The 406,965-nt window shown below is 44.7% G+C and overlaps 1 protein-coding gene across 1 annotated transcript; it reads left to right on the top strand.

Moving 5' to 3' along the window:
* Positions 1 to 88,351: 88,351 nt before the first annotated feature.
* On the top strand, positions 88,352 to 367,039 carry LOC146834536 (deoxyribonuclease-2-beta-like). The gene is made up of 6 exons (XM_085600118.1): positions 88,352 to 88,696; positions 111,086 to 111,263; positions 169,693 to 169,774; positions 260,850 to 261,011; positions 333,469 to 333,666; positions 366,474 to 367,039. The coding sequence occupies exons 1-6, from the start codon at positions 88,533 to 88,535 to the stop codon at positions 366,905 to 366,907; spliced, it is 1,218 nt and encodes a 405-aa protein (XP_085456244.1). The 5' UTR covers positions 88,352 to 88,532; the 3' UTR covers positions 366,908 to 367,039.
* Positions 367,040 to 406,965: the final 39,926 nt, after the last annotated feature.

Here is a 406,965-nt window from a genome sequence, read left to right as displayed (position 1 = left end):
AACATAAATACTGAAAACCAAACTATGTATGTGAAAAATAAAATTCTAACTCCAATGTAAACTATTTGGATAGTGTGTTGGATACTAAAGTGATTATATTAATCGGGCCCCATTTACAATATTTTGATGCATGGCATTGCAGTAAGCCTTCCTGCTGCGCTGCATTAAAATAAAAGGGCAGGAATGCACCATATCTTCAAGATACAGCACACTCCTGTCCTACTCCCCTGCAGCAGCCGTGTGCCAGAACAGACACCCTTGCGTCATTTTGCAAGGGTGCCTGCGCTGAGTGGATGATTTTTTTTTTGCAGGAGGGGACACCTTCTTGCACAAAAATATTAATTAAAGGCATGTTCCTCTAGCACGCATAAAAAGAGGAAATAACGAAACCTCGCCTGGGGAGGCGTCTGATTCTGATGCATTCTCAGGATTACAAAATGTTGTCGATATGGGAATGTGTCAAGTTCCATGGATGTTGCGTGGGAACACCCACAGCAACACCCATCTAACGCCCCTTTCACGCAGAGTTATGCGTGAACGGGAAACATTTACTAGGACATGAAAAGTCACATAAACGATTGTACATGGCGTTTGCTGTTTCTCCTCGTTTCACCTGTTTAAGACCAGGTTTACCCTGTTCTTAATTTTTGGCGGTGCTCCATATTTATGCCACTCTTGCAAATATGGGATTTCAAAATCAATGGGTGTTGCGGTGGAATGCCCACAGCAACACCCATTGCTCACCCCTTTGAACTTAAGTATAGCGTGAAAGGCTGCCTTATTCACAAGGCGGCGTTGAGCCACGCTAAGTGGCTTAACACCACCTTGTGAATAAGGCAAAGCCCTTATCGCCGCAGGAATGTCGGTAAAAGTGATGTTCCTGTGGCAATAGGGGCTTGGAAATATGCTCGTATTTCAAGGACTTAAATGAATAGTTATGATAAACCCAACAACTTGCCACTGTTAGATGTGTTATAACTATTACAGACAAGAATTTATAGAACTTTCCTTTCTGTGAGCTAAAATCCAGCCTTCCAGTTGCCCTCTCCTGATTGGCCAGCCTCTGCCAGGCTGAGCCAAACTGTCTTATTGAGGTGTGAAGTAGCCTGCTAGAGAGACAAATAATTTCCTGTGAGTGGAGAACTGCAGCTGCAGAAGCAAAAGGCAGGATGGGGGTGGAGTATTCAGACTGGTCTTCAAAAGGAAAATTACCCTTTAGGACAGCACAGTCTCACTCCCACATCCTGCAGCCCAGCCACACATGGGCCCCTGGAATATTGTTAGTGAAGGGGCAGGAAGGGGAGTGTTAAAGAATGTTAGCCACACCAGTGGGTTGGCTTAGCCAGATATAAGTCTCCAGGAGAAAGTTTCTCCATCTTGGATTTTAGAAGAATAGTGCTTTCTGGGACAAGAATAAGCTACACTTTGGAGGAAGTGGTCATACTTGAGGGTGACACCCTGCATTCCATTGGTCATGGGTGTCCCCCTGATTGATTAACAGATGCAGTGAATAAATATGGAAGAGTTGCCACACAACTCAAATCTACTGCTTGAAACACCAAGGAGATGAAGGTCTGCCCTGTTGGAACCCTGATTTTCACTCATAGAACTGCATTCTGATGGACTGCACCTACTGCACAATCTGGTACTACAGCCCTAATGACTATTCCTGGCTTCACAAGGATTAAGGAGTGAACTCCCTGCAAGCTACAGGTTAACAGAGCCCACCTGCATCATCTCCTCCCAGAAGTCCCAATCCTGGAGTGCGTCCAGTGGATCTTTAAGGAATTGGCCAGGTGCATTGTGAAAATTGTAGTCCCAACATCCCAATGACCACCTCAGAGCTTCTAGACCCTTGGATTGGTGTTTTGGACACCGTGAACACACAAGAGGAACTTCAGGGAGAAGTTCCATAAGTTTGGAGCAACTTTGGAATAAGCTCCATAAGGTAACCGATGTCGAGAGTCAAGCCGACTACATCGAACCGCGAACTGGTCTGGATTTCAGATTCATCCCTCTGAAAGCTACAGAGCTCAACACTTCCAGGAGTTGACCAGGGGCTCCAGCTGGACCAAACCGATGAAGCCGCTGTGAATCTGGCCCGCTGGAGTGGCCTGCACGACGTCAAGAGAAAATCCTCCAGAATAGTTTCAAAGCACAAAGGTGAATTTTGACCAAGGCCTCCCGCTTAGTGTATCTGACCATGGCTCCTTCGTGGTAGGCCTCAACTTTTGATTTTTTCCCAGTCAAGCGCGATCTGATGACCCAAATTGGCGCTATTGTTTTTTAAGCACTGTAAAGTGCTTATTCTTTAGAAAATTCACATCTCTGGTTCCCTACATTGGATTTTTGTTGTTTTGGTGTCTCTTTTTTCATAAAAATATACCGTATATTGTATAAATTAATGTTGGGCTTTTATTGTGTATTGAGTCTTATTAAGGTGGCAAAGATACTACTACACACACCCTATACCCTGTACTGAAGTCCTCATGGAGAGCCCACTACTTTGAGACATCCAAGCCCCATTAGATGTTCAAGTCCCTGAATCACACACTCTGCACCCTGTAACGTGCTATATGTGGATAGGCAATCTATTCGGAGCAATCAATAAGATGTGAATGGACAAGCCCCTACAACACACAGCATACACCTTCTACAGAAGTCTCCAATAGAGCCCACTTCCTCCAGACACTTATGCTTCCTTAGGTATGAAAGTCCCTAAAATGCACGCCCTAAACCCTGTACAGTAGAGCCCCTGAAGAGCCCACTCCTTTCAGACATTCATGCCCTTTTAGGTGTTCAAGATCCTACTACACACACACTTCTTCCTGCATCACACTATTTGGGGGTAAGGAATCTCTCAGGTGCAATCAATGAAATGAAAGTCTACAAACCCCTATGACATTCAGCCTACGCTCACTTGCTTTTGACAACCACAACCTCTTAGGTGGCAAATACCCTACTACATACATCCTCCTTAAGGTGGCAAAGTGACTACTACACACACCCTAAGCCTTGAACAGAAGATCTCACTGAGAACCCAATCCTTTCAGACACTCAAGCCCCGGAAGGTGTTCATGCTTCTACAATGCACTATGCAGAAGCACCAACTACACGCACCCTTCAGCCTGTGCACAACCTTCCATCAAGAAGCTAGTTTGTTAAGACACCCAAGCTCTATTTGGTGGCCAAGCTCCTTCTACATACCGTCTTTACACAGAGCCCACTCCCTTGAGACACTAAACCCCAATAAGTTGCTAAGCCTCTGCTACACAAAGGTTTCATTCGATCTACAGCTGTTCTGTGAGAGGCCAGTCACTCTATACATCTGTCACGATTCCCCCCCACACCGAGAGGGACATGAACCAACTGAATCTTGGTGGACCATACCTCCTCTCAACAGTACTCTTCTCTCCCCACAGCAGGACAACTGGGCTGCCGCGTCTGACACTACGCAAGTGGCAGACACCTTTTTCTTGGAACAGGGTCCCTTTAACTGGATGACGGGCTCCACGGATGCCATCCACAATGCGGACGTCATCGCTCATGGCCCAGTAAGGTCCTGCGGATTTCCTGCACAAGTGTGTGACGACCCCAGAAGACGCGAGAGTGGAGACGAGGAGGATGCCGGAGAGAGAAAGTCGGCCATGCCACCGGAGGAGCAGCCGCTCTTGCGAGGAACTGCTGAGGAGCCGAAGACGCCGGACACGCCGGGAGGCTAACGTCTCCTCGCTTCGCCCTGCCACGCTTCTGGAGGAGCGTGCCTTACGAAGGTACGGAATAAAGTTGCGGGGTGGGTTGGAGGGAGTAAGAAGACCAACCGTTAGGACGGTTCTCCCTGTTTCTGTTCCCCACTTACCCACTTCCCGTACACGAGCACACTTTCCGGTTGTTCAGGGCACTTGATGGGTGATCCCCACTCCTTTCCCTGCTACTATTGATATATGAGGCAGTGACACTGTTCTCCCTTCTGTTTATGTACCGGAGTGACGTGGCCAAGAGGGAGAGATTCACATCCTGAAGATGGAAGGAGCGACGCACAGAACAAAGCCAGGATAAGACGTATTATCACTGACTGTTGACACTGGCCTTTGTAAAAAGAAGACGTTATTGCAGAATAAAACCTTGTCTAAAACGACGCAGTTTGACCTTGATCCTTCCCCCCCCTACAACTGGTGGAGAATGCGGGCACACTGTCCGTTAGCAATACAGTAATAGACACCCTCATCCAACAACTAGTGCAAGGACAGGAGAAACTAGGATGGGCTGTGGAGCGCCAGTCGTCCTCGGCCCACGCCGACCGAGACGTCTTAATGGATTCCATGGCCTCACAAATGGAAATCCTCCAGAAAATGATGGCGGAACACCTTTCCACCCCAAAGCCCATGAGCCACCCCATGGGCCCTCCAGTGTGGCATTACAGAAGTTTTAAGCAAGAGAGGATCCTGATGCCTTTCTCCCTAATTTTGAGAGGGCCGACCGAGCCTGTGGATGGCCGGTTGAGAAATGGCCCTTTTTCTTGGCCCCCTTATTGACTGGTGAGGCCCAAGACACTTACCAGGTGGCGAACGCAAACGGCAACTCCCCATATGCGGTATTCAAGGAGGTTATCCTATACCACTTGGGACTGGACTCCAAGGCTTTTAGGGTGCGATTTAGGAAGGAAAGAGGTGCTCCTGGGGAGAACCCCAAAACCCTGTTTTTCCGTCTAAAATCCGCAGAAGTTAAATGGTTGAAACCCAACGAGAGCACCAAGGATGAGATAATGGATAAGATATATCTCAAACAATACTTAGAAGCCTTGCCCTACAATACCCAGAGGTGGCTTTGGCAGCACACGCATATAACAACTGAGCAAGCGGTCGAAATGGCCACCACTTTTTCCCGTGCGTAACCACGAGCTGTTCTTTGGGAACCAGAGAAACCAAATTGAGCAGCCGCAGCAAAAAATTAGAAAAAGACTTATCGCCCTAGGTCTCTGAAACCAGAAGGACCACCCTATAAAGGGCCACAGTGCTTCAACTGTGGCGAATGGGGCCACATAGCCCGTGCGTGTCTCCAAAAGAAATCAACAGAAGAACCCATGGAAGTGGGGTACTTCCCAAGATCCATCCTTTATACGGCCGAGTTGGGGAGCGCCTAAGTTTGGAGGTGAATGGGAGAACAGTGAAGACCCTTTTAGATTCAGGGTGTAGGCAATCCGTTATCCAGGGGGACTTGGTGAAACCTACCCAGATAATAACGGAGGCCCTGGTACATATTAGATGCGTACATGGCGACTTAAAACTCTATCCAGGGGCTGTGATTGTCCTCACTCCTGCTAAGGGGAAGCCGTATGCTGTGAGGGTGGGGGTGTTGTCTGAATTACCGGAAGAGTTAATAATCAGAACGGACAACCCTGGGTTTTTAGACATGTTCTTTAAGACTGTGCAGGAGCCCCAAGGTAGGAAGAGTGTAGAGTAGAAAAGCAAAACACAGTGCCAGCTCTTATCTCCGCAGAACCCTGGATCCTAGACAGAAGCTTTAAGTTTGCACAGATGAACGACCAAACCTTACAAAACGCCTGGCAGAGTGCACAACAACAAGACTCGCCCCCTCATACCCCCATTTTTCTGTTGAGAAGGGCCTGTTATACAGAATTAGCGCGAAGAACAGTGAACCGCAGATACTCGTACCTATGTCATTTAGGGACCAGATACTTTTGTCCCATTCTCACCTCACGGCAGGACACATAGGGGCTGAAAAAACAACACAAAACGTGTTGCGACACTTCTATTGGCCAGGTATATCAAAAAGCATTGTCAAGAGTGCGACACTTGTCAGAGGAAGAACACCTATCGTCCTCCCCTGGTGCCCCTACAGCCTCTCCCAATGATTGGCACCCCTTTCGAGAGGGGGGGAATGGACCTCATCGGACCCTTACCAAAAACCAGGAAACCAGGAAACTCCTACAACATCCAACATAGCAGAGAAACTCATTGAACACTTTTCTAGGGTGGGATTCCCTCAGGAGATCTTGACTGATCAAGGCACTCCATTTGTATCAAACCTCATGAAAGAGGTATGTAAGACCCTGAACCTTCGCCACATAAAAACCTCGGTGTACCACCCTCAAAGTGATGGGTTGGTAGAGAGGTACAACTGGACCCTGCAGATGGTACTGAAGAAGATGTTACAGAATGAAGGGAAATAGTTGGACCAGCACCTCCCTCTCGCCCTGTACGTAGTCAGGAGTCAAGTGCAGAGTTCCCTAGGGTGCTCCTTGTTCGAGATGCTGTATGGGCGGCAACCCGAGGTCACTCCTAGAAATGACCAAGGAGGCCTGGTAAAGGGAAGAGGCATCGGAGACCAGGGGTTTTCTGGAGTACACACAGAATCTGTAGAGCAGAATAGGAAAGTTAAGGTACCTTGCCTATTCCCTTTTGGAAAAAAAAACAGGAGAAGCAAAAGCAGTTTTACGATAAAGGGAAGAAGTGGAGGCGCCTGGCCATTAACGACTGGGTCTTGGTGTTATTGCCTTCATCGACTAGTAAGTTCAAGTCAGAATGGTTGGGCCCATATAAAATTGTAGGTACGGTAGGCAACACCAGTTACAAAGTACAGGTTAAACCTTCACTCACTCAAACATATCACATCAACCTGTTAAAGAAATGGTTTGGTCCTACACCTACTGCTGCCCATCTCACGCTACCATCCCATCCGAATTCGTCTAAGACAATAGACCAATTGGTAATTAATAACTAGCTGTCTGAAGAAAAATAACACTCCCTTAGCTCTGTCTTACACCCCTCCACAGCATTGTTTTCTGACAACCCCGGACGGATGACCCTAACCGAACATACCATTGAGGCAGTTCCAGGGAAAGTCATAAAACAAAGGCCATATCGCATACCAGCAGCCAAAAGACAGGCCGTCTGAAGGGAAGTACAGAACATGCTGGAGATGGGGGTCATTCGGCCATACAGGAGTGAATGGTCATCACCTATCATAATGGTCCCCAAACCAGACGGCTCTACCAGGTTCTGTATGGACTTCCATGCCCTTAACTCGATTTCCACCTTTGACGCCTACCCGATACCCAGAGTAGACGAGCTAATAGAAAAGTTAGGAGAGGCAACCTACATCACCACCATAGACCTCACGAAAGGGTATTGGCAGGTCCCCCTAAAAGAGGCAGATAGAAAGAAAACAGCATTTGTTACACCAGATGGGCTGTTTGAGTTCACAGTTCTCCCATTCGACCTTCACGGGGCACCAGCTACCTTCCAGCGACTCATGAATATGGTGCTCCGTGAACACCAGTCCTTTGCATCAGCGTATTTGGACGATATTGAGGTTTTAGCCCTACCTGGGAGAAACACCTGCAACATCTACAGGAAGTCCTACACGCCCTACAACAGGCAGGCCTGCACATAAACTCAAAAAAATCCAGGGTGGGATTTCAAAAGGTTATGTACTTGGGGTTTGTATTGGGCCACGGAGTAATAGCGCCGCAAGAAGGAAAGGTGAGGGGCATAGCAGACACCCCGTTTCCTACAACCAAGAGAAAGATGAAGGCTTTCCTAGGGCTATTAGGGTACTACAGGCATTTCATCCCACAGTATTCAGAAATAGCAGGGCCCCTAACTGACACTCTGCGGAAAGACTATAAAACCGAGGCCTTGTTACATCCTGCTGAATCCTTGGTAGACGCCTTTACCCGATTAAAAAAGGCCATTACCACCAGCCCAGTGTTGGCTTCTCCCGACTTCTCTAGGCCTTTTATATTACACACTGATGCCTCTAACTACGGCATAGGAGCGGTCTTGTCCCAACTGTCCCAAGAGGGGATTGAAAATCCTATACTCTTCATCAGTAGGAAGCTATTCCCCCATGAAACAAGATACCCATGATTGAGAAGGAGTGCCTTGCGGTTAAGTGGTCCATAGATAAGCTGAGGTACTACCTTGAAGGCCATCCCTTTACCCTGTATACTGATCATGCCCCGCTTCAGTGGATGAGCAGAAACATGGGCCAAAACCCCCGAGTCCTACTTTGGTTCCTGTCTCTGCAGCCCCTCTTTTTTATTGTGAAACACCGAAAGGGCTCGGATAACGGGAGCGTGGACTTTCTCTCCAGAGTGTTCCCTCTCCCCGATCGGGAGAATCCAAGGGAGGAGGTGTGTCATGATTCCCCCCCACACCGAGAGGGACATGAACCAACTGAATTTTGGTGGACCGTACCTCCTCTCAACAGTACTCTTCTCTCCCCACAGCAGGATGACTGGGCTGCCGTGCATGACACTATGCAAGTGGCGGACACCTTTTTCTTGGAACAGGGCCCCTTTAACTGGATGACGGGCTCTACGGATGTTGCCCACAACGCGAACTTCATCGCTCATGGCCCAATAAGGTCCCACGGATTTCCTGCACAAGTGTGTGACGACCCCGGAAGACATGAGAGTGGAGACTAGGAGGAGGCCGGAGAGAGAACACCGGGCACGCCACCGGAGGAGCAGCCGCTCTTGCGAGGGACTTCTTAGGAGCTTGAAGACGCTGGACACGCCAGGAGGCCAACATTTCCTAGCTTCACCAGGCCATGCTCCTGGAGGAGCGTGGCTTACGAAGGTACAGAATAAAGTTGGGGGTGGGTTGGAGGGAGTAAGAAGTCCCACCGTTAGGACGGTTCTCCCTGTTTCTGTTCCCCACCTACCCGCTTCCCGTACACGAGCACACTTTCCGGTTGTTCAGGGCACTTGACGGGTGATCCAACTGTGGTTATTTAGTTGCGCCATACTAGGACAAAGCCACAAGTTCAGCTCGACTGCGATGGAGAGCAGTCTGGCTACAGGACTGAGTTCAGTCCCCTGAGAACATACCTTGTGGGCCTGGGCATCGAGATGCAAAGTCCTTGCATTGTACAGGCTGGTGTCTAGGAGAGTCCTATTAGCCCAAAAAACTGGTTCAGAAAACAGGAGGGTAAAGGCAAAGCTCTTTGGGGATGACACTGCAGATAGGGACAAATCCAACAGCCATACACACACAAGTGTGCGCACACACACACACACACACACACACACACACACACACACACGCACACACAGAGACATATATACACACACACACAACACCCACAAAGACACATAGACACGCAGACACCCATACTCGCACACATCCATACAAAGGGCTTAATTGCGAGTCTGGCAGTCCACGGACCGCCAGACTCGTGGGGGCGCAGCGATTGTGGTCTCCCGACCGCCCTATTAGAATAAGGGCAGTCGGACCACCATTGCCCCGCCGCAGCTGCCATCATAGTTTTTTCCTCCTACTTCTGCCTCTTTTTTCCATTTTAAAGGGTAATTCATTTCTATAATTTATTGCATCATTTAGACATTATTGGTTCTTCCTAAATATATTTTCTTCCACCCCTCTCTTGCTATGCTGAGTCACCGTAAACACACACTGGTGTGTGTTTCTACCTTGATTAAACTGGGTTCTTATTTGCTGTGGACCCCTTTATAATGATACTGGTAAGCATCCCTCAGGATATTCTGACCACCATATACCTTTGTAACCACTTACTACTGACTGATATTATTTATCCTTCACAGTCTACTTGACCAAGTTGTTCTCCTTGACAAGTGAACAATTTAATTGACACACACAAATTCCACTTGTGCGCCCATTCTTAGGACTCTGGTACTAACACATATCCCAACATTCAATCATTTCAGTGTTTGGTGATCCTTAGGCACCAGCTTCTCTCAATAAATGGCTATGCAGCCCATTGCAGTACATTAAGCAGCCACACAATAAAAACATCATACTCAAATGCATTTCTCCATTCTTTCTATTTTCCTATAGAGCTTGATGTGCTCTTAATTCTTTTATTTTGATGAGGACCTCTTATATAGTTATATAAAGTCGACACATGTGCAAACAGACTAGTGGTTCTCAACACTATGGGCCAGAAGTACAAAGTCATTTACCAGTCACAAACCCTGTGATTCGCTAAATCACAAGGTCTGCGACTGCTAAATGGCTGTTTAGTATGTACTAAAACCATTTTGTGATTCAGTGAGTACTTTCGAATAGCATAACAAATCCGAATATGAAATGGGTCTGTTTATGTCTTCCCTTCCATGCTGCCAGTCTGAATGTTGTGCATCGAAGGATTGTGTCTGCAATTTTGGTTGCAAACCATTTATAGGTTACTGACTCCTCAAAGGAGGAGGGAACCCATTCACAAAAAGTAGAGGATGCCTTTGGCACCCATTCATATTTGTGAATGTAAAAAAACAGTTTCTTGGGAGTGGCAGTATTTGAAGGGACCGCTGCCAACAGTTAAAAAAACTTTTTAAAAGATGACATTTTGTTTTATAAATCGCCCCATTTTCTTTGAAGAAAACGGGTTGCATTTCAAAAAAAGAGTTTACTGTGTTTAAATGCGATCACTGGCATTTATTCGTTTGGGAGAGGTATTGTTGGAAAGGTGAGGATCTCTCCTTTCCAATGGTCCCTCTGACCAGTGGATCGCCACAGGAGAGTGATCCCCAAGCAAGGATTCACCCATTAGCTGCAAGGGATAGGGGGAGCAGCCCTTAGGGCTAAGGCTTGTGCTCCCCTAACACCCCTACAAACGTTTAGTCTTTCTGCCCCCCAAGGGTGCAAATGAGGTGATCACCCTCAATCTGCCCCCCCTGGAGACAGAAAGCCCACTAGGTACAGAGTTCCTTTTTTAAAATAAAAATATAGTGGTGGGGGCTGCCTATAACAGCCATGGCCATGCCCCCATCATTATTAAAAAACATGGCGATAATGTACTAAACTGTGCAACATTTTTCCTTTACTAAACAAGAAAAAGTACATGCAAAAAAATAATTTGGTCGCTACTGAAATTGCAGGCCACCCTCCACAATATATTGAAACAAATCATATAAAAGTACAAATAAATCCTGGTGCATGATCCCAATTAAACAAACAACACCCTTATACAACAGTTTTTGAACTTGTGAAATTTCAAATACAAAATCCCTAAATCCAATGGTATATGCAGCATACAAGGAGTGTGATCCTTCCAGCTGAAAATCCAAATGAAAAGTGACCAAGATAAGGACAAAGCACTGGCAAGAGCCTTCTGTGGACGAACAGGAAGTTGGAGTCTCTGGGGAACTTCCTTCCAGTTGGAAAACAAAAAAATAAAATAAACAGGCTTCTCGCACAAAAAAAACCCAACTCCAATGTCCGGTAGGGGAAGAAAATCCTCTTGAAAAGCCTCTCAGCTGCTTATCGAGCAGAAAAACTGCTCGAGCAGTGAATTCGCGATCGCCACTACATTGGTGCCGTTGTGGCTGGAAGCCCTTCAAAAGATCGCGAAGTATTGCATGAGCTTGCTAGCGACCCGAGATTATTGTACCACTCGCGAGCAAGCAACAAAAGAAATCTCAAGCGTGCATGGGAATAAAAACTCTGGTTTGCGCCCGGGAAGGGGAAATTCAGGAACTTCACACTCCTCCACGGAGTGCCTGAATTCTGCAAACTCCATGAGTGAAGTTTAACGCCTGGGCCTTTTTTTAAATATATATGAGTCACTCCTAGGAAAGGCACTAAATAGACCATAGGGCAGGGTGCATTGTATTAAAAGTTGGGCATGTTCTTTTCAATTTTACATCTCCTGGTAGTGACAAACTCCAACATTTGTTTTTCACTACTGCACGGCGTACCACTCCCATATGATAAAATTGGGTTACCTTATTGGATTTAATAAGTGATAGGTTTTGGTTGGGAACAGGTATGAATGTTGTGCATGGTGTCGGAGAAATTGAAATGAAACTGAATGAAAATGAATGAAAATGAATTGAAACTCTTTAATAGAGTCAAATTCTCAGTCACAATTCTGAAAATACCACTTTTAGATAGTTGGCATTTTCTTGTCCTAACCATTTGGTGTCTGAAGCCTGCTCCTGGGCCAAATAACTAGATGCAGTTGGCAGTTTACCTTTGTGTATTCCTCGCAGACAGTGTCACTATGGAGGGCCAGGGTGTTGGCAGGATGGGCCACCGTGGCTTGATGGGGGAGCGTAGCTGTAATCTACCACACTTGTACTTCAAAAGCAGTGGCCCAGTTCACACTAACCTATATTGAGCCCCCAGAGAGACTGGGACAAGGGCAGGGAGGCAGGGAAACTCCCGAATTTTCTTCCACTTCAAAGTGGGCACCAGGTCAGAACCAATCTTCAGTACACATCTAGACATGTGGATACTTCAGAAGAAGGACAGTCCTGCTGCCAGAGGGCTACCCTGTTGTTTGAGGCCTGCCCTATTGTCTGACAAGGAAGACTGGAACTGCACCCTTCATATCAGGCTGAAGTGACTACAAGGGTCAACTAGCTGACCTCTTGTTCTAAACTACAGGGATACAACAAGCTCTAAAGGCCTCCCTGCAACAGCTCAGCTGACCTGCTGCACTAAACATGCAACTGGACCTGGTCCTGGACCCTTAGTGTGCCATCAGTAGAGCTCCTACTTAAAAGAAAAGGAGAAAACCGGACGTTTTGTGCTCTTTGGGACAGTGAACGGGTTCATTCATGCAAAGATATTGACAGATATGTCGGCTACCAACATGAAGCTCTGGTGAACCCGATTCTCTGCACTTCTGCCACTGCGAGCGAACACGGCAGCGCCAGATCTGTACTTCATGCTGCAGCATTGCCAGCAAGCAGTGACCGCCAATGAGAAGCTCCAGCAATGACCATCCGCAACGCCCGACATGATCTTCACTATACAGCAACAACCGTCCAGAATGCCTGGCCTGTTCTTTGTGCTACAGCTACGACCATCGCAATGTTTTCCCTGCTCCTACCGGCCTCCTAAACCGTGAACTGGACGCGTCCTGCTGTACTTTAGAAGATAACTTTTTCAGTGGGATTCACCTGGTTCCTGTATTCAGCCCATGCTCCATCATGGTCAGTCTGAACTTTTGGCTTTCACCATGTCTCATACAACCAGATAAACATGAGTGGCGCCATGTGCTTGTAGGCGCTATACTTACCTTAAATCTTGGAAGTTGCATACTTCCAGTTCCAGATTTTTGTCATTTTGGTGGCAAATATTTGATTACATTTTACTCTATTTGTCTAAATTAGTCTGAAGATTTTCTTGTGATGTGTTTTCACTTTATCACTGCTTAAGCATGAATTCTTTATACATTGTCTCTACGTTAAGCCCGACTGCTTTTGTGCTAAGCTACGTGAAGGTCAAGCAAGGATTGTGGATGTTGTTTAAGAAGGGCTAACAACCCTGTCAACCAACAACCCAATTTTTCACATGGACCATCAACTTGAAGTGGGGCATTCCATAAGAGGAGAATCTATTTCAAAGTTTGAAAATATGTTCTGTAGAGAAAGAGAAACATGTCAGATCAGCAACTGGCGCTATTTAGTGGGATTAATCTTATAAGCGGACCCACCATTGATAAAGAGAACACCTGTATTTTAAAATCACATAAATAGAAAGTGTTGGGTCTGTTGAAGAATGACAACTCCGCCCTGTGGAGGTGTAGCCTCTTCATCAAGTACACGAAGATCAGAAGTAGTTCATTAAGGTTTTAGTAGGTACAAGCAAATGAAGAAACCTCATCCAACAGCATCAAGAGTAACAGCTTCTCTCCTATTTGAATATCCTCTGCACATCATTCAGTGTTCTGAACATCTCTAGGCAACCTTACCATATTCTACGTTCTATATTCTAGGCTTACTAAGAACACACTAATACTAAGAATACCACATGCCCCCTACCCATCAATAGCAGCTTAATTTTGTACTAATAAATATAGAAAAGATCCATGAGGAGCAGAGCTCCTGTCTCCATTTTTCTGCAGCCATAGAACAGACTAGAGGATACCAAACAGCAATGGAAGGAAATGCAAAGATGTCCTTAGGTTATGCATGGATAGCAGACAGCATGCAAGGGCTGGCAAGCTGCCAATCACAAATTGTAGGTCTGGCCTCTGGTGACACACAGTATACGTGGTTTGTACTTTACAAATAATGCTTAACTATTAACGTGCATGCTTCACTATAGAGTGTGAAATGCCTCCCTGGTAATTATTAGGAACAGCAGATCACACCTCTTCATAAAGAGTACATAATCATATACATATTTTTAAGTCAACATTGTTCTGTGCGCACCTCTCAGCATGTGCTGGTGTCTCGCGTGTCACGGCCTCCTGTCATCCGGATGTCACTGTGCATACACCCTCCTGGCAGTGTGCTAACTACAGGTTCCTCTGGAACTGGGCAAGGCAGTATGCTTCCCTCTGGATTCAAATCCTTTCAAACATGCAGTTGCATTCCTCTGAATGCAGATCAGTTTGTGCACCTGTCTAAGGTATCCAATTATTAAAGGGCGTGTCTGTAATTTAGGTGACACGTCCACCTGCCATTCCCTTGAGTGTGTCCAGCGAAATACATCATCTTTGTCTACACTCCCGATACTGGGTGAAATAAATCCGGGTTTCTTGTCTCAGTGATCCACCCAGGTAAAAAATTCCAAAGGCACAATGCTCTTTTCCAACTATAGCCTTGCAAAGTAGGTGAACTACAACCCTTCCCTCAGGGTAGAGAGGGCGAGCGGTCACATACTTCTCGGGGAGGTCGTGGAGAGCGCAAGAGTTCAGACCTCAACAGCCAATCAACAGACTTAATAACGTTTTGTTCAGTCTAGTGCTTATCTTTATGTAAAAGACATAACCTTAAATCAAACAGCAGAACTAAATACTACAAAATGCAATCTGATTGGTGAATACCGGGTGGTACTCCTGGTTTCTTTCGTCTGTGGGTGCTACATCTTCCCTCAACAGTGCTCTGTTCCATCCCAGTAACCCTTCCAGTTATAGTCCCCGGTATTCTGTGGGTGAGGCATTAAATTGATGCAGAATACTCTATGCCGACCCCACAGGTTCAGATGTGCAATTAGCCCACTCGTTCTAACCCTCGTTATTGATGCAGGCAGAAAAATCTCAAGTCCTCCTACTCAAATCTTAGGTGATGACCCCTCACCTCTGGGAGACTAGTGGCAGGCAGACACCAGTCCTTTGAATGCCAAGTGGACACTTCCTTCGTTAGCCATGAATAACTTTAAACAGGAACAAAGTGGGATGGTTTAGAGGCCACTTTTATATGCATTTTCCAGACAGAAGATTTTGGGTCCAATCCCTCATACTTTAAAACTGGCTAGGATAGGTTCATTTTCAAATTTCATTTCCTGGCTTCTCTTAATATACAGGAAAATGTATCCCCAGGATTTGAACTTTCCCCTAAAGACATATGGCCTGAGGGCTGTTATATGTAGTTTGGTAGGCTCCGAGTTGGGGTACTTCCAGTAAAAGCTTTAACTACAAAGTGGCATCAAAAAGTCAGCAGGGATTGCCTCTGTGATTGCACATTTGGTGGAACTGAGACTATCATCTATTTTATGTTGCTTTGCACAAAAAGGTTAAATATGATGAGAAAGAGTCTGTTTATTTTGTCCAGAAAAGACTCCATCTTGAGCCTTAAAGCTGCCATGGCCTTTCGTCGTAGAACAAAGACGTCATGGCCTTATGTCGCAGAACAAAGCCGCCGTGGCCTTTCGTCGTAGAACAAAGACGTTATGGCCTTATGTTGCAGAACAAAGCCGCCGTGGCCTTTCGTCGTAGAACAAAGACGTTATGGCCTTATGTCGCAGAACAAAGCCGCCGTGGCCTTTTTTCGCAGAACAAAGCCGCCATGGCCTTATGTCGCACAACATATTAACTGACGATATATGGTGCAGTGCCTTTCTATCGGGCTTATGTACAAGGCGGCGATAGAAAATTATCGGCGCTTTTACGGCCGTTCTCGGCCGAAAAGCGGCGATAATTTTATCGCCTAATTAGCAAGGTCACGTGTGAAACCTTGCATTAGCGCCCGTATTCTTAACGCCCAGCTTTGCATCCCTAATGAGATGCAAAGTGGGCGTTCCTGACCTGACATGACAGGAGAAATGTCGCTAAGCGACATTTCTCCTATCATCAAGCCCCACACTATGGAGCATAGCGGCAAGAAAAGTAGCGATAAAAAATAGCTGCCTAGCGCCAACACAGACACCCTTGCGCCATAGAGAAAGGGGGCCTGCGTTGCAGGGAATAATTGTTTATGTGCAGGATAGTGCCCCCTGCCTGCACATAAACAATCAATAATGGCGATTTGCTACTTTTATGTATGCTGCATTCTGCCGCACACATAGAAGTAGCAAATCGCAAATATTTAATGATTGTTTATGTGCAGGAAGGTACACCTACCTACACGCAAACAATCAGCACGCATAGAATAAGCAAATACGAAGAGGAATAAAAGTATTCCTCTTGCGTTACACCTGCTTTTAAATGGTGTTAGTTTTTGGTGCTGCATCAGGGGCAGCATCAAATGGGTGTTGTGTTGGACGCCCACAGCAACACTCATTACACGCCCCTTTCACGCAGATACCTGCATGAAAGGTTACCATATTTACAAAGTTGCATTAAGCCAAAAAAAGTGGTTTGACGCCACTTTGTATATATGATGTAGGTCATTGCGCCACTGTAAAGTCTGTGAAAGTGACATTCCGTGGCACAATCCCCCTTGTAAATATGCGCCATAATTGGAGCATGGGAAGGCAGAGGATGACTCCTTAAAACAACATAGAATGGGCTGACTTGAGGGTCAGAAGGCAGCACCATCAATATAAATCAGATATTAAGCATTGATAAAGCCAATAGGTCTCATATTTTGGAACTATTGGCTTTACCAAATACCCAATGCTACACAACGCCCCAAATGAAGCACAATGGTGCATGATGCTCTAATACCTATGCGTGCCTACAAAATGACACAGGTGCCATTTTTTTTATTTATAGATATGCTCAGTATAAGAAGTAGTGTGTTAGAAATGGGGGTCTCTAATGGATATAGGTATGTCCTTTGTCCAAGTAGGGACACTTCCTACTAGTCAGAGTAAGGGAGTTACACACTTTAGATAACCCCTTCTCACCCCCTTTGTAGCTTGGCAGACAGGCTTATCTCAAAGGCAATGTGTAAAGTATTTGCACCCTGTTGGAAAACGAGGCAGTATCTGTGAGGCCTGCACAAATAACATGTCACATTTGTCCTTCACTGGGAACCAAACACCCAATTGTACCGCCTGACTCTCAGAGGGTAGCATTGCAGAGCAGTCTGAGGCTTACTCAAGGGAGGTGGCGTGGGGTAGTAATCGCCATTAAAGGTGCGCAGAAATAACACTCAATAATTGATTGTCCAGTCGGTACTTTGCTTTATAAAAGTGAGAGTACATTTATTAAACACACACACTACTCAATACTATGCACCAATTTACAAATATACATAAGCTGTTGGAATTACTTTGTGACATTGCATAACATCTCCACCCCTCCCGCAGGGGGTGGGGACTAGTACCACCACTTCCATGTATGCACATCATCTTGCCCCTTAATGCAGTTAGTTGAACATAACCTGGAGCGAGGGCCCTGCGCACTGGCACTATCCCAGTGGCGACCCACCCCATTACCTCAACAAGCATTTAAACTAGGCACACCTGCCCTGGTGACACATAACCCTGACTGAGTGTCTCCTACTGACCAAGAAGTATACACCTCTACATCTGAGGGGCTAACAGTCTGGGTTGTTCTTCACCTAAGCGCAGCACCACAAATACATGTTTAAGCATCACTTTAGAATGACAATACTCATCACATTTGTTGATCATTATAATGCATTGCAATTACAACCCCTAAAAGCATCACAGATGAATCACAGGATTAAGCATGTACAGCCAGACACCCTAGCAGGAATGTCTGGCAACATAACCCCACTTTGCTTATGACATCACCTTACACAGGTACTTCACATTACACATGTGCCTTTCAGTCTCTCTAAAAAGAAATAACTTGGTTAAATGCATTTGTGGTGCAATTACATCTCTTCACCTTCAGGGGATGCCCTTTTCCAGACATCCTCAACTCAGCCCTTCACTCTTTGAGGCAGTCCCTAAAGCACCCCCAGCTGTAGAACAAAAGTTCCAGCCATGTGGATGCTGATAATTCCTAGCTGCCTATTCTTTTGAGTCCCTATGAGACTTAGGGAAGGACGCTCTCTTTGTGCTGGGGGAGACTGCGTAGCTCCTGCAGCTCCACCGGCACTTTTGAACACACCTTGTGGTGACTCCATCCTCCTGGGGCCACCACGAATGGAGAAAGCACTGCTTTTTCTTGCAGGCACAAGGCATTATGGGGCGCTCTGTGGCCAGAGCGTGCATATGATAACAGAGGCTCTCCCGCTGTGCCGGGGAGAGCCGCACAGCCTTTTCCAGCAGCCTGGCGCCACATCTGCCGTTCGTTGGGGTCCGGTCCCACCCGGACCCCTGCTGTCACCCCCGGTGAGTTCCGCGACTCGGGGAGTCCACTCCCGGCTGCTCTTAACTTTATCTTGGGGGCCCAGTCTCACCTCGCGGCATGCAGACATTGGAGGGCAGCTCAGGGAGCCCACCCCCAGCTGCTCTCGCTGGCTCCCCGCCTGGCCAGCACCTTTGCGTGCTGCCGCGGGAGCCAGCACCTCACTTCTGGTCTGCTTGCGGGCAGACCGGGAGACTCCTGCCGGTCCGGCTGGACCTCGGGGGAGTGCCGCCTCGCCACCCGCATCGGGGCCCGGAGTTGGGGTACCAGGCCCCCAACGAATCTTCATGGGGGTGCGACAGCGCTCCCCGACTTGCGCTCCCTTCTCTTCGGGGCCCAGAGATGGGGTCCCGGGCCCCTGGACAGACTTCACGGTTGGTCGGCCAGAGGTCAAAGGTCGCCTTCCTTCTGGGCCCCCAGGGGACCGATCTTCACAATTCTGTCCTCTTATTGCTCCTTGCGGCGCACCCCAGCCACTGGGAGCACTTTCCTTTGCCCTCCTGGTCTCAAGGAGGGTGCATTCAGCATGGAGCTGTCTTCACTGGCTCCCTGTGCCAGCCTTTCACCTGGCTCTCCTCCTGGGCCTCTCTTCTCCCTGCGCAGAGGCCCACGCTTCTGCGCATTGGTCCTGGACTCTTCTCTGGCACTGATCAGGATCCTGGGACAGTCAGGGGGTTCCTCCTTCCAACTGCCCATTGCGCAAGGCTCCAGCACCCTCTGCCTCAGCAGACCACACACCAGAGAGACCTCCTTTTCCTGTGCAAGTTCTTTTAAAGATTTGGGGAGGGGGCTGGCAGGAAGTCTCTGTTTGCCCTATCACACAGCGACACATCACTTCTCTGCCCCTGCTCCCTCCTTCCTGCCCAGGCCTCTGGATTTGTTCAAAATGGCGTCGTCCAGGGGTCTCCTGCCACATGGTCTCTGAAAGCCCCTTCCCCCGTGCTGCCTTCTCCCTTGTGCAGCTTGGTGCCTGGCACCAGTTGACAGCTGCTGATGGATTAGCCTGTAGCTCCACCCATCTTCTCTTCTTTAGAGAGGAGGCCTTTGCTCTTGGAAGGAAGGTCATTAATCCAGCCTGCTGGGGTCAGCCCCCAGCCAGGCCCTGGTCATGGGCTGACTCAGTGAAATATGACATTTCTGGATGACCCAAAAGCAGTACAAATACGACTTTGGACTCTGCAGAATACTTCTTCTCACACCAGTTACAGTGGACTTTAGTGCATGTCTGGAATTTTTAGGCCTTCGGAAAGTGAAACTAGCCCATGGGCTCCACGCCCCCATAGGAGAATAATGAGTGAAAAACAGTAACGCACACTGACTTTCCTTGGCATGTTTCTTCCCAGTGTATAAAGCCTATTCCATGTCACCACACAATTCTGCATAAGTCCTGCCACACCATTCACTTTGTATCTGCTCCTGGGCTGCGCACGCCAGGAATCTCCCCTGGCAGCCCCTACACGTGTGCATGCACATGTACACATGTGTCTACATGTAACCAGCCTGGTACCCCTTACTCCAGGTGAAGCGCAGCGGCCTAGTCAAGCTAGTGGGAGACCGGTAAAATCCACATGCAGTCTCTTTCATCATGAGTTCACTGTGGTTGAGTCCCAACTTATGAGGCTCTCCCACAGTAAAAGCTCAACAAATAGGCACTCAAAAGGCGAACAATCCGGGTGGCTCAGTGTCAGAACCACCTTATAACACACCCAAACACACAGTTACACAGTGAAAACACCACAAATGGACACCACACCAGTTTAGAGAAATAAAAGAGCTATTACGATACAGTCGTAACCTTTACGATTGCATCGTAAAATGCCGTTTGGATTCCATTCCGACTGCCTCATTACAATGGAGACGGTTGGAAAGGTATCTGACTGGTCATTCCAGCTTGCTTCTGATGGGCTCGGGGAGGCTGTCGGCCAGTCAGAATCCTGCCTTTATTCCCAAGGGCGGCTCTCTCGGACTATGTGATTACGATGTCGGGTTTCGGCAGCCTTTCCGTGCCGGCCTTTAGGACACAGAAAGGCTGTTGGAACTCACATTTGGGGGTCCCCAGCAAGGCACCCTTGAGTGCACGGCCTCCAGTTGGAGGCTGAGAAAGCACCTAAGGTGCCCCCCCTGTTGATCCCTGTACCCCGTGGCAGGCACCTTGAGGTGCAGGGATGAACTGCACATCCCATTTTACAATGGAAGCATGCATTCCATCCAGTTTACAGCCGGAATGCATGCTCCCATTGTAAAATGTGGAATGCAACCGAACAGTGTTCTGTTGCATCCTAATGGGCTGGTCGGGACCGCCAACCGGGTGTCGGTCAGTCCCATCACCGAATTGATGGCAGGTGGAGGAAGCTCTGCCCAAAATCATAATCAGCCCCAAAGTGTCTGTATCTAAACCTAACAAGACCAAAATGACAAAAACCCAACATATGTACATTAAGAAATTACTTTTAAAATAGTTAATTGCAAAAATCGAACGGTGGAAACAAAATAGCTCCACCTGGGCCTATTACGACGTAGTGACAGGCACAAATCCAATGTACAGCGCCGACCACGAGGTGCTCGAGCCAGACACAGGGTCACACGCCCCCCAAACAACAGTTCCTTGGAAAACAAAGTCAACAGATGATGCACGGCATCGTGGAGGTGCGGGGTCTGTGCCGAGGCGAAGCCGGTCCCCTTCTGCCACAGGGGAGGCGAGGTGTCGGGTCCATGAGGAGGCAAGACTTCGAGTCCAGGACAGGAAAGTTAGGTGGCGTCAGCGGTGAGGCGTCGGTTCAGGTGAGGCGATGCAACGTCGAAGAGTTTGTGAAGTCCATGTTGTCCGTTATCGGCTTCATGATAATGGGGTGCAGGTGCTGGTGGTGGCGAGCGCTAGTGTCGGGAAGGCTGATAACTGCAGGCATCGAAGGGCGTTGACGCTGCAGGTGGGGTAGTGCGGCATGCCCTTTACGAGCGGTGCATCATGGCGGCGTTGCTGATGGTGTTGGAGTTGTTCGCTTTGCAGCACCAACCACACAATTCTCAGGGCCCAAGGACTGGAATTGATGCCCTTTTGAATGCAGGAGTCCACCGAGGAATCAAGGTGCTGGTTATTGGGTTGCAGGTGAAGTTTTTTTGGCCCTGAGACTTCAGAACAGGAGACCAACGCACACAGATCCTTGGAGATTCTTCTTCAAGCAGGTTTACAGCGAAGTTTCAGTCTTTGTCCTCTCCTTGGCAGAAGCAACTAGGGCAACTCAGCAAAGAACACACAGAAAAGGGCAAGTACTCCTCCTTAAAACTCTCCAGCTCTTCTCCTTGACGGGGGTTCCTCTTGAGTCCAGAATCGATCTAATTCTCTGGAGTTTAAGGCTCAATGCGTATACCCCATTTTATCTTTTTGTGGCAAGAGTCTCTGAGCCCAGCCCAAATCAGTTCTGAGACAGCATTGTGCAAAGGGGACAAAGCCTATTCAGGTGCATGTGAAACTCCTCCCACCACTCTAAATGCATCCAAGGTCTATTCAGCCCATCTATGAGTCACCAGGACAGGCACTACACACCTCAACACCCTGTGTGGCTGTCTAAAGTGAATGCACATACCCAGCTCATGTCACTCCAAAACTAGACAGTCATTACACAAACAGGCAGAGGCACACAGAATGGTTAAATGAGAAAATGTCTACTTTCTAAAAGTGGCATTTTCAAACACTCAATTAAAAAATATTCTCCCTAAAAAGATGGGTTATTAAATTCTGAGCTCAGAGAGCTAAACTCTATTCCTCCATTTTGTCCCAATGGAAGGGTATACTTGTAAGATGTTACAAAGCAACTCCCATGTTAGCTTATGGGACAGATAGCCTTTCAATAGTGAAAAACGAAATTGGCTGTATTTCTCTGTCAGGACATGTAAAAAAAAACAGCGCATGTCCCACCTTTTACATTCACTGCACCATGGGTGTACCTTGGGCCTACCTGAAGGGTGCCTTACGTGTAAGAAATGGGAAGGTTGGGGCTTGGCAAGTGGGTGCACCTGCTAGGTCGACATGACATTTTAAAAATGCGTTTGCAGACGCTACAGTGGTAGGTCTGAGATACATTTACAGGGCTACTCATGTGGGTGGTACAGTCAGTGCTGCAGCAGGCCCATTATTAACATTTGATTTACTGGCCCTGGGCACACACAGTGCACTATAATAGGGACTTACCAGTAAATCAAATATGCCAATCATGGAGAACCAATCATAATAACAATTTACACAGAAAGCATATGCCCCTTAGCGCTGATTAGCAGTAGTAAAGTGCCAGGTTCCTAAAGCCAACAAACACAGGTCTGGAAAAATAGGAGAAAGAAGCAAATAAACTTGGGAATAACACTGAAACAAGGTTATTTCCAACACAGTGCAAAACTGCTTTTAAGGGAGAAAGACCACATGTGGGGTAAGAGGGGCAGCAATGGGAAGTTTTGCAGCAAAGAAACCTGACAAGTGGGAAGGGGAAGAAGCAATCAATGGAAAAGCACACAACTAAGAAAACATTGTGGGGAAGAAGCACATAAAGTTCAGTGCAACACAGAGTTGGGACCGGTAGAAGCACACAGGAAAGAGAGAGAAACACAGTGCACAGAGGAGTGGGGAAGATAATTATATACGGGACATCCCTAGAATACAAATGCACTCTGAGAGTGCTGAACCAAAAAGAAAAGGAGGTTGGTGAAAAGTAGTCAGTGGAAGGGAACAAGTAGGAGGAGCAAGATGGCGGGCTGACTCGCCACGGAGCAGCAGCAGCAGAGATCCCTGCTCTCATGATTGCGAGTATTTTATAGCACAGGAAACTATGGACTGTAAACAAGCTAAATACTCGATAACCAAATGATTCTTTTTCCGCTGGCAGTAAAGAACTAGCAGAATGGAAGAATAGAAGACAGATGAACCGGCTCCGGGAAACTCTTCGGCAGTTGCTGTGGGCGGTGCAATCTTCTTTTCCGGCGTTAAAGCGGCTGGAGTCTCGATTGCCTGCCGGTTTTGGATTTTCTTTCTCCGTAGCTTCAGCGTGCCCCGCTCACATCCGTGGGCCCCCTGGGGGAAGCAGATATTGGAGTCCGGTCACTATGGCTCCTAAAATACACGCTCGGGGGGGCCGCGCTGGAAAGAGCTTTCAAGCGCAAACTCAAGTACCCGTCCCTACAACCTGTTCTCGGGCTTCCGCTGCTTCAATCAACGTGACTGGGGACGATGCTGGAGGCAGTCAAAGATCGCTCCTTCCGGACCGGCATCTATCCAGTACGGGTAAGCCCTTGATCTGCCCTCCCTTGCTGGCTCCCATGAATACAAATGCTACCCGGGGGAAAAATGAGGAGGGCTCCTCTCTGCACCGCGATGGCCGTGAGGTGGATTCAGGGGGGGTATCAGCATCTGGACTTGCCCCCAGTGAGCATACTATGTCTGCAGGAATTACCTCGACTGCTATTTTGACTGATGCTTGTTCTTTAGCTATATGTGGCAATACCGGGGAGGCCTCTGTAGCAGCTCTTTCAAATGTACAGGGGGACCCCCCCGCGGACAGAGCTGGGTTGGAACATGTCAGATATGATACTACTAGTGTTTGTTCACCCCATTTGGAGACCCCACGACCCGGGTCTGGTGTTATTGATATATCTGATGGTGGCGCTTTGGTGGAATCTGTTGTTCCTGGCTCCACTCCACTAAACATTCTTGACCAGGGCTCTCGGGCTTTATCAATACCGGCTAGTGAGATACCTGAAGGTGGGGCAATGGATGTTGTTCTTGGTGTTACTTCTGGGTTAGAAAATACAAGCCCAAGCCCAAGTTGTAATAATGAGGGGGGCGCTGCCCTGGAGCCCTTGGAAGATTCCCCAGCAGATTTTGTTAAGGAAAGTATATTTAAAACAAAAGGGAAATCCAAGGCCAAAAATAGACCAAAGAAGGGTAAATCCCCAGCTTTATCTAAATCCGCTACGAATGCCCTATATGGACGGTCTATCACGGATAAAAGCCCACTCAGCAAATGGATCCAGCCCAGTGGGAGAGTCAAGAAAATGGCTCTACGTCTTTCTGGTAACATTTCAACATTGGGAGATCAGACAAAAGAAATTTCTCCAATCCAGCTTCAAATACAAACGGATACAGCGATACCTCTCCCACTTTCCTCCATCGATGCCCACTCCAAATCTTTACCAGCGGTCCTTAATCTATCTACTGGGTCGGACTCTATGACTCCAGCTCTTGTTGAGGAGCAAATATCTACGTATAATGATAAAATTCCAGCCTTTTCTGTGGATTCTGCCTCTATATCTGGCTCTTTAAGTACACCTTCAGTTGCTGAGCCTGACCGCTCTGAAAAGCAATCTCTCCCTCTTAATATCATTTTACAGACTCTCTCTGAACAGCATAAGGAAACGCAACAACATTTTCTTCAACTGAGGGAAGATAATACCAAGATTCAGAACTCTATGCAGGAACTAAATAATAAAATTGGAGGGGTAGTTCAAGATCTGGAATCTCTACAGCAAAGGGTGTTAACGGTTGAGGCAACTTGTACATCTCATAAAGATGCGACGGATAGACAACAGGAGCAAATTGGGTGGCTACAAAATAAGCTGGAGGATATGGAGAACAGGCAAAGGCGGCTTAACCTAAGACTTTTTGGCATACCCGAGGGATCTGAAGGGGGTGACCCGAGGACTTATATTGTGACATTATTCCAGAAGGCTTTTCCCGATCTTTCTGACTGGGACTGGGACTCTCAGCTCCAAAGAGTTCATAGATTGCCATTATTTGCAGCGAATAAGGGCAGTAAATTCCCTCGCCCTTTTCTGATTTATTTCGGTAATTTTTTGCTTAGGCAGGCAGTCTCATTTAAAGCCAGGCCAAATTCTCCTATTTTGGTAGACTCTATCTCTTTTTTTGTACGATCTGATTTAAGTAAAAATACTATGGACAGACGCTGGCGGCTGCGCCAGCTTATTGATCCATTTAAGTCTCTGGGAGGTCAGGCTTTTTTGCAGGAACCAGCCCGCCTAAAGGTGATTAATGGGGGGCGCACATATATATTTACCGATGATAAGGAGGCAGAACAGGTGCTCTCTAAATTAAAAACTTAGAAGTTGGGGAGGGAAAGCTAATCTAAGCTGATGGGGAAATAGAATAGAATAGAATAAGAAAGGGAATAGTAAAGGGAAAAGACCCTTTAGCTTTAGCTCCTATACAGTGGTTATCTACTATCTACTCCCTATCTATTCACGTACCTGCTTACTTTGCTTAGGTGGAGGATCATCCTACACTTTGGCATGCTTTACTGATGATTATTTCCATGGGGTGAGAGTTGAGGGGTGGTAATTTAAGTTAATGGGGAGGAAAACCGTTGTCCTGAGTATTATATAACTTGGATTCTACGGACTTTATGGAATTTTTGGAATGTTTGGAGCTACTCGAGCTTATGAATAAATAAATCTATGTTTTTTTTTTGCAGGTTAATCTCTTATGCTGCTTCTCTTTAGAGCTGCCCATCCAGCGGCAGCAGGGTATAAGAGGTTCTTCTCCTCTTGGGGATTGGGTGTGGGGGTTCAGTTTGAACCTCCTTTGGGTGGTTCGTAGGGCTCGGGGGGTAGGCTGGGAGTGGGTAAAAATGTTCAAATGATCAGGACGAGAGAGACGATTTTCTTTTTTTTTTAATTTTCTTTGAAACAATATATGAATTTTCAAAATAATAAGCAGGGGGCAGAAATATATACATTCAATGAATAGAATTAGATGTATGGCATGGAATGTTGCAGGTCTCAACAGCAAGAATAAAAGACGACTTGTCACAGAAGAATTAAATATGTATAAACCCCAGATGGTTCTACTCTCTGAGACACACATCACTTACACAGATCGTAAGCTTCTCCAACAATTAGGATATGAAGTGGTGGTTTGTTCAGAATGTAATATGCCAACTAGGGGTGTCGCCATCTTAAGACAAAAGGGTCTAAATCTAGCAATAACTAAAACGAAGGTCGATAAAGCTGGGCGATGGGCCAGTGCTCAAATACAATGGTATGGTAACACTTATACTTTCTGTGTGTTTTACGGCTCAAACGTAGATGATTCTTCTATTATCGATAGACTAAATATTGAATTGCTTGATAGTAGAGGAGAACTTTTTTTAATGGGTGACTTTAATTTGATCATGGACTACAATATCGATACTACCCGTCATCACTCATTTCAGAGGATGCGCCGATCTAGAGCGGCTATTATCGAACTTGGACGCATTCATAATATTAAAGATGCGTGGCGCTCACTATATCCTTCTGCCGCCGGTTTTACTTACTATTCGGCACCACATCAACTTTGTTCAAGAATCGACATGGCTTGGGTGTCGGATAATGTAATAGCTAATAGTTGTATGGAGATCTGCCCGAGAGTTGCCTCGGATCACAATCCCATTATACTGTCCTATAATATTCAACATAGTTGTCCAAAACCAAGATCATTTACATTTCCACGGCATTTGCTGTCTAATAAGGATTATGTTTCACAATTAAAAGCACATATATCGGAGTTTATAACGTTTAATATTAATTCAGCTACACTCAGTATAGTCTGGGATACGGTTAAAGCGAGTATACGGGGCTTTACACAACAGTATGTTTTAATTCAAAATTCTAAATATAAACTTGGTCAGGATATCTTGGTTAATGCTGTAAGTATATTGGAAAAACAACTCTCATTGGCTCTGATCCAGGGCTCAGTAAATTTCGCAGACATATGTCAAAAATTAGCCAGCTCTAGGCTCAATATTAAAGCCAGGCTTATGGAAAAAAATATGACAAGCTTACATAAGTACCACCTCTCTCAATATGAGAGTGGAGATAGGGTAGGCAAAATTCTCGCTTATAAAGTTGCCGACGATAAATCTAGAACCCTTGTTAAAGAAATCAAAGACTCAAATAATATAGTATATACACAATCAGAACAGATTCTAGAGCAATTTGCTATATTTTACAGAGCATTATATACTCCAGAGGAGCATCCGGCTCAGAATCTGATCCAAGAATATTTAAACACTAACTTAGCAAAGGATCAACAGATTGAAGGATCCGAGCTGCTTTCTGATAATATTACCGAGTCAGAGATAAGATCAGCTATTAACGCGCTCCCCTCAGGTAAAGCTACTGGCGAGAATACTATTCCATTGGAAATTTATAAATTATGCTCAGAGGAACTTTTACCTGTACTATCTAGTGTGATGAACAACATAGGAGTTTCCGGAAAAGCACCTGATTCTTGGAATACAACTAGGATCATTTTTTTTTTTTAAAAAGGTAAACCAGGTGACCAATGTGGGTCATACCGACCCATATCACTGATCAATACAGATGCTAAAATTTTCGCTAAAGTGCTGGCCACGCGATTAGCTCCTTGTATACCTTATCTTGTGACTCCTCATCAACATGGTTTTGTTATGGGAAGAGACACCACTTCTCATATCAACATGGCTATTACGGCATTCGACGTGGCTGGGACTGGTCCCACCCCACTAGGTATGATACTTTTGGACGCCGAAAAAGCGTTTGACCGAGTGGGGTGGGAATATCTCTGGTCTACACTGACTACTATGGGCTTTAATGGCCAATACCTTAAATGGGTACAGTCTCTATATGATTTACCCAAAGCTAAGCTTAGCTATGCTGGGTTAATCTCGCCTAGCTTTCCAATTTTACGTGGAACACGACAAGGGTGCCCATTATCACCTTTACTATTTGCGCTATCTCTGGAGCCTTTTCTAGTTGCCCTGCAAGGCCACCCTAGAATTAACCCTTTCGAACATGGACAGATATCGTTAAAAGTTACGGCATATGCCGATGATATAGCGATATATTCTACTAATGTGTCAGAAGCTATATTGGGTATTATGGAGGAGGCTAATAAATTTGGGTCTGTCTCTGGCTATAAACTTAATTCACACAAGACACAAGTTATTCTTAATTATCAGCCGCTCGCTCCGATTCCGGGGACATGCCAAACAGCTACCTATCTTGGTGTTAAAATTTCCTCTAATATTAATGAAATAATTACTCTTAATTATGAGGACCTTCTTAAAGAAACAGCCTTAACATTAAAAAAATGGCACAAGGTTTCTCTTAGCATTATAGGTAGAATTAACTTAATTAAAATGAGCATATTACCTAAATTCTTATACCTATTTAGGTCTATTCCACTTTTTGTTCCTAATTCTTATTTTAAACGATTAGATGGGATCTTTAGTAGTTATGTTTGGGGATACAAAAAGGCTCGAAGATCAATCAATCTGCTTAAACTGTCTTATAACCAAGGCGGTCTTAATTTTCCTGATTTTAGACTATATTTTTTTTCAGCTTTTTTTAGTCGTCTTCGGAGTCTGTTTATCCGTAATAAGAATACATGTTTTTTTTATCAACTTTCGATGGGTGAGGATTCTAACATGCTTCTAGCAAAAATGAATGATCCCAACTACTTTAAACGAGTAAAATTTAAGACGGTCAAAGACAGTTTTAAAATCTGGCAATCAATTTTGACTAAATGTAATACGACCTTTTATCACTCTCAACTATCTTTATGGGCGAATCCAGGTCTCCCAGGAATATTCTATGATGGGTCATTTAAAACTTGGGTAAATGCTGGAATAGAATCACTCGGAGATTTATATGGTAATGATGGTCTTTTGACCTTTGAGACACTTAGAATACTTTATAAATTATCTGAAAATGCACGTTTCAAATATATACAGATCCATGATTATTTTATACGTAAAATGAAGATCCTAAATGTCTCCGACTCTGATATTTGGACATGCTTCTATTCCAGCAAAGATAGATCACTTATTAGCTTCGGATATGGTGTTCTAATCTCATATAAAGTAGATGATTGTGGGAAAATTGCGTCGAAATGGAGCACTAGACTAGGTCTTAATATTACTGCTAACCAGATCTCCTCTGCTTTCAGTCATATAAATCGTATAACTCACTCTTCTAGCTTGAGGCTACAGCATTATAAAACTATTTGCCAATTATATTACACTCCCGAAAGACTTTCTAAGTGGTATATTAATAGTACTGGTAATCAGCGGATTAATTGTCCTAAATGTGCTGTTTTAGCTGCAAGCTTGGAACATATGCTCTATACATGCCCTCGACTTAGGGAATTCTGGTTTAATGTAGAACAAGGGATGGCACTGATTATGTCTAGATCAATAACACTTAACATAATCAATGTTTTATTAGGCTTTCAGATTTCTAACAATGCACAAGCAGATCCACAATTGGATCTCTCTAACATTTTAATAAGCTGTGCTAGATTGACTCTAGCTCGTGCATGGACCGCAAGCAATCCACCACATGTGATGGAATGGTGGACTCTTGTCAGAGAAATCTACACTATGGAATCCTCTCTAGCTAAAATTAGAGGAGTTAATTCTCTTCAGAAGCTAGACAGAATTTGGGGGCCTATTTGTATTTGATCCTTACCCGCTCTCCACCCCCCCTCCTTCTTTTCCCTTGGGTTTTTTTTTTTTTTTTTGTATGCTGTACCTGCAATTGAGAATTATATAAATGTTGTGTTCTAGCAAACTTAATTATGACATTTATACCCCTGCTGTCTAAGATATATTGATATGATAATGTATAAATTATTTTGTATTTTCGAATGAATTGTTGATCTGATCACTTGTCCTGATTTAAATAAAAAAAATTCAAAAAAAAAAAGAAAAAAGGAAGGGAACAAGTAATGAGGCTGTGCACAAAAGGAGGGACAAACACAGAAAGAGGAAGGATAGCCCAAACAAGCTTACGAATAAAATAATAATATCAAAAACAATGGTCCTTATCCAATGATTAATAAATCTGAGATATGTTTTACTTAGTCAGTTAGTTAACTAGTCATGAGCCTAAACACGATTTTTCTTAAACAGAGGCTCGTAATATTCAATAGGTAATTTCAAATCAACGAAGGACAACAACCAAAACACTGAAGGCCGTTATATATACATTTATTTTATAGTTTTGGCAATTTTCTACAATATTCATAGAACAGAACAAGGTTGCTCCAAGAGAAAACGTGCATCAGAGGAAAGTGATTGAAAAGTGCGTGGATAGGACAAGGAATGAAAGATGCATAGTAGTAGGAGTGATCAATAAATTACAATTACAGGCAATGTGAATCGGTTGTAATTCACCGTCCACAAGCCAAAAACCTGGTCACATTTATTGAGTACACAATTAATATATTTCAGAAAAAGACCCCATTGGTGGTCTTGCACGAAGGACTGGAATTGTGTCCCAGGTAGCAAAGGGTGGGCGTCGACGTTTCGACCCGTCTTGATGGCCTATGGGGATTTTAAACCTTGGCCTTACGGGTCTTCATCAGGACCAATAAGGGGCAACCTGACTGGAGGGTACTTTAAAGAGATTCAATCAGGGCATGCGATTCACATCAAGTGTGAGCTCGTCCGAGGCTCCGCACGGAGCCTCGGACGAGCTCACACTGCGCCGGGCCCTCAACGGAGACAGACGCTCCGGTTTTTCGAACACATTTGATGTGAATCGCATGCCCTGATTGAATCTCTGCATTGGGTATCCAGGAACAGACATTGGATACATCGTTATTAGCTTCGACTGATCCTTTGAAGCGACACGAATTAAAAGACCCTTCCAAACCAAGCCCTCTAACCCGGCAAATCTCTCAGTGGAACCATACCACTAGGTGGTTCAATTAAAGTACCCTCCAGTCAGGTTGCCCCTTATTGGTCCTGATGAAGACCCGCAAGGCCAAGGTTTAAAATCCCCATAGGCCATCAAGACGGGTCGAAACGTCGACGCCCACCCTTTGCTACCTGGGACACAATTCCAGTCCTTCGTGCAAGACCACCAATGGGGTCTTTTTCTGAAATATATTAATTGTGTACTCAATAAATATGACCAGGTTTTTGGCTTGTGGACGGTGAATTACAACCGATTCACATTGCCTGTAATTGTAATTTATTGATCACTCCTACTACTATGCATCTTTCATTCCTTGTCCTATCCACGCACTTTTCAATCACTTTCCTCTGATGCACGTTTTCTCTTGGAGCAACCTTGTTCTGTTCTATGAATATTGTAGAAAATTGCCAAAACTATAAAATAAATGTATATATAACGGCCTTCAGTGTTTTGGTTGTTGTCCTTCGTTGATTTGAAATTACCTATTGAATATTACGAGCCTCTGTTTAAGAAAAATCGTGTTTAGGCTCATGACTAGTTAACTAACTGACTAAGTAAAACATATCTCAGATTTATTAATCATTGGATAAGGACCATTGTTTTTGATATTACTAATTCACCCAGGTCCTTTTTCCTTGGGTTACCCCATTTTTGTAATGGCCTACAAATAAAATAAAACAAATTAAAGTATTAATATAGCCAACCAATTGAAGGAGATGGTAGGCTCTAAAAGCACTGTAAACTGACAATAGAGCTTATGCTGGCTGGTAGGTAAGACCTAAGAATAAATTGGTTCCTAAACAAAGAACAACAATTGAATGTTGTTCAGGTTGAATGAGAAACACAACAGGTTAGGTTGTTTAAGAGAGTGAGAGAAACGAAAATACATTCTAGTATTAAAGTATGCCATTTAAGTCTCCACTGATGAGCCCAAATAGCAAGAAACAAGTTTATTATTAAAAGCCTTAGCCAACCAATTGATTAGGGTTAAAGACAAGTTTGTAACTGTGACTTAAAAGACAAGTCCAGTGTAATTAGGTCATTCTAATCTCCGTAAATAACACATTTACAAAGACACTTAAAGGGCTTAAATATCTTAAAGCACTTCACAAAGCGCACACAAAGTTTAAGCTTTTCACCCAAATGCATGTGCTACACAATAACGATTGTCAAAACTGACTCTTAACTGTCATTGATGATCCTTCGAACCAGCAAATGTGTGACTCCAGAAGTGTTTAGGACCAAGAACGCCATAGCTGGGGTAAATCATACACATGCCTTGCTGCAAAATACATGGGATAAAGTACTCTCTGCTGTATATTATAAACATTTTGCATGTCAACGAGCATTTCTTTGACCATATAGAGGAACAAGGCTGAAGTCATACTTTCTCTAGAAAGCTTGTTTTTTCGGTCAATGGTTCTTTTATATGAAAGATTATGGGAACGAGTATGGCTGAAAATATATAGAAAAAAGCAGAATCTGTAGTATGAAATTAAGTCAATGCAACTAGTAGTTTGCAGCAAAAACATTTTGGGGGATATTCTCAAGAACGGGCGATAATTATTGCCAACCTAGCTTAATGCAATTTGACATAGCGCCGTCTATCGCGGGAAACTAACGCCGTGTTAACGGCGTATTCTCAACATGACGGCAACAGGAGATAGTTTCCCGATAATGCGTCAAATGTCAGCGTTAAAATTAGCGGGACGCCGATAAAAAAAGGAACCCAAATGTAAAAAAAGTGGCGATTGGCCCAACAGCGATAAAAATATCAGCGATAAGCAGCGCCAGTTTTGCTATTCCCATGTCAGGCAGGAAAAATCACCATAAAAGCTGCAAAAAATAAATAAATAACCCAAACAACTGAGAAGCACCATGGAGGAAGCTGGAGCAACTACAGAGGCCAACCAGAACCCCACAAACCCCCAGGAGGACCAGCCAGGGTCCTCGGAGAAGGAGAAGGGCAATGAGAAGAAGAAGAGGAACCCGCGATTCAGTCCGCAGGAAAACAAGATCCTGATTACGAAGGTGATAGAACACCACCAACAACTGTTCATCAACTCCACTGTGTCATTGGCAACTAAAAATGCAATATGGCAGTCCATCTTGGCCAAGGTGAATGCAGTCGGAGTGAAGTGCCAAGAAGTGCTGGAATGATGTGAAGCGCAAAACCAAGCTGAAACTTGCTAACAATCAGAAAGCAGCAATGCACCTGGAGGTGGGAGTCCAGCGCCACAGCAGGAGCTGGATGAGATGGAGGAAATGGTGTCCACAGTCATCAGTGGGGAGACGGTGGCGGGAGTTGGGGGACCGGACACTGATCAACATGACCTGACCCAACAGCAACAGGGTGAGTAAAGACCATGGACTGGGGGGACGGGGGAGATGGGCACAATGACACACATGCACAATTAAGTATAGCATAGTGCACACCCACAGTGACTCTGGATCATGTCCCTGATCACCTTGGCATACTGCAGCACACATAGTAACAGCAAGTAGGCCCCCGTCGACAATGTGCCCAGAGGTGGCTCTCCCCACACATCACTAATCTCACAATAAACCCATGCACATGTGCTGAACCCAGCAAAGCTGCGGGTCCATGAGCCACACTGACAATGCAAGTGACACTGCATGATGATTAGCATGGCTACACTCCAATTATCATGACATGGTGCACACCACGACACTGAGGTGGCTGAGTGTAGATCACATCCGTAAAGGAGCAGGTCACACTCTGACACATCCACGTGCATGAAGAACCCCTGACATCATCCCTCTTACATCCATGTTGCTCATGAAGTGGGACCAGAGTCACAGGGTGCATCTCATCTCTGCATCAGGGTGGTTCATATTTGACCCCAAATGACACCCTAAATTTCATATTTGACCCCAAATGACATCCTGTTATCTTTTTTTGAACACAAATGACAGCCTTCATGTCATGTTTTTGTATACATGTGATACGCTGATGAGTAGGATTACGTACTACATTTGACACCCTGAAATTGCATTTCGAATACGTGACACCCTAAACAGCCTCTCTGTACAGAGGTGAAACACCCACCATCTATTTGCTATTCATGAGATTCTTAGCACTTACACTTCTCAGAGTGATGTGCTAATGCAGAGGACTGACATGCACACAGGCAAGGTGTGTTGCAATGAATTTATTTGCACATGCTGTTCATGTGGTCATATTGTACTGTTCCATGATTGCTAAGGACAGTCACAATGTGACGTGCTCATGCGAACAAATTGTTAATGATTGTGTTCCTTTGGGCTATTCCTGCTGCAGCTGCAGTGGGGTGTTATCCACCTGCCTCATCTTCCTCATCAGCGTCCAGTGCATCTGGCACCTGGATCCATGGGGCATTGGTGCGTACACATATGTTGTGCAATACACAACATGCAATGATCATCTTGCACACTATTTCTGGGCTGTACAGGAGTCTTCCACATGTGATGTCCAGGCACCTGAAACGTGACTTTAATTAACACGCCAAATGTGCGCTCAGCAATGCCCCTGGTGCGTTTGTGGGCCATATTGTACTGCCTCTGGGCCGGGGTGTTCGGGGCTCAGAAGGGTGTCATCATCCATGGTCAGAGTGCATATCCTTGATTACCTGTGAGAGGTAAGTGAGATTAGTGTAAATTGGTGGTTCTACATTCTGTGTTGGCAGACTTACAAGTTTTGTGGCATGTGATTTGTGCGACTTTGGTATTCATGTTTGTCATGTATTGCTTCTGGCAAATGTGCAGGATCAATGTGTATTACGTAGTCTCACAGCTGCTCCTCTCTCCCTCCGAGCCTATTTACTTGTGGGCGCTGCGCGGTTGCATCACTTGCACTCCTACGGCACACCATTGTCATGCCTGTCTGCACATGTCCGTAAGCCTGACAACAACACTGTAATGTCGACCGTTGAAGGTGGGCGGCCACTTGTGTGTAGGCCTATGGGAAGGATAGGACGGACACAGAGACATACGCAGTAGTTACTTTGGTGGCCATCCTGAAAGTGAACCACACCAAGAGCCCCGGTCTATTTATTCACACTCCTACGCTGGACTGGCGTACGCCGGCCCAACCCACTATGCTTGCTCTTACAGGGGGTGGGGCGACATAGCTACATGTCCACGGTCTTCCCCACTGCCTGAGGTAACATGGTTGCATCCACGGTCCACAACACTACAAACCCCAGCAGTATATGTCCACATGGACATGTCTGTGCTCTGCATACTCAAGACTGTCCAACACATCACCGCTACACTTAGCATTGTGTACATTCTTATTCATGGGTCACTTCCCTCCTTCACACCATCTTGGTTCCCACCTCTCCCCACATTCTGCAATTGTGTGGCAAAGGGGCTGTGCCTTTGTGGATGGTTTGTCTACATGTCTGGCTCCTGTTGCCACAGCTACTTGTGTTGTCGTGTCTGGTAGGTGGGCATGTTGGTTGGCATGTTGTATCTGATTTTGTTATGTGTGCATTCCCACTGTCGTGAGTTGTATGATTGTGAAGTTGAGGAGTGTGGTGTGTTCCGTTGGTACTTACCAACAAACAGTGCAATTCCATAGGTGCCATCCTGAAAGCGCTGGTTGATGTTGGACTTTCGGAAGATGTAGGAATTATGGACACTGCCTGGGAAGTTGGGGACGACATTGGTGATCAGTCCCCGGTGGTCCACTATTGCCTACACGTTGATGGAATGCGTGTTTTTTCTGTTGGGGTAATTGTGTGCAGTGTCGGCAGGGGGCACAAGTAAGACATGTGCGCAGTCAATTTCCCCCAACACGTGCGGGAAGCCAGCTATGGCGTAGAAGCCTTGCTTGGTCTCCAGCTGTTCCTGCGCAGTGTGGGGGAAGTGAAGGTGCTGGGGTATCAAGCTGATGATGGCAGCCAAGACAGGAGGGAAGAACTTTGATAGGGCTGGCTGGCAGACTTCTCGGACTCTGGCAGTTGTTGGTTGGAAGGTACCAGATGCCAAAAAGTGCAGCACAGCCAGCAGCTTTGTCTGTGGAGGGATGTTGGTTGTCCGCTGTGTTGGTACCGTCAGCCTGTGGGCAATGTGGGTGAGGATGCAGAGGATGGTTGTCCTTTTGAGCCTGTAGTGGGCAATGACATCCTCTGGCGTTAAGACTCTGAGGCTGGTGCGTTTTCAGAAGGTCTGCTGTCTTGTTCTGGGCTGCCTCGGTGGTAGTCCAGGGGGGTGGTCCTGGGGGTGGTGGCAGTGGGTGTTGTGGTCCTCTTGGGTCTCCAAGCTGCATGATTAGTGGCTCCATGGCATCTGTTGGTCTTCGGATATGGCCCTGGGCTGGGCTCCCTTTATACTGCAGGTTTTCATCCTACTTAAGACCAGAAAAAAGCAGGTCTTAAGTCCATGCTACTAACGTGCCTTATCGCCTGTTCTTGGAACGCATCGCCGATCTGGCTGGTCGTTGAGAGTATCGCAAAGTGGTGTTATCGTGAGTTTTTGGACGGGAATGCCTACTCTGCATATGATAGCGTTAGTCGTCGCTGTCAGCCTTGGCGGTTTTTAGCGGCAGCTATCGCAGGTAAACTGATGAAGTCGTCTGTTAGCGCAGGCTTGTGAATAGGGCGATAAATCTATCGCCACTTTCGCGGCCGTAAAGTGCCGCCAAATCGGCGATGAGTCCTTGAGAATATGCCCCATTGTATGCAGTTTGATGAAAGTCACGTTCAAAATACTAATAATTCGTAATATGTAGTAATGAGCTATAGTGATGAATAAATATAAATGCTCCTCCGAATGGCTCCTTGCTACCAATGATGGTTCACTTTTCAAAAGTAGGTCAGAAAACAAGCTAAACTAGTTCTTGCGTCAGTTGCTTAAACAACATCTGTAATCCTGCTCTGACCTACCTTTGACACTGTCTGCTGACTCTAGCTGTAGGCATCATAACAGCACAATTTATCCGTAATTAGTTATTATAGTTGATAAGCCATGGCATTTTCTCATCACAGGTACCTACTGACTGTAATTTATAAAATTAGAAACAGATTATTATACAGGGATTACGGATCCCCAAGTATTATAATGAGATATTCTTCCAGGGCATGCACATCCCAGATTACCTGATACCCTTATGTAATTTGTTTTTTCTCTCTGTAATATTAAAAGTAAATATCACCCCTTTGCAATCTTCCCCCAACTAAAATACACATTGCATATAGACCGATTTCCTTTCCATTATTATTTACTTTTTATTTGCATTAATTTTACAACATTATAATCAGTTTTTTTTAACACAAACAATAACCAAACTGTTCAAAAAGATCTCTTGAATATCCATGGTCCAAGAAGAAAGGATTGAAAATGCAGTTAAGTATACATGTAGGGAAGGAAGGAAAGGGAAGACAAAGAAAAGGAAAGTCGGGGGCAGGGGAAAACAATTAGGTCAATGGAAAATAAGCATACACTGAACTGTTGTTACTAACAGATAAATGGACTCTCTTTTGTGGGTGAAGTGATACTGCCATGGTCTCCATATTTCAGGAACATTTTTAGATCATCACACACCTTCATATACTGCTCTTTCTGAGTTGTAGTATAATAACAGGAAAACGGCAAGTAAGAGAGCCCGAGGAAGTAGTAATCATAAACGAATCCGCTCCTTTAGGTACATAAGAAGTGGTGTCCATATCTTGTCAAATGATGTAAACAAGCCCTTCTCCAATATTATTTATTTCAAATTTATAATCTACACTGCCTCAAGAAATGATGAGTGAGCTAAAATCCAAATCCGAGCAATCAGCAATCTGTTGAGTGCAATTAGACATGGGGGAAATAAATCATTGGCAAAGATGTGTAGGAGAACTCAAATTTAATCATAAAGAATGAAGGGTTAATATCAGTGGAACATAGATATGGGACATTAGAAATATAGGGGCAGATCTATGTTGGAGTTGCGCCACTTTTACGTCGCCGTTGCGTCACTTTTGTGACGCAGCGGCGGTGTAAACCCTGCGCCATGTTGCGCCCCATTTACATCGTGACGCATCTATGGAGATGCGTCACGGTGTAAAGCCCTGCGCCACATGAAACCTGCATCAGGTTTCATGTGGGCGTTTCTACTCAGGGGGGCGTTCCGTCGCAGGAACGCCCCTGAAAAGTGACTCAGTGAAATCTATAAGATTTCACTGAGTCACTTTCCCAACGCTGATGCGTCAAAACCCTGCGCCTGCTTGAAGCAGGCGTAAGGCTTGACGCACCATGTTAGGGATAGGGTAGGTTGGAACAGTGCTGGAGTTGCAACGCGCTTGCGACGCAACTTTAGCACTGCGCCAACCTTACGCCAGCAGATGCGTCACGTATCTGCTTGTCCTTGCGCCACGATGCACCGCATTGTAAATGCGGCGCATCTGCGGTGGCGCAAGGGCAAACTTGCGTGACGCATCTTCCCTAGCGCATCCATGCTGATTTGCAGGGATGCGCCAGGGAACATAAATCTGCCCCACAGTCTCAATGGCTAAGCCTTTTTCAAAATACGTGTTAAATATACTTTACTCTGGTGACACCTACCAAATATTGAGAAAGGTCCAAGATACCCAGATCTCGTTTTGCTAGAGTTCTACCCAGCCTACAAAGAGTAATATTATGCTGGACTCGCATATTATTTACTGTGGAATCCAGATAGGCGCTTATCAATGTACCGATTTCAGCCACAACCTCTATATTTCTCCTCCATTTATACTGCACTGTGGCAATGAGAATAAAAGGTGAAAATTCTCGATCAAACTAATTTGATCAAACATCTCAATAATCTTGACATTACGCTCCAAGACACTTGGTAGAAATAGAGAGATACAGAAGAGCGCAAGCAGATGTATAAGCAGTTTTAAAATTTTAAAGAAAATAACGCTGGGTTAATTAAATGTGCAGAATTAATGTACTATTTCGATGAAAATAATGTACTTAGAATGCATAAAACTGTAAACTGTCCTATTTACTCGTGCTAAGCCTCAAAAGTATTAAAGTAGCACTGCTTTGAAACTGCTTGAAAGCAAGCTTGTATAGAAAATGCTGAATACACATTAAAAGTTTGATTCTTGACCTCTCCAAAATCATGTTTTGTAATAATTAATAAGGTGCTTACAGGTGTGAAGTATTTCTGAAGAATGTTTCTACTGATACAAAGTTAACTGTTTTAAACATTATTAATTTTTGTTATTTGGGTAGTGAAGAGTCCATTTATTGTAATGTGATCTTGACTTTCTAACTTACTTGTATTTACCCTTCAATGGTGATATTACAACATGTTTTCTTTTTCATTAATATAGATAATTCGACTTCCACATGGACTATTGTCTAAAATCTAGATATTAGAAGGTTAAAAATGTGAAGTATATGAGGGAAAGTAAGCCTGAAAAAGGCAAACTCCACTGGAGTCTGTAGTTATGATAAAATAGTTGCAAACATTGCTGTTTGAGGACTATTGTATTCATTTGAGAAGATGAGGAGTGATCCCGTACCCAGGAGAGCATCTGACGCTGATTGGCTGACGGAAGACAAGTAGAGCAACATGTTTCAGAAGTGTTGTAAAATGCATACTCTATAATAGTGCGTGTCCCTAGTGTAGGTTAATACTCTTTTAAGACCACTTACCACTTTCCACTTTTCCATTATTCCCTGACCCAGACTTTATGTGATATTGCTTTGAAACTCTGTTAAGTTTCTCGAACTAGTCTTTATGGAAAGATTTTTGCCTCAATATTTTGATCTTTTTGATCTAAATGCAGAAGCTTTATGCTTTTCTCTTCGCATACTAGAAATCTTTATGGGTTCTGACTACCTCCATTTTCACCCGATTCTTAGAATAGGGATTCTTCCCTTTATAGAATGTGCTATTTAATGCATTTATTATATGATGTGATTCACCAATATTGATTTTATATTTCTGTCATTTATTGACTACTGAGATTTATCTAAATGTAACTTCTGATTTGCAAAAAACAAGATCTACTTAAAGGTTTGATTAATAAAACTGTTTAAACCTACACCAAACTCGCTTTATTGACTAAAACTAGACTAATGATTGTGAGGATAATTTATGTGATGAATTTCTTTCTTCCCGCCTAAAATAACGACAAGGATCTAATTGACCAGAGGCACACTAACAGAGGGGGAATTAGCCAGTTTGATGGTAAACTGTGATATTTAAAATGTGTGAACTGATTCCCGCTTGAACACAGACATTAAAAAAATTCTGGCTTTCTAAATTTCCGTCTTAAAACCTCAAAAGTCAGAATACTATTAATGTTTCCTCAATGATCTGTGATTTCATATACCAATCCTACACAATGCCAAAAAGGAGGCAACTAAATTCAGGAAGTTTACAAAAACGTTTCTCTGGTCATGTGCAATTGCATTTATTGACTTCAGCGAAATCTGCTTAAATTTGTGAAATATCATACTTGGGCAGATGATAATCGTCAAAAGTTTATATTTAAAAAGCAAAGAAATTGCTGATGATGTGCAGAGATAATACAATAAATGTGAGACACTGTCACCCATGGTAGCCCAGAAAGATCGTCTAAGATCCAGTGTTTTCAGCTCCTCCCTCTTGCATGGATAAAATAAATGTATTGACTATTTGCACTCTCTAATTGCCCAGATAATGCAATTCACTGCTCAATTAAATCGCCTGGAAAATTTTATTGAAATATAACTTAGCATTGCTTGCAATAGATACAGGAAGCAAACGGCAATCATGCATGCTCAAATTCTAAGGGGAAGTGTGAGCCATATCATTGAGGGGCCGATTCCGATACCCGGTCGGACAGCTGTCCGTAGCCTTACCGTGCGACCGACACGTACCCGGAGCCGGTCCGTCCTGTAGAGTAAGTACGATGCGCATAACTGCCAAAACCCAACCGACACGTAGGCTGTGACTGAAGCTCCAGTCTCCGTCCGAGACGTAACTCCTAACGCTGAACCGAGTCGCCCGGAAGCAGTATCCATAGTAGTTTCCGGCATGACAAGTACGATGCGTACTTCCTACGCACCGGACGGGTCGCCACGTACGGGACGTCACAGCATCTGGAAAACAAGCATATCAGCTACGATTTGTGCCACAACTCAATACACGGCTACGAGATGGACCAGCTTGCAGCGGACACGAGACGGAGCAACAAGCAGCGTGTGCAACACGAACACATCATGAATCCCATCGCGCAGGTCATACCAGTACTCTACATCTATGACTGGCTCAGGAACCGACGCTGACGGCGCAGGCGGTAAGCTAGACGCCTACCACATAAACAAATGGCACGTACCTGCAAAATGGCACACACACACAGGGGATCCACATCCTGGCCACTAACAACAGCCCACCATAGGGGTTGCATGGCCAGCACCACTAACACCCCCACCCATAGGGGACATGTTGCCCATCACTACTGCCACCCCCAGCCATAGGGCTTATGTCGCCCATCACCCCTGCCACCCACACCCATAGGGGACCTGTTGCCCATCACAACTGCCACCCCCAGCCATAGGGGACCTGTTGCCCATCACTACTGCCACCCCCACCCATAGGGACTATGTTGCCCATCGCTACTGCCACCCCCACCCATAGGGCATATGTTGCCCATCACTACTGCCACCCACACCCATAGGGGACCTGTTGCCCATCACTACTGCCACCCCCACCCATAGGGACTATGTTGCCCATCACTACTGCCACCCCCACCCATGGGGACTATGTTGACCATCACGACTGCCACCCCCAGCCACAGGGACTATCTTGCCCATCACTACTGCCACCCCCAGCCATAGGGCTTATGTTGCCCATCACTACTGCCACCCTCACCCATAGGGGACCTGTTGCCCATCACTACTGCCATCCCCACCCATAGGGCATATGTTGCCCATCACTACTGCCACCCACACCCATAGGGGACCTGTTGCCCATCACTACTGCCACCCCCAGCCATAGGGACTATGTTGCCCATCACTACTGCCACCCCCACCCATAGGGTACCTGTTGCCCATCACTACTGCCACCCCCAGCCATAGGGCTTATGTTGACCATCACTACTGTCACCCCCACCCATAGGGGACCTGTTGCCCATCACCCCTGCCACCCCCACCCATAGGGACTATGTTGCCCATCACTACTGCCACCCCCACCCATAGGGGACCTGTTGCCCATCACTACTGCCACCCCCACCCATAAGGCATATGTTGCCCATCACCCCTGCCACCCACACCCATAGGGGACCTGTTGCCCATCACCCCTGCCACCCCCAGCCATAGGGACTATGTTGCCCATCACTACTGCCACCCCCACCCATAGGGGGCCTGTTGCCCATCACTACTGCCACCCCCACCCATAGGGGACCTGTTGCCCATCACTACTGCCACCCCCATCCATAGGGCTTATGTTGCCCATCACTACTGCCACCCCCACCCATAGGGGACCTGTTGCCCATCACCCCTGCCACCCCCAGCCATAGGGGACCTGTTGCCCATCACTACTGCCACCCCCAGCCATAGGGCTTATGTTGCCCATCACTACTGCCACCCCCAGCCATAGGGCTTATGTTGCCCATCACTACTGCCACCCCCAGCCATAGGATGGGTGATGCGCAACACATCCAGCATACTCCAACATCAGGTATGTCAGCAAAATACATCCCCCTAACATCATGACAACAGTGTGTAGTCTGTGACAAATGCCCACAACAGTGATTATGACTACGAACATACAATGTAAGTAACAGCACATGTGTGACCAACACATGAGTGTGACATACACATGGCAAGCATCACCATAGCACTGTGGCAATGTAAAAAGAACACCCCCTCACTGTGTAGAGCAGAAGTTAAATGGGGGGCTTCCAAAATGCAGCAGATGTTGAGCATTGTGGTGATGGGGACTAAACCCCCCCTCATCACAGTGACCAAAAGGTAAGTGTCATCATGGTCAAAGCTGCAAATAACAAACAGCATATATTATCCCTGCTCCCAACACATTAAACACTTCTGGGGCAAACTAGTGGTTGTGTCCCCTGCCCACAGAGATGTGGTGAGGCTAACAGTGCTGTGAAAACATAACACACTCTCGGCCATGTGCAGACAAGCACCACACATGGGGGCTGACAATGCATACAGTGTACAATAACACAAGAGCAGAAGTCACCATCACTAAGCATGCACACATCTCGAAAATAGACACACCAATCAAAACAACATGTGTAGACTGTAGGTGTCAGCTCACAAACACACATTCCATGCCAGCAATGGCACCTAACAACCCGGATGAATGTGCACAATGATGTGATATGACTCACAGGGACAGCAGGCAAAATCACAGAAACTGTTTTAAAGGTAGGGGATGCACACCCACTAATACATAAGTTCCTCAATGTTAATCATCATCATTTGTTCATAGTCGCGTGCTCATTGGTATGGTGCCCTGCCCTAATGGCACCTGAATACTATGTTGCTATAATTGAGGGACGGATCTCCGCCCCAATTCCAACCGCACAGCGTGAAGGCATTTTGCATAATTCTTCCTTTGTACACTTCTTTATTCATAATTTTTCCTTTCTTTCATCATGGTTTCTTGTGATTCCTCATTTTAAGTTTACACACGTAAGGTAAAATGCCAATTTTCTATGTTTTCTCATGTGCGAGTTGGTCCCAGACCTTAATACAAGAACAAGTACAGACGCAAAAGGTTCATCCGAAGCAGTATTTTAATAACCCAATGCATTTCGGGCATATCAAGCCCTTCGTCAGGGGTAACTGAAAATAACAATAGAACTTCGTTATTTTAACCAACATTACCACGTCTGAGCACCAACTATAAAAACGTAACACAGTAATTGCGCTTTAAGTCCTTACTGAACATCATCTTTGTACATTTGTTTAAATCTCATCTTTATACATTTCTTTCAATCACCCCTATAAGATTTATACCATATGTTATCGTTTAGACCATACACACTGTCTGATTCCACCTAAGTTCCCTCTGTTATCTCTCCCTTTATACAAACGGTAAATGCCACTACCATGCGCCTGAGTCCTAAATTAAACTTCATTTCTTGACGATCTATGTTTTTCTCATTTTCATGTTCCCCACCCAAACTCAAACAAATAAACCCCCTTCTTACTCAGCTCTTGTTCCACCCACTTCTCCCTTTACCACAGCTCAACCATCTATCCCTTCCCCCACATAACGCGACTTCTCACACATCCTCTCATTCTCACATTCTCTCTATTCTCTCTCATACTACACTCCCCCCTCTTTTAAATCCCCACTCTATTCATTCATCTTCCTCTCGCCTTCATAAGGAACATTTAAACAGTTTTTTCTACCGTACTTTAACCATAAATCTTTTTTTCCATACCTGCTTCCACCAAGTAACATATTTCTCCTTCTTATTTGTTTGAGTTTGGGTGGGGAACATGAAAATGAGAAAAACATAGATCATCAAGAAATGATGTTTAATTTAGGACTCAGGCGCATGGTAGTGGCATTCACCGTTTGTATAAAGGGAGAGATAACAGAGGGAACTTAGGTGGAATCAGACAGTGTGTATGGTCTAAACGATAACATATGGTATAAATCTTATAGGGGTGATTGAAAGAAATGTATAAAGATGAGATTTAAACAAATGTACAAAGATGATGTTCAGTAAGGACTTAAAGCGCAATTACTGTGTTGCGTTTTTATAGTTGTTGCTCAGACGTTGTAATGTTGGTTAAAATAACGAAGTTCTATTGTTATTTTCAGTTACCCCTGACGAAGGGCTTGATATGCCCGAAATGCATTGGGTTATTAAAATACTGCTTCGGATGAACCTTTTGCATCTGTACTTGTTCTTGTATTAAGGTCTGGGACCAACTCGAACATGAGAAAACATAGAAAATTGGCATTTTACCTTACGTGTGTAAACGTAACATGAGGAATCACAAGAAACCATGATGAAAGAAAGGAAAAATTATGAATAAAGAAGTGTACAAAGGAAGAATTATGCAAAATGCATTCACGCTGTGCGGTTGGAATTGGGGCGGAAATCCGTCCCTCAATTATAGCAAAATCACAGAAACCTCATCCAGACAAAGGCCCACAACAGCAATACCAATGCACTGGTGCAGATGCACAAACACAAACATGCAACCTCACACTGCACATCTGACACAGGATGTGTGTGTCACAGTATCCCCAGGCAACAACACAACACATGAGCGGGGCTGAACCACAGTGACACAGATGTGGACACAGTGCCACACAAAAGTAAACCATCACTGGGACACCCTCTGTGGGCAATCAGGCATTGGGAGATGAGAGGGAGCACAACGGACACATGTGACACAAGCTGGAATGAACACAAACTTACTCAGCAAGAGACTGATACACAACACCACTACCCCCAGGGACCAGACATTGGGGTGACACAAGCATGCATGCCACCTCCACTGTGATGACAAAGGCAGATGTCGTACAAACTGGGAAACCCAGACATGTGTCCTGTGCCACAAATGTACATAACACATACACAAACACAAATCACTCAGCATGGCCCCTCATCCATGGACAAACGGGAGCTAGGGACCATCCATGCAAACATTTACATCAGTCCACCCTCAACACCACATACCCTGAACTGCAGCAATATGCATCTGTGAAGCCCACATGGACAGGTGACATTGCACATGCACCCATGACAAACACAGGAATGTTGGGAGGAACTAAGATGCACAGACACATCACACAAGGACCGTTTACAACCCTGGGGAATGACAGACATACTGCACAGTATGCGGTACATGGCCATGACCTCAAAGCTCACGTAACTTTCAGAATCCCTGCCACAGTCCCGGGACAATGCAGAAGCCAAGGAGAACCACAAGGCACACATGCTGACACCTGCCAGCATGGCAGCCATGAACCCGACAAGTGGGAGTAGTCACACGCACATACAAATGTCTCAGTCACTGAAAGGTACCGCCCAGGGACAACTACATGACTTAGCAAATAAACAGGTGCCTTGGGGAACCCTGACTGTGCCCCATCTGTGTCTGACAACATCATCACCACTCAGAACTGACAAATTCCAATGATGATACACCAATTAACAGTAGTGTGTCATGCACCCACACATCTGGTAGCCCATTGGAAAAGTAGTGGGATGAGCCCAGTATCACTCAGCAAGCATCAACAACAGGAACATATCAATGGAAGACTATCAGTGGGAACAGGGATGTGGACACACACACATGGTCATACAACACACAAAATGGGCCCAGGCCATGTCACTGGACAACACACTTACTTGAGGGGACCCAACTCCTGTGGAAGCCCAGCTGGGCCAAACATATTCCCCGCACGTCTCACTCATGTCTGCAGAACACTTGGTCAGTCAGCCATCAGTTACCACACAATGAAGGCTCTGGTCACAACAGCCTGGGTACGTGAGTCTCCCCTAAGTCATCTGCACATACCCAAAACATATGTCTAGCAAGTTGCACAGAGGACCCAGTTGCTCCCATACCAATGATGCCCACACCTGTAGGTCCAGTGTTGAGGAGCACAAAGTCTGTTAAAGTGACAAATTGGACAATGGGAAGCACATCATATGTGCAGGGGTGCAAGCCACAGGTGTGACCATGCAAATGTTGTCCACAAATAGTTGATCCTGACCCAGGTAGCTGCAAAGTATGACATGGATACCCACCAGAATAGGATACATATCTCATGGACCACAGGGAGTACCTCACAGCAACACATCAGTATTCAACATTGGAAACCAAGCATCACAGGTGCCCTCGGAGGGGCATACATGGGGGCAGGCCAGGCACCGCAGGGACAGGATCAGGGCGCAGCAGAAGGAGGCAGTGAAGGGGTGGTGGATGCGGGCGAGACACTTGCAACTGCAGTGGAGCTGACTGAAGTGGTGGGTGCTGTCACAACTGTGGGGGCCAGCACAACTCCAGTGGGCAGGTCAGATGGAGTGGATTGGGTCACCACTGCAGTGCCCAAGTCAGACGGGGTGGTCCTGGACGCCAATGCAGTGCCTATATCCATCCATGGGAGTGGAATGGGGGGCAGGTGAGGTCGGCAGGGCCGGGGTGGGGAACACGGTCCCCACATCAGTGGCACTAACCGTCTGACTAGGTGTGGAGGAGCAAGTGCCGGGGGGGAGGGCCTTAGCATTTTGGGGATGGTGTATCTGTGGGTGGGAGAACCTGGGGCAGGGAGTGGCGGTGGAACCTCTGGAGTGGTGGCCTGGGGGATGGAGGACGGACACTTTGCCTTGGTGCTGCGTGGTGGCGGGGGGTCTTGCTCTTCTGGCACCATGGGGACTTGCGGGTGGGGGTCTCTGTCTGACTGCGCCTGGGGGAGGGTGTCCGGGTGTGAGGGGCACTCCCCTCTGTGTGTGGGGACTTCCTCTTCCCCTTGTAATCAGGATCTGCTGGGTCGGTGGGGAAGAGGCCATGGTCACAGAGGAAGAGCTTCTGGGGAGATGGGGTTGCAGGTGATGCAAGGGAAGGGGGCTGGGAGGGAGAGGTCTCTGAGGACTGCGGAGTGGTTGTGGATGACTGTGTGTGTGTCTGTAAACCAGCCCCAGTGTCATCAGTCCCCTGCGCTTGCTTGTGTACACGTCTAGACCTTGGTGTGGGCGTTTGTGTGCTTGGGACAGGTAGGCTGCTAGGAATCGTGGGTGGTGCAGGGGTAGGAGGGGTGTGGGACTGTTGGAGGAGGGCCACTGCTGCCATTAGGGAGGAGGCCACGGACTGATTGGTCCTCTGTAGGGCAGACATGCCCGAGGAAATGCCCTCCATGAATGACACCAGTTGTGTCAACAGACCCGTGTGTGCATGGAGGACCTTCATCATTGACGCCTGCCCTACATGAATCTGTTGAAGTAAGTCCACAGACTCCTAACTCAGGGCAGCAGGGGACACAGGGGCAGGGGGTGCGGTGTCAGGCACGAAGGAGACATGCTCACGAACACGGGAGCCCAAGGGGCCTCTGGGATGTGAGCCGATGGGAGGGTGGTGGTGGTGGTGGCGGGGACAGCCTCACTAGCTGGGGTTTGGTGGCTGCTGACACCCGCCTCCACAAGGAAGTCATCCTCAGAGCTGCTGTGGCCCTCAGCTGGGGGGATGGTGCTGACGACTCCTCTGGTTGGCTCCACTCGCCATCCGTGCCACTGGGTTCACCCGACTCCTCTCCTTCTGTCCCTGCAAGCCTCTGTGGCTTCTCCTGGTCCATGGAGCTGTCCCCTCCTGTGGCCGTGGATGTCTCTGGATAGGAATAGGAAGCAAGAGAACAACATCAGTCACCTGCACCGACTGCACACACCACAGTGATTACATCACATCACAGGGCAAGCCCTGGCATCATCAGCTGAACACAGCTTAAAGTGCCAACACTGTTTAGGATAAGCCAATTGTCATTCTCAACATCAACCATGGCACATATATCCCTCCTTGACTTTCACACAAATGTCTTTTGCATGTTGGATGCTAACACCCCAATGTGCCAACATGCACCACCCACACATTAGTTGGACATGCAAGTGAACATATAGGAATATGTCACTATACATACAGCACATCTCTTGCTACTGACTCAGTACAGGTGTCCGGATGAAGGGATGGGCAGAGACTCATTTCACATGCTTGTGATGCATGCCAGCAACACACACTATGATGTTCTCATGTCCTGATGGGCAATGCCACAATGGTGTGCATGGTGCACACTTGAACACAATGAAGGATCACTCATAGCAAGTTAAATGCCATGGCACTGGGATTCCCTGAAAGTCAGTCAACACTGTCTCCTGTCACAGGGGCAGGGCATCCTGACAACAACAATATGCACTGACTCACAATCCTAGCTCAGGGGTAAAGCTAACTCTGCAGATGACCGGCACACTTGCCCATCCCATGCACACAACATGTCCAGGAGCCAGAAGACCCCACATCATGCAAATCAGACATCTGAGTCTCTGCAAACACAAATCCCTGTACATTAACACGTCACAGTCTGCCATGCATGTAACCCAGCTGCCTGAAGGAGACAGTTGCATACACCATTGTGGCTACTGCTGGTGGGATGTCGCAAACGATGTTTAGTCGGGTGCTACGCGATGTCTTGGAAGGGATGTTGCAATTCCTAGACCTGTATATCAAGTTCCCTTGCCCAGCTGAACTCCCTGAAATAAAGGATGCCTTTTATACACTATGAGGAGTAGTCGCATTGCAACGCTGATGTCACAGATGCCAGCTCAGCATGCCTGGCTTGTCGTTGTGTACTGACTGTTTCTCATTGTGCGTGTTTGTCAATGTTGTATTCCGCACTCCTACAAAACTCAGCTAATTGTTCATTTTTGTGTGTGTAGGTTGCTGACACCCTTCAGGAACCCTGTGACACCAGCTGAGCTGTGCTATAATGAGGCTCATGGTCGGAGCAGGAGGGTGATTGAGCGGACATTCGGCCTCCTGAAAAGCCGCTTTCGCTGCCTGGACAAGACCGGAGGGACCCCCCCATGTGAGCCTGCAAAGGTGTGCAAAATAATCCTTGTCTGCAGCATGCTTCACAACATGGCAGTGCAGAAGGAGGTGCCTCTCATCCAGGATGACGATGACCAACCTCCAGCACCTGTGGAGGATCCCAGCCTGGGCCAAGATGCCAGTGATGATGAGGATGAGGGTGATGTCCTCTCACAGCTCATCAACAACTTCTTCACCTGAATGTAAGTTTCTAGGGTTGTTATGTGAATGTTTGGAGGTAGCCTGGAAATGGGTTGTGGCTGCTCTGTTGCTGTCTGAGTGTGTCTGTGTGCCACTTGACTGGATGCGTGCTGTGATGTGTCCATTCAGGAGGTGTGTACTCCACAATAGGGTAGTACTGCTAACTAGTGTTTGTGTAGGTGTCTTGCAACATGTTTTGTGCATTAGTATTGCATTTCTCTCCTGTTCTTCTGTGCTTTTGACTGTATCTTGTCTGTCCTTCCCAGGGTACTTTGCCTGTTGTGTGGTCAACAATGACCCCCAACACCCAGAAGCCAACACCAGTGTGGAAGTTGACAATTCCCATCAACTGATGTACCACACATCCCTGGACTTCAATTCTCCAACACATTGAGAGCGTGTGTCCACTGTTACGTAGAATTACTGTGCAACTATTGTGGAATAAACGTGTTGCTGATGTGTAATGAAACTGTGCTACGCTTTGTTATGTGCGTTGTCTGTCTTCCCACATCTGAGTGACATCTGCTTACCTCACCTGTGGACTTGTTACCACTGACTGGGGTTGGTGTTGTGTCTGTGCATGCCAATGCGTTTCAGGTCAACATCATTGTGTGTGATGAGTAACATGGCCATGGTGAGTATGTTTTGTGTTGCCATAGTAGTGTGTCTCCCTCACATGTGTCACATCACCATGACACACATTACTTTGGTCACATTGTTGCAGTACTTGGCATGCACAGTGTTGTGTAGCAGATCGACATCTCCCTGAACATGCCAAGTTGGAATCACAACAGAGGCAAGTATGGTGTACTGGTGAGTTTATTTACAAACATGTGGGAGGGAAGTGCACAGGATGGTGGGTGCTGTACATTGGTTTGGGAATCCAAAGCTCACATTGGAGTTGGAAGTGCTGGTAGATGAAATGTCCAGAGTAAAGTCCACAGTCATCTGATACATTGGCCCAACATGAACCCTCCATGTCATGTTGGCGAGTTGTGTGCGATTGGACAAGGTGAACGGGTAGTGCATAAAAGACATTGTCCAGAACAGGTATAGAGGCCCTGGGGGATGTGCTGGGACATCTGCCTCTCACATGTCCTTCTTCGGACGACCCCTCTTCTTCCGGGGGGGGATCCTCATGTGCAGGCCTCTGCGGTGCAGGGGACTCTCCGCCAGAGTCCTCCTCCCTCCCTGTGCCATGGCAGATGGTGTTGCGACAGATGTTGTGGCCACACAGGGGGGTGTGGACAGGTTGGTGTTGATCTGGCGGAGGCATTGGAGTATGTCCCGATGCACCGCAGTAATGCCATCCCACTTGACCCCCATGCAGGCATGGTGGGCGACCTGCTCGTGTTGCATGTCCTTGAGGATCCCCACTACCTGGCCAAATTGTCCGGTGCTATCCTGGTACGCATCTAAGATGCATGCCAGGTGGGGGTCATCATGCAGTCCAGACCCCTCTGCAAGGCACGCCCTGTGCCTCCCACCCCTCCCATCACCCCTCTCCACACAGGCAGGACCAGCGGCGGGATGCACAGGTAACACTGGGACCCCTTGGGTGGTGTTGCTGGTGGTGTTTGCTGTAGCTTCACGGGAGTCCTGTGTCCCTGTGCTGTGGGTGTTGATTAGCCTTGGTCTGTCTGTGTTGGTGGGGGTGTCCTGTCGTTGTCCAGATGCTGGAGGCATGGGTACAGGGGGTGCAGATGTTGATGCTGCTGGTGCTGCATGATGGCTCACACCGGAGCGGCCAGGTTGGTCGTCGTCATCAGAAGAGGACAGAGAGAGAGTCAGACCAGAGAGCTCAGCGTCTGCCAGAATCTGGGACTGGTTATCCTCATCATTTGGTGCTGGGTGCCCAGCACCACCTGTGTTCGGAAGAGACACACAATGTGAGTTATGTTTCTACATGCATCGATGTTTCACAAACATGACATTTTCTACTTTTCGAACAGATGCCTGCATGTACGCTGCTTTTCCCTGCTTGTCACGGACAGAGCTTGATATTGTTTTTGGCCATTTCCCAGCATGGCCTTGTGCTCCCCACGACAGAGCCCAGTGTCAGACATCTTGTCAGTCCCTTCCCACTCCCTGTGAGGTGAGTATGGTTCAGTGTGAGCTTGCTGGGCCATGTGGGTGGGTGTAGATTGTCTGTGACTGCGACTCCCATCATACCCTTCCCAGCATGCCCATACTTCCTCCCTCTTGACTCTGCTTCCCTGTGAGGGGATGTGACAGCAGTGGCAAGATGGCTGACTGTGAAATCCTGGTGTTTGTTTGGCTACAAGTCCAAAGTGAGCCCCTGTGCTTCACACAGCAGCACCCAGTACAGGGTATCTTTTGCTGATATTTCAATGAGGTGTGTGTCAATGCATTGTACCCGGTGAGTTGTGTGGAGTTTGTGTTGAGGGGGGGATCTCCCCATGCTGGTAAGTATGGTCAGGGCTGTCAGTCCTCCTTCCCATCATGAAACGTGCTTCCATTGTAGGGCATGCAAGTTGTCTTTCAGGATGTCAGTCAGTGGTGTCCTGCTTCTGATTTGCACACAAACCCTAGCAGGGCCTTGTGCTCCCCACAGCAGGACCCAGTGTCAGCCCTCTTGTCAGTCATTTTACACTCCCTATGATGTGGGCATGTTTCAGAGAGGTCTTGATGGGCCAATAAGGAGGGGGAGCATTATCTGTGACTACAGACCCCATCATGCTTTTGGATACACTCACTTCACCTGCATCCCCACTATTCGTTCCTGACAGTCAGCTGCACTGTGAGGTGGTGTGTTTGGTGTGGCAAACTGTCTGGCAGGGTCTATTTGGCTTTGTGCCACTGGCTTGCTCTATTTGTTTGTAGGTTGGTGCATGTCATGACACAGTTCCCAGTCACTATGAGATGGCAGGTATTGTGTTTGTCTGACTGGCATACACACCTTGGGCTGATTATATATTGGTTAGTGTAGCTTTGCTTGCGGTGCATGGTTTCACTGTCCCCTTGCCACACAATCTTGGGTATGTTGTTTGTGTACTCACCAGGCTCTGGTATGTCTGTTAGGCCATGGACGCTCTCTGATGGTAGGATGTCCCGCACCTTCTCCTCCCAGGTCCTGAAGTAGACTGATTTGGCAGGAGGGCCACCGCCGGTGCACTGACTCAGGGCGCGATCTTTTTCGATGAGTTTCTTGACCCTCCTGCGCACGTCATACCACCTGTTCTGGATATCGTCCTTTGTACGACTTGCTGGTGCTTAAGCGTTCACCTTGTCCACAATCCTCGCCTACATCTTGGTTTTCTGTGAGATGGGGTCCTTTGGACCAATGTACCAAACAAATGTGGCTCTACTCTGATGATCTCGTCTACCAGCACTTCTAACTCACTATCTGTGAACTTTGGATTCTTCTTTGGGGGCATGGTGATGGGTGGTTTGGTGTTGGTTTTGCTGGGTGTATGTGTGTGTTCTTTTTTATGAGGTGCTGATGGTGTGTGAGTTGTGTGATGGGGGAGTTGTGAGTGTGTCTGTGGTTGCTGTGTACTGGTGTTTGCTGCTGGCTGTGTCTCCTGTTTGCAAGGGATGATGGTAGTGATTGTAGTCCTTTATATAGTTGGAGTTGTGGGTGTGTCTTTGTCCCATGTTTTTTTCTTTGGTATTTATTGGCTTTGCCATTGCTTGTTTGGTCCTTTTTTTGTCTTTTTTCCTTTGGGTTTTGTAGACATGAAGGAGACGTTCATGTGACGGAAACGGACGCTGCTGTTGTCTCGTGCAGGCTTCTCTGCCTCGTTCACGCTGCCTATCTTCTGTGTGTGGTACGCGTTGGTCGCGGCGGTCACTAGTGCTTGTGTGCCGGGTTGTCTGTGCGTGTCGGTCGTGCAGCTTGGTCTCCGTGTGAGTCGGTCTGGTTTTACACGCATTGCACCGTACTGCGCGAATCGTACATCGCGGGTACGGGTCGGTAGGGTTCATTCCGGGTTTGTGTCGGTCGGTGAAAATCGCGTCGGTTTTCCGGCCGGATCACTATTTTCCCTACGGCTCGGTCGTACGGCTTGGATTCCGTATGTGTCGGTTGTAATTGATAAGATGAATAAGATGATAAGACAGAAGCAGTCCTACTTATAATGATATTCATGATCGGGGTTCACGCTACTGGCCTGATGATTTAGGCCTGCTTCCTTCTCTCTCAACGGCAGCTAACAGCCTTGGAATTATGATAGACAGGAACCTCTCAGTGCAGACCCACGTTAACAAGTTGGTACAAGATCAGAGAAGCCATGACAGTCCTTTTGGCCGGAGAGTGCTCCTCCTCCATTACACCACACTAGATCTGTCAAAAATCTGAGCTTTCAGTTTGATGGTAAGCTTTCTTTTCTGTCACAGGTTAATGCAGTAGTAGGGATCTGTTTTGGTCTGCTACGGGTGCTTAGGAAGTTCCGCAAAACCTGAGACACTAAGAGAAGGATGTATCACAAGGGCAGAGAGGAAATCTCTGGTGTGAGTACATCCTCCCGGAGTAAACTCTAAGTCACACTAAGTACCCCACAGTTAATGAGATAACGAAAAATAAATAAACCCTTAAAGATTAAAAATCCTCAGGCAGTTCCCGGTTTCCCTTTATTCTTGGAACCGTCTGGGATATTAAAAGTTACAAGCATATAAAGGGTCAATGGGATATTTGTGGTCCTATGACCCTAGTGCCGACATGTTTCAACCCGACTATTGGCCCGATGTGGGTCCAGGGCATTCTTCAGGGTGATAAGTATAGAAGTTGCCTCCCTGGTTGAAACAGAGGATAACTATCGCACTACTCCTATTTTGTGAAAAAGGGCAGGTAGCTGCTCCTTTTTGAAACAAAAGACAAACTTATCTTTAGTTTGAGGATTTCAATCCTTCTTCTTCATCTGTAGGGAAAAAGGAGAACAAAAAGAAGAGAAAAAGATAACAACATTATTGTAACGACTGTTCCTTCCCATGGGTGATGTACTTCGGAAAAAACACCCCTACGCATAACGGGTGATTGTAAGCCATCATTCTTTGCACAGTGTCTTTTGCATACTTCGTTATCTCTTTTCACTAAATTGCAGTGTGTCAAATTGTGTTGTATATCGTGCAGTGGCGATGTACATTGCATTCTGAATTAATTCTGTATCGGTGTATTTGTGATTGTTCAAGAGACATCAACGTGACACTCACATCAAACCACCCAAAAGTTAAATCACACGCTCAAAGTGCATTCATCATTTAACATACATACTTCTCTACCTTACCCCGTTTTGGGAGAGGTAATACTTGACGGGGAATTGCAGTGGGAGGGGTAGCCCTTTAGTCACACACTAAGTATTGAGATTAATTTACCCGTGGCGAGTTGCGGCATGAAAATATATAAATGAGGGAGATAGGGAGCAAGAAGGCAAACATGAGCCCTTACGAAACTCCATAATGGAAAAAATTGTCCCCCCCTCTCTGTAATCGATTTGTCCCTCACTGGGCAGCGTAAGGCACTTAGATCATCAAGGGTCCTGCCCCACATCCCAATCTACTGAGTCCTGCATCCCTGGACTTCCGCATTGGTCTATATTTGCTGCCGGTATTTAAAGGAAAAAGGAAGTCGCTGTGAACCTTGTACAGGGGGAAGTGCCCACGGTCGAAGTGAACCGGCTGTGGTAAATTTTAATTACCTAGACTTAATTTATGCGGTAAAATTCAATAAGAATAACTCAGTAAAAATAAGAGGCAGAATCCGTGGTATTTGAGGTTTTAAAAAGGGGATTTATTCCTTACAAAGGAATTGGTTCGAACCAGGCAATCGGATTCCGTCACCACGAAGGTTCGGGAAGGGATAGAGCAATACTTTATTGACAGGTTGTCATATATATAGTCAATGCATTACAGTAAAGACATATGCAGAAGGCGTAACAGTTGAGAAGAGAGATAAGAATACACATACGTAATGAAAAAAGGCGTTACAATAGGCGTGCATAAGGGCGTGTACTAGAAACGTCATTCTGAGGATGACACAGGTGGGTGGATCCATAAGAGAATCCTGCAAAGTCAGCAGAAATACATGGCAGAGATGCGCACACGGCAGCATGACGTGTGATTGACGTGTAACTGGAGGGTGAAGGGGACTTGACATTTAGCCCTACATGAGGAGACAGAAGTCTGGGATGTCAGAACAACCTAATCCCAAATCGTATCTAATATCTTGTGTTTAAGGAACTGTATTATCTGGAAGGAAAGGTCTCTCAGGCAGAGGCTATCCTATACTGACTTCTAGTGCATGTATAAGCGTCTACGTGTCTACATGAGATGCGAGGGGGCATGGGCCTACCATGGTAACAGGAGCTATGAGTTACTTGCACGGAGACAGTAAGGCCGGGCCCTTTGCTCTGTAGCTGGAAGGATGTTTACCTAAACTACTAGACAGGAATGTATTTCTCGAAGAGCGGAGCAGATAACTTGAAGGCTGAATACAGTCTTGGCAGGCAACAGGCCGGGCCAGGCACCGTTAGCCGCGCAGGAAGTAAGACAAAGGTCATGGATACAGATGCAGGTCCAGGCTGGAGCATTCAGAGGCAGAAAGCAGGAAAAGGCTCGATGGCAGAATTCAGGGCCTAATTTGCCAGAGCTGAAGAACGTGAAAAGTACACCATATAAAGACGGTGGCAAGGCATACTTAGGAACGGAATATCCGACCCATTCATGGTGGATCTGAAAGAGGACATGTTAACGTTGGACGCATATGTATTTGCGTCTTCATAGCTGGAAGTGGAGGGAACATACATGTACTTGTAGTATGTACATGGAGCCGTTGGGGTCTAAGATAGGGGACACAATTGATCATAAAATTCATATTTCCTCATCCCTCCTTGTCCCCTACGGACCCTTCATGAGATATCGATCCTCAGGAATCCATCAATCTGTTCATGTAACATCATTTGCTCTTCTTTCTTCTTACGGGATTTTGAATGAGAACTTGAGTGTGGAATACATGATGTGGCACACAGGCCACAAATCGCTGGTCCACATTGTAGACACAGGCAGCAACTGAATACTATGAGAAGGCCAATACCTAGGAAGGATAGGACTTTCCATCCCCAGGCTGACAACATGCTCCAGAACCAACCGGACCACGTCCAGGTGCCTGGATTCTGATGTATCTGGCTTGCAATCTTATGAAGACGAGTTATGGCTTTATATACTGATGGCGCGTTTTCTGGAATGAAAACACAGCAACTCGAACCGATGACTCTACAGGCTCCGCCCCTATCAGCCAGGATGACGTCAAGGACAAGACGATTCTGGAGAACAACAATCCGCATCGCAGACTGCTCCTCTGTTAAGTTGCCTAGGGCAGAGGTAGTTTCATTCACTACTGCTTCAAGGGTTCTGGTTAATCTGCGTATCAGTTTACTATTAGAGACAACACCTATGTAGGGAAAGAGACCTTTATTGAAGTCTGTGTATTGTTCCCATGCTGTTTCAGTGTAGTCGACAATCGGGAGATCTCTCTGGGGTCTATTGTGTACTAGATGGGTGTTTCTATGATAATCAGGAGGGGCTAGGAAAACAGGTGGCAGAAGGAATGCAATGTAACAGGTACCATCCCAATCTAGAGGTAAACGTATATATGCGGTATGACCACAAATGAAGTAGGAATGACGGGAAGCTCTAAATGTAGACTTGCCTTTATCACTGAATTCGATCACAGTAGTACATTTACTATGACCCAGATGTACTGAACCATTCTTTCTTACACATAATTCACCTTTGACTGGTAATACTGACATAGCAGGCAAGACTAGTGCAGTTTCAGATTCAACATTTAGAATCATGAGGTTAAGTGTAAAATTACCTAATCCATATACTTCATTTTCTAGATCAGTTCCTGTCCTTTTGGGAAGTCCCTCCTTGTTAGGGTAGCAGGCTTTAAGCAAAACTAAGTTCAGGTTTCCCCATACCCAGTTGCTCTGGTAAACTACGGTATTTGAATCTAAAGAATTAATCAAACTAAACCATGCGCCACAGGAACCATTGTGTGTGAATGGATACGGAAAGAGAGGCAGAACTCCCTTGTATTTCTGAAAGGGAGGGAGTCGGCCACATATCCAACAATTTGTAGCGTTGTTGGCCTGATAGGAGTGATGTAACATACTAATGAATGTGTTGTTGCGCAGCGCAAGTCTGTAGGGCAACTCATGTGGAGGTAATTCACTAAAAGAGTGTTCGGCAGTAACATTGTAAGCAGAATGAGCACGCTTGAAAATAGGATAGTATATGTGCAATAGTATACTTGCAGCAATAATCAGAAGATTTAGGAAAAACATAATCAATAATGTCACTATACAGTGACTATGAAGTGATTTACAATATGCACGTTTCTTGAGCTGTTTCTGTCTATCTCTCTCTCGATTTCGGTCTAGAGGATACATGTCAGAGACTAATTTAACCGATTCACCTAGGAGAGGACTTAAACAATCAAATTGTCTGACTTGCTAGACCTTAGTTTCAGTTTATATTCTTGGGCAGCAGTTTTCTCGACCAGGGGGAGTTTTGAATCAGTCTGTGGAGGAGGGCAGGGCTGAGAGTTCAAATCAGAAGGCAGTCCATGAAATTTCTTGATATGACTCGAATGTAGCCAACCCTTGCGACCCTCAATCTTCACTGCTGTCCTCGTGGTCAGGAGTACTAATTTCGGCGTTTGCCAGCGGGGCTCCAGCGGGCTCCTCCTGTCGAAATTTCTTATGAATACGTAGTCTCCGGGAACCACTTCATGGGGCTTCACCTTGGTGTTGTCGGGAAAGGCTGCAGCTACCTGTGAACGGCAAGATTGTAGTGCAGACATCAAGGAAGCAAGGTAATCTGTCAGCATATTACAATCAACATCAGTGATTTTACGAGGTATAGGCGTCCCCCACATATTTGGTGGCCTACCGAAGACCACCTCGTACGGGGATAGCCCTGTTCGAGAATGTGCTATCATTCTCATGTAAAAGAGTGCAACTGGTAAAGCTACTATCCAGTCGACGCCTTTCTCTCTGCAGATTTTGGAAAGTCGAATTTTCAGGGTCTGATTATGACGTTCCACGAGACCTGCTGCCTCGGGATGCCGGACACAGTGGAATTTCCATTGATAGCCTAACAGGAGTGAAATGTGTTTCATTAGCTCGGATGAGAATGGTTGACCGTTATCTGAATACACGATACGGGGCAAACCATACCGTGGGAAGAATTCACGAACCAGCTGCTTGGCAGTGGTCGGGGCAGTGTAATCTGAGACTGGATATGCTTCTGTCCAACGAGAAAGTGCACATACAACTACGAGGACATATTTGAATCCTCGACAACGTTCCATCTGGATATAATCCATCTGGAGGACTTCAAAAGGGTGATCGGGAGGTTGAAATCCACCTTGTTCTACAGGAACGCCTTTACCTGGGTTGAACTGACAACAAATCATGCAAGTACGCACTTTCTGTTTGGCTGCAGCTCGTAAGTGTTTATTAAACCAAATGTTTTGAATACTGTCTAACATAGCTTTCTCTCCTAGATGCGCTGGACTATGTATTGTGTTAATGATAACTTGAACCATGGAGTCGGGGAGAAACCATGCAGATTTTCCCTTCGTCATCCATCCCTGATCTATTTGGATCCCTCCTAGTTCAATCCATTTCTTGATTTCCTCTGGTGTAGCATGTGTCTGTATATCGATTACATCAAGGGCGGGATCCCTAACTGTCATGCAGTGTGTCGATGTCGGAACTATTGTCTTTGTCAAGTCAGTTGCATGAGTCCGATTCTGTGCTGTTTGCTTAGCTGTTCGGTCTGCTAGGTCGTTACCCTGGGAAATGATATCGGTAACTTTTGTATGGGCCTTGCACTTCATGATAGATATCGAAGTAGGCAGATGTATTGCATCTAACAGAGCTTGAATGAGGGGACCGTGTTGAATGTTGGCACCGTGAGAAGTTAAATAACCTCTCTCTCGCCAAAGGACTCCGAAGTTGTGTACAACTCCGAATGCATAACGTGAATCTGTGTATATGTTGACTCTTTTATTTTTGGCTTGAATACAGGCTTGTGTCAGAGCGATGAGCTCTGCTGCTTGAGCTGACAATGTGTCAATACAATTTGTTTCAATAACTTCGGTGTCTGTCGTGACTGCGTAAGCGGCCACTAACTCTCCTGTACTTGTTCTCATGCATGAACCATCCACATAAAGTGTCAGGTCCGGATCTGGTAACGGAACGTCTGTCAAGTCTTGTCTGGGTTTCGTCGTAATAGCAACGACTTCAATACAATCATGTGCCAATGGGTCTGTTCCACTTAATGGCAAAAGTGTGGCAGGATTTAATGTACTACAGCGTCTGATTTCTATGTGTGGCTGGAACAATGTTAATTCATAACCTGTCAGTCGTGCTATAGTCAAGTGCTGAGTCTGAGTTCGGTTTAAAAGAACTTCCACGGAATGTGGAACTTGCACTGTCAATTGATGTCCTAATACTATGGAATCGCTTTGTCTGATCACTAAAGCTGTCGCTGCGACTGATTTCAGGCATGTAGGCAGAGCCTGGGCTACTGGATCTAATGTGCTAGAAAAATAAGCACACGGCTTGTGTGAACCTGCTTGTTCCTGAGTGAGTACTGACAAGGCAGTACCTTCGCGTTCTGTAACGAAAAGTGTAAAAGGCTTACTGTAACATGGTGTCGCTAAAACAGGTGCTTGACATAAGGCTTTCTTTAAGTCTTCAAAAGCTTGTGTATGTGCCTGAGTCCAAGGGAGGACAGTCGAAGTCGCTGCCTCCTGGGTTGTCAACTGAATGAGTGGCTTTACTAGAAATGCATATTGGGGAATCCATTGTCTACAGTACGAAGTGAGACCTATGAAGGCCCGCACCTCCTTTTGTGTCTTGGGTGGTGGCATGTTTACAATTAACTGGATGCGGTCAGGTGTGAGCTGTCTCCCCCCCTTGGACAGCAAGTGCCCAAGGTACACAACTTGCTGAACACAGAATTGCAGCTTCGAAGGGGACACCTTGTGCCCCTTGTCGGCCAGAAAATGTAAAACCGTCAGTGATGCTTTTTCACATTCGGGTTCGCTTCGGGCGGTGATCAGCAGATCATCGACATACTGAAGCAGGGTAGTGTTAACAGGCATGTGGATACTGTCAAGTTGTCTTTTCAGTGCTTGGCTATAGATGCTGGGGCTTTCTGTGAATCCTTGAGGTGCGCGTGCAAATTTGAAGCTTCGTCCATTTAAACAAAATTCGAACAAATATTGGCTTTCCGGATCTATTGGGACGCTAAAGAAGGCGTTCTTGAGGTCAATTACAGTAAAGAACGTTGCTTCTGAATCAATAGCTGTCAATAGTGAAGAGATATCCGGAACCACGGGATATTGTGGTACAATGCATTTATTCAATTCGCGCAGATCAATAATTAATCGATAAACTGGGGGTGCATTTGGATCAGTTCGTTTAAGAATTGGAATAATAGGAGAATTACATACATTGGAGTCGGTTTCCACAACCACTCCTTGTGCAATGAGCTCGTCAATGATTTGCAGCAAAGCCACTACAGCATCTGGAGGTAACTTGTATTGTCGAATTCGTGGTAATACCACTCCTGCTTTGAGTGTGACTCGATATGGTGTAATGTGCATACAACCTACATCAGTGGGGCCTTGTGCCCATAAATGTGCAGGGACATTCTGTAACCGGTGATCCATGTCTCTAAATACGTAGTGACCTTTGAAGTCACGCAAAAATAGTCGTACCCCCTCCGGGGAACAACATATTACAGCTCCTAGAGCTTTCAGTGTCTTTATACCTAACAAGTTTTCTGGGCATGATTTTGTAAGCAATAAATCTGTAGTCCGTGTCAATGGACCAACTGCAACAGGAAGAGGTTGCGATACTTCATTAACAATAGGCTTTCCTGAAAATCCAAGGGAAACATTTTGTGAGCCTGAGAGGGGTGCCCCTGGAACCTCGTCGTGACTTATAGTTGTTCTGCTTGCCCCTGTATCAATTAAAAACTTTCTGTCTTTCCCTAATACTTGACTATGTACATAAGGACCCTCTTGATCTACAGGAACCTCAATAAGGGGTAAGCCAACTTCCCTCTCTAGGCTGTTTCATGTGTATCGCTGATAGTCGGGATAGTCATTTTGTGCATACTGGTACATCTGTTGTGTCGTGTTTTGTGTTGCGGCCATAGGCTGTGGTACCGCTACGGTCTGTTGTGTAGCTTGCATAGGCTGTACATTCTGAGGTACTTGTTGTTGGATCTGATCCTGTCTAGGTGGACGTGGTCTCTCCTTGGTTTTACCCGTAGAGATATTATGTTTCAGAACTGCGCAATCGTTTATATAATGACCTGGCTGTTTACAATAGTTGCATGTCCCTTTAACAGGAACCGCTGAATTGTTGGACTGTGTCGCACCCTTTTTATGACTGTCAGCTGGAACTGACTGGGCGACGAGCATTTTCATTTTCGTGTCTTTCATACGTCTTTGTTTGTGTTCTTGTTCTTCTCTAATTCTATTCTGGTGGTACTGTAACATTTGTAACATTTGTGACGGGGTATTTGCTTGCCAAGAGCTCTCTACTTTCAATACTCTGTTCTTAACCTGGGGCAAGGAATTTTCGACTAGTTTCGTTACAAAAAGATGTGGATATGAATCGCTACTTGCTTTCAGGCCGCTATTAATACCGAAACATTTTTCAAATCGTGAATAAAAATCACTAGTGTCTTCGTCGGGTTTCTGTTTGCAAGCTGAGATTGCTCCCCAGTCTTCCTTTTTCGTAGTTAATAAACGTGGCAATACTTGTACTAATAATCCTGGTAGCGCTTTAGTTTTGTCCCCAAGCCCTAGGCCTGCAGTTCGGGCATTTTCTTCGTTTTCTAATGCTGTCCAATCAATCTTTTGTTCTCCCACCTCCCATTCTTTTTCTTTGAGTTTCTCGTAAATACCGGCAGGCAATAATACTTTTAATATTTTCATAATGTCAGGATAGGTATAATCACCCATGAGTAACATGTCTTTTATTTCACGGTGGAAACCTGCTGGATCTCTGTCATGACTGGGCACTAATTTTTTCATTTCCAATAGTTCTATTTTAGTTATAGGCGTGTACACAAACACGCGTATAAAAGTATTATCGTCATTTCTAACTGGGTGCACTTCGCGTAAGGGATTCTGTCTGTCTATTTAATACGTCTTTCTTTCCATGGAGGGAGCTGGATCAAGCTCTGGACACAAAAAGGCACTATATTTGTGTCGATATTCTAGAATTACTTTAATTAGATCGGTACCTAGACCTCTCCATTTATTCATGAGTAGTTCTATCAGTATATCAGGTAGGGGACCAGGATCGGAGTGTTGGCCTTTATATAATATAAGGAGGTGTTGTATCATGTACGTACCAGCTAAACGCTGTTCGTCTGGTGAAAGATTCAAAAACGTATGTACTAGCGCATCATCACTATATTTATCAGAACTGTCAGCCCATTGTACTGCTGACCTGGCTAATTCTTGTTCATCCATAGAATCGAGTACATGGTACCCCATTCGTTCTTGAAGTATTCTATCAGTAGCCTGAAATAAGTGTTCAGGGGTCTTTGGATTTGACATGGCTGCTTGAAAAATTCTCTTACTTTCTGGACGTATCGGACGTAATGAATTATTAAAGGATCTTCCTTTACCTACATAAGCTATCATTTCTCTAGCTGGTAATTGTAATTGTCCTGTTGTCATTTCTAGGCGTTCCTCCTCCCCCGAGGACTCGGTTTTATCTGCATCTATTTCTCTTTCCGGCTGTTCTCTTTCACATATTTGTTCTACTGTTTTTCTGATCCTTCGGTACATACTTTCTATACTATTCTGTTTATCATGTTTTCCGTCAGCTATATTCTGACCCCATTTGTTAAGTGCTTTCATTTCTTCCGCGTCTACACCTGGCCTATCTCTGTGTCTTATCAGGTAGTTTATAAAGAAGCGTAACAACAGATTTGCGTGTCCACTTTCTGGTATGCCATGGCCTCGCCAATACTTTCAGGACCTTGCCCTGTTTGGACAAAGTGATATATTTTGTCTAGATGATCAATCATTCCTGGTAATATCATTAAATAATTCGCAACTCGTCGTAGACGTACTGATGATAGCATCATTCTGTCGTCTTTACCGGGTACTGGATCATATCTACAATCTGTAAGAGGCTCTTTAAATATGTCATAATTCGCTGTTTGAGGTGTACGTTGATGTGCTAAATCCCTATAAGTCAATCGACGCGCTGATGGTGGCGTTTGAAAACTTCCTGTCGCACCTCCTGAGGTGCTAGGTCCAAAAGGATTCGTTGGGTGTAAGGTAGGAAGAATAGGTGCAGGAATAAGTGAAGGAACGGGCGGAAGGTTTTGAACGGACGGAGGAGTATGTTGCTGCAGAAGTGGGGGCAGATTATCTCGGGGTCGAGCGTCATTAGCAGGTGGTGTGCGTGGCGGCGGAGCATTAACATATTCGGGGCTACATCGTCTAAATAGGAAGAAAGGAAAACGTCCTTTGCGGTCTTGGGGTGCAATTTAGTCGGAAGCAATGGAGGTGGCAGATCTTTCGGTACTTCCAGGGTGGCTTTAGGTAAACCCTCGGCCAGAAGAGGATACATACCATTCATAAGAGTGTTTCGTTGTCTGTCTACTTGTTCTGCTTTTGCTCGGATACCTTCCTCAATTAATACGTTTTCTCGGACTTTGTCTGAATCCTCCCTACTTTTCTCTTCTTTTCTGAGTGCTTTCTCTGTGCGTCTATGCGATTCTTTACGCCATAATTCAATGGCATCTTTCTGTGACTGTCTGGCTTTCTTTTTCCATAATGCTTCTTCTACTCTCATGATGCAATCTGCATCCCATGTCCCAGCAGTGGGCCATCTCTGATTCTCTGCTAAATCCTTGGTGTAGTCCACCCACAAATCGAGATATAATACGGCGTCTAGGCCATGTTTATGGTACATAAAGTACCCTGGAGTGTCCCTAGGTGGAATGGGAACGGCTTCCTCGAGTATCCCTTTTCTAGTTCTTATCTGTCTTAATTTTGAGAATAACGGCATCTTAAACCTTACTACTTGATTCTTTCTCGGACTTGAACACAATTAATACAATAAACACAGTAATGAAGATCGAACAATCACTCATACCACGACATTTAAAACATATTAAAACATTTTAAAACGAACAATAATAATTAGAATAAAACTAGCTAACTGCATAATACTAGATGTACTGCTAAACAGTACAGATACACTGCTAAAACAGTGCAGACCGGATCTGTGTACCCAAACCCGTCTTGACCGGCACAAACCAATGCGCACGTCTAGATGCGTCCCCAGCAACGGTACTCACCGGGAAGCACGGAACGGAACAGAAGGCCTCGGAAACTCTGGTCTGGACTAGACCAGACTGGACTCGACTCGACTCGTGACGTGGATACTTCGGAACTTCGGAACCTGGTGGGCCTCTGTATACCTCGGATCTTGCTCTCTCAGCTAGGCTCTGGTCGGGATCCTCCGCACTCCTCACCGCCTCGTCTGGGTGTTGATCGCAGCCTCAGTCACCTCCGTTGGCCTGAGGGAGGTACAGGAAATCCTGCGGGTACGCGTAGTTGTCCGTCCGGCTGTGGCAGGAGACCGGGTCTGCAATGCACCTCCGGCGCGTAGGGTGGGGGAGGTGTCCCTATTCGGGCGCCAATTATGTGGTAAATTTTAATTACCTAGACTTAATTTATGCGGTAAAATTCAATAAGAATAACTCAGTAAAAATAAGAGGCAGAATCCGTGGTATTTGAGGTTTTAAAAAGGGGATTTATTCCTTACAAAGGAATTGGTTCGAACCAGGCAATCGGATTCCGTCACCACGAAGGTTCGGGAAGGGATAGAGCAATACTTTATTGACAGGTTGTCATATATATAGTCAATGCATTACAGTAAAGACATATGCAGAAGGCGTAACAGTTGAGAAGAGAGATAAGAATACACATACGTAATGAAAAAAGGCGTTACAATAGGCGTGCATAAGGGCGTGTACTAGAAACGTCATTCTGAGGATGACACAGGTGGGTGGATCCATAAGAGAATCCTGCAAAGTCAGCAGAAATACATGGCAGAGATGCGCACACGGCAGCATGACGTGTGATTGACGTGTAACTGGAGGGTGAAGGGGACTTGACATTTAGCCCTACATGAGGAGACAGAAGTCTGGGATGTCAGAACAACCTAATCCCAAATCGTATCTAATATCTTGTGTTTAAGGAACTGTATTATCTGGAAGGAAAGGTCTCTCAGGCAGAGGCTATCCTATACTGACTTCTAGTGCATGTATAAGCGTCTACGTGTCTACATGAGATGCGAGGGGGCATGGGCCTACCATGGTAACAGGAGCTATGAGTTACTTGCACGGAGACAGTAAGGCCGGGCCCTTTGCTCTGTAGCTGGAAGGATGTTTACCTAAACTACTAGACAGGAATGTATTTCTCGAAGAGCGGAGCAGATAACTTGAAGGCTGAATACAGTCTTGGCAGGCAACAGGCCGGGCCAGGCACCGTTAGCCGCGCAGGAAGTAAGACAAATGTCATGGATACAGATGCAGGTCCAGGCTGGAGCATTCAGAGGCAGAAAGCAGGAAAAGGCTCGATGGCAGAATTCAGGGCCTAATTTGCCAGAGCTGAAGAACGTGAAAAGTACACCATATAAAGACGGTGGCAAGGCATACTTAGGAACGGAATATCCGACCCATTCATGGTGGATCTGAAAGAGGACATGTTAACGTTGGACGCATATGTATTTGCGTCTTCATAGCTGGAAGTGGAGGGAACATACATGTACTTGTAGTATGTACATGGAGCAGTTGGGGTCTAAGATAGGGGACACAATTGATCATAAAATTCATATTGCTGCTTAATGGGCACACAGGGACTTGTAGTCCTATTCTGTGGTCATTCCTGATTAAAAGTACCCTTTAAATGTTAAACATGAAAAACATGAATGTTACTGTCCTTATGGTTATTAGTGATATTATGGTGCGGCGTGAACTTTGAGCCGCACACAATGCACAAGATTCCATTTTTTTAAAATATATATATATATACCATAACCTTATTGTTGTTATACGCAACAAAGCTTTAATATCTGCCGCACTCCAAGACGGATGTTCAAATCATAGGTGCGTGATTATATTGGTGAAAAGCTTGCAGCAGAATCAATGAGCTGCGCATAAAGAAACAGGTAGGCTGTGGTATGCCCGTATCGTCTTTAGATTGCAGCGTAACATTATTAGCAACCACACATAGATACTCTGATTGTCAGTGTCAATTACAAAAACTTTACTAGTGTGGACAGGTCTCAGTTTGTGTGTGCAGCCTATTCCTCAAGTTAGATGCATCACAGGATGGTTACATATTAACGTGGTTTTGTGTACCCATCATCAAATATTCATCTATGCTTACTGTATTGTCAAAAAGTGGAAGCAACATTGCATTGTATTACCACAAAGGGGGGATCCTTGTGATGGTATATAAATTATTGTAACCTATACCACTTCTGCATCTTGTGCAGGGGGGGTGAGACAAATGTCTCATACATGCTGTCTGGGTATGTATGTATATATAATAATGCAGCGTATTGCTGGTGATTCATGTTGCATAATTAATAACCTCCCCTAGACATACTCATAAGTGAGATAGTGAGACACAGAAAGGGACAATCCTGTTTCTCATTTTTTATTCATTTTTGATTCAAGTGATTCCAAGGAATTGAATCATTTAGGCCCCTTTCATGGGTCCGCAATCAATACACCCAGTGCTGTTCCCGCTCGAGCAGTCTTTTCACCAGGTTGCCAGAGGCCTTTAACTTCTCAATAACTGTCCACTTTAGATCTTTATCAGTGTGTTTTTTTCTAGATAACGTGAGGTGAGTTTGGTTGCAGGTACAGCCCGCCTGATTGTACTGTGGTGTTCGCTAATGTGAATCTTTACCTCGCGGTTCGTCATGCCCACATACATGAGTTTGCAAGGGCACGTGATGAGGTACACTACATGTTCCGAATTACAATTAGTGTGGGCACGTTATTCCCATGGGTAACCTAAGCCTAGGTTAATGTGCCTTGTATGTTCTGTGAAAGGGCAAACCACACAGGTGCCACAGGGATAGTTTAAAGGCCCAGATGGGCCCATGACCGGGGGTTGGTTCCACAATGTTAGTTGTGGAGTGGTTTTGATTTTAAATGTATCTGTGTGGACCAGAGAGTCTCTAAGACTCCTGTTTCTCTTAAAGGAAAACATTGGTTTCTCAAATGTTAACGTGTTTGATGTTAGGATGGACAATTTTTTGTTAACGATCTTTTTCATCTCATTAGATGAAGAGTTACATGATGTTGTCACACAAATCAATTTGTTGGATTCTGATTTTTTATTTGTCTCAAGTAATGCAGCCCTGGGTGTATTCCTAGATCTCTTGAGAGCCCTATCAATGATGTTCTTGGGATAGCCTTTTTGCTGCAATTTCAAGCATAGTTTATCTACTTTCTTGCCGAAGTCATTCCGATCCGTGCAGTTCCTCCGGACCCTGAGAAATTGTCCAACTGGTATATTCTCCCTCAGGGCCCGTGGATGCGCACTGTCGAAGTGCAACAGGCTGTTCCTGTCTGTGGGTTTCGTGTATAACTAACTCACTAACCTGCCTTCCCTTGCAATGATGTTTATGTCCAAAAATGAGACTTGCACATTATTGGATGTTTGTGTGAACCGTAGGTGTGGATTAAGGTTGTTTATCCAGAGGGTGATCTCAGTGATGCTGTTTGGGTCACCTCTCCAGATGACCAGAATATCATCTATATACCTAACCCATTTCTGCATATTATCTTAAAAAGGGTTGGCTGACCAGATATGTTCCTCCTTGAAATGGCCCATGTACAGACATGCTATATTCGGCGCGAATATACTGCCCATGGAATTACCATAGACTTGGAGGTACATCTGGTCTTCGAATTTAAAGAAATTCTCAGTAAGTGCCATATGCATCAATCTTATGATCCAGTCCTCGGGTGCCTCCCACTGGCATTCCTCCTTGCGTAGTTGTTGTTCGATGACTCTTGGGCTATCCTATTGTGGGATACTTGTATATAGAGCCTCTGCGTCCAGGCACAACTTGATGTCTTTTTCCTGGTCGTATTCCATATCTGTTCCTCCATTTTCTGTCTCTCTCTGCTAGGAAAACGGTAGTACAGGCTTTGATAACATTTAGGCTTGAGTACGGCAATGTACTGTATTTGGGCCTGCCTGATTACCTGATCAGTAAGTTACAGGTGGTTCAAAATGCAGCACCCCACACGCTTCTCGGCTTGCCTCTGGGAACTCAGGTATCTCACTATCTTAGAGAGCTGCATTGACTTCCTTTTAGGAAGACGATTCTTTTAAAGACCTTGTTACTGGTCCACAGGCCCTTCATCAGTCTAACACAGGGTACCTTAGATTAAGAATTTGTTTTTATGCTTCTTCCAGGTGTCTGTGCTCAACCAACCTCTTTCTGGCCAAAATCCCCAGGATTTGTCATCACTTTTATGACCTTCTGTTGGACTTGGCCCTTCTGGCAGGTTCACCCCTGAACTTTTTGCCTTAAGTTCTGACATATTGGTAGTGATTTGTGGCCTCTGCGCTCTTTAGCACTGTGGCCTAGTGTAAAGTGCGTGAGCTCTCTGAGTGCATGTGGTGAGATAGGCCTGCCCTCCCATAGGAATGCTTGGGGGATATGTGTGTCCAAGGTAGTTCCTGATGTGAGGGGAGTGCAGGGTCAAGTTTAGTATGTGCGAACTCGTAAGAATAAATGCTGCGCAAGGATGTGCGCGGATTTAGTATAACTCTCGGAGAAGTGCCACTTCTAGAAGTTGGCATGTCTGTGTGCTCTATGATGTGAATTGCCTGTTTGGCTTGTGATTGACAGGAGCTGAGAGGGCTGGGGAATTCCAGGAGCCAGGGTGAGTTTGCCCGGTGGTGAATGGAGAGATCTGCATGTAGATGGGAGGGAGGAGTTGCACCTGGGATCTAAATAGGGCTGGGCCTTCCCTCCACAATGCTGGCTCCACTCCCTGTGGTGCATCTGATTTCCCTGGTCTATCCTGTGATTAGAAGAGAGGGGCTGAGCAAAACAAAGTGCTCAAGTGCTCCTGAACCAGTTGTATCTGGTTCTCCCCTTGCCCTACAATTGTAAAACCAAGGATTTGCTGATATAAATAAGGGGCTGTGACCCCAAGTAAATGTTCTTGTTCATGACTTGAAACTACCAGGGGCGTGCTGTTGCTGGGGCCCAGGGGAAGGCTTGCCTCCCTGGGCCCTGCCCAGCCCCTGGATACCTGGAAGACTTCTGGGAACTTTTTGACTTTATTTTCCTTGCCCAGGACTTTACAGAGACCGTCAGCCTGTCTGCGCACTAGGAGCACTGAACCTATTTTTCCCCCAAAGGAGCTGCAGCCCCTGTGGGAGGGAACACCCACCTTGGGGATGACCTCGTGATGCCAGCCTTGCGGGTGCCCACCCGGCTTATTTTTATTATAGCGTGCAGGTGCCCACCCTGCGTCTTCGCTGGCCTTCCGTGTTGATTAGTGCGCGGGTGCCCACCCCACGACTTCACTTTATTTAGCGGGAGCCCACCCCGCATTGTGAGTATCTTCAATGCGGGTGCCCACCCCACGTTGTGTGCCTTAGCGGGAGCCCACCCCACATTTCACTGATGGGAATCACCACTGCGGCCCGAGCCGCACATTGAATTCCTTCCGGGCTGCTGCCCAGCGTGACCCGGAAGGCAGGGACTCCGTGGGCGGGGCTTCCGGGAAGGGAAGCCCCGCGAGAGAAAAGTCCAGCGCCGGGAGTGACGTGGGGCTCCCATGCTGGAGGGAGAGCCCCACGGTGGCGGCCGAAATGCGGAAGAGTCCCGGGTCTCAGGAGGGGGCCCGGGTGAAGAGGACAGGCGGCCCAGCCCCGCAGGGGAAGTGCTACCGCACCGGAGAGGAGTCCCCGCCAGGAAGAGCCGGTGAGTGAAACCGGCTGGTGGGGAGGGGGAGTGAAGTCGAGGCACCACGCCGGTGCCTCTCTCCAGAGCAGCCCCGCTTTACAGAGGGCTGCTCCAACGTTTGGCCCAAATTATCTTCAGAGCCCCGTGTGGCTCCAACGACGGGGCATAATTGTTCTGAGAGCCTACGTGGCTCCAACGAAGGGGGCATAGTTGTTTACAGGGCCCCGTGTGGCTCCAAAGTGCTGGGAGACATGTTGTTTTTAGAGCCCCGGGGCTCCAACGTGGGCCATCTTTGTTTAAAGGCCCAGATGGGCCCATGCTTTATTGTTGGAGGCCAGTAATTTTCCCTAGTTGGCGCCTAATTATTTCAGAAGCCAGAGTGCTCCATGGGGACATACTTAATTTAGAGCCCGTGTTGGCTCCAACGTGTGGCGCATCTGTTCCTAAGGGCCAGTGAGAGCCCATGCCGCATTCTACCTCCTACAGCTGCCCAGCAAGTAGTGGGCAGCTGCACAGTTTAGGTCTTGTTTGCTTTTAGGGGAGATGGTTAAGCCAGGAGGGGGACGCACTCCTTCCGCCCCCATCTTTGCCTGCACAGCTGCGCAGCACTTAGTGCCAGCTGCAACGTTTAGGTCTGCGCTGAAGTACGCACCTTGACCTTCGCTGCCTTTGTAGCGCGCCTTGACTTTGGGGACACAGGGCATTTGAGCCCACTTCCTGAGATGGCCAGTTGGCCAGGGGGGATTGTTAGATTTATTGGGCAACAGGCCCTAATGTGATCTATGTGCTCAAAATATTATGGTGCGAGGAAATGTAATTCATGGAGTATGTTTTACGCACCCTGTGTTATACCTCTAAATGGGGTCTTTCAGGATTATGAGGTTGTTTGGCATATCAGGGTTTATGCTAGTGAGATGATGTTCCACTGTGTAATTTATGCCCCTAATGTACTTCTACTTAGGAGGTTAGGGTCTAATGCATTTAGACTTATGAGAGAATTGTATAATGTGGTTATACTGCTGAGGTTGGCGTACAATGCGATTGGCGCCTAATGTGATACTGTGCATAATGTGGTTTATGTTACAGGCTGATGCTAAGTGCAGTGATTACCAGTAGTACTGGTTGTGTTCTATGTTTATGCTAAATTCTACATTTACTAAGTTCACTTTGTGATGGTACTGACAGTGGTCCAGTGGGCCCTGTCAGGTGTAAAAAATCCCTTGTAAATATGACCTAGTGCCAGGTGGCACCCTGTATAATATGTGCTTACTATTCTAATATGTTATGATAATACAAAGGCTATTTTTATATACAACCTTGTGTGGAGTTCCTTTTGTGGTGTGCCTGGGATGTTGTTGCTGTGTGCGTGCGCAAACGCTTTACACATTGCCTCCGGGATAAGCCTGACTGCTCGTGCCAAGCTACCAAGGGGGTGAGCAGGGGTTATCTTTGGCGTGTAACTTCCTTGCCCTGACTAGAGTGGTGGTTTCTGCCTGGCTTCGGCGCAAGCCTTAGCCAACCAGAGATCCCATTTCTAACAGTAAACATCAACAGACTAATCTCTCACTGTAATTTGCTCATAGCGTGTTAATCAGGTATTTGTGAGGTGCTGTATTTTGGTCCTTGTCATCAACAGTTCAACAGAATGTGGTACATAGACTGTAAGTGGGTGTCCCATGACAATACTCTCACACCTTTCAATACTGACACCAGTTGCAGCAACGGATTTGAGACATCCTGGCAACGCAGAACCTACTGGATCTAAAGTAGCTGAAAAGTAGGCAACTGGTCTACGGACACCTCCATGATTCTGAGTCAAAACCGACAATGCACAACCTTCTCTCTTGCAACAGAACAACGAGAAAGCCTTGTTGTAATCAGGCATTCCCAAAGCTGGAGCGCGACACATAGCCTCTCTCAGCCTTAAAAACGACATTAAACAGTTGTTATCCCATGGTACCGGATCACTCACATCTTTGTGCGTCAGCCTCTGTAAAGGCTTTGCTTCAAAGGAGAATTTGGGAATCCATTGGCGACAGTAGCCAACCATCCCCAAGAACATTTTGACTCCTCTGTGTGTTGTAGGCACAGGCATGTTCATGATTGCCTCAGTGCGATCTGGTGACACCTTCCTCTTGCCCTTCTCAATTCTGTGACCCAAATACTGCACTTCACTCAGACAGTACTGCAATTTGTTTGGGTACACTTTGTGTCCATTCTCTGCCAAATGATTCAGTAAGGCAATGGGATCAATCCTGCAAGCGTCCTCTGTTTCTGAGGCAATAAGCAAGTCATCGATGTACTGCACCAGAACGGAGTGCTGTGGCAATACGAGACTCTCAAGATTCTTCTTCAAGATCTGATTAAAGATCGAAGGACTCTCTGTGTACCACTGAGGGATACGATACCACGTTAACACGCGGTTTTCCAGCCGGAAAGCAAAAAGAAATTGTCTCTCCTCATGGAGTGGGATTGAGAAGAATGCTTGACACAGATCAATCACTGTAAAGCACTCAGCTTCGCACGGAACCTGAAACAGAATTACAAATGGATTGAGTACCACTGGACAGCGTGGAACAACTATCGTGTTGACCTTTCACAGTTCCTTCACGATCCTGAATTTCCCACTTGGTTTCTGTAGTCCCATAATAGGTGAATTACATGGGCTACCCATGATCTCCTTCAGAATTCCCTGCTTGATAATAGACTCGATTACAGGTTTGATCCCTGCAATAATCTCGGGTGACAAATTGTACTGGGGTGTCCTAGGGAATTCTATGTTCTGTTTGACCTGAATCTTCACTGGCTCTACACCTTTGATCAACCCAATCTCTTCTCCGGTGAAGTCACACACCTCGGGTGGCACAGAATCCCTCAAGTCAAGTGGAAGTTCCTCCACTCTCAGCGCTGGGTACATTTCTATGCAAAAGTGCTGATTTGCAACTTTAAAGGTCGCATCATCATCCTTTGTCTGTACTTCAACTCCCTTTGGTGTACAATAGATGGTGCAATTCAGTTTGCACAACAGATCTCTTCCTAACAGGCAAACTGGACTCGAGTCACACACCACAAACTGGTGTTGATCTTGGAAAGTTCCTATTCTCACATGAATTGGCTCTGTCAATGGACTGGTCATTTTCTTGTTTGCTACTCCAACAACTTGGATCGATTGTCCCAAGAGGGGTAGGTTAGGGACTACTGCTGATCTCACAGTAGACCGGGTAGCACTAGTATCAACCAAAAAGGTGGTAGGGTGACCATCAACGTCTGCTTCTACAAATGGTCCCCTCGGGTCTACCTCCAAGACTGCTCCAAGGGTGCAGTCTTCCTGCCCTCTCAGGCACCGTCACGCCAACGGGTCTGGGCTGAACTCCTCATACCCTTCGACCAAGGGCATCTGTTGATAAGTCCGAGCTCCCTGCTGAACATATTGAACTCTAGGTAGCTGGGAAACTTGTAACTGCGGACTAATATTCCCCCCTTTCATCGACCTTGGTCTAGTCACTGTAGGGACTGCTTCAGGTACAGGTACCTGAGCTATCTCTACTTCTTGCTGCACTTGATCGATTGGGTTCAAGGGACACTTGTGTTTCCAGTGTCCGGTCGGGTGACAAAGATGACACGCAGTGGTCTTTTTCAATGTCGCCACATCCATTCCTGTCTTAGGGTCAACTAGCTAGGGTCTTCTCTGACCTTGGACATTCTGATTCCCTCCTTGGTTATTTCCTTGCCTCCTTCCTAACGTCCCTCCGCTAGGCTGAACTTGAGCCGTTTTCATCTGAACAAGCATCAATTTGTCTTTCAATTTCCTGTGCTTCGAATCTATCTCATCACTGCAGTATCTGGCATACCGCAAGATCTCATCCACTGGCTTGTTCTGCCAGCAAATCAGATGTTGCTGTATCATGAGACTAACCTCTGGTCTCAATCCCAACACAAACTTCGAAACAAACTGTCCCATGTCTTTTGTATCTAAGGCATCTAATCCGCTGTACTGTTTGAAGGCCTGCAAGAGACATTCACAGTACTCATGTACCGTTTCTTTTGGTTCTTGGTCTGTCTGATCTATCTTAACCCAATCAATGTCTTGTGGCGAAATTTTCGATTTTAACCACGTAATCACTTGCTCAAACTTCTTCATAACTCTGGGTGACGGGTCATTCGAGATAGGATTTCTTTCGGGCTCTGAAGTTGGCCATTCAACAGCAATTTTACATGAAGACCATAAGTCTCCTGGAACCACAATGCCAAACAACGTGTTCAAATCAATCCACAACACTTTTGAGATCTTGACAAAGCGATCAACCTGGTTGTACCATTCTACAGGCTTCTCCCTCAACCGAGGGAAATCGTTTGTAAATGCAGCCAAATCACCCCTACTCCAAGGCACATGCACGTACCCTCCATTCTGTAACTCTCGTAAATGGAAATTCCCTATATCTACCGTCCCTCCACCAGGAGGTGGCGTCTCTCCTACCATCTTTTTGGAACTCTTCTTCTTGAACCACCTTTCCTCCCATTTATCAAGCATGATCCATGCACGCATTGCTATGATCAAATCTCTGATATGAGTTCTCAACCCTATCACCCTTTTCCCTTCCAGTTCTTGGTCACCATACTGCAACCTATAGTTTCCCTGTAATTACTTCACTTTAGACAAATCCACCTCATACTTCTTGGCCAACTCTGTCAATTTCTCATGTGCAGTTCTTGCCTTGCGAGTCACATCTTTCGCTACAAAAATTAACTCATCTTGTTCATACATATATATCCTTTCAAGAGGCAGATTTCCATTTACTATTTCGTCTACTTCTGCTTTCAATCTCACTACATCTAACATTCTCTCTTTCAGGACGCCTTTCAATATTTCTCGACAGGCTGCACCATTCCGCTCATCGTACTCGCTGTTCTGATCTTGAGACCTACTCTCTTCTGTCATGTTCCTGGAGACTGGTCGGTTTCCTGAATTACCTTGCTCCTCACTCTCTACGGTTCTCTCACACTGATTCCTTGCAGGCGGTACCCACATTCTCAAATCTGATCTTGACTCGGCCAAAGACCTTGGTCTTATTGGTCTTGCATCTACCTGTCCCCTAGAGGAGTCTGCGGTGGCTGGCAATGGTGTACTCCATTCTATAGGTCTTGGAGTCTGCTCCATCCCACTCGCTGTCCCATTTCCCTCAACTGAAGAAAGTGGGGCGGATTACCCACCCCACACCGGACGCACAGCCTTCAAGTGCATAAGGATGCCAATTAGTCAAGTTCATCTCAAATGTTTATTTCTGGTTGAATATTCAATGTGTTCAGTTATTCTTAGTTCACATGTTAGACACACTATGTCCAATTTGAATTCCTTAATGCTATAGACATGCCATAACGAGCCTTATTCTGTAGCATGGAAAATTACATAGTTGCTCCTCGATAAAATAATTTGCGTCACCCAATGCATTTCGTGCCTTCCTGGCACTTCGTCAGGGGTTCACTACAATGTTAAAGAAACATGACTATTAGGTTATGTCACAAAGTAACCTTTGCTTATCAAGTTATACGATCACAGAACTTAATGCTCACCCCGTAATTAACGTTTTGCCCACTGGAATACATAAGAATTATCGATGTTTCTTACTAAATGCCCCATCTATCCCTTGACGCTCCCCTTCAATTAATACCAGAGATGCTTTAGATTTCAGTAATCAAAACACATTCTCGGCTTAACTCCCTTACTAGTGCGGTAACCACCCTTCCTCTTCGAGGCTATTTGTTCTCAAAAAACAATTCCATAAACTCATACCTCGAGTACGCTGATGCCTGTTTCTTCGCGTTTCAATACGTGTGCTTCAATACGTGTGCTAGATATTACCCTCACACCTTCATTTAACAACTTCCTGTGTTGTGTTCCCGCCTTCTTGAATCGTTCCAGGTCGTCTCACTCCCTCAATACTAAAACTACAAGACCCACAATACACTGTTGTTATGCTTTGTAAAAACTGATGTGAAACGTTTTAACCCTCGTAACATTTACCTAGTTGTAATCACCCATATGATTGTTCTCCCCACATGTTCAAACCTCATCCGATCAATGCGTATTTCCCCGCCACTGAAAGGTCTCCGTGTAGTAAACATTCTGTGTGACATTTAAACGTAAATATGAAATTCCCCGCCCTCCCACAGATGTCATTTTTAAACGTTAATCACTCCAAGCATCGGAACGTAATTCGTGTTACTTATAAAAAGATAAACATGTTGTGACTGAAGTTAACCATGAGTCCAGCCGATTTTCATCTGCTACTTTACTCTAAAAACGTAGTTCATTATTATCATTCTCAAAGAAGGATGTAAAAATAGTCCCACATGTGACGAAACACTTTTCGTTGATTGAAATTCCTTAATCCATGGGTGCTACTCGTCGGGTGGACAGAACAGTAATAAGTCTCAAGAATGATGACAGAGTGCACACCAAATCTTTTTTAAATTTCAACATCGTTCATAATAATCAATTTTTGAGCGTGCTAGCCCGGAACCGTGGACTGCCCAGCCACGTGGTAGAAATGTCACTGAAGAAAGTGGGGCGGATTACCCACCCCACACCGGACGCACAGCCTTCAAGTGCATAAGGATGCCAATTAGTCAAGTTCATCTCAAATGTTTATTTCTGGTTGAATATTCAATGTGTTCAGTTATTCTTAGTTCACATGTTAGACACACTATGTCCAATTTGAATTCCTTAATGCTATAGACATGCCATAACGAGCCTTATTCTGTAGCATGGAAAATTACATAGTTGCTCCTCGATAAGATAATTTGCGTCACCCAATGCATTTCGTGCCTTCCTGGCACTTCGTCAGGGGTTCACTACAATGTTAAAGAAACATGACTATTAGGTTATGTCACAAAGTAACCTTTGCTTATCAAGTTATACGATCACAGAACTTAATGCTCACCCCGTAATTAACGTTTTGCCCACTGGAATACATAAGAATTATCGATGTTTCTTACTAAATGCCCCATCTATCCCTTGACGCTCCCCTTCAATTAATACCAGAGATGCTTTAGATTTCAGTAATCAAAACACATTCTCGGCTTAACTCCTTTACTAGTGCGGTAACCACCCTTCCTCTTCGAGGCTATTTGTTCTCAAAAAACAATTCCATAAACTCATACCTCGAGTACGCTGATGCCTGTTTCTTCGCGTTTCAATACGTGTGCTTCAATACGTGTGCTAGATATTACCCTCCCACCTTCATTTAACAACTTCCTGTGTTGTGTTCCCGCCTTCTTGAATCGTTCCAGGTCGTCTCACTCCCTCAATACTAAAACTACAAGACCCACAATACACTGTTGTTATGCTTTGTAAAAACTGATGTGAAACGTTTTAACCCTCGTAACATTTACCTAGTTGTAATCACCCATATGATTGTTCTCCCCACATGTTCAAACCTCATCCGATCAATGCGTATTTCCCCGCCACTGAAAGGTCTCCGTGTAGTAAACATTCTTTGTGACATTTAAACGTAAATATGAAATTCCCCGCCCTCCCACAGATGTCATTTTTAAACGTTAATCACTCCAAGCATCCTTGATCCTGTAGCTGACTGTGCTAGACCACCAACTCTCTCTTGGTCTGGATCGTAGACTGAAACAATGGGTCCAATGGTAACCAGTAGTTTTAAGGCATCCGTTAACCTCACACTTCTCCCAACCTCTGTGCTCGCTACGGACTGAATTTTCATGTCCTCAGTTCCTGTCGAGATTTTCCCTACTACTCTCACCTCTGAGTCTGTAATCCACCAGTCCCTTCTGCTGGAGCTGACTTCCCTTCATAGGAATCTGGTTTGAATGGAGGCGGTCTTTCGGACAACAACCTTTCTACCAAGCTGTCATCCGTATCACTATCGTCCTCGTCTACACTCATGTTTTCTCTAGTAGCGGGTACAATCTATCTCCCTCAATCGTTTCAACTCTCCACCTCTTCTCTAGAACATCCCACCTCGCATCCTAGAATGCCCTGATTGACTTCTTCACTCTTCCTTTACTTTTGTCTCTCTTCCTGTTGTACTCTGCTCTGATCCATGCATGTAATGCCTCGAACTGTGTTGGTCTCGGCAGAGGTCGCAACAAAGACATTACAGATTTCAACTGATACAACACCTCCAACCTGAAAGTACCATATCGTGGGAAAGTCAGTTCTCCCTCACCATGTGTCATTTTATGCCAATTTTCAAGCCAAATTATAATATGCAATCCCACATTCTTTGCCATATCATGCGCTGGAGTATCCTCGGGAGGGGCTTCTTCTCCCCCTCGAGTAACCACTTGTTTGTCTTCTCTACATAATTCTCTAAAAACCTTAAAACATTTCATGATGAACAAGTTTTCGATCGTGCACAATTTTTTCGTTCACTTCCTGATGTCAATCCACCAATAGCAGCGCGACTCACACCAACCGACCTATCGCAGCGCGACACCTTCTGACGTCACACTTCCTCCGCTCGCAGCAGTTCCACTCCTTCACAATTCGCGTCTCACCCTTGCATTGGTCCCATTCACACTCTGAAGTAATTTTCTGTCCACAAACGACCGAACAATCACTTCTCCGACTGCCTACGACAGTCTCTCGAAATTGTTGACCTCAAACCTGGCAACTGTCTGTCCCCGAAACATCCGGACAATCAGCTCAACTGATAGACTTCAAACGCTCAATGTTCCACATACAATAACCCACGACTAGCGTCGGTTACTCACGCACTCACACATTCGCTCCCCCTATCTCGGTCTGGGTAATCGATGACGTCTCATGATTCCCTTTCAACAAAATCTACCTTGGGTGTCTTCTACCCCACAACTTCCCAGACTACTCGTCGATCACTCAACTCCCATACTAACTCCGCAAGACATCACACAATCAAGTCAACAACACAATCTACAAAGTACATCACCCTATTCATACTCACTTCTCAATGAATTGCTGCTTTCGCCCGCACAACTACTTTCCATCAAACTCCGTCAACTGCCATCATCTACCACTCACCATCCGATGGGTCACCATCCCTCGAATTCTATGGGCCTCTAGAATCTCTTATCCTGCTCTAGATCTCCACCTCACTATGAGAGATAACCATCCTACTCTGCTACCAACTGATGATGCCAGATTCTTATCTACCTTACCATCACCAAGAATCCTCTCAGGTCACCAGGATCTTTTTATCTGCTAAATAGTGTAGAGGGGAGGAAATCAACTTTTAACACATTATCAATAAGTTAAGGTTAATCTCTAAAGGACCACTGACTCCGGATCTTCAAGTTTTAGGAATTTATTACTGGTTTGAATGGAGGCGGTCTTTCGGACAACAACCTTTCTACCAAGCTGTCATCCGTATCACTATCGTCCTCGTCTACACTCATGTTTTCTCTAGTAGCGGGTACAATCTATCTCCCTCAATCATTTCAACTCTCCACCTCTTCTCTAGAACATCCCACCTCGCATCCTGGAATGCCCTGATTGACTTATCTTTAGATAATTGGACATACAAACACCTCAGTACAAGGTGAAGCAAATAAATGGGCACTAATACAAAAGAAATCCTACGCAGAAGTCTCATCCGACTCAGAGTAAGAAGAATAATCAATTCCAGTAGCATTAGAAATGCGATAATTACTCCAGTGTCTATATTTGAAGTCATTAGCCTAAAAGAAAATCAGTTAGTCTATCCCTACTCTATCTCTAAGATGATATCCCTACTTAGCATTTTCCCTTCCAGGCAAGAGAGTAAAAAGGTGTCAGCAGTGAAGACTTCCTTAGAAGTACACTCACTTAGTCAGAGCTCTCTCTAAGATGCTCCTTCTAGCTTGCCATCTAAGCCTCAACTGCTCAACCCTCGGGGCACTGTCCCTAATACAAAATCCCCAAAACACAGAACATGCCCTCCGGCACACCTCTTCAGCCAGGTCTTCTTCCAGTACTTTTCTAGTGAAACTTGTATCCCATCCAGCGACGTTTATCTTGACCTTGGGTCCTAGGCACCTGCTCTGCTGAAAGTTTCATCCTTAAATTCTGGTGTACTTCCATATTGGCTTCTCGTACCATCCTAACTTCTAAAACAAAGCCCTAGTCTTTCTAACGAACTAAGTGTCCTTGCACCTGCAACAGAAACATGAGAACGAGAAACTTTCCACTTCTCTAAGATTTTCTAACATCCTGAAACCCATAGCCTTACCAAGGGAAATCATTTTCGGCCTACAGCATTCAGCTAACATAAAAAATTAACAGGCCTTTTCGTTAAACGTATATGCGATCAGGCCTTTACATTTTTTAAACCTATTCTTCTAAAATCACATTATAAGCGTTAACTTTGTTACACTTTATATATAAATAAGCAAACTACATGTGCAGACTTTAATATGATGCACGTTAAACTTAATGCACAGCATTACATGAAAACCAATCATTATGCGTTGGCTAAAATACATTTGCAGTGGACTATGACATTGCTCTTCATGAAAAGCATGGTTACATGTCTGATCATACTATTATAAGCAGATTTGAGTGATACATTTCTAAGTCACACATTGATACAATTTCGATTATATGTGGGTGCGGCCTAACAGTGAATAAGATGCACCCCTACAATTTTCTGAATAACGTGGTGCTCTATCAGCTACATGAAGGGAACTATTAGACATCACCACCTACAAGGACACAAAGCTCATACTCTCCCTCACCAAGGCACCCACACACACCAGACTGTGCTTCCAGGGAGGATTGCAGCAAGTTGCAACATGGATGATCAACAGCTGGGGGGTGCTCTACAAAGAGGAGATATAAGTCCTCATCCTCGTGACCACCCCATCAGCATGTGACAACACCTGGTGAGCCACCGCCTTCGGCAGCCCACGACAACTCTAGGTACCTAGGCATTGTACTCGACTCCTCCCTCTCCATAAACAAACAGGTCTACGCAGTGGCCTGCAGCTGCTTTGACAACCTCTGCATCCTCCATCCGACCTTCACATGGTTCCCCCCGTCAGGTAGGAGAGTCACCCACGCAGTCATTGCCATCAGGCTGGACCACGAAAACGCACTATATGCCAACATTGACATGTCTGTGCTCTGCAAAGTCAAGACTGTCTAGCACACCACCGCCACACTCGGCCTTGTGTACATACTTTCCTCATAGGACGAGTCCCTGCATCACACATACTTGGTTCCCACCTATCCCCACATTTGCTAATGTCTGGTAGAGCGGCTAGGCCTTTGGGGATGGTTTGTCTACATGGCTAGCCCCAGTTGCCACAGTTACTTGTGTTGTTGTGTCTGGTAGGTGGGCATGTTGATTGACATGTTGTATGTGAGCTTGGAACGTGTGCATTCTTACATTTGTGAGTTTCATGATTGTGGAGCTGAGGTGTGTGGTGTGTTCAGTTAGTACTTACCAACAAGCAGTGCATTTCCATAAGTGCCATCCTGAAAGCGCTAGTTGATGATGGACAGGCGGAAGATGTAGGAATCATGCACACTCCCTGTGAACTTGGCTACGACATTGGTGAACAGGCCCCAGTGGTCCACTATTGCATGCACATTGATGTAATGTGTGTGCTTTCTGTTGCGGTATATGAGTGCAGTGTCCGCAGGGGGCACAAGTAGGACATGTGTACAGTCAATTGCCCCCAACACCTGCGGAAAGCCAGCTTGAGCCTTGCTTGGTCTCATGCTGTTCCTGGCCAGTGTTGTGGAAGCGTAGGTGCTGGGGTATCAGTCTGATGATGGCATCCATAACAGTTGGGAGGAACTTTGATAGGGCTGTCTGTGAGACTTCTCCAACTCTGGCAGTTGTTGGTTGGAAGGTACCAGAGACCAACATGTGCAGCACAGCCAGCAGCTTTGTTTGCGGAGGGATGCACTTTAAGCATCTTCCCCTCCAGACCAAAGAAGACACTGGACTCCTCTGCCTCAGGACTGTGTGCCCTTTGTCGGCGTCTTCGTACAACTGTGTTGCCAACCTCCATGGGGGACTGTGTTACAAATGCTTGTACATCATCATTCTGCGGGATCTGTTGTGCTCCCTGGCTCTCATCCTCTGTGCCCTCCATCTCCTGGAGGCTACCCACTGTATACCTCCTGGCTAGTGGTGGTGGTGGTGATAATGGTGGTGTAACGACAGCAGTTGATTGGACATCCTCCTCCAGTGTGTTTTGCTCTCTGGAAGCCTCTTCTGTCTCCCCTTCTGCAGCCTGGCGCGATGTTTCGCCTGTGGACTATTACTCACTTGTCTAGCATCATTTGCCTACAAATAAATTTTTTGACTGCCAATCTAGCTGTCTGTCCCTGCTTGCTTATCTATTGATATGTGTGACATGCATATGCTTTTTGTGGACTAACTGATATGCTATTAGTTGATAGGGACTACATCTCCCATGATGCATTGCTGATTTTAGGCAAAAATGGGATTCATGCAGGGGGAATGGGTTTAGGGAGGGGGGCACAGCATGCTGTGCATGCATCTTACCTTGCCTGTTGGACCCTGTGGCTGAACGGTCCACGTCTCCAATGCCACTGACGCTCTCCGGCTGGAGTGTGAACTCCACCATTTGTTCCAATGCAGTCGGTGCAGGTGCTGTTGATGTCCCCCCACCTGTCTTTCTGGCTTGTTTTAGCCGTTCTGCCACCCTCTCCTTGGCATGTTTCCGGAGATCGTACCAGCGCTTCTTGAGGTCCTCTGTTGAGCGATGGGTGACGCCGATGGCATTGATTTTCTGCTGGATCACTAGCCAAATCTTCCATTTTTGTGACTCAGGGACGTGCAAGGATTTTTTGCCGAAGAGCTGGTCGTGATCCTTCACCACCTCCTCTATTAGGGCCTCCAACTCCCTCTCACTGAACTTGTGTTTACGCTTTCTTTCTCCAGCATCCTTCCCCTTCTCCTGTGTGTCCATGGTTCTGTTTTGGTGTATCAGCTAGGTGGTAGCTGTGCAGCTCCTGTGCTTTTGCTCCTGCTCCCTGCCTCTCCAACTGCTTCAGGATCAGTGTAGCTGCATGGATGTGGCCATTTCCTGGTTGTGAGGTCATTAGGAAGCACAGGATTGGCTGATTCACAGCTTTGCGATTTTTTGAAATACCGGATTCGCTAATTACTGATTCGGCAATATGGAATCGGTAATACCGATTCGGTAATGAGGATTCAGTATTTTTAATAGCGATTTTTACCGAATCTCTAAATTTTTTATCTACATCACATATAACGAGTTCTTAATAGCGAATTGGTAAATTTCGCTATTAAGAACTCGCTATTTCGGTTTTAACACATCGGGCCCTAAACCTATTGTAACAAAGACATTTGGAATTCAGAAGTTAAGATTTGTTGCCTGTACATCTCAGATGAAAGACTGTTCAGTCTTGAAACGGTCTGTGCAATTATGCTTGTGTGTTTCACACTGCACAACTGCAGTGAGAGTGAAAACACCCCTTAATGAAGAAGCACCAACTGGCATTGAGAAAGTATTTTCAAACTTGCCCTCCTAAGTGAACTCTGAAACACAAGAGAGACAAAGGAAGAGAAATTACATTGTGAACAATTTTCTTGGATAAGTCTTAGACCTTTATATATTAACTGCTTACTAAAAAATGCACCTGTCACTGAAACAAATAAACACGCTAAGGAATATTGACAATTACAACGTTTTTGCCAGGATGAGGTAATAGGAATATGTGGCATGTTCAAGTGTTCTCTCCCACACTGGTAGACATACCTTGAAGAAACGATTGGTGCTTGGGCAATTGCTAATCAGTGAGAGCATGTCACATACTGTTGAGTTAGAAACTGCTTAGCCACACAATCAAGTAGTAATCTCAGTTCATTCACATATAGCTATTTTGATCATACATAAATTCCTCAAGTAAAACAAATAATACATATTTTTTAGGGTGTTAAGGTGATAAGATATATAATGAAAAAAGAAGCCAAAGCAGATTGTTGTATAACCATATTTATTAAGAACTAATATCAGGTGTCAAGGCCCAACCAACATCAAGAAAATGTTTTGCTCTTTACATATCTTATGTTACAATGTAATATCTTTTGCTTATAATTAAAGTAAAATATAAAAATTACACATGTACACCCTGAACTTTAACATAAAAATATATGTTTTGACTGGATTAATATAACAAAGTAAGTACAGTTTAGATTCAACATTGTTTAATTCCATACATATTACGTTTTGCATATGCTTAATCGTCTGTAACTTTAAACCTTTTGAACATGGCATTTATCGTGTAGCACATGCTCTAGAATCTATTATTTTTCTTATGTACACTGCTTTTGTTCCTTAGTAACTATTGCTTCCAAACTATGTTGCACCTAATGTTTTTCTGTGATTTTACAGAGCAGCAAAATATTACATTGTTTCCATGTATTGAAACATGAACAATTTGTAAACTGCAGAGTGGCATTTTTATATATTTACAGATGCTGTTCTGTGATGTTATGGGACGTTTCTTAATGGTGATTGTTAAGTTAAGATCTGCTGTATGTTAATTAGTATCAGTATTTATCGCTTAACCGTTTTGCACCTAAGGTAGTTTAATTGTGATTTGTCTGCTTATAAACATCTGTTTAAACCTTTAATGATTTGCTATTTATGAATTGTTGATCTGTATTAATTGGGTTGTTTCATGCCGTTGATTGTCATTGTTTTATGTTTTGTGCGTTTAGATGTCCTTTTATGTTTTTTTAATCCAACATAAACTAATTATTGATTGATTGATCAATTAATTTGGTGATGCTTCTGGTACCACCTGGAATAAATCCTTGATCTTGAACAGTTAGGCACACCCATGTATGTTATTTCTGCATCATTACTAGAAGATGCAATCTCAATACTAACTGAAGATGTTTTTCTGCTTGCTCCATCTACAGGCATACCCTAGCAAAACCTTTTGCAATTATTTAAATCTGAAAGTCCACGTACGTCTCACTGCGCTCTGCTTGAGGCATCATGAATATGTTCTGTAAATGAGATATGTGAATGTGTTACTTTAACACTTTATGTTAACGTTTCAATATTAGAAAAACTATTTTTATTTGTTGAGGAATGTAAATATCACTAACCTAGGGAACAGTAGCAATTTAGCTTATGTTCAATCGTATTAAGATAGTATGAATACATGACATTTGCCATTTTGTATTGATCTATCAAATAAGATCAATGTCAACGTTTGTATATCATGTATAGCTTTAACACCAAAAGAGGTTAGTAGTCTGTGAAATGTTATCATGACTTCATTTACTGTTGGACCTGGACTTGCCTGCAGGGTCATTCCTAATCTTTTTGCCTATACTATCCTGTTTCCTGAACACATTTTTGTTGGATTTTTAGACACTGCGCACTTCACCACTGCTAACCAGTGCTAAAGTGCTTATGCTCTGTCCATTAAACATGGTAAAATTGGCTTACACCCAATTTACCTATTTGATTTGCTTGTGAGTCCCTAGTAAAGTGGTACTACTTGTACCCAGGGCCTGTAAATTAAATGGTACAGTGGACCTGCCACACTGATTGCTTCACTCACTAAAGAAGCTCAATAAACATGCCTCTGGTATGCCTGCTGCAGCCTGTGTTGTAGGTTTAAAATGCTATTTCGACCTTACACAATAAACCTCTTTTGAGGATCGAACTTTACTTTTTAATACATATAAGTCACTCCTAAGGTAGGAGCTGAAGAGCCCAAAGGGCAGGGTGAAGTGTATTTAAAAAGCAGGATGTGTGCTTTTAAGTTCTACATGTCCTGGACGTGAAAAACTTCTAAATGTGGGTTTTACTTCTACATGGCCTATCTCTCCTATAGGATAACATTGTAGATGCCTTATTACATTTAATAGGATGTAACATCCAATTGGGAGTAGGTAATCTATGTTTGTGTCTGAAGAATTGTAATTAAAAGCCCTCTTTAATGGTAAAGTTGGATTTTTAGTCACAATTCTGAAATGCCACTTTTAGAAAGTTGCCCTTTTCTTGTCCTAGCGATTTGGTGCTTGCAACCTGATCCTGGATCACATGACTAGGTGTAGCTGGCAGTTGGTCTTTGTACATTGCTCAGAGACAGTGAGACAAAGGGAAGGTAAGTGTTGGCAGGATGGGCCACTCTGAGTTAATGAGGGAGAGGAACTTTCACCTACCACACTTTCACAGCACAAAGTCTCTCTTGAGCAGTCCCAAAGAGGGTTTGTCACTAGTCTTTTGAGACCCCAGACAAGCTAGGGCCAGGGCAGGGAGGAAGGAGATGCCTGACACCTCAGGGGTGGAATACTCTAGAAGTTTCTACTACTTCAAAGTGAGTACCAGGTATAACTATTAGACCGCAGACCCCAACTCTTCTGTTCGCTTAGGGCCTGTGGACTGGTAAGAAGGACTGCTGTGCTGCTAAAAGGACTGACACTGCTGGACTGCTGCCCGGAAGGATGGCTACCCTGCTGTACTGACCTGCTGCTCAGCTGCCACCTTGAAAAGATGAAAACTACTGGACCCACTTATCTAAACCCATGGACCCCATAGTGACTCCAAGGACTAGTTGGCTGGCCTCTTGATCAGAAGCCTCAGGGAGAAAAGTCTTCCTCCAGCCTTGAACCCAGCACCTGGAATCAGCTCTCTGTAAGTCCTGGTCTCTCAAGTGATGCCATCCTAGTCCTGGACCCTTGGAAGTGAACCTGAAGGGCTCATCCGCAGATTCAGCCTAACAGGCGCATTTCCGCTGCTGCTCATCTCCCTCAGAACTGGCGCATCTCCTCCGCCACTTGGGTTGGTATATTTTTCATCTTGTTGGTGAGTTTCTCTGAAAGTAAGCCCAGTCTACATAATGTTACAATAGTCAAAGTGCACTATCTTAACCTCCACCCAGAGGTCAGATTGGAGGTCCATAGGGTGGTTAGCTTAAGTAATTATTTAAGGGGCCACCTTCCAGTAGAATGGGGCATGATTTTTGCCCCACAGAACCTCTTTTGTTTCCTTTATGTTGCTATTCTGTGTATTTTATGGAGGGATTAAAGACTATTTCATAGCAATATTCAAAATAACAACGATAATACTGGCAGATTGACTGAATTCCCTATTTCCCATTAGCATATGGTACTCACCACTAGAGAGCACTGGTTAATTAAATATCTCAGCAATGTTCTTAGGTATATTCTTTCCTTTGCTTGTGTTTTAAATATGTTCTCTTTCTTAAGCCCAATGGTGTCTCAAGAACACCTGTCAGAAGCACTCAAGATATAAAATAACGACAGAAAATAGTAGCTGCTCTGCGGGGCCTCAAAACTGCCCAACTATGCACCTGGCTGAAATTACATGAGCAAAGTTCCTTCCTCTTTATGTAACATCTGTGGTATTGCAACGTAGTCAAAGAATATAAGTACAGGGAAAATGAAACTAAAGAAGAAGTAATTCAGAAGAAGGAAGTGATGTTGTTTTGTTTCCAGCCACTTTGAAATCAGCCCGCGTTTTCGTGTGTGCTGGTATTTTCCTCACTGTCCCACGCTCATCACATGGACAACTTAGTCGGTCTTTTGATTGTATTGTGTTTGACTCATCCACAGACGGACATCGATGAAAGAAAGCACACTGGCTGGGTTCCCCGCTCATCGCTGCATAATGGTCCCCAAATCTCCATCTTTGTGGATTAGCCTCCTTTTGTTTCTTTTATTTTCTCTTGTTTCTCTGCATGCAGCCGATATATCCTGCAGAAACGAAGCTGGCGAACCCGTAGACTGGTGAGTCACTGCAAATAGTTATTGTGATAGCTTTGGGACCAACAACAAAGTCACTAACAAGGACAATCCTTTCAGAGGGTTTGAGGGGAAACACTACAGAGACACCTAAGTGAGAATTTGTTAACTAGCACTAGAAGGAGAACTCTTTAAGTGAAACTAGTACACCAGGCTGCTTCACACTGAACATGTTTTTTTTGTTTACCGATTATCTCCCCTATTTACCTAACCCTATTCTAACACTGACCCTAACTAGAAAAATAACTTTTAAGTAAGCCTACCCTTCCCACCTAACTTCATCTTTGAAAATATCACGATCTCCCCCTAACATCCTTAATTCAAACGCATGATTTTTAACTTCTATTTATGTAAATATTTTTGGTTTAACCCTGTATTATGAAATTGTCATACACGCTGCTAGTGGCCAACTATTCATCATTTATTACGGACGCCCTTGTGAAGGGGAGACAAAAAATTGTAACGAGCAATAGCTAGTTTTGTTTCCTTATTTTAAAACGATCCATGGTGAATCCTGTCTGCAATTATAATTTGAAAACTATATTTGTTCATCTCAAATTGGTGATTCATTTGCTTTCATGTAGCTGGATGGCACATCGTTGGTAACACCACACCTAATAATGATGAATTGCAGATACCATTTTTATGTAATAATGGTATTGTATTTATGACATATGGATCAGTAGTTAGCTTTCTCAGCGCTATCAATTGGAAGCATAAAATGGGGTTCAGGGCGAGGCAGTGGCAGAAGCTGGCATCTTAGTTGCACTGTTTTTGTCTGTTGACAGAAGTAATTGCACTCTTGTCTAGGAGATTGAAAGCACAGTATAGCATTTGGTTTTCAGTAATTTTCCCATTTGTAGGTCAGTAGCCACGTATAGGTTTTCCATTAAAGCATTCTAGAGGGGGCAGACTGAGAGGCATATTCTCAAGGACTCATCGCCGATTTAGCTGCACTTTTCCGCCACGAAAGTGGCGATAGATTTATTGCCCTATTCACAAGCCTGCACTAACAGCCAACATCGTCAGTTTACCTGCGATAGCTGCCGCTAAGAACATAGCCAAGGCTGACAGTGACAACTAACGCTAATAATATGCAGAGTAGGCGTTGCCGTCCAAAAACTCACGATAACACCACGTCGCGATATTTTCAACGACCAGCTATATCGGCGATGCGGTCCAAAAACAGGCGATAAAGCACATTAGCAGCAGGGACTTAAGACCTGCTTTTTTCGGGCCTTAAGTAGGATGAAAACCTGCAGTATAAAGCGAGCCCAGCCCAGAGCCACATCTGAAGACCAACAGATGCCATGGAGCTGCTAATCATGCAGATTGGAGACCCAAGAGGGCCACAACACCCACCGCCACCACCCCCAGGACCACCCCCACCCCCAGGACAACCCCCCCAGACTACCACTGAGGCAGCGCAGAACAAGACAGCAGCTCTTCTGAAAATGCACCAGCCTCAGAGACTTAACGCCATAGGATGTCATTGTCCACTACAGGCTCCAAAGGACAACCATCTTCCGCATCCTGACCCACATTGCCCACAGGCTGACGGTACCAACACAGCAGACAACCAACATCCCTATACAGATAAAGCTGCTGGCTGTGCTGCACTTGTTGGCCTCTGATACCTTCCAACCAACAGCTGCCAGAGTCGGAGGAGTTTCACAGCCAGCCCTATCAAAGTTCCTCACACCTGTCTTGGATGCCATCATCAGCTTGATACCCCAGCACCTTCACTTCCCCCACACTGCGCAGGAACAGCTGGAGACCAAGCAAGGCTTCTATGCCATAGCTAGCTTCCCGCACGTGTTGGGGGCAATGCGCACATGTCCTCCTTTTGCCCCCTGCTGATACTGCACACAATTACCGCAACAGAAAGCAAACGGATTCCATCAATGTGCAGGCAATAGTGGACCACCAGCGACTGATCACCAATGTCGTCGCCAACTTCCCAGGCAGTGTGCATGATTCCTACATTTTCCAACAGTCCATCATCAACCAGCGCTTTCAGGATGGCACCTATGGAAAAGCAATGCTCGTTGGTAAGTACCAACGGAACATACCACTCACCTCAACTCCACAATCATACAGCTCACAACTGTGGGAATGCACACGTAACAAAATCACATACAACATGGGGAGAGGAGTTGGCCTAACAGCTAGGGCGTCCGACCTCGAATCTGGGGAACTGGGTTTGAGTCTCGGCAATGATGCTGAACATCCTGTGATTCTGGGCAAATCACCTAATATCCCGTGCCTTAACAAAAAAAAGAAGACTTTTTTTATGTGTCCTCATGTAATGCAACTGGTGCTATGTAAAGCGCTCCGATACCTGATTCGGGTCAAGTTTGCACTATATAAAACTCTGTAAAAAAAACACAACAAAAAAAAAACCATGCCAACCAACATGCCCACCTACCAGACACGACAACACAAGTAACTGTGGCAACAGGGGCCAGACATGTAGACAAACCAGCCACAAAGGCATGAGGAAAGATAGAGGGTTGTGCCCTCTTAATTGATCAACGTTGGTAAACAATAAACATCAAAGAATTTTTCTGATATTTATCACGTCCTTGGTTTTATTTGTATATCCATAAATAGAGTGCAGATAGAGATTATGAAGAGAAAAGCCGACACGTGTTTCGCCCTAGTGGCCCATTGGCCGTGGGCTTTTTCAAGGCTAAAATGGTGGAGTTGGAAAAGGGGGGATTAAAGGTGAATAGATTTATAATAAAGAAGAAAATAAAATAGAGAAGGGAGGTCACAGAGTAAGAAATTGCAAGGTGATGGTAATGTAAATGGGACATGTGAAGTCAGGAGATAAGGTAATGTGGGTTGAAATTGCGATATTTAGAATAGAAAAGTTTGGGTGACACAGCGAGAGAGAGAGAGAAAAAGAAGGATATTTTCGGAAAAGAAGGAGTAGTGGTTTGGGAAGAGAAAGACACAAGGGGGGTAAGGACAGAAAAGCGAGAAAAATTAAGAAGAAAGGAGAAAAAAGAGAACATAAGGACAAATGAGAAGGGAAAAAAAGGGGATTACATGATTAAGCTTAATTGCAAAAAACATAAGGGTGTTATATATCATTACATAGTGGAGAATGTCATATTGGGTATTCATAGACATGATAATTGCAAGACCATATATAGGACAAATATATGAGGCATCATTATTCAACAGGTACAGTTCCCATATTGATTACATATGGACATGAATAGGAAAGTGAGGAACTTTACAGTGGTATCACCTGTGTGGTCAGAGACATGATAATTGCAAGGCCATTTATGGAGCATGTGTATACTGACAGGTAAAAAATCATTATGCAACAGATGTGGTTTACCATATTGAAACCGTATGGACATGAACTATTGCCGGTGATGTCACCTGTGCTGTCAACAAAAGCGAAATATGGCAGACGGGAAAGATGTCTTATAAACGGCTGCCTAATTATTATGTGTTAACGAGCGAAGGTTAAATCTATATGATGTCAGATGTATTGTCAGAAACAAATTGAGCATACATCAAGAAATGCCTTCCTGATTAAAACATCCAAAAAAGATGGAAAGAAAATGAAAAAACGGTACAACAACCAAAGTAAGAATGCATAATTGTAGTACTTCATTATTCAAAACTAAACATTACAACTGCTTACCAGAGCTTCGTTATCATCAATATCTTCCTATTCGAGAAAGCAAAGAGACGTGAGATCACTAAGGGTTGCTAATGTTGTGAGTTCGAGTCATTGACTAAAGGACATTTGGGCTGGGGGACCAAAGGTTAATGTCGGTAGGTGAACGGGAAATGTAATCGTGAAAAAACCTCATTAGGGGCTTGTGAACGTGAAAAGGCCGAAAGCCGACTAATAATTTGTTACGTTAATTATATGAATCCTATGAAGTGTACTTCATGCAGGGAGAGTAAACATGAAACGCGGCTTATAGCGGTGCGGAGAGGGGGCGCGTTTGAAAGTGCGAAGCCTTTGGGTTAAAATCTGGCGCGCTAAAGAAAATGCGTGGATAGGCGTTTAAATAGTTAATTGTCTTTCACAGAGTACAAAAGGGCGCGCTGAAATAAACTGAGGAAATACGCGGATGAGCTTTTAAAATGTTAAATGTCTTCTACAGAAGACATGTGAACGCGCTGAAATGAAATGCGGAGGGACTGAACAAGATAACCCCTCTCACCTTTGAAAATTAATTCCTTCGTCTCTGCGGTCCCAGACCAACCGAAATCCGGTTTGCGCTGTCAGATATAACCGGACACCTGTCCTGACGTCAGCCAGCTCGAGAAAGCTGACGTACTGTTAATAGTAAGGGTGGGCGTAGTGGGCGTAGTGGGGCTACGTGAAGCAGCGTGTAGTGTGCCCAAATATACGCACACTCACGCGCTCCGCGTAGCCCCACTACGCGCCGCCCGCCTCCCGCCCACCCTCCTTTTAAATAATACCCTGCATGTTAAATAATTAAAAGTAAAGAGACTTACCTGAAGCACGGCGTCTCCGGGGCTCCCTCTTCCTCGTTTCCAACTTCTTGTGACAAATGCGCATGCGCGGGCGTCCGCGCATGCGCATTTGTCACAAGAAGTTGAAAACGAGGAAGAGGGAGCCCCGGAGATGCCGCGCTTCAGGTAAGTCTCTTTACTTTTAATTATTTAACATGCAAGATATGATTTAAAAGGAGGGCAGGCAGGGGAGACGGGTGGCGGGCGGCAGGCAGCTACGCTTCGCCCTGGCTTGTGCGTAGCGCTTGCCTGCTTCGCCTACTTCAAAAACTGCGAAGCAGGCAGCGCTACGTACACTGCGTGGGTGAAGCATAGTGTAACGCCCAGGGTTAGTTAATAGCAAAGGCCACTGAAGAGTTACTGTGCTATGGTGCAGAAAAATGAGAACCACAAACTAAAAACCATGAGTTTAAGAATCAAAACAAAAATACATCATCCCTGGCAAAGAATTGGCTGGGTCTTAACGGAAAAGAAAATTAAAACATAAAATAGAGGGCATCTAGATGGGCCAGTGCCGGCAAAGGCCACTGTATGATTAATGAGTTGAGAGACTAGTGTGAGTTGGTCCCCAGAATCCGCAGAATATAAGCGCATACGGATCAAGTCTGACATTATTAGTCAAAAGCAATGCAGAAGGGGTAAGAACACATGAACACATTAGAAAATGGATACGGCGATCTCCAAGAGGGTAGGGTGGTTCTAATTAGCTTGTGCAACACATTATTATTGGTGACGTTATAAAGGGAAAAATACTTAACATGTGGGTTAAGGTCTTGAAATCTTGACATGGATCACATGGCATATCACGGAATCTGTGAGTGTGTGGAATGACAGAAAAGGGGCGGTATAGAACAAAACTTAGACCTAAACACGGCAACACATGCAAGTGTAAAGGCAAGGAGTTAGTAGGTGATCAGTGTAAATGTTAATGTGTACAGCAAAAGTTCATAGGAGACAATGAAGGTGTCCTGAGTTTCATTTGAGAAGAGTATGGGGTGAAACATCTCATTAATGTAACCAATAATGCATTTCTGCATCTTTGTTGAGGCCGAGGGTTGTAGCATTAAGACGCATAATATATTCACTCTCTCTGCGTCTCATGGTGAGTTCCCGATTTCCTCCTCTCGATGCTGGTTTGGTGATTTCCAGTCCAAAGAATTTGAAGGTCTTCCGGTGTGGGTGAAATTCTTGGAAATGTTCAGTTAGAGGTGGTCCCACCTCTTCTTTATTGATGTTTCGATAGTGTCCCAAGATTCTGATTTTGTGCGGCCTGATCGTGCTTCCTATGTAGATTTTGTTGCAGGGGCAGATTATAATATAGATTGCATATAATGATGTGCATGTGATCCAATCTTTGATTCGAATGGTGGTGTTAGAGTCATGCTTGTATTCAATTTGTTTATTGGCTCCCAATTTGCACGCATTACAATCGTGGCAGATGTAGAAGCCAAAAGGCTTAGTCAGGAAATTGGTCTTGGTTTTAGTCCTTTTACCTTTAAATTCAGATTTGCATAGAATTTGTTTGAGGTTCTTGGCTCTCCTAAAGCCCAATTGAGGGTATTCCTCCATCTGGTTGGTTAGTGAGGAATTGGAGGTCAGAAGATACCAGTGTCTTTTTAACCTCTTCAGTGCCCATGACGAGATAGTCTTGTCATGGAGCACGGTCGCGCTGTGCCCATGACGAGACTATCTCATCATGAACCCCACCCACTAATAAAACGCCCGGCACAGGAGGGGGAAAGGGCGTGGCACAGAAGGGGTTAAGGCTTTCCTGATGCACTAATGCCCATTATGATAGTCTGTTAGAAACCTGATCGTGTTTTGTCTCTCATTTCCTGCAGTATCTTTGGGTTTAAGTAGGTCGTCCCTTGACAATTTTTCACAGTCTTTGGATGTCTTTTCAAGGAGTTTTTTGGGTTATCCCCGGTTCAATAGTCTCTGAGTTAGGAGTTCCGATCTCTCTTTGTAGGCATCAAGTTTACTACAATTTCTTCTCATACGTTGGTATTCCCCTTTTGGGATGTTGTCAATTGTTTTATTTGGGTGACAGCTGTCCACTCGAAGTATTGAATTAGCTGAGGTTGGTTTCCGGAAGGTTTTGGTTTGTAGTTTGTTGTCCTCTACATATATGGTTATGTCTAGGAAGTCTATTTGGTTGGGTGAGATATTGTTGGTGGTTGGTGGTTTGGATATTCCATCTATGTGTGCCACAAAGGCATAAAGGCATAGCCCCTCTGCCACACAATTGCAGAATGTGGGGAGAGGTGGGAACCAAGAAGGTGCGAAGGAGGCAAGTGACCCATGAATAAGAATGTACACAATGCCAAGTGTGGCAGTGATGTGCTGGACAGTCTTGAGTATGCAGAACACAGACACATCCATGTGGACATATACTGCTGGTGTTTGTAGTGTTATGGACAGTGGACGCAACCATGTTACCTCAGGCAGTGGGGAAGACCGTGGACATGTAGCTATGTCGCCCTCCCTGTAAGCGTAAGTGTAGTGGGCTCAGTCAGCGTACACCAGTCCAGCGTAGGAGTGTGAATAAATAGCCCGAGCTCTGGGCATGGTTCACTTCCGGGATGGCCACCAAAGTAACTACTGCGTGTGTCTCTGAGTCTGCCATATCCTGACCACAGGCCTACACACACATGGCCAACCACCTTCAACGGCCAAACTTACACTAGACGAGGTGGCTACGTCACATGTCACCCGGCGCACATCTCGTAATTGCCTGCAGGGGCGTGTCTGCCAGGGTGACGCCCCTCACCCTGCCACGAGGCCGCCGCAATGACAAGTGGTGCCTGCGCAATCCTGTGCTCCTGCTGCACCCCAGCCCGTTGGTTCCCAGACCCGTCCGGCGCCCAGCGTCGAATGCCCACCCCTGCGTACCCAGGCCTCACTTCTCACCTGCCGCCACCGGCGTGTCTCTAAGAGGGCCCACCATGTGCCAGTGCAATCTTCAAGCCCAAGACCCGCGAGCTTGGCAGCCTCCTCAGCCATTCGCTGGCTTCCACGCAACAGGCCCCCAGCGCACCCTGCGGAACAGCACCGTAGAGTTCTGTGTGTGCTGACAGCTCCCTCTGGCCTACACTGCGGTCCAGCAGGTCTCACACAAATCAAATCCAGTCCGGACCTCCAGGCCTACAGCATCATCGCAGGCTGCACAAGCTCAGCTCTTCAGGTGGGCCTACCTCAGTGCACCGCAAGTTACCGCCACTTGGCCGTAGGCCCGTGCCAGAAGCAGTGTCTCAGGTGCCACTACCTCTGTGCACCACAAGTCACCGTCCAGCCTCCAGGCCTACTGCATCATCGCAGGCTGAACACCCGCTCAGCTCTTCAGGTGCCACTACCTCTGTGTCCCGTGGGGCTACTCCACAAGTCCTCCTCCAGCAGCCAACAGCATGTCCTCGGTAATGCCACTGGAGCCCTTCACAGTCACGGGGCCACCCCCGTCCCAGGCAGGCCGCTGGAAAGCCTGGGTGAGCATCTGGAGATGTACTCCGAAGCACACAACATTCCAGTGCCGCCACGTGTGAGGAGTGTGAAGAAATGGCCCGGGGCTCTAAGCGTGGTTCAGTTCTAGGCTCTGGGCGTGGTTCCGTTCTGGGCTGGCCACAAAAGTAACTATGGCGTGTGTTTCTGTTGTAGTGTCGGTGCCACCCGCACCTTAATCGACGATGTTGCAATGTAGCATGCACCCAGAGGGCGGGCTCGCCCGAATGGATAAATAAAGGAGTGCAAGACCGCTCGGGGTTTTGGCTCATACATGCCAACTGTTGTGTGTGGATCTGCAGGCCATGGAAGATCCCCGCTACATCTCCCTGGTGTGCAGCCGTGGCAGCCATTCTTTCCACCTGAATCCGCTCCATGTTCTCCATGATCCTCCGCATGTGTCCCATCTCCCGGCTGACATCGCTGGAGCCACTCTGACTAGACAGTTGTTCTTGTCTCAGAGTCATGACTCCAGCGATGTCAGGCATGGCTTGTTGGAGGACATGGAGTAGACTGTGGGTGTCCGTGAGGGACTGTAAGTGGTCCCTGATGTGACTTAGACACCAATGTATGGCATCTAGTTTAGCTGCCATGAGGTCGAACCCCACCCGCACCTGATCAGTCATCTCCTTCTGGCCCTCTAACACACAGCATTGGAATGCCATGCGTTAGTCGTGGGGGTCCTGGGAGACAGCTGTGGTGGTGGGTGCTTCCTGCTGTGTGGTGTGTGCAGGGGGTGGGGTCTCCTTGATGCAGCTGGGCTGCCCTGCTCCTGGGGGTGGGGTGCTGAGGGTGTCCATGACCTGTTGGAGGGCGTCAGTGTCGATGGTGTGGAGGTCCTCTTCATCATCAGTGAAGAAATGTATGGTCTGCTCTGCATGAAGTGCTGATTCTCCCTCGGCAATGTAAAGGGGAGATCCAGTTTAACAGTGTGTTCCATGTATGTTCACGCATTGGACAAGTTTACAAACAGACTGCATGAAAATTTACATTGTGACTGTTTGGGAGGAGATGCCTATTTGATGCAGGACAGTAGACATTTCTACACCATCAGGGATGTGAGGTTATACTTGTACATTATCATCTCACAGTTCCCTGCTGTGCCAAATGTGATTGGCCAGTTTCTACACACAAGAGGCAGTTGTGTCTTCTGTTCTTTTGTGAAAGTGTTGCAGTTTGTACCACATTGTTGTCAATTGTTGTCAATGTTGATGTACTCTGATTCTTATGTGTGTATGCCGCATTGTGGGAGAGTCACCCCTGCAGCTCTGATTTTACTGGCCCTTCTCCCTTTCAGGCGGTGTGCCTTCACTTCTGTGCTTACACAGTGCTGAGATGTTGCAGACTTGGGTACATTTGGCTCTTGGTGGGAGTTGGGACTCTTGGGCATGGTTTGTCCGCAGATGTCTTGTTGACATCAGGGGGTATTTGTGCAAGTGGATGTGTCAGAGTGTGACCTGCTCCTTTACAGATGTGGTCCACACTCAGCCACCTCAGTGTCATGGCGTGCACCATGTCATGATAATTGGACTGCAGCCATGCTAATCGTCATGCAGTGTCACTTGCATTGTCAGTGTTGCTCATGGACCTGCAGCTTTGCTGGGTTCAGCACATGTGCATGGGTTTATTGTGAGATTAGTGATGTGTAGGGAGGGCCCCCTCTGGGCAAATTGTCGTTGGGGCTTTTCTGCTTTTTCTTTGAGTGCTGCAGTATGCCAAGGAGATCAGGGGCTTGATACAGAATCATTGTGGGTGTGCACTGTGCTATACTTAATTGTGCATGTGTGCCATTGTGCCCATCTCCCCCCGTGCCCCCAGTCGCTGGTCGTTACTCATCCTGTTGCTGTTGGGTCAGGTCATGTTCAGCAGTGTCCGGTCCCCCAACTCCTGCCACCGTCTCCCACTGATGACTGTGGACACCATTTCCTCCATCTCATCCAGCTCCTGCTGTGGTGCTGGACTCCAACCTCCAGTCTGCATTGCTGTTTTCCGGTTGTTAGCGAGTTTCAGCTTGGTTTTGCGCTTCACATCATTCCAGCGCTCCTTGCAGTTGTTCACTTCCCTTCTCTTCACTCCAACTGCATTCACCTTGGCCAAGATGGACTGCCATATTACATTTTTAGTTGCTAATGACACAGTGGAGGTGATGAACAGTTGTTGGTGGTGTTCTATCACTCTGTAATCAGGATCTTGTTTTCCTGCGGACTGAATCGCGAGTTCCTCTTCTTCTTCTCCTTGCCCTTCTCCTTTCCTGAGGTCCCTGGCTGGTCCTCCGGGGGATTTGTGGGGTTCTGGTTGGCCTCTGTAGTTGCTCCAGCTTTCTCCATGGTGCTTCTCAGTTGTTTGTGGGTTTTTTTCCCAGCTTTTATGGTGATTTTTCCCGCGTGATGTGGGAATAGCAAGCCTGGCGCTGCTTATCGCTGATATTTTTATCACTGTTGGGCCCATCGCCACTTTTTTCGCGTTCGGCTTTTTATCGGCATCCCAGTCATTTTAATGCGGAAATTTGAAGCGTTATCGGGAAACTATCGCCTGTTGCCGGCGTGCTGAGAATACGCTGTTAACACGGCGTTCGTTTCCTGTGATAGACGGCATTGTGTAAAATTGCGTTAACCTAGGTTTTCAATAATTATCACCCGTTCTTGAGAAAATCCCCTTGAGTCTTTAAGACCCAGATTCACCAAGCCTTGTGTCAAGGTGACGCAAGGCAACGCAAGGGCTTAAATGATATTTACAGAGCCATGCAAAGCCACCTTGTGTTGCTCAGCTTGGCTTAGTAAATCTAAAGTAACAAAAGGGAGCACAAATCACTGTCTTGGGTTACTCTGCATTGGGAAGGCGTTGCATGCGTAGAGTGTGGATGCTCCCACGCATCCACCCATGGATTTTGGAGCATTCCCACATTTACTAAGTGTAGTAAACCTGGGACAGCGTCAAAATGCTATGCCATCTCAGCAGAGGCGTAATGAGGAGAAATATGTTTATTTCTCCTTGTTATTTCCTCTTTCTACGTGTGCTGCATTCTGCAAATAAAGAAAATGGAAGGAAATTTGCTCATGTAGTTCCAGCCACGTACATAGTCCTGCAGTTTAAAGGCACTAGCACATCAGCTAGTATTTTCTGTTGTTATTTGATATCTTGTGTGCTTTTTAACAGGTGTTCCTGAGACACCATTGGCTTAAGAAAGAAAGCACATTTAAAACACAGGCAAGGTAAGGATTTACCTACTAACACTGGTAAGATATGTTCTTTAAACCAGTGCTCTTTGGTGGTGGGTACCATATGCGAGTGGTAAATGGTGAATTCAGTCAATCTGCCAGAATAGTATCTTTGTTCTTTTGAATATTACTATGAAAGCAAAGCTTCCACAGGAGGCTCTCTTGCATTCTGCAGCACACGTAGAAAGAGGAAAATGCCTCTGAGGAATGTTTTGTGCAGGAAGGTGTCCCTTCATGCGTAAAATCAATCCTGCCTGTAATGCAGGTACCCTTGCACCATGGTTCGAGGTTGCATGCATTGTCTCTAGTCAGCACTCTGTGTCCCAGCACAGAGAGAGAGCAGGAATGCACATAATATGCACATAAATATAGTGCATTCCTGATCTTTACTTGACACAGAGCAGCACAGCAAGTTGCCTTGCTGGTTTGCATCAAATGTTAAGAAATTTAGGGCTGAGTGTCCATTCTGGAGTTTTGCTTGGCGGCAAATTGTGGTACCCTGATCAGCTGTTTCAGGATAAGATAGTTGCTTTGTTTGCACTGAATGCTTGGATCCCTCTTAGTAGTGAATATAAGTTAGATTAAAATTAGACCTGATTCCCTGGCAGAGGGCCCTGGTGACTGGAAGTACCAATGTGGGGTTATCTTAGCAGACTGAAACTGCTGAGGAACTAATAAGTCACCAAACCTAGCTGTCCGAAGAAAAAGGATCTATGATCATGTTGAGGCCCTACTCCATTATCTTCAAACATTGAGGAAGGTGATGCTACTTTATCTCCCACATGCTCTGTGCCAAAACTCAACTCCCTTTTGTTTCAGATGTTTAAAAGGTAGTGTGGGGTCTGTTTGAAGTATCTGGAGCAGGCATCAGTTATTGCTGAACCATTCTAATTATACTTCTAGTTCTACGTTCAGAGATGTCACGGGTAAAATGCACAGTCACCTCTAATCTTCATTGGGCCAGTTACAAGTGATTTTGCATCATAAAAATTGGCCCCTGAGAGATGTGGGCATAGTTACAGGCCTCGCTACACCTAAATGATTGTGGAACTTCAGTCATCTGTGCATCGATACTGTAGTACCCAGAACGCCATTACGAGCCCTCAAGAGTTGTCGGTAATTAGGGCTACATTTTTTTAAACTGTTAGGCATGCCCTCTTTTAATCTAAAAAAATTGTTAAGAAGTTGCTACTTCAAAGTAGCACTAACATACTGGTATCACCATCTGCATTGGAATCCATTAGTCACACTCCACAAATTGCTTTCCTGTACCTAAAGTCAAAGAGCCATAAACATATCTAAGGTGTGTTCCCAATGCCAGAGTGTGCCAAAACCTTCTGGTTTTCTTTATGAATCATTTTCTGATTGTAATGTTTTACTTAACAGTTATTGAAGTCCTTTGCCATTCATGGAGAACTACCCTGACTGTACATTCAAGTTATGAAGTGTTATGTAATGTGTAAGGCTTAGCTACTTTTCTTCCGCATCTTGAGAAAGTCAAGTGCTAAAAGGGATCACATGGTCATTTCAATTGATGTGCACTAGAATGATAAATAAAATATCCCCATCAACTATTGCCCAATGACATTTGACTGCCCCAGGACCACTGCAAAGGGTCTCACAGTTAGCATTGCCATTTCCCTCATTGTATTAACCAACGTACAGAGGAGTGCTCCAGGAACAAAACATCTAAACTAGGAAGATCCTTTGAAAAGTGTGAAGGTGCATGGTAACAAAGCTTTTTGTTTCCCACAAATTGATTGTCAGCAGTGATGTAGGAATAAATCCCAGGTAGAACCCAACCTTGTGCAGCCTGCTCTGGAGACATATGGTAATATCATTGCACCACCAAACATCAGAACCAGTTATAGCCAGTTCAAATAAAATCCTAGAACGCCATGTTAACACCCAGCTTAATGAGTTTGTTGAAAACATGGGATATCTCCATCCGTCCCAATCAGGCTTTCGCGCTAATTACTCCACCGAATCCGCACTCCTAGGGGTAACCGAGCGACTCCGACACGGTATCGATGGCGGTGAGACCTTTGCGCTGATTCTTCTTGATTTAAGCGCTGCTTTCGATACCGTGTCCCACTCCATCCTATTGGAGTCTCTCGGTTCCCTCGGTGTTGCTGGATCTGCGCTCGCCTGGGTGTCCTCATTTCTTAATGAGCGCACCTTTCAGGTTTTCTCAAACAAAGCTGAATCTGCGATTCATTCCTCTGCCTACGGCGTCCCCCAAGGGTCTATATTGAGCCCTCTGTTGTTCAATATTTACATCAGACCACTTGCTTCCATCGTAGAGGACGCCGGTCTGTCTATATACTCATACGCAGACGACACGCAGATTGTGTTCTCTTTGTCTAGCAGCAGGGCTCAGGACACCTCTGCCCTCAAAATCGGCCTCTATGCGTTGCAGCTTGGATGCAAATGCATCTGTTAAAGCTCAACGGAAACAAGACCGAGGTGATCATACTAGGCAAACAAAAAGATCTCTGGGGACCACGACATTGGCCCAGTGACATGGGTCCTCTGCCTACCCCCGTGCCTGTTGCTCGCAACCTCGGTGTCCTAATCGACGACAAACTCTCGATGAGGCAGCAGGCAACTAAGGTCGCTGCGATCTGCTTTAACACCCTTCGCTGGTTGCAAAAGATCATATGGATGCTGCCTGAGTCCACTCGTAGAACTGTCGTACAGGCCCTTGTGATGTCCCATATCGACTATGGCAATGTGCTTTATCTAGGAGCAGATAAAGCTACAATCAATAAACTCCAGGTTGTACAGAACTCAGCCGCCCGCCTGCTGCGTAATGTCCCAAGGAGAATGTCCGCAATGCAGGCTCTACGTGACCTCCATTGGTTAAAAATCTCGGATCGAGTGGCCTTCAAAACTTTGTGCATCCTCTTCAAAATTCGCCAAGGCTCCGCTCCGGCCTACTTGCACAATCTTGCGCAGCCATATCAGCCTGGCCGCCTTTTGAGGTCATCCAACAGTGGCAATCTTGTGATTCCCAGAATCCGACTGGCAAAAATGGGAGGCCGTTCATTCGCATATCTGGGCCCCAAGATGTGGAATGCTCTCCCATTGGCGCTTAAAACAGAAACCAGTCTTCTGACTTTCCGCAAAAAACTGAAGACCCTCCTGTTCTAGTTCCAGATTCCTCCGGTCTAGTGTCTCCCTCCTGCAATTACTTGTTTTCCGATTTCTCCTCCAGTCTATCCCTGGCGCCGGGAAACCCACTGCGGGTAGCTGCGCGCAATATAAGTTCAATAAAAATAAAAATAAAAATAAAATAAAGTTATGATGTCATTATCCTTGATTTGTTTCATGTGGGTGGCTTTCCCTGGATCTGGACGTCTTTCAGATCAAGGACAAGGATGGAAGTCCAACTCACTCTGGGAGATATCATGGTGGATGTCTGGATCCATTCCTCTGTTGAGCTGCACTGAAACATTGGAAATACCCCAACTGCATGGGAGCTGACCTCTTACAACTTTACCATGATTAGACAAGTGGATATCTTGCCTTTTAACTAGCCCATCAGATAGGATGCTTGGAATCGCTAATTTGACATCATCCACTGGCGTTGTCAAAGACCAAGAGAGAGCAGTGGAAAGACATTTAGGTAATAAATGGCATCAGGAACTCATGCTTCTCCTCAGAGCCGAAGAGCCACTTATAAGTTGAACTCTTAAACCCAGTATATATATTAGCACACATCATTATGCTGGGTTGCGGTATGCACAGCCGACATTATCAAATTTGTTCCCCCATTGCTCAACGATAGTGCACATTTCCAAAATAATTTTCACATTAATGGAATGTGCAGCATTCTATTCTAAGCCTATTTCACACTGTCAAATACATTTTAAACACATATAGGCTGTTATGCATACCACATAGAAACCATATCTACATCGACCAGTAACTTTGGAACATATTACTATGGTCAAGTCAAGTCAAGATACGCTTTATTCGATTTAAAGATATCAAATCATAAAAGCAGGATACATAGCAAAGAGCGTAAAATAATTAGTTCATGTAATCACACATTTTAACAGACATATAATAAAATTACATCATCAAAAACTATGGAAAATATATTAAGAAGTAAGCAGCTAGCTACAGTTTAGGCAAGATAAGAGTTAAAAACAGATTTCGGTATAGCCTTAACCTAGATAAGAAACCAAAGTCACTTAAGCAGAAGATGGACCTTGCATAGATTTCCTTGTTCTTATCACCCCTTTCAAATATTTTACAATATGATAATTAAAAATTTCGTCATCTAAGAATTGCAGCTTAAGAAAAGCGGGTCGGCATTGTCTCAGGCTTTGCAGTTTCAAGCAAGGAAGGATCCATCTTTTCCTAAGTAAAGTAAAAAACTTAAATAAAAATAATGTGTGAATTGTGGACTGTGCAGATGATTCATCACAAGGGCATAAACAAAGAGCATGAGACCAGTCATTTACCTGGGAAAAAGTTACCAAATTATGGAAAGTGCCAAGGCGTAAGCGTGTCAGTAACATCCTGTCATAATTTCTATGGGTTGTTAATAAGTAGGGTTGGATTCCTGGCTGAGTCAAGAGCAGTTGATTCACTCTAACTGAAATTTTCATGATATTAGATGGCAATCTTATCATCTCCATGTGGTTAATACTTAGAGCCTTGAGATCCTTCCAAGAGATAAGAGACAGGGTATCAGGATTATTAAAATATTCTGGGCGATCTAGGTCATGCATAAAGTTTTTGACATAGGTGAGCCAGGGAATGTGTCGTGCCTGTTGCAAATTCAGACAATCTGTGATCACGTCCCGGTTGAGGCCGGTGGTAACACCTGTCCAGACCTTAGACCATAATAAAATTGGATGGATTCTAATAAGGTCGCACAGGTAAGACAGCCCCAATTCAGCGTGACAAATGTACATAGCCGTGGAGTTTGGAACGGCTAGTAGGAATCTCAAAAACCTATTTTCGGCTTGCTGAAGGGGCTCTATATTTGTGAATTCCCAGATGCCAGCTCCATATAGAGCAACTGTAATACATTTAGCTTTATATATTATCAGCAAGTCCTTGATAGGACACTTTCCTAACTTCAGAGAAAAATTAATCAAAGCACCAATGGCTTTGACAAAAAAGCAGTTTTCTACAATTAATGGCTTTTGATCATGGGCCCCTATTATCAAGAACAATTTCCAGGTAGGAAAAATAATTAGTGAATTCAAGTTTTTTTGTATTAATAATGTTGCGGCACTTCACACTAGGCATACTGCATTTCCTTACGAAAGTTTTACTAATGTTAACATGGAGATCAAGGCTCGACATATAAGAGGCAAAACTCGTCACGATTTTCTGCAGGCCTATTGGGGTGCGGGCCAACAAGACCGCGTCATCAGCGTTTAACAAGCACCTATTGTCCTTTTACCTAGTCTAGGTAGATCTTGACATTCCCTTGATATAGTATCCCCCAGGCTATTTATGTAGAGGGTAAAAAGGAGGGGTGCTAAGACGCACCACTGCCTGACTCCTGACACCCTTCCTGACAGGGAAACTAGGGCTGAGTTAGCCAGTTCTGCCATAGCGCACCCAAGCCCGGGCATCTAGGTACGACTGTTTGAGGAAGTTGATTAACAGCGTTTCGACCCCCATGTCCTCTAGGATGCGCCACAACTTCTGGTGGTTGACACAGTCAAACGCCGAACTTAAGTCGACGAAACACAAAAAAAAAGTTTCCCTCTTTTTGCCTGCATATATTTACCCATTATAAGGTTCAGGTTCAGACTGTTCCACGGTACCAAGACCTTGACAGCATCCATACTGTAGCTCTGAGAGAACGCCTTAATCTTCCACCCACGACTGCAGTCTTTTCAGGATTGCACGTCCAGCCACTTTCACAAGGGAATCTAACAAGGAAATGGGTCTGTAACAGGCCGGAGCGTTACGATCGCCTGTCTTGAAAATAGGGACGAGAATGGATTCCGTCCATGTCGGGGTGAAACCCTGTGTGCAGCAGGTCCTTAGAACCAGGGTTAAAAGTGGGCCCAAAAGCAATGGGCATGATTTAAATAAATTCACAGGAATACTATTGGGTCCCGGGGCTGTTCCCCCTATACTTGTGTTAATAGCCAGGATCACATCATTCACATTCAAATCAATGCTGATTGGAAGGTGACATACAGTGCCTGGTCCAGTATCCTCTCTGGTATTGGGGGATGCGTTGTTACAGTAAAGGCTGGAAAAGTGGGACAACCACAGATTCTCCCCAATCGCATTTTCGAAACTTGGGGAACTTTTCGGGACCAGGAATGGAGCATTTACGGCCTTCCAGAAGCCTTTCGTATCCTTTAAAGCAGAGGCTTGCTTAAGATCCTGCCATAGTTCTGATCTGATCTCCTTTCGTGCTTTGAGCGACTTCTTGTATGCTGCCCTCGCTCTTTTGATTTATTCCTGATCTCTCCTTGACTGGTGTAGGGCAAGTTTCAAAGCTGCATGAGACTTACCACAGTGGGAATCAAACCAGCCTTGCGTACCATTGAAGGATCTTTTGGGGTTGATTATTAGGCTATTATGAATAGCCTTTGAAATTTTACAGAAAGAACTGAGAACATTAACATCTAGCGTGGTCTCATCGAGGCATATTAAAAAATCTGTTTTGCAATTAATTAAAATTGATGTAGTTAAAAAAGAAGTATCTACACCTGCCCATCTAATCGTAAATCCATCACTTCTATTAATTACGGGGTCCTGTAAAGGCCCCATGACTGTATGTCCAGTTGTTAGCAATTTGGATGGCAGATCTACGGTAATGATCCAGCGCAAAAGCTGGGGAAAGAATGAGAGCACAAACTGTCCTCCCTGCGTCGCAGACCCGCCGTCACACTAACTCATTCACACACGCATTCATTGGTGGGGCCCATAACACCAACACTCATACGTCTCTCTCTCACGAGTCTGCACACAGGAGGGATGATACAACTCTTGCGCTGGACATGTGGGGGAACACCTTATAACCTATAGGGAGAGAAAAGTTATTTTACAAAATATACATTATATAGATCCATAATCCTAAACATCAAGGCACTCCACCCACTTGGTCGACGGACCAATTAGTTGGATTGGTTAATGGTGATTTAGAACCAGCTAAAACACATTTAAGACTCAGAATCCTCATTTCCCTTAATGAAAAACCACAAACTCACACTTTAATCAATATTTGTTTATGTATATTTTTATAATGATTTATATTTTCGCTTGTTTCGTCAAAGTTTAGAATTTCTAGATCAATTTGAGTAAATCGCAGAACATCATATTTACCTAATCTGGCTATCTGGGATCCTCTAATTCATTGGCTCTGCATAACCAAATTTGTCGTAAATTGTCCGAATAAGCAGGTCGAGGCTCAAAGTCCAAAATCCTCTGCTCAGCACGTTACAGTCCCAAATTTATCAAGGACCAGAAATCATGCAAGCATCTATCATAGCCCGTGGATTTGGAAAAAGTTTGCAGTCATCAAACGGTCGGGCAGCATCTGGACCATCAGGAAAGGCGTCAACGACGACGACCTCTCTATTCTACCACCCTTTTTATAATGATTTCAGGTTAAAGAAGATACATTTTTAGGCCTAGAACAGTGGTGATTGGCTGGTTGGGATCGTCCGATTCTTATTCCCAGAGTCTCAGCTCAGTCCGAGTTGTGAGGTCACTAGTACACATTTGAAATCGTCTTGTTCCGGTCTGTTGAAGTCTTGATTGTTCCCTTATCTTGGCAGACCACCAAACTGTTATCCTAGACCAGGGACACGATGTGTAAAGGTTGCTAAGAAGTTCACGATACCGTCCGGGCATGCGTATTTGACTCCACGCCTCACGAGATGGTGGCCACTTCTGGGTACGAAGTCAGCGGCCATTTTGGATTAGGCCCAGATGTCAACTTAAGCGAAACAAACACAAAAGAATAGTTAATATATAGAAATTATGATTCTAATGTTAACCCCTTACTAATCCCTTTATGTGTTTGTATTTATCTAGCATATAGCGACATTTAAAGCAATCATAATCACCTTTTCAATCCTCCACGAAGATGCAAACGTCACAAACCAATATATCGTGCAATATACAATTACCACATATACTATTGTTAATACGCGTACAGATTTTAGTTACTTGAATTATTAAGCCATGCAAATAGCAGTTCCCACGTGTAGTTTGGTTTTAATACTGTTGATTAATATACATGCAACACTCATTTAATAATATTATAATTAATAGATTATCTAATTAGTGTTTTCATGCAAAATAGAGGAGGTATACAACATTTTGCAATACCTGCTCCATCAGTAACACTAATTGGAAAATGGTCACTAAAGGCGATAGGGTGAGTTATATATTAGTAGGTAAGTAATATGACTTTATTCGATATAAAATGTCATAAAAGTACACCAATGTGGACAGCATAAAAGCTATGCAATGTACATCATATGGCAGTATAAAAAGATGTAAAAAAAAAGAGAATATATACATATAAAACCATGAATACAGTATTCGCCATGCATACGGAATGAACCTAAGCTTCTGGGAGCCCAGCTCTTGAGGACATTAACATTTTAGTGCGTATCAGCCAAGCACACCCCAAGTATTTGGCTACCCCACATACTGTGGCAAGTACAGAAGCATCAGTTAAAATAAATCGTAGTGCCGCCCTATAATCCGCAAAGCCCAAATTCCTGCAGATTGGTCGAAGCCACTTCCTCCTCGCTGTTCTATATGCCGGGCATGCGAAGAGAACGTGGGGAATGGATTCAAGGGGGGCAGGGCAGCCAGGGCAGTTAGTAGCTGTCACTCTCGAACTCTTCCAACTTGCTACAAAGATATTGAGCGGAAGTGTGCCAAACCTGAGCCTTATATAGAGCATTCTGTCTCATGGGGATAGAATGAAATCGAGATATTGCTCAATTTTGGCCTCGAGCTTGTGCTCTAAAAATTGATCTGTGAGGGTTCCACGGTTAGTGTTTCTGGCTTCCACTCCCCAGATCCAGTCCCAGTATGCTTTTCTTATAATTTGCTTGGTAGGTGGGATCTGTCTAGACCAAGCCTCCCCAAATCCAATTTCTGTGTCTAGCTGTTTTAATTTGTAAATCCATTTGATCTTGTTGCCTGTATTTAAATGGATGATGTCATTCAAGGCATTGGCATAGCTGGCTAATTCAGGGGTTTGTCTCAGACGGACCCAGAATAGCAGCGGTCGGAGTATCTATTTAATATTAAAAGAAAATGTATAATTGTGCACGACCCACGACTGTTAAATGTACCGCTAAACGGTATGGGTGGTGAACAGAGGTTGTTGGCGAAACCCAGATCCATAGTATATTTGACCAGATTTAGTGTATCCCCGAAAAGGGAATGAGAGAAATGAGAGGTATCTATATCATCATCAGATGATAGACCACAATGTCCTCCTGCCATATGAGTGCAAAGACTAATATTAAAGTCCCCGCCCCAGATTACACAGAGGTCTTTGGTTATTTTCCCATAAATAAAGTCAAAGTCCTCCTGTAATAGCATTAAAACCTCCCGGATTTGCAATGCGAGAATGTTATTATAAAAGTTTAAAAGCACAGTACAATGGGATTTATCAATATGAATTTTTAAAACCTGATAGTAGGTATTGGATACTACAAGGGTTATCCTAACTAAGTTCAGCCTGTGTGAGACGAACGTACATAGGCCACCCTTGTTCTTCCCATGACTGGACAAGGTAGCAGGGGTGAAAACATTTTTAAACCCATTAATGTGACAGATCTCAGCTGCACAGGTTTCCTGAAAGCCTAAAATCTTGAAGCCATAAATTAAATTAAGCCAATCGGGATCAACCAATTTAGTGGTTAGACCAGCCACATTCCAAAAATGTTTATTCGTTAAGCTAACCCGAGCTTTACCACTAGTAACACACCTAGTAAAACCACCAACAGCATTGGAAGCCTTTGAATGGTGGACAATATTGGTATTGGCATAAACAGACCTGGAACAAGGGTAATCCTTGAAGTTTCATTGACAATATTGTACAGAGTAATCTTAAGAATATTAGTGGTACTGCTCCCTGGGGAATATTGGCACTGCCTTATTGATGTCCACACCCCCATTTTCGTATCATGGCCCAATTGCCCTAGTAATTGAATGGAAACTATGCCAGCAGCCATGGTGGGAAGTTGGCTGAATATTTAGAGCATCAGTCCAGGTGTAAGTGAGGGCATGTGTGCACTCGGCTCAGGCCATGCTCTGTGCTCATAGCCCAGTACACCATTTTCTAAGTAGTTTGGCTTATCATTCATCATGCAACTGTTATTTGATAGTGACCTGGGGGAGCTGATAGGAACCACCAAGGGCCTATCCCAAAGCAGGTCTAACTAGCTCAGCTCTAGAGGTTTTTGCACAGCCGATTAGATGGCCATTCCGGTGGTATACTTGGAAGGCATTCCATGATGCTTATCAAGAGACTCCATAGTGTATTTGAGACAGATTTTATGACATATTTTGGAGCAGACTTTTGATATTTGAGAAAGATTTACTTGTGCATCGGGGAAATCTAAATGTGCGTTTGTGTGTATTGACATGAAATATGAAGATTTATATTTGAATTTCATGACTGAATTTAATGCATACGTTTTAGACTTTGTGGCACATTGCAAATGTAATAGTGCATATGTCTAAAATAAAATTAGCATTTTGAGGGAGATATTTATGCTGAATCTTGGGATGATTTGTTTGTGCGTTTTAGAAATCTCCCATGGTACACCTGGGAACAATTGCATACTGTGTTTTGGGTGAGAATTCATTACAAGTTTGGGGGGAGTTTCAAACTAAAGTTTATAGACCATATTTGGTCCACAAAAGGAAGGTTTTCCAATTACATTGAGATTCATACATACTGCCTCAAGGCTAGTTCAGAGTGAAATGTGGAAAAAATACACCATATATTATTGCATGAGAGTTCACAAACTACTTGGTGATTTTTTTTATGATGCGTGACAGATTTATTAATGCACTGCTGTAGTTCACTTTGATTTGTACTACAATCATAGTACACTGTGTTTAATGAAAATGTTAAAGAATTAATTAGACTTATAATGTATTCCAATCTTTTTATTTTCAGGTTTGTCCTCTATAAATTACCAAAATACAAAATTAATAAACGAGCTGTGACCGGGCTGGATTATATGTACCTCGATTCTCAATCTCTGGAATGGCAACTGAGCAACTTTTTGATTAACATGACTAACAGTGCGCTAGGGGTAACTTTGGAACAGCTGTACCGAACTTACGCAAAACAGGCAAGTCCATGTTGACTTTTCTAAAAACATATATTTAGGCAAATGTGTGAAAAATAGCCACTGTAAACCAACATATCAGATTAATGACATAATTTACTTAATGTAGGCCAACCAAAATATGGGTTATATATGGGTTATATAAAGTCAAATGAGTGATATCGCCACAGAATGAATTGAAAACCTGAGTAAAATATCATGTACTATGTTATAAATTGTTCTTTTCCTCAGAACTGTGGAAAAAAATGTATGTGTGGAAACTTAGTTCAGCTACAATCATTTCGTACTACAGAAAGTTACAATAAACTGGGTATTTGGTCAGTTACTGATAAACCTTCCAGGATCCACTCCGAGATTCTGCTATACCAGGAAAAGGCAAATTAGTAATGGGAGCGATGGGTGACTATTGGTCATTAAAATGGTACCCACACATGTTTTGCAGTTTTCAAGTATGATTTAGAAGTAAGAATGAGATAGTGCACGCCATTGTTGTTAATATTTGGAGTACCTTTATTTGCTAAATATCTGGGGCCTCATTTATAGGATTTTGGCGTAGGGCAGCACAGCAAGGCAACTTGCTGTGCTGTCCTGCGTCAAAGTGAAAGGGCAGGAATGCACCATATTTTTGCAATACAGTGCATTCTTGTCTTCCTCCCTGCTTTGGCATTTCGGCAGCCTAGCTCTGTTGCATGCAGGATTGTTTTTGTTCAGGAAGGGTCACTTTCCTACACACAAACAAGCCTAAGAGGTGTTTTCCTTTTTCTATGTGTGGCGCAGAATGCAGCATACATAGAAAGAGGAAAAGACAAGGAAAAATAAACATATTTCTCCTCATTACGCCTCACCTTGGGAGGCATAAGGTTTTGGCACTTCCCCAGGTGTACATGATTTTGTAAATCTGGGGCAGCATCAAATTCCATGGGTGCTGCACAGGAAAACCCACTGCAATGTCCATGGAATGCCTCCGGGGTGCAGAGTAAGGTGATGATTCATAATTCATGCAGGATTGCTTGGCATATGCAAAAGGAAAAATGATGGATGGAATGTGGAACAATGCAAACACCCTAGTCACAAAGATCTAGGTTTAGTCCATCGTTTTTTGCTCGCTACACCACCCCAATTTGGACCCATCCGTATGTACATCAGTCTTGACCCTGTTCCTTATGGGAACAGTCTAGCCCGAACTGCCAAGCCAGGTCCTCCCTGGACTGGAAACAAGCATCCTGGGACTGGTTTCAGGGCATCACCCCTCATCAGCCAAGCTAGCTAGAATCCTGTGGTGGGGTGAGCATGGGACCCATGTCTAATCATACCCTTCCCACTTAGGGCAACAAGTGCAAAAGGAACAAATGATGGACGGAATGCCGAACAATGCAAACATTCACACCAGTCACAAACGATCTGGGTGTAATCTATCATTCTTTTGCTTACCACGCCACCCCAATTTGGACCCAGCCATATGCAAATCAGTCTGGACCTTGGTCCTTACGGGAACAGTCCAGACCGAACTGCTAAGCCAGGCCCTCCCTGGACTGGAAACAAGCATCCATAGCTTCTTAAATCAGATTGAGTGTCCCGCATCAAGCATGTACCACTTTACATGGCACAAAAGTGATGCAGGAATCGCATAAATACGCCCACACATTTTTTGAGCAATATAATACATGAAACGTGAGCTACACAAAAAAAAAGGAAACGAAAAAACAAACAACTGTTTTGCTTAAGTCCTAAATTAATTTCATCCTCATAAAAGGAGGGGATAATTATAATTTAAGGGCATACATTGGTAATCATTTTTTTGAATTGATGATTAAACTTACGTAAATTGACTTGTGCAGATGTGATTAGTCTTGTATTTCAAAAGCTTCACAGAAGTCCTTCCACCATTTAGAAAAAGAAGGAATCAAACTATTTTTCAATATTTTGGCAATGAGTGTCTGAGGGGCTGTCATGGCATAAAACACCAAATCCTCTTTTTAAAGCTGTTGATCCAAAATTCCCTTCAAATGGGACACCTATCGAACATAGGCACAGTGCTTATTTGTATGCAAGAGCGGCGGTGGCAAAGTTTAGTTTTATTATGCCATTTTATAAGCTAGAAATCAAATAGCGCATGGTATAAACAGCTTCTTAGTTTTGCGGGAGTGATTACTTTGCAGAATCATCTAAGTATGCAGGAAATGTGGTCTATGTTTATGGTTTCAGATAACCATGAAGACCATTTTAAGGTCTAGTGTAGCCTATTGTCCAGTTTGTTCTTGACAAGACAGGCATAAATAAAAAGACCTCCCTTAAGAAACATTAGACTTAAGAAATTATGTTGGTATAATGAAATAGTCAGCATTTTCTTTCGTTCAAGGACAAAGAGTAGAAATTTGAAAAATGAATTCTTATGGAAGTCAAATTCATTGTGAAGTAAATGGAAGGGTTTCAATATTTATTTCTTGAACAGATCCCCTAATTTAGTATTCATGAGTGTGTGTGTTACAAAAGTAACTTTCCCTAAATATGTCGGGTGGTTCAGGATAGCAAGGAGACGAGTTTGTGATTGAAAGACCGGAATGTGTAATGTTAGAAATTGGACTGTTTGTTGACTGGGTTGTAAGCCCTGGTCATGAAGGGCACCAGGGAGTAGTGATCATAAAAAGAGCTGGTTTCCATGCCTTGACTAACTAGCCAGAGACACCCTCAAGAATCTTACAAGTGCCAAGTGGTTAGTCACAGCGATAAACCACCTGCCCAGCAAATGTCACCTTTGTCAGGGAGTGCCTGGTGCAATGTAGGTTTCCTCTATTTAGTAAGCTATCCTCCACCACCAGCGAAAATGTAATTCATGTACTGGATAAGCTGTTCTCTCCCTGAAGTCATAAAGACAGGCGATGGGCCTCCTGTCAACGAAAATGATTTTGCTGCACTTTCAAGCCACCTTTGCTTTAAGCATTTTAAAATCACACCACACTGGTCACAACCCATGAAATGTTTAAGAGATTCATGTCCACTAGAAAGAAGCCTGTTCAACAGGCAGAACTAAGCCAATTGGACAGACATCTGGCACTGAAAACATTGTTGCAAGCACACCACAATACTCCTACCAGCAACATGCAATATGATTGTGAACACACATGCTGAGGGAGGAAGTGTGTTTTAGAATACCTTCCTCACAGGACAGGTCACCTCAACAATGAATGCCGGAAGAGGAAGAAGACCCAATGACTTATTAAATAAATATAGGACATTAGAGAGGTTTCACATTGTCAGCAGAATAGATGTAATATAGTTATAGCAGGGACAGTGACAGTACCACCAGGAGCCCAGGGATGGGCACTAGCCAGCAATGCCACCACTTCCTGCAGGCTTAGAGGATGGAACAGGAAATAGGGAAACTATGGGTCAGGGTGACTACAGATGACTAGCTCCTCTAGTTATAGAAGATTGAATGTATTAGGGCAGGGTTACTACGAAATAAAAATAGACTAAACTGGTAACTGTTGAGGTGTCTTTCCTTGGAGCAAAAAATAAAAAACTGTTAGATACACTTTATTAATAGTTGGCTTAGTGACTTTTGGGCTATTCACAAAGTGAACTTACACTTCTGAGGAATTTACATGTGTAAGTGTACTTTTACACTTCTGAGTAACTTTATTACTGTAAAGTTACTCAAAGGTGTACACTTACACATCTGCCACCCCCTGGAAAAGGGGGTGGAACAAAATTTACGAGTGCACATTATCACTGCCAAAAGTAGTAAATCCAGTACCATACATGGCCAGTCACTAGTATTGCCACATCCATCCAGAGAAAATAATAGAGGTATAGACTTATAATAAAACCACAAAGGAAATTATGTTAAATTAAATTCATTTATTGAAAATAGTTAAAAATACAAAATAAATATAATTTAATGTTAGAAATATATAAAAATAAAACATATTTATAATTTAATTACAAAAATTAAATACCTTTTTCATTTAAACATTAAGGTAATATTACAGTTCAATAAAATAAAAGTGTATTACTTTAATTTAATTCTGCGCCCCACTTTTAAATTAAACTTCGGAAAAATAATTTGATTTTATTTAATATATGAAAACTAAATAAAGATTTAATCAAAAATTACGTTTAAAGTGCTGTAGTATTTTCTTCTTTTGTTCTACATTTTTAATAAATATATCAAATTAATGTACAGTAATATTTAACTTAAAAAAAATGTTATTAACTTTTTCCAAGTTTAATCAATATTTTTAGTTTTCCCTTTACCATATGAAGATTAGATCTAAGCTGGAGTAATTTAATACTGTTGTGGGCTCCTTTTAGCCTTATGTAAATTTAAAAGCGCAGATTGTGAATAACAGTGGGCGTACTCTTGTGTGGGTGGGTGCATGTTCCTCCCTAAACCCCTTCCTAATCCATCCTTTACCCTTCCTTACTCCTTCCTTAACCACACCGATTCTGTAGTATATATTTTCAATTTTTCACCACTCCTACATTTACTGCTCAGTAGTAAACTTACATGTGTGAGGATATTTCTATAGAATAGATAGGAAAGGTGGGAGTGGATATTACACACATTGGTTTTTAGAATAGCATTTTAAAGCACTGCAAAGTGCTGTTTGTGAATAGGCCCCTTTGTAATATATTTTTTAACCAATCATTTTTTTCCATCATTTACAGGTATGTTCTACACTTTCTTGTAATGGTTTAAAATAACTATACAAATAAATAAATGATTGAATCACATAGGTAGAATTACCATGGGGTTAGCCAGCACTTTTGACGATCCTTTTCCTTACTTGCTCTCCGAAAAGATTTACACCACACAGGCAAATTTATGTTGTTTAAGTAAAACAATATTTTTTTCAACACCACATCCCTAATTTGAAATAATTCTAAACAATCAATTTGTAGAATTTTGTTTGTTTAGATTCAATGGTTTCTGTAGTACCCTACTGTAAGGTTCTTAAATTATAACCTGACGATGTGAATGCAAATGTAATTTTAGTGGAGTATTTGGATTAATTTTAATCTGTACATCTGTATTTAGTCTAGAATGCGTGCCAGCTCTTTCTCTCGCTCTCCTGTGTTTTGTTTTATTTTTAAGTGCAGAAAAACGTAATTCATTTTCACGGGATAGATCACAGAGTCTTTTTAGCCAGAAGCCAAAATGAGTTGGTGGTGAGAGTCGCAGAAAAGAAAAGACTGAAGGGTGCAGTGAAATCTGATATAATGACGTGTAATAGTGATATTTTCACATGACACTATCTAAATAGAAAACACTTAGTACCCGATTATGAGTTTGACGGTGCAGTGGCGAGGCAGTCCCGCCGCCGCACCGCCAAGCCTGTGTGGAGAACGCATGCCCTAATTTGACTTTTTAAATCAATAGCGGGCTATTCCTTTGGTGGTCCCACAGCAGTGTATATAAACTAGGCACCGCATTGGAAACATCAAAGGAAGTTCCAGCACTGCTTGGACTGAAAAGTCCATGGCGTGCTGAGACATCTGTGCATGCACACAAGGGGGCACATGTTGTGCCCCCCTGTGTGCATCCACAAGACATGAGGCACAAGGGGGCCCTGGAGTACCCCCTTTGTTTCCTCACTGCCATCGTTTTCATGGAGGAAAGACCTCCATGAAAACAGTGGTGGTGATGAAAGTCGTAATATGCTTGGTGGGACACCGTCGGCCCCGCCAAGCATATAGATGCCTCTGGACCACCGCACCACCGACAGGGACCAGCTGTTACCTGGCAGAGTCGGCGGTCTTAAGGCGGCACGACCACTATGGTTGTGTTGGGCGACCGCCACCACAAGTCTGTTATCGGTCCCTCAGACATCTCCCCTGACCAGCAAGGGATAGGTTCAGGTAGTGCAGCTGGTGCAGTGGCACCAGCTGATTCATTGCCTCTGTGATTCCACCGGTAGTTGCAGCTCTCTGCATTAACAGAGTCCAGCAAAAACCAGTGCAATGCCGAAGTTTCAGATCAGTAATTCACTTTTTCTTTCACATATTAGAGATAACCCAATTTGCCCCAGAGGCTTAAGCAGAAATATCTCCTTAGTTTGAGCTGCTAAGTGGGATGATTGGGTACGGGCCTCGAAAGAGCTGAGACAGAATGCGTTGAAAGAAGACTGCTTTTATTATGATTCCAGTCAGAATAAAAGGCTTTTGATGATGCAAAACACTTTACACCACACACTTACTGATTTAGACACAAACCTGAACATGCCCATTGCACACGTGAAATGAAATGGCACAGCAATTGAGACAAGTGACATAACAGCACCATAAAAGCGTGCTTGGAAAGTGTAAGACAAAGAGAAATTAAATACATTATTTTCAATAACGCTTAATAATAGGTTTTGTCAACAAGATGAATTATGAATATAATGTTTTATTATTCACTTACTGATAAAATAATATAATTCCCACAATGTGGCCTAGCTTTTCTATTGCCTTTCATTGTAATGCATCATAAACAGAATATGGTGCAATTTCGCGATAAATTTTGTTAGGCAGCTGAAACTTACAATCATGACAGCAGAGACCATAATAGTTATAGAAAACCACAAACAAGTTTAGTAAAATGATTTTTAAGAATAATTTGCATGCATGGTTGTTGAAAATTTGTGGCAGTAGGCCATAGTTAACGTTAATCAGTTTCATGTAATAATACATTGGTGAAGCATTACTGTCACGCCTTAAGGGGGGGTGATTTGGGATCCTCAGGGAAACGCAGGCACTCAAGTATTTTGAGGGGGATGGCTTTATTGCCAATGGTCTGTTCAAACAAAAGAAAAGTACACAATGTCAGTGTAAGGTCCAGTTGAAGAGTATTCCTCTTATTTTCACCGGTCCCAGAACAGAAAGGAGGAGGGCTCCAACGTCAGAGACTCTGGATGGAGTTCCTGGCTGGCTCCAAAAGATGAGGAAGTCCCCAAAACACAAAAGAAATCAAGGGTCAGTGGGCGGTCTATGGTGTCGTGTTGGGCCTTAAGCCCACATTCCAGTAATCAGGGACACAGACACCAGAAGATGAATAGTAGTGAACTGGCCACGAGCACGTGCACTCGGGCTCTTTTATTGACGGGGCCACGTCACTCGTGACGCCCGTGATGGATGGGTGTGGGGTGCAGTGTGACCAGCCCTCAAGGGAGTGGCTGGAGGTGCAACTTCCTGCGGGACACTAGAACGTGTCCCGCAGGACACTACATTCCTCCCCAACTTTATTGAAGGACAAACAAAGTGTCAGTCCAACCTGTGGGGAAGAAAACAAACGGTTACCTAAGTACCACCGGGTCCATCAGTCTCTCGAGTCAGGTGGCAGGACGACCTCAGACATGGGCTGGTGAACTTGGCTAGCGGCAGGACCTTCTTTAGCAGACACCCGTACTTTAACCTGAAGGGCTCAGGCCACGACTGCTGGCTTGGAGACGTCCGCTGCATACCGACAGTTCGCTGGCAAAGACATGTCTTGTATGGCTTCCCTTTTGCTGACGTCGGTGATGGTCTGTGGTGAGTTCTAACAGTTCTTTTAGTATGCTGAGTCGTGACCATGGATGGAGTCTCATGTGAGATTTCAAGTGGGTGTTGCTGGACCGACTGTCCCTGTTGAACTACTTGGCGGTGACCGGTATCATGTCGGTGGGGCAATGTCTCACCTTGCTCTCCCGCCTGGGGAGGCCCGTCGTCGGGGTTGCTGCGGGACTGTAGGAAGGCTGCACTGGAGCCGCTGCTTGTGTGCCATCTGGTGGCAGCTGCAGGACCGCCGAGGAGCCATTGCTTGGTCGCACGCACAACCCTCATGGGTGGATGATTGTTGGTCAAGACTTGCACTCGCTGCCGCGGTTCCGGTGTAGGCCAGGTTCACAGGTGGTTTCTGGTTCCATCTAGTCGGCTTGTGTGGCAACGGCTTCGGACTCCAGTCCATCGGTACTCGGGAGGTGGTGTTTGACGCATGTGCTGATGGCTGGCCTGGTGATGGCTACCAGCCAGGGGGTGAGTCGGAATGACAGGTGGTGGTGGCTTGCTGAGAGAGTTCGGGTGTCAGAATGGACCTGGGCAGCCACGTGCATCCGCCTTGCTGATGTTAAGGGGCCGTGGCGGTTTAACACGTAGTGTGTTGATCCTCTCTTGCCTGGCTTGGGGCCACTGCCGACTCCATCTTGAGGCGGTGTGAGGACGGACACTCAGAGCTGATCTTCAGCCGTGGCATCTGCGGACAGGGATGCCACTTGACTCGGACTGCTGACACTTGGGGAGTGGCCGTTCACCTGGGGAAGCGTTGTGGAGAGACTCGGTTCGCGACTGCTGCGGCTTACATTCGGTTCTCCCGTGAGGCTGTGTCCAGGGACGTTGGTCCGCCTTGGTGGCTGTCGGATGTGTCAGGGTGAGCTCTTGGCTTGCTGTGAGTCCTCGGTCTTCTCCCTTTTCTGGTCTGTTCAGCCCACCAGTGTCTTCCGGTTTTCAGGGTGACAGGCTGTCACTCTTCTTTCTTCGAGGGCGTTGCGCTCGGACCTCGAGGCGGTGCTGTCGCGGCGCCGGCTTCTGCCTTCGCTTCAGCGCGCTCCTTGCTTGACGGGCAACGTGACGTCCAGTCGCGTGTCGCTGGTGTTGGAGTGTCTGTTGCTGTGGCGGCCTGCCACGTGGTGTGTGCGACTCCTCTCTTGCCTGTCGTGGGTCACCGCCGACTCCATCTTGAGGTAGTGCTGAGGAGGACACTGTGTGGCTTTCGGGCCACTGCGGGTGCGACTCCTCTCTTGCCTGTTGTGGGTCACCGCCGACTCCATCTTGAGGCTGTGTTGAGGAGGACCCTGTGTTGCTTTCGGCCCTCTGCGGGGCTTCGCTGGTGCAGTGGGGACATGGTCGCTCTCTGTGCTGCGCTCAGCTATGTTTCGTTGCGGAGATGCTTCTATCTCCCGGGCGCCTGCCCGTGTTGTCGGATTCACTGGTGTGGTCTTCTGCGCGCTTCGGACCACGTGCGCTCTGTCTTCGCCTTGGGCGCTCCCTTCTGGCACTGGTGTGCCTGTGGTGTGGTTGGCGTTGTGCCTGTTCACCAGAAGGGGCGGGTGACGCGACCTCTTCACTGGCGGTGGTTTTGGGCAGCCACGTGTGGTGCGTGCTCTGCACCTGTCTTTTCTTGCGCGGTGGATGAGGACAGTTCTCTTGCAGCGCTGCTGTTCTGGCTGGCCGTCCACTTGTGATGGTGGGGGTTTGGATTGCAGCGTCTTTGGGGGTAGTGCTTGAGCTTGAGAATTTCCAGGCTTCCTTGGAGCGCTCAGGGCTGAGCAGAAGTCTTTTCTCTCCGACGGTCTGAGAGGCCTGTAGGGGTGTCGCGCAATGCACCCCACCTTTGGGCTCTTCGCTCGGGGTTTGCCTTCTTGATGGGTTCAGCTGTCCTTCCGCTTCTTGGCACGTTATTCTGCTGGGGTGGTCCTGGGCTACGGGCTTCTCTTTGTTAGTTATGGGTTTGGAGCTCCTCTTCTGTGAGTTGTGGGGGGCGTCCTTAGGCTGATCTCTGCAGTGGCACTGGGAGCAGTGCTCAGGCTCTTCAGCATGCCTTGCCTGTGACTGGGCGTGCCTGGGTAGGGTTTCTGGAGGCGCTCTTGAACGGTTGTGCGGTGGCACTGTCGCCACCTGCAGTGTGAGTCCAAAGACAGTCTTACGGTTGCTGAAGTTTCCTTGCTCATGGCGGTATGCCTTCTTGCTGGGTGTTGCTGTGTTTTGCTTCTTGGCACGTTCCTGTGCTGGGTTCGTCCTGGGCCCCTGGTTGCATCTCTGGCACACGCTGGCTGCAGGTGCCGGCATATCTCAGCAAAGGTCTTGCTACTTCCTCATTGACATGCCGAGAGTGGCTGAGGTGTATTGAGGCTTGATACTCTTGTGATGGGGCAGCTTTGTTGTGTCCACAGTAGTGCTACTGCCGCAGTGGGTGTCGCCCTGGGGTGTCTTGGACCTCTGGGGTCTTTGCTTTGGCATGGAAGCATTCGCGCTGCTGCTGATTACTTCCACTGGCTTTGTAGGGGATTCCACTGATCCTTGGTGGGTTTCCTCTTGCTGCGAGTGTTGCGCATGCTGTGTTGAGGTACTGTGTCGTGCACCACCCCTAGGTGCACTGTGGCTACTGTTCAGGTGCTGGGTCGGCTTGCTGCCACTGCGAAGCCATGCTGGGGTGATGATGCAGTTGTGAGGCAGTGCACAGTGTTGGTGGGTCCCCGTCCTCACAGGATGCTTTCTATTGTCTGGCTCTTCCCTTCGGTAATAGATCCTGCCTCTTGGACGCCAGTTTTCCTCTTTGCTGGGGGTTGTGTCCATCTATTTATTTATCTTTATTTTTTCTCTGGCTGGTAGCCAGCGGAGCGGGCTTCTTGCAGGGACTGTCTGTTTTTGGCCACCGAGTGGGAGCTGGGAACACTGCGTGGTTCACTTTGTGCTGGGGTGAAGAGGGCCGTACCCTATACTTATGTGGGGGTTTTAGGCATGCCTCACGACTCAGTTTTGTTTCTTGGCCTGGAGTCCACTAGTTTCAGTGGCTCTGAGGATGCATGGGTCTGGGCATTCCTGCCGTAGTTTTGCACTGCAGGCTGTTTCTTCCTCGTGTGATTGCTTGGGGCGCCTGCACTACCACTTGTGGCCGCTAGGTGGCAGTGCAGCGCTTCAGTGCACAGGGCTCAGCGGTCTTTCTGGAACTTGAAAGCCTCGGTGCGGTGCTGTCTTTGCCTGCTAGACGACGCAGGTGCTGCTCCCGCAGCAGCCTTTCACACGCAGACGGCTGTGTAGTCCCATGGGCATTGTGGAGACATGTATCGGGACATTTCCTGCAGTGCGAGCTACACGGGGAAAAGGTAAGGTAGTTTTCTCTGTCCCTAGAACTGGGAGCTGCGGGGTAGCCCAGGCTGGTGCAGCGCTACTGATGTAGAAGGCATCCGGAGTGTGCGTGCAGGGAAAGCAGACCCCTGCCGGTGCTCTGACTGGGCCGGTACAGCGGGGCAGAAATCTTCCACTTTTCCCGGGTATAGCAGGGGGGCCTGAGCTGGTTGGGATGCTGTCTTTGTCACCTCTCCCTTGAGGACAGTGCTGCCACCGTTTCTTCGCCGCAGGGAGGACGCCTATCCGGTCGTGCTTGGAGGCTGTGGGGGCGCGCACAGCAGGTGCTGCCAGTGCTTTCCTCCACATGCGTACACACAGGGGGACCTCGACTAGCAGCGCAAAGTTCACCGTGCCACTGGGGGCAGGCTCAGTCTCGGCTTGCGGGGGCCGTGCCGGCGGGGACTGTGGCCGACTTGCGATAATGGCATTAGTCCCATCGCCCGCAAATGCATCTCCGGAGCGCGCCTTGGGGGTTTACCTTGCAGACTCTGGCATGGCTCTGCCGGCACTATGGACACGGTCGGCCTTCCTACGGCTCGCAGCCTCCGGGTTTACGCTCTGCTCCTCTGCAGGTACCGCAGCCGTTGACCGCTTGGTGTGGGCTCAGTGCCCATGCGGGTGCAGGTGCCGGAGGAGTTCGGGGGGAAGTATCCTCCTCCTTTTCAGTGAGAGACAGCGACGGGGCTTTCCACGCACTGTGTGTACTGCGACCCGTGTCTCCCACGTCCTCGTAAACAGGAAATGTTCAGCCGGCAGCAGGGGTGCCCTAGACAGGGGCTAGACTGTCCCTCAGGCGGGTGAAGGGGCTTCCAGCGCACGCACGGGGGTCGACCCGCTCGTCGCCATTGTCGTGTTGGGCCTTAAGCCCACATTCCAGTAATCAGGGACACAGACACCAGAAGATGAATAGTAGTGAACTGGCCACGAGCACGTGCACTCGGGCTCTTTTATTGACGGGGCCACGTCACTCGTGACGCCCGTGATGGATGGGTGTGGGGTGCAGTGTGACCAGCCCTCAAGGGAGTGGCTGGAGGTGCAACTTCCTGCGGGACACTAGAACGTGTCCCGCAGGACACTACATATGGAGAACCAAACTGAGGGGAGGGGAAGACAGAAGTGAGGGGAGCACCGTTCCTGCTATACGGGTGGAAACCAGAGAGGCGAAGAAAGCAGCGGTGAGCTCCCACCTTACTACCCGTTCCCTTCCTGTGCTTTAACGAGTCCCAGGACACGCTCATGTATCTGTTCCAGCCACCCTCCTCCTGGAGAGTGGAGGCTTGTGGAGCGGTGTCGGACCCTGCCGCCGCTTTCTCCTGGTGTCGGGGTTGTCGGGGCGGCCTCCGGTGCACGTCTGGGCAGTCGCTGATCTGGCATTTTCTCCCTTCCCGCCACGTCCCTCGGCTCGTCCGCAGAACTCCAGGTTGTTCCGGACTCCTCCCTCTTCAATGCATCAGGGTTTCCAGATAGGGTCCACAGGGCTGGCGTCATGCATTCTGACTCCTCCCTTGACGGCTTTCTGGTATGTTAAAGGGACTGGCCTCGTCCCGCACCTGCGTTGTCATGACATCATCGTAAACAAATGGTTCCCAGTCCCGCTCCCCAGGCTCCTCCCGACAATTACTATTTTTCTTTTATTATGAAACGTTGGTTTGATGCATTATATTTGATTACAATTGAGTTTAATCAATCGGATGCTGATGTGCATTTTAAGGCTTTCAAACATTTTCTTTCCTAAACTGCATTTTTTCTAAGCCAAATACAATGGTCCTTTTCCGTTTCTCCAAATGTTGCTTTATTTGTTCTGTGCATTTGCCATCTCACACATTTCTTTAGAGTTCACTGTAGAAATGGTTTGGTTTAAAAGTGAACTATAACCTGATGCCATGAACTCAGTGGATGCAGGCACAGGTAAGAGCAATGGGGCGGTGAGGTGAGACGGGGCAGGTTGGGGGGTAAGAAGTTGACAGACAACATGGTAGGTAAAATTAAATAAATAAAACCACTTACCTGTGCACACCGCATCACCGAGCACAAGGTAAGTAGTTTTCTTGATTTATTTCATATAACCTACCTCGTCATCTGTCGACTTCTCCCCCTCCACCCTACCCTGTCCCGCCCCACTGCCCCACTGCTGTTACCTGTGCTGGCCACCACTGCATGTACTGTTACGTTGTATACTTCTCACTGTTGACAAACCTATGAGGCCTGGAAATCCAGTTCTTTTTCAAGATCAGTATGGGAAAGCATACAGAAATAATAGAAATATATTTGGTGATTTCATCCACAAACTATCCATCACCAAACGCGCATGTTATATTTTTCCTATGCGAGAGCCCTGAAAGCTTTTCCTAGGATTTTATAAACCACTCTTTGATCTCTTATTTTCGAACTGACTTTTGTTGATACTGCTGCCTTTAAGCAGTTGGTCTGGAATCCTTTTTTGTCGAACTACTTGATATTGCTTTATTTCCCCTTTTTGCCCATGTTTTTTGGACTCGCTCGTAGTAGACTTTAACTTGGTTCCTTTTACACCTTTTGCTTTAGAATCCTTTCGATGCTGTTAGAGAAATAAACCATCCTTCTGCCTTTAATGGAGGTTGAAATGTGTAACTAACTAATGTAAGTTCCTGAAACCCATTGTCTGCCTTTAATGATGGTTAGAACCTTGTATCTAATGATTATTTTATAACTACACTCTGAGATTTTGAACTTTGACTAAATGTGTAGGTTCATACTATACTGCGTGTTTTAATATTCATGACTGAAATACTTAAAAGATTGCTTATCTTAGATTTTCTTTTTCATTAATACAATAACCAAATTATCTAAATTGTCTGAGTCTGTTATTGTGTACTGACGTTCTTTCATTGAACTGTGCTATTTTTCCATTTAGTTCTAAATGTGCTGTAGGGAGAATCAGATCATCTTTTCAGAGTATCACATTCTGCTTCTTTTATTCTGTGTTGCTATAGCAGAGCTTTTAGTGTGCATATTTTTGGTTAGACTTAACTTCTTTAGGAGGTTGGGTTTTGCAATACTTTATTTCTATAGTATGGTCCTGAGAGTGTTATTTGAACCTTATCACAAACTTGTGACTTAGTCACCAATTAATAGTCCCCATTGGGTGGGTAGCGTTGTGTTTTGGACTCCCTAATTCCCACCCATCCTATCAGCAGAGAAGGATCCATCAGAGGACAATTCGCCTCTGTGGTAAGGGTAATGCTGTGATTCGGTTTGGCTGTAAACGGCCCAGTATGATTAGAGCGATAAAGAGTAAGTAGAGAAAAGGTAAAACGTGTTTACCGCTTCTGCTGGATCACTTCTTATGGTCCACTCCAGATAATAGAAGCCTGCTGTTTATAAACATCATCTATTGGATGTTTCTGTATGCACATATGCTCAATGGAAAAGTGCAAGACAGAAATGGCTATAGCAGATCTTCAGCTCTGACTTGCACATCGTACGCAGATCTAATCAGTACCTAGTCCTATATCAACTCCTAAAACAAGCACAACCAGTACAGTGAGAATCTGATCAAAGTGTGATTGCTGATTCATTGAGCCAGATTACACAGCAGTGGCAGGAACAGGTGAGTTTTTGGGTCAGATAGGAAACGAAAAGAGTGATAAAAAAGAACCTGCAGAAGTGGACTCCAGAGGCACGAAGTGCAGGGTGGTGGAAGAAGAGAAAAGAAGTGGAATCACCACTAAAAAGCCTAAGTAGGGGGGCGTGGCCTGAGGCATCAAGATGGCGGTCGCACTCTGAGAGTGCTCCGGACCCCCTCCGTCACCTGCCTTCATCCGCCCGTTACCTGCTATTTTTGAAACCCTCCTGTGATCAGCGGCGATCCTGCGGCCCGCCAGCTGTGCTCCGGTCCCGCTCTTCGGCTGCCCGGGGCCCCTGTGGCGTGATCTGGCCTTCTCATGTCCGGGGCCTGGCCCGGCTATGATGGCGGCCTCCTCGGCGACCTGGTAGAGCATCAGACAGTCTGAGACCTGGCGCTCCTGTTGGGCTTCTCGGGCCTCTCTGGAGCGGTGAGTGCACCCGCCTGCTTTTCGGCGCGGCTTGAGGCCTGGTTGCGCACCTCACCGGGGGTAGCGGTGCTGAGGTGGTGCTGCGGCAGCGACGTGGGGTCTGCCTCCCGTGTGCGGGGGGGCCAGGAGTGGCTCGGCCGCTCGCTGACTCTGCTTGGCTGCCTGCGCCTATCGGCTGCTTCGCGGGATGCCCACGGCACCTGGGGGTGCTGCCAATCTCGGCTGCCTTTGTCGGGCAGCGGTGCACTGGAATTGGGCTTCCTCCCTCCCCTGGCTGTCCCAGGTTCCTCCGACCCGAGCGCTGGGCCCTGCCTGGCCTTCCAGACTGAGTCTATCAACGGATTGTGGCCCGACCTGCCAAGACCCACTTGAGGCCTTGTGGAGCGGCGCCCTCCCGGGGGGCCTAGACGTCACCTGCAGCTTCTTTTGCCCCCGGACCTGGGCCCTCGTGTGGATTTGGGCCACAGCGGGGATACAGCCTCGTTCCGGCCCCTGGAGCAGCCGGCCCTGAAGCAGCGGAGACCCCCTCTGGCCCGCCTAATGGTGGACTATTGGTGAGTGGGGTGCGAGCCAGCGGAGGGTGGAGGGGTGGTGCGGGTGGTGTGGTCATTACGCCCCTCTCCCCCCTCCTTGATAGAACTCGCGCCCCCGCATTTGCTCGCCAGAGAGAGAGACTCGCCCGTGGCCCCCCTGCTGACATTGACTCACCCCGGCTACTAACGTCCAGCGGGGGTGCTAGTCCTGCCTGCCAATTGGGGGTGCCCCTGTGGGCTTGATCATCGGTGTGTGCGAGCTGACTCTGGGCGACAGGCCCTGCCAAAGCTCAACTTCCTGCCAGCAGGGTGCATAGTGCACTCTCTGTCCTGGGACCCCCATCTCTGCCTGGTGCTGCCTCGTGTGCGGTGGGCCTGTGTCTGTCCATCACTGCCGGGTGGTGCGGAGCACGCTGCCTGCCCCTGCACTGCTGCCCCTCACCTGGACCTGCCCACGCCTGGGTGGCACCCACTACCCGCCGCCCCTGCCGCCGCCACTCGCCAAGTGATGCCTGACCCAGACTCTGGCCCAGCTAACACCTGAGGTGGTACGGGGAGGGGGGTAACCTGTCTCCCCTGGGCCTTCACTGGTGCCTCTTTGGCAGGGGAGGGGCAACACCTCATCCTGTTGATCGTGCCACCAGAATGGATTCAGACGTGTCCTGTTCTTTCCTTGTAGTCCGTGGAGATCCGTGAGGGGCGGACCTGCTCGGCCAGGCCCGAGTATTGAAGGTCTGGGTGTCGGGGAACCCCCCCCTCTCTGGGGTCATTGACCGCCCTCTCGCCCACGTAGCAGCCGGACTTCACCCTCAGTGGCAATGAGGAGGCATCGCGCCCTCCAGACTCCCAACCCGCAAACCCAAACGAAAATGGACCAATACACTACGAATGAGCGGGACCCGGGCGGAGGGGCATCAGGTGCTCCTGCCCCTGCTGGGGGTGACCTTTCCACAATTCTTCAAGCAATTGGCGCATTGCAGGCCTTGGCGAGGTGAGGGTGGATGTGGCCCTTATTCGCCAGGTCCTGCGCAACGCCACAGCCCGAATCTCTGAGGCGGAGTCACGTATCTCCACGGCAGAGGATGACATAGGCCAACTCAAGACCCAGGTGGCCTGCCTCGTGACTCAGACCTCAGAGCTCCCCAGTTGGGCCGAAGACGCCAAAAACAGGTCGAGGAGGAACAACCTGCGGGTCATAGGATTTCCCGAAGGGACGGAGCAGGGACACGCAGACACGTTTAGGGAGACCTGGATCCGATCCTGGATGCCCACAGAGTCCCTCTCTCCATGGTTCGCAATCGATCATGCTCACCGATCTCTGGCTTCCCGTCCTCCGCCTGGGGCTCCTGCTCGGCCCATCATCCTGCGCATTCTCAATTTCTGAGACAGGGATGCCATCCTTAGGGCGGCGAGATCAAAAGGCCCATTGATGTTCCAAAGCAACAAGATCATGGTCTTTCCGGACTACACCAGGGAGGTGCAGGCTCACCGTTGAACATATGTTGAGGTCAACCTGTAGCTCAGCAATTTGGGTCTTCACTACGGCCTTCTCTTTCCGGCCCGGCTCTGAGTTGTTTTCCAAGACAAGACTTTTTTCTTTGACAGCCTCCAGGCGGCTTGGACCTGGCTTACGGAGGAGCGCCCTCTCCGGAGCTGGCCTGTCTCCCCACTGACCGGATGGGAACCGGTGTGGCTTCAACCTTGCCCAAGCCCCAGACACGCCGCACTAGGTCCCATAAAAAGGGTGATCACTGCGATGCCACCTCCCGCTCGCCACAAGCGGTGTCCCAACCGCCCCCTCCCCAGACTTTGGCACGGAGGTCTGCTACTCCCGGCTCCACCGGCTCCTTGATTGACCTCAGCCGCATCCCAGACCCCTCGGAGACATTGCGCCCTACCCTGTCCAATTCAGACCTGTCTAGGAGCCTGGGGCCTTCAGACATGAGAATCATACACAATTCTTCACAATGCTCATAGAGCAGGGGTCGCTACCTATTCTGTGAGTGCGGAGGAGTCCACCTCTGCGAGGGCTATGCTCCGATGCCTGTCGACCTTGTTGCCTAGACTTTTTCACCTCCTTTTGTTGATTTATTTGTTCCTTTTACAGCTGATAACGAATTTCACATCCCCCTACATGGAGGGGTCCATCTCTGCTAAGTTCATGTTCCACTAACCGTTTTAGTTTAGCGCTCAGATTTCTTTGTGTTGGTGTTTTTGTTGTTGTTTCCTTTTCAGGCCGACAGATGCTTCATTTTCATAAGTGTAGGGTGGGGGGAGTTGGGGGTACGGGGGGTAGACTGTTGTCTCCTGATTTTTTTGTGTTTGGCCACCTACGGGACGCAGTTTTTTTTTTCATGGCAGCTTTCCAAGCTCACACAACGTTGATAAGGACATGGGCCTCGCCACACCATTCGGGCTACATCCCCGTGCCCCGGTTAAGGGTCGTTATCTCCCTTGGGATCCGGGTATCCCCCGTACTGTTCCCTGCACACAATACCCGCTCCAATGATGTCCACCTTAAGTAGACCCCTCCATGTCCTGTCCTGGAACGTCAATGGCCTGCTAGATCATATTAAGCAAACTGCTGTTCTCCGCAGCACCCAACGCCACGCACCCAACATTCTTTTCCTCCAAGAGACGCATCTTCTGGGTAATCACTGCTCCTTCCTCGCCCGCTACGGGTTTGATAGGGTCTGGCATTCGGGTTTCTCATGGGGTTCCCGGGAGGTGGCCATATTGATTCGGAAAGGTCTTCCCTTTTCCTTGACACAGGCCGAGGTGGACACACAAGGCCGCTATGTGGCCCTGACCGGCAGGATTGAAGGGCACCTCATTAATCTCCTGAGTGTATATGTTCCCCCTGCCACACAGCCCTCTACCCTTCGCCACCTCTCGAGTGTCTTTTCCACCTTTTCTCCGGGTCTGGCAGTCATCGGGGGTGATTTCAATGCTGTGTTGCACCTGCCGCGGGACACCTCAGGCACTCCCTCTGCATCCCGTCTAGCCTCTGCTAAGCGTCTTTCTGATTGGTCCCCCGCCCTGGTTCTCTGTGACACTTGGAGGGTGTGGAACCCCCGTCGTGATCAGTACACCCACACAGCGGCGGCCCACCACACTCATTCCCGTATTGATTTGTGCCTACTGCCAGCCTCCGACTGTCAGTTGGTGTCCGGGCTACTATCTTACCCCGGGGCATATCAGACCACTCCCCTGTCTCCCTCCGTCTCAGGACTCCTCCAGAGGGCGTCCGCACGACCTGGCTTATGAACGCTTGGATTCTGCAGGACAAGGAGTTAGTTGAATCCCTTGAGCAAGAGCTGAGGCAATGAATTTTGATCAACACGGGCTTGGTCTCTTCGCCGGGTACGTTGTGGGAAGCAGGAAAGACTACTATATGGGGAGTAGCCAAAGGTTTGGTTCATGCAAGACGAGCGGCCGAGGCCGCCCGCCTTGCACAGCTGGAGGCCCACGCTGCTCAGTTGTAGGCCGCCCAGGCCGATACTGACGATGCAGATTCCACCCGACAACTTGCTCTGCTCCATGAGGAAATCTGTCGCATCTCCTTGGACTCCGCTAAAATGCTCTGGTACTCCTCAGTGGCACGTGTGTATGGCTGGGGTGATAAAAATGGCAAACTACTCCACAACCTAATCTCATACCCCAAAGCGGACCGCGTCATCTCGGAGATTTGTGATGCGGCGGGTTGTCACCAATTTACCTCGCGGGCCATTGCCCAATCCTTTGCGGGTTACTATGCCACTCTGTACGCAGCCAGGCCTCCCGTGGCCTCCTTGAAGGCAGAGTTGTCAGAGACCGGGACCCACCTGCCTCGCCTTTTCCGGGAAGTCTCTGAGACCCTGGATCTTCCCCTCTCACCGGAGGAGGTACATGGAGCCATTTCACACCTGCACTCGGGCAAGACGCCTGGGCCAGACGGTTACCCCCAGGAATACCATGCAACGTACCGTGACCTGTTGGACCCGCAACTGGTGGTGCTGTTCCAAAATGTAGTGGACACGGGATCCTTTCCCCCTGAAGCGGACGTGGCCACCACTGTGGTGCTCCCAAAGACACAGCTGCCCTCCCTTGCCTGTGCAAACTACCGCCCTATTTCCCTCATTAACACCGAGGTGAAAATCTTTGCCACTGTCTTGGCTCAACGTATCCGTCCCCACTTGCACATCTTAGTTCACCCAGACCGGAATGGTTTTATGCCTGCCCGGGGCACTGTATACGCCGCCTCCACCTTGCCATCGTGCATCGCCGCCGCCTCACCTCGTATCTGCCATTGCTTCTCATTGATTTTGAGAAAGTGTTTGACACGGTTGACTGGAGCTACTTGGAGGACGTGTTGGAAATGATGGCGTTTGGCCTTCCATTCCGGCGCCTCATCCGTGTCCTTTACTCCAGCGCGGGTCTTAATTAACGGGGTGCTTTCGGAGAAATTCCCCATCCAGAGAGGCACTCGCCAGGGCTGCCCACTCTTGCCACTCTTATTTGCACTTGCAATGGAGCCCATGGCCTCTCTCGTACGCCAAGACTCCGGCATCCGCGGGTGGGATTGGGACCCCTTTCAGGTCGACAAGATTGCTCTTTACGCCGACGACTTCCTCCTTTTTCTGGCAGACCCGGAAAGCTCTGGCCCACGCTGCCTAGAGGTCCTCTCTGCCTTTGAACGGGTGTCGGGCCTGCGGCTCAATCCGGCAAATTCCACTCTGGAGCCTCTCCACCCATCCCGCGCCTGCTTTGACTGGCAGACAAATATTCCCCTGCGCAGGCTGTCTTTCAAATACCTGGGAGTCTGGATCGCCCTGCTTCCGGAACTCGAATGAGCCCAGAATGTTACGCCCCTGGTCGACAAGACCAAGGCTGATCTTAAGAAGTGGCAATCCCTCCCTCTCAACCCCCTTGACAGGAGTGCCCTCTTTAAAATGATGGTACTCGCCCGCTTTTTGTACATTCTACAAAATGTTGCCTTTCACCTTCCGGGGAGTTGGTTCCGTGAGATTGATGGTATCCTTACCTTATTTTTATGGGGAGGCGGGAGACCGTGAATGTCTTTGGCACACTGCCACATACCCCCCTATTATGGGGCATGGGAGTCAACAACCTCCACCTTAATTATCTAGCCACAAGACTTATTGTTGCCCACGATTGGTTCGTGAGCGGCTGGTCCGACCCAGCGTACCGGGTGGAATTTCGAGCGATGGACTTCCCGCAACTCCAGGCTAACTTGTATGGGGCACACATACTGCAGGACCTCCCCCCCTGTCACCAGGACGACTCTCTTGGCTTGGCGCACGGCACTGCACCACACGAAATGGGACCGGAAACTCACCAGACAGACGCCCTTGTGGTGTGGTGCGTGGCTGCGGGAGGCCTCGTCCCTTCGGGGCTTTCATCAGTGGGACAGCATTGGGATCTCACTCCTTGGAGACGTCTGGGTCGGGTACCACATCAGAACCTTTGCGGACTTGCAGCAGCGCTATTTCCTCCACCCCTCTCAATTTTATAAGTATCTACAACTTAGACATGCCCTTCAAGTGCACATTCCTTCTCCCACCTTCCTCCCCGAATTTAGCCCTCTAGAAGCCCAGGTGACGATGGGGAACCTGGGTGGAGGGGGGGTGTCCCGGATCTATCGCTCCTTAGTGAATAATGGCCCCGTATCCTTGGACTCGCTGCGCGCCTGCTGGGAGGCGTGGCTGGGCCCCCTGGATGCTGCAGACTGGAGGGACGCCCTCATGCCCCAAAACACTGACGACCTCCTCCAAGCTGAGGTTAATCAAACTCTACTACTTACATACGGCATATCTCACCCCCGCGTGTCTTTACAGCACCCGATTGCGGCCCTCCCCGACCTGCACGCGATACAATCACGCCCCTGCAGACTTCTACCACATGGTTTGTCAGTGTCCTGTCCTGGCGGCATTCTGGGCATGGGTGGAGCTGGAACTCACACTGACCCTGTGGTGGGCAGTCCCTCACGACCCGTTGTGCTTGATCCTGGGTGTGTTTGATGGCCTAGATGGTTCCCGAGCTGATAAACGCTTCCTTGGAACAGCAGTGGCAGTGGCAAAGCGAGATATTACGGCACTCTGGTCTCAGGCCAAGTCCCCTAGTATACGGAAATGGAAGCGTGGGGTCGACTGGTGTGGGACCCAAGAGGAATCCCTCTTTGAAGTTTGGGGATGTCCCGAGCTTTTCACGAAAATCTGGGGTAAATGGTTCAATCTACTTTCCTAAAGGGGTGGTATGTTTCATGCTTACTGTTACCCATAGATGTCATTTTACCCTGGAAATTTGATTCTCAAGGCCCTTTTTCCTCCCATGTGGCTATGTATAATGTGCTTGATTTTGCTGCCATTGTAAATTTGTGGTGTGTTTTAAGAATTAATTAATTAGATTATCAAAAAAAAAAAGCCTAAGTAGGTAGCAACCCCAGGGGAAACAACCATTACAATGCAGTCATTACAAAACACTACATTGACAACGCAGTCATTACAACTCAACTTCCTTTACATCGCATGCCATTACAACGCAGCCATTACAACGCAGCCATTACAACGCATGTCACTACAACACATGCCATTACAACGCATGTCACTACAACACATGCCATTACAATGCATTGTAAGGTAAGTAACGGGGAATAGTAATTTTTACCCCTACACTATCCAAGACTTACCCTACTGTTGCACTCACTGGAGTGGGAATAGTAATTTTACCACTACACTATCCAACACTTACCCTACTGTTGCACTTATGGGAGTGGGAATACACATTTTTACCCCTACACTACCCAACACTTACCCTACTGGTGCACTCACTGGATTGGGAATAGTAATTTTTACCCCTACACTATCCAACACTTACCCTACTGTTGCAATAAAAGTATTATGCGTTGTAATGGTATGCGCTGTAATGGTATGCGTTGCTATGGCACGCGTTGTAAAATCATGTATTGTAATGGATGTTGTGATGTAAAAACCACGTTGTAAAGGCATGCGTTGTAAACGTTTGTGTTGTAACATGCCCTATTATGACCCAAGTATTTGGCAGTGGACTCCCAAGAAAGGCTGTGGGCTCCTCCATCTATCATTTCTGAATGTATGTATGTCTATATGTATGTATTCATTTTATTTTACTTTGCTTTGGGGTGGCAACTGGGGTGGGGGTCCAATTTTACTTGTTGGCATTAAGGCCCATGGCAATCTCACTTATGCCACTGCCTAGTTCCATTCCTGCAAACATGAGCACATTATTTAAAGACTTCCCAAAGATAAACCATACATACCTCTGTACCATCGTGAGCACAATGCTGAGATGTCAAAAACCATATGTAATCTACAGCCCCTTGTTTATTGGAAACCACGCACTGAAAATTTAGACATAACTTCGAGAGAGATTCTACTAAAGCTGAAAATCACACTCTTCTGTCGCAACAAAACTGAAAAGGACACCAAATCATAATTTTTTATATCAAAGAAACACATAACTGAGAAATGTATCCCTTATTCATGTATCATATAACTGGGATAAGTTCAAAGAAACAGTGACATCAACCTGCCAGGAGGTACTGAGTCTCAAAAAACACCAGCATAAAGAATGGATCTCCACCAAGACTCCCCGCAAAATCCAAGAGGGAAAGAAAAAGAAAGCTGCAGTCCACACCAACCGAAGAAGAGCAGAAAAAGTGAAAGCTTAAGGCGAATTTACCAACCAACAAGGAAGCAAAGAGAAGCTTAGGAGCAGACAATCAAAGATTCATTGATGGTAGTGCCACAGAAGCCCAAAAAGCAGCAAACCATGCAATCTTAAAAGAACTCTACGGCATAACACGGATACTCTCCGGCTGATTTTGCAAGACAGAAAAACCTGTTAAAGACAAAGCTAGGATGAAAATCATGGGTAATGAATGGCAACAATGACCATGGTTGGAGCATTTTGAAGAAGTGCTGAAGCATCCAGTGTAGAAGTCTCTACCAGACATACAGCCGGCTGACAAGGACTTGCCAATCGACTGCAGCAGACCAACCAAGAAAGAAATACGGCAAGCCATCCAATACCTGAGAAATGGGAAGACATTGAAACATCAGAAGACATGCTCTATCCAATGTTTGAAAGGAGCTTGGCAGACGAAAAGTTGCCATTAGACTGGAAGGAGGGATATCTCATCAAGATCCCAAAGAAAGATGAACTGAGTAACTGCGGAAATTACAGACAGATAACTCTTGTATCAATCCAAGCAAAGTGTTCAACAGAGTCATCCTGAACAGAATGAAGAAACAAGTCGACACTCAGTTGCGAGACTCGCAAGCTAGCTTCCGTAAAGATATTTCCTGCACAGACCAGATTGCAAAACTGCACAACGTCATTGTACAGTCGATGAAATGGAACTCCCCCTTCTATTTTAACTTCATCAACTATGAGAAGGTATTCAACAGAGTGGACAGAGAGACCTTTTGGAACTCCTCCACCACTATTTTGTACCTTATAACTTGTAAGAATCATCAGGAACTGCTACGAGGGAATGGCCTTCAAGATAGACAGAAGACTTTCAAGTGAGGACTGGAGTCCCACAGGATTGTTTGCACTCACCTTTTCTATTCCTGCTGTCCATTGACAGGATCATCAAGACATCCACAGTAAGGAGAAGTAATGGGGTCCAATGGACACCTTGGATGCAGCTTAACGACCTGGAATTTGCAGACAACCCATCTGCAGATGCAAGAGAGGACCGACAATGTGATAGCCACATCAGCACAACTCGGCCTGGTATCCACAATGGAAAAAACAAGATCCTGAAGGCTAACACGGCCAGCACAACTACAGTCACTCTTGTAGGGGAAGCACTGGAAGAGGTTGAGGCCTGCGCCTACATTGGCAGTGTCGTACAAAAGCAGGGTGGCACAGAAGTCAAGGCAAGAATTGGCAAAGCAAAGGCTGCCTTCATTCAGCTAAAGAAGATTTGGAGCTCCAAGGACCTAACACTGAATATCAGGATCAACCTTTTTAACACCAATGTAAAAACAGTCCTTCTGTATGGAGCAGAAACTTGGAAGACAACAGTGGCACCACCACCAAAGTATAAACCTTTATTAACACCTGCCTGAGGAAAATCCTCCAAAACCATTGGTCAAACACCATCAGCAGCAACGACCTAAGGCAGCAGACTTTCCAACTCCCTGCTCATGAAGACATCATGAAAAGACGCTGGGGCTGGATAGGTCACACCCTCCACAAGCCCATATCAAACACCACTATGCAAGCCCTGACCTGGAACTCTCAAGGGAAAAGGTAAAGATGAAGGCCAAGAAACACCTGGCCCTAAAGCCTTGAGGGTGACTACAATGAAATAGTTTACACCTAGAGTCAGATTGAAAGAAAACATAGGACAGAATTGGCTGGATAGTCCTGGTTGATGGCCTATACCCCAGGAGGAGAGGAGTAGTAGGCATAAGGAAGTAAGAATGTATCACACACCCGGGTGCACAGGAACCTTCAAATAAACCACTTTCACCCCAAATGCAGCACGATCAAGCAAAACCCAAAACCCTGACTCCAAGAAACAAATGTTAGAATTCCCTGGGCTTGCTGGAAAATAATATGTACAAGCATTACAATAGGATAACCAACCAGTGTAGCTCCCAGCTTCATAACCCTGGAACAGGAGCTTATTAGCCCCAATATCTCAAGTGCTGCATAGTTCTAACCAGAGCCTGGGATAAAATGAACCCTCCACTCTGTATGTAGCATTGATAGATATCCAGACTAGCACAGCAGTGCACTTTAGGGATTTCCACAGGCATCTCTAGTGAAAACTCTATCTGTGCAATGCTGAAGATGTTCAGACTCCTGCTTCTATCGAGAGCTATGATTGGTCCATACAGTCTCATTGGTGATATGGAAGCCATGGTCAAGCTCATATATTTCAAAAAGGGAATCCTTATAGCAGACAATAGAATCAAGCTTGATGTTCTAAAAGTGCTTTGGAATAATTTCAAATAGCCCTTACAGTGCACAGACACTCTCCTCAAAGGCAAAACAAACCAAAGAATATGTTCTTCCAGAAAGCAATTTTCAAAAAACCTGATCATGGTGCACACACTCTCTATACTCAGCAATGGATCGGCTTCATCAGATGTGGATAAAGTGACAAACAGACCTTCCACTATAGCCACCATCTGCAATAATAGTTTTTAAGCGATTGGTTGCTCATTTGTTGAGTGCTAACTCCTTATTTCTTCAGCAACAGCTGAGCTCAGAAGCATAAAGTAGAACTCTGGACCAAACAAAATCTAATACCAGCCGCATGTATCCCTGAGAAGCCACTCTGTTATGTCATGTCATGTTAAGTTATGCTGTGTAATCTTTAGACTCTGTACATCACTGTACACCTCCGGCCACCACAGAGCACATGGATCAGAGAGCAACAGAATGTCAATGATGAATCAAAAGCAGTAACTAATGATGGGCAGGAAAAGACTGCCTGAATAAATCGGTCTTGAGCGCTCCCCTGAAGGACTATTTTTGCTAAATCTTTGGAGGTCCTCTAGCCTTAATTCTAGATGTCTTCCACATGTGCCCTCAGGGAACACTCATTCCAGCAAGCTTTGTAACATCTTATCATCAATATAATTGGGGCCATCGTCCAAATATAGTCATGGCCATCTGCAAGTATGCCCCAACATTTTGAGGACCTTCTCTATAAATTGTCCAATGAGCCATGGGGTGAGACTTTTTTTATTAAACCATCTAATTGTGTGTTTTACCTAAAACAGTAACATCGACCATAGATTTAAATACAATATTCATTCATCCTATATAGCATTTAGATATGTTTAGGGTTTCTGGTTTTCAGTTGAAACGGATCATAACAGATGAAACACCACTGTTTTTACAGCTTTGGAGCCCTCCGGTATCAAAGCAGTATAAGTGCATCCTCTACCTCTACACTTTTTTCTGTGATGGGTGCTCCCGGTATGACCCACATGACAAATAATTAACCACAGAAACCCATAGACACAGCCCAACAATTTAAAATGAACTCCTTTCATTGTGTGAATTGCCCAGGCAAACAACCTATGGGTTCCTGGAGATCATGAAATTCCTTTATTGCCTGACCTGGTTCTTTATACAGCAACAGAGTTTGCTGTCACCAATGACAGTATGATATATTTTTCAGTATAGCTAACACTATGCATATTAATTTCACAGCAGACTCTACCCAAAATCAGGTTGAGCAGAAATAGGTCCAGATCAGATGTTAATGCTACATTAACCTTTTATCAGCTGATGCCAAATATTATTTATGTGCAAATATATTCCCAACCATTCGCATCCTGGACATGGTGTGGTGGATCTGAATTGCTGGAAAGAAGAGTTTGCATGCTGGTAAACAAGACAGGCTGGGAGGAGGGTGAAATAATGAAAAGATACTTGTAAAAACAATCTCAAGGTAATCGGACAGAAAAGGGAATTATGACAGAAAAAAAGGAAGAGTTAACATGAGGAATGAATGAGGGCAGGATAAAAATAAAAGCCAAATTTAATATAAGCACTGGAAAACTCCATCCCAGTAATATTTTTTAAGGAGCAAAAAGGAGTAAATACAGATGACTCCTGATTTTCACAACTTTAAACAATATTGAAATACACTGAAAAAAACACCAGAATGTATAACAAATAAAAACTGAAAACTAAGAAAGTCTAGATAATGATTTTGATTATAAACCAGCATTACCATTAACTAAGAAGTTAACCTATTCATCCGTTTTGAGTCTTCAATCTCCATGACAATGGCTTTGCAAGCAACTCTTGCAAACAGAAAGGAGCAGCCATCATCGGGCTTCCATCAGACAGTAGATATTTGACTCTTATTACTATTCTCCATACACACAGGATGCTGTCAGGCAGGGCATCTTGACATTAATGAGGAGCTCATGTCAAGCAAGGAGATGACAAACTCTGGCAATGTCCCCCACAGTCCCAGCAGCAAAAAGGGAGTGGACTACCCAATCATGCAAGTAAGGATAGACAAAGATCCCTGCATTATTGAGACAGAGTTACTAATGAAGGCAACACTTTGATTAACATTCTCGGGAAGGATGTTAGACCAAAAGAACACTTTCAGAACTGCCAAGGGCGCAACATCTAGGAAAATTCTAAACAATCCAGCTGCATAGGAATGTGCTGAAAAGCATAATGAAAATCTACGGCCACCAACCACTTACCCATGGTGATGGTCATGCTCAAACATCCTCCAGTGCAACAGGTGCCCTGGCCACATTGCCCCACTCCCTACATCACGTAACAGACAAGACACCAGGCCTGCATGGCCCAGAAGGCTATTAGTGCGAGCCACTTGCACATTTGATAGTACTCTTCCGACCATATGAATCAGTTCATGCTCAGAAGGATTCCACAGCCAGGTCCAGCACACCACATGGCACCCAAAATCCTCCTGGCATAGAATTCTGCTCCGCATCATTAGTCTTTCAGGGAGGAATCCAGTTCTTGTTTCCATCAATGGCATCCAGTTGCGACTGGGATGTATGCAGTAGGAGTATACAACCTACAGAATACTTTTTGTAGTCACTCCGAGTTAAAGAAAGAGCGTGCATTCTTCTCCAATTCATACTTCCAATTTTATTCTCAAGTTAGGCTTTAGGATCAATGCATTTTGGTCATGACTGCCTTGTTCATTAAGAGGCAGCCCTTCTCATAGGGTCTAATAACATCACAGATCACATAGTATACAGTCAATAGGAAGAATACACATTTAAAACAGTGCATGTCTCCCACATTGTTACAGAGGGAAATATCAAACAAGGTATGCATGCCATTAAATAAAATATTTAGATTAGCTCTTTCAAAGGGGAAAATTAGAGCATGTCATAATATATAATTCGTCTTTTTAGCCACTTTCTCTCCATTTTTTTACATATATAGTTTTTTGTGTACAATCGTTTGTATGAAGTCAGTGGCTTCATTCTTTTGATGAATGGATATGTTGTGATATCATTTCAAAATGTCAAACTACATCACAACATGTCCAAAAGACCCCTGACCCCCACCATTGACTTTATTTTAATAATTTATTCAGGAAAGGAAAAAACAACATGAACATTCTAAATCCAATTAGTGGCCATTGTTAGCTGCATGTTGAAGAAAACAACTTTTACCAGCTAACTACCTCAAAATAAACATGTAAAATGAAAAATACATAACAGATAGCTTGCATTGTGGTTCTATATTGCGATCTTGGGGTTCTGGTGACATTTGCAAGCCATTCAGCATTCATTCTTGTAATGATGTCACCAGAGTCCCTTAATTGAATGCTGGACCTTTTTACAGAGTAAACACCGCAAAATCTATATTTATTTATTTTAACTTCTGAAGGTTCCTTTGAGCATCTAACCCACGCCAGGGGGGTGGGGGATGCTCCTCCTCCACCTTATGACTCCTTCAATTTTGGCTGCAGCAGATTATTAGAGGCTTTGGGTCTGCAAACTCAGCTTTGGGTCCATAGACTAAAATGAGGTCTGGAAAAATTGCTCCCTTATACAACCAAATTCAATTATTTTTTCATTTCTGTCCATGGATGGTATGTAAACCAGGGTTAAACACAAGGAGATGATGGACGGAGTGCTGAAACCTTTTAGACACTCACCCCCAGTCACAGATCTGGGTTGAATCCATAATCGTTCTTTAGCTCACTGTGCCCCCCCCAGTTCAGGCACAGCTATATGCAAATCAGTCTTGACCCTGTGCCTCACGGGAACAGTCCAGACCGAACTGCCAAGCCAAGTCCTCCCTGAACCGTGAGCTAAAGAACAATGATGGATTCAACCCAGATCTGTGACTGGAGGTGAGTGTCTGAAAAGTTTCAGCTCCCCGTCCATCATCTCGTTGTGTTTGCTTTGTTCACCCTAAGTTGGCAGGGTATGCCCAGACGTGGGTCTCTTGCTCACTTTGCCACTGGATTCAAGCTAGCCTGGCTGATGAAGGGAGTTACCCAGAAACCGGTCCCAGGATGCTTGTTTCTGGTTAAGGGAGGACCTGGCTTGGCAGATCACTGTGATGCCAGTTGTGGTTGTGGCGGTTGTCCCTTCTGTTTTGTCAGCTATGTGCAGCTGTGGTTACTACTGTGGTCATTGCTGTGATTAACGCTATAATTTTTCCAGTAGTTTCTGCTGTGCTTGCACCACTCTTGCAGCTGTTGCCGCTACTGTTTCAGTTATTGTGGTCACAGCTGTTATTTCCAGTGTTGTGGCTCCTTTTGGTTCCACTTCCTGCTGCAGTTATAGTGGCTGCTGCTGTTGCTGTAGTTGTGGTTAATGCTCTTACCCTTGCTCTGGTGACAGCTCTTTTCAGTGCTTTGGTTCCTGTTGTTGTGGCAACTGTTCATACTACTAATGCCTTCCTTATCTGGCTGATGCTTATTGCTGATGTTGTCACTGCCATGTTGGCAGCTATGCACGCAACTGTTATCCCTGCTATGCTAACAGCCTTTGTCACTGTTTGTTGTTTTTCCTGCCATGAGGCAACTGTGGATGACACTGTGGTGACTGCTGTTGCAACAGCTGTGATTTCTCCTGTCATGCCTACTTTTGTTCCTATGCTAGTTCTTGCTGTGGTGGTGGATGTAGGTAACTCTTGCTGTAGTGTCAGCTGGGGATGTGCCTTAATGTTTTGGAGTGTGCCAGAGATACTTTTATGTGTCAGGGGAGAATTGAGGTGTTTCCACTGAAATAAATTAATTTATTAGCCCCCACTTCATTGTAAAAACACAATGCAAAATATATAAGTGTGAAAATCAACAATGGATCCTCTATTTTTTAATCAGATAAGTGCTGACTAACAACTAAAGTTATCTCTAGCTGGATCTAAAAACTTGAAGATGGCAAGTTTGTTAATAGACCTGCCTCTACAGAATGACTGCAACATTTCTGGTAACTGCAATCAATAAGTAGTCCCTATATTTAAAAAAATAGTTGGGCATGGAACATCGATGTACGTCCAGCAGAATCATCATCAAGTAGCTTGAGGTTTAAATATAGTGGACCTGGACGCTTCTGTGTGCCCATTGACTGTTTGTGAATTTCAGTGACTCTGCCTCACAACAGTAGCATTTCTGAACAGATGCCAGATGCATCTTTGTATAAAAATCAGCATGGGAGTGCTGAACAAATGGTAAATCCTGCTGCAGTGGCAGTGCGCTAATGATGTCATTGGTTGAACTCCTGCTAATAGAATAGCTGGTTCAGAAGCATGACTTTGTGCCCATTTTTTCCAGTGCCTGCGCTAAAGTATGTTATCTTTGCACAGGAATTGGACTCACGAGATTAGTTGGCATTAGTGTATCTCCTGCAATTTTTCAGAGGTGAATTATGGCAGGTCAAACCAGAGGAGATTTACTTGAAGAAAAGGCCTGGTAAATACCAGTACATGAGGATTTTTGTGCGGAAAGCGCCATAATCAGATTGATACATACTGATATTTGACTTTATCAGGTCCAGTAAATAACTCACCCCCCACCTCTCAAAATAAGGCCCTCATTGATGCGCTGTGACACAGTGGCAACCAAGCGTTCACTTGCGTGTGATTTGTTTATGAAGTATACACTCCAGTACACATTTCTACTAAAGGTTAAGCCATGTAAAAAGTGTTTTGTCACAGTAATTGCACACCTAACTCATAGATATATCACAAGATAATCCACTTGATCCTTTTCTGTAGCTAATTTAATTTGGCATTAAAATGCCATGCAAAGGGAGACGTGCAAGGGGGCGATTCAAGATGGCGTCTCGCCACTAAAGCTCCGGCACACACGTCCTAACAACAAGGTTTAAATGCCGATTTTCAAAGGAATAATTAAATTCCTGTTGTTGTCGACCCTTACCTGTCCATAAGGAAGTCCTTTTTGTGGATTTTTGGTGCGGGTGACGACTTCTGGACTCCTTTTGAATTCCGGCTTCTCTTCACCGAGCCTTCCATTCGCTTGGCTCCAAAGTTCCTGTCAGAGAGGCGGAGTTCTATTTCTGGAGAAGGCGCGGCTTTGACCTTGGTAACCTCCCACTGCTGGTTCTAGCTGATGCACTGGTTTGACATATTCATCTGCATTTCTATCTTATTATATCTCATGTTTGCTCATATTTATTCAATTTTCTTGAGTATGGGAAGCAAAGCTTCAACAAATATTACTCACAAAATGAAAGTTGTTTCCTTAAATGTTAAGGGTTTACAACATCCAGTTAAACGGGTGAAGATTCTAGATTATCTATATCGACAAAAAGCTGATATTTGTTTATTGCAAGAAACTCACATTGATGACAACATCTTGGTGTACATACAAAGGTAATGGGTTGGTCAGATTATCTCCTTCCCAGCATTAGGTAACAAAAATGATATGGCTATTCTTTTTTCAAAAAATCTTCAATTGCAAATTTTAGACAAACAATCTGATTCTGACGGTAGATTTCTCTTGGTTAAAGTGAAACTTGGTAATACGATTTTACATTTAATTCATATTTATAGACCAACGGGTGATGACCCTAATTTTTAGTCTCAAATTACCACTAAAATTCTTCAACTTGGAAAAGTCTCCTTGATTGTGGGTGGTGATTTTAACTTGATTAGTGACCCCATTTTAGATAGACTATTATCGTCCAAATTTACACCTCTCAAAGCATTTTACTTCCTCAAACTTTATTTAAAAACACTAAGCTTGTTGATATCTGGAGACTACATTTTCCCACTCAAAAAAATTCACCTTTTTCTCTAATCCCCATAGCTCTCATTCACGCTTAGATTATTTGTTAGTGTCAGGAGACATAGTGAAGTTTGTAACTTAACCTTCCATTGGAAATATTGAAATCTCAGATCACGCAGTAGTTTCACCTCATTTACACGCTATTAATTTTTCTGTCTCTCGTTCCCGTTGGCGCATAAATGTAGATGTTGTACTTCAAAAGATGTTCATAAAGATACCATTTTAACAGCTATTCATGAGTATTTCTCACATAACCATGATGGTGTGACCTCCCCTATATTAAAATGGGATGCTTTTAAGGCATACTTAAGAGGGGTGGTTATTTCTATAATGGCTCATAAAAATAAAATATTTAACACCAAATTATTACACTTAGAAAACAGATTGCAAAAATGGAGCAATTATTTATATCTTCTCAAAATATTGTTATTAAAACCACGTTGCAAAAACTTAGATATGAAAATAATTCAATGCCAAGTAGAAGAGCAGGTATTCAGATTGCTAATCAGAGAGCTACATTTATTTTTACGAAAACAAGTCGGGGAAACGTTTAGCTAACTATCTTTGCATCAAAAAAGATAGAAATCAAAATAATGCTTTACACAATGATAATGGTACCAATGCTGTGTCTACTTCAGATATTCTGTATGAATTCCTTAAATTTTATTCCTCATTATACAGTATCCCAATTCTCCTTGATCATCAAGTTATTGAATTTTTTTTAATTTCTGCTCATTTACTGCAACTTTCCCAGTCCGATAAAACCAAATTAGATAGCCCTATCATTACAGAAGAACTTTTAATTGCTTTGCAATCACTCAAACCCCAAAAGTCTCCTGGTCCTGATAGCATTACTGCAGAATTTTATAAAACTTTTGCTGATATTCTCACCCTTCACTGACATAATTTATTTACCTAATTTACCCAATCTGGTTTGCTTGGAGGCTCTTTCATGGAAGCTTTAATTATTGTTTTGCCTAAACCAGATAAAGACCACACTAAGGTTCCAAATTATTGTCCTGTTTCCCTAATAAATCAGGACTGTTACATTTTTTTGTCCCTTATCCACATAGATAAATCTGGTTTTATGTCAAAAAGATTTTCTGTTAATAACACACAGCTCCTCTTTCATGTTATTGAAAAAAGCTTCTACCTTTACTTCTCCTGCTGGCCTTCTTGCTCTAAATACGGAGAAAGCATGTGATAAAGTTAATTGGCAATTTCTTTTTCAAACGCTATCTTCTTTTAAGTAAGTAATGTATTTATAGAGTGCAACAAATGCCGAGGTGTCTTGACGCTGAACTGTAACGAGTCATGGAACTGTTGCAGAGTGACATGATTAAATTCGCTTAGTTGGAAACAACCAGGTTTTAAGCATTCTCCTGAACAGGAGTCTGTTTGCTTGTAACCTAATTGCAACCGGCAGCGAGTTCCAGAGTTTAGCTGCCCTATAAGAGGCTTCTTCCCCCCCATGTGCCAAAGAAAACGTTGCTATAAGTCCAACAACCCACCTCCATATAGCACTGTGTGCACCAGACACAGAGCTTTAAATTCAATATGTTGCTGGACTGGAAGCCAGTGAAGCTCCCTAATACTGTTCGAAATGGGATTTCAGGATGTTGAGTAGCACCCAAGCTGTGGCATTCTGCAGAGATTGGAGTTTTACTAATTGGCATTTGTCAATTCCTAGAAAAAGCACATTGCAGTAATCGATTCTCAAAAGAATCAGTGCAACTACCACAACTTTGCGAAGGTCTTGGGGAATGAATGGAAGAATTTTTTTTTTTTGTTTAAGAAGTTTTTATTGAATTTTCAGAGAAAAAGAAAAAGAAAAACAAATGATACAATAAACAAATATTCCAATATAGCGCCATAAAGAAATAATATATAAACGAAATTGGTTTACAATAACTAGGCAGACAAAAAAGGATCAATAATAGGGTAATTTAAGGAAAAGGCACTGGTAAATGGGATGGGAGGAAAAGGGGGGGGGAAGAAAAGAGGAAAGACCAAAGAGAAGAGAGGGAAAGAGAAAAGAGAAAGCCAGAGAGAGAAGAAAGTGAAAAGAAAATGAATTATCACATGGGAGGGTGCGAGGAAAGATAAGTAGTAAAAGGGAGCCAAAGAAGATCAGCTTTGATTTTTTGGGAAACAGAAGAGGAGGAAACGGAAGCAATCCTATGTTCGTCACAAATATAATTCCACCAAGTAATTGACGACAATTTAGAATTGTCTTTCCATGCAGACAGGATCACTTTAAAAGCTAATGCAATAAAAAGATCAAATAACCTAGAACTAGGTAAAACAGTTTCCATATCAGGAGCTAAAGAACCTAAAAAGATATTTACAAAAGTTAAGGTTGCATTAAAGTTGAAAACTGACATGCATACATTCCAAATTGAATTCCAAAAAGATAGAACAGATGCACAATCATATAGCTGATGAACTAATGTACCAGTTTTGGTAGAGCAGGACCAGCAAAGAGGAGAGGATGTAGGGGAAAACTTACAAATAGCAACAGGAGTAATAATGGCTCTATGATACAGAAAAAACAGAGATTGGGTTATCCTGGCTGCAGCCGAAACTTTAAATAATTTCGACCATAATTTGTCCCAACTATCAATAGAAAGAGAGATGGATAGGTCCATTTCCCATGCACTCTCAATGTAGGATTTAGAACGAACATTGGCATTAGATAACAACAACTTATAAACAGTGGCAGCTTTAAGTTTATGCGCCGGGAATAGAGAGTATAATGGTGAAGAGGGTATTAAAGGAGGTGAAACTGATGGGAGAGAGTAAGTAGCTAATTGGGTTTGTATAGCATTAGAGATAATAATGTATTCCTTGTAAAAGGAGTCAGGGAGCTGATGTCGTGTCTGTAGTTCTTGGAAGGAGATGATAGAAAACCCATTCAAAAACTGATGCACAAAAAAGATCTCCTTTTCCTTCCAGTATTTGTAATAGAAAGATCTACCTTTATATTTAAGACATTTGTTATACCATAGGGTGGAGATTAAAAAACATTGGATAGGGGATAGATCTTTAAGAAATGTATTGTACAGCAATTCACGGGAGTATTTTAATACAGGGCTTATAGACAAAAAGGTGCAGTTGGACATAAATGTAACATGCTGAAACTGAAACTCTTTTAGAAGCGACCGCTCAAAGATAATCCAACGAGGAATAGGCGTATCCCCGAAATCGAAGGCCAATGAGAAAGATTGTTTAATCAAGAAAGCAGAGTGGTATACTTTAAAATTAGGGAAGCGCACTCCCCCCTCTTCTTTGGGGCGGATGAGTTTGTTCAAAGCAATGCGGGAGTGCTTATTGTTCCATAAAAATTTAATACATAGAGAGTTTAATTGGGAAAAGAATGCGTTAGGGATTTTGACAGGGAGCATAGAAACCGTGTAAAGGATATGAGGAGTGACCATCATCTTAATAGTATCTAGTCTACCCCACCATGATAAAAATAAGGGGGACCACACGAGGAGAAGAGATTTCAATTTATTCATTAGTGCGTTAAAAGTAAATTTGATAGTATCCGCTATATTAGAGGCAAACCAAATGCCAAGGTATTTAATTTTGGAGGGACACCATGCAAAGGCAGTATCCGCAAACATAAATTGATAACATATCGAGTTTAAAGGGAGAACCTCTGTTTTAGATAGGTTAAGTTTGTACCCAGAAATGGAAGAGTAAAGGCAGACTTCCTCTAAAAAAGGGGGAAGGGATTCACTAGGATTGGACATGTATACCAATATATCATCCGCGTAGGCAGATAATTTAGTTTCAACAGAAGCAGAGGCAAAACCTTTAATTTTGGAATTGGTTCTAATACGCTCAAGGAAGGGTTCCAAACAAAGGATAAAAAGAAATGGGGAGAGAGGACAACCTTGTCTGGTGCCTCTAGATAGGGGAAACAATTGAGAAAATTGGTTATTAACAAAAATACTAGCCCTCGGACAAGAGTATAACAGTTTGATAAAAGAGATAAAATTAGGGCCAAAACCAAACCATTGTAGTGTATGAAACATAAACTGCCAATTTATACGATCGAATGCTTTTTCAGCGTCCAGAGACAAAGCAGCCAGAGGATTTTTATAATTTTTACCATGGGACAGGATGTTCATGAACATTCTAGCATTATCGGAAGCCAATCTACCTTTGACAAAACCCACCTGGTCAGTCTTGATCAGAAGGGGTATGATAGAATCAAGCCGAGACGCAATAATCTTAGCGAAGATCTTGCAGTCGTAATTGATTAGGGAGATTGGGCGAAAAGTTTTACAAAAAGAGTGGTCCTTATCAGGCTTAGGGATAATGACGATCAAGGCATCCATAAAGGAGCCAGATGCTTTCGCATCAGTAATGAAGGAATTAAACAGCTGTAATAATTTAGGGGCAAACAAAGATTTGAAAGTACAATAAAACTCCACCGGTAATCCGTCCGGACCAGGGGCTTTTGACTTCTTTAAAGCTTGTAGGGCAGTAAGTATCTCTTGTAAAGTAATATCCGCCTCTAAAGCGGAAAACTCAGCATTCAGAGACGGGGGAGCAGGGAGTCCAGAAAAAAACTTATCAAGGTTGTGAGAGGAGGGGAATGTGTCATCTGAATAAAGAGATCGATAATAGTCATGAAAGACCGCTGCAATTTCTTCATCAGAGGACACCAAATTATTGGTGGATTCATCCATGATCGGACCAATGGTCTTACGTTCAGAGCGAATTTTTAAGTAATTCGCTAGCATTTTACCTGCTTTATTTTGCCCTCCATGAAATTTAGACTTAATTCTAAGTAAAACATTGCAGGCATCAACAGTCGCAATTTTGTTAAGGTTGGTTTTGGCTGTAATTAAATTCTTAAGTGAGTCAGCATTTTTGGAGGAGAAATAGTCATGTTCTAATTTTTTAAGCTGTTGTAATTGGTCCTCATACTTTTTCACATTGGCCTTCTTTTTCCGGGACACAAAGGAAATAGTGAAAGCACGGAGAGCCGCCTTAAAAGCATCCCAATTGTTAGGAATGGAAGTGTCTGATGGGTTGTTAAAGGTAAAAAATTCATTAATGAAGGAGGTGGCTTCTGTAAGATAAGCTGTATCCGATAACAGGTGAGTGTTAAACTTCCAGCGATTAAATTTGGTGGAGGTAAGTGAAAGGTCAAAAACAGCATAGACAGGGGCATGATCTGAGGTAAAGATAGAGCCAATTTCAGATTTTTGGATAGATGGAAGAAGGGATTTGCTAACCAAGATATAATCAATTCTGGATCAGGTTTGGTGTACATTAGAAAAGAACGTATATTCCAACAAATCAGGGTTACAGGTTCTCCAGACATCATACATTGGGCGAGAGGCAATGGCCGATTGAAAGGATTTATGGGTCTTATCCGGTTGAAATTTGTACTTTGATAAGCGGTCCGAAAAAGGATCCAACCACTGATTAAAGTCGCCTGCTACAATAATATTAGGACAGTCAGCAGTGGAGAGGAGAATTTTGATATCATTCCAGAATTTTGTATCCGGTTTCACAGGGCCATAAATGTTTAACAAAACTAGCGTTTTATTGTATAAAACAATCTTGGCCATTACCCATCGACCTGCATCATCATTTTGAGAAGAAATAATTTGCACAGATAAAGTTTTGTGGAACAGTATGGCAACCCCCCCTTTTTTGGTAACAGCAGGAGAAAAAACAACTTGGCCTACCCACTGCCTTTTTAATTTCAGCGACTCGACATCATTACAATGAGTTTCTTGAAGAAAGGAAATTTGAGAGTTGAGTTTAGATAAATGAGAAATTACCTTTTGTCTTTTAACAGGGTTTCCAAGACCACGGACGTTCCACGTAACAAAATTACACATACGCGAGGGTCAAGGGAATGAGATACACATGATGAGGAAAAACTTCAAAGACAAAACGACACTGGAAGACAAAATGCGCATAGAGGTTACAAAAGGAAGCAACAAAACATAAAACCACATTACTAAGAAAAATCAACAAGCCTTTGGCAATGTAATAAATAAAGAGAGGTCTGAAAGCGCCACAGTCAAGGAGAAATGAGGGGAAAAAAGCAAAGAGGAAACATGGGAAATCTCGAAAGAGGAAAAGATTGACGCACCAACCAAAGGAAGACTGAAGTAAGAAAGTGTGAGAAAGAGCAGGGGAAGGGAAGAGGGTAAGCAGACGTAGAGAGTATAAGAAAGCAGAGAGGGAAAACAGGTCAAGGAAAAGAGTCCAGACCTGAAAGACATCAATAAAAAAGTGGAGTTGGAGCGTGATGAGACCGGAGAGAAGACAGCGGTATATACCACATGGATAAAATTGGAAGCAGGAATAAACCTGGTAATTGTAAGAAAGGAGCAAAGAAAGAAAAACGATATGAGGGAAAGAAGAAAGAATTGAACAGGTAAGAGCCAATAACGAAGAAGAAGAAACGTGTTTAACAAACATACAATAAGTAATAGAGCATACGGAAATCTATATATACGAAGTATCTAAGGTAACCAGAAAAAAAGCTGTTAAGAACACCACACTAAAGCAGCAGTAAGAAGAAGCACTCAGTGATTTGTGTCCATATTCCGAGAAGAGATGTTATTAAGAAACAGTTTCAATTTTCCCGGGTCATCAAAGGACCTTGTCTGGCCGTCGTGGGTGATCTTGCAGATGGAGGGATGGAGTATGCCATACTGGACGTTCAAGTGTCTCATTTGTGGACGCAGTGCAAGGAATTCTTTGCGTCGAGCGTTGGTCGCATTAGAGACATCTTGTGAGATAAAGATATTGTGTCCAGACCACGATAGGTGACGTTTAAGTTTAGCTGCTTTGAGTACAGTCATAAGTTCTGTGAACTCCAGAAAAAGCATGATGATACCACGAGGTTTGGAGGAATTCGGTTGAAGGCGACCTAAGCGGTGAGCTCTCTGTATATTCAAGGGTGTAGATGACTGAAGGCCCAAGAGATCATGAAGGAATTTTCGAAGGAAAAGCAACATATCAGGACCCTCAATATTCTCTGGCAAGCCAAAAAGACGGAGGTTATTCCTTCGATTACGATTCTCCAAGTCCTCAGTATGGAGCTTTAGTTTGTGAATCTCTTGTTCCAATAACGGTATTTTTGTGGCAACATCTTGAACGTCACTGACGCGCTGTTCTAACTCAGTCACCCTACCTTCCATGACAATCCATCGGTCCTCTATTTGTTGCAATTTTTCGTTAGTGGCGACCATAAAGGGTTGAAGACCACGCACTTCCTCTAGTATATTATCTAGAACTGGGCTTTGTGACGAAAGAATAGGTGAAGGCGGGTCATTCTTCTGCCTTTTGGGCTTTGCGCCAGAAAAAGACGGTTTACTTGGAGGATGGGAGTCACTAGACATCTTGGCAATTTGACTAGACAGCTTCTTGGCGGGAAAAAGTATGCGGAATTCTCTCATACGTTGTAAAATTTGACGAAGAGTCTCATAAAGCCATTACAGCATCACCTTAGAACAAATAACATACATAAAGCTGTATCGCATCCAGCCTGTATCTCTGAAAATACCGGAACATAGGGGTTAATCACGGCTCCTCTGAAGAAAAAACAAAATTTTAAAACCTTCTCCTGAGAGAAAAACGGTACAGAACAAGCATGGCCAGGGGACAGTGGCAGCAGTTGAACTTAGTACAAACTCCCTCTCGGAGAACAATGAAGCAGTAAAGCATCAAAGCATGACTGGATCCAGGAAATGCGTGCGCGGTGCTGCAGGAATAAGATACGGGCGCCTCGATACAAAATGGCGGCCGTCGAGTATTACCTCAAGAAATCAAACCGCCACGTCTCCGGGTGATAGGAATGATAAAAACAGCCGACAAAGGGCAATTCCGGATCACGACATGTTCCGCTGGCAGATTCTTCTGGAGACAGCAACCGCAGCTCGCTGGGAAGCCTTCCACACAGCTACATAGCACCGCGTCCAAGCGGAGCTAACGGAGATCCGCCATCTTCCCTCGGCGTCCAAGCCACGCCCCGAATGGAAGAATTTTAAGCAGAAACTTTAGGAGAAAGAAACACGAGGAAGTCAAGAGATTGCACTGGCTTGCAAAGTTCAGCTGATCGTCAAACATGACTCCTAACTTCCTAGTCTTCTCAGTAAGTTCAGGACACTGCCCAGCCTCTGCTGGACACCATGACTGATTCCAGATTGATGGTCCCTTTCCAAACTCCCCTATCTCCGTTTTATCAGTATTTAGTTGAAGATAATTCAGATGCATCCACCCAATAATGTGCTTCATACAGTTGTGAAACCTCCCTGCCACTGTTTCTACACTCAAGGATATAGATATTACTATCTGATTGTCGTTGGCATACGAGATCAATGAGAAACCGTGTGCTTTGATCAGATTAATTTTGGTAGTAATTTTATAACAAGTATTTGCAATGCAATAGGTCTCGCATTTAGTTTGAGCTATTGGCATTGTGAAATGACAATGTCTTTTATTTATGCGTTTTGAAATCCTGCAGGTGGTGAATAAACATGCACTTCGTACTTATATTACTTGTTTATAGGAAGCAAGGCTGGCAGTAAAAGAGGTGCAGTTACAGCCTGCCTTGCTTCTTGTAAGCAAGGACTATAAGCACATAGTGCATGCTTACTCACTGCTTGCTGGTTTTCAAAACACATAAATAGCTCAAACTAAAACGCAAGTCCTGTTGCATTGCAAATGCTTGCTTCAATAAATAGCTTTGACCTAAAAGTGAATGTATCCAATGTTCCTGGAGTAATATATTATATAAGACCCAGACGTCATCCACCCCTAGGAATAAGCCGTGGCTGCTGTTAGCCCCATTATTGCTGCTTGTAGAATAGAGACTAGAGCAAGTAGATGTCATGCAAGTTCATAGTACAAATCGACTTTACATCAGGACAAGAATAGAAAACACGGTTGTTAAGCCAAACGTATCACATGTATTTCTCATAAAATACTTGAATTAAATCACAGAATATTAAGGAAAAAATACGAACTACGCGGAGAACCGTTTAATAAGCTCAAACAAACTGCCTTTGAACTATTTTTGTTACTTCGGTAACAAACTGTTTTTATTACAAGTGTAAATCAAACTGTGACATTAAAAAATAAAGGAAATATTGTCAACATAGTTTGCTATATGATTTGTCTCGTGCAATTACAATGGTGAGGAGGGGATTAATAACCGGCGGGGGGAAAGGCAAGCAAGAGCTGCCCAACCTTTAGAGCTTGAAGAGTCTGCCACACCCGCCCATTCCCCTCTGCTTTTAGTAAATGCAGAGGACAGCACTATGAAGTATGACGGCCTGGTACATGAAGCCTTTGCCACCAAATGCCGCACCACACAGTTTATGCCTTTGTACTTGTGTAACGAAACTGGTGCCCATGTAAAGTGCTGCAATATGTTCGGGTCGAGTATGCATTATATAAATAAGATCTATTGCATTAAAATGCATGCCAGTGGCACCCACCTTGAACCATCGGTTCAAATTAAGCGATGGAAACAAAAACACATTTCTTGGTTACGATAAAAGTTTGAAATGTAGCCCAGCTTTTTATATGTAAGGGTTAGTTACTCTTTCACCTGGCACACCAACAGCAGTAAAGGGAAACCTGGCACTGCACTTGCTGCAGAACATTGGAGTTGTAATTTAGTGGGGCCCCCGGAGTGACATTCCGGGAGAACTGCTGGCAAAACCTCACACCTCATTACTGGGCCGCCTCTTTTCCTTCAGAACAGGACCATGGGGCTCAGCTTTACCATGCCACCGCTGCCGACGACTAAGGGCAGGAAGTGCTGATAGAAGCTTGGGAACTGCCTATTTACAGACTCTGACTCACGAGGTCACATGAGCAGCTATAAAACACTTTCGGATTCGTTTTACTGAACATACGGTAGGAAACGAAAGCTAAGTCTTCTGTTGGATGGCTCAGATTCGTTATCCTGGCCATGACATTTGTTTAAAGATACAAAACACAAAGTTGTAAAATTGTTTCTGCTGTTGCATGTACACTTTCATCGTAGCGTTTTCACATTCAATGAAAGGAGAAATACAGCCAAGTTTTGGCACAGGAATCGGGATCTAGCTGGTAGCTGTCACACTTGTGCCTTTCTTTATAGTAGCTACTCCCGGGGCTCGCAAGAACCGTATGGTGCCAGAAGCAGCATTTTTAGGTCTCGGAAGGCGTAGGCTGCGCGCATGCGCAGTCTCGCTGGCGAGACTTAATGTTTGCGGGTATTTTTGGTAAAGGGCTTTAAGCCCCACCCCTCTTTTCCATTGGCTGATGTGACCGTTTATGGTAAATGGTGGCCAGCCATTGGAACAGAGCTGTGCATGACGTATTTGCTCGGCTTTTTGAGCCGTCCCACTTGGACGGGCTTGCCCGAATTACGTTCGTCGCAAAAGGTTTCTTATCTTTATGGGGCCAAACACATGGCCCCATAAAGACAAGAAACCTTTTAGCAGGCGAGGCCGTCCAAGCGGGACGGCAGAAAAAGCTGAGCAAATACGTCATGGCGAGCGCTTGTATATAGCGTGAACTCGACCCAACTGTACTGGAGCACTTTACATGAGCACTACTTACGTCACACAAGGAAACGCTCCTTTTTAGTAGGCACAGGGATAAAGTGATTTGCCCAGAATCAAAGACTTTTGAGCCGACATGGAGCCTTGTTACTCTGTTCAAAAGACGGCAGCTCGGACTGTTACACCACATCATCTCCCTGGGTTTTGAGGCAGGTGAGGTATAGGGCGGTGCATGTCTGACAAATATAGAAAGGGGGGGGGCGATGCCTATTTCCGAAGCTTGTGTCGCCATGCGCACGAGCAACGTGAAATAAAGACTTGTTTCAATTGCCATGTATGGCCGTGGTCCAGTCTTTCTTTACTTTCTAGTGCCGTTCTCTTCGGTCCATGATAGGTTGGGATCATGGCTGCAATCCTTGCCTCGTGGAGGACAGCTCGTCTCTTTTCTCCGTTTTGTCATGCTTGTGTCTTCTCCAGCCTAGCAGGTACAATAAAAAGATAAAAACAGCCCCTGCTATCTAAAGCAAACTTTAACCTGGGGCTTGATATGTAGCTCTTGCAATTGACCGACGTACGCGGCAGCTCAAGTGAGGCCTGAGAGCGCGTTGCAGGGTTAAACTAAAGTGTGCAAAGGTAGGGGAGTGGCCATACATGAACAGCGGTCACCAGGGAAACACCGCTGCCATGTTAGTCGGGTGGATAAAAAGGAGGGTCCAAACGGAAAAAGAAAATAACTTCCAGTCCCTGTTTTTAGATGTCTGTAAAAGCATGTTAGTTTGAAGAGAGAGACGCTGGTGAACACGAACACTACACTGAAAATGCTGCGAAGTCATGTTCATTTTGAGGAGGATGTGGCGTTAGGCCAGAGCTGCTGGTTTGTGAACTGGGAAACCAGGTTCTAACCTCGACATCGGCTCTACGTTCTGTGATTCTGGAAAATCACTCAATCTCCTAGTGCCTGAAAAATGAATGTGTCCGTGTGTAAGGTTATTGGTGCACCTGTAAAGAGATCCATAACCTTCAGGCCAAGATCGCGCTATATAAAACTGAAAAAGTGCCAAGAAAATTAATGTCACTTTGTGTAATATCATCCAACAAGGAGCTATAGAGGGGTAGTATATGCCAGGCCACCCTCCACTCACATTAAAATCCAACACAAAAGACCTGGCAATAAGCAGCACTTTTCATCAATTAATACTGTGAATAAGTAGGATCACTCAAAAGGTAATGTATATATCTATCTCCCTTGAATCAGTAATTCTGTTTCATGAACTCTGAAATGATCCCCTGTGCCTTATAAATTAATATATAATAGATCCCACAAAGTGAAAAGAAACCAGCCTAGGATAGCGTCACTCAACCAGCAACCATTAATTTCAAGAAGTGTGGTATCACAAAAATTATGATGTGCCGGAAAACTGTGAAAAAAATGAGAAAGTATCTCACGTGCGCACCACAAGAGGAACTACTGGCAGGTACTCACCAGTTTGCCCACGTACTTATCATCATTGATAACTTTCTCATGAAAAGAAAAAATGTGTCCAGTGTATGAGAAGTGCAAAAAAATGGAAAAGTTAGAAAAGACCCCATAAGAAAAGAGAGACAATTATAGTCTCAAGATAAAATTGGTTTTAACTCACGTATATACTTTTAACGTCTTTATTGCACTACGTGAATTATCCAAGGTTAAAACACAGCATGTTGTTAACCACATCAAGGATGGCTAACATGTTTCATTGCCTATTTCAACAGTAACGGCAAATTCATCAGGGCATCTGAGGTCAGCATTTACCTCTCTGGACCTTTCTACTTAAAAGAGTGACTGCACAAACAAAAACAAAGATAAGGCTGGTAATTAATAAGAGACACCGTCCATTCAAGTCCAGTAGTTCAAAACAGGTGGTCATATCAGCAAGTCACATCAACAAGCTGAATTAAAATAGCAACCATGTATCATAAGGCTACTAAACATATTTACCTAAGGAGAGCCACAGGCCCACATACCAGCTCTCACTTAGTTGTGGGGGATATATTAGTTTTACTTATCTCCCCTGTTGCAAGCACCTCCGTTGCTCACACCTTCATCTGTGGAGACAAACACAAACACTCAAACGAGGAAAGCGACTAACTGTAACACCCTACAGTCATCACCAGTTAATCTATCATAACCATCATCAAAACAACAGACCAGGTTTAAATTCACAGCAGACAGGGAACAGCCTCAGGTACTTAGAGATCCCTTCAGTTCGACCCTCCTAATATCGAGGAGAAAACCTCCACTTTTTAATTCGTTTAATCAACAAGTTCCACACAGTACTTCGCCACTATATACTTAGGAAGGTACACAATATCTGCCCCAAACTGCAGAATAAGACAGTCTGCACTTCGCTCACTGTCACGTATACTCTCACCGTTTCGATTACGATCCAAGCGGTAACTCGTCCCAGCTTCAACCCGGGAGACACGTGCAATCCATTTAAAACACAGCGCGCCCTTCTACTTCCGGTTCACACTCGTAATACATCCGGAACCGCGGAGAAGGTGTCGCGTTCACTTAACCAACTCGGCGGCCATCTTCAAAAGTATTACATTGGTTACAAAAAAAAGGGCTGATATACCAAAACAAGTTTTCTTTTTCTTTTATATCAAAACCACCTGTACTCGCCAGATGGATTTGACTCAGCTCTACCAAAGATGTGCCCGCTTTCTTAACTTCACTACTTTAATAGTGTTGCACATGATAAACACAGGTATGTCAAATACGTAAACTCACCACTATTATCATAACGACCCCTGCGGCGGCCATATTAATAGGGTCAGACAGGTTGTGAGTATCAAATCACTACATAGAAAATCACATATGCTGTGTTACATCATACTAATCATCTAGAACAAAGCGTGCCTCAGAAAAGGAGGAGAAGACCATGATAATTTACAAACAAAGTCCCTTTAATAATGGCCACAATATTTATAACCACACATCAGTGGCACCTGAAGCAGCACAGAGCCAACACAATTGTTTATAGGACAAGTTACCCCATATATACAGCGACCAACTCAATCTCGAAATAGCTAGAAAGACCAGAGGGCCACTATGTATCTTCAACAAGATCAATAAATTCATAGTAGTAGTGCCCAGAGTAATGAGACAAAGCCATCATGACCACAACAAGAGCAGCGTCTCAATTCATATAATTTTCTAGCTCGTGATCTTGTTCCATTCAATTTGGTCATTAAGGCCGAATTGATCCACTTTCTCAGAGTAGATCCAGCGTGCTTCTTTCATTGCAAGTCTTTTCTCAATGCTGTTGGGTTCGCCCATCACTCTTTCCAAAACAACCCATTTCACTGCTCTAAAATGATGTTGTTTCTCTTGATAATGTTGAACCAGTCTGGTAGTCAGTTTCCCATTTTTGATGGTACTTAGATGTTCTTGCCCCTCACTTTGATTTTTCTAGTAGTGAGTCCAAAGTAGTGTAGCCCACATTGGCATGTAAGTCTGTAAATAACGTTAGTAAAGTTGCAATTACTAAACCTATTCAGGTGCCACGTTCTCTCATTCTGTAGCTGCACACTCTTAGTTTTATCAGTTAGTTCACAGACTGAGCACCCCCCATAAGGATAATGTCCTGATGGAATAGACGTATTCAGTATTTGCTCTGTCAGTCTCGTATGGACAAGCCTGTCCTTAAGATTCTGCGCACACTTAAAAGCAAACCTAGGCTGAGGCATTTGAAAATCATTGGTAGATAACAAAGACCAATGTTTCCTCATTACCTGACGTATCTTAGTCGACAGGGGATCATAAGTCAATACAACTGGCAAACACTCATTTGCTTCTCTCGTATTCCTTTCAAGCAAAGCCTCCCGGGGAGTGTTATGTGCTCTCTTACGAGCTCTGTTAACAATCTTTCTCGGGTATGCACGTTGCAGAAGTCTTTCGGTGAGATGTTCCAATTGCTGCAAATAATCCACCGTGGAGGAGCAGTTCCTCCGGTAATGGAGAAACTGCCCCACCGGGAGGTTGTCCCTCAATGCTCTCGGGTGGAAAGATTGGTAGTGGAGTAATGAATTCTTATCAGTCGGCTTCTGATGAACAGTTGAAGTCAACTTGTTTTCAACCACACCTATATCCAGATCCAAGTATGTCGCTCTCTCATTGCTTATTCTCCAAGTGAATTTTAAGCAATCATTTGTGCTGATTTAGCCAATCGAACAATTTGCAAAGATGATTTTCAGTGCCAGTCCATACACATAAAATAACATCAATATACCTCTTCCAGAGGCAAAGATGCCCCTGGAAGGGGTTAGATGGATGGTACAGATGATGCTCTTCAAATTGGCCTACATAGATACAAGCTAGGCTCGGCGCAAATGTTGCGCCCATTGAAGTACCGGACTTCTGTAAAAAAGCTCATTCTTATAAGCAAAGTAGTTCCGAGTCAGAGCGATCTCAATACACTGCATCACAAAGGACTGTGGCGTATCGTAAAACCACTCCTGTGCCCCAAGAGCGCGAGCTGCTGCCACCAACCTCGACATCGGCTCAACGTTCTGTGATTCTGGGAAAATCACTCAATCTCCTAGTGCCTGAAAAATGAATGTGTCCGTGTGTATGGTTATGGTTATTGGTGCACCTGTAAGGAGATCCATAACCTTCAGGCCGAGTATAAAACTGAAAAAAGTGCCAAGAAAATGAATGTCACTTTGTGTAATATAACTGGTGCTCATGTAAGCGCCCCAAAAACTTCAGGTGGTTTTCCTGTTATGTAAAATAAATAAAATGTCAAGCAGTCTCTTCTTAAAATGGTGCTCGAGATAGTAACCAAACTTGTAATGCGACATGTCAGACAAAACGTCACATATACTGCGTGATTTGCTATCCATTTTATTTGACGTAATGAAGTGACACGTTTGTACTGCATAAGACGATTTAATTTGCCATTGCAAAAAACGGCGTTTGAAAACAGCAAACCAACTAAGTGTTGGATTATTAACAAGCATTTGCAATGCAATTAGTCTCGCCTTTGCATAAGTTTAGGCTATTGGCATTGTAAATGACAATGCCTTTTATTTATGTGTTTTGAAAACCTGCATGCAGTGCGTTACACACGCACTTTGTACTCATAGTCGTTGCTTACGAGAAGCAAGGCTGTCAGTAACTGCACCTCTTTTACTGCCAGCCTTGCTTCTCGTAAGCAAAGACTATAAGTGCAAAGTGTGTGTTTACACACAAACTTATGCAAAGGCGAGACATATTGCATTGCAAATGCTTGTTTTTAAAGTTGTTGTTAAAAAACAAAATTCACGCCGACATCAGGATCAAGGCAGGGGGAGGAAGCATGGAGGCGGATGGGCATTAGAGAGTGGGGGTGCCTGTTGGCTTGCCCTGGGCAGCGCGGAGCTTATCAAGCAGGAGGGGCGCAATTATGTTTTACCACCCCTTCTAAGCCCCGCCCACCCCTCATTCTTTACACTGCTAGTTCCCACAGCTCCAAAGGACAGTATGGTGGCAGAGCCACTATATTTGTAAAGCTGTTATTACAGGAGATGCGGCTCCCTGTAGAAAATAAAATACCAGCCTTTTGCGCTTTTAGAACAATGCTAGGACCAAGGCACGGGGAGGAAGTGGGGACGCAGACGGGGTTAGAGAGTGGGAGATGCCTGTTAGAGGAGGCTGGGCCTGCCCTGGGCAGTGCGTGGCTTATTGAGCAAGACGAATACGATTATCTGGGAAAATAATATGCCATCAGTCCTAGGCAAGAGCCTGGGCACTGCTTGGCTATGCGTTCTCAAGAACTGCCACCTCTCTCCAGAGGCACAGGCTCAAGACTGATTTGCATATAGCTGTCTCTGAACTGGGGTGGTGAAGTGAGCTAAAGCATGATGATGGATTCAACCCAGATCTGTGACTGGGGGTGAGTCTCTGAAAGGTTTCAGTGCTCTGTCCATCATCTCCTTGTGTTGCTTTGTTCACCCAATGTTTGCAGGGTATGCCCAGATGTGGGTCCCTTGCTCACTTTGCCACTGGATTCAAGCTTGCCTGGCTGATGAGAGCTGTTGGCCTGAAACCGGTCCCAGGATGCTTGTTTCCTGTCCAGGGAAGACATGGCTTGGCAGTTCGGGCTGGACTGTTCCCATGAGGCACATGGTCAAGACTGATTTGCATATTGCTGTGTCTGAACTGGGGTGGTGAAGTGATGGATTCAACACAGATATGTGACTGGGGGTGAGTGTCTGAAACGTTTCAGCACTCCATACACCATCTCCTTATGTTTACCTCTCTCCAGAGAGCGGGAGTCGGATTCTGCCTCATAATCAGGTTGCCAGAGCAACGGGAGGAGTGAGAGGGGCTGCAATGCCTCTTTCCTTCTTAGGAAGAAGACATCAACAAGCCCAAACCAAACCAATATCCTAACAAAAGAAGCGCAATTGCCGTGGGCATTATAAAGTACAAAAATGTTCAATAAAAACACACACAAAGGGGCGGAAGGCAAAGCATGGGGGGAGCACACTAACACAACTTTGGTATTAAGACAAGGTGGAAGGGAGGACTGCTATAATAACATTTAAGCAGCTATGGTACCAAAGCTAAACAAAGGCAGCCAGTAACAGAGCAGGAAACCAATAACAATTAAAATAGTCCACCAAAGAACATATAAAGAACCTCAGTGTAATGAGACTGTACTTAGTCCCTGCTACATGGGAGGGACTAAAGAGAAAATGGAGGGACAAAGAGGCAGCACTGATAACTAGCAAGCAATGATGTTTAAAGGACAGTGAAATAAGCAAATTAAAAGGAAGGGGATGGCTTTAAGCCAACAGAAGAAATTACAATAGGTCTCGAATGCTCGACCTAAAAATTTCAACATTATATGGTTCCCCTCCTTCTCGTCTTTTTACCAATGGTTAATTTTCAAATCCCTTTTCTCTCTATAGAGTAACCTGATGAGGCTGTCCATTGTTACCTCTTCTTTTTTTATTAACAATTGAACCTTTCCTCTCTCATATTCTGAATTCCATTGATATTGCAGGAATAGAGTTAACTAGCATTAATCTTAAAATGTCTTCTTATGCGGATGATGTCCTACTATACCTTAGCAATCCAGCCACATCTATGCTTGCAGTTTTAAATGTTATACGTGAATACTATTTCTGTTCTGATTATACCTTGAATACTCATAAAACTGAATTATTTCCCCAAAATTTCCATTGCACACCTTCAGTACTGGATAATACGGATATTATCGAGTGGAATAGGTTTTCTTGAACTACAATTAATCGTTTTGGATGTGATTATTTAAGATGTGAAGAAACAGGTCATAGGATTGAATCCTTTTTTACTTTCTGGTCAGAGATCATCCCTCTAACGAGACCTATTTGAACGCAGCGCTGTTGGTGTAGTAATTCCTCTTACCTTGGCTCACGGACACAGAGGACGCTTTCCTGCAACAGTGGGATACCTGTAACAATCGGAGTGCTGTACTTTGCCGGGACTGCGAGGACCAGGTAGCCCGGCGTCAATCCACCCGCCCCACCTGATTCCTCTTCCCGGCTCCTCCCTGCCAGCCTACTTCACGCCTCGCGGCCCCCGCTTTGGGGGTGCCGCTTGTAGGCGCTGTTGGTGTAGTAGTTCCTCTTACCTTGGCTCACGGACACAGAGGACGCTTTCCTGCAATAGTGGGATACCTGTAACAATCGGAGTGCTGTACTTTGCCGGGACTGCGAGGACCAGGTAGCCCGGCGTCAATCCACCCGCCCCACCTGATTCCTCTTCCCGGCTCCTCCCTGCCAGCCTACTTCACGCCTCGCGGCCCCCGCTTCGCGGGAGCCGCTCGTAGGCGCTGTTGGTGTAGTAATTCCTCTTACCTTGGCTCACGGACACAGAGGACGCTTTCCTGCAACAGTGGGATACCTGTAACAATCGGAGTGCTGTACTTTGCCGGGACTGCGAGGACCAGGTAGCCCGGCGTCAATCCACCCGCCCCACCTGATTCCTCTTCCCGGCTCCTCCTTCCCTGCATATTGGTATATAACGTGGCCTATCCCTGAACGCGCTAGCGGGACGCGCGCGGATCGCAACCCGGAGCGAAGCCCGGGCAAAGGGCGGACCGTCTGTGGCCGTTAGGGGCCAAAGGAGGCCGGGCTGGGCCATATCCCTTACCTCTTACTTCCAAATCTGATTAAGGTGATGCCCTCGCCAGGATCACGTGAAACTCCACTAAGGGAGGGGGGCAGTAACACAGGGACTCTGGACAATTACTTCAAATCTACCAAGGGAGACGCAGGTAAAGAAAATTCTCTGGAGAGACGCAGGGCGGAGCGGCGGCGCTCCATTGAATACATGAAGACCAGACCCTTGACAGAGATCACCCCGTATCCTATTTCCCAAGAGGAAGGTACGCCCCCCAATAGCCCAAATCCTTCGACTCTTGAGGACTTCCCCCTCTTATTTCGGGAAATTCCTAGTCCCCCTGGGTTGGTCCCTGGAAAGTCTATAGACACAACTCCTCCCACGACATGTGTTACCCCCGTTAATTTAGTTACCCAAACTCCCCCTTTGCATGCAACTAAGAAAAGTAAGCCAAAACAAAGTGCTGTGGTGGAGTTGCATAGGCCTCCACCAAGCAAACGTGGTAGGAAGTCAACGGGGGGAGGGGGAAAGCTAAACTATCCCATTTAGACTTTGGTAAAAAACATATAAACGCACTACAATCTGGGAGGGACAATGAGACTGTGCCTATTGCTCTTCCCTCCAAGGCCCCCAGCTCCAACATAGCTGTCACCAATAACGACCCAGTGGCCATCGCATCCAACATAAATCCCCCTCCCACATTTATAGGGAGTATAGAATTCCTACTTTGTTCCCTTCTGCAGCCCATTAGCGAAAGCCTGAAAAAAGTGGAGATTAGGCTCACTCTACTAGAGACATCTCTTACTACCTTGAACACCTTAGTTAGTAAGCAACCTAAAAATATGGGACCCCATCTCCCCGCAGGAAACCCTCCTAAAATAGGAGCCCCACACGATGCCAATAAAGTCCCCCCTCAGAGCGTGCCTACTGCCCCCCCCCTGCAGCCATTGATGGCTATTTCAGTCCAGGCACCGCGCAGTAACTCAATCAATAGGCCTTTACAATCAATAGACTTTGCCCCTCAAAGTTCCCAGACAGGGATTAATGGCGGCCACCAAGAAGCCGGCAGCACCCCTCTATTCTCCCCGGGCCGGCAAGCCCCAAGACCACGGAGACCAGATTTGCCGCCAGAAGCTAATAGTCTAACGGTGGTCCTAGCAGGTGCCCCCCATTTAAGACCAGGGGAAAATGAAGACTACCAGTCCTTAAAGAAAAAGGTCATTAAATGGCTAAACTGGAACTGACCCCTACCATCTCATTTTAATAATGAGATTATTATGGTTAGAAGGGTCCCTTGGTTAGGGAAGACCAGAAAAACAATAATAGGGGATTGCATCTTGGTAACTTTTAAAGATCCCGGCACTGTTCTACATATCTGTGAAGGAATAAATAGATCACTGGATTCCACTATTCAGACCCTTCCAGTATCTTTTTTTTTCCCCCCTATCCGCATGCATCATGCTCCACCGCATGATGAGTGGATAAGGGTGGAACATAGACGCAGACATAAGGACTATGTACAACGCCCAAATCTCCAATTGCAGGATACACCCTATTCTCATTTCAACCGTTTCAATTGTTTGAATGATTTGGACGGGGTTGATTGACTTTCTGCTCATACGCCAATGACCCGAGATTGCGGCTCCTGTAGTCTTTCCAAGCCATCCTCCCCGATTGTTGGTAAAACCCTTGGTCCATTGATCGATTCAGTGCTCCTGGAAGATGGCACCAGCAGACTTTCTGATCTATCTGCCCACAATGTTGATAATGCCCCTGGAATATTGAATGAGCCAGCATTTGTGGAGAACGGCTCCAGTGGACTTTTCGAATCATTGGTCCCTACTGTTGGTAATGTGTTAGAATTCCCGATTGCAGTAGAGTCTGGAACCATTTCCTCTGACCCCTCTGGCACGGCAACTAATACCCCTGAACACTTGAGGCTAATTTGCTGGAATGTTGCTGGACTGGCTAATAAACTGGGGGACCCGGACTGGGCAAATTACATTGAGACCGGAGATGTTTGTATGTTCCAGGAAACATGGGCCAGAGAGGACTATGGTCATCAAGGCTACATGTCATTCTTCATTCCAGCGAGGTGGGAAGGCAAAGGCCGCCCGTCAGGAGGGCTTACGATCTGGGTCGCATCTCATCTGGGCTGTGTGGCAACGCAGCTGTCGGCTAACTCTGAAGATATCCTTGTGGTTTCCTTACTATGGCCTAACCAAGCTAAACTTATGTTTATTAACATTTATTCTAGGCCAATGGGTATTGCAAAGGAATCACCGACCATAGATGAACTCTCCAACTTTATATCTGACCTACCGAGTGATTCATTCTATGTAGTAGGAGGGGATTTTAATTCTCATTTTGAGCCACTTCCTGGCCTTCTGGACGGGTTATCACCGGAAGAAGAGGCCAGATGGGCAGTGCCTTTAGTGGAAGCTCCACCCCCAAAGGCTTGGACCCCACTGGCACTACAAATTACAGACCTCACCCTAAAGTTCGGAATCAGAGCTTGTAATGGGCGAATGAAATCCGACATACCCAGTAAAACCACTTACAATAGGCCGGGAAGAGAGTCCCGTCTGGACTATGTCTTGGCCCAAATAGTCAAGTGGCCGACAATCCAGGATTTTAGGGTGACGGACAGGACCGATAGTGACCATAATGCACTTGAGCTTGACCTTGTTCACCCTGGACCCCAAGCTCTCGTGACTAACGCGGAAGGGAACAACCCTGCGCTCCTCCTTGACAATAGTAGGAGAAGAATCAGGTGGGAGCACCTGGTTACAAGCAAGAATAAACTCCCCATGCTCTATGATGGGATAACTCCCATCTTGGAAACTGTGGGGAGCTTGGACACCGAAGCAAACAACAAAGACTCCCAGGGCAAACTGTACAAGGCTCATGAGGACCTCATAAAAGCTGTGGCACCTCATCTCACCTGTAGTTCACGAAAACTAAAAGGGGGGCGGCAAGGCAAAACCTCATGGTATAATCTAGCATGCAGAAGGGCAAAAACAGAACTCCTTAGACTAATCAAGGAGGGTCTAGGGGGGGATAGCCTTAAGCAAAGCAGGCGAGCTTACAAGAAACTTATTGCCCACGCTAAGGCAGAATGGGAGGAAAATCAGTGGGAAGAACTCACCAAGGCCCTAGCGACCCAAAACCAACGCCTGTTTTGGAGGATAGTGAACGGGGGGTCGGGGAATTTACAATCGGCACTAGAGCCCAACATTGCCCCAGGGGTGTGGCAGGCTCACTTCCAGACCCTATACAGTTCTGAGCCGGGAGAATCTCCTGCTGTTGTTGAGGTGGGCTGGCCGGACTGCGAAGGGGAGCCAATAACGTTGGACGAGGTCACCGCAGCCATCTCAGGACTGGCTTCTGGAAAGGCGCCGGGACTGGATGGACTACCAGGGGATATGTTTAAACAGGAGCCCTTTGTTTGGGCCCCTTACCTTGCCGCCCTTTTCAATGGAGTTCTTGGGGGCATGGAAATCCCTAGTACTTGGCTGGGGGCAGAGGTGGTCCCCATCTTTAAAAAGGGCTCGCCTCTCCTCCCAGCCAACTACAGACCAATCAGTTTAATCGACGTGGCACAGAAACTGTTTGGTAGGGTTTTGCTGAATAGGCTCCAGGACTGGATGGAGGAGGTGGGGGCCCTTAGTCCCTACCAGGCGGGATTTAGGAAGGGGGTATCCACAGTGGACCAGGTTTTCAGACTGAACCTGATCTATTGGAGGACAGCAAAATTCGAGGGCGATAGTCTGTACACAATTTTTGTGGACTTACGGGCCGCCTTCGATCTGGTGCCCAGGGGGAAACTTTGGAGCGTCCTGGCAGAGATGGGCGTTCCCCCGGACATCCTATTGATCTTACAGAGGCTGCACCACAATAATTACGCCCGAGTGAGGTGCGGGAGGTCGGGGGAACTGACTGATAGATTCCCCGTTGGCCGGGGGGTAAGACAGGGTTGTGTGCTGGCACCAACCCTGTTTTGCCTCTTCGTCAACGGGGTAATCGCCCATCTGAATGCCACTGACTATACTGACGCCCCCAAATTAAATGGCAGCAGGGTGCCCGCAATTATGTTTGCGGACGACACCCTGCTGCTATCCAAAACCCCTATGGGTATACAGAGGATTCTCGACTCCTTCGTGGCCTTCTGTACTGATAGGGGGCTGGAAATTAATGCGGCAAAAACCAAATTCATGGTTTTGAATCCGAGCCAAAAACTGCGGCCAAATCCGCAATTGGGAACCGTACGCTCGAGAGAGTAGCCACCTTTGAATACCTTGGTGTGACTCTCAACGAAACCATGACTTGGGGATCTCATCAGAGCAGGGCTAACCTCAAACTCATTCAAACTACTGGGGGTTTCGCCCGGATGATGACTGGTTCATCATACCGTCCATTGGGGGCACTAATCCAGATATACAAGGCCCAGGCCAGGGGAGCAATAATGTATGGGGCGGAACTATGGGGTCACACGTCTTGCCGGAGTCTGTCATTAACGGAAAACAAGTTTATAAGACAGATAGCCGCACTCCCGCCCAGCACCCCGCTCCTCCCCCTGAGGCTTGATTTGGGTTTGCGACCGTTAGCTGATGAAATAAGCCTGAGACCCATAGCCTTCTGGCGTAGGCTATGGAGTAGCAATGATCTTGCAGAATACCGGGCGGAACTGGTCGAACTTCTGAATCACCCAAAAGTACTTAATATCCCTTGGGTTAAAAACATCCTAGCCACCTGCATGGAAATAGGGCTCCCTGAATTATGGACTGAGCCAGCGAATGCCGCATCAAACATCTCCAAAAAGTCCCTGGCTAATGCATACCACGAACACAAATTAGCCAGGGCCCAAGCCACCCAGGTAGAAGGGTCCTTATCCTCCGTGTTTTTGCAAAGCAAGGATCTCTATAGGTTTGAGAAGGTACTGGATCCTATTTCCCCTGTACTGGCCCGAAAGCTGTTTCTCCAATGGAGATACGGCACACTGCCCTTCCGGTCTTTTACAAGCACCTGGTCACCGGCTTCCACTACAAAGCAGTGTCCGGTTTGCGATGCTGCGGAGGAAACTGACCTGCATGTGGCTTTCTTCTGCCCAGCCTATAAGGTAGCACGAAAATACTGGCTCCTCCCGCTGATAAGGAATATGGGTTGCAGGGAATACGCACCAATGTACAGGATTTTAAAATCTGATGTCTCTGGCCCAACTGTCTTTGCATTAACAAAATTTCTTACCAATGTTTGGCACACGCGTAATCGCATTTTAAAGGCGTTGGGTCCCTCTTAAAAATTTGTTAGTCTTTTTTAGTATATACATTCCAATGGTTTTATCTTTTTATGAAATGACTTATTTGTGATTGTATATGTGTATTGTGTATCTTTTATGGCCAAATGGCCGAAATAAAGATTGGAATAATAATAATAAATACGGATATTATTTGGCAAAAAGAGAAATATAAATATTGAGGTGTACTCTTTTCATATTCCTTAAAACATTCTTTTACTCTCGATTGTGATATTTTAATTACAAAAATCACAGAAAAAATTTGCGAATGGCCCCCATTACATTTATCTTGGTGGGGGAAACTTAAGACCGTTAAAATGGTATTAGCCCCAATTATTATTTACACTTTATCTATGATCCCTGTACATTACCTCTCCTTTTTTATATAAAATAAATGGATAAGCTTATTTCCAAGTGTATTTGGAATCATAAGCCACCTTGTATTGGCCATACTAAACTTAAACTTTCCAAACCCAATTGAGGATTTAGTTTGCCTGATTTTCTCAAATATCATAAAGCATTTCTCTTAAAACAAGGCTCACTTTGGTTTACTTGTATGGATGGACCTTCGATATTCCCAGAAATGGTTACTGATAGAACTAAATTTAGTTTCACCATTTCATCTCCCCTCACTTTTGTCTATGTTCAATTCAAATGCATTTTTTTTAAATCTTCCCCCATCATAACATCCACTAAACAGATTATTTCTGATGCTTCTTTCTCATTACGTATTTCAGATTCTGCTATGATTTCTCTCCTATACTAAAGTTTAATCATACTATCTCATTTTGGAAAATATGGATTTAAGCTGGTATTTTCTTCCTTCAGGATATTTATGAAGAAGGTGCTTTTAAATATGAAATTCTCTGTAATGTCCTACTCATCAGCTTCCCAAATGTACTACCCCAAGTTAAAACCTCTGTTTCAGTAACATGTATTCAAGCTTTTTCAGCTTCCCAACATGCTGTCTTCAAATTTTACAAGCAGCTAAATTGCACAAGTTTTTCCAACGTAACTTTTTTTACCACTTTTTGGAATGCAGAATTTGTATTAAATTTTTCGTTAAATAAGTGGAGACAGATATGGACTATTAATATTACAGGGTGGTTTCCTGTATCATTATCACAAACTAATGCTTTTATTTTATTCAATTGTCTAGGGACTCCTTATAAATTATATAAGGCTAAACTTGTTGAATCCTTCCTTTGTTGGCATTGCAAATTGCAAACGTTATGAGGGTGCTTTCAAAGTATGGTCTTTTTGAGTGTGCAGTAATATTTCAATTTTGTAGGAGTGTCTGGGATATTATTGTTAAAATACTTCCCATCTCTGAGGCTCTTAATTACAATATGCTTATTTGTAATCTCATGTTTTATCGTCTACTGTATTGGAGTCCCATTCTAAACTTTTTGATCTTCTTATTTCAATTACTATTAAATCCATTACCTCCAATTGGTAGTCAGCTGAAGCAATATCAGTCCAGGCTTGGTGGTCTTATATTACTTTTGTTAGAAATGGTGCCCAATTGTCGTATAAGGGAACATGTAAAAATACATCTTCATTTCAACAGTTATAGAAAGAATTTGATGATTACTTATCTATAGAATATGTAGTAACACTATTTCTTATTTTCTAGACATTGTAGTATGACTAGTGTTTTGAGAAGCAGCCTCGTTTGTTCGGTATACAATCCTTATAATTGTATTGCTTCTATGACAATTGTAAACTTTTGGTATATAGATACTGCTATGACAATGTTTTTATTTACTTTAGTATTGATCTATTATATATACCAACATTGTAAATTTTTTGTTTTGTCCTTGTTTGCAAAAACCCAATAAAATATGTAGAACTAAAAAAAAAGAATGCCATGCCAGGCCATGCTATTTCATTAGTAGTGGCTTTGCATCAACATTTCAGTGCAGAATATATTTTGCACCATAAAAGCTGATTGGCATTGCTCTTTTTACCATCTAGACTCGCACGAGTGCCTTTGCTTAATAATAGTAAATGTAGGGCAGGGAGTTTCAGTTATTTTCATGAACAACTTTACCCCAATCCATATAGTCTGATTTAAAGTTCCTTCTTTAAACGAGTGTCTAGAACATTGGATTGTTTTTAATGTTGCTTCAATTTTTAAATCAAGGCTTGTTGTAAGGAAGGAGGCAAGAGATTCTGCACAAGAAGTCAAACTAAATGTTGTACCTTTGTTGCACCTGTTTGGAAACTGACCAGTTCCATGTTTTTCTAATAGGAAAATAGTACAGCCTATGTACTATATAATGATGCCAGTCCAAACTCAAGAAATTACAGCACAAAACCTGGACATACCAAAGGTAAACTCTTTCACCTCGCTTGGCATGTTTATTTACTTCGTTTATTTGGAAAGAAACCAGAAAATGTTGATTGTTTCACCTCAGTTGCATTATATAAGTATCCCAGCTAAGCCGGTTTTGCATATTTATTTATGTTCTTCTCATTTCAATAACATTGTATTTTCTGTGAGGATGTAACTGATGGTGAGTGAAGCAGACTGTTCTAATTCCAGTAAAGGTGATTACAGTATACTGTGCTAAATATTGAAGCAGCCCTTTGATTTTGTATATGAGCACAAGGGTGCAGAAGCGCTTACTAGATGCAACTGTTGAGTCAGCATCACTAGGTGCATTTGAATAAACTGTTTTTGAAGCCCTTATGAGTCAGCAGAATACGTGTGCAAGAGGATACACCCTTACTTAATGCAACTGTTGAGTCAGCAGCACGTGTGCCGTCCTACAAGCTGGTACTGGATGTCACTGTTGATTTTCGACTTTTTTCTTGATCAGCATAAAGAATATGTTTCATTATCAAATACTTTATTTAATACTCGTGGTTTATGCACATTTCAATAAACGCGAACAAAATTGTTTGTAAGCATACCTGTTATCTTTTGCACAATCCCAATTACTTTTCGCTCTCACTAAAAAGTACATTAATAAAGAGTATTAAGTACCAGCAAAAAGGTTAATCTTTAGCTGCCTTTTTGATTCCCCGAATACTGAAGGGGTCTTAATTCTCTTTGTTAGTTTCCAATGTGTATGGGTAAAATGATAATGTTTCAGACGGGGGAGTAATGGAGCAAAATAAATAACAATGAACAATGGTATTAGTGGCTGGTGATCAGAAAATATCAGCTTGACCTGAAATTCTCTGTAGCTTTGTGAAGATATCTAAAGAGAGAAAGAGAAACGGGCTCCAGACAGTGCAGGTTTTCCCAATAGAATACTGAGGGGCCTATTTATGAAAAAGTCATGCGGTGCAGATCAGCAATTCACCTTGCTGCGCTTGACTGCATGGCAGGGAAAGGACAGGAATGCCATGTATTTGATGCAATACAGCTCATTCCTGCTTTATCCTCTGTGCTGGCGCCCTTTTAGTTTTTTGTGCAGGAAGGGACATATTCCTTTTTCTATGTGTGCTGCAGAATGTAGCGCACATAGAAAAAGGAAGTAACAATGAGAAATAAAGATATTTCTCCTCTTCTGGGATTTCGGCACGTTCCCAGATCTAACAATTCTTGTAGATCTGGGAACTGATTTGATTTGATTTTATATGTGTAAAACTCGTACTAATGCCCGGAGGCATCTAGGCGCTGCCCACACTAAACAGAGAGATTACAAGGTATAAAGGAATCCTAAAAACATAAAATAATGCCTAGGAACACCCATGCAATGCCCATGGAACACCTTCTCATGGTAAAGTAAGACAAAGCAGCGATTGGCACTGCGTTACCTTACTCAGAATTTATGGAGCCAATCAGGGCCACGCGAAGAGGCCTTGCATGGCTTCATGAATCTGACAAAAAGGTTGCTAAAGATTAACCTTTTTGCTGGTACTTAATTCTATTATTTAATGTACTTTTCTTCTGAGAACGAAAAATAATTGGGATTGTGCAAAAGATTTTTGGTATGCTTACAAACAATCTTGTTCGCATTTCTCAAAATTTACATTAACCACGAGTATTGTGTTTGATAATGAAACATATTCTTTATTCTAATTAAGAAAAATGTGAAAGAATACCACAGTCCGGTGACTTTCAAAGTGAGGAGCTGTGTAAAAGGGTAGAAGAGTACACTGCAACTTCACTGTGAGACTCACAGGGAGGAAAAATCTAACCGCAAACTATAGTGGGCACCCCCCCTGTTCTTCGCATTGCGAGCCCCAGGTTTCCCCCAACTAGGCTTAGAGCTTACGTAGTCCTCCTACATTGCCTGGGAGCATTTGGGTAGGTTGCCAGTTCTGTGTACACTCCAACATTTCATTATCCCATCTAAAACCAACCAATGGCTTTGGAGATAAATAACTTAAGGTACACTCTTCATGCATGATTTCAAATACATCTTCTCACCCTGTAGCACTGAGGGTGGCCTAGGGAGCAGAGAGCTCAGCCATGACAAAGAGACTTCAAACATTGACCCTATCTCTTTCTGAAGACTCCTGCAGCAGGAACTATGTACAGGGTAGACCTGTTGCTATGATACTGTACCAAGTAGAAGATGCCCCATAAACTCACTGATCCACATTTGACAGTTCCTATATTACAGAGAACTTAATGCATAATTGCACTATAATACCATGAGTTTTCAGTGAGCAGACAATGCACTTATTTGTAGTCGTCTATCAGGAATCCATCTTCCCCCGTTTACGCGCCTGAAAATATCCATCATGTTTCAGGGTGGGCTCTTTGCCCCATTTGGAAGGGAGAATTCTACAAGGGAAAAAAGGAATACAGCAAACAAGCGGCACAAACCAAGCATATGAGGCAGAGGTGTGGATGCATAATTCTAGTTTTTAAAAGTTTGTAACATGATCTCTGGTCTCAGCAGCAGATGAGAAGAAACAACCCCCTCATCACAGACACAGACAGAACCCACACGTGTTTCTTTACCTGCAAATTTGCCAATAGCGCGATTTTGCAGCAATTAGTTTTTTTCAATTGCTTTTAAACTGTGGCGGGTTCCCAGAGGGACCCCAAGACCAAGGTTTGGGGTCAAGGTATTCCTACTCCTGCCACTTTTTCTTTTTTTTGGGGACTTTGCTGAAGCCGACTCCCAAGATGACTGCCAACACTTCCTGGTTGAAGTGCTGGGAGCCAACCAGAGCTCTGCACTTCCCTGCGCAATCTCATTATTTTTTGAGAAGGCATAGTGGCCACAGATATCACTAACTATATTCTCATAAATTTCTCAACAACTAATGAATGGATTTACACCAAATAACAAAAAGCGTACCAAAATCTACCTTTCTGGCAAATCTGGTGTAATTCCGTTCAGCGGTTTGGACTGTATGTGTGTTGACATGCCCTTAGTGAATTAACATGGGAAAATTCACTATTCATATGCATTCATATGCACTAGCGTACGCCCACTGGGGGCAGATATGCAAATGAATAAAACCGGAAATACAAGGGTGCCGATTCACAGAAATAATTTAAGACAAAATCCTAAACTTACTACTTTTGATATTCGCAGAAGTTAGGATTTTGTCTTAACTTTGACTTAAGACAAACTTAAGACAGACTTAAAACAGACTTAAAACAGACTTAAAACAGACTTAAGACAAACTTAAGACAGACTTAAGACAGACTTAAGACAGACTTAAGTTAGGATTTTGTCTTAAATTTGTCTTAAGTCTCTCTTAAGTCTGTCTTAAGTCTGTCTTAAGTCTGTCTTTAGTTTGTCTTAAGTGTGTCTTAAGTCTGTCTTAAGTCTGTCTTAAGTTTGTCTTAAGTCTGTCTTAAGTTTGTTTTAAGACAAACTTAAGATAAATCCTAACTTCTGTGAATACCAAAAGTAGTAAGTTTAGGATTTTGCCTTAAGTTAGTTCTGTGAATCGGCCCCAAGGATTGCAAGCTTCAGATGTGGTTTGTTCTTAGGCCAGGAAGAAGGGGTTTTTGGACCTTGAAACGCATTGGCAGCAGAATTACAAAGTGGAGCAGTGAGGCATGCTGCATCTTAAAGCCAGCTGGCAGAGCGATGTCGAGTGGGCTCCCGTTGCTTCAGGGCACTTTGGTTCTAAAATGTACACACGGCGGCCCGGCCGTGGGGAGCAGCACCATCACCAGCTGGGAGAGGAGTTTGAAACCAGCTGTGTGAGGCTGCAGTTTTGAACTTTTCAGGACCAGATTAGCACAACGCTCTTCATGCAAATTGAGCCTGCCGCATTGCTCTATATCCTACCATACGCAGGCCTGTGGTGCTTACTGGAGATACCTGGTGGGCTAGTTGGCCCCCAGGGGCCCTCAGGATTGAAGGGTACTTAATTCCCCAATTTAAAATGCGCCACAGGGCGTGTTTGCACACCTCACCTCAGGCCCCACCCCCTCCCTTTACCACTGTGCAAACGCGCCCCGAGGCACATTTTAAGTTGGGGGATGAAGTCCCCTTGAATCCTGAGAGTCCCTGGGGTCCAACTAGCCCACCATGTACCTCCAGTAAGCACCACAGAGCTGCGTTGCAGAGAGGTGTAAAAATGGGCGTGGCCTGGACCACCTCTCTGCAACGCAGCCCTGTGGCGCTTACTGGAGGTACCTGGTGGGCTAGTTGGCCCCCAGGAACCCCCAGTATTGAAGGGGAATTAATTCCCCATTGTAAAACGATCTCCGTGTTTTTTTATTTTTTATTTAGAAGGGCGTGGCCCCCCTTCATTTTACTTTTTTTGGGCCCTGGGGACCCCATCCCCCAGGGCCTTACCCCCATTTAAATAAAAAATAAAAAATTGAATAGGAAGGGGGCCATGTGGGCCCCCCTCCCCAGGCCAATTCCAGCCCCGGGGACCCCATCCCCCGGGGCATGACAACATAAATATTAATTTTTAATTATGGAGGGGGGCTGCATTGCCCCCCTCCTGAGGTCTCTATTGGGCCCGGGGACCCCATCCCCGGGGCCTTTATTTATTTATTTTTGGGCGAGGGAGGCTGCATGGCCCCCCTCCCGGGCCACTTCTAACCCCGGGTACCCCAACCCCCGGGGCTGCCCTCTCCGTTGTGGACCATGGGGGGAGTCCCAATGCCCCCACGGTCCCGCCGGCTCCCCGCGTCCTGCGGGAGCCGGCATTGCTTTTCCACATGGGGAGCTGCTAACATGCAGCTCCCCATGTGGAAAAGCAATCTGCTTTGCTTCATTGAAGCGAGAGCAGGTTTCCCTGCTCTCACTTCAATGAAGCAAAGCAGTTTGCGATGACAGTCATTGCAAACAGCAGTGTCCCGGGGGTGGGCACCCCGGGACACTGTAGGAGCCAGCCCTGGGGGGTGGCGGTCCCAAGTGCCATCAAGGGCTCCAGGAGGGGGGCCCGGCACCCCCCCTCCCACCTATTGCACCGGGGCTCGGCTGGTCCGTTACGAACCCCCTATTTTAAATATTAGTGCCCCGGGGAGGTGGCGGTCCCCAGGGCGTGTAGGGTGGCTCCAGCCCTGCCACACAGGTGTTAATTTTTTTAAATAGAAGCCCCGGGGGTGGCGGTCCCTGGGGCAGTGGGGGGGCCGTGTGCCCCCCGCAATTATAAATAATAAAAGGCCTGGGGGGTGGCAGTCCCCGGGGCTTGGGGGGCCTTATCGGCCCCCCCACACATTAAAAATAAGAAGCCCCGGGGTGGCGGTCCCCTGGGCTGCGGGGGGGACGTGTGCCCCCCGCAAATATTTATAGAAAGTCCCAGGGGGTGGCGGTCCCCGGGGCTGCTGGGGTCTTCCTGGGCCCCCGCAATTACATTTGTGAATGCCCCCGGGACTTGGCCCACCCGGGGACTAAAGAATAACGAAGCGCGGGAGCCCGCGCTTCGTTTTTAAAAAAATGCGGCCGAAATTCGCGCTGGGTGCGCGAATCTCGCCAATTTTTATTTTTGTACAAAAAAAAGCTTTTTTGGGCCCTGGGCGTCCTTGTTGGACCCCCTGAGCAGGCCTAGGGGGTCAGGGTGTTTCTACCCTGCCCCATTTTCTTTTTTTTTGCATTTCTTTTTCTGTTTTCTTGTGCCTCGGTTACCGAGGCACAAGATGGCTGCCAACACTTCCTGGTTTGGAGTGTTGACAGCCAATTAGAATGCAGCTTGTGATCGGGAGGATGCACGGATTCTCCGCGCCTCTAAGTATCAAAACTTTTATTTTTTATTTTCTCAGCAACTACTGAACTGATTTACACCATTTTTAAAAAGTTCGCTCTCTGAGCCAAGCAGTACCTTTTTGCCAAATTTGGGGTAAATCCGTTCAGTAGTTTCAGCTGTATCCTTGCATAAAGTGTCCGATTTTTTTACTCTTATTTTTTTAATTTCTCAGCAACTACTGAACGTATTCACACCATTTAAAAACAAAAGGTCTCTTTCTGAACCAAGGGCTACCTTTTTGCCAAATTTGGTGTAATTCTGTTCAGCAGTTCGAGCTGTAGTCGTGTCTAAAGTTTCCTATGGGAAATAACATGGAGAAAACGAGTTTAGGGACCCCCCTTTTTTCTTGGCCCCGCTTGGCGAATGACCCCGAAACTTTCAGGATAGGAGCTGACCGGAGCGGGACCAACGTTTTGAAAATTTCACAAAGATTCCTCAACCGGCGCCAAAGTTATTGGGAAAAGAAAAAACGCTTTTTGAATAGAAACAAGGTCCTAACTATAACTACCTACTGGGGACCGCCAGTAGGTAATATATATATTGCTATACAATCTATATATATATATATAATTATTCCTGCTTTTACAACAAAATTCATTGTAAAGGCATCCGTGGTAATGGCGTACTCATTTTAAAGACGTTTGTTGTAAATGCAGGCATTGTAAATACTTTGCTGTTGTAATGCCTTAGTTGTAAAGGCATCTCATTTGTTATGAAGGCAGTTCCAGCTGAAAAACATGCTTGACTATTAGTCAAATGGCGGAGAGTTGGGTAAGAAATGCAGACTCACTGTCACTTTTTGAATAAGATTAATTTTATTGTGAAAAGATAAAACATTAATACCTGTTTGACAAAAAGCTGGCGAAAAGTGGTATTCAACATTATTTAGGATCAGTTTTATATCTGGGAGTTTGACATAAGTTGTATTTCAAATTGTATTACCCATAAATTTTACTGTATAATTGTATCGCAATAAAGATAGCCATTTAGTCAACTAGATAAAACACACATTTGAATTAAGAATGCAGTTCTGGTTACACAGTACCCGGAGTAGAAGACTATTCAATGCCCTGCATTTTGCTATTAAGAAAGAGACCACAGAAATATTGTAGTCTCCTAAAGTCAACTCTTTCTGTTTTCTCAATGATGTTCTTCTAGCTTATGTGCTCTCAATCCCTGATCCTAACCGTATTTCAGTACTTTGCAAGGACTTTTTGTCACTCACTCACTCCCTCACTCACTGAATCTCTGAAATATATAGATGTGAAACAATGCACACAATTGCAGGCATGTAGGGTATGGCATAATATGGCATGTGGGTTCACCTTGCCAGTGGAGGCTGCTCACCAAGAAAACTGGTGGAGCGAATAAGTTCAACGCCAAAGTTCTCTTTCTTAGTTCGCTTTAAACAATGTTTAAAATGGGACACGATTAAGAGCTCTTAAGTTGAGGCTGAAGGCACTGCGAGTTTTTCGCAGTGCCTGTCAATGAGTTAAATCCACTGTAAATACAAATTATAAGCCTGATTACGAGTCTAGGGGTCTTGTGACCGCCAGACTCACGCAGGCGGGCCACCATCCGCCGTATTACGACTGTTAAAGTCATAGGGGCGGTGGACCCCCAGCTACACCAGTTAACAGTCGTTCCCTGGCTGTGGCGCAGGATCGCCAGAACGCATTATGCTGAGCAGGGACTGGACCGGTTCGGCTCAGCATATTGTGAGTACCTAGACCGCCAGCCTTTTCATGGCAGGAACAAAGGGGGCCCTACAAGGAGCAGCAGTAAAAAATAAAATGATAATACATTAATTTGGTTACCATTTTGTTTTTCACCTACCTGCACTTGCAGCAGGAGGGCGACGCTTCTCCACCCTAATGGAGGGGCCGCCGCTGCACCGTGTCCTGGGTGGTTATCATATCAGATGCCATGCAAGCTAGATATAGTGTATGACAAATTTGCATTAAAAGCACATGCTCTTTTGGTAATTGAACGTTTCCTGTGACAGGTGTATACCAGTACCCTGGCCTCAGATTTACATATCGTAGTGTTCATCTCAGCTCAAATTACTGCACTAAATTTTGCAGGCATGGTGTTTGCTCACACAGTAAGCACAAGAGGAAAGAAAGGGCGTGCAGATGTCTGGTTCAGATGTCCTCCTCCCAACTGACTTCTACAGTCTCTCCATTGAACGTTTAAGAGATGACTTGAGAAAAGTGAGCCTCCAACAAGAGAAAGTGCACCCTCCATAGCCACCTGCTGGTTTCACGCATTTTATGATGAATGCATCAAGCTGTTTCCTTGTTCTACGGTGTCTATGTTGAGAGTCAACCAGATAATGCTACTTGCGCCTGTTCCAGACAATTCATGATTTTTTTCAGGACATATTTGTACAGTCTTGAATAAACATTTTCACCGCCCAAAATGGCAGTTTTCCTTTGTCACTGTTTATATGCCATGTTTGCTCTGGCCGAGTTTGCAAATGGCCTGGAAAAATTGACCAGCGTTGGTACAAAATTACTAGTGGCCATACAATATTGCCTCGTACCTATGCAATATGTGATATAGTTCTAGATATCCTTTTATCTCCCTGTAATATGATCAAATTACTCTATCGAAAGTATCAAAAAATTAGCTTCTGGATAAGCAGGACCAGCGAATTAGATAACAAGGCTTGGACAGTATATGATTTGATGACCTCTGCTTTGAAATGCATGTGTTTTCTTCATTTGGTATAAATCTAACACCCAACTTATGAAATTAGGATATATTGATCTGATTTTATTTTTATATGATTTACCCCTACCGTATTTATGTATGTTTTTAACTGTAGTGTAACTTTGGGTTTTACTAATCCTGTTTGCTAATAAAATTAACTTCAGCATTCAAAAATGCAATGTGTGTGTGGTGTGTCTGAGCCACAGGTCGTTGTTGAAAGAAGTCTAGAAACGTTAGTTTTACCTACATTTGTATACTTGATGGTATAAGCTGTTGACTTGGAGTCAATTATGTTTTACTGATGTGAGTGCAATATTAGGACATGTCTGTTAGGTTGCAAAATGCCTAATTCTTGTTGATTAACCAAAGAGAAATGATTGAAGGTCACTATTGTTCCAATCGACTACACCTGACCAGTGACCATGAGGTATTTAACCCTGACGCAATAGTCTGTTTCTTTTTAACTGCTTGTCACTTACACCATGCTTTACAATGTGCATTTTTCTTTTCAGATTATTGAATACGTTTTTTTTTATTCTGCAATGTGCATTAGTGCAGATCAGAATACGAGCTTAGAAACTACATTATTAGAAATTAATGATATAATTTCAATTATTCTTACTAATTTTCTTTTTATATATTTATTAGCAGTTTATATGGCGTGGACAGGGCCCAGTGGGAAGCCGAGGACACGGAGTTCACATAAAAAGTTTTGTAAAAATAGTACAGAATGCGATGCAATAGAATATAATCCTTAATAAAATATCCAAACAAATGTAATACAGTAGTTGAAAGTACTAGCGCCCCTCCATGCAGTTTTCTCATCAATAATTTTGCTGCAAATGTTGCAGTGATATTATCAATGATCTCAAAGAAGATGTCATAAGTGATGTAATGTGTGGGGTAATTAGCAGTGCATGGTGAGGCTACAAGTTATAGTTACCTTAGTGCATGAGTTGTAGTTATTTGAGATAATTGTAAATGGTGAATTTCAGTGCTTAAAATTTTAGAGTTTAAAACATTACGTTGTTACTCAACATTCCACCTAACTATAACACTAGTTTAACCTTTGGGCTTTTCAGTGTATTTCTAGGGTTTTTAATGTTAAGTAATATTTAATTACCATGTGGAAATCTAAATCTCCATCACTGAGCATGGCGTTTGCCAAAGGGCCTTGCCTGTGGCCAGTCACTGTGGCTAACTCCCAAGAGGCAGCGAACTCCACACCCATGTGCGATGAGGAGGTTGGCCACAGGGCCTACCCCTAGGGACCCCAACCCAAGGACTTTGTTTTAAAGGGAAGGGGGTCCACGTGGTACCCCTCCACGAACATATTAAGACCCTGGGGATACCATCCTCCAGGACTTTTTTTTTTATTAAGGGGGAACCGCATGTCCACCCTCCCTGAGTCTTATTACGACCCCAGAGCTACTACCTAAAACAAAGGGGAGGGGAGCTGCACAGCCCCTCTCCCTGAACCTTATTTGGCCCTAGGGACTGCCATCCCCCCGGCTGGTTTGTTTATTAAAGGAGAGCGAGCCGTGTGGCGCCTCTCCCAGAGCTTTGTTAGACTCTGGGGATCCCATCCTCCAAAGCCATTATTGGCCCTGGGTACCCCATTGCCTGGGGCCCTTATTTCTTCAAGTTGGGTGTCCTGGTGCCCACCCAGGGCACCCACCATATACTCCTGGGGGGCATGCAGTGGGAGCCTGCATTGTTTCTGCCCATACACATCTCTCTGGACGGGAGTCATATTTTGATCTGCTCACTGTGGGTAGCGAAACAGATCAAATGTCTGCTCAAAGTCAATAGGAGCAATTTCAAAGCTCCTGCGGGCTGGGAGCTGACTTTGTGTTTGCTTCCGCGTGGCAGGAGTTTTAAAAATGCCCCCATCAAGCAGGAGCAAACACAGGTTTTCCTACCCCCACCGGTATGGGCAGGGAAACCACTATGACCTGGTAGTGGTTCCCAGTCAATCAATCAATCAGGTAATTTTAAGTGCACCACTCACCCGTGAGGGTCTCAAGGCGCGGTGGGGTGTGGACAGAAGTTCCGATCAATCGAAGAGCCAGGTCTTGAGAGCCTTCCTGAAAGAGTTCAGGGAGGGGGCACATCCGATGTCGATATGGAGCTCGTTCAGGTTTTGGCCGCGATGTAGGAGAAGGCTATTCCCCCTGTTCTGGCTCTGTGGATGCGCAGGGTTTCAGCGAGGGTGCACTTTGTAGAGCAAAGGTTTCTTTTGGGTACATGGAATGTGATTCTCTCGTTGAGGTATTGGGGTCCCGTGTTGTGGAGGCATTTGTAGGCTTGGGTGAGTATCTTGAAAGTGACTCTCTTCTCGACGGGGAGCCAGTGGAGGTTCTGTAGGTGTTGACTGATGTGCTTGTGTCGGGGGTAGTCGAGGACAATGCTGGCTGCGGTGTTCTGTATCATCTGGAGCTTGTGGGGTAGAGACTTGTTGATGCAATCGTAGAGGGCATTTCCATAGTCCAATTTGCTGGTTATGAGTGCGTGGGTGACTGTCTTCCTTGACTCGGGGGGGATCCATTTGAAGGTCTTTCAGAGGATGCGGAGGGTGTTGAAGCAGCTGGATGGGACGGCGTTGACCTGCTTGTTCATGATAGGGAGGAGTTGAGTATGATGGCGAGGTTTCTGGCGTGGCCTGTGGGGGTCGGAGGGCTGCCGAGTGTGGTGGGCCACCCGTTGTCCTTCCATGCTGACAGTGGTTCAGAGTATGAGGACTTCTTTCTTCTCCGAGTTGAGCTTCAGGCAGCTGTTGCTTCTCCAGGATGCAACATCCTACATTTCTTCCTGGAAGTTGAGTTTGGTGGTGGTGGGGTCCGTGGTGAGGGAGAGGATGTGCTGGGTGTCATTGGCTTAGGATACTATGCTGTCTAACGATGGTGGCGAGGGGAGCCAGGGTCATAGCTAGTGAGCCGGCGCTGGAAGATGGGGTCCCCAGGGCCACTAATTGCTCAGGGAGGGGAGCTGTGTGGCCCCACCCTCCCTTTTCAAAAGTTTTGCGGCCCCAGGGTATGGGGTGCCTGGGACTTTAGAGGCTAAGGAAGGGGAGCCCAGGTGATAGGTACCCGGTGCTAAATATGACCAGGGGTTGTGCGCCCCCTCCCCTAAAACAGACTTTGGGCTCTGGGGGATGGGGTCCCTAGGGCCACAAGTGGCTTAGGGAGGGGGGCATCACAGCCCCTTCCGCTCAAAAATAATTTGGGCCTAGGGAATGGTGTTCCCGGGGCCGAAAGCAGCCTGGTAAGTCGGGGCTGCGTGCCCCTCTTCCACTAAAAAGATGTCATGCCCTGGATGATGAGGTCCCAGGGCTGATGACAGCCTGGGAAGGGGGACACATGCACTCCCTCCCCCAAAAATAAAGCCTTATCCCCCGGGCCCCCAGTGGGTGTTTAATAAACAAGGGCTGGAGTCATTAGTTGTTTTTTCTAAAATGTTGCCATGGGCTTGCGGATCCTCTGCAGAGTCACAGCAACATTTAAAAAATGTTTTGGGCCCTAGCAGGAGATCTGTGATATCTACGGAGGTTCTCCATCCCTAAATATACAAAGTATTTGAGCATCAATTACTCAAAAACGACTGGAAGGATTTTCACCAATTCACAAAAAGCACTCCTTCTGGACCATGATCTAGCTGTCTGCCAAATTATGTGTAAATCTATTCAGTAGTTTACACTGTAGGTGTATCTGAAATTCATATGGAAAAATTAATGGGGAAAACCCCCTTTTTTTTCCTCAGTTCCCGAAAAAAAGGACGTCCCAAAACGTAAAATCTCCATTCATTTTCCATAGAATTCTTTGAGACGGCCTACAGAAAAAACTTTGTAACACTGCCCTGGGAAGACTTTCAGTGGCCGTTGCATGGGTCTTTCCACGCAACTCCCATGGTTTTTGACGCATTGCCAGATTTACAAGTAATTGCAAACCTGGGAATGTGCCAAAAGGTTAGGCCTTCCCAGGGGAGGTGTAATGAAGAGAAATATCTCTATTTCTCCTTGTTTCTTCCTCTTTCTCTGTGTGCTGCAGAATAGAAAGAGGAATATGCATCGCGGGAATGTTTTTGTGCAGTAAGGGTGCCCCTTCCGGCACAAAAACAATCCTGTATGCAACCCAGTCACCATTGCACCATGGTGCAAGGCGGCCTTCTTTGGCATTAGGCTGGCAAAGGGCTCCAGTGCAGGGGAAAGGAAAGGAAGGTACTGTATTGCCTTAAATATGATTCATTCCTGCCCTTTCTGTGTCGTGCAGCATAGCAAGGTGACTTGCTGTACTGTGTCACTTTCTCATAAATGAGCCCCTTCATTATTTACATAGCAGAAATGATGTACTTTTTGGCCATCAGTTGTTCAAATAGCAAAGAAATTCTATTATTCACCTAAGTAGTAGATAACATGCACAATTTGGTCACTTTACGCAGAGAAGCTTCACTATTTACCTAGCTACTGTCTAAACAACTGAAAGTATGAATTATTATGCCAAGTGCAGATTTCAACAGGCACATACTACCAGGTAAAATACAATTGGCACCCATCTCCTTTTGCAAGTTTGCTCTAAATCTAGCTTAAATGCAATTTGCCCCCAAATAGCACTATCTAATAGGTTTAAAGGACCCAAAACCCATCAAAGAGAATGTATGAAGGTTTCCACCCTAATGTTAATCACAAGGCACAGAATGCCACTCCATTGTACCAAGACACAGAGTCTTGTGAAGCCCATTTTGGAGATGTCAAGTACTTCTCAAATTATCCTGTTCCTTTTTTCGAAGCTTTAATTAATAAAGGCACACAGTAGCACAGTAGTCAGATTCTAAATGCAGCCTTATCATTCAACAACTGTGAGGAACTAAGTACAAGGATGGACTTGCTCAATTTACAGAAGTTAGACTGAGGTTTTATAGATTGCAGTACATATTGCACAATTTGCACAAATGATAAACAGCCACACAGTCAATGACAGCCAGTAGCTCAGCGAAAGAGGAAGTGTTTTCTAATCATGTATCCAATCATTAATCAGAATATGAGCTTTAGCTATACATGGGCATTGATTTCTAAAATAAGCAAATGAAACATAGCTACAGTTTGAGATGTACCCTCCTGACATTATCATTTCACAAGACCTTACAGTTACTGTGTAGTGTTACAGACAGTTCAAGTACACTTAACAGAGAACAGGCCTGTGCATGATCTGCAGGCTTGATCCCTTTTGAGTGCCACAAAAATGGACCTGAATGAAAATGGAGTCCACATTCCCCATATATCCAGTTACTGGAGAGAACTCCTCAACTTTTCCTTCCGTCCCACTGGAAGTGTGTAAATGTATGCAATCTTGGCAGGTGCTATTCCCCGTGTTTATAATTCTATCCATAGGGATCTTTCCTGTTAGATGCATCAAGTAATCAATTAGTTTGTCTTTTTTCTCTTCTTCCTCTGACAATTTTGAGAATAACTTGCAAAGGCTACTGTTCCTCAGTCATATACTTGGAATTCTGTCCTATTGTTTCATTAGTGAAAAGTCTTTTAGTTTGGTGTCCATTTTTATACAAGAGTGTTAGACCTGTCAGCCTTAGGATGGTCTTCCCCCAAATCTTTTGCCTTCGTACTCCTCTATTGCTGAATTTCTTTTTGTTAGCTTTAGGACTCTGTGCACTTTACCACAGCTTACCAGTGCTAAAGTGCATGTGCTCTCTCCCTAAACCACAGTAAAATTGGCTCATACCTGATTGGCATATTTAATTTACTTATAAGTCCCTATTTAAGTGATATACCATATTCTCAGGGCCTGTAAATTAAATGCTACAAGTGGGCCTGCATCATTCATTGTGCCACCCATTTAACAACTTGTCCCAGGTCTGCCATTGCAGTTTTAAACTGTCATTTCACCTTGGCAATATATCCCCCTTCCCAAGCCTTAAACTCACATTTTATTGCATATGAGTCAGACATAAGGTAGGCTGTGGGTAGCCCATAGGGCTTGGTGAATTGTAATTCAAAGGTTGGACATTTATTTTCAAGTTTTACCTGCCCTGGTAGTGAAAAACAACTAAATCCATTTTTCACTACCGTGAGGCCTACCTCTCCTACAGGAAAACATTGGGTTACATTTAATAAAGGCTAACTTGTGATTGGGAACTGTTAGACTTTTCATGTTTGGTGTATAAAATATTGTATAGAAAAATCCTCTTTAATGGTAAAGCTGGAGTTTACGTTACAATTTTGAAAATGCCACATTTAAAAACTAGCCATTTTCCTACCCTAACTATTTGGTGCCTGCAGCCTGTCCCTGGGTCACATGACCAGGAGTAGCTGACAATTGAACATTGTTTATTCCTCCCAAACAGCCCACACAATAGAGTGATTAGATGTGCTTGAATGGGCCATCATTTTCCAGGATGGGGGGGGGGGGGGCGGAGCTGGGTACAGCTCCTCTTGCAACACTATGGGCTGTGCTCTGCCTTCTCACAAAAGACTTGTCACTCCTGCATTTTTCATGCAACCAGCACAGAGCCAGGGTAAAGGAATCAGGAAACCTCAAGTACCTCAATGGAAATTGTCTAGAAACATGTCCTACTGCAGAGGAGGCACCAGGGGTAAAAAAAGGGATCCTCAGACCTACTCTTCAGTACACTTTATGGACCTGCTGAAGGACTCTCAGAGGACTGCCAGCCGCTGTGCCTGCTGTGTACTTCAGAAGACTGACTTGCTGCAACTGGGAGGCTGCTTTACTGCCTGAAGTATTCATTGAACCTTCAGAGGCCTGCTCTGCTGTTTGAGCCCTGTTCGACTGCTGAACCCCGTACTACCAGAGTGACTCCAATGGCTAGTTGGCTGGTTTCCTGATCAGAGCCACAGGGACAGGAAAGGCCTGAACCTTCTGAAGCCATACCTGGACCCAGCCAGAGTGAGTTCTAACCAATGTTCCCCCTAATTTATTTCCTCTTCTTGCAGAAGTGTAAGTTCTCTGTGCACTGCAGCCAAAGCTATTTGCGCCAAGAATCCGACCATGCATGCGATAGTTACCTAGGGTTCCAGTATAGGCCAAACAGGAATGTTCTTTTGTGTTTATTTATTGCATTCATTTAGCTAAATGGGGTTATAAACTTGAATTATGTGTTACTATTTCTGTAATGCAGCTTTTCCCTGGCATTCATACTGCATGAGTGGTAGAGTTGGGCGAGCTAGTAAATTCATAGGGAATAATGAGCCAGGTATGAGCCTTTAGAAGATCCCACATGAAAAGATACAGCAAGTGGCCTGCAGAAAATATGCTAAAGACTCTTTCTAATTAAAATAAGTTATTTCTCGAATACTTGCCTTTCAATTGATTTGTAGTATAATAGATGTTAGCACTGAAAGATGAGGATGCCAGACTTTGACACCATACGAATTGTACAGCAGACTGCCTCAACCCTAACCTGGCACTCAACTGTGACATTACATCAAAGACACAGCATCAGATTGTAACTCCGAGAGCCACTCCTCAGAGTGAAGCAACACTCCAGAAACCTGGAAGACTGAAACCACACCATGTTCTTGACACTGTGCCATAATAATATGAAAGTGTACCACAAATGTACATTCCCACCATCAATATCTAGAAGGAGTGTATGAACCTGTCTCCCTGACCCTACAGAAGTTGAGAAGATGCCCACACATGTGGGTACCATTCCCGACAGTGCCAGTTCAGAGGGAGTCGTTACACTGCTGCACATATGCAGTAGTGCTTTTAAGTAGACTGAAATTGGTGCGGAATATCTAAAAGAGGCATAGTCAAAGAATTTGTAAACCAGATTCCTGTGCTTCACACTACTGCAAACCTAACCAGAATGTGGGTGCCTTTGGGAGTTTTCTGTTACTTTTTCCAGGCATTATACAACAATAGACCTACACCTAGAAAACGCCAGACCTATTGGCTTGTCAATGCTTTTTAACTGTATCATATCAATGAGTAACATTGATTTTGTTGTGAAAATATCTGCCATTCACACCATTTTTCTGTACAGTCTCTCACTCTGTTAGATACTTTCTCCCTTTTGCTCCCCAAATCTTTCTGAAATCTGCCATGTGCATATCATACACTTCATCTATTCCCTCCTCTGCAGTGTCTCTTCACTCTCTCTTGCACATACTTCCTTTCATCTCCTCTACTTCAACATCCACCGCACACACCCTATCTACCCACTCTCCTGCTGTAGGCACTCCATTTTGATTCTCTTTGGTGATGTCTTATTTGAAAGTTATGTAACTCCTCCACACATTTCCAACATTTACAATTTGTATGTATGTGATCATCACTCTCTGTGGTCTCTAATGAGGAAAAATGTTGGAGGTGCTTGTAGTATGAACAACCTTTATGACCCACTGACAGACTGACTTAACTCCAGAGCTGTCAGTTTCTACTCAATAAGACACCTGGATGTGACTCCATTTTCACTATGGACTATGAAAGAGTCATATTGCATAAAAACTACAACTACCAACATTTGGAAACACTAATACCCTCAGGTAATGCATGATGATATAATATGTGAGGCACCCATTCACCTCAGTAAATTTGGTTTTAAATGGGCTGGCAACGGAGTAACAGGAGCCATGTAGCACCGCATGACCCACAGTTGTTTACGTGGTTCAATGAGCCTGGTGCCGCTGCACCAGCTGCACCAATGGTAGCTACATCTCTGGTACTAGCATGAGCTCATGCACAGTACATGAAAACAGTAAGCTGGTGCCGCCAAAAGAAAATGCTACCATTAGTGATGTGCGGTTGCACAGCTTCCATTGGTGCAGCAGGTGCAGTGACATCGAGACCTGGAGGCCTAAAGGGCCCATTGTCAGCTGAATAGTTCTGTATTTCACCACTCAAACAGCGGCCAAGAGTCCCATCTTCTTCTTCGCACCAGCACCCATTTCAGAATGGCTATTGCACTGGTGTTGTATCAATGTAAATTCCTCGGGCATTCTGAATAATGCGAACAATCTGAGATATTTAACTGTTGCCTCTCAACAAAATCTGGGATAAACGAGTTGGCACGAGGGAAGGAGATGGCACACCTTTCTCTTCAGTGCTTTATAAGCAATGTGGAAATTATGCAGAAGGAATTAAACACAAATCACTAATATTTGAGGTTAAAAGGGAGAGAACAATAGATATCCATCTAGTAGCTCACTGTACAAATGAAACCAGAAAACCTGGGATTAATCCTGGTTTCCTCGTTAAACTAAACTGTGTAACCTTAGGCGAATATTTAATTTCCTCAATCCTCCATTTATTTCATTATTGCATACGAAAGTATTTTCAAATACGTCAGTTCAGAATATGAGGCGTACAAAAGTATTGTGTTTCATTTAATAGACTATAATGTTGCTTTATCAATAAGAATGTAGACTACATATAGGGTGCACATTGCAACTTACTTGCCTCTTAGTTCACAAACATTTTTTTCTGGGCTAGGGCGGTGTAGGAATGGTTCACGTTTAAAAAACTCACTTTTAGTATGTGCCTCTCAGTGCAGAGATACAATGTGACATATTAACGTCAAATATTCTGCACGTTAGAGAAAGGTAGTTTTTGGAATTTGAAGAGACTTTATCATATTTAGCTGATGTTTTTTGCATGATTTACTGAGTAAACATTTCATCGCTCAGCTCAGAAGAACTGCCAAGACAGCCAGGCTTCTTCATTAATGCAGGCAGAGTGAGCGGCTGATCTTTGTCCTTTTATTATCACCCCCACGAGTGGAATGGGTGAGCCATGAACACCAGAATCCCCCCAGGAATATCAGCTACCGGTGCCCAGAGCAGAATATAAACAAAACATCACAAAGCCTTGTGATGTAAAACGTATCCTCTGAGGTGATAACACTAGTCGTGCCCTTGGACGCCGAAGAATGCCAATTAGTGCAGGGTTATAAAAATACCTTCTTCAAAGATGTACTGTCATCTATCTTCAAAACTAATGTAGCAAGCGGTATGTGCGGGAACCACTTGCCACAAAGGTTCTGACCCTCTCCAGCCCTACACACTGCTGTGGAAGAGGAATGCTACACTGCTGAAATCCCCTTCCACAATAGTCTGTTCCTCCACGGAAGATCACAGCCGTTGTTGTACCTTTTCAACAAATATGTGAACACTTTTTGCAATGCTCGTTTTTAAACACGGCAGCTGCAAATGGTCTCTCCTGCTATGTGTGAAGTGAGGGTGCCTCACAATACAGGTTACACACTAAGGGTAAGTTGGGGTGTGCATGCGCACACCCTTCATTGAACATTGGTCCTAACCCTCCAAGTGGTGCCCCCTTGCTGGTGATGCTAAAGGTGCCCAGATAGCCAGAAGCCAAAACTTGGGACTAAGAACATTTTTGGCTAAATTTTGTTTTGAAAACTGAGAGGACACCAGGACCAACCTGCTCATCTCTCCAACCAAGGCGCATTGCTAGTCAGCCTGCCACTACGTTCTTCCCTGTATCACCAAATTCTTTTTAGTGGTCCTTTGGCAAAGGGACATCCAGCCTCCTGAAACTCTCATTGCCTACTGCCTCATCTGGAGATTTCAGTAAGTCTGAATTTTCGTCCAATCGCTCCCCGACAGCGCTTCCTCCTCGAACATCACCTGCACCCTTCACCCACTAAATTTAATTATCTCAGAACACTTTTCTTTAAATTTTCTTCCAAGTCTGAGGTAAGTGATGATCAGGCCCAATCCACTCTTTGTATCCGACCCTTATCGGACATATTTTTTGTCTTGCACGACTAGATGTCCGCAGTTGGCGCTTTGATCTTTCAGGCACTAGTTTTTACCTTAATCTTTTAGGTATCAAATCATTTGTTACAATTGACTCTACTTTTCTAAATTGGTGTGGGATGTGCCTTGTGTTGTGTTTGTGGGTTGCATAAATACTTTACACATTGCCTATAGGTTAAGCCTGACTGCTTTTTGTCAGCTACCAGAGGGTTAAGCATAGGATAATTTTGTGACCAGCAATCAACTTCTTACAAAGAGGCGCTATTTAGTTGTCTGTGTAGTCTCCTTCTAGCACCTTTCTGGTGTGTTTTCACTCATATGTGATACTGTCCTGGACCACAAAACATTTCCTGTATAAAGACACAACTCTCAGCTCTTGAAAAAGGCACTACACTATGGGGGATATTCTCAAGAACGTGCGAAAACTACAGCAAAAGTAGCTGAACGCAACTCTTCACATCGTAGTCTATCGCGGGATAATTACACCGTGTTAACGTGATATTCCCAACATGGCGGCACCATGCGATAGACTCACCACAACATGAGAAATGAACGCGTAAAAATCAATGCGACGCAGCAAAAATGCAAAACAGCAACGCGAAAAAAGCGGCGATGACGCAAATCGCAATACGGAAATCAGCGAAAACCAGCCACAGGCCTGCAATCTCCACACGACATTCGGGAAAAGGCACTACAAAAGTTGGGGTAAAAAACACATACAGAAGCCAAACAACAGCGAAGCACAATGGAGGCAGCTGGAGCAAGTGCAGAGGACAACCAGAACCCCACAAGCACCCCGGAGGACCAGCCTGGTACCTCCAGGTCAGGGAAGGGCAAGGAGAAGAAGAGTAGGAAGAAAAGGTTCAGTCCGCAGGAAAACAGGATCCTGATAACAGAGGTGATAGGACACCATCAACTACTGTTCGTCACCTCCACTGTGTCACTGGGAAACCAAAAATGGAATATGGCAGACCATCGTGGACAAGGTGAGTGCTGAAGAGGACAATAGAAGAGGTCAAGAGGCTCTGGAATGATGTCAAGCGCAAAACCAAGCAGAAACTCTCAAACAACTGGAAGGAAGCAATGCAGACTGGAGGTGGGAGCTCAGCGCCACAGGAGGAGCTGGACGAGGTGGAGGAAATGGTGTCCACAATCATCAGTGGGGAGACGGTGGCAGGAGTCGGGGCCCGGACACCGCTCAACATGACCGGACACAACAGCAACATGGTGAGTAATGACCAGGGACTGGGGGGACGGGGGAGATGGGCACAATGGCACACATGCACAAGTAAGCATAGCACAGCTGCCGACAAACAATGCCCCAGACCCCCAACTCCCACCAAGAGACCAATGCATCCAAGTATGCAACATCTCAGCACTGTATAAGCACAGAAGTCAGAGGCACACCGCATGTAAGGGATAAGGGGAAGCCAAATCAGAGCTGCAGGGGCGATTCCCCCAAAATGCGGCAAACACCCATCACCTGCAGAGCACATCAACATCGGCAACAATGTGGCACAATCCGCAACACGTCCACCACTGAACAGAGGACACAACTGGTGTCGCTTGTGTTCAGAAACTGGCCAATCACATGCGGCATAGCAGGGGAATGTGAGTTGACAATGTACAAGTACAAACACACATCCGTGATGTTGTCGGAATGTCCACTGTCCCGCACCATATAGGCAGCTCTCCACAAACAGTCACAATGTACACTGTCATGCAGTCTGAATGTAAACATGTACAAAGCGACAACATACAAGTCAACACAATGTTAAACTGCATCTCCCCTTCACATTGCAGAGGGAAATATGACACCTCCTGCAGAGCAGTCCCAACCTCTCTTCTCTGATGATGAAGAGGGCCACGACACCTTTGACTCCGAACCCCTCCAACAGCTCATGGAGAGCCTCCGCAGCCCACTTCCAGGAGCAGGGCAGCCTAGCTGCTATGAGGAGAACCCATCCCCTGCACAGTACACACAGCAGGCAGCACCCACCACCACGGCTGCCTCCCAGGATGCCCACGACGAACACATGGCCTTCCAACGTCGTGTGTTGGGGTGCCAGGAGAGGCTGGCTGAACAGGTGCAGGTGGGGTTCGACCGCATGGCAGACAAACTATACGCCATACGTGGGTGTCCAAGTCCCATCAGGGATCACTCACAGTCCCTAACGGACACCAACAGTCCGCTCCATGCCCTCCAACGAACCATGGCTTGGCATCGCCAGAGTCCTGACTCTGCGACAAGAACGACTGTCTAGTCAGAGTGGCTCCAGCGAGCTTCCCTGGGAGTTGGGGCTCATGCGGATGCTCATGGAGAACATGGAGCGGATGCGGCCGAAAAGATCAGCTGCCATGGCTGCACACAAGCGGGAGGTAGCAGGGTCCCTCAATGCCATAAAGACCCTCCTCATGCTGCCACAAGGCCTGGCGCTGATGCATGCTGCTGCTACCACTTCATCCAAATTCCCGGCTCCTGATGCGTCAGTGCCACACAGTGCTGGAGACAGAACACCACCGCCCACATGTGAGGCACATGAAACAGCAGAGGACGAAGATGCGGATGAATCTGCCCTCGTGGTCAGAAGGAAGCGGTAGCATCCATCTCCGCCATATGGCCTGTTTCTGCTTGGTCTTGCCCTCTGCATCATCACCTTCCTCTATCCCCCAAAGCACTCTGCGAAACTCACCTTGGACCTCGACATGGACTGCCATATCCTGTTTGGTTACCAATGACACAGCTATCAGACTGTGGACTGGACTCCTCCTCTTCTGATGTACTTGTCATTCCCTGAAGCACTCTGGCTGACCCTCCACAGGCTGTCAATGTGGCGTGGGGTTTGCATGGCCCTGTACTGCTCCAGCTACGACACTCCATTGAATGTGCATTAAACATTCATTGTCACACCGATGTGTCATGTCTATGATCTTGCAAGTGTGGAGGTATGGATGAATGTAGGGTCAATGATTCCCCCTTACGTCCATGTTGCTCATGTTGTGGGACTTGGGTCACAGGGTGACAAAATGCCGATTGTGTTCCGGGTGGCGCCGACACTAGAATGGAGACACACGCATTAGTCACTTCCCTGTCCAGCCCAGAACGTAAGCATGCCCAGAGCCCCGGGGTCATTGTTCACTCCCTTACGCTGGACTGGCATGCGCCAGGCCAGCCCACTCGGCTTACGCTCACAGGGGGGGAACGACAACGCTACATGTCCCAGGTCTTCCCTGTAGGGATCTGCTGCTCACAGGTCTAGTTGTCAGCATGCCACAGCCACTCCCTCACGGCTAGTTCACACCCACACCACACCCATTCAGCACCGGCATCAAAAAGGGCCTGGTGCACGTGCTGGATGCCATTTCCACTCTATTACTGGCTTTCTGCCTGAGGGCCTAGGGCCCTGCCACAGCACATTGCACAGTGCCGGGGGTGAAATGATGGCGTCCGCACCATGGAACTCAATAATAAAGGGTCCATGGCTTGCGATGCACAGACTTGGTGCGACCGGATACACTGTGGCAGGCACACCGCCACAGGACAGTGTCTTTCGGTGCACTGAGGTAGGGGCACCGTAAGTGCTGAGCAGTTGTGCAGCCTGCGATGATGCGCTGTCCAGGCGGTCAAGAATGGTGGCATTTGTGTGAGCCCTGCTGGACCACAGTGTAGGCCTGAGCCAGTGGACAGTGCGGGCCTACCCCCATGTTATGTTATGTTATGTTAGTGCTATTTGTATTGCGCACGGCTGCTCCAGCGAAGGAGCGTCCCATGTGGCGTCGGCTCGCAGTTTACAGAGTTAGTTTCACCTCTAGTGCTGAGCGGGTGTGTAGCCTGCGATTAGGCTGGTTGCACTGATATGTTCTCTGCCATAGCGAAATCAAGACCCAGAATCAAGTGTGTAACCTCGTGGCCCGCGGTGCGGGGCTGCATGATTTGGAGGGAGACATGGTCACGGGCCCCGGACTTGGTGATCCCAGCGGCACGTGGTGGGCCCTCTTGGAGACATGCCAGTGGCAGAAGGTGAGCAGGGAGGCCTGGTTGCGCAGGGGCGGGCAATCACTGCTTGGTGGCGGGAAGGGCTGGGGTGCAGCAGCCTGTGTGCGCAGGGGCGGGCAAGAGTGGATGACGTGTGCTACTGTATGGACTCTGCCATTCATGTCTCTGGCAACAGTTTTTGATAAGGGACCTGGGTACCTGCAGTGTGCACCGGCACGTGGTTGGAGACACACCGGTGGCTGCAGGTGAGCAGTGCGGCCTGGTTCTGCAGTGTCAGAACTCTCTCTCCCTCTCTTTCTCTCCCTCTTTTTCTCTCTCCCTCTCTCTCTCTTTCTCTCTCTCTCTCCCTCTCTTTCCCTCTCCCTCTATCTCTCTTTCACTCTCCCTCTCTTTCCCTCTCCCTCTATCTCTCTCCCTCTCTTTCCCTCTTCCTCTAGCTCTCTCTCTCTCCATCCCTCTCCATCTATCTCTCTCTTTCTCTCTCCCCCTCTCTCCCCTCTCTTTCTCTCTCCCCCTCCCCCCTCTCTCCCTCTCTTTCTCTCTCCCCCTCTCCCCTCTCCTCTCTCTCTCTCTTTCGCTGTCTCTTTGTACTTTGATGGGCGCATGACACACCTTCTAATCTGTATTTCTGTCTTGCAGGCTGTGACTTACAGACTGCCCAGAGAAGACCCGCCGTGCCTCTATGGCATTGTTGGTTTTTTTTTGGTCTGCAATAAAGTTTTTATTTGGAATATATGATTTGGATGTATGATTTCCATTTTTCTGGCCGCACCTGTATGTTAGGTTTTGTGATTGTGCGACTTCAGGGGAATTGTTTGGTTCATGGTTTCGTGGTGTTGATGTGCATTCTCTTTGTCCAAGGGAGGGGGGGGGGGCGGGTGGTGGGGTCCGGGTGGTGGTGGATGTTGTTGCCCTATTGGGGCTCCGGGCTGCATGTTCAGTTGCTCAGAGGCATCTGTTGCTCTTCATATTTGGCTATGGACTGTGCTCCCTTGGCTGCTGCCGGTTGTTGTCCGACTTTACACCAGGTCAGAGCAGGTGTTAGTTTCCTGCTGCTAACGCACCTTATCACCTGTTTTGTTAACTTATCGCCAATCTGGCTGGTCGTTGAGAATGTTGTGGAGTGGTGTTGTCGCGGCTTCTTGCTCGGGAACGCCTACTCTGCATCTCATTAGCGATAGTTGCCGGGGTCATCCGTGGCGATGTTTTTTGAGGATGCTATCGCCGGAAAACTGGTGATATGGGCTGTTAGCACCGGCTTGTGAATGGGGTGGTAAATTTATCGTGACTTTGGCTGCGATAAAGTGCCAATAACTCGGCGATAGCTCCTTGAGAATATGCCCCTATATGTCATATCATCTTCAGTCATGAAATAGAGATGTGTTCAAACATAGCATTTGGAGCTATTTAGGACAACAATATATGTTTAGGAGAAAAAACATTTCTCCTAGTTATGCCTGCTCCAGGTTTTATATGGTAATTGAACACAATGAGCAGTTCAGCCACTATTATTGATGCCAAAAGGCTGCACAGGATGCCATGCTGAGATCTCAGCCATTAAGCCTGGAGTGGTCACTAGTATGCCACAGACCCTTGCTGCGGTCCTACTGGACCACTGGTTGCAGACTAGGAGGCTTCTCAGCAGCAGCAGCAGCCAGCACATAGAAAAAGTGGTGGGGTGGGGGTAGGGGGCGTGGGGATAACTCGGGGGGGGGGAGTCCAGGGGACTCAGTGTTGGTTCTACCTTTGTCCCAGCAGACACTTGGATTACGTCATAGATTCCCTGTCCAATCCCCGCACTGTTCTCATACTATGAGAGCAGTGCTGGGATTGGCTTGAGCAGGCTAAAAAGACAGTTGCTCAGGCACAGGGAGACTGTGCTGTTTCTCTAACCGGCTGTTCAATACAGCCGGGTTATAGAAACCTAAGCGTGCATGTGTGTTTGGACATCATGAGACGGCCGGCCAAACACACATTCACAATTAGAGAGTGCACATAGCACTTGACCTCCCCTGTCCCGGTCCTGCCCCTCCCTGCTCATGATGGCTGAGCCAGCTGCTTAAAAATAAAACAATACTGAAATATAATTTTATTTTTTAGCTGCTGGCTCTGAGCCAGTGGAAAGACACTCCTTTGGTTTTGCAGAAGAGCCGCCACTGCTTTTCAGACCTTAAGTTGTGGCCCATTTGTGTGCCTAAAGGAGCAGGTAGATCTTGCTTTCTTGTTGTTGGTCTGTTGTCGCAGTTCCAGTCGTACAATGCACTCAAGACACCTGGAAGGAATACAACACATTGTGGTGAAGACAATGCAGTACTCTGTTAGTTACTTGCAGTACTTTGGTAGTAGATTATAAATCATCAGTGATGATGATGGAAGCTTTTTTTAAACATTCGATCAGGGCACATCTGATTGCCAGCAAAGTTAATTAAGTGAATAAATTCAAGACAGTTAGGTAGTTCAGCAGTTTGTTCTCTAAACACTTACTTTTTCATCCCCTTTCCACCGCATCCAATGCTGGTGGGTGATAGGCACAGTGGGGCATCTGTATCATCCCATCACTTTGCAGATGAGAAAAAAATCTTGAATCTATTATCTAAGTTCAATCAATTCTCTAAAGGAGCATTTGGTAGCAACATACATTTCTGTTCTTTTGCAAACTCCCTCAGTTTGGTATGGCAGCATTTCACATATCAGTCTACCTCTACCCCTCTTCTTTTTGCACACATCCACCTTAGAATCTATAGTGTACCTCACATGGGGCAACCTATCTAAGTATCCTCGTAGTGGAGGCTCTGCAGGGGAAACATCCACTAGTACGCGTACATTTCTTCGCGTACCATTACTACGCAAGCGTTAGTACACATGCGATGTAACAACGCGTCCCTTTAGTACGCATGCTGTTACATCGCATGCGTTGTACAACGCATGCATAGGGGGCGGGTACTAGTCACGGCCGACATTTGCAAAGAGAGTCTGACGGAGGAAGCCGGTGGAAGCATGAAGGGGGAAGAAGATTTGAACCACGTGTGTTAAGAGGTAAGTGGGGCTGTGAAGGGGCTGTGTAGGGTAGTGCAGGGTTGCGTACTTGTGTAGTGTATTATGGTTTAGTGAAGTGTCGATGGGTTAGTGTTTTAGGGTTTAGGGTAGTGTTGTGGGTTATTGAAGTCTAGGTTAGTGTTTTAGGGTTTAGTGTAGTGTCGGGGGGTTATTGTTTTAGGGTTTAGGGTAGTGTTGTGGGTTAGTGTAGTCTAGGGTTGTGTTTTAGGGTTGAGTGTAGTGTCGTGAGGTTAGTGTTTTAGGGTTTAGTGTAGTGTCGTGGGGTTAGTGATTTAGGGTTTAGGGTAGTGTTGTGGGTTAGTGAAGTCTAGGGTAGTGTTTTAGGGTTTAGTGTAGTGTCGGGGGGTTAGTGTGTTAGGGTTAAGGGTAGTGTTGTGTGTTAGTGAAGTGTAGTGTAGAGTTTTAGGGTTAAGTGTAGTATGACACGTTATTCCGCATACCATTATTATTACTAGGTAAGTTTTTACTTCGCATACCATAACACTTTCATTGTAATGGTATGCGAAGTAAAAACTTGCGTAGTAACGGTTATTGCTAAGTAATAACCGTGTAGTAAAAGCATGCAAAGTAATGGCATGCGAAATAACGTCTCATATTCCTCTGCAGTCATGCAGTCTTGGTGGGATCTCTGCACTTGTGGCGGAATCTCTACATTGCAGTTTCTCATTGCAGCAATCCCTCCATGAGTGTGGAGATCCCGCCACGACTGCGGAGAGTTGGCCACAAGTGGGGAGGCTCTTTGTAAATCAGGCCCTACATTTTCTGCAGTATAAAAGTAATTCCCACCTATATCATTAAAGTTGAGGATGTGGTACACTAACAAACCTGAAACCTGAAATATGGAAATGGTATTTCTTTACAACAGAGCAGTTGTTTAATAAGTAAATACATTACACATGTGTAGACAATTTATCAGTTGCCCATTTCATTAGGACAATTTTAGATGGCAATAACATATCGTGCAGAAGGTCGCATACTAGCTGAACCTGCTTTATTTCCTAGAACAAAGTATATCAAAAGGTGCAGTTAGGTAGTCTTGTTTATCGTGTACGCTCAGTTAGACCTGGCAACCTTGGCATAGATTACCCCCCAACATTTTTGCCTTCAACCCTCCTGTCTGCTGATTTTTTTTGCTGGCTTTAGGACTCTGAGCACTTTACCACTGCTAACCAGTAATAAAGTGCTTATTCTCTCTCCTAAAAAATAAGGTCAGATTGGCTTATACCATTTTTGGCTTATTTAATTTACCCGGAAGTCCCTAGTAAAGTGGCACTACCTGTGCCCAGGGGCTGTAAATGAAATGCTATGAAGGGGCCTGAAGCACTGATTGTGCCATCCACTTCAATAGCACTTAAACATGCCTCAGGCCTGCAATTGCAGTCTGTGTGTGTGCAGTTTCTAACTGCCATTTTGACCTGGTAATAAAGGGTTAGACCTGGCCCAAACCTTCCATATTAATATATGTCACCCCTAGGGTAGGCCCTAGACATCTCTGAGGGCAGGGTGCAATGTATTTAAGAAGTATGACATGCTTTTAAGTTTTACATGACCAGGTAGGAAAAATCCTTAAATTCATTTTTCAATAGTGCAAGGTCTACCTCTCCCATAGGATAGCATTGGAGTTATCTTGTTAAGCTGTAATTACAAAATGGGAGTATGTAACCAGATAATGTTTGGTGTCTTTGGAATAGTAATGAAAAATCCTAACTTATGATGAAGTCAGATTTTAAATTATAATTTAGAATATGCCACTTTTAGAAAGTTTTCTTCGAAAGGGGCACTTTCTTCGAGCACCCATCTGTCGCACAGCTAAATGGGAAATCATCCCTTGCATTAATTGAGGAAACTAGTATTATTTACATTTTCACACAGTTTGTATTTTGCATTTTCACACAAGTGGGGTCATGGGGGGAGGAGAATGATTCAGATTCTGTGTGGTTTTTTCATGACACTGGGGTAGTGCATTATGGGATTCATAGTTTGCGGCATTTGGTTTTTTACAGAAACACAGCTATAGGAGGAATATGTCACGTGGTTAGCACTTAGTCTGATTAGTCACACGAGGGAGAGTGCACATTATTTAAAGATTTCAACAGCAGCGTAAGATCGCGAGATTTCTGAAGAAGAAAGTGAAGTGAAAGAAGGAAGTCAGGCTGACAGTTGTGGCGTTTACAGGTAATAATATTGTTACAGCTAAGGTTTTGTTGAGCACAAGAATAAGGAGGGTTTGGTTTGTAGATGGGGTTGAGTGATTTAAAATTGGGGGAATCGTTAGTGGCTCGGGGTTTTATAGCAGTACAGCGGAAGGTGAAACTCATTTTTGCACTTAGTTTTAGAATTTCAGTTTGCACTTAGTGTCGGTATTTTAGGCGGTGAGGGGTGGAGCACTCAGGGGGATTTGTATTTACATTGAGCACACAAAGGTTTTGTAACATTTAGACTGCAAAAGTAAGTGAGGGGAGGCAATACATGCAGCAACATCATTTGGGTATAAAGTAAACTTAAAATGAGCAGTAAGTTGAGCTGTTGTTTTGCTTGTCTCAGTGAAACTCCTGACGAAGAGCCTTGAGACTCGAAATGCATTGGGCGTAATTTATGTAATGAACCTACTTTGGAATATGATTGACCCTACGTGTTGCTGTTGAAAGCCTAGATTGGCAGCAGGTGGCAGTTGGAGATATTAACAAAGTATTATCGTGCAATCATGCTGTCTCCGTCATGATTATACAAGCAGGAAGATTAATGATATAGGTTTTGGTATTACCATTGGATAATGAAAGCAAAATAGATGACCTACGAGGAAGCGGTTTACTGCAAGGGATGATTTCCCGTTTAGCTGTGCGACAGATGGGTGCTCGAAGAAAGTGCTCTTTTGGAAGATTTTTACAAACACTGTGACATGGGACGTCACAGCATCTACCTGCATGCACTCTTGGCATACAATTGTCATTGGATATAAAGGATTACTTAAGGGAAGGTGTGTATTCCCAAACTTTCATTAATTGCTTCACAACTTTTAGAAAGTTGTCATTTTCCTGCCGTAGCCATTTGGTGCCTGCTGTCTGCCTCTGAGTCACATGACTGTGTGTAGTTGACAGTTGGCTTTGTGTATTCCTCCTAGACAGCTACACACAATGGGGAGCTTAGGTGTACCTGGATGGGCCATCACTGGCAGGATGGGAGGGAGGAGCTGAGCACTGCCCCATTTACACTTGATTATTCTGTGCCCTGCCTCCACACAAAGGGTTGCATACACACTGTAGTTAGTCTCGAGCCACAGACAGGAAAGCAGGCAATCTATGCACTTCAAAGTCATGCCTTTAGAAGCATTTCTTCACTTCAAAGGCACAACTGGATATAAATACTGAACCTCAGACACCAGCTCCTCAGCGCACTTCGGGACCTGTGGATACTCTGCAAGGACAAAGGACTGTTGTGCTGCTGAATGGACTACCTCTCCGCTGGACTGCAGCTTTGAAGGACTGCTGCCCTAGTGTGCTAACCTGCTGCCTACGACCCTCTTGCTGGGTAAAAGGGCTGACCTGCATATCCTGAACCCAGAGTGACTCAAAGGGCTAGTTGGCTTGACTCAGGGATAAAAGAGGCTTCCAACAACTGTGCACCTAGACTCTGCCATCTGTGAGTCAACCCTACCAAGTGGTGGCACCCAAGTCCTGGACAGTTGAAAGTGGGCTTAATGCGCTCTGCTAGCCTCTGGGGGCCCAGGGGAACTGAGGCATCTCGTTAGATGCACGGCGCAACTCCTAGAACAAGCAACACATCACAGCTGCTGTGTGGATCCATCGCAAAGACTCTTTTGCCGCTGGAGCCTGCAACCTTAATGGAACCACCCCTGCGCATCCCTCATCGTCAGAAGCTTTGCCGACGATGGCAGACTCTGCAGCTCAGTCTGTCAGCTCCTCAGAACTGACACATAGCGTTAACTGCCGAAAGCATCCTGATGCCGGAACTCGCATCGCAAACCCTCGTCGATAAGATCCTTGCTGATGACTCAGGACCTCACACCTCAGCCTTGCCACATATCGGATCTGACGCAGTGAACCGGCTGCATGACACATCTTTAAAGTGGATCCTCCTAACGCTAAACGAATCCAGAATTTAAGGTACTTTTTTCAGCAGGCCTAACTGTGTCTCTGTACCTGGCCCTCTCTCCATCACAGTTGTCCTGATCTTGTGACTTTGCCGCCATCCAGTGCTATTAGATATCCACAGTTGGCTCAGTATGCTCTTTGGCACTATTTTCACTACAATCTTTCAAATTGCATATCTCCTGTTCTACTAATTGGATCTAAGTCCATTTGGTCTTGTTTTATTTATTGAAGAAAGTTCTATCTCTCTACTTTACACATTGCCTCTAAATTAAGCTTGACACTTCTATGTCAAGCTTCCAGAGGGTTGAGCTCAGATAAATTTAGGGTGGCTTGTGCCTCAACCTAACAAGGCCTGTGGTTGCTGCTTGGCCAGGGCTCATACCCCAGTCAACTGACAACCAAATTTCATACAGGCTCGAACCATCTTAAAAGGAAATCAGCATTAATAGCCAGCACCATCGTATAAGCATATATAATAAATGTAATCCCTTAACTTTGGGAAAGAAGTGAAAAAATAAATAGACAAAAACACTTTGTGGTAAAGTACAAACGTTTGAGCTGAAAAAAATAATTCCAGGTGCCTGTCCTGGTGAATGCCACACGAGGCCCTAAAGTTATCACTACTCTTGTCACTTGCTCTGTGTCCCACCTACAGAACTGCCTCTCTTCAACATTGCTTCAAACCACTTCACATGCTATTGACATTCTCTGTGTGTTGCTGAACCCTCCAGTCATTTTGGAATTAAGGTCCCTTAACTCTGATACGTATATAGACCAGAAATCCTAAACATTACTGGTCCTAAGATCAATGCTGTGAAAAAACATATCCTGCACATGGTTACACGGTGAAACCTCTCCTTAAATAGCGCATAATGTGTCACACACCTTTTTGATGAGTAGGAAGCTAAGGGAAATATGTTCTTGTATATTATAGTGAACTAACCAAAAACAGCATAATTTAAGGTACATTTTTCTATCAAAACCATAGCTATCTTCTGTTTCATATATAATTAATGAACCTTTACCACCTACAAAAATATTCATTAAATACATTGTATGATTGGAACACATGATTGCATCTTATGAATGTACTTCGGTATCTCACTTGCTTAGCCAGATTTGCCATGGATACCCTTGCAGGTGATTAGACGTGCTTTATAACTCCTGATTGATTCATTCATTCATTCTACCACCATCACCTTGGTGATGGTGGTAGCTCTGTACTTCCTTCTTTCTACTGCTGACTGTGCTTAAAGACTGAATGGTGGCAACACGGATGAAGGAGCTGGGGTGTGACAGGCATCACTAATGTAGAATGCCTCTGTATTTACTTCCCCTTCTCTGCAGGCATGATTTTGTGAAACTCAGATGTTCTATTGAGAACGATATGGGCGGGACCGTGGGTCGGTTTGGGATACCAGTCTTGGCTTTATTCCCAGAGTCAGTGGCTAGGCTCTTGCATACTGTGAGAAGAGAGAGCAGGTGAGGTTATGGGAAGCTCATTCTTGTCGTCCTTACTATAGTGTCTATTAGAGGGTGGGAGAGTATCCATCATCAGGGATATCACACCAGATGGTGAATTATCGCTTGGCTGCAGTACTACGTTATGAGGTGTGAACAACAATTTCTTTTTCATTGATGTATAGTAATTTAACCATGTGTTAAGCATCACAACTGGCATTCATCATTTCATTCACCCAAAATGCTTCAAAGATCAGAAGGAATAGCTAAATGGTTCAAGCATCACAAAAGCAGGTGAAACATAGATCATGTGCAAGTAAGCACATTCAAATAGTTCAATCCATATGGTGCATGAGTGCCATATGAAACCATTAAACAATAAATGTGAGCACCCTTACTCTAAACCAGTAGAAAAACAGGTCTCCCCGAAGAAACATCTGTTGCAGAAACTGAACCCCTGATACCAGAGAGAAAAAGGTTTCATCTTTTTAGAGCTTTTAGAGGATTTTAAACACTTAGGGGCTGATTCCGATCTGGGTCAGAAGTGCATCGAACGCGATCCGGCCGGAAAAACAACGAGCAGTACGCGTGTTTTCCGTCCGACTCGTACAGCTGTACGAGTGAGCAAGTACGATGCGAGCTACGTGAAATTCACCGACCGAGTCGTTTCCGGGTCCGAACCGCTCCGTACATCTCGGTCGGCAGCTAACCGTGACGTACAATGGATGCATTTCACGACCGAGCCAGTACGATGCACGCGTCGGACAGCCTGTGAGAGCCGGAGTGTCCGGCTCGCAAAACGTCCGGGTGGTTGCCGTTGTGGGTCCGCGTCGGACCTCCTGACACCTGCAGCCCTACGACTCGGACACAGGGGGAGACCCAACACAGGCATGTACGGTGCGGATGGCACCGACGCGTACCCATTGTAGAGGGCGCACATGTCCGCGATGTACCCATTCAATCAATGGGAGCCCCTGTACGCGTCATACGACCAGCTCCCATTGACTCCTATGGGAGTCCGACCGAACCGAGTCTGGCAGCATACGGCCGCATCGTACTCGCTCAGTCGGAAAACACTCCGGATTCGGCTCGGTCGGAGTGCTTTCCGACCCGGATCGGAATCGGCCCCTATGTTGTGTCAGTAGCCTTGTCACTATATATCATGCTGCTTTAGACGTCATGAACAGTTTACTATAAGTTATCGGGTTGGAAAGTACAAAGGAATTCAGCCCTTCTCTCTTAAGGTAAAAATAAGTCCACATTTTCCAATGAGAGGATGACAGGCCAAGCATTTTGAACAGTGTTGTTTTAGGATCACCAGAAAGTTGTGAAGAGTGCTGTGTGTGTGTGAGTAGGGGGGATGTTGTCAGCAGACTGATCCCCTCCACAGCACCCTGTTCGTCTTTGTTTCCTCTGAGAGAGATTCGCATACCTTACAGGTTGTGAACATCATTATGAACAGCGCAGCGATCACCAATAATGTAACTTGGGCACCAGCTTTCCTTCTTCATTTTGCATGTGGATTGTATTTCTTAATATTTTTATTTTTACGGTTTATAAAAGTGTTGTTCTTTTAACTAAATAGCAAATCTGACTGCACATTCCGTCTTTTTTTTAGACTGCCACAATTATGTTATGATGTATCTACTCTCAAAATTAATGCAACCTCTTTTGAGCTAGGCCTCGACCGCCCATTCACAACTAGCCCCAGTGGTCATGTTTGGAGGCCTAATTTTCTATGCAGCATGCAGCATACTGGTAGTAGGGAACACCTTGGAAATTACTACATAGTCCCTACTAACATGCAGATATGGGAACAATTTGGACATTGGGGTCTAAGTGTAGATCTCGGGAAACTTGTTATTACAGTCAATAAAGTTCCTCATTAAGTAGTCCAAACTAAGAACAGATTGTAACAAGCATTGGCCAAGCCAATAGGTTTCGCCTATGAGAAATCTGTTGGCTTAGTCAATGTTTTTTTAGATGTTGTACCATGCCTTAAAGTTTAAAAAAAACACTATGGCGTGGCCAGCATTTACGGCATGTTAGCACTTATTTTTTTGTTTAATCCATACTGCACAGCAGCTCAACTGTGCAACTTGTAAAAAAAAATGACAAAGCCATAGATATCGCAAAGGTGAAACCTATTGACTTTGCCAATGCTTGTTGCAGAAAGCGATCACTACTGGAAACTCCTCTCCTCTCAGCCCTTTGTACCCTACACACATCCCTTTATAGTGCCAATTGCTTTGGCAATGTATAGTGAAAAAAAAAAAGTTTCACTAATGTACAACACAGACACAGATTTGGCTGCAGCAGAGCAATGGAAAATGTATAAGTCATATAGGAGAAATGTAAGCTTCCTTACACTTCGAGAATAGTAACACGTGGAGCAGCAGAACACGATTGCCCATGTGTGGGAAACAATAATTGGCTACTGCTTCCCATTAGCTACTTAAGTTTATGAACGGCTTCTTAACAGAGTCGGATTGAGATTGCAATTAGGCCCGGGCAGTCCCAAAAAAGAGGCCCACATTTGCGGGTTGTGCCCTTTCAGAAAATATCATTTGATTAGTCTCACTGGACTCCTTTTTAGAGAAATGTTTGGTAAACTAAGCATTTTAAAGCCCATAGAATAAGTAATATTGGTGAAAACTAGAAGCACTGCATTTTGGCCAGGTGGGCGAGTTGAAATAAAATGGCCCAAGGGCCACAATACTTGATCTGGCTAGGATTGCCACCTGACTGTGTTTTTTGCCGACAGACCTGTATTTTAATAACCTAGCCTGTGCGAAAATGAAGAAAAATGTGAAAGTCTCTATTTTGTCTCTCTGATCAATATGTAAACAGTTGAAAGCACTTTAAAATATGTTCTAAAGCAGCTTTACTCAACCGTGACTAATAGTTAAATTGAAAAAAAGCTATGTTCTTGTTAAAAAATGAATATGGATATTTTTATATGAAGAGTGCTCTCTAGTTATCATGCTCTGGCCCTTGCAAAATCTTATAACATAAATAAGTTGCCTTTATTTTCCTAATTCCTTTTTTCTAGTTTTACATACAGTAAACTTGGCGCTAGGCAGCCGCGACCTGCGACTGGGGGAGTCACGCCGTGGTGGGGCATTTTTAAAAACACCAAAAACTCACCTCTCCGGATCCCGCGCTCCCTCCGCTCCTGGCCGGGTCCCGCGTTTTCCGCATTTTCCTACTGTTTTCCTGGAAAAGGAAGCAGCCAGCCCCCCTCCCGTCCCCTAAGCCAATCACGCTGCAATAGCAGCGTTGTGATTGGGGCGGATGGCGACCAGCCGGGCGCCTATGGGGAGGCCATTTTCTCTCTGTAGACTGCATGCAGCCTACATAGAGAAAATGCAGAGTGCGCATGACAGTCAGGGCCCACAGCATTGGGCAAGCCACTCCCCCCCCCCCACGTGCCGACCTGCCCGCCCCCAACTAGGCATACAGTTCTGCTTTCTCACAGCTCGAGAAGCAGAAGCATAAAATGGTATTTAAAATACCAATTTATGTTTCTGCTTCTCGCACTGCGAGAAAGCAGTGGGGCAACGCTCCTTCGGCCTAATGGAGGAGCCATCCCTGGCGCTAGGGCATTGGAGTGATTTACATGAGCAACAGTTGCAGTACACAAGATAACGTTTATTTTTACTTTAGGCGTTGGGAGATTAAGTGATTTGCCCAGAATCACATGATGTTGAGCTCATGCTGGAACTGGAACCTATTCTACGACTGCCAAAGTAGGCAGCTTTGGCAACAACACCACATCCTTTCTAGCTTAATAAAAGTCTAATAAAAGTTACCTCACAGTGAGGCTTATGGACGTACACAGGCACACACCCCAGGAAGGCTAGTTCACTCCCTCCCCAGCCCTCCATAGCCTCATGGTGATGGCCTTGTAGGGGAGGGGTCAAGAAAAAGGACACATCTACTGCTACTCCAGTGGGGCCTGAGATGTAGATGGCCATATCCAAGAATCCTGCTCTCCCAGTGAGACCCCTGCATGCTCCCACACACCTCCACCCATCGTTGCCTGGCAGGGGAGGGGTCAGAGGCAAGACACTGCTTTGCGGCCCCACTGGGAGGCCGAGGTAAGAATGACCCAACAAATAGAGCAACACCTGCCCACAATTAAGGCAGATTGTCACACTTAATACCTTCACCCCGCACACCATAGCCTGAAGTGCGATGGCCTAGGAGGGCAGGAATTTAGCAGAGGCCCTTTAAACACTGGCCCAAATAACACCTTCAGGCACTGGCTCATCGGCCAATGCCCGACTGCCCGCCTTCCCGATCCGACCCTGCTTCTGAACAAATCTTTTCCAATTTGGATGAAATACATTTTCTACAAACGCAAACTCTAAATAGACAAATATTTTGCTACAGATTCATGCAAAACTTTTGCTACAAAATCATGCAAACCTTTAATGTATCCCACCACAATACCTACACAACTATGTTTACATATTTTAACTACTTTCCCAAAAATTTCTAAGTATAAATGTTGCTATAACTATATCAGTTTTTTATTAAACAAATTTTAAAAATAAAACTTATAACAATGCCAATACTGCTAGTACATCAAGATTCTTTTCAACGTGCATTGAAGAAAACAATGACACAACAACCGCCTATTCCGTTGGATTTAATCCCAATATTTTTTCATCAATACATAAAAAAGGTTTGAACACCACAAAACATCTTTCAATTTTTAGTAAAACATATATCTCAACACACCCTTTTAACCCTTACAAATAACGACAGCACATATTTATTTACATTCAAACCACACTTGACCAAACTCTCATTTCCCCATATATCCTGACTGATTCAAAACTTCACTCATTCTATCAATACACACACTTGTCATACCAACATATAACAATACCTCACAAATGTACAACAAAAATGCCAAGCAACAACTTTTTCAATAAACTGCAAGGCCATCAACACAAAAGATTTCTCTAAATCAAAAACATATACAATTTTGGTCTTGGATTGGCCATAACAACAACGGTCTACGCGTTTCGAATCCCTCCAAGTTTTTGGGGATTCTCATCAGGACCAGAATAGCTTTTCAGATGCTCAATGATCAGCCGACCAAAGAACGTTTCAGTTTCTCCAAACTGTCGCACTTGTGGCAGATCGATAGTGGCAGAAAGCCAGTTGCAGATGGATATGATGATTTTACATATCTTATTTAATGTCTGTTTCTCCGTTGAAAATACGAGTGTGGTGGCACCGACGATTTGGTTCAACAGAACTCAGTAAAACTGATTCCAGTTTTAACTGGAACCAGTAAAACAATAAACAAATTATACTTTTTACAACAGACGGAACAGACTTCCTTCCTAAGTAAAGATCTTGCTCACTGTCGGGCTCCTCAGGGAGTCTCCTTGAACATATTTAACACTGATACAATAAAAAAAAAGTGCCCCTAGTGCGCTTACCTAACAATTATCCCCTACCCTGGAACGTTCTCGAGACGGGCAGCCTGGGCTCCCCGTGACTGCAGGACTGCAGAGTGCAGACACAGCATGGGAAGCACGCATAAGTCAAACTCGAAAATGTTGGATTTGGACAACTCCTCCCCCAGGCCCCAGCACACCAATAAGCAGCTTCTGCCACACCCCACGGCATTCTGTAAGACGGACTGCCCTGCCCCCTGCCATTGGAATTAATGGGGAGTTTCTGACTCCTCCCTGGGCTATACAAATAACGCCCAAATGAAAAACTATTCTGGCAGTGATACACAGATCCTGCCCACTTGTGTGTCGTCACTGCTCTGCTTTCTGGCTTCAGGTGGAAGAAATCTTCGCCCAGGCAAAAGCATGTGCAATAGAGCCAAGGGCCATCCTCCCCCACCCCCCTAAAAAAACGGATTTGCATATGTTTGTTCACCAAGCAGCCAGCAAACTTTATTGCTAGCTGATCAGTGTCTGAGCTCACATTTTTTTAATCCCTCAGGTTGGCAGGGCGACGCCCATCTCACCCGTGTATACCAGCCGCTCCTGATGCATGCAAAACGGGTATTGTAAAATATAGCACGTATTTACACGCCCCAGCTGGTGTCCCACATCGTCAGGGATCTTCAGGGGCCAGATGGAAATGGAAAAGTAAGGTGTCACAAGGTGTTGTGAAAGTTTAAAGAGGGTGCGAAGAAATAGAACTAGGCTAATAGTCAACGTAACTATGACAATCCTATTACTGGCAAAAGCGAGAGCAGCCAACACGGCCTCTGCCACCCACCCAAGGCTAAGCATTGCTCACACAAGTTGCCTTTAACGTAGTGCACAGGAAGCCCTACCCTTGCCATCCCCCTCCCCGAAAAAAACATACACACACACCCCATTTACCCAGGAACTCAAATGGTGGTCTACCAACCCACAAGATAACATGTCTCAAACTGAAAGAAAATCAAACTTCATTTTGTCTCCCAGCATTTCAAAGTCACAACAGCAATTAGAAGAAAAAAAACAGCATCAATGAGGAGGAAACGATGATTGTGCAAGAACAACAAAGAAAAACAAATATCATGGGAGAGGCGAGGGTGTGGCGCAGCAGCCAGAGCAGCTGACTCGAGAGCTGAGAATCACTGTTCGACTCTAGGCGGCCTAACATCCTGTGACCCTGGGCAAAACACTGAGGGATATATTCTCAAGAACGTGTTATAATCATCACAAAAGTTACTTAACGCAACCCTCAACATCGCAGTCCATTGCGGGAAATTTACGCCGTGTTAACCAGGTATTCACAACACGGCGGTACCATGTGATAGTCACCAGACAACGCGTCAAATGGCCACGTTACAATCAACGCCACGCCACAAAAATACGAAACACGAACTTAAAAAAAGCTGCGATTAGGCCAATCGTGATACAAAAATCAGCGAACACCAGCCACAGGCCTGCAATCCACACATGTCAGGTGGGAACAATCACCATAAAAGGTGAAAAAAAACCAGACAAACAAATGCCAAACTACAGTGAAGTACCATGGATGTTGCCGGAGGAAGTACGGAGGAGGACCAGAACCCCACAAGCCCCCCGGAGGACCTGCCTGGGACCTCGGGGTCAGGGAAGGCCAAGGAGAAGAAGAGTAAGAAGAAGCGCTTCAGTCCGCAGGAGAACAGGATCCTGATAACGGAGGTGGTTGTGATAGAGATCAGGGTGTATATAATATCCCTACTTCCACGGATAGAGTAATCTCACAGTTACACGCACATACATTCTTCATACACTAGGGCCCATTTCACTAACATACACTCAAATACTCTACCAGCAATAACCTGTGGAAAGAAAAACTCCTAAACACCCTGCATCTATATCGGGGTCGATAAGATCTGGTTATTGAGACTGCTCTTAAACATAATCTAAACAATCTATACAATAATAATCAAAATAGGATACTCAATAATTGACAAGAAATAATAACCAACACCATATTCAAAATTATATTGCTTTATCTAAAATTAGTCAAAGAAAATCAATCAGAATAAATCATTTTTCTCATAATTACCTATTCTAGCTAAATGTCAGAACGGGTCAGGACAAGTCTCTCGGTAAAGTCTCTCAAGACGAGGTCCTCTCAGCAACGATCCTCACCAACTCAGATTCGGAACGCGGCAAAGGCAAATGGCAAGTGGCAAGTAGCAAGTGGCAAAAACCCTCTCTAGGCTAACAATTCTTATAGTAAGTCGAACAAAGGAAAATATAATTTGTATTGACTTCTTCCGTCAAACCTCTGAGCAAAGCGAGAAGGAAAGGATGTAGCATCGCTACATTTGAAAATCTCCGCTCAGGAAAAATCACAAAATAAACATAACGGAACAGGAACCAAAAAATACATTTGTATCTTGTAGTTTCCACGTCTCCTCGGCAATGAGATCATAGTTCAGAGTCTTTCTTTAAAGCTCCTTTGTTTCCCAAAGCTGCCAAGGACGCTTCATTTCATTTGGAGATCGCCCAAAACTGCTGCTGTCCTCACGGAAAATTTCAACCAGGCAAAGCAAGGACTGTGGTCAGCTGACTTCAGGACCATATTCAGCAAGGCTCTCTCTCGTCACAGATTTCTACTCGAGGCCAGGTTTTACATATCGGCCATCTTTGTTTAGGCCACAATAGGCCACAATAGACCATCTTAATTAAAAGAAACAAAAACAACGTTACCACAGCATAGTGATTGAACAGTGTTAACCCCACTAATACCCTTATGTGTATGCAATTATCTAGCTCTTGCAACATAGAAAAGCATTAATTCGAAAAGCGTTTCGTGCTTTAAAAATAAACAGCACTCAGCAACGTTTAAACATAAAAACACGCACCTTATTATTAAACAGCACACTTATGCATTCCCACGTGTAATTCTCTCTTGTTAAAACAAACGAGTTGATTAGTATAAACACTTACACAAGACAAATAATTAATAATTAATAATTAATAAATTAATATAACAAATAGACATGCCAGAGCTTCAAAACCCAGTTAATTTTCAAACTGAAAACTCTGCTCTAGCAATCCCCCCTTTGGTGATTTTATCACCAAATAAACCCAAAAAAAAAAAAAAATTGTGAAAATTTAGTCCCATTTTAGGAGAAATCGGAAATGTCTTTTTCTCCTTACACAACACTACACACCAGTCACTCTTTCATCATCCCTCTTTGTTTCTAAATAAACACTCTCCCTCAATTCTTCTAATTCAATTTCTTGTGGTTCTCTTTTCAACCTTTTGAAAAATTAGTGAAAATTTAGTCCCATTTTAGGAGAAATCGGAAATGTCTTTTTCTCCTTACACAACACTACACACCAGTCACTCTTTCATCATCCCTCTTTGTTTCTAAATAAACACTCTCCCTCAATTCTTCTAATTCAATTTCTTGTGGTTCTCTTTTCAACCTTTTGTTTTTCTTCTCTTTATTCAATTTCTTCTTCCTCCCCCCCCCTGTTTTTACAACACACACACACTAATCTCAGTATCAATAAAGCAATAATTATGCAAGTTAAAGGAAACAATATTCTACCTATAATAGTACTACCTATTTTTGCAATAAAATCTTTAACAGCTATCACCTTATTAGCTATTTTAGTCCATAAACTCTCAGCTTCAAGTGGTACTAATTCTTCATGCAAATCAGTAATATTTTTGATATAGACCTTCAGGTCTTTACTTTCGTCTGGAATGTAAGTGCAACAATGTTGAACTTTCAGCATTCCACAAACTCCACCCTCCTTGGCCAATAAAATATCAAGGGCAATTCGATTTTGCATTGACATGGCACGTACGGCACTTAATTCCGTATTCACTAAAAGAAACCCTCCAGCGGTATTTGTCGATAAGCGATCCACCACTGTTGACAGTTTCCGAATTCCATAAGCATTTAAAGAAATTCCCACTGCTGGAATTAAAACCCCTAAAATATCACCCACTATTTCAGACCAGGTTTCTCTCTTGAAACGCATTAGTAAATTAATATGTTCTACATCTCTTATTTTATCTATATGAAAAATCTTTGGAAAGACCAAACCCACATAACACGTGCCATACCAATGGTCAGGCAACTTGTAATAAGCCTTGTTCCCACAAACATAATACACTCCTGGGAAAACTGTATCTTCTCCACCTCTGAAACCCCAACCTGTTGCAATGAAGTATGTATCATGGCACTCACTAGTCCCAACAAAATATGTATCATATTGGGATTTCCTTCTTGTAATGCATAGCTTACCCTTCTGTGGTACATCTAGAGCTAAAGTTGGACTAGCCCCATTTCTCAATTCTTTCCCCATCTCAATGTCCCAAATTGTCTCACTCACTTTATATTTCCCTGCTTTCTCATGCATGTTCAATCTCCTTTCCTCTACCATATCCAGGAAAGCTTTCTCCTCTTCTTTCAGACTGCAAGTTAAATTATTCTTAAAAATGTAATCTAATGTTAATCCTTTCTCTTCAATAAAAATTTCACCAAAAGTGTTAGCTTCTTTAGCTGGATTCAGCTCTTTGTTCATTGGCAAATGCCCAAAAATACTATCTCTGTTAGACATCTTATAATCTACTTTCCCTAACAAATAGAAAACACTACTTAATATACTACATGAAATACCATATGCAGCTGGCAAATGATGATAACACCCTCTGAAACGGATGCAGGTAATTGCATACAAACGTAGCAATCCCTAACTTCCATTGTTTTCACATATTCATACAACAACTTCGAAAAAACATTACTAGAAAAATTATTAATTGACCTATCTTTATGTATGTAAGTATTACTAATTCTAGTCAAAACTACTTTTTGCGAATTCTTCTCTATATCTGTCATATTTTCTGTATGCATCTCAAATGTAACTTTAAAAGTAACTAATAAAACTAAAACTCCCCACAGTAGCATTAATAATCCAGTACAGCAGCAGCACATTCTACACCATCTTTTAAAGAAGGCACATCTACTTTGATTATCCTCTATGTTAGCCATTTTATTATTTTGACCTTGTCTTTTGACTTAGCCTCTACTACTCCACTACTATTATTTATTTGGATTACTTCAGACAACTGAATTTCAGACTTTCTTTTTCCACTTTTCCTCCAAGTGATTTTTCAGTTCACTCAATTTGGATATTCATCAGTTTTCACTCCTTCTTCTTCAGTAACATCAAATTGTATCAGATCATCAACAACATCTTGTGCATCTGACTCTTCTCCAATGTCAGTCAGGATAACTTTTAAGATTCCTTCTTTTTCCTCAACCACTTTTCTCAAGATCCCCTCCGGATTATCTCGAGTCACTGTTTCTTCTTCTCCTTCTTCAGACAGTGCCACATAAGACCATTCCGGTGATCTGTACTTTTGGTTGGGTCTTCTTATTCTTTTTATTTCTTCAGGTTCTCTTGATTCTTCTTGCTCCTTTCTTTTTACTTCATTTTGACTCGATACTTCATTCACTTGTTCAGCTTTTGATGTATTTGTTCTTATTACTCTGTATCTCAATCTCTTTACTCTGTTGTTAGGCCAACGATCTCCTTTTACCACCTTTTTCGGCCTAATTTCTTTATTATTTCTTTCTCCAATCCAAGTTCTCTTTCTCAGAACTCGACCCTCTGTTTGTTCATTCTCACTCTCATCCAATTCTGTTTCAAGTGCCTTCTGTTTTCTTTTTCTAGCAGTTTTCTTTTCCTCCACAGTTTCTTTCACCACTATTTGAGACTTCCCTACTCCTGTCCCTCCTCGGGTCTCCCACACGCAATCTTCTTGCTGTCTACTTGTCCCTTCACCTAGCTTGTCAAGAATGTTCCCTACCCCTCCTCGGGGGTCTTCCGTAATCTGTCCCTCTCTATCTTTTTCTGTCCCTGTTTCCTCAGGTATAATCTCAAGTGGTTCTTCAGTCTCCTCCTCTTCCGATTCAGGAGTAATCTCTGTGGAATTGCTCTTTTCTTTTCTTTTTTCTTCACTGCTTTTTGAAATTTCAGGCTCTCTTACAGAATCTGATCTCCTTTCTGAGACTCCCAATGGTTCTCTTGGAGTTTTTTCTGCTTCTTTTCTCACTTGTTCTGGGTCTTCATCATCACTGGAATCTGATTCTTCAAAGTACTCTTTACCAGTCCCCTCTTTTGGGTTTGGAACTCTCAGAGTATGACTCGCATGCACCCAGTTTTTCACACCAGCACACTTCACTGCAGTTGTCGTTGTTAGAATGACTTGTCTCGGCCTTCCCCACCTTGGAACTAAGCAATTTCTTCTTCTGTGCACCTTAATCCTCACCCAGTCTCCTGGACTCAGATCATGAGCTTGCTTCTTCTCAAGTGTGGTAGCTTCTTCTCCAACCTGGTGAAACACAGAATGAACTGCGTCAGCCAGGTCTTTACAATAATCCAAAATCATGTCATCAGTTATTGTCATCAACTTATTGACAGGTAAAAATGCATGGCGCATTGCACGTCCCATGATTATCTCGTGCGGACTTAAACCAGTAGTTCTATCTGGAGTAGATCTAATAGTCATTAGCACTAGAGGCAAGACGTCCGGCCATTTCATGCCAGTGGCTAAGCACATTTTACCAATCCTGTTTTTGATTGTGCCATTTATCTGCTCAACCACACCAGAAGCCTCTGGTCTGTATGCACAATGTGGCTTCTGCTGTATGCTTAATGCTTCACAAATCAAACTCATGAGTTCATTATAGAAGTGTCCACCTCTATCAGACTCAATCGTCACTGGAAACCCGTACCTAGGAATCAACTCCCTTAACAGTAATTTTGCCACTGTCATTCCATCATTTCTCCTAGTCGGATAAGCTTCAACCCATCTTGAAAACAAACAGACTACCACTAGAACATACCTCAATCTATTCACTTGGGGCATTTCAATGAAATCAATCTGCATTCTTGTAAAAGGACCCAGTCTGCCTATTGTTCCCAGACTCACCACTGTCTTTTTCCCAGTGTTAAATTGCTGACAAATCAAACACCTTTGACAGATGCTCTCTGCAATTGTCCTGAACTTTGCATTGTACCAGGTCTGCTTGAACGACCTAATCATCGCATCCCTCCCCAAATGTCCCTGGCCATGATACATCCTTGCCATTGACGACAAAATGGAGTTGGGCATTACTGGTCTGCCATCCCTATAGACCCAAACATGGTCTTTTTCTCTTGGGGCACATCCTGCCTTAATCCAATCTTTTTTCTCTTCCTCTCCTGCCTCATCCTGCAACTGCTTCACTTCATCCCATGTCTCTAAGGCATTAGTAAACATCACAGAGCAAAAAGACATTTCCCCCTCTCGTTCCCTATTACTTGACTGATTGGATTTCGCACAGTATTGAGCAATGTCATTTGCATAACGGTTTCCAACCGTGATAAAATCCTCCCCTTGTCCATGGGCAGCACACTTTACAACTGCTAACTCCTTAGGCAGCTGTATCGCCTCAAGTAATTTCCCAATCACTTCAGCATTCTTTATTGGAGTTCCACTCGATGTCAAGAAACCTCTTTGTAGCCAAAGCTGGCCAAAATCATGCACCACTCCAAATCCATACTGACTATCAGTCATCACAGTCGTCCTCAAATCTTTCCCAATTTCACAAGCTCTTGTCAATGCCACCAATTCAGCAACCTGTGCAGATTTCACTCCTTTCAATGGTGATGCTTCCATAACCTCTGAAACTTTGCACACCGCATATGCTGCACATAGCACACCATCATCATTTCTCAGGCATGAACCATCCACAAACAACACATGATCACTCTCATGTAAGGGAAGATCCCTTATGTCTGGTCTCGGTTTTGTACAGTAATCAAGCACATCCAAACAATCATGATCATCTTCCATTTTCACACCCACATTTTCAATATCCGGCAAAAGTGTCGCTGGATTCACATTTACACATCTCTCAAGAGTCACATTCGATGCTCCTAGAATCACTTTCTCATATTTAGTCAACCGACTATGTGACATGTACTGAGTTCTGCTTCTTGTCAAAAGAATTGCCACATTGTGAGGTACGAATACCCTTACAGGATATCCCATTATGATTCCCTCACTCTGTTCCAGACTCCTGCATGTTGCAGCCACAGATTTTAGACAACCTGGTAAACCCACAGCTACAGGGTCAAGTGTCGATGAGAAGTACGCAATAGGCCTTCTCAGTAATCCATGCTTCTGAATTAACACTGAAAGTGCACATCCATTTCTCTCACTGCAGTACAATTCAAACTCCTTTTCGTAATCAGGCATACCCAAAGCTGGAGCCTCACACATTCTATTTTTGAGCTCTTCAAATGCTGCCATTTGTTCTCCATCTAGTTCCAATGGGTCTGTCATCTCACTTTTTGTCAGTTTAATCAGTGGCTTTGCTATCAGCGAAAAATTAATTATCCACTGACGACAATAACCCACCATCCCCAGAAACATCCTCACTTCTCTCTGGGTCTTTGGAGCTTTCATTTCCCTGATGATTCTGATTCTGTCATCAGTCACTTTTCTCAGACCTTTTTCAATATTATGTCCAAGATAATGCACCTCTTTCTTGCAAAATTGCAATTTGGCTGGAGATACCTTTAACCCTCCATCTGCCAGATGATTCAGTAAAGCTATGGTATCTACTTCACAAGCTTCTCGTGTCTTTGATGCCACAAGTAGGTCATCAATATATTGTACTAGTACTGAATTTTCAGGCATGATCAAACTCTCCAACGATTTTTTCAACAACTGATTAAATATCGAAGGACTCTCTGTATACCCCTGTGGGATTCGACACCATGCTAAAATACGCTGGCCAAACCTAAATGCAAAAATCGGCTGGCTGTCATGATGCAATGGTATTGAAAAGAACGCATGACACAAATCAATCACTGTATACCACTCAGCATCATGTGGAATCTGATACAGGATCACTGATGGATTTGGCACAATAGGACAACATGCCACCACAATTTGATTAACTTTTCCCAGATCCTGTACGATCCTAAATTTCCCATTAGGCTTCTTTAGCCCCATTATCGGTGAATTACACGGACTACTCAGTAGTTCTCTCAGGACTCCCTGCTGAATCATTTTCTCAATTATAGGAGTTATTCCCTCAATTATTTCTGGTGTCATTTTGTACTGAGGAATGTTAGGATATGTAATTCCCTCTTTCACTGCAATTTTCACTGGATCTACATTATTCATCAATCCCACATCCTCTCCAGTAAAATCCCAAACTGTCCTTTTCACTGTGTCCCTCAGCTCTCGAGGCAAATCCTCTGGATCAAACACAGCAAATGCACCAATTAACTCACTTTCCCTATTTTCTAGAGTCACTCGGTACAAAACATCCTCATCTGGTGTTTCAAAAGCTATTCCATCCGGTGTACAGAAAATTGTGCAATTCATCTTGCACAACAGATCCCTACCTAACAGGTTCACTGGACTCGTGTCACAGACAATAAATCTGTGCATGTCTGAAAATTTCCCTATCTGTACTCTTACTGGTTCCGTAAGACGTGTTCTGATTTGTGTATTGGCTACACCAACTACTTGGATTGCTTCATCCGAGAGAGGAAGATTTCTAACATCTGTTGACCTGACAGTTGATCTTGTCGCACCTGTGTCTACTAAAAAAGTAACACTCTCTTCATTTATTTTCCCATCCACAAATGGTCCTGCCTGGTCTATTTCTAGAGTTGCACCAAGTATGCACTCTTCCTCCTCTCTTCGGCACCGTCAATAATCACCCTCAGATTCACTCCCTTCATTTTTTAACAAGTACTGTTGTACCTGATTAGAACGCCTTGGTTTGTTTACCTGCTCATCGTTGTAGAATCCCGAATCCTGATTATACTTTTGTGCTCCTCTATTCTGCGGCAAGGGCGGTTTTGGCTCTTGACTCTGCTGTCTCACAACTTTCTGCTGTTGCTGCTGTTGATTATTCCCCTCGTTCTGCACCTGTTGATTTAAGGTTTTACCCTCATTATTCACTAATGGTGGATTCGTACAATCATTCCTCCAATGTCCCAATTGGCCACAGTTGTGACAAGGAAACTTCTTTTTTGCTTCCTCAAGATTCCCCTTTCCTTTCCCTGCATATCTAGGTCTATTCCCTGCATTATTTCCTGGATTATTCGCCTGTTCCATCAACTGTGCTTCCTGTCTTTCTGCAACTTTCACTTGTGCCCACATTGCTTTCTCTTTCAGCTTTCTTTGTTTTGCTTCAATTTCATCACTGAAGTATTTAGCATGTTTCAAAATCTCATCTATTTTCTTACTCTGCCAATCCACTGTGTGCTCACGAATTCTCTCACCAATTTCAGGTCTCAGGCCATATACAAATCTGTATACAAAATGACTCAAATCTTTGTCACCCAGGTGTTCATCTCCACTGAATTGTTTAAACGCCAGTATCAGCCTCTCGTAAAAAGCATGAACTGATTCTTTTGCTTCCTGTTGTGTTCTATCTATTTTTACCCAATCTGTCTCTTTTGCAGGTACTTTACTCTTCAGGTATACCATCACCTGATCGTACTTTCTCATTACCTCTGGATCTGGTGCTCCTGTTCTTGGATCTCTTGGATATTCCTCAGTAGGCCAACTCACAACTATTTTACACTCAGTCCACAAATCTGCTGGAACAATTATATCAAACAGACTATTCAGGTCAATCCACAGCACTTTTGACAATTTCACAAACCTATCTACCTGCCTATACCACTCGACGGGCTTTTCTCTCAATCGAGGGAAATCATTCGTAAATGATAAAATATCCTGTCTGGTCCATGGAACATGTACATATCCTCCTCCAGGTATTTCTCTCATAGGATAATTATCCACTGGTTTCTCTTTTTCTCTCACTGGAAAAGCTGAATAAGTTGTTCTATCTTCAGATTCCTCTCTTTTCTTATACCACCTATCCTTCCATTTTTCTACATCTCCCCATCTTCGCAATAATGCAACCATTTCTTTAATCTGTCCTGTTCTACCAGTTGCATTCAAATTTTCAATATCCTTTTCTGAAAAATCCATCCTGTAGGTTTTTTGCAAAGCTTTAACCTTATCAATGTCAACTCCCTGCTCATTCGCTATTGCTCTTAACCTGTCATGTGTATTTCTCGCTCTCCAGGTAATGTTTTTACACATAAACATTAATTCACCATCATGATGACTTTTAAGAATTTCTGTTGGAACTGTCCCTGTAACAAGCTCTTCTAATTCTACCCGTAACCTAGCCACATCAATTGCTTGTGAATCTTTATCCTTTTTCTGAAGAACTTTCATCCAATCATTCAAATCTTCAGCTGTTATTGCAGTAGTTTTTCTCACTGGAACCACTCTCTTTTGCGGTTCTAAAATTGGCATCCCTGAACAACTAGCTTCACTAGCATCTAATATTTCACTACATGTGTCATGTCTGGATTGTCTCAGGTCACTACTTCCTGTCCTTTTTCCTGAATCTCCTGAAGGACCAACTGAACTTATCAAATTATTCCCAACATATGGAATCACCAAACCATTTTCACCTATTCTCTGCTTGTCAAACACAGGCATAACCGGACCTATTGTTACAGGCACCGTAACAGCTTCCAGATTCTTCGTTAATTCCCTAATCTTTTCAGTCAGCTCTGTTGTAGTTCTAGCTAATTCTCTTGCATTTTCGTCACCACTTTGATTCCCTTTCTCCCCGAAAGAATTACCACTTCTTGATTCAGATGTCACATTTTCTGTCTCAATGATACAAACTGTATCTCTTATTGGAGAAACAACTGGTGTACTCTCATCTGGTTCTGGTCTATATGGAGGTGGTCTTTTGTAAATCATGTCATTCAAGACTTCATCCTCATATTCATTAACTCCATATCTTCTCATTTCTGACTCAGGAACCCTCTCTGCTCCTTCTTCAACTGTTCTCATTGGATATAATCCCTCTGACATACTAGCATCTCGCCACCTTTTCATTCGATCATGATGAGTCTCACGATCATGTCTCCTCCCAAACATATACCTGTACTGTCCTCCAGATCTCTGTTTTTCTCGCTCATGTACTTCCTCTTCCCATTCCAGTAAAGCCTCAAATTGTGTAGGTCTTGGTTTCGGGTCAAGGCATAACATCTTTTCCCGTAAATTTCTTAACACGGCCAAATGAAATGAACCATGTTCTGGAAATGCTAGAACACCATCCTCTTTGGTATACCTAACCCAATTCTCCAACCATATACAGGTATGATACCCATATCTTGCAGCCATGTAGGATGCAGGTGTTTTCGGTGGAGGTAACAATTCACCCTCTCTCGTCTTAACATCTTTCTCCTTGTTAAACCACTTTTTAATTTTTCCAAAGAATGTTTTCTTCTTTTTCTCTTCTTGGTAATACATTTTAGTTTTTACCAAAACTTCTACTCTTTTCCCGTATTATAAATATACAATACAGATTTTCAACCAATAACAGCGCGACTCACACTAACGCAACAATCCTGGAGCGTCTACGTCACTAGAAAAGCTCCTCCAATCCTTGCGCGGCTCATACCAACGCACCAATCTCAGCGCGAACACTATTCTGATCTAATATCCAATCAGAGCGCGGTCTTCCTGACGTCAGCAGTCGCTGCAGTCGCTTGTCTCCTGTCTCCTGTCACTCGTCTACCCCTCCTTTACAAAATCTTTTCAGTAGACTTCGTGTCAAAATTTCTACAAAATCTATTAGTTACAACATATAAACATCTCCATTGTCTGCTTCGCTAACCACAGAATAGTAAAAGAAATCTATTTCACAAGAACCTCTCGTTGACACAGTAGCACATCCCTCTACTCTGCCCTTCTAACATACATTCATTAACTGTTTCCTCTAGGACTTGTCCAAAGAGTCTTACAATCAACTAAATGTATATACATTCACGCACATTCATACAAGAAAATATAGTACATACACACAGAATCCTGCTTTTCCCGAGAACAGCGAACACTACAGAATTATAACACACATTAAACCAAGCAGCTTACCCTGCCCAGTTCCTCAAACAAGCTCAGAGAATACCTATTACTCCTCCCGCGATAAGCTTTAACGGCAAACCTTACGGATCCCTGGGACTTAAGACCAGAGTTTCACAGATAACCTTCACTACCATACACACTCCTTATATACCAGAAATATATTCTAATAGTAACATACAATAATGTCACTGATTCCGAACTCAGACAATGTGAATTTTCCTGCATACATACAGGACCAACAATCCCGTCTTTCCCGAGAGCAGCATATACTTCCCTCTGCCCTACTACGGAACTGCTACCAGCTTCCAAGTTCCAGAAGCACTACATATAACTCAACATGACAACTCCAACATATAGTATTAGTACATATACCAACATCAATAATCAATAATCAATATGTAATCTAATCAGATCAAGACAATCATCAATAACCATCCTACTCTGCTACCAGGAAATTGATAGAGATCAGGGTGTATATAATATCCCTACTTCCACGGATAGAGTAATCTCACAGTTACACGCACATACATTCTTCATACACTAGGGCCCATTTCACTAACATACACTCAAATACTCTACCAGCAATAACCTGTGGAAAGAAAAACTCCTAAACACCCTGCATCTATATCGGGGTCGATAAGATCTGGTTATTGAGACTGCTCTTAAACATAATCTAAACAATCTATACAATAATAATCAAAATAGGATACTCAATAATTGACAAGAAATAATAACCAACACCATACTCAAAATTATATTGCTTTATCTAAAATTAGTCAAAGAAAATCAATCAGAATAAATCATTTTTCTCATAGTTACCTATTCTAGCTAAATGTCAGAACGGGTCAGGACAAGTCTCTCGGTAAAGTCTCTCAAGACGAAGTCCTCTCAGCAACGATCCTCACCAACTCAGATTCGGAACGCGGCAAAGGCAAATGGCAAGTGGCAAGTAGCAAGTGGCAAAAACCCTCTCTAGGCTAACAATTCTTATAGTAAGTCGAACAAAGGAAAATATAATTTGTATTGACTTCTTCAGTCAAACCTCTGAGCAAAGCGAGAAGGAAAGGATGTAGCATCGCTACATTTGAAAATCTCCGCTCAGGAAAAATCACAAAATAAACATAACGGAACAGGAACCAAAAAAGTACATTTGTATCTTGTAGTTTCCACGTCTCCTCGGCAATGAGATCATAGTTCAGAGTCTTTCTTTAAAGCTCCTTTGTTTCCCAAAGCTGCCAAGGACGCTTCATTTCATTTGGAGATCGCCCAAAACTGCTGCTGTCCTCACGGAAAATTTCAACCAGGCAAAGCAAGGACTGTGGTCAGCTGACTTCAGGACCATATTCAGCAAGGCTCTCTCTCGTCACAGATTTCTACTCGAGGCCAGGTTTTACATATCGGCCATCTTTGTTTAGGCCACAATAGGCCACAATAGACCATCTTAATTAAAAGAAACAAAAACAACGTTACCACAGCATAGTGATTGAACAGTGTTAACCCCACTAATACCCTTATGTGTATGCAATTATCTAGCTCTTGCAACATAGAAAAGCATTAATTCGAAAAGCGTTTCGTGCTTTAAAAATAAACAGCACTCAGCAACGTTTAAACATAAAAACACGCACATTATTATTAAACAGCACACTTATGCATTCCCACGTGTAATTCTCTCTTGTTAAAACAAACGAGTTGATTAGTATAAACACTTACACAAGACAAATAATTAATAATTAATAATTAATAAATTAATACAACAAATAGACATGCCAGAGCTTCAAAACCCAGTTAATTTTCAAACTGAAAACTCTGCTCTAGCAGTTGAACACCATCAACAACTGTTCAGTACCTCCACTGTGTCATTCGCGACAAAAAATGGACTATGGCAGGTCATCGTGGACTTGGTGAATGCAGTCGGAGTGCTGAAGAGGACAATGAATGAGGTCAAGAGGCTCTGGAATGACGTCAAGCGCAAAACCAAGCTGAAACTCGCCAACAACCGGAAGGCAGCAATGCAGACTGGAGGTAGCAGTCCTGAGCCACAGGAGGAGCTAGATGACATGGAGAAAATAGTGGTCAACAGTCATCAGTGGGGAGACGGTGGCAGGAGATGGGGAACCGGACACTGCTCAACAGGACCGGACACAACAGCAAGAGGGTGAGTAACGAACAGGGACGGGGACGGGGGAGATGGGCACACTGGCACACATGCACAATTAAGTAGAGCACAGCTGCGGACAAATCATGCCCCAGACCCCAACTCCCACCAAGAGAACAATGCACGCAAGTATGCAACATTTCAGCACTGTTTGAGCACAGTCTGGATTCTCTGTAGTCTCCCAATTAAGTACTTGGGGGACTCCAGCAGCAAAGCGTTGCAGTAATCCAGCCTTCTCATGTTGACGCTCCTCACCACCAATGCACGTGCCTGTGTAGGAAGCATGGGAAGAATTTTTCTGAGGGTCCTAATAAGGGAGAAACAGCTCCCAACAGCCTTGTTGACTTGTGTTTCCAAAGTCAGCTTCTCATTAAAACAGATGACAAGGAGGACCACGACACCTTTGACTCTGATGCCCTTCGAGAGTTCATTGACAGTCTCTGCAGCACACCTCCAGGAGCAGGGCAGCCCAGCCGCAACAAGGAGAATCCACCCCCTACCCAGACCACACTGCAGGCAGCAACCACCACCATGGCTGCCTCCCAGGACCCCCAGGAAGAACATATGGCCATCCAACGCCGTGTGTTGGGATACCAGGAGCAGCAGGCTGAATAGGTGTGGATGGACTTCGACCACATGGCAGACAAACTAGATGCCATACGTGGGTGTCTACTCACAGTCCCTAACGGACACCGACAGTCCGCTCAATGCTCTCCAACGAACCATGTCTGACATCGCTAGAGTCCTGACTGTGAGACAAGAACAACTGTCTAGTCAGAGTTGGAACTCATGCAGAGGCTCATGGAGAACATGGAGCGGGCCAATGTGGAAGGAGCGGTTGCCACGGCTGCATACCGGCGAGAGGTAGCTGGTTCCACAATGACCTCAAAACCATCCTCATGGCATTGCTGCCACAAGGCCTAGCACTGATGCATGCTGCTACTACCACTACATCCACATCTCCGCCCCCTGAAGTGTCAGTGCCACACAGTGCAGCAGACATTCCACCTCCAGCTCCTGCGGTGTCACTGTCACACACTGCTGGGGTAAGGCCAGCACCACCCACACGTGAGGCACATGAAACAGCAGAGGACGAAGATGCGGCTGAATCTGCCCTCATGGTCAGAAGGAAGCGGTAGCATTCATCTCCGATTCATGGCCGGTTTCAGCTTGGTTCTGCCCCTGCATCATCACCTTCCACTGTCCCCCGATACACTCTGTGACACTCACCTAGGACCTCGACATGGACTGCCGAAACCTGTTTGATCGCCAATGACACTGCTATCAGACTGCGGACTGAACTCTTCCACTTCCTTTGGACTGGTCATTCCCTGAATTACTCTGGCTGGCCCTCTACGGGCCAACATTTGAAAGTGAGGTTTACATAGCCCTGTACTGCTCCAGATGGAACACTCCACTGAATGTGCATTAAACATTCTGAATCACACGATGTGTCGTCTCTATGGTCTTTCAAGTGTGGTAGCATGGATGAATGTGGGGTCAGTGAATTCCTCTTTTGTTCATGGGGCTCATGTCATTGGACTTGGGTCACAGGGACACACACATTTTTTACTTCCTTGTCCAGCCCCGTACAGAACCACGCACAGAGCCCCGGGGTCATTGTTCAAACCCTTATGCTGGAGCGGCATATGCCAGGCCAGCCCACTACAATTACGCTACAGGGGGGAACAACAATGCCACATGTGCCAGGACTCCCCTGTAGTGATCTGCTGCTCACAGGTCTACTTGTCAGCATGTCACACCACTCCCTCATGGCTGGTTTACACCCACACCACACCCATCCAGCACACGTGTCACAGCACATGTGACCCTGCCAATAAAAAGGGCCGAGTGCATGTGCACTACGCCATTTCCAACCTCTCTCTGGATGTATCCGTGTGGTGTGCATGTAGGCATGGGGGCCCAGGGGCCTGCAACATCTCATTCCACAGGCCTGGAGGTGACATGATGGCGTCCGCACCACGATACCCAATCATAGAGGGTCCATGACTGTGGGGGCACAGACTTGGTGGCACCGGATACACTGCGGCCGGCACAGGCACACCGCCACGGGACAGTGACTTTCGGTGCACTGAGGTAGCGGCACCTTGAGTGCTGAGCGGGTGTGCAGCCTGCGATGATGCCCTGTCCCGGCGGTCTGGACAGTTCAGGTTTTGTGTGCCCTGCTGGACCGCAGTGTAGGCCTGAGCCAGCAGGCAGCGCGGGCCTACCGCCACGTGGTGTCGCCTCCTGGATCACAGAGTCAGTGGCACCTATGAGGCTGAGCAGGTGTGCAGCCTGCGATGAGGCCGGGTGCACTGGTATGTCCTCTGCCATGGATTTATCAAGACCCAGCACCAAATGTGAGACCTGGTGGCCTGCGGAGCAGGGCTGCATGATGTGGAGGTGCCATGTCTGCGGGCCCCGGGCTTGTGGCTTGCAGCGCAACCTGATGGGCCTTCTTTTCTACATGCCGGTGGTGGAAGGTGAGCAATGAGGCCTGGGTGCGCAGGGGCGGGCATGCACCACTGGGCGGTGGGACTGGCTGGGGTGCAGCTGCCTGGGTGCGCAGGGGCGGGCATGCACCGCTAGGCGGCAGGAAGGGCTGAGGTGCAGCTACCTGGTTGCGCAGGGGCGGTCAGGCGATGATGTCTTCTGCAATTGTAAGGACTTTGCCATTCAGGTATCTGGACTCTGTTTCAGATGGCGGGTCTGTCTCAGATGTGGGACCTGGTGAACTGCACTGCATACCAGCACATGGTTGGAGACACACCGGTGGTAGCAGGTGGGCAGTGTGGCCTGGGTGCCAGTGTCGGCACTCTCTCTCCCTGTCCCTCTCTTCTTTTCTCTATCTCTATCTCCCATTATCTGTCTGTATATCCCTCTCTGTCTATCTTTCTCTCCCCCTCTCTGTCCGTCTTTCTCCCACTCCCCCTCTGTGTCCGTCTTTCTCTTGCTCCCCCTCTGTCCGTCTTTCTCTCGCTCCCCCTCTCTGTCCGTCTTTCTCTCACTCCCTCTCCTTCGCTCTCTCTCTCCTTCGCTCTCTCTCTCCTTTGCTCTCTCTCTGTCCTTTGATGTGCGCAAGACTCACCTTCTCATCATGATTTTTTTGTCTTACAGGCTGTGACCTACGGATTGTCCTGAGGGGAGCCGACATGTGTCTTCATTTCTGTTCTGTGTTTATTTTATTCCTGGGGGTGATGACGGTGGGTGTTGTTGCCCTCTTGGGGCTCCGGGATACATGTTCTGTGGCTCCATGGCATCTGTTGTTCTTCAGGTGGGGCTCTGGGCTGGGCTCACTTTTGTGGTGCAGGTTGTAGTCCCACTTTGCACCAGTTCGGAGCAGGTGTTAGTTTCCTGGTGCTAACGCGCCTTATCGCATGTTTTGTGATCTTATCGCAGAACAGGCTGGTCGTTGAGAATGTTGTGGTGTGCTGTTGTCATGGCTTTTTTCTTGGGAACGCCTACTTTGCATCTCATTAGCGATAGTTGCCAGGGTCATCCTTGGTGATGTTTTTTGCAGCTGCTATCACGGGAAAACTGGTGATATGGGCTGTTTGCACCAGCTTGTGAATGGGGTGGTAAGTTTATCACAAATTTGGCTCCGTTAAGGTGCAGATAACTCGGCGATAGCTCCTTGAGGATATGGCCCTAAATTTCTCCGGGTGAATAACTTCTCCCATGCTAATCAGTCCCCTATTGGGAATACTCAGATCAGTTTTCCCCAAGGATTTTCTCCCTGCCTGTGGAACCTACTTCATCTGCATGTGCAGGAAGTGAATGCGGGACGAGCGCAGAGTTAATTACTAGTTCTGTACCTGGTCCCACTTGCAGACCGATGGTCTGTTGAAATCCTTTAACAACTCACTGTGTAGGGTATGAGGAAGACTCTGCAAGTCTCCCTGAGGAGGAAGTGGGTAAGCTGGCAGTTTACAGGAGGTGACCCAGAATGGAGTGCAGTCCAGTCCACATTATCTCTTCACACATCTTGTCTAGCACGCCCTCACCTGACACGGAAGGATGAGAATTAAACCTCATTTCACCGTCAGGAGATGTGATGGACGGATTATTGTGCCTTTAGAAGATGACTCCGCTCCTTCACAATGCCAGGGGCATGGTGAGCGGAAAAGGGCACCTAATGATGGCGAATCAGACCTGGTTGGAGGAAGATTGAAATTAACATGGGAAGAGTGTGAAGGCAATCCGCATCCCTTTGTAAGAACTATAGCTATCCGGACAATGAGAGCAAAGCAAGCAGCCAATCTATTGGACTACACACACAATCTCCAGTGAGTACGTGCACGAATCTATGTCTTACTGAGGAATACAAATGAGTTAAGAATGTGAAATGCCACACGCTATTCCAGTTTGGACTCCTGTTTTAAAAAAAAACCATCAAGACCATCAATAAACAGTGTCTTAGTGGAGGTCATAAAAATTATTTTAAATCAGTGGTTTGTAGGAGTTGTGAAAATGTTTAAGAGTTTGTACATTCTACCCTCACGTAGATGGGCGCGTCCGCTTCTGTTGCAATGCCTCTGGCTTCTAAGCACTGCGATTGGTTTTCCAGGTAGGTCGGTCTTTCATTGACATTTTCACCTAAGGAATCGATTCTGCAAACAAAAAGAACCACTTCAAACAGACACCTTTTCATAACATTGCTGCTGATGCCCTTGACATTATAAGTGATTTTGCAACCCTAGGATATCTCCTGGACTGAGCATTAAATTGCACACGAGCCCAAATGCTATCTGTTTTAGTAACCTTAGATATGCGCGCAAATGGTACAAACTTTTCAGCTGTTGAAGTTGATTTATTTATTCAAAATCTAGCATTGTACAAGGCACAGAGGTTATCTGAGGCGCTGAATTTTAACTGGAAACTACATTTACTCCTGTTAGGCTACTTGGCAAAACCTTCTGAGTAACACATATGTAATTTACTCATGTAAATCATCCAGACAAGTTAATGGAATTTACGATAAAGCTGATATCGTTGACCACTTGCGCTGCATTGCGTGACAGTGAGAGATCAGAAACATGTAATATCTATAGTACATTCCTGCTCTCTCCCTGCACTGGCGCACTGTGCTGCCTGGCGCCAATGCAAGCAGCCTTGTGCCATGGAGCAAGGGTGCCTGCGTTAACAGGCAGTATTGTTTTTGCGCAGGAAGGGACAGCTTCCTGCAATAAAACTATCTCCAAAGGCATTTCCCTCTTTCTACATTTTCTGCGGAATGCAGCACACGTAAACAAAAAGAAATAACATGAGAAGAAATAAAGATATCGTTATGCCTCTGTTGGGAAGGCGTACCATTTTTGATGCACTCCCAAGTTTACTAACCTGGGTAAATCTGGATTTGCGTCAAAGTCCATGGGTGGATGCATGGCCGCACCCATGCTTCACCTATGGAATGCCTTCTCAATGCAGAGTAGTACAAGACCGCGATTTGTGCTACTTTGCGTTACTCTGGATTTACTAAGCCACACAAAGTAGCTTTGTGTGGCATACTGCATCTCACTTAAGCCCTTGCGTTGCCTTGCGTCACTTTGCATGAAGCAGCGGCAATGCAAGGGCTAAGTAAATCTGACCCTGAAGGTGTATGGTGGTGGAAGAAAGAGGCAAATCGTGCATTCAATAGAAGCAGTGCTGGTATTCAACAATTAAAGCACTGCGTTTAGCTCATAGAAAAAAACTATTCGCTCCTGTGTATTTTTTATTTTACAAATTAAACATTCCTTTTTATGCTTTACATATAGTAGGCATAACTATGGATAGAACATATGGTATATTTTTGGTTATTTAATTATTCCTTTTTCTACTTTGAATATTTCCCTTGTATATCTCTTTTGCACAACCTGTCTAAAAATGAATCTTTAGTGCATTTTCTGGCACTTTATGCAGTAAACAGTTCTATAATATTGAGGTGAAAATTTGATGCACACAAAGTTGTGGACATACAGTTAGAAGTGTTAGTTGACCCTGGCCTTTAGAGCCAATAGGGGCATTGGCCCTTTGTATCTCAGGCAAAGGTTGAATCCATATCATCAGGAACGGGCCCTGAGATCCAATCACCTGCGGCTCCTTCACATTCCACGATTTTCTAAAGTCCGGCAAGGTGGCAGGTCCTTTTCTGTAAGAATAGCAACACTCTGGAATTATCTGCTGGTCCACCTGCGCATAGTTGAGACAGAACCAGAGTTCAGGAAGGCTTTAAAAACCTGGCTCTTTACTCAGCATAGTCGCTTGGACGATACTTTGGTTAGTTTACTGCTAGCGCCGGCACACCTCTTCTGAGGTAGCAGTGCGCTCTATAAATGTATATTATTATAAATCACCATGAAGGCATTCATTGTTTGCACATCGTCTATTCAGAATCCATAAAATGTCCTACAGCCAGGTGCTGTGAGTGAGATATTTTTTAGATGTGGTATTTCTGCATCATTACAACTTGTGACCTTTGGAACCTTTGATTACTGCAGAAATTAGTGCTTCTGCACTGATTTCTGCATGTAATTCCACCATTGCAGGCAATGTTTCACTGACATATTCTGTCAGGAGCTGACTATGTTTTCACTGAATTTCCATGGCAATTACTCTGACACACCCTTGGAATGCCCACTTGTGAAAACTAAGCAGAATATGATTTCCACCAAGACTGCATGAGTGTATAGCCCACAAAGACATGTTTCTTCATGGAACGTATGTCAGTTGTTAGGCACACATACATAAGATTGAAAGTATATGAGTGTAGGGCCTGAACTTCAGGAAAATCACTGTAAATAGTTATGCACAGTTCTTCTTTACTTCTTTAAAATTGAACAGAGAGTAACTAGTCCTTGCATGCCGCATTCATTGGGTCAAAGCAAAGGGGAATGAATGTTAACTATGTGCTGTTGTTAATTTTACTGGTGGTCAGAGGAAGGGGGTGCTGGAGCAAGAATCTATTTAAATTATACGGTTTATAGTCTCATCCCCAAGGCTGACCCTTGCTCTCTTTTCTGATGGAGGTTCTTCTTTTCTCTTCCTCCACCCTAAGAACATGTGCGCCGGATCTTGGCCATCCTTTATGAAAATCAGGAGTTAGTCATCACATTAAGTATAATCATAAATCTTAATACCAAATTTAGTCAGCAATGAAAGTTTGAAATAGTTTCATTTAAGGTTTAGTAATATCTCTTTTTCTTTATTTGATTAGTTCAATATCTCAGTCAAATAACAGAATTGATAATAAAAGTATGGTTAGATCCAAATCATTTTCATATAATAAAGCATCAAGTGTGTTCCATAAAGGAAAGAACCCCTATTCTACCAATGGAACGAAAACGGTGTTAGTCAGAACCCATAAAAAGTTCAAGATTGAGTGGAAGAGTGCGATAGAGCATAAAGATCAATTTCAGTCAAACAATGTCAGCAAAACTTCCCATAAAGAGAGGTTCATGAAACTCAGTACAGTCTCAAGCAAATAAAGCAAAAATAATCATGAAGTAGCAGTAGCAAACCGCAAAAAGTTCAAAAAGGATGCAAATCAGCTTTCTGCATTCAGCATGAAGCCTCCATATTCAGCCTCTGAAGCAGGTATGACATATGGGTAAAACCAAAAAGGAAAAAAAAGGCGTTGACCTACTCTAGGAATGCGTCCTAATGCAGTTGAAAAGAAACTACATATGAGGCCTTTTGATGCAGACCTTTTTTCCCACTAACATGACTACATTTCTAACCTAATAAAACAAATTGTATGTTAGCTAAACAATGAACTATGTAAAATAGAAACATCAGCTGTAACAAGAACTATTCAGCACCACATCTTCTGTTATGAATTGGAAAAAATATGTTAAGAGGTCAACATTCTAATTAAAAGAATTCATTCTTGTGTGATTATTCTCCATTATTTAATTTATCAATAGTGTTTCTTTAGAATACATTTCAAAACTTTCGTTATCAGTCAGAAACATTTTGCTGAGTTATGTGAAGCTTTTCATTGAAGGCACAGTCATGGGTAGGCCAACTTTTAAACATTTTGAGTCCAAGTACTAATAAGAATAACCAAAAACTGTTTTTTGCACATTTTTAAACGTCTACTCGGTTCAATATAAATTGGACGTTAATGTCGCACATATGATTTTAACTTTAAAAGTTTGCATTTTTAATAATCTCTTTTTCAGGGGCCTTGCGAAATGCTCCACCTTGGCTGCTTCTCCATATTGAAATATTTTTAATCCTGTGGTGTCTATATGTAAGTTGTGAGGAAATGGAAAACATCACTAAAGTTCATTGAACAGTGGTGGCTGCTACCTGGAAGCAGCAGTGGGGCGGGGGGAGGCAGGTTAAAAAAAATCACTTTTCCGCCGGCCAGCTGGCTGGTCGGCCAATGCCTCTCCTATGTCCTTCTTTGGGGAGTCAGGAAGCACCAGGGCTCTCAGGCTCCCTGCAGCCAATCACAACTCTGCAATGCAGCGTTGTGATTGGTCTGAGGGGCTGGAGAGGTGGGCATGTTCTCTACGCAGGCTGTAATGCAGCCTGCATGGAGAACACGGTATGTGAGCATGCCTGTTTTGGGCAGCCCAACAGGGCATGCCAAGCACATAGGGAGTGCAATCCACTCCTTCCCCTGCTCTGAGAACAGCCCCGCCCCACAAAGATACTTCAAAAGGGAAAAGTAAAGGATAATAATCTCGAGTTATTATCATTTAATGTGTCCTTTTTTACACAGCAAAAACCAATTGGGAGATGCTGCTCCGCCTTGGTGGAGGAGCCGCCACTCTCATGGACTGCTTTGCCTTGTGCTCAATTCTGATTTATATCCCTTAGATTCGGCTCCACACTTCAACACTTCACAATAATTAAGAGGATTGCACTAGTTTATCTAGTATGCAAATTGTGTTTATTCTGCAGTTTTTCAATTGTACACATCTCGCTATTATTAGGCTAAGAAAGCCCAGATGAGCTTTCTCAAGGCTTCACGTTCTCACACATAAGTGTCCTAAAGGTGTTATTAGTTGATTATAGGTTTGTGCTATTTTCTGAAGCTTGTCTGCCAAAAATGCTCTTGCAGCACCCTGCCTGCTGTATCCTCTGGGAATCCGGTGTTATCAATGCAACAGACTTTGTCACAGAACAATTCTGACGTGGAGTCTTTTTTGGTGATCTTTCGTGATCCACAATGCTTGTTTGTTCAGGTGTTTGCAAATCTCAGGCATACCTCCTAAGATTCCCTCCACCCAAGAAGGAGGCTGAAGGAAGGCCGCTGGGTCTTTATGTAGATGCATGAACGTCCCAGGACAGAGATGGGGGAGGGCTGCATTGCTGAAGCCATGGGGAGGGAGGCCTATGCAACGTCGTGAGAAGAAACAGTGCGCAATTGGTAACATCCACTTTTACAATTGTTTCTTTAAAAGTTGTTTATTTGAGAGGAAAAGGAAACCTAACAAAATGTTCTGAATTGCTTTGTGGGATATTTTAAGACATATTAAAATGCCGCTCAGGCCTCATTAGGAGAGGTCCAGGGTTAGGTTACGGTGCTATCAAATGCGATATATAGCCCTTATTACACGTTTTTCCTTAACATATGGCATGACATTCGGATTTTGGTGCTCACTGCACCAAAATCCGCATTTAACGACATTTTCTGGGCCTTTTTCTCACATTCCTGCAAGTTCAACAGTTTTTAACCAAAAAACTCTATAATTACAATATGCACCGTGATAGGAGTTAACACATATATCAGGCAGTCTTAATGGGGTCCTAAGTGTGCACTGCAAAAGTATTTTGATTTGTTAAGGTACTTGTCTACCAAATTGTGTTTTGCACTATTTCAGTTCATTTATGTTACAATCAGACAGGTTGCAGGTGAAGATCGGTTTAGCAGCCTAGCACCAAATGAACTTGCCCAAATATCTGATAGACCAGTATTTCTATCCAGAAATACCCCTCCTTCTAATCTGTATTGTCTGTCTCCTATCCTCTGGCAGCATCTGGGCCTCCTATTCTCCTGGCAGGTTCTCAGAAGTTTCTTGCACTGGTCCCTCATCCCCTGCGTTCTGCTATGGCCAACATTCTATTTTCCATGGATTGCATTCCTCTGTAGCGAGGGCTTGGCGCATGAGGCTTCCCATCCTGCACCACAGTCGCAAAACGCACCTTTTGTGCCCACGGCTAAGCCTAGAGTTGCAGCCCCAGCTGGGACACTTCCTGTCCTTCCCTACGACTCGCTATATGAGGACTGTCACCATTACTACAAGTTCAGTGAGAGTATTCACTTGCTGTGAGAATTAACTTTCACTGCTTTATGGGTCTGGGCTGATACCAGTCTCCATGGGAGATGGGATTGGGGTCCATTGCCCTGTATATAGCACTCCTCTGATGCTGTGCTCCCCACCTGTCTGCGTTATCGGACTAGACTGGTTCCTTGTATTTCTCCAACGAGCAGCTTGTGAGCTCTTGGTCCAGCTACATGTGAGTAGCTCTCCTTTGCAGCCAAGCCTACTAAATTAGAAACTTTTACTTGATTTAAATAATATATGGACACCAACCTTGAAAAGTGTATATTTGAGAAGAAAATATGTCTATTTTGAGAACTCATATGTTAATGTTTCCAAAGCATTGCATTTCCAAAGTATATTTTAAGTTGATATATTTTTCCTAAAATCATGCTGCTTCAGGGAGACTTATTACTAATTGTTGGAAATAGCCCTTTCTGCAGGGTCACCCCCAGACCTTTTGCTTGCCTCCTCCCCTTTTTCTGATCTCATTTTTGTTGTCTTTAGGACTCTGGGCACTTTACTACCGCTGACCAGTGCTAAAGGGCATGTGATTTCTCCCTAAACATGGTATAATTGGTTTACACCTGTTTGGCAAGTTTAATTGACTTATAACTCCCTAGTAAAGTGCATTACATGGGTCCAGGACCTGTAAATTAAATGCTACTAGTGGGCCTGCAGCACTGATTGTGCCAACCACTTAAGTAGCCATTTAAACATGTCTTAGGCCTGCCATTGCTGAGTCTGTGTGTGCAGTGTAAACCACCATGTAAACCTGGCAAGTTAACCCTCTTGCCAGGCCCAAACCTTCAATTTTAGAACAAATATGTCACCCCTAAGGAACACCCTGGACACCCTTAAGGGCGCAGTGTATTTAAAGTCAGGCATTTACATTTAAGTTTTACATGTCCAGGTAATGAAAAACTCTTACATTCATTTTTCGATCCTGCAAGGCCTATCTTGCCCATAGGTTTAAGTGGGATTGTCTTATGGCACCTAGTAAGTGTAATTCCCAATTTGGACACGATAGAAATTTCAAGTTTGGTGTCTCTGGCATCACAATTTAAAATCACTAGTTACGATGATGTCTGATTTTAAATTGTAAGTCTCAAAAAGCCTCTTTTGGAAAGTTGTCATTTTTTTACTTTAACCATTCTGTTCTTTTGCCTGTCTCTGATTACACAGCTGAGGTCGGTTACAGCTGGGATCAGTGCATTTTCTCTAGACAGTCACACACAAAGGGAGCTGACGTGTGACATTCACATCCTGATGGCCTATCAACAGGCTAATGGGTCTTCCTGAGCTAGATGGGAGCAAGGAGCTGACACTTGCACCTGAATAGGACTATGCCTGTCCTCGCATACACAGAGCTGCATACCCCCGTAGCGTATCTGGAGCCAGAACAGGAAGGGCAGGAACCTTGTGGACTTCAAAGGTCTCTCTTTGAAGTCTCCTACTCTTCAAAGGCACAACTAGGTATACGTACTGGACCCATGACACCGCCAACTCAGAACACTTTGGATCTGAGGACACTCTGCCAGGAAGAAGGACTGCTGTGCTGCTGAAAGGACTGTCTCTGTTGGATTTTTTGGACTCCTGCTCTACTGCGACAGCCCTGCTGCCTGCTACCCATTGATTGATGGCAAAAACTGAACTTGACTCTCTACGTTCCCAGTACTGAGTAACTCCAAGGGCTTGCTGGCTTGCCTCCTGTTCTGAAGTCTCAGGGACATCAAAGATTTCATTCAACTCCGCTTGAGCTACTGGACTCTGCCAACTTTGAGGCCTACCCTGCAAAGAGGTGCCAGTCCAGTCCAGGGCCTTTCTGCAGCTGTTTTCTGCCAAAATCCATGCATCACTTTCTTTGTGCTGGTTAGAACCGATGCATTTTCGTCTTTGACGCCGACGCAGTGCCACTTCGGAGACTCCACAGCATCGACAGCGCAGCTCCACAATGAAGCAGCAACTTCATCGTAAGTGGTACGCCTGGGTGACTCAGAATCGAAGCAGTTGCTCCTTGACAATTGCAGATCCTCTGGAAAGGTACTGTTTCAGTGGGCCACATGGCTTCTGTATCCGACCCACGCTCCCTCGCGGTTGGCGTGACTTTTCAGGTTGGACCTGGTTCAGCGCAATCACAGGTAACCGCTAAGTGCTATTGACATTTAAGCACCACATTTCAATTTTATATTTAAAAATTCATAACTTATTGTTTTTTTTCGTTTTGGTCCTGTTTTGTTAAAAAATTAAGCTCTATTTTCCTAACCTGGTGTGGATTATTTTTGGGTGGTGTTTCACTGTTTTAAGTGCTGCACAAATACTTTACACATTGCCTCTTAATTTAAGCCTGACCGCTCTGTGCCAAGCTACCAAATGGTGAGTACAAGTTATTTTAGGGTGTGCATCTAACTTACCCTTACTAGAGCGACGGTTCCTACATTTAACAGGTTGCATACCTCTGTCACCTAGAGACCCCATTTCCACCACTAATATTATTTAATTGGTGGCACAGGGACTGCATCTACGGCTGTTCTGTATTACCCATCTAGAGGAATTCCAAATTGCCAAAGCCTTTTATGTATACCTTCTAGCAATGCTCTAGGCCAACTGAGGTGATCACTGCTGGTCTTGTCTGATATGGGCACTAATATTAGTGGCTCAGAATGATTTTGACTGAACATAAGTAACTCATTACAGTAAAAGTTGGAGGCCCCCAGGCTTAGAACATGTATTCATTTTGTAAAAGTGCTCCCCGGGTGTGTCAAGCTCAAATATCAGTCTGAAAAGTCTTATTTCACAGTGGTCTCACACATTTTTATGATTACTGAATCTGTTTAGCATTCTGTACGATTTTAGGCCTATCTTTGTATATGATCCTTAATAGGAATTAATCAGTTTTCTGGGGCAAAGACTCATCCCTCTTCCACCACATTCCCCTCTTGCCAAGCCCTTTTTGGATGTTTGGAATAGCTTGTGCTTAGCTTAAGAATTCAGAATATCTTTCCACAAAAGGTATCCAAGACAAAATGATTGTCCTTTTTTGCTACCAACATCCTGGGGATTCTAACGATACTGAGGGTTTGTAGGTTCTCCTGGAGAGAAATGAGAAACAGCCAACAAATAGCTACATTTTAGGGGGTTTTAGGGACAATGGGAAAAAGTTCAGTGCATGAAAGCATGTTTTTTTTTTGCTAAATGTGTCATCAACAAAAGGTTTCCTGAGCTAGTATCACCATCTTTCCCACTTTCAAAGGAAAAACAGAGTTGTATAAAAAAAATAATTAGTTTACAGTAGGTTTTCGTTTTCCTAAGAGGCATTCCATTCTTCCTCATTCTTGTGGTTTCACCCTACCTGCAATTTGTGGTGGAAACACATGTGAAACCCAAGGATGATCTCAGAAAGCTATGAATTTCTAAAAAGTCCCCAAATTCCGAAATAGGTAAGTGGTCATTTGCACAGATTCCTCAAGCTTTTCTGAAAGAACATAATTATTAAAATAAAAAAATAATACAATTGAGGATGTAAAAAATTACCATTGCTGACGCCGTTTTCATCTGTAATTTTTTGTCATGATGGCCAAGTTATAAAAACAATATATGGCTATGTCCATACAACCCTTCTGGTAAAAAAGTAATATAATGTTTAGGTTTTTTCAGCTTATCATGATTTTTCATCATGTAGTGACCATGCAGCATTTCATATGGTAAAATCTAATTAATTAAAAAATTAGTATGAAGGAATTCTATGTATTTCTGAAATTTCCACAACATACTGATATTAGGAACAGTGGTTACTTGTACGCCTTTATATATGGGTTTACCCTTACTATCATGGGATTCAGAGGTATTTTGCAAAATGTGTTCTTTCATGCACACTGGCTTACATTTGGAAGCCAAAAATCCAACTGTTAATAACAAATGTTCTACTATTCTGTGTTCTCACGTGTATATAGTATCCTAAATGTGTGGCAGGGCCTAGCATCTGTGGTATAAAACATGCCAAAAGGGGAAACGGCTACGAGCGTCAAGATGGCAGTCGCACCTTAGGTGTGCTCCGGACTCCTCCGTCATCCGCTCAGCTATCTTCTGCCATCGGGACCGCAGGACACCCTGGGCACTGTACCTGGCTGCCGGGAGACCTTGGGAGCGCCGTCGGGGGCACTGGGCGCCGTCTTGTGACCGTGGGGCTGCCCCGGACTCTGGCATCCAACGCACGGCTTCCCCCAAGATGGCGGCCACGATGTTCACAGCACTGCCTTGATGCATGTCTCCGCGTAGTGGGACCTGCTGGACCGGTGGAGGATTGGCGGCGTCTGGCGATCGGTGGTGCCCGCGGCCTGTCCGCGCCCTGTGCCTGCTTGCTGTGGCCCTTCCGGACCGGCGTGCAGGGGATCGCGAGCGCCGGTGCTGCCCTGGTGTTCCTGCCGGTGCCGCAGATCCGCTGGCTGTGGGGGATCGCGGCTCCCTCTGTCGGTGCTGCGCGCAGCCAAGGTTGAGGCTCCCCCTGCTGTCCCCTGAGGCCCGGATTGGCGCTGCAGACTCCGTGGGCCCCATCGCTGGCACGACCTGCTGCGGCGGGGGCCCCTGGCTGGAGCTGGGACTGATTTGGCGGTGCTGGTGCAGTGAGATTCTGCTGGATTTTGATTTGCCCTTCCTTATGTCTCTACTGCTCCTCGGTGCCCTGACGGACATCACTGGTGCTGCGGACTCCCACCTGTAGCGCGAACTGTTGGAACAGTATTCCTGATCTGCCCTGATGCCTTGGCGATACTTACTTGTGTTGTGGGTGGTGGCCTGTTGAAACCGACCTCCCCAGTCACCCCCTGGGCCATATCTGCCGCCATTGGACTTGTGGACCCTCCTCAGCTTTGAGGCCCTCGGGGAGTGGTGGGTTTAGTGACATTCACGTGGAGGAGGCCTACACACAGCCGGATCGGCCCTGCTGAGCTCTGTAGAGGGTAAGATCGCAGAGGTGCGGGTAGATGTGACTCTTATCCGACAAGACCTCCGAAACGCCACGGCCCGGATTAAAGAAACTGCTGTGGAGAATGATGTTTAGCAACTTAAAGGGCAGGTGGCCCGCCTCCAGTCGCACACTCTGGAGCTGCACAGTCGGGCGGAGGATGCTGAAAACAGATCCCGACGCAATAACCTCCGCCTGGTGGGCTTTCCGGAGGGGGTGGAGCAAGGCCGCACAGTGGATTTCCTGGAGAGATGGCTGCGGTCGTGGATCCCGGGGGAAACTCACTCTCCCTCGTTCGCTATCGAGCGGGCCCACTGGTCTTTGGCCCCTAGACCGGCAGCGGGATCACCTTCCCGCCCATTCATAATGCGGGTGCTCAACTTCAAAGACGCCATCCTGTCTGAAGCTCGCAAACAACAACGGTTACGCTATGAGAACGGTGCAATCATGATCTTCCCAGACTACACTCGCGAGGTCCAGGGCCAGAGCCGCTCCTTTGGAGAGGTCAAGCAAAAGCTCATGGCACTTAACATCCAGTATCGGATTCTCTTCCCAGCCCGACTGAGCTTGGTGTTCGCGAACAAGACACTGTTCTTTGACAATCCGACGGAGGCCTGGACCTGGGTAACAGAGGAGCGCCTCCTGCGGGCTGAGGACCGGGCCCTGGGCTTGGACGGAGCGGAAAATGGACCTGGCCGCCTGGCTCCATTCACTTCTCAACCTCAGCGTAACCATTCCCGCAGACGCCGTGGACAGAGGAGGGCCCACTCGCATCGACTCTTCCGGCCGTTTGGGTGGTGGTGGTGCTTCGCCTGGACCCTCGGTGATTGACCTCCCCGAATCGGACCTCTCCCGTAGCCCGATGCTCCAGAGGGACCCTGCCTAAAATGGTCTCTGCCCGCCGGGCCTGGCTCCGTGGCCGGAGATGGTGCCTTAGCTCAGGAATTTCTTACCTTCCCGATGGACTCTTAAACATACATCCGGACATGAGGAGGGGTCCTCCACGCTTCCCCAGTCCCAAGCGTTTTAGTTTGGTTGTTCACCTATTGGTGTTGTTTTGGTGACAGATGCTTCCGTTCTTGAAGTATAGGGTGGGGGGTGGAAGAAGGGTTGGGAACAGCCATTCTTTTGCACCTGCTCCAGGCCCTGCATTTGCCGTCGGCTCTCCAGGGCCCAACGAGCCACTGCAACGACCTCCAACCCCCATGATTGCCACACCATCTCCGACGGCAGCCCTCCATATTTTATCATGGAATGTTAATGGCCTGCTGGACCGTCACAAACGAACGGCCGTACTGCGTTACACTCAGCGCCTCAATGTTGGGATACTTTGCTTCAGGAGACGCACCTGATGGGGAACCATTGTCTCTTCCTAGCACGCTGCGGCTCTGATAGGGTTTGGCACTCGGGCTTCGCTCGAGGTTCACGTGGCGTGGCCATAAAAATGAAACACACTCTGCCCATTGTACTTACACAAGTTATTCATGACCCACAGGGCACATTTGTGATTATTTGTGGTATAATGGGGGGCAATCCCCTTAACCTTGTGTCCTTGTACTCTCCCCCCTTGATGCTCACCACGACACTCAAACACTCCACAGCTCTGCTGCCCACCCTCCCCCTGGGGTCCACAGTTATTGGGGGTGATATTAATGCGGTCTCCACCCCCGCTTCTCGACACAACAGGTCCCCCGTCTACCTCCAGGCTGGCACAAGTGAAACAACTAACACACTGGGCTGAATCCCTGGGCCTTTGCGATGCGTGGCGAATCTGGCACCCACATGCTAAACAGTTCACGCACACCTCCGCTGCACACCACACGCAGGCACGCATAGATGCCAATTTCATTCCGTCTGCGGACTGCACCGCGATCCAAGACGTCTGAATACTCCTGAGAGGTATTTCCGACCACTCCCCGCTGCTCCTTAGTACAGGGGCTCCCCCTCCTTACTCGCGCCCAGTATGGTGGTTGAATGCTTGGTTCCTCCAAGATAAGGATTTCAAGAAAGCGGTGGGCTCGGAACTGAAGCAATACTTCACTAACAACGTGGGGTCAGTGTCTTCCCCGGGTACACTGTGGGAGGCGGGCAAGGCCACTATTCGTGGATATGCCAAGGGCCACATCCAACGTCAGCGGCAGGCCCAAATGCTGCAAATTACTTCACTGGATGTACAAGCATTGCGCCTGGAGCAATCCCCCTCTACTGATGGGGATGAAGCTCATGAGCGGCGCCTCGCGAGCATTCAAACTGAAATTAAGCAGCACTCGTTGCAGGCTGCCAAGCTCTTGTGGAGATCTTCAGTGGCCAGAGTCTATGGCTGGGGTGATAAAAACGGCTCAATCCTCCATAGGCTCGCCACATATCCCAGAGCGAACCGCATTATCCCAGAATTGCTGGATCAAGAGGGGTCGATACAACGGTCCCCGGTGGCTATGGCCGGAGCTTTTGCAACCTTCTACCACCACCTTTATGCCAAACGAACCCCGGTACAGTCACTCGGCGAGCTTATGGCGGCCGGAGGTGCCCACCTCCCTCGGCTGTATTCCACTGCTCAAGCTGATCTTGACCGCCCAATCTCCCATGACGAGATTAACAAGGCTATTAATTACACCTCGTCGGGTAAGACTCCTGGCCCAGATGGCCTCCCCCAGGACTACTACGCAGCATACCGGGAAGCCCTCATGCCTCGCCTAGCTGACTTATATGCCGAAGCATTAGAGAAAGGTTCCTTCCCGCCCGAGACGGACATGGCCATCATCGTGTTCCTCCCGAAGTCACAACCGCCATCTCCCCACTGCGCTTACTACCGTCCCATTTCCCTTATTAACACGGACGTTAAACTGTACGCCGCGATCCTTGCCCAGTGGTTGAAGCCTTACCGTACCAGATTGGTCCACCACGACCAGTGTGGATTCATGCCTCAGCGAGGCACCAGACACTGCCTCCGGCGGCTGCACCTGGCCCTGGCTCACCGCCAGGTGCTTTCCCCTTACTTGGCGCTCTTTCTCATCGATTTTGAGAAGGCGTTCGACTCCGTGGACTGGATGTACCTAGACGATGTGCTAGCTGCGATGGGTTTCGGCCCTCGCTTCCGCCAGCTGGTAGGGGTTCTGTATGTCCGGCCTCAAGCGCGCGTCTTGGTCAATGGGGTTCTCTCCGAATCTTTCAAAAGGGGGACGAGGCAGGGATGCCCCCTCTCGCCCCTTCTCTTCGCCTTGGTGATGGAGCCTCTAGCAACCTTGATTCGATCAGAGCCTCTTGTTCGGGGTTGGGAATGGCCGAACTTCGAAGTGGACAAGATCGCTCTCTACGCAGACGACGTCCTGCTCTTTTTAACTGAACCAGCCCACTCAGGTCCCCGTTGTCTCCAGATACTGCACTCTTTCGGGCAAACCTCCGGCCTCCGAGTGAATCCTAACAAGTCAGTCCTTGTCCCACTCCACCTCTCCAGAGAATGCTACGACTGGCAGTCCACGATACCGCTTCGGCGTCAGTCTTTTAAGTACCTTGGGATCAGGGTTGCTCTCCTCCCAGAACTGGGCTGGTCCCTCAATATCACCCCGCTCGTGAGAAAAGCTAAGGTGGACCTCCACAGATGGCGGATACTATCCCTGAACCCCTTGGGGAGGGTCGCCTTATTTAAAATGATGATTCTTCCCAGGTTTCTTTACGTCCTTCAAAACACCCCTTTCTGCTTCCTACGGGCATGGTTTCGGGAGCTAGACACTATGGCTACTAAATTCCTCTGGGGGGGGGGAGGGCCCGGCTGGCGTTAAACACTTGTCAGATTCCGTCATTCGATGGGGGCATGGGGATGACACATTTATACCTATACTACTTGGCGACTCGTCTACTGATCGTACACGACTGGTTCAACGGGGACTGGTGCGACCCGGCCTATAGACTTGAGCTAAGTGAGCTCGGCCTGCCCCGAATCCAAGCCCTAATGTATGGGGATTCCATCCCATCCACCTTGCCAGATGTCACACGCTCTGCGCTCCTGGCCTGGCGGGCCGCCCTGAGACATACTCAGTGGACGCACAGACTCACCCACCACACGCCTCTATGGCATGGTACATGGCTCGGGGAGGTCAGTGGGCTACAGGGGTTTAGAACTTAGGATCTAATAGGGATCTCACAACTCGGTGATGTGTGGGCAAGCGGCCATATGCGCTCTTTTGCAGACCTGCAGTCCAGGTATTCCCTGCACCCATCACAGTTTTATAAATATCTACAACTGAGACACGCCCTCCATGCACACATACTGGACGATACCAGGATCCCTGAACACAGCCCCCCTGAAGCACAAATCATGCCAGGTAATTTGGGGAGGGGGGGTATTTCCCGCATTTACCGGTCATTGGTCAACAACACCCCGACATCACTAGACCGACTCAAGGACCAATGGGAGGAGTGGGTAGGCCCGCTGGACGAGGAGGATTGGCGTGACGTCCTCATGTCACCCAAGTTGGTCACCTCTTCTGCTAAACTCTGCTTGATCCAACTATACTATTTGCACGCGGCGTACTTAACCCCGAAGCGCCTACATCGAGCCGGCTTCTCCCCGTCCGCCTCGTGTGCGAGGTGTAGTCAGGAGCCGGTTGACTTCTTCCACATAGTGTGGACGTGTCCGCAACTAGCTCAGTTCTGGGGCACGATCGAAAGTAAAATGACCGAGGTCCTGGGGTGGGAGGTTCCTCATGATCCACGTCACTCCCTTCTCGGGATTACAGATGGACTAGACGGGTCCAGAAATGAGAAACTGTTTTACAACACAGCCATGGTTGTGGCCAAGCGGGACATAGCCACCTCCTGGAAGCCTTCCACACCATCAGGTTCCGAGAAATGGCGAAGGGGGGTGGATTGGTGCGCGGCACAGGAAAAACCTATGTATGAGGCGCAGGGGTGTCCTAAGAAATACCGGAGGGTGTGGGGCAAATAACTGGGTGCCGTGGTGTAGCTCATACTCTAAACACGCTGCTTGCACTCAACGCTGGAAGGTGGCGTTTGATAGCAATGTCTTTGCTTTGTTAAGTGTCTCATGTCACTGTTGGTGCTATTTATTGTCGTGTTGCTGGTTCCTTGAAAAACAATAAAATTGTTTATCAAGAAAAAAACGTGCCAAAAGGCAACCTGGAGACATCACATTTCATTTAGAAAAATCAATGCTATTTTTCACAATGTGGGTAGATGCAGAATTTGGAACCTAGATCATCCGCCACCTAGCGATACCAACCTGTTGGGAACGTGGTTAGTTTGTCATGAGCAGTCACGAGCGGAGTTCTGTGTTCCAGCTCGTGACTGACTCGTGCCGTGGGGAAGAATATTTAGCTTCAAAAATGGTGGAAGGTTGAGCATGAGCTCTGTGTGGTTGTAACGTTATTCCTGACTTGAACTGATGCCATTCAGACGTGTATTAAACACCACGTTCTACTTCATCTTCCTGGTCCGTGTTTTCTTTTCTATGGATCCCTGTACTTCCAACACTGGCGACGAGCGGGATGCGGAACCATAATTAAATTTAATCCGGAACATATATATTTTTTTTCCTTTGTGGAAGCTACGATCTACGTGGGAAAGGATCTTTCTTCTTTTTATAAGGGACCCAGGAACCGTAAAAGGAAATCGGAAAAGGAATTATTCTTACTTGTTTTATGCTATTTTTGGCCTGTTTTCTTGGTTTTTGCTCAAGGATTCTACCGGCAAGCCACCAAAGTCACGGGTTAGAATTCTGGATGGGCAGACACGAAGATCTCTTCGTCATTGTTTCGAGGCGTATGGAGAACGCACGCTGACGTGAGCGCAGCGCATCATTATACTGAAGGAGAGTCTTTTGTTTCCTGGCAACAAGGATGCGCGCTAACGTTAGCGCACCGCGTCATACAGGAGGCGTTCTCCAATTGCCCTGCATCGTTTCCTGGCAACAGTCCTGGCAACAAGGATTTCTACCGTGGTTGTTTATACAGGAAGCAGCCTTTGGGTAACATTTACTACTTCGGTGACACACACACTGTGTGTCATTCACACTATTGTTATTTCTGGAACAAAATCATATCATACAGTCAGAATAAGTACAAATATTAATTTATTTTGTTGTTTAACATCAATATTAGCTTTTCTGCTTTTACTGTCTTCACCATGTCTGGTATTGTTCCTCCTCCATCATTTCTAGTTTCCCCTGGTGATCCTCCCATGTCTTGGGAAATATGGGAACCTGTTTTTTTAGCGTATGTAGAGGTGTTAGAGGGTGAGGAGTATGAACCAGAGAGAAAACTTTCACTTTTGAAACACTGTTTAGGTGGGATAGCGTTGAAAGAATTCAAAAGCTTACCTGCGCTGATTAATCCTGGCAACATTAACGTATATGACTATGCATCTTCACAACTGAATTTACGTTACGGAAAAAAAAACAACATTGTAATGGAAAGATTTATATTTTATTCAGGAAAGCAAAAAGATGATGAACCCATTGAAGATTTTGTATCAGCTCTCAGATCTTTAGCTATCACATGTGATTTTGAGCATATTTGTTATGAACAAGTACTACGTGATCAAATTTTAATGAGAACAAACAATAAAAAAGTTCAAGAGCGTCTTTGGACCACTTCAGACATGTCATTAAATAATGCCATTGATATTGCGAAGTCAATTGAACACTCAGAAAAATTTGTAAAAGAAATTAGAGGAAATGACAAAAATGATGTCTTTAATGTTTCTAAAGACTCTGACAAACAAAGGAAACAATTTCCACAAAAGACTGACAAGTCGTTAAAAGTTGATGGTAAAGCCAAAAGTAAAAAATACGAAAAAAATTATTGCCCATTACTTTGTTACAGATGTGGAAGTGACAGCCACTTATTTTAAGAATTGTCCTGCCATAGGGAGAGTTTGTACAAAATGTAATAAGAAGGGTCATTTTGGGAAATTTTGTAAGTCAATTCCTAGAAAGGTCAATTACATTTGTGATGATAACGATAATCCATGTGATGACAATGACTATGAAGTCAACACTGTTATTAACATGTGTGACGGGGGTGAGGGTACTAAATTTCCGTCATGTTTTATTACTGTAGGTGATGTCAACTTAGAATTTTTCGTAGATTCTTGTGCCTGGTATACTATTATTTCGTTAAACATTTTTCGTAACAATTGGCCCACGAAGACTTTGTTTCCACCTGATGTCTCTCCTCGTGGATATACAGGACACAAAATTGACCTGGTTGGTTTTTTTTGCACAAATTTAATATTTTCTGGTCGTCATATCTTTGGGAAGATATATGTAGCAAGATCAGGATTGTCACTCTTAGGATGGCCCCACTAACGCCAATTAGGAATTAAAATTGATCCCAGAGCTGATCCTCCTGTTTATGTGGTAGACTCTTGTAATCTTACCCACAATCAAGATCCTCAATTAGTCAATAGGTTGAAAGAATCTTTTCCCGATGTTTTTAGTGGAGAGTTAGGAAGATACAAAGGGTTTGAACATGTTATCAAGTTACACGACAATGCAGTCCCTGTGCGACACAAAGTGAGAAATGTTCCTCTTACTTATAGGGGCAAATTGAAGGACATGCTCAAGGAACTATGTAATAAGAACATCATTGAGCCTATTGAGTCATCACCTTGGGTTTCTCCCATTGTGATTTCGGTTAAGTCTTCAGGTGAGCTTAGGTTATGTGTGGACCTTCGCAGTGTAAATAATGCGATTTGGGTGGATTCTCACCCTTTACCCAATCTTCATGAGATGGTTTCCACGTTAGCAGGGGATCAAGTGTTTTCCTGCATTGATTTGGCTAGTGCTTATCACCAAGTGGTTCTTTCTGAAGAATCAAAGAATATTACTGCATTCATCACGCCTGAAGGGCTTTACAGGTACTGCCGCATGCCTTTTGGCCTTGCTAGTGCTGCCTCAGTGTTTCAGAGACTCATGAGGGATACCTTGGAGGGATTAAACGGAGCGATAGCATTTCAAGATGACATTCTCGTTTATGGTAAAAATAATGAGGAACATGATTCAAATCTAGTAAGTGTAATCGCTGCTTTAGCCCAAAAAGGTCTTACACTTCGTCTTGATAAATGTAAAATCAAAGAAAAGGAAGTAGAATATTTAGGACATACAATTAGTAGAAATGGGATCAAACCTAGACGAAATCATATTGAAAGTATTATAAATGCTCCCACACCTATGTCCAAAGAACAACTTGTAGCTTTTTTAGGTCTCATTGAGTTTTACGCCAAATTCATACCAAATTTTGCCTCTAGAGTGGATCCTTTTAGATGTTTATTAAAGAAAAATGCAAAATTTATTTGGACCACAGATATGTCTAAGGCATTTCAAGATTTAAAGGATTTCATAGTGAAGGCTCCATGTCTGAAACCTTTTATGTGTGGTAAACAATGCATTATTATGGTGGATGCTAGCAGTACCGGGTTAGGTGGTGTTCTCTTACAAAGAGACAATGGTAAAGAGTGGATTGTGGCATATGCTTCGAGAGCCTTGAGAGATGCAGAAAAACATTATTCAGTCATAGAGAGGGAGCTGTTAGCTTGTGTTTGGGGAGCTGAACATTTTAGAACCTTTTTGTGTGGTACTAAATTTACCATTAAAACTGATCATAAACCTCTTGTGTATTTAATGGCACCAGGTGGTGGACGTACCATGTCCCCACGTCTTGCAAGACTTGCTTCGAGATTGCAGTCCTTTAAATTTCAAGTTGAATATGTCCAAGGCAAAGTTAATGTACATGCTGATTGCATGTCTAGATTAGTTTCACCTATGGCATTCCCAGACAAAATTAAAGATGATGATTGTGAAGTAGCTTTTACCATGGGTGATATTAATTTAGTATTTGGTAAACAAGCTGGTTTGCAAGAAAATAATTGGTTGCCTGAAATGGAAAAGGACTCAGAGTTAACTAATGTCAAGAAGTATTTGCTTCAAGGTTGGCCTGAACAGAGGAAGTTATCTGGAGATATGATGGGTTTCTCTAAGGTTCAAGAAGAACTCGCTGTGGAAAATGGTTTGGTTTTGAGGGGTGACAAGATTATTCCTCCTTTTTCTCTTAGGAATACTATTCTTGAAATTGCTCACGAAGGACACTTAGGGATTTCATTTACCAAGAGACGTGTCAAGGAATCTTTTTGTTGGCCAAGCATTGACGTATCAGTTGAGCATTTTGTACGTTCACGTGTTCATTGTTCCAATAGTGACAAGTCTGCTGTTGCTCTACATCCGGAACCCCATCCTGTAGAGTTTCCGTTTGGTCCTTGGTGTAAACTTGGGTTAGATATCATTGGCCCTTTCAATATTTTACCTAAACACGAAGCTTTTGGAATAGTACTTATTGATTATTATTCCAAATGGCCTGAAGTTAAGATGGTAAAGGAAGTCACTTCTCAGAGTGTTATTGAATTCTTAGATGAAGACTTTTGTAGGGAAGGCATTCCTCAAGAAATTGTAACTGACAATGGACCACAATTTATTAGCAAGGAAATGGAAGATTTTCTTGTTAAATGTGGAATTATTCACAATAGAATCGCTGCTTTCCATCCTGAAGCAAATGGTCAAGTGGAGAGATTCAATCGTCTGGTTAAAGAGGCTGTCCAATTGTCTGTTAAGGGTGGATTGAATTGGCGGAATGCTTTGCAATCCATGTTATTAGCATACAGGACTTCTCCAAATTCTGTCACCTTGGTCAGTCCTTTTGAACTTTTAAGAGGGCGTAAACCTAGCACTAATTTGACTCCTTGGTGGATGAAGAAATACATAAATGGGTTCAATAATTTTTTTAAAGTGGATTATGAAGCGGTGAAACGAAGAGTAGAATCATACAAAAATAAAATGAAAGGTGCAATGGAAAAGAAATTGGGCTCGGCAACTAAACAGGTGATCAAGGTGGGGGATTTCGTTCGCATAAAGAAAAAAGAAGGTGTAAGTAAAGGTTTGTCAACTTGGTCATGTCCAAGAAAAGTAATTGAAACATTTAAGAACGCTGTCAGAGTTGATGGGGGTTCTGTCTGGAATTTAAACAGAGTTTCTTTGTTTAAGGGTGTTACTACTTATAAAGAAGATCACACTAGTAATGTATTTTTGGACTTGGGGCATAACAATGACCGTGAGGATTATCTCCTCCCAGTGGTGTTTCTGATAATTCAAGGGTTGGGCGCACTCATCGCCTTCCTGCTAAGTACAAGGATTTTGTCATGAATTAATCTTGTAAGTTATTTTAAAGTATTAGTCAAGATGTTATTTTTATTTAATATTGTTACATTGTTTTTTATTTTTTTTTCTCTCAAGGGGGAAGGTGTGTTGGGAACGTGGTTAGTTTGTCATGAGCAGTCACAAGCGGAGTTCTGTGTTCCAGCTCGTGACTGACTCGTGCCATGGGGAAGAATGTTTAGCTTCAAAAATGGTGGAAGGTTGGGCATGAGCTCTGTGTGGTTGTAACGTTATTCCTGACTTGAACTGATGCCATTCAGACGTGTATTAAACATCACGTCCTACTTCATCTTCCTAGTCCATGTTTTCTTTTCTATGGATCCCTGTACTTCCAACACAACCAAACCCAGACATTTCTGAAAACAAGACACCCATGGGAGTCCTAGGTGGTCTGGCTTGCGTGGATCCCTCTATTGTTTCCTACCCACAAAAAAAACATATCTTCCTCACATTTCTGTGAGAGGAAGTTAAAAACACATATCTTGCTCACATTTCTGTGAGAGAAAGTTCCAGGAAGCTGTCAGGATCCACAAATTTCCTACCACCCACCATTCACACTTGTCCTGATGAAAACGCCACCCCACTTGTGCATGGGGCCTAGCACTCCTGAACAACAGTCCCCCAAAACAGTAACATGGAGAAATCAACATTTCAGATCATAAAATGTCCTGACTTCACAATGGTGGTAACTTCAGTATTTGAGACTCTGCTTGGCCACCACCCATGAAAATCTACTAAACCCAGATATCTCTGAGAAGTAGAAACTTAGGGAAGTCCAGCATGGTGTGACCTGTGTGGTTTACATTAAGTATTCTCACCCACAATACCCGCATACCTCAAACTTTGCTTAAAAGCACTAATTTTCCACATAATTCTTAAACCAAAACTTCAGGAATCAGTAGAGATACACAAAATTCGTATCTTCCAGCATTTTCACACTTGACCTGACACAAATGCTACCCTACTTGTGTACTGGGCCTAGTGCCTGCAATAGGATTCGATCTAACCAGTAACAATATGAGTCATTGTAAAGGATTTGCATTGCCATAATTTTATCTGTTCCGATTCTGCTTCAGCGTAGAGAGAAAAATGATAGTTACAATGATAAGTAATCACTAGGAAAAGGCAATGCTAATTATGAGATTATGCATAATCATAATAGAAGCCCTTATAACCATGAATAAATAACAATGTTTACTGGTTCATTTGAGAAATTGGGTGTATTATCTGAAGAGGGGAATTTCCCATCTTAAATAATACCCACATTCCTTGTTAGGGTGAACCCTTAAAGTCACCAAACTAACCTGAGTTCAACCCCCTCGTGGCTATGACATAGAGTAGACAGGCTTAACTTAAAGGGAAGGCGTAAAGTATTTATGCACTACTCAAATAGTAATAAAGTCAAAACAGAACAGAAGAAAAATCCCACACCAATTCAGAAAATATATTTTAATAAATAAAATGCCACCAAAACATCAAAAATCCAATAAGTAGAACCAGAGTTATCAATTTTCAAAAAAGCAACAAAAAGTGTTAAGCACCATCCATGGTTAAGGTTTAAGGCGAATCACAATGGACCACGGGTCAGATACAGGGACCAGATTTGTCACCGTCACAAGTTTTATTCCATATGTAGCCTCTGGAGTATAAGTCAAAAATCCTTAGTGGGACAAGGCAGCAGGCTATGGTCAGAGAGGCCTTCATGTCATCAGAGAGCTGTTGGATGAGTTCTCTGTGAAGCAGTTGAGTTTTGGTAGGAAATATCAGAGTGGGAGAAATTTGAACTTTGTTCTGAGAGAAGGAACCTTGCCGGACAGATACTTTTTCCGCCTTCGCCCAGTGAAGATTTATACTTTCGGACGTAGTCACTTATTTGAAGCATGGATTCATTCAGGGGGCAAACGACCCAGCAGCAACTCACCTTTGTTGGATCAGCTCAGCAGGTTAGTCCCAGTCCCCTGTCAATTCCTAGAACAAAACATTGGCAAAATGTTTCTGAGTCCCAGGTTTCATGATTTATTAGGAAGGAGTACACTTTGACTCCAGCCAATGGCCCAGGATCTTAAGGATAGCATGTGTCAAGACTCACTCCAACAGAGAGATGATTTAGTAAGTGTGTTGGTTGATGGTAGTACATTTTGTTTATTTGCAGTGTGACTGGTTTCAAGGGTACGCAAGGAATGGGTTGATTTGAAAATTAGATTGAGTTTGCCAAGTTTGAGCAGAAGGATGATGAAGACAGAGGCAAGGTATGTGGTGCGGTCAGATGGAGGAAGTGAAATCACAGTACAAACTGCTGACACAAACTGTTCTCCTCATCCTTTTAGGATATTATGTGATTTTAGATTACCAATTTTGAGGAAGAGTCATACCAAATTAGTAATCATATTTCTTGCAAGGCCAAAAAGCAGTTTCAATGAGAAAAACAATTGTTGCCAATGGTACATATAGGAGGTCATTTTATTAATTAAATTAAGCTCTAATTTTCTAACCATGTGTGGTATAATTTTATGTGGTGTTTTCACTGTTTTACTGTTTGAAGCATTGCACAAATACGTTACACACTACCTCTAAGTTCAGCCTGACTGCTCTGTGCCAAGCTACCAGAGGGTGAGCAAAGGTTAATTTAGAGTTTGCCTGACCTTTACTCTGACTAGGTTTGTGGTTGTTGTTTGAATAAGGTTCATACGCCGGTTAACCAACGACTCAATTTCTAGCAATGGAAGTAAGGCCCATCTATTTATTAGTGCTTTGGCTTTCCTCAAAATAGTCAAATAATTTAGATGAAACAGGTCTGCAACGCTTGAGGTGGCAAATATTCTTAAATAGCTTATTGGATGATTAAAAGCCAGGTGCGAACACTGCAGAATATCGCTTGCCTCTGTCCTAAACAGTAAATCGTCCCATTTCGAATGGTTAATCTTATAGCTATCAGCTGCAGTAAATTCCTGAATTATGTCAAGCGCTTCTTGACCATTGCTTTTTTCTGATTTAAAATATACAAAGATATCATCTGCAAAATGCTTCATTTTTGACATCCCCTATACTAGGATATTAATCAAAGGTGCCTTATGTAGCTTGACTGCCTGTGGCTCAATAAAAAAGCTAAACAAAAATGGCGACATTGGGCAACCCTGACAGTTACCTCTCTTTATTGGCAGTACACCAATGTATTTAGCATTGATCAAAATCTCAGCCTTAGCAAACTGGTCAATATTCTAAAGCATTGCTTAAAATTGCTTAGGGAAATTAAATTTCACTAAAATGGCAAATAATGCATCCCAATTGACTAGATCAAAGGCCTTTTCAGGATCAGTTAAAATTATTGCCTGGACCAGATAACTTGTGTTTGCCGACATTGATCTCCCTACTCTAAATCCATTTTGATCTTTCCTTATACCTTTTTGTGCCAAAGGCGTTAATCATGTCGCCATCACCTTAGTAAAAATCTTATGATCAGAATTTAATAAACTGATTGGCCTGTATGAATTAAAATTAAGAGGGGACTTGTCTTTTTTCAGAAAACTTACCAGCAATGCTTCAGTAAAGGAGTTGGGAACATCTATCCCGTCGACAATTAGATTAAATATCTCTGTCAAAAAAGGTAAACGCTGCAGAGCAAATTTCTTATAAAATTCTCTTTGGATGCCGTCGCTCCCACATGTTTTTGCATTTGCAATGGACTTTAAAGCTGCCTCAATCTTGGACAGAGATATTTTCTCAATAGGAGTATGGTTATCTGACTGCGACAATTTGTGGAGCTCAAATGAGCTGAGCTATTGGTCCAGCTCTATCAAGGGGACTTGTTCTACTTTTCAATATAGATCATAATGATGTTGATAAAATAGCTGGTCTAGCTCTTCTTTACGGCATGTTTAGATCTTGGTAAATGGATTACTAATAGTATGAATATTATTGTTGAACGTTTTACTCCTAGTGGACCATGCCAATTGTTTGCCAATCTCATGGCTTTCTTCATAGACTTTCTGCTTTCTTCAGCCAGAAAGAAAACCCTGAGGTTCTGCGACGCCTTGTTGAACTCCTGATACCGTCTTGCTTGATCGTTCACATTATTACTCAATACTCTTATTGCACCTGATGCCTTTTCCAGGGCCACCTGGAGCTCCCGAATTTTCATTGAACGATCCCGGTTTATTTGAGCTTCATAAGCAATTGTCCACCCCCTAAATGTAGCTTTAAAGGCCTCCCAAACTGTAAAATAATTGAGCAGTCTTACAGTTAAGCTGCCATATTGGTCAATTTATTCTCATTGGGAATTTTAGTTATATATTAGATTGCTCATTAGACACAACTAACCCCAAGCCTTGCATCGGTTAGGGAAGGTGCGGAGAGCCAAATGCAGGTTGATGGAGGTTTTGAGTCTCATGGATGTCTGCAGAGTATTTAAACACTATTCTCATACACATAGGGCCCAATTCCGATGTCGGCAGGAAGGTTGTAGCCCTCCTGCCTGCATCGGAATGTGCTATTCGGTTTCCTTTCCGACTGAGCCATGCTGATAGGCTTGGTCGGAAAGGAATCTAACTTTCTCAGAGAGCCCGTCCGCCATCCGGAAACCCTTCAGTACTTTCAGGCCGAGGGAGTACGATGGCAGTTTCCCACTGCGTTTTTGTGCCGGTCTTTCCAGGACAAAAAGGCAATGGGAAACTTTTGTTTGGCGACCCCAGTAAGGCCCCTATGGGTGTGAGGCCGCCGAATGGTGGCTCCCCCCTGTTGATCCATGCACCCGGTGGCAAGCACCTTGAGGTGCCTGCCACAGGGTGCAGTGATGAACTGCACCTCTGCAGTTAACAATGCAAGCATGCATTCCGCTCGAAATAAATGCTCCCATTGTTAAGTATAGGATTGCGACTGAACAGGTCGCATCCTACTTGCGGGTCTGTAACCGACGACAGGAGGTCTGTTGGTTACAGTTCCTGACCGATGTCAGACAGAATCCAGTCCATCCCACATTGGAATCAGGACCACAGTTTATTAGTTTTCCAAGAGTGTGAGTCGATTGCGCAAATAGATATCTTCCCCAGAATTTCTTCCAGGCAAAATCATCTTTGCATATCAGTTTGTTTATCTGAGTCTAAAAAGAGTTAATATAGATGAATATTTGAGAGATTCCTTTTAAAGGAGATGGAATGCAAGGGATATATGCGGAGACATTGGTGAATTCCTAGAATGTATTCTTGGATGAAATTGCACCTGTTAGGATGGCATGGGATTCTTTGAAAACCTATGTAAAGGGCAAAACTATATGCTATACTGTACATACAAAGAAAAGCTGAGATCTTAAAAATAAAGTTCATATAAATGATTAATGACTTAGAAAATGAGCATGTAAATGTTGTATGATGCAAAATGCAGAGGGAACAAGACATCTACTTAGGACCAGTGAACTGTAAGGCATAGTCCCTTCAGTATTTTAGAAAGAAATTGTAGCACTCTATCTGACTCAGCACCAAAAAGCCTATAAGACAGTTGACCATTTTTAGTATACAACATTAAGAGGCTAACAGCTCAGCATGGATTGAATCTATTAGAGAAAATTCTGTGCAACCCATGTTGCAACCAGGTGTCATATTAGCACAGCTCCAATCATTATATCAGAAGTATACACTGATGAGCATGGACACGTTGTTTGGACTGACAGCACAAGGACAATGAGATCAGGATGAGAAACATTTATGTGAATTGTGCCGCACCTTGATAGACACAACACAGGAATTAGCAGAGTCTTTTGACTGAATCGTGATATTGAGCCCTGATGATGTCCATAAGGAAGAAACGTGTTGGCTGGGCTGCGTTGACCGCTTTTGATGAAAAGCATTGATTGAATAAAAAATGTTAGATCCATTAAGAAACACAAGACTTCGAGGTGATTATTTTTTATGGACTGATGATAATTAAGAAGTGAACAGTATTATTCTTTGAATTTTGGAAAGACAAATCAAGGATGGACTTTTACACTCTGTTTTTCTTCTAAAATTGGATTATACTCTGATGACCTGTGCTACTCCAATGCGGACATGGAGACATATTTGGCCCATATCACACTTGAAGTCTTACCTCTCCTAACATCCAACGAGCTTAGCAAATGATTTAGCCCAATTGAAGTGTTCAAGGCAATGGATGAGCTGCCTGGGGGAAAGCCACTGGAGATGATTCAACCCCTCTTGAATTTATAAGACTGTTTTGTCTGTTTTACACTCTAGATTTGTTGGAGATTATTGAAACTATTTCTATAGGGGAAGAAATCTTTACTTTTCAGAGTAACAACAATAATGTATTTCATAAGAAAGGCAGCCTAGGGAGGAACACGGCTCTTACTGGTCCAATTCTGCAATCAATGCAGATGCAGAGATTTACTCCAAAAGTCTGGCTTCCCACCTAGGGAGGATTATTGTCAAATTGTTTCTCTTCAGCAGCATGGATTTAACCTCCGTTGAAATACAAAGGCAATTGTCAATAATGCAGTTTCATTGTTCAATACTGCTAAAGTTGTCGGATAAATATTGCAATGATCTAACTTTGGTTCATTATGCAACAAATGGGCTTCAGCTGAAGGCTTATTAAATAGTTTAATGTGTTATGTGGCACTTGAAGTGCATGGATCTCTATAATTGATATGGTTTCACCACTCATATGGAGCACCAGGGGCAGAAACCAGGGATACCCTATTTCTTGTCTTCTATGTGCTATATATATTTAGCACTAATTAAGACATATTATTCAAAAGGAAAGTATAATACCTATTGAATTTAAGGGATTCCAACTAAATGTGTCAGCATATGATGACAATATTGCAATTTATACAACATCAACTAAGTATGCCCTACTGACTATTGAAGAGGAGGTAGGTAAATTAGGAAATACATCCGGCTATCACTTTCATACTGCCAAAACTGAGGTAATTGTTACCTTTAATACAGGCTTATAATTGTGAAAAAGTACTATGATGGTTTATTAAAGGAATGTATTTGTGATGATGCATAATTGCAATTGCCTACAAAATAGCTTCATTGACAGATGTAACATAATAAAAAGTACAATTCTTCTAATATTGCTTTCTTATTTCAATGTATTCCTTTGCTAGCCCCAAAGATTTTTTGTAAAAATGTGGCTTCTGCCATTAGTAATTTTAACTGGAATTACAACTAGTACAGATGAGTTAGTAGGTTCTTGAAATTGCAGTTGTGTAGTGGGGTTTGGTCACTACCTGACTTTGAATTTTACTACTAAGGGGCCGATTCCGATCTGGGTCGGAAAGCTCTCCGACTGAGCCGGATCCGGAGTGTTTTCTGACCGAGCCGGACTCCTGCAGTCCGACCGAGCGAGTACGATGCTGCCGCATGCTGCCAGACTCGGTTCTGTCAGACTCCCAAAGAAGTCAATGGGAGCCGGTCGTACGACGCGTACATGGGCTCCCATTGACTGAATGGGTACGTCTCGCACAAGGGTGCCCCCTACAGTGGGTACGCGTCGGTGCCATCCGCACCGTACATGCCTGTGTTGGGGAGACCCTTGGGTCGCCCCCTGTGTCCGAGTCATAAAGCTGCGGGTGACAGGGGGACTGACGCGGACCCCCACTGGCAGCTTCCCGGACGTTTTGCGAGCCGGAAACTTCGGCTCGATCCGGCTGTCCGACGCCTTTCATCGTACTGGCTCGGTCGGCATTCGCCTCCATTGCACGGAACGGTTTACTTGCAGAAGAGTTGTACGGAGTGGTTCGGACCCAGAAACGATTCGGTCGGCGATTTTGCATTTCTCGCATCGTACTTGCCCGCTCGTACAGCTGTACGAGTCGGGCAGAGTACACGCGTACGGCTCGTTCTTATTACGGCCGGATCGCGTTCGGAGCCCTTCTGAGCGAGATCGGAATCGGCCCCTTAGCTGCATGATTATTTTGAAATTGAAATTCTGAAGTGCCCCCGATTGCTCCATCATATTTACCAATCCCAACCACTACAAAGGATATCATTTAACATAATTCATGCTGGGTTTCAGGTTTGAAAGGCTTGGCATAAACAAAGCAAATAATCCCTATTAACATATTATCCTCCATTGCAGAAGAGTCTTACTTGCAAGGTACATTCCATGGAACAATGTGCCTCTTATAGGCTTGCAAGGGTCTTGATGCAATCTGCAAATTGTATAAAAATTATATCTTTGCTCTATTCCTTCAGGTACCTGCAAGAAAAATATGAACTGTCTTATATATATATTTTAATATCTTTAAATTTGAGATTTTTCAAACAAATCAAACCCTGGCACTCTTGGACTGAATAAAAATATGCAAAAACAACAGTTGATGGACTGAATGCAGAACAATGTCATACATTCACCCCAGTACAGAGATCTGGACCTAATTCCATCGTTTTTCTTGCTCACCATGCAATTCCAGTTTGCACTCAGCCATATGCAAATCAGTCTTGACCCTGTGCCTCATGGGAACAGTCCAGCCGAACTGCCAAGCCAGGTCCTCCCTGGACTGGAAACAAGCATCCTAGGACTGGTTTGGGGGTTTCACCCCTCTTCAGCCAGGATAGCTTGATTCCAGTGGCATGGAGAGCACGGGACCCACGTCTGGGCACACCCTTCCCACATGAGGCACAGGGTCAGACTGATTTGTATATGGCCATGTCTGAACTGGGGTGGCGGAGTGAGCTAAAGAATGATGATGGATTAAACCCAGATCAGTTGACTGGGGGTGAGTGCTTGCATTGTTCAACACTCCGTCCATCATCCCCTTTGGTTTTGCTTTGTTTGCCCTAAGTTGGCAGGGTATACTCAGATGTGAGTCCCTTACTCACTTTGCCACTGGATTCAAGCTAGCCTGGCTGATGACGGCTGATTAGCCAGAAACCGGTCCCAGGGTGCTTGTTTCCGGTCCAGGGAAGACATGGCTTGGCAGTTCGGGCTGGACTGTTCCCATGAGGCACAGGATCAGACTGATTTGCATATGGCCATGTCTGAACTGGGGTGATGGAGTGAGCTAAAGAATGATGATGGATTAAACCAAGATCAGTTGACTGGGGGTGAGTGCTTGCATTGTTCAACACTACGTCCATCATCCCCTTTGGTTTTGCTTTGCTCGCCCTAAGTTGGCAGGGTATGCTCAGACGTGAGTCCCTTGCTCACTTTGCCACTGGATTCAAGCTAGCCTGGCTGATGACGGCTGATTAGCCAGAAACCGGTCCCAGGATGCTTGTTTCCGGTCCAGGAAAGACATGGCTTGGCTGTTCGGGCTGGACTGTTCCCATGAGGCACGGGGTCAGACTGATTTGCATATGGCCATGTCTGAACTCGGGTGGCGGAGTGAGCTAAAGAATGATGATGGATTAATCCCAGATCAGTTGACTGGGGGTGAGTGCTTGCATTGTTCAACACTCCGTCCATCATCTCCTTTGGTTTTGCTTTGTTTGCCCTAAGTTGGCAGGGTATGCTCAGATGTGAGTCCCTTGCTCACTTTGCCACTGGATTCAAGCAAGCCTGGCTGATGACGGCTGATTAGCCAGAAACCGGTCCCAGGATGCTTATTTCCGGTCCAGGGAAGACATGGCTTGGCAGTTCGGGCTGGACTATTCCAATGAGGCACGGGGTCAGACTGATTTGCATATGGCCATGTCTGAACTGGGGTGGCGGAGTGAGCTAATGAATGTGGATTAAACCCAGATTAGTTGACTGAGGGTGAGTGCTTGCTTTGTTCAACACTCCGTCCATCATCCCCTTTGGTTTTACCCTGAATAAAAATATTTCAAACAATTTGCAAAGCAACGAGGTCAAAAAGTAAAGCATATCTAAATCCGTCTCAAATTCTATCTAGGTGCACTCCTGAACAGAACCAGCTGTCAAGATACTACTGCCAAATGAGGAAAAGCCAGAAAAATGCATCAAGAGGCACTTAAATCAAGGTCTAGCACCAAACAAATCCATTAGGTCCAACATGTAATTAAAGACAGCCTTGATATGGTTAAAAACTGATCTGGTTCTCTCTCTGCTGTAGTAGTAGTAGTAGTAGTAGTAGTACCAATGCCTGCCCACCTTCTTCCCTTCCCTCCACTCACAAAGCCATCTTGTATGTGATACTTAGGATTCTCCATCTCAATGACTTTCAGATTTGTTTTGTGAGGTGGGGCTTCAGTATCTGTTTTATTTTCTGCATTGTCTATAAATCAAGTATTATGTTTATGTTTTGTGTAAAATGCAACAGTAAATATACTTGAATGCCCCTCAATTCTTTGCCAGCTACATACGTGCATCAAAAAGCCGCTAATAGTTACCTGAATACCTTCCTCAGCCACAAAAAAACAGGTTTGCAAACTGTATTGCTGTAAAAGTATTCTGGGATTGAGTGTCCAAAAAGTTAGGCAATATAATATAATTTGATATTACTCTGACTACTCGTACTGTGTATATAGTTTGGGACTGATGAATATATATTCAATGTAAACACAGATCTCTATATGATTGCTATTGCTAGTGTTCGATTATGTTTCGTCAGCCAGTGAGGTTGCCATGGCTCTCCCAACCTCCAGGTTGAACAGTGGTGGCCGTCATTTTGGACTAATTTTTAAAAAATTTGAATCGGTCATTGTTAGAACTGGGGTCACCAATTCCGACGTGGTAGCTTGGCGCGAGGTAGGAAGGCAACCGAAGGCAATGTGTAAAGCGGTTGTGCAGCACTCACCCACCGAGACTCACTGACGTGCACACAATGAAGGACACCACACCAAGTTGTTTGGTAAAAACAAGATTCTTTATCTATTTCAAATCAGGGCGAATCAACTCATTGCAGGAATAATGCGGTTACTTAGCAATGCAGCAGTAAATTCATCCGGGTAACTACATCCGATAATCATAGAGCAACAACCATTTCATTCAGTTATGTAAATCAGTGAATAGCAGGGCAACAATTAATTCATTTAGATCAACCAGGCACAAATGCATTCAAGTAAACAGCACCATTAACCTTTTTGGGCCACAAGCAGTTCACTATAGCCCCAGCACAGGTGCAACTTCATTTAGGGGAATATTGCGGGGGGAACTCAGGGCATGTACTTTGGGGTCAAAACAGGTGTCAGTTCATCACAGCAAGGTATCAGGGGATCGCAGGTAGTTCCCAGGCTCCCCGGTACTGCATTTGACTGGCCAGAGGTGATTCCCAGGTACCGGCTAACTTAGGCACCCGGCCAGAGCACGAAGAATGCTCAACACACCCCCTCAGGGGCCGTCTTAGCTTCCCCCTAGCCCTAGCAGCGGAATAGTCAGCCTAAGTGGGGCCTCCGGGGCCCGGTTGCAAGTTCCTGGCGAAGAGAGGGGCGAACGCGGGCCTCTCCACAGCAGCCCCGCCTCCCCTGGTGGTTGTCGCCCTCCTTCCACCTTTCCCCGGGGGGTTACCTGTGTATCCAGGGCCTCAGTCGGCCCTCAAAATCTCATCTGGGTTCGGGGGGAAGTCCAGGGGCTCCCCCTCACCGTGGAGCTCCCGCGGGGATGTTCTCACCGGTTCTGAGCCCTCCCTCGTTGTTGCTGTGGCCGCTGGGCTCCATCCAATCCAGGCGCGGCCTTCCGGGGGCGCGACTTCACCAGCCAATGGGTGCGCGGGTTAAGCGGGGGTGTGGTCTGTGACGCGGCCGGCACCCCTGTCACATGGTGAGGCCCAGCGCGGCCTTCCACTGGATCGCGGCGGCCCTCCCAGGCTTGGGGGCCGCAGCGGGGTCCTCGAGCAGTGCCGGGCTGCGGCAGTGAATCCAGGCAGGAAGTGCTTCCACGATCGCGGTGCTGGGGCCGCAGCGGTGATGATGGGCGCAGCGTGCTCCTCCTGCAGAGTAGGGGCCCATGGCGGTGATGGCAGCTAGCGCCTCCAGGGGCCCGCCGCCGGACCAAAGGTACCGGGGCAGCGGCGGTGTCTTGAGGGCTCACGGCGCCTAGCAGGCTCGGCGCTCAGAGGGTACAGCGTTCACAGGGGCATAGCGCTTGGAGGGCATAGCGCTTAAACGGCATAGCGCTTGAAAGGCACCACATCCAACAGGCACCATGTGCAGGCAGGGGGGGCACAGCCGCAATTCAGTCCTGGAGCAGGGAGAGAGCGCTGTGGGTGTGACTCAGTGCGTAACAGCAGGCAACTTCTTTCTTGGGGGCACCGTCCTGGCAGCACAGCGCTAGATGGACACAGCGCTTTACCTGTTGGTCCTGCAGAGTGCACCACGACAGTCCAAGTTTCAGGGCAGCACTTATCTTGGAGGGGGAGAAGAAGAGGGCAGGTCTCCCTGGTAGGCTTAGAAGGGGGAGAAGGGGGTTGAGTTGACTGGCAGGGTGGGTCCCTGCAGCACACTGGAGACGGTCCCCTGGGTTGCCCCCTCACCAGGCAAGATCAGCAGGCAGGCAGAGTCTCTCATCTAACTTGGGTACAGCAGGGCCTAGACTCAGTCAGTCCCAGTAGTGTGGGTTTCTCCCCTAGGCCCAACTGCCTACGCTCCGGCAGAGGTTCCCCCAGGTCCAGTGGTGCCCCAACTGACTAGTCAGGTTTCCCTCCTTTCCTCTTATACCCCCAGGTCAGGTGACCCTCCTGCAAAGGCGGCAAAGCAAAATCCCTCCCAGGGCTGGAAGGTTCCAGGAGCTTCCACATAATAGTCTATGGGACAAAAAGGCGGGATGGAAAAAGATACTGTATAAGAATGTCCCAGTCTGCTCCTAACCACTAGTATGCGTATGCAATGGCCACTCCGTAGTAGCAGGGGCCTGTGGCAGCCATGTTGTTAGGAGAGAGCACCTGCACCTCAGCACTGTTTAGCAGTGGTAAGGCGCCCAGAGACCTAGGGCCAACAAAAAGATGGCGGAAAAAAATGAGGCAACAAGGGCAAAAAAAACGGGCAGAGCACCCTAGGGCTGACAGGTCTAACAGTCATAAATAGTTTTAAAAGCAGAAGAGGCAGAGTAGGTGTTACCAGTTTAGAAATAATTGCTAATTGTTAAGAGAATAGAATTCCATAGTGTTTCATGCATATTGTTCTGTTTAATCTTGTAATATGCAGCTTTCTTGTCGTTTCTACTTCCTTAAAAAAAAAGTTTAAAAAAAAATACCTGAAAGATGTTTCTTTTTGACAGGATGCCTCCTGTTCGATAAATCACAGGGTTTCTGGCTGATTCACAGTATTCCTGGGTTCCCTCCATTTCCTGAAAACGGTTACAGTTATCCATCCTCCGGGAAGAAGAACGGCCAGACTGTCATCTGCGTCACTTACAAATATGAACAGTATTCAGTGATAGGTAAGAATGGCACCCAATCTGCTCATCTTTAAAACTGCAGTAATGTGTAAAAACTTCAATTTTTCAAAGGGAGCTTGTGACAAGGGCAGTTTTGGCCCTCTGCACAATTTCCCATTGAAAAATGGAAGTTTGCGACCACTCCCCATCTGCAGCAATGTCTTTGGAGGTAACTCCAACAGACATCGTAATCAGGGACTTAGTTCGCTGGAATTGAAGACCATCTCTTAAAGGAGCTTCAATGTGTAATTGTTGTTATGAAATACATATCTTACAGGATGTAAGAAGGGGTGTGTGCAATTTTATTTATTTATTTTTTGCAAAATTCACGTTAGTCAAAATATATTTCCACGGTATCTAACTGATCTGTGTCTGTATATCTGTTACAAAACAATACATGACATAAAGACAGAAAACTGCTTCAGGGAGAAAATGCCTAGGTTGAGCGTGTTGGATTTGGCCCTCTCTCCAGGGTCATCCCACAATATTTTGCCTTCACCCAATTTTTTTCTGAACCCGTTTTTCTTGGATTTTAAGACTATATGTACTTTACCACTGCTAAACAGTGCTAAGGTGCTTGGGCTCTCCCCTTTGATCATGGTAAAATTAGCTTACACCCAATTGGCACATTAAATGTACTCGTAAGCCCCTAGTAAAGTGGCACTACATTTACCTAAGGCCTGTAAATGAAATACTACTAGTGGGTTTGCAACACTTATTGTGCCACTCACTTAAGTTGATTTATAAAACATGTGTCAGGCCTCCCATTGCAGGCTTTGTGTGCAGTTTTAAACTGCAATTGAGAACTGGCAAAATAAACCTTTTGCCAGGCCTAAACCTTCGTTTTTACTACATATACCACTCAATAGGGTAGACCCTAAACAGCCCACAGGGCAGGGTGCTGTGAATTTAGAAAGTTGGGCATGTACTCTTAAACGTTTACATGCCATGGTAGTGAAAAACTCGGAAGTTTGTTTTTCATTAATGCAAGGTCTGTCTTTCCCGTAGGATAACATAGGGTTACCTTATTACATTTAATAAGTGATAACTTTCAATTGGGAGCAGGTAGTTTGGCTTCTGTAAAATTGTAATTTAAAACCCTCTTTAATAGTAAATTTGTTTTTTAAGTCCTCAATTCTGAAAGTGGCACTTTTAGAAAGTTGGCATTTTCTTGTCTCAACAATTTAGTGTCTGCAGCCTGTATCTTGGGTCACATGACTAGGTGTAGCTGGAAGTTGGTATTTGTGTATTGCTCCCAGACACTGAGACAAAGGAGGAATAGATGTTGGCAGGATGGGCCATCTCTGACCTGATGGCGGGGGGAGCTGTCACAAACCGCACTTGCACATCCTCAGCATACTCATAAAGTGTTTCATTCCAGTTTTTTGTGCCCCAGACAAGATGGGGCCAGGACAGGAAGGCAGGAAATTCCAGACATCTCCACAAGGGGAGGACTCAAGATGCTTCTCTCACTTCAAAGGGGCCACCATTTTTAAATAGTGGACAATCAGACTCAACTCTTCAGTTCACATAGAAACCTATGGATGACTCAGAAAAGGAACTGCTGTGCTACTTTGCTGCCCTGCTGCCTGAGTGAGATGGACTGGACCTGCATCTTAAATCCAGAACCACCAAAGTGACTCCGAGAGCCAGTTGGCTGGCCTCCTGATAAGTAACCCAGAGAGAGAAAAGGCTCCAACCACCCTGAATCTTGTACCTGGACCCTTCCTGCTGTGAGTTCCAAATGGTGTTATCCCAGTCTTGGACCCTTAGAAGTGGGCCTGAAGATACTTCGCCAGCCAAATTGTGGTCTTAGCAAACCGGAAGCAGTGGTGAAGCATTGTTTCACAACTGCATCATAACCGCCACTGTGCAGCACATCCCTGACACAGGACCACACATCTCCTCGGATCCGCTGCTGTGTTATGCATCGTCAATACAGGTCCTCACATCCCAGCCTCACAGCTCCTCACAAGCGCTGCTGCGTGACACATCCTCCGCTTTGGACCTCGCAACGCTCCGCAACCAGGATTTATTATACTTTGTTCAGCAGGCCTAACTTGATCCCTGTATCTAACTCAGCTTGTGACTTTGTCCTGGTCCAGAATGATCAAATAACCACAGTTGGCGTTTTGTGCTTTGAAGCACTTACTTACTTAATCCTACTACCCATGTACACTTTACGCATTCTTTAAGTCAGATGTCAGAATGCTGGGGGCAGGCCCTGAGTCTGTGTGTTGCACTGAAGCTGCTGTCTGCCGCTGCAACTGCTGCTTGCCCTGATCGTGGTGTTTCAGCATCACCGCCATCTCGCCTCTGACCCCAGAAACACTTTATGGACTCGGCTGGTACTAACCCAGCATCAGATTCCAGAAGGGGAGAGGAAGCCAAGGTTCTGTGGCAGTGAGGATTCCCTTTTCTCTCGTCCCACGAGCATCATTGCGGTAGCAGCTGCTCCGCAGAGCAGGTGACATGCATGCCGCCCACTGTGTCTCAGCCGAGTGGTTAAACAGCAGGACCAAATTGCGGTGGGCAAGAGCAACACTCTGAGAACCATAGCAGGAGACAGCACTTGGATTGACTATCAGGATGGACAAGGCAAGCGCAGAGGCTGTAGTCAATCTCTGCAGAGAGAGAGCCTGGGTCCCGGCAGAAGCAGGCCAGTTACGACTGGGTACGTTTAACAGGTGCTTTTCCCAGCAAGCTCCCATGTGATACCTGTTCATCTGCCAGGACCCATCCTTGAACCCAAGGACTTAACACCAACATTAAAGCCTGCACACAATGAAATTCTAGAGCCAATAGAGGATAGAGTGGGGGCCGGTGCAATGTGACTCTAAACAGGAGGAGGTCTTGTTGAAAGGAAAAGGGCACCGCTCCTCATTCACATTTCAACCCCACCTGGTTTCAGTTGCAGCTGCCGTGTCAGTTTTAGGAGCGGATTTCTGTCCAGGAATCAAGCAAGGTGAGCACTGGGAGCTTGGCTACTGGGCACCTGAAGCTCGAAGCTGTGTGCGCCAAAGCACTTAGCGGTGGGCGCCTGGGTGGGGGCATAAGTGTCGACGAGAAGAGGGAAAGGGAAAGAGAATATCCAAGTGGCTTCCTGCCATTAGTCCTACAGGCTTCACAAGCCTACAAGGCTGCTATCAGTACATCCTCCCTGCACCCTGCAGACCACCATTCCACAGCCCACTGGCCAGCTGGCTCAGTAGCTAGCAGTCAATAGACCCATCTGCAGCCCGCCGCAATAGTTGCTGTAACTATTGCCCAGCACTGCCCTCTATCTTCTGGCAAAACTCGCCTAATCTGCCAATCAGTGCACTGTGACGGCTCACAAGTTCAGACAAATGTTGATAAAACTATAAGCAACCTCCAAGCAAGTTTCACAAATCAAATTGCCCTAGCAGAGACAGGCTCTCCTTTAATTGGCAAACAAAATCAAACGCAAATAAATGCACATGGTTTCAACATGGGGTCCAGGGAACTAAGGGGTGACCCAGGGCAGCACAACATAACCCCCCGCCCAGAGCAACAAGCAACCTGGACAATCTCAGCCCCACAGGAAACGTCAGCATAAACAATCATTTCAAACTCTGTAAATCACAAGATCGATCACTGATAGAATTCTTGGACAATCCACAAGACCTTCAAGGGGAAGAATTAGGCTTAGCACAATTGTCCTCCACATCAGTAGAAAAAAGGGCAGAGCCCTGATTCCACCATAGTTAGCTTGAGCCCATTTCTCACCCAAAGGCACAGTCCAACGCTCTACACAAACATTTTTTTGTATGAAGCTTAATCTCCTTTAAGTCCAATTTGGACATGAATTTTAAAACTTTGATACTAAGCAATGAGCTTCATGATCTTTAATCAAATAACAACGCACCACTGTCAAAAGTCTGTGCAAGGAGGTCCCTGAGTAAAAGTCCCAAAAGATTGTGGAGGAGGAACGTGACATAATTTGACACTCTCTCGAAATAATGGAAAGTTACCGGGCTCTATCTGGATAGCACTTCTAAACACAATTGAGGCAATTTCATCACCTGTCTGTTTCCAATATGACAAACAGGAAATCCAGGTATACCTCCTCAACACACTCACCATCTATGTATCCAGTATTGATAGAAAACTGCAGTTACTGAATGATCTGATCCACAGTTCCCAGGATAATTGCTACATGCAACAAACTCCTTGTCAACGCGCCACTTTGCTTGACAAGTTGCAGGCATTGCAGAACATTTTGTCAGAAATTTTACAAGTCAAAACTCAATTAAAAAGTCCACCGGGAAATTCTGGGCAAAGGAAAAGGATCCACCTTATCTATCCCCAACTTCTGTGGCTCCAGTGAACTCAACATTACCACTCCAGAGTTCCTCATCACAAATTGCACCAGACATAAACACTGCAAGTCCAGTGCCAGTTCACTTCAGGCCAGGGTACATTAAGGTTGGCAACACTGAAACACATCTATCTGGCTAAGCAAGAAACTGCATTTTCACTAACTGCCCAGAAAGAGATTAGCATCAAAGTAGCCACTCAAACAAAAAGAGAACAGAAAATGCAGAACAAACTAAACGTACACCAACAACATGGCATTTAACAATTATTCTTTCATAAGAAAGAAGGAGGCGACAACTAAACTATAGATTCTAACTATGAGCAAACAGGAACGCCACCCCTGGTCAAAGTACAGAGCAAAGACAACCTGCTGACTACCCAAGGTAAACAATTTGTGGTCAATGTCCGAACATCTGCAGCAGAAAGCGAGGATAGTTTGCAGATTACTCAGTGCAAACAAGGCAAACAAGAACTGGCCGATGTACCGTGCTTTGAAAACTAAGGGACTACGAGCTCAGAGTCAGTATTGGTCACTGAAACCCTGAAGGAGAACCCTCCCATTGCAACAGAGTGCAACAGGTTTAACACGACAGAAGCAAAATTCCAGACATCTAATCGTGCCAACCATGCAGCACTTGAAGCAGAAGGTGTGACCCTCCACTAGGACATGCTACAGATCTGGATAAAACTATAGGGAGAATCGAACCAGGGAACTATCCAGAAATCCTCACCTCCAAAATTAATGTTCATCCCACATTATACATCAAAAGGGGCATTTGACATTTTTAATAGAGGTGCGGTTTTGAAACTAACAAAGGAAATCAGCGGACTTGGGCACCTTAACTCATATCACTTAAAAGCAATAGAAGTTCAACTACATCCCGATTTAAGTGACTGAGAAGAAATCTTGGCTACTTGGGCTACAAGTGACATCGCAAACCACAAACCAAGTGCTTCATTTGCAGGAACCCTCAATTTTGGCCTAATAATCTCGGATCCCCAGAACCCCCCCCCCCCCCCCCCACCCCCCCTCCCCATCTGTAAAAAGCCTTGGAGTGATTTTGAACGCTGACCTCCCGCTCAGGGGACAAGTGGGGTCCGTAGTTTCCTCATGTGCCTTTCAGTTGCGGAAACTCAAAAAAATCGCTCACCTTCTCACCCCTCGGCTCTCATTCAGGCGGTGATCTCTCTTGTACTTTTGCATCTTGATTTTAGTAATTCTATCTACTTTGGCCTACCCTTATTTCTGCTTAAACGTCTTCAAATGATACAGAACCAGGCAGCCAGACTGATATTCAGGCAACCCAAGTGGCATTCTGCTAGCCCTCTTCTGGCTAAACTAAACTGGCTTCCGATTGCTCAACGGGCAGCCTTCAAAATTGGCTGCCTCCTCTTCAAATCTCTACATTGTAAGAGCCCTAAATTTCTCAGCAACTTGATCATTAAATACATACCACGACGGTCTTTACGGTCTGGCAACCTCATGTTATTTGCCCCTCCAACCATTAAACGGAAACTCCAGGGAGGGTGCAGATTTTCATACCTCGCACCTGGTCTATGGAACTCGTTACCTCTTGACATCTGTTTGCAAAACAATCTTCTGCATTTCAGAAAGGCCTTGAAAACACAGCTGTTTGCACCTTCTTGTAATTAGTTTGTCCGCAGTGCTCTATCATGACAATTTAAACGCCATGAAACCTCCGGGTGTATGTACGCTCTACAAATTCTTGTTAACATAACATAACATAACAAAATGAGGGATCGAGTTAAAAGGGAGGCCACTAAAATACCCAGGCCCTGTGCTACATACAAACCTGCCTCCTATTAACTCAATCTTAAAACTGCCCAGATTAAGATGTCCAGCTAATAGACATGTCATCCCGAGAGGCACCTTGGGGGTAGAGTTTCCACTACTAACCTGCCAAAGCTAACAATAGTGAAATCAATGGAAAAAGGGCCCTCAAGGCACCTCATAATTTTTACTACGGGTGAGAAAACTCAAGAATGGTCCTGGCTGCTGCAAGCTTTAGACCACAGTTGGTCCTGATAAACAGCAAGTTTCACTTGAGCCAGACCACATTAAAATCTGTTCCTGGAATGTACATGTATTTGACAAAATTCCCCTGGATATTGAAACAATGGACTACCTTCAATATGTTTATATCATATTATTACAGGAAACATGGAGCCTGAATCTAACTAAAGTAATATGGTATATGGAACACCACCCGAGGGGGGGCCTCTCCGCATTCATTTAAACAAAATACAAATGGCTACTGGAAAACATACTCCTAGGGGCAGGGGTGCTACAGTCTACCAAAGTAGAAACTAAAGGTAAACATGAATCTCTGAAGGCCGGCTTCCATCTAAAGGTATCCATCCATCCATGCAGACAAGACAGCGAGGACCTCAACCTGGGAGCACTAATAAAAACTCTGCAAAAATTACATCACATTTTTCATTTTATAGTGGCATAGGACTTTAACATCAGACTTTTTCAAAACCCATTTATTTCAAATTCATTTCCCTCACAGCAAAGCAAGTAACTAAGCAGACTTATCTTTCAATGTAGGTCAAAAGATAGAAAGTCAAGGCTTAAAACTTTTGAACGCCAACATTAAAGAGGATGAGCCGGCAGAAATAACCTTTTTCAATGGTCGGACCCGCTCAATCATTGATTACCTTTTAATAAATAGCTAATCATTTTCCCTGGTTAAGTCATTCAAACTCGAGGCCCCGTCCTGAAAGTGATCAATTTCCCCAAGTATTCAAAATAGAATTTGCATCCTTTCATCTGACAGCAATGACTGGCTTGAGCTCACTTCCTAAATGTTGTAACTTGACGAGTCAGATGCGGAGCAAATCATAGCCCTGAATTACATCCTCTCAGATAACGCCCAGGGCAAAACCAAAGATGCAGGATACCATACATGGGAGGACCTACTCATTGCATTTCCAACCGGTCCAATTATCAACTTCAACCAGTAAGACGAACCAGCCTCCCTACGGCCCAAAGACAGACATGTTATATGAAAAAGCTGCGTGAAATAGAGAACCAAATCAATGGAGAAGTAGGAATGCTCTCTCGGAATGCAAAAATAGGTAAAGTGCTCAATAGGACAGCACTTCAGCAGCTGAGAAAAACTTACAACAAAGAATGCGGGCAAGCAAAAAAGATTTACCAGTCAGGAATATTTGATAAACTCTTCATGTCCGGGAAGAAAATCAACATAAAACAATTTTGTGGTGAGATAAACAGGCTGGTCTTGGTTCAAGATCCTCATCATAACACAGGAATCCCTGAGAATACCTGGGTGTCCCACATTTGCGCTTCGTATTCATCCCCAGCTGGTGCGATTACTAGTGGGAATAGTTCAAATAAAATTGAACTGGGATAGCAGAACCCGACGTTGCCAGGGCGCAGCAGGACTACCAACTGAGCCCAGTGGCCTTTAGCAATCACTGACTATGGTGCAGATTGGGGTGTACAAATTCTCCCTACTTCCACGGATAGAGTAAATTCACAGATACACGCACAAACACTCATCATACGCTTGGGCCCATTTTACTAACATACACTCAAATTACTCTATCAGCACTGAACCTGTGGGAAGAAAACCTTCTAAACACCCTGCATCTACACTTATGGTCGATAAGACCTAATTGACACTGTCTTGAGTCATGATTTAACCAATAATAATCAACAATAATCAAAATAGAGTACTCAATAATTGACAAGAAATAACCACCAACACAGTATCTCAAATAATGGTAATTTATATAAAATTAGTTCAAAGAAAATCAATTCAAAAGCAAAATCATTATTCTCATAATTACCTATTCTAGCTAGATGTCATAAATGGGTCAGGACAGGTCTCTCAATAGAAGTCTCTTAGGTCACCGTCCTCACAGCATCATCCTCACCAACGCAAGTTCGGAAAGAAGTGGCCTCAGAATCCAAAATGCAATGACCAAACCCTCTCTAAGCTAACAATATTTATAATAAATTTAACAAAAGAAGGCAACATAAAATGTTTTAGATATCCAGAGCGAGCAGGAAAGGAAGCATCGCTACATTTGGAAAATCTCCGCTCAGAAAAAATCACAAAAATAAAAAGACGGAAGACGGAACTAAATCTTGAAAATGTTTCTTTTTCATGTTCATATTTCCTCGGAACCAGCATGGTGATCACAATTTCATTGTGGCTCCTTTGTCTTCCAAGGACATTTGGATGTCCGCCAAAGCTGCTGTCCTCACGGAAAACTTTTAACCAGGCGAAGACTGTGGTCAGATGACTCTCGACCATGTTCAGCAAGGCCTTCTCATCAAAATCTCAGCACTCGAATGTAGGCTTTAAACGGTAGCCATTTTTCACTAGGCCAAAACGTACCATCTTAATTAAAAGAGACAAAAACAACGTTACCACAGCATAGTGATTAAACAGTGTTAACCCCACTAATACCCTTATGTGTATGTAATTATCTAGCCTTTGCAACACAAGAAAAGCATTAGTACACGACATTTAAAAAGCGTTTTTGTGCTTTAAAATAAACAGCACTCAGCAACATTTAAAACATGCACATTATTAGTAAACAACACAAATGCATCCCCACGTGTAGTTTTCTCTTATTAGTTCGTATTGGTTAATTAGAACATTTACACAAAACAAATAATTAGTAATTATAAATTAATAATTTTAATTTCTTTCGACAATAGACAAACCAGAGCTTAAAAAACCCAATAGATTTTCAACAGAAAACTCTGCTCCAGCAATCCCCCCTTTGGTGATATTATCACCAAATAAACAACCCAAAAAAAAAAATTAGTAAACTTTAATCCCAATTTTTAGGAGAAACTGGAAATGTCTTTTTCTTTTTTCACAACACTAGACACCAGACTCCCTTTCATCATCCCTCTTTGTCTCCAAATAAACACTCTCCCTCAATTCTTCTAATTCTATTTCTTGTGGATCTCTTTTTCTTTTATTTCTCCTTTCAATATTTCTTTTAATTAATTTCTTTTTCCCTCCCCTGTTTTTACAACACAAACACACCAATTTTAGTATCAATAAAGCAACAATTATACAAGTCAAAGGAAACAATATCTTACCTATAATAGTACTACCTATTTTTGCAATAAAACTCTTAACAGTAACTATTTTATTAGCTATTTTAGTCCAAATACTCTCAGCTTCCAGTGGTACTAATTCTTCATGCAAATCAGTAATATTTTTGATATAGACCTTCAGGTCTTTGCTTCCGTCTGGAATGTAAGTGCAACAATGTTGAACTTTCAATATTCCACAGACCCCACCCTCCTTAGCTAATAGAATATCAAGGGCAAGTCGATTTTGCATAGACATGGCACGTACGGCAATCAATTCCGTATTCACCAAAACAAACCCTCCAGCGGTATTTGTCGATAAGCGATCCACCACTGTTGACAGTTTCCGAATTCCATATGCATTCAAAGAAATTCCCACTGCTGGAATTAAAGCTCCAAAAATGTCACCCACTATTTCTGACCAAGTTTCTCTCTTAAAACGTGTTAGTAAATTAATATGTTCTACATCTTCTATTCTATCTATATGAAAAATCTTTGGAAAGACCAGGCCCACATAACACGTGCCATACCAATGATCAGGCAACTTGTAATAAGCCTTGTTCCCACAAACATAATACACTCCTGGGAAAACTGGATCCTCTCCTCCTCTAAAACCCCATCCTGTCGCAATGAAGTATGTATCATGACACTCACTAGTCCCAACAAAGTATGTATCATATTGGGATTTCCTTCTTGTAATGCACAGCTTACCCTTCTGTGGTGCATCTAAAGCTAAAGTTGGATTAGCTCCATTTCTCAATTCTTTTCCCATCTCAATGTCCCAAATTGTCTCACTCACTTTATATTTCCCTGCCTTTTCATGCATGCTCAATCTCCTTTCCTCCACCATGTTTAGGAAAGCCTTCTCCTCTTCTTTCAAACTGCAAGTTAAATTATTCTTAAAAATGTAATCTAATGTTAATTCTTCTTTTTCAATAAAAATCTCACCAAAAATGTTAGCTTCTTAAACTGGATTCAGCTTTTCATTCATAGGCAATTGCCCAAAAATACTATCTTTGTTAGATATCTCATAATCTATTTTCCCTAGCAAATAAAAAACACTACTTAACACACTACAAGAAATTCCATACGTAGCTGGTAAATGGTGATAAGTAACACCCTCTGAAACGGATGCAGGTAATTGCATACAAACGTAACAATCCCTCACTTCCATTGTCTTCACATATTCGTACAACAATTTCGAAAAAACATTGCTAGAAAAATCATTAATTGACCTATCTTTATGCATGTAAGTATTACTAATTCTAGTTGGAATTACTTTTTGTGAACTTTTCTCTACATTAGTATCATTCTCAGTATGTATTTCAAATGTACCTATTGTAACTCTAAATGTAACTAATAAAGCTAAAACACCCCATAGTAGCATCAATAATCCAGTACAGCAACAGCACATTCTACACCATCTTTTCAAGAAGGCACATCTACTTTGATTATTCTCTATGTTAGCCATTTTACTACTTTGACCGTGTCTTTTGACTTAGCCTCTACTACTCCACTACTGTATTACTCTTTATTTCTGGATCACTTCAGACAGCTAAATTTCAGACTTTCTCCTTTTCACTTTTCTCCAAGTGATTTCTTCAGTTCACTCAATTTGGATATTCATCACTTTTCACTCCTTCTTCTTCAGCAACATCAAATTGTATCAGATCATCAACAACATCCTGTGCATCCGACTCTTCTCCAATGTCAGTCAGGATAACTTTTAAGATTCCAACAGATTTTTCCTTTTCCTCAACCACTTTTCTCAAGATCCCCTCCGGATTGTCTCGATTCACTGTTTCTTCTTCTTCTCCTCCTTCAGACAGTGCCACATAAGACCATTCCGGTGATCTGTACTTTTGGTTGGGTCTTCTAATTCTCTTTATCTCCTCGGGTTCTCTTGACTCCTTTTGCTCCTTTCTTTTTACTTCGTTTTGACTCGACACCTCATTCACTTGTTCAGCTTTCGATGTATTTGCTCTTATCAGTCTGTATCTCAGCCTCTTTACTCTGTTGTTAGGCCAAAAATCTCCTCTTACAACCTTTTTCTGTATTATTTCTTTCTCCAATCCAAGTTCTCTTTCTCAGAACTCGACCTTCTGATTTTTCATTCTCACTTTCATCTGATTCTGTTTCAAATGCCTCTTGTTCTTCAGCAGTTTTCTTTTTCACCACTGTTTGAGACTTCCCTACTTCTTTCCCTCCTCGAGTCTCCGACACGCAATCTTCTTGCTGTCTACTTGTCCCTTCACCTAGCTTATCAGAAATGTTCCCTACACCTCCTCGGGGGTCTTCCGCAATCTGTCCCTCTCTATCTTCTTCTGACCCTACTTCTTCAGGTATAATCTCAAGTGGTTCTTCAATCTCCTCTTCTGATTCCGGAGTAGTCTCTGTGGAATTACTCTTTTCTCTTCTTTTTCCTCCACTGCTTTTTGGAACTTCAGGCTCTCTTACAGAATCTGATCTCCCTTCTGAGACTCTCAATGGTTCTCTTGAAGTCTTTTCTGCTTCTTTTCCTGAACTTTGATTTTTTCTCACTGGTTCTGGGTCTTCATCATCACTGGAATCTGATTCTTCAAAATACTCCTTGCCAGTCCCATCCTTTGGGTTTGGAACTCTCAGAGTATGACTCGCATGTACCCAGTTTTTCACACCAGCACACTTCACTGCAGTTGTCGTAGTCAAAATAACTTGTCTTGGCCTTCCCCACCTTGGAACCAAGCAATTTCTTCTTCTGTGTACTTTAATCCTCACCCAGTCCCCTGGACTCAGATCATGAGCTTGCTTCTTCTCAAGTGTGGTAGCTTCTTCTCCAACCTGGTTAAACACAGAATGAACTGCGTCAGCCAGGCCTTTACAGTAATCCAAAATCATGTCATCAGTTATTGTCATCAACTTATTGACAGGTACAAATGCATGACGCATTGCACGTCCCATCAAAATCTCGTGCGGACTCAACCCAGTAGTTCTATCTGGAGAAGATCTAATAGTCATTAGCACTAGAGGCAAGACATCAGGCCATTTCATTCCAGTGGCTAAACACATCTTACCAATCCTGTTCTTGATTGTGCCATTTATCTGTTCAACAACACCAGAAGCCTCTGGCCTGTATGCACAATGTAGCTTTTGCTGTATGCCCAATGCTTCACAAATCAAACTCATGAGCTCATTATAGAAGTGTCCACCTCTATCAGACTCAATCGTTACTGGAAACCCGTACCTAGGAATCAACTCTCTTAACAGTAACTTTGCCACTGTTATTCCATCATTTCTCCTAGTCGGATAGGCCTCCACCCATCTTGAGAACAAACAGACTACCACTAGAACATACCTCAGTCTGTTCACTTGGGGCATTTCAATGAAATCTACCTGCATTCTCGTGAAAGGACCACCTTCTCTACCTATCGTTCCCAGACTCACCACTGTCTTTTTCCCAGTGTTAAATTGCTGGCAAATCAAACATCTCTGACAGATGCTCTCTGCAATTGTCCTGAACTTTGCATTGTACCAAGTCTGTTTAAAAGACCTGATCATCGCATCCCTTCCCAAATGTCCCTGGCCATGATACATCCTTGCCATTGTCGACAGCATAGAGTTTGGCATGACTGGTCTGCCATCTCTATAGACCCAAACATGGTCTGTTTCTCTTGGGGCACAACCTGCCTTGATCCAGTCTTTCTTTTCTTCCTTTCCTGCCTCATCCTGCAACTGTTTCACTTCATCCCACGTCTCTAGGACATTAGTTAACATCACAGAACAAAAAGACATTTCCCCTTCTCGTTCCCTATTAATTGAGTGATTGTTCTTAGCACAATATTGTGCAATGTTGTTGGCAAATCTGTTTCCAACTGTCACAAAATCATCTCCTTGTCCATGAGGAGCACATTTCACAACTGCTAATTCTTTAGGCAGCTGTATCGCCTCAAGCAATTTCCCAATCACTTCTGCATTCTTTATTGGAGTCCCACTCGACGTCAAGAAACCTCTCTGAAGCCAAAGTTGGCCAAAATCATGCACAACTCCAAATCCATACTGACTATCAGTCATCACAGTCACTCTCAGATCTTTCCCAATCTCACAAGCTTTTGTCAATGCCACCAATTCTGCAACTTGTGCAGATTTCACTCCTTTCAATGGTGATGCTTCCATCACTTCTGAAACCTTGCACACTGCATATGCTGCACTCAGCACACCCTCATCATTCCTCAGACATGATCCATCTACAAACAGCACATGATCACTCTCAAGTAAGGGAAGATCCCTTATGTCTGGTCTCGGTTTTGTACAGTAATCCAGCACATCCAAACAATTGTGATCATCTTCTGTCTTCACACCCACATTTTCAATATCCGGCAACAATGTCGCTGGATTCACATTCACACATCTCTCCAGAGTCACATTTGATGCTCCCAGAATGACTTTCTCGTATTTAGTCAGCCGACTATGTGACATGTACTGAGTTCTGCTTCTTGTCAAAAGAATTGCCACATTATGAGGTACGAATACCCTTACAGGATATCCCATTATGATTCCCTCACTCTGTTCCAGACTTCTGCATGTTGCAGCCACAGATTTCAGACAACCTGGTAAACCCACAGCTACAGGGTCAAGTGTCGATGAGAAGTACGCAATAGGCCTTCTCAGTAATCCATGCTTCTGGATTAACACTGAAAGTGCACATCCATTTCTCTCACTGCAGTACAATTCAAACTCTTTCTCATAGTCTGGCATACCCAAAGCAGGGGCTTCACACATTCTGCTCTTCAGCTCCTCAAATGCTGCCATTTGTTCTCCATCTAGTTCCAATGGATCTGTCATCTCACTTTTTGTCAGCTTAATCGGTGGTTTTGCTATCAGCGAAAAATTAATTATCCACTGACGACAATAACCCACCATTCCTAGGAACATTCTCACTTCCCTCTGGGTCTTTGGGGCTTTCATTTCTCTGATAATTCTAATCCTGTCATCAGTCACTTTTCTCAGACCTTTTTCAATATTGTGTCCAAGATAATGCACCTCTTTCTTGCAAAATTGCAATTTAGCTGGAGATACCTTTAACCCTCCATCTGCCAGATGATTCAGTAAAGCTATGGTATCTACTTCACAAGCTTCCCGTGTCTTTGATGCCACAAGCAAATCATCAATATACTGCACTAGTACTGAATTTTCAGGCATAATCAAGCTCTCCAATGATTTTTTCAATAACTGATTGAATATCGAAGGACTCTCCGTATACCCCTGTGGGATACGACACCATGCTAAAATAAGCTGGCCAAACCTAAATGCAAAAATCGGCTGGCTGTCATGATGCAATGGAATTGAAAAGAAAGCATGACACAAATCAATCACTGTGTACCACTCAGCATCATGTGGAATCTGATACAAAATCACTGACGGATTTGGCACAATAGGACAACATGCCACCACAATTTGATTAACTTTTCTCAAATCCTGTACAATCCTGAACTTCCCATTAGGTTTCTTTAGCCCCATTATCGGTGAGTTACACGGGCTACTCAATAGTTCTCCTAAAACTCCTTGCTGAATCATTTTCTCAATAATAGGAGTTATTCCCTCAATTATTTCTGGTGTCATTTTGTACTGAGGAATGTTAGGATAAGTAATTCCCTCTTTCACTAAAATTTTCACAGGATCTACATTATTCATCAATCCCACATCCTCTCCAGTAAAATCCCAAACTGTCCTTTTCACTGTGTCTCTCAGCTCTTGAGGCAAATCCTCCGGATCAAACACAGCATATGCACCAATTAACTCACTCTCTCTATTTTCTAGAGTCACTCGGTACAAAACATCCTCATCTGGTGTTTCAAAAGCTATTCCATCCGGTGTACAAAAAATTGTACAGCTCATTTTACAAAGCAGATCCCTGCCTAACAAGTTCACTGGACTAGTGTCACAGACAATAAATCTGTGCATGTCTGAAAATTTCCCTATTTGTACTCTTACTGGTTCAGTAAGACGTGTCTTGATTTGTGTATTTGCTACACCAACTACTTGGATTGCTTCATCCGAGAGAGGAAGATTTCTAATATCTGTTGACCTGACAGTTGATCTTGTCGCACCTGTGTCTACTAAAAAAGTAACACCTTTTTCATTTATTTTTCCATCCACAAATGGTCCTGCCTGGTCTATTTCTAGAGTTGCACCAAGTATGCACTCTTCCTCCTCTCTTCGGCACCGTCAATAATCACCTTCAGACTCACTCCCTTCATTCTTTAACAAGTACTGCTGTACTTGGTTAGAACGCCTTGGTTTGTTTACCTGCTCATCATTGTAGAATCCCGAATCCTGATTATACTTTTGTGATCCTCTATTCTGCGGCAAGGGCGGTTTTGGCTCTTGACTCTGCTGTTTCACAACAGAAGGTTGTTGCTGCTGTCGATTATTCCCTTCGTTCTGCACCTGTTGATTTAAGGGTTTACTCTCATTATTCGCTAATGGTGGATTGGTACATTCAGATCTCCAATGTCCCAGTTGGCCACAGTTGTGACACGGGAACTTCTTTTTGGCTTCCTCAAGATTCCCCTTTCCTTTCCCTGCATATCTGGGCCTATTCCCTGGATTATTTCCTGCATTATTCGCCTGTTCCACCAACTGTGCTTCCTGTCTTTCCGCAACTTTCACTTGTGCCCACATTGCTTTCTCTTTCAGCTTTCTCTGTTTTGCTTCAATTTCATCACTGAAGTATTTTGCATGTCTCAAAATCTCATCTATTTTCTTACTCTGCCAGTCCACTGTATGCTCACGAATTCTCTCACTAATCTCAGGTCTCAGGCCATATACAAATCTGTATACAAAATGACTCAAATACTTGTCACCCAGGTGTTCATCCCCACTGAATTGTTTAAAAGCCAGTATCAGCCTCTCATAAAAAGCATGAACCGATTCTTTTGCTTCCTGGTGTGTTCGATCTATTTTAACCCAGTCTGTCTCTTTTGGAGGTACTTTATTTTTCAGATATACGATCACCTGCTCATACTTTCTCATTACCTCTGGATCTGGTGCTCCTGTTCTCTGATCTCTTGGATATTCCTCAGTAGGCCAACTTACAACTATTTTACACTCAGCCCACAAGTCTGCTGGAACAATTATATCAAACAGACTACTCAGGTCAATCCACAGCACTTTTGACAATTTCACAAACCTGTCTACCTGCCTATACCACTCGACGGGCTTTTCTCTCAGTCGAGGGAAATCATTCGTAAATGATAAAATATCCTGTCTGGTCCATGGAACATGTACATATCCTCCTCCAGGTATTTCTCTCATAGGATAAGCATCCACTGTTTTCTCTTTTTCTCTCACAGGAAATGCTGAATAAGTCCTATCTCCCGATTCTTCTCTTTTCTTGTACCACCTATCCTTCCACTTCTCAACATCACCCCATTTTCGCAATAAAGCGATCATCTCTTTAATCTGTCCTGTTCTACCAGCACCATTCATATTTTCAATGTCTTTGTCTGTGAAATCCATCCTGTAAGACTTCTGCAAAGCTTTCACATTATCAATGTCAACTCCGTGCTCATTCGCTATTGCTCTTAATCTGTCATGTGTATTTTTAGCTCTCCAGGTGATATTTTTACACATAAATCACAATTCACCATCATGATGATTTTTCAGAATTTCTGTAGGAACTGTCCCTGCAACAAGCTCTTCTAATTCTACACGTAACCTAGCCACATCAATTGCCTGTGAATCTTTATCCCTCTTTTGAAGAACTTTCATCCATTCATTCAAATCTTCAGCTGTTATTTCAGTAGATTTTCTCACTGGAACCACTTTCTTCTGCGGTTCTAAAATCGGCATCCCTGAACAACTAGCTTCACTAGCATCCAATCTTGAATTAGACTGTATCTCTAATCCTTCACTACATGTCTCATGTCTGGATTGTCTCAAATCATCATTTTCTGTCCTTTTTCCTGAATCTCCTGAAGGACCAGCTAAACTTGTCAATCTATTCCCAACATATGGAATCACCAAACTATTTTCACCCGTCCTCTGCTTATCAAAAACAGGCATAACCGGACCTATGGTTACAGGCACCGTAACAGCTTCTAGATTCTTTGTCAGCTCTCTAATCTTTTCAGTCAACTCCGATGTAGTTCTGGCTAATTCTCTCGTATTTTTGCCACCGCTTCTATTCTCTCTTTCCCTGAAAGGATTACCACTTCTTAACTCAGGTGTCACATTTTCTGTCTCAATGATACGCAATGTATCTCTTATCGGAGAAACAACTGGTGTGCTCTCTTCTGGTTCTGGTCTATATGGAGGTGGTCTTTTGTAAATCATGTCATTCAAGACTTCATCCTCATACTCATTAACTCCATATCTTCTCACTTCTGCCTCAGGAACCCTTTCTGTACCCTTCTCTTCAACTGTTCTCATAGGGTATAATCCCTCTGACATACTAGCATCTCGCCATCTCTTCATTCGATCATGATGAGTTTCACGATCATGTCTCCTCCCAAACATGTATCTGTAATTTCCCCCAGACCTCTGTTTTTCTCGCTCATGTACTTCCTCTTCCCATTCCACTAAAGCCTCAAACTGTGTCGGCCTTGGTCTTGGGTCAAGACACAACATCTTTTCCCGCAAATTTTTCAACACGGCCAGATTAAATGAACCATGTTCTGGGAATGCTAGAACACCATCTTCTTTAGTATACCTAACCCAATTCTCCAACCATATACAGGTATGATACCCATATCTCGCAGCCATGAAGGATGCAGGCGTTTTCGATGGAGGTAACAATTCACCTTCTCTTGTTTTAACATCTTTATCCTTGTCGAACCAATTTTTAATCTTTCTGAACAAAGATTTTTTCTTTTTCTCTTCTTGGTAATACATTTTAGTTTTTACCAAACTTTCTAATCCCTTCCGTAATACAACTGAATAGTACGATGTTTTATCCAATGACAGCGCGACTCACACTAACGCACCAATCCTGGAGCGTCTACGTCACCCTGTATTCCTTCCAATCCTTGCGCGGCTCATACCAACGCACCAATCTCAGCGCGAGCACTGTTCTGATCTAATATCCAATCAGAGCGCGGTCTGTTTGACGTCAGCAGTCGCTGCAGTCTCTCCTGCTCCTGTCTCCTGTCAGTCGTCTACCCCTCCTTTACAAAACTTCTCAGTAGACTTCGTGTCAGATTCTACAAAATCTATTAGTTACAACATATAAACATCTCCATTGTCTGCTTCGCTAACCAAAGAATAGTAAAGAAAATCTATTTCACAAGAATCCCGTTGACACAGTAGCACATCCCTCTACTCTGCCCTTTTAACATGCATTCATTAACTGTATTCTCTAGGACTGCTCCAAAGAGTCTTACAATCAACTAAATGTATGAGCATTCACGCACATTCATACAAGAAAATGTAGTACATACACACAGAATCTTGCCTTTCCCGAGAACAGCGAACAATCTGCCCCACTACAGAATTATAACATACGTTAACCAAGCAGTGTTTTCTTCTGCCCAGTCCTTCAGACAAGCTCAGAGAATACCTATTACTCCTCCCGCGATAAGCTTTAACGGTGAACCTTACGGATCCCTGGGACTTAAGAACAGAGTTTCACAGATAACCTTCGCTACCATACACACTCCTTTTTATACCAGAAATATTTCTAATAGTAACATACGACGATGTCACTAATTCCGAACACAGACAATGTGACGCGTAACTTCAATTGTCACACGTTTTTCCTGCATACGTACAGGACCAACAATCCCGTCTTTCCCGAGAGCAGCATATACTTCCCTCTGCCCTACTACGGAACTGCTACCAGCTCCCAAATTCCAGAAGCACTACATAAAACTCAACATGACGACTTCAACATATAGTATTAGTACATATACCAACATCAATCAATAATTAATAAATCAAAAGCCAATGTACAAGCAATCTAATCAGATCAAGACAATCATCAATAACCATCCTCTGCTACCAGGAAATTGGTGCAGATTGGGGTGTACAAATTCTCCCTACTTCCACAGATAGAGTAAATTCACAGATACACGCACATACACTCATCATACGCTTGGGCCCATTTTACTAACATACACTCAAATTACTCTATCAGCACTGAACCTGTGGGAAGAAAACCTTCTAAACACCCTGCATCTACACTTATGGTCGATAAGACCTAATTGACACTGTCTTGAGTCATGATTTAACCAATAATAATCAACAATAATCAAAATAGAGTACTCAATAATTGACAAGAAATGACCACAAACACAGTATCTCAAATAATGGTAATTTATATAAAATTAGTTCAAAGAAAATCAATTCAAAAGCAAAATCATTATTCTCATAATTACCTATTCTAGCTAGATGTCATAAATGGGTCAGGACAGGTCTCTCAATAGAAGTCTCTTAGGTCACCGTCCTCACAGCATGATCCTCACCAACGCAAGTTCGGAAAGAAGTGGCCTCAGAATCCAAAATGCAATGACCAAACCCTCTCTAAGCTAACAATATTTATAATAAATTTAACAAAAGAAGGCAACATACAATGTTTTAGATATCCAGAGCGAGCAGGAAAGGAAGCATCGCTACATTTGGAAAATCTCCGCTCAGAAAAAATCACAAAAATAAAAAGACGGAAGACGGAACTAAATCTTGAAAATGTTTCTTTTTCATGTTCATATTTCCTCGGAACCAGCATGGTGATCACAATTTCATTGTGGCTCCTTTGTCTTCCAAGGACATTTGGATGTCCGCCAAAGCTGCTGTCCTCACGGAAAACTTTTAACGAGGCGAAGACTGTGGTCAGATGACTCTCGACCATGTTCAGCAAGGCCTTCTCATCAAAATCTCAGCACTCGAATGTAGGCTTTAAACGGTAGCCATTTTTCACTAGGCCAAAACGTACCATCTTAATTAAAAGAGACAAAAACAACGTTACCACAGCATAGTGATTAAACAGTGTTAACCCCACTAATACCCTTATGTGTATGTAATTATCTAGCCTTTGCAACACAAGAAAAGCATTAGTACACGACATTTAAAAAGCGTTTTTGTGCTTTAAAATAAACAGCACTCAGCAACATTTATTAATAAAACATGCACATTATTAGTAAACAACACAAATGCATCCCCACGTGTAGTTTTCTCTTGTTAGTTCGTATTGGTTAATTAGAACATTTACACAAAACAAATAATTAGTAATTATAAATTAATAATTTTAATTTCTTTCGACAATAGACAAACCAGAGCTTAAAAAACCCAATAGATTTTCAACAGAAAACTCTGCTCCAGCAACTACACTTAGAAGACTCAAACGCCAGTGCCTTCCATAGAATCCTATCAACTCTACAAAACCTCAGCATCCATTCTGACCCTAAAGATGTCAAGCGCCTGGAGAGGATACTAAAGAAACTGAAGTTAGAGGGTGCTCTGGGCCCCAAAAGCCTTCCGAATGCACTCTTGAGGCAAGATGTCCAGCTTCTGTGTTAGTTATCTAACACCTCTTTCCAATAGAAATTACAACTCCAACACCATCCCGTCCCTCTTAGAGTGGGAGCATATTTAACCTGAAATGTATAAGCGTCGCAGTCAATCACCCCCTCTGATTTATAGGCTAATGTTATGTTATGTTATGTTAATTTATTTTGTAACACGCAATAATTACCCAGAGGTATCTTGGCACTTAGCTCGACCAGAGCCTACTTAACAGTGTCAAACCTGAGAAGGTATGATTCATAAAGAGTCAAAAAGCCAGGGTTTTGGAGTTTTCTGAAGTCCAAGAGATTTTTTATGTATTCTAAATGAGTTGGAAGGGCGTTCCAGGAGCGAGATGCATCGTGGTAAAGCTTATTCCTCCCAAGACGGTGAGTATAAATTTAGGAAACAATAAGAGAGTCATTATGATGGCGTAACGATCGCCACTGCTGAGCCGACGGTGGCGACCGTTATGCCATCGTAATGAGTAATACCCCCCGCCATATTATAATGGCGGGGGTATCGCGGCAGACGCAAAGTGCGTCCACCGCTTTTCCGCCAGTCGGCAATCGTTCCGATTGCCGGCCGGGTGGACTTGGGCCACTAATAAGGTGGCAGTGCCTAGCAGGCACCGCCATCCATATTAGGATGTGTGCGGTTTAAGGCCCTTCCTTGGTGGCGATGCCGCCATGGAAAGGCTGGCGGGCCCCCAGAGGAGTGGGGGGTGCACTTGGGGGGTACTCCTCCATTTCCATGCACAAGGTGGCGGGCACCGTACGGTGCCTGCCACGTTGTGCATGGAAATGCACAACATGGCACCTTGATATTGTGGGGGGTGCTGCTGTAATCTGCAATGTTAAACTGCGGAATGCGACCACCATGGTGGCAGTCGCATCCTAATGCGCAGTGTGCGACCGGCGCATGTCTGGCGGCCGGTCCCAACACCACGAGGATGGCGGGCGGACTCAGGTCCACCCGCCATCCTAATCGTCCACTAAGTTTTTAGCTATGGAAGACCTCAGGGTTCTAGATGATATGTACTAAGTAAATTTCCTCCACAGGTGTTCAGGACCCATGCCATGTAGGGACCTTAAAGAAAATACAGACTTTCTTGAAGTTCACTCTCTGTCTTAATGGCAGCCAATGTAGCTGCCTTAATGCGCCGGCTGCATATTTTAATTTGGAGAATGCCTGGGAGGAGCCATGTGGCTGCATTCTGTATAGTCGGTAGTTTATTCACATGATGTTGTTGTAAGTTGGAGTAAAGTCCATTACAGTAGTCAAGTTTGGAGAGCACCATCACGGTGACTACTGTTTTTCGCAAAGATGGCGGTAGAAAATGTAAGATCTTTTTGAGTGTCTTGATAGTATAAAAAACTGAAGATGATACCGCATTTACGTGCTCCTTGTAGATAAGTCTATCATCAATGATCACTCCAAGGTTGCGGATCGATTTGACCGTGGTTGGAAGGGTTCCTAGTTCTCGTGGCCACCAGGAGTGGGACCAGAAAGATGTTGATTTTCCCCAAAATATGACCTCTGTTTTGCTTGAGTTCATCTTAAGGCAGTTATTAGCCATCCATGAATTAACTACCACCATACAGTTCCTAAATCTAGACTCTATGTTGTGATCATTCCCTGCTAAGGAGACAACATTATGTCTGTCGCCAGCATAAGAGGTTAACGAGAATCCAAACTGTTTTATAAGAACTGCCAATTTAGAAACATAAAGATTAAATAGTTAGGCTCAGTGAAGAGCCTTTTGGCACTCCACAAGGCAAGGAGAAAGAATCAGAAGTAAACTCATTCAGAGAGACATATTATTTTTGGCATGTCAGAAATTATTTTAGGATTTTGGTGGCCTTAATAGATGTTGAAGTCAAACTATATGCCTCCTGCAAACTCCAAGAACCCCAAGCTTGGGCTGGAATTTGGCCTAATGGATCAGGAGGTGCAAAGAGTGAATGCTTTTGTAAAGTTATGCTGGACCCTTCGCACCTCTGAAAGAGGTTCCTTGAACAATTTGCGCTGGCAGGAAATATTATCTCAGATGAGCAAACATCTAAACAAACCATGGGGAACATACATGCTTTTTGTCAAAAGACACACTAGGTATAAAGGAAACCTAGGATATGCCCATGGAAAGAACATCCTTCTTCCTGCTAAGCAATACCTCAGCTAAAGCACTATTACAACTGCAAGACAAGTATACGTTTTTTTTTCTTGTTTATTTTAGAGTTTTATATAGCGTAAACTAGACCCAAAGATATCAGGTATCAGAGTGCTTTACATGAGCACCAGTTTCATTACAGATGAACACATTAATTTTTGTTAGGTACAGGGGAATTAAGTGATTTGCCCAGAATCACAGGATGTTGAGCATCGATGCCGAGACTCGAACCCGGTTCCCCATCTCGAGGTCGACCGCTCTAGCAGTAAGGCTACATCCTCTCCCCACGCTTGCAATGAAACTCCATGCTCGAACAGTTATCACTTCAAGCCAGCATTTAAATCCCCAACTATATCTGACAAACCATTACTCACTTGCATTAAAAAGTCAGTCTATGTTGTTTCAATTTGGGCAATTTAAAACAAAAGAACTCATTCAGTCTGGAAGAGCCTCTTATGTGGGTACAAACAAGAGATGGTAATCCACTTTTTATGCACATGTTCAGCTCTCTTGGAACAAAAGAGAAAGCTACTTAGACCACTCTTCTTGAAACTGCAATTTCATCCCTGTAGGCAAACCGTAACTTGTTGACATAGCGGAGACTCAAATCCCCTGGTGTGCCAGGGAGCTACATTTCTTGCCTTGTAGACAAATTACTTGGCAATTCGCTGCACCAGGTGTAATTGCCTAAGCACTATAAGTAAGAAGCTGGACACACAAACCGTTGTGCACAATGCACTTGCACTTTTGTTCCTTAACAAACAAATAGTGAGTGTTTTAATGTAATAGATGTCAATAATTTGTATGGTGTTTTTAACAACATTTTTAATTCTAATGTTTTAATTAATTATAAATAGATAAATACAAATACATGCCTACTATCCCACTATGGTATAGGCTGTCAGCCAGGACTCTCTAGCTTTCTCTGTCATGGGCTTTTCTTTCTGTCTGACTCCAGGTATAGATCATCTCCTTGCAATCAGCATTAAGGCCACGGTGCCAGGTTTTTCATGGCCTTCCTCTTTTCCTTTTTCCTTGAGAATTCCATGTCAGGGCTTGTCCTGTGGTGTTTGATGTGGGCTTGTGGAGGGTGTGACCTATCTAGCCCTCAGCATCTTTTGGCAATTTCTTCATGGGTATGGAGTTGGGAAGTGTGCTCCATAAATTGTTGTTGCTGATGGTGATTGGCCAGCAGATTTGGAGGGTTTTTCTCAGACAGGTGTTAAGGAAGGTCTGGACATTGGTGGTGGTGGTCACTGCTGTCTTTCAAGTTTCTGCTCCAAACAGGAGGACAAATTGTATGTGAGGTCTTTGGAGCTTCAGATCTTCTTTAGCTGAATGAAGTGGGTCCTTACGTTGCTGATTCTCGCCTTGAAGTCGGCATCTGAGCCATCCTGCTTGTCAATTACACTGCCCAGGTAGGTGAATGCCTCAACCTCTTCCAGTTCCTCACTGCAAGAGTGACTGCAGCTGGGCTGGAAATGTTAGCCTTCAGGAACTTGTTTTTCCCTGTAGATGCTGAGGCCAAGTTGTGCTGATGTGGCTGCTACATTATCGGTCTTCTCTTGCTTCTGCTGATGAGTATGAGAGAGTAGGTTCATACACACTACCCTTATCAATTATAATGCTGAGGGAATGAGAGAGAAAATTATATGAGTATACATTTGCACTCTCCCTTGGACTATCACAAACCACATCAAAACAAACGTACCCCAGCTAATATAGCTATCAAATATAGAAATCAAATATCATCATTAGTGAGTACCATACTCAATTCAGGATGATTTTCCTCCCAGTAACTGGTGATAGGACTCCGGGGGAGTTTCCAAAAAAGAACGGGATGGCCTCACACATCCCCTGGGTTTCTTGCTCCATTGTTGACTATCCTGTACTTGCCAGAGAATGCTCAAGTGGATGGTGGCCCTTGTTGTGGATAGAGGGACTATTCAGGGATGGTCCAAGGAGTGGAGGATCCTGGCAACTAAAATCTAATGCTCAAAATATATATTTTGTTAGATTGTTGGCATAGGGGTGAGTAAAAACAGGTTGTCTGACAATTAGGACTCAGTTAGGCAGCTTGTGTCCTATCTAAGTTGACATGTTTCAGCCCAACAGGGCCCACAGGTCGGCCCCTGTTGGGCTGAAACATGTCAGGGCTTTCCTCCGGACTAGGATTCTCCTTGTCCCTATTTGAATCCCTGCCAGATACGTATACACCCACTCAGTGCACATGCATACACACTATAGCAGTTTATAATGGCTGGTCATGGTCATGAAATTGTACTTTGTCAATGGTGGGATCCCTTACTTTGTGACAGTTAAACCTCATGGAGGACTGGAATGAGGGCAGCCTTGTAGTCAAACATTTGTCAGTGGTTTCCTCCTGGCATCAGCACCTACTCATATGTATCTGTCCTTCTACTGTGTGGTGTGGCATGTGGTGTGACAGCTAGGCTTTAAAGACAAACAGATGTGACACGCATGGGCACCACCCCTCTTATATAAAAGATATCAGTATGTGCTTGGGGTTTTTAGTTGCAAGGATTCCCCATTTCTCGGATCATCCCTAAATAGTCCCTCAAACCACAACGAGGGCTGCCCACTACTAGAGCATTCTCTGGTGAGCATGTGATGGCCAATAATGAAGCAAGACACTCAGGGGGTGAGTGAGGCCATCCCGTTCTTTTTGGGAAACTCCCCCGGGGTCCTATCTCCAGTTATTGGGATGCAAATCCTGCTGAATTGAATAAAGGGCTCACTAATGAGAATGCTTGGTTCTCGTAGTTGAGAGCCATATTAGATGTTTGTTTTGTTGGGGTTTATGGGAGAGTAGGGCCAGGTCATCTGCAAAGTCCAGGTCATCGAGCTTCATCCAAGGTGACCACTGGATCCCATTTCATGATCCAGTCTTTAGCAAGCAGGTAGAGAAAAGGTAAGAGCAAAGAAGCCTGGTGGACACCAGTCAACATTCAGAAGACTTCTGTGAGTTGTCCTCATGGACTATATTTCAGGCCATTCCCTCACAAGTTTTACTGATGATTCTTGCAAGTTTATCTGGCACAACATAGTGGCAGAGGAGTATCTAAAGGGTTTCTCTGTCCACGCTGTTGAATGACTTCTCATAGTCTACAAAGTTGACATACAGGGGGGAGTTCCATTTCATCAACTGCTCAATAATGATGCCTAGTGTTGCAATCTGGCCTGTGCAGGATGTATATTTGCAAAAGCCAGCTTGCTGGTCTCACAACTGAGCATCAACTTGTTCCTTCATTCTGTTCAGGATGACTCTGTTGAACACTTTGCCTGCGGTTGATAGAAGAGTTATCCCTCTATAGTTTGTGCTTTACTCAGGTCACCTTTCTTGGGGCTCTTGATGAGAAATCCCTCCTTCCAATCTTAGTACCTTTTCCTCTTCCTAGATCCTTCCAAACATGGGGTAGAGCTTGTCTACTGATGTTTCAACGTCTGCCTTCAGTGACCCCACAGGACTTTTGTCAGGTTCTGCTGCCTTCCCATTTCTCAGACGTTTGATGGCTTTCCACATTTCTTTCTTGGTTGTCCTGCTGCAGTTGATTTTCAAGTCCTTGTTAGCTGTCTGCATGTGGTGGAGACTGTGGACACGGGCTGGTTCAGCGCTTCTTCAAAGTGCTTCAACTATCTTTTTTGTTGGCCTTCATTACCCATGATTATCTTCCCAGCTTTGTCTTTGACAGATCTTTCTGGCTTGCAATATCTGCCGGAGAATTTCCTTGTTATGTTGTAGAATTCTTTCAAGTTTCCATGGATCGCTGCTTCCTGGGCTTCTGTGGCAAGACTATCAATTAATCTTCGTTTGTCCGATCCTAAGCTTCTCTTTTCTTCCTTGTTGGTTTCGGTGTACTTACCCCGGGCTTTCACTTTTTCTGCTTTTGTTCAGCTGGTGTTTACTGCAACTTTCTTGACATTCTGGATTGCTCCTTCCTGGGCTTCTGTGGTAAGACCATCAATGAATCTTCGTTTGTCTGATCTTAAGCTTCTCTTTCTTTCCTTGTTGGTTTCGGTGTGCTCACCCCGGGCTTTCACTTTTTCTGCTTTTGTTCGGCTAGTGTTTACTGCAGCTTTCTTCACATTCTGACAGACTTTTCTCTCATGATCATATGTAAATGGAACTAAAAGGACATGTCTATGCTTCCCTTTCAGTAAAATGTGTTGTGCTTGGACCTCTTATGCTTTGCTTACAAATGTTTGGATTAAACTGTAATGCTAGGCTGGGCTCTCCTCTGAATCCATGGCACCTTGCATGCGTTTAATATAATCTCACTATAGGGGTTCTAAAAAGAGGAATTATTACCATCCACGGTACCACTCCATATAATCAGAACTCAAAAAAAGGTAACCAAATGGTGTATCTACACTACTCACCAGATAATTCTGTGAGGGTAGAAGCACAGATGCACACATGTGTTAAGACGAGAAACCTCACTCACCCTAAGGTGACATGCTTGATCATTGGGTTCCCTCTTGCACACCGGGTCTGCATGGTTACCAGTGTGGGCTACAACTACCCAGCAGGAGAGGAGCGTGACGTGTTTTATGTCATCCTATGCAGGTTTGAGCGAGGGGCAAAGTGCAAAAAATCAAAAAGGTGGGTTTAGAACTATCTCCTGGTTGACAAAGTCAATACTTTATTCGTGTCCCCAGTGGATAGGTTAAAAACAGCTAAGTGAGATAGGGGTATGGATGTTGCCTATTAGGATCAGGTCAACATGTTTCTGTCTTGCTAGACCGAAAGGTTCTTGGCATTCTTCAGGACCATTTGCTTCGTCACTCTACTAGATAAATGTGAGTGAAAAAAAATGAATTATGAAAATACCATACTTTACTGGTATGGCATTGATCATTGGTACCAGCTTGTAGCCAGGTCCACAGTCTGTAAGGATATAAGAACACACATCAAAATACAGTATGCAATTCAAAACGTCCCATTCTTTATAAACCACCAGTGTCTTTCACCATCACTGCAAAGTGTATAATTATAGATAAAAACAAGCAGTTGTATGAAGTCTCACCAATTGGAGACTACTACTCCACATATACCTTCATAAGTCCTTTAGTAGCAGGTCTTAGGACTCTAAAGGTTTAAAAAGGTACAGTAGCACATCATCAGACAAAACAAGATCAAAATAGATTCTAGGCAAATCCTCCTTATAACACACTTAACCTCCTTTCTTTTACCAATAGGACCTGGTGTGTCCTGTTCCAAGCACCACTAAAACACTCATGTAGGGCAGTGTGAGGTAGTTTATGCCAGAGTGTATCAGGTAGGTATCTACACTACTCCAGCCAATTAGTACCGTGTTATTAAGTAGGTCATGGTATCTGTGAGCTTGTCTCAAAAAAACATCAAAAAGAAGTGTCCATGTGAAAGAGATGGGGCAATTATACAGCTCACAGTGCCAAGACTAGCTCTACTAAGTGCTTAGCTGTAGCCTGTGTGCCCTCTATGTTGCTCAACAAGGGTGTTAAACTAACAGCATGAAGCCACACTCAGCTGGGTAATATGTGTCTCAGTGGAAAGACGATGTGCAGAGCACCTCTAAATGCTGGAGAAAATAACAGCAGTCTGCCCATGATACACTCCTAGGTAACCTGTAGTGTAAGTGTGCAGGGTAGACTGAGTAATTGATACATAGCCGCGTATGGTCGGAGAGCGCGCTTCTCTCATAGAGCACTATGATAATAAATATGAATAATGTTGGACTTGGCCCTTCTGGCAGGTTCACCCCTAAACTTTTTGGGAGTATATTAGCTCTTTCCCTATGGAGGACTAGTGGTTTTAGGCCTCTAGGCGCTTTCACACTGTGTCCCAGTGGAAAGCGTGTGCGCTCTGTGTATGGTTTAGTTAGACTGACCTGCCCTCCCGTAGGAATGCATGGGGGAATGTATGTGTCCCTGGTAGTTCCTGATGCGTGGGGAGTGCAGGTGCGAGTTTGGTGTGTGCAGACTCGTGTGATTAAATGCTGCGCGATGATGTGTGCGGCGTTACTGTAGCTAGTGTGGAAGTGCCACTTCTAGACACTGGGAACAACTAAGGGTGTGGCTCGGATCAGCAAGGCTGAGCCTAATCAATAAGGAAACAAGAAAATGCCAATGCTGATGAATCATTCAAAAAGAGTCAATAAATCATGGAAGACAACATGAAACAACCACGATTGAACTAATTAATAGTGTTTATTTCAATATATCTTCATTATATAGAGTTTTTTGATCTATCTTGTATGGGAATCATTTAGATACAAGAATGAAAAACCGTAAACAATTTTATATACATAAACATATAAAAAGATTTTTAGAAAAATAGGACTACAAAAGACTTATCTGCCATTAAGACAGACCTTAAACCAACATTGATACACCGCTCCTCATTCAACCAAACAAACATTCGAACGAGACTGCCTTCGGTAACCTATTTTCCACTTTTTAGAAGTTACCAAAGGACAAACTAAACCTGGTGGGAATTGAACAAAACTTTTAGTAGGTGCAAATCTATAGTTGTTCATCAAGTTTTGTAAACAATGAAAAAAAAATTTTTGAAAGCACCCACTGAATATCTTTACACCAGTGTTTGTTTATACAACAAAAAACAGGTCGACGCGTTTCGAACCCCTAGACGTTAGCACAAGGGGGTTCTCCTCAGGACCAAGACACTGTAATAAGAAGAAAAAGGAGAAAAGGGTGTAACTACACCTGTGCAATGTACAATGGCCTCAGAGTGCACAAAATGCCTACATTCTACTACAGTAACACAAATCTTACCGGCAGCGCGAATCAAGTCTTTTCTTAGATAGAGCCAACTGTAAAAGCAAAGAATGGACTGAATTACAACATGCAGCCAAAAAACGAAAATGAAGAAAATGTCATGGTCGGAATAGTCATTCAGCACTGGTCGTCTACTCACATTAATGGCGAAAATTCTCACACAGAAGTGAGGGAGGTTGTTTTGAGTGGTTTAGCGGAAAGTCCCATGTTGGGATTGGAGCGGAAAGCTCTACGCTGAGGAAATGAAAGGAAGTTCGGTGTAAGTCTAGGCTGGAGTTGACAATTTATAGAATGCGCACTGGTGTTCTAGAAAACATACCTTGTATGTACTTCCGTCAACAGGCACTAAACTTGCTTGGCATTGAAGCGGCACCGCCAAGTCTGTGGACGAAAGAGACCTTGGTCAATAACCTGTCTCCGGCGAAAACCTCTAACACCTAGAGAACGAATCGAAGTTGTATACACGTAACGGTTACCTGATTCATGGCGGGGAGCACTTGTATTCCATCGGAGTGAGGGACTGTTGCTTGTGAGCTCTTACTTTCGTATAGCTTCTAAATAGAATTCTGGGAGTGCCCGGAATTATGGGAATTGTAGTTTCCACACCAGTCGAAAAAACCTTTGTAGTCCAGGGCAGTGGACACAAAAATATTTTTTGTCAAAGCGGTTAGCAAAAAATATTATATTATGTGTAATGAATAAAAAAATATTATTTGGGAAACCTCAAGTCTAGAAGGTGTAGCGCAGAGGGTCAGGGTGGGACTTGGCTGGACCAGCAATCAGAACTATGAATTGCGGGAAGAAAGGAGAGGGGATCTCCACCTTTATAGTCTGTAAATTTCAGACAATTCGTTGAGACCAGTTATGGCAGTGTCGAATTTCACGATTAGCATTGCTTCTCGTTGTGAGAGTTTTAATTCCAAGTTCCCTCTTCGAGGGTCGCGTTCGACTTTAGAAATGACCGTCCAGCGAAGGTCTTGTTCTACATGTGCCATTTTGTGCCAATGGTTCACAAGTGGTGCTGTCTCGACGTTTTTCTTAATGCGTGATTTATGTTGCGTAATCCGATGGCGTACCTCCTGATTGTTTTTTCCGATATATAGCATTGAAAAGGGGCATAGAATTCCATAAATGACGTATTTCGTCTTGCAATTTGAAAAAGTTTCATGCTTCCAATGGATGCCTTTATGGGAGAATAAAGCTCCACTGATCGTTTGATCGCAGCACGAGCAAGTTCCGCATTTGTGGTGTCCTTGTATGGGTGTCAGACCCATCATTTGTCTCAGTGTAGGTTCGGGGGCTTTGTATGATGATGCCCTGACTATGTGGTTGGCCAGATTTTTTTCTCTTTTGAAAGCAAATAAGGGGACCGTCCCCTAAGTGGAATCCAAATTCTGGATCAAATGCCAATTCTGATGGATTACTTTTTTTAGCTGATTGGAATTAGGACAAAAAGTGGTGACGAATACCGGGCGTTCTGTAGGGGACTTGTCTTTTTTAGTCAGTAGTGTTTCGCTAGGGGTCCAAAAGGCTCTCTTCATGGCTGTTTTTACCAGTTTTTTAGGGTAACCCCGCTTTGCCCGTGGGTTGGAGCGGGTGCCCACCCCGCATACTAGTGCCTCTGTCAAGTACCAACAAACTTTAGCTTCCACAGGAGCCGATGAGAGTTCCTCAATTCCCAACTTCCCTAGCTGCGAGTCTTGCTACTCACATATAGGAGAGGGGGGAAAGGGGAGTTGGAATGAGAAAGAGAGACTGCACTGCTTCGTCTTCTTCTGACTGGATTCTATTCTTCTTCGTGTTGAATCCTGCAATAAATTACGTTATTTGCATGTAACCTCTAACATAACTTCCCACTACTATACCCTTCACTTTACTACTGTGTACCTGTCTTCCCACAGTGCTTAGCTGCTCTCTTGTATGCTGTTCGATACTGGTTCTAGCTCTCGTCAATACTGGTCTGGTGTGAACGTCGTCTAGGAGTCTTCCTGTAACACAAATTATCTGTAACCTCTGCCCACTGAAATAATCCCACTACAATGTTTCCCTCACTAAAACTAAGTTACCTGTGCGGTATTTGTGAGACGACTAAGAGATGCTTCCTTTCATAGTCCAAAAGATCCGTTTACTGCCGATGAATTGATTTGATATAAGCAGCTGATAGCGGACTTATGATTGAAGGGTTCTTGTCTTTAGATTGTTGAAGAAGAGGCAATGAAGGTAGAACAACCATATATATATATATATATATATATATATATATATATATATATATATATATATATAACCATTCACACTCTCTTCTACCCTGGAGACTATTGTCTTTAGACTAAGATCTTTACTAGATTTGATAATCCTTCTATTCGTGGTTTCCCTTGTTCTCTACGTAGGATTCCACTTGGCTCCAAAACTACAACTGTGGAAAACAATTCTGATAAGCTTTTGTCTCTATTGTAGAATTCTACTATAACTTGTAATGTTCACATATTCCATGAATCCTATTGCAGCCAAATAACTCTGGAAGACTTAGCTGTCTTTTTCTCTGGAACTCTGCTATTCCGGAATGCGTAGAATGATGACTGAAACACCGAGCTCTTCAGAAATGCTGCCTTCTCCTCAGGAATTCCGTTGAAGTGCGCCACAGTAATCGCGAGCGAGCGCTAGGACAGCTGCGATCGCTCGCGGGTCTAACAACTAGACCGATAACCGCTGCTGCGGTGAACAGCATCCATCTTGGAATTTCGTGGTCGCGAACCCAAAAGAATCCGCATGAACAGGGAGACCTGGGGCATGGACAAGACTCGGCGTAATCTCCTATAAGCCTGATGCAGAAGCGACAGCCCTAAACTGTACCTGCCCTGCCTTGGAACCTGTCTGGATCCTGCACTCCTGACAGCCTCTGGCGGGTGCCCACCCCGCTTATTTAATTATTTCTGCCGTTCTGGTTGGCAGATTTATTATTCGCGGGTGCCCAACCCGCATTGCCGCCGTTAAAGATTTATCTCCCACAGCGGGTGCCTACCCCACTTGGTATGCATAAGAAAGAGGGAGCCCACCCCTCATTGCCGCTTTGGAGAAAAAGAGAATCACCGCCGCAGGCCCGGAGTCTCCTCGGCATCATCTCTCTGCCGCGCTGGGATTGGCCCAGTGGGAGAGAGTGCTTCCCCGTGACTGGAGGCTTGACCGCGGGAGCCACGCGGTGATTGGAGGCAGCGCAAGCCACCTCCTTGCTTTCCCCCAAGCCGCTACGGAAGCTGGAGACGAGTGCCGGCTGACGCGGGGCTCCCGTGAGGAGGGGAGAGCCCCGCATGACGAAGACTGGGACCGGAGCAGCGAGGCCGCCCCAGCGTGTCCGGAAGTACTACCCGGTAAGTGAGGGCGTCCCAGCAGGTCTCCTCGGCCCAGCGCAGTGCTGTTCTCTGTTCAGAGCCCCGAGAAGGCTCCAACGAAGGGGGGCCAGTGTTCTTTGTTCAAGAGCGCGAGGCTGCTCCAACGGGGCCAGCATTGTGTGTTTTAGAGCGCGGGTGCGCTCCAACGTTACGGGCCAGCATTGTGTGTTTTAGAGCGCTGGTACGCTCCAACGTTACGGGGCCAGCATTGTGTGTTTTAGAGCGCTGGTACGCTCCAACGTTACGGGGCCAGCATTGTTTGTTTTAGAGCCGGTAAGGCTCCAACGAGGCCCATTGTTTGAAGAGCCCTGTGAGGCTCCAACATTGGCCGCATCATTTGTGTAGAGCCCACGAGGCTCCCCCATTATCGTGGGGCATTCCAGAGCCCAGAGAGGGCTCCAAAGGCACCGTGGTGCCCAAGCATTTTCCCAGCTGCCCAGCACTTAGTGGGCAGCAGCAACGTTTAGGTTGGGCCCTGTTGCTTTATGCTTTGGCTTGCGCAGCCTGCGCAGTCTTGCCCTGACTCTGCTGGACAAAGAGCGTTTGAGCCCCTGAGAGGCCAAGTTGGCCTGGGGACAGTTTTCTTGTGTCGTGCCCTCACCTAGGGTACATGGTTATGTTTACCGGTGTACTTTTGCGCAATGCGCCTTTCCTTTATGCTATGTTTATTTCTAACTGTGCCTACGCGTATGAGAGGGTTTTTCCTAGTATAGGTTACAACTAGTAAGTTCATGGTTCCCTGCGTAATATTTTCCTAAGGTGGTTAGGGTTGCGTAGGTGGTACTTACCTGTTACCAGTGGTTACTGGTTGTGCGCTACATTTGGTGCTACAGTGATTGTATGTGCTATGTTCTAAAGTGTTATTACTACCAAGTGTTAGTTCTAAAAGTGCTTATTCCTGACAGTGGTCCATGAGTCCCTGTCCCATGTAGATAATCCCCTGTAAATTCTGCCCGTGCCAGTTGGCACAGTGTAAATTGTGTGAATATTATCTAATGTGTTTTGGTATAATACAAAGGCTATTTTTATATAATACCTTGTGTGGAGTTTCTTTTGTGGTGGGCCTTGGGTGTTGTTGCTGGGTGCGCGCGCAAACGCTTTACACATTGCCTCCGGGATAAGCCTGACTGCTCGTGCCAAGCTACCAAGGGGGTGAGCAGGGGTTATCTTTGGCGTGTAACTCCCCAGCCCTGACTAGAGTGGTGGTTTCTGCCTGGCTTTGGCGCAAGCCTCAGCCAACCAGAAATCCCATTTCTAACAAATAATCATAATGCACACTTAAGTAATGAGTGTACCTAGAAGCATGGACCCTGATCGCCTCTATTAATTACTCGATGCTGCCTGTACGGTCGGACTGAGTTAACGCTCCGACATATTAGAAGTGGTGACACTAGTACTCGCCGCGTGTTGTCGCTTGTCAAAAAAGCCTGAGCCCTCAGGGAGAGCACTCATGGGTCTGCCTCTGCTCGGAGAAGGCAGGCTGCTCATGCCCTACACGGCAGCTCCCAGTGGAATAGGCTCTCTCTCCTGAACAGCACAGTCGGGGGTCTTTTTGCGAAGACATAGTAAGTTGTCTCTACCCAGCAAGCAGGCAGGGGAAATTCTTCCTGCAGCTTGGACTGTAGACCAACGAGGGTGCACCATTGTCCACGGTGTCCTCGACAGTCCTCGGTGGTCAGTCAGGTAATTTCCCACGCATTGTGGGTCCAACCCACTGAACAAAGCATTAGCATCTACTTTGGGCAGCAACCCGTATCCATCGACCAAGTTGCTGTGGAACTTGACAGCACAGGAGCAGGCTATCTTGGTGCAGGCAACCACACCAAGATGGTTAGGAGTCTCAACATTTGTGGAAGTAGTGACATTACTGGTGGCCCCCTCTGGCATATGTGGTCACCACAGAATTGCAGTACTTGTTTGTCCACTCCTGCACCATGCTTATCTCACAGCTCTTTCTCTGGCGGCCCTCTTCTGGCCTCTGGGGATCACTGATCCGACAATGCACATGGGCAATGACCCAATCAGTGCCCATCCTCACACCTCACTCAAGGAATCCTCTCGTAGAGTTCCTCACTGGACCTCGCTCCCTCCAACGCTCTCCTCTTCCTTGCAGGGCACACTGGTCTTGGCAAGCAGGCAGGCGCCGTTGGTCCAGGCTCCATGGCAGGTGACCTTAGAGTCATGAGTAATGTCCGCTCACGCAGCAGGGAGACTAGCAGGCCCTTGCCCCCAGTCCTGGTCACAGTCAGAAGCCTCGCAGAGCTTCCCCTTCTCACATAGCCCATCTGACTGCTTGGCAGATGACACATTTTGGAGTCTCAGCCTCCCTTTCTTATAGTCCATTTCCAGACACCAAAATGTAATTTTTATGTTAAGGTTCTGCTTCTTCTAAAGTGGACATTTCTTGTTTCTTCTTTCCTCATGAAACACTGTGTGTCACAACAGTCAAGTCTCCGAAGCTGACTGACCCATAGCACAATTCATGCGAGTGACCAGAGTTCATACCTGGAGGTCAGCACAGTGATATGGGCATCAAAAGGTTACTCCCAGATGCCCAGCCCTACTTTTTATGATTCCCTTCACAGCCCTGTCTTCTTTTCTTAGATGTGTCTAGGCCCTTTTCCTGTGATCTATCACTGAATCAAGTCTATTGAAGAGCAGTCTATTGAAGTGTAAAGATATTCTCTTCCTTTTTCACTTAAGTATGTGTCCCATCCAGCTTACAGGAATGCAGCAACACACACATCTTTCCGGGGGCATTCCTCTACTTCTCATGTCTTCACCAGACAGGCCTGGACTTCTCAAAATTGGAATCCAGGGCCCCCCATGTAGTGTATAATTGTAGGTATACTTGCTGTCCACCACTCTTACCTCCCTCCATTGTACCCTTACATCTCTACACGCATTCAGCACAAACACACTCCGTCTGCGTGCACTGTCCAGCTCTTAAGCTTTTTTACATTTAAATAGGGTGTGCTATTAAGAAACACACACACTTCCAGCCCAACGACTAACCATGTGTGCTGCACAACACTTCACCCTTCATGTATTGTCCTTCACGCAAGCACAGCTACACCCTGCACATGCTCTCATTGTGCATGCACTACACCGCACTAAATCCCTTCTGTAATGTATTCCTCACAGACATACCTACACCCAGTACATGCACTAAGCACGCACGTACTGCTCTATACTTGTACTGTACCCTTCCCAGGCACACATACATCATGTGTAGAGTCACTATTCCTGCGCTACACAGCACTCCACATCTACCTGATTTAGGCCATAGGGTGAGTTAAGCACACAACGGAACTTTAAAAAGGTGAGTGAGCCTCTAGGCCTCACTCCAACGGCACAGGGTAAAAAGGTCCTGTTCACTGCCGCCGATCAATACAAGGTATGCTGCCACCACCGGGCTTATAAGGCCTAACTCCTGGGGTAGTGCTTTAGGTGCCCCTCCCAGTCCAACTACACCATAATCCGTGAGGCAGGCCTATGTCATGGTGCACACGCATGATCCGCTGAATCAGCTCCAAGGTTTTCTTGACTCCCTTGTGACCAGCCAACAGATCGTCGTGACAATGTTGAATTACTTCCAATCGCAGATCATTGTGGGGCACAAAAAGGTTTTTCAAATAATAAGGTTTCCCATCCTTGATCTTTCTTCCGGGTCCTTCTTTGACCCAATTACTCAACTCTTCCTTCGAGAGGGAATTCCTTAGCTTGTCTTCAAATTCTGGATAAGCTATTACTCCGATTATTTTCTCTGTAGGGATAATTAATCCATCTTTCTTCTTGCAATCTTCTTCTCCAAAGGGAAGGCGAGATAAGGCATCAGCCTTGCCATTTGCGGCGCCGGGTCGATAAGTTAACACAAAATTGTAATCGGCAAAAAATAGCGACCATCTCAATTGCCTGGGAGTGAGTGTTCGAGCTGATTTCAAAAATTGCAGATTGCGATGATCGGTGAAAACTGTCACTTCGTGTCTTGCTCCTAACAGGTAATGTCGCCATTCCTGAAATGCATCTTTTACAGCGAGCAGCTCCTTGTCAGCAATTGAATAGTTTATTTCTGCTGCAGATAATTTTCGCGACCTGTAAGCTACCGGATGGAGCTGTCCTGTAACTTTATGCCTCTGTGACAGTACTCCTCCAATGGCCTTATTTGATGCATCTGCCTCCACATGGAAGGGCTCCTCCGGGTTTGGATGCAGCAATACTGGTGCAGAAACAAATATCTTCTTCAGTTCCACAAAAGCCTTTTCTATATCTGCAGTCCATTCAAATTTGGCTTCCTTCTTTAGCAAGCGAGTCAAAGGGCTGACCTTTTCCGAAAAATTGGGAATGAATCGCCTGTAAAAATTGGCAAATCCAATAAAACTCTGCACCTCTTTTACACCTTGTGGGGAAGGCCAATCTGTTATAGCCTTAATCTTAGACTCATCCATTGAAACTCCATTGGATGACAAGACAAACCCCAAGAACTCCACTTGCTGGGCGTGAAAAACACACTTCTCCAACTTGACGAATAGTTGATTCTCCAATAATTTACTCAAGATGGCTCGTACATGATGCACATGCTCCTCCATGTTAGCTGAAAAAGTTAGAATGTCATCAATGTATACCACAGCAAATCGATCTAAATACTCTCTTAAAACATCGTTGACAAAATGTTGAAATGCTGCCGGAGCATTGCACAAACCAAAAGGCATCACCTGATACTCGAACAAACCCAGCCAGGTTCGGAAAGCCGTCTTCCATTCGTCTCCTTCAGCAATGCGCACCAAATGATAAGCGCCTCGCAAATCCAACTTGGTGTACACCTTGGCTTCTTTGACCTGATCGAGCAATTCCGAAATCAACGGTAAAGGATACCGATTCTTTTTGGTAACTAAATTTAAGGCTCGATAATCTATACAAGTTCTGAGCTTGCCATCTTTTTTAGGAATAAAAAAGAGGGGGGATGAAACAGGAGATTGTGAAGGGCGAATGAAACCATTTGCCAAGTATTGTTCAATGTATTCCTTTAAATGTAGATTTTCGGCTTCAGAAAGTGCATAAATCCGACTACACGGTAGTGAGGCTCCTGGCTCCAACTCAATTCGACAATCATACTCTCGATGCGGCGGCAATTTCTTGGCCTCTAATTCATCAAAAACCGAATCCAAATCTTGGTATTCTTGTGGAATCCTTGGAATCTCTAACATACAGATGGACTGAGTAGAACTGGCCAAACTCAACGATGGAGTAGTTGAACGATTCTCGCTTTCATTTCCAAAGCAATGCTTCAAACAATAATCTGAGCTCATTTCAATGGATCTCTTTGCCCAATCAATCCTTGGATTGTGTTCCGTTAACCAAGGAAGTCCCAAAATGAGTTGAAACTGAGGGGCATCTATGAGGCTGAATTGTATGGTACTGAGATGATTTTCAGGACCCCTCAAGGACATTTCTTCAGTCTCAAACACTATGGGGCCAGAAGATAAATTAGTACCATCCACAGCTCGGACAGCTTCTGGTTTCTTCTTCTTCAAGAATTGAATCTTCAAAGATTGAGCAAATCTGATATCGCAAAAGTTTCCCGTTGCCCCTGAATCAATCATGACCGAGATCTTATTAACTTCTGAATTTCCAAATTTGATTAGAACTGATATGATTAAGTGTGGGGCCGACGACTGCAAGGTGTTCGCTAAAAATTGAGGAACTGGAGCTGTCTTATCAACTGCTTCCACCAGGGCAACTCCTCCTACTGGTGGAGCCTGTCTTTTACCCAGACATTCTTCTTGGGCTTCTTTGGACACTCCTTGACAAAATGCCCCGAGTTACCACAGTACATGCACAGCTTGCCCACTCTTCTCTTCTCTCTTTCTTCATTAGTCAAAGGTCCCCGCACGGACCCTATTTGCATTGGTTCTTCTTCACTACTACCTTCTTTGGTTTTGGAATTTTCAGATCTTGACCTGTCAAACCGTGGAGGAATATATTTTACATCCTTACGCCTCTCATTCCTTCTTTCACCTTGGCGTTGATCGATCTGTAGCACCAAATCAATTAATGCAGAAATTTCCGTAGGCCGTTTAGGAATTTGCGCCAATCCATCCTTTAACTCATCTTTTAAACCTCTGTAGAATATGGCGGCTCTCTTTTCTTCTGGCCAATTTGTTTCGACAATTAGTTTATTAAATTGTGCCAGATAAGCAACCAAATCTCGATTTCCTTGCTTTAAATCTAAAAGATCATTATCTGTGGCTTGTGATATGGATCGCCTATCAAAAATGCGCAAAAATTCTTTCTTAAATGCTTCAAAATCATACAAAATGGCTTCCTTGTTGTTCACCAAAGGCATTGACCACGCCGCAGCATCTCCACTCAGGTAAGACAATATGAAGGCAACCCGGGACTGATCCTCCTTAAATATGATTGGTCTACACAAGAAGTGCAAAGAACACTGTGTAAAGAAGATCTGGGCCTTAAGTGGATCCCCACTAAAACGTTCAGGGGCTGCTAAAGGAATTGTTGGGGAGATAGCATGTATGACCTGAGTGGTCAGCTCAGTGACTGAAGGTGCAGGAGAGAAAGGCGTCGACTTACTCTCCTTACCCAAGGTTGGTGACCCCAAGGAGAACTCCTCGAAGCGTTGACGCAAAAACAAGGCCTCCTGACGAGACTGCCTTACTTCCTCTCTAAGGGATTTACTTTCTTCAATTGTGTCTCCCAATTGTTTCTGAATGCCGTCTAATACAGCAGCTAAGGTCTTTACATCAATTCCCTCAGCCATCCTACTCAGGTGGAAGTTTGTGAGGGCACTTCAATCTGTCAAGTACCAACAAACTTTAGCTTCCACAGGAGCCAATGAGAGTTCCTCAATTCCCAACTTCCCTAGCTGTGAGTCTTGCTACTCACATATAGGAGAGGGGGGAAAGGGGAGTTGGAATGAGAAAGAGAGACTGCACTGCTTTGTCTTCTTCTGACTGGATTCTATTCTTCTTCGTGTTGAATCCTGCAATAAATTACGTTATTTGCATGTAACCTCTAACATAACTTCCCACTACTATACCCTTCACTTTACTACTGTGTACCTGTCTTCCCACAGTGCTTAGCTGCTCTCTTGTATGCTGTTCGATACTGGTTCTAGCTCTCGTCAATACTGGTCTGGTGTGAACGTCGTCTAGGAGTCTTCCTGTAACACAAATTATCTGTAACCTCTGCCCACTGAAATAATCCCACTACAATGTTTCCCTCACTAAAACTAAGTTACCTGTGCGGTATTTGTGAGACGACTAAGAGATGCTTCCTTTCATAGTCCAAAAGATCCGTTTACTGCCGATGAATTGATTTGATATAAGCAGCTGATAGCGGACTTATGATTGAAGGGTTCTTGTCTTTAGATTGTTGAAGAAGAGGCAATGAAGGTAGAACAACCATATATATATATATATATAACCATTCACACTCTCTTCTACCCTGGAGACTATTGTCTTTAGACTAAGATCTTTACTAGATTTGATAATCCTTCTATTCGTGGTTTCCCTTGTTCTCTACGTAGGATTCCACTTGGCTCCAAAACTACAACTGTGGAAAACAATTCTGATAAGCTTTTGTCTCTATTGTAGAATTCTACTATAACTTGTAATGTTCACATATTCCATGAATCCTATTGCAGCCAAATAACTCTGGAAGACTTAGCTGTCTTTTTCTCTGGAACTCTGCTATTCCGGAATGCGTAGAATGATGACTGAAACACCGAGCTCTTCAGAAACGCTGCCTTCTCCTCAGGAATTCCGTTGAAGTGCGCCACAGTAATCGCGAGCGAGCGCTAGGACAGCTGCGATCGCTCGCGGGTCTAACAACTAGACCGATAACCGCTGCTGCGGTGAACAGCGTCCATCTTGGAATTTCGTGGTCGCGAACCCAAAAGAATCCGCATGAACAGGGAGACCTGGGGCATGGACAAGACTCGGCGTAATCTCCTATAAGCCTGATGCAGAAGCGACAGCCCTAAACTGTACCTGCCCTGCCTTGGAACCTGTCTGGATCCTGCACTCCTGACAGCCTCTGGCGGGTGCCCACCCCGCTTATTTAATTATTTCTGCCGTTCTGGTTGGCAGATTTATTATTCGCGGGTGCCCACCCCGCATTGCCGCCTGTTGGACTTGGCCCTTCTGGCAGGTTCACCCCTGAACTTTTTTGCTTTTTACTGGTGACTTGGTGTGGTGATTCTTTGGTTTCTGCGCACTTTCCCTGTGTCCCAGGGCAAAGTACATGCGCGCTCTGAGTGCATGTGGTGAGATAGGCCTGCCCTCCCATAGGAATGCATGGGGAATGTATGTGTCCCTAGTAGTTCCTGATGCGTGGGGTGTGCAGGCCCGAGTTTGGTATGTGCGGACTCGTGGGAGTGAATGCTGCGCGATGATGTGTGTGGCGTGCATGTACCTAGTGTGGAAGTGCCACTTCTAGAAGTGGGCACTTCTGTGTGCAGTGTGTCTGTCGCGTGATTGGCTGGTCATGTCATGTGACAGGCTAGGGATTCCCCAGAGTCAGGATGAGTCACCCAGTGGTGAATGGGGAGATCAGCAGCTAGATGGGTGGGAGGAGTACACCTGGGTCCTGAATAGGACAGGTTTTGCCACACACAATGCTGGCCCCGCCCCCTGCGGTGCGACTGACGACCCTAGCCCTGCCAATGAATAGAGTGAGGGGCTGAGCACATCAAGGGTGCTCCCCAACCAGCTGCGACTGGTTTTCCCCCTCACCCTGAACCCAGAACAAAGGGGTTTGCTGTACAAAAATGGGGCTGTGTCCCCACAGAAACTGTTCTCTGCCAGGATCTTACCTGAGGGGGGCTGCTGCTGCTGCTGGACCAGAGGACCGCCACTTGGACTACCTCCCTGCCTGGAGGCCCAGTGAGCTGGCTCTGGGTCCAGCCTTGCCCCCCACCCCTGCCCTGCTGCATGCAGGGAAGAACTTTGCTGGACTTGGCTTGGATCCTACTCTAGGCGCTGGGAGCGCTTTATTTTCCCCCTAGGGTGCCTGGAAGCGCCTTTCATTCACTTATAGCGCCAGAAGCACTTTAATTGGGGCCAGCAGCGCTGCGATTATCAGCGAGGGAACCCCGACGTAGGGATTCCCTGCTATTGTGCTATATTCGAAGCGGGTGCCCACCCCGCATTGGGTGCTTGTTGGCGGGTGCCCACCCCGCTTATTGAAGTATTCCTACGGCGGGTGCCCACCCCGCCGTGTACTGCATATCGGGGGAGCCCACCCCTCTTATCCCCGGAGAAATCACCGCGGCGGCCCGGTTCTCAAACCGGAAGTCAGGCAACGGCTCGTAGGACGGGGGCGGAGCCTCGGCCTGCAACGGAAGTCCAGGCGGGAGCCCACTCCGCACTGGACGGCTTCCTGGAGGAGCGAGAGAAGGCTGCCGGGGAAGAGAGAGAGAGCCCCCGAGGAGCGGGAGCTCTCTAGTGCCGGCCGCCCTGACCCCGACGCGTACAGTGAGCCTGGAGCCTCAGAGGCTCCACGAGAAGCGTCGCCGGAGTCCCGGTGAGTGAGGCTCTGAGTGTGGGGGTGATTTTAGTGGCAAGGGCCCCAGAGAGGGGGTCCCCACCTCCTCTGCAGCGCCCCGTGCTTGTCCTGCCGCTCGGCCCGCCGGGGCCACTCTAAACGGCAGGAGCATTCTCATTGAGAGCCTTGAAGGCTCTACGGGGGCATTATTTGTTGCACGAGCCCAGTGAGGCTCACACGTTCTTGGGGGCATTTTTATTAAGAGCACGAGCCCTGTGAGGCTCCAACAGGGCACATTGTTTTGTAGAGTCCAGAGGGACTCCCACGTCGCAGCATTACGTTCTCGAGCCCCTGAGAGGCTCCAACGACGGGGCCAATATTTTCCCTTGCGCCCACGAGGCTCCAACGAAGAGCACAGTATTATTTAGAGCCTGCGAGGCTCTAGGGGGTATTCCATTTGTTTCAGAGCCCTGGGAGGCTCCAACGTTGGCCCCGGCATTTCTCCAGTTGCCCAGCACTTAGTGGGCAACTGCCACGTTTAGGTTGGGGATAATTTACATTTTGGCTGGCGCAGCTTTACTGGGACAGGGCGTCCTTGCCCCTTCAAGGCCAGTTGGCCCAGGGACTGCCACAGATAGTGGCTAATGTGAGTTTTTGCGCCATTGTACCTTTCCCGCACCTCTGAATGTGTTTATGCGTCATGTGCTTTGCTTTACACCGCTGAATGTATTTTATGCATCATGTGTTTCCCTTGTTCTACACCTCTGAATGTGATGCATCATGTGTAATGTGCGTTTACCCCTACAGGTATTGTGATACTTAGGTGGTTGTTTTCTCCCTAGTACAGGTGGTGCCAGTGAGGTCCTGATTCCCTGCGCAATATTTTCCTAAGGTGGTTAGGGTTGCGTAGGTGGTACTTACCGGATACCAGTAGTGACTGGTTGTGTGCTAGGTGTAATTTTGCGCAACTGTAATTTTATTTCCTATGTTCTATGTGCTATGTTCTAAGAGTGCTAATTCCGGACAGCGGTCCATGTGGCCCTGTCCCCTGTACATATAATCCCTTGTAAATTCTGCCCGTACCTGTTGGCACATTGTAGAGTGTGTGTTTTATCTAATGTGTTGTGGTATAATACAAAGGTTATTTTTATATAATACCTTGTGTGGAGTTTCCTTTGTGGTGGGCCTTGGGTGTTGTTGCTGGGTGCGCGTGCAAATGCTTTACACATCGCCTCAGGGATAAGCCTGACTGCTCGTGCCAAGCTACCAAGGGGGTGAGCAGGGGTTATCTTTGGCGTGTAACTTCCTTGCCCTGACTAGAGGGGTGGTTTCTGCCTGGTTTTGGCGCAAGCCCTAGCCAACCAGAAATCCCATTTCTAACATTGGTGGCAGCGGTAGGATTCGAACCCACGCCTTGGCCCTTCTGGCAGGTTCACCCCTGAACTTTTTGGCTTTTTACTGGTGACTTGGTGTGGTGATTCTTTGGTTTCTGCGCACTTTCCCTGTGTCCCAGGGTAAAGTGCGTGCGCGCTCTGAGTGCATGTGGTGAGATAGGCCTGCCCTCCCATAGGAATGCATGGGGAATGTATGTGTCCCTAGTAGTTCCTGATGCGTGGGGTGTGCAGGCCCGAGTTTGGTATGTGCGGACTGGTGGGAGTGAATGCTGCGCGATGATGTGTGCGGCGTGCATGTACCTAGTGTGGAAGTGCCACTTCTAGAAGTGGGCACTTCTGTGTGCAGTGTGTCTGTCGCGTGATTGGCTGGTCATGTCATGTGACGGGCTAGGGATTCCCCAGAGTCAGGATGAGTCGCCCAGTGGTGAATGGGGAGATCAGCAGCTAGATGGGTGGGAGGAGTACACCTGGGTCCTGAATAGGACAGGGTTTTCCACACACAATGCTGGCCCCACCCCCTGCGGTGCGACTGACGACCCTAGCCCTGCCAATGAATAGAGTGAGGGGCTGAGCACATCAAGGGTGCTCCCCAACCAGCTGCGACTGGTTTTCCCCCTCACCCTGAACCCAGAACAAAGGGGTTTGCTGTATAAAAATGGGGCTGTGTCCCCACAGAAACTGTTCTCTGCCAGGATCTTACCTGAGGGGGGCTGCTGCTGCTGCTGGACCAGAGGACCGCCACTTGGACTACCTCCCTGCCTGGAGGCCCAGTGAGCTGGCTCTGGGTCCAGCCTTGCCCCCCACCCCTGCCCTGCTGCATGCAGGGAAGAACTTTGCTGGACTTGGCTTGGATCCTACTCTAGGCGCTGGGAGCACTTTATTTTCCCCCTAGGGCGCCTGGAAGCGCCTTTCATTCACTTATAGCACCAGAAGCGCTTTAATTGGGGCCAGCAGCGCAGCGCTGCGATTATCAGCGAGGGAACCCCGACGTAGGGATTCCCTGCTATTGTGCTATATTCGAAGCGGGTGCCCACCCCGCATTGTGTGCTTGTTGGCGGGTGCCCACCCCGCTTATTGAAGTATTCCTACGGCGGGTGCCCACCCCGCCGTGTACTGCATATCGGGGGAGCCCACCCCTCTTATCCCCGGAGAAATCACTGCGGCGGCCCGGTTCTCAAACCGGAAGTCAGGCAACGGCTCGTAGGACGGGGGCGGAGCCTCGGCCTGCAACGGAAGTCCAGGCGGGAGCCCACTCCGCACTGGACGGCTTCCTGGAGGAGCGAGAGAAGGCTGCCGGGGAAGAGAGAGAGAGCCCCCGAGGAGCGGGAGCTCTCTAGTGCCGGCCGCCCTGACCCCGACGCGTCCAGTGAGCCTGGAGCCTCGGAGGCTCCACGAGAAGCGTCGCCGGAGTCCCGGTGAGTGAGGCTCTGAGTGTGGGGGTGATTCGAGTGGCAAGGGCCCCAGAGAGGGGGTCCCCACCTCCTCTGCAGCGCCCTGTGCTTGTCCTGAGGCTCGGCCCGCCGGGGCCACTCTAAACGGCAGGAGCATTCTCATTGAGAGCCTTGAAGGCTCTACGGGGGCATTATTTGTTGCACGAGCCCAGTGAGGCTCACACGTTCTTGGGGGCATTTTTATTAAGAGCACGAGCCCTGTGAGGCTCCAACAGGGCACATTGTTTTGTAGAGTCCAGAGGGACTCCCACGTCGCAGCATTACGTTCTCGAGCCCCTGAGAGGCTCCAACGACGGGGCCAATATTTTCCCTTGCGCCCACGAGGCTCCAACGAAGAGCACAGTATTATTTAGAGCCTGCGAGGCTCTAGGGGGCATTCCATTTGTTTCAGAGCCCTGGGAGGCTCCAACGTTGGCCCCAGCATTTCTCCAGTTGCCCAGCACTTAGTGGGCAACTGCCACGTTTAGGTTGGGGATAATTTACATTTTGGCTGGCGCAGCTTTACTGGGACAGGGCGTCCTTGCCCCTTCAAGGCCAGTTGGCCCAGGGACTGCCACAGATAGTGGCTAATGTGAGTTTTTGCGCCATTGTACCTTTCCCGCACCTCTGAATGTGTTTATGCGTCATGTGCTTTGCTTTACACCGCTGAATGTATTTTATGCATCATGTGTTTCCCTTGTTCTACACCTCTGAATGTGATGCATCATGTGTAATGTGCGTTTACCCCTACAGGTATTGTGATACTTAGGTGGTTGTTTTCTCCCTAGTACAGGTGGTGCCAGTGAGGTCCTGATTCCCTGCGCAATATTTTCCTAAGGTGGTTAGGGTTGCGTAGGTGGTACTTACCGGATACCAGTAGTGACTGGTTGTGTGCTAGGTGTAATTTTGCGCAACTGTAATTTTATTTCCTATGTTCTATGTGCTATGTTCTAAGAGTGCTAATTCCGGACAGCGGTCCATGTGGCCCTGTCCCCTGTACATATAATCCCTTGTAAATTCTGCCCGTGCCTGTTGGCACATTGTAGAGTGTGTGTTTTATCTAATGTGTTGTGGTATAATACAAAGGTTATTTTTATATAATACCTTGTGTGGAGTTTCCTTTGTGGTGGGCCTTGGGTGTTGTTGCTGGGTGCGCGCGCAAACGCTTTACACATCGCCTCAGGGATAAGCCTGACTGCTCGTGCCAAGCTACCAAGGGGGTGAGCAGGGGTTATCTTTGGCGTGTAACTTCCTTGCCCTGACTAGAGGGGTGGTTTCTGCCTGGTTTTGGCGCAAGCCCTAGCCAACCAGAAATCCCATTTCTAACACCGCCGTTAAAGATTTATCTCCCACATCGGGTGCCTACCCCACTTGGTATGCATAAGAAAGAGGGAGCCCACCCCTCATTGCCGCTTTGGAGAAAAAGAGAATCACCGCCGCAGGCCCGGAGTCTCCTCGGCTTCATCTCTCTGCCGCGCTGGGATTGGCCCAGCGGGAGAGAGTGCTTCCCCGTGACTAGAGGCTTGACCGCGGGAGCCGCGCGGTGATTGGAGGCAGCGCAAGCCACCTCCTTGCTTTTCCCCAAGCCGCTACGGAAGCAGGAGACGAGTGCCGGCTGACGCGGGGCTCCCGTGAGGAGGGGAGAGCCCCGCATGACGAAGACTGGGACCGGAGCAGCGAGGCCGCCCCAGCGTGTCCGGAAGTACTACCCGGTAAGTGAGGGCGTCCCAGCAGGTCTCCTCGGCCCAGCGCAGTGCTGTTCTCTGTTCAGAGCCCCGAGAAGGCTCCAACGAAGGGGGGCCAGTGTTCTTTGTTCAAGAGCGCGAGGCTGCTCCAACGGGGCCAGCATTGTGTGTTTTAGAGCGCTGGTGCGCTCCAACGTTACGGGCCAGCATTGTGTGTTTTAGAGCGCTGGTACGCTCCAACGTTACGGGGCCAGCATTGTGTGTTTTAGAGCGCTGGTACGCTCCAATGTTACGGGGCCAGCATTGAGTGTTTTAGAGCGCGCAAACACTTTACACATTGCCTCCGGGATAAGCCTGACTGCTCGTGCCAAGCTACCAAGGGGGTGAGCAGGGGTTATCTTTGGCGTGTAACTCCCCAGCCCTGACTAGAGTGGTGGTTTCTGCCTGGCTTTGGCGCAAGCCTCAGCCAACCAGAAATCCCATTTCTAACAAATAATCATAATGCACACTTAAGTAATGAGTGTACCTAGAGGCATGGACCCTGATCGCCTCTATTAATTACTCAATGCTGCCTGTACGGTCGGACTGAGTTAACGCTTCCGACATATTATAAGTGGTGACACTAGTACTCGCCGCGTGTTGTCGCTTGTCAAAAAAGCCTGAGCCCTCAGGGAGAGCACTCATGGGTCTGCCTCTGCTCGGAGAAGGCAGGCTGCTCATGCCCCACACGGCAGCTCCCAGTGGAATAGGCTCTCTCTCCTGAACAGCACAGTCGGGGGTCTTTTTGCGAAGACACAGTAAGTTGTCTCTACCCAGCAAGCAGGCAGGGGAAATTCTTCCTGCAGCTTGGACTGTAGACCAGCGAGGGTGCACCATTGTCCACGGTGTCCTCGACAGTCCTCGGTGGTCAGTCAGGTAATTTCCCACGCATTGTGGGTCCAACCCACTGAACAAAGCATTTTAGCATCTACTTTGGGCAGCAACCCGTATCCATCGACCAAGTTGCTGTGGAACTTGACAGCACAGGAGCAGGCTATCTTGGTGCAGGCAACCACACCAAGATGGTTAGGAGTCTCAACATTTGTGGAAGTAGTGACATTACTGGTTGCCCCCTCTGGCATATGTGGTCACCACAGAATTGCAGTACTTGTTTGTCCACTCCTGCACCATGCTTATCTCACAGCTCTTTCTCTGGCGGCCCTCTTCTGGCCTCTGGGGATCACTGATCCGACAATGCACATGGGCAATGACCCAATCAGTGCCCATCCTCACACCTCACTCAAGGAATCCTCTCCTAGAGTTCCTCACTGGACCTCGCTCCCTCCAACGCTCTCCTCTTCCTTGCAGGGCACACTGGTCTTGGCAAACAGGCAGGCGCCGTTGGTCCAGGCTCCATGGCAGGTGACCTTAGAGTCATGAGTAATGTCCGCTCACGCAGCAGGGAGACTAGCAGGCCCTTGCCCCCAGTCCTGGTCACAGTCAGAAGCCTCGCAGAGCTTCCCCTTCTCACATAGCCCATCTGACTGCTTGGCAGATGACACATTTTGGAGTCTCAGCCTCCCTTTCTTATAGTCCATTTCCAGACACCAAAATGTAATTTTTATGTTAAGGTTCTGCTTCTTCTAAAGTGGACATTTCTTGTTTTCTTCTTTCTTCATGAAACACTGTGTGTCACAACAGTCAAGTCTCCGAAGCTGACTGACCCATAGCACAATTCATGCGAGTGACCAGAGTTCATACCTGGAGGTCAGCACAGTGATATGGGCATCAAAAGGTTACTCCCAGATGCCCAGCCCTACTTTTTATGATTCCCTTCACAGCCCTGTCTTCTTTTCTTAGATGTGTCTAGGCCCTTTTCCTGTGATCTATCACTGAATCAAGTCTATTGAAGAGCAGTCTATTGAAGTGTAAAGATATTCTCTTCCTTTTTCACTTAAGTATGTGTCCCATCCAGCTTACAGGAATGCAGCAACACACACATCTTTCCGGGGGCATTCCTCTACTTCTCATGTCTTCACCAGAAAGGCCTGGACTTCTCAAAATTGGAATCCAGGGCCCCCCATGTAATGTATAATTGTAGGTATACTTGCTGTCCACCACTTTTACCTCCCTCCATTGTACCCTTACATCTCTACACGCATTCAGCACAAACACACTCCGTCTGCGTGCACTGTCCAGCTCTTAAGCTTTTTTACATTTAAATAGGGTGTGCTATTAAGAAACACACACACTTCCAGCCCAACGACTAACCATGTGTGCTGCACAACACTTCACCCTTCATGTATTGTCCTTCATGCAAGCACAGCTACACCCTGCACATGCTCTCATTGTGCATGCACTACACAGCACTAAGTCCCTTCTGTAATGTTTTCTTCACAGACATACCTACACCCAGTACATGCACTAAGCACGCACGTACTGCTCTATACTTGTACTGTACCCTTCCCAGGCACACATACATCATGTGTAGAGTCACTATTCCTGCGCTACACAGCACTCCACATCTACCTGATTTAGGCCATAGGGTGAGTTAAGCACACAACGGAACTTTAAAAAGGTGAGTGAGCCTCTAGGCCTCACTCCAACGGCACAGGGTAAAAAGGTCCTGTTCACTGCCGCTGATCAATACAAGGTATGCTGCCACCACCGGGCTTATAAGGCCTAACTCCTGGGGTAGTGCATTAGGTGCCCCTCCCAGTCCAACTACACCATAATCCGTGAGGCAGGCCTATGTCATGGTGCACACGCATGATCCGTGTTCGCCTAAGACAACAAATCTGCATCAGGGATCCAGATAACAGTACAGTTGGGCACTCAGGGAAGGGGTAGATCCCTCTTACTATACAGTGAATTTTTGCATTCCCAACAATATCTAGATGCACTAGTAGGCACTCTCACTTTAACATGCCTGAGAATGGTAAGCATAGTTTCTACCATTTCTGTCAATGTCATTTGTACAACCTGTCCGTCGGTTTTTCACTTGTTGCTTGACCTTACACCGAGTGGAACTGTGTAGAATATTCCAATTTTCCAGCTCTCTGACCACTAGCTGCTCAAAACCCACTCCGCCTGTACTCAGGTATATGAAAAACATTTGGATCTGATTCTCATTTCGAACTTGTAAGCTCACACTCTGCCCTCCAATAGACAAGTCACCCTCTCACCTTGCTATAATACATTATATACATGCTGGTCAGTATCCTCCCGTTCTCAAGTAAGCACTATCCAAATTCCACTCCCAAATTTGTAGGGCAAGCCCATTAACAGCATTGCTCCCATGTAAAATCCTGCACCATTTAACTCTTTGAACGGCCTTTGACTCACTCCCCATTCCAGTATTCACTCTGGTTGCCCCTCCTCTAGGGGCATATGCACATGCACCTATCACCATCAGAACGTCACTTTTAGTGACGTTGTGGTGGCGAAAGTGGCCTCGCCTTATATACAAGGCAGAGTTAAGCCACTTGGATTGTTTATGTTCAGGAAGGCGACCCTTCCTGCACATAAACAATCTTAAAAACAAAAATGACTTTTTTGTAACTTCCATGTGTGCTGCATTAAGCAGCACACATAGTAGTGGAAAAATGGCATTTCAAGATTGTTTATGTGTAGGAAGGGACACCTTCCTGCACATAAACAATCTTCCCCTGCACGCAGACACCCTTGCACTATGGAGCAAGGGTGCCTGCAATGAAGCTACACTGCTAAGTGTAGCGCCAGCGCAGGGTGAAACGCAAGGCTACACCATATCCTTGTAAAAATATGGTGCAGCCTTGCATTTATGAAGTGGAGGAGTGAGGCGTTAAGCCATGACAGCTAACACCTCACCCTGCCACTTCCTTGTACATATGCCCCTTAGTCTTTAATGGTTTCTATTAAAAAGATCAATATTCAAATACTGCTTTATAGGAGGGAAAATGTCCAATCTAGATATCTACAAACAGGCCCTTAATTCCCAAATTGCAACCGTGGATAGGGCCACATCATTCTACTTACAAAGCAGAAACTCTTCCATGAGCTCCCATCCTTAGGTGCTTGTCGGTACCACCAAGACCTGATGTTCCCCACCATCCATGTTTATTATCCATTCCCCTCTATTTATTGAGCTTTGCATACTACTTCTTATAAAAATCTGTCATTAGATACTCCCTGGCTTTGATGCTTATACATTTACCCTATCCATCCTCCCAAGAGGTTCAACCCTCTGCCCTCTCGCCTACATTTCCAACTCAAATTATTCCTTATTCATTCAAAGAATGGCACATACACCCTGTGTTCTGACCCGTCAGTCTCAATCTTTAAATATTCCCTCAACAGAGGCAACTACCCACAATATTCCAATTTTGAAGCTGCCATGCTTTTGGCAAAACAGACCGTCCTATGTGTTTAAATATGGCATCTTCTCCCAACTCCACTTTCTTTAAAAAAAAATACTAATTTGTTTTATATTCAACTTCTTTAACCTCTTTCTCATTACACATAACATGTTTAATTCACTTCAATCAGATTTCTAAGTTCCTTACTTCATAGAGGATGCTGTTTCTTATGTCGTTAACATATTTTTTCCTGCAGACCAAAATTGTGTCTACTCTCTCCTTAACTGTACAGAACACTTTTGCAAGAGGCCCACGTGCAAACCTCTCAAGCAGATAGAGGAATAAAGAATTTTGAATGATACACAACATATTTTTTGAGTTCAACAATGTAATACAATCTACAAACAAGGTGTTCTATTGCTTTTGTGGAATTCTAGTACATATGACAATACAAAGCTAGATAGCTGGATGCATTGCAGTGGAAACCAGGGGCTACCTTTTCAAGCCTTTCCTCCTCTCACCTTTATAGTATGCCACCCTCCTTTGTTTGGTAAATGTTGGTAGCAGCTGTCATTACTTTATTACTACATGTCTTTTGTTACCACTCCCATTTTGAGAACTGTGACACTGCCGGTCAGAGATGACCACAAAAAAGGCCATGGCTACCCTCATTCTCTTGCTTTCCCTCTTTTCAAGACGGACCTAATCCAACTCCTTCCAATACCAATATTGGGCAAAAAGAAGAGAGTGTACCATTGTTTCAATCACTATCTTCTATTCTTACCTCGACCTTTGAGTCCAACGCCACTCAGTGCTGCTACTGAAAGATTACCCAACCTAAACTTTGTACACAGTCTTCTCATGACAGAGACATCATTTAGGATTTAAGCCAGGTACTCATTTATACTTACTGGCATGTTTGAATCAACACAGAATGGGCCACTAGACTTGTGGCTGCCTTGACGAGAGTCCACTCCAGATTTGGAACTGCAATATTGATCCCATCTGAGATATTGTAGGAGTGCGTCATATTCATGCGTAGTCAGTACTCAGATAATTTCTGTGTAATTAACATTACGAAAGGGAGTGGACTATTGCATATTTAAAGTATTCCACATGACATACTCCGGAATAGAACATTATTAATAAGGGTTTATGTGTCACTTACATATCAATGTAACAGCATAAGTTAACATAAATGTGTTCCATTGCGAAGTTTTTAAATTTGAAAATGTGTAAACTAATGTTGAAGCATTTTTACGTATAACAATTATTTATTTCATGTAGGTGCATTTAGAATCACATATTCTTAATTCTTTACAATTTACACATGTGTTAAGGAGCTGCATTTATTGTGTGTGTGTAGAACGGTGCACATATTCTGTAACCCTGTGCTCTGCGAAAGTTGTCTAGAGTGGGCCCCGAGAACCAGTTTAGTCCATGCTCACATTTAGAGTTTACCAAGTAAATCGTATTTAACCTCCAATGTAGAATGTGTGTATTTGTATTTTGTTTCCACTGCAATTATGGAGAGAGAAAGTCTTATTAGTTAGCATAGGAAGGTTTCATTTTCTTTAGATAGCAAGGTATGAGAAGACGCAGTTGGAAAGGAGGAGCACGGTAACGAGCAAGGAGCTGAGTTCTCATGGGAGAGGAGAGGAATTAACAAGGACGAACAAAGTTGCAACTTAGCGATGTGGGTAAGGTGGTGAAATTATACAGTTGAACTCGGGCTATGGAAATTCACCAGCAAAGACCACATGGTATTGTCAACTCTGACTGCAATTGATATTTTATGCGGAATGAAGTAAGGGACAGGAGATTAATCTTTGGTTTTCACAGGGAGTAGACCTTTGTTCTGCTTGGGCGGCTTTATGCTAGTGACCCATGGTTGGAGTGCCTTCTACTGAAAGCTCCAACAGCTGACATTGTTCTGATTTCACCCTTATCGAATACTTCTTAACTTAGGATTGCCCCTTTTAAGGTTGTGTGGGGAGAGATAGCTTGCTCATGCTTACTTTGGAGAATTAATTAGATGAAATTTGATACTCAATTCTTTTTCCTGATCGTCTGCATCATCGTCCTAGAGCTCGCAGTCTGCCGTGTATTTTATAGGGTAAATCTCTTCAAGAGCTTTATTCTTATCTTGGTTTTTCTGTACTTTTCAATGATATGAAAAATAAAATGTTGAGATTGGTTCACATTGATTTGTTTCTAAATTTATAATAAACCCTACTAAACTCATATTAAGTTGCAAAGTGGATTATTGTGTGGCCACATGGGTTGCACAAAATGAGAGGTTAACAGGAGCATAGTTTTCTCCCTCTACCTCTCGTGCTGCTAGAAAGGTAAACCCTCCGGAGATAAATGTTTAAATGGGCCCAAGCTCCAACAGAACCTTTGAGCTTTCCTCCAGTTAAAGCAAAGCTCTCCTCCCTGCAGCTTGATCCTGCAATACCAGGGCTCTCCACTACTCTTTCGAAGGCAAACCTATTCCCATGCAGCTGCAGTTTGGAACTGTTTCTGATGGGCACTCTAACAGGTAATAAATGTTGAAGATACATGCGCAATAGGTAGTCTTTCATGTGATGGGCAAAGTAGGTAATGATACTAAACTATCATGCCTAAACAAATTATGTTGAAAATAAAGTACTGATACTGATTTAAATATGCAAAATGTGATAACAAATCTCATGACTATAATCTAAAAAATGTAATCTAAATAGCAGAACAAAATTTAAAATAATTGCTGAATCAATGCTAAATCTTATCCTAACACTCACCCCAATCTGTGAACCTAATTATAAGCCTAACCGGTTTCCTGGGTCTTAGTTCAACACTAACTCTATGCCTGGGCACAGCCCTATCCCTAAGACAGGTTGTAAACTAATTTCTGAATCTATACATACATCTTAAGGCCTTACCTTACCTCGAAGCCTAGGCATAACACAAGTCCCATTCCTATTTCTTCCCTGGATTTATGTCTGATGATAACCCTAAAACTAAGCTTACGCCTGTGCCCAAACCATATAACTAATGATATCTGTATGTAATCAACCTACATTTAATTATAGCTTTAGCTTTATTTGAGAGAAGATTTTGTAAAGCAATAAAAACAATTTATTTTCAAAAAATATTTAATGCTTTACAAGTTCAGCATTTACAATTAATGTGCTTGTCTATTGTGGTTGCTTACTGTTCTGGTACCTTGTCGTGCTACCTTTCCTTACAGGTTCCTCATAAACGCAAGATAGTAGATTTAGAACCAATAACTTGCTATTGCCTACCTAAGCACTTTTTTATATAATATTGTCCTTATTCTTCATTCTTTGAAAACCCAGATTCTCCCGTTCCTATGTGATTCAACATCATACAATAATGGCCACTTTACATACATGGAGCTATAATTCTCTGAGAATGACACCATCATCCCAATACAATTTAAGGACCTTTCATCATGTAATACCTTTGCAAAAAAATTAACAAGCATTGCCGAAGCCAATAGGTCTAGTTTCAATTGCGTTATAATTAACATGTCTTAAAACTCTTCTGAAATGAAAAAGCTAAACCCAAATGTATGTATTGCATTCTGAATACAATGCACCTGCAAGATAAATAATTGACCGTGTGATGATTTATTGTACTTGTGAAATATAGTATTGTCCCTCCTGCATTGCAAAGCAAGCATTTCGTCAGAGGTGAAATGATTTGCCACACCCCTAGTAGCATGAGGTAAGAGTAAAATAATCCTCTGGTTGCAGCCAGAGAGCACTGCATGTATATTTGACAGAATTATTAACAATAGGTCAGGCAGACAGCTGCACTGTCTGGAGAGACCCCAAAAAACCTTAAAAGGGCGATCTGAAAACCTGCTGAGATCCTGAGGTCAGTGCCACAGTGCACAGTAGATTTTTTAGCTTTGGAGTTCTGGTAAGTTGTTAACTATTTCAACATTTGTCTGTGATATGTTCACAAAACTGCAGCGAGGTGCTTAATGATTTGCACCTATTTATCTCCTCGTCAGTTCCTTTATCCGCAGCACGTGATGCAAACCATAGACTTTAGACCCCCGCTCCACATGTTTATGTAGTTTCAAACTTTTGGCCAGAGCTACTTGCCAGGAAAATTGCCCAGGTGTATCCTCAATGGGTTCCTAAGGTGTGTGACTGCTTGAGTGAATGGTTGATATAACAAGCATTGGCATAGCCAATAGGTCTCGCCTTAGGGACCTTATAAGTGTTTAGCCATGCAACAGTTGTTGTTGCACCAAGGATATTGTGCTGCATAACTAAATACTTAAAAGGTCCGAAAAGCGAGACCTATTGGCTATGCAAATGCTTGTTTCCTGCTTGCTTTGGAACCCATAGCTCCATTACTAGGTCACAGTAACCATGGCATTCAGGGCCCTCCCTGGCTGCATGACTGTCGTGTGTACTGTAAGAGAAGCTCATCATGCAGTGTTTGATGTTACAGTGAACGGGTCTGGTTTGTCGTGTGTGTTTGCTGGGTTCCATTATGCTTCTGTGGAATTATAACATCAATGGAGTTTCTACATCTGGTTTTGGGAAGGCACTGCGCACAGGCACTCCTGTGAATAATCCGCAGCCATGTAAAAGTACCGCCTGACGTTTTCTACCAATCTAAGGAGGGGAAATGCGTTGATACAATGTATTTGCCAAAAGACCAGTTGTGGGACAGTCCTTGCTACGTTTGTCATCTATGATTGTCTGATTATTTGTTGTGTTTAATACAGGGTAAACACAGAGCCTACAGTCAATCATTAAAATGCTTTTTTAGCCTGTGATTGATGCTGTCTACCTGTATGTATGGGGTTCACAGTGCATCTCCCACATGTAGGGGATATTTCGGAATCAAACTGGGTCTAAGGATTTCCACTTGCACATAGGAAGGCAAAGCAAAAATGTATATTGAGTGGCTACGTGTTCCCTCTGCGCGTGGCAAACTCTGGTTCCAGGCTGTTCGGATAGTGTTCATTGAGGTGAGTGGAGATACTGCTAATGGTACTAGAATAATCTGGGCAAAAGAACAACCAATCCCAGTACAATTTGTAGAAGCAATATGGCTAAGTTGAGAGTAAAATGGCTGTTGTGCCTGACCAATATTTAGTCGACATTTGTTCACCTATAAAGTTTGTGCGCATGCCCGTGTGTTTTCTCTAGGAAAGGTTCACTCTTCTTTACACACAGACACGCTTACATAAATGTGTCCCTCAGAGCAGCATGCTCTCTGAGTGTACCATTGCTCCGGCCCATTTTAGTATCTCGCAATTATCTATTAGAACCCACTCTGGTCGGATGGAACTTTTTACTTGCCCAATAGCGTGGAGGGAATAAACACAATTATCAGAAAATGCTGTCCGCAATTTGTCATAATCAAGGACTCGAGACTTAATCTCTTGGCTCTCTGGCTTTTATTATCAGCATAAAGATTTGAAGATACAAACTCCTCAATACGAGGCACAACAAGTACATAGGCACTAACACAAATGCTACTCTACGAAGAATCCGCATACGGCTAAAAATAACTAAAAGCACAATCTCTAAAAGCATGAGGTAGAAAACTACCAAGCCAATGTCGATATTAGGGACACTGGACCGTACCATCTCTGTCCCTACTCTGTACTAGATGACATCCCTACTTAGCAATCCCTTGAGACCCTCAATCGAGTAAAAGGTGTCAGAGTGAAACTTCCTAAGAAGTCTTCACTTAGAGAGCTTGTTCTAATTTGCCCCCTCTAGCTCTTCGCCTGGCTCTCCTCTGCTCTGGGCTGCTCTGTTCTCTGCTTCCACCCTCGGGGCGCTTTCCCTAATACAGAACCCCAAGTCCCAGAACACGCCCTTTTGCACCTCCTCTTCAGCGGGGTCGTCTTTCAGTAATTTTCCACAGAGCGCTGTCCAGTTCCATCGTCCATCGCTTGGCCTTGAGTCCCAGACACCGTCCGCACTAGGAGTTACGATTGGCACATTCCAATGCACTCCCATGTCTGGCTTTAACTACATAAGACAATTCGTGAACAAAGAACTTTTCTACTAACGAGCAACTGTCCTTGCACCTGGGGTGAGATCATGCAAGGCAGACATACTTCGGAACTTTTAACTTTGCAATTTACTACAGCCTAAAACCTCTACTGGAATAAATCCTTTTTGGCCTATTGCCCTCGGCTAACATAAGAAAATACCAGGCCTTTCGCCTCAACGATATATGCGAATTCTGGCCTCTACTTCGGTTACACAAGCATGTCTAAATCACAGTATTGACATTTACGTCTTTCTTTCATGTGTGGTCAACCTAAACAGTCTACAGACACGCATTCTAAACTACACGTTTTTAACATCACATCGTGTTCAAATAAACGAAACTCTATGCATTTCTCTAATACATTCACAATATGCTTGTACATAGCTAACACTTCTAAATTAAATCGATACAGCTTATACATTTCTGGATACATTTCGCACACATAATACCTGAGTACATTAGACTATATGCGGGTGCCGACTAACAGTGAATATAACGCACCCCTACGACTTTCAACCTTTAAGCGCTACATCAGTTCCCCCCTTTGATGACATCTGTCAACACACCACTACAATCTTCTTCTTTAGAACTGATTTAAACCGTACTGGTCATGACTCTGCCATGTCGAACTCCCTCCATTCTCTTAAGACTCTCGTATTGCTGCTCCTGAAACTTCGCCATCCTTTTCTCATTTGCTCTAAGAGCTCTTTCAACCTTGCCTCCTTGATACCACTTCCACGCTTTCACGCATCCCCACAAACAAATCACACAAACAACTGCAATGATAATCGGCTTCAACACTGATCCAAGAAATCCTCTTCCTAAATTCGCGAACCACATTCCCACTCTTCCAAATCCTTGTCCAATCTTTTCCCACACATTCTCCTCCGTCAAATCCATAATTTCCTTGTGAATAGTTGTGATGTTGTCTATGTACTTCCCTAACTCCTTCGTATTGTCTGGAATATATGTGCAGCATTCTTGAACCTTCAATAATTTGCAGACTCCGCCTTCCTTGGCTAATAACACGTCTAACGCAAGGCGATTCTGCATAACCATATTTCGTATCGACAACATCTCTCCAGCCACCAACAACAAAGACCTTGCCGTATTCATAGACAGCTCATCAACTACAGTCGCCAACCTCCTGATCTTCACGTCATTCAACACCACACCCATACTAGGTATCATTGCTCCATATATATCCCCAATCACTGCACCTGTATTCACAGCCCTGCGTCTCCTAGAATGTTGTCTCGTCTCTAACAACTCCAAATCTTCCGTGTGATAAATCTTCGGGAATATAATAGCCAAGTAGCAAATGCCATACCAATTTGCAGGTAGTCTGACATAAGCATTCTTTCCACATACATAATACACCGTCGGAATCACCTCTACTGGACCTTGCATAAAGTCCTTAACAGAAGCCTCCATAGTGAAAGTCTGTGAGCAAGTGCTATGTCCTACTGCAACCTTCTCCGTGGCCGATTGAGGCCGCCCAATACACAAATTCCCTTTCTGCACCTCATCTAATGCTATTGGTCCATAGCTTCCCTTGGACTTGTGAGCTTTCTCCTCCTCAGTCCAATCTACTGGACTATCTCCGGTGTTTCGTGTCTGGGTCAACTGTCTATATCTGTCCTCTACTTGGTCAATGAATTTCTTCTCCGTTTCAGATAACGCACATGTCAGGTTATGCCTGTGAGCATGCGCAGTATCCAACTTCACAGTAGGTCTAAAATACTTCAGGAGTCTGTCCTCTTTCTTATAATAATCGTATTTATTCAAATGCTTGATTGCTGGAACTTCAGGAAGTACTGTATCAAAATTTGAAAAGAAATACTCGAACTGCCTCCTGTCGTAAAATAAACTGAGCAATAAACTACAAGAAATCCCATAGGTCAATGGGAGATGATGATACTTGATACCTTCATCCACTGAAGCAGGCAACTGCATACACACATAACAATCCTTCACATCCATCGCATCAACATATTCGTACAACAACTTTGCGTAAGCATTAAGCTTAAAATCACCCTTTGACAAATCCATGTGGAGTCTGCGATCTTCCCTTAACTTTGATGTTCCCTGTTCTCTGATACTGACACCTCTCTGTCCTGGGGTAATGGGTGTAGGGGTTCCCTGAACCTTCCCCTCCTGCCTGTGAGCCACCATGTATGAACTTATCACTACTGCAAATATAGTGACTATCACAACTCCTACCAATGTGCCTATTATCAATCTAGCCCTACGATGTGTGTTTGCAGGATCTGCCATCTTCGGAATATACTCAATGTCCAATACAGTCTCTGAAATGGTAAGTCTCTTTCTCATTAATGTCTCTTTCGTAAACTTTGGCAAAACCTCCCTAACTTTTCTTCGTTCTACAACGGAAAGTCCCTAATTTTATTCTTCTTCCACTTGGATCTAAGTTTTCGTCTTCCCTGCTTGCAACCCTCTCAAATCAGTCCAACATAACTGCTGGTCCCAACAGTTCCAGGACCCCCTGCAATATCTCGAGCTTAAGGATGATCAGTTCTTGTGGATCTGGCACAGCTGTGAACGTCGGGAACTCCAAATTGTCCAAGATCATGCCTCGAATGACACTCAGAAATGGTGGACTCGGAATGTGGATAGTCAGAATTCCTTCGATCTCCAATCCCGGAACTTTCAGCAACACTTCCACTCTCTGGAGTGGGACACTGTTGACCAATGTCATCGACCTCAATCTTCCCGTGCTCGGTAGACCTGGCATCAGTCACTGGATATGCCCACTCTGGTGAAGCGTACTTCCGACTTGGCACTCTAGTTATCCTTGACCTCCTCAGGGTACCTTGAGGATGCTCCTCGTCACTTGATTCTTCTTCTGGCTCTTCCGAAACTGGTGCAAGATCGGTGTCCGGCGCCAACCTGAGGTTTACCCGTTTCTGTCTTGCGGGCCAAACCCTTTCAGCTTCTGTGGCCCCTCCGGTCTTCCCTTCGTTACCCTGTGCACTGATCTCTTCTTCCTCAGCAGAACTCAATTCTGCACTGCCCACTGCACCTCTTGCTCCTTCTCCTGTTTCTGGGTCAGTGCTTCTCTCACTTTCTCCTTCAGCTTGATTCAGTGCACCATCAGCTGCCTCAGCAACCCTTACAGCTTGACTTACCCTCTCAGATGGCTCGACCACCTCAGCTGGGTTTACGTTCTCGAGAGGGGCTGTATCTTCCAAGGGTGCTGGAACTCTACGGGTATGGGAAGCATGCACCCAGTTCGGTAAACCTCCACACTTTACTGCTGTGTTCGTGATGAGGATCACTTGAAACGGGCCTCACCACCTAGCATCCAGACAACTCTTCCTCACGTGCTTTCGGACTAGGACACAATCGCCTGGGCATAAGTCGTGGCACAGGTCACTCGCAGCTGGAACCGTTGCTGTCTGCACCTGCTGAGACACAGAACGGACCACGTCAGCAAGGCCTTTACAATAGTCCAGGATCATATCATCAGTGATATTTATCAGAGCAGTGGCAGGTATCGCAGGCAAATGCATCGCTCTCCCCATGAGGATTTCATGGGGTGACAACCCAGTTCTTCTATCAGGCACACTTCGGAGGCTCATAAGGACCAAAGGTAATGCGTCAGGCCATTTCAGGGACGTTGACGAACACACCTTCGCCATCCGCGCCTTCAGAGTTCCATTCACCTGCTCCACTATCCCTGAAGCTTCTGGTCTATAGCTACAATGTAACCTCTGATCTATATTTAGGGCAGCACAAAGCAGCTTCATGATTTCACTGTGGAAATGAGATCCTCTGTCCGATTCAAAGGACGTCGGGAACCCGTACCTTGGAATGAGTTCTCTCAATAGTAGTTTTGCTACCGTGAGTGTGTCACATCTGCGTGTAGGGTATGCCTCCACCCACCTGGAAAAGACACATACTATCACTAATATGTACCTCAACCCATTGCACTTCGGCATTTCAACAAAATCCAGTTGCATCCTATTGAAAGGTCCTCCTGACCTCCCTATGTGACTCAACGTCACAGCTGTCCTCTTTCCTACGTTCATCTGTTGACAAGTGACACACCTCTGGCACACGGTTTCAGCCACTGCCCGAAACTTCGGGTTGTACCAAATCTGACAAAACACTCTCATCATTGCGTCTCTTCCAAGATGTACAGCACCATGTATCAACCTCGCCATGGGATTCAACAAACCTTCCGGCAACACTGCCCGTCCATCATTCGAAACCCATATATCCACATCTCCTTTCTCACATCCAGCTCGTATCCAACTGTCTCGCTCCTGATCAGAAACCCCTTCCTGAAGCTGTTTCAGTTCCTCCCATGAGTCTGCCATTGCTAACATCTGATCATACACCGTTTTCTCCTCAGTTTCCTCAATATGAGTCTCCGTGAAATTGCATCCCTGCTCTGCACAAAACCGGGCTACTTCGTCGGCATAGTTGTTACCCAATGAAACAAAATAATTTCCCTTCGTATGAGCAGCACATTTAACAACAGCAATTTCATCGGGACCTTGCAATGCTTCAAGCAATTTCCGCACATAATCACCATTTCTAATGGGTGAACCTGAAGGCGTCATAAACCCTCTCTGGGACCATAGCTGTCCGAAGTCATGAACCACACCAAACCCATATTGGCTGTCCGTGTAAATCGTTACACGGATCTTCTCGGCTGCCAAACAGGCACGAGTCAAAGCAATGAGCTCAGCCACCTGTGCGGAGTGTACTCCTTCTAAACAAGCGGCTTCAACCACCCCTGTGATGGTGCATACAGCAAACGCTGCTCTCAATCGACCGACACTGTCTCTTAAACATGAACCGTCCACGAAGAAGATCTCATCTGAAACTGGGAGCGGTTCATCGACAATGTCTGGTCTCGGTTTGGTGCACAGTTCAGTAACGTCGAGACAATCATGGTCCTCACAATCTTCATTATCATCTATATTTGGAACAGGTAACAATGTAGCAGGATTTAAAACAGCACACCTCTTCAATATCACATTATCAGCTGCAAGAATGACTTGCTCATAACGAGTCAGCCTATTATTCGTGAGGTGCTGTGTTTTAGTCCTAGTCATCAACAATTCAACAGAATGGGGCACATGTACAGTAAGAGGATGACCCATCACAATGCTCTCACATCTCTCGATGCTGACACCTGTTGCCGCAACGGATCTGAGACATCCGGGCAACGCAGAAGCTACCGGATCTAGGGTAGCTGAGAAATAGGCAACTGGTCTACGGACACCTCCATGATTCTGGGTTAACACTGCTAATGCGCAACCTTCTCTTTCGCAGCAGAACAATGCAAATGCCTTGTTGTAATCCGGCATTCCCAACGCAGGAGCGCTACATAAGGCTTCTCTCAGCCTCAGAAATGATTTCAAACAGTCGTCGTCCCATGGTACCGGATCACTTACATCCTTTCGCGTCAGCCGCTGTAAAGGCTTCGCTTCAAAAGAAAAGTTTGGGATCCACTGGCGGCAATAGCCCACCATTCCCAAAAACATTCTAACTTCCCTCTGCGTCGAGGGAACTGGCATTCTCAGAATCGCATCAATGCGATCTGGAGACACCTTCCTTTTACCCTTCTCAATTCTGTGCCCCAAATACTGTACCTCAGGTAAACAGTATTGCAGCTTGTTTGGGGACACCTTGTGACTATTTTCTCCCAAGAAGTTCAGCAGCGCAATCGTATCAGTTCTGCAAGCGTCTTCTGTCTTTGACGCAACAAGCAGATCATCAATGTATTGCACCAAAACAGAGTTTTGTGGCAACACAAGACTTTCAAGATTTTTCTTTAGGAGCTGATTAAAAATCGATGGACTCTCCGTATACCCCTGTGGGATACGACACCACGTTAATACACGGTTTTCTAGTCTAAATGCAAAAAGAAATCTGCTCTCTTCATGTAGGGGAATCGAAAAAAATGCTTGACACAAGTCAATCACTGTAAACCATTCAGCTTCACATGGAATCTGGAACAGTATCACAGATGGATTCGGTACCACTGGACAACATGGAACGACTATGTCGTTTATTTTCCGCAAATCTTGCACTATCCTGAACTTCCCACTCGGTTTCTGCAGTCCCATAATGGGCGAATTGCATGGACTACCCATGATCTCCACCAGTATTCCCTGCTTAATCATAGACTCGATCACAGGTTTAATCCCTGCAATCGTTTCAGGTGATTGTTTATACTGAGGGGTTCTTGGGAATTCCGCGTTTGGCTTAACCTGTATCTTTACTGGTTCCACTCCCCTGACTAAGCCACTCTCCTCTCCACTTAGGTCCCACACGTCAGTTGATACTGACTCCCTCAAGTCATGTGGAAGCTCCTCCACGGTCAAAGATGGGTACATTTCCACACACACCCGCTGATTTGTAACCTTAAAGGTCGCGTCATCATCCCTTGTCTGTACCTCTACTCCTTTCGGGGTACAGTAGATTGTGCAATTGAGCTTGCACAATAAGTCTCTTCCCAACAAACAAACAGGACTAGAATCGCACACCACGAACTGATGTCGATCCCTAAAGTTTCCTATCCTGACTGGAATCGGTTCTGTCAAGGGGCTAACTAGCCTCTTGTTCGCCACTCCAACCAATTGTATGCTTTCTCCAGAAAGGGCTACACCCGGAACTACTGCTGATCTTATAGTTGACCTGGTAGCCCCCGTATCAACCAAAAAGGTAGTAGGGTGTCCGTCGAGTTCTGCTTCCACAAAGGGTCCTCTCTGATCTACCTCTAAAATGGCCCTAAGTATGCAGTCATCATCTTGGCCTAAACTCAACCGAGCCAGCAAATCCATATCCTTCCCCTCGCTTACTTCAAACATGGGCATCTGCAAATAAGTTCGAGCTCCCTGCTGTATGTTCTGTATCCTGGGTGGCTGGGGAATCTGCACTTGCGGGATGCCGGTCCCCCCTTGCATCATTCTCGGTGTAGTCACCGTCTGTACCTGTTCCGCCCCAGGGACCTGAACTATTCCTCCCTCCATCTGTGGCTGATTATAGGGGTTCAAGGGACACTCGCGCCTCCAGTGTCCCACCTGGTGACACTGGTGACAAGCAGTCGTCTTTTTCAGTATCGCTACATCTATGCCCGTCCTAGGGTCTACGGGCCTCGGCCTTCCCTGACCCTGCACGTTCTGATTCCCTGTCTGATAGTTTCCCTGTCTCCTTACCACTGGACCCCCATTTGGCGGTCCCTGAGCAGCTTGCATCTGAATGAGCAATAGATTATCTTTCATCTTCTTGTGCTTCGACTCAATCTCATCTGTGCAATACCTAGCGTACCGCAAGATTTCATCCACGGGCTTATTCTGCCAACAAATCAAATGCTGTTGTATCATAAGACTAACCTCGGGCTTCAAACCCAGCACGAACTTAGAAACAAACTGTCCCATATCTTTCGTCACTAACTCGTCTAGACCACTGTACTGCTTGAAAGCCTTCAAAAGTCTCTCATAAAACTCATGTACTGTCTCCTTTGGCTCCTGCACTGTCCTGTCTATTTTCACCCAATCAATGTCTTGGGGTGAAACCTTCGATTTCAACCAGGTAATTACCTTATCATACAGCCTCATCACCGCGGGCGACGGACCATTGGTAATCGAGTTCCTATCAGGCTCATAGTCCGGCCAATCAACGGCAACCTTGCATGCGTTCCACAGATCTCCCGGAACCACAATATCAAATAAGGTATTCAGATCGATCCATAATACCTTCGAAATCTTAACAAAGCGCTCAACTTGCTTGTACCACTCTGCAGGCTTCTCCCTGAGCCTGGGAAAATCATTCGTGAATGATGCCAAATCCCCCCTGCTCCATGGTACATGCACATAGCCTCCATTTGCCACTTCCCTCAATGGGAAGGTCTTTGCCAATAGCAACCCTTCACCCGGAGTTCCTCCTTCCGCTCCCTTAGAGGTCTTTTTCTTAGACCATTTCTCTTCCCATTTCTCAAGCATCAGCCATGGCCGCATGGCTAAAATCAGTTCTCTAGTATGTGACCTTAATCCAACAACCCTTTTCTCCTCCAGCTCTCGCTCGGTATAATGCATCCTATGATTTCCTTGCAACGCCCTAGTCTTGGATAAATCCACGTCATACTCTTTCGCCAATCCTCTCAATTTTTCGTGTGCGATTTGTGCTTTACGAGTCACATCTTTCGCTATAAAGAACAGCTCATCCGGATTGTATGTTACTATTCTCTCAAGCGGTAGGCTTCCATAGACTATTTCATCCACCTCAGCCTTGAGTCTGACTATGTCCAACATCCCTGCTCTCAAGGCTCCTTTCAACACCTGACAACTTGCTCCGCGTCCCTCATCATATTCACATTCCGGCTCCTTCTCTCTCCTCTCTTCCGGTGCTTCTATAGGAGCAGAGTAACTCCTAAAGTTATCCCGAGCTCTCTCCGATTGAACCACATTCGGATTCAGATGCCTCTCTGACGGTACCCATGACCGTAAATCTGATCTCGACTCCATCAGATTCTTCGGCCTCACCAGTCTCTGGTCCTCTTCGCCCCTAGATGTATCTGACACCGCTACCAATGGTGTACTCCATTGTACAGGGCTTGGAGGTCGGGTCATTGTCCCTTCCAACCCACTTTCCTCGCTTTCTCTCCTCGATCTTTCTGCTACCTGTTCGGACCTCTCCCTTTCCTCCGATTCCGGACTATAAATTGACACAATCGGTCATATGGTGACCGGTACCCTCAATGCATCTGGTAACCTCATCTCTCTCTCAATCCTCCCACTAGCCTCGGACTGACTCCGTGGACTCTCTGTTCCCAACGAGACCAACCCTTCTACTCGAGTCTCGGGTTGTATTGTCACCCTTCGAGTTTCCCCTCTCTCACCCCACCTGTCATCTATTTCTTCTGGATTGTAAGGAGGTGGTCTTTCGTCTAACAATCTCTGCAATACTCCGTCATCGGAGTCACTCTCTTCATCCTGTGCTTTCACATGCCTTATCCCCGTCGAATCTATTAATAAGGGATACAGTTTCTCTTCCTCAATTGTCTGCACTCTCCATCTTTTCTCCGCTGCGTCCCACTTGGCATCCTGAAATGCCCTGATCGATTTTCTCATCCTTTCCTGACTCCTTCCCTTTTCCTTATCATGCGCTGCTCTAATCCACGCATGTAATGCTTCAAACTGTGCTCGTCTTGGCAAGGGTCTTAAGGACCCCATCACCGACTTCAGCTGGTACAGCACCGCTAGTCTAAATGAGCCATACCTCGGGAAAGCTAATTCTCCTTCACCTTGCGTAATCTTATGCCAATTCTCAATCCAAACTATAGTATGTAACCCCACGTTCTTTGCCATGTAATGTGCTGGGGTATCCTCGGGAGGGGCTTCTTCTCCCTTCCGAGTAACCACATACTTATCGCCTCTACACAATTCTCGCAAAACCCTAAGACACTTCATGGCAAGCAAATTCGATCTCGCGTTCCGTCTGCTTCTTGGTCTTAAAACCTCCAATAGCAGCGCGACTCACACCAACCGGCCTATCACAGCGCGGCACTCTCTGACGTCACCTTCCCTCGTTCGCAGCAGTTCCCTTCTCCAGACACGTTTCACGCCTACTCTCGTCCCATTCATACACTGAAATAACCGATTAAGTTACTTCTCTGGTTGTCCGTCCACAGCCTCTGACTGTTCGTCCACAGTCTCTCGACCTTGTTGACCTCGATTGGCGACCGTCTGCCCCCGTCCGGCCAGAAAGATCGCCACTGATAGGTTACTAACACTCCGATCCACACACACCAACCCACGACCAGCGTTAAGTTGCCATACACACACACGTTCGCTCCCCCTATCTCGGTCCAGGTGATCGATGGTACCTCACGATCTCCTTTGGGTGGTCAACAAAATCTATCTCAGGTGTCTTCTACACCACAACTCCCGGGCTGCACGCGCTCACAGCCTGATCTCACAATCACACGACATACACATCAACTCCGCAAGACATCACACAACAAATCAACACCGCAATCTACAACATCTCATTTTGTTCATACTCACTCCTGGAACTGCTGCTTCCTGCCGCACTGCTACTCGCCGTCGATGCTCGTCTGCTGCCGTCTGCTGCTCGCCATCTGATGATTCACCATCACTTATCGTCTTTTGGGCCTCAAGGATCACTTATCCTTATCTAATCTAATCGTCCCTCGCTATCGGAAGTAACCATCCGTCTCTGCTACCAACTGCTCCGGCCCATTTTAGTATCTCGCAATTATCTACTAGAACCCACTCTGGTCGGATGGAACTTTTTACTTGCCCAATAGCGTGGAGGGAATAAACACAATTATCAGAAAATGCTGTCCGCAATTTGTCATAATCAAGGACTCGAGACTTAATCTCTTGGCTCTCTGGCTTTTATTATCAGCATAAAGATTTGAAGATACAAACTCCTCAATACGAGGCACAACAAGTACATAGGCACTAACACAAATGCTACTCTACGAAGAATCCGCATACGGCTAAAAATAACTAAAAGCACAATCTCTAAAAGCATGAGGTAGAAAACTACCAAGCCAATGTCGATATTAGGGACACTGGACCATACCATCTCTGCCCCTACTCTGTACTAGATGACATCCCTACTTAGCAATCCCTTGAGACCCTCAATCGAGTAAAAGGTGTCAGAGTGAAACTTCCTAAGAAGTCTTCACTTAGAGAGCTTGTTCTAATTTGCCCCCTCTAGCTCTTCGCCTGGCTCTCCTCTGCTCTGGGCTGCTCTGTTCTCTGCTTCCACCCTCGGGGCGCTTTCCCTAATACAGAACCCCAAGTCCCTGAACACGCCCTTTTGCACCTCCTCTTCAGTGGGGTCGTCTTTCAGTAATTTTCCTCAGAGCGCTGTCCAGTTCCATCGTCCATCGCTTGGCCTTGAGTCCCAGACACCGTGCTCGGCTAACATAAGAAAATACCAGGCCTTTCGCCTCAACGATATATGCGAATTCTGGCCACTACTTCGGTTACACAAGCATGTCTAAATCACAGTATTGACATTTACGTCTTTCTTTCATGTGTGGTCAAGCTAAACAGTCTACAGACACGCATTCTAAACTACACGTTTTTAACATCACATCGTGTTCAAATAAACTAAACTCTATGCATTTCTCTAATACATTCACAATATGCTTGTACATAGCTAACACTTCTAAATTAAATCGATACAGCTTATACATTTCTGGATACATTTCGCACACATAATACCTGAGTACATTAGACTATATGCGGGTGCCGACTAACAGTGAATATAACGCACCCCTACGACTTTCAACCTTTAAGCGCTACATCACCATTCTGGTGCAACATGCCAAGGCAGCTTGGCTGTGGCCAAAGACTGCTTAACAAACGCAACAAGCATTGGCATAGCCAACAGGTCTCGCCTTTGGGACCTTATAAGTGTTTAGCCATGCAACAGTTGCATAACTAAACATTTATAAGGTCCCAAAAGCGAAACCTATTGGCTATGCCAATGCTTGTTTTAACTGCTGCAATCTATTGAAGCCTCACGGAGAACATCAAAGCGGCCCTGCGGCCGGGAAAGTGATCGCAATCGATCAAACGTCAAAGCGGCCGCGAAAGTGAGAGTAATCCCGGTAAAGCGCGACGTGCGCGCCAGCGCACATGCCCTGTAGATCTAGGCTGGCCTGGTAGCACTTTTTGGAGCCCTCCCAAAATGTCTCACCAGACCAGCGCATGCGCTGGGTCAGGCGAGACCTAAAAAGGGGGGGGCTAAAGCAGCTTCCAGATGCTTTACTACATTAGTCAGACCTGGAAAAACGTTTCGAAAACGCATCATAAGTATTTCTTCTCTGTAAAATAAATCACTTGCGGGACGCAATGTAGCGAAGAAGCAATTACTTGCACAAGGGCATTTGTCAGCTGCAACCAAACGTTTTTTTTTTTGTTGCACTTTTATATAGCACGAACTCGACCGAATGTATTGGAGCGCTTTCCATGAGCACCAGTTAAATCGCACAAAAAACACATTCACTTTTTTGGAAGCAGGGCGAGATTAGTAATTTACCCCAAGAATCACAGGATGTTGAACCAACAACTCGAACCGCTTCCCCAGGTCCAAAGTCGACAGCTCTGGTTGTTACGCCACATTCGCTGGGGTTTATGTTCATAATTGAACATTAGGCATTGACTTGCATGGAGAGAAATAGTGATCCCTGCTCTCTGCAGTGCGTGTGGGGATTTGGCTGGATTCAGATCAAGGGTTGCGGAGAGGAGACGGAGTGCACTCTGCTTGCTACCTGTGGGGTGTGTGGGGATGAGAGGGGGCAGAGGGGCACCTGGATCGCTGTCGGGTGTAGGGGGAAACATGGCGGATGGGAGATTCATTCAGACCGAGGATTGTGGTGAAGGACAGGGGCGACCCTGCCCCCAGAGTGGCGTGAAGAGATGTGACATGGCGGATGGGTGAAATGTTTTAGTGGAAGAATGGATTGGGGAGACAGAGTGATGGTGGTAGCTTTGGGATGTTTGTGGATACTATGGTAATGGGGGTACACCCGTTCTCTTGGGGTGAGTGCACCCTTCCTCAGGCTGGGAGCTTGGCCCAGACCGAGGGTCTTGGAGAGCGTTATCCAGCTGGCCTGCTCCTTTTGCCATGCATACTTTGATTGGCATGGCAGTCTCGGCCCTAAATCCCTGTCAGTATTAGCTGCCTCCAAAGAAAACAGAAATCGTTGGTGAAGCGGGGGCCAGGGGAGCAGCAGGGGGCGGAGGAGGGGGCGCTGGGACCCAGAGCACAAACAACTGGATGGGACTCTTTTGTTTTGTGAATAGGAGGTAAAAGTTTTATTAACGAGGCAAAGTCGTAGACCACATTTTGCCAAGAAATTGGAACATTTGCTACCGAAATTATTAGGTCTACTGTGAGGGATTTTGCCCTTTGGTTCAAACGGTCAAGTGAAAAGACATATGTCAATGGATATATTATTTTGTATTCATAATTTTATTTTGAAATACAATATAATAATGTTATTGTACACATATGCACATATTTATAATATACCCGTATGTTCCTTTTTGTTGCTGTTCATTATTAATAGTTGCAATATTTTATTTCGTTAGACCGCTTTTGTTGTTGTTTTTTTAGTTATAATAATTTTTATTTGAAAATTGTACATGGTTAACTTTGCATTTGTGCGTGTCGTGCATGCTTCTACCAAATGAGTATAATTTATTGAACAATGTTAGTTATAATACTGGCGGTGGTGTTACACATAACGTAGTTACGATTTTGAAAACACAGCATATAATCGACCTGGGGGCCGGTCTCGGGATACAATTGGATTTACGATCTGGGTCTACCCTTGAACCTTTCAATTTGTCCGGAAAAAATACTCTAGCGATGTTGAAAGGTAAACGTTTTTTTGTAAAAACCCGACTCTCTTCTACACCAAGTTAATAATATTTTGGTGAAGTTCCACAACTTTTTCGTTCTCTCTGAACTTTAGGGAAGGTGTTGTTAAACTTCATTAGTCGTGCGTCCTAGTCGCATCAGTCTATAAACACAGAAATATCTGATATGCAGATTCGTGTTTCAAGTCTAAACAATTCGTATTACAAATATGTGTGCATGAAATATAAATGGTAGCAGGGGGTATTTGCAATTATTGAAAGTAAAATCAAAAGACTTACGGCAAAACCGGACAAGGAACAAAAAAAAACACGAAACTTTCTGCGAATGTTAAACAATTTGAACAAAGAGTACATTTTGCAATTTATAAAAGCAGGAAACATTTTTAATTAAAACGAATCGATTAACTGTATTAGAAAAAGCACAGTTTATTACGACAACTATTTACGACTAGATTGGATTTAATGCTTCGTGAAAAAAAATTAATGTTTTTTTCCAATCACAGAGGTAAAACATTTGTTTTTCAAAAATACATTTAAAGTGTTTCACATCGACCGCCAACAGGAACTACATTCTGCGACATCAAGTCAGAAGTTTACTTTCAACAATACTGCCAAAGTTTTCCTCCTCGAAGAAGCACTAACAAAATGAAAAGTCACTTTAACAAAAACATCCTGATGTGATTTGTGCTGGCAATACACATAAAGTGCTTTAAACTTTATTTACAGCTCCCCTGCCGCTGCCTGACATCAGAATGAGAATCGGTTCCAAGACGTGAAATCAGAAAAGCATTGGAAAGAAAAACAAGCACGCGCGCCTCGCACTCACAAGTGGGGGAACGTGGGAGGCACACAAAGCGTTTCCCTTGCGGGAGCGAGCCAGGGGCACCATGTGTTTGCAAGTTAATTACAAACATATGGTTTCAAAGCTCGCTGCCGCAAGGGAATCGCCAAATGTGCTAGCGTTGCCATTGAAGGCAATGGAACGCGTGCACGTTTTAAGGGCGAATAGTGAATCAATTGCAAAAAGTCTTTTTGCCTATGCAACGCATGCGCGCTGCGTAGGCGAGACCTAAAAAGAAGGACACTCTCGGTGGCGCTGTTTTACCTACTGAGTACCCACACCAGAGAAACAGTCTTTACCCTCTGTTAAATGTGCATTTTTAAAAGACAATGTTGCTCTTTCCCTCCAGATTAGGTCTTCTCGTACATGAGCAGGGATATAGGACTATTTATTTCAGAAGCCCGTTGGTGTTATGTAAACAACAATTCAAAGAGAATCCAATACCTCAGAGAAAAAATGTGAAAAGAGTTTGTTTGCTTTAGCATTCAGCATATCTATGTAGAGCTTCTTTTTATAACTGATATGTTTTTTTTGCTTGTTTAATGTGCCTATTTTTATTTCCTTTTCATAGCAAGACAGTTATTATTGTACAATCCAAAGGTCTACAACTGCTCGATACCTCAAATCTTTCAACAAGAGTTGATACATTTGCAGAAAATTTGCCTTGGTTCCCACCAGCCTTGGGTACCGAGAAAGAGCATTGTGAAGCTCCAGTCAGCCGAAGGAGAACTGTTTGTGAACTTTGCTAAATCCCACTTCTTCATTGATGGTAAGAAGAACAAACCACGTCTGGTCACCATCATGAATCATTTCTGTACATACAGGTATAAATGTAAGTGACGAATCTAGGTCTAATGACATCACATACAAAAGCATATTAAATCAGAGACAATGAGCGAGAGAAGCCTATGATGTCCCTTGGACCCCTGAGGTGGAAAGCTCCTCTTTATTGACTGTTGCCCATCTGCAGGTATATGCTGCGGATGCCACCACACGGTGGCCTGAAAACTCTTACCATAGATTAACTGCATAAGGGGTGAGGAGCCCTGAGGGAGACATGTACATCATGATCTGCTCCACCTCCTCTTTACAAAGAATACATTAAAACATATGCATCTGATTTCCTGAAATCCACCTCCACGCGGCCCACTCTCCCTCATTTAATATTTTATTTAAAAAAATAGAACACCTGGAGTTCTGCCATACTCACACCTCACTCATTAGTTCCTTTTCCAAATATAATGCCTGGACATCCACCATTATCCCACACCTTACTCCCAATCCTTCTTGCAAAGATAATACCTGCCATTGGCCCCTTCCTTCCACAGAAACTCCTTCAAGAAAAAGAATACCTAGAAAATGTGTCAATGTGCATGATGGATACCTCAATTTCTTTACTGGGCCCACATTTGGAAAACACAAGCTGCTTTTTTCATAATATGGTAGCCCCACACATGCACTGCAATGACGCAGCTAAAGCTGAATCTCATTTATTCGATTATTCCATGATTACTTTTTTACAAAATTATTAATTGAATGCTGATATTTTATCCTTTGGTTTTGAACAAGCACAAACCATTAAAAAGTTGTTTCTCTTATTTCACAATGATCATTTCTGAATGCATTTCCAAAACTTGTCAAAATGACTCCACAATGGTTATCAGACATATATCATTCATTAGGGCGTTAGTGTGTCATGGTGTATATCCAACTTAGGGGCCCATTCGATGGCGTAACAATCGCTACCGCCGAGCCGGCAGTGATGACCGTTATGCCATCGGAACGTGAAATGACCCCTGCCATATTACGATGGCGGGGGGTATCGCGGCGGACGGAAAGTCCATCTGCCGCTTTTCCGCCAGTCGGCAATCGTTCCGATTGCTGGCCGGGCAGATGTGGGCCACTAATATGGTGGCGCAGCCTAGCAGGCACCGCCAGCCATATTAGGATGTGTGCGGTGAAAGGCCTTTCCATGGCGGCGATGCTGCCATGGAAAGGCTGACGGTGTTTGGCTTTAAGGGTCCGTTGCAGGCCCCTGTGGGGGTGGGGGTTGGGGGTGCACTTGGGGGTATCCATGGTACCCCCCTGCAGTTCCCTGCACCATGTGGCAGGCACTCCGTGGTGCCTGCCACGTGGTGCAGGGAAATGCCAGGCATGCGATTTTGACATGTTTGCAATGTTAAAATGAGGGATGCAACCGCAGGGTGGTGGTCGCATCCTAATTCGTGGGGCGGGACCGCCGCATGTCTGGCAGCCTGTCCCAACACCGCGAGGATGCCCGCCATCCTAATAGGCCCCTTAGTTCCCATATCTGCCACGCCTCAAGCCGGGTGAGCTGTGGCACCGCTAATGGATTTTATGAAATGCCAAACTAACCCCCTGATAATAGACACAGGTCCAAAGTAGTTTGGAAAACTCAATAGTTCAACCTTGTAGAGCAGAGAGACCTCTGGCTTTGTCAATACTTAGTAGAGTAAATTTGAATTACAATAGAAAATTCCACTAAACACAAGAGAGTTTACAAATGTTAACAAATTCAAAGATTTACTTGAGTAAAATATGCAATGTATATACAGTAAATTATTGTTAAAACAATTGCCAAAGTTGAGACCTATTGATAGCTACAATACTTAATAATGTTTGACTTCACTTATTCAACCCGAGGGAAGGTAGAAAAGCATCACCTTCCATCAGGCAGACCATAAACAACAAGTGAATCACAGTGGCGGCCGCCACAAATAAAGGGTGGAGAGGCGGATGGAGGGAGTGCGAGTGTTGTGCGGTGGGGGTGTTAGAAATTTTGAAATAATCGATTTAAAAAAAAATAAAACCTTACCTTTAGCTGCCATCTGCCTCCAGCGTCACTTTGAGCTGCCTCTCCTCTTCCTAGGTCCCAACAGTCCCAGGGACACACTCCCATCCAATCCCCATGCTGCAGAACAGCGTAGGGATTGATCTGAACGGGCTAGAAAGACGCTTCGCTCAGGCCAGGGAGTCTGTGGGGGTTTCTCTAGCCCAGCTGCTCAATGCAGCCGGGCTGGAGAAACCTAAGTGCGCATGCATTTAATGGTCGGCCTGAGATGGCCGGCCAAACACACATGAGCACATAGGGAGTTGATTGCATGTAGCACTCCTCCTCCCCATCCCATGCCTCAGCCCCGCCCCTCCCTACAGCACTGGCTAAGAGACGACAAATGCAAAATAAAACGTTGCAAGAACATATTTTTATTTTACATTTGCTGGCTCTGAGCCAGGCAGTGGGGCGACGCTCCTCCGCCATTGCGGAGGAGCCACCACTGGTGAAACTTCTGAGTTCAATGGTGCCTTTTCTTAAGGACTGGGAGGATAGACCAAGGCCGGCTCTAGGGCGGTGTGATCGGTGTGACCGCACCGGGTGTTGACTTGGGGTGGGAGCGTCATTTTTGAATGTATCTTATCATTTTAAAAGCAACTGCTGCCGCGTTCCTGGCCTTCAGCAATTTCCAGACATCAATTAAAATGTTATGATAATTCCGGTGATTAATTGTCTTCCTGGAAAGAGACCACAGGTTTGTCTAGTATAAGTTTTGACTCATCCTAAGGTAGCGCAGTGGGTTAAAATGCCTGCAGCTAAGAACGTGTACCATGCGGAGGCCTTTCTAGCTAAGCTATGCACTGAGAGCGAAGAAGATATCAAACTGTGTCTTGATAACCATTCCAAGGACAGTGTGGGAATAGGGGCTTTTCGTAACCTTGTAAAGCAAATCGCAGAAAATCTGACGGGAAGAGGAAGGACAGGGGACTCTAAGAGGGAAAAATGGTTTGATGCAGACTCCCGTAAGCCCATAAGGCCCTAACGATTGTTTTAAAACATAAACCTAAGAATAAAGAAAAGATTAAGGTTTGTAGGAAAGCCTATAAATTGGCCACAAACCTAAGGAAAGACAAGATATGGGAATAGGCGTGGCACGATCTGAATCAGGTTAGTGTCTTTTCTAACAGTTCAAATTTCTGGAAGATTATAAACAGAGTCCTTTTTTCTGGATCAACACCGCACAAGAACAGATTGTGGCATCCCTGCTGATAGATGGGTGTGCCATTTTGAGCAGATTTAAATAAGAGTGGACCTGGAGAAAAATGCTACCCAATGGGAACCCTGTATAGAGACGCGTCCACTAACCTTTGGGGTAGTCGAGAGCCAGAAAGCCATTATGGCTACATCTGGACGAAAAGCCCCCAGGCCTGACGGGGTCCCTGTGGATCTTTACAAGGCCGATCCAGGGACATGGGCAAAGATCCTAGCCAAGGTATTTAACGCTGCAACAAGAGGCGGCTCACCACCCTCATGGCCCACAGCTGTTATTTTACCCATTTTTAAAAAGGGCACCAGGGATGACCCTTCTTATTACCGACCAATTTCATTACTAGATTTGGCTGCTAAAATCCTTGGGAAGGTGATCTTAGATCGCTTAACAATATAGTTGAACGCAAGCAACGTAATCTCAGACCTGCAATACGGTTTCAGGAAAGGCATGGGGACAGTGGACCAATGCATAAATCTACTTATGATGATTGGCAAATATACACTCTCCAAAAGTGGTAGTTTTCACATGGCATTGATGGACTTAACGTTGACTTTTGACCGAGTGAATAGGTCAAATCTATTGCCCTTACTACTAATAATTTGAATGGATGCCGATCTGGTGGCCTTCTTGCACTGGTCACACTCAAATTTGACTGCCTCGGCCAGATATAGTGCAAATAGTTCCCTTACAGAATCCTGGGATGTTTAACGAAGGGTGAGGAAGGGATGAATGTTGGCCCCTGTCTTATTTACTTTATATATTAACAACCTGGGGGCTGTTCTGCCAACTGCTAGCAAAGACATCCCTAGAGCAGGCTCTGAACTCATCCCTGTTCTCTTATATGCAGACAATGTAGTTCGACTTGCAAGGACACCAATGGGGCTGCAAAGACTCTTAAACACTTTTATTGATTTTATGGTCTCACTTAACCACTCCATTAATTTCTCTAAGACTCATATAATGTCGACCGGTAACAGAAAGCGTGACAAGCGCACGCTCATATGTAATGGTGGAGAACTGACAAATGTGGCTACATTTCCTTATTTGGGCATTCTGTTTGACACAAAGGGTCATGGGTGGCTCAGAGAATTGGGAAGTAAACCATTACGACCATTATTGAAGGTCTATAATGAGAAATGCATACCAATGGCCACGTATGGCAGCGAGGTATGAAGCGATAAGGAGACCGCCGATTTGCAGGTGGCCAAATATAAATATCTGCGGAAACATTTAGCTGTACCCCAGCACACCTTCTTTTATGGTGCACAAAGAACTAGGGCAGGGCTACATTTCCAATCGCATAGCAGTGGCCCCCTTAATCCGGTGGTTAAAAATATGGTCAAGCCCCACCCCTACCCTGAACCAATTTGTTTTAGAAGATTGTATGAGGCTTGATAGTGCTGCTGATGTTCCTTGACTAGGTTACATTTCACAGCAGCTACTGAATAAAGGGCGCCCTGAGCTCTTTACACACCTGACACAGATGTACCCTGGAGAGTTGAAAGAGAGTTGAAAGAGATTAAAAGGCCATTTTTAGCAAGGAGGACGGTGGAAAGGGAAAACAGTGAACTCAATAAACCCACCATAAGACAATATTTAATATTGAGTCCTGGTACCCTGGAACAACCTTTCTGGTCTTACACTGAAAATGTACACCATCGCTTTCTTTTAATTAGATTTAGGTTTAACTGCATTCACTGGTGTCTCACGTTTCCCAAGGGCTTTTTTAAGCCAGGGGCCTTGAAGCCCTTCTCCTGTGATGATTTCTCGGAACAACTTCTTCTATATTTTATGTTTTTTATGTGGATTTCATAATGATCTATGGATAAAATATATTTGACTACTTTTAAAATACTGTAATTTTGCACAAGTGAGGCCAGCTCTGAAATATCTGCGAATGTTGTCCTCACCTTTGATATGTTTTGGGTTTGCAAGATTTTTAACAGGCGCCCTATGGCGAAGGAAAAGATTTGATCATGCACTGAACCGGTCTTAGAAATGTTATATTTTAGGGGGTATTGTTTTTATTTTAGCTAGTACTGTATAGAATGCACTTTAACGAGCTCTATGAAAGCGCTGAAAATTTGCATATAAGTGCTTTGAGACCCATACTTGGGTATCTGCCCTTCATAATGCACTGAACCGGTCTTAGAAATGTCGTATTTTAGGAGGCATTGTTTTTAATTATTGCTAGTACTGTACAGAATGCACTTTAATGAGGTCTATCAAAGCGCAGAAGATCTGTATATAAGGGTCCTGAGACCCATACTTAGCAATTATACATGAATTTGTGGACCTGCCCTTTATTATGTATTGTATAGTTTTTATCTTTTTACTCTTGGTGTGTGCAAATGTGCTATTATGTTCATTTGTGGCCGAATAAAGTTTATTTGACTGACTGACTGACTGACGGGTCAGCAGCATAAGGGAACTTATAATAGAATGTTTTTTATATAGATTTTAAGTTATTGCGTGTATATATATATATATATATATTCACTGAAAAAACCATAGGTTTCACACACGTTATAGTTAGGAATTAGCATTTAAAAAACCTTGCAAATTCACTGAAAAAACCATAGGTTTCACACATGTTATAGTTAGCTGGACATTTTACTGATAAAAAACCAATGAAATTCCCCCGTTATAGTTAGTGCAGGCAACTATAACTCACGCGACCGCAATCCTCTGCTGATGCTAATACTGTATTTAGACACTTATTTGCCTATGTCTTCTTCCATTAAATTTTAGCTATACATATATTACAAATATTTTTTTTCATAAAGACACATATGTCATCAGCAGAGGATTGCGGTCGCGTGAGTTATAGTTGCCTGCACTAACTATAACGGGGGAATTTCATTGGTTTTTTATCAGTAAAATGTCCAGCTAACTATAACATGTGTGAAACCTATGGTTTTTTCAGTGAATTTGCAAGGTTTTTTAAATGCTAATTCCTAACTATAACGTGTGTGAAACCTATGGTTTTTTCAGTGAATTTGTACGTTTTTTTAAATGCTAAGTTACTTTACGCCATTCGTGGCGTGCGCGCCCACTTAACGCAGCTCGTTCCGTGCGCGCACGGTGCGCTTCGCGCACCGTGCGCGCACTTTACGCAGTTAGTGCCGTGGATGGGCCATGTACGCTCGATGCACTTCGCGCACCGTGCGCACGTGGTGGACATATTATGCGCTTCGTTGTGAAAGATAAACATTTATATTCAGTTTAAATTATATATAATATGCCATGCACAAATGGTGCCCTTCGGGCACCATTTGCACACGGGGTGGGGAGAGTGTGGATAATTTTTTTTTTTATTAATTTTTTTACCGTACGCGTACGGTAAGCGTAATCGGCGAATTTTCGTAAAAAAATAAAAATGAATTTTTGGCCTTGGGGGTTCTGTGGGGACACATTTAGCAAGCCGAGGTGGTTGGGAGCTGTCTAAACAGTCCCTTTACATGTTTATTCTCTTTGTTTTTCATCCCCCCCTCAGAGTCCGAGAGAGAAAATGGCAGCCGCCGCTTCCTGGTTTCGACCGATTCGAATGTTTACTAAGATCTAACAGCCAATCAGAATCGCGCTCGCGCACGTCACCGTACGCGTACGGTAAGCGCACCGTAAGCGCACCGTAAGCTGGCTCAGATATATATATTGATTTAAAGGCTATTTTCTCAGAATCTACTGAACAGATTTACACCAAACCTACAAAAGGCACTTCCTTGACCTGTAGACTACCTCTCTGCCAAATTTCAAGGAACTCTGTTCAGCCGTTCGGGCTGTAGCTGTGTCTAAAGGTCCTATGGAAAAATGCATGGGAAAAACGTGTTTTGGGACCCCCCTTTTATCTCAGCCCCCGCTTGACGAATCCCCCAGAGACTTTCAGGGTAGGAGCGGAGCGTAGCGCCCCACCTATTTTGAAAATTTCGCGAGGATTCGTCGACCGGCGCCAAAGTTATTCAAAATAGAATGTTGCGGTTTTCCTATGGAAACAGGGTCCTAACTATACCTACCTACTGGCGACCGCCAGTAGGTAATATATATATATATATATTTATATATATATATATATTTATTTGTTGCATTTTTATTTAATTTTATAATTATAAAATACATTAAAATTATTAATTTAATAATTGTTTTAATGTAAATATATATTTATAAATTATTATATATGTGTGCTTAACTTTTTTTAATTAAGTTTATTTGTTATATTTGTTAAAATGTATGTTAAATCTAATTTATTTTTTAGAAATGTATTTTATTCTTTAATATATTCACTATTTATCAATTTATTTTATATATATAAAAAACGATATTTTGTACAACTATATTTATGACATCCATATTTTTTTTCAGATATTTTTGTACTTACCTTATAAATAGAGGATGTCGATATTTTTTACATCTATATTTATAACTCGATATTCTGGTATGGAGACATTTTAGTTGTCGATATTCTGTCAGTGAACCCATAATCGGGTTAGGAATGCTTTCCGAACGATTCGATGTGTCCTACCGATCGATTATGATATGTCCGGATAATTAAAGAGTCAGTTTGGTCGGACTCCCATTGACTTCAATGGGAGCCTGTGTTCCGAATGAAAATCCAGGATCCCATTGAAAAAAGGGGTGGGTGGGGAAAATCTTGCACCCTTTGATGTGCAACCCATGGTGCCTCCCACACTGTGCATGGTTGGGAAGGGGGTCACTTGGGTACCCCCACAGGCTCCATCCGGAGGCCTACTAGTGAAGGGGGGCCTGCTGCGGGTTCCCAAAGTCTGATTCCAACAGCCGTTTTGTCTTGGCCAAACTGATTCGAACGGCTGTCCGAATCGGTCATCATACTCACTCGTTTGGAAACCGTCTCCATTGGGCTGTATGATTTGGCTCCGAACGACTCGGGATGCCTGAATTCTGTTCGGACAGCCCAGGAGCTTCCTTGCATCATAATTGGTCACCCGGAAAGGTGAACGATTTTGGTCAGGAACATAGGTCCTGAATCGGATTCACAGAATACAAATCCAGTTCGGAGCCTTCCCTGACAACATCATAATCGGCCCCTAAATGTTGCAACATTTCTCTCTGCTCAAGTACGTTAGGGGAGGTTGAGGATGAGTCTGGCAGCTGAGTTCTGAATTGTCTGGAGTCTCTTCAGGAGTTGGGTAGTGATTTCTGCCTAGAGAGCATTGCCGTATTCCAGCCGGCTGGTGACTATGGCTTGAGTGATGGTTTTCCTGGTGACAACAGAGAGCTATCTGAAGATCTTTCAGAGCAGTCAGAGGGTGTGGAATCAAGCAGAGGAGACTGCGTTGATCTGGCATTTTATGGTGAGTTTCCTGTCCAGGATGATGCCGAGGTTGCGATGTGGCTTGTCGGTGTGGGTCCAAGTGAGGCGGGAAACAAGGTTCATTCCATAGGGAGGTATTATTCCCCAAATTTAGCCCTTCCGTCTTGTCTGTGTTGAGATTCAGGTAGTTGGTCTTCATAAAGCTGGCGAAACTCATCATGCAGTTTGGGAATTTGGCCCTAGTGGGGGAGGGGTCTTCTGAGAGCATGAGGATGAGTTGGGTGTCTTCTGCCTAGGATATGATCTCGAGGTAATGGTTCTGACGATGTGGCTAAGGGCGTCATGTAAGTGTTGAACAAGTTGGGGCTGAGGAATGAACCTTGAGTGATACCACAGATGGTGCTCTTGGGTTCTGAAGTGAAGGGTGGTAGGCGGATTCTCTGGGTTCATCCTGAGAAGAAGGATGCTATCCACTTGATGGAATACGATGTTGAAGGCTGCTGAGAGGTCAAGGAGGATCAGGGCCTCTATTTCCTCCGGCCAAGGAGGGTTCTTATGTCATCAGTGCTGGCGGTCAGGTCAGTCTTGGTGCTGTGGTTGGCACAGAAACCGGATTGGGAGGTGTCCAGCAGATTGTTTCTCTCCAGATGTTCAGTGAGTTGGAGGTTGATGGCTGTCTCGAGGAATTTTAAAAAATAAACTTTTCTAGACATTTGTTAAATTATACAACAGGGTGACGGCGGCGGCGGCATCCAAATAACAATGTTAGAAGAGAAAAAAGAGTCGGGAGGTAGGGCAGGAGGGTTTGAACAGGGCAGGGTAGAAAGGCACAATAATGAAAGCAGAGCAGTTGGATGACAGTGTGCATTATCACGTCAGCGCATCGCCCTGAGACCAAAGGTACAAAGCCATCAGAAAAACCTACTGAGAGGGCATACAGCTTTCTTCCATCTGGTGGACAGCTTGAAGATATGGAATGCATGGTTCCCCAGGCCCACCCATCTTAAGAGGCTTCAGGCAAACCAAGGGCTGAGAGGGACACCGTACAAGTGTCCGACACACTGTCCAAGCCAGTAGGATGGTCCTCTGTGGGCGGCATTGGGGGAAGTGTCTCTGTGTGCGGCTGTTCCACCGACTGCAGGGTGACCTCGCACACTGCTAGGAGATGCGGGGTCAAGAGGCTGGCATACTGCTTGTAGAAAGATGTAGTTAGCCTGTTGAGGCCGGGTGCTTTGTCACTAGTGAGGCTCCTTATGACTGGAGCACCTCCTCCTCTGTGAAGGGGAAATCCATGTAGAGGGGATGAGCCTGATCCAGCCATAGCAACTGAATGGTATTGAGCCATTGGTTCCTCCCTGCACAGCACAGGGGTGGCACTGTAAAACGTGTGTAGAAGGCAGTCATGGTTTGGAGCAGGACAGCAGGGGAAAGCTGCTACTCCTGCTGCCCGTCCAGCATTTCAACTACGCATTCTGAAGCCCACGGCCTGCCGAGCAGATTGGCCAGTGTCTTCCCGTGGCAATCTCCTTCACGGTAGCAGCGCGCCGTCGCTTCCTGGCTCAGATGTTTTAGTTCCTGCATGGCCTCCTCCTCATATTCTGAGAGTTTTTTGCGGATACTCACCATGACTTGGCGCTCTTAGTGGCAAAATATTCCAGTTTGAGGGATCTGAGTTCTGCCTCAAGCTTGGCCAGCTGCGGGCAAATGGTTTACAAAGCGCCTTCTTGTCTAGAGATACATGTACCCTGAATAACCACAGCGTTGACGGAGAGGAGACAGACCCTGCGTAAGTGGCGAAGTAGTCTATGACTGCAGTATGGACCTCGTCCCTGAAAAATGACCCGGGGGCCAGTCGGCATGTAAAGGCCCGTGAAACAGCTAGGGGCGGGAAAAGTTCCAGAAGCACCGTAGCGTGGGCTGAAAGTCTACGGGGTAGGTAGGACACCAAGGTGGTCCAGGTGAGGGCATCATGGGTGAATAGCCCATAATCGATTTGTGACCATGTGCCATGCGCAGTGGTGACATATGTGCCCTCCTGACTGTGTGCATGTCATTGGCACCAAACATCTGTCAGGCAGTTATCCACCAGAGTATGGAGCTGGGTGGCTGCGTTAGGATGTGGTCCGTGTGGGGCATCTGAGCGATCCACGGCAGGGTCAAGTACTACATTAAAATTGCCACCCCATATCACTGCGCCTTGGCCAGCTATCAACCTCCATACATCAGCGAAGAATTCAGGGCTATCAACATTTGGGCCATATATCAAGGCAAAAATGACCGGGTGTCTGTGAATTGTTCCTGCAATTAGGAAGTATTTCCCATCCACGTCGTCAATAGTATGGTGGGGCGCCAAGTGAATCCCTTCTGCAGAGGTATGGCAGTGCCCCAAGTGTAGTTAGAGTAGAGGGATACACAATCCCACATTCAGACAGGAGGCCGTCGCCTGCGTGAGGTGGAGTTCTTGAAAGTTACAAATGTCTATGCGGTGTCGTTTGAGGTGAGCATGTACCAATCTTGCCTGCCGCTGGTTATTGATCCCACAAATGTTCCATTTTAGATATCTAGTTGTAGCGATTGCACTGACTGGGGGGAGTGACGCATAGCACCAAGTGACAGCCAAGAAAGGCCAGGGAGTGCATGTGGCATAAGCACATGCAGGTTTAGCACCCGGTGTGACATGTAATTTTGTGCCAAGGGAGGAAAGTTCAAGGAAAGGTTAATCAATTACACCATTCAAAACTACTCCCTCCCTCCCACCCACTCCAACCAGCGAGCATGGTTGTACAAACCCATCCCTCCCACCTCCCAACCCCACAACCCAAAAAACAATGCGGCACAATGGGACACATCTCTGGAGGCATCAGAAAGTCAGGCATACAACCCAGTTAGGGGAAAACTGGGTGGTCATGCAGGGTGTTAACACATCATGGGGAGTCTGTATGGGAACTTGTAACATCGAGTCTTTGACATGCTGGGATATGAACTGTTGAAAAGGATCCCAAGAGGGTCACATGTTGAGAAAGGGCCAGTATAATATCTGTGGTCAAGTTGGATTGGCAAGATGAAGGTTCCTTATAATGAGCAGAGAGCAGTACCAGTGGATCAAACAATATTTTTTCATTGTCGCTGGGGCACCTTATCTCTGGGTGAGATCGGGACATCCAGGGGTATGCCGTTCGTGTTGAGATCTGGTGGGAGAATTTCATGGCAACTTTGGCATCTGTGACGAGATGGGGTTTCCCCTCGTGGAAGATGTGGAGTTTTGCATGGTAGAGCAGGCAATGCATAATGTCGGCACTCTAGAGCATTCGTTTTACTGGAAGAAATGCGCAGTGCACCGCCTGAACCACCAGCGTAAAATTAGGGTAAAAGGAGATCGCAATGCCTTGATATTGAATTGCGTGGCACTCACTGGCTAGCCGAAAAACCCCATCCCCCATCATGGTAATTGAGGAGTTTGGCAATGATTGGTCTAGCTGGTGTGCTGGATAGGGGTCTCGGAGAGTCAGTGAGCTCTCTCTACGGTGAAGACCACTGAAGGGACATCTGCAAAGAAGGATCTCAACATTACTCCACAGTCTTCCATCCTGTCAATTGCGCTAGATTACGGTACCCCGGATGATGCAGAGGTAATTGCACAGAGAGCGCTTTAAAGTCCTAATTTTTCTGCTTTATGATATCAAGGACTTTATCCATGCAGAGCAGGTGTTCGCCAGCTGGTGTTTGGGTGACATCTGCATCTGAGATGCATACCTTGAGGTGGTTCAGGTGGTCATTGTGCTTGTCAACTCTCTCCGTCATCTGTTGAGGCAGATGGGGAGGAGACCACTCTTAGCATCGATGGCCCGCAGACTGTTTTTGACATTGGTGAGAATCTCTTTTAGATCAGGATCATGCAAAGCTGTATCATGAGGGTGCCCCGGGGGGTCATCGGTTACATTGTCTGGCTCGGTGTGGCGCGTCATTTTCCCTTAAATGCCAGCCTTGACTCACGAGCCTCTGACCTTTACGTGGCCAGAGGTTCTCGAGGCAGGAAATCATCAGTGCTTCACCCATGCTACCCCAACAAGCCCGACTGGGGGAGGTAGCACACTCAGACACCCAGAGCAAGTTCAGGATTGTCAGTGCCGGGTATACTCGCTCACCCACTGGGCAGAAGTCAATGAGACACCACTCTCTCAATAGAAGTGGAGTGGTTCACACTGGCCCCACCCCCACTGCAGCTGGAAGGTTACACAAAAAGGGCAGCGCAGTCTAGAGGAAAGGGCCACATGGCAATATGGTGATTGGGCTGCCTGGCGTCCAGCCCAGAGGGTCCACGCTGGGCTTCGCATTCAGGAATGGCAGGAGGGGCCCAGTGGAGTACTGAGGATGAGCGGTGGCCTGGGCGTACAGCAGGTTCTCCTAGCCCACCATAACCCACTTGTAATCAAATGGGGGGCACTAGCAGGCCAATATCACTGGAGGATGGTGCAGCAGACCGGAAGGGGGTGCGTCTCACAAGGGCAGGTGGTGCAGAGGGCCTCACCTGCCTTGACATGGCACCACAGAGCCCAGGGCCATCCCAACCTCCCCAAATGATGCCCCCACACTGTGATGCAGGGCCCCAGGGCACTTGACCACAGTTCCCCAGAAGAGGTGCAGCCGCCAAATTCAACTCAATGCCACCGCAGTCAGGTCTCGATGCACCAGGGGCCACCGGGCATCCCGACAGTGACTGGGGAGTGCGCTTCCAAGGCCAACGTATGCACAGAGCCACTTTGCCCCACAGTGCCAGCCAAGCACACCAGCCACCAGTCGATGGGGGGCTGCACTCTCAGGCCCAAGCTCTCGGGGGAACGGCCACTGCAGTCCACCGCTTCACCACAGTCCATCGGTGCCGGGAGCATTGAGAAGGGAGGTGAACAACCTGCTCTCCAGGTTGAAAAATTGGCGGGAGCAGGGATCAGTAGGTGCTCCAGAGTGCATGGAGTTTAGGGTGGATATGATGCTCTGAGTGGTGAGCTGTTCCCATACAGTGAGCAGGTGGTTGTGAGCGGGATCAGTTGATCTGAAGACGTTTTTAAGGTCAGTGGGTTGGGGTTTGAAGTTACTGTAGATGGTGGATATCTTGTTGTGGAAGTAATCTGCCAGGGTATTTCAGAGTTTTTAGGAATGGCAGATTGTTGCTGACAGGCATGAGAACTCTCTGATGATGCTGAAGAGTTTTTTGCTGTGGTTGGAGCTTGCTTTGATAAAGTCTGCTAGGGCGCCTCTTTTCGTGTCTTTTTTACTAATGGAGTATACTCAGCAGAAGGTGGCACAGAACTGACTGGGATTCTGTTGACGGGAGTGTCACAGACCCACTGGAGCATTTTAATGTGCCCTGTGTATGCAAAGGTTGAAGATAGAGGGCCAATTTAACGAGGTGGCTGCTGATGTCAAACTGGCTGTCAGACTGAGCAGCAGAGTCTTCTGGTGAGCCGAACGCTGCTAATGCACTTTTCTCGAGTGAGCCCTATAGAGCCCGGTGAGTGAGCGGCTGGGATTCCATCTGGGAAACTTGCATTTGGAGCCGGCAAATGGCAAAGAAACAGCACTGAATCTCCGAGCTTCCTACCACATCCAATTTGGCCACTGGCTAACATGACATTTTTGCCAGGGCTGCTTTTGGTTTCAGTCTGGCCCTGTTGTAGTCTCAGAATTGTAATCAGGATCAGCACTGATATTTAGCCCAGCAGAGATATTCAGAGTCCACTGCCCACCAGGAAACTCCTGGCAGTATGATTTAAATAGAGTGGGGCAATCCAATATAGCTACAGAAAACATGATACCGCAGTATCTCCCCAGCTCCTGTGGACTGCCAGACGCAATCGAAGGGTTGCCCTAGCCTCTCGGAGTTCCCAATACCCATCTGCCATCAGAATCCTGTCTGGCAAAAATATTTAGTGACCCCAATTAAGTGTTGATTTGCACTTTTATTGAAATCAATGATATAAAGCACTGAAATGTTTTTCAGAAATCACAGCAAACAAGAAAAACCTGAAAGGTATGTACTGACACAATATATATCAGGTACAGTCAACGTTGCATTAGCCAAGAGTTTTTCCATTGATCACAGAGTTACAGATTATTTCCTCTAGAATGTAGCTTTTGGACAATATCTCATTTTTCTGTAAGAAAGAATTCTTAGCATGATGTATAAAAACAGTTCACACACACAGTCTTTCAAATGTGTCCAGTATTCCTGCACTAACTGAGGTCTCTCACTTCAGTTTTGAATCACACTGCCTCTCTATGGATAATTATTGTATATGCCACATCTTTTGAAAACATAATGTGCATTGTTTTTCTATGGCATCACTTTACCAGTTGGTATTAGAGACCTTTACATGTAACATTAAGTGCATGTACATGATGTGCTTACAATAACTGCATAAACAAAATCTACCAACCGGCTAGGGAGTTCAGAAGAGGAGATATGGTTGGAGTAAGTGAGAGACAGGGGATCTTCTGGAGAGAATCACTAATAACTACTACTGTGACATACTATACCTTCAAAGCCTGTCAATTTGGGGAGTTATAATTTATGCAGAAAGTCTTCTGAGATGTTGGTTCCCTACGGTGAAGTAGCTTATCTTCAAAGCTCTTCACCAAGTTATCTTGTGTTTTGGTAGGTCCTGAGTTTTTTGCAGAAGCAAAGGATATCAGGAGCTGCTCATAAAATAATTAGGAGGATGTTCCAAATTGTGAGCATGAATCTAGAAAAGGATTGCTCTGAGCTTGCTTCTTTGAGAATGTAGGTGGTTGTAGAGTGAAAGAGCTTTGCTGTGGAATTCTCTTAGGCCACCAGAGATTTTAAGAAGATATGATAGGTAACTTGGCCTGTCCAGTTGGAGGATTTTGAGTGTTAAACAGCAGAGTTGGAATTTGATTCTAGCATATTTGTTTTTTAACACAAACTTTATTGGGTTGTTCAGCAAATATAATACAATTGTATAGTCCATCGTACATTTTGTTGTTCATAATAAGTATTAGGTGGGGCCAAAGTGCCGCCCTATATTGATATATATTATCATAGCCGCTATATGTGCAGACCTTATACAATTTTTGAACCTCAACATATCAAGAATTTATGCATATTTCCGTTGTGCAATAACAACCCATGTCATGTGTCTGAGGTGTAGAATGCTTAATACCCGGAATACCACCCCTACTCCAACCCACCCCCCAAACCAACCCCACAACAATAAAAACAATTGCTGCCACAGTAAAACTACTTCTAAGCCTGGTTTCAAGTGCCAGGTGAGAATTACATCCAATATTGCTAAGGAGGACATGCAAGAGGATACCAAAGGGGGATCAGGGGCAATGGAGAAGAGAAAAAAAAGGGGGGGAGCAACCCTCTTAAAAGGCATTCGCCAGAAGCCTAGCCACTGTGCTGGGAGGATCAAATAGCTACGATACCTACAGCTTATATACTCTGAGAGCCCACCGAGGCCTCATCTGTGTCTGCCCTAAAAAGCTGTACTAGGTGCACCCATTCTAAGGATATTGGAAGTTTTCTTAGCCCCCTATATTCTTCCCGCTGCAGTGCCTCCCTCTCTGCCGTGGCCTAACAGAGGACTTCCTCCCTCCATTTAGCCGCCTGTGGTGGTGTACGGGATTTCCAGCGTTGTGTAATCAATCGCTTTGCGATCATCAGGGCTAAGCCTGCAGAGCGACGAAGCAATTTGGATTTCTTGGGGAGCGGAAAAAGGCCCAGGAGGCAGGCCTCTGTGTTATCCCAAGGCGCCTGCTCTGTCAGTGTAGCCAGATCCAGAGTAACATCCATCCAATACTCACGCATCCACTGCAATTGCCCACTATGCAGTATGCTTTAAAATCAGGTGCGCCCATCCCACCCGCTGTGCTGGGAAGTTGCATCTTGGCCAACGTTAATCTGTGTCTGCCAGAACCCCAAAGCAAGTAGGTTAAGAGGGCATCTAGTGTTTTAAAAATCCATGCCGGTAGGATAACCGGGAGGTTGACAAAATGAGAGAGGAGCCGAGGCAGCATTACCACTTTGGACACCACGACACGGCCCGCCATTGTCAGCGGCAGAGTATTCCAAAAGGAGATTTGGGAGCGAAGAGAGTTAATAGTCCAGACCACGTTCCCAGCTATTGTGCCAGCAGATGTTCTATAGATATAGATTCCTAAATATTTAAATATAACGGATTCCACCCTAAACTGAAATCTGCGGAACATTAAATAGGGGTTTGCATACGTATTATTGAAATAATAGGCTATAGACTTAGAGGCATTAAGGCATAACCTGGACAATTCTCCAAACTGTGAAAACATGTCTGCTATCGTATGCATACTTGTATGCAAGTCTCGAAAATAAAATAACATGTCATCTGCATAGAATGACACAGAGTGGATTGTGCCTATCCATGGGAATGCCATATGGGACCATAGTCTGCCACAGACATTGGGCAAGAGGTTCAAGAGCAAGGACGAACAGTAAAGGTGATAAGGGACAACCCTGGCACATCCCGCGATAAATAAAATACGCTGGTGATATAATCGAACCCGTTTTTGCACGGGCTGTGGGGTTAGTGTAGAGCAACTTGATCCAATTACAGTATGCCATGGACAGCCCAAACTTGGACAGGACAGCCAACATATAAGGCCAGCTCAGAGTATCGAAAGCTTGGCGTATATCCAAGGATAAACAGCCAGCATGCGGAGCATTTGCCGCGGCTGCATGCAGAATAGCATGGAATCGGCGAATATTTAAAGAGGTGCTGCGTTTGGGTACAAACCCACACTGATCTACGTGTATGAGCTGAGGGAGCATGGATAATAGCTGAGACACCAGGAGTTTACTGAGTATCCTATACTCCATATTAAGGATTGAGAGGGGTCTGTAGGATGTGCGCTCGAGAGGAATTTGATTCTAGCTTCTAGGGAAAGTCAGTGTAGATAATTCATGGCTGGGAAGACGTGGGCATATTTTCTTTTGTCAGTGATCAATGTTGTTGCGTACTGCATAACTGCCTTAATAGGTAGAGGTGTGTTGGTTGGAAATCCAGCTAGGATGGCATTGTCTATGTCGAGTCTGAAAATGACCAGAGCTTGAGCAGTAGCCTTTATCACTGGAGAGTCAGGGCCCGGTTTAGAGTCAGGCCGACAAGAGTCCATCAATCAGGGTGGCAGACAACATTACATCCATCAACCTGATGGACTACCTTCGCTAAATATAGTGCTCACCACTGGCCCAGCGGTGCTGCTGTACCTTCAGAGAAACCACCATCACAGCATTTCATCTGAAGTTACAAAACATTTATTGCATGGCTGCAGTCCGTTTTACTGGTGATCTACCAAAAGTTTTTTTTTTTTCAAAAACAATCTTCCAAAGTGGGAGTTTGTTTTTGAGTAATAAATTACTAATTACCACGTAGGAAGGGTTTTCTCTGGACATAGGGATCATTATTTTAATGTTTCTGTTGGTCATCATCTGTTTTCTTTCATGGTGAAGCACAACAAAAAGTACATCAGACTGTAAGCCCTAAAGACGGCGAGTGGTCGGAAATTGATGGTAGTAGGTCAGGCAGAGTTTGGTGAACAGGGTACTACGTCATGCTTTGGCCATCAGTGTTTAATTTGCTTTAGTTGTGGCAGTTTACCGATGTGATGTTTAAAAGAGAGGGTGCTATTGAATATGAGATCAAGTGATTTGACTTGTGTGCTGGGAGCAGACAGATAACCATAGTCTTCAAGTATAGCAATCAAGATGAGTCCATTTTTATGTTAGATTTGCTGTATGTTAGTATGAGTTCAGTTTTCTGAGGGTTCAGTTTCAAGGAATTATCTCATGCCCAGTTGAATATCAAATCCAAGCCTCTTTTGAGAGTTCTGATGTCCTTTAGAGAGAATATTTTAAATACAATTGCAGGTCATCTGCACATTTGTGCAGGTTGATGTAAAGATTTCCATGAGTTTGCCAAGAGGTCTACATGTAGAGGCTAAAAAGAACAGGTTATACTATGAATCGTTGTGACAACTCCAAAAGTAGCTTTTTGTATTTTAGATTTGTAGGCTCCTCATTTTCTATGTGTTGTTACACTTTCTTGTGCTACAGAAGCTGAAAGTTGAAGTGCCATTTGTTCCTTATTAAATTATTATCCAAAAGTGCCATCTCTACAGCCTCCAAACTGAATTTAAGGTCACAACAGAATGTGTTCAGCCTAGGGGAGCGATGCAAAGCCCACTGCAAACCAGGAAGTCTAAGTGTGAAGCATCAAGACTTCCAGGTGCATGGTTTAATTAGAGATGGCCAATCCAATTATAGCGACAGGGAACCGGTTTTACTGTGATACCACCAGAGAGAACAAGCCTCATTGGACTGCTAAACAGGATATAAAATGCTACTCCAGCCATCACAGAGTGAGTAACAGTGCTGCCTCAACCACTGCAGAGTCTGTATTCAACTGTCTTGGGATCATGTGCCATCCAGAGATGTCTGCAAGGATCAAACAGCAATGAAAGCACATAACTCTAAGATGACATGAAGTGAAACAGACCTGTCTTTCCTGCCTATCCACCTTTTACTAATGCCTTTGTACATCATATCCCAAGTCATTCTGCCCTATGGGATACGTGCCATAAGGATGTAGAGCATGAGTTAATGGTGGACTTGCACAAGACAACTCTTAACACACAATAGTATGACTCCTGACAACTTATTAAGAAATCCAAACATGTCAAAGCTAATCTCATATTTGGATTCTGGGCCCACTCAGGTTTCCTCACTCACTTGTGAATTCATGCTTACATACAACGTGCCCGAGCCTCTTGCTCAAGCTGACCACAGCAGCTGATTTTCTTTTAAAAGGTGGGCACTGCAGGACATTTTTTTAACAAGAGAACTAAAGTGGCCACATGCACATCACCTGTCAAACCGTTTTGGTTAAAAAGTGGAAATATTGGCAGTTTTCACTTAAAGATGCTACTTCCTTAGACACTGTTGGGAAAGTATCCTTTCTGGAGGGCCACCCTAGATTTTTGCTTCTTTTTGCAGAACCTGTTTTGTTTTGGTTGGTCATAGGACTCTGCACAGTTTACACTAGCTAACCATGGGTAAAGTGCTTGTCTTCTCCCTTCAAATAGGGTGTGGGGAGGGGGACTCCTCCCTTGACAGGATTATCTGAGGGGCTGTGCACAGCCCCTTCCTGAGCTTCAAAGGATGCATAATGTGTCACTGGCTAATTAAGCTCACACCTAGGCCTACGTCCCCTTTGTCTCTCTAGCCAGGCTGACACCAAACACAGTGGGGAAACAAGAATCGACCAGTTCTGGTTTGGAGATGGACAAAGGCTTGCCCTCCACCTACAGGCTGACACTGTTTATAAAAGTGGACTCCACAGACCTCTTTTCAGAACACTCCTGTACCTGTTAAGAATCCGGACTATCCTGCTGTCTGAAGAACTGGAAGGAAGACTGGAACTGCAATCTTTGAATCCAGGACTCCAGAAGGGACGCCAGGGTCAGTCAGCTACAGGGACACAACAGCCTTTCCCTGCAGCTGCTCAGTTGACCAGAACTAACTGGGCTTGCTCTTGACCCTGCTGCTTACCTCTAAAGGAGTTCATGTCTCCAGGTGCTGGATCCTTGGCTGCTGTTAGCGTGTACTCTTGCTACCAGTGGGATTTAGACATTTTTTAGCAACATCTGTTGGAGAACTGACGGAGACCAGGATTGCTGTTGAAGCCATAGCTGTCAACATCGAATTGTTGGTCGGTCTCAGCTTGCTGGTTTGCCCCACTGAAGGAGATCTGACTAGCAGAAAATGTCCTAAGTTTGAATGCAGAGAGTTCCATCTGGACAAACACCGGGCAGCCTCCAATCAACATTGAGGCCTTCCCGCCATGGACTTCAGACTGCCCAAGCTGAGTTTTCCCCCCTTCTCGACGACCACACCGGGACCATCCTTCTTTTAGCCCCTCTTGGGATCCAGCTTGCAACTAACCCAGCCGATGACTAGTCAGTGACCACTTTTCCTTCCAGAAAGCTTTTAAGTCAGAAGTTAAACTTTCCACAGGGATGAAACTGGTCCCTGTATTCGACCCATGCTCCATCGTGGGCAGCCTTAATTTTTTACATTACCCCAGTCTAGTGCAACTAGATAAGCGGAGTTGGTGCTTTGTACTTTTTGATGCTATTTTTAATTGAAAGTTTAAAAAAGTATATCTCCGTTTTTACTTACTAAAGTTTTGTCATTTTGGTGTCATTTTGTATTTATTAAAAAATTCTCTATTTTTCTAAATCGGTTTCAAATTTTCTTGTTTTATGTTTTCACTTCAGTACCGTTTGAGTACTGCCTAAATACTTTTCACATTGCCTCTAAGTTAAGCCTGATTGTTTTGTGCCAATCTACCAGAGGTTTAAGCACAGGTTTATGTAGTGATTTTTGTAGTTTACCCTGACAAGGACTGTGATTATTATTTGAGGTGGCTTCTAACCACCATCAGCTTAGACTCCAATTTCTTACACATACTTTGGGATGTTGTTGTGACACCTACCTGCTTATGTGTATCGGCTATGTTAAGGAAACCCAAAGCCAGCGCATATCACTCTGCTATTCAATAGAGCCAAGAGCACATAGAGACTCAGACTCAGCAATAGGTTTCTCCAGTGATTAAATGCAATTAGGATGGGTATTCCAGTGCCATGTCAGCCCATAATTGTGTGGCACATGGGGTATTTCTATTGGTAAGGCTGCATGTGGTTCCATTGTTGAAAATACAGTGATATTAACACTGTTGGGTGAGGGAGAGAAAAAGAGAAGTTGATGTGTGGGATATCGACCTATGGCAGATAACAAATTACTGCCAACTTCTAAATGAGTATTGGAAAAATTGACTTCAGTACTGGGAGATACCGAGAAAGGGATGTTGAGACACTGGTGGGACAGAGAAATTCTATCACTAAGACATGATAATTATAACTCTGACATTGTGACAGTGAAATACAAATAATGGTACTAGGACAGGCAGACAATGACCTAAAGACACTAGGATAGGAAGGCAAAAACACTGGGATGATGTGACATTTGCACTGGCATACTGAGGCATTGACATAGGGAGACAGAGACAGTGGGCACAGAGGGACACTTAAACACTTACAATAGGACAGGGAAACAAAGACACTGAGACAGTGAGACATTTACTCTGAGGTGGAGTGACACTGTTTCTAAGACATGGACACCCAAATATTTAACTGTATTAGCAAGATTCAATCACTAATGATAAATCGTATGAAACCTACACATTGATTCTGGGGCGGTGTGAGAAAGTGTTTTATTAAATTATGTGGATCAGTGTCCCTCACAAGTAATACAGTCACTATCCTGTTAGGTCCAATCAAAAATCTCAACAATTTAAACCTGAGCTCAAATGCTAGTAGCTATGGCACAGAGCAAACAGGCTTAAATAACAAAAATGTGTAAAGCATTTAGAGGTACCAAAACCACTATAAATTCTAAAACACAACACAATAAGAATCCTACTCCAATTATCATGAATTGAGAAACATTCTATAAGCAACATTGCACCAAAATTATGAAAATTGAGTAGGGGGAATCATAAATAGGAATTATAAAAGATTTAAATTAAAATAGTGCCAAAAAGCACAAAGCCTCAATGGTAGTCAGTGGTCATGGTACGCTGTGACTCGGGCATGATTCAAGGACAACCGAGATGGAGCAAGGGTCAGATACACCAGTAGATAGGCCCTGCTAGCCCTGGATGTAGGGAAGGTTGAAAAGATTTCCAAATCCTAATCTGAAAAGGGACTTAGTCATTTTTCTAAAGAAAACTATTCTCCATGTAAGACAAACCTTAAATTCAATCCAAGACAGTCAAACTGCTGGCCAAACACTTATTGTGGGCCTTCACCTTGACTCTATGGAGCATAACATTTGAAAATGTTCCCAAACTTCATTTAGTGTCCAAATAACCACAGGAGTAAAATTCCTAAGCACCCATGGTCTCTGGGGGAGTACTTTCATACTCTCAGGGTGGCAGGCATAGAGTAACAGAAAAGTCCAGTCCAGATCCAAATGCTACTGGTCAGCTGGGATTGTTCACAGGAATGTCCTCTTCAGCTTTTTTATGTTACTGGAGACACCCAGGATTTCAGCCTCATGATCCTTGGAGATCTTTCTGTCCTTGGATTTTAAGTCAAAGGGTGTCCTTCCTTCTCAAGTCCTTCACACAGGTCTGAGATGCCAAGTTCAAGATGGTGAAGGTCTCCAGCTAAACTAAATTTGGGCTCTGAGGTTGGGGGTGTGAGTGGGGAGTATACTATGGTTCTCCTAGAGTTCCCCCACATCCTCCACTAAGTTTAAAGCAGGCCTTGTACCTACAGAAGTCTAGTAGGGCAAACACAACCAGACAGGGGAAATACAAGAATCCTATTCTCTCCCTTTCAAGCGCGCCAAAGTGTTAAACGTGGCTTAACAAACCTATCAGGCAGGATTTGACACTGTGATGTCTACAAAATGCCCACAGCTCCCAGGCTGATCACAAGCTGGGAGTTGGCAGAGACCAATGCTAATTAGCCTTCAGACAGTTCGCGCAAATAATAGTTTACACAATAAAAGTTACTTTTCTATAAGATTCATTAATAATGTGAAATCACCATTGAATTTGATTTTTAATAGCTATTAAAATAGTGGTTTAATTATCTTTCTAGTTATACTCATTCCTGAGCTATAATATTATTTTCATCTATACGCTGGTTTTCTGCATAGTATAGCTAGGCCTGCCATAGTCAAAATGTCACAGTAGGGACACAGTAAGATTCAGTTCCTACATGTGCCACGTTTAAATACCATGCACCCTGCCTTGTGGGCTACAAGGTTACACAGGGGTGATTTACTAATATCAGGAGGGTTTTTTCCCGTTAAAACATAGTTATTTTACCAGATTGCACTGCAGGTTTTACTCTGCAACAGTCATGCTACAATGGTAGGCCTGAAGCCATGTTTTCCTTTGTCACACTACTGGATGGCGCAATAAGTGCTGCAGTCCACAGGTGACATTTAACTTTCTATGCCATGGGTACAGTTTATACATCATATACTATGGTTTTAGGGAAGATTTAACTTTGCAATGAGGAATTATTAACTTTCCACATGTTTTAGGGGGTGGAGCACATACACTGCGCTCTAGACAGCAGTGCACTAAAAACCAGTCTAAAAACAGCAATAAAATTCAACAAAACAATGGGGGTGACCGCACACCAAAGGGTCTCTTCTTACGGGCAGGGAGACACTTATAATGGGAGACACAAACGTAGACAGGGTGATGAAGAAATTCATACTAGTCAAGTGCGAAAAGAATGACAATGGTAAATGCAAACGGAGACATCGGCAACGGGTGACGTACATATGGATTCAGGGCACACGCAATTGAACAGGGTGAAAAAAAAACCTGATAGCTGTACTTCTGTCTAAGGGATACTCCAGGACCATATGGAAACAGACTGCCCAGACTGCTAATAGCTCTATGAAAAAATCCTAATTGTAGACGTGCATTAAATGCATACCAAGTAGCATGACATGGCATGGCATCATTCATTAAAGTGGATCCTCGGCTCAGCAGTATGGGGCAGCTTTCCTTTGCTCACATTAAGGACTCTAATGCTGAGTTCTCTGTGTGTTCAAATTATGTGAAATGTTGTGACCCCGTGCTGACTAAAGAAAATACTGCAATTTATTATAATACGCACTGAAAAGACTGAAAGAAAATCGCGAAAGTTGAACATTATATAATGAACTGCCAATGCTGAAAATCAACATATAGGGAAAACTCGATCGAAAGCTGCCAATATCCAATAAATGAGGGCCTGTTTGTATGGTTGCATGTGTGATAGATGAGAGCTAAACCAGGCTTTCTGAATATTTTAACTGACAAGGCCAAATTATCCATTACTGCCGGAAGGTCGACAGTCGTGCAACCCATTTCTTTAGTTGTGCAATCAACATGAGTTATAATCAGGCTGATTACAACAGGGGCTCCTGTCACAGATTTCTTTAACCTACACCCACTAAATTAAGAATTAATGAAAAAGCGGTGGATTCCTTAAATGTGCAAACTATCATATAGTCATTGATTCAGAGAATTAATGTAGTAACAAGAGTGACATGGGCCCAAATTCTTAGTGGGTTTTTATCCCACTGGACTGGCAAAAAATGGAGGTGCAGTAGGTTCTCCGTGCACCTTCACCTGCTACGCCCCAGAGAGCTGCGAATAGAGAACCACAGAGATGTTGCCATGCCATGCCTTATTGCATCTCTATCCCATGTAAGGTCTTAAGGGACTGATTTTCAGTTTGGGGGATGGAGTAGTGTCCTTCAGAATGGAGGAGGACTTTGCCTCCACCATCTCTAGGGTACTTCGCCCTTCAAATTCAGAGGTGCTTGCTGGCCCTGCGGTCATCTTTGCACATTGACAGGAACCACTGTCATGGCGGTTTCTTTCAATGTACTGAAAGTCTGGTGTACAGCTGCAGTCGGTTTTGCCGACTGTATACCAAACCTTTGAAATGTTTTTGTTTTTCAAAAACACACTCCCTAAGTGGGGAAAAAGAAAAATATAATAACCCCCACACCCTAGGAGATGGGTCAGTATTGTTTTTTCCTGTTACTCACCACAAGTTTTTCCTGGTGATGATGAATAGGAAAAAAAAGGCATTACACCATCTACCGGGTCTAATGCATCCACTGTAGGGGCCTGTGTTTGACCACATGGTCACAGGTTCAAAGCTTAGTGGGTCCACTCAGACTTTCATTCTTCTGAGGTGAATAAAATGAGTACCATTGAATTGGGTAACAATAAACATCTGCTATTCAGTACCAAGATACCCTTTGCAGTGAACGTGCACTTTACAAATGTACATGTTATGTTGTCATGTGTTATCCTATATTGAGTGAATGGTGTAACGTCCTTCCTCCAATGGACCCTTCTCCATCAGATATCGGAGGAAGTCAACAGAGGCTCTGTTGATGAAATACTAAAGGCATGCCTATCTCTAAATGAGGCTTGTGGGATGAGGGTTTAGTAGACAGTATACTCTCTTGTATTTACCCTGTCTATAGGCCCTAAGTTTATGACCCTATCAGTCCTTTCCCATTTGCATGCTGAAATATACAACCTTACAGCAACCAGAGCCCTAGACCAACCATGCAATTGGCATCCTCAAATTCTTTTTATCTTTTTAATTTTACATAATTTATTTTTCTCCTTGAATTTGGTCCACGCTTGATACACACAACGAGACACCCCTGCCTGAAGGGAAATTGCTTTCTAAGCAGTAGTGATTCTGAATGGGATGAAGAAATATATTTGTGAAGCCTCATCATTTGAAATAATTAGAAATGAGATTGTCTAGAAAGGTGAGGTGGGAGGAGACAAGATGGTGGACTGACGCCGTCTCTAGGAACAGACCGCTGAGGCTCCCGAGGAACTGGAACTCTCTGCTAGCATAAGGATATACATGATCAAATACTCGGAAAAAGGTTTGACACATGAACGCATGCTGAAGACGTCCTTTTTTTTTAGAGAGAAAGCAAAAAAAGAGAGAATAACGAGAGAATAACGGATCTGCAAGCTTGAAATGGTCACCTGCGTTCAATGCTGCTGACACCTCGGACTTGCATCAGGTGTTCGCCGTTGTCAGCTTTGCTAGCTGTGGGGCTCCCAGTCTGGCGTTCTCCATTTCGCTTTCATATCGGCCCCATTCGCTACCCGCATATCGCCTCTGCTGTAGACATGGCCCCGTCGAAAAACACGACCCGAGGAGGAGCCGCCAGCCGGTAAGCTTAGCGGTGAGCGGGGCCGCTAGTCTGAGATTAGATGTGGCGGTGGGGGCCTCGGTAGACTGCCAGGTGGAGAGGACAGAGAGGGCGGCGGAACCAGCGGACGGGCTGGAAGCCACGGAAAGTACAGGAGCTGCATATGCTCAAAAATCAAACTGGGCAAACCGGTACTTCAATACCTACAGTCTAAGAAATTGACAGAGCTTGCAGATATTGCTACACAGCCTCTTGGAGAAAATTACTTAGCTGACACTATAATAAATGCCATCGCTAACAAGCAACAATGTTGCGCTGACTCTGTGCTCCAGAGCCCGCGCCCTCTGATAAGCTACAGTAGCCTTTTTTTGTTGAGGCTCAGAGCTTAGAGAACATAGGTAACACACTCATGGGATCAATGGAGATGGAGGCAGAGGATAAAGGGGCTGAGACTGAGACTGGGGCCTCAGGTAATTACAGAAATGAAGCATGCGGCGATAAAGGCATAGGTGCCAGAAATTTAGAAGTACCTGATAATTCTCTAGGATTACAATGCGCTGACACGTCCATGGACGAACTCGAGAGCTCTGCCCTCTCTGGCATGGAGGCCGATAGTCCAAATATCTCCGTTGGGGGCCTGGAACAGTATCTCGGAAATCTATCGAGGGATTAACTGCCATGAAGAGAGGCAAAAAAAAAAACAATGGCTGCTGCAGCTCCTTTAAAGTAAGATCTCAAGGTTAAAAATACGAAAGATCTGAAAAAGATGACAAATATAGCTAATACAGGTTCTGCGAAAGGGAAGAAGATACAGGCTAAAGAGGTCTTGAATAATAGCCCCATAAGGAAATGGGTGCAGGCTAAAGGTGGAATTAAAAAGGGGATTGCTAGTCTCTCGGATGTGGGATTCACTGATGGAGGGTCAGAAGGTGGGCATAGTGGCACAGTGGTAGCCAAAGGCTTGGGCTGCCTGTCTTCTGACATAGCGTCAAATTTGACAAGGGTATTTGTTGGACAGGGCGGATTCCGTGAATCTCGCAAAAATGGCAGTGGTGAGACATCTCCAGCTCCTGGCCCTGATCCTCCTCTCTCCTGCCTCTAATACTACCTTCAGTGTCTCCACTTTCCTAAATATCTCACTCGGAAGAGGATCTTCAGAATAGTGGGACTCAGGGCAATGAAGCCGCTATACTCTCTATGATCTTGCAGGCTCTGAAGGATCAGAGGGAAGAAACAAGAGAGCTTTTTGCTCAAGTTAGAGCTGATAATGGAAATATTCAGCAAACACTGAAGGACGTAACGGAGAAAGTCGGATCTGTGACGGAAGAACTGACAGAGCTCCAGCAGAGAGCTGTCTGTACAGAAGAGACCACATCCACAACTGTTAGCTCGGTTGCACAGCACGAAGTACAACTTAGGAACATGCAATCTAAACTCGAAGACCTTCAAAACAGACAAAGGTGACAGAACCTCAAGCTATTTGGAATACCTGAAGGCCAGAAGGGAGCGGACCCCAGAGCCTATATAGTGCATATCATGCAGAAGGCCTTCCCTGATCAGGGGGATTGGGACTGGGACTAACAGATCCAGAGGGCCCATAGACTCCCAATTGTATAACGCCGGCAGGATTCTCGGCATCCAAGGCCGTTTCTGCTCTACTTTGGCAACTTTCTGTTGCGACAAGCGGTCTCACTAAAAGCTGGTCCTAGATCCCCGATAGCAGTGGACTCTGTCTCCATATTTTTCAGATCAGATTTCTGCAAAGCCACAATGGACAGGAGATGGCAACTGAGACAGCTAATCGATCCACTGAAGGAAATGGGGGCTCAAGTCTTCTTGCAGGAGCCTGCTCGCCTGAAGATCATGAGAAGGGGACAAACTTACTTCTTTTCTTTCAAGTCAGATGTGAATGAAATGATGCAGAAATGGCAAAGGGAGGGTGCCGGCCAGATGTAGATGTCTCTTTTCTCTCTTTTTTCTGGCTGTTCTCTCCTATCTACGTTAAATCTCTCTATGGCTGATATAAGCAGGGAGGTGTCCTAGCTCGGGAGCCAGGGGGGTGGCTGAATCCTAGATGGCTGCCACTCCAACGGCAGCCGATAGAAGAGAATGATTCTTCCTTCTAGAAACAGGGTGGGGGGAGGGTTGGGATTGGGATTGGGAGATCAGGGAGGGGGAGGGTTCATGGGGGGACAAAAAAAAAAACAACATGAAATCATCACGAAATAAGGGGACAAAAGTCAGGACCATTACAGGATTAATCAATAAGAAAGAAACAAGAGGTTTATTATTATTAATAAGATGGAGTTAGTGAAGTGTTTAGCCTGGAATGTGGCAGGTTTGAATAGTAGGAACAAAAGACGGCTTGTCGCGGAAGAACAGAGGATGTACAATCCACAGCTAGTGCTGTTTACGGAAAAGCATTTTTCTTATAAAGATCGAGGCTTATTAAAACAACTGGGATATGAGGTAGCTGCCAGCTCCGATCAAAGCTTTTCAACTCGAGGGGTCGCTATTCTAAAACATAAACGATTCAGAGCCGATGTCGGTAAATCACTAACAGACAAAGGGGGCAGATGGGCTACAGTACAGATAGTAATAGGAGGCAGCAAATATGTTTTCTGTGTAATATATGGCCTGAATATCGATGACCCTTCAGTTATAGACCGGTTAAATATGGAATTACTAAACTGGTATGGGGAGAGGGTGGTAATGGGTGATTTTAACTGCATCATGAACTATGAGAAAGATATCACTAGACGGTGTGCTTTTCAGAGGATGCGAAAGACATGGGTCGCAATCAAAGAGCTTGGCCGATCACATGCTATCAGGGATGCTTGGTGGGTATTATACCCAAATATAGCTGGTTATACTTATTACTCGGCTGCACATAATCTATGCTCCCGGGTCGCGATCAAAGAGCTTGGCCGATCACATGCTATCAGGGATGCTTGGCGGGTATTATACCCAAATATAGCTGGTTATACTTATTACTCGGCTGCACATAAACTATGCTCCCGGATAGACTTGGCTTGGGTGTCAGATAATGTCTTAGAATCAAGTATAATGGAGATATGCCCATAGGTCACTTCTGACCATAATCCCATTCTTTTGTCATTCAAAATGTCAGGGGAGAGAAGGAGACCTAGGTCCTTCTCGTTCCCTAGATATCTACTTCTAGATGAAAACTTCGTAGTTCAGATTAAGAGACACCTGAAAGAATTCCTAGAAATTCTGTATGTATGGGACTCATGTAAGGCTAGTATTAGAGGATTCTCCCAGCAATACATTTGGAGACAGAATGGTGAGCGTAAGAAAGAAACAGAAATGACTATCACAAATATTCTTACGGCTGAGAATCAACAGGCCGAGGCATTGTTAAGGGGTCTTCCAAATGCAGAAGACTTAGGATATATTTTAATTGACTTAAAATCCACACTGAAAAAGACATTTAGGGAAAAAAGCGTAGCTAAACTAAATAAATATCGGATATCTCAATTTGAAAGCGGCGAAAAAAAAGGGAAGCTCTTGGCATTAAAGGTGGCAGATGATAAGGCTTTTAGGCCCTTATAAAGGGCCTAATAATGTGGTTTATGAGCACCCAAACCAGATACTAGGGCAATTTGCTGATTATTATCAAAAATTGTATACTCCGGAGAATTGATCGGAATTAGCTGACATAAATAAGTACCTGCAGATCAATCCAATGAAAATATGGGTGATGAAATAATTGATTCATTGACAGCTGATATTATAAATGAAGAAGTCAAACTAGCGATAGCTGCCCTGCCTTCGGGTAAAGCATCAGGGGAAGATTCTATTCCTCTGGAACTATATAAGCTCTGCATGGATGAACTACTTCCACTTCTCCTCCAGCTGATTAGATCTATCGGAGCAGGAGAAAATGTTCCTGACTCGTGGAATTTCACTCAGATTGTTTTCTTTTTAGAATGTGGGTCATATAGACCAATATCACTTATAAATACCGACGCAAAAACTTTTGCTAAAATTTTGGCGACTCGTCTTGCTCCTATATTGCCTGGTCTGGTGTCTCCTCAACAACATGGATTTATCTCAGGGAGGGACACTACGGCTCATGTGAATATGGCCGTAACAGCATTTGATGTTGCAAAGACAAGGGCGACCCCACTCGGTATGATCTTATTGGATGCCGAAAAAGCTTTCGACCGAGTGGGGTGGGACTTTCTCTGGGCCACATTAATAGCATTTGGTATTAAAGGCAAGTTTCTGCAATGGGCCAAATCATTGTATCATCACCCTAGCGCTACTACAAATTAGTATATGTGGGATTACAATCCCCTACCTTTTTAATTTCTCGTGGCACCCGTCAGGGGTGCCCTCTATCACCGTTATTGTTTGTGCTGTCAATAGAGCCATTTATTTTGGCCTTGAAAAATCAACCTCGTATTAAGCCCTTTATATCTGGGTTGAATAGCCTCAAAGTCACGGCGCATGCAGACGACATTGCAGTTTACTCGACTGACGTTGAGGAAGCACTGAAGGGGATAGTCGAGGAGGCAAAGAGATTCGGTGCAATATCGGGTTATAGACGTAACACTAATAAAACTCAAGTCCTGCTGAACTATAAATCCCCAGCCCCAGTTCCGGGAGTTTGCAGTGTCGCTACCTATTTAGGGATTAGAATATCAGCTAAAATAGATAAGATAGTTGCATTAAACTACGAGGTGCTTTTGAAAGAAACAGCTAAATCACTCAAAAAATGGCACAAGGTGCCTATAGGTATCAGCGGACAAATAAATATAATCAAAATGAAAATCTTGCCCAAATTCCTATATCTGTTTCGGTCCATCCCTCTACGACTGAATACTTCCTTTTTCAAGTGCCTAGATGGCGTTTGTAGTGGTTTTATCTGGGGCTTTAAGAAGGGGCGTAGAGCTATTGACTTATTAAAGCTTCCATTCAACCAGGGGGGCTCGTTTTCCCGGATTTTAAATTATACTTCTGGGCAGCTTTTCTGGGCCGTCTCCGTAGCTTAATAAATCCCACGAGCAATACTTTTTTCTATAGATTTATGTTAGGTGAAGAATATAATATGTTTCTTTTCAGAACTAATGACCCGAACTATTACAAGCGGGTCAAATTTAACACCGCACGTGATAGCGTAAATATTTGGCGTGCTATTCTTTCTAAATGCAACATACTGTTTTATCATGTCAAACTCCCCTTGTGGGGTAATCCGGGTCTACCAGAGATTTTTCATGATGCAGAGGGAAAATGATGGGCTAGTTCTGGGATCAAATACCTAGGCGATCTATATGATTATAATGGGTTTATCACATTTGAAAGACTGAATATTCTATAAAATTTATCAGCAAGCATGCAATTTAAATATTACCGGATCCGAGACTACTTCATACGCAGTATGAAGTTGTCAAATGTTTCGGATTCTGATATATGGAAATGCTTGTATAAAACAAACGAAAAATCATTGATTAGTATAGGATATAAAAGTCTCTGCACCTATAAGGAAGACGATTGCACTAGACTGGCTGATCGCTGGAGCCGCAGTATGGGGATCTCGATCTCGGCTAATACTATCTCGCTTGTCCTCAGCAGCATCAATAAGTCGGTGCATTCGTCTAACTTGAGGATGCAGCAGTATAAAACAATCTGTCTACTATACTATACACCTGAAAGGATATCGAAATGGTCATCTCACGATTCCCTTAGTGGTCGGACAAAGTGCCCGAAGTGTGATTTACAGGCAGCCGATCTAAAACACATGTGCTTTTCATGCCCTCAGCTAGCAGAATTTTGGCAGAAGGTGACTCAAATATTGTCTCAGAAACTTGGGAGATCCCTCATGTTCTCAATAGTAGATGTAATGATGGGTGGGCAGAACATGGGAACTAGCCAGACGGATTTAATTACTATCTTATTGGTATGTGCTAGGTTGACAATTGCCCGGGTCTGGATCTCACAAGCTCCTCCATCTGCTATGGAAAGGTGGGGATTGGTTAAAGAGACATATGACATGGAATTAGCACTGGCTAAAACAATAGGGATTCGTTCATTACGCAAACTTAAGAAAGTTTGGGAATCATTGTTTTAAAAAATTTAAGGAATAGTACGGAGCAGTTTGGTTTAATTAAGATCGTTTTTTGTCTTAAAAGAAGGGGAAGAATTAGTATTCCCGAAATTTGCTATGTTTTGGTATCACTGGTGTAAGTCAGTATGACTGTCCATTTAAATGTCTATTCTGTTATTTTTCTCATGTTGGTAAATAAAAAAAAGCTGGGGAAAGAAAAAAAGAGATTGTCTAGAAAGGTAATTAATGTTTTGACGATATAATCCCCTAAAATGTTAATCAGATCTAGATTTTCAATATGTTCCCGTATATTTCTTTTTGTGTGCAGATATCTATGTGGCATGGATGGCACAATCCTTGGAAACGCATCTTTTGACTGAAAGTTGGCAGCATGGTAGAAAAGAACTTCCATCAAACTGCTCACTCCAATATCATGTCTACAACATCAAAAAGATTAAGCTGCCAGACTCCTCTTTCTTCAATTCCAGTTATGACCACTCCAAGTGGTGTGTGTCCTTGAGGTATGAGGATCAGTGGACATGCCTGGGAGACTTGAACCGAACTGAAAGACAGATTTGGAGAAGTGGAGGGTTCATTTGCACGCAGAATCAGCACATCTACAAAGCATTCCGGAATTTGGTCAGCTACTACCAGAACTGCCCAGACACTAACGAGTTGAGCAACAAGCTGCCAATTTACCCCACTCATAAAAGTCACTTTATCTCTGGATTTCAACTAGTAGCACTTCTAGAACAATCGTGAAACTATAGACTACAAGCCCCACTATCGTTCATGCTGTAAGCAGATAATACTGTACAGGATGCCTTGGATCAATATACAGCTGTGCACATGTGTATACAGTACTCAATAAATTTGGAGGGTATTGTTATCCACACTTGGGTCTTTTGTTTATTGATGGTAGGACTACAGAAGAGTGTTCTTTGTACTGTAAAAAGCTATATTTTTTGTTTCCAGTTAATACCTGCATTGGTAAAGCAAGTTGGTGTCATCTTTTTGCTTTACCAATGAAGACCTATTGCCTTTGGCAATGCATGTATTAACTGGATACATAAAAATATAAATATATACATAGGCATCACTCGCTCCTCTCCACAGGAATGAGAAGGGCACTGGCACACTCCCAGAAGTGCAAAGTGTATATTGAGTCTCACAAAATACAGCAGGTCAATGCGTTTCGGCTTCTGTGTAATCTTGATCACTATAATGAGCACCATCTTGGAATCTTTCTTATAGATCACCACGTGATACCAATAAACATGGACAAGATGCTATTTCAATTTGAAGTTCTTGCAGACCAGTATGTTATCATAATTTAAGACAGATACCATTTAAACTCATCATATTGAGCTCCTAAATCAAATTAAATTAATGACAAAAGAATTGAAACTAATTGATGTTCAAACACAATTCACTTGTAAAGCAAGTTAAAAACTATTGCAGTGCATAATTCATTATCAGGACTGTATCCTTTCAAATTTCTCATTATTTTGCCATTAATGAAGATCAATTTTAAAGGACACACTCATGACACTAAAGCACCACACACATGTGCACACACACGCAGACACACACACACACATATTTTGTTTCCAGTTAATACAAGGCAATAACCGTTCTTCAGTTTGCGCTGATGCTGAACAGCTTTGGCAAAAGTCACTGGAGGAGAAAGCAAATTCTGTTCCAGTGCTTTTTCACAATGCTGTCCAGCATTGCTGAAAACCAAAGAAATTTCATTACATTATTGTCTATGTGAACAGTGCAGGCAACATTAAAAAAAGTATTATGTTGTGTGTGCATGCATCATCACACATGCGCGGGTGTGTGTTATGACATTACGGTCGCTTCAGCATCACAGCACATGCACTCCCTTGCATCACCATGAGTGTGCCTGCAGGCATAATGACACATTGGCCATTTTATGTTTATTGACCGCTCTTAAACAGCATACATCTGTCTTGGAGTGGTGAATTTTAAAAAGTCGTAAAAATTGTGCCAAAACACATTTTGTTCAGGCACAGCAGCACATTGCAATTGCCAGGCTATCTCAGCAGCTGGGGGCACAATGGAGGAGCCTTATTTTTAAAAAGGGAGAGAAAACCAAGCAGGATGGGGCGGGATGAGCTGGGAAAGCACAAGACTGAGAGTGTGGGGTCGTGGATTTCAGTTGGTAAGTAGAACACTAGAGACAGAGCAAGAAATGGCATGCATTTGAATGGAGTGCTACAAGAACGGGGAAAAGTAGCCTCCAGACGAAAAGCTGTGGAAGGATATGAGTCATCCACTAGAAAAGCTGGTATAGAAGCTGTGATCCACGTGAGGGACAAACAGAAGAGGAAAGTAAGGCATTGAATAAGAGGCAAGTAATGGCACAGTGACTATTTTGTTTTATTGACCATTCTAAGATGGCTACACCTGTCTTGGAGTGGTGATTTAAAAGTCATAAAGAGTGTCTAAAACAGAGGGACTTCCTGCTGCTCTTCTCGGTACACTGAAAAAATATCAACACTCAAAATATCCCCATACAAAAATATTGTGACCAAAATTTTGAAGTCAATATATCTACATCCTATACTTATAATGGTAAGTACAAAAATATTGGGGAAAAAATATTGGTCATAAATATAGATGTACAAAATATCATTATATATCTATATATCTGAGGGGCATATTAACAAGGAACAGGGAAAATTAACGCTAAGGGCGCTTAGCGTTAATTTTTTTAACGCCCGCTATTGCTGGATAATATCGCCTGGTTATCGCGTTATTAACAACGCTAACCGCCTAGGCGATAAAAAATCCAGCGATAGCGGCATTTTGGGAGGTTATCGCTGGTAATGCAGCGATAAAACTACAAGGATTGGGATATCCTTGTTGATAGCCCATGCTGGAGCTAGCCATGTAATCCACCTCCCATTGGATTACATGGCTAATTCTGAAAATTAGCAGAAGTAAAAAAGGCAGCGTTAACCGTGGTTAGCGCTGCTTTTTTGTCTCTAACAGGGTTAGCGTGAAGCTTGATAATAGGAGAAATGTCGCTTAGCGAAATTTCTCCTATTATTTTGCTCTGGAACGCCCACTTTGCATCTCATTAGAGATGCAAAGGAAAGCGTAGTGAAATTGGTGCTAACATGCGATTTTGCATGTTAGCACCCTGTTGTTGATAGGGCAATATTTTTATCTCCGCTTCTTTGGCTTTTAAAGCCAAAAAAGCAGAGATAAAGCCCTTGTTAATATGCCCCTATATTACCTACTGGCGGTCGCCAGTAGGTAGTTATAGTTAGGACCAAGTTTCCATAGGAAGAGCATTTGCTTATAACTTTGACGTGGTTTGATGAATCTTCATGAAATTTTCCAAACTAATTCTTTGTTTATATCAGCTCCTATGTTGAAAGTTTGGGGGTGATTTATCAAGGGGGGGCCGAGAAAAAAGGGGTTTCCAAAACTTGTTTTCTCCATGCAATTTCCATAGGAAACTTTAGACAAGGCTTCAGGTCAAACGGGTGAACGGAATTACCCCAAATTTGGCAGGGAGAAGGGTCTTGGTCTAGAAAGCAGGTTTTTGTTTATTTGGTGTAAATCCGTTCAGTAGTTTTGGAGAAATATACAAATTTGCAGATATCGGTATTTGGGAATTCTGCCATCTGATTGGCTGAGGCGTTACGAGCACAAGCTTGCTGCTTATTGGCTGTGAGCGGTGCGAGCGGTTGCAACTAGGAAGTGTTGGCAGCCATTTTGTGATTCTGTTGAAGCGAGTAAGGGGAAAAAAGGGCTAAAAAAGTAGGAAAGAGGAGGATAGGAGCACTGACTTATCTGTTGGGTGTTTAGGGTGTGCTATACAGGGGGTGCGAAGCGAACTACTCATCCCAACTGGTCTGAAAGTGCTGGGTTACGGAAATTAAGTGAGGTATTGCCTAGAGTCTGATGCTGCTAAGGTGAGCTGCTGTGGGACTCAGGGATTAAAGCGTGAGCCCAAACTGTGGTCTTATGCTGTGAAGTCATGTGCCCTGGCCGCTGCACCACACCAGTGGAAGTAGTGTCAGCATGTGTTTATACCTACTAGGACGAACTACTGACCCCTACTGGTCTGAAAGTGCTGGGGTACGGAAAATATGTGAGGTATTGTCTAGTCTCATGCTGCTAAGCTGAGCTGCTGCCGGACTCGAGGATGAAAGCGTGAGTCCAAAGTGTGTGTTATATGCTGTGAAGTCATGTGCTCTGGCCGCTGTGCCACATCTGTCCAAGTAGTGTCAGTATGTAGTTATACCTACTCGGAAGAACATTTGTTTTGAACATTGTAACTTGTCTATGGTGCTTAGGGGGTGTTATACAGGGAGTGCAAAGGTAAATTTGCGCGTATCAAATCAATTCGGAATTTGTAAAGTGCAAACTACTCACTCCTATGGGTCTGATGGCACTGGGGGCATAAGCTGAGCTGCTGCCAGACTCGGGGATAAAGCCGCTGAACTACTGACCCCTACCGGTCTGAAAGTGCGGGGTATGGAAATTAAGTGAGGTATTGCCTATAGTGTCATGCTGCTAAATTGAGCTGCTGCTGGACTCGGGGATGAAACCGTGAGCCCAAACTGTGTGTCCTATGCTGTGAAGTCATGTGCTCTGGGCGCTGTGCCACACCTGTGCAAGTAGTGTCAGCAATATTTTATACATAGCAGGAGGAAGTTTTGTTTGGAACACGGTAACTTGTATATGGTGCTTAGGTGTTGTTATACAGGGAGTGCGAAGGTAAAGCAATACGGTATTTGTAAAGCGCAAACTACTCACCCCTATGGGTCTGAAGGCCCTGGAGGCCAGCGTGGAAATTATGTGAGCTACTGAGTGAGCTATTTCCCAGAGTCACATGGTGCTGAGCTGAGCTGCTGCCGGAGCAGGGGATTAAACCGTGAGCCCTGTGCTCTGAACTCATGTTTTCTGCCCGCTGCGACACACCTGTCCAAGTAGTGTCAGCATGTGTGCATACCTACTAGGAGGAACTTTTGTTTTAAACAGTGTGACATCTGTAGGGTGATTGGGGGTTCTTCTACAGAGGGAGTGTGAAGTTCAATTGTGCCGTTTCAAATGAATCCGGTATTTGTAAAGTGGAAACTACTCACTCGTACGGGTCTGCAGGCGCTGGGGGCCGGCATGGAAATTAAGTAAGCTATTGCTCAGAGTCACATGGTGCTATCCTGAGCTGTCGCTAGAGCCGGTGATCAAAGCGAGAGCTCTGTGCTTCAAAGTCAGATGGTCTGACCGCTGCGCCACAGCTGTGTGGTGAATACATTTTGGCGAGAGTCCTGGAGTTGCCATTACCTGGCCCTAAAATAGCGGGCCTAAGTTGTCAGTTATAAGACGGCTCTAAAAAGAGCCCTTGTGTTTATTAGTTGGCGCTACATATAAGTGCGGATGCACAGCTTCAGATTATTCAGAAAAACTTGATTTCTCTGATCTGTGAAGTGTACTCTATCACTTCTGTAGATATCAGCCATATCAAAACGTATGTTGTTGTTGTAGATTGACCCTATTCTATGGTCTCTGAGGTATGCAGACACAGCTTTGTTGACATTCTTCCTAGGTTTTTCAATCTGAGGACAAACTTGGTTTGACCATTTCCACTTAAGTCTTTGGCATATCTTGGAATATACAAAGACAGTTTGAGGGAAAAGCAACATCAATTGTCGAAAGGTGTCCTTCATTAACATTTCCAAACCTACCCCTGTCAATGTGCCTAGGTCGTTTCAACCACAGTGCACAATCATGAGGTCAGGGTGTTGGAGATGCAAACAGGTTTTAACCAAAGGCAACAATTGGTGCCACTTCAATCCTCTCAGTGCAAACCACTTTATGTGAACATTTTGTAAACCTAGGTCTAAGTCAATACGTCTCTGTTCTGCATACCTCTTGCACCAGAAAACATAGCTATGTCCTACGATCCACACTAGCATTTTGAAGGTATGGCTGCAAGGTATGGAAAGATGTCTGTAGCTCATGCAGTTCCTTCGTAGAGTAAGAGATATGTTTAAAGATGGGGAATTTTTTTTTTCCCACCGAAAACGATCATTGATTGGAAGATAAGAAGCATTGGGTACTAAAAACTACGGTGCATATTAGTTGCGTGAAAAAGCATGTTTGTCATTGGTTAATAAAGAGCAGTCTAAACGTGGAGTACATACTATAGGATGAAATGTGTTCAGCTCAACCAGACATGCTACTTGCATTTGGAAGGTACATTTGGAACTGCATGTGGCGCGGAATATTAAGTAGCTTTTCATATGGAAAATTAAAAAATAACCAATGGAGATAAGTTTTGGAATGCCGATGAAGGAATGTAGCATTATGATTTATTCTTTACATGTATTTATATGTGGAGCGACAGAGAAATTGTGCCATTACTGTTTCCATTCTTGATGAAAGTGGTGCATTACATGTACTGTGTGACAAAGAAAGAATTGCATGCATGTGTGACATTTGAAATCTGCATACCAACTACAAAGGTGAGGTAGAAATTAACAAGGTGTGTTATGTGTTCTGTAGTAGTGATTAAGTATTTCAGGTGATATTTTTAAGTTCGAAAGTGTTTTTAATTACAAAATATTATACTGTTAGTAAAGTGTGGTGCGTCATATTGGTTATAGAATATGCATAAAGTTTGACTTGTTGTTAAATAAGTACTTTATATATGTTTAGGAATTTTTCACAAGGAAAAAGTGTAGTTTGTCATGTTTAAAGGACTGTATGGTTTTGAAAATGAGGTACAGCGTTAATTTGGGTATGCTAATGTATTCAGGCGAGAGAAACCAAATGTCCCATGTTTGCAAATTATACTTTTTGTGGAAATAGTAGGGAAGGGGGGGGGGTTGGAGATGTATGTGTTATTAAGTTAAAAGCGAGAAAACCAAACCCAGCAATGTTATGCGGACAGTTTGTGGTCTCATTTTTGACACTGAGAGGTAGATTTGCATATAAGTCGAGGTAGGTTGTTGTACTGTGTGGCCGTCTACAGTGTTTGGAGATTACATGGAGAGGATTTGGCGATAGTAAAAGTGATACGTTCCTTTTATATGTACGCATAGTTTGAATCATTTGATCATAGGTTGAGATATAATATGAACATGGTTTCTGGTTTGCATTTGGGTATAGTTAATAGTTTTAGTAGTTTCTGACTAGTGAATAATAAAAAGGTAGATATACTAAAATATATGGTAGTAAACTTATTAATGATTGTCTGTTCTTATGAAATAGAAGTGGTTGGGGAGTGTTTCTTTAGAAGAGATGTTTTATAAATGTGTGAGAGATAAAAAAAGAAATGAAAATGTTCGGTATATTTTCTGTATGACTTTCTTGACATTAGTAAACTACATGTGATTATAAGTGATACTAATTGTCAGGCTGTGTCCCTGTGCTGAATATACGTAGGTGTTTAAGTGGTCCGGGTTTTACCGGTGCTCAACTTCACTATCCCTTTTGAGACACTCGTCAATTTTTTCATTCCATTTAATGTCTTTAATATACATACAGTAAAGAGACGGTATATCAAAAGTTTGCGAATTACAACTTTGTTTACTCTCCCCATCCGCTGCTATACACTCTGCAGAGTGTTTAAACGACTTTAGTAACATACAGATGTCTAGCTAGTAAAGGTGGTGTAGTACCACTGGGCCCATTTATAAACCGTGCTATGGGATGGTTTATGTTTTACCCGCCATTTTGCATGTTTGAATACTTTTTGCTGATTAAGCGTTCCGGCAGACACTTGTTAAAATTAAGCCTGTATATGGGTATAGTGGCGCTACTAGGAATGGTGGGGGTTTCTGTTTGATTTCGTACTGTTAAGCAAGGGTGGGGGTGGAGGTGGGGGAAGTGGATATGTTGGTGATTAAAACACAGACTTTAGTAACATGCAAATGTCTTGCTACTAAAGGTGATGTAGTACCACTGGGACCATTTATAGAGCGCCCTATGGCATGGTATATGTTTTATCCACAAATTTGCATGTTTTAATATGTTTTGCTGATGAGCATTTCGGGAGACACCTGTTGAAATGAAGCCTCTGTATGGCTATAGTGGTGCTTCCAGGTTTGCTGGGGCTCTTTGTTTTATTGCGTAAAGTTAAGCAAGGGCGGGTGTGGAGGTGGTGTAGTGGTACTGGGCCTATTTATAAACCGCCTTATGGTATGGTGTATGTTTTACTTGCAAAATTGCAGGTTTTAATACCTTTTGCTGATGAGCTTTCCGGCAGACACCTGTTGAAATTAAGTCTATGTATGGCTATAGTGGGGCTAACGGGAGTGCTGGGGCTCGTTGTTTGATTTCGTAAGGTTAAGCAAGGGCAGGGGTGGGGGTGGGGGAGTTGGGTATGTTGCTGATTACAACACGGACATTTGTAACGTGCACAGGTGTAGCTATTAAAGGTGATGTAGTACCACTGGGTCTATTTATAAAGCGCTCTATGGCATGGTATATGTTTTATCCGGAAATTTGCATGTTTTAATATCTTTTGTTGCTAAGCGTTCTGGCAGAGACTTGTTGAAATTAAGTCCCTGTATTGGTATAGTGGCTCTACCAGGTTTGCTGGGGCTCTTTCTTTGATCTCGTAAGCAAGGATGGGGATGAGGGTGGTGTAGTGGCACTGGGCCCATTTATGAACCGCTTTATGGTATGGTATATGTTTTACTTGCAAATTTGCATGTTTTAATACCTTTTGGTGATGAGTGTTCCAGCAGACAGCTACGCAAATCACACAACATTTCTGTGGATAACAAATCATGCTGATAGACACTGTTGCACTGTGGTAGAAGGCTGCCAGCATTGATGGCAAATTATGAAACTTGGTGCCATTGTTGATGTAAATGGAAGCTTGGACCATTTCTTTGTTACTATGGTGCAGTCAGGGCTTTAAGTGGGAAAAAAACTGGGGGTGCTCTAAACGGGGCGGGGCAAATGTCTTAAAGGGGCATGGGCTATCCAAGTAGGGGCGTGGTCTAAGTCAAGATAACTAGCATTGTATTCTTGAGAAAATCCCCTATAATTATCCTACCTTTGGAAAACACACTTTTTAAAGGATTTCCCTTCCTCCTACAACGTGGCTCACCTAGCATGATGTCTCCACTTTTCAGTAGTGAGCAAAATTAGCATGCGCACATCGATGTGTATGGTCTCACTGCACTCCAATTAAAAAAAAGAAGAAAACTGACTACCTTTGCGAGGGCCGAAAATAGAGTCTGATAGAGACCCGTTTCGAGGCCCCCTGAAAATAACTGCCGGTGCTCAGACCCGGCCCACTTAAAGCCCTGCATCCATCCATCCTAAGCACTGCGCCATCCAACCATCTTTCAATTCATCCATACATTCCTACCTACATACATACATAGATCTGTACCTGCACTTATCCTAAGCATCTATCTGCCCACTCGCCTATGGTGAGGACTGAGCCATCCATCCAGCCATATGCCAATATATCCATACATACATCTGTCCCAGAACCAATCCTAAGCATCTATTAGCCCACCGTCTCTCCTAAGTACTGGTCCATGCATTCATTCATCCTTCCATCCATTCATCCATCAATCTAGCTATCCATTCATCCATCTGGCCATCCATCCACTCGCCCTTTATTCAACTATCCGTCCTTATTTCCGTGCACCCTTCGCCCCCGATCCTAAATACCACATATTATACTCATCCACCCAGCCTCTTAAGAGGCCAAAAAGGCTGGCGATAAGCATTGACAGGCAGATGTTTCTGATAAAGAACAAGAAAGCTTTGAGTTGCTCTTTGTGGACCATAGTTCACCACCCTTTTCTGGTGGTGTTTCAAACAAAGGTTGATCTAGCGAAAGAAATGTAAAGCAGCTTTTCAGTGTAAGACGTTAATTTAGAAACATAACATTTTGTCCATTTCTATATAGGAACACAGCTTTAAACTGGCCATGACTGACAGATACTAAATACCTGTAGTTCTTACATTTGAGAGAGTATACCAGACAGCTAATTTGGGGTGGTGAGAACCCGCACTTCTATATTTCCATGTGCAGCACAGTATAGGAATGTAAAGGTAATTCCAAAGCTACTATCTTCATATTAAAGAGGGGGTGTGAGAACTAAGTGAGCCAGGCAAAGCATGTGTTTTTGTAGCACTAAAACAAGACACTGTGAAAGGTCAGAGCAGGGTCGTGCTGGAGTTGGCTGCCTGTGGTCGTCTCCAGAGGTGCAACCAGAGCGAAATTTCGGGGGAGGCTAATTCTTTCAGCAATAGGCAGAGTGGGGATGTAGGGGTTCCAAAAAGGGGTGAAAAAGAACAGAGCCTCATTTACAAGCAAATGGGCTTTTGAAGACCTGTGAAGTACTCGGGTGCGGCTCTGTGTGTGCGCCCGGGAAGCTGTCTCAGGGAGTCCGGGGCAATGGGCGTTGCGCGCCTGGTGGTCTCTCTGCTAATCAACCCACGATGATGTTGCTCCTGCGCCGCAAAAAGAGAAGGGAAATCCTGAGAGAAAATGGCTCTCTTTAAAGGATTTCGCTTCTCGTAATACGCGACCTGGCATGATGTCTCCACTTCTCAGTAGTGAGCAATGTGCATGCTCTCACAGTCTCACTGCAGTCCAATAAAAAAAAACAACTGACTACCTTTGCGAGTCCCAAAAATAGAGCCCCATAGAGACGCGTTTCGAGGCCCCCAAAAATAAACTGCCGGTGCTCAGACCCCCACAGACCCCCTCCCACTTAAAGCCCTGGGTGCAGTGTTATGTTTGCGATGTTGTAGATAAAATTGTTAGGCTAATAATGGTAATTTTTGTGTGTGCAGTTTGGTTGATAATATCATCCTAAGTACATAGATTACAACTTTTAAAAATACTATCTATAAAGTTGTCTGCGGTGGGTTGCAGAGGGAGTGCTGTGGGGTTGTGGGTTGCGGCGGAAAAGATGAAAAGTATGAGGTAGTGCAGTTACATATAAATTGTAAAGGTGTATGTAAATAATTAAATAAATACTTGCTGTATGTTCTATGCACTAACCGTCATCCTACTGCTCCATCATGTTGCAGCACTGCCTCTGGAAGATGTTAGTAGAACTTATGTAATTGTATGTTATTATTTTAATATATTGAACAGATGTAAAAAATAATTGAATCTATTTTTTTCTTTTTCAGAAAATTATTTCGTTTGGATTAAAATTTGAAAATGCCTAGAAGAACTGAAAGAAAAGGAAAGAGAAAAAAAATATATATTTGAAGAAAAGGAAAGATTTTCAATTAGAAAAAATGAGAGTACTACACAAACAGTTTCTTCTGGTAAAACCACTAAACAATTTCTGAAAAAAATATTACAAACATTAAATGAAAATACATGACACAAAGCAAAAAGAAGAATTTTTCAAGTAAGGAGAAGCAGAATTCAATTTCAAATACCAGGAAAAGAAAACATGATAAAGAAACAGTATCTGTTACCCGGAGACAAAAACAATTTCAAGAAATTCGTCAGAGACTTTTTCGAACTAGAGTGATTCAGAATTTAATGAAAACATGCTGCAAATATAAAAAGAAAGTGCTGCAATTCAAACAGAAGCAGCGTATTGAAAGTATAGTGGATGCTGCTTTCAATTTAAAACGGAAGTTATTCATTGTGATTTTGAAGAGGATTAAAGTGTTGGATAAAATAATGAAAGTGTTGAAAGAGAAAAGTAGAAGAAAAAGACTTGTGAACAGAACCAACTTTTGCAAAATCTTTAGTGAACATTGGAAACATACTTTTACTAGTGAGCCTTTTTTTAATGAGGAATGTTACTTCCAGGAAAATAGTTTACCATTTGCAGTTGATACTGGAGGTCGTTGCTACGAAGTTCAGGATGGTTGTCCCCTTCCAAAAGAGTAAATGGTTGGTAAAAGTGCAGAAGAGTTAATAGCTGAAGAAGTGTAAGGGAAATGTAGACAAGCTCCTGTGTATAAGTGGGGTTGTAGCAGTATTTGTAGTATTCAATAGGAATCTATTGATATAATGCAAAATTTGCTATGAGAATATACACAGAAAAGTATTAAACAGAAGATTAAGTTGTTACAAGGACTAGATCCATGTAATGTAAGAAAATATACTGAGAAGCATGGGCATTCTCTGGCTTGTCTTTCAAGAAAAGTGTGTAAAAGTGTTTTTCATCACTTGAGGATGTTAGCAGTACACCATTCAGAAATGCGGAAGGTTGTAAGGAAACTGTACTATGTAAAAAGTCCTGCATTATGTTTAAGTGAACTGAATACAGGTCTTTTACATGATTCTTTATCAGATGTTCAAAAAAAAGTGTGATGATATTGAAATGCGATATTTTAGTTCAGAAGAGCAGTTCATAGAAAGTGAAAGTTTGACAATTACAGATGTTGAAGGAGATGGGAAAGTGATTAGCACTGATCAGTTTGAAGAAGAAATTGGAAAGTTTAATGTAGTGTGCTCTGAAATACCAAACTATGTTTGTGTTTGTTGTCGACGTACTCATTATAAAAGTCAAACTAGGAATGTTGATTTGTATTTGAAAAGTGAAAAGGAGAACAATGGTAAGTGGGAAGAATTTGCAACTTACTTGTTGGTGGAAGGTCGATTTGAGTTAGGTAGTGATCAACGTATATGTAAATATTGTTACAACAAATTAGAAGAGAACAAAATGCCTGCTAGAGCAGTACATAATAACTTAGAATTAGTAGCTATTCCGGAGGAAATGGCAGAATTGAATACATATGAGTTGGTTCTAATTCAATCTGTTCCTCCTTTTCAAACTATAATTCGGATGGAGCCTAAAACAGGTAAACTGCCACCAACAGACTTGCAAAAAGGGCTGAAAGGAAAAGTGGTGTACTTACCTTTGGATTTTAAGAATAATGTTGAAACTATTGCTGGGGAGAAAGAGGAAAATGAGGCAGTAGTCATTCTAGGAAATGGTGTACCCACAAAGAGTCGGAAAATATGGCAAGAATTTGTGGATGTTAATAAAGTTGAAAAGGCTACCTTATATTTTATAGAGAACAATATTTATTATAAAACTATAAATGTGGATGAACAGATTATAAGTTTGGAAGATGAATCTGAAATTTCAAGTGGTCAAATAGAGAAAGTGAACAAGTCACGGACTGAAGAGATTTATGAACATTACACAATATGTCCTTTGCATTCAAAAGAAGTAATAGACAGCAGCATTGAGTTATTTCAAATGAAAAAAGCACAGGGAAATCCAATGAGTGTATGGGAGAAAAGCTTGGAAGATCGTTCTTTTTCACAGCTGTTTCCTACTGGAGAAGGTGGACGATATGATGACCGACCTGTACGGATTCCAGGTTCAGAATATCAGTCAACAAGATTATATTCTGAAGATCCCAGATTTCGACATTGCATTCCATACATATTTCACCTTTTGTTTGAAAGTGATCTGTCTTTCTGTTGTATGCAGTGAACCACATACTTAAAAATGAAGTTCAAGAAACAGATGAAAATTTAGAAGCACAGTTAATCAATTTGATGGCATGTCGATGTGGAACAAATGAGTATTGGTATCGTCGTCATGGAGAACTCAAGTGTATGTTTTGGAACTTAGGTACACCAACATGGTTTGTCACACTTAGCTGTGCAGAGTATGCATGGGAAGATTTGCTTGAGTTTCTAAGAGAAGCGAATTCCAATATAAAAAATGTTGAAATAAAGACTCCTGGTGAACTGTGTTCATTGGATCCTATAAATGTGTGCAGATATTTTAGTCATAGGTTTCAAGCTATGATGTCTTTTATCTGCAATAAAAAGAATCCACCTCTTGGAGAAGTTACCAATTTCTTTTGGAGAAAGGAGTACCAAGCAAGAGGTGCACTTCATATACATATGCTACTATGGATCAAGGGTGCACCTAAATTTGGAACAGATTCTGATGAAACAGTATTGTCTTTCATTGAACAGTATGTGACATGTGTGATTCCAAGAGAAGAAGGAGATAGAAGCTTGAGACAGCAAGTTTTACGTTTCCAAAGTCACCGTTGTGGATAGTACTGCAGAAGAAAATACAAGTCTAAAGGAAAATTTACACCAAATGTCAGTTTGGTTTTCCACGTCCAGTCATTTGTAAAGGAAGAGTACATTTCTTTTTTTCTTCTGTAAGGCACACAATAACTCGGAAATCTCCAAAGAATACCTACAACTTAAAAAGAACAGAAGTGTCAAAGTATATCAATGACTACAATCCAGTCATTTTAAAAATGTGGAATGCGAACATGGACATCCAGTATGTTGCAGATTACTCAATTGCTGTTGCACGTTATGTTACATCATACATAACAAAATCAGAAAAAAACAGAGATGAAACAAATGTGGGAAGAAATTGCACAAGAGAAAAGCCTTAGCAAAAAATTGTACAGCTTTACTTTGAAAATGCTTTCCCACCGAGAAATTGGATCCTATGAATGTTCAGACCGCTTGTGCTCTTCAAGTTTATATTCAAAGTCATGAGGAATTATTTGGGTAAGTTTAGGTCTTTCCTGCAAACGAAACAGAGTGTTGAAATCATTTGAAGAAATTGAAGAATTAGCAGCAAATGAACCAGACAGTACAGACATTCTTAAAACTAATATGTTCGACAATACTATCCGAAAAGGAGTCGACATCTGGAACAGCTATGTCTGTATGAAGTACTTCAACATTACAGCTTCAAAAGAAATGTTAAACAGAATTTAAAAGAAGGAAAATATGCAGTAGTTGGATGTCATGGTTGTTTAGTAAAACATGCAAAGGGTAATCTTATAAACCACAGGAAAATCAGTTGTGAAACTGCAGATATGTGAGAATTTTACTATTTAGCACTTCTCCAACTCTTTAAAGCATGCCGTAGTGAAAGTGAATTGCTTGGAGACTTTGAGTGCTACGAAAATTATTTTAATGCATGTAAAAATGTTGAATGATGAAGTTGAACAGGAAAAGACTATTACAGCTAAATAGCTAATGAAAGTTCTCAAGATAGTCAAAGTAGTGGTCCATGTAGTCAAGATCCTCTTGGACAACCAATACTGGAAAATGAAGCAGCGATTGCTATGCATGAAGTCAAAATTGCAATGCAACAAGCACACAAGGAGAATATTACATTGGAAAACTTAGAAGAACAAGTAAATGTTGAACAGAAAGAAATATATGTACAAGTGAGAGAACAGATAGAACATGGTTTGTTGCATATAAAAAAGAATGTGTGTGTTCATCTTTTAAACCTCTTCTGATGTACATTAGTGGTCAAGCTTTGAGAGGTAAACGTTTTTTAATTAAAGTTTTGACCAGTTATCTTAAAAAAACTACTGGTTCACATTTATGTTGTGTGGTAACAGCTCCAACTGGATTAGCTGCACACAATGTTAAAGGAGTTACTTTGCATAGATTACTGATGTTACCAGTTGAGCATTATAATAAATTAGAATATCAGAAGTTGTGTGGAGAAGATTCTTGTGAAGTGTTAAGAGTGCTGAAGAAAATGAAACTTTAATTATTGATGTGGTGAGCATGGTCTCAAACTTAATGCTTGCTTTTGTGCACTTAAGAATGCAACAGGTATTAAAAACAGATTACGACGTTCTCGTTGGAGGAAAACATTTAATTGTATTTGGAGATCTGCTACAACTAACCCCTGTAAAAGGAGAACCAGTGTTTAAAACTCTTCTACATGAAGACACTAAGAAATCTTTGGGAAGTAATGGAAATGTGAATCTGTGGTTACATTTTGAATATAAAGAACCCACTCAGAATATGCGACAAGCAAGTTATGAAGATCATGCAAATATTCTAAAAGATGTAAGAATTGGTGTTCTAAGCAAACATGGTAAACAAGCATTTCAAAGTCATTTACTAAAGAACTTGTTTACAAATTAAAACACACCAGCAGAAGTAAAGTACAAGAAAATGAAAGAAAATAAGTCTATAGTTTGCTTAATGCCTACAGTGGAAGAGTGTTATACATTTAATACATTTAATAGAGAGCTTATGAAATTGGAAAATCAAGAAATAGTTCACATTGAAGCTATTGAGAAAATCGAGCATCAAGGAATCATAATTCTTCTTTCAGAAAAACTACAGACTAAATTGGATTCTTTGGAAAAGTCTGTATCAAAAACTGCTGGCTTAGAAAAAATTATGTTTAAACTGTCGGATCATTTTGAAGTGTAATCTGAATGTAGAAGAAGGTTTAGTGAATGGAGCAATGGGGAAAATTGTTGATTTTGTGAAATATCAAAATAGAAATGGAATTGAATTCTTGAAAGATAAATGTGATCGGAGTACAGAGGTAAAACAGATTGCGCTTTCTGCTGCACGTTCTTTGCTTGTAAAAGACTTGTATGTTCGTAGCAAACAGTTTCCCTTCTGTTTAGCATATGAAATAACTATTCATAAATCTCAAGGTTTAAGTGTAGATAATGCTTTGGTAAATGTAGGAAGAACTGTGTTTAAAGAGGGAATGGTATATGTTGCATTATCTCGAGTTACAACGTTGTCTGGTTTGTATTTAATTGATTTTGATGAGAACAAGGTTAGTGCTGATGTTGATTGTGTAAGAGAATATAATCGTTTGAGAAGGCTTTATGCTCCAAGTTTAGGTGAATATCCCATTTATGAGAAACGTGTTGTGTGTTCAAAACGCAAATATGTTGAAGAAGCAACTGTGGTTGAAAAGCAGAAACAAAATCAAGAGAAAAGAAAAGATGTAAAGAAGCAGAAAATACAAACAAGTGATGATGTTGTTGGATACCAATTAGAAAATGCTTCTGGTGTCAACTGCTATGTTAATGTTATTCTAAACGTTGTTTATGGTGAAATTATGGAAAGTCAGGAAAAAAGATTATATTCGGCACTTTATACTTTATTTCAAGAATTGAGAACTGATAGACGTAAGATCCATTCGGCTTTTGGTTTGGATCTTTAAAGTTCACTGCTAATATACAACAAGATGCACAAGAATTTCTGATGGTTATGCTTGGAGTACTAGAAGATGAAGGAATTCAGATTGAGAGTTTATTTGGACTCAGTCACAAATGGGAACATAAATGTTAACAGTGTTCATTAATTTCAAGCACTATAGTTGACAGAGAACGATTTCTATATTTAACAATACCTGACTGCAAATCTGTACCATTTTCCAAATTAGTAAAAGAAGCTGATCACGAGATGATCTGTTCTCGTTGTAAATCAACAATGCTATCTACATTATGCCTACAAAGATATAGAAAATATTTGATTATAACGCTGCAACACTTAGACCAAATGGGAGAAAAGTGGAAACCAAAATTAAACATTTTGTTGCTAGTCAAGTATCTATTTCTGGAAGAACTTTTGCAACAGTTGCTATTGTTTTCCATGCTGGAAGTACTACCGCAAGTGGACATTATACAGTTTATGTAAAGTGTAATAATGGTTGGAGTCACTGCAACGATACACACTTGGAAATGAAACCGAGATTGCCTTATCAATTACCCAACTCATACTTGATATTTCTGAAACAAAGATCTTAGATACATCATTCGGCCTAGTGGGAAGGTGTAAATATACTTAAAGGAATTCATACTGGATGATTTCAAAGTGACATTTTTGATACATTATTTGGCATATTGGGAAAACTACAAAGTAAAGGTAAGATTTGAAGATTAGAAATAGTATTGGATGTGTTATTTGTGTTGATTTTGTATTATATTTGCAAGAATTAGGGATTTGTTTTTTTTTAACAATCTAGTTGATTGTTTTTTTCCCCTGCTGTTTATGATGAAACTACACTGACATCACTGTGAATAGTGAAGTCAAGTAGAAGCTGATGACAGCAAAAAAAGGGTGAAAAATTGTTTTCTGAATGTTAAATTATTTTGTATTATTTAAAAACTCACTGTAATTTGTGAAATATATTACATTACATAGCAGTTTTGCAGTTTATTTTATGTAGTTGAAAAGTTGGAAAAAACAGTACTAATGACTAATATCACAATAGTAGTTCGATATTTAAAAAACCTTTGAAATTCACTGAAAATACCATAGGTTTCAGGGACGTTATAGTTAGAAATTAGCATTTAAAAAACCTTAGAAATTTATTGAAAAAACCATAGGTTTCAGGGACATTATAGTTAGAAATTAGCATTTAAAAAACCTTCGAAATTCACTGAAAAAATCATAGGTTTCAGTGATATTATAGTTACTTGGACATTTGACTCATATAAAAGCAGAGAAATTCGCCCGTTATAGTTAATCGAGCTAACTAGAACTTGCGTGCCCGCAATGCACTGCTGATGACATCACATATTACATCATTCATGACATGGTCAGTGACATCACTTCTTGACGGGGAGCAGATGCGGGCTATGGAGGTGGGGAGTGATGTGCGTTCGTCTGGGCAGGTCCAGGATGATTCTTGCTGCTGCATTATGGATTGTTTGGAGGTGCTTTAGGAGGAGGGTGGTGGTTCTGCGTAGAGGGCGTATCCGTAGTCCAGTAGACTGGTGATAAGGGCTTTGTGTGACAGTTCTTCTGGTGTCTGATGGGATACAATTCAATTGTAACTGTAGCTGTGGTATATTATTTGATGATTCTTCCTGCTGGGACTAAGGCCAAGACCTTGGAAGTTCCCATTAGGAAGCCACTCAATGTGGTGAAATATGCTAAAATACATGAGTAGGTTACCAGATGCATAATAGCCTATATATCCATGGGAAGAAAAGTCACTAGGCTTGTGGCAACATTATATCCACAATAGAAAGCCTAACTTCATCAATTTAAAAATTCACCCAAAAATAGAGGAAGATTTCTTAGCTAAAGGCAAACAGCTCCATGATCTGTAGATTGTGGTTCCCACCATCGTGCTCCTGTGTAAAAACAAATGATTAATAGCGTTTTAAAATCAATAAACGTCATCTCATTGCCCACAGGGCAACAAAGACAAAGTTCAAAGCTGCATATCAGAGAATATGTAAACTTACTCTCCTGGATGTACAGACATCACCTCATTTGAATCACGTCTATTCAGTACAAGAGTGTCAAAATCTAATATATATTAAGGGCCTGATTATGAGTTTGGCGGTCCAACCACCCGAACATCGTAGCCTCAGCCGTTAGAAGACCGCAGGGCTGCCGGTCTTCAGACCTCCATATTACGAGTTGACTGTGAGGTCTGCGGTGTAACTGTTGTGGTCTTGCGGCGATGGGCAATGGTTTTCCATATCTATCAATCCCTCTGTGTACATTTCCACTGCACATGTTGAATTTACACATATGCATGATACATGTGGAAAAATGCCACCTACCCATTGCCAGAGTCTGGCCATATGCGGCTAGTCCAGGTAATGGGTATATGGTAAAAAATAGACATCTGAATTTCGCCACAAACAAGATCGTATTCTTTGGAGTGAAGATGCTGCTGTGAATGGGGAACCTATATAAAGGGATACACATTGAAATCTGATGGGTGGAACAGGAGAGGAGTGAGTGTGCACCCCAAATCCTTTGTTTCCACTAACTTGAAGCCGGCAGTCCTTCCTCTGCAGGCAGCTTGTCAGAAAGCCAACTTGTAATACAGACAGCGGTGAAACCCCTCTGTACCACCCTATGGCAGTTGCTTTTTCCTGACTGTGACCCTGGTGGCTACAGTGTGCTGGCAGTGCCAGAGGTTCAGCCACGGTCTTTGCATTAGCAATATGTAATACGCCAAGCTCAATGCTGTCGGACAGCAACCGCTGGTACGGCAGTTCAAGGACTGCCAAACTCGTAATGAGGCCCTTAGACTCCAATCTACTGTCATGATTCTCTTATATGCCATTTCATTTTGACTCACCCAGTAGACTTTGTGGTTAAAAGCAGTCTGTGACCGTAGAACATTGTGCAAAATGTGGGAACTACCTAGATGCAAATACAGTAATACAGTAACCGTTGTAGCATGCTCCTCGATAGTTTCCTATCATAACTTTGAACACCATGTGCTTACTCCTTGACCTAAATACCATGGGCCATATTTATGAGTTTTGTGGCTCAGGGCAGCGCAGCAAGTCACTTTGCTGCGCTTCCCTGCATCCCAGGGAAAGGGCATCCATTACGGTGCATTCCTGTCCTTTTCCCTTGCACTGGCACCAATTTGGCAACCTAGCGCCAACAAAGGTACCCTTGCACCATGATGCTACGGTGCCTGTGTTGTAGGCAGGATTGTTTTTGTGCAGGAAGTAGCACCTTCCTGCACAAAAACAATCTTGAGAGTCGTTTTCCTCTTTTTATGTTTGCTGCAGAATGCAGCACGCATAGATGGAGGAAATAACAAGGAGAAATAAAGATAGTTCTCCACAATACACCTCTCCTGGGAAAGGGCATTTCTTTTTGGCGCATTCCCAGGTTTACACAGTCTTGTAAATCTGGGAATGCATCAAAACCCATGGGAGTTGCATGGGGACACCCACACAGTGCCCATGGAATGCCTACCCCGGGCAGAGTAAGGCAACGCTGGGATTTGTGCTGTGTTGCTTGGAATCAGTTTCATAATATTGATACAACAAATACTGAGAACCACAAATATTGTAAATGAAATATCGAGAACAAAAATGTTGACTCCATATACATAACAATAAAAATCGTTAATATTGAGCACACAAATATCGTTAACAAAAATAAGGATTTTTATATACATTATTAACAAAAATATTGGAAACACAAATATTGCCTCCTACAAATAAACATATATTACATCAAACATATTGATTACCACAATACTGTCTACAAAATTATAATCTAAATAATAAATAAATTCAACAAAAACCACCAAAAAACGATTTTTACCTAAACCAATTGCTTTAAAAAATCCAAACTTTTAAAACATGTCTCTAATTAAATTAAAATATTATTATTATTATATATAAACAACATTTAAATGCAAGTAACAATGTAAAATGTTAAATTAAAACAAATAAATTCATATTTAAATAAATACCATTATATATATATATAATACTAAGGAAAGAAAACATAAATTAGGGTTTACCAAACAAACACTTAACTGATAAAATACATTCAAATTGTACTAAAGCAACCAATAAAATAACACCATAAACAAGTTTGACCAATCAAACAACTCAATTATACAAACAATGTAAAAGGTACACTAATTAAAGCTAATAGTTACTACAAAAATGACAAAGACTGTTAGAGGAGGAAACTCTGCCAGATTCTGAATTAATGAAGGAAATAAAAATTTCTACAATACATTTCCAAGTAATTAATACTTATATTTAAACAAAAAATTAAATATCACTAAACTAAAAAATTGTTAATTAACAGGCAAACAGTAACACACTCTGTAACTTTTATTGTCTTACACAAAGTACCTGGAAAAAAAGAAAACAACTCCCAAGCCAACAAGTTGCTACGAAATCTCAGCTTCAACAATGCACCAATGTTATCAAATAAAGTATACATAAATAATAAATTAGAAACTCACACAAACAGTGCCTACAAACAAACTTCACTCTGTAAACCTCAACAAACTAGCAAAAACTGCAATTTAACTTACTGTAACTTTTTTTCCTTTTTCAACAGAAAACAAACATCTGCTCTATGTTTAAATGAGCTGATAGGAAAAGCTGCAAAACCCTGCAAAACATCTCAACAAAACATACAAGTAAATTAAATAAAAGTACCTGCATTTTTGAATATATTAATAGCTAACATGCAAAATCTAATTATAATATATATTTATATGATTAAACTACTTATAGATATAATGACATAAGGTGCCAAATTTATCACTTCACAAAAAGGAAAGCAATTATTGAGTCATTTGAGCTACACCTACAGCCAAGAAAGTGCATCAACAGAAACCATAAACTGGAAATGTACAAAATATTATTCTAATGAATGCTATGGAAGATTAACTGCAAAAGAAAAATGTTCTACATAATGTAAAAGAGCACAACCTTCCCCCAAATGTGGCAGAAATAGAAATGAGAGACATTTTCCAATACATAAAAGAGGCAAGCACTACTACTCAGGAACCCACAACCAAAATCCTTAAAGACATACTACCCAAAGTCCCTGAACACATAACTAGCCAACTACCATCTATCCCCACTTTAAAACATCTAATAACGCACACTAAAAAAGCCACCCGCGACTCCACGCCTGCTCCTAGCAGATAGCAAGACATAGACATACTAGACCATTTAACAATTAAAAATAAAGAAGAACCCTTCCTTTTACATAACAATAAAAATGATGGAAAACAAATGCTAAGCTTTTCCACTGCAAACAACTTAGTGAAACTTACCCAATGCCAAACCTAGATGATGGATTGAAGACCCCCATACCAGCTAAAAGGCGGCAGGGACATTCTTTAATCCAAAGGGCATCACTCTGAATTGGTAGTGGCCATCTGCAGTGGAGAAGGCTGACCTCTCCTTGGCTCCTTCAGTTAGGGAAATCTGCCAGTACCCTGAACTAAGATCAGTTCAAAGGTACTCAGGAACTGGGCAGTTCCTAACCTAAGAATCAGCTCATCAGTATAAGATATTGTCAGTATCAGATGTGATAAGCATCAATCTTGGTGACTGAATTGAGCTCCCTGTAATCTACACAGAACCTGAGTTCTGGTGTAGTGCCTGGTGGAGCAGCTTTTGGTACTAGAAACACAGGGCTGGACAAGGGGCTGCTGAAGTATTCAATCACCCCCAACTCCAGCATCTTAGAAACCTCAACCTTTGATGCTGGGCCTCACTTTGTCAGACAGCTTATAGGTTTTATCCTTGACGGGGAGGCTGTCTCCTGTGTCCAAATAATGGGTATACAGGTGGGTAATCCCAGGAGTGAGAGAAAACAGAAAGGAGAACGGTCCCAGTAACTGGTGACAGTCCCTCTGCTGTTCTGAAGTCAGGGTAGGGAAGAATTTTATACCTTCCACTGACCCATCCTTCTCTCTGGAGGCTAAAAAGTCAGGGAGAGGTTGACTCTCCTCTTCCTCCCCTCCATCTGCCACTAGCAGCATGGTGACTTCAGGTCTCTCATGGTGTGGTTTGGGACGATTGATATGGAGCACCCTCTGGGGGCGCCTGAGGGTCTTGGGGCCACCAGGTAGGTGACCTCCCCTTCCTCCCAACAATCTCATAGGGCCCAGTCCAACGGTCTTGAAGGGCCCTGGGCTCCACAGATTCCATCACTCACACTTTCTGCCCAGGTTGCAATTCCACAGGGGTAACTGTTTGGCCATACCACTGTTTCATTATCTTCTAGCTGGCCTGTAGCTAACTATATCCTGTGGAGGTTTCCCCTCACCCAGCCCTTTGGTGCCTTGCTAGATGATAAAGAAAGCCCACCCAAGTCTTTGTTGGAAGTTTGTGGCTGCCCCTGAATTTCTGCCTATATTTTTCAGGGGTCAACCCACATTTCCTAACAAGAATTACCTTCATAGGAGTGTATTGTGTCTGGTCCTCTACCTCTAGTGTTAGAAGTGTATCCTTCTCCACCCTGTGAACTGTTAGAGCCACCTCATAAGTGGAGAACCATTTGCCAATATTGTCTCCCACCACATAATTGGGCACCAAGTCTTTTGGTATGTGAACCGTTCCTTCTCTAGTGGACACTGCAGGTATGCTGCCACCATTGCCGTTGTACTCTCCATGTCTGGCTTGGATGTCCAGCTCTCTAAGTTTAACCTCATGTACCAACTGTTTCTCCTCTATCTAGTTCCAATTTGAGTTTCCTCTCCTCTTCTCTGTCCTCCAGCTTCAATGGGGACAGGTCTCTGGCAGGCACACTGCTCCCTGCTCCATCCTGAGCATCAGGAGCATCCATGTCATCTGCTGGGGCAGAATGGTACTCCCCTGGACCCCCAGACCCTAGTCTGGGTCCTCCCTCTCCTCATTTTCAGACAGCTTTCCCTTACTCATTTTCCTCCCCCACGTCCTCTTCTGAGGTGACCTGCCATCTTTGTGCCTCCTCAAAGGCCCTGAGGGCTACCTGCAGATCCAACATGGTAGCCTTCCTGTCTATCCTCAACCGGCCTGGGTGTAAAACTTCAGCTGCTCAGGCCTGCTGAGGATATAAAAATTGCAGGCATCCTTGGTGCAGCAAGTAAATGTTTATGGCACTTAAATTTGGAAAAGGGGGAAACAAGCCAATTATAAAAACTAAGGAAACATTGAAAAAAACTCATAGTGGTGTTCCATATGGAGTAGTAGTGAACACCAAGTCACTGTATGGCACTGCACAAACACAAGTCCTATCCTCGCCGCTGATCACCAATGTTAGAAATTATGTTTCTGGTTGGCTGGGGTATGCACCCTGTCCAAGCAGGAACCACAATCCTAGTCAGGGTAAGTCAGGTACACACCATAAATTAACTCTAGTAGTTTGGCACAGAACAGGCAGTCTCAACTTAAGAGGCAATGTATAAAATATTTGTGTAACACTTCAAACAGCAACACAGTTAAAACACCACAAAAAGACCCCACACCAGGTTAGAAAAATAGCTTATATTTTTTATGAACAAAGCAAGACCAAAGCACCAAAATCCAATAAATACAACTGGAATTATGAAATTGTAAAGATTAAATGAAATTGCAGTGCCTAAAAGCTTAAGGCGCCAACCGGGGTTATCTGATCGCGCTAGACTAGGATAAATCCAAAGATTCAGGCTGACCGCCATGGAGTGAAGGTTGGATACAGGGACCAGCCTTGGCCTGCTGCACAGTGCCTTAGATGCATCATCAACGGAATCGAGATGCGGGACACAAGGAGGCGGTGTGCCGTCGTCGAACTGCTGGGTTGAAGGCGATACATCAGCGGCAAGCCACGAAAAGTCAGAAATGCATCGGAAAGTGGAGATGATGTTCCACGCAGTCGGAGAAGCGATGTCCACAGTCAGTGCAGCAGCGGCGATGCAGGTTTCAATCAGCGCAACGTCATCAATGCGTGAATTCTGGTAGTTATAGCACTTTATACCCACTTCCAAGGTCCCAGGAATGGATTGGCACCACTTGGCTGGGCAAGAATTGAAGCAAGCAAAGTCCAGGTGCTGTAGCAGGTTCATGTGAAGTCTTTGATGTCTCTGAGACTTAGAATGGGGGCCTTTGGAACCACTCTGGGTTCAAGTGAGATGAGTTCAGTCCTTTCACAGCAGGGCAGAGGGTAGTAGGCAGCAGGGCAGTGCAGCAGAAAAGCATTTCTTCAAAAACAGCAGTCCAGCAGAGTGGAAGTCCCTGTAGCAGCACTGGAGTCCTTCCTCCTGTGCTTCACAGGTCCAGTAGTGTACTGAAAAGGTAGGATCAGAAGTCCAATTCATATACCTAGTGGTGCCTTTGAAGTGGGGAGACTTCGAAGAGGGGTTTTGAAATGCACAGAGATCCCCCCTCACCGGCCATGGCTCCAGACTTACTCCAGGGAGGTATGCAGCCCTTTATGTGGAGACAGGGCACAGCCTATTCAGGTGTAGGTATCAGCTCCTCCCTCCCATCCAGCCCAAGATGACCCATCAGGATGTGGATGACCACTCAGTCACACCAAAGCTCCCTGTGTGTGTGGCTGTCTATAGGAAATACAAAAAGTCCAGCTGTCATCCACCCCAGACATGTATTGAAGACTGTAGGCACATAGGGTTAAGAGCAGAAAAATATGATCTTTCTAAAAGTTCTATTTTCAAAAGGGTGATGATAAATTCAACTTTACCAATAAAAAGGATTTATTACCATTCCAGTGATATGAAACATGCCCGATCTTCCCCATCTCAATCAGGAATTACAGCTTATAATGTGTAATAAGGAATTCCCAATGTTAAACTTTCAGAGGGGTAGGCCTCACAGTAGTGAAAACGAATGTGGATGTTTTTTACTACCAGGACATGGAAACCTAAAAGAACATATCCTACCATTTCATTACACAGCACCCTGCCCTATAAGCTGCCTGTGGCCTACCTTAGGGGTGGCTTATGCGTAATAAAAGGGAAGTTTAAGGCTTGGCAATGGCTTTTTAACCGCTTCCATGCTCATGGCGGAATGGTTCCGTCATGAGCACAAGTTCAAGTGTGCTCATGACGGAACCATTCCATCATGAGCACATGCTCTGAAAATACCTCTGCTGCAGACAGCAGGGGGATTTCCCTTTTTTTGTCTGGAGGAGGTGGGGAAGCGCTTCCCCAACCTCCCCAGGCCTCTTTTTGAATTTCGTTGCAATGACGAAACTGAAACTTAGTTTAAGTTTCTCAGTTCCGGTGCTTGTGGGGCTATCTCAGCCCCAGATCACCGAAACAGATGGGAGAGGTATTGTTGGAAAGGGGATAATCTCCCCTTTCCAATGGTACCCTTCCTTAGTGGGTCCCTGCTTGGAAATTACCCCAGGAGGGCGATCCCCAAGCAGGGATCCACACACTAGCACCAGGGAGGGGGGAGTGGCATGATCATGCCCCCACCCCAAAAACAATTACCACAGCCTTTCTGCCTCTCCCCAGAGACATATGGGGGCAATAGCCCCTTATCTGACCCCGGGGGGCAGATAGCCCACTAGGCCTCAGGAATTATTAATATTTTAAATTCAGGGGTGAGGTCAACCCAGAATGAGAATGCCAATGCCCACATCTCCCCCAAAAAAGTGCCACAACCATTCTGCCCCCCCCAGGGGCAGATGGGGCAGTGGCCCCTGATCTGCACCTGGGGGGGCAGAAAGCCCACTAGGCGCCAGCGTTTACGCTGGCTTTTTTATGCGTGGTGGCTGCCCAGAATGGGCATAGCAATGTCCCACCCCCCAAAAAATAGCCACAGTCTTTCTGCCCTCCTTGGGGGCATATTGGGGCAATTCACCCCCGATTTCTCCCCAGGTCGGCAGAAAGCCCACTTTGCATAGACATTTTTTTTAGCAAAGTGCCTACCTGTGGATTTTGGGCCCTAGCGCAGCTGGCACATAGGGAAACCTAGCAAACCTGTACATTTTTTAAAACTAGACACAAATGAGAATCCAGTTTGAGGTGACTTTTGTGCCTATCATCAGTTTCTGTTACCCAGTTTGCAAACCACAAACTTAGTTAAAAACACATATTTTCCTCACATTTCTTTGATGGAAAGTTATGGGATCTGTGTGGATCTACAAAATTCCACCCACCCCGCATTCCCCAAAGTCTTATGAGACAATGGTGCCTCACTTGTGTGGGTAGACCTAATGCCCACAACAGAAAATGGCCCAAAACGCAACTTGGACACAACACATATTCACAGTGAAAACTGACCCTTTTTTTGCAAAGTGTCTAGCTGTAGAGTTATCATTTTACTCGTGACACTAAGGAGAATGCCGTGGGGTAGGACATTTGTGCCGCCACATTGATTCCACACAAAAATATGTGGAAAATGTGGGGTTTTTTCCAGCTAAATTAGAGGTTTGCTGCGGAGTCTGGGTAGGGAAACTTTGGTGGAGCCACACAAGCCATACCTCATTGGACTACCCAGGGTGTCTAGTTTTCAGAAATGTGTGGGTTTGGTAGTTTTCCCTAGATGGCTGCGAGCCCAGGGCCAAAACCCCAGGTGCCCCCTCAAACCTGGTAGTTTTGTTATTTTTTTCTTTAACCCCTTCGCTGCTAGGCCTTTTCCCCCCATGTGCTGAGCCTTTTTTGTGCTATTTGGGGTAGTGCGCGCTTAGGCCCCTGTAACTTTTTGACCACATAAGGTATCCACGCCAAATTTGCGTCCTTTTCTTCCAACATTATGGAAATTCTAAAGGTACCCAGGGTTTGTGGATGCCCCTGAATGGGGTCCCAGAAATTAGTCAAAATACAGTACAGTTTGTGGGGCTGAAATCACAGTTTTCCCAGCTTGTAGGGAATGACAGACTTTTGTCAGAAAACCAACATTTTTTACAGTTTTGGAATTTTTCTGGGACATAGCCTTTTTTTGCTATTTTTTGTGCTTTCAACCTCCTTCCAGTTAATGGTAGAAATGGGTGTGAAACCAATAATGGATCCTGGAAAGCTATATATTTTAGAAAAGTAGATACAATTCTAAAATTCAGCAAGGGGTCATTTGTGTAGATCCATCAAGGTTTCTTTATAGAAACTAACAGTTAAATATAGGAAAAATTGAAAATTAGTTGAAAAAAACAACCTTTTGTGTCAAAGTTTTTACCTGTAACTTCATCTAATTAAGACAGCACTTTGAAAGCAATATACCGTTACATCCGCTGGACCTTCCTGGTTGTGGGGCTATATAGGACTTGTAGGTTCGCAAAGAACCCGACGAACCCAGAGTCAAAAACTGAGCAGCAATTTGCAATGGTTTTTTATTATGTTCCGGGTATATAGAAATTATTGTGGGAAAATGTATGCATGGAAAAATCGGTATGAAAGACACCTATGTATTTCTGAAATGGGAACAAATTATAGAGTTTAGAAACAGTACATTTTGCACATTTTCGAAATTGGGAATACTCAATCTAGCATGAGAATTATCGGTCATTTTTCAAAAAGACTTCTTATTTACACAATGTCTTTCATTTAGAAGGAAGAAATGCATCAAAAATCAATAGGTAATAACTGTTGCTTTACGAATCTGAATTACCCTAAGTCTCCCGATAAAAATGGTACCTCACTTGTGTAGGTAGGCATAGCGCCCACGACAGGAAATGGCTCAAAACCCAATGTGAACACACAACATTTTCACAATGAAAATTTACCCTTTTTTTTGCGGTGTCTAGCTGTAGTTTTTGAACACTAGCTCTGCTGGCACCTAGGGAAACGTAGGAAACCTATACATTTTTGAAAACTACACACCCAGGGGAATCCAGGATTGGGTGACTTGACTGCCTACCACCAGGTTCTGATACCCAGAATCCCTTGCAAACCTAAAACATTGTAAAAAAAAACACATTTTCCCCACATTTCTGTGGTGGAATGTTCTGGAATCTGCGTGGATCCACAAATTTCCACCCACCCCGCGTTCCCAAAGTCTTACGAGAAAAATGGTACCTCACTTGTGTGGGTCGGCCTAGTGCCCACGACAGGAAACGGCACAAACCACAACGTGCTCACTCCTCAATTTCGCAGTGAAAAATAACCCTTTTTTGGCAAAGTGCCTAGCTGTCGTTTCTGAACCATAGGTCTGCCGGGACCTAGGGAAACCTAGAAAACCTATACATTTTTGAAAACTAGACACCCAGGGGAATGCAGGATGGGGTGACTTAGCTGCCTCCCACCAGGTTCTGTTACCCAGAATCCCTTGCAAACCTAAAGAATTGTCCCAAAAAACACATTTTCCCCACATTTCTGTGGTGGAAAGTTCTGGAATCTGCGTGGATCCACAATTTTCCATCCACCCCGTATTCCCCAATGTCTTACGAGAAAAATGATACCTCACTTGTGCGGTCGGCCTAGTGCCCGTGGCAGGAAACGGCGCACAACGCAACGTGGTCACTCCTCAATTTCGCAGTGAAAAATGACCCTTTTTTGGCAAAGTGCCTAGCTGTCGTTTCTGAACCATAGGTCTGCCGGGACCTAGGGAAACCTAGAAAACCTATACATTTTTGAAAACTAGACACCCAGGGGAGTGCAGGATGGGGTGACTTAGCTGCCTCCCACCAGGTTCTGTTACCCAGAATCCCTTGCAAACCTAAAGAATTGTCCCAAAAAACACATTTTCCCCACATTTCTGTGGTGGAAAGTTCTGGAATCTGCGTGGATCCACAATTTTCCATCCACCCCGTATTCCCCAATGTCTTACGAGAAAAATGATACCTCACTTGTGCGGTCGGCCTAGTGCCCGTGGCAGGGAACGGCGCACAACGCAACGTGGTCACTCCTCAATTTCGCAGTGAAAAATGACCCTTTTTTGGCAAAGTGTCTAGCTGTCGTTTCTGAACCATAGGTCTGCCGGGACCTAGGGAAACCTAGAAAACCTATACATTTTTTAAAACTAGACAGCCAGGGGAATCCAGGATGGGGTGACTTAGCGGCCTCCCACCAGGTTCTGTTACCCAGAATCCCTTTCAAACCTAAAGAATTGTCCAAATAACACATTTTCCCCACATTTCAGTGGTGCAAGGTTCTGGAATCTGCGTGGATCCACAATTTTTCATCCACCCCGTATTCCCCAATGTCTTATGAGAAAAATGATACCTCACTTGTGCGGGTCGGCCTAGTGCCCGTGGCAGGAAACGGCGCACAACCCAACGTGGTCACTCCTCAATTTCGCAGTGAAAAATAACCCTTTTTTGGCAAAGTGCCTAGCTGTCGTTTCTGAACCATAGGTCTGCCGGGACCTAGGGAAACCTAGAAAACCTATACATTTTTGAAAACTAGACACCCAGGGGAATCCAGGATGGGGTGACTTAGCTGCCTCCCACCAGGTTCTGTTACCCAGAATCCCTTGCAAACCTAAAGAATTGTCCCAAAAAACATATTTCCCCCACATTTCTGTGGTGGAAAGTTCTGGAATCTGCGTGGATCCACAATTTTCCATCCAACCCGTATTCCCCAATGTCTTACGAGAAAAATGATACCTCACTTGTGCGATCGGCCTAGTGCCCGTGGCAGGAAACGGCACACAACGCAACGTGGTCATTCCTCAATTTCGCAGTGAAAAATGACCCTTTTTTGGCAAAGTGCCTAGCTGTCGTTTCTGAACCATAGGTCTGCCGGGACCTAGGGAAACCTAGAAAACTTATAGATTTTTTAAAACTAGACACCCAGGGGAATCCAGGATGGGGTGACTTAGCGGCCTCCCACCAGGTTCTGTTACCCAGAATCCCTTGCAAACCTAAAGAATTGTCCCAAAAAACACATTTTCCCCACATTTCTGTGTGGAAAGTTCTGGAATCTGCATGGATCCACAATTTTCCACCCACCCCGCGTTTCCCAAAGTCTTCCGAGAAAATAGGTACCTCACTTGTGTGGGTCGGCCTAGTGTCCGCGACAGGAAATGGCGCAAAACGCAACGTGGTCACACCTCAATTTCGCAGTGAAAAATGACCCTTTTTTGGCAAAGTGCCTAGCTGTAGTTTTTGAACCCTAGCTCTGCGGGCACCTTGAGAAACCTAGCAAACCTATATATTTTTGAAAACTACACACCCAGGGGAATCCAGGATGGGGTGACTTCACTGCCTACCACCAGGTTCTGATACCCAGAATCCCTTGCAGACCTAAAAAATTGTCAAAAAAAACTCATTTTCCCCACATTTCTGTGGTGGAAAGTTCTGGAATCTGCATGGATCCACAAATTTCCACCCACCCCGCGTTCCCAAAGTCTTACGAGAAAAATGGTACCTCACTTGTGTGGGTCGGCCTAGTGCCCACGACAGGAAACGGCACAAAACACAACGTGGACACACCTCAATTTTGTAAACAACCGCAATGGACCGCACTCCGCTAGCTCCTCCTCCGGGTCGCCCCAAGGGAAGCTGGTACATGAAGTTCTTGAGTGGTTCACCCCAGTGGGTGCAAGTAAGTACTTGTTGAACTGATGATCTCTGATGGAGTTCTTGAGTGGTGTCTAGAGATTAACAGCACTAACCTGCACCAACTTTGGTGAGACACTCTGCAAAATTTCAAGTAAGCATTTAAATTGAACTGCATGTACCAGGATGCAAAGGGGCGAACTGTGCTGGGAGGTAGCAGTGTGCTCCCATCCCCCTTCTGTTTCAAAAAGGCTTCCTTGAGCCACTGGGCTGACGAGCTCATGGGAGGCACCTGTGCGCCAGGGAGAGGTACAGAGACCTGAGAGTATTGTGGCAGCTTTCTCAGCAAACCCCAGAAGAATTTCGTTTTATCTCTACTGAAGAAGGATGAAATCCAGAAACACATGTGTCTAGAGATTAACAGCACTAACCTGCACCAACTTTGGTGAGACACTCTGCAAAATTTCAAGTAAGCATTTAAATTGAACTGCATGTACCAGGATGCAAAGGGGCGAACTGTGCTGGGAGGTAGCAGTGTGCTCCCATCCCCCTTCTGTTTCAAAAAGGCTTCCTTGAGCCTCTGGGCTGACGAGCTCATGGGAGGCACCTGTGCGCCAGGGAGAGGTACAGAGACCTGAGAGTATTGTGGCAGCTTTCTCAGCAAACCCCAGAAGAATTTCGTTTTATCTCTACTGAAGAAGTATGAAATCCAGAAACACATGTGTCTAGAGATTAACAGCACTAACCTGCACCAACTTTGGTGAGACACTCTGCAAAATTTCAAGTAAGCATTTAAATTGAACTGCATGTACCAGGATGCAAAGGGGCGAACTGTGCTGGGAGGTAGCAGTGTGCTCCCATCCCCCTTCTGTTTCAAAAAGGCTTCCTTGAACCACTGGGCTGACGAGCTCATGGGAGGCACCTGTACGCCAGGGAGAAGTACAGAGACCTGAGAGTATTGTGGCAGCTTTCTCAGCAAACCCCAGAAGAATTTCGTTTTATCTCTACTGAAGAAGGATGAAATCCAGAAACACATGTGTCTAGAGATTAACAGCACTAACCTGCACCAACTTTGGTGAGACACTCTGCAAAATTTCAAGTAAGCATTTAAATTGAACTGCATGTACCAGGATGCAAAGGGGCGAACTGTGCTGGGAGGTAGCAGTGTGCTCCCATCCCCCTTCTGTTTCAAAAAGGCTTCCTTGAGCCACTGGGCTGACGAGCTCATGGGAGGCACCTGTGCGCCAGGGAGAGGTACAGAGACCTGAGAGTATTGTGGCAGCTTTCTCAGCAAACCCCAGAAGAATTTCGTTTTATCTCTACTGAAGAAGGATGAAATCCAGAAACACATGTGTCTAGAGATTAACAGCACTAACCTGCACCAACTTTTGTGAGACACTCTGCAAAATTTCAAGTAAGCATTTAAATTGAACTGCATGTACCAGGATGCAAAGGGGCGAACTGTGCTGGGAGGTAGCAGTGTGCTCCCATCCCCCTTCTGTTTCAAAAAGGCTTCCTTGAGCCACTGGGCTGATGAGCTCATGGGAGGCCCCTGTGCGCCAGGGAGAGGTACAGAGACCTGAGAGTATTGTGGCAGCTTTCTCAGCAAACCCCAGAAGAATTTCGTTTTATCTCTACTGAAGAAGGATGAAATCCAGAAACACATGTGTCTAGAGATTAACAGCACTAACCTGCACCAACTTTGGTGAGACACTCTGCAAAATTTCAAGTAAGCATTTAAATTGAACTGCATGTACCAGGATGCAAAGGGGCGAACTGTGCTGGGAGGTAGCAGTGTGCTCCCATCCCCCCAGTGTGCTCCCATCCCCCTTCTGTTTCAAAAAGGTTTCCTTGAGCCACTGGGCTGACGAGCTCATGGGAGGCACCTGTGCGCCAGGGAGAGGTACAGAGACCTGAGAGTATTGTGGCAGCTTTCTCAGCAAACCCCAGAAGAATTTTGTTTTATCTCTACTGAAGAAGGATGAAATCCAGAAACACATGTGTCTAGAGATTAACAGCACTAACCTGCACCAACTTTGGTGAGACACTCTGCAAAATTTCAAGTAAGCATTTAAATTGAACTGCATGTACCAGGATGCAAAGGGGCGAACTGTGCTGGGAGGTAGCAGTGTGCTCCCATCCCCCTTCTGTTTCAAAAAGGCTTCCTTGAGCCACTGGGCTGACGAGCTCATGGGAGGCACCTGTGCGCCAGGGAGAGGTACAGAGACCTGAGAGTATTGTGGCAGCTTTCTCAGCAAACCCCAGAAGAATTTCGTTTTATCTCTACTGAAGAAGGATGAAATCCAGAAACACATGTGTCTAGAGATTAACAGCACTAACCTGCACCAACTTTGGTGAGACACTCTGCAAAATTTCAAGTAAGCATTTAAATTGAACTGCATGTACCAGGATGCAAAGGGGCGAACTGTGCTGGGAGGTAGCAGTGTGCTCCCATCCCCCTTCTGTTTCAAAAAGGCTTCCTTGAGCCTCTGGGCTGACGAGCTCATGGGAGGCACCTGTGCGCCAGGGAGAGGTACAGAGACCTGAGAGTATTGTGGCAGCTTTCTCAGCAAACCCCAGAAGAATTTCGTTTTATCTCTACTGAAGAAGTATGAAATCCAGAAACACATGTGTCTAGAGATTAACAGCACTAACCTGCACCAACTTTGGTGAGACACTCTGCAAAATTTCAAGTAAGCATTTAAATTGAACTGCATGTACCAGGATGCAAAGGGGCGAACTGTGCTGGGAGGTAGCAGTGTGCTCCCATCCCCCTTCTGTTTCAAAAAGGCTTCCTTGAACCACTGGGCTGACGAGCTCATGGGAGGCACCTGTGCGCCAGGGAGAAGTACAGAGACCTGAGAGTATTGTGGCAGCTTTCTCAGCAAACCCCAGAAGAATTTCGTTTTATCTCTACTGAAGAAGGATGAAATCCAGAAACACATGTGTCTAGAGATTAACAGCACTAACCTGCACCAACTTTGGTGAGACACTCTGCAAAATTTCAAGTAAGCATTTAAATTGAACTGCATGTACCAGGATGCAAAGGGGCGAACTGTGCTGGGAGGTAGCAGTGTGCTCCCATCCCCCTTCTGTTTCAAAAAGGCTTCCTTGAGCCACTGGGCTGACGAGCTCATGGGAGGCACCTGTGCGCCAGGGAGAGGTACAGAGACCTGAGAGTATTGTGGCAGCTTTCTCAGCAAACCCCAGAAGAATTTCGTTTTATCTCTACTGAAGAAGGATGAAATCCAGAAACACATGTGTCTAGAGATTAACAGCACTAACCTGCACCAACTTTTGTGAGACACTCTGCAAAATTTCAAGTAAGCATTTAAATTGAACTGCATGTACCAGGATGCAAAGGGGCGAACTGTGCTGGGAGGTAGCAGTGTGCTCCCATCCCCCTTCTGTTTCAAAAAGGCTTCCTTGAGCCACTGGGCTGATGAGCTCATGGGAGGCCCCTGTGCGCCAGGGAGAGGTACAGAGACCTGAGAGTATTGTGGCAGCTTTCTCAGCAAACCCCAGAAGAATTTCGTTTTATCTCTACTGAAGAAGGATGAAATCCAGAAACACATGTGTCTAGAGATTAACAGCACTAACCTGCACCAACTTTGGTGAGACACTCTGCAAAATTTCAAGTAAGCATTTAAATTGAACTGCATGTACCAGGATGCAAAGGGGCGAACTGTGCTGGGAGGTAGCAGTGTGCTCCCATCCCCCTTCTGTTTCAAAAAGGCTTCCTTGAGCCACTGGGCTGACGAGCTCATGGGAGGCACCTGTGCGCCAGGGAGAGGTACAGAGACCTGAGAGTATTGTGGCAGCTTTCTCAGCAAACCCCAGAAGAATTTCGTTTTATCTCTACTGAAGAAGGATGAAATCCAGAAACACATGTGTCTAGAGATTAACAGCACTAACCTGCACCAACTTTTGTGAGACACTCTGCAAAATTTCAAGTAAGCATTTAAATTGAACTGCATGTACCAGGATGCAAAGGGGCGAACTGTGCTGGGAGGTAGCAGTGTGCTCCCATCCCCCTTCTGTTTCAAAAAGGCTTCCTTGAGCCACTGGGCTGATGAGCTCATGGGAGGCCCCTGTGCGCCAGGGAGAGGTACAGAGACCTGAGAGTATTGTGGCAGCTTTCTCAGCAAACCCCAGAAGAATTTCGTTTTATCTCTACTGAAGAAGGATGAAATCCAGAAACACATGTGTCTAGAGATTAACAGCACTAACCTGCACCAACTTTGGTGAGACACTCTGCAAAATTTCAAGTAAGCATTTAAATTGAACTGCATGTACCAGGATGCAAAGGGGCGAACTGTGCTGGGAGGTAGCAGTGTGCTCCCATCCCCCCAGTGTGCTCCCATCCCCCTTCTGTTTCAAAAAGGTTTCCTTGAGCCACTGGGCTGACGAGCTCATGGGAGGCACCTGTGCGCCAGGGAGAGGTACAGAGACCTGAGAGTATTGTGGCAGCTTTCTCAGCAAACCCCAGAAGAATTTTGTTTTATCTCTACTGAAGAAGGATGAAATCCAGAAACACATGTGTCTAGAGATTAACAGCACTAACCTGCACCAACTTTGGTGAGACACTCTGCAAAATTTCAAGTAAGCATTTAAATTGAACTGCATGTACCAGGATGCAAAGGGGCGAACTGTGCTGGGAGGTAGCAGTGTGCTCCCATCCCCCTTCTGTTTCAAAAAGGCTTCCTTGAGCCACTGGGCTGACGAGCTCATGGGAGGCACCTGTGCGCCAGGGAGAGGTACAGAGACCTGAGAGTATTGTGGCAGCTTTCTCAGCAAACCCCAGAAGAATTTCATTTTATCTCTACTGAAGAAGGATGAAATCCAGAAACACATGTGTCTAGAGATTAACAGCACTAACCTGCACCAACTTTGGTGAGACACTCTGCAAAATTTCAAGTAAGCATTTAAATTGAACTGCATGTACCAGGATGCAAAGGGGCGAACTGTGCTGGGAGGTAGCAGTGTGCTCCCATCCCCCTTCTGTTTCAAAAACACCTCAATTTTGCAGTAAAAAATAACCCTTTTTGGCAAAGTGCCTAGCTGTCGTTTTTGAACCATAGATCTGCCGGGACCTAGGGAAACCTAGCAAACCTATACATTTTTGAAAACTAGACACCCAGTGGAATCCAGGATGGGGTGACTTAGCTGCCTCCCACCAGGTTCTGCTACCCAGAATCCCTTTCAAACCTAAACAATTGTCCAAATAACACATTTTCCCCACATTTCCGTGGTGCAAGGTTCTGGAATCTGCGTGGATCCACAATTTTCCATCCACCCCGTATTCCCCAATGTCTTACGAGAAAAATGATACCTCACTTGTGCGGGTCGGCCTAGTGCTCGTGGCAGGAAACGCCGCACAACGCAACGTGGTCACTCCTCAATTTCGCAGTGAAAAATGACCCTTTTTTGGCAAAGTGCCTAGCTGTCGTTTCTTAACCATAGGTCTGCCGGGACCTAGGGAAACCTAGAAAACCTATACATTTTTAAAAACTAGACACCCAGGGAAATCCAGGATGGGGTGACTTGACTGCCTCCCACCAGGGTCTGTTACCCAGAATACCTTGCAAACCTAAAAAAAATTCAAAAAAACACATTTTCCCCACATTTCTGTGGTGGAAAGTTCTGGAATCAGTGTGGATTCACAAATGTCCACCCAACCCACGTTCCCCAAAGTCTTACGAGAAAAATGGTACCTCACTTGTGTGGGTCGGCCTAGTGCCCGCGACAGGAAACGGCGCAAAATGCAACGTGGTCACACCTCAATTTGCAGTGAAAAATGACCCTTTTTTGGCAAGGTGCCTTGCTGTAGTTTGTGAACCCTAGCTCTGCCGGCACCTAGGGAAACCTACCAAACTCACACATTTCTGAAAACTAGACACCCAGGGGCTTCCAGGGAGGTATGGCTTGCGTGGATCCCCCAAAGTTTCCTTACCCAGAATCCCCTGCAAACCTCAATTTTAGCTGAAAAAATAACTTTTTTCACACATTTTTGTGTGGGAAAGTTGTTGCATAACCAGGCTCACTCAAATTTCCCACCACCCAGCGTTCTTCCAGGTCTCTCAGTAAAAATGGTGCCTCACTTGTGTGGGAGGCCCAAGTATCCGCGACAGGCAAGGGCCCAAAACGTAGTGAGGAGACATCAAATTTGCCTATCTCAAAACCACCTGGTTTTGCAAAGAGGGTCACCTGGGTTTTTGGCCCCGTGCTCGGCGGCCATCTAGGGAAACCTAGCAAACCTACACATTTCTAGACACCCGGGGGCTTCCAGGGAGGTATGGCTTGCGTGGATCCCCCAACGTTTCCCTACCCAGAATCCCCTGCAAACCTCAATTTTAGCTGAGAAAATCACTTTTTTAACACATTTTTGTGTGGGAAAGTTGTGGTATCACCGGGCTCACACAAATTTCACACCACCCAGCGTTCCCCCAGGTCTCTCAGTAAAAATGGCACCTCACTTGTGTGGGAGGCCCAAGTTCCCGCGACAGGCAAGGGCCCAAAACGTTTTGGATCCACGCAAGCCATACCTTCCTGGAACTACGTTTTGGGTCCTTGCATGTCACGGGTACTTGGGCCTCCCACACAAGTGAGGCACCATTTTTACCGGGAGACCCAGGGGAACGCTGGGATGTGGGAAATTTGAGTGAGCCCAGTGATGCCACAACTTTCCCACACAAAAAAGTGTGAAAAAAGTGATTTTTTCACCTAAAATTGAGGTTTGCAGGGGATTCTGGGTAAGGAAACGTTGGGGGATCCACGCAAGCCATACCTCCCTGGAAGCCCCCGGGTGTCTAGTTTTCAGAAATGTATGGGTTTGGTAGGTTTCCCTAGATGGCGGCCGTGCACCGGGCCAAAAACCCAAGTGACCCCCCTTGCAAAACCAGGTGGTTTTGAGATAGGCAATTTTGATGTTACCTCACTACGTTTTGCGCCGTTTCCTGTTGCGGGCACTAGGCCAACACACACAAGTGAGGTACCATTTTTCTCTAAAGACTTTGGGGAACGCGGGGTGGGTGGAAATTTGTGGATCCACGCAGATTCCGGAACTTTCCACGACAGAAATGTGGGGAAAATGTGGTTTTTTTGACACTTTTTTAGGATTGCAAGGGATTCTGGGTAACAGACCCTGGTGGGAGGCAGTCAAGTCACCCCTTCCTGGATTCCCCTGGGTGTCTAGTTTTCAAAAATGTATAGGTTTGCTAGGTTTCCCAAGGTGCCCGCAGAGCTAGGGTTCAAAAACTACAGCTAGTCATTTTGCCAAAAAAGGGTCATTTTTCACTGCGAAATTGAGGTGTGACCACGTTGCGTTTTACGCCGTTTCCAGTCGCGGGCACTAGGCCTACCCACACAAGTGAGGTACCGTTTTTCTCGTAAGACTTTGGGAAACGCGGGGTGGGTGGAAATTTGTGGATCCACGCAGATTCCGGAACTTTCCACAACAGAAATGTGGGGAAAATGTGTTTTTTTTGACAATTTTTTAGGTTTGCAAGGGATTCTGGGTAACAGACCCTGGTGGGAGGCAGTCAAGTCACCCCATCCTGGATTCCCCTGGGTGTCTAGTTTTCAAAAATGTATAGGTTTGCTAGGTTTCCCAAGGTGCCCGCAGAGCTAGGGTTCAAAAACTACAGCTAGTCATTTTGCCAAAAAAGGGTCATTTTTCACTGCGAAATTGAGGTGTGACCACGTTGCGTTTTGTGCCGTTTCCTGTCGCGGGCACTAGGCCGACCCACACAAGTGAGGTACTGTTTTTCTCGTAAGACTTTGGGGAACAGGGGGTGGGTGGAAATTTGTGGATCCACACAGATTCTGGAACTTTCCACGACAGAAATGTGGGGAAAATTTGGTTTTTTTGACACTTTTTTAGGATTGCAAGGGATTCTGGGTAACAGACCCTGGTGGGAGGCAGTCAAGTCACCCCTTCCTGGATTCCCCTGGGTGTCTAGTTTTCAAAAATGTATAGGTTTGCCAGGTTTCCCAAGGTGCCCGCAGAGCTAGGGTTCAAAAACTACAGCTAGACATTTTGCCAAAAAAGGGTCATTTTTCATTGCGAAATTGAGGTGTGACCACGTTGCTATTTGCGCCATTTCCTGTCGTGGGCACTAGGCCGACCCACACAAATGAGGTACCGTTTTTCTTGTAAGACTTTGGGGAACGCGGGGTGGGTGGAAATTTGTGGATCCACGCAGATTCCGGAACTTTCCACGACAGAAATGTGGGGAAAATGTGTTTTTTTTGACAATTTTTTAGGTTTGCAAGGGATTCTGGGTAACAGACCCTGGTGGGAGGCAGTCAAGTCACCCCATCCTGGATTCCCCTGGGTGTCTAGTTTTCAAAAATGTATAGGTTTGCTAGGTTTCCCAAGGTGCCCGCAGAGCTAGGGTTCAAAAACTACAGCTAGTCATTTTGCCAAAAAAGGGTCATTTTTCACTGCGAAATTGAGGTGTGACCCAGTTGTGTTTTGCGCCGTTTCCTGTCGCGGGCACTAGGCCGACCCACACAAGTGAGGTACCGTTTTTCTTGTAAGACTTTGGGGAATGCGGGGTGGGTGGAAATTTGTGGATCCACGCAGATTCCGGAACTTTCCACGACAGAAATGTGGGGAAAATGTGGTTTTTTTGACACTTTTTTAGGATTGCAAGGGATTCTGGGTAACAGACCCTGGTGGGAGGCAGTCAAGTCACCCCTTCCTGGATTCCCCTGGGTGTCTAGTTTTCAAAAATGTATAGGTTTGCTAGGTTTCCCAAGGTGCCCGCAGAGCTAGGGTTCAAAAACTACAGCTAGTCATTTTGCCAAAAAAGGGTCATTTTTCACTGCGAAATTGAGGTGTGACCACGTTGCGTTTTGCGCCGTTTCCAGTCGCGGGCACTAGGCCGACCCACACAAGTGAGGTACCGTTTTTCTCGTAAGACTTTGGGAAACGCGGGGTGGGTGGAAATTTGTGGATCCACGCAGATTCCGGAACTTTCCACAACAGAAATGTGGGGAAAATGTGTTTTTTTTGACAATTTTTTAGGTTTGCAAGGGATTCTGGGTAACAGACCCTGGTGGGAGGCAGTCAAGTCACCCCATCCTGGATTCCCCTGGGTGTCTATTTTTCAAAAATGTATAGGTTTGCTAGGTTTCCCAAGGTGCCCGCAGAGCTAGGGTTCAAAAACTACAGCTAGTCATTTTGCCAAAAAAGGGTCATTTTTCACTGCGAAATTGAGGTGTGACCACGTTGCGTTTTGTGCCGTTTCCTGTCGCGGGCACTAGGCCGACCCACACAAGTGAGGTACTGTTTTTCTCGTAAGACTTTGGGGAACAGGGGGTGGGTGGAAATTTGTGGATCCACACAGATTCTGGAACTTTCCACGACAGAAATGTGGGGAAAATTTGGTTTTTTTGACACTTTTTTAGGATTGCAAGGGATTCTGGGTAACAG

Source organism: Triturus cristatus, chromosome 4_2 (genome assembly GCF_964204655.1).
Source record: "Triturus cristatus chromosome 4_2, aTriCri1.1, whole genome shotgun sequence".
Classification (NCBI taxonomy): Eukaryota; Metazoa; Chordata; class Amphibia; order Caudata; family Salamandridae; genus Triturus; species Triturus cristatus.
Note: the sequence above shows the minus strand (reverse complement) of the source record. Positions and strands in the feature narration are given on the sequence as shown.

What these genes read in the sequence shown, in the direction of transcription:
- LOC146834536 (XM_085600118.1), top strand. Translation starts at nt 88,533, where the DNA reads ATGAAAGAAAGCACACTGGCTGGGTTCCCCGCTCATCGCTGCATAATG. An exon ending in GCTGGCGAACCCGTAGACTG is followed by an intron (nt 88,697 to 111,085) that starts GTGAGTCACTGC and finishes TTTTATTTTCAG; the next exon opens with GTTTGTCCTCTATAAATTAC. An exon ending in ACCGAACTTACGCAAAACAG is followed by an intron (nt 111,264 to 169,692) that starts GCAAGTCCATGT and finishes TTTTTCTAATAG; the next exon opens with GAAAATAGTACAGCCTATGT.